Genomic DNA, 516,240 nt, shown 5'->3' on the forward strand with positions numbered 1-516,240 from the left:
ATACTCAATTTTCAACATTTTCTTTAACCCTTATGTGCGGAGAAGTTTTTGGATTTTTTCAACACCGTGTTATTCAGATGGGAGTTGGGTATCCGCGTATCCGTTTGCTTTCAACACCCGTCTCACACCCACGAATGTTTCCGTCAACCGATCATTATCAATATACCTGATGACAATCGCCAACTGCTCGTGGTGGCCACAATCGCTCGTCTCATCTGCAATGATTACCACTGGTTTTCCTCGCAAGGATTTCGCAATGTTCCGCAACATTACATTGTGCAACGATGTAATCATGTCATTTTGAATACGGTTACCTGTGTACTGGCAATTTTTGGCACCTTCCACCAAGTGTTTTCCCAGCACAGGATCGTAGTATTATCCGCTTCTCCCGAATGTTCACGAAGTGGTCGGTCACCTTTACAAAGTATGCGCATAATATTTGGTGGTCCAGTTCTTCGTCGATACCCTTCCTGATTGTGAAATTCTTCCACGTGTCCATACTACCAACATGGGTATCACTGCGATTGTGTTGGCCCAGCATCTCGGTCGCTTTCTTCTAATTTCTGAACCCTGTAGGAATCGTTGTTATAATGTTTTGCGGCGTGCACTGACTTTAAATTTTCAGAGAAGATTCTTAGACGAATTTTTAGTAACACAACAATAGGCCAAAGTTCAATGGCAAACTAATACCCACTATTCAATTAGGGAATCCAAAAGCTGTCTTTAGACTTTGTACAGTTGCAAAAAAGTCCATCCTCAGAATTTCTTGAGGTTCTTTTCGAAATTTTTAGAACTCTATGAGCTTTTTGGAAATTCTTCTCAGAAGTCCTCTCGAATTATTTTTAGAATTCTTGACTTTTACAAGAACACCTTGGAACTAAAATTTCCTTGGAGTTTCAGAAGAATTTCCTCTGTATTCTCCAGAAATGCTTCCCAGAATTAGCTTGAAATTATCCTCGGAATTCCCTTGAAATTTTCCTCAACATCCCTTTGGAATTTCATTCAAAATTTGATTCTCTCGGTATTCTTTTCGAAATTATCTTAGAACTATCTGCAGGATTCACTAGAAATTATTCACAGAATTTTCATGAAATCATTCTCAGAAATATTTTCTTTTGGAACTGTTCTCAGAATTCAATACCCTTTACGTTCTTCTTGGAAATCAAGTTCAATTTTTCTGTCCATTCACCAAAACGTTGTAGTTTTTCTACCAGAAATGTTCAATAGAACTTGCCCCTCCATTCACCAGAACTGTGCAATTTATATATCAGGAATTTTCGATTCAGCTTGCCCCTCCATGCAGCAGCATGTTGCAAATCATACACCAGAAATTTTCAGTACAAACTTGCCCCCAGAAGATTTAAACACCAGAAAATTTGAATTGACCAGAACGATGCAAATTTTCCACCGTTAATGTTCAATTAAAATTGCTTCTCCAATCTTCTGATTGGTGCCGATTTCCTTTTTCCATTTTTCAAATAAAGTTTACCCCTATTTTCATATGTTTCACCATAAATTTTCAGTAAAGCAGCTTCCCTCCAATCATCAGAATGGTGCAAATTTTACACCAGAAATTATTATTTAAATTTGATTCTCTATTCAGCAAATTTAAGACCAACAATTTTCCGAAAAGCTTGCCCCCGTTCTCCAGAATGGTACAGATTTTCCACCAGAAATTTTAAATTTAGTTTAATTTTAAATAAAGCTTGTGCCTTCATTTACCAGACTAGTGCAAGTTTTCCACCAGAAGTTTTCTGTTCATTTCATTTATCAAAGTGATGTAAATTTCGCACCAGAAAATTTTCAATAGAGCATGCTCCTCCATTCACCAGAACGGTGCACCAAAAATTGTCAGTGAAGTATGTTTCATCATGCACCTTTGTGCAATTTTCAGGCTTTTCCTCTTCATGCAGAATGGTGCAAATTTTCCACCATAAATTTTCAATGAAGCTTGCATTCATCAGAACGATGCAAATTATGCACCAGAAAAATTAATAAACCTTGCTTTTACATTCACCATAGTGTTGCGAACTTTCCACCAGAAATTTTCAATTAAATGTGCACCTCCAAATTTTTAGCGCGATTCAATTTTTTTAACCTTAAATTTATCCTTTTCTTTTAACCCTCCATGAACAATCTTGAAAAAAAAAAAAAAATTACATCAGAAATTTTTTGTATTCACTAATGTAGTGCAATTTTTTGACCAAAAAATTTCATTGAAGCTTGTCCCTTCATGCAACTTTGTGGTGCAATATTCAGGCACCATCTCAAAGGAATTGACGCAATAAAAGGGTTTCAATTTTACCTTAAAATTAAGTTATCAAGAAATCTAGATATTTGCTATTTACCTTGCTGAAAACAAGATCGATCGATGGAAAACAAAGCAAGTAAAAAAAGGGAACTGTCAAAACTTTCCCGAAGCTCTCATACTCTCATAGCTTTCACACTTTTTTTATAGATCTTTAAAGCTACTAGAAGATTTCTTGGGATTCTTATAAAGTTCTTGAAGTTGATGCAACTGCCATGAAGTTCGCTGATCTTTGTCAAACTCATGTTTTTTTGCTGCTAAAAATACTTTAAAATATATTTATCATTAAAAAGTAAAATTAGCTTTTGCATTTTTCAAATGATCAGTACTGAAAATACCGGTATTTTCACATGCCAGTACCGGTACTTCGATACCAGAAAATACCCAGGTTTTACTTGTAAAACCGGTATCAGTACTACCGGTACTACAACCCTATTTGAAACCTTTCTCTTTTTCTGTTTCCCTACTAGTATCCGTTTTCGGTTATATATTTGTCAACTCGCCTTGATACCTTTTCTTAATTTCCTGTATTTTCATTGCTATGGTCAATCATTAACATTTGAACTAAACTCGGACATTTTGATTGATTAAAAATATCAAAATGGCGTGTTCTATATTGTTAAACAACTCCAAAACGTCACTTTCAATCGAAATAACGTCTGGAACAAAGTTGTAGGAATAAATAATTACTTATCTGAAAAAAATACATGGTAAAAAATGTCATGAAATGTTAAGTAAAATATCTAAAATAGGTCTTAAAACTTAAATAACAAAAAAAAAATCACCCTCTTCAGTACTTTTTTAAAATATGTTTAATTTATTAAGCTTATAAAAAATTCTGTCTTCTGTGATACTTTCAAGTTCTACACCCAAAATTTAACAAAAATCATAGAATAATAACTTTTGGTATAATTTTAAAACTTTTTTGTTTTTACATTTTTTTTGTTAATGTTTGTAAAGTTTATATGGTTTTCTGTGCAAAATTTCACAAAAAAATTGAATGCAAATCTACCATATTTAGAAGAAATCTCGATGCAACGTCTGTAATTTTCAAAGATGAAAGACAAACATTTTCAATAAGTAATACAGCTCAGAAAACAATTCCCGACACCTTTAAATTATCATCCAAATACCGTTCAAGGCCCTCGGACGCGGGCCCACTTGAACCAATCACATGATCACATCATTTCATTTTACTAGACAACTACTCAAACATTTACGCACCGTCTCTAGCTCGGCCGTTGCAATGAGCGAAGCACACGAACCAACAGTGAACGGAGATACCGACCTATTGCAAATCTGTAAACTATCATGTAATATTTAAGGAGCTCAGCGCAGCCAGTCAGTGCAGTGACGGCGCAATTCCAAACAGATGAAAGAGCGAACCGAGCAACGGGAGCGTAAACCACTTTTTCGAAAGTTACACGAACTGATAACATGGACAAGAGCGAAGAGCATTGCTGATTTATGATCGTCCGTTTGATCTCTTTCTCTCTTTCGGTTCACATTTCCAAGAAACACCTTGCAACCCTTGCAGCAGCATAAAGTAGCATAGTATGTTTCTCCCTCTCACGAGGTGCTCCTCTCCGAGAGCGAATAGAGCCGGGCGATATTTCAACCCCATTGCGTTGCACATTTACTCACGGAAGCGAGCGTAACTGGCAGAAAATGCGAGAGACTTCTCTAACCCTCTCGCAACCTGCTATGTTGAGTGAGGTTGCTGATCGATGTGGGGTGGTGCGATCGCTCATTTTCCTCGGGCCCCCTAGCTTATTGGTCTGGTCGAGCACCGTCTCGTTTCGCGCTTTTCGGTGCATCTCAACCAGTTTCGAACTTACAGTTGTTGCGCGCGCACGGGTTTTAGCTTCCTCCTGCAGCCTGCTGGTTTTGTCCTAGCGAATATAGAGACACACGGAAGGGTGTGAGAGCTCGGCGGATATTAAGGGGTCTCAACATCAACACCGAAAACGGTCGATCCGAAAATTTCGTATTCTCATCATTAGTGCTGGACACACGCACCCCTCCCGGGGCAAAAGGGGCAACCGAAGTCGTCAGTTTGGCAGCCGAAATAGGAGTTTTCATGAATTTTAAAATTCTGCACCAGAGGTGAACTGCGGTGGCTTTTCGTGGGGGTGGCAATTAGTGAGCCCCACACAAGTGATTCGATCGATTAAATTGTGAATTATTTATTTTGAAGTGAACTTTCTCCCGCATTTTGAAGTGATTGTCTCCAGTTTCTTGCAAGTGCCTCGCAGTGGAGCTTCGGAAGAAAATGGGCGCTGGAAGTGCGTTCACGTGTTTTGTCCAGCCGCAAAATGATGCGTGAGGGCATCGAAGTACCAGTGCCCGCCAGCTGACACGGTAGAACGAAAGAAAACCGATTTCCGAGTGACCGAAAATCTTTCGAAATTTGAAAGCCTGTGGCCAAGTAGTGGAAAGTGAAACCCACCAGTAGCAGCAGTGGCAACAGCATTAGCCAGTGATTGTGCTCTGTCTACTAAACCTATTACCTACTGTAATTCAAACGTGAAGACCAGTGCAATTTCGGAATTTTACAATCCACTATTAACGGCCTAAAATCCAAACCCAGTCAGTGCTCAACTAGTTCAAACGAGTGTGTCCGACGAGTACTGCGATTGGTTAATTGCATCAACTGAAAAGTTTGACGAAACGAAAACTGGTGACTGGTGCCCATCCGATTTCAGTGTGCAGTGTAGGTGGAGAAATAATATACAAAATTCGAGAAAGGTGTGTGGAAAATCGATTAAGGTGTAGACCCAACAACAACAACAACGACGACGACTTCGACGGCTGATTCGACCATTGGACGGAAAGAATTTTTATGACTTTGCGACCTCTGAGAGGCGGTTCGGCGTTCAGTGTGTTAGTAGTGTGCTCTGTTTTTGGAAATTTTCGAAACCCTCTAGGGTGAGGAGTGAAGCAAGCAGCAACAGTTGGGACGGCGTGTGGAGTGTGGAACGAAGGAACGAAGAACGGTGCACTGCAGAACTCATTCAAGGTAAGGCTTTGAATTGAAAGGGGATTGCATTGAAGGTTGAGCCCGGGGCTACCTGGCTGGCCGCCTAGGTCACGGGTGGAGTGCACATTGCGAAACGGGAAAGGAACTTGTTTTTTGTTTGTTTTGTCATGAGCTGATTTTCGGCTGCTGGGTCAGCTGACGATTGTTTGCAAAGAGTATTATTGAGTGTTGGAAGAGCTCTTGTAGGTAACCAATTTCATAGCAATGCTAGATGCTTTGAAATGCCACAAAGTACTATGGAAAAAAGATCCGATTGCATTTAACAGTTTCTAACGTCAAAAAATTTAAGACCGTGAGGCCAAGATTTCGATAATTGTCAAAGGATCTCTAGTTAGTTTGGGATTCTGATTTAATTAAACATCAATTTGCAAGTTAAAACTTTTTCTTTAGCTACATTCGCCTTTGTTACTTCTAGATTGACTTAGATGTCTTATATCCGTTACGCAGTTCATTTACATAATGAGATTTGGAAAGTATGAATCTAAGTTTGGAGTCAGGCTTTCCAAATTCCGTTGAACATGAACAACCATGAATTAGAAAGGAACCAGCAAAGTAACATGATCCATTGCACTTACACATTTGACCAATTGGAGCATCCCTTAGCACGGGTAATAAAGACGCGTCTGTGATTCAACCATGATGAAAGTAACTTGTGAAGGAAATTTTTGGGTTGAAATATTTTTCGAGTATTGTTGTGCTAGCCAGGGATGCTAGATTTGAAGACATGTCTTCGTTTTGAAGACATTTGAAATTCTGTGAAGGATTTTTTTCACGCAGACATTGTGAAGACATGTCTTTGTGAGGATGCTTGAAAACATGTTGAAATTGAAGAAGTCTTCCGAAGATTTTTTAAATTTTTAGCAGATATGTGAAGATTTTTCTTATACAAATGATACAATATTTTAAGCTCTTGAAAATGTTGATTATGAATAATGTGATCAAAATCAGTTTTTTTTCTAAAAATAATACTTGATTGACAGTGCACAGGACTTTCATTTAGCTAGCGTTATTTTGAGTTCTTACAAATTAACCTACCGTTTTAGAAAAATATCTGACCGCCATAATTTGAATTGTTGAAAAGTTGGAGATCAGAATAAAACACAATCAACCTGAAGTGTTGAAAAAATATCCAGAGAAATTTACTGATAGCTGGAGACCTTTCAGTACTTTCCGGTCAACTTACTTTGCCAACTAAAGAGAATATTTAAGAGATTTTTAGAATAATATGAGAAAACCTAAGGTCCTGAAAAACATTCCAGAAACATTCGGTCAACTGGAGTTCTTTCGAATATTTCCCGATCAACCTGCCGTCTTGAAAGCAAAACTATTACCGACAACATTTGATTTTTTTTTTCAAAGTTGTAGATCTTCACAATAATAATGAAGTCTTGGAAAATATCCAGAGGACTTTATTGACTTCTTATCGAAAATTCATGTGTCTCAGCAAAGTTCTCTAAAATTCTACGAAGGTTCCTGAACTTCCATAAAGTTACTTGAATTCAAAATAAGCTTCCTGAAGTTCTTTCCAATTCATCGAGCTTATCCAAAGTGCCCCTATGAAGTTCCTTGAATTTGTGTGGAGTTCCACAAACTTCTGGAAAGTGCTGTGAACTTTTAAAAAGCTCCCTGAACTTCTACGATTATTCCAGAGTTTATACAGCAGCGTATTGGTTTTTATCACGGTTCGTTTTCTTAACACTCCGTTTCTATCACTCCCGGTTTTTTCACTAAAAGTGTTTCGTATAGATCATGTTTTTGAGACTTCAATAATTCATCTGAAAGCATTTGTTTATCGTTGATTTTTTGGTTCACATATGCAAGGAAAACAAAAATATATGACCAAAGCATTGCAAAACATCCTTTGCGAATGTTTACATTAATTAATTGGTATTACACGCAATAAAGCGCTTTGAAATTCCAGGTTTTACATAGCACTGTCTTGTGAGCTATTTGTGTAACATTGAGGTCTGGCGATTTTTAATGATTCTATTCCTAGTCCCGTGATGAATAACTTTAATGGCGCCGGTGGTGTAGTGTTAAGCGTGACAACCTCTCACTCTAAAGGGTTCAATCCCAGTCGGTGACGTTGGGATTTTCTGAGGCATACAATCTCTGAATCCTTTGGAAGGGAAGTAAAGCCGTTGGTTTCCGGTCCATGTGTTGATGGGTCGATAGGTAGAGTCCAGGTGTGGATGCTGCCCTCCTGGCGTCGGAAGCATTGGTACTCAGGACGGAAAACAAATCAAAGAAAAGAAAGAAAGGGAATAAATTTGGTATTTTTCAGGGAAGTGTATTAGGACTTCTTTTATTTACTATGCATATCAATTGCGTTCCATATCATTTAACGATTTTGCGATATCATTTTGCTGATGATACAGTTCAATGGATGACGGCATCGACTTGCGTTTTGCAGCTTTGGTGTCACGCATTGGCGTAGCTAGAAAATCTGGAGGGGACCTAGGGGGGGGGGCCTGTTGCATTTATTTTTATTTTGCTAAACTACGGTTAAATAAAAACTCGCGAAAAATGCTTGTTTTCGGGTACATAGATTGTTCTACTTTACTTTTCTATTACCTATGGTTATTATTTGTTAGGTTGGTTCCGATTCTACACAATGTAGTTTCATTTTTATACCTGTGATCTTGACATTTTTACCTAGGGGGTTAGGTTTTTGATAAGTCGTTAGTGGGAATGACACTGATAAAAACTGCACATTGTAGTCGAAATACGTATCTGTCATGGATACCAAAATTAATAAATAGGAATTAAATGGTAGATAATCTTTTTCGCTGTTTTAGTTAATAAATAAATTTGTACAATACACTAAATTGAAAAATAATGGTATTTAAATCAGCAGCTATGAAGACTCCATCGTTCAGATTCACTAGTAATTTTGCGGAAACCCTGGATTTCTTGATATTTGAAACATTCTACTGCAATTTATTAAATAATTCAAATCCATTGACACTTAATTTAGTAAAACATGCTCCTTGAATGGAAATGACATCCTATGACCGTTTCTTTCGATGTTGATATTGTATGCTTCTTAACGATAGCTCTATAAAATTGAAATTTATGCAATAAAATATTTGTTGTTGTTAGGAAAAACATATCAAGGCAATGATTGGAGTCTCATGATGATATACTTTTAACATTTCTCTTGATATCTATCACCGACCATGTTATACATGACAATTAAAAGTGCAACGCATAATGATCAATTTGCCCCCGGATTACAGTACTTCCTGAACAACCTACAGTTTTGAAAGAAATTTTGAATTTTTAATCCACCTAAAGTCTTGGAAAAATATCAAGAGAACTTTACTGATATCTTCGTCTACATGGAGATCTTTTCAATATTTCCTGCTGTCTAGGAAGGATATTTTAAAGAATATCTTGTAACTTATGTAACGTATCCTGAACATTTACAAAACTCCCTTAAGTTTTAATAAGTTTCCCCAACTTCTACGAAGTTTCCTGGAATTATTTCAAATCCATATTTTGTTAATATATCTTAATTCTACGAAGATTTCTGAACACCTTTGCACTTCTGGAAATACACCTATCATCTACAAATATTCTTGAACACCTGGAATGTTCCTTAAAATTTAACGAAAATCCCAAAACCTCTAAGAAGTTCATGACGCTTTTTCGAATTGAGATCTCTGACAAACTGCAACGAAGTTCCCTATATTGAAGCGATAATCTCTGAAGTTCTTAGAAGTTTATTGAACTATCTTTTGATCTTCTACAAAATTCCCTGAACTTTTTCAAAATTCCTTACATTTACATATATGAAGTTCTACAAAGTTTGCTGCACTTTTAAGTTTCTCGTTGATTTTCCGCGAAATTCCACGACCGAAATTTCATGAAGTTGTACGACTAATCCAAGTCCATGGGGCTTCAAAAAAAGTGCCCTGAAATTATATAGAGATTCCCGATCAATAAGGAGATTCCCTGAAATAAAATAATGTTCCCTTAACTTCTACGAAGTTCCTAAAACTTAAATTAAGTTTTGACTTTTACGCAGTTTTCAGAACTTTCCTTGTTTCTACGAATTTTTCAGTAGTTCTATAAAATTCCCAGAATTTCTTATAAGTTTCCTCAATTTCTACGATGTTCCCTGAACTTCTTTGAAGTAATTGAAGTTTTTCGAAGTTCCCAGAAGTTAAATAAAAATCCTTGGGCTCATGGCCAATTTGTAGAGCCTGAAGACGTCTTATTATGCCATCGATTAAATATCGATATAATATGATTTCTTAAAATTGCTTCTTGTAGTTCCTGATCTCCGATTCCAACTCCGATTTCGACTTCGATTCCGACTTCGATTCCGACTTCGATTCCGACTAGAATTTCGACTCCGATTCCAACTCCGATTCCGACTCCGATTCCGACTCCGATTCCGACTCCGATTCCGACTCCGATTCCGACTCCGATTCCGACTCCGATTCCGACTCCGATTCCGACTCCGATTCCGACTCCGATTCCGACTCCGATTCCGACTCCGATTCCGACTCCGATTCCGACTCCGATTTCGACTTCGATTACGACTCCGATTACGACTCCGATCCCGACTATGATCCCGACTATGATCCCGACTATGATTCCGGCTCCGATTTCGACTTCGATTCCGACTTCGATTCCGACTTCGATTCCGACTTCGATTCCGGCTTCGATTCCAACTTCCATTCCGACTTCGATTCCGACTTCGATTCCGACTTCGATTCCGACTTCGATTCCGACTTCGATTCCGACTTCGATTCCGACTTCGATTCCGACTTAGATTCCGACTTCGATTCCGACTTCGATTCCGACTTCGATTCCGACTTCGATTCCGACTTCGATTCCGACTTCGATTCCGACTTCGATTCCGACTTCGATTCCGACTTCGATTCCGACTTCGATTCCGACTTCGATTCCGACTTCGATTCCGACTTCGATTCCGACTTCGATTCCGACTTAGATTCCGACTTCGATTCCGACTTCGATTCCGACTTCGATTCCGACTTCGATTCCGACTTCGATTCCGACTTCGATTCCGACTTCGATTCCGACTTCGATTCCGACTTCGATTCCGACTTCGATTCCGACTTCGATTCCGACTTAGATTCCGACTTCGATTCCGACTTCGATTCCGACTTCGATTCCGACTTCGATTCCGACTTCGATTCCGACTTCGATTCCGACTTCGATTCCGACTTCGATTCCGACTTCGATTCCGACTTCGATTCCGACTTCGATTCCGACTTCGATTCCGACTTCGATTCCGACTTCGATTCCGACTTCGATTCCGACTTCGATTCCGACTTCGATTCCGACTTCGATTCCGACTTCGATTCCGACTTCGATTCCGACTTCGATTCCGACTTCGATTCCGACTTCGATTCCGACTTCGATTCCGACTTCGATTCCGACTTCGATTCCGACTTCGATTCCAACTCCGATTCCGACTTCGATTCCGACTTCGATTCCAACTTCGATTCCAACTTCGATTCCGACTTCGATTCCAACTTCGATTATGACTTCAATTACGACTCCGATTCCAACTCCGATTCCGACATATCTACACTTTACTCCAGGAGTTCAAGAAACATATTCTAGATTCCGACTCCGATTACGACTCCGATCCCGACTATGATTCCGGCTCCAATTTCGACTTCGATTCCGACTTCGATTCCGACTTCGATTCCGACTTCGATTCCGACTTCGATTCCGACTTCGATTCCGACTTCGATTCCGGCTTCGATTCCGACTTCGATTCCGACTTCGATTCCGACTCCGATTCCGACTTCGATTCCGACTTCGATTCCGACTTCGATTCCGACTTCGATTCCGACTTCGATTCGGCTCCGATTACGGCTCCGATTCCAACTCCGATTCCAACTCCGATTCCGACATATCTACACTTTACTCCAGGAGTTCAAGAAACATATTCTAGTCATCATTTTCTATATATTCAAGATATTAGCATCAATAAACATTTTTCAATGTTGGCCTAATGTCACCCCGTCTTACGGTAGCTGTCATTCGCTTACATGAAAGCAATGTGCCTATTTATTAGTTGTTTTTTAACTCAACATCAACTTCCGTCTACTCCATATTCAGATCTTCATAGTATGAAATTAAGCTGCACACTACGAAAATGTCATGTAAATTTCGGTTCCCTCAGATCGACACATGTGAGCGACCTTTTTGACATAAGAATCAGTTGAAAGATACGAGAAAATCAATTCAATCAAACGTTCTCTTCTTCGACTTGCTTATGTTTCGGTTTGAGAACATTTAATTTTACATGAAATGTTTATTTACGTTCCATGATTTACGTCCAACATAGATTACGGCTCGTGTAAAATTTGTTATTTCTAAGTGTGTGTTTAATATTACACGAGAAAGGCACTTGTCACCGGTAGGTGGCTTAATCAATTTTTTTTATCCAAATCAAACAAGACAAACTAACTTCTAAAAAAAAAAAACAAAACGTTGCAATATCTCGCATAGTTACAATGTTTCAATTCTCACCAAAAGAAGCCAGACACGTTCGCCGTAATTATCCTTGTGGAAAACACATGTTTCCTACTTGTGGCTTTTCTTTCATACCGCATGCGTACACGTACCTTGAAAACAGACGTTGAAACTCAAACAAAAACAACATTCCAAAGGAGATCTCCAAGCTGTTCCTATAATATGACAAAAACCATCGTTCTGCCACTGTTCGTAGCAGAATTAATCAAACGGATTGATTATAGTTCCCGAATAAAAATTTTCCATACAAAATCAATAGAATCTATTGTTACAGTGCAATAAAACCTATTTCATTGTAACAATAGATGTTATTGTCAAAAACAATAAAAATACAATAGAATGTATTGTTATGTACAACATAATCTATTGTTCATGAGACATTTACAATAGAAAAGAGAGGGGTTGATAGTTACCTTAATCATACAAAAGAGTCCTGGAAGGCGTGATCAAAGATTTTATGCCTCAGCGGAGCTGACTGCACACTTAGAAATGCTTAATTTTACACGTGACGGAATACATTTTTGACATAAAGGATGAGACGTAAACAAACATGTCATGTAAAATTAAGTGCTCCGAGACTGAAAAGTTCGAAAGTACTTTTGATTGAGCTGAATTTCGCGTCTATTATGTCTCAATTTTATGTCAAAATTGACACTCGTGTATGTCAGTCTCAGAGCACCTAAATTTACATCAATTTTTCCAAGTGTGTGGGATTGAACTTAGGACCTTTGAGGTGAATAGGCAATAACACTTACCACTACACCACCGGTGCCGCTAGACATCCTAATCTAGTCCCAACAATAGTTACGATCAAAATATTCATGGAAGTTTTTTGTTTACTTACTTACTTAAGGGTCCTGTGCATCACAAGCGGTGCAAAGGGCCAACGTGAAAGACTTCCATCCTGGGCGGCTGCTCTCTTTTGCCTTGACCTGGGACCAGGTCGGATTCCTATCGACTTGCTTAATTTCCTTATTGAGGCTCCGCCGCTATGAGCCCCTGGGTCTGCCTCTGCTGCGATGTCCTTCCGGATTCCAAAAAGTTTTGGGTTTACGAAAAAGAAATTAAACGAAAATTAAGGTAAACATTATAATTAATTATAATGCTGCCGGCGCCGGTGGTGTAGTGGTAAGCGTGACTGCTTTCTAACACCTAAATGGATCTGGGTTCAATCCCAGCCGAGGTCGGTGGGATTTTTCTGAGGCATAAAAATCTCTGGTCACGTCTTCCTTCGGAAGGGAAGTTAAGCCGTTGGTCCCGGCTCATGTGTATGTGTGTTGCATTGGTGCGATATCCTACGCAGGTGTGGAAGCTGCTTTCCTACACATTCCATTGCCGTCAATGGATGGCAATCGATGTCTGTCGGTGATTGGCACTAGATTGCAGAACAGGACCGACGTTATATAAAGGAAAAAGAAGAAGAGAAACAATTACAATTTCATCAAACCTTTCAATGACAACGTACAACGTCAGTTATGAGCAATCCAAAAACCACCATCCTTAACCTTTCCTCACATTCTCCTTATGACAAAAAAAAATTAAAATAAAAAACCCACACATCCTCAATGCCGAAAGCAACCCATTAAAAACCCACACACAGTCGCTCCCCGTTTTGCCGCCATCATCGACGACGTCGTCGGCATCATCGCTCGGGGTCACAACAAAAGCGTTAAAGTGAAAGAACACGTTAACAAAAACGAGAAAAGTTCAAAATTGACTTTTTCTGTCTTCCATAAGTTGAGCCCAGTTGAGTAATTAAGCCGCCTGGCGCGCACCAACTCGTCGTGGACCCTTCCACTACCTGTACGTGAGTGGCACAAACGAAATCGAAGGTGAAATCGACTTGGGACACCGTTTCGTGTCTTCCAGGTACCTTCCCTCGCCGACTGGATCGGCTGGAATGACTTTTGAGTCTGCGAGGAATAATAATAATAAAAAAAAACAATCCCGAACGATGGCAGGCAAACAGGTGAAAACGATCGACGATACGGTGATAATTCCAATCACCTCCATTGAGGAATGGAATTCCTCGGAGCTGGGACGGTGGGAGGAGTAGCGCTGATCGATTCTCGGAGTTATCCCAGTTCATCCCAGCATCTTCTCCTTCCTGGAAAGCCATGTGTGTTGTTTTCTCTCAGTTCACTTATGCAAGCTGCTTATCAACTGTCGGAATATCCAAGGTAGCAAAGTGATGCCATAACGGATGCCAGTTTCTCTAATTTGACAGAAATTGAAGCAATTGCAGCTAATTAAACTCGCATTAGCAATTCTGCACAAACTTTCTAATTTCAATTTTCACCTTTCGTCCCATGCTGTACCTAATTGACTGCATCAGTACGTACGCACACACCCATCGAAACAGACGCCCAAGAACTGACCGCAACCACCTGACCAAACGGGTTCGCCATGCGGTCTCCGGGCCTGGGCGAATGCAAATTTCTCCTCCGGCGCGGGGTTTGTTTTTACTCTGCATTCCTTCAGCCACACTTGGGCACGGCTGGAAATGCAAAAGAAAACTGTAACTTCTGTCACATGGGCTGTGCAGGTAAATCCGAGCTGCGTAAATATTTATGCAAAATTTGCATAAACCAACAAACAAACTTGGGAATAAATTTAACCCCTCGGAGTCATCGAGGGTTTAAATTTTTCAAAGAAAATAGAATTTTATGAGGCGCATAAATTGAGGCTTCCAGGTGCAAGTCACCTGCTCTCGGCTTATAGGCTTCTAACGGAAACTATTGACATCTTGTTTTGCGCGATGTGCGCCTTTCTCCGGGCTTGCTTCGCCTCCCCATCATTTGGAGCACGACGACGATCGACGACGATGACAGCCGACTTTTAAGCTCACCCATACACTGTACCAAAACACCAACCTCTGTTCGTACGATGAATCCTCCGACCATTCATATCGAAACATCGAAATAATCGCTTTTGCGAATGATGGCCTGCAACCGGATGACGGTTGTTTTGAAATCAGATGAAGCGAACGGACCTAATGCTCTCTGCAGAATGATTAGCATCGCTAATTGAAATGCATATGGTGTTGGATGAGACCCCCTACCCCCCCCAACAACGCAAATCATTCAAAACGATTATGGAAATAATTCAATTGTACGTCATTTGCAGATCTGAGCTGGCACGCGAGGTGAAAACATAGCCATCGCTGTCAGAGCTGGTGCGAAGATGGGTAAAGCGTGGAAACCCTCCAAAGCAGGGGTGTCAACAGTTTTTTCAAAGATAACTGGCAAAATGAATCCAAACAAAATGGAAGAAAATTAGATCCTCATGGAAATTTGAGCCACCGCGCACTGTTTATGTAAACTTTACGGAGCCTAAATTCTAAGGATAATGTGATGATGTTTCTAGGAGAAGGAGTAATCCACAGCATAATTCCATGGGAATTTTCGGAGAATACTTAGAAGGTATGCGAAATGAAGGATTACAATTAAATCTGCCTGCTCCAGGCCTGCTTGGCATACACAGTTGTACACACCAACTGCTCATTTGCTAATAACTTCGCACACAATTGACGTAACATAGTTCTTTTTTAAGCAGTAGATATAATAGAGTTTAAGCTTGTTATAGATACGTAAAAACAAGTAGATTTTAATTCTAGTAATAAACTACTCTTTGCATATCTATAGTTAACTATGATCCTAATCTATCAATTACTTTAAAGAAAAACAAATTTCAACACCTGAGTGAAAAGTTATTAACAAATGAGCAGTTGGTGTGTACAACTGTGTATGCCAAGCATGACTCCAGGTGGATTCAACGAAAATTCCAATGAATTTCTTGAGGGTATTCCAAAATAGTTTTAAGGATTTTTTTATGTGATTCAAAAAAATATTCCACTAGAATCAAATTCCGAATTCCAAGGATAGTTCCAACAAAGGAATTCCGAGGAGCATTTCAAAATTTTGGGGTTATAGTTTAGAAAATTAAAACGAGAGTTCCACTATGAGGGCATTTCAAAGAATTAATGCGTATTCTGAGCAGATCTAAAATAGGATTCCTATGTTTATTGCATGCGAATTTCAGGATAATAGGGGAAATGGCTCTGATTTCCGTCTATGGATCTAAGATTGGGCCCATCGCTAAAAATCAGCTATTTATCAATTTTATCTAGATGAACGCGTCATTGGGACGGTACTAATGAATATTTGTTTGTCGCTATTGAAATTTTTGTCGATTGCTGAATTTATGTATGGGCCCAAATTAGGGGCATTTAGGCCGACATTTCCCTACCTAGTGAATGCTGAGAACCATTGCAAGTGAGTTTTTTCAGGAGTATTTTTGTGAGAAACTGCAGGAATTATTAATAATATAAAGAGCATAGCAGAGTGAATTCAAACAGTATTCTGCAGAAGATTTTCAAGAGTACTATGCAGCCAATTGAAAGGGGATTCAATTTTCCCATAAAACTTTTCGAGATGCTAGATACAGATAAAAAATCTAGGGTCATCATGATTTGGGAACAACAAATTGAATTTTTTTTTCCTTTCTTTGTTTTTCCGTCTAACTTGTTTTCCGTGCTGAGCACCAATGCTACCAGGGAGGCAGCTCCCACACCTGAACCCTACCTATCGACCCATCAACTTATGAACCGGGGACCAACGGCTTTACTTCCCTTCCGAAGGAAGGCGTGATCAGAGATGTTATGCCTCGGAACATCCCGGCGACGCCGACTGGGATTGAACCCAGGCCTGCTGGGGTGAGAGGTAGTCACGCTTACCACTACACCATCGGCGCCGCTTTTATTGAAATTCTGTCCCTTTGATTTTTTGTTGCATCGACCTTTTTTTCCCTTTGACCTTTTATCCTTTCGACCTATTCTTATTATGAATTGGCCTTTTTTTTCCTTTGACCTTTTGTTGCTTCAACCTTTTGTCCTTCCACCTTTTGTCCCTCGACGTTATATCCTTCGATCTTTTTCTTTCAACCTTTTGTCCTACAACCTTCCAAGATGAAATGTATTATTGAAACCATTTCGTTTTTTGTTAGCTAATTTGGTTAACATCTCATACTTAATTATCTTATAGATAAATCGTCCAGCTCAAACCTTTGTAGAGATAAGAGGTGGGACCATCATCATCATCGTCACCAAAATTAGGGAACATGAGAAGTTTTCAAGTTCCTAAACTTACAAACATATTTGAAATACCGTGCTTTGAAATGTGTTTAAGATTGTGAACTTGAGATTGATGAAATGTCTGAGACTTCGCTATTTTAATTCTGAGATGCTGGCACTTTGAACATTTTCAAGATCTTGGCCTTGGAGTTCGACACTTTAAGGTTTTGCTTATTTTTATGAAATCTTAGACTTTGTAAACTTAAGTAAACGTTAAACTTCAATGATTGTTAAACTATCCTTAATTTTTTTATCTAGTTCATTTATTTGGAAAACTCAACCGTGATAGCTTTACGGAGCCAATAATTCATTGTTCATTGTTTGTACAAAAAATTAACTTATTTCTATGTCTAGCAGGAGTTGGGCCGAATACTCGCGGCTTACTCGAATATAGAGGGGTACATTATCGAAGGATAGGATCAGGGGAGGAGCTTGAGGGTGGGGTTTCGTTGACTCATCAGAGCTTTGTCGTCAGTATGGACGGTAGTACGGTTCTGGACCAATGGGCGACGATGAGACTCATCGAGATGGCCGTCAAGACAAACAAATACTAATAAAGAGAGACAGAAGAATCTTCTCAAATATTATAAATTAACAATATGGTCTACTCTTCTATTACCCCAAGACACGATTTTCCCCGACACTAGCGCCACTAGTCAACAGCTCTATATCAACAAAAACTTTCGAAAACAACTCACTATTGAGTAACATTTTACTCAGTATTGTGAAAAATTATAAGTGCAAGGTAAATGCAACGGTTGTTTGTGAAGTTTGTTTCATTCATCAAATAATGTAAATATTTACCTACCTAAGCTTGAGCTTGAGCTTGAGCTTGATTGACCGCCCACGGTTGCTACTCTGTTATTGCCAGATCAGCTGTAATTACACAGAGAACCAATAGACGATGCTTGGGACTAGCAATCATTCTCAATGTGTAAAAACTGGTGATCTTAAATTAGGCAATACCAGCGCCGGCCGCGCCCGAACACAGGTCAAGAAAGGAATGGGAAGGATTGTCTTGACATGGCACTCGCTTTGATGGGAGCCGAGAACACATCTGCACTTCCACGAGGAATCACTGGGATGTTCGATAAGAGGGTTGGGTTTGCAGCAGGGTTCGTTTTGGTAAACGATAAGCTGAATTGATGTCCTAACGATCATATAACGCGAAGGAGCTTGGGACTAAACCCACGGTCTTCTGCTCAGTAAGCAAAAACGTTTGCCACTAGGCAGACGAGCACCTTTTTAATCACCGAGTTGCTGTTATTACCATGTAGTCATATTAACAAATAAAACGATTGACGAATCTTGATTGTGGATGGGCCTGAGAATAGACTCATGATGTTCTGCTCAGTAAGCAAAAACGGTTGCTCTAAGGCCACCGAGCCCCTCATATCACATAATACCGTTGCTCAAATTTGTGTATCCATTCAAACCCGGAACCAACGACAACAACGAGTTTCGCAAAATACACGATACACAAGCGATTTTACCATAAATCTCTTTGATATGTAAGGACCTGGGACCGCGTTTTTCTGCTCAGTAAGCAGGCCACTGTAACCGACGATCTTTCAAATCCGAAAACTAAAAACTACGAAAAAGTACTTAGGCCTTCATTAAGTTCCACTTTCACGCGACGTACAATGTTTCAATTTGCTCTTTACGTATTGTTCAGGCTAGGCCCTTTTCAAAATTTACGCGAGAAATACGCACAATCGTCACCTACCTCGCAAAACTGGTTCCAAACGACAACAAAGGCATAAGCAACGATGGATTGTTGAACTTTGCTGGCTCCGGTGGTGTAGTGCACAGCAAAAAAATGTAATATCGATCAACGCAATTCAAGCTGATGTATGAAATAATGATGTAATTGTAATTTTGTAATTTATCAGCACACACCCTGGTCGACCACTGCAAACCAATCTGTCGTTCAACGTTTTCGGTTTTTGTTTCTGGATCTTTAGTTGCCTCTGTGATATACTTACTTGCGGCATACTATTTTGGGAGTGTATATGAGCGTGTACCATGTACGGTAGCTCATCTCTCATCGTGATGGTGGGACATAGCAGACAAATTAGAGAGAAAACAAGGAGGTATTAGTATTAGTTATATGTAAACAAACAAAACAAAAGTTAGATAATGCGGCACTGTAACTACTACTATTTTAGAGGTATGATTCGTCATGTTTAACTCAATGTTTCAATTGAGGCAAACTATCTATCTTACAATTACAAAAGCAAACCTAAACTTACAATTATATGCAAATGCAAAATGAAACTTGACAAATCATCGTCAATTCCCTTATTCCAGGGCAGGGCCTGACGATTTGAATCTAATTTTGATCAGTGAACGGGCACCATATGGTACATTTTCTCACCATGAACCTATCATTTCCAGCCTATCTGAACTATTTAATAAATGGAAGCCATAACATGGGTTACGCTCCCCCTAAGCGGGCCCTCCGCATCCTGTCTCTGTCTTATCTCAAATACAAAATGCCAATGGTATGAATGTATCTGTACATCAAATCCATGTATCTGTATCAAATACAAAATGCCAATGGTATGAATGTATCTATGTAACTTGGAAATGACGTACAATCAAATGAACCCGTAACCCACTCACTTGGTCAGGCTTCAGAATCGTCCAGTGGGCAGTGCACTCTACACTCCAAGTTCCCTTTTTTCAAATTTACCGCAAATTTGATATTTTACCCATTGAGTGTTGATTAGTCACAATGAAACATTGTGACAGAAGTTGAGGTTACTAGTGTATTAAATAATCTAGGTCCTATTTAAAATTATATCTGAAAAATCCAAATCTGGCCAACGCCCACCCTAAACCTAAACCTGTTCTAATCCACCTGAAATGACTAACGAATGGAAGACTTTGACTACCCAGCCATGCAATAGTCTCATTCCGTGCCTTATGGCAACTTGATGATTCTATTGCGCTCATCTTCTGGCACCACCCAGGGGAGACTTGGTCCTGTACCCAATGCTTAACTTATCTCCATTCCACTCAGCTACTCGCAATTTCTTGTGATATAGTGGGCGGAATATTATTATATGAGACAATTCAATGCAGACGTCTTTCCAAATTTGGCAGATCGACAGGTAATCGGTGAGTTACCACGATAGTTGCTATTCAACAACTCGACAACGTCCCATCGTCAACGCCTGCTATGAGAATTTCCCATTGCAGACGCCAACGAAATGACGTCATCGAGCTATCGATCAACTACCCTGGTTATCGCCTGGTACCTTATAGCACGATGCTAGGAGGCGAACCGGAAGAATCGATGAGCTACCTCCCCCAGTAAATATTTACCTACCTAAGTAACATTCAAAGTGTTTTTTGTTACTTCATACGTGAAGTTTACGATTTCCAAAGTGGGTTGGAAATGCTATCTAATATCAACATGAAGCCGTAGTGTGATAATTTATTAGCTAGAGAATGTTCTGAAAAGGGTAGGTTGATAGTTCTTCCTAGCATCCAATCCCTGCGTAAAAATCTTCCCTATTTAACTCTAGTTTCATCATCTTCTCTGTCATGGGTATATGGTGCCTTTGTTGTAATTGTATTTTTTTGGTAGCTTGTATCCGGAAAATGTACCTGTTTGGATAAATTTAAAGTAAAATTAAATTGTTTCTTTAAGGGGCGTATTGATAAGCCTATTAAAATTTTCTTTGTAGAATATTATCTCATTTTAATAGAATTCAAAACATTTTTATTTAATTTCTGCATTAACAGGCTCGTTGCCCCAATGATGGTTAGTTAACACTACTGACTGCCATGGACATAATAAAACATATAGCAAAATATAAAAACTACTCGTTACGATTTGTTCTCCAAGAAAATAGAGCGGTAAACTTTCTTCGTAGTAACTAACGTGACTTGAGAAAGTCAAGTAGCGCTATGCCAGCCGTAGCTAGTTCTAATAAGTGGCAACCGAAGCATCTGGTTGTTTCTCAAGGATCTAGGCTGCATATTGACGTTCAGTTAAGTTAAGTTTTCTTTATTAGGGAAGCTTTTAGCCTTAGGTTGGTTCGCTTCCGGAAGACATTGACGTTTATTTATTCCAATACAGCTGGGCAATCAACTCGATTCTGCAGAAAATCAGCGACAAACATAGCTCTTAGAGTGTCGCGACGAGGGTCGAGAGGTTGTAGGTGTACGTGAACGTTCCGCATAGGGGGGCTTCCTAAAAGCACAGACAAACAGACGTAACTCTTTGAAAAAAGTTTTATCTTGAAAACATAGTATCTCAAAACATAGGACCCCAGTAACGACATCTCTCGGGCTTCTCGCGGAAAACAAGCTTGCTCGTTAACTCGCAAACAATATTGCGTAAAAGTTCTATGGAATGTATAGAAACGTCAAAGTGATCCGATGCCAGCGCTGCGGCGAGTTGTTCGTGGAACTCATAATATTCAAATCAACCGTTAAATGCGTGAACGAAGATACACAATGAAGAATTACGTCTGTTTGTCTGAGCTAAAAGGATTACGCTACGGTAATCGCCGAAGTGCATAGTCACTCTGACTCAATTCGCTAAACTCTTTTATGATAAAAAGGGTTCCAATCAGCTTCACCATATTCTAATGTAGATCGGACTAGGGAACAGTATAACGATTTAAAGCAGTATACTGCCGTTATACGCATAAGAGCACCACGGTGCATAAAGATTGCATAGAACATGGGACAGTTATGGGTATAACGGCAGTATACGTCAGTGAAATCCTTAGCTATCCTAAAGATAAACTCCAAAGATCTGGAGACTTTGTGTAACATGAATGAAATGTACCAGGTCCTTCACGTGACTTACTGGTTCAATTGAAATACCCAGGAGTGTGCAATTGAACTTTAAGGGCTCTTTTTCCAAAGAGAAGGTGATTATCGAGCACTTTTTAGGGTTTACTGTAATGCGATTCAAGTCACACCAGTCACTGAATCTATCAATCTGACAATCTGAGAAACATAGCGTCAGCATGCATTTGCATCTTGAGAAAAATATTAAGATCATCAGCGAATGACAAACGAGGTGTCTCTAGCACAAAGTTCACATCGTTGAAATAAATTAAGAATATTATTGGTCTGATGTAACTTCCTTGACGAATACCTGAAGTTTTTGGGAAAGCGATCAAATTGCAATCCTCAATAGACACACTGAGTTGGTGCTCGATAAGATAGGACTGGAACCAAGATAGTAGACATCCATTAATCCCTAGCCGTTCCAATTTAGCGATGGTGATAGCGTGATTGATCTTGTCAAATGCTGCTGATAGGTCGGTGTAGATTGCATAGGTCTGATGTCACTCAACTAGGCTTCTCGAGGTGAAGCATAGCAGGTTTAGTAATCGTTGATTGGTTAGAAACGAATCCGTGTTGGTCTTCATGGAGATACTGCTTACAGTGTGATAACAGTGGCTTCATAACAACTAATTCGAAGCGTTTTTAAAAACATTAATTACTATTGTGTATTGTTATTATATTTTTGTAAATCCCAATAAAACATTTATAGGGTTTTAATTGTTTAAACAACGACCCGACCACGACCCTGCACTGATAAAAAAGACACTCTATGTGTCAAATGTAAACAATGACTTAAAACGTTGATTTCTCATGAATATAGACTCATTCTGGAAACCAACACCAGCATCTGAGAAAATGTTTGCTCTATCAGATAGCATAGTTAGTTTGTGTGGACGTGTAGTAGTTCGTGAACAATCAACGCTTAAATATATTGTTTACGTTTGGGTTGTATGCCTTTTCACATTTTGCTCGAGAACGTTCTGGTGAATTTACATCTGTGTACACGGCCACTGAGAATAATTCAGAGACAGAGAGAGTCACTTCTTCTCAGTTGTATAAGAATTTTCAGTGTTCAGCGCTGGGTTCCTGCAATTTTTAGAAATCTATCCATACCTATCGCTGCGTAGAAGTGACTCCCTCTTTGAGTTATTCTCAGTGGTCGTGTAAAACTATTGCCCAACTTTGGGTTAACGAGCGTTATAGTTATGACAGTTTGCTTCCTGTCATTTACCAATCTGGTATGAAAAGAGGGATGGCAGATATAATTTGCCTTTTCTATTATTTGTTTGGTTAGCCTTTAAACCAATAATACTTTCAGACTATAGCTTATATCTCTTAATATAGGCTATCTTGATATCATATTATGTTACTTGATATCAACTATAGTTCGAACGTGCCATGACGTCAAGGTAGGCGTGTAAGAATGCATGAGAAATCTAATACTGTTTGTCACACTTCTTATTCTTTTTCATATTATTCCTTCTTCGCATTTCAAGCTTATTGAATATCGCATATCAACTTATTGCCTACTCTCAACTTAGTGTTCTAGATGCATTTTCACAATTATTAATTAAGAGCTTTCGATGCCTGTATCATTTTTACATTAGTTGGGGAAATGGCTCTAATGTTGGCCTATGGATCTAAGATTGGGCCCATCGCTAAAAATCTGCTATTTATCAATTTTATCTAGATGAACGCGTCATTGGGACGGTACTAATAGATATTTTTGGTCGCTATTGAAAATTTTGTCGATTGCTGAGTTTATGTATTTGCTTAAATTAGGGGCATTTAGGCCGACATTACATCCATTTCCCCTGTATGTAATTGTGTGGCAAGTACAATCATACTCTATGTTCAGATTGATGATGGATTGATTTGTAGCTGCGCCTTTACCGACTGAGCTAAGGGAGGCCCCGCTGTTTGCCACACCTTTTATTTTACTAAACTTATGAATAGATTACACGCGTAAATAATAATGCCACGAATGGTTTTAGAGACCTTTCTCACTGGGAGAGGGTATTAGCAACCGGTGGAAACTAACGATTTTGAATTGGCTCACTACTTGACTAGCATATTGGTCCCAAGCAAACGGTTTACGTACCCCATTCTAGTCAAAATTCTAGTATTACACTATGTTTGTTGTCAAAAAGTTGACCACGTTTCTTCGGGACCTATGGTATTAGTAGACACCCTGTATAAGAAGCCACTAAAATCTTTCTTAAATTTCATTAACCAAATTCACAAGAGAAGATGACCAAGGCATAAGATGCTCCGATAATTTCAAATAATATTGGTAGAAAAACAACACCGATACAGCATTAATATTGCCGGCAAGATTTGAAATTGTTTCATTGCTCTGAAACGTACTGTTGTGTTCTAAGTTCTCAACATCAGTTAGGTTAACTTTGGCCTAAAATTATATTTAGTATCATAATAAAAAAAAACCTTCAAAATTCGAGTAAATTCTACGACACAGCAAGCCTGTTCCGATGGTATGAAGTGAGCTTGTTCGCAGCATCGCCACGAATTTTACAGATATTGTATTATGACTGTTAATAAATATTGCATTTTCAAATTTCAATTCCAATATAAAAGTTTAAAGTGTAAGCGTCTTAATCATTCAGTACTGGCATCATTCTTCAGAATATTTTGCTATTAACACTGAAAAACTGGATAAAAGTGGATTAATTCTCAAAAACCTGAAAGATTTCAAACTTTAGCTATTTGACTGGATGCGTCAAAAAAAAAAAAAAAAAACTTTCTGTATCCAATTTAAACTGGAACGTTGGCATCACTGTCCCCAAAAGGAAAGAATGTAAACTAGTTGAAAATCGGAATTTTCATAGAAATAATTAATAACTAATCCTAATCCAAAGATTAAGAGCCCTTCAGGCTAAATCAATTGACATGTAACAACAAAATGTAACTCGTTAATCAATAAAAATTAAAGTTATTTTACTTCTAGTTACACCCAACCGGGAAATATAAGATTCTATTACAGGTTTTGCAGAATTTTCAATGTTTCGCTACAACAGATTCTGTAATGTGGTCGCCGGAAGGTTTTTTTTGAATAATTTTGTAATTTAATGTTAGTTTAATTTTTTGTATTTGTACCCGCTACCCTACTTAAAAACTACACACAAAGTACATGTTTTACAAATTACAAATTAAGCTGGTTTCTTAAAACTAACCTAAGTCTACTTCGATTCACTTCTGGCGTCATAAATGTAGAAATTACATCTTGTAGTTTGTTGAATTCGTTCATCTGCTTGTAAGGTCGAGCTGCGTGTAGTTTCTTGACCTCAACGGAGGATCGAACACCCTTCGGCGACGAAGAGAAACCGGGCTGGTATTGTAGCTGACCCCACCGTAGAGGAACGGACTCCTTGTCCGTCCGCTCAGTATGCTGCAGAAGAATATTGTGTCTCGTACTGACTGTGTCGAGGTTCATCAAACAGTCGAGGTCTTGGTATGCTTGCAATTGTTCTTCACTCCATCCAAGGTTTCTCAAGGCAAATTTCAGGATTTTTTTTCTGAATTCCCTCTAGCCTTTGAATTTGCACCGCATACTGTCGTCGCCATACCACGCTCGACAAGTCGAGTTTGGACCTAACGAGGCTAATGTAGATAGTTAGGATTGCTCGAGGATCAGTGAACTCTCGGCAGAAACGTCGAGTGAGAGCAAAGAGTTGCAGCGTTTCCTTAACAACTTTGTTGACGTGATCATTAAATGTTAAGGTTTGATTCATCGTCACACCCAAGTCCCGAACATTCTCTACCCGTTGTAAGGACCTGTGGACAAACATTATCGGTTGAACTCTTCTGGTGTACGTCATAACGGAGCATTTGTTTGGATTTACACTAAGTCCGTTTTCAACGACAAGTCTTTCGAATTTGTGCCAATGCTGTTGAAGCAGGTGGCAGTCATCGGTGACTTTCACCGGCAGGAAAATTTTTACATCATCTGCGTTGATGAATACTATTGCCTTAGTATTGAATGCGGGCTGTTTATTCACAACCATGAGATGGCTTCCTTGCGGAACTCCTGAATAAACGCCAAAGGAGCTGGTTGTATTGTTGAGCACCCTGACATACTGTATCCTGTCTTGTAGACATGTCTTAATCCAATCAACATTCCATTTATACCGAAATCAAATGCAGCACGCATGATACTATGTATACCCACCACAAGGCTAGGCCTTGCTCATGTCCGTATATACACTATAGACGTGGTACCCTTTGGATATGTAATCCGTGACCATGGAACTGAATTCACACAGGTTCGTGACGACTGACTTTCCTTTCAAGAACCCATGCTGTGTTGTTGAAACACGCTCGTCAATTATCTCATAGAGTTGGGAGTGGATAAGTTTCTAGAAAAGTTTTGACATCGCTGACTGATATCGATACTCCTCGGTAGTTCTCAGCATCAGAACAAGAGGCCTTCTTATGGATTTGAGTCGAAAGCATATTGTTAAAGCAATGCACTTATCATTCGAAGCATTGCGCTTGTTTTCGTTCAGTGTATAGCGCAAAGCAGAGAGGATTTCTGAGGAGAATTTATGCACCGAGTGCAATAAATAAACGGCAGCTGACAGGTTGCCACGGAAGAGTGGGCAACGAAGCGCAGCCCCGCAGCCATCGCATTCGGGGGTTCGTCGCTGTCAAACGCATTGAAGTCACCGCCCGCCCCGAAAGCGGAGAAAATGGGAAAATTGTGATTCTAATCTTGATTTCCGTTCTGTGTTTTTCTTCCTACGTCGACTTATTATCTATATTCTTCCGTGGTAGCATCTTCTAACAGTAAACTGGTGATGCGAGGAAAGCTGGGGGGTAGTGGAACGATGCAATTAAATGACACCGCACCGCACGGTGCGATCGCTGGCTTTATCCCCAAGTCAGTGCAGTTCATTCGCTTGTGAACTAGCATTGGAATTGTCATCTTCATCACCGTCGTCGTCGTCGTCGTCGTTGATTCAGTGCTTTTATGGGATGGAGAAATTTAAATTCCAGATAAGATTAGAGGAGAGCTCGTTCCTGCTCATTCAGTGAGAAGGCAAGAGAAACTTTCTTTTCTGAGGCGATTTTGAGGTGGATCTTGATATCATCAGTCGTCTAAAATGGAAGATGGTTTTCTGAATGGCAGCCAAATGGTTGTGCGGTTGGTTTGAAGTAAAATTTGTCAGGCAGAGTCAATGAGGCAATGACAAGAGAGGCTATTTTCGTCATTAATCCAACTATAAAAATACTAATCAATGGCCGGAGTGCGTAAAAATTTGTCGATGCTATGTTATCAACGATCAATAGAAATTGAGAGTTTGATAGGGTATGTGGGGATGGACTGGACAGTTTGAGACACTGGTATTGCCTCTTTTTTGAGGTGTGGATGTATTGGCTGCCATTACATCGCTCCAATTGTGAATTGACTTCCAACCACTTTACATTTCGAAATCAAGTCAGAAATGGAATGTTTGATTGTAAAATGTATTATTCTTGGAATTTTCACTGAATTAATGTTTAAACAAAACTTTGCAACACCACAGCATAGAAGGTAGGTGTATTTTCATTAATTATGTCAGGCAAGATTAGCCCAAAAATAACCCTATGTCACATTGTGCCACAATTTCTCATCCACTCCCTTAAAAATTACGTCAAGTTATCACTATCCCCCCCCCATATCACTCTAATTATTTTAAAGGTCGAATAGCAATTAATTTTTATGATCAAAATATGATCTCTTCTTAAATTCCGAACAACTTTTAGAAGAAGTTTTCTTAAAAGTATGTATTTTCATGGAAAACTTCCTTCCATCCATCCGTCGATTTCAGAGTTGATATTCATTTAAGAATGACAGATATTACATCCCAAGTAACATTTCTGGTTTTATAAGGGTTCTGTAGAACACGATTTAGACTATATAACCACGATGAAAGAATGCAATGTTGCATGAGCAGGCTTTTTAGTGATATGGATATTTTAAATCACCGTGAAAGGCCCGTGAATTTCGATAAAAAATTCTGGAATATGAACAAATTTTGACACCCTAGCACTGGACTAGGAATAGGAATTTGAGATAATTTCCGAAGAATTCAATGGGTATTTCTGAGAATTTTTCAAGGCAGTTTTGGGAAGAACTCTAATAGATTTTTAACTAAGAAAATTGTGTGAGCTCAGAGTAGAATTGTTTATAAGTTCTGTGGAAAATTTCATGACGATTGTGAAGATTTTGGTACGGGCAATTCCAAAGGAGTTCTCGAAAGAGTTTTAAGAGAATTATGACCTTCTTCGGTCAGCGATTATGATCAAATTAGGCAACCCATCGCTGATATTTTAGGGGGAATATAAATAAGACCCTACATGCACGAGGTTCTAGAAGAAAAAATCTTAGAGTATTGTCGAAAGCAAAGTTTGAATGGTAAGACACGTCATTTTAAATTGCTCGAATGATTTGATCCATTCCAAAGGCATCTCGAAAATAATTTCTAGACTATTCTAAGGAGGATTCCAAGTGAATTTTCTGAAGAATTCAGAGTAGAACTTCAAGATCGTTCTGAGAAAAAATTCTAAACAAATCGACGATGCACTATATGAGGATTCTAACGAGAACTTAAGCGAATTTGAATTTGAATTATTGAATGAAGCTTTCTGTGAACTCCTGAAATAATTATAAAAAAAACCCGAAGAGAATCTTAAGTGGACCCTAAACGATTGTTATATTGAAAATAATCGCATGGTCAATAAAGGCAGACTAAAAGTTAATTGGTATGCACAAATAGACCTGTGATTCAATAAGTTTAAAAAGTCCATTAATGGTGGCTTTACAATACTTTTATTAAAACTTCAAAGTTACAGCATTAGATGGTTACATTTCTCGAGTTCGAACGAAATCTCGAATTTTCCTCTAGATGGAGCCCATCAGCGCCCGCACAGTGGAAACGGACACGGAATCAGCGCATTTCTTCCATTTTGTCCGCATTTGCTGGATGTCCTTAACTGCCCCGCCGTTTCGTCGAAGTCGCTGCTTTAAAATTGCCCAGTATTTTTCGATTCGTGGAAATTCCGGGCAATTCGGAGGATTCATTAGCTTGGGGACAAAATCGATCTTGTTGGCAGCATACCACTCCAGAACCACCTTGGAGTAGTGGCAGATGGCCAAATCGGACCAAAAGATGACTTTGCCTCTATGCTTGTGGATGAACGGCAATACACGCTTTTTCAGGCATTCTTCGATGTAAACTTGGGATGTGACGAAAGGTTCCGTTTTCAAGCCACAACTGCAAATCGCTTGCCAAATCATGGCCTTCTTCGCGAACTTGTCGGCAAACACGAACTTGAATCTTCCCGGCACATCCCCACGTCCAGTCGCGATGTAAAACTTTTGACCGGGAAGCTGCTTAAAATTGAGTTTGACGTATGCTTCGTCATCGATCACAGCCCTTGTGTTTCGTCAAAACACGGTCGTACAAGAGCCTTGCACGCTTTTTGGCCATGGAATTCTGCTTCATGTGCCGGTTCGGATGTTTACTGACTTTGTACGACTTGTATCCTTTCCTGGCAAGGATGTTCCGCACAGTTTGAAGGTTAGCGTTGTACCTTCTGGCCACATCTCGGATCGAAAGACCGGTGTTGGCTTTTACGCACCTCAACACCTTGCTGCGCAGCTGACGATCCCTGGTTCCAGTTTTTTCGTAGGTCCGCTGATTCATTTCCACACTCAGGGTTTCCTTGTAGGTTTTGAGCACTCGACAAACTGTTGTTTTCGGCATCTTCAGCACTTTAGCCAGCTTGGAACCGGACTACTCCGGATTTTCAAGGTGTTTGTGCACAATAGTTTTTCTTCTTTCGAGTTCCCCCCCCCCCCCGCAACAGAGTGTAACAAATTGTAACACTTTTGTATACTCGTCCCCTCCCCCTATTACATTGCGTAGTTTGTGAACAGACCCATGGTAAATGCCAAACCACCACGACCATGCGTTATTCTTCCACCTCAGCAACCTGTTTAAAATACTGAACAGTTTAGTCAAAAATGTTAACACAGTAAGGTATAGAATACCAAATATGGTTTGTAGGCTACTGTTGGTTGCAGCCAATGTTGTTTTTTATTTAAATTTGGAACGGATTCTCTTATTTTTTGCCCGGTCAAGGTAATTGATCCTCGGTGACATGTCCCTGCACTTTAAAATTTACCAACCGGGAAAAAATTTCGTCTCTACACGGACGATGAAATCGACTCAAAATTGAGTTGAATTTGCCTCAATTTAGCAAAAAATGGATTTGCTCACAGAGTGAGTAAAATTATCCAATCGTCTTCAGCTTCGCGAATATGAGGAAAATCGACGAAAATTTTACTCGGTTTAGGAGTAGACTAATAGACCGAGTGAAACCTCTCTCGATTTTCCTCCTGATCGACAAATTTTGATGAGAATAGCTCAGCAAATTTTACTCACTTTGTGAGCAAATCCACCTTTTGCAAAATTTTATAACATTCAACCCAATTTTAAGTCGATCTCTTCGTCCGGTGTTTAACTATCCCATTCATACCGCTGTCCATAAATTCAAAATAGTTCACTCATAATCATTAACCTCCTGGAAGCTCTAAGCGATTCTTGGCCACCCAAATTCGTTCGGTAACGATTAGAACAATAAGCATTGGGGGGAGGGGGCCAGTTAAACCACCCCTAGCAGGAAGGTACATATACTACATCACCCCTAAAGCTACCGATAATGGCACAATTTACGATCACAACCCCCTCATCGCCATCGGCCACCACCGAACGGTTTGGTTGGTTGTAGGTACTGATGCAGAGTGGATTGGGCAAACGGGGTGCGGCTCTCGGCTGGCGTCGGTAGTCCGTGCGCGATAACGAAACACCAAAGTGCGCGCGGGCCTGTGAAATAGGCAACAATAATGGTTTTGATTGTGGCTTATGGCTGCTGCTGGTGGTATTTGTGAACTGGCACAATCCACCATATTAATGCACGCAAATGGCTGGATGGATGGACATGAGCAATATTGTACGGACAATTTCAGTTTTGCTCACTCAATGTGAGTGAGTGTATGAAGAAAAACAGAACCGCCGGAGATAATACCTACAGCAATGAGCCAATTGAATGTTTTGCAAACCTGTCCAAGTTTTGCTATGCCGATGGCGACGGCTGCGGCACGCCAAATTTCGACACGCAGACACATACGATTACAATCGTCGTTCGGTACAACCGACGCCGCTAGGGGAGGGGGGATGGCCAGGGAGGAACGGGGTGGTCAATATCATCGCTGGATACCTGCTGCAATGCGTGGATTCGCGATTGGTATACAGCCAATGTAATTGCCTTGTAACGCCGCTTGAAGGATGCGAAGCTTCTTGGGACGGGCAGCCGATCGAGCGAGTGCGAATATTACCCGGTCGGTACCGTACGATCGGTTGGGGCTTTTGTAGGTCAGTACCACTACTGCTGATAATTGTAGGGCGGTAGTTGGGCCGTTTTAGTCATCCTGGTTGCACGTGAGCCGGTTTTGGGAAGGTCTAGGAGTAATCCGATTCACGCTTTACCCTGATTTGTTGTACTTGCTTATTTGGTAATTTAGTGTCGACTGTCATTATGCGTGCTCAGAAATTTTACTGGTGGTTTTAGTATAGCATGACATCCAGAATGTCATGAAGTTTCGAAAAAATCAACCTAGGTGCTGTTAGTCATACCAAGTGATGATAAATGACGCATCCGCTGGAGTATGGGTATCAGATATGGCAATTCCAGCAGCTACATGACTGGTTCACTGGGACATTTTTAAGGTAGTGCGATTACTGGTATACTTCCCCTAAATCATTAGGGGAGGAGGGGAATTTGGTCATACTAGAGGGGAATTGTGCATGAGTAAATATGACATGTTACTTTAAGTTTTTAATGCACCTTTTTTTTTTATTAGTGGGAAGTGTTGACCAAATTGTTGACGGTATATTGGATTCAATCCAAAAGTATTCCCTTCTGTGATTACGAATTTACATATTAAGTAGCTTCATCGGCAATCTAGACGCTCAAAAAATCTCATGTTTGTGTGTCATCTGCTACCCCTCACCCAGCTGGGGACGTTGGACGAATAGAACTGCAAATAATTTGATCAAATCTAATGCTCTGTTCTTCTTCTTCTTCTTCGCATTTGAAGCTTATTGCTTATCGCATATTAGCTTATTGCGTGCTCTCAACTTAGTGTTCTAGATGCACTTCCACAGTTTTTAATTGAGAGATTTCAATGCCTGTACCATTTCTGCATTAGTACAATTGTGTGGCAAGTACAATCATATCAATCTTTAAAACATTTAATAGGGGAAATGAATGTAATGTCGGCCTAAATGCCCCTAATTTGGGCCCATTCATACATTCTGCAATCGACTAAATTTTCAATAGCGACCAAAAATATCCATTAGTACCGTTCCAATAACGCGTTCATCTAGATAAAATTGATAAATAGCAGATTTTTAGCGATGGGCCCAATCTTAGATCCATCGGCCAACATTAGAGCCAATTGTGGCGCGTCAGTCTCACTGAAACTGTTGGAGTAGAATTCACACCACCACAATCGAATCGGAAGGATAAAGAAAATGATAGTCCTTTAAATTTGTCGTGGGTTGAGTGGGTTGGTTTATTTCCTTTAAATTAGTGGTGTTTAGTACTTGGCACTGATGAAGTCTGCAAGTAGTAGACGAAATACGCGTATCTGTCAAAAGATAAGCAATTATAACGGAATTTAAAGGAAATAAACCAACCCACTCAAAGCTCTTCAAAAATGATAGTGTTTATTCCCTACTAGAATCCGGTTGTCATACCACTCCATCGTCCAATTCCAGGTCAAATGATATTCTGATGCTCTCTCCCTACCCTGTATTTTATATATAGTAAATATATGTAATAAACAAATGAAATATATCAGAATACTAAAATATGGCATAATGAAATTACATTTATAAGGATAAAAATAGTTGATACTGCAATGAAAATGTACTCTACATATAATAAGATGCAGCTCTATGTCTCCTCAGCTCACAATGGCAGGTGGATGTAACTCTGCAATGTCAAGGATATATTAAGCAAATAAATATATTTAACTCGAATGAAACTTGATATTCTCTCCTGACAATAATGCTAAAAAGTGTGATGAATAACTAATATGACGAGAAATGAGCTACTTGATAAATATTATGTAATGTTGTTGCTTCCTCTGCTTCATCAGCTTCATATTCATTTCGAAGACTTGCTTGGGTAAAATGAAATATAGTATACAGTAATCCCCTGAAGAGTGCGGTCAGTGGCTTAGCATACTCTGTAATTTTTCTCCAATCTAGAAAAGGTCTAAGAGAACTAAATCATAATAACAAAAACTTTTAACCATAAAAATACAAAACAGCAATCAAGACGCATGACTCATCAATTCAGCACTAAAGCAGCCGCAAAACACTATAACAGTCTAGTATATTTGAAAAAGAAGAGGAGGATTAAAAACTGTGATATAAATTTATAAGTTTATGTGTAAAGGCCAAGCTACGATATCCATGACGTTTCGCAGTTGACTTGACTTCCAAAAAGCTGTGAGTGATGAGTGATCAGGTGTTGCCGATGCAAGATAAAAATATAAACAAAGCAATTTTCAATGGGAAAGATCCGACCCTGTATTGATTAACATTGCGGAAAACACTGACATCATTTGGGGTGCACTAAAAGATAAAGCAGAATTTAGACCACGCAAGTCAATTGATCAGCCCACCCGAATCCAACCGACCTGAACGCAAACTGAATGTGTAATTGATCAACTCAAAGGTGTATTCAGTGCGCATGAGCCGATTGGAACCCACACTGGTACAAGAGAGACAACTCAGACATGTCAGAAGTGTCCAGCTCGAAACGTAAACAATGACTTGGATCGTCGGATTCTTACGAATTACAACCCGCATAAACGCGAACCATAAATTGACCTTACCTAAAATGGTTAAAAATTGTTTATAATCCCTGCTAAACTTTAACTGAAATGGTTATGGAACTTTACATGAACGTTTAATGATAAAGTTTCAACCTTATGTATTATGATTTTTTGGAACTGGACCTTACAAATAATGGGTTGTTAAGAACCATTACCATTCCAAATTCTTGTTTTCTCCATACATTTTCAGAAAGAGAACTATATAAGAACGTTTTTACTTATGATTTGAGAACATTAATGGTAATGGTTATGGTAGTCAGTAAGGTCCATTAATGGTTTTGTATTATCGCTCAACTTTACGTGGAATATATCGTGAATTGGTAATCAGTAAATTACAGGCAACCAATTCGCGATATATTCCACATAAAGTTGATCGATGTTACAATTCCAGGTCAAATAATATTCTGATGCTCTCTCCCTACCCTGTATTTTATATATAGTAAATATATGTAATAAACAAACTATATAAACGGGACACACCCACTCAAACTAACTGAATCATCTGACAGAGCAATGTTTGTTCTACGAGCTAGTGTAGTCAGATTCCGTGGGTGTATTGTCATTCAAGTGAAATCGATGTTCAAAGTCATTGTTTACGTTCCGAGCTATACCCCTCTGACAACTCGAACTTTTATGGACATTTCGGGAGCATCTCAAATAAGTTTAGTAAAGCTCCAAAAACAATGGGAATTTTAGGGGAGTTCAGTTCAATTAGTTTCTCTAAATTAGCAGGAAATTTCAAGAAGTTCCCAGATTTTCAGAGAACTTTAGAGATGTTAAGAAAATTATTGAGGTTTTCACATAAGTCCAAAAGTTCACGCAAGCTTAAACATTTTTGGATCAGTTCAATTAAATTCATGGTAGTACACAAGCTTCATGAGAACTGCAAACACTTTAGAGAAGTTTCGAGAACTTCGAGAAAGATATTGATCTCGCTAATAAAGCTCTAAACAATAACAAAAAACTTCAAGAAGGAACATATATCCTCAGAGCAGAGATATTCCAGAGCAGGGAAATTACATGCATTTTAAAAAAGTTTCGAGAAGTTCAGTGAACTATTCATATTGTGTGGCCATTTTTCACTGCGATGGCACTATTCCGCTGGTAGGAGGAGTGATAAAAATCCCCATATATAAATTGAGAGAAGTGGGAATAATTTGCTTTCGGTGCATATTAGTCAGGGACTTTGTCGTTCAGTTTTTTTTACCCCGGAAATTATTGTTAAACAAGCTACACAAGCTTCATCCTTGTCGAAAAATATTAGTCTCGTATTTTTTTATTCCTCCATTAGGGTGACCATTTCCGTGTTAGGGTGGTCAGAAAAATTTATTTATTTTTTCAAAAATGCCTTTTTTCGAAAAATTAGCAATGTTGGAGGAGTTGTTTAGGAGATACAATTTTTTTAACACACATAAAATAAGGAATTCGAATTGTATATCCGAAATGACACCTCCGACATTGCTAATTTTTTATATGTTATGTAAAAACAAATGGCCTTTCAATTAAAAATATTACAATAAGAAGTTGCTGAAGACCCTCGCTGTAAACATCAAAAAAGAGCATTTGTTTCGGTTTTTCTTTTCATACCAAATATTTCTGAGTGTTTCGTAGGGTGCCCTAAAATTAAAAAAATCTTTAATTTGAGTGGTCATCCATAAAAATTGGTCCAGCGGTTCAGAAGTTATGAATTTTTGAAAAAAGGCATTATTGAAAAAAAAAAATAGATTTTTTGGACTACCCCAATACGGAAATGGTCACCCTAATGGCAGAATTAAAAATGTGAATTAAATATTTTTTGATGAGGAAGAAATATACCAATTTTGACGAAATTCTAAGACTCACTATAAATTTTTCAATGAAATGGTTGATTGAGTGTTTTGGGGTCATTCACAAATAATGCAAGAGATTAGAGCGGAAGGGGGTTCTCAAAATTTCTTACAGTTTCTTGGGTCTAGACATTTTCACCTAGGGCATGAGTACTTAAGGGGTAAGGTTTTGATAAGTTCTTTAGTGGGAACGACACTGATGAAGACTGCACATTGTAGTCGATATACGTAACTGTCATGGATACCAAAATAATTAAGTAGAATTAAATTTGGAACCTTTTTTACTGTTTTAATTGATTTTCTGGAATTTTTTTTCTTATTAAGATATCATTAAAATATTACAGTGTCTTATAAAGAGGGAGAGGGGGGGTCTTATATTAGCTCAATAACCATTGCATAATTTATGGATGACCCCTTTGTTTATTTTTAAGAATTATTTTGAAATCTCAAATTCCAAATACCGATATGGGGTGAAATTGATCAACCCCTTAAATGAGTTGCGAGTAAATTTAAAGTATACACTTAGAAAAATTCATTTAAATTTAGGTACTCTGAGATTGGCATATACGAGTGTCTATTTTGACATAAAATTGAGTCATAACAGACGCAACATTCAGTTCAAACAAACGTACTTTCCGTCGAGTAACGAACAGTTCAATCTCAGAGCCCTTAATTTTACATGACACTGATTACGTATCATCCAGCGTTCCCAGATTGTTTTCACACAGTTCGAAAAAAGTAGTGTAAATTTCTGTTCAATATGATGCACATAAATGGGGCGTCACAAATCATATAAGTTTACATTATATATCATGTAAAGTTCTGAGATATGTCATGCAATGTAGCACATATTGTATACAAAAGCCCATTGTTGTAAACAACATTGTTTACAAGTTGCTCGGTTGTATGAAATGAAATACAAGTTAACGTGAATGAATGTTTACATCACTATTAAAAATTTGGAATTTTTATCTGTGCATCGGTATCAAATGATTAAAAAATCGGTATTTATCGGTATTCACTATTTTAATTAATTTTTTTTGAATAAAATCGAAAGATGTACTTTCTATGTAATTCGGAAGACACTTCTGGGCAATATTTGAATTAGTTTCTTAATAGTACCAACAAAGCTTCCAGAATAAAGAAGATCTTGTGGAGGAAGTTTGAAGGAAGTTCTAAAAAATGTCTAAAAAAACATCCGATGGGGATCTTCCAAGACAAATATTGAGAAACTTATGGCAAATTTTTTTAGAAACTTTCGGAAAAAAAATCTAGAAGCCAGAATTGTTTGGAAATCGGAAGCCAATCCCGGATGAGCCATTTCCAGGGAAAGTTAGGAGAAGCTCGGAAAAACCTTCCAATAAGGTGGAAAAAACCTACGGAGGGTGACTTATGGAGAAACTTCCAGAGGAAGACGAAAGAAACTTCTGGGAGAACTCGATAGATACATCCGGTAGAACTTTAATTGAAATTCTTGGAGAAGACAGAAGAAACTTCCAGGAGACACTGGGGTAGATTGGATGAAAATTCTGGAAAAATCGGACGCCAGAGGACTTACGGAACAGTCGAAAGATACTTCAAGGAGAAGATGGGAAAATATCTGGAAGAAATAGATTTCTGGGGGATGTTAGCACAATATTCTCGAAAAACATCCCTGAAAATTTCACAATGTTCCTGAAGTTTTCGGAACATTCCTGAATTGCACTTCGGAATATCTCATAATTCTTCGGAACTCCTTGAAAGTTCTTGCAAATTTTCCTAAAGTACTCGTAACTTCCCTGAGTATTATGGAACTACTGGAAAATCTCTTATCTTCTTTAAAAGTCCCTGGATCTTCTTGAGCGCTTTCAATTTTTTTTCTTCAAATTAATGAACATCAAAATTTAAGTTCTCTGAACTTCCCCATTTTTTATTTTTTTTTTAAAGTTCTCGAAACTGTCGATAAAAAAACACAGAGCTTCCCTTAAAATGTTCTCACAATTTTCTAATGTTCATGTAACTTCCCTTACGTTACCAAAATTTTCATGAACCTCTCGGATCTTAACTGAAGTTTTCGGAACTTATTTAAAGGTTCAAAAATTTCCTTGAATTTATATGTACTAATGTTCCCTAAAGTTATCTCAATTCTCCTGAAACAAATGGGACTAACCTGAAATCCTTTTAATTTCTTTGAAGGGCTTGTGAAGTTTCCAAAATATTTCAGTTTCCTTAAGTTCATTGGATTTCTCTGGGCTTTCCTGAGATTTCCGGGTTCCTGAGATTTTCGGGTTCAAAAGAACTTCTTAAAAGTTCCTGAAGTAGTCCTGAAATTAATGGAACTGTAATAAAACTCTGGAAGTATTTCTGAAGTTCTGGAGAAGTTGAAAAAACTGACGGGAGGAGACGGAATAACCTTTCGAGCGAAGCCAGAAGAAGCTTTCAAGGGAAGTCGAAATGGCTTTCCGAAAGGAATCAGAAAATAATTTACAGGGTAAGGTGGACGGAAATTCCAAGGGAAAGTTGGTAGAAAGTTCGAAGGGAGAATTAAAGAAATTTCAGGAAGTTCAAAAATTAACGTTGTTATGTACCTATTTTTCCACTGAATAAAAATACTTCCCGATTTCCAGAAATTACTGGGATGAGCCATCAGCTGTTTCTCGACTCCTTGGTAACCAAAAACGGTGAGAAAATGGAAGCATTAGTCGAAAGAGTACCAAGCATAAGACATTTTTGAAGATGAAATTTTTTTGGAGGCTCCAAAATTTTAATTTTCAAAAAGATAAAAGTCTCTCACAATAGTCTCCTGTGACAATTCAGTGCAGGAAGGCAGTAATCATTTTGATTATTAATAAAAATTCGATATAAATCGGTATTGTAACTCAAAAATCGGTATTCTGAGAAATCTTATCTGTATATCGGAATGAAGTTTGAAAATCGATATAAATACCGATAAATCGGTATATCTGGCCGCGCTGGTCTCATCCTTTATATCAGAGATGGATGTAAAATTAGTTATTTCTAAGTGTGTAACTTTTCTCATTGATTTGGGCTCCCTGCATCCGAATCAGATGCTCAATTCGTTGTGTGAAGTGTATGGAGTAAGAGCGGCATAGTGAACAGGTGGGGCATAATTAGTATCCCAATCTCAAACCATTAATTGTTCGAAACAAATTGCACTCCAACCTCGAGTCAACTCTCAGCTTGATTTTTGCATGTTGTGAATAGTCTCGCAATATCAAAGGAGCTTGTAAAATCAATATCAAGCATGATATTTTGTTCCAATATCACGCGTGATATTGCGAGCGCATGAGAGCGGAAAAATATCAATTGATTTCTGATTTTACCAACACTGTTCAGGACAACAATCGTTTGTTTATATAGTTCATTTATTTGAAAGGCTCAATCGCGTTAGCTTTACGAAGGCGATAATGAATTGTTTTGTAACAAAATTTACTTGATTCTAGTTCTAGTAGAAGTTGTGCCGTATACTCACGGCTTACTCGAGGTTAGAGGGTACATTGTCGAAGGGGTAAAATCTGGTTTTTTGTCATGAGAAACTCGTCAAGGTAATCATTGAAGTCTCATGTTGAAAAGCTATTAAGGTTAATCATGATATATATCACATAAAATTTACTACTGGATAATTAAAAACGCCCCGGATCACTGTACATAAGAGGGGCCTCCCTTAGCTCAGTCGGTAAAGGCGCAGCTACAAAGCAAGACCATACTTGAGGTGGCTGGGTTCGATTCTTAGTCCGGTCTAGGAATTTTTCCGGTAGGAAAATGTCTCGACTTCCCTGGGCATAATAGAGTATAATTGTACTTGCCATACAATTATACTTAGGGGCTGTCCATAAACTACGTAGACAGTTTAAGGGGGGGGGGGGGTGACAATTACCACGGCCCATACAAATTTTAAAAATTTTGTATGGACAATTGTCTACGCAGGGGGAGGGGGGGGGGTCATGAATGCCAAAAAACTGTCTACGTAGTTTATGAACAGGCCCTTATGCAAAAATGGTACAGGCATCGAAAGCACTCAATTAATAACGATGGAAGTGCAGCTAGAACACTAAGTTGAAAGCACACAATAAGATAATATGCAATAAGTAATAAGCTTGCAATACAAATAAGAAGAAAAAAGTTTCATGCAAATCGTATTTAGAAGGTCGAGTTAAATTTAGTTTTGCTATTTGGTCTGGAACTGCTCTATACGAAGACCAGAGCTGTCCTGGCCACGTGGGCTAATTGTCATTGATCGTTGAAAAAATCGTCTCTCCTAGCAAAGATTGACAGTTTCTGATGGCAATTTTCGGTGGAGTGAAGGATAGTACGAAGTCCGCCATGTTTCACGCACAGTTTGACGGTTGCATATGGATTTTACCATAGGAGAAAAGAACTACAGAGACGCCGTCAACGCCAACAAGCCAAAATTAAAATTAAAACCCCAACCGTCCCGTCCATGTTGGGTACGATACGAGCTTGATTCGGTTCGGTAACTCTTTTGATTTTTTGTTTTCCTCCTTCTGTGTTGTTCTTCGCCCAAATCTACCTGTTCTTCCCTTCGATTCATTTCGTTCGGTCATTCTGACCGGTTTTCCCCTCTCTCTAGCGCAATCCCAGCAACTGACCTGTCCCAATCTGATTCAAGTTGCGCGGCGTCGTGGCAGTCAGCAACAGACGCAACCAATGCTAGAAGGCATAAGTGACCGAAAAGTCATCATCGGATCCGGAGTTTCTATCACCCCTTCGCTCAACTGATGGGAAAATATTACTATCATTAACTCTAACCATTTGTACCTGGTCGAGTTTAAGTGCGTGAAACAGGGTCAGTCTAGTTTTTCCTCTTCTTCTGGTCGCGGTAGAACCTGTTCCGATGGTGGTCCCCATTTCAATTCGATTGGATTAGAAATGCTGAGAACGGGAATGGCTAGCAGCAGTCGATTGGCAATCACTCTGCAGTAGAAGGGCGCTCGGAGCATAGTGCGAAAAACCTGCTGAAGCGCGAAAACACTTCCGTATCGCTTTTTGTTAGTTTTAACAGCTTTTTTGTATTTATTTGCTCTGGTGATGTTCTGAGATGATTGAATTGCAGTACGCCGGGGGGCTAGTGGATGCGATTATGAGGTACTTAGGATCGTTAAAATTAAAACAAATATTTCTAAGCCTTGTTGCTAGAAAATTTGCAATGAATATACATTGAAATATTATAAATCCTCATTTGCATATTTGCTCGCACGGATGCCTACCTATACGTCCAAACATGAAATAATGAATATAAATAAACCAGTCTCGAATGCATAACTTCATATCCAGGAACCGACTAGAGATTGGAGTTCCTCAAAGTTACGAGGTCAACAACAGAAAGGTTCTATTCCGAACTTAACTTGTACTGTACACATAGACTGTTGTTAAGCAAGTTGGTTAAAGGCTGACTAAAAGTAAATTGGTACGCCCCTCGCGCGCTGCTAGCACGCTTCTAGTGTTGGGAATCAACAATATTTGACAGTGGTTTGTTTACATTTCTATAGAGAACAACTGGTTCAAGTTTGATCAAAGTAGTCGATCGCGTTCAGAAATAACGTCAAATGGAACTCGAAAGAAGAAAAAAATACTGTGCACAAACACCTGGAAAATCCGGAATGATCCGGTTCCAAGCTGGCTAAAGTGCTGAAAATGCCGAAAACAACAGTTTGTCGAGTGCTAAAAACCCACAATGAAATTCTGAGTGTGAAAAGGAATCAGCGGACCTACGAACCAGGGATCGTCAGCTGCCCAGCAAGGTCTTGAGGTGCGTTAAAGCCAACCCCGGTCTTTCGATCCGAGATGTGGCCAGAAGGTACAACGTCAACCTTCAAACGGTGCGGAACATCCTTGCCAGGGAAGGATACAAGTCGTACAAAGCCAGTAAACATCCGAACCGGTACATGAAGCAGAATTCGGCGGCCAAAAAGCGTGCAAGACTCTTGTACGACCGTGTTTTTACGAAACACAAGGGCTGCACTTTGATCATACGTCATACGTCAAACTCGATTTTAAGCAGCTTCCCGGTCAAAAGTTTTACATCGCGACTGGACGTGGGGATGTGCCGGGTAGTTCGCGTTTGCCGACAAGTTCGCGAAGAAGGTCATGATTTGGCAAGCGATTTGCAGTTGTGGCCTGAAGACGGAACCATTCGTCACATCCTCGACGATGACATCCCAAGTTTACATCGAAGAATGCCTGAAAAAGCGTGTATTGCCGTTCATCCGGAAGCATAGGCGCAAAGTCATCTTTTGGCCCGATTTGGCCAGCTGCCACTACTCCTAGCTGGTTCTGGAGTGATATGCTGCCAACAAGATCGATTTTGTCCCCAAGATAATGAATCCTCCGAATTGCCCGGAATTTCCACGAAAAATACTAGGAAATTTCAAAGCAGCGACTTCGACGAAGCGGCGGGGCAGTCAAGGAAATCCAGCAAATGCGGGCCAAATGGAAGAAATGCGCGGATTCCGTGTCCGTTTGCACTGTGCGGGCGCTGATGGGCTCCATCAAGAGGAAGGTTCGAGATTTCGTTCTAACTTTAGAAATGTAACCATCTAATGCTGTAAAATTTGAAGTTTTAATAAAAGTACCGTAAGGCAACCATTAATGGACTTTTAAAACTTATTGAATCACGAATTACAGGTATTTTTGTGGGTACCAATTTTCTTTTAGTCAGCCTTAAGCGGTTGCAGATACACGAACAGATGTTCTATGATACTAACTTGAATGACCCTTTACTCCAAACATTCCGTTACTAGGGATGTCGTTTAATCGTTCAAATAGTTGAATATCAAAAGTTATAGTCCAATTATATTCTTTTGAATAATGCAAACTGAAAAAAAATATAATGCATTGAATATCTACGAGTGATTAATTAAAACAAATTCAACATTCCAGAAAATTGAATGCATTTGGGACGGTTGGGTAATAAAAGCCCACGGTGATTAAGCAACACAAAGTAAATACTAGTATTCAAATATCATATTTTGCAATTAATAATGAAAAACTGGATGATGAAAATTAAGTACTTTTCCCTCAATTCCTGGGTTCAGCCCAATAACCCAAATTTGAGTAAATTGCATGTAGTAGTTTTCATTTAACACCAGCAAAAAAATATACTTACTCTTAAGTATATTCTACCAAACATTAAGTTTAATTCACGTAAATTTGAGAATACGCAATTTACTCAGAAGTAACTTATTCGGCTGAACTATAGCGTTGAGTCGAATATCTTGTTCCTTTTTTGACAACAAAAACGACTGCAAGTGAGAGGCTCAACTCAAAATTAAAAATAAGAAGAACTCACATTTTGGGTAGTATTTTTTCTCCGTATAACCTAAAGCTCCCCGTCCCCTTTCCTCATCAGCGAATTTTGACAGTTCCGGCAGGTTTGTTTCGGTTCCCGTTCGTTGCCTTCTCTTTGGCGAAAAGTGAGGTTAGCGTGCAGTGCTTTATAACCCCTCGCACCTAAAATTAAGTGTGATCGATTCGGTTCGCTGGATGGGAATCTGTTGAATCTCACCGCGCTCATTCCGCTCCACCGTCCGGGTTACGTTTTGGGATTATCCAAGATGGCACCCCGCGCTTCAGATGGTGAATTCAATAAGGAAATGTGCCGCTTACCGGCTATTTGGTCTTTTGTCTTTTACCGGCGTCGTCATTGCACGGGGTGCACGACAAATCGAACCACTTTATCTATCTACGAAATGTGCGAGAAAATAAAAGTGTCGCATGCGAAGTTTCTCTTCACGGAAACTGGAACTCCCCCGCGTGCTGTTCGTTTCGACGGTTACGGTGATTATCTTCGATTGTTCCACTTATTTTTCGAACTACGGGGAAATCAATTGCTGTGAATCGGAAAGGTTACGGATGTTACGTGATTTTTAGGCATTCCTGCTTACTGGGCAATATTTTGCGCTCTGTCTTCATGCATAACACAGTAATGTCGTCTTGGAAGAAATATTAATGAATTTTCTGTCGTTATATGAATAACAAAACTAATTATAAGGGAATAACTAATTTCCATTAACCTCTAACATTCCAATCCGTAATTCAGTGGTGTTGTTGCAACACTTTGACACACACACACGTGCAATCGCTTCGAACCCTACTGTTTGCCGTTGACTTCCTCAATGAATCGTCACAGTCTATGGGGAACTGGTGTCTTGGCGAAGGTAAACCGTTTGTTTCGTACCATCAACGCCGCCGATTGGCTATTAATTTCTAATTAGTAGGTAGATAATTTGTATGCAGCAGTGGAATTTGAACTTCGTGCTCACTTGAGATGTGTGTAAGTGTACGCTGCCGAGAGAGACGATGTGGGTCGAGTCAGATCGTTTTGCAACCTGAAATCCGGCGACTCTTGCCCGTCTGCATCGCCGGTCGCGTGCATGGAAATGCATATGCCTGATAAAGGCTTTCCAAAGTGGGAAATCTACAGAATGGATGAACCATGCACTAGCGTGCACAGGAACCTTGTTAAGGAGGGGCAATTTTTTTCTTTTGGGCATTTAATATGATGATGGGGAGTACTCCAAAGTGCGTGGTGGATGGTGTAAGTGTTTTCCTATCTCATCATGAAAAATAATTGACTCTAAAAAACACAAAAGATCGATTTATGCAGTTTTTGGAGTGTAGTAAACTCAAGATCTTATAATTATTTTTCACAGTCTAAGATTTAGAAAATTTGTTGAAGTTTAAAAATATTGTAAATTTGTGAAGGATTTCACGGGAAATAATAAGAAAAATCAGGCACAGAAAATACTTCAAAATCTGAAGCTACTAAACTTCTCTGAATGATGTTTCTCGAGCTTCTTTAAATTTCTCTAAATTTCACTGAACTTTGATCTAATACATTGCAGAAAGTCTCGATAGTAAAAAACACTAAACGAAACTTTGATCTTAGTAAACTTTTATAGGTTACTAGCTGAGTGTGCCCGGTCTTGCTCGGGATTCAATATTAGCTTGAGTTTATGCGCCGATTTAAAAAAAAGCATGCTATATTGTACGTAGCCCCCCCTCCCTATTATCAGACAGACAGACAGACAGACAGACAGACAGACAGACAGACAGACAGACAGACAGACAGACAGACAGACAGACAGACAGACAGACAGACAGACAGACAGACAGACAGACAGACAGACAGACAGACAGACAGACAGACAGACAGACAGACAGACAGACAGACAGACAGACAGACAGACAGACAGACAGACAGACAGACAGACAGACAGACAGACAGACAGACAGACAGACAGACAGACAGACAGACAGACAGACAGACAGACAGACAGACAGACAGACAGACAGACAGACAGACAGACAGACAGACAGACAGACAGACAGACAGACAGACAGACAGACAGACAGACAGACAGACAGACAGACAGACAGACAGACAGACAGACAGACAGACAGACAGACAGACAGACAGACAGACAGACAGACAGACAGACAGACAGACAGACAGACAGACAGACAGACAGACAGACAGACAGACAGACAGACAGACAGACAGACAGACAGACAGACAGACAGACAGACAGACAGACAGACAGACAGACAGACATACAGACAGACAGACAGACAGACAGACAGACAGACAGACAGACAGACAGACAGACAGATAGATAGATAGAAGATTTCTTTTGAAAAAAAATCATGATACAGGATGGCGAAAACAAAGCTCAGGAATTCGAGAAATAAAACTTTAAACTTGACCAAGGTTTTTTTTAAATATACAGATAAAAAATAATATACTGAACCTTGTAAAAGAAGACCCTTGGACTGGAATCGATTTTCAGTATTCAGTCACTTTGATGGGCCCCAAGAAATTCCAACGACATTTTGGATAGATTTAAAAAAATTATAGTGATAAGTGCTTTGAGGAAAAATTCCTATGGAGTTGTGGAATGAGCTTTAAGAGAGTTTTGACAAAAATTCCAAATAAATTGTAGGAAGAGTTCTAATATGATTGTCAAAAGAGCTTCAGGTGAACTTTAAGGCGAGTTTAGTGAAAATAGTGAAACGATTGTGAAATAGAGTGCTAATCCACGGATATTCAAAATAAGTTCAAAAATTTGTCCAACACTTGTTGTTCAATGATGTTTGTAACTAGAAAATTTCAACATTCAAAATATATTCAATAGAGCCTTTTTTTTTTGTTATTTAAGTTTCAAACATGATTTTGGATTTTTACCAAAAATTGCTAGAATTTTGATACTGTGTCTATTTTTCCTGAAAAGTTTGTCTCGATTGAAAGTGACGTTTTCGAGTTATAATTCGTTGAAAAACTACAAGAGACAGCCCTATGGGGTTGTATACAATGGTGACGTAGGACTACGTGGTCTTATATAGAACGGTGAAAACTTGTCACTTGTCGTCACGGTGAAGTGATTCCCATTTCATTTGTACGGTAATCACGGCTCTTATTCTGAGTATCACTTGCTTATCACCCGTAATAAGGCCCATAATAAATGTTATTGGGCACTCGCAACTCGTTATCGATATGATTCGCAAGAGTCTCGCAAGAGTCTCGGCCCGTCTGCTGCTATACAGGGGTTGAACTGGTGTTTGCGAAAGGTTGGAAAGCCGCAGAATATCAGTGTCCATCGAGCTAAAGCTCCTCCCTTTTTTAGTTTTTCGCGTTAAACTCCTTCTCTCAACAAGTTGGTAAATCTTAGCCTTTAGCAGAAAGACGCTTAATACTTTTTTCGGCGAATCTATGATTCTGTTTCACGTAATGGTTCTTCTCTATGCCTGTTCAGATAAATTAGTACTTTTATTTATTTTCTCTACTGCACTAAATCAAACGAGTAGAAATAAGAAGGGATGTTGGTAACGCGCTCGAATAATTGAAAATTCGATAAATATTTAATGAAATAGCTGGAAAAATCTTTACGATTAATCGCTAATCGAATAATTGGACTTTTGGGCATCCCTAAAAAATAGTGAAATTTCATGTTTTTGGTGGTCCTTCGATAATGTCGAACAGCAGGATTTCAAACAGCAAGTTTAACCCAAGAGCCCAAAGCGGTGCGATGCTAGTTTTCATTGCTATGACGACGACTGAATTAACGGGCTTAAAAGCAGAGAGGTAAAAGTCAATTCTTTTCATCGATTTCCTCTTTTGATGACCATGGCTTCACTAACCTATTTCGCGCTATTTCTGCTATGCTTTTATATCATCGAGAAAAACACACGTATCAATGAATGTGTTTGCGTCGAGTTATTAACGAAACAGAAAGTGTATGAAGAGAATCGATCAAAATCACTTGCACCCCTGCTTCCAAGTTTGGTTACAAGATTACAGCTCTGGAGAGCATTTTGTGTGGTTCTGAATATGGCGATGAGTGTGCAAAATGTTACGGAATTGTATCCTCCCCGCCCGAAGATCGGAGGCGAATGCCCTTTCGACTTGTTTCGTCTACTAACGACTCTCTGATGCCTGTGTTGGGGAAGCAGCATATGCATGTACGTTATGGTGTTAGTTATTTCGACGCTTTTGGACAGTGCTTGACATTTACCACTTTTTCAAATAGTTTCTTGTTTGAAATCAACAGTCCAAAACATTATCATCGATGCGTGGAAATATTTCTGATCGATTGCTGATAAAATTATTGAAATCGGTCCAGTGGCAGCTGAGCTATTAACGTTCAAAATCTTTCATAAATTCGTTACATGTTCCAAAGTGTACCCCCATATAGAAATCACAGACGTAGTCCTTCGTCAAAAATTCGAATACGCCATTTTGAATATTTTCACGAGATTTAAAATGGCCGCATTTAAGCTGAAATGTAAATCATTGACCATAACGATCCATTATACAAATGGAGATCACACCAGTTAGCTAGTTAGCTAGAGAGGCGTTTTTTGTGCTATGATTGAGTGAAAATATCGAAAACACCATTTTGAAAAATCAGGTGAGGCAAATTTTGGCACCAACTTGGGTCATTGTTTCAAGCGAACTATTTTGCGAAGTTTCATGGAATTTGGAGAGGGAAACATGAAATCTATTCGTCATCTGGTGTTTTAATTAACCTCAACTTAATTTTGAACAGAGTTCCAATGGAAGTCTGAGAAAATCACCAAGGGAGTTGAATTTGAGGGAACAATTTCAATTAAAGTATGAGAAGATTTTAAAGGGAGTTCTGAGGATAATCCCACACTGTTTTGAAAATGTTATGTAATTTTTTGCGATACATTGCACACACGTTGTTAACTCTTCTTCTTCTTCTTCTTCTTCTTTTTCTTATTCTTCACATTTCAAGCTTAATGCTTATCGCATTATAGCTTATTGCGTGCTCTCAACTTCGTGTTCTAGATGCACTTCCACAGTTGTTAATTGAGAGCTCTCCTGTACCATTTCTGCATTAGTATAATTCTGTGGCAAGTACAATCATACTCTATGCCTAGGGAAATCGAGAAATTTTTAACCCAAAAAATTATTAGACCGGACCAGAAATCGAACCCGGCCTTCTCTAGCATGGTCTTGCTTTGTAGCTGCACCTTTACCGACTGAGCTAAGAGAGGCCCGCTAAATCGAGTTAACGTTAGATTGGGCATAAATTTACACGACATTTCATGTAAATTTAAGTTTTGTATACAAGCTTGCAAACAATTTCGTTGTTAGGGTATGACAGCTATTGCTTAAAATTAAACTAATTAGATTTTACGCGATGGTAAAATCCAATTTTTTTTCCAGTGCATGGGAATTTCGATAATAATATAGCGCAGTTCCATGTTGTTCGCTAAGGGCAATGAACTAAGTTTGTGCCGGAATTTGTCTCGGCAAAGTTGTGGGCAACAGGTTGGTGTTTTCAGAAAAAAATACAGACTAAAAAAAATCACAAATTTTCGGTCAAAATTAATAAAAACTGTTCAAAACTTCAGCAACATAAAAACTACATTATAAGATTTTTAAACCTATGATTGTTTGAAAGTTTTTCAATAATACATAGGGGAAATGAATGTAATGTCGGCCTAAATGCCCCTAATTTGGGCTCATACATAAATTCAGCAATCGACTAAATTTTTAATAGCGATCAAAAAAATCCATTAGTACCGTCCCAATGATGCGTTCATTTAGATAAAAGCGATGGGCCCAAACTTAGATCCATAGGTCAACATTATAGCCATTTCCACTACTTCTCTGAAATGGACACTTTTTTTTTCAAAAGTTTATTTATTAGGCTCAAAAGTCGAAAAGGACTCCACGGAGCCGAGAACCAATAATTTAATAATTACACTAAATTATTAGGAGGGACGTAGTTTATGAATTCTTCTTACTCTTCATGGGAGGCGGCGATTTGAGTTTAGCTTCCGCTTGCATCCGTGCCCTTAACTCCTTTGCTTCTGACAATTGTTTTTCCTTCAGCAGCGCCAGCCGCTTGGCCTCCTCTTCAACTTTATCCGCTCGCTATAATTCACTATCCTTAATTTGTAGTAGTAATATCCCAAGCAACCAAAAGTTCTGATAAAAGGCTATTTGTGGCTTAAGCAGCTTGGTTGAAAATGTTCTATAGAATTCTAAGCAGCCTCATTTTTTAAGTCGTTATAAGAACTTGAAAGTTCCGGTACCATAATTGAAGAGCATTCTAAGCAGCTTCTGGCGGAACTTGAACGGAACTTTTGGAAAATAAATTAAAAAAGGTTTTTGTCCTCTAAACCAGTTCGCACTTTTATGAAAATTATTTCTAAAGGCAGGTATTAATGTGTATTGATTTATCAGCATAAGTTGTAGAATTGGAGTTGTTTGAAGAATTAAACCCAGTCCTCGACCCAGTCCTTCTTCGTGAGGGCTGTTAGAGTTTTCAGTGCCAGCTGACTGACTTGAATAAGAAACACAACACCTTGATTAATTTTAAATTGGTGTTTGCCTGCATGGTATTCCAAAACACTTGTGGCGCAGTGGTTAGCAATCGTAGATCGCATGCCGAATACACGGGTTCGAATCCTGGAAATTACTCTTTATTTTTTTTTTATGTTTGAATAGAATGTTGATGCACTGCATAAGAATTATGATTTATTTGGGCCACTGATCATTTCATATTTACGTACATTAAATTTTGTTACTAATAAAGACTTGTGCGGATTGCTTCATGTGGCTTGAATGTTCTGCCGGAACTCGATTTGAACTTTATGGAACTTGGAAGTTCTGTCAGAACTTTATTTGAACTTTATGGAACTTGAAAGTTCTATCGGAACTTTATTCGAGCTTTATGGAACTTGAAGGTTCGATCGGAACTTTATGGAACTTGGAAGTGATTTTAATCGTTGAATGCGGAACTTTTGGTTACTTAGGATGCACCGTTTTTCACTTGAAAACAGGTGGTTGCTGTTTCTCAGCAGCGAATTGCTTCCTCTCCACTGTTCTTTTCGGCCTTGGGCGACTTCTTACAGGACCTCAACCACATCCTCGTTTGGCGATGTCCCTCCGTCTTACAAAAGGAAGCACAGATTTGTGTTACTAGACTTCGAACACTTGTAAACATATCGAGGCCCAAGGCCGCTGGGAATTTATCCCATACTACACGCTTTACATCACCGTATTCCCTTAGCACCAATGCTAGATCGCTATCCGGGATTTCTGGTGGTAAGTCGTAAACTCTTACATGCTGAACGGTGCCCCCTGCATAATGGAAAATTAATTGTTCACGGTTGTGTAGCAATCAATAAAGCATCGAATCCTCTGATTTGAGCTTGATGAACTAAGATTTTTCCTCCGTTATGCGATATGTAGCGACCATCTGAGTGGGATCCGCATCCAGCGATTTCACAAGATTCGCAATGTCTTCCATTGATGGTTTCGCCGATCCATGTGGGAAGCTGAATTTTATCATCAGTTTTATTTCCCCGGACATCTTCACTAGTTGTTTGCTTTCAACGGGGTAACAGCAAAATCGAACGAACTTCAAACATTGAGCAATTCTGAGGAGGAATTCCGAGAGGTAAAATCTAAAGTTTGTTTATTTTTTAGCTCCTTGGCGTGCAACTGTTCTATAGATAATTATGAGCATAATTTCAAGACTTTTCTGAGCCAAATTACAAGAACATACTATGGAGGATTCAAGCGAATTTAAAATGAAATTATAAATGGATGCTTCAGTGATTTGTAGGTAGAATCATTAAAAATTCGAAGCTAATACTAGTATGAGTTCCGGGATTTTTGTTAGCAGTGTCCTGTAAAGAAATTCTGGACCGTTATAATGAAAATTTCAAGGGAATAATACAGAGATTCTTATACTTATCTTGGACAAACTTTGAAAAGAACTCTGTGAAGGGTAATGATGTTGAAGACAATGTATGAGAACATTAAACAAACAAAAAAATGTGAGGAGATCTACAAGAATTGTCGAGGTACCCACGAAACAATTTGGGTTTTATGAGGGTTCTAAAGACCATTATTTAGACTTGTAGAATGCTGTAAAACCACGATAAAACTTGCAATGCTACTTGGGTAATTTATGCATTGAAAGAATAAATACTGTCTTTGTAATGACTCATTCAACCAAGTGATCCTGACAACTCAATCTTATTCGGGTTTATACCTCACTCAATTTTTTATCTCACAACCGGGTAAAATTCAAAAAATCTGACCTATTTGACCTTATCACATTCATTCGGTTAAACATCTGGCGCAATCGTCAATCATCAAAAAATGTTGCTCCCCCTATTTCGAGACCTGGCTTTGCCCTAGCCCAATGTGAATGGAACCCACCATCAGTGCAAGGATTACCAATGTCTGCAGATACTTTACCGGTTGTAATGTTCTGCCTGATGGTTTGTTGCAGCACGGTGAATCAGCTTCATTGAAGACCTTAAGTTTGGATAATTTGGACAGATGGCCATCTGTAATCACGCGACAAGGGACTGGAAAATCCACGACCCCTCGTCCAGTCACAAATCCTTTGATTCCCTTAGGCTGCCCCCAACCCAGTATATAATATAATGTTTTAACATACATGATTTACAGTAATGTTCCACCACATGCTAAAAAATGTGCAGAGAATCCATTTGGCGTTCAATGATCATTTCAAAGACACAAAAAATAGGATGCGTGGAGAAAACTCCATTAAGAATTTGTCAAATTTAAGAGAACCATGTAAATTTAGTTCAAAAATTTAGTTCAGATAGGATCTCATCAAGTTAGTCCAAATGAATCCACAGGAAGCATCCGTGCAATTTTTGCATTGTAGTTCCAATCAAAGACGGTTCGCTCGATGGGGTTCAACATAAACTAGTCCCGTCCTATGTAGAACCAGTTTGAAGTGTCCAAATGTAGTGATCCTCCGGCTTGGGATACAAGATAATCGGCTGTAGTCGATTGCTGGATCCGAGTGAAGGTAGCCAAGTAGTAGTTCCAGGAGCTTATAATTTCTTGACGCGAATATGACGAACAATGGAATATCTTGGTTTCAATAAAGCAGCATAACGTACAGCCAATAACCCTTGGGGATGGGATGCAGTTCTCGCAGTGCTTCTTATGCATAGATGGTTTGATTATTTTTGAAACGGATAATCGCGTTCTTGGTCATCTTCGAAAATGTTAACCGGATTAATGTCAAGACCTGGGTTGACCCTTATGAGCATGAGCATGAGCATTAGAATGATTGACCGCCCACGGTTGCTACTCTGTTATTGCCAGACCAGCTGTAATTACACAGAGAACCAATAGACGATGCTTGGGACTAGCAATCATCCTCAATGTGTAAAAACTGGTGATCTCGAATTAGGCAATACCAGCGCCAGCCGCGCCTGAACGCAGGTCAAGAAAGGAATGGGTAGGAATGTGTTGACGTGACACTCGCTTAGATGGAAGCCGAGGAGTCCTCTGCACTTCCACGAGGAATCACAGGGATGTTGGGTAAGAGGGTTGGGTTTGCAGCAGGGTTCGTTTTGGTAAACGATAAGTTGAATTGATGTCCTAACGATCGTATAACGCGAAGGAGTTTGGGATTGAACCGACGATCTTCTGCTCAGTAAGCAAAAATGTTTGCTACTAGGCAAACGAGCTCCTTTTTAATCATCGAGTTGCTGTTATTACCATGAAGTCATATTAACAAATAAAACGATTGACGAATCTTGATGTGGATGGGCTTGAGATAAGACTCAGGATGTTCTGCTCAGTAAGCAAAAACGGTTGCTCTAAGGCCACCGAGCCCCTCATATCACATCATACCGTTAATCAAGTTGTTATAGCTATTCAAACCCGCACACTTAGAAATAACTACTTTTACACGAGACGTAATCCATATTGGACGTAAATCATAGAACGTAAACAAACATTCCATGTAAAATTAAGTTTTTTCAAACCGAAACATCAGCTAGTCGACGAAGAGAACGTTTGATTGAATTGATTTTCACGATTCTTTCAACTGATTCTTATGTCAAAAGGCCCGCTTACATGTGTCGGTCTCAGGGAACCGAAATTTACATGACTTTTTAGTAGTGTGCGGTACCGGCGACAACGAAAGGTTTAGCAAAATATACGATAAACGAGCCATCTTACCATTCATTTTTAATATGAAAGGACCTGGGACCGCGTTTTTCTGCTCAGTAAGCGAGCCACTGAATATTACATGACATGTAAACCAAAACCTTTTAAAATTACATCGCTTTAAACTATGTTTTAATTTAATTTTACATTAAAAATCATGCACATAATAAAAACATGCGATTATTCGATTAATTTTCTCTTGCAGTGTAAAATCACCACGGGATGTAAAATCTTATCGAAGAACATCGAATTTCCAACGATAAAACCTATAAATTTACATGCTCGTGTAAATTTAAATCAATAAACATTGAGAAAGCTAATATGGCGGAAGTTTTTTCTCCGTTCGGTTTGTTTTGTTTTGTACGTTCAGTTTTGGTTATGTGGAACGATTTATCGTGCATACGCGCGACCACAAATAGAAAATGGATGACAGACAAAACATTGATTAAAGCGACTGAACTTTTAGTTCGTGCAGAAAATCAAAACTTTGGATATAGAAAAATAGAAAAACATTCAAATATGCGCTCGTGATTCCTTTTTTCTCCTAACTGATCGTTTTGATGCAGCGGTGGAAGTGTAGGGTATCTACTGTGCCGTGAAGGTGGGCTATTCCACGTATTTCCGCGTACTTGACATCAGTTCGATTTTATGCAAATTCGTTCAAAAAGCCAAATGCGTGTAATTCTAAATGTCCTGCAGAATTACAAAGTGAGCCCATCTAAAGCCATCCATGTAAAATTCAAGTGACGTTTAATTTTACATGCATGTAAATTTCAAGTCGTGTAAATTTAAAAACCAATTTAATTTTACATGAATATGCATGCCCGTTTTATGTGCATGTAAATTCGTGTAAAATTACAAAATAATTTTAACTGTGTAGCACAAAATAGAACGTTCCAAACAGCAGTAGAACGAAATTGGCGAGAAACTGAAATAATGTGAAAAATGTTCCCTGCAGAGTGCAAGCTAGATTGAATCAACGAGTGAATTGTTTTGGCGGGTGATACAGTCTGTTTGACTAATATTTGCAGTGTTGCATTCGTACGTTTATCTGTTTAAAAATTAAGTTTTTTTTTTTTCATATCAATTTCAATTTCACATTTAAAGATGTTTTTAATGCTAGAAAGTAAACGATTGATTACAATATATTAAATGTCAATAGATGTTTTAGAGCATGTTATGCTTGCAGAGTTCGTTCCATTGTAGGATCTGATAGCGAATAAATAATAATGATCTGAATTAAACAAAATTAATTAATTCGATTTCACATACAAAAATTGCAGCCCTTTAACTCTTTCATACGCTTCTTTTCCTTTCCAGGTAAGCCCCAATATGGCTGATGAAAAACACTCGAAAGCAAGATGTAAGTATGATTAGCAAAAACAATCAATCGTTAAAGGTTGTTCGTATAGAAAACCTGTTTCTTGTCTGAACTCTGACAACCCACCAAGAGCCAACAGCTTAAATAACGCACAACCAATTATTTCCCAGTCAGCTTATAAACACTTACTTTAAATCCACTTCTTCACAAAACAAAACAACCTGCCCAATCAATCTCCAATTAGATACACTTTCTCCCCTAAACCAAAAATCACTATCCACTACAGCTGCACCCAGGGAGGGGTGGTTCATAGTTAATCGTGTAATCACTCCTCTTGAACCGATCGGACCGACTATCGCTTACTATGGCTGACCCGTGATGTCCCACCCCTCCCCCTCCACAACCGACGGATCCACCTCCACCACGTTAATCGCATTATCACTGACGGCCGGTGCAACATTATATGCAGCAGTTTCTCTTTCTTGCAATCCACATCCAAGGTGGGCCAATCTCCGCCGAGATGAGCTGCAAGCGGAACAGTTTCTCCCCTGAACAATTCGGGGAATAAATTTACTACTCCCGAGCCTACCGGTCACATTTCCTACATGCGTCTGTAGCTAGCGAAGCTTAAGATTTTCCTCTTGAACTTCGTTCCGGTACGGTGCATTTTGGATTGATATTTTCTGTATTTATTTGGAGTGAGGAAAAGTGGAAGCGAAATGAAATGAAAACAAAACCTGTTGCATTGGCGATTGGGAGAAATTTGTGCTATAATCCTCGATTTTTAGACAATGTGTGCTTTGCGAGAGCAATCGTTAAAATGAGCAATACCTACAATGAACAGAGGATGGTGTGAGGGTCCGGGTTGGAAACTAATTTTCAATTTGTCGTTTTGAGGAAACTCTATTCATTTGTAGTGCGGTTTTGCGGTGCAGATATAGCAATAATTAGCGAACGTGGTCATCGGTCACGTATAGTTTGTATTTTAAGTTTGATGACGATTTCATTGTTCTCGACTTCTGAGAACGGAAAGTCAGTTGTTTTTGGCAACGTTTCATTTTCTGTGACATGTTAAAGCATGAATTCTTGATTTCAATTTTAAAATATGCCGGAGTATCAATTTCCAATACCAATTTAGCATCTCCGATTTCAGATTCATAATTGCATGCAAACGTTGAGCTGTTTGGCTGATTTTAGATTTTTTGGAATTCGATGGGACCTGTGAACACATGGAATCAAGCTCGCATCACATTAATTAAATCAAGGGAAAGGCATTTAAATCGTTTTGTAGATTTCTTACTCCAAATCGCGCTCCAATTTTGACTTTAGACTAAGACGCATTTCCGTCAGTGTTAATATATATTAACACTGACAGACATTCGTCTTAGTCTCCAGTCTAACCAAATTTACTTACTTTCTGCTACGATCTGTGTCTTATTCAGTGTCATGATTGCAACTACTGACAAGCTGGATTCCATCAAACCACCTACTATCAAAACAGATCCTGTCAAAACAGCTTATACATGCGAAGAAGCATAGTGTTATTAAACTTTGGAAGCAGTGATTTGTACTCACGCTAAAATTATTGGGTACCCACCGTAGAAAAAATTCCCCCGCAGGAATCTTCCAAAAATCCGAAAACTTTCTCCACCGATTTTCTCGACTGGCATCTAAGACAACAACACTCATCAGGGGTTCACAGAAGCAACATCCATCCTCCCAAGTCGGACAATGATTTATTGACCATGTCTTTCGTTCGGTGTTACTGCTGACTGGCATCACCCCATAGCAATTAAACGATCTTCTTAGCTAAGCTCCACTGCACTGCTCATTTAGCCAAGACAGAGGCTGGGAAGGTGGGGAGGGGTCAGCCAGTAAAATGCCTCCAAACACAATAAACTGGATATTATCTTACTCCTCTCAATTTGCGGTTCGTGCCTTTGGGGCGAAAACAGAAAATTGAAACTCCTACGTGTTCGTCGTCGTCGTTCAGCTTCAAAACCGATCATAATCGACTCTGATGAGTTAGTACTTGGGATATAAAACAATCGGAGAAAAACAAAACACCAATCTGCTCGAGCTCATCTGCCGTCCACAGCCATCAGCGTGGACTACGAGTGGAAAGTTTGGCATTTTCGACCCTCGAACTTTGACTGACTGTCACTGGTGGCTAATTGGAAAGTTGCGCTCCAGCAGTTGATGGGAAAGCCGACTGGGTGATCTCGCCGACTGACCCCACAGCAGAGGTTAATTCACTTTTGCTTTTGCTAATCAAACGAGCATCGAGATGACAACAAGCACACGCAGCTGTGACGTCACACAACTCGTAAACCCCCTCGTTTATGGCCGCACGCAGTTTATAGCTCCACTCGGGTTAGATTGAAAAATTTGCGGGCAAATTTAACCACTTCCGCGTGAAGGACGATTATGGTCATGGGCGGTGTTGGTGTGGATCTGTGGATTTTAATTTCAAGCTTCATTGACACACGACGACGCGGGCCGGTGCACGTGACGGACCCTAGCTCAGCGGCCGTTGCAGTGAACCATATCGAGCCCGAGCAGGAGAAAATTACTTATGAATAACTAATTCTGTTCGTGATACCAAAAAATTGCATGCAAAATACTTCGTAAATATCAAAAATTGATATTTTGATACCAAGAGAATACCTGTATTGTTTTGGTATTTTACCTCTTAATCCATACCAATCGAGATATTCGTTCCTGCTCGGGAGGCGAATGATTTTTGGTGCCAAATCGAACGGAAGCTCTCAAATGGCAGAGTTAATTTTACGCTGCTCCAATTTTCAGAGAATTGCTGCGGCTTAGCATAAGCCATTTATGGCTCAATCGGAGGTCGTAAAATTTTCCACGCTTAATGAATTAGGAGAATGCGGTTGAATTTTGTGTTTAGCAAGCTTGCTGTTTGAATCGGGCTCTGAAGTGATGGTGTAGTTAATTATTAAAAAAAAAAATATAAGGTTGATGGTCAGAGGAGCAATCCTAAATAACATTTTTTTTCATGGTTGATATTAGCACTTCACGCGAAGAAATAAGTTGATTAAATCCAAGTGTGCACCTACGTCCATGACACTGACGTTGTGATGTTGTACACTGAACGAAAAAATCCACAGAACTTCGAATGATTATTGCATTGCTCGAGCCCTTTAACAATATGGTTTCGAAAGTCGGATGATTGCCTTATGATTGAATTTGTTATCAGCTGATGAGCATGCATGACTTTCAACCAACCTAAGCAACACCATTTGTTTCTCAGCGCGTGAAACTCCTGAAAAACTAATTTGAAATAATATTTTATGCACATATTTTGAACATAAACATACTTTTTTTTTAAATAAAATAAATTTTATGAACTTTTATCAATAACGAATCAATCAATCAATAAAACAACAAGCAAATAAATAAATAAAATTAAAACATATTGAAAAAAGCCTCTCAAACCCCCACCATCTGTTACAGAAAAATGCTAAAACTTTCAAAATGTTGTCATTTTTTAACAGACTTTTTGATCTATCCATCCATTGCAAAAGAACCGCAAACTCCCCAAACTTTGATGAGCATTGCAGGATTTAAAAAAAAAATCATTTGATTCTTAAAATATTATTAACTGAAATAGTGTAATGTTCGGTTAGTTTTGATTTTTCTAAAAGGTGTCCATCCACAAATTTTGTAAGGATTTTTAAGTAATCATTAAATCCTCCTCCTTCCCTTGTAGGACTCTGTAAAGTTTTCAGCAACCCTTCTCCGAAAATCTTCCTAAGATTTTAAAATTTTCAGGAAATCGTTTTTTTTTTTTTTTTAACTAGTTTGTCTATTTACTAGGCTCAGTCGTGTGTGACACTTTGCGGATCCTTTATTTTTGAATTAAAATTTTAAACAGCAGACATCTAGGTTAGTGTTTGGTACCAATTACTCGTGACGGGCTCGAGGTTAATGGGTAACAATTTCGATTGGAAGGAACTAGGTAGGAAACAGGTTTTTGAAGCCTCCTTCAGGTACTACTCTCGAACGGTTGATCAGGGGCAAGTAGCACAGAAACAGGTGGATAATAAGACAGGGACACAATGGCCGGACAAGGGGATGGTCATATCAAACTATAACATCACACAAACAAAGGAATTCGTAGATAACGATATGGGTAAATTTTTACACGCATTCCTTCATTTAATGTATTTGGAGGTGTTCTGGAATTAGATCGCTTAAGATCAAATTAAGATACTGAATTGTATGTATGAAAATGTCAGGGAGGGGCTTTCAGTTGTGAGAAACTGTAAGAAATGTTGGGACTCTCACCATCCCCCTATTCCGTTACTTAATTTGTGGATGACCCCAAATGTTGTAAAAGATATAAACAATCCAAGAAAATCAATTTTTTTCGAAGATTTCTTAGAAAATTAGCATGTAAGAATACGTTTTCAATCTCATCGAAGAAAGTTGAACTCCCAAAAGTACCGAATGGTCGATTTTTTGCGGTGAAGTCTGAAAAGAAAATTATTTACCCGTCAATGTTCTCTAAAAAATGAGAAAATGTGAGCGGTTACGGATTCCGAAGACGGTCGGTGGAGATCAGTTGGGGGACTCTTATGACTCCCGGAAACAATAAGGCCTACGAATTCGCAAATCGGTTTATTTTTGTATTTTTTGATTAGGTTGAAAATTTGCAGAAACGTTCCTTATGACCGACTATGCCATTTTGCATCTTCATATCGCCAATTTGAATCCAGCCTTATTTTTGAAAAGGGCACATAGAAAATGGCAGCCATAAGTATGCACCTTTAGAATTGATAAAACGATCCATAAAATATTGAAAAACGTTCCATAAAAACATCCAAATGATCCATAAAACATCGGAGAAAATTCTTACAAAAGTGTGAATAATCCATAAAAAATATCAATATTATCAATAATTTATGTGAAATTTAGCAACTCAATTATAAAACTGTACCGTTAAATTTCTAAAGAATGAGCATTGAAATTGAACGAATAGCCCATAAACATATTGAAATTGATCCATAAAATATTCAGCAATGAACCTTAAACTAAAGAAAGTGATCCATAAAAAATCAAGTTTGCGCACTTAAAAGTATAGGCATGATCCATAAATTAGACGCATATTATTCATGTTTAGGACACTATTTTTTTTTAACTTTGATCCATAAACCTTGGAAAACTGCTCCACTGCATATCTATATCTACTTAGATTTACTGTCCTCCCCTTTTTTTTGGTAGAGGTGCGAAGCGACGGGCAAGTGTCTAGAATTAGCTGCCCGTGTTTTTTGTCAGAAGAGCGGAATAATGGGCGAGCGTCTAGAATAAGCTTCTTAATGAAGTTTCTAAATGAAGGTTCCATAGGAAGCTTCTTAAGAATATTATTATATAATCTTCTTTTGGAAGCTAATTCTACACGTGTGACCATCGCACCTCTACCTAAAAAAACACGGCAGGACAGTAAATCTAAGTAGTTACGCAGTAATGGAGCAATTTTTCATGGTTTATGGATCAAAATTAATAATATAGTGTCCAAAACGTGATTAATATACGTCTAATTTATGGATCATGGCTGTTCAGAATATCGGGATAACCCTGTACCACCCAGCCCAGGACAACCCTGTTGGAGATTTGGAAAGCTACGGTAACGGTCGCTGTCAGAAATGACAGACGTTAGGTTTGGTTCAACGGAACTGTGAGTTTAGATAGGTTGGGTCGGAGTAAGAACGAGAAAAAAAGAGGAAAAGAAGGTACAATTCCAAACCATCTAGCACACGTCTTACAGCTAAATTAAGTTAATTGCCTACATTTGTTACTATGCCTATCGTTTAATTAAATTGTAGTGATTTGTAGTGAACTAGCTTCTGAAGTAGGTTAGTTGGGGATGGAATTCGTGAAAATATTGAATTTAATAACCCTAAATTTGCTTAATCTAGATACTACAATTTGATCCTAAAATCTGGTAACCTACAATTTGTTCCTAAACGCTATATACTTGATTTACCCCAAGTAAGTAGCCCTAGTAAGTAGTTCATTCTACATCGTTGGCGTGCCTAACTAAAATAATAATTGAATCCTAAATCCTAAATCCTAAATCTAGCAAAATCTTTGTTGAACGAGTGACGGAAGATAACTCTCGGTTTGAAAAAAACTCCCGCTCAGCTTCCTATCCCTTTTCTCCTGCTGCAACTGGTCTAGGGATTCCTCCAGGCTGACCTCATTGGTACTTCCTTTTCCAGATTCGGATCCGGCATCACTCCTCGCACGATTCTTTCTGCTAGGTGGTTTCTTTAGGACAGACTTCTTGGTTCCTTTTGGCACCTTCAGCATATTTGTACACTTCTAGCTCGTCTACGGAACCTGTAATGGGTCCAGAAATCACAGACATCACACTGGACCATATCACCTACAAAGCATACAGTTTCGATCACTGTTCTGTTCTTCACTCAACGGTGGTGTTGATCCCTCTGACATTTTGAGGTTATATCCGATGTTGTTCTTCAAGAATGTTCAGATTTATAAAAGCAACTTCATCAGAGCAGTCTCGTTTTGGACAGCTTGAAGCTGAAATAGGTTTTATTATAAACATTAAGATTGGTTTAGATTTTATGAGGAAGTCGCTTTCATTAATCCGAACATGGCTATATTTTTAAGTGCGCAAACTTGATTTTCTATAGATCACTTTCTTTAGTTTAAGGTTCACTGCTGAATGTGTTATGGATCAATTGCAATATGTTTATGGGTAATTCGTTCAATTTCAAAGCTCATTCTTTAGAAATTTAGCGGTACATTTTTACAATTGTGTTGCTAAATTTTACATAAAATATGGATCACATTGATATTTTTTATGGATCATTCACAATTTTTTAAGGATTTTCTCCGATGTTTTATGGATCATTTGGATGTTTTTTATAGAAAGTTTTCCAATATTTTATGGATCATTTATTGGTTTTTATATTCAAAAGTATGTTTGCCATTTATATTTCGATTGCTTACATTTCCATAATGTATAGCCATGAACAGCCATTCCATGGATACAAAAATCGTTTGTTGGGAGAGGAAACTTGGGAGTTATTTGTATTTTTTATAATTATCATTTAAGTTCCTAGCTCTATCAGGCCTGTTAAGAGCATTCCCACCTTGGCAACGTAACGAGTAGTCAAATCGTAACGAGTAGTAGAGGTCAAATCACGTAGTTTTTAGATTTCACTATATGTTCTATTGTGTACATGACAGATAGTAGTATTAATTAACCATCATTGGGGCCACGAGCCTGTTGATGCAGAAATTAAATAAATAAATACACCTAATCTACTATATAAGGGAGATGGATGTAATGTCAGCCTAAATGTCCCTAATTTGGGCCCATACATAAATTCAGCAATCGACTAAATTTTCAATAGCGACCAAAAATATCCATTAGTACCGTTCCAATGACGCGTTCATCTAGATAAAATTGATAAATAGCAGATTTTTAGCGATAGGCCCAATCTTAGATACATAGGCCAACATTGGAGCCATTTCTCCTACAAATTGCTTATCAAAGCACGTTGAGATGTGTCGCATTTTTGCACAAACCTAGTCTTAATGTCATCAATTTTAAAATCTAATTTTAGAATGTTCGCCTCTAGGTGGAGACCGGAAATTCTTGTATCGATGGAACGTCCAAAGACCATCCTCAGCACTCTATTCTGAGCAACCTGGATTTTGTTCCTATGAGCCTGTGCACATGATTCCCACACCGGACAGCCAGTTTGTTCACCCTTGAGAGACGGGATCTGCGATAAATCAGCGGATACAGACACCTAACCAAGGCGGTACCCATGACTACGGTTTTCTCCACATGCGAACGGAATAGGAGCTTTTGGTCAAACAACATCCCGAGATAAGTTACTTCGACGGACCACTCAACCCTTGTGGCATCTATGAGGAATATGATTGTTTGTGTTTTGGAGGCATTGATTTTGATTTTCCACGTGGTGCCATAATCAGCAAAGGCGTCAAGGCATCCTTGGAGCTTGTTTGTTATTGCGCGAGGCATCCTACCCTTGATGGCTGTTGCGGTATCATCTGAGAACAGGAAGAACACGCAACCGTCTCCCAAGGGAGGAATTTCGGAAATGTAAATGCTGTAAAGCAAGGGGCCCAGCAGACTGCCTTGCGGGACTTCTGCTGGGATGGAACACGTGTCTGAAAGACAACCATTCAACGATACCTTAAACGACCTTTGCGGAAAGTAGTTCCGGGTGATTTTAGCAAGATGCAAAGGAAAGTTGAAGTTACTTTGTACACAAGCCCAGAGTGATGCTGAGGACATTGTAAAACGCTTTCTCCACGTCTAACAATGCCATGGCTGTGGACTTGTATACAGCCTTGTTACTTCGTAAGTTATTTATCACCCAAGATATTTATCACCCGTACTAACTGATGATTTGTGGAGTGCCCCTTCCTGAACCCTTCCGGTAGGAAAATGTTGTGTTCCACGACAAGCTTGAGCATACGATTGAGAATAAGTTTCTCGAACAGTTTTCTCAGCGCTGAAAGGAGGCTGATCGGTATGATTTTCGCTGTCTTCCAGATGCTTGGAAAGTAGTGCAGTTCGAAGCATCTGTTGAAGACAGCGGCCAGCAGAGAGTGAACCTTAATGCTGAGGTTTTTCAACACTAGCTTGAATATTCCGTCGACACTGAGGGATAGGGATAGCACAAGGGGAGAAATCAAGGTCGAGTACGCATTGCGCAACCTGATCTTCGAGTGGACTTTGGATGCTGGAGCCAAGCAAGTGCGATTTGGTAATATGCTCACCAATCGCATTTGCTTTCTCCTGAGGGGTGATTATGAGCCAACCGTCATCATAACAGGATCGTTCTCCTCGACGAGGCGAATCGACTCCTCCAAACGGCCGTCGACGTTGATCTTCCTCCAGTGGCTAGGGTCCACTGGCACGGAGACAAAAGTTGGCAATCGCACAAGGACAAAATTGACAGCCGAATCAAAGACCGCTTCGGGGCAGGTGACTTTACGCCGGACAGTTTTCGAAACTCTCGGGGCGCACTACCAAGGTTATGAAGTTAGGTACACCGACGGTTCTCTCTCCAGGAGCGGAGTGGGAATGGGGGTCTCCGGTGATGGTCTGCTTGTGAGCAGATCGCTTCCAACCCAATACTCGATGTTCTCAGCTAAGGCAGTGGCCTTTCTCCACGCGGTTAAGTTACCGGCCAAACGGCCGATATTATTCGTAACTGACTCACACAGCGTGATATTGGACCTAACAACAGAAACACTGAAGCATCCGTGGATCCAAGGGAGCATGTAAAGTATGCGCCGCCCAACACTGTATTCTCATGGGTACCCGGTCACTACGGGATCCAAGGGAACGTAACAGCCGGCCACCTCACCGGCTCAGGCCACACTGGACCCAGGTCCACCGGCAATGTACCGCTCCAATATGTCAAAAAGTGGATCAAGCGGACGGTTCGGAGAGCCTAGGGCACCGAGTGGAGGACCAACAGGACACACCACCTTCGAAAGATCACCGGAACCTGGAAGGATCACCGGAACCTGGAAGGATCGAGCAAACCTAAGAGAACAACGAGTGGTGTCAAGGCTGCGCACCGGGCACAGCAGAGTCTCCCAAAACTTCGGATGAACACCGGTCCGGAGGACCTGCGAAACTTGCGGAATGCCAGCCACCGTGGAGCACATCCTCGTGAACTGCGCGGAGCTGGAAGACCTTCGGGCTGCCTTCGGCTTGGAGTCAATCAGCATTCGGAACCTGTTGGGCGACGAGTCCCCGGCAGCAGCCGCCCTCATCACCTTCCTAAAGGAGGCGAACCTTTACAACAATATCTGAGTGTTCCTTGTTTGTATTTCCAGTTTGTTGACCTTTTGGCAGTTTTCTACACCTTTTCATTCTAGCAAGATAAATTTACCGCAGCCAAGATTGGGAATATCCTTCTGAGAAATCAATTTTTTATTCTCTTTTTTTTTACTGATTTTTATGGCTAAAAATCTCTATAATAAAGACCAAAAAAAAAGTCATCATATTCATCTTTGAGTGGTGGAATGGGTTTGGGGTGCGTCTTTAGGACCTTGGCAAACTTCCAGAATGGTCTGGAGCGGTCATCCAGATTCTGGAGGGGCCGCCCGAAACTTTCGTTCAGGAACGAGACCATCCTGGAAGCAATCTCCTTGTTCTGATCGGCCATTTCACGTTTCCTCACTAGATCTCCGGTTCTTTGGAACTGGCGTCTAATAAAATTTCACAGGTGAATCAATATGGCAATAAACATACCCCTCACAGGAACAAATCGGACGCACGCCTCGCAGCCATGGTTATGGCTTGGTGGAATCCCTCCAACGCTCGATCGATGAAATCCACGGTGTCAAGCGGCGGGTTGTCGATGATGTGCCTGTCTACCACGCGTCCAAACTGGGCCCAGTTTAAGCGATGGTAGTCCTCTTGAATTTAGCCGCTAGTCCACTGCTGGGGGCACACTCTCCAGGGCAGTAAACGGAGCTGAACTGGAGGTATCCAGTCAACGACTCCACCTCCACACCAAGGGCCTCGATGATAGAGGTGCGGATATGGGACAGACTGCGATATTTTATCCCTTTTCTGATGGTGATCGCAACAACACCCCCGCTGGGGCTAGTATGATCAAGCCGAATGATGTTGTGGTCCGGCAACCAGCAACTGTCGCCGGACTTGAGGTGGGTCTCGGTGACCCACGTTGATAATATGCTACCCGCAATCTCGATGGTTTTTGCTCTTAATAAGCAAGCAATCCAGGTGATGATTGTTAGCGGCTTAGACGCCATACTGGATGATGAACTCACCGAGGACTCGGATCTGCTCGGGCTTATTGCGACACTTACGAAGAGCACCGGTCATGTTGACAATAATTTCCATCAGTTCATCCGCTGAGATCAGATCGGTATGTTGTTTTGCACTGTTGGTTGTCCCCAGAATCCAGGGGCGCATTTTGACGCCACAGGTTCATCCGCAGCATATTCGGAGGTGGCGTGGTCTTGAGCGCAGCGTGGCCTAATATTGTAGTTTTGGGTGCCGTGTCCAAAGTTCAGACATCGTTGGCAATGAGTTACATAGCGATAGCCTCCACGATATGGCTCCCAGCGGACGATGATGGAATTGATGGAGCGGATGGCTTTCAGCGTTCCCTTCTGGAAGTTTACCAGGAAAAGGCAATCTGGGTACGCCTTCAAATTCTCGCCCCTCCTCTTCATCCGATAGACGGCACTTGGGGTCTTGTACCGGTCCCTGATTTCAGCCCAGATTGCGGAATTGAGACCGATGTTAAATAAAGGAAAGAAGAAGAATAAGAGATTTTATGCCTCAGAAAATTCCGGCAGCGCCGACTGGGATTGAACTCAGGCCTTTTGGGGTGAGAGGCAATCACGCTTATGACTACACCACCAGCGCCGCTAGGAATATGAAATGAAGCTTTTCAATAGAGTAAGGTGAGGCAATATGGGCCAGCTTGCACAGTTATTAATTTATATGCTTGTCAAAATCAACAAATGATGGTTTGCCAGCATGTTGACGTTAACAATCATTAACATAACTAAATCATGAAGATGAATGATCTTGCCCCACCTTACCTTATAACAATAGAAAGGTAAAGATCTGATTTAAAAAATTGATTTCCCTTATAAACTGGTACCCTACATCAGTGTTGGGAAAAAAAATCAAAAAATCAAATCTCACCAATGGCCAAGATCACGCTTGATTTTCGTAGACAAAAATCAACAAGCACACAACTGCGGTTGATTTTGCAAGCTGTTATATTGCAGCTCGGAATATCAAGCCAACAAAACTCACCAGCTGCAAATCTCAACAAACTATGGTGAGATTAAGTTTCATGATTTTTGCTTTACACCAGAACGCAACCGAAACTTTCATAACGGCTGGCAGCAGTAGCTTCGTGTCTGCCATCGGTGAAGAGTAAAAAGAGATAGCAAACTATACTCTCTCTTTCTAAGAAAACGATGTGGAACGGAATCATTTTTGTGTCGAGTCAACTCTCAGCTTGATTTTTTCTCGTTGTGAATAGTCTCGCAATATCAAAGGAGCTTATAAATTAATATCAAGCATGGTATTTTGTTCCAATATCACGCGTGATATTGAGACCATATGAGATCGGAAAAATATCATTTGATTGCTGATTTTGCCAACACTGCCATATACAAACGATATTATAGTTGGTGCGATCATGCTGCATAGAGTTGTGATGCTATTCCGATTAGGTGGTTAGGCACTTCTTATGGTTATTGTTTATGCGGGTTCATTTAATCAATTAGAAAAGGGGTGTCACTTTCATGGTTTGCCAAGGGCGTATCAAACCTTCACTAAGATGCTGGTATTAGCCAAATAAGATGAAGATTGTGACATGGCCATGTGAAATAATAATCTTCAGTCGATTTGCAAATTTATTTGAAAAACAAAGAAGTAGAGTCAGGTGGTGCAAAAGATCGCTTTGAACGCTCTTCTGTAAAAATCGTTCAAGCTACCAATGAACTGTAAATTCATCAAAGGTTGATTCCAAATGGTTGCCCCACCGTTGCCCCGTGTTACTCTGCTTACTTTTACAGACGACTGCACACCACCCAATAATGTTTGAGGTTCAAAATTAGAATGATCAAAAGCATTAAATTTTGAAATGACTGTCAGTTTAATCGTTGATCGATGCACTAATGTCCCATTCTAAATCTTATGTTCAGCTACAATTTGAAGTAGTTGTAAAGTGGCACAGTCTGAGTTTCCAGCACATGTACTCATTCCCATTGGTAAATAAGCATTCACTAACACGTCTCAATATTAAATTCAAAACAACATCAACAACACCCTTCTCCCAGCATCTAAATTTGCCCATATAGCCAGATCCATTCATTCTAGCCATAGCATGTGCCGGTTGCATGACAGTTCCAGTTCCACCACCCCATTTACCTCGATGGTTGCTCGATGGCATACTCTCGCTCACAGCATTCAGCACTCGGTTATCTAATCAACCGAAGGCGCACTTTTTAATTATTTCCAACCAAAACGAAGAAGGTTGTGAATTTCGTGCCTCTCTTGCTTGATTATTAAACTGTTCCTAATCCAGCATCCCCCAGGGCTTGGTGCAACGCCACGGTTTTACTGTCGTTGTTTTTGCGTGATTCGTGAATTACTGATGTACCGTAGCCGTTTTTCTTCTATTGAATTCACGCTCCGCTTTGGCTGCTGTTGGAGGATGTTATCTAATAATGCAAAACTGAAATTTCAACTCTGTCTTCGGTTTTCCAATTTCGCTCTCTCTCTCTCTCTCTCTCTCTCTCTCTTCTTATTCAATTAGCAGTCGAACATGTCCAATCAATTCTGCACGATTTTGTCATAACCGAAAAGCAGTCGAATTTTTCTTCTAGCATTAAAGTGTATGTTGTATGCTGATTCTTATCTACTGCTGCTCAGTAAATAGAGCTAAAGGTTTGAGAAATGCATTGCACCTATCCCAGGTAGGTAACTGAATGTGAGTTTGTGTTCGATTGCGAAAGAACCAGCCGACTCGACCGAGCCTGAACCAGTTGGAGTGGTGAATGAATGAACGGCGACGTAGGCTTTCTCCTAATGACTGGCTGCAGTGTTGCATACATATGGTTTATGGATAGAAGTAAATCGAAGCTCCGCAAAGAAAAAGTCTTCGAAGGGGAGAATTTCCAAGAGACCTACCTGACTTGACGATTTATGCACCGGGTGGCTTTTGTTTATGGTCTATCGAGTGCATACAACTCATGTGTCTATGTGTGTGACAAAACGAATAATGGCCATTTTTTTGTCGTTTGTTTGAGCATCGAAGACGTAATTGACAAATTGACTCCGACGTGTGCTTTACGTAAGTGTGTGTCCATTGTTTGGGCATGCACCTCGACTGGCTGGACCAAATGCTATAGGTGGGGGCTATTGGCTGTTGGTTCAAATTTTTGCGTGGATTTTATATGTTTAAAAAGTAACTTGATGGGTCTCGATAAGAGTTAGAATCGCATCAACCAAACAGCCAATTTTCCGAAAAGCCATAAACCCAGTTTGCCCGACGAAATTGATGCTATTGATGATGTTGCTTCTCTTGATAGTCAAGTTGACGCCGTTAGCGCCACATCTCATCCATAAATTATAAAATCTACTGATCAGCAACGAATCTTGATGTGGTCTATAGATAAACTGGTTTGCAACCCCATACTTGCTGAATTTGCAACTGAGTATATGAATCATCATCGATTGTCATTTGGCATTGAGTTCGCCGTTTGGTGATTTAATCGAAATCGTTTTGAGATCTTGCCACATTTCTAGCCATGCATGTATCAATGTCCAACAGATGTTTTGGGGTGGGACAATCATTATGGGCCTACTCTGAACTCCTTACGAGGCATTTTAATGAAGAATTTCAACATGAGTACAGGGTGAGCGGTAATTCCTGTCAGTGGTTTTTTGAACGTTTGTAGTTTCGGATGGGTTAATCAAAAATATGTCTGTATATTTTTTATTTAGAGTGTATTCAAATGTCAACGCGGTTTTCGAGTTTTTTTTTTAATTTTCATTCGTTTGAGAATCATGCACGCTAAACGGGAACTCGTGATAAGCCTGTATTTGACACGGTGGTTGTGAAATTCTGTTTTCGAACGTGAAAATGTTTCTTCTACAGGATTAGCACAACCAGCAAAATGATCGGGTATTTGCAGCATACCTTTCTGATATTCCTCGTGACAAACTGGCTGTTCAAAGGTTCCTGAATGTTTCCAGGGTGATGCTTCGGGGACGTTGCTCCAAAACTTTGAACGTTCCATTGCTGTTCATTGAACCTCTCCATCACGAAACACTACAAGAATGCACCATACTGCTTCCAACAATACTCTGCATCATCATACCAGGCAAAAGCTACACAGTCTTGGTGTGAGGTAAATTTTCCGGATTTTATTTCGTCGAAAGAGTGGCCTGCCTTTTCACCCGATTTGAACTTCTTGACTTCTCTGCATTGGACTACAATCTAGGCAGACTAGGGAATACCAAGGGATTAACCGTGTAAACTTTTAAGCAACGTTTGGTGGAAAATTGGGACGAAATGCCTCAAGATATCGTTGGTGCCAGCTGTAACACTTTTCAAAGACGCATGCGGCTAGGTATTAAGGTTAACGGGGAAAGATTTGACGGATTTTCGGGTAAACTGACGCGATCGAGTGATGTGCGTTGTTCGAGTATCCAGCTTCTTAGCTTCGCCAATGACATCGACATCATGGCACGGAACTTTGAGACCATGGCGGAAACGTACATCGGAGTGAAGGCTGAAGCTAGGCGGGTTGGACTTTTTTTTTTTTTTTTTTTTTCTTTATTTAAGAGATTTTTAGCCTTAGGCTAGTTCATCTCTAGGGTTGGACTTGCCATCAACGCATCGAAGACAAAATACATGAAAGGAAGAGATTCCAGGGAAGACAATGTTAATCTCCCACCCCGAGTTCAGATTGACGGTGACGAAATCGAGGTGGTCGATGAGTTCGTGTATTTGGGCTCACTGGTGACCGCCGAAAATGATACCAGCAGAGAAATTCAAAGACGCATTATGGCAGGGAATCGTGCCTACTTTGGAGTCCAGAGGACGCTGTGGTCGAATAAAATTCACCACCGCACGAAGTTGCCTATCTACAAGACGCTGATTAGACCTGAACTATGCTCGTGGAGGACCAACGTGCCCTTAGTGTTTACGAACGGGAGGTGTTACGTACCACCTACGGTAGAGTGCAGATGGATGACTGAACGTGGAGGAGGTGAATGAACCACGAATTGCACCAACTCCTAGGAGAACCATCCATCGTCCACAGTGAAAGCGACCCAACAGGAACAAGAAAAAGAGGTGCGCAGCGGGCAAGGTGGAGCCACCAAGTAGAAGGCGATAGGGATATAGGGTTGTCTTCCTTGGGCCTCGAGGGTATTCAAAAGTCGCTCTCTGGTGGCTTCAATTGGATGGTTGTTGCAAATTGTTAATAAGAGCAGATCAAGGCAGATAATAAAGCCAACTTGATGATCATGATGTTGATCCAGGAAAATGATTGATGAAGTCTAATTTTCCATCACGGTAGATTGTTAATCAATGAATATTGATTAAAAAGGCTCATTATAGGTCAAGTCAAATTATTGATAAATGATAAATGGCAAGGTGTTGATCAAGAAAAGATTTTAATCAAGGAAAACTTTTGATCCAGTCGTATTGTTTATCATGGCAGATTGTTCATTAATGCAAATTCTCAGCCTGTAAAATCCGGTGAATCAACACTTTCAAGGCCAATAACGGCGCTGGCCACGTCACGTATGGTCTTCGGACGGAAAGGATTGTTAGTTCGACACCCGTTGTTAACCCACGATTGTCTGCTCAGTAAGCAAAAACGGTCGCTCTAATGTCACCGTGCCCCTTACATCACCGCCACAATATACCACCGACGATCGTTCCCTGGCACATGACGCTATTCAAATAACACGAAAGCAGTTAAAGACCCGGAAGCAGTTAACAATTTTTTCGAATCCGGTCATATTTTTCTAAACATAGGGGAAATGCAGGTAATGTCGGCCTAAGTGTCCCTAATTTGGGCCCATACATAAATTCTGCAATCAACTAAATTTTCAATAGCAACCAAAAATATTCATTAGTAACATCCCAATAACGCGTTCATCTAGATAAAATTGATAAATAGCAGACTTTTAGCGATGAGCCCAAATTAGGGACATGTAGGCCGACATTACCTACATTTCCTCTATTGCTTTTTCCGTACCGTTCCGCTCGAGTTCTATCATTAAAGGGCCACCCACATCTCATCCGGATCTGACGCGTTGTGGCAAAATGACAGATAAATCTGTCACTGGATTCACTTGAAGGTCATTTCGCCACGACCAATCCGCAGCTCGTTCGAAATCTGCATTCACCATCCTGACTAACTCACGAGCACATGGGCCGAAACAGCTAACGTAAAGTTCCACATCATCAGCAAAAATCTGAATAGAGCAGAACTGTAGCACCGTCGGTAGCTCGTTAACATGGCAGAAGAAAAGTAGAGGACCAAGGACTGAGACGCTGGAGCAGCGATCACCACAGAACACCGTCTGTCTTCTTCCACGAAGGTTCGACTCCATCAGGCTTGTAAGCAGCAAAGGAAAAGTTGAACTGTACTTCCATTTTCACCAATAGTTTGCTATGAGGAATGGGATCAAAAGCCTTGGAATTCCAATAGTAGTAGTACACCAGCACCTTTTTTTTATCAACGATGGATCCTATATAAGCCGTCGTGTACTCGAAGAACTGCTGTTTTGATAATCTGGCCTCCACGGAAACTGACCTGAGTCAGTCGGCAGGTTGTCGACTACAAGGAAATTTTCTGTTTTAAAAACTTCTCAGAAGCCTTCGAAAACGCGCAAAGTATGCTGACTGGACGGAGATGGGTAATATCGTTCAAATGCGTCTTCTTTTTCAGAGGTAACATTTTTGCTTGCTTACAGCAATCGGGAAAGGTAGAAGTTTCTATGCACATATTGAACAGTATTGAGTAATGTGTTGTACGACTAACGGTAGCATGATCTTAACGAAGGTAATCGGTAAATCGTCCACCCCAACAGCGTTCGATTTAATGTCCCAGATATCATTGACAACTTCTCAGTACCGCACAGGTTGAAAAGAGATACTATACGGAGAAGGTGGTTCTGATCTCAGAGGTCTTGCTACTCGGTGGGTTCTGTTCGTGAAGTTGGCTACGAATGTTTGATTCACCTCGTCCGGGTCGAACTCACATGGAGACGATGATTTAGCATTTGCCCGTTTCCTAAGGGTTTTTGATGGAGTTCTGCTGTCCAAGAAACGGGCCATATGCTGCTGTTTGGTTTCAGTATTGTTTGTGTTAGCGCGGCCACTCAGCACCTTGTACCGCTGTCGCTTAACGTCCTTCAATTGTGTTGTAGCTTGCAACCGTTTGAGCAGGGACTGACGTACACTATCAGAGAACCACGGGTTATGCTTACGGCGATTGGTACTAACTCGAAGAGGAATGCCCGAATCATGCATAGATTTGACATGCGCATTGAAGAATTCCATAGAGTCCTTCGGGTTTACGATCTCGTAAAAGTGGTTACAGGGAATGGACAGTAATGCGTTTTCCAGATGATGCGGATCAAAATTCACATAGTCGCGGTAGGTGTACACACTGGAGGGTCGTGATGTGTCGAAATCTACTGACGTAAAGATAAGATCATTTTGCAATTACCCAGGAAAACTGACCTGACCGAGCCGCATTACCTTCTCGTTGCTGTTTGTTATGAAGGGATCAAGTTGTGAACATCCACCACCACGGAACAATGTTCGTTCTTCGCTAATGGATAACAACGAATGACTACGGAGCATCGATTCAACTTGCGTGCGCTTGCAAGTAGGACGGAGCATGTTAGTTCCTCAGAAGAAAAATGTTTTCATAGCGAACAGTGATATCGACCAACTTCTCTGCCAAGAAAGATGAGCAGTCGTTTTCGGGAGGGTATTAGATCTTGTAGCCGTCCACTCAAAACTCCAATGCCAAACATTCGGTTTTGTCCGTCAATTCTGGTGTAAGCACCGTGCCAAAACCTGCAGGCCAGATGTTCCCTGTAGTAAACAGCAATTCCTCCACTGCGCTTGTGAGAGCTGCATCTCATTCTATCTAGTTCTACGTCCCTATTATTTACCAGTGACAAGCTTTTCCGAAGCCTAGTAAAACCAACATGGGCTTTCGACGTCCCATCATTCGTCTCACCGTTGATCCGCAGCGCTGATCCTGACTATGAAAATGGAGCATCACTAAACCGTTCTACCCAAGTAACAATTTTGGTTTTATGAGGGTTCTGTAGACCATGATTCAGGCTAGTAGAATGCTATAAAACCTCTATAAAGCTTGCAATGTTACTTGGGTAGCTTAGATGCTTCCAACGACCATTCAATCATATAATTTAAAATGAGATGACCACGTTTCATCCATTTATTGGATTCGGAATCATCTTACCCCTTAAATGCTGCACAGTAGGCCTGGCCATTTTGATATGTGTAATAGACAAGAAAAATGATGGATGTATATAAATCATTATCCAGGATGCTAAAAGAACTGGCTTTGTTGGATTAGGTTTGATTAGAAATACCTTCGACATTTTGTATTTGATCACGTTAAAAACAGTAATCATAATCAACCTTTTCTTGCTGAATGTTACCATCCGGGAAATTATCGAGATTCTATCTGGAAGAAACCGGAAATTTCAAAATGATAATTCACTGGTCACGCTCATTGTTAGTGAACATATCGAATCAGATTTGAAAATCAGTTTCTTCAACAAATATTTCTTGTTATCCAAAAATAAAAAAATAAACTCAGAAACAATACGCTGCGTAATGTTGATGACTGTAGAAGAGTTGTTTGTTTTTTGTTAAGATAAACAACTTTGTAGAAGACGTCAACTTTACAAAACATAAGATCAGAAAGTGTGCGGTTGAGTTTCGAACTATCTGTTTATGTCAATAGGTGGTCCGTATTATAATGAGAAACTTCACTCAAGAAACCAAGTCACGGAAGTGCTTCGTTTCAATTTTGTACCGCTAGATTGCATTCCTGGCCCATAGTGCATTGGCCATAAGGTAACCCCGAAACAGGAGCTTCCGAAGCATATTCCGGGATCATCATATGGCACATGCGGTCAATAAATTACGAAAAAATCTATTCTGGGATTCCTATAAAATTCTGAGAAGAATTATGCTTGAAAGATTTCTGTTGCAATTTTTAGCAAAAGTGTCCAAAAAGGATCAGTTTCCTTTCCAGGAAACCTAAAATTCACAAAGAGGGCGGTACCTTTAAAAAAAAACGTGACGTGTTAGGTCATAAGTATATTCTGCACTATAGATAGTAGAGTAAACATAGATGAGCGGATGCACTTGCCGCATTACTGGCAACGGGATAAATCTCACTGGAAAACAAGCAACACTGAAAAATGTTGCAGCTCGCACACAATTTGTTGCCCACACACGAATAATCGAAACAAAAACAGAAAGCCATAACGTCTGTCGGTGGAGTGTAAAACCCTTGATGCAAAATGAAGTTCTTGCATTTCGATTGTAATAATGGAAGGTTCACCCAAGATTGCTTGAATAATATTTATTCTCAGCTCAGGAGTAGCCAAATTTGACCGACAGCTATTCAAGTTAAAGATAACCTTAAGTTTTTAATTGTATCGCAGTATATACATGGGATTCATGTGATTGAGTTTTCCCGATCACCTTAAATAATTGCATGAGAACAAAGATTTACGAGGATTTTGAGGATGATGATGCATTTTTAGAACAAAGCCTCAATCATCAGAGCAAAATGTAGTTTACTAAGGGAAATGGCTCTAATGATGGCCTATGAATCTAAGATTGGGCCCGTCGCTAAGAATCTACTATTTATCAATTTTATCTAGATGGCGGGTCGAGCGATAACTTCGCACTCCCCCAGTCGGACACAACGAAAGGACGGACATCGGCATTAAACCCCGAAGCCATTCCTTTCTCACCAAACACCCTTTCGCAGGGCAGTCGAGGCATCGTCGTAACGGTTTCGAAACCTCTCCGAAGATCGGAGAGACTACTTGCTTAAATCTCTCTACCTGCTAACGTACTATCAAACGCCGCAGCATATGATCAGCTACAGGCCCAACGAGCTGGAGCTTCCCTGCCGACGGCAGGGTCATCTTCAAGACCTTCTCGTGATAAGTCTGTAAAGATTCTCCCCCCAGGTAGTCCTTCTTCAACTCCCGCACAAAACCAACCTCTGCCAGCTGTCCCACTTGCAAGACTCGCTCACACCAGTTTAAGACCGCGCCAATACTCAACCGGTTCTTTATTCGCTGGTCCCTTCTTTGCCATTCATTGGAACGTAAATGGGTTTTTCCATAACTTGAGCGATTTGGAAATCCTGGTACGGGATTACTCGCCATCCAGGAGGTGCACCGTGCGAGCACTGAGTGGATGAACAAATCACTAGCTGGAGAATACCACTGGATCCTCCGAAGCTCCCAAAACATCTAACACACTACTGCAATCGGGATAAAACTGCCGCTAGCTGTCACCGTCATACCGCTCTCGACGGACCTTCCTATCGTCGCTGTCAGACTAGAATGCCCTATCTAAGCCACGATAATTTCAGCTTACCTGCCGTGCCGTAAGATTCCCGATCTGAATAGCAAATTATCCGATTTGCTCAAGCTCCTCGAAGGTCCCATCATCTTCTTGGGAGATGTTAACGGCCACCACCCAGCTTGGGGTAGCCCAACCGCAAACTATAGGGGTACTACATTGATGGAAGTTGCCGAATCTTTCAACTTAATTCTCCTCAATGATGGGTCCCCCACTTACACCAGTGGACAGAAGGAGTTGCCAGTGGATGTTTCCTTTGCCAGCTCAAGCATCGTTAACCGACTTCTCTGGAATACCTGTAATGACCCTATGGGTAGTGACCACTATCCAATAGTAATCCAGCTCGATGATCATCCGCCGGAAGCCTCTCGCAGGCCTCGTTGGCTCTACAACCAGGCTGACTGGGCCAAATACCAAGAAGTCATCATTGCAGCCAGCAGGGACACTGACCCAACTGACATTTCAGACTATATTGAATCAATTTTCAGTGCGGCTTCCGAGGCAATTCCACGAACCAGCCAAAACCCCGGACGCAAAGCGCTCCCGTGGTGGGGGCCCGTCACTAAATCTGCAGTTAAAGCCAGAAGAAAAGCTCTTCGAGCCGCTAAACGTCTACCAGATGGTCATCCAGATAGAGAAACATCTTTATCATACTACCGGAGCAAGAGAAATGAATGCCGCCAAATTGTTCGGGACGCCAAGAAGCTAAGCTGGGAAGAATTCCTTAACGGGATTAATGAAAACCAATCGGCAGCTGATCTCTGGGGAAGGATCAATGCCCTCAGCGGTAAAAGAAAAAATCGAGGTATCGCACCACACCACGCCAACTCAGTGACCAGAGATCCTGCAGTAATCGTCGAGGTACTTGGTGATCACTTCTCTGTGTTATCTGCGATTTCGGGCTATGACGAACGCTTTCGACGACAGAAAGGAGCATCGTCAACCTCCATTGCCGAACTTCAAATACCGATAGAAGAAACTCCATCGGAGCTCAACCAGCCCTTCCGGTTGTACGAGCTTGAACATGCTTGGAAATTCGCGGGTTCTAACCAAGGTTGCAAAGACTCATTTCAGCTAAAACAATGTTTTTCTAAATTATGAAATAATTAGATGCCATGATCAAATTTTGAATTGGTAGGATACAAGAAGTGGTTGCAAAGAATGTGTTTGACATATTAAACCTGTTTATTTCACTTAATGAGAGTCACAATCAGCGATTTTTCACAAACTCACTCACTCACTCACTCACTCACTCACTCAGCGATCAGCAAATCGCTGATTGTGACTCATAGAAAGCAAAATTTACAGGTTTTATGTTTCCAACGCATACTTTGTAACCTCTTCTTGTAAGTTACAAGTAAAACATGCCATCATACCATCTTTTGGTTTTATTATTCCGAAAACATTATTTTAGCTGAAATGAGTCTTTGCAACCTTGGTCCTGACTAGGTGGGTTACCCTCTGTTACGAAACTTTCCCGCTGAAGGTAAGGTAAAATTACTCTAATTGATTAACCATGAATGGGGAAACGACTCACTGCCCCAAGCTTGGAAGCACAGCCTGGTCGTTCCTATCCAGAAGCAGGGTTCTTCCGGTCGGGAAGCCAAGGATTTCCGACCCATCTCCCTCACCTGTTGTGCGGCAAAGATCACCGAGAGAATGGTTAACCGCAGATTGATGTACTTCCTTGAATCACGGAATCTTCTTGACCATCGGAAACATGCGTTTCGCCCGAGGCACGGGACAAATACTTACTTCGCAACTCTTGGACAGGTTCTCCACGATGCTTTTTCCGCAGGCAAGCATACCGAACTAGCAGCTCTCGATATTTCTAAAGCTTATAACAGAGCCTGGATGCCGGACGTCATACGCCAGATGGTGGAATGGGGTCTGGGTGGGCACATACTTCATTTTGTGAAGAACTTCCTTCTTAATCGCACCTTTCAAGTTATTCTGGGCAACCATCGATCCAAGACATTCCGGGAGGAGACTGGAGTGCCGCAGGGGTCGGTGATAGCAGTCACATTGTTCCTCATCCGCATGAACAACATCTACAGTGGTCTCCCCAAGGAGATATACATTTTCGTATACGCCGACGACATCGTTCTCGTTACCGTCAGTGACACCGTTAAGGCGCTTCGTCGGAAGATAGGTGCGGCTACCAGGGCAGTATCATTGTGGGCATCGTCCGCCGGATTTCGGCTTTCAGCCGATAAGAGCTCCCTTATTCACATTTGTACCCATCATCACCGTCCTCTCAGCACCCCTATCTACATCGACGGAACCGCTGTCCCGTTTAAAAAAAAAACAGTTCGCGTCCTAGGGGTTCGTCTTGATCAGCATCTGACTTTCACTGCACATTTCGATGACGTCAAAAGCGGTTGCAAAACCAGACTGAATCTTCTCCGTTCTATCGCTGGACGGCACCCTGACAGTAACCGGTCCACCCGGCTCCGTGTTGCCAGAGCAATTCTCGAATCGCGTCTTTTCTACGGCATCGAAATCATTTGTCTCGCCCGCGATCTGCTAATCTCCAAACTGGCTCCCACGTATCGAGAAGCTATCCGTATTTGTTTTAGTCATCTTCCGTCCACACCTAACGTGGTAGCCTGCATCGAGAGTGGAATGCTTCCTTTCGATCGACTGACCACACAAACTATCTGCAAGCGGGCAATAAGTTTCGCCGAGAAGACAGTTGGCCCTGACGAGGGAGTTTTCCTCCTCACCGAGGCAAAACTACTCTTTTCTGTAATTGCCAATCTGGAGCTCCCCCCAGTGTCCAGGGTCCACTAGTGCGGAGCCAGGGGTTGGAGCCTGCCCAGACCCGTAATTGACTTGAAGAAGTTTGGGGCAGGAGCGCAATTAAGAAGAAGTTTGAGGCAGGATCCAACTCCCCCGCACTAGTTAAATCGGTAGCAGAACTTCAACGAACCGTATACAACGGTCATACAATCCGATATTCCGACGGCTCCGCAGCCCGTGGGCGTGTCGGTATAGGAATTACAGATTCTCAAATGTCTGTATGCCACCGGCTACCGGACCAGTACTCCGTCTTTTCGGCAGAGGCTGCCGCTGCTTTTATCGCTGCCACTACCCTATCCAGCAGAACAATCGCGGTTTTCACGGATTCCGCCAGTGTAGTCGAGGCCCTCGCATCGGATATTTCCAAGCATCCCTGGATCCAGGGTATTCAGAAATATGCACCCAACAAAACCGCTTTTATTTGGATTCCTGGACACTGTGGTATCCGTGGGAATATAGAGGCTGATCACTTGGCGGCTTCCGGTAGAGAAGTTCCTTTGAACATTCGGGAGGTCCCAGCCAAGGATTTGAAACACTGGGTTTCAAAGGTGATCTGGGAATCCTGTTTAGCCGATTGGCTTCGCTCAAGGGATACTTTCATCCGAAAGATCAAGCACGACACACATAGGTGGGAAGACCCACGAGACCACCGTACCCAGATCGTGATGTCTCACCAAAGAACGGGGCATACCAACATTTCCCATAACTTTACTGGGAACGGCCCTTTCCGCAGGATGTGCGACATATGCCATATCCCGCACACGGTAGAGCACATTATATGCCACTGCCCACAATATGAGAGGCCCCGAAAATTTTATGACATACCGGGAACTATCAGAGATGCCCTTAGTGAGGAACCGAGAAGAACCGCGGCATTACTTGGTTTTCTCCGAGAAGCCGGACTACTGGAAAGCATCTAACAAAGACCAACCTTAGCTTCTCGCCTGAAAACAAACATGAAAGACCGACAATACCTGACCCACATTCTATTTCTCTTATGGATAACGCCAACGGATGATTTATACGATAACAACAACCGGACGACAGTCTTTACAGCAACTACGACAGAAACAACTCTGATAAAACTAAAACTATGATTATAGGGAGGGCTCCCACCTTCTTAACTCTGCTATTTGGGGGCTCCCTTATGGGGCCTCCAACCTAAACTCTGTAACTAGGGAACTCCCTTCTGGAGTCCCATCCCATTACAAACTTTGTAATTAGGGGGGCTCCCTTCCCAAGCCTCCATCTACGTACGAGACGAACCAGCCCAAGGCTGAAAGTCTCGTTAATAGTACGTTCAGACTACAGAGTTATAACATGTTATAGCGCTATCTTGATGGTGGTTTTTGTGTTGCAATTATTTGACAACCGTTATAACATGTTATAACTCTCCAGTCTGGACAGCGTTTAATTAAGAAAACTAAACTAAACTATCTAGATGAACGCGTCATAGGGACGGTACTAATGGATATTTTTGGTCGCTATTGAAAATTTAGTCGATTGCTGAATTTATGTATGGGCCCAAATTAGGGCTTATCCGGATGATATTGCATCAAATTTCAAAATGTTCCAAGACAGAGAACATGATAATGTCACTTTATTTGCTTCCCTGAAAGATTACACAGGCAGTGCATTAACGCATGTAAACATTGCGACGTACTACTTTTTCATTAAACTAGAGCTTGTTTTTAAACAAAAGATTGAAGTTCGCAAAATATTAAATCACGATCTTGAACCCAGATTTTACGAGCTCATGAAAAATGTTGAAGCGAATCATATTCCTGACTGCCACGATTTCAAAAATAAAATGATCAAAAAGGTCCATTCAGTTTAGATTGAAGGTTAGCAGAGAAAAGCAATCTAGGGCTAAAAGGTTTGACAACATGTCGATGACTGTCTGATCATAAAATGTATTTGATTGAAGATGCATTATCACTACATTTATTGTTTGTTGAAATGTGTTAAATCCTATACTATAAAACTGTTTTCGTAAAAAAAAAGAATAAATAAATCAATTCTGAACTTGAACTATAACAAAACAATTTTTTTGAAATAACAATACTTCCCTCAAGATTTCCCTCCTTGCTTACTGTTGATTACGTCATGCTCGTTTGGATTGACTGTTCTTTTGGATACAACGGATTCGTCTTCGCTCATCTATGTTTACTCCACTATCTATATTCTGCACTTTGACCCAGGGGACCATACAAATGTCAAATGTGCTCATTTTTTTCTGTCCTAGAAAGTCGTGTCGAACAGTGTTACCATTGAAACCCTATGAACACTCTTCCTAATACTGTAAATCAATGTATATTTCCCACGTGCTTGAAACATGTTTTCACAATCCATCATCTCAAACTTATGTTCATAATGAATAGTCATCGATAAAAGTAAACTGGCAACCCTTGCCGACCCTAATAGCATCACGTAAAATAGATCAGCTAAGAATCTTAAACAAACTCTCAGTAGCGCCCATATCACGCACCTTTCCCAGCACGTGTTTGCGCGCATAAATTCTCGCACATTTTTCTTCTTCAAACACATAGGAACTTATATTATATGCTGCCACCTATTATGAATTCCGTCCAAGTACTCACCGACCGACCAACTGCCAGATTTGTGTCAGGAGAATTATACAAGTGCACCGCGCTAGTCTCTCCGGGGTTTTAAGTGGAGTACCAGCCATTCCAGGTCGAGTGGGCTCTACTGCAGCTTGTGCGAAGCAGACCGAGCGGGTGGTAGGTATGAAGGAACCACTTGACCAAAATTGTAGATATGCTAGGGACAGTGAAGCGAGAAGAATCTAGATGGAGTGTGTTTACTCTGAACCATGGCAGCACGGTCTAAAAGGTGCTACAACTCAGTACTCATTTTTCGGTTATGTAAGGGTTCGCAGTCTATAATCGAAAAAAAAAATGTTGATTACAAGAAACCGAAATCATACGTTGGTGACTGCTTGCCGGTTCCAAGAAATGATGCTGTGTAGTGCAACGGCTGAGTGTCGTTGGTGGTTATGGACCAAGCAGGGTTTTTTTTTGCATGACATATGAATCGATTGATGACTCAGTACAGTGACTCGGCGGTTACTGGAATGCCTTTATGATTCAAGTTTTTAACTTTTACTATTTTTTGTATATTTTCAGGTGAATTTCAACAGACCAATAGTGAATCACAAAACTAAGGTTTGTCAAAATAATTCCAATCAAAAGAACATGCATTTTAGTTAACTACTCAGTGCACTTGAAACGCACATTTCCGTAGATATATTCAATAAGGCGTAGGTAGATAAATATAATAACACACAAATGGTAACCAGCATTAGACTAAATTATACCTCTTGGACCCCAACAATCATAAGCCAACGAGGATCGATCCGGCGAATGGACATGTTATGCCATAACCGAAAATCATATCATATGTGTAACGAAGGGTGCACTGTGAAAAATATTCAACCTATTTTTCAACGTTTGCTTAGCTAAATTTTAAAATGTTTCAAGAAATTAAGCATACTCTTTTCTGCTTCATAAAAATTCCAAAAATCACTCCAACTTTTTTACAGTGCCAAACAGCACTAACCAAAAGCATCTGGTAGCCAATCGAGCGAAGCAACCAATCATCAGAAAAAAAAACATAAAGACAGTGGATAGAGGGCAGCAATTCCGATCATCATCATCATTCCACCTAAATATTGTACAAGCAAAATCAAACAGGCAGGAAGGAAGTGGATCGCATGCGGAACTACCACACTACTGCTCAAACGTTACAATTTTCCACCCCATAAAAGGTTTCCTCACAATTTATTTATACTCAAAATGTGCCATCCATCAAGCCTAAATTTAACTCCCATTTCATCGTTGGAGGAACCGGATTTCAATTTCAAATAGATCATCGTTCGACCGAGCGAGCCCCAACAAAGGTGGCGCTAAGTGAGCACCGACAACAACAACAACAGTGGTAATTTCATGTCGGGAAACAGTTAAAAGAACCGCAAAATGCAGTGGCACAGGCAACGCTGCCTGTGGGAGATCGAAGATGAAATGGGTTACTGATTACCGCATTAGGGTGCTCTTGACGATGAAACAGGTTGATGCACGTTCTTGATTCGGCTTGACTTGAGGGTGCAATGTACTGCTGCGCAGCAAATTAATGAGGACAGGTGATAATTGAGGAGAAATGCTTCGAGTAAGCATCCAAATGTTGAAATGATCTCACGAATTTGAATGCTCATCCCTCTGAAATTATCGAAACCATAACAAAACGCAGTGAAATCAGCAATTTATCACCGACAATCAGCCAAACTAATTAATTGGCTGCCGCCACCGGGTGTCGTCAATGATCGAGCCCCTACCGAAAACACAATTTAAACAAAAACCTACAGAAAGGAAAAGCGAAAAGCTATGCAAAACAATCTGGCAAATAAACGATTATCAATGTTTTGCTTTTTTTATGATCAATTATAAATTTCAAGCGACACGAGATGAAAGTGTGTGCCTACATTTGGAGCACCGTGGAACTTTCGAACATTCAATCTACAGTAGCGCTCAAAAGTCATTGGACAAATTGTTTATTTTCATCAGTTTTTTTTGCTGTTCAAGATTTATGATAATGTTTTGTTTTTTTTTCTGTGATTCAGGTTCACAGTAGGAGGGATTTGTGCAAAAATAATAATTTGATTTTTTTTTAAACTCACTGGAACTGATTTTATACGGCTCAAAAGTTATTTGACTAAATATAATTTCGTGAAATTTTAGGCTTCTTGATATTTTTAGGCGCAAGTATCCAGAAATGCTTCAATACAGGCGTACAAAATACCAAATTTTTAGAAGGACCTGCCGAAAAGTGAGATACTAGGTATAATATATTGAACTTTGAATAAATTTACTAGCTGTGCTTTTTCCAAATAAGAAGCATTGGTTCCATATTGTTGGTATGGTATATAGTTTTTAAATATGTAGTACGTGTTACATATTTGCCAAAAAAATTAATAAACCATTTTCGTGTTTTCGCCTTTTTGAAAAAAACACTCAAACCATCGCTTATTAAATGTATTTCTGATACAGACATCACAAATTCAATGTTGTATTCTTATTGCTTATGAAGTTTTTTGATTATATACTCCTTCAAAGTTTCATATTTAAAGAACTAAATTGTTTGAGTTCCACTCATTTTTTTACATTCGTCGAGCATTATCAAAGTAACCCCAAATCAAAGTACTGAAGTTCGGTCACAATAGTTAAAAAAAATTTTGTTCAACATATTACTAACGAACTAACTCTTGGATCCTCAGTACTTGTTTTAAAAATATAAAATTTGTAAAAACAGTAATTGCTGTAAAAAACATTTAGAATATACTTTAAAAAACTATCAATGTAGCCCCGTTTTATGGTACTACAAATAGTTTAAACATTCTTGTCTATTATGTACATTTGTTTATTGGATGGGGATGGTTTGAATTTTGATAAATGTAAAATAAAAAACCTAAAAATTTAGCTCTTCTTTCCTTTATTTAACGTCGGTCTCTGTTCCGCAATCTAGTGCCAATCACCGACGGACATCGATTGCCATCCATTGACGGCAATCGAATGTGCAGGAAGGCACCTTCCACACATGCGTAGGATATCGCACCCATTCATTCAACACACATGGGCCGGGACCAATGGGGCTACTTCCCTTCCGAAGGAAGACGTGACCAGAGATTTTTATGCCTCAGAAAAATCCCACCGACCTCGGCTGGGATTGAACCCAGACCCATTGAGGTGTTAGAAAGCAGTCACGCTTACCACTACACCACCGGCGACGGCTACGAAATTTAGCTGAAAGGCAAATTATTAAAATTGCTAATATTTCGAACATTTTTAACCTAGTATCTCACTTTCCAGCAGGTGCATCCAATAATTTGTTATTTTGTAATCGTAAAATTTAACATATTTGAAGTTCTATGATTAAGGTCTTAGCTCAATTGATCATAAGACAACAAAATTACACCATGACAAAGATGACCACTTTGTATAAAAATTGGCATGTGCTGCTTTTATTTCGAACTGCACTGTACCTTCAGCTTTCTTAAACAAAAAAAAAATTGACAAAATCGAAAGGTTTGTTCATCAAGATTTTTTTTATTAACATGGATTTGATGTGACTTTTTCTCTGAGTGTATTTTTTTACTACAGTTCATTTATGCCACTACAACCTCTTCCTAGACATTGTTTTGATCAATTTTGCTGTTTTTATTTTTTTTTAGTAAATAAATTCGTTTTTCTTAATACGCCCTTTCAAAATCGTAGGGTCGAAAAGTGAACATATTTAAATGTAAAATGTAATCTTTGGAAGCAACCAATACATGTGCAATGTTTCATTCAAATCGGAAAAGATCGGGTCCAACAATTTTGCTATTTGGCGTGGAAATGCTCCATATTGAATTTCAGACTAGACCTTATCTTACTTTACCTTACCAATCAGGCTAAGGCCTTGTTGTCCTCTGCTGTCCGAAGAAGTCGTCTCCACTCTACTCGATCCATGGCCACACATCGCCAGCCTCGTAGTCTGCGAAGGTTCCGCAGGTCGCCTTCTATTAACCTATATAACCCGGGAAGCCGAGCGATTTGCAGTTTCATGTTCCGAGTTTCCAACCGTAGTCCTTATTTCGTCGCGTAGGTCTGTGTCGATTGTTCCGATCCGTATTTCTTTCTTCAGTATTTGCAACTTTATGGTTTTTCCAAGGCGGCTTGTTGGGCCTGCCCAGCCCCCTGTCTCACCGGAGGACAGCTCTGTTTAGAGTCCCACGCTGGTACTAGGACGGTGATCAGCTGCTCCTAACATGGAGAACAGACGCCGTTTTGAGCCGCACCTCCATGGTGAATAGACGCTCGGGTTTGGTGAAGCATTTCCTCTATCACCGTACTATCGTTACCCTAATAAAAATTGTATGGTTAATTTGCTTAACGACGTGTTCTGGGTATCATCCAAACCATTTGTGGAATAGTTGAATGATGTGGGTTATCGTTCGTTTATGGTTATTTTTTATTAGGGTACCGCGCCAGTGTAACTGGCAACATTGCCCAGGCTACGCCACACAGCTGTGTCCATATTTCAGCTGGTAGTCTTTTGTTATCATATGACTCGGGGAGGCGTGAAGTAGGAACTTGGGAGGACTAGAGATAGGTATTCCGCTCCTTCTAGGTTGTTAACTCACCATTGTGTAGCCCTTTTCTTACTTACCTGAAACTTTGCATAATTAGCTTTTATGGCCAATCATTCTCATTTTTTTCTATAATTCGGCCATTTTGAACCTCGCAAATGACAATTTCGTGATTTTTCAACAAATCATAACTGGAAAACGTCACTTCGTCACGTCTGAGATAAATATATTGGAAAACATAATTCCTTTTCAAAAAAATTGCACACGGTGAAAATATAAAAAAAAAGTAAAAAAATTGAAATAACAAAAATGAATACTTTTTATCGAATGCAAACTTCTGTGTAAACTTCAAGCTGGACACTTAAAAATTAATAAAAATCCTTAAACAGCAACTTAAGGACAATTTTTTGAACTTTGTGTTTAAACAGTTGTTTGTGAAATTTTGTATAGAAAACGATTTTGAAAGTCTACATTATGGCAATATGTGCTAAATTTTACAACAAACTTAGATTGACTGCACATATCAATGGTTGCTACTCCATGATTCCAAATATTTAAGGATCAATAACGGCGCCGGTGGAAATGGGAAGGGAATGTTAGTACGTTGTTTTTGCTGAATTAGAGACCGAGTACAGCTCTGCATCCCCATGTTGTCTTTCGGTGACATATTGGGAGTGCAATAAAAAAAAACGACCGCGTTACGAAAAGTGGTCAGGTTTTGACCACTTATAACTCTGTCTATAGTGGATGGATATTAATTCTAAACAAACCAATCGATTGGAATGTCATCTACGAATCTGCTAAAATGAACACTTTATCGATTTTGAAAAGGTCACTATTGAAAGTTGCACGAATATGCAACTGTTGCTATAATAATGAAAATTATCACCGATTGACTGCCAAAAGCGCTTTCCCTAACACGGATTTAAAAATCGAATTCACTCCGGACTCACGAAACGGTGATCATTCAATCACCGCGTGTGGTGAGTGGTGGTGTCCAGTGGTCATCATCCCGCAAGCGCGCTGCAACCCACTAAACGGTCCATTCGCCGAAGAAGGAGTAAGAAGTTGCACCGCTACTGATCGGATTTCAGTTACTCGTCGTGAGCCCATCTATGCCAAGCGTTGCAAACAACATACAGCTCGGCAGCCATATCTGTGTAAAACACCTTAATAGCTTATCATTACTCAACCAAAAAAGTCCTTTTCAGGACCACCGTAAACTTTTTTTTTTTCCTTTTGGTTTGTTTTTTCCGTCGATCTTGTTTTCCGTGATGAGCACCAATGCTACCGACGTGCCAGGAAGGCAGCTCCCACACCTGGACCCTACCTATCGACCCATCAACTCATGAACCGGTGACCAACGGCTTTACTTCCCATCCGAAGGAAGGCGTGATCAGAGATGTTATGCCTCAGAACATCCCGGCGGTGCCGACTGGGATTGAACCCAGGCCTACTGGGGTGAGAGGTAATCACGCTTACCACTACACCACCGGCGCCGTTCTCCGTCGGGCTGGTTTTGAATGGTTGTAATAACAACGTGATCGTAGCTTGTATGATGTGATATGAGGGGCTTGGTGGCCTTAGAGCGACCATTTTTGCTTACTGAGTAGAACATCATGAGTTTAATCTCAAGCTCTTCTTTGTTTACTGAGCAGAAGATACCAATTCAGCTTACCGTTTACCCAAACGAATCCTGCTGCAAACCCAACCCTTTTATCCAACATCCTAGAGATATCTCGTGGAAGTGCAGAGGATTCCTCGGCATCACGTCACATTCCTACCCATCCCTTTCTTGACCTGCGTTCGGGCGAAACCGGCGCTGGTAGTGCTTAGTTTGAAATCACAATTTTCTACGCATTGAGGATGAATGCTAGTCACAAGTCCTCTATTGGTTCTCTGTGTAGTTACAGCTGATCTGACAATAACTCATACTCATGTTAATCATCGACAGAATTTCCATTTGCCTCAATTACGGCCTCAACACGCTTCCAGAATGTTCGGCAGGTTCTGATAATATCATCAACATCTGGGTGCACAGTTTCCAGGCCCGTGTCTTTCCCATCGTATTTTGCCGTTCGTCACGATTTGGAGCCTTCTGCACTTTGGACGTATGCAGTCCCTCCCGGTCCTTGGCTCTCTGAACGAAAGACTTGGACAGATTGGGATTCCGCTTAAACGCTTTCACAATACGCTTGTGATCTTGATGACTAGTAGAACATCCCTTCTGAACGCATTTCTCCCTCCGTTCAATGCTCAGAGTTTCGTAGTAACGTTCAATCAAACGACTCACCGTTGACTGCACGATTCCGAGTTGTTTTCCGATTTCCCGATGAGAGAGTTGAGGATTTTCCAGGTGCTTGCGCAAATTTAATTCGCGTCGTTGCTTTTCGGGTGACGCCATTTTTTTTCATCTTTCGGAAAACTGATAGCGATAAAAATACAGTGTAAACAATACACTGTAAAGTACCTCTACCCTTTTTTCAAGAGAACAAAAAAATCAAATGTGTTATTTTCTACAGCGTTTTTCCCGTGATGCAATTTGATGTGGGACGTTTTAACGAAATATTCAAAAATTTGAACAAAAGTTCTTGTTCTAGCTGAGTTAGATTATGGCGGGTATCTTCGTGAAGGTTGATCATGTTGATCATCTCTATCCCATTCAATCAATTCAATTGATAAATGTAATAAACTTGGGTTGCTTCAAGATTCCCAGTAACGGTCTCCGCTCTACTAATCTAATATCATTAGCATTTCATTCTCGCCGAACCATCATTCTACAGATTGCCCAATTAACCAATTTCCTCCAAACACCACCACCGGCAACCGGCACAGGTTATTACCAAATTCCGACCAACCCCAACCAGCAACCTTAGGGCCCGCTAGCTTCGTACACGTTAACCGCACTTTTCGCAACTCCCGTCGATCACCTACCGCTCTTTCGAGACAAACTAATTGTTCCCCAAACAAAACTAAGATGTGACCCAGATCGGCGCGAAGTTCGCTTCAAGCAGTTTTAGACAAACTGTGAAAACCCGTAAAACAACCGGCATCCATCGACTGGGCGATAGAAAGACTTCAATCGCCGCTCAGCGACGAACTCGCCGTCAATTTGTTAAGACTAATTGAATCTGTCTGAATTAGAGTCTGTCGATCGTCGATTTTGCTATTTCTGCTGCTGTTGCTTCGGGGGGAGTCAATTTGCACCCCTACGTTGGCACACACAAACACACACTGATTTTCGATACCATACCAGCTCTCGCCGTCGGTTGTTGGCGTTGGGCCCGGCTTCGAATCGGTGTCAGCACAACTATCGGCGATTTGTACCAATTTCTTCATGTTTCGTATCGTTCTGTGCCAGTAGCTACATACGAAGTTTTTGAGCGATTTCTATGCAATATCTACTGCTAGTAGATATTGACGATGATCGATCGACTTTCCACCGCGATGCAACCAAAGACAGTAACAACTTGTACTTCTCTAAGCAGGTTCTGAGGAATGGTGATGCCTTCCTCAGCGTGGAGGACTCGATGCGTTTGTGATATCCATCGTCGAAACTCAAACCGTTGCTTCTATCTAGACCGTGAACGCATGGAGAGCCACGTGAAAGCAGAGCTAATCGGGGCACAAATCGGGGGTCCGAGCGTGGCGTGACCACTGGTGATGTGTGGTTTACATTGGGAATTGGGTGGTCGACGAATTGATGTAGTAGGGATTGGGAAAGAAGTTACAAATTAAGGGTTTCAGAATGTCTGATCTTGGAAGAATTGTATTGTGACCATACCAAATTGCAATCTACGCATATTGCAAAAATCATGTTAATTTAGGTGATCGAAATTCAACTCAATTAAACGAACTTTTCGGTCCCGGAGCACTTAATTTTACATGACATGTTTGTTTACGTCCGTCAAAAATTGATGCCATAAAGAGTTAAATTAGTTATTTTTAAGTATGTAGATCAAATTAAGAGCATTGTTTTGGCTTATGACTGACCATCAGAAGATCTAGAATTGTTATAAACCTTCCAACGGTCTAACATTAAGGATGAAATGGCAATTCAACGTGTCGTTTGAGTAAATCATCATGTCAGCAAAGGATCACCTCAGATCAGATCCATAAGAGTCCGTATTTCCTAGACACTGCCTCAGTTGCACAATTACTCCAAATTTATTCTACAACAACGCTAGGAAATTAGCGTTTAGCTAAATAAACGCTGACATAAAATTCAATGCCATTAAGAAAAAGATCATTAAACGCGCACATCATAAAACAGGGACACTACAGTTCAACTAAATAGTTGATGACGATGATGATGAAATCGTGATCATTCTTGTTGCAGAATGTACGTTAAATAAATTGATTAACCTTCGAATGATGGCAACCTGTGCCAGATTTATTGTTAAGAGGAAGATCCGAACCGGCGAAACACTTTGACCATTGCACAGTTGGCCTGGAATTCAATCAGCGGGTATATTCGTTTGAAAATTGATTATCACATTATCAAGAAGCCACCATCTGAATATAAATCGACTCACATTTAGCCAGACTTGACCATGACGAAGCTAGAAGGGGACAAGGGAGAGTGAGCGTACCTCTTCTCACAGTTCAATCACAGAATAAATTTTCAGAATATTAAAAGATTACGTAAGTTAAAGATTTTTTAAAAAAAGTAGGTAGCTCAAGATCGTTAATGCGATCGACCTTTGGCGTTAACAAAGATACCAGCCCTAATCTAACCGCTTAACCGTATGAGTTATTCAGCTTGGAACCAATGTGCTCCAACTCCTTAGAGGGCTGTCCATGTGGACCATTTTTATTTGTGAGTTTTAATATACCACTACCCCCTGCGTGAGCAATCATCCATACAAACCATTAATCATTTTAATGAGCGGAGGACACTCACTTTGATTTCCTGAATTTGCTTCAATTTTACTCTGCAGTCACACGTTACTAAAAAAATAGGAAATAAGAGCATTATTTCAACTTTTAATTCACGCCCCGCAATTCACATGTGGACTGTATTTAATCTAATCTTATCTAATGTAACACCAACACGGCCAGTTCTTGAAGGCATCCTGCAAAATTATATATATACACATATATATATATATATATACCTACATCATTTTTCTTGTCTATTTGATATATGTTTCACATCGAAGATGCGTCACACATATCAAAACGGCCAGGCCTACTGTGCAGCATTTAAGGGGTAAGATGATTCAGAAAACATCACGATGCTTCAGAATACAATAAATGGATGAAACGTGGACATCTCGTACCGTACGTTCCGAATTTGGTAATTATATGATTGGTTGGTCGTTGGAAGCATCAAAGCTAGAAAGGTTTAGTGATGCTCCATTTTCTTCTGACGGGTGGGGCATGAGCTGAGGACTAACTCTTGTCCTAGCCTTTTATGACTTATGGCTATAGCGCCATTATTCGGTTTCTGGAAAGAACCCCCAAGGCCTACCACAACACCAACTCCACGACAAGAGCTTCAACGTCTTCAACCCCCAAAACCCACTACAGCTCCGCAGCAAACTCTACCACGTCCTCCAAAGTCTCTGCTTCCCAATATCAGAGCCACTCTGGTATAAATGGATTACTATGTTACTATCAAAATCTTGGTGGCATGAACACTACTCTTGCTGACTATTCGCTTGCGTGCTCGGATGAGGCATACGGCATATATGCTTTTACGGAAACCTGGCTCAACTGCAACACACTTTCCACTCAGATTTTTGGACGTGTATTTACTGTTTTCCGTTCTGACCGCACAAACCTGACAAGTACTAAACAATCTGGTGGAGGTGTGCTTTTGACTGTTCGTTCCAACTACAAATGTCGGCCATTGCAACCACCCAACTGCACTTCTGTTGAACAGGTATGGGTGGAACTTTTCGTCCCTGGCTTCACATTATTCGTCTGTGTCATTTACGTACCTCCTGACCGTGTCACCGATGCAACTTTGATGTCTAAACATTGTGAATCGTTGGCTTGGATTACCTCACGCATGTCTTTGGCAGACAAGATCCTCATCCTGGGTGTTTTTAACATGCGTTCTGTGAACTGGATTCAAAGTTCATCGGATTACCTGCATCCCGACCTTGCGCACTCATCGATGAACGTAGTTCCAGCTCAACTCTGTCTGTAACTCCAACCATCGCTTGCTTGATCTCTGTTTTGTTAGCCAAGATCTCAATCACGATACTACTGTTTCTGAAGCTCCAACCCCACTTGTTAAGGAATGCCGCCATCATTCGCCTCTACAATTGTTCATAAAGGAATGTGTTCCTTATGAATGCATCCCTGTCACCGAAGCCACTCGTCATACATTCAGAAAAACTGACTTTTCGAAAATGAATCTATTTGTATCCTCTATCGGTTGGGAGAACATGTTGCATGAGCGTCGAAGCAACAGTTGATGTCTTCACTTTCGTCGTAGCTTACGCCATAGATCAGTTCACCCCCAAAATAGTGTGTATAAATCCTGTGTACCCACCCTGGTCCAACAACCTTCTTAAGCGCCTGAAGTCTGTTAAAAGATTGGCTCTTAATAAACTGTTAAGGAATCGTAGCTCCTACATACGGTCGTATTACCTCGCCTGCAACAGTAGATACAAACGGCTAAACAAGAAACTGTTTCATACTTATCTGCGTCGAATTCAACGTAATTTAAAGACAATCCCAAGAAGTTCTGGTCATATATCGAAGAACAGCGGAAGGAAATAGGACTACCTTCAACCATGAAGCTCGGCCACAAAGAAGCTTCTTCTCTTCCGGCCATAACTGACCTTTTCAAAGAACAATTCTCAGCAGTATTTACTGACGAATCATTTGACCTACATCTGGTGACTGATGCTGCAGCTAATGTACCTCCCCGCTCTGCCATTGGTTCTCATCCACGGATATCACATAATACTGTTGAATCAGCTTGCGGCTCGGTTGAAATGCCCACCAAACCCCGGTCCGGACGGCATACCATCTATCATCTTGAAGAAGTGTAGTTCTGCTCTCTCGCATCCTCTAGCTATTATTTTCAACCACTCGCTCTCATCCGGATCTTTTCCTAAAACATGGAAGATATTCGTTTTTCCCGTGTACAAAAAAAGGCGATAAACGAGAGGTTTCAAACTACAGAGGAATCGCTGCACTATGTGCTACGTCTAAACTATTGGAGCTGATTGTCCTCGACTTCCTCAAGCATCATTGTCTCAACTACGTTCCCGCGACACAACATGGGTTCATGCCGAAGAAATCCACCTGCACCAATCTGGTTCCATACACGTCCTTTATCATCAAGACTATATAGAAGCTCACAAGCAGGTCGATGCCATTTATACTGATTTTTCAGCTGCTTTCGATAAAATCAACCATGAAATCTTGATCGCAAAGCATGAACGTCTTGGTTTCTCTGGTTCGTTGCTAGATTGGCTAAACTCATTCATATTAGACCATTCTTATTCTTGCTGTACCTGAATGACGTCAACCTAATGCTCAAATGTTTTAAGCTCTCGTATGCCGATGACTTCAAACTCTATTATGTAATAACCTGTGAAGAAGATGCACATTTCCTTCAGAAAGAACTTAACCTTTTTACCAAATGGTGCGCAACTCATCGTATGAGCTTGAATGCCAACAAATGCTCACTAATTTCCTTTGGACGTAAACGTTCTGTCATTTCATTTGATTACACCATTGCCGGAATATCTCTAATGGGAGAATCTACTGTTAAGGATTTGGGTGTTCTCTTAGATTCGAAACTTACTTTTAAAGATCATGTAGGATATATAACCTCCAAAGCTTCTAAATGCCTGGGCTTTATTTTTCGTGCTGCAAAAGAATTCTCGGATATTCACTGTTTGAAGACCCTGTATTGTTCTTTAGTTCGCTCTACATTGAAGTATGCAGTTGTGGTCTGGGCTCCTTACTATCAGAACAGCGTACAGCAAGTAGAAGCTATCCAACATAAGTTTATTCGCTTTGCTCTTCGACTTGTTTCATATCTGATGTTGTTCAGTCTCACATAGATTGTCCTACAGTGTTACGTGAGTTGAATTTTGATATTCGTCGTCGTACTCTCCGTTCTCATCAATTTATGCGTATATCGACATTCCGTACTAATAATGGCTATAATGAGCCTTTTAGTAGTAAGTGTCGTGTGTTCAACCGTTGTTACCATGTCTTCGACTTTCATGTGTCACGTTCCATTAATAAAAATAGGTTCCGTGAAGTGCTCAGTTAGTAAATTATAGGTAGAAGTAAGAAATAGAATAAGGTCATATTTTGTTTAGTCTTAAGTTAATAATGTATCATTTGGAATGTACTGTTCTGTTGATGCGAAAAGATGAGGAGGGTCTATGGCCATTTGAGAAAAAAAAGCTTTTATAAGCTCCATTCAAATTGGCTTTTTCCTGCTCCCAATAAAGAATAAAGAATAAAGAAGAGGGGAAGGAAAAGGAGAAGGACAAAGGGAAAAGGATTATGTGAAATCTATGAACATAAACAATATAGAAATGCATTACGGCACGGTGGTCCATGTTATCAAGTCTTAAAAAGTAACAAGGACTAAAATGTGATCCTTTGATTACTGGAAAATCTTGATTCCCTAGTTTGAAGTTGTCACGACTAGGGTTCGGTGGCAGATCTTATACCAGTTACGCACCACAAAAAGGTGTTCTCCCAACGTTAGACTGGTTTGAAAAGATAAAAATTTACAAAAAGGAACGAACTCACCAAGTTTAGCCAATTGAACCTGAAGGCTGCCTGACTTGTGTTGATGTAGAATTCCAAATTGTTGACGAAGCTTGACGAAGATCAACGTGAACTAGTCCGGTTTATGGTAGTTGCGCGGAATGTCTTTCTTGGATTTGAGATAAACAAATGTTCGGATGTACCTATGTAGTCAATTTTTGATGTGCATTGGCAAGCCTTCTCGTGGCCAATAGTCAGGTTCAACGCTGCGACTCAACGAATGATGGGACAAATGATGGGACGCCTCGTGGAGGTTCTACTTGGCTTCGGAACAGCTTCTCAGCGGCAAATAATAGGGAATTAGAATGAGGAACTAGAAATTGTCTCCTGGGCCTGGTTATGGCCAGATCAGCAACCGATTATAGATAACAAAAAAAAACTCCACGGAAAAACAAACGTCATGTTTGAACACACGCACAGTCTACTCAGCCAATTCAGATGTGGACTGCATCTAAACCTAAAATTATTATGCTCATTGAATCGGTGTCGACTTGTTAAAAGTAAGAAGTAGCTTGACTTAGGAATCTTTAATTAGAATTAAATAAGCTCTAGGGAAAGTATTTTGAGATCCCGAACTTAGAAAATATTCCAAGATTAGCGAGGAACTAAAATCTTTAAGATTCCTATAATTTCTTCGCGATTTGTGACTGCTACAAGATCTAGACTAAGATAAAAATCAAACTCGGAGGAAATTGAAGAAATCGGTTGAACTAGGAAAAGCCTTCGACATGCTGAATTTTGAAACACTTCGATATCGTAATTTAGATGAGTCAAAATTCTGGGTCATGGAAAAATCTCGGATGCTTTTAAGGAACTTTCAAGATTTAAATGAAATCTAGGTAATTCTTATTATCTCGTATGGAATTAAGATTTGAAGAATCTATATGAAATTCTAGGAAAATTCCAAGAGAAATTCAAGGGATTTCCGATTGATATTCCAGGATATTGAAGTAATGAAATTGGGTTGTTAGCGGAATGCTAAATAAAACAGCAAAAAGGTTATCTTTCATTTAATTCCACTTAATTAATTTTGGTATCCATGACAGATACGTATTTCGACTACAATGTGCAGTCTTCATCAGTGTCATTCCCACTAAAGAACTTATCAAAATCTAACCCTAACTGTTTTATTCCAAGATATTTCTGTGGTGAATTCCATACACACTAATGCAGGCCTCCACTGTTCGGTAATTTTAACCTACGTACCTGTTCGAAAGACGTTTAAAAATCAGTGGAAAATTAAGCTTGTACGTCCTTTGATCAGTTTAATGATAAATAATAAAATTTTACGATATTATTGATTTCTTAGATTGGCAAATGTCCACGGTCCATTCAAACTTTCAAAAAAATTTAAGGATGAAAGTCCACGGAAGGGAAGGAGGAGGTCTGAGACCTATCAAAAACTGTTGACTAGATATATGGACAACCCAAGGGGAAAGTCACTCAGCAGATTGTACCGAAATTAGTTTCGGCACAGCTAAGGCACATCCATCGGCACAATCTCGTAGACATTGGATTGCTGTAAATAAAACGGCAGCACTGCTGGACAACTGTCATTGAAGTTGTTCACAACATTACGCGCTGTTTGAGTGTATATTCAAGAACATCCTCTAATTGATTATGCCAGAGGAACTCAGACCAGCAGTTCACTTATAGATCTAAATACAAAATGTAGGTTCTAGGTTAGGTTAGGTTATCTTTATTAGCGATACTTTCAGCCAGAGGCTGGTTCATCTCTTGTAGGTTCTAGGGTGGGCTCAAGAGAAAGAGGCAGTCAATCAGACCCCACTAGTACCCTTAATTCAAATAACGCTGCAACTCACACAAAATAAACTACAGAAGTCTATTCACCATCCTCTACAGTCGATCTCCAACAATGTTCCGCACCGGTTCCAACTCTTTCTGGCCGCTGATAGACCGTTGCTTTTCACATCACGAAAGGCTAAGTTTCTGGTCTGCCTTTGAGGGCATTATAAAACCCTAAAACACAGGAATTTTATTCTCCTATGAACACAAAACACCAAAATTTAGCACACCCACCAGTTCTCGCGCCATCCTCCGATCTATCCTTGTGATTTCAAACCAAAACATTCAAGGTGTCAGAAGTTTTGGGTTGCCGGGATGAGTACTTTACCAATAATCGCAGCTTGCTCTATAACCGGCACAATGGGCACACCTGAGGCACATTGACCAAAAATATGACCCAAGATTAGTGTGCGGAGTGACCTACCCCTTGGGATAGCCCCTTACGTGTAACGGTCATTTCAAAATTAACTGACTTTTTCAGCTGTTCCACAACTCGGTAAAATTTTCAAAAATTATTCGGTGATCTAAAATGAGTGTGTAGAAAACTGGTGGAGAATTTCTGGGGCATTCTTACGATAATTCGAAGGGAACTGTAAGAAGAATTTCATGAAGAATTATAATATAAACCCAATGAAATATCACGCTAATTATGGATAGAATTCCATTGTGAGGAACCTTCTGAATGAATTGTATTGTGAATTTAGAGAGAATTTCAATGAGAATTGACGGGAAGCTCCGTCAACTCTGAAAACTTCCCTGAAGTTTGGGAAACTTCTTTTAAAATGTTCCCGCTTTTTCCTGATGTCCATAAAACTTCCTTGAAGATCTTGGAGTTATCCAGATGTTCTCGGACCTCCTATAACATTTTCTGAACTTCTTTGAAGTTCCCGAAGTTTTCTGGACTCCTGTGTTCTCTAAATTTCATAACTTCGCTGCCATTCTTTAAATTCCCTCTTCAATATAAACAGAAGATTATTTTAGTTTTCTTGAAATTAAAGTGCAATAATTTATGAAGTTCTTAGATTTTCAATTAAGTTCTCTAAGTTTTCCTGAAATTCATGGAATTGTCCATACATTATCGGATCTAATTCTTTATGAAAAGCCTACACTTCCTTGATGGTTTACGAGTTTTGCTGATGTTATCCAAATTGCCCGGAAGATCTCTGATCTTTTTTAAAGCTCTTCAAGCTTACCAAAAATGTTTAAGTATTTTAGAAAGGTTTTCACTATTCTTCTGAAGTTAATTTTATTTCCATGTTCTTCTTCTTCTTCTTCTTCTTCTTCTTCTTCAAGCTTATTGCATATTGCATATTAGCTTATTGCGTGCTCTAGATGCACTTCCACAGTTATTAATTGAGAGCTTTCGATGCCTGTACCATTTTTGCATTGGTATAATTGTGTGGCAAGTCCAATCATACTTCTATGCCCAGGGAAGCATGGTCTTGCTTTGTAGCTGCGCCTTTACCGACTGAGCTAAGGAAGGCCCCATGCCATGAGGTACCAAGATCTTCTTCAAAGTTCCCTTAATTTTCCTAAAGTTTTTAAAATTTTGTTGAAACTTGCGTAGCTTTTTCTAATTTTATCCAAACTTCTATGGACTTCCCCGTAGTTTTCGCTGTTTCGCAGAAGTTCGTTAAATTTTCTAATGATTCAGAAATACCCTGATATTCATATGACTTTGCTGAAGATTTCGCAATGTCCTTGAATGGCACATTCCATAGTACCTCGAAAGTTTTTGCATTTTTCCTGAAGATTATGGGACTGCTCTGAAGTTCTCTGATTATCCTTAGGAACATCCCTGAACATAATGAAACTACATAAAAATCTTTGATCTTCTTTGAAAGTCGCTAAGCATTCTTTCGAAGATTTAAGAGCTCTTAAAAACACTCGCAATTTTCTTGAAATTAAGGTAACTGTCTCGATGTTTACTGATCTTCACTAAAGTGCTTGCATTTGTTTTAAGTTTTCGAATCTGCCATTAGTATCACGAAATTTTCTCTAAAATGTTCTCACAATTTGCTTTTGTTCATGAAACGTTTCCAAAATGTTCACAAACCTCTCGGAACTGTGCTGAAGTTTCCCTTTACAGTTCCAGCAATTTCCATTACCTTAACCAATAAAAGCCCGGGACGAACTTTTTTTTATTTTCAAACATTTGTATCTCAAAGATGCCAAGGCCGATTAAATTGAGATTTTTTAACAGCGTTCCGGTGAGTGGTTCTTACATCTGTTGGGTGGTAATCCCCCTCAGACCCTTCTCTCTTTGTTATATATTTAAGAATGTGTTGGCAAGGGGGTGTTTTTTAAAATCTTTATCATATATCTTACTTATTATTGTGACAACATATTATTTTTTTTCGTGGAACTTCCGGAAATCATAGAGTAAAATCATAAGACCACATGTCTGCCATGGAATCGGTTCCGCATGTTCCGGATTATGGGAGTATAAGGTCAAATTTATTATCTCTAATGACTATATCATGCGACATATCAAATTACATCTACTCGATGAAATATGACCAATGGCACTCAAAATGATAACCGTAGAGGCATATGGCGACCGTAACCGGTTCAGGATATTCCGGATTATAGTTCCAGATGGTCAAATTTGCTATCTATCATAACCATATCAAGCGACATATCAAATCACATCTACTCGACGAAATACGAACACACAAAACGACACCCTAATAAAAATAACCATAAAAGAGAGCTTACCCAAGGAACATTGCAACACAGACGAACAGACATAACACTCGTAAGTTGTTCATCGAACAAGCATTTAACGGGTAATTTAAAAGTATCGTAGTTGGTAGTACCGCCACCTGTGGCGCGCATAGTCATTTTCCTTGCGTTTGACGTTTACACACTACCGCCATCTGTTCAGCGTACTACCCACTACAGTGTACTCAACAGATGGCGCTAATGTTTCAGCGACGCTGTTTTACAGTGAGAAATATGCAATGTGTTATGTCTGTTTGTCTGTGATTGCAAGTTTTATCAAGGTTTTATAGCATTCTACAAGTCTAAATCATGGTCTACAGAACCTTCATAAAACCAGAAATGTTACTTGCGTAACGACGTGTTCGGGGTATCATTCAAACTTGTGGGATAGTTTACCCATCAGGGATACAATTCGTTTATGGCATTTGTTTATAAGGGGCATCCTTAGAGCCATATGGCCTCCGTTGATCTGGTTCCGGAATTCCGGATCATGGTTCCACATGGTCAAACCATCTCTTATAGCCACTTTAGAAGCGGCCCTGAATATTCGAGGTTGTTGTTCCATATGGTCAAAATGTCATGATTATGACAAGTGAAATATCAAATCGCATCTTCACGAAATATGACCAATGACACTCAAAACATTATTCATAGAATCATATGATAATCGTAAAACTAGTTTAGATATTTTTGTTCATGGTGGCAGTGAAAACATGAATTGGGCTAATTGACACCTTACAATAGGATTCTAAAAACATGAAATATTTCCATCCTGGGTGGCTGCTTGTTTTCAATTTGACCTGGACCCTGGTCCAATTCCTACCTCTGCTACGATATCTTGCTTGGTTCTAATCCAGCACTTGCTTTCGTTTCCGATCCTCTTAGTGTACCGTCGATTCACCTTCACTTATGTTTCTAAAATTCTGTTGATATCGATTTTGGATCTGTCGGATTCAGTTTAGCTATATTGCTGTTATTGTTTCAGGCTCTATCATTGTTGTTTTGAATGCCGTTAGCCATATTTCGTAGAGTAGATATGATTTGATATGGCAATGATAGATAGCAAATTTGACCATAGGGAACCATAATCCGGAATATCTTTAACCGGTTCTGCGGTTGTCATATGGCTCTATGGTTATCATTTTTGGTGCCATTGGTCATATTTCATCGAGTTGATTTGATTCAATATGTCGCTTGCTATGGTTATAAATCATATCAAATATGACCATACGGTATCATGATCCGGAATATCCAGAACCGCTTCTGAGGTGGCCAAATGGCTCTATGATTTATGTTTTGAGTGTCATTGGTCGTATTTCGTCGAGTAGATGTGATTTGATACGTCACTTGATATGGTTATAAAAGATATCAAATTTGACCATATGGAACCATAATCTGGAATATCTTGAACCGGTTCTGCGGTCACCATATGGCTCTATGGTTATCGTTTTTAATGTCATTGGTCATATTTCATCGAGTAGATGTGATTTGATATGTCGCTTGATATGGTTATGATAGATATCAAATTTGACCATCTGGAACTATAATCCGGAATATCCTGAACCGGTTTTACAGTCGCCATATACCTCTGTGGTTATCATTTTGAGTGCCATTGGTCATATTTCATCGAGTAGATGTAATTTGATATGTCGCATGATATAGTTATCAGAGATAATAAATTTGACCATATGCACCCATAATCCGGAACATCCGGAACCGATTCCAAGGTAGGCATGTAGTCTTATGATTGTTCTCTATGATTTCCGGAAGTTCCACGAAAAAAAAAAATAATATGTTGTCACAATGATAAGTAAGATATATGATATAGATTGAAAAAACAGCTCCGTGCCAACACATTCTTAATTATTATTGACACAGAGGGAGGGGCCAAAGGGGGATTACCATCCAACAGATGTTATAACCACTTACCGGAACGATGCTAAAAAAAATCTCAATTTAATCGGCCTTGGCATTTCTGAGATATAATTTTTTGAAAATAAAAAGTTTGTCCCGGGCTTTTATGGATTAATTGAGCATCCCAATGGTTCTCCGATCCGTCCTGATTTTTTCGGAACTTCCCTGAAGTTCTCTCAAATCTCCTAAAGTTATTGGTTCTTCTTCTAATAGACTTTCACGCTGCTGTACCTTACCTTACCACTCAGGCTAAGGCCTTGTTGTCCTCTGCTGTCCGAAGAAGTCGTTTCCACTCTACTCGATCCATGGCCACACTTTGCCAGCCTAGTAGTCTGCGAAGGTTCCGCAGGTCGCCTTCTACTTGGCCGATCCACCTGCCCGCTGCGCGTCTTTTCTTGTTGTTCCTGTTGGGTTGCTTGCGAGAACCATTTTCACTGGGTCGTCGTGCGGCATTCTTACGACGTGCCCAGCCCACCGTAGTTGCTCAATTTTTGCAATGTGGACGATGGATGGTTCTCCCAGCAGCTGGTGCAATTCGTGGTTCGTTCGCCTGCTCCACGTTCCATCATCCATCATCACTCCACCGTAAATGGCACGCAACGCTTCCGTAATGCGTCTTTGAATATCGCTGCTGGTATCATTTTCGGCGGTCACCAGTGAGCCCAAATACACGAATTCGTCGACTACCTCGATTGCGTCACCGTCAATCTGAACTCGGGGTGGGAGGCTAACATTGTCTTCCCTAGAACCTCTTCCTCTCATGTATTTCGTCTTCGATGCGTTGATGGCAAGTCCAATCCGCCTAGCTTCAGCCTTCGGTATGATTTGCGATTCCGCCATCGTCTCAAAGCTCCGTGCCATGATGTCGATGTCATCGGCGAAGCCAAGAAACTGGATGGACTTCCTGAAGATCGTGCCGCTCGTGTCTATTCCAGCTCTTCTGATCACACCTTCTATACGCTTCTTCAGCATGCGTTTTGCTGGCTCTCAACTTAGTGTTCTAGATGCTGTAATGATTTGAACTTTCGGGGAGGAAGTTAAAACCCTCAGTTCCGACGACTAGCCAACTTCAATAAAAAGTTACCCAAAACTAAAAGTAAACCTCAATGCTTACCATGTCTCCTACTCCTCATCTAAAGACTATGCCTACGCCTTCCTATACGTTCTTTGCTCTTCTACTAGCATTTCACAAAGTTTTTTTTTTTCGGGTACTCACGATAGGTCTGTCACGCTTTTCGCTGCCACTGGATGCACCTGCTTTCCCTTCTGCTTCGGTTGCCTGCACTCTGTCGATGCCGTTGGGATACACCATGGATCAGTGGATTCGTGCCACCCACGTTCCTCTTGGTATTCGGTGTACTCAACCGTTTACGCGAGCCCACGTCTGAATTCTGCTTATTGCCCCTGCTGCAGCTGGCGTCACGACCCAATCCATAAAGCGAACGTGTAGCACTTCGCTTTTCTTGTGTTTTCTCGTCTTCGCTGGTCCTTCGCCGAGTATTCCTGCCTGTCGGTACTTCACCGTCCAATTTCTCACCTGGATGGCGGATGAGTTCCAGTGCGTGCACGCGTATGACGCACCTCCTATCCTTGCTGGAGCGAATCGAGCCCTGCATGGGCGGTGTGTCGCTTCCCAGCTTTTGTTCGACTGACGAACGAAACAATCTTCATCCCGATTGCGTGTTCTTCCGTTGGGCTGTCTGCTACCTTGCGCCGTGATTCGAGATCAGGAGAACTAGACCGAAAGACTAGATGCAAAAGAAATGCCCTGTGGCCAAAACGGGGTTAGGATCAGGTTAGGAGAAGGCCTTTCTCGTTCGAAGTTGAAGCGGTCCGCTTTGACTGCTCCCCGGAAGTTCGTTTGAGGGTATCGTCCGATTTACGAAACAGCTGAGAGAAAGGGTTTTTTATGGTCAATTTATCGCAGAAGATGGTGCGCGGGCTACTAACCTTGCAAGCTTGCTCCACGGGGTTCCTTTTACCCGCGCCGATTATCGGGCACCCACGATTCGCTTCTTGCATCCACAGCTAGAATCTCAATCCCGATGACCGTCTTTTTCACGCACAGGCAGCAATTTCTTCGCACCACATGGCCCCGTACCCGGCGTGCCACTATTCCTTTTTTTCGTACCAACGACAAAATACCCGCGCACCCATGAACTAGTCGAAGCTCAATCACGGTATGCTTGCCTCTCCTTGACTTGACAGTCGCAGTTCTTCTTTCATCTCTTTCGTGTTTACTCAGCGGAAACCGAAGTGATGGGTGTATTCAGCGCTTTCTCGGGAGCAAGACCAGTGTTGCCAGAATATTTTAAAGCTTATCGGTATCAACGGTTTTAAAAAAAATCGGTATTTGTCGGTATTTGCTATTTTAATTAATTTTATATTTTTTGCCGTTTTTGAAAGCGAAAATTTTAACTTTTGGACTATGATCGGAAAATTCCGGAAGAAAACTCCGGGTAATGTTTGAATTAGCTTCTGGAGGAAGCTGAAAAAAATCCAGAGAAAGAAGAAAGAAGTTTTCCTGGAGGAAATTTGAGTAAAGCTCTGAGAGAAGTCGGAAAAACATCCGCGGAACCTCTGAGACATAAATTGAGAAACTTCTGGCGAAAATTTTAAGTAACTCTCAGAAAAAATCAGATTTCCCATTCAAAGGAAGGCAGAAAAGTTTCGGAAATTGGAAGTAAATTCCAAAAGTTGCCATTTCCAGGGGAAGCCAGAAGAAGTTCGGAAAACCTTCCAATAGAAGTAAAAAAACCAACTGGACAAAATTCCAGAACTAGGTGAAAGAAATTTCTGAGAAAAGTTTAATTGAACTTCCAGGAGAAGACGGAAGAAACATCCTGGAGACGCAGGCAGAAAATTCCTAAGGTAGATTGGAAAAAAAAAATTCTGGAGAAAGTCGGAAGCAATAGCGCTTATGGAACAGTCAAAAGAAACAAAGAGATAATTTCGAAAGAAAGAGGATGTTCTAATGATCCAGAAATTTTCCAAATGGTCATAAACATCCCTGAAGACCCCGCAATGCCCCTGAAGTTTATAGGACATTCCTGAAATGCACTTAGGGATTTTATGCTGTGTTGGAGTATTCTGATCATTTTGGAAATACTTGGAAATTCCCTAATTATAATGAGACTACCGGAATATCTCTAATCAACTTTGAAGGTCTCTAGACTTTCTTGAAGATTACGAAATTTCTTAAGCGCAAAATTTTCTTAAATTTATTGTAACATCAGCATTGAAGTTCTCTGATCTTCCCGATTTTTCTAATTTTTAAAAGTTATCGACACTGCCATTAATAAGCACGGAACTTCCTATAAAATGTTCTCACAATGTGCTTATTATACTGATGCAAAATTTGACTTCTTCGCTTCACAGTGCTTAAATGGTTTCAAATCAGGTCCTGATTAGCCTCCCAAAGTTACAACTCATTTGGTTAGAGACAGACTTCGCACAAGCCATTTGAAGTTTACATGTAAATTACTATGGGAAATCTTAACTTTTTGTTCATTACCTTCTAGTCTTTTTCCATATTGAACTGCGAAACAGTTCGGAAGCCATTCTTATAGAAAATTTTCTTAGCTACAACTTTGCTGCAGATCGTTTCTATGTAAAACGAGACAGGAAAAAGTTATTAATTATTTAAGAGATTGGTAAACTTATGACATGATCAAGCAGCTGCTCTGTAGGCAACACTGTATTTTGCAGTGTGACATAGTAGCCATGATTTCCTATTCCTATTCAACGCCCCAGAAACACCACTGAGCAGTTGATTGAGCATGATCATAAGACATCAGCGCATTGAACCATTGATAACTTTCGATCCTTGCATTTAATCAAAAAGTGGTCTTGAACAAAGTTGTAGCTGGGAAAATTTCATACAAGTACAGTTGAATGCTTTTGAAGCAGACCGATATGGTGAATTATTAGATAGACATGAACAAAAATCTTGGTTTTACCATAGTAATTCCCATACAAACTTCAAATGGTTTGTGCCATCTCAGTTTCTCACCAAATGGGTTCAAATTTTGAGAGGTTTAGTCAGGATCCGATTTGGAATCGCTTAAGTATTGTGGAGCGAAAATTTCAAATTTTGCATCACTCTACTGCTTATGTTCATGTAACTTCCCTTACGTTTCTTCAATTTGCATTTATCCCTCAGATCATTGCTGAAGTTTTCGGAAATTGCCTGAGTTTCTCGGAACTCCTTTAAAATTTCAGCGATTTCCTTGAAATTTATTGATCTGTCCTGACGTTCTCAGAGCTTCCTAAAGTTCTCTCAATTCTCCTGAAACTAATGGAACTGTTCTGAAAACCTTAAATATTCCAGAAGTTCTTTGGACTTGTAAAGTATCCAAAATATTTATGATGTATCCTTAAGTTCACTGGAGTTCGCTTGATCGAAACTTACTCAAACATCTGAACTTTTCCGAAGTTTCAGAACTTCTTAAAAGTTCCTGTAGCTAGTTTGGATCTGCAATCAAAATCTGGAAGCATCCCTGAAGTTCCGGGAAAGTTGAAAAAAACTGGCGGGAGAAGATGGAAGAATCATTCGAGCGAAGGCTGAAGAAGCTTCCAAGGGAAGTCGAAATAAGCTTTCGAGAGTGTAATCGGAAGAGCCATAGACTGTTTATCGATTCAAGGGTAGCCAAAAACGGTGAGGAAATTGAAACATTAATCGAAAGAGTATCCATAAGACATTTTTGAAGATGATTTTTTTGTTTTAGAATTTTAAAGGCCTAAAAAATTTGAGTTATTCAAAAAGATACAATTCTTTCATAATAATTTTCTCCAAATTCGAGCTTGGGCATTATTTATAAAAATCGGTATAAATCGGTATAAAACCTCAAAATTCGGTATTCTGAAGAACCCTATCTGTATATCGGTATCTAGTTCGGAACTCGGTATAAATACCGATAAATCGGTATATCTGGCAACACTGTGCAAGACAATTCTTTCTGTGATGGACGTCTTCAAGCAGTGCAGCCATGTGGCATTTGATTTCGCCGTTGACACGGAAACTTTTTCGCTTATTACTAGTATTTCTTAACTATAAGCATGTTTTAATCTGAACAAAAGCAAAACGTAACAATGCACTTCCACAGTTATTAATAAAGAACTTTTCTATGTCATCCAATGCATGCATTTGTATATAGCGTGGCAAGCACAATGATGCTCTATGTCCATGGAAGTCGAGAACATTTCCAACCCGAAAGATTTCCTAGACCAGACCGGGGATCGAATCCACTGCCTTCGGCTGTGTAATACCGTGCATTTGTTGACTAGACATTTGATGTCCCTGATGTTCTTTTTTTTCCTTGCTTTGTTTTACGTCAATCTTGTTTTCCGTGTTTAGCACCAATGCTACCGACGCCAGGGAGGCAGCTCTCACACCTGGACCCTACCTACCGATCCATCAACTCATGAACCGGGGACCAACGGCTTAACTTCACCGTGCTCAGAGATGTTATGCCTCAGAACATCCCGGAGGTGCCGACTGGGATTGAACTCAGGCCTCCAGGGGTGAGAGGTAACCCAAGCAAAGTCTGAGATCAAATTCAAAACTAAATTTGATGTTGTGATGTCTCTGATAATGATTACTCAGGTTGCTGTGGTTTTGGTCGTTTTAACGGTTAAAATATCAAAATTTAGAGCAAATAAATCTTCCTGTAGAGCTTCCATCCCGCTATGTCCCAGGATGAAAATCCCGGGATTAATACATTTCCCGGGATTTCCGAATCCCAGGAAATCAATGTAAAAATCCAGGGATCGCGTGTACCCCGGGATTGTTTAATTCGAGACTCTTTTACCACTTTAAATCTTTCTTGGAATATCCGTAGTAGAATTTGAATCCAGAACTTTCAAATCTTATGAAATATATCTCTTCCCTTCGTTTGCCATTCATTCTGATTTTTTGAAAGAATTGCACACAGTCATCACTTTTTGTATATGATCGTTGTACAAGCACTCGTGAAAAATACGATTTAGCAGTAAAAAAAAAGGGGGAACATTTTGATTCAATCAGGTTGAGCGTCGTGAGATGACCATCATTCATAGTTGATCGAAAACCATTGAAATGCATTGTTAAGATGGTTGGAAGTACGTAGTACTTTAGTCTCAACTGATGAAAAGTCTAAGTATTTGCAGTTTTTAGAGTCACCGACTTCTATCTTGGCTTCCATAGCTCGCCCTGGCTGATAACTTCTTAGAAATTCGTGGAACCTCGTAAAACTTCAGGGACCATCATAGATCTTCAGGGTGCTTCGTAGAATGTTAAACAGCTTCGTGGACGATGATTACGGAACATCGCATGAATTATTTAAAATTCGTACAAGTACAACAAGCTGGGCAGAAATTCAGTTGTACCTATCAAAAAATTAAAAGATGTAAGCTATGGAAAATTTTTTGAAGTACCAGGATTTCGTAGAATATTCTACATATTCAGGGAACTTTATACAGGCTTTGAGTTCATGGAACTGAGTTTAAGTTCAAGAACCTTCTTGAAAGTACACAAATCTTCGTATAACTGATATTCACGGATTTGTAGTGATATCTCTGGATATTATTCAAGACTTTCCAACTTAATCAAGTAATGTTCTGAAGATATGCAAGTGTTCAAAAATTCAAAAGACGTCTTTTAGACATCCTTCCCAGACGGAAATGTGATTAGAGAGTATTTAAAGGTTGTACAGCTGGTCGGAGATTTAAAGACCTGTGGATATTTTTCAAGACTTCAGGTCAAGCAATTATTATTCTTAAGATATTCAATTGTTCGTAAAACTCAAATAACGTCTGTCTCTCAAGATTATTAGTTGGTCAGATATGAATACATTCAAGTTGATCATGAAATCTGATGATCTTAAACTGGTCAAACATTCAATTGGCTCTCCCAAGATGGCAGATCGGTTACGAAGTACTTAAAAGATCTCCAGCTGATAGAAGATTTCAATTAAGTCCTCTGGATATTTTTCAAGGCTTCAGGTTGATCAAATACTATTGTGAAGGTATTCTCCCAAAACTGAACGTTGATCAGGAAGTATTCTAAAGATCTCCAGCTAATCAAATATTTCCGTGAAGTCCTATGAATATTCAATTGGATCAAGTTTTACCGTATGCGTGATAATGTTTGCACCATTGAGCAATGTCAAAATTAAAAAAATTCTCAAAAATTTCGTTTTCGATTTTTTTTTATTTATTTCAAGGGAGATGTTTGTCAGAGTCTTAAACTATGTTAATCATCGATCGAGTTTCCATTTGCTGTAATTACGGCCTCCACACGCTTTCGGAATGCACGGCAGGTTCTGATAATGTAGTCGGGATCCATTTCTCTCCAGGTACGGGTCAATGTTTGTCTGAGGCTTGCTGTACTCGGGTGGCGTTTAGAACAGGCCTTGGCCTTCATGACGCGCCATATTGAGTAATCCAGCGGATTAAGATCGGGACTGGATGGCGGCCACATATCCTTCCCAGCGATAACCTTCGGAACTCGAGCTGACCTTGGACGACCTGTGGCCACCTTCGCGGATAGTTGTCCTTTCTTTTCTCGGTCTAAAACCCTTTTGACGGTCCACCGGGACTCTCCACCGGCGATTGAAATGGCTGCCACTTCGTCATGGTGCAACTGTCAAACTAAGTAAATCATTTTCTATTATACACAGCCTACTACGGTATGAACTATAGGTTACGTGCGTGCAAAAAAAACCAAGGCATTGTATGCACAAGTGAAACGGGAATCTTATTTGTACGATGGTACAAACATTATCACGCATACGGTATTCTGAAATATCCGATTTTGGCTACATTATTCATATTCAACATATTCAGGAAGAAGCTTAAAATATGAAATCAAAAACTTTATTTATTTAACAAAAATATTCATATGCTAGCTTAAAATTTAAAAAAAAATCCATTGGAAGTCTGCTTCAGCTTCCGCATGTCTTGAAACAACTTCACATATCATGAAATGTCTTCAAAATATCTGCATGAAAAAAATACCTTCACAGAATTTTAAATGTCTTCAAAATGAAGACATGTTGTTAAATCTGGTGTCCCTAGTATTGAAGAAGTCTCCTTTTTTTAATCATTCTTCTAAGGAGATGAAACACAGATTTCAGAACATCGTTTAAAGAAATTACGATCATACGAATATTAAAACAATTTACTATCATTATTGACTTCCCGGGATCCCGGGATATCATATAAATATTTCCCGAATCCCGGGATAGTGGAAACCACCGGGAAATGGGAGCTCTATCTTCCTGTGACATCGCATTGAAAACTAATTCTGCTATCAGTGAGAGCATAGTAAAAACTCAATTTGATGTTCATTTTTCCTGTTGATAGCAAAATTAGTATTCATTTTGATGTTCTGCTAAGGCAATGAAAACAGAACTGCAGCAACATATTTTTGAAGAGCAAATGTATAGCAAAACGAACATTTGTTATCAAATGTGTCAATCACGTAAACTGAAATCAATTGATGATTTCGGTTTGATGTTTCTATCAAATTTGATTCCGATTTGCTATCATTTTGATGCTGGACTTTGCTCGGGAACCTCCTGATGTTCTTGGTACTATCCTGAAATAAATGTAACAATCCTGAAAACCTATACACATCCCTGAAGTTTGCTGAACTATTGTGAAGTTTCCGTAATATTTCTGATAGTTCTTTAAGCACTCTGGAGTTCTCTGGACTTTCCTAAAATTCCCTCAACTTCTTTTGAAATTTTACAGAAACTAATGGAGCTGTTTTGAATTTATTGGAACTTACCAGAAAGTCTGGACCTTTTTTTTATCTTTCTGGAACATCCCTAAAATTATTGGACCTGCCCTTAGGATCTCTGAAAAACCCTGAAGATCTCAATACATAGCATCTCTGAGATATTTGGAACTCGTTTAAAGTTTGAAAAATGTTTCTCAAGTTTACTCTTCTCTGAAGGTATCTTGAATTCCCTGAAGTTCTCTGGATATATTTATGAAGTTTTCAGAACTTCTTAAAAAGATCCTGAAGCTAATGGGTTTAAGTTAATAACAACGCGACTCTGTAATCAAGTGTGGTGCTCTCGGAAAGAACATTGTTACCACCACCAACCCTGAATTGTATGGTAAACGTTTATGGCATCCATTTCTAGAAGAAGAAAAAACCGTCACGATCACATCGTTATAAAGTAATTTAGGGGGCTGACACTGTTTTATGGTGCTTGCGGAGTGTTTTTTTTTTCTGTGTTGGTTCTTATCTCTTTAAAAGGCAGAGGGATACAAATGGAGCAATGATAGGACACAGTTGGTCGTAATGGTCTTATTGAGGAAGTAGCCTGTGAAGGCAGGTTCAAGGTTGATGGATGAGATCACCCAGTTAGTTGAATACTACTAAACAGCTGATGAGGATGGTTTAAACGACCTACAGTGAAAATTGTCCTTCCTTATCCATCCGATTAACAATGAGTAATTTTTGCAATGTAGCTGGCCAAAAGTTGGTTCTTCAGAGTATGTCAATATTGATTCAAAATTTAATCATTTCGTACGCAAAGGATAAGACAATAATACTCGGTATCATAACGGAAGTTCCGAAAACTTTGGGGAAATTTAGAGAACTTCAGGGAACCATCAAGCATTCTAAGAGTTAAGAACTTCTCCGGAGAGAAACTCAAAAAAATATATTTAGGAGCTATGCTCCTCTTTTATTTACTGATCGATTGAGACTAATTTACAAATTCAACTTATGTTACGAAGTTAGTTCTTGGTTACTATTGAGTGTGGGAACAATGCGGGTGTTTATATGTTTCTGCTAATGCTGCTAATGCGTTCTGGTGATTCTCCTGCTAGGTGGTCTGGTGACATGGCTATCGTCTGCCTCTACTCTAAGAAATGAACCTGTTTGTTCGTAAGTTTCGATTTTCAACACTCCCCCCCCCTTCTTTATTCTTGAAATTATAATCGATAAAATAATATATTTTGTTTATTCTACAAGTCCATAATTCAATAGCTAGATGGTCCCCTCAATATCGAGCGATGGAGAGTTGAAATTATTTGCAATAATACTAATGCAACAATTGTACTAAATTGAGAGCACGCAAAAAGTGATATGCGATAAACAATAAGCTTGAAATGCAAAGATGGAGAAGAAGAAGCATTTGACCTGCTCAAGCTTGCGTAAGATATTTCTGAGACCCCCTACCTTATTATGGTATTGTTGAATTAACCCCTTGGAACTTATAGTAACACGCTAGTATCAAAGTTATGATGAAGTGTGATTCTTTGTTATCTCCGTTTTTTTTTCAGAGCCATGAACACTGTTTACAATGCTAATGTTAAAAAAAAGTTTAACAACAACTTCATTTAAGATTTTCCTTTGTGAATTCTACTCCTACACTTAATCATAAAACAAGAAATTCTCGGCAGCTCGATTTAGGGAAGTTTAGTAAATCTCTTCGGGAAAACTGTTCCAAGTTGTCTGGATCTAGTACAAGCCTTTTAAAAACCTCTCAATTTCTACTGTATAAGTGCTGAAATATCAATAAACAGCGTCAATATCAATTTACGGAAATTTACCATCCAAAATTGAAGCATTTAATTAGTTAAATAATTAGTTCAAGCTCAAAAGCGATGAAATTATGATGCAGGCAGTTTTTGTTCCATGCTCGCATTGCTCGCGATTGGCGGGAGGATGATTTGTTTTCGTGGTGCGGATGCTATTTTCATAAGAGCTTTTTTTTTAGAAGAGCTCGGAGAAGTTTATGGGATGTGAAAATGCGGTAGCGCCGCTTGGATTTCATGAAGGTGTGTTTTAAAGGTGTGAAATATAGGTGAAATGCTGCCTGCCTACATCGTGCCAAGTCAGCTAGCATAGTATGTAGTCAGTTGGACCGTATGGGAAAGAGGAAGAAATGGAAATCAGTACATGGTCTAGTTTCTGCAGCTCAGTCGTTTACAGATGGAAGCATGTGGTAAAATTTGTTTGTGGAGAAATGCGGTGATAATGTCTGGAGTAAAGTGCTTCTTTAGACATGGAAGCTTTGCATCATCTGCTTGACGCTTTGGGAGATGTTTGTGAAACAAGTGACCTGCTTAGGATGGAATTTCGATCCGTGACCTTCAACGTAATAGTATTAGTTCCGAACTGAATTCGTTAGCTGGCAGTCTGATAGGCAGGTCCATTAGGTAAATTTAAATGGATGACGTGTGACATAAGAAGAATATCGCATTCTTATTAGTGTGAGACTGGAAAAGACTTCTGCGGTGGCATTTAGAGGGGGTAAAACACTTTCGCTCTGGCTAGGTCATTCACATTTGGCTATTGAAACTTTTGCATCCAACATCTTAAGCCTGCAGGAAAACTAAACTAACAACATCAACACTTTAAGTAATCATTGAGCACCTCCGATAAAGATACTCCAAGAGACAATCCGCATCCGGCATAGCTCTCCCGTTCACATCTTCACTTCTCGAGCAACCCTACACACCGGGACAACCGTGTTGATAATATTTACGACCTGAGAGGAGAAAGTGTTGCAAGTCTCGTTGACTCGTTGTTCGTTCAAGAGCACAGCACACTCTTTTCAAGGCTTGTGTACCCGTTTCCTGCTTTCGTCTTCATCGTCGATTCCATGTACGATGTTTATTTATGAACTGATCACCGGTCCATATCAAGATCATCGGCTTCGTTTCGCCCCTCCTCCTCTCTAAATGCTTCCATAATGCGAGCTCCCGCCGTTGCGTTATGATGTGTTTATAAGGCCGGCGAAACTCCCATCTTCTCCGCGTCGTGATCACTTTGATCCGCTTGGGAGAGCAACGAGAAACTCGCCTCACAAACACCCCTATCCGATGGGTCCGATTTCATTCTGCATAGCTCACTTCCGTCGCCGCACTCGGTGATTACTAATGGCGCGATCAGTAAGTGAGTAAGCCAATCGGTTAATCGACCCCAGTCATTGAGCTCGTAAAAATTATCCACTGATATGCTGCTACAATGCTACGCACCTTGCCTGCTGCTTTCCACTGATCGACGGCTAGATCCGAACGGCCTCAACCGGGTTAACAGTGCAATCAGTGCTGAGGCGGTCGGTGGCGACAACATGAGATTGCAATTTTTGTTTTGATCAAATCGTCACCGTCAACGCAGTCTTAGTCTAAGCGTCCACCTTCTACCGGAGTTAGTATGCTTGGTAGGTGATCGGTTAGTTTTTAAGGTCACCTAATTTACATAACCGGCGAGTGACAGCTGCATGCAAGCGATTGATGATTTGTAGACTGCGTAAGACAGGTAAGTGCTGTCCGCTGGCCATAATGGGCGTATGTTTGTATCGACGGACGATCGACAAGCGACGGGTAGAGGTTGCGGGCAATGGCGATGCCCGGCAGCACTAAAAAAAGCCTCGAAGGTTTGTGATTGCAAAAACAAATCAATGTGTTTCGGACATGGCAATCAGAAGACATATGTGCGCTCCGGATGGGTTACTTCCTGTGTGAATTGCGATGACAAACACAGTGGAAATTCCGAAAGGATGAGGTGACGTTTGCTGCGCAGATGTAAAAGTTTGACTTGAATCATGTTTGTGCGTGCATTAGATAAGAATTGGATAGAAGCGAATGATGCAGGGGAAATCAATCATCAGAATCACTTTTTCCGTTGATATTGAAAAAGGCTTTCAGTTAGAGGGTTGAAATGAGGGCAATAGTAAGAAAACGGCTACAAATGGTGAGTCGACAAACTGGAAGGAGTGTTGTCCCAACAGCTCTGGTCCTCACAAGTTCCTACCTCACGCTTCCACGGGTCAGCCGATGACAAAGACCGCCAGCAAAAGATGCTGGTAGCGTAGCCTGGGCAATGTCACCACGATAAAAACATGGATCCGGATCGTGGTGATAGCAAAGTGAGGGGGTGTGACCCTCGAGCGTCTGTTCACCATGGAGGTGCGGCTCAAACAGCGTCTGTCTCGGAGCGAGCGGCTGAATAAGAAATGCTGTATCACGTCAGCTACACCTAAGGTGGCAGCCCCACCAACATGATGTAGGTATCGCGACCCCGGTAAGGTAGCATACTGAAACCCCCAACATTACTCAGAAAAACGAAGAAAGCGAAAACAACGAACGGAATTTTCGGCAACCGACCCGGCAACGAAATAAGGACAATGAATGGAAACTCGGTACTTGGAATGTCAGAACCTTAAATGAACCTGGACGAGCGGGCCTTTTGGCTCGTGAACTGCAAAAAGTGAATGTGAGCGTAGCTGCTATTCAGGAAGTACGGTGGCCTAGATCCGGAGAACGTGAATTCCGGGCGGTGGATCCCATCGCCAACACTTCCTTCAAGTATCATATCTATCACAGCGGTGGCGATAGGGCAGAACATGGAGTAGGGTTCATAGTAATCGGGAAGCAGATGAAGCGTGTTATGCGGTGGAGACCGGTAAGCGACCGCATCTGTGTATTAAGGATTCAGGGCAAATTCTTCAACTACAGCCTGATCAACATCTATGCGCCAACCAACGATAAATCCGATGACGTGAAGGACGCGTTTTATGACAGTCTCGATAAAACTTATGATGAGTGCCCAAAACACGACGTGAAGATTGTAATCGGAGATGCAAATGCGCAGGTCGGGAGGGAAGATTTCTTTCGTCCAATCATTGGTACAGAGAGCCTACATACAGTAACCAATGATAACGGCCTGAAACTGATAAACTTCGCCGCTGCTAGAGGTATGGCCATCAGTAGCACCTACTTTGCACGCAAGAATATCCGAAAGCACACCTGGAGACACCCAAATGGCGAAACTTGCACCCAGATCGATCACATGTTGGTGGATGGCCGGCACTTCTCAGATGTCATTGATGTAAGGACTTTTAGGGGGCCTAACATTGACTCAGATCATTATCTTGTTGTCTGCAAAATTCGGGCGCGTCTATCGACCGTTACGAATTCAACGAACCGGAGATCGATGCGTTTCAATATCCATCGCTTGTCAGTAGAAGGTGTTGCTGCAGAGTACCGCCAGAAGCTTGATGAGCGGATTAGCGAAATCAACGTGAACGAGGACCTCAACAATCTGTGGAACACAATCCACGGAGCGGTGAACACAACAGTACAAGAAGTGATAGGTACAGCTCAAAGACGACCACGTAATGGCTGGTTTGATGAGGAGTGCCAGAGGTTGACGGATGAGAAGAACGTTGCCAGAAGCCGGATGTTAGTGTCTGGTACCCGGCTGAACAGAGAGCGGTACAAGGTAGCAAGGGCAGCTGAGAAACGAACCCACCCCAGAAAGAAAAGGCAATACGAAGAACGCGTGATTGCTGAGGCGCAAGAAAGTATGGAACAGAACGATATGCGAAGGTTCTACGCGACTGTCAATGGTGTGCGGAGTAAAACAGCGCCATCTCCCGCCATGTGCAATGACCTTGAGGGGAATTTGCTGACAGATAAAACAATGGTGGCTGCCAGGTGGAAAGAACATTTTGAGACATTGTTGAATGGAGAGAGTGAGGGAGTATCGAGGAACAGAGTAAACATCGCAGACGACGATCAAGCTGTGGAGCCTCCAACGCTAGACGAGGTTAAAAAGGCAATACGTGAGCTGAAAAACAATAAGGCTGCTGGGAAGAACGAGCTCCCGGCCGAACTTTTCAAACACGGAAGTGAGCAGCTGCATCAAGCAATCCACCGTATTCTAACGAAGATATGGGAGGACGAAGAACTGCCTGCTAGCTGGTTGGATGGCCTCATTTGCCCATTATTCAAAAAAGGGCACAGACTCGAGTGCGCCAATTATCGAGGAATAACTCTTCTGAATTCGGCGTACAAAATACTGTCACGCGTTCTGTTTAACAGATTGAGACCGCTTGAGGAGTTCTTCGTCGGTGAATACCAGGCTGGTTTTCGTGAGGGCCGATCAACGACGGATCAAATGTTTACCCTGCGTCAAATCCTTGATAAATTCCGGGAGTACAACTTGCAGACTCACCATCTGTTTATTGATTTCAAAGCAGCATACGATTCAGTGAAGAGAAATGAGCTTTGGCAGATTATGCTAGAACATGGTTTTCCGGCGAAACTAATTAGACTGATTCGCGCAACGCTAGATGGATCGAAATCAAGTGTAAGGGTTGCAGATAAGATTTCGACCTCGTTCGTGACCTTAGATGGATTGAAGCAGGGTGATGCACTTTCAAACTTACTGTTCAACATTGCTCTTGATGGAGCGATTAGGAGAGCTGGTGTGCAGAGGAACGGTACCATCATCACACGATCGTACATGCTCCTTGCCTTTGCGGACGACATCGATATCATCGGAATTGACCGTAGAGCAGTGGAAGAGGCGTTTGTGCCTTTTAAGAGGGAGACGGCGAGGATTGGGCTCACGATAAGTTCTACCAAAACGAAGTACATGGTAGCCGGTAGACAGCGTGGGAGCAATAGTGGTGTTGGTAGTGTAGTGTTGTTAGATGGTGAACAATTTGAGGTAGTGGAAGAATTTGTGTATCTTGGAACACTAGTGACATGCGGTAATGATGTTACCCGCGAGGTGAAGAGACGTATTGCAGCTGCAAACAGGGCCTTTTGCGGATTACGTAGCCAGCTGAAGTCCCGTAGCCTGCAAACGAAAACGAAATTCGCTCTGTATAAGACGCTGATACTTCCGGTAGCCCTCTACGGCCACGAATCGTGGACGTTAAAAGAGTCTGACCGGAGAGCATTTGGTGTCTTCGAGCGTAAGGTGCTGCGAACAATACTCGGCGGTAAACAGGAGAATGGCATCTGGCGGCGTCGCATGAATCACGAGTTGTACCAAGTGTATAACGGTACGGATATAGTGAAGCTTATAAAACACGGCAGACTACGGTGGGCTGGGCATGTAGTGCGGATGCCGGAAGAACGACAAGCAAATATTATATTCAGCAGAGAACCCGGTAGAGGCAATCGACTCAGGGGTAGACCTCGGACACGTTGGCTATTTGCAGTTGAGGAGGACATCAGGTCGCTAAACGTTCATGGCGACTGGAAGCGATTGGCTCAGGACCGAGTCCAATGGAGAAGAGTACTTCGTTCGGCGTTGAATCAACCTGGCGATTCGTAGCCCATCAAGTATCAAGTAAGTAAGAAAACGGAAAGGGACATTCCCTTAGTATTCTATACAAAAGCGGACCCCCTCCCATCTATTGTTAAACATGTGGATAAAACGTTGAAAGAGTGCCTTGCGCTTATTGGCCATAATACGAGTCAATTGAATGTTTCAAACTTCATTCTACCTAGGATCAGGAAGGTTTAGGACCTAGGACCAAAGATTCACAAACAAAATGAGGGAGATTATCTCGGCTGAAGGATCCCCCACTCATAAGTTTGCCAAATGACTAGTAAAGGAATTTCAAAATATGCCCAACCTTTGTCACTCGCTCAGTTAACATCATACAGGAATTCTCAAATGAACCTCAGGCATCAGGAGAGATTCTGGAAGATAAAGTCATGGCTTCATTTGATGTCACAGCACTTTTTCCGAGTGTACCAGTAAAGGAAGCCATCTGCCTTTTAAAGGACTGGCTTCTGAAGCAACTTGAGGAATCTACTTGGAAAAACAAAGTTTGGTCATTTATTAAGTCTTTCTTAAGGAGGAAAATTATTTAATTTCCAGATAAATGTTTTATAAACAAACTAAAGTGCAATCCGCTTTCCCCATTTTTATGTGAATTGTTTATGGCTAAGCTAGAAAATATTCTCGAGGATAGGAATTTGTTGGCCAAGTGTTAGGCTGACATTTTAAGCATTGTCAAAAGGGAAAATTTTTCAAAATTTTCACAAGGACATCAAATTTACTCACGAAGAAGAGAAAGACGGTAAACTCCTCTTCTTAGATCTTCTCATCATCAGGGAAACGTCTTCGTTCAATTTCTAAATCTATAGGAAACCAACCAAAGACAATAATACCAAGCTCTTCAAACCATTCCCATCAACACAAAATGGCCGCATTTTCACTACTACACCGTTCGAAAAATTCATGTAAATTTCTGCGAGATATAGCGCACATAAAATTAATGCTAGATTTGGAATAAATTTACGCATTATTTCGTGTAAAATTTAGCACAATATCGCATAAATTAGCAATATTGTATTTAAGCTTTTAAACGATTTCGCTGTTCATGCCAAGTATAGCACAAAATTAAATGAGGGGAGGTTCTATGCGATAGTTAAAATTTCGAATTTTTTTCTGTGTACAGGCAAATCGAAGGAAATAGCTCAAATTTTTTAAAATCGCTAGGGTTAATGGGTATCAAGAAAAAACAATTCAGGCAGTAATCGAGCAGCAGCACAAATCAGCTGAAGTAAATCAAATGTAAATTATTGGAGTTGGTTGGAAATGCTAACATGAAGCTTTAGTGTGATAATTTATTATTTATTATTATTTATTTATCTTTATTAGGGAGGCTTTCAGCCTTGGGCTGGTTCGCCTCCATGATAATTTATTAGCTAGAGAATGATCTTTAGAAGAGGGTAGGTGGATAGTTCCGTTAGAGTACGGCAGTATGAAAATTGAATAGAAGTTGAAAATGATCGAAGGGTCATTAATGCGACAGTTTGAAAGTCAAACGCACTCTTTTGCCTAACCCGTACGATGTACGCGGAGACTTGAAGTATGTCTTCAATTCAGAATGATGCTTACAAAAATGAATTCAGTTATTTATATGATGTGAATACAGTAACATTACCTAATAATTTAATGTACACTGCCTTTGTATGTTTGCATGATTTTACAGTTTAACGCATCTGACAGTGGTTACCGAAAAACCTCAATGTGACTAATGAAAAGATATGCTGAAGGATTCTGAGAAGCGAAATGAACAAAAGTATTAGTAAACAAAAACGGTCTCCACTAAGTCACCGGGCTCCTTACATACCAGAATACCACTACGGCTGACGACCTTTCAAATCCGGTGGCAAGAAGTTATTCTAATGAAATGACGTTCCTCGTACCGCTCAACTATGATATTTTTTTATGTGTGATCAATATACAGTCAAATCTCTGTAACTCGACTTAAAGAATAATCAAAATATATTTTTTACAGTCTATAATTTCAAGAATAACACCGAAATACTTCATTTACTGCAATATCTGATCTTATTTATTCATATGAATTCGAAAAATGGATCAAGAATCAATTTATGGTAGTGATCATTTCCAGATGTGACACTGTCGCCCTGAGGGTGTCTAGCCATTTGGACGAATGGTCAGCAGGCTTAAATAAATTTTGACGAGCCTCCTTACACAGTAGTTATATTTTTAGGAGTTTAAACAATTAGATAATTGTTCTGACTGTTTGGACGTTCCAGAATCTTGGAAATTTCTCCATGTCCAGAATATTTTAAAATAAAACTACCTGACTACCTGGATCTTGATTATTTCTTATTGTCCTATATCTGCACAAAAAAAAAATATGTGTTGGAATTAACCTGATACCATTGGAAATCTTTACAGGAAGTTCTCATGGAATTATTTTCAGATTTAATAGTAATCGTCTATTTAGCATACTCCCGAAGCGTTTTCCGAAAGTTCCCATGAAATTATGTTCCGGATTATTTGAATTTTCTTGAAGTCCTTTTCGGAATTCCTTAGTAATTACCTTCAGAACTTCGAATGAATTTAAATTTCTTTCGTATTCTATTCAGGGTTAACTTGGAATTCTACTCAGAACTACCTACACCTCTTCAAGGCTACCTTGAATACAGATTGCACTTGATTTTTTCCTCACAATTCTTCCCAGAACTTCCTTGGAATGAGTTCCCTAGAAATTATCATTCAATTTCATGAGCCTTGAAAATTATGCAAGGTCGTTGATCTTGATGTTTTCACAATCTGTGATCATCGAAAATACCTAGGAAATGAAAGTTTCTCCATGTTTGATTATTTTTATGACTAGAATGCCTAAAAAATGTTTAAAATTTTAAAATTTGTAAAAATATTCTTATTCCAGACCATGAAAAAAATAGGCCTGGATTATTTTTAAATATATTTTGTTACTGAAAATAAATCCACTCAGGATCTATTAAGTTCGATGAGTGAAAGAAAATAACGTGGAAAATTGAATGTTTGCATGATAAAATGTATTATATCTGAAAAAAAAATCGGAAGCGAATTTGAAAATTCTTTGAGCAATGATAAAATTACATGAGCATTCTAGGTTATTCCAGGCAAAATAAAATTCCATGAGAAGTTCTGGTTTTACAGATTTTTTAGGTGGTAGACAATCTGAATTTCTATAGAAGTTATTTCTTCTTATTCTCCTTCCTGACATGTCCCGACTCCAATATAGAATTGCCTTATTTATCCTTCTATTGAAGTAATGAAATTGGGTTGTTAGCGGAATGCTAAATAAAACAGCAAAAGGATTTATCTTCCATTTAATTCCACTTAATTAATTTTGGTATCCATGACAGATACGTATTTCGACTACAATGTGCAGTCTTCATCAGTGTCATTCCCACTAAAGAACTTATCAAAATCTAACCCCCTTAAGTACTCATCCCCTAGGTAAAAAAAGTCAAGATCATAGGTATAAAAATGAAACTACAATGTGTTGAATCGAAACCTACCTAACTAATAAAAACCAAAGATTTAAGTAAGGTAAAGGAGAAAAATCTATACAAATCTCTAATAAGGAAAATCCCCAAAGGCTTGGTAGCCATCATAATGAAGTAATGAAATTGGGTTGTTAGCGGAATGCTAAATAAAACAGCAAAAGGATTTATCTTCCATTTAATTCCACTTAATTAATTTTGGTATCCATGACAGATACGTATTTCGACTACAATGTGCAGTCTTCATCAGTGTCATTCCCACTAAAGAACTTATCAAAATCTAACCCCCTTAAGTACTCATCGGGATGATGTAAAAGTATCATATTCTTTTCATCACCGCTGGCCATTGGCCAGCGGGGCAAACGACTGGGTAATGCGTACCACCAGTACCGCGAGTACTTGAAGGATAAAATAGACCCCATTAGTGGTCCATTAGCCTCTTACCCAGTAACTCCTATCCCTACCTCCTCGTGGTGTCTCCTGGGATATGAGCAACCTTAGCGAAGATCGGGTAACCAACCCCGGTGGGAGCTTTGGTCATATGCTGACAGGGAAGGGGGCCCCTAGCGGGTTCGGCCTACACGGCCTGAGCGTCTGTTCACCATGGAGGTGCGGCTCAAACAGCGTCTGCCTGGCATCCAGCGGCTGAAACAAGAAATGCTTATCCCCGAAAGCTATACCCAAGATGGCAGCCCCATCACGGCGGATAGGAGACCTTAGGCTAACTACCTACTGTCCCCGAAACTTTACAACTGTTACAGAAACCAATAGAGAAAGATCACGGACTGATATTACGGCAACGACTTTTAGCGCAAAACAACGGACAAGAATTGGAACATGGAATGTACTAACGCTAGCCCAACAGGGGAAGCTGGCACAACTCGCCAGCGAGGCTCGACGCATGAAGCTCGAAATCCTGGGACTAAGTGAAGTCCGTTGGCCAAACTTTGGAGAACACAAGCTGCCGTCGGGACAGGTACTACTCTATTCTGGTATTCGAGGTGAAAACGCTCCCCGCCACCGTGGAGTTGGTTTCCTGCTTAGCGCCCAAGCAAATGCGGCGCTCATCAAGTGGGAACCTATCAATGAGAGGATAATCGTTGCCAGATTCAGAACGCGGGTTCGTAACCTAACCATAATCCAATGTTATGCGCCAACCGATGCTGCCGAGTTACAGGACAAAGAGAACTTTTACAGTCAACTGAATGCAGTCGTGGATAAAATTCCGAGAGGTGACATCAAGATCTACATCGGCGACTTCAATGCGAAGATCGGCTCCGACAACACGGATTATGAGCGTGTCATGGGGCGCCATGGTCTTGGCGAAATGAGCGAAAACGGTGAGCTGTTGGCAGAGTTTTGTGGCAATAACGACATGGTGATCGGGGGTTCGCTCTTCCCCCATCGACCAGTGCACAAAGTCACGTGGGTTTCCCGTGATGGACATACCGAAAATCAAATCGACCACATCTGCATCAGCCGAAAATGGAGAAGGAGCCTTCTTGACGTTCGGAACAAACGCAGTGCCGACATCGCGTCTGACCACCATCTCCTCGTTGGAGAGATCCGCCTTCGTATCGCGCGGGTCCAGCGGCGGGAGGAGCGGCTCGGACGGCGATTCAACACACGCCGATTGGAAGATCCAGCAGTAAAAAGGTCATTCGTCGAGGAACTGGAGACCAGAGCTGCGGATATTCCTGATGGTGGCAGCGTAGAAGAGCAATGGACGGCGATCAAGGATGCCTTTACTGAAACGAGTGAAAACAACCTGGGCGAGCTGCGCGCTCAGAGAAAGGAGTGGATCACGGATGACACCTGGAGGAAGATAGAGGAGCGGAGAAATGCAAAAGCCGCGATAGAGCGGGCGAGAACCAGAGGAGCGAAGAACCAGGCCCGCCAACTGTATTCGGCTCTCGAGAAGGAAGTGAAGCGCTCGTGTAGGCGGGATAAGCGAGCGTGGGTGGACTCCCTAGCCGATGAAGGTGAGAAAGCCGCAGCAACAGGCGATATCCGTCTCCTCTACGATATCTCACGACGCCTGAGTGGAGCAAGGATGAATCCTAGGATGCCAGTGAAGGACGCGACTGGTCAGTTGCTCACCGACCCCACTGATCAGCTGAAACGCTGGTTTGAACACTTCGAACAGCTTCTACAAGTTTCGTCGGTCAACCAGCCATCAACATCTCGGCATGAACCGCCAAGAGTGCGACGCATCACTCGCGTCAATTCTGAGGCGCCATCCCTACCGGAGATCGAAGCTGCTATCCGAACCATGAAATCCAACAAGGCTCCCGGGGTCGATCGCATATCAGCAGAGCTGCTCAAAGCTGACCCCATGCTATCTGCACAAATGTTGCATCAACTATTCTGCAATATCTGGGACACCGCGACTTTTCCGGCTGACTGGATGCAGGGCGTCTTAGTGAAGGTCCCAAAGAAGGGGGACCCAACTGTATGCGATAACTGGCGTGGCATTATGTTACTGTGTTGTGTTCTCAAAGTTCTATGCAAAGTTATCCTCAACCGGATACAGGAGAAGATCGACGCGACTCTCCGACGGCAGCAGGCGGGATTCCGTGCTGGAAGATCCTGTGTGGACCATATTGTCTCGCTCCGCATAATCTTGGAGCAGGTCAACGAATTCCAAGAGTCCCTTTACTTGGTTTTCATTGACTACGAAAAAGCTTTCGACCGACTCAACCACGAAAACCTGTGGGGCGCCCTAAGGCGCAAGGGAGTTCCGGATAAAATCGTCAACCTCATCGAAGCTCAGTATGAGGCTTTCACGTGCAGGGTGCTGCACAACGGAGCCCTATCTGACCCTATTCGGGTAGTCGCTGGAGTGAGGCAAGGATGTATTCTATCACCGCTACTGTTCCTCATCGTAATCGACGAGATAATGGTTGGTGCGATCGACCGTGTGCCGAACCGTGGGTTGCTCTGGCAGCCTATTACAATGGAGCATCTAAACGACCTAGATTTGGCGGATGACGTTGCTTTAGTATCACAACGGCGTTCTGACATGCAGAGTAAGCTCGACGATCTCGCTGAACGCTCCTCAGCGGCAGGTCTCAACATCAACGTCAGCAAGACTAAATCGTTGGATATCAACACGGGAAATCCATCCAATTTTACGGTAGCTGGTCAGGAAGTGGAGAAGGTTGAAAGTTTCCAATATCTTGGCAGCCAGATAGCGTCGGACGGCGGAACCAAGAGTGACATAGGTGCACGGATCAAGAAGGCAAGGGCTGCTTTTGCGAGTTTACGAAACATCTGGAAGTCAAATCAGATTAGTCTCCGCACGAAGATCCGAATTTTCAACTCTAACGTGAAATCTGTACTGCTGTACAACTAAAGAACTTATCAAAATCTAACCCCCTTAAGTACTCATCCCCTAGGTAAAAAAAGTCAAGATCATAGGTATAAAAATGAAACTACAATGTGTTGAATCGAAACCTACCTAACTAATAAAAACCAAAGATTTAAGTAAGGTAAAGGAGAAAAATCTATACAAATCTCTAATAAGGAAAATCCCCAAAGGCTTGGTAGCCATCATAATGAAGTAATGAAATAACCCAATAACAACCCAATTTCATTACTTCATTATGATGGCTACCAAGCCTTTGGGGATTTTCCTTATTAGAGATTTGTATAGATTTTTCTCCTTTACCTTACTTAAATCTTTGGTTTTTATTAGTTAGGTAGGTTTCGATTCAACACATTGTAGTTTCATTTTTATACCTATGATCTTGACTTTTTTTACCTAGGGGATGAGTACTTAAGGGGGTTAGATTTTGATAAGTTCTTTAGTGGGAATGACACTGATGAAGACTGCACATTGTAGTCGAAATACGTATCTGTCATGGATACCAAAATTAATTAAGTGGAATTAAATGGAAAAATTTTCGTGTTAACAAATAATTTCCCGGAATTTGTCCTAATAAGCAGTTGGTCTAATAAACGTTCGGCCGAATGACCTTCCGACCTAATGACTATTCCGCCTAGTGACTATTCGGCTTACTGACCTTCGGCCTAATAACCCATTCGCCTTGGGCACGCAATATAACCTGTTTGATATATCTCATGATAGGTCCTGGTATAAATTGAATGTACGCACCATTTCCCCGAAACACAAGAAACATGTTCTGATGTGATCAGTGGGTCCTGGGTACTCAATATAATAGCCAGTTATCATGCTTTTAATGTTTAATAGACAAAAATTGTCGATTTTTCATGGGTTTACCTTCACTCGCACTGACGAAACTACCCATGCAGAATCAATCATTGTAACCCATGAGCCAGCAGACAAAATTTGACAGCTCTATCAGTCGAACTCTAACCGTGATGGCAAAAACAGTGAAGCAACTCCCCGCCGCGTCGAAAACGGACATCGTGCGGCACTTTATGGACGCCGGATACGCCCGTTCCGGCATCTACAACATCTTGGCACTATTGGACAACAATCAGAGCATCGAAAGAAAGCCCGGTTCCGGACGGCCGACGACCCTGAGCTACAAGAAGCTCCAAAGGATGTTGAAGAGGAAGACCGAGGGAAAAGTGGCAACATCGCTGCGTGCGCTTGGCCGGGAGGACGGTGCAACCGGCCAAACAGTGACGTCCACTGGTTTCGGAGCTGCAGGCAATTGCAATGCAGGTTACCTTTGGCATATCGAGTTATAGAATCAAAATAACACTACATAGATCATCGACCAAAGGAGGCATCGACTTGCAGAAATATCGACTTATGGAGAGTACGATTGATGGGAAAATAAAGGGACCGTAGAATCCATCGAGTTAAAGATAAAATCGAGTTATAGAATGTCGAGTTGTGGAGAGTTGACTGTATATATAAAGTAAATATAATAGATAATGTGAGATTCTTATCATGTGTTTGCAAGCTGGAGTCCCACCAGTTTGATGGAGCTTACTTTAGGCGATCTTTACCCTATCGTAAAGACGGGTACAAGGGTTCAACGGTTTGTAGTCTATATGGCGTAGCGTGTATTTTTTGGAGTCTTGATCAGGATGGCTTGTGAGCCGGAATAGTATGGTGATGGGAATTATCGAAAACCTTCATTTAAACGTGATGAAGTTCAGCTGCTACGCGTTAAAATATGAGCGATATTCTTCTTCTCTTCTTCTTTGCATTTAAAGCTTATTGCATATCGCATATTAGCTTATTGCGTGCTCTCAACTTAGTGTTCTAGATGCACTTCCACAGTTATTAATTGTGAGCTTTCGATGCCTGTACCATTTTTGCATTGATATAATTGTGTGACAAGTCCAATCATACTTCTATGCCCAGGGAAGTCGAGAAATTTTCCAACCCGAAAAATTCCTAGACCGGACCGGGAATTTAACCCAGCTACCTCCAGCATGGTCTTGCTTTGTAGCTGTGCCTTTACCGACTGAGCTATGTGAGCGCGATAGATATTTGTAATGCAATAGGTCTAGGGGTAAGTATGTGATATGAAAACCCTACAACAGTGAAACAACACAAAATGTTGGCTTAAATTCTATAGAAACTTTCACAATTTGGATTTTTTCACCTTATTGCAATTTTGTGGTTCTGTAAGACCCTATGAATTCAAATGTTTCCATAAAAACTTTCTTTGCTCCAAAAAATACCGTAATCTTGAATTTAGCTTAGACCATTTTTGTCTAAACGATATGAATGGAACGAAACGAAATTTTCAATTTCCGGCAATAACAATCAGCAACAGCAAATATACTATTCAACTGAGTTATCTGGCCCACAAAACCATTTTTCGCATGTTAGACTTCCATAATTCTACCGGTCCAATGGATGCTGGATTTCAGCTGTCGGCTGAAAAGAGCATTTTCGCGCACAACTCTGCCTTCAGCCGCCAATCACCATCGGGTCTCATTGACCGCGGCCTTTCGTTCGTACCCCACTTCGATGAGGTGAAATCTAACTGCCGGTCAAAGTTGAACCTTATTCGCTCGATCGCCAGACGCCACCTAGATAGCAATTGGCACCTGAAAATACAAACTATTGGATCAAGCGCCGACGTATTCCTCCTAGAGGAGACAAACCAGCTCCTGGCATGGACTACCGACCAGCCCAAGCACACACATCCATCATTATAAGTTGCTGCCACTTAATTGTGACTGAAATAAGCTACATACAAGTAATCAAAACTGTTCATTGAAAAGTGTGCTGCTAGGGAGGTGCTCCCCCAGTGTCCACGGTCTATTAGGTTGGAGCCAGGGGTTGGAACCTGTCCAAGATCTCCATAGACCCAATAATTAAACAAACCTTTAAAGCAAGCGCACCGTTACCCAAGTACACAGGGACCTTATATACCGTCGCTACAACAACCATACTGTCACCAACTGGCAACAAAAGTGGAATGATGGTGATTTGGGAAGGTGGCTGCATTCTATTCTCCCACAGGTGTCGAACTAACCATGATTTAAAGGGTTTGGCATGGACTGTGACTTTATCCGCGTCATGTCCAATCACTTTTCGTTAGGCTCACATCTCTATCGGATTGGGCTCTCAGACAGCAATCTATGCGCCTGTGGTGACGGTTACCACGACATCGAGCATGTTGTTTGGTCTTGTAATTTATACAGTGTTACCAGATCTGAGTTGTGCGAATCCCTTAGGGCCCGAGGAAAACAACATACTACACCCGTTAGAGACGTTCTGGCTAGCCGCGATCCCGAATATATGAAGTTGATTTACAATTTTCTAAAACGGATCGATTTGAGAATTTAGGAGTCTTTAGTAGTTTATTTTTTAAATTGATGTGTCAGTCCTCTCACCGTTATCCGAAGATAGGCCTTTTTTGTGTTTCATTTCAGTTCTCCCATCAACCGTCCATTCACCTTTCGAGGTTCAGAGCACTTGTAAGCCACCGCAGTGCTTCCTCTACGTTTATTCACCGATGCAACGGTGTCGGAGATTAAAACGACAATTCACCCCCATGTACCTCCTACCAAGTCCACGTCCAACCTGTTTAAAAATTGTAGTCGTAAACGTCGAGTAAGCCGCGAGTAATCGGCCCCCGTTCTACTAACATTAAGTCATAAGATATATTGTTAATATATATTGAATTACGGCTCCGCAAAGCTAACGCAAATGAGCCTTGACAAATAAGAGAAAAAACGATCATATCATCCTCTATTCTGACGGCTAGATTGCACAAGGGAGAGCTGGAATTGGGGTATCCGGCCCCGATGTAAGTGTGTGCCACCGCTTCCCTGACCAATGTAACATTTTCTCTGCCGAGGCAGCCACCGCCAACGTTGCCATCACCACACCTTCTAGCAAACCTATCATTCTGTTCACGGATTTCGCCAACGTGGTAGCCACCCTTGACGCCGAGCACTCCACACAGCCGTGGATCCAAGCCATCATCCGGTCCACTCCACCCAACATCATCGGTCACTGCGGGATCCAGGGCAACATCGAAGCTGACCTTTTTCGCATCTTCAGAAGTTCAAGGCCCGGATCTGAAAACCTGGCTATCCAAAATTACATTGGAGTCCTGGAGCTGGCTGGGCTCACGAATTCTCTTTATCCGTAAAATTAAAGATGATGACCACTGGGAGGGCCTACCTGGCCATCGCTCTCAAGTTGTGTTCTCTAGACTGAGGTCAAGACACACCCGTATCTCACATAACATAACCGGAAACGGTGAATTACACCGACACTGTCCGCTGTGCCAGGTCCACCAATCGGTAGAACACTTCATATGCCACTGCCCGCAATATAAAGGATCTAGAGACCTGTTCGATATCCCCGTCAGCATCCGGGACGCACTCAGTGAAAATCCTTGCCGCTCAGCGGTACTACTGGCTTTCCTCCAGGGCTGTTTTCTTAAATATAACGGAAGCGGAGCCCTCAATGATGTCTGCTGTCAGACCCCCAACTCTGACCATGAGGACATCTGACTGTACACCACACCACGACCAACCCGAACACCCTCAACAACCACGACCCGTGCTAAGAACATGGACTTCCTCTTCGCCAACCATCCCAGGAAACCCCCCAGCTGGCGTAAAATGAGACAGCACCAAAAGACAACAACCGCACCTTACATATTACTCTGTCTTACATAAGTATTCCAAACTAAGGGGACTCCCCTCTGGAGCCTCCCCCATCTTTCAGGAGTGCCCCCTGCGGACACATCTTTCAATTTTCAACTCTGTAATTTGGGGAACCCCCTGCCGGGGTTCGCGTCTTACACCGTCTTACACCGCATTCCGTCTTACACCGCATTCCGTCTTACACCGCATTCCGTCTTACACCGCATTCCGTCTTACACCGCATTCCGTCTTACACCGCATTCCGTCTTACACCGCATTCCGTCTTACACCGCATTCCGTCTTACACCGCATATCCTTAAATGGGACACGTAATCAATTCTGATTGAAAATTAGAGTTGAATTCTTCAGAGGACATAGTTCGATGTGATTCCCTTTGTAGACGTTTTTGCCTACTGAGCAGTAGACCCTTACTTCAATCCCAGACTACTTCTGCATTTCATCTGCTTCACTTTCTAGACACGATCACTTACTTACTTAACGACCACAAGATTTATCAACTCGATTCTAGTTGAATAGCTTGATGTAGCCGGATTCATACAATCGTAGAGATTGGTTTTGATGTATGGGGCTCGGTGGCCTAGCAGCGACCGTTTTTAGCTACTGAGCAGAAAACCGTAGGGCAAATTCATCCATCTTTTTTTTTCGTTCAAGAGAAACGAGAACTAGAAAAAAATCAATTCTTTGAAAAATGTGAAGTATACTCGATCCGGAATCGAAAGCATAGTTGACTCTTTCTGCTGTATGTCGTCGGCTTGAACGAGATCGTCGGTCGCAGTGGCTTCCTGTTGCAACGCTGAACATAATTCAACTTCGAAATTAATCTACCTTCAGAAACAGGTGGCAAGGAGTAACAGGTTATGAGTATACAGAAATGCTCTAAAAATACCAGACTAAACGGAACATCAGATGCCTCCATAAGCAATGACTTCGGGAAATCTCCCAATCTATGTTAATAGATTCATTGTTGTGCTGCTGCTTGGAGACCCACTTTCAAAAGCACCGCACAGAACCCATTAGTGATTTAAGTAGCATCATCAGTGTAGCAGAAAAACGCTTGCTAATAATCATCCGGACCGCACAGAGGCAAACCGGGAGGTTCTCAGAACAGATCCGCTAGCTGAGAGGAAAGTTGAGTTGTGAATTGTTACCCCCTCTTTTCCCAGACCGCCCCCTAAAACAAACTCACAACAAATGCCTCATTCAGTGTTCCCCACCTCGACTTCTTCGTAATGAGTACGAACATCAAGTGGCCAAGCACATTAAACAACATAAAATTAACACACTTCAGCACGCCCCTCGCCATCCACCGCTGCTGCTTCTGCGGCTACTGATGATTAAAAGCATTCATCAGAATCGCCAGATTTTAGCGCCAGTTTTGCCCGGGCGCGTTCGTTCATTCGTTTGCAATTTTCTCCTGCTTGGGAAGTACGCTCTCGGTGTGGGGGAAAGAAATTGAACAATTACTATTTAATAAAGCACAAGGTTAACGATGCGAATTTATGCTAAACAGCCTGACTGACTAACTGCGCGCGCGAGTCCACGGTGCTGGTTGTCCAATATTCTACTACGTCGCTGACGGTGACGACGACGACGACTACGAGTGGGGGGGAAAACAAACAAAACCTCAACCGGGCGAGGTGTGCAACAACAACAACAACAATGGAGCAATAAAGCCACACTCGTTGTTGGTTGCGGTGATTTTTGTGCCACTTTCGTGCTTCTCAAGAAGGAAAGCCGGCGACACGTTTTGATGCGACGACTTTCATCTGCTGCTTTGCTGTCCCCAGCAGCTGCAGCGGTGGAAGAACTACTGGTGCATTGTTGACAGCCTAAGCGACAGTGAAAAACTCCGCCCCATGGCGCTCGGTTTGACGCGGAAAGTGGATCACGTGGCGTGCGATTTGCTTTTAATGAGCAGGAGGCAGATAAGTCGGTGGGTTGTTAAAATTAGTAAGTCAATTTAGTTGAGAAAATTTGTATGGACTTGGGCATAAATAGAAGAAGACTCAAGATGGATAATGTAAGTAAATGGCTACAAAACCGTTTGTTGAATTTTGAACGATGCCGGTATAATGCTAATACTATAATCTCAAAAACAAAACAAAAATCTGATTTACGATGGGCCAGAGGGTCTTGTGTTGTATGATAGCAATGCTGTTTGATATTATTAAGCAACAATTTATTAATATGCATTTATTTACTTTTTACTTGCAGGTACGTCCCACACCACTCAACACAACTAAAGCAGTATTCGCTATTGCGTTCGCATATTTGAAAGTAAGGTACGTTTGATTGAATTAGCCTCTAGTAAGATGGCTTCTGAGCAGATTGGAATATATTCTCATGGACTCGTATGGGTATGATGAGGCTTCGTAATAGCAGGGAAGGTAGTCTCTAATGCATTTCAAATGAGGCGAAACCATAGAGGTAACTCTTAGACCAGAAGGTCCCGAAGAAACGTGCTCAACTTTTTGGCTCAGCTCTGGTACTCTCTTCGGTCCCAAGCTAATGGATGCACCCCTCGAAACATAGGAAAATCCACGAACCCCTCATTTTATCTATCAAACAGAGTGTAGTACTAGAATTTTGACTAGAATGGGGTACGGTCATTGATGTATTCGGGACCGGTAGGCTAGTCCAGGGTGAGGCAATTCAAAATCATTAGTTTGAAAATTCTTTTTCCTGGCACCAGAATGACCGGAGTGCTAGTCATGTGTGTTATATGAGGTCCCATGAGATATGATAAGTAAATGTTACGTTACAACGTAGCATTGAAGAAATGTCCAGTTCTTAGCCTAACTGCATCCAATGTGTCTGTCAACAATCGAGTACTGAATGAAATTCCGGATGGCGATACGATCATCTCATCGGTGCACAGTGACACAAAGTGTCTTTAGATAAGTTGGTTTACATAATAAGCTCGGTCTTTTGATCTTATTTTTTTCATAATTTACCCACCTAGCAGGGAGATGGATAAATCTGTGTTTTTTTATTATTGAGATAGCAAAATGGTGTATTCTGCAAAGCTTGACATAATGTTAAAACAGGTATATTTGTAGAAGACATCATCATCTCTTACAGTTTTTGAGATATTCACGGTTTTTTATCGAGACTTCTTAAAATCTAGCAATTTGTCGTCATGGACACGTTCTAAAAAAAATTTTGCGTAATAAAGATACGCCATAAGTAAGTTTTTATCTTTCATATTTTATGAGATATTGATGATACATGACTTAAGATAGATGCGCGGTGGGAATCATTGTTAACTGTTTTTTGAGGACGTTATTTCAGTTGCACAACTTATTTTTTAAAGTGAACATTTTATACGATCTATGAGGACATTAAAGTATAGAAGCGATAGTTCCGTTATAGTACGGCAGTTTAAAAGTTGTGTATAGAAAATAGAAAGCGAGCAAGGGACAATTTTGATGAAGCTACGAATCAGATCGAGCATTCCCTTTAACAAACTCATCCGTTGATGAGGGGCAGTGAGGAGTGTTTCTCCCAGCCACCACTGGCAAAAGGAATGATCGCCGATTCACTCCGATGTGCGGAAACGGTTCTTAGATTGTTACACACTCAAGTCGCATTTAACGTAAACAGTTTTTATTTATCATCACTGTTGTTGATTTCCGGGTCCTGTCTGCGTTGATGTATACTCTTCATCAACTTTCTTTTTTGATTACCACGGCTATGTAAACAAATTTAATGCTATGTTTACCACATAGTTTGATAAAGGAGAATCTTATCTAGTGTTGGAAACGTCGAACACAGCAGGAGATATTTTAGCTGTAAGGTTGTCGACGGAGGAGAGGCTCGATAATGAGCATCGATTGGTACAGATGGGACCTTTTGAGGTGTTGAAATGCAAATATGCATTATTGAATATTAAATTTACTATCATTATTTGTGTGATAGTTACCATAATGTTGGTAATTGATTAATTCTCGATTATTTTTTCGAAGGGATGTATCAGCTTTTGTAAACAATGCATTTGATCGTCAATTTGGCGTAACTGGTAGGTCGAACAAGCATACTAACATCACTATCAGGCAGGGGGTAACTTCCTCTGCCTGAAAGTAGTGTTAGCATGCGTGAGCGATCTGCCAGTTACGCCTAATCAACAATAAAATGCATTGTTTACAAAAGTTAATACGTCCCTTTGAAAAAGTAATCGAGAATTTGTTTTGGAAATGCAGTCCACACTAAAAGAGGGAATCACTGTTGACACCTGGTGGAAGATTGAGGAGCGTAGAGAAATAAAAGCCACGATAGAATAGGCGAGTAGCATTTTAGTCAAAAATGAAGCCTGTCAACGGTATTCGGCTCTAAAAAAGCAAGTCAAACAAGCGTGGGTAGACTCCCTGGTTGACGAAGGGGGAGAAAGCCGCAACAACTGGCGATAACCACCTCCTCTACGATATCTCACGGCACCTGAGTGGAGCAATGATGAATCCGAAGATTCCAGTGAAAGACGTGACTGGACAGTTACTTACCGACTCCACTGACCAGCTGTAACGTTGGTTTGAGCACTTCGAACAACTTCTTCAAGTTGCGACGTCCAACCAGCCATCAACATCTCGGCATGATCCGCCAAGGGTATCATCACCCATCACTGTAGGAAATTGAAGCAGCTATCCGAAGTATGAAATCCAACAAGGCTCCCGAGGTCGATTGCATATCAGCAGATATGTTCATAGCTAACCCAATGCTATCCGCACAAATGTTGCATCAACTATTCTGTAATATCTGAGACACCGCGACTTTCCCGCCCGATTGGATGCAGGGCGTCTTAGTGCAGGTCCCTAAGAAGGGGGATCTTACTGTGAGCGACAACTGGCGAGGCATCATGTTACTGTTTGTTGTTCTCAAAGTGCTGTGCAAAGTTAACCAGAATCGGATACAGGAGAAGATCGACGCGACTCTCCGGCGGCAGCATTCAGGATTACGTGCCGTAACATCTTGTGCAGACCATATTGTCACGCTCCAAGCCATCCTGGAGCACGTCAACGAACTCCATCTCTTTCTTTACTGGTTTTGAAAGATCGTCGGTCGTAGCCTATTGTGATGTGAGGGGCACGGTAGCCTTAAGGGCCACCCACATTAGAGCAGAAGACCGTGGGTTAGAACCCAAGTAATTTTGCATTGAACTATGGGAGTTTTCCCTTGTTTTAGTAACCGTTTATTAGGCTGCCATTTTTTAGTAAAGGCTGACTAAAAGTAAATTGGTACGCACAACAAGACCTGCAATTCGTGATTCAATAAGATTAAAAAGTCCATTAATCGTTGCTTTACAGTACTTTTATTAAAACTTCAAAGTTACAGCATTAAATGGTTACATTTCCCGAGTTCGAACGAAATCTCGAAGTTTGCTCTTGATGGAGCCCATCAGCGTCCGCTTTGTCGAAGTCGCTGCTTTTAAATTGCTCAGAATTTTTGGATTGGTTGACATTCCGGGCAATTCGGAGGATTTATTAGCATCGATCTTGTTGGCAGCATAGCACTCCAGAACCACCTTGGAGTAGTGGCAGCTGGTCAAATCGGGCCAAAAGATGACTTTGCCCCTATGCTTGCGGATGTACGGCAATACACGCTTTTCCAGGCATTCTTCGATGTAAACTTGGGATGTCATCGTCGAGGATGTGACGAAAGGTTCCGTTTTCAGGTCACAACTGCAAATCGCTTGCTAAATCATGGTCTTTTTCGCGAACTTGTTAGCAAACACGAACTTGAATCAGCACTTTAGCCAGCTTGGAACCGGACCACTCAGGATTTTCCAGGTGTTTGTGCACAATAGTTTTTCTTCTTTCGAGTTCCATTTGACGTTATTTCTGAACTCGATCGACTACTTTGATCAAATTTGCAACAGTTGTTCTCTATAGAAGTGTAAACAAACCACTGTCAAAGATTTTCGATTCCCAACACTAGAGGCGTGCTAGCGGTGCGCAAGGGGCGTACCAATTTACTTTTAATCAGCCTTTAATCTATCACTCCCAAAAATTCGGTCCAATAACCCATTTAGCCCAAAAGCATTGCTGATAGTGCCGGGTTTAGGAGCAGGGTTTAGGAGCAGGGTTTAGGAGCCGGGTTTAGAAGCCGTATTTAGGAGCAGGGTTTAGCAGCCGGGTTTAGGAGCCGGGTTTAGGAGCCGGGTTTAGGAGCCGGGTTTAGGAGCCGGGTTTAGGAGCCGGGTTTAGGAGCCGGGTTTAGGAGCCGGGTTTAGTAGCCGGGTTTATGAGCCGGGTTTATGAGCCAGGTTTAGGAGCCGAGTTTAGGAGCCGGGTTTAGGAGCCGGGTCTAGGAGCCGGGTTTAGGAGCCGGGCTTAGGAGCCGGGTTTAGAAGCCGGGTTTAGGAGCTGGGCCTAGGAGCTGGGCCTAGGAGCTGGGCTTAGAAGCTGGACCTAGGAGCCGGGTTTAGGAGCCAGGTTTAGGAGCCGAGTTTAGGAGCCGGGTTTAGGAGCCGGGTTTAGGATCCGGGTTTAGGAGCTGGGTTTAGGAGCCGGGTTAAGGAGCCGGGTCTAGGAGCCGGGTTTAGGAGCCGGGCTTAGGAGCCGGGCCTAGGAGCTGGGCCTAGGAGCTGGGCTTAGGAGCTGGACCTAGGAGCCGGGTTTAGGATCCGGGTTTAGGAGCCGGGTCTAGGAGCCGGGTTTAGGAGCTGGGTTTAGGAGCTGGGTTTAGGAGCTGGGTTTAGGAGCCGGTTTTTTGGAACCGGGTTAAGGAGCCGGGCTTAGGAGCCGAAGGGCCCAGGGCTGTTATACTTAGGGAGGGTCCTATATTATTAGCTTTCGATGTTTTAATTTTAAATGCGCGATCGTATTTTTCTTCCTACCATCTTGATATGAAAAATATAAAATTTATTTATATTTTTTTTAAACCTGCACAGATTTAAATTGAGAAAATGGAATGTACATTTAATTACACCAAAATAAATGAAAAAATGTAACTAATCTGATCCGGGAGCGAAATTGGTTGCTTAGTGATGAAGAGATCTCGATAGCATCTCATTAGCAGCTTTGACGAGATTCTCTTTCCAAAAATATGATTTTTCTGCATTATTTTCAATTTTATTCAATTGACGTTCAATAACATTCAATATCAGCTTTCAAACATACGAATCTTAGGGTTGGAACGATTGTTGTTTTTAACTTGAAAGCATAATTTTTCATTGAACTAATTGTCAATCAATATAAAATGTAAAATATTTCCTGTGTTAAAAATTAATGGATTTCTGTGAAATTATCAGTGATATGAAAAAAATGCTTACAAATTTGGCGCAACTGCATTAAAGAAAAATACTTTAATATCTGCTGATCATACATTTCTTACAAGGATTTAGAGAACCCTCATAGGAATTCACTCGAAACCCATTTGAGTGGTTTATCAATTTCACCTTATATTTATACTTTACAATTATAGATTTCAAACATGTCCAAAAACTAAACGAAGCACTCAATACAATAAGTAATCATGCAGAACGATGGGGCTTCCCTTAGCTCAGTCGGTAAAGGGGCAGCTACAATACGAGGCCATGTTGGAGGTTGCTGGGTTTGATTCTCGGTCCGGTCTAGGAATTTTTCGGGTTGGAAATTTTCTCGATTTCCTTGGGCATAGATGCTTGTACTTGCCACACAAATATATTTATGAAAAAATGGAACAGTCGTCGAAAGCTCTCAATTAACAACTGTGGAAGTGTATGCAAAGAAAACTAATTTGACAGCCGGTGTAAAGTCCCAATATGGAAGTAATAAACCCAAAGAAGGAGGAGAAAGAAGCAAAACGATAGCATCATTATAGCCTATAGATATTAATACCATAAGTTTGAAAATTTTCTTAAATGTAAGAACAAATTTCCATATATACGTTTAATGTGATCAATTTTCCCCCGAATTACGGTATTCAATTTAGAGTTACGTTTACTCTCTTTATTTCAATGCTACATAAAAAAAAATACAAATCAGTAAAAACAATTGGAATCATCCATTCTTCAATGTCGATGTGAATGCCTAAACTCATTATTCTTAAGAACATTACTTTCGATGATCAGAAAACAAATTGAACTCAGCCATTCATCAGTTAGGGATGTCCTCAATGGCCTTAATTTGCAGTTAATCAAAGCTAATTTGCTACCTTTTATATCAACTCAACAATCGGTGACCAACAATCTCAGATATATTGGCAGACTAACGAGCAAAACTAAATCAGAAGATCAGAACTAAACATTAGGATTGAACGTGAAATGAAAATTATTTGCTTTACCAGAAACAATAAGCTAAATTAAAATATTACGACATATACACTACCGATCATAAGTTTAAGGACACCTCCAAAAAACCATGCAAATATGTTTTGTTCAATGATCTCTCATTTTACGTTCAATTTTCGATCCCCAAAGGTTATTTGAATGGCATGAAGGGTATAGCATAAGTGTTCTACTACTACTACTACTTTTATTTCAAAATTTGGCCAACCCAATTCTGAGAAAACCAGTCACGATTCTTCATAGTAAATTTTGAAACACACAAAATTTGAAAATGATATTGAACAATTTGCCTACGAGAAAAGTTCCATTCAATACCTTTCAAAAATCAAATTTAAAGAGAACGAAAATTGGACGTAACATGACAGAGATATGAACATAACAAATTTGTCATGTTTTTTTGGGGGTGTCCTTAAACTTATGATCGGGAGTGTATTTGCACAACCTCCATTGCCGGAGGAGCCCCCTAACCAGGGGGAAAATGCCTTCTTTACCCCTCCCCCTCCAATCCGGCCCTGATTTTTGGCCTACGATGAATTTTAGAGATTCTGAAACACATGACATTTTTAAATATCTGAGACTTTGAAAACTTTTGAGGTGTTGTGACAGAGACTTCTATAATCTGCTGCAATTTGCTTTCAAAATTCTTGAACATACAAAAAAAAGTTTGGAAATAGCAAAAGATATTGAATGCACCTGTATTTTTTTTTATCTATTTCCATCGGATGACTAGAAACTCTGTGGAGTACGTAGAGAGAGAGGCGAAAATCTCCCATACATTTTTTTCAATTGAGAGTAGTTTTTTGACAACTTAAATATATGCATTAGGGTGGGTAAAGTTTGTATGGTGGATTACAACCCCCTGTTCCCCACTGCTCTTCCGATGTGTATTTAGGTCCCCCAAAAACGCTGTCAAATTTGAACAAATTTGGTTATGATCTGCATTTGCGGGTGAATTTAAAATTGTGTATGGGAAACGAAACTAACCTTACCTTACCAAAAAATCAAATATTGCTAAAATTTCACTATTCTCGGGAATATATTGGAAATGCTTTGCAAAACAACTTTGTTCAAGACCGCAAATCGATTAGACTTTTGAGAACAAAAAAACTCTTATTACATTAATTTAGTCCTTGGTCTAAAGTGAAAGATTAGTAACTTGTTGTAAGAAGATCAAATCGGTTTGTTGTTTTGTATAGTATTTTTAATCTAAGTCCGAGATTTGGTGAAATTTGAGCAATGTTTGGATTTTTGGCAAGCAAATGAATAGGATCGATCCATTTCCCATACCATATTTAAAACTCTTCCGCAAATTGAGATTCTAACCAAATTCATTCAAATTTATCATATTTGTTGGGGACCTCAATATGCATTGTCAGAGCAGTGGGGAACAGAGAGCTGTAAATCTGATCCACCCTAATATAGGTACGCGTGACTTTGTTTTGTGGCAAACGGTACAGTCCAACCTGGCTCATAACGAATATACGTTGTATCCGGGGGGAACATGAACTCGTCTAATTTTGCATTGCAAATGCTATGTTAAATGAGATGAGGTATACGTTGTATCTGAGGGACCACGTATATTCGTTATAAGTCAGGTAGGACAGTAGCGTTGAAGCTGAAAATAAAATCAAATAAACTAAAAAACTTTTCGACCGCTCCAACTTTGACTTCCCTTTCCCTTTACTTTCCTTTTCAAATGTTCATCGCCAAACACGCTCATCGTCAAGCAGCTAATTATCATATAATGAACGAATAATTGCTAACCATCCATTTGGTTGTCACTCCGACAAGGGGCAGACCCTCAAGATCTAAACGCCACCAATGACGACGACGACGAAGACGGTCAGCTTCAAAGCTTTCCTCAAAAATAACCCCATTAGCATAGGAAATGCAACCACCCCGCAACGACCACCACCCCACCGGGCGGATGCGTCGCGACGCACGCAACCACTCGTCCGAAAGTGACAGTAACCCAGATTTTCCCCTCCCTGAGCTGATGCTTCCTTTCCCGCCGGGGGCAACTGCCTAACCTTTCCGATGTGCTGTAGGGTGGGATAAGAAAGTGAAAACGGATGCCAGATGTCACTTTGGCGCCGCGTCTAATTGCTCCGCATCGTCAACGTCCTAATGGTGCGGGTTAATGGCCACTGGGTCCGTACGTATGCAAATCTATTTGGCGCGGTAAAGCGCCAATCTTCTCCAAAGTGCCAATGTCAACTCGCAGCGCAGCTCCACCGTCGTGAGATGTGGAAAAAGTTTCCCACCATAAACCCTGCGCTTGTCAATGGTAGAGCGCGTCAGAAAGGTTGGAAAGAGGCATAATTATATTTCTAAAATTAGTCCCCAGCTGGAAAGGGTTTGGCTAAGTGTTCCCCGGATATGGTCATCTGAACTCGCGAGTTGAAAGATGAAGTGTTTTAATATTGTAGTATTTTCGGTGAGCTTCGGTCGTAATGCCAATCTGGATATAATCAGGAAGAGATTTTGGCAGAAGAACAGTGTCCGCTACACAATTATTGAACTGCCCGTTCAGCGTGTTAATCAAATGTAAGTGTTCCATAATTGTGGGCGTTACATATTTGTGGGGGGAATTTAGTAAATAGAGGCGATTCTAAGTACCTAGGTACTTCCCTCCATACAGTTAATTTCGATTTGTATATTTGTAATTTGTGTCAGTTGGCTATCGCACCACTGTTCGCTTCGCACCTCCTCACTTTGCTACATGATAAAAAGTTGTCATATCTAATCCAAATGCTCTTGCACTTGACTTAGTTTGTCATGCGGCAGTACGAATCGAAGTGATTTATCATTGATTTTCAAGTGATTTGCGTTTCGAGACAAAGTGATTTGTGATTGAAAAATATGTACTGTATAACACCTGTAAATCAAAATGATTATCATTTGAATTGGCACCACTGTTTATATCCATTGAATTTGATAAGTTTTGCTTTAGGAAGCAAATGTCAAAAACGCACATGCCAAACATTACTCGCGAAGACGGCAAGTCAACAACAAATGAAGTCAAATGAGAGAAGCGGTAATTCTTCATTTCAACCCGAAATAATTTGCATTCTAGAGCGTGAGTATTATGAAATTGATGCTGTATTCAATAATAGTGTATAATAGAACTTCTATCACAAAACATTGTCAAACTTATCAAATTGAGCAATTATAATGTCTCGTCTTGCTTCTACTACAAGCCTTGCAATGTTGTTCAATGTCACTTGTAAACATGTGATCTGGGTAGTAATATGGTACATGTTCTTTGGCCATATTCTGAATAACATATAACAAGGCAATATATTTATTTAAACCCATTTTCAGCAAACATGAAATCCAAGGATAAATTAGTTGAACTTAATGGTAATCAGTATGGTTGACATTTCGTGTTCAAAGCACAGGACATCAACACCGTTGTGCAATACAATCCAAAATGAAATGATTTGCGGTTGATTTCATCGTGCTTCGATATGATCTCTTCCGAAGAATTTGCACATCGAATTGCAATGTTTGGCAAGTAGTGTAAATTCACCAGCAAATCACTTTACATGAACATGATGCTTGTTTACCGTGTATTGTTGGATTGAAAACATTGCCCAGGCTACGCCGCCCAGCGGTGCATATTTAAGCTGGTAGTCGTTTGTAGTCACATGACTCGTGGAGGCGTGAGGTAGGGACTTGTGAGGACCGGAGCTAGGAATCACTCTCCTTCCAGGTTGTCAACTCACCATTTTGTAGCCCAGTATTGTTCGATTACATAATACAACCCTAAACTGGCGATAAATTTCCTTTCGTAAAAACTTTTACAACCAATCGAAAGAAATGACATCGTCAATCAAAATCCTATACAGTTTGAAACAAATCACTTAATAACCGGACGCGTAACTAACCGGATTTCCACCCATAACACACTCAGGTAAAATGACACCAGTGGCGAGCCGCACCTCCAAACCAAACTCCTAAATTACCTGCGGCTAGAAAATTGCTCCAAATCAAACCCAAAAAAAAAAAACGAAACCGAATCTCTCACAACCTACCGACCGACTGGCAGGCGGATTTTTACCGCCATTACGCAACTCGCGGGCCAGATTCCTTCCGATTGATCAAGATGATCAAGATGATGATGATTGATCTGCGCTGTTCACGACGATGTTCAACATCATCGGAATTGAGCTTCTCGCAAAACCAAAGCATACACTTTATCGGATGTACGCCGCACACGATGTGCGTTATGCAACCTCCTTCCTGTATGCTCGGGTGAACAAGAGCATTCATAAAAATATAGCTAGATAATATCGATCGGATCCGAAAAATGTTCAGACGCGCTCGAAATGCTGCTAAAGCAAACGTCATATGCTGTGTGTGAGTTATCAATTATGTTTAGAGGCGCGCTGGCATAGGCTTCGATTTTAAAACAACAGCGTCTCTGGAGCTGGAGCATTTGTCGGCACGAAGCGAAGAAAGTGAAAACTGGTTGCACACCCCTGCTGACAGGCGGCTGTGCTGCGTTTGGTTGAGATTAGCCATTGAACAAACGAATATGGCCAATCATAAAGTTAAATCACCAAACGACCGGCCTACCGCCAGTCAGTGGTCAGTGGGTACTTTCTCGCTGGCTACGCACAGCTCCATGTTCCACGAATTGCATTGTTGGACAGCCTTGCGTGATGGAGGATCATTTGTTTCGGCACGTGCTACTTGAACTGACGAACGTCTAGCACAGTATTTTTGTTTAACGAAAGTAAAGAGCAAACCATTAAGAGTTGTTTGATTGAACGAGCGCTGGTTGTTTGATGCAAGTGGATGTAAGGATGATTTGGAGGGAACATTGAACCTTTGGAGCCTCAGATAGTGTCGATGCAGGATTCGATGAGCTGGCCACCCTGTCAACCGACGTTTCCAAAGGGAGCGCGGTGGCTGTTAAAGCCAGGCCAGTGACAAGGCCTATACAAACAGCAGTGTTTGACAGTAGGCAGCATGTCCCGGGCTCAAATCATTTATTTTGCTGTGCTGGGCCCGCTGTCACTGTATAACATGTTACCTACGCGCCTGCCACTGGGCTGGTTAAAGCGCTGCTGCAATGATATTGACAGACGTCAACGCTGGTGGCTCGAGCTGTCAACGGCAGCGACAAGGAAACGGGAAGAAAATTTCTTTTTGGATAAAAGTTCGCGGCGTGGTCGGTAGTGTTTTTCTTATCGCTACAGTTAAAATTATTTTACTATTGTCTTATATTAGGAAGTGCTGGTTCTAAGTCTATTACAATCTAGTAAAGGAGGTAAAAGTTAAAACTATTAAATCTAGACTTAAAACGAAACTAATTCTAAACTTACCTAGGACCTACAAGCTAACCTAAAACTTAAAGCTGCAAGGAGAGGCCCCACGCTGCAAAGAATCACCAACATTTGTAAGTAAAATGTAACTTATGATAATGATGTATCTAATTAAACTAAAGGGTTGCAGTGAAGCAAACGTTAAAGCAAAAAGTTTTCAAAAGAGATTCTCTGGCCTTTCTGCCACCTGCGCGGACAGATAGCCTAGTCTAAGCACGGTATTACCAAGAGGCAGCGGGTTCGATTCTTTCGGGTTGGAATTTTTCTCGATTATCCTGCCATTATGCTTCCCAAGCAAAACATAAGTTCTATAACAGTTTACATAACCTTTGTATTACTGGTTTTTGGGTGTAAAGAAGTTTACTCAAGAGAATGCTATGAATAAATGTTACTTTTGTTGCCACACAATACATAAATTAACGCATTGGTTGGCATAGTAAGCTCTCAATTAATAACTGTGGAAGTACATCAAGAACACTAACTCGAGAACCGGCAAAACTCTAGTTACAGAAAGGGTAAAAAGCTTCGAATAAGAAATTGAACCTTTTGTGAGTGGGAATTGATCTGTTGGAGTTCTATGCTCAGTGGTGAAGTTTTCTTCAGCTGAATCTTCCCGTTAGCGCTATCAGATTGATTTGAAAATTTCCAAAAGGCTGACCCGTGTCTGCGCCTGTAAGCAGAATGAGTCAACGTCATGTATGCCAGTTCGTTTACATAATGTGAGAGCTACACTGGAATCAATCAAATCCCAAAAGGGAACTTTCTGCCAACGATGTTTTCCTACCCCATCTTCAATAACTTTATTCCCATTGACATCACTCTGGCAGTCGATCGAATTCCACGCAGAGTTGAAAAGAGTTCGCGAGTCACAGTGAGCTTAGGCAAACTTTTCATCACTTGAGTATGTTTTAATACATGCAGATAATACTTCTGATAAATCGGCATTTTAACCGATTTTTGAACTCCATAAATAATTGAGAACAACAGTAATAATGATGTTCTTATTTTTATACCGATAAATACCGATATGCTGATCAGAACACTTTTTTCGCAGCTTCTCGACACTAACTTGAAGCTTTAGAACAAACTGTTAAATGCATAAAATCATTGCAAATACTTATTTGGTACAACTAGTATAATCGTAGCACATTTTAAATGATAATAATGCCATGGAAACTTCAGTTTGTGGAATTGAAGATAGAAGAAATAATTTAACAAAATAACGAACAAGGAAACGCTAAAGAGCTCCGGACACGACGAGTACGTATGGGCTAAAATCCAAAAACATATCACCTAAAACATTAGAATACATCATATCAAGAAGACTGGCAACTTTGCTAGAACACAAGTGTCAGATACAGTAGCTTTGCACTTGAGGGAAGGGGGAAGCAACGCATAAAAAATGAGCAAATGCGCAACATTTTTTCTGAGGTTGTAGCGTTGTAGTCTTTGCTACCAAATTAGTTCGAAGCATCCCTTTTTAAGCGGCAGATGACGTGATTAGGTTTGTCTTATAGCGCTTGAAAGAATAAATGAAAGAGTAGCCAGTCTTCTTTATATATTGCCTTTGCATTTATCTTAAATTATTCACTTGCACATCAACCCCAACCTACTTGGTTGAATCTAAGCCGAAAGAAAAATACTTTCTTTCACTGGACTCGATAAATAAGTCAATGAGCGCTTCCACACCGTTCCATATTAAATACACAATATGACCAACTACACAACAACCAACAATATGACTTAGTATTCAATTTCTTTGTTATTTGATATTTCACATGAGGAGTTTGAGACTCTGGCCATTTTCCCGGGGGAATTTGGAACGCGTCCAGGGGTGACCAAAGTGGTTCAGAGCACTCGATATATGCAACTGCTATCAGTTGTTTTGTTTTTGTATCCTCAATTGATTTGAGGTGTTGCTTGATGTGTTAAGGTATAAGTCCGAATGTTTTTACTTTTCGTGGGGAATATCTGGTATTATGTGGATCTTGGTACTCGATGCAGCTTGTTTTCAACTTATCATGAGGTGTTGTGTATTAAATGATAAGTATAGGTTAATGTCATAATCTTATCACTTTCCTGGGGTTTCTCTGCAGGGGGCTGTTGCCGAACACGTATTTGAAATCAGAATGAAAATGGTTAGATATTCCTGTAACCTGTACATTTTCCCATTGATTCAGAACAGGACTCAGCCAAGGGGTAATCAACTCTGCACACCTAAAGCTGTGTCGAATGTTTTAGCTGTGCCAAACGCTGTGCCGAAGCGTGCCCATCAAGTATCCCCTGAGTTTGGCAACCCTGACGATTTAATGACTTTTGTGATTGTGTGTGATTGTGCACAAAAACGAAGCGTGATAGAGATTAATTTGTGTATCTAGCCTAAAAACACCGCTGCAACATGTAAATTTCACTTGAATAAGCAAACTGGGAAAAGCACACCAAATCATTTCCAAGAACGCTGATTGTAGCCCTGGGGGAAGCCGGTTTCAAAGCTCAACTCCGTCGGATCCTCATAAATCCGGAAACGCACGTCAACAACCAGTAAATTCTGACACAGTTCGAGTTTCTGGTGGATTCTGGCAAGCTGAAAGTGGTTCTTCATCCGTGGTGTTGATTATGGAACAGTACGACAGCGATAACTACTAAAAAAATATCGGGCTTGTTGGTTACTTGGGTACTTTAACAACTCTTGCAAGGATAGACTACTGGCTGCAGGAGAGGTCCGAGCAAAGTCCTATAGGTTTAACTTCTAATCCAGAATCGATACGTTTAGTCCGATGGATTTATTAATTTCATGGTGAAGCATTGATCAGGGACTGTCAACAAAGTGCGAAACCTTACCAACTATTGGAAAATCGTCAGCAAAAAACAGTGATGCCATTTTATATTATATTCTGTGCCATACTTGTTAAAGTGTGTCCTAACGTGCCGTTTAGTGTGCCGTGATGTGTTTCGGCACAGTGTGCAGAATTGATTAATCCCATTAAACTAGAACATCAAAATCGAAAACATATTGGATTCAACCAAAATATAGGGGGTTGGCAGCTGTAGGTACGGTTGCGGTATTAGCAACATTGTGGAAGTAAAACATTGCGGCCAGATCCTTCAGTTGAATACAATATTTTCAGTATAAGTATGATAGTTAGCGGCGCCGGTGGTGTAGTGGTAAGCGTGATTACCTCTCACCCCAGCAGGCCTGAGTTCAATCCCAGTCGGCGCTGCCGGGATGTTCTAAGGAATAACATCTCTGATCACGCCTTCCTGCGGAAGAGAAACAAAGCCGTTGGTCCCCGGTTCATGAGTTGATGGGTCGATATGTAGGGTCCAGGTGTGGGAGTTGCTTCCCTGGCGTCGGTAGCATTAGTGCTCAGCACGAAAACAACATCAATAGAAAACAAATCAAGGAAAAAAAGTTCCAGAAATAGAAAACTTCAGGTCCGTCTCGTTTCGTTTCGTTTCGTTTAGACAAAAAAGGGTCAGAAGCATATTTTAACTATAAGCTGACAAAATCCAAATTAAGAAAGCTTTTATAGGCTTGTGGCTAAAATTTCGTTATGTTTAGCTAAATTCCGGTTTTCAAACCACTTATCCCTTAGCTGTAGAAACCAGTAAGGCTGGTAGATAACTTTTCCGTGGTGCGTTACTGCTCTAAGAATCTATCTGCGAACCCTTCTCCTAACAATTTCCAACTAGGGAAACAGCATATTTCAGTAATCAAAGGAACACATTTTAGAACTTGTTACTTTTTATGCCTTGTTAATGTATGTATGTATGTAAAGAAAACCACACACAACCATTAGACAGTGGACTGTTCACCTCGTACGACTTGATCAAGTTCAACACCTGATTGTATTCAATTTACCATTATATTAAGGGCCAAAAACGGAGGACCTGTAAGCACTTACAAACACTTACGCTTAGTCCGCGGGATCAAAGAAAAGCTCCTTGCAATAATACAATCCTACAACCCGGTAATGTACAAGCCATCGCACGAGGGGATCTCCCAGTGAGTGGGGAAGAATAGCCCGCCTTCAATTTACTATCTGTTAACGACTGGAAGTTGACAATTCCACTCTCCCCATCCAAATCACTTCAATCGGGTGCCCTGGTTGGACCGTCCCATACCCAGCATATAATGTGTCATATAATAATGGAATAAATGTTAAGAGAACAATAAAGGAAAGATCTCACCCGATATGTTGCAAATTAATCCATGACTACACGGCAATTTCGAAGAGCTCCCATAGATTAGAGGACGATTTGTATCCTTCTGCAGTTAAACAAAAACTATCATCTCTGAAAGACTCTCGATAGAACTGCACGATGAAAGCGGACATCCAAACACGGTGAACCAGCCTCCCAGGAGACAATGCAATTCGCAGGCACACTTACAACCGCTGGTTACAACAACAAAACACAACACTCGGAGAAGTAGTTACAATGCCTGTTGAATTGTTAAGTTAATTAAAATTAAAATTAAAAGAAAAATGATTATTTCATGAAAGAAATAATACTTTTGGATAAACGTCGGTCATAGCTTGTTATGATATCCTGAATCAAATCAAAACATTGAACGTAGCTGAATACTTTCAGATTTAAAAGATAGTCAGCTGCAGTGGCTTGTTTACTGAGCAGAAAACGCTGTCATAGGTCCTTTCATATCAAAGAGAGTTATGGTCAAATCGCTTATTTATCGTGTATTTTGCGACACTTCTCGTCGTCATCGGTGCCAGGTTTGAATGGTTTACAACAACTTGAATAACGGTATGATGTGCAATGAGGGACTCGGTGGCCTTATAGCGACCGTTTTTGCTTCCTGAGCAGAACAGTCTAATCTCAGGCCCATCCACAATCAAAATTCGTCAATCATTTTGTTTGTTAATATGACTACATGGTAATGACAGCAACTCGATGATTAAAAAGGAGCTGATCTACCTAGCGGCAAATGTTTTTGCTTACTGAGCAGAAGACCGTGGGTTCAATCACAAGCTCCTTCGCGTTATATGATCGTTAGGACATCAATTCAGCTTATCGTTTACCAAAATGCCCCCCTGCTTCAAACCCAACTCTCTAATCCAATATCCCAGTGATTCCTCGTGGAAGTGTAGAGGACTCCTCGGCTTCCATTAAAGCGAGTGTCACGTCAACACATTCCTACCCATTCCTTTCTTGGCCTGCGTTCGGTGGCAGCCGTTGCTGGTTTGAGATTACCAGTTTTTACACATTAAGATTTAATTCTAGTTCCATGCATCGTCTATTGGTTCTCTGTGTACTACAGCTGATCTGGCAATAACAGAATAGCAATCATGCTCATGCTCATACTCCCTTAGCTAAAGTATACCCCTGCCTGGTTTCCGGAAAGTGTCTGATACTTGCTAAAGAGGCTGAATTGGGTAACATCTCATCCATTTGGCTGGTAGTCTGTTCGACTTTTCCCATGACTTAAACAGATAACCGACTGTTCCAATTTTCACTTGTGGCCTCTTTCTGAATTCAGCCTCTTCAATATATGTCATTATGGTCCTAGGCACTTTTTCCACTAATGAATGATATTGTTTTTCAACTCTTATCCGTCTTAGAGTAAAACATGCTTACTTTATTTTGCCGTTAGGTGTACACACTTAGAAATAACTAATTTTACACGTGGCGGAATCCATCTTTTACATAAAGGATCAAACGTAAACAAATATTTTCTGTAAAATTAAGTGCTGTAAAAGTTCGTTTGATTGAGATTAATTTTCCTCAATTCTATGTCTAAATTGACGCTCGTATATGTCAGTCTCAGAGCACCTAAATTTACATGAGTTTGTTGATTGCGATAAATACTTGTTTTAAAATGTAGAAGCAAATAAAAGCCTTTACATCGTCGGCGTACTAACAATTATACCGGTGGCGTGTCAAAAATGATCACGGCGGCGCGTTGACTCAAAACCATCGCAGGGTGGCTTATTTCGAGTAAAAACAAAAACAGACGCAATTCAGAAACTGCCCCAAAAAATTCGGGGAAATCCAACGGTGCCAACCCCTTTCCGCTACCTTACTTTAAAAAGTCCAAGGAATCCAAGAAAAGATGCATCGGCGGCGGCGATTTGTTTTCCATCGATCTTGTTTTCCGTGCTGAGTACCAATGCTACCGACGCACAGATGTTTTCACTTAGAAAATTGCATATATTGCATACTTAGCAGGGGAAATGTTGGCTTCGGCAATAACTTAACCTAGTATCGTCAGGAGGGTAAACAAAGTCCTACACACTTTGAAAAGTTCATGTAAATTTAGGTGACATATACGAGCGTCAATTTTGACATAAATTTAGGTCATAACAGACGCGAAATGTAGCTCAATCAAACGTACTTTTCGTCGAACAAAGAACTTTTCAGTCGCGGAGCACTTAATATTACATGACATGTTTGTTTACGTCTTATCTTTTGTGTCAAAGACGGATTCTGTCACGTGTAAAATTAGTTATGTAGAGCATTCAAATTTGGCTAATATATGCTCTGAAACACAATGTTAAAATTGAGCTCCCAAGGACGTTGTTTACCTCCCTGACGATAATAGGTTAAGGTATTACCGAAGCCGACTTGTCCTCTATATAGAGTTTGAAAATGATGGACTCCATTTGATTGTAAGTAGAATCTCAGTTGCTAGGCCAAATGTATTCACAATTTTGCTGGTCTAGTCGATCATCACAAAAGGAAAGCCACGCTCTCTACCGGTTACTACGTACTGTACTTTCCTTTATTTAACGTCGGTCTCTGTTCCGCAATCTAGTGCCAATCACCGACGGACATCGATTGCCATCCATTGACGGCAATCGAATGTGCAGGAAGGCAGCTTCCACACCTGCGTAATATATCGCACCCATTTAACACACATACACATGGGCCAGGACCAACGGCTTTACTTCCCTTCCGAAGGAAGACGTGACCAGAGATTTTTATGCCTCAGAAAAATCCCACCGACCTCGGCTGGGATTGAACCCAGACCCATCGGGGTGTTAGAAAGCAGTCACGCTTACCACTTCACCACCGGCGCCGGCTCGGTTACTACGTAGTTCAAGCTTATCAGTTATTAAGCTTATAACTGAACCAGTTCACCCAACCAAGAAGGTCGTCTTATTAAATTCTAGAAAAAAAAAAACTCTAACCCCTCCAACCTAATCCACTTCAACGCCAAACAAGATGCCTATGTATGACCAAGTCAAGAAAACCTAGTGCTCAATAGCATACTTACATTTTGATCACGCTAATAACTGTTATCTAACACCGGTGGTGGTGGTGGCGGCGGCGTCCCGCTTGAACGGTAAAACCATATTTGATTAGTTCTAAGCCTCAACCACCCCCTCGCAATCCGCTGCAATCCGAAATGACATTCAACTACCGTTTGATTGAGAAGCGAGAAAAAACAACATCAGACATTTTCCAATCACGCACGTTTCCATCGCTACAGCCCGTCTCCTTCTGGCGGCACCCATCACACTAGCTGGTTAGTAGCCGCAAAAAAGAGTACACGTCTACTTGCTTAGGCTATTGCCTTCTAGGACCGGCTACTATCCATTCATGTTAGCATGGTTGAGGTTAAGCCCCGAGTGCAGCAGCAACTCTTCTTGGCGCTGGCTTCAGCTTCCAACTTTTCAGCAAATGAAATGTTTTGAAATACTAATTACATAAAATTGTCGTTAAAACTGGTCCCCTGTCTGGTGGTGGAGCCTAGTTGTACCTCACTGCGCGAATTCTAGTTATAATGTTCATGTGTCTATGAGATCGCGAGTGCACTTATACTCGCAACCGTTAAAAAGTGCACTGATGGCTTGTACAGAACGATGAAAACAGAAAATGTTCACATGCCGGTTGGTGACATGTACCAATTTGGTCGGTACATGCTGGTTTTGAAGGTGCATGATTTGTATAGAAGTTTCTTGAACATATGAAAAATAACACCATCAAGGCAGGTACCTATGAGCAATCAAACGCGGTCGCGTCATCAGCATGTTTGTTGCGACTGTCATCGTACTACTCAATACTTAAATATTTGAACAACAATTCTAAATTATATTAGAGTATACGTGAACTTTTCCTTTGGTGATCTTCGTGAAATTTCGCGAACTTTTAAAACACTGATTATTATGCTGTTGGAAAGAAACTATTTTATGATTTCAAATTAATGCCAACGATGAATCCAAACCCCCTACTATTGTTTTGCATTTCAACCAAAGACTACCAAATTATTCATAGGAATTCAAATTTCTTTGCATCGTTTATCTTAAATTACACTGCATTTGAAATGAAAACAAATATTACTTATAATTTACAGCAACATAATCATCCCAACTAAATAGCACGCCAAAACTTTTCCTACCTTGCCTTCGGCTTGCAACTGCACCTGACTGCAACTAATTCTGCTAACAATTTTGCAAATTTACCAACATTACCATCCACCCAAAGCAAATGCGTTCCTGCACTCAACCAGCAACAGCGCAAACAATCATGGAAATATGTTTGCCAAGCTACTTATGCTAATAAAACATGCACAAAGCTGAAGAAAGAGAGCGAAAACTAATTCGAAATTTTCCTGCTCCACCCTCTCTCAGCCAGCCAGCCAGCCCGGCGGGTTTGTACGAAGAAATCGAAAGGGAAAAAGCGCAGTGCGAGACCCGTGTGGGAAATTGGCAAGCAACCTTCCACCGTTACCATTATTTCCATCCAAATGTCTATCCTCTGCTCTGGTCTTGGGGGGGCTGCACATTGGAAACACATGTTTCAAGCGCGCCTTTTCGCAGACGATACCATCAATCGGCCGAACAACAAATGGTTGTTTTCCTTCTACCGTTTCCACACTGGCAGTGCAGTGCAGCGGCTCAGCACGGGGGCATCCGCAGTTGGGTCGTTTGTTTACATCCCATTTACGACCCACCGACCGCCGCCCAAGCAATCGAGGGGGAGCCCGGGACAACCACCTTTCCCTATCTGTCCAATGGCAGTGCAGAAGGTGTTTCAGACCTTTATTGTTGGTTTGTAAGAAGTGGAATGCGCGCGCGCGCGCTCGCAGGGCGACTGATGGCTGGAAAAAAAACTTTCGTTTTCATTTGAATTACAATCGATGTGAACTTGAGCACTGCGCAGGTCTGCAAGGGGATGTAGTTGTTGTTGTTGTTGTTGTTTGTAGAAAAGGCTCAAGTTATTGGTGAAAATGGAAGTGCGCCAATTTGTGCATAGGTGACAGATTTCGACTTTTCCAGTATCGTTTTGCTGTGCTATGAGTAAGACTCGAGGGCTGCATGCGTAATCAGCAAATCTTATGCAATCTTCTACATTTTCTATTGGAATCTACTTCAAAGCCTGAAGTCATGGACTCTTACTTTTTTTAATGTACTCTTATTATAAGGCTATAATAGTACACTCAATTCGATTTTTATTCTTGATTTTGTCCTCATCTAGGATGAGTACTAAAATTTTGACCACCATATTTTTCTTCCGATGGACCTCCTCCACCGGGTTTCACATCTCAGCGGAAAAAAGTGCCATTACCCACATCTGTCAGCAATCACACCAACCAATCAGCGTCCCGCTTCATATCAACCCGTACCAGAGGACAGTGCGCATCCTAGACATCTACTTTGATAGGAAATTATCCTTATCGAAACACTTCGACGAGACAAAGGTCACCTGCAAGACCAAGATTAATATCCTGCGCACCGTGCAAGGCCGGCAAGCAGGATATCGACCGGTCTACTACCATCCACTCCCAGCATTGCTGGTTGCATCGAAAGTGGTTCACCACCTTTCGAAAGATTAATTGCGAAAACGATCTGCCGTAAAGCAACCGACCTGGACGAGAAGACCACAGGCGAGGGAGGCTTCGTCTTGATGGAGGCCAACCAACTCCTGATAAAGTGGACTAACGAAGAGCTCCCTACAGTGAGCCAGAGGCTGGAACGTACCAAAAACCCGGACCGAGCTAGCCACAAGCTTCCGATCCAATGCTCCATCTTCTCGGCCGCCTTTATTGCTGCAGCAACTTCCTCTGACAACTCGATCACCGTGTTTACCGACTCGGCTAGTGTAGTGGAAGCCCTCTATTCAGACATCTTCAACACCTGTGCATCCAAGGCATCCAAAGGTATGCCCCACCCGGCACTACCTTTGTTTGGATACTGGGTCATTGCGGGGTACATGGCAATGTCGAGGCCGACCAAGCAACGGCATGCACCAAAATAGTACCAGCTGCAGAGCTGAAAGAATGGGTCGACAAATCTTTCAACGATTCGTGGGTGTCCGCCTAGAACGACGCTAGAGAACCATTCATCCGGAAGTTTAAAGGAGATATCGTCCGGTGAGAGGATCCAAGGACACCCGCATATCGCACAATTTCTCTGGCACCGGCTCTTTTTGAAAGATATGCGGGGTATCTGCCACTGCCCTCAATTCGAGGGTCCACGCATACTATACGGCATTGCCGGAAGTCTTCGGGATACCTTAGCGGATGACCCGGCCAGAACGGCAGCCCTCGAAGATTTCCTCCGAAAAGTCGACCTCTTCGATGCAATGTAATCGAACTGAACATGACACCATTGCCGATAGTGGACCCCTCCACAAAGCCTGCTGTCGAACCAAACTTTCAAATTTACCACGACCAGACAAGAACTCATTCAACCGACAACGACCCGGAAATATCGACGAATACCAATAGACATAGACAGCAAAGACGGTTTAGGGTACTCCCTAAGGGAAGGGAAGGCCCTTTTGGACTTCCCATATAACAGGGGAAGTCTATTCCAGGTTCGCAAAGAACTTAAAAAAAAACTCTGCAACTTGGGGAGTCCCCTTCTGGGGCTCCCAGAGATGAACCAGCCTATGGCTGAAAGTCCCTCAAAATAAGAAAACCGAGTATATTCAAGATATTTGCATCAATAAACATTTTTCAATTTCAGCTCAATGTCAGTCACTCCGTCAAAACTGGGTCTTCTCAGAAGTTCAGAAACCATCTTAGAAGTCCAGGGCAATTCGTAAAAGTTTAGAGAACATCATTTGACGCCAAAGAGCTTCGTAGAAACACGGAGAACTTCTTGAAAGTAAAGGCAACGTTGTAGTTTTGCAGGGAAATTCGCAGAACTTTCGAAAAAATTTGTTAACATTTATTGTACTAGAACTTTCTAGAAATACAGTAATTTTTATAGATGTACAGTGAACTTTGTAGAAGCTCAATGAACTTCATAAAACTCCAGAGTATTGTGTAGAATTTCAGCAGTTTTTGAAGAAGTGCAGAGAGTTTTGCAGAAATCCATCAAACATTGTTGAAAGCACTAGCGTGCACAGGAATCTTGTTAAGGAGGGGCAATTGTTTTACTTCTATGGGGCATTTAATATGGGGATGGGGAGTACTCCAAAGTTCGTGGTGGATTGTGCTGTCCACCCACCAGTGTTTCCCTGCTGTTAAATTTAGCTAATTTTATTTATTTTTTGCACCGGTAGTGGTTCATCTTCTTCAATGCAAACTGCTTTCAGACAGCCAATGGAATAGACAATTTAATCCTATCATTATCCATATACCTGATGACAATCACCAACTGCTCGTGGCGGCCACAATCGCTCGTATCATCTGCCACTGGTTTTCCTCACAAGGTTTTCGCAATGTTCCGCAACTTGATGCCGAACATTCAACATGTTTTAAAGATGATATAAAGGACAATCCCGAAATTATTGCAACGCACATAAACAACTGTAACTTTTTAACCACGGTAACAAATGACAGAATTTTCAGAGAAGATTCTTAGACGAACAAACTAACACCATCTTTTCAATTAGGGAATCCAAAAGCTGTCTTTAAACTTTGTACAATTCCAAAAAATCCATCCTTAGAATTCCTTGCGGGTATTTTCGAAATTTTTAGAACTCTATGAGCTTTTTTGATTTTTTTTCTCATAAGTCCACTAGAATTATTTTTAGAACTCTTGCTGACTTCTCCTCATAACACCTTGGAACTGAAATTCCCTTAGAGTTTCAGAAAAATTTCCTCAGTTTTATCCAGAAATTATTCCCGGAATGAGCTAGAAATTATCGATACTCCCTAGAAATTTTCCTCAAAATCCCTTTGGAGATTCACTCAAAGTTTAATTTTCTCGGTATTCTTTCCGGAATTATCTTGGAACTATCAGCAGGATTCACTACACCCAACCGGTGGATGTAAGATTCGCTTACAATTATGTGGGATTCATCATCAGAGGATGTAAGTGGAGACCGCATGAACCGAGGATGCGATACACCTAGCTGCGGTCCAATGCAAGAAAATTGGAGACCGAAAAATGTAGAGTGTTTTAGTGAGGTAAATTAATTATGCCGAAAAAAAATAGGAAAAAGGTTACCGACTGGACTCGAACAACGAACGTTGCGATTATCAGACCTGTGCTTTCTCCACTGCTCTCTCCATGCATCTGAATATGGATAGCCTAAAAGCAAACAAGAAGCGCTCATTTCCTCTCACACTCAACTTCGTATGCTTTTTCTGCTGGAGAGATTCTAGGCAAGGGTGTGCGTTGTTTTACCATGTCATACATAAAAATCAAGGCAAATGCTTGCTTGTGTAGGTGAAAACACAGACAGAACACGAAATAAAAAAGGCAAAAAACCATTACATTGCCTGCAAGGTCAACTTCTAACATTCGCTGCGATGTTCATGAACAGAGGATGATAGAAAATGGAACTAACATTCATTGTAATAGATTTTTGGTTTGCGTGTAGAAATTATTCGAAGAATTTTCATGGAATACTCCCCAGAAATCCTTTGGAACTGTCCTCAGAATTCATTATCCTTGACGTTCTTCTCGGATTTTTTTTTAGAACTCTCCTAAGATCTCTTTTGAAATTCATTTCAGAAGTCCACTGGAATTATACTTAGCACCCTTCATGATTTTTCTCAGAACACGTTAGAACTGAAATTCCATTAGATTTTCAGAAATTTTTCCCGGAATGAGCTGGAAATTATCCTCGGAATTCGCTTGAAATTTAGCTTAAAATTCCTTTGGAATTTCACTCAAAACTTGATTTTCCCGGTATTCTTTTCGAAATTATCTTGAAAACATCTGCATGATGCACTAGAAATTTTCCGCAGTGTTTTCTTTGAATTCTCCCCGGATGTAGTTTGGAACTGTCCGAGGAATTCAATATCCTTGAGTTTCTTCTCGGAATATAATAGAACTTTTTTTTTTCTCAGAACACCTTGGAACTGAACTAAAGTTTCAGATGAATTTCCTTTGAATTTTCCAGAATGAACTTGAAATTATCCTCGGAATTTCCTTTGAAATTTTTCTCAACATCCCTTTGGAATTTTATTCAAAATTTAATTCTTTTGGTATTATTTTCGAAATTATGTTGAAACTATTTGCAGGATTCACAAGAAATTATTCGCAGAATTTTCATAGAATCATCCCCAGAAATCTTTTCTTATCAAACTGTCCTCAGAATTCAATACCAAGTCAAGTTTAAGTTGTCCGTCAATTCACCAAAACGTTTTTCTACCAGAAATTTTCAATAAAGCTTGCCCCTCCATTCACCAGAACTGTGCAATTTTTATATCAGGAATTTTCAATTCAGCTTGCCCCTTCATGCAGCATATTGTTGCAAATCTTACACCAGAAATTTTCAAAACAAACTTGCCCCCAGATAATTTTAGACCAAAAAATTTCAATTGACCAGAACGGTGCGAATTTTCCACCGTTAATGTTCAATAAAAATTGCTTCTCCAATCTTCTGATTGGTGCAGATTTCCTTTTTACATTTTCAATATAGCTGGCTTCTCCTATCATCAAAACGTTGCATGTAATTCTACACCAAAAATTATTATGAAAGTTTATGTCTCCATTCAGAACGATACAAATTTAAGACCAACATTTTTCTGAAAAGCTTGCCCATAACGGTGCAGATTTTCCACCAGAAACTATCAATAAAGCTTAATTTTAAATAAAGCTTGTACCTTCATGTATCAGACCAGTGCAAGTTTTCCACCAGAAATTTCCTGTTCATTTCAATTTATCAGAACGATGCAAAATTTTGCACCAGAAATTTTCAATAAAGCATGCTCCTCCATTCACCAGAACTGTGCACCAAAAATTAACAGTGAAGTATGTTTCACCATGCACCTTTGTGGTGCAATTTTCAGGTTTTGCCTCTTCATGCACTAGAATGGTGCAAATTTTCCACCATAAATTTTCAATGAAGCTTGCATTCATCAGAACGATGAAAATTATGCACCAGAAAAATTAATAAACCTTTCTTCTAAATTCACCACAGTGTAGCGAACATTCCTACCATAATTTTTTTAGGTAAATGCGCACCTTCAAATTTTTAGCGTTATTCACCAGAGTTATTCATTTTGATTAGTCCCTCCATACACCACATTGATGAGATTTTTACACTAGAAATATTAAATAAAAAGCTATTTCTTCAAATTACCACCACGAAGGTTTTGAACCTTGAACTTTATTGAAAATAAAATCGACGCCAGAAATTTTTTGTGGTGCAAATTTTTGACCAAAAAATGTCATTGTAATTTGTCCCTTCATTCACCTTTGTGGTGCAATTTTCAGGCACTATCTCAAAGGAATTGACGCAATAAAAGGTTTTCTGTGCCCTTTTATTATGAAATAAAGTTATTTTACCTTCAAATCAAGTTATCAAGAAATCAAGTTATTTTATATTCTAATTTTTTAAATCTGAAAATAAAAATCTTATATATAAGGGGCGGGGGCAATTGCCCCTCCTTGCCCCACCCTGTGCACGCCAATGGTTGAAAGTTTTCGAATTGGAGAGACATTCAGGGAACTGCGTTGAAGTTCTGAGACATATTTTTTAACTTCATTGAACTTTTCAACATTTTAGGGACATCCTTAAAAATTCAAGAAATTTAATATATATCAAGAACAACATGTGAAAAGGGCACGCAAGCTTTTTGTAAACAAACCTTCTTATGCCCTTTTCTCGCTACCCATATGACACCAACTCAAACCATCAACATCACCGGATAGGGGAAGCTTTCCCCTTCCCGATGATGTTATTAGTTTTCGTGGGGGACCCTCGGTTGGCGAGAAAAGGGTCTACAAAGGTTTGTTTACAAAAAGCTTGCATGCCCTTTTCACATGTGGCTCTTGAATTTGAATAACTTCATAGCGCTTCAGTGAATTTCAAAAACAAATCGGGAAAACTTCGTTGCACTGGAAACCTTATACAGGTTTAAGAAACTGGGCTTGTAGCTATATTTAAAACTTTGTTCAATTTTAAGACACTTAATAAAAGTTCTTCTTTTATCTTCAGGACACTTTGCTAAAGTTTAATGAACTTTTTATTAATAAGGAAATTCCGCAGAAATTCAGGAAACTTTGCAGAAAACCATCGAAATTCTAAAAAGTTCAGCAATCGTTGCTTCATAGGTATTCTGAGAACTTTTCAAAAATCAAGCGGATTACATAGCAATTCGGGGAAAATCGTAAAATTTTATAGCAGTGTATCATACAAGTTCAGGAAATTTCATAGAAGCTCAGAAAGTTTTGAAAAAGCTCAGCATTCTTTTTAGAACTTTTAGAACTTGTATCTAACAAGTACAAACTATCATTATAACAACTAAAGATTCCAAAATTCCGAAAATCGTTTTTTTATAGAAAGTGAGTGGAAGCAAGCCTGAACACTACTATCTAAAAGCTTGTAACTATTGGATGCTTTAAATTTCATTGGGTCAAGCAACAATTCCCGATTATTACATCATTGAATATTAGTGTTAAGTGTTAAGTGCAGTCCTCGAAACATGACATTCCTTGGCCAATAAGGTCAACAAATAAGCACAATAAATAATTTCAACTAACCATTCCCTTTGATTTTTTCTATCTTTTTCAGATGGCTTGTGGTATCTCATGCGTGGACAATGCACTTAATCGGTCATTTTACAAGTTGGGCCTCTTCATCGGGCGACATCCGGGCTACTTTCTCATAGTACCGGTACTGTTGGCACTGCTCTGCATGACCGGGTAAGTTTCAAACGTCAGCAGTTACATAATTCTCGGCTAAGCAAAATAAATACGAATGTGTACGCAGAACAATACCCCAAAGCAGAAAAAAAATCATCTATTCAAAGTTTAATGCATGCAAAATATTTGAATCACAAGTTGCAAAATGTTTACTCGCACCCATCGTAACCATTACGAGCTGTTAGCCAAACAATCGTTTGGCAGCCTATTAAGCTGCGAAAATGAGGAGAAAAGTACCCTGCAAAAGTTTATTTTTCGCGCTACTCCAACAGTATTCAAGATATGTTTACTCCAATGCCTAGTTCCGTTTAATGACCCAAAATCAGTAAAATTCCATAATGATCCAATTAGCATCTCGCGATGGATCCGAAGGTAACTGTTTACTTTCAAAGCACTCCGAACCTGTTACGCAACTCAGCTTGCCGGTCGGCGGATCGGAGCCGCTTCGATTCAAACGAAGACTTTCACTTTCCGATATCCACCCCATACTTCAAGTGTTCTGTTCTTGTAGAATCGCATTCCTTCCCGAGCAGCTTTTTTTCCCAGGCACAAGTTTCACACCTCGCTTTCTGCAACACGTTCCGTTCTCACGTTCGTTTTTGTTCAACTCGTTCGTTCATCGTTCTTTCGTTCTGTTTTCCCACCATCTCCCAGCTATCAACAGATCAGGTACGAAATCGATCCCGAGTACCTGTTTTCGCCGATCCGCGGCGAAGGCAAATCGGAGCGTGCCATCGTCGAGAACTACTTCAAGGTCAACTACACACACCGGTTCAACGTGGGCCGCATCACCCGACCGGGTAAGTACCTAACTGTGCTGGCATTAGAGAATTAAATGATCTACTTTACTTACCTACGGCTACGGCATTGCTCCCGAACGGGATCCTGTTTCTGAGTTCTCGATAATATTTATCAATGTAAGTATGGAGGATGGGATTTTGCATTTACAGGAAACACATGCACACTGAAACGTTGCAATTGCCATAACATGTGTTCTAGTCCAACAGAAACGACTCAGGACAATAAGTTAATTGAATTTCGACTCAATCAAAAATATCAAGCATAATAAGCAATAAATTCTAGTGAATTATAAAACCACTCACCATCAGACTCAGGTTCATGAACCATCAATTTTGACCTTTAGACTCTGGCAGTCGCAAGTCTTTTGTGATGGGCATGCGCTAGAGGCCAGTGAAATCTTGATTAATTTATTAACCCTAGTAGCACGCTTGTCACAAATCAATTGTAGAAACTTATATACGACTTATTTCAGTCATAAACAAGTTGCCGTAACTTATTGTGATGAAAGTGTGCTACTAGGGAAACGTCGGTCTCTGTTCTGCAATCATGAGATAAACTAGCTAACTACGGCTAAAAATCTCATAAATGAAGTAAATTAAAAATCACCGACAGAAATCGATTGCCGGAACCAAAGAGATCAAGCAAAACTATTGATTGCGTCAGTAAAGCTCGTGTGCAGTTCGTCGTAGAGCACATTATGTAATTTAAATAAATATAATTAAAAACTAATGCGGGATGACAGTTCATTGACATGATGAAATGCTGTATTTTAATCGATCTTCAGATAAGAAAAAAAAAACAAATAAGTAACATTTGAGATTTTATGTAATGTGTGCACAATGTTCAGTACACGCATGCAGGGCAGTGTGCGATTCTCTATACCTGGTTACAAGCGAATGATTATAAAAAAAAGTACTTTACGGAAAAAACGTTGGATCATTAATTCCTTGAGTTGAGTGTTCTTCCTGAAAGAGTTCAAACATTGTGTGTGTACTATCGCTAGTGAAACTGACTTATGATTTGAAAAAAGATAATCACAACCAAAAATCTATTATTATATGTGACACAGGAAATTCAAGATTCCTATGTATGTGGAAGATTTGTGCCAGCATCTCTGAATTATAAAATTCTCAAAATTGCAGAACAAATGCAGATTACTTATATTTAATAACTATCTTAAAAAATCACATTATTTGGAATATTTTGCTTATTTGAATTATCCTTGTAGCATCGTCGTAATCGCCCATTTCCGTTCCATCGAGCAGAAATCAACGATAATATCAATAATTTCACCGTGCACAAATTACTCTGCTCAGTCACATCACTTTATGTTACACACTCCATTTGAACGATGCTAAACTTTGCTACCATTGCAGACTGGGCCAGGAATGTAATCTAACGGAGCAAAGTTAATAACTCCAAAACCGAGCATTTTCGTAACTACACAGATAAAAATTCTTAATTTTAATTGTGATGTAAACATTCATTCACGTAAACTTATATTTCATTTCACGCAACCGAGCAACTTGTAAATAATATTGTTTACAACAATGGGCTTATGTATACAATATTTGCTACATTGCATGAAAGTCTCAGAACTTTACATGATATATAATGTAAACTTATATGATATGTGACGCTCAATTTATGTGCATCATACTGAACAGAAATTTACACTACTTTTTCGAACTGTGTAGGTGTCTCCGGAAAAGTTTCTCGTCAAAATAAGAACCATCTATTGACATAAACAAATAAATCAAAATTCTTCCGCAAAGATGGCGCCACAATCTAATTTATTTTTCTGTCGTTTTCGAGACTTGATGTCTTCGGGAAAGCAGTTTATCTTGACAAAGTAAACAACTCTTTTGTAGATTCGTTTTTTTTTATCACATTATCTTTAAAATTTGAAGCATCATCAAGTCCCCGAAACGTCAGAGAAAGAAGTTAGATTGTAGCGCCATCTTTGTGAAAGAGCTTTGAACTATTTGTTTATGTCAATAGATGGTCATTATTATGACGAGAAGCTTTGCCGAAGATACCAAGTCACGAAAATGCTTCGTTTCGGAGTTATTAATTTTGATCCGCTAGATTGCATTCCTGGCCCAGTGTGCAATGATGTCACAGACAAAAGTTAATAATTGTACTATTGAAATTACCGTTTTTGCATTCTTTCTTGAATAAATGTCTAAATTTGCTAAAATAATCGTGATGATCACTACACAGAAAAAAATTCTGAATTTTAACTATCGCGTAAAATCTCCCTTCGTTTAATTTTGGGTTATTATTGGCATAAACAGCGAAATCGTTTACAAGCTTGCATACAATATTGATAGTTCATGCGATATTGCGCTTAATTTTACACGAAATATGGCGTAAATTTATGTCAAATCTGACGTTAATTTTATGTGCGCTATATCTCGCAGAAATTTACATGAATTTTTCGAACGGTGTAGTAGTGGCACAAACTGATTGATTAAAGCTAAACCAAAGAACGCTCGTGCATACAACGAAGAATCAACATAAATGGTGCCGTGACCAGGACCTACGAGATCTTCGTCGGTGTTCTGCAACTGTATCCACAATCTCTTCAAACGCTTTATCGATGGCAAACTCGCACAATCTAGCCGTTGCGCCCACTCGCATGAGAAATGAAAGATCATTTCCTCCGGTTTCTGCTCCATCAATGCCAATTTCCTTCTTTGAAGCATGACGTCGGATCCCGAAGTGAAGTATGACTTCAAACGGAACGTTGCATTCAAAAATGGGTGGTCGTCTTGATCGGGAGCATCACTTGTGGATTTTGAGTTCTTGAAAATCTCCAAAAGTTTTTGTCCTGCCTTCACTTTGAAAATTATGAACTGCGTGGCCTCGTCCATTATGCCAGCGAGCTTCATAGAATCCACCAATAAGTCCTTCCATGCTTCAAAGTCCTGACGTCCAATCTCTTGGCTGCCCGTAGATGGGTTGCACTCTGGTACGCTAACAGATGAAACCGAAATTTGATTGACGGATGTCATAATGCGTGAATGCTCCGTACTAGTTTCTCTCTGATTTCCGAGGCGATGCGTGCTTGATGGTCCCACCTCTCCATTGAATTCATTGCTGTTCACGTCACTGGCTTCACTTCTGGGCAAATTCAAAGGTAAAGTCGTGAGAATGTGATACTTCTCATTATCATCATGGGTTTCTAGACACTTTTCCTTCAGTTGCTGAATGATTTCATCTTCGATTGTCAGTACTTCTGATCGATTGTAAACTGGGTAATTCTAGTAACTCTGAAAATGAAGTTTAAAAACATATTTGACATTACTGTAAACGCTACACTAATTTCGGCGAAGATACTCAAAAAAAGCCTACTAAAATCTAGCTCCATTCGAGCCCAAGGGGTGGTCACTCTACGCACTTGTTTTGCTCCAACTTTTTTCTCAGTGTACCTCAGTGTGCCGCAGCTTACATGGCAGTGCCGAGAAGTAATTGAAATGACTTTTGTGTGCTTGTGAATAATGAATTGTTTGGCAACCCGGTAAGTATTTTGACAACTTGATTTTGTTTTGTTTTTCGAAACCTGAGAACTCATTTGACGACGACGATTTTGGGCGGCTGAAGCCGGAAAGCGACAGCGGTCAAGAAAGTGGTGGACGCTTTGTGCTAGTCACGACTGTCGGATCTTCGGAATCGAAAGGCGCTAAGCGCAAAGCCATTCCAAGCGATGAACAGACGAAGAACACCAACGGAAGATCAAAGCCATGAAGCAGCTGTACAAACCGCCGACGGTAGAGGAAACCAATCGGTTGAAGGAAACGGAATATTTCTACCTCTCGAATCTGTTCCGGCTGCAGGTGAAGGTTAAATTCAAGGTGTTAAATTATATTGAGCGTTGATTGGGCGATTTCCGGAAGATTTTGAGGACGGTAAAATATGCGGACCAGTCTTGTGTTTGAATTCTAAAAATAGAAAGCAATGATGTCCTAGGTATAAAATTTCTAATCAAAAATGGTTTAATTTACACCAAATTGAGGAATTAGAACGAAATCACTCATGTCATATAATAGTTATTTGATAATTTTCTTTTTGCTCGAATGTTATTCTACCGGTTGTGTTGAGACGAGACGACGACGGTAGAGCATGAGTGTACGAATACAAACAGACTGTCGCGCACGACAACGAAGCGAGTGTAGTAATAAACGTCAACTGTTTCAACCCCTGATGCGGACAATGAACGATCTCTAAAGGATGTGGATTATGAAGGGGTTGATTTTCCGCTGACATTTCCCAACGGGTCGCATGTTCTCGCCAAGGAAAGCTTCAAATTCGTTCCGCATCTGATCATGCACCATATTGGATCCTGTAGTTTGGGAACATCTTATGGCAAGCCACTGAAAGTAGAATTACTGCTGGAGATTCCGGACAAGTGTTTCCGGAAAGAAGATTACCTTAACTTAATTGCCTTAACTCACATGAAGAGGGCGCATTTCTTGTGCCATCTGGTCGGCGGAAGCATTGGACAAACAGTCAAAGTATTCTTTGGCCAGCGGGATGCTAAAAGGGGACTTACGATTTAAAATTTACCAAATTTGTGGTGCACGCTGCTGCAATTTATTTGTAACATAATTAATTTAACAGTGTTAATTTTTAATATAACCACCTTTTATTTCAGCAATCATTAACATGGTAGCATAATGAAAACATTTTAACCATGTGCATCTATTATAACTCATCGGCACCTTCCTCTTCTTCGTCGAACTCTCCTTCCTCGTCAATCGTCATCTCCTGGAACTGCTGGTTTCACCGCCGACCGAGTGCGTAAGCTGAAAGCCCTGCAGGCAATCGCAACCCTCGGATTCCTTACGGACAACATCCAACACAGAATCCATCAGTTCGGCACCCTTGGTATAGTGTCGTTTGACCCAGTTGTTACCAGCACCGGACTGTCCGAAAATGAAGTTATTCGGTCGGAACAGCTGTCTAAATGGTCCCGCTCGGACCGAATCCATAGATCCCGGCTCAAGGTTGATCAGAGCCACTCGATGGACTTACTTTTCTCCGGGCAGGGGAGCTGGAGCTGGTAATGTTGAGATTGATTGAGTGGTGTTGCTATGCAAGCGATTGACCTGATTTTTCATGTACCTACTGCTTCGGACAGGCCATAGGATGTGCGCTGACTCTACTTTGAGGAATTCAATTCGATTTTGGAGAATCATTGGCGTGACTTGATGGAGATTCACGGTTGTGGTTTGTAAAAATTGGATTGTATTATGGCAACATCAATAACAAATTTTGACACATGCAAACTACTCAGGCGCAGAAAAAGTTCAGTGTTGCCAGTAACTTTAAATCTCATAAAAATTGTAGCCATGGTTGCCAAACAGCGCCAATGACTGCGCCCGGGTGTGCCCAAGTATGATTTTGGCACACTGTGTAGAGTACCCGAGCAAAGTCTGAGATCAAATTGAAATCTAAATTTGATGTTGTGATTTCGCTGATAATGATTACTCAGGTTGCTGCCGTTTTGGGCGTTTTAACGGTTAAAATATCACATTTGAGAGCAAACAAATCTTCCTATGACATCACATTGAAAACTATTTCTGCTATCAGTGAGAGCAAACTGAAAACTGAATTTGATATCCATTTTTCCTGTTGATAACAAAACAAGTATTCAATTTGATGTTATGCTAAGGCAATGAAATCAAACCCGCAACAACATACTTTTGAAGAGCGAATGTACAGCAAAATTAAAACAAAATTTGGTATCAAATTTGTGAATTGCAAAACTGAAATCAAATTATGATTTCAGTTTGATGTTGAAATTAAAACTTGATTTAAATTTGCTGTCATTTTGATGCTGGACTTCGCTCGGGTGACCAACCCTTTGTTCGAGCCTGATGTTACAAAGTTTTCAGAATGCTATAATGTGACGTCATGCTCGTTTGATTCATGGCTATCAATGTAAATACATTTTTAAATACAATATTCACCTTGGCAGTTGACAGTAGGAACTCCGGATGGTCCAGCTCTTCGGGTGCGGGTTTATGCAGTTTGAGGTAGCAATTTGTGCATACTGCCAACTAATTTCACTTTTTTCTTCACCGCATGAACTTAATGATTTAAAATCCATTACTGAATTTGAAAGTCTTGACGATATTGTTCGCAAATTTAATTTGAAGAAGGATCTTTATTTTTAGTTTAATCATGTTGATTAATGATTTCTGTAAAAAAAAATATTTTTTGGATCAGTCGCTACCTAAGTCAAAATTTCCATTGTTGACTAGAATTTTGATTTCTACCACTGTACCTGTATGTACAATTTGTTTCTCGCTGACCGACAGCAGAGAAATTAGTACCTGGTCGGGAACGTGGATTGCCTGCGAATCTAACATTCCCAAAAATTGGATTTGTGGAGTTCACCACTCAGACATGGAGCATAAGGCTAGCTTTTTCGCCTGGACGGGATTTCATTTTCAGTTTGATTACTTGGACTGGCTCAATATACATAGCGTAGCCAAGGAGAGGGGGTGACTGTCCCCCCTAACTCAGCCACACCCTCCAAAGGCGCGCCCCTTTTGCCAGTCGAAATTGGATTCCTTAGCAACAAAATTGAGGATAATGATCTTGCATCAGAACCCTAGACTTAACCACTTCAAACTAGGGAACATCGAATAGAAGATTAGGAATCACATAGACGAAGACTAACTAACTCATGTTTTCCTTGTTTCAAGATCATCCTCGGTGGGCAAAGCCGAGTTGATTACTGAAAAATCAGGACCAGGAATCGGTGGTAGATCTTACATCCCGTAACGTACCACGAAAAGGTGATCTACCCACGTTACGGGGCCTTTCTGTCTGCCTGAGAGATTCTAGTAGGATCCTCTTTAAAATATTATTATAAAATTCTGCATGGAATGTCTAGTCGAACTTCAAAAGATAACCCAAGGGACGCAAGTCACAACGTCCAATCAATTTTTGATTTGTTTCTGACAATAGAGCAGTGAAGCATGATCTATCTATCAGAACGTTGGCTCAGGTCACCAACGGCCATCAACGGTTCATTGAAGTGGATCAATAAGTCTGCCATTATGAAACTCTCAGCAGGATTCACACGTTCAACAACCCACAAACTCTCCATGCATCAATTTGCTAATGAAGCATAACGATCAATGTCCCTAGGTAGCTTGCTTGTCTTCAACTTTCCGTTCACCGTGAACGTGAACCATTATAGGACCGGTAAAACTTTCGCTTTCCTCTGACACGTGATCTCCGTTGTAAGCAGGATCCCCGTGTGGGGTAGTACATCTACTTGTTGTAATCGCCCTGCCTATATAGCAATTGGAGCGGCATGCAAGATCGATGCACGATTTACGCGCTGCCCAATGCCTGTCCGGATATACGAGCGACTCACAACGACTGGAATCCAGTTCGTCTTGTTCGTCCATACACATGCACCGATAGGTGGTGCTGCACTTGAAAATTAATACACCCACAGTAAGTCCGTTTTACCCCAAGCCAACCGCTGAGATTCGATTGCACCTCACTGCTGTTGGAACCGTATCTCATGTCACGTGCACACACTTATCAGCGCAAATTACTGGATTTCAGACATGATCGTGAAAAGCAGCACCCGATTTAGTTTTTTTTTTTTCGGATGCACTGATGGATATTGTAACGTATGAATCTGTACGAGTTTCCCTCCGTGCTACTCCGTGTAATTCAAGCCAACTGACATTTCTTCCTCCAACCGTATGCGAATACTATACGACCAATCAGATATGAGCCATTTTCGAAAACGAGGTCAATGTACACGACGACGACGACGACAACAAGGTCCACGTCGCGCTAACTGAATTGCTTTTCGAAACTGAAAATATGAATGTTCGCTCATGGGTGGAAAGTCCTGTTTGCATCCATTGCATCGCGGCGATCAATTCAATGGGCAAGGTGAAATGGCTCTCACTGTTTTCTTTTGTGTTGCGGGTACTTGTGTGCACTTGAGCACCTCTCGGAATGCTCCTTTTGCCCACAGCTCCCCGTGGATCCAACAATCATGGGCGTCAATGCAAAATTTCAATAAGTTTTTTTTTTGATTGATGAGCGCGCAATGTCAGGCGTCGCCGTCGTTGGTTTTTGTTTGCAGAAAGGCGATGTCGCGAAATTCGAAACATGAAAAGCATCCATGTAAGGTCAATTTTGACCGCTGAGTGAAAGTGTTGAAGTCATTATGGTTGGATTGAAGGATTTCTTGAGCAAATTATGATCGATTTTCAATGGTTCGTTGCAAGATCAATATTGCAAAGATACGACGTCAAATGATGATAATGTGTCTAGCAAAGTTGATGCTACTGAGGTTTTCCCACGATTTCGCGCCTTGGAACTCGTATTATCAATTTGTAATTTAAAACCATTTAAATGCATCGGAATCATGTTCCATGATTTAAAATGAAAATCGATGATAAAAATGAACTTTTAAAAAAGGCAGACCAGAAAATGGTCCTTAAACTTTGTCAAACCGTTTGAAATACGACTTCAAAAAATCGGTTTTTGCTGCAAATACTAGCGGAAACGGAGAAGACACGTTCACTTTCCATCGAATTCGGCTAGATTGTCTTGAGTTCATTAAACAGTCGCTTGAGATTCTGTGACAGTCGCCCGTTGAGTTCAAACATCGTTAATTCTCTCTGCATTATTTTATTCATGTTCACAGATTCAGTAACTGGAGTGTTGCCGGTGAATTCTTGAATATCCGATTCAAGTTGTTTATCAAGAGCCAGTTTCAGTGGTTCCTGATGGAAACAGATGTCTCCACTGGTTGATTCCTCTGGGACTGGGACTGTCTTGACTAGGTTGCTGGCTTCTTCCTAATTGAAATGTTGTGTTTGGTGATGGATACCAGATTGTTATTATTCAGGTACTTCATAAGGGACACAAGCTCTTTGTTCCGTCTCTCTCCAATTCTCTTGAGGAGCGCATCATACATATGATTGGAAATTGGAGTGTCCAACTTTTTCAGCTTATTGAAAAGAAAGCTCAGGCTTCCCTCAGAAGTCCGAAGATTTTCATCACGGCTACCGAAAGCCTATGATGCCAGTTTTATGGGCTGCCTAGTGTTAAGCAGATTGCGCATAATTTCAACGTCCTTGTTTATCAAAAAAATGGTCTTCGCCAAGCTCTGAAAGCGCTTCTTTGATATATTCCCATACCTTAATAAATCGCTAGATCAAATAACATTTATTATATAAAACCACGTAGTCCTACGTCATCATCGCGCACAACCCCAAAGGGCCGTCCCTGGTAGTTTTTTTGAAATATTGTCAAATATCCGCTATATATGTAGGGGAATTTACGTATTCTCGGCAACCTAAGCAGTGACCTTCTTCCTATAGCCTTTTTCTCTATGGAATTCACACATATGCAGTATTGGTTTGTTTACAATATTTTGCTGCCAGCTGCTCTAACAATTTCAGTCGAAAGAATTGTCAAAAACTGTTTTGAAACGCTTTTACAAAGCTCCAATCTTCTCTAGTGAGAGCGAGTATTGTCGGCAACCAGTTTTTCTTCGGCAACCGTTCCATTTGAACTGCATGTAAATCTGCTGTTCTATTATCGGCAACTCGAAATCAGGTACAATTTGTAGTGCGTGTGTTGCATTTCAAGAAAATCTTGCTAGATTGCTTTTTCTCAGTGGTAAAAATATAGTCAAATTGAAGCTGAAAGCATAAAGAATCGTTTGCATGCATCCAGCGAAGTGTTTTTGTAAGAAAATCCAGTGAAAATAAAGTTTCAATTTGGTTTGCCGAAAATAGTCTGTCATGCCGAAGCCGTCATTTCCCCTAGCTGATTTGTGGAAATTGAAATTAATAACTAGAAATGTATTAATTCCCATTTCACTTACCACTGTTGTGTCTCAGCTGCAGCAAATCACTAAACTGCATTGAACCCACTAAGATATATTCTTTAATTTCACCAACTGTATTGATTAATGGAAACAGACTTGGAATGCAATCATTGGACAGATAGGAATCAACATCGTCATATCATGACGGTATGCTTTCACGCGGAATGGTCAAGTGTGAGTGCAATCATACTGTCTGATGACGTCAGCGGATATATGGAGTAGTTCGTTTTATCGCACTCACAGACAATTTTGAATTATGAATGATAAACGAGGGGGATTAAAGTAATCCATTCTACATTTTATTTAACAGATTTAACTAAAATTTGCAAAATAATTCAGATTTTTTGGATAAACTTGATTAATAATGAATAATAACACGCACCTGCCGATATCTCCGACTTCATTCACTATTCTTCGATAATCATGGATGGGTTATCTATCTGTTTACTGTAATATGTTTGAGTGTGTTTATGTTTACTGTCACTTTCATGATCGCGCGGTTTTCGCATTCGGTCAATCTAAAAAAAATCGCATATCAAGCGGCAAATTCTTCTAGGCCACTACACTCTTCCCCGAAGTAACAACAAAAACCACCCTTACCTGCCAATCTTCCATTCAGCAAAACAGTTCCGTTTAGTTGATGCAGTCTTGGACCCCAAGCAGTGGCAGACGATCTGATACTGGAAATATGATCGGAAAAGGATCCAGCAGTTGCGCTTATCTAAATTGAATTCCAACATCTGAAAGAACTCATCGAGGACAGGACTAGCATCCACCCCGGGGTCAAGTTAGCCAATCTGCACTTCAAAGAGTATCCTGCTTAATACTCATGCCCTCCGTCCTCTGTCTCTGCTCCTTGACTACCGTCCCATTCTCTGACCCATAGATTCCGATCGCGCTAATCTACCTAAATATCAGTGACAACGCCTCGCAAATCCCCTAACCACTCCCCGGTTCGCAACCTATCAGTAGCAGAAGAAGAAGCTTAACTCCGGTACTCCGCTCATACCGCTCCCAACCAACAACCTCTCTCTCAAAGTCGAGACAACCCCTCACCGAGTACTCCCGAAATCCAGCCGTCAACCAAAACTCGTTTGGTCTTACCGAGGGTCTTACAACCACCTCAGCCTCCCTCCTCATGTTTATCAGCCATGCAAGTATCCAAGCAAACCTGGTGCTGCTCGGTCAGACGTCGGTTACGCCTATTTGAACAGAAACCGTTATCCAGGTTGCGACTCGTGAACTCGAAGCACCCACATTCCTCATCGAACCTCTGACGAAATCCACCTCAACATCTCGACACTGAGCGTTCATAAGGGCCAATATTGTAAACGTCTACAATGGCTTCTCTGTTAAAATTCCCTAATTCAAAGTCTATCCATGCAATCCACTAACTCTATCGGATAGGAGGGCTCTTCCTCTACACAATCATTGTGATATTTTACTTGAGCGAGTTTTCATCTTTGAGAAATTCGCGGAAGAAGTCATTGTTTACGTTTACGACATTGGTCTTTATGAAAAAGCAGCAGAGAGTTGTTATTTGTAATCTAAGAGAAAGTGGAGACAACTGGCTTCTTACTCTTTTATCTCTATCTATCTCTATCTCTATCTTACGCAATACAAATCAGCCAATAACGAGCTGGTTCGCGTGTGACAGAAAAGTGGTTTGTTTTCGCCCCTGTATTGTTTCCTCTTCTCTTAGGTTGTAATGATAAATAATCTGTCATGTGTGATAGATAGAGATGTGACCCGATATATTAGAGATGTGATCGATAAAAAGCCGATATTATTCATTTTAAAGATTTGAACCCGATTATTTCTGATAAAATAAATTTGCATGGATTCAAATCAATTCATCAAACTATTTAAAAGGTATTTTTGGATAAAATTTGAATAAATCTGGGACTTTCGCCCCCCTCGATGATAAAAGAGAGCGTAAACTGCAGCCAAATTGAAGGCAATTTAACTATTAATATAAATTTCCCGGGAAATTCGAGAATCAACATTTATATTCCCGGGATTCGATCTTTGACGTGGGACACTAGTTTTTGATATCTCGTCCAATCTTCGAAATAAATTCCAGTTGACGATTTGCCTTACACGGTAATCGCAAAATACCCAATAATGGCTACAAAGTAAACATTTTCGAGTGAGACTGAGACTACCCATTAAATGAGTAAAAATATTACCCATTTATGAGTATTTCTTACTCAAAAATTAATACTTACTACTTGTTTTTGTAGTTGTAATTACTCATAAATGGGTAAAATTTTACTCATATAATGGGTAGTCCCAGTTTCCCTCGAAAATGCTTACTTTGTAGTCATTATTGGGTATTTTGCGGTTACCGTGTAGAGATGATCGACGAATAGAGCAGATTGAAGTTCATCTTCGAGCCCAAACGTTCTACTCTGCGAAGCGAAACGTTATCACTTTTAGTAGTCGTATATGACCGGGTTTTTAGAGCGGTGGAATGTCATTACTGCACACTTTGGAATGCTGATGATGAGCTTATTGTGGCAGTACCAATTCACAAACAAATCTAGCAGAGCTTGAAGACGATGACAACCCTCGATCGAGTGAACTATGACGTATAGTTTAAGCGCAGACAAACAGACGTAACGCTTCATTTTGGGTCATCGTTCAAGCATTTAACGATTGATTTGGATATTATCATTTGCGCGAACTGCTCACCGCAGCACTGGAATCGGATCACTTTGACGTTTCTATATATTATGTTTACTTTGCATGCAACATTGTTAGCGACTTAGCGAGCAAGCTTGTCTTCCGCGAGAAGCTCGAGAGATGTCGTTACTGATGTCCTATTTATTGAGGTACAATGTTTTCAAGATAAACTTATTCAAAGAGTTCCGTCAGTTTGTCTGTGTTTTAAGGTCATCTGCATAAATGAGCTTGCATTTTACTCGCAACATTGCAATCGTTGAAGAATGAACCCAGGTTACTTCCCTGAGGTACTCCAGAGGTGCTGGTAAACGTAGAAGAGACACAAGATCCTAGTCGTCCTCGAAGAGTTCGTCCGGTCAAGTACAAATGTAACCATGACCTAAGCTACTTAGACGCTCCTAGTCTGGAATGCTTACATAACAATACCTTCTGGTCGATCTTATCAAACGTGGCTTTCAGATCAGTATATGGGGCCTCCCTTAGCTCAGTCGGTAAAGGCGCAGCTACAAAGCAAGAACATGCTGGGTTCGATTCTAGGAATTTTTCGGGTTGGAAAATTCCTCGACTTCCCTGGGAAGAGTATGATTGTACTTGCCACACAATTATACTAATGCAAAAATGGTACAGGCATCGAAAGCTTCTTCTTCTTCGCATTTCAAGCTTATTGCATATCGCATATTAGCTTATTGCGTGCTCTCAACTTAGTGTTCTAGATGCACTTCCACAGTTATTAATTGAGAGCTTTCGATGCCTGTACCATTTTTGCATTGGTATAATTGTGTGGCAAGTCCAATCATACTTCTATGCCCAGGGAAGTCGAGAAATTTTCCAACCCGAAAAATTCCTAGACCGGACCGGGAATCGAACCCAGCCACCTCCAGCATGGTCTTGCTTTGTAGCTGCACCTTTACCGACTGAGCTAAGGGAGGCCTCATATACTGATCTGAAAGCCTCGTTTGATAAGATCGACCAGAAGGTATTGTTGTGTCAGCTTGCCAGACTAGGAGCGTCTGAGAAGCTTATCGAAAGCTCTCAATTAAATAATAACTGTGGAAGTGGATTCAGAACACGCAATAAACTAATATGCGATTCGCAATAAGCTTGAAATGTGAGGAAAAAGAAGAAGAAGATCAGTACATATGACGTTGATTTGTGCCTTATCCTCCATCGCGGTGAAATCCTAAAGGTTTGTAGCTACCGATCTACCGCGAATAAATCCATGCGGGTCATTGAAATGAAGTTTTCCGAACGAATCAAGACAAAATCGATCCAGATGATCTCAAACATTTTGGACGCTGCCGAAAGACTGGTGATACCTCGATAGTTCTTGATATCTCGTTTATTGCCAGCTTTGAATGAAGGAAACATTTACGACTGCTTGCACAATGTTGGGAATTTTATTTGCTCAAAGGATGCACTAAAAATGACTGCCAAAGGTTCTGCTAAGGCAGCTGAGCAACGGCAGAACACCACTGCCGGAATTCCATCTGGACCCGGAGAGAGTGATGTTTTCAGTCTCCTTGCTGCTGAAAGTACCATATCCCGAGTTACTTCGAATGTGCTCAGTTCCACTAAGTCAGTAGGCGTATCAGAGGTCAGAGGCAGTACATTCGGATTCAACGTCACTTGTCATATTTTTTTTATCGAAGATAGAAGCAAAGTATTTCGCAAACATCTCACATGTTTAATAAGTTTAAGCCTGTAAGCGGTACTGGCACGCTTGAAATCACGTGTCAGCTGTTCTGTGGCGGCAAAGTTTTCACTGGACTGCGTTACGCTCCAACCGAAATTAGATTCAAACCCTTTTTTTTCTTTTATTTAACGTCGGTCTCTGTTCCGCAATCTAGTGCCAATCACCGACGGACATCGATTGCCATCCATTGACGGCAATCGAATGTGCAGGAAGGCAGCTTACACACCTGCGTAGGATATCGCACCCATTCAACACACATGGGCCGGGACCAATGGCTTTACTTCCCTTCCGAATCCCACCGACCTCGGCTGGGATTGAACCCAGACAACAATAATAATACACCTCGGAAGTTCTATCAACATCTCGGAAGTTCTATACACTGCTCGGAAGTTCTATGAACTACTCAGAATGTTTACGAACACCTCGGAAGTTCTATGAACTGCTCGGAAGTGCTATGAACATCTCTAACGTTCTATGAACATATCGGAAGTTCTAAGAACTGTTCAAAAGTTCTAAGAACTGTTCAGAAGTTCTATGTACTGCTAAATTATCGGATGTTCTATGAACTGCTGAGAAGCTCTATGAGCTGCTTGAAAGTTTTATGATCATCTCGAAAGTTCCATGCGCAACTTGGAAGTTCCATGAACATCTCGAAAGTTCTGTGAGAGTTTTGGCAGTTTTACAAACTGCTAGGAATTTCTATGAACAGCTAGAAAGTTCTATAATCATCTCGGAAGATCTATAAACATCTTGAAATTTCTATGAACTGCTCGCAAGTTCTGTGAAATGCCCATAAGTTTTATTCATATCTCGGGATTTCTATTAATGTTTATTACAGTCCTGTAAACTGCATGGAGGTTCTATGAACTGTTCAGAAAATCGAGGAACATTTCGGAAGTTCTAGTAACATCACGGAAGTTCTAGAAACATCACGGAAGTTCTATCAACTACTTGGGAGTTCTATGAACTACTCGGAAGGTCTATGAACATCACGAACGTTCTATGAACATCTCGGAAGTTCTATGAACTTGTCGTAAGTTCTATGAACTTCTTGGAAGATTCACGAACATATTGGAAGTTTTTTGAAAATCTCGAAAGTTTTATGAACTACTCGGAAGTTCTAGAACATCTCCGAAGTTCGATGAACATCTCGAAAATTCCATGAACATCTTGGAAGTTCTATGAACACCTTGGAAGTTCTAGGAACATCTCCAAACAAACACCTCGAAGGACCTACAAACTGTTCAGAAGCTCTAGGAACTGCTCGTAAGACCTATGAAATTCTCGAATGTTCTTTGAACTTCTCGGAAGCTCAATGAACATCTCGGATCTTATATGGAAGTTTTGGAAGTCCTATGAACTGCTTGGAAGATCTATGAACTGCTCGGAAGTTCTATGAGCATTTCAAAAGTTCCATGCATATCTTGGAAGTTCTATGAATATCTAGGAAGTTCAGTGAATTTTTCGGAAGATCTATGAACATCTCTTTAGTTGAACATGAACATCTAGAAAATTCAATGAATTTGTCCTGTGAACTGCACTAGTGTTCAATGAACTGGTGATGGGGGTGCAGAAACGAAATTAATACAAAGAAAACGGAAAATAAAAGACAGATTTTCAATAGTATTGGAGTTCTGTGAACTTGTTGAAACATAAAAAATCAGATTAAATCTGCCGAAGATATTGCAAAAATATTGAAAACAGTGATTTAGGTGTGGTGCTCAAGGGGTTAATATGGCCATATCACATCCATTCAGCGTATCGTGGTCATACCTGGGATTAATGTGTTGCGCTCGGTGACCTAATAGCGACCGTTTTTGCTTACTGAGCATGGGATTGAGGTTACAGTTCCTAGCTTCATCACATTATGAGGTCTTTAATGTCGTATCACTTTCTTTAGTAACATGATCACATCACTTAAATTTAGAGTATCGTTTACCAAAATGAACCTTGCTGCAAATCCCTTTTATTCAACTTTGCAGTAATTTATCGGCTTCCAACAAAGCTAGTTGTACATCAACATATGCTAGTATATCTCTGATTGCACTGCATCCAGACGTGGCCATCGCTGGTATCACCGTTTGTAAAGTATTAGATCACCAGTTTTTCCCAATTAAAAATCAAATAAGCGACGTGGTGTAGTGGTATGCGAGACTGCCTCTCACCCCAAAGTGGCTGGGTTCAATCCCAGTTGGCACCGCCGGGATTTTCTGAGGCATAGAATATCTGATCACGGGAAGTAAAACCGTTGGTCCCCGATCCATGAGTGGATGGGTTTATAGGTAGGGTCCAGGTGTGGGAGCTGCATCTCTGGTGTCGGTAACATTGGTACTCATTACGAAAAACAAGATCGACGGAAAACAAATCAAGGAAAAAAAACCTCAAATTTTGAGCCCTGCTAAATTTTCCTTGACATGTTTTAAAAGTCAGAAATATTTTTTTACCTAGGACTACGTCTGTGATTTCTATATGAGGGTACACTTTGTGCAAACCAAAAATGAAACATGTAACAAAATTATGAAAGATTTTGAACGTTAATAACCCAGCAGCCTCTGGACTAATTTCAATAATCTAAACACCAATCGATCAGAAATATTTCTACCTAAAATTAAGACTTTATCGGTCTCACCAAACGGTGTTTATTCAATCACCGCGTGATGAGTGGTAGTGTTCTCCAGTACACAACGAAAGGCTCCCCGCAAGCAACTAGCTATCAAGGCTGCCCTCAACCGCTAATCGGATTCAGTCTAAATCACCGCAATCCAAAGCAGCAGCAGCAGCAGTAGCAGTGTTTTCGGCGCATGGCGTCGAACATTGTTCTCCACTACACAACAAAAGGCTGCCTTCAAGCATCGAGCTGCAGCCCACATGGGCATCCATAGAAGGAGAAAGAAGCCGCACCGCTATTGATCGGAATCAGTAGCTCATCGTGAGTCGCTGTGGGCCATTTATGCCAAGCGCGTCATACTAAAGAGTATAAGCAGAGAGAACCCCGCTCAAAGTCCTATTCCTACACAAAACACAAGCTCCTGCTACAGTTAACAAATAACATTTATTATATAAGACCAACTACGTCACCATTGTCCCATAGGGCTGTCCCTTGTAGTTTTTATATTAGATAATAATTTGTCTGATACAGTACCCGTTCGAATCGTCTTCTCCCAGCAATATCAAATTAGATACTTCAGTATTTTTTTCTGCAATCACGCATCTCCGTCTAACACGTGTCCTGTAGTCCTCCAGCGTAAATCTAAAAATTCCTAAAACTTGATCTCTATCTTATCCATTATTCCGACACTTAGTAATTTCCCATAATGACTCCACTCTATTTAGCACCTAGACTTAGTGTAAAATTATCGGACGTACAGTAACCGATCGTAACGAAACGTGAAGATTTACTGCCAATTAAAATCGACGAGATTTACATAATTCTACAACATCGCACTTGCTATCTCCTAGACATTGTGAGTAATTTGATTGGAACCCTATATTGAATAGTAAGAGCAGATCGGAGCAAAAAAAACGATTCGCTCATTTGATTATAGTTTTCGGTAGCAGCAGTAGTAGCAGTAGTAGTTAGTAGCATAGGAAGCACCTCGTTGCGGTTATGTGTGGCCGGTAGTAGATCTCTGCGTCCCAAGGTAAACTCTCTCTCTCTCTCTCTCTGCCGTACGCGAGTGCCGCGCGGGAAATGAAACTAAGCCACAAAAGGTGAATCAAAACAAAAAGATTACGGCGTTTCTCACGTGGTAATTAATTGATTTGTTTGGAAGTGCAGTAACGTTGGTGCGGAGCCTGGGATTTGCGCCCCGCCCGTTTACGATTTGGTTACGACTGGCAAGAGCACATGAAAGCATGCGCACAAATTGTTTCACATGGGGGGAATTGTTTACAACTTTGTATAACAAATATGTAAAATATGCAAGCCTCCATTTTCAATTTGGGATGTTTAGAATCAAATACCTATACCCTGAAATGGCTGCTTTGCACGCGCTGCTCATCCCCAGTGGTCGTAACTGCGGATAATTACTTTAAGGGTGACTTTTGTGGCTCCCCTGCGACAGTTAAAACATTCATAATATGCATGTAAACATCATTAGCTTTACGGCAGCGTTCGGCCATAAAACAGTAGTGTTAAGTTTATCGATTCGAGTAAAACTGATATATTGCCGTGGGGTTAGAGGGAATCGATAAATCCACTGCCATCACTCGGTCGCCCGTTATTGATTAGACGAAATGACATTCATTCAGTTCGGGTGATTAATTGCAAGGAGGCAGATATGGAAGCTGGAGAATTTGCTGCTACACGTGCACCGGAGAATTTGCGTGTTACTTATTTTCATCATTTAAGTTTGCAGGTTTTGGCGATATTGTGTCGGAGATAAACAGAATTTGGAACGTGTGAGATTGCAATTTGATTACACGAAAGCTTACAAAGTGCATGAATAATAAGCTTTGCAGAACGCTGCCGCAGTGGGTCAGAGAGATTCTCACGCAATCTTGGGAGATTTGAATCAGAAAATCGTATAATTGTTTGGCCAATGTGTGGCACTGAAATAACAACAGGTACTGCAGATCCAATCATCTGATCCGAAACATATGTCAATCTAATTAACCTTAGCTCCGTTAAATCCTTCCAGTAGCTGAGTCAACCGGTCTGGCAAAAAGTACCGGTAGTTGGCACAAATCTATATAGAAGCAATGAAAGGCACAATCAGTTATTAACGCTTTACACTACCTTTCGGATCACGTCCAACATCGACTGTGATACACGCATTAGCCGTGTGAGAGTCGCAGCTGACAAGCTAGTTAATCAACGGATATCAAAGCGGTTAAGATAGAGTGGGAAAATCCTTCACAGCTTGCGTGCATGTGCACTTTGCACTTGGTTTGGCGCACAACAATCACCACGGGTTTTGCAGTGGAAGAACTGCGTGCGTTCTGAGCGCTCCGCATGTGTTCAAACTGGTCTATGGAGCAGTTCCAGGTGAAATAGCTAATCGAAATAATGTTTGACTAGACATTCTCCGATGAAACTTTGCATAATTGTTTGTTCTGGGCAATCATGTACTTATGTTCTGAGATTCGGATATTTTGAATCTTGATTTTTTTTTTCAAAATGGTGTATTTTGTATTTTTACAATAAACTGTAGCACGGAAACGTCACATCAAATCGAAATGACGTATGAGACAAATTTTTAGGGAAAAATTAAGTCCTTCCAGGAAAATATACACTGTAATTTTGTTGACGTAGGACTACGTCGTTGGGGAATATACTGGGCTGGAGTGAAAATCAAAAAAAAATCTGTGACGAAATAGTGTCAGATTTTAAATGCTTATAACATGGCCATATTTGGATGCTTTTAAATTTTCATCACAGCATTTGATTCAGATTTGATGTAAATTAAAGTAATTTATCATTAGCAAAATATTGAAAATTGATCAAACTTATTGGCCGCAATCAACCAATCACGTGCTTGTTTGTTAGCGAGCTTAGAAAAGAATCGACTGTGGATGAGTGAGTGTCACTTCGTTAGACGCCGAACATGGCCGATGAGACTAGCTCAAAATTGAGTAGGATTTCACTCAAAATCCTAGAAACTGAGGAACCATAATTTTTCTCGATTTTATTGATTTATTGATTTATTTGTTTATTATTTCTTCTTTGAGCATCTGACTGAATGTCGTCATGCCATTTTCCTTCAAAACCATTCAGGCGTATGAGAGCAATGTGAAAATTTAACGTCTTTTAGGTCGCTTTTCTGGATGTTTTACTCAAAGTTACTAAAAATGCAAGATTCAAAATGCCAGAACTTTAGTAGAAATGTGAATGACTGCCCATAACAAACAATTATGCAAAATTTTATGCTAATCGGAGAAGGTCGAGTCTTAACGTTTCGTGATTTGGCATGGAACTGCTCTATGGCGATCAAGGACAGATGATAATTTTGTTGCGCTTGATACGAACCTACTACTGCTGGTTAACCGGCAGGCTTGGGTAAACGTATCATTATAATTACCGAGATTGACCACCGTCGTCGTGTTTGCTCCACATAAGCGTTTCTATACCTTCTGGAGTTGGTGTTGATGTCGCATTCAGTGAATTTAGCTACCTATCAATGTAAAGTAAATTCACCTGTTACTTCTAATGAAAATGCTCAGTAGTCAATTTTTTTTGTGTTTTGCGTATATTCAACACTGTGACCATTACTTTGATCTACTGTGATATATTCCCCGTTTTTATATTGCTTTATCAGTATGTCGTATCACTATTTTGTGAAGCGACCGACAGAGACTGACCAAAAGCATTTTCCCAGCCAGGTATTACATTTCTAATGAAATGTACTACTTGACTTTTTTAATTTAAACTGAATTCGACGACCAAGACCAAGACCTCACTGACGAAGTGAGGAGGGGGGTAGGGTTCAATCCAACACAAGTTCCAATCATTCACGATTGAAGTCACATTTTTAGTTGATTAATGAACTTTAGAATCCATTTGATAAGACTTTTGGTGATCTTACAGTTGAAACTCAAACAACGTTCAGCGGACGTCTAAAAAAGCGAAAATTCGGTGGATATAGCGGGAAAAAGTCTAACTTGAAGGTCTTTGGAGACATGAGAACATTTCTAGGATGTGTATGTTATATTCTCGCAGGTATTGATCTTTCACTCTCTCAATGCAGTGCCCTGGGCCTCTGATTTAAACTACGAGGACCCCGTGTTGGTGAGCTTTGCATATAAGTCCCCGGCAAGGTGACAGATAACCTTAGTTTCACGTACCCACTTGCAAATACTAGATGTCGCCACACGACGTAAACAAAGGGATTGTCCTTCACCACCGCAACGGTATTTCTCTATGTAAAACCAACTTTCTTTTTCACTATGTGTGGATGTCAAATAACAGACAAGAATGCCATACGAAAAGAGCTAATTTATGATTTAAGTGGTGAAATGAAACAAATCAATACAATTGAACCATCTTCTTAAATCATCGAATGGCAATAATAATAATTTGGTTTTTTCAGTTATTTTCTGCTCTTGAGTTTGTCTATCCTTCAGATCATTGCTTTGAACATAGTTGTGCAATAATGGCTTGTCCAGGGCCCGTAAAAAATGTTTACTTTCCCGTGTTTCTCTTACGGGGTAAGTAAAGTAATCTGCTGAAATTGGAAATTAGTCAAATTGCATGATGTATTACATATTTAGCTTTAATGCTTCGAAAGACGTCCAAAGTTCTCCACTGTACTCTTTTAAGCTAGTACATCAAGTTGAACATTTTGCAGTACTAGCTGCGTACACAGTATCTCCCCATTCCGGCTCTCCATAATTCGACATCACGGTCTCTTATGGAGCTTTTTTTTACATTGGTAACATTTATTTGTATGGACTTGATAGTCAGATTATCAAATGTGTCGGATTAGCGGTGAGATTCTGTAATAAGTACACTCATACTCGCTGCAAAACCATTATTTTTTTGTTCATCATCGCCGATACTAGCAGTAGCGTCGAGATCACCGATAGTATCCTCGCTCAATTCTCATTTGTTTAAAAAAACTGATTATGAATTGTGCATACGACTGAAAATCAAAACGACATTTTTCGCTGGCATCACTGGACTTCTTATGTCATTAAACTTAATTTTGACGTCGGACGCGCATTCCAGTCTGGTGGGTGCGCGACAATGAGATGAATTTTAAGCTTGGATTTTATTTACTGTACATAATTTCCGCATTCGCCCTATTCAGATAAACCTTCTGCACCTTGTGAGTTTGACAGAACCACCAGCACCAAATTGTCGGAGTACACTGACAATATACTGGAGTTGTCAAGTTGCCCCCGGGTTGTTTGCATCAGACCTTTTCGCGGAATACCAGTTATCATGTTTTCAAAGTTCCTTTTAATTTAACATCAACATCACAGTTAAGGCCATCAGTGTAGCACCCACCATCGAAAGCACACCTGGAGACACCCTCATGGCGAAACTTGCTCCCAGATCGACCACGTGTTGGTAGATGGTCGGCATTTCTCGGATGTCGTAGATGTCAGAACCTTCAGGGGTCCTAATATCGACTCGGATCTCTACCTCGTTGTCGCGAAAATTCGAGCGCGTCTATCGACCATTACGAGTTCGAGAAACCGGAGATCGATGCGTTTCAACATCCAGCGTTTGACAGTAGATGGTGTTGCTGCAGAGTACCACCAGAAGCTGAATGAGCGGATAGCGGAAATCAACGTGAACGAGAATGCCAACAATCTGTGTGAAGCTGTCCACGGAGCGGTGAGCACAACAGCACGAGAGGTGATAGGTACAGCTCAGAGACGCCCCCGGAACGGGTGGTTTGACGAGGAGTGCCAGCGAGTGACAGAGGAGAAGAACGTCGCCAGAAGCCGGATGTTGGTGTCTGGTACTCGTCAGAACAGAGAACGGTACAGAGTAGCAAGGTCACCCGAGAAACGAACCCATCGCAGGGAAAAAAGGCAGTACGAGGAACGCGTTATTGCTGAGGCACAAGAAAGTATGGAGCAGAATGATATGCGAAGGTTTTACGCAACTGTCAATGGCGTGAGGAGTAAGACAGCGCCGTCTCCCGCCATGTGCTATGACCGTGAAGGTAATGTGCTGACAGATAAAACGATGGTGGCTGCCAGGTGGAAGGAGTACTTCGAGACGTTGCTGAACGGAGAGAACGAGAGAGCATCTACAAACAGAACACACATCGACGACGATGGTCAAGCTGTGGAACCACCAACGCTAGAAGAGGTGAAAAAGGCGATACGAGAGTTGAAAAACAGTTCGGCTGCGGGGAAGGACGGGCTCCCGGCCGAACTTCTCAAACACGGAAGTGAGCAGCTGCACCAGATGATCCACCGTATACTACTGGGAGGAGGAAGAACTTCCCGCTAGTTGGTTGGATGGTCTCGTTTGTCCCCTCTACAAAAAGGGACACAGACTGGAGTGCGCCAATTACAGAGGAATCACGCTTCTGAATTCGGCGTACAAAATATTATCACGTGTTCTGTTCAATAGATTGAGACCGCTTCAGGAATCCTTCGTCGGTGAATACCAGGCTGGTTTTCGTGAGGGTCGATCAACGACGGATCAAATGTTTACCCTGCGTCAAACCGTTGAGAAGTTCCGGGAATACAACTTGCAGACTCATCATCTGTTCATAGATTTCAAGGCAGCGTACGATTCAGTAAAGAGAAACGAGCTATGGCATATAATGCAAGAAAACGGTTTTCCGACGAAACTAATTAGGCTGATTCGTGCAACGCTGGATGGTTCGAAATCATGTGGGTTGCAGACGAGATTTCGGCCTCGTTCGTGACCTTAGATGGGTTGAAGCAGGGAGATGCTCTTTCGAACTTGCTATTCAACATCGCCCTCGAAGGAGCGATTAGGAGAGCTGGCGTGCAGAGGAACGGTACCATCATCACAAAGTCGCACATGCTCCTTAGTTTTGCGGACGACATCGACATCATCGGAATCGACCGTAGAGCAGTGGAAGAGGCGTTCGCGCCTTTTAAGAGGGAGACAGCGAGGATTGGTATGACAATAAATTCTACCAAAACGAAGTACATGGTCGCCGGTAGAAAGCGTGGGAGCAATAGTGGTGTTGGTAGTGAAGTGGTGCTAGATGGCGAAAAATTTAAAGTTGTGGACGAATTTGTTTATCTTGGTACTTTAGTGACGTGCGATAATGATGTTACCCGCGAGGTGAAAAGGCGGATTGCAGCCGCAAACAGGGCTTTCTACGGGTTGCGTAGCCAGCTGAAGTCCCGCAGCTTGCGTACGAAAACAAAATTCGCGCTGTACAAGACGTTCATTCTGCCGGTAGCCCTTTATGGCCACGAATCGTGGGCATTGAAAGAGGCCGATCGGAGAGCTTTCGGTGTCTTCGAGCGTAAAGTGCTGCGAACAATACTCGGCGGTAAACTGGAAAATGGCATCTGGCGGCGTCGCATGAATCACGAGTTGTACCAAGTATATAACGGCATGGATATTGTGAAGCTTATAAAACACGGCAGGCTACAGTGGGCTGGGCATGTGGCACGAATGCCGGAAGAGCGTCAAGCGAAGTCAATATTCAGCAGGGAACTCGGAAGAGGACGTCGGCTTCGGGGTAGGCCACGCACGCGTTGGCTTTGTGCAGTTGAGGAGGACATTAGGTCCTTGAACGTCCAAGGCGACTGGAAGCGATTGGCTCAGAACCGAGACCAATGGAGACGGTTACTTCGTTCGGCGCAGATTTGAATTCAACGAGTCGTCGCCCATCAGGTAGGTAAATGGTGTTTCTCCCCAAAACCTATTAACACAATCATATTTCAGTTAATTAGAAAATACCAAAATTTCAATCAATTCGGGAACCACTGCAATGGATGTTTACAATGGATGTTTACATTAGTTGGTCATGGGGGCGACCCCGGCGTAGTGGTTAACATCCATACCTCTCACGCCAAAGTCACGAGTTCAAATCTCACCCCGGACAAGTCACGAATGACCCAAGAGTGTTAAAGAGACTATAATAAAAAAAAATTAGTTGGTCATGCTCTTTATTGTGTCCCCAACTCCAGACGGAATATTCGATCAGCTGCATGCATGATGAATGTAAACATTCGTGTTAGCTATAAATAGCACAGTTTTACTTACTGGATGTTTTGTATTTCTTAACATGAGAGGCATTTCTAAATACTAATATAATATAACTCAACTGTTGAGTAGGTTTAGAAAACTAGTTCACTTACGGACATGAAATTTTCACGCAAAGATTGACACTTCCCGAGCAGTAAAAAATAACTAATGAATACCTAATTCTGATCTGATACCAAAATTTGGTACTGACCAGCATGACATAAAAGGTAAAATACCAAAGAATAATACCAAAAAATTACATGGAAAATACTTTGTTAATACCAAAAATTGATATTTCGATACCAAAAGAATACCTGGGTGGTATTGTTTTTGATATTGCATTATCATAATTTAGTATTGGAATGGTATTGTGGGAACATTTTTTGGTATTATCTTTTGGTATTTAGGCTCATCCATACCAATTTAAGGTATCGAGATATTCGTTCCTACTCGGGTTGGATACGGGATTTTTCGGTAGAGCGACCGAATAAGAAAAAAGTCATGTTTCACGCATCCAGTAACATTTGCTTATCGGATTTCCCCATAGGAGTAAAGAGCTACAGAAGCTTTGTAGACGCGAATTGAAGTACCGTTTCGACCCGTTTTGCCTTCGGGACTTTTCAGTGGAGTGAAAAGGTAAAGAAACCATTCGCTATGTTCTCGAAACTGACATATGATTATGAAACTGACATTTGATTACAGGAGTAAAGAGTTGCAGACTCGTCTTCTACGTAAATGGTTTCACCAATACCATTATAAAGTCATCATATAAATTTCGTAGGCCATAATTAAAAACACGTCTCAAAATGACGTCCCTAAAGTTCGGCCCATAATTTTAAAGCGCAATTTGCGTTAAATCTTATGAATTAACAATACAAGTGAAGACTGTTATATTTATTTATTAGAGGTAAGTCCTTTCAATTCATGAAGGTTTTTTGATGACCACCTCAGTGTAGATTTTCATTAGTACAATAATACAGCAAAATCATGGCGCCTATAAATCAAAAAAATATATGAATTTCACTCAACTTTTTCTTTAAAAATCAACGCATTCAACGTACTAAATTTGTCCTAAAAATATGCAATTCATTTACGGATTACAATTTCACAGCAGATGCGATACTAGTTTTTCATTACTATTCTGTTTTATTGCTGAATAAATTAGTTATTTCCTTGATAGGTCGAAGTAGGGAGCTAGGCTGACATTACATCCCGTAACCCTACACAGCAAAAAAATAATTTTTAAATCACATCAAAGTGGATGCACTACAATCATGTCGAAAATTTGATGTAATTTTTATGACCACATAAATAAACAAATGCAGTAAAAGCAGCGTAATGTCAGTTCATGCATTGTATTAATGATAATTTTGTCCTTTTTAGCAAGTAATATTACACCATATTTTCGACATGATTGTAGTGCATCCACTTTGACGTGATATCAAAATTATTTTTTTGCTGTGTATAAATGGTTTTGTGTCAAACAATGTAATGTAATGTCGGCCTAAATGCCCCTAATTTGGACCCATACATAAATTCAGCAATCGACTAAATTTTCAATAGCGACCAAAAATATCCATTAGTACCGTCCCAATGACGCGTTCATCTAGATAAAATTGATAAATAGCAGATTTTTAGCGATGGGCCCAATGTTAGATCCATAGACCAACATCAGAGCCATTTATCCTGTATAAAATTTTCTCAGAATTCCGGAAAAACTGAATATGTAATAGGATATACCTTCTCGTCTGAGAACTATGATGCAGAAAATGCTCCGGCACAAAATCTTAACATGGCACTCTCCGAAATTTAGTAAATATTCTGTTGCCAATTCTTAACAAAGCTCAACCGGTATGTTATCCAGATACTCTGAGCAATCGTGTCCCACAAAGTAAAAGCAGGTCTACCTCGCTTTCTGTGCGGCAACCAGTACTCCGCAACCAGCTGAAGTAGATGATTCTTAGGTTTTCTTACTATGTGTCCCAGTACCTTAACTGGAGCATCCGAATCGACTTCGTTACAGATCGTTTGACGACGAGTTATCTTCCGTCTGAAAAAATGATTTAACTTAGCCGTAGATTTTCATTTGTTACCTTCTTTAAACAAAATTGGACCACTTTGTAAGAACCGAGGCTTGTTTTCCGTACACCATCGTCGGAGATATTACAGTTTCATACAGCAATGAACCTAACTTCGCCGATGGTTTCCTTTTCTTGAGAAAGTCCAAAATTATTTTCGAGTTCCAGTTATGTTTAGTTCCGTTGGTGCTTGCCCAATAGGTGTCCTTACCATGATTTTACATTTTGCCTCATTAAGCTTGAGGTTTACCTCTCCTAAATAGTTTTCAAGCACTGGCACCAATTTATCCAACTCCTCCACTGATCTAGCTATAATTAAAATGTTGTCCGCATATACAAGGATAATCGGGAACTTAAGTCTGTTCGTTTGATTGCGTTGAAGCCATACTTCCAATTCTTTCTTAACAGTGAGTAGTACCTCTAGCATAATTAGATCAAATATGAAACCCTGTTTCACTTCTCTCGTTCGCATTTGAGGAGCAATCTTCCGACCATTCCATAGCACCAGTTGTGCTTCTGCGTTAAGACAATTTATCACTCTATTGCAATTCCTTCGGACGCCCCTTTAACCAACAGAATATCTGGAAATGCAGCGAAGCTAATGTTGTCAAAGGCCTTCTCAATGTCCAAGGCCATCACTATCACTTCCCCTCTAGAATACATCGTGCAGTAAATATGCGATCCATCGTTGAATGTTGGTTAAAGAAACCTGCTTGGAGGGATCCTATAAGAGACGTGTTTTGAAAGAGAGCAACCATCACTACAAAACGGTCCTTTTCAGGACCACCAAAAATTTGTTAAAGAGTATTATTTGGACATTGGTTAAGTTCCCGCAAGCAGCTAGCTATCACCCAAGTAACAATTCAAGCTGAACAGTAAGAACAAAAGCTGATTATTGGTTGATTTAAGGTGTACAAAGCTGATTAACAGCAAGCTGAAGCTGAAGCTAATTGTATCCTCATAATTCAACCTCAATAAGTTAGGTGATCTAAAGATTGAACAAGCCTTAATTTAGCTTAACACTACTCCACAAATCAGCACTGCACTACAAATATTTTGATAGCTCGTTGCATTTCCGGCATTTTAGCTCTTCCAAATTCACTGCCTACTTTTCTAATCCCAAGCTGTGGCTGAAGTAGATACAAGGTAGATGAGCTTTTTAGAAATAGCTGCTGGTAGAAGTGGGCTGCGACGACGTAGGAAGTATTAACATTTGTATTTCTTGCTATATTGCACTGAATTTTCAAACAGCATTCCAAATATATAACTCAATTATGGCACTTAAATAGCTTCCACATGAACATCGAAATAAATCGGGCACTTGTGTCCACATTGTATTCACTACACTTGAAAATGAGAGGAATATTATACTGTCGCCAATTGTTGTTTACAATTCTGCATTGCTGTATAATACTCTTCCGGTTGCTGTAATTCAACTTAAATTGGACGTGTTTTAAGTTAATGGTCATACCTTTTGCCACACATATGCTTCAGTGGTCCAGTAGGTATGATTGATGCCTGTGAATCAATAACTGCCGGTTCGAATCCCGTAATGCAAAGGTAATTTTTAGACTTATAATAACAATACAAATATGTACATCCATTAAATCAGCACCTTGCTGCAGTCCCATAAAAATATTTAAGATATGAAGCGGTCTTCCATTATTATTTTTTTTCTAAATAGAACTAGAAGGCTGAACAAGGGTTGGAAAAGACTGTTATTTAATGCCTTAAAAAGCTTATAATTTATATAACTGTTAAGCTTTCGGCTGATTAAAATCACCAGATTTAGATGTTTAAAAGCTGAACAAAGGTTAACGTGGTCTATGTACAACAATTATTCAAACTAAGGCTGAACTAAAATCGATTGAACAACACTTGTTAAGCATCAAATTGTTACTTGGGCAAGGCTCAACATGTCTTCCAGAAGGTGTGGAATTGTAGGCCCGAATGTATTGGTGAGATTAATCATCGTCCGACCATTTTCCAGAACACGCTGGTAGGAAGTGTTAAAAATCCATATAGAATTTGAGAGAAGTGGCAATAATTCGCTTTGGGTGTATATTCAGTCCCCAGAAAGCCAATAAAATCAAATTTGTGAGAAAATTAGCTCTCACGAGTTCAATCTGTCGAAGTCCCTCCTTTTTTACATATTCTGCACAAACGATACTTTCCGCCCCACCCCATTTATATAATTTGGAAGGAAATCCTGTGAGGGGTGAATTGAATACACTTTAATACCAAAATGTACAAAACTTAAAAATTCATAAACAACAAAAAAAATCTAAATACACCTTTTAAAGTCGGGTAGATGAATCGAAAATACTCAAGTTGACTGTCCATTGGATTCTCCTCATCAGCTTTCTCTTTGAAATAAATACTACAAATTTGATACGCTTACAAGTAAAAGACGGAAAGAGTTAAGATAATTGATGATTGAACAATTAAAAGAACTAAATGTTCACATTTGTTCCGTCCACTAGCGGCCTACGTCAAGCTTCCGTTCGTGCTCCTAGGCACAGACCCTTCTACTTTTTTAAATTTTTTAACGTATTTAAATGTCCTTCTAATTCATTCGCCTGGTGTGAACTGCTTCCAGACGCTAAAAAAATCGAATTCCTCTTTCCGCTCAAGTTCATCACAAAGATTTCTGTAGATACGCTGTGTTTTGAAGAAGTTCCTTAGCCTACGTTGCCTTTTTTTTCAAAATATACTTTTTTTTCAAATTGGCCATCGCTAGAATGCGCTTTGCAGAGTTTGGAATTTTTTCCAGAGTGTGAATTGACAAGCTTGCTGCTGTTTTAAATTTCTCCACGAAATGCTTCCATGCTTCCGGCGTTGAAAGTGATGGGTCTTCCACGTTCATAGACACCTTGATCATTTGCTGTTGGTACTTCTTGATCGCTCTGAAGCGGCGCCGGTGGTGTAGTGGTAAGCGTGATTACCTCTCATCCCAGAAGGCCTGGGTTCAATCCCCGTTGGCGCCACCGGGATGATCACACCTTCCTTCGGAAGGGAAGTTGGTCGTTGGTCGCCGGTTCATGAGTTGATGCGCCGATAGGTAGGGTCGAGGTGTGGGAGCTGCCTCCCTGGCGTCGGTAGCATTGGTGCTCAGCACGGAAAACAAATCACACACTTAGAAATAACTAATTTTACACGTGACGTAATCCATCTTTGACATAAAGGATGAGACGTAAACAAACATGTCATGTAAAATTAAGTGCTTAGAGACTGAAAAGTTCGTTACTCGACGAAAAGTACGTTTGATTGAGCTGAATTTCTCGTCTATTATGACTAAATTTTATGTCAAAATTGACGCTCGTATATGTCAGTCTCAGTGCACCTAAACTTACATGATTTTTTCTAAGTGTGCAGGGAAAAAAATGATCGCTCTGAAATCGTCCTTACAATTTCTTTACGAAAATCTTTGAGGAAGTTGTGTTCAGAACGTGGTTGAATTGCGAGGATTTTCCTTTACAAATCCATGTTTGAAGCAATAAGACCACGCATATCTTGTGCATCTGAAAAACTCTATTATAACTTAATTTTGTGTCGAAGTGACACTCGTATATGTCAGTCTCAAAGCACCTAAATTAACATTAACTTTGCTAAGTGTGTATGTGTTGTTTGACATAGTTCATCCATTATTTCGCCTATTACCGTGCAGACGTTGTCATCAACAAAACCTACAATTTCGACACGTGTCAGTACCCCGTTGTACATTCCATTCCAGAGCGTTTGACCAAGGACGACCCCTACGATGATCCTAAGAATTGTACTCTGTCCCATGATTGTATACACGATATACGATATACGTATATACGATATATCGTAAACGAGAATCCAGTTCTGAAAGTAGCTACACACTACGAAAAAGTCGTATAAATTTCGGTTCCCTGAGACTGACACATGTAAGCGGCCCTTTTGACATAAGAATCAGTTGAAAGCAACGAGAAAATCAATTCAATCAAATGTTCTCTTCGGTGACTTGCTTATGTTTCGGTTTGAGAACACTTAATTTTACATGAAATGTTTGTTTACGTTCCATTATTTACGTCTGATATAGATTACGTCTCGTGTAAAATTTGTAATTTCTAAGTGTGTACGGTAAATACACACGTTACGATGATCCAATTTCGCAAATATCCCAATCAACGCAGCCGCATCGGCTCAACGACCGCACATCCAATTGAGTTCAGCGTGACGCCAATGGTCCTTGAAACAACAATCGATTTGTACAAACGTGGAAAACAAATGAAAAACTCTAATTTAATCTTGACCCAACACCGCTTGTAAACAAATCCGCCTCGTTCAACAATCGATTTTCATCTGTTTCATTTCTAACGCCAACGATCATCAGCGGTGATCGATTGGACGAACACTAGCATTAGATGAAATGCGTTCCATCCACATCACCATCATGATCACCGTTGTTGGCTGAAGCAGCGGCATCAGTGGCAGTGGCACAGATAGCCAATATACCTCGAATGGAATTGTTTTATACCCGCCTCTCGTAAAGGTACACAACCTAATTAGTGACTTGGGCGGTTGGATGGGTAAACCGGTGCAGCGCAACGCGATCATATGTAATTGTAATTGTGTCTCTCTCTCTCTCCCTCTCACTCGATTCTGTTTTATTGCACGATCCGTGCAATGATTTGTATTACCTTACACGCTTGCGCACCCACGAATGCGAACAGATGTTATTGATATTTGCATACTCAGATATGTACCTATTGTAATCGGTTACTCAACACGGATCTTGACACCACCGGGAGCAATGACACCCACTAATGCGAAGCGATTATGATAGTTGCATTGGTACTAAAATACTTGTTTTTCCTTTACCCCATATTCCGTGCAGGACGCTTCGGTCGAGTGATTGTTATAGCCAAGGATGAAGACAAAAATCTGCTGCGAAGCGAAGTTTGGGAAGAGCTTCGCCTGTTGGATGGGATAATCCAGAATGCAACCGTCCAGTACGATGGTGACACGTTCACCTACCGGGAGACATGCGCCCGGTGGGAAAACGAGTGCTTCACCAACGACATCCTCAACCTGGATCAAATCATCGGGGAGGTAAGTGGCTTTTCACACCAACATCCTTATTAGTACATCACACCATATTAATCATCCGGGTGATTCCTCTTCGCAGGTGGAAGCCGGCGAGTTGAACCTAACCTTTCCGGTCATGTTCAACCCGGTCACGTGGGACGCGCACGTTTTTCCGGTCTTTTTCGGTGGGACGCAAGTGTCCGAAGACAACATCATCATCTCGGTACCGTCGCTTCAGCTGGTGTACTTTGTGACGGCCGACTCGAAACGGCAGGACGCGCGCGGTGCCGCCTGGGAGGAAGCCTTTCTCGACGCCGTCGGTTACGCGGAAGAAAACGGCGTGTTCAAGCATATCTCGGTCGCTCGGTTCGCGTCGCGTACTCTCGATCACGAACTTGAAAAGAACACCCGAACGGTCGTGCCGTACTTCAGCTCGACCTTCATCCTGATGGCGCTTTTTAGGTGAGTACGATGGCATGGCAGGAATCAAGGCTAATTGCCGAGGCACGACGCTTAAGTTTATTCGAGGGTTTCTCACCTAGCCGCGCGTTGAAGTCTTTCTAGCGGCTAATAAATCAAATTAGGAACCGCATGAGTTGTGTGCGAACCGAATCACGACTTGACTCAAACGAGACGCCTTTCTTCTTTCTCTCCCGGATAAAACAGTGTAGTGACGTGTATGATGGGTGACGTGGTCCGGTCGAAACCATGGCTCGGGCTGATGGGCAACGTTTCGGCGGTGATGGCGACGATGGCCGCTTTCGGGCTGGCCATGTACCTGGGCATCGAATTCATCGGCATCAATCTGGCGGCACCGTTTCTAATGATCGGTAAGTGAGCAGTAATTGATTTATTAGTTCGTTTTTTTTTTTCTGCCAGCAAAGTTTAGAGACGGTGCAGAATTGGCGCAGTTCGCTCCGGTGGGTTTGTGGCACTGCGAAAGGTGATTACAACTACTTAAAGTTATTGGTGTGACATAACACAATTGGATGGAAACATCTACGGCTTCTGTCAATAATGTTCACATGGTGTTACAACGACATTAAAAATACTTTACAAGTAACCTATTGTCGGATGCTAGTCTAGTCGAGTGCGCCATGAAATCTTGCTTGGAATTGTTCTAACACCCTAAAAATTTTAAGTTATTGTATTTTCAAGTAAATTTCTACGAATTAACGCTACAGCAAAGCGGAGGATGTCAGATTTTCTTACAATTATCATCGCAGGATGTTAGTGGAGACCGCATGAACGAAGGTTGAGATATAGCGAGCTAAGGTACAATGCAAGAAAATTTGAGACTGAAAATTGTAGAGTGTAAATATAAGTGAGAGAAATTAATAATGACGAAAAAAAGGAAGTTGACTGGACTAGAAACCACGAACGCTGCGATTAACAGACCTATACTTTCTCCAATGCTCTCTCCATGCTTCGTAGCATAGATATGATTAGCGAATATGAAGCGCTCATAGTAAGCCTTATGCTCCATGTCCGAGTGAAGTGGGAACACTTTAGGAAGACTGGAGAAAATATCATAAAATCTTACCCAGTGCCGTAAGTTCCAGGGATGGGGTCACGGAACAAGAAATTGCTACATGCCAGCTAAATGCATAAATTGTGGTGATTCCTCTCACGCAAAGGACGACTGTCCTTTGAAGGAAAATCCTAAGAAATTAAAATGTTAAAATTGTGGTCAAAACCACAAATCCAATTTTTGGGGATGTAAGACTCGCAAAGCGATCCTACAATCTCGTTCTAAGCGACAGGTAGGCAACGCTAAAAATTTCAATGAAGTCCTGTGGGTTCAAGACTTCAGGTTTATCAAATATTATCTCAACTCTTCAAAAATTTAGATGAAAATTTATTCTCTTTACATGGCAGGTTGATCAGGAAGTATTTAAAGACCTCTAGCTAATCGCAGATTTCATTAATGTCTTGTAGATTTTTTTCAAGACTTCAGATTGATCAAGTATTGTTTTGAAAAAAAATTAAAGGGCTGTGTCCTATACACGACTGCAGTATGACGTAGAACTACGTAAAATTGATGTAGGTATGTCATCCATTTTTGACGAGACAAGTCGTTATATATTTTTGAGTAGCACCCCAGTAAAGTCTACAAAGACGCTATGCAATTGCCAAAAAAATACGTTAATTTTTTCAAGAAGCTCCATCATTAGCTTTAAATTAGGTCTCTGAAGCAGAGAAGAGAGTGAAGGTTGCATTTTATGATAACGCAACAGGCAGCTGTTTTCCTTATCAGAAGGCACGTTCAATATTGAACACAATATTGGTTCATAAGTCAGCGAAGTAGGGGAGGAAGGGGTATCACGATCACACGGGGTTTAAGCACCTCTTTGCTCTCCAATTTGGAGGACAACCATAACATGAAACTATCATGCATCATTATTATGTGCTTTCTAGCGTGTTCGTCTAATCATGTAAAATAGAATACTGTGACTTTCCTCAAATCAAACGCTTGTTTTCCAATAAGTAGGAGCTTAGTACAACATTAATTGAAAATTAGGGGGATTCAGTTATTGAATTTCAAAGTCAGAGCAAAATATCGTATTCAGGTTCTCCACCTGTTCAATGTTTTGATAGTAAGTACGAAAAGTACGCTTGATTGAGTTGAATTTATGAATTGTTATGATTCAATTTTATGTCAAAATTGACGCTCGTATATATCAGTCTTAGAGCACCTAAATTTACATATTTTTTTTTAATTGTTTACGATAGATGATGAGATCTAGTCTCTATATACAATTTTCACACTGAAAACTATCGGACGCAATTATCAACTCTATACTTTCATCTCTTCGTCTATAGTATAAAATGACCACTCTAAGTCTGTTATTTGAATCATAGCATTTTCAACTATAGGAATTTATTGAACGTTTTTATTCAATAATGAATTTGAATCATTATTATATAAAGAACCATTTTTATGCTTAAGAACCTGCATCAAAACCAAACGACAGCCGCTAAATGAAAGGCATTATGGTCACATAGAGGACATGTTTTTTGGAATCGGTCAACCGGTTCCGAAAATATGACCGCAACATGCTGCAGTTTATATGAGGCTTTAGGCTAATTGCGACCTCAAACGTATAAAACTTAACATGTGACACCTCAAACCGCATTAGGAAAAAAAAAACTAGTTCAATTGTAGTAATTTGGGGGGCCCAGTGCCACATTGGCCACATCTGACCATGTTTCGATCCGCCCGGAGAAGTTTCTGAAAATGGTCAAAAACCATTGAATCACATTAAAATTCAACAACCAGTTCAATCGCAGTTATTAGAAATAGCCAGGATCCAATCAATTTCCCGAAACCCCTAAGGAAGTTGCCAGTTTTAGACTTGGGTCAAAATCCATTATGCGATGCCTCAAATCATAATCTTCTTCCTCTATGCTCTGTTAAAGAAAGTTGTGACTAGGAAAGTAAACAGAACGGCCAATGCAGGAAAGAACTAGGTTCAACTATGATACAAATATAAATTAGTCAAATTAAGGCAATAATAGTCTGCTAGCATGAAGTTTACATCTTTCAGTAATATTATGCTGCACAAAAACTTTGAAAATGTATATAAAAATTCCTCTTGTAGACGTTCTAACGTGAGCCATGTTGATGAAAAAATTAGTTAAAAGTGAACTATTTTTGAAAATACAATAAAACCGAAATTATTTTAATCATTAAAACAAATTTTTTTTTATAGTTTTGAGCTTTTAGAAGAAGTATATTAGACTTTCTTGGACTAAATTAGCGCCAGTATAAATAGGTTCAACATGATTCATTTTTCGATAAGTCCAACCAAAATTCATTACTCTACCTTCCGTGTCGAAGGTGTGCGGTTCAAAAGGTTGTTGCAAATTAATTTGAATTTCTTACCTCAAGTTAAAGGACCTTCTCCAACGTCCAAATCAGCAGTGTTTATAAATAATTTCCGCGTTTCGTATTAGTTCAACCCAAGTCTCCTTCGACCCCATCACTGGTTGTCAAGGTGATCACGCCGTGGTCCACTTCTAGGAATGTTTACATCTGTGTGAATTTGCTAGCGCTAGTGTACTAGTCAACTAGCAAATGCTGGTAGACGCTGATGCCCTGCTTACATTATGCTGGCTGATTTTTTTCACTAGCAAATCCGCATAGGACGGATTTCACGCCAACTCATCCAGTGGTTGGCAGCACCCTCTCAGAACCTTATGGAACTTTGTGGGTGTGGAGGCTTAGCAATTTTAAGCAACTTTGCGTACTTATTTTTTTCAAAATTTATCTCGCCTAACATTTGATAAGGGTCAAAGTTTTTGTCGATTTTTTTTTCAAATCGATATAGCTTAAAAATGACAAGCCCTACAAAAAAGTGATGTATGGCGAACTTTTAGCAAATAATCTGAAATTTTATAAAATAATTTAAATAAAATAAAAAATCGGTTTCTACACTCTAAAAAAATATATTTAAAAATTAAAAGTCATTTTCCCAAAAATGGTACCCCTCAGATTTGCTTGATATTTTTTCTCATGAAAGGCAATATAATTACCTAACTTTTCTTCATACATCGCAAAGTGGGCGCTTTTAAGGAAAAAAAGTTGTTCGAACAACAACTTTTTCATGTTAATTTTTTTTTAGCGTGTTTCACTCAAAGTCGAATAGTAATACGCGCACAACCTTATTAAAATTCGATTAAACTTTATGGGTATACTTTTCGATAATCTGGGCGAAATCTAGCCTAACATTTGAAAAGGGTACAGAGAAGTTACCTGCAAATCGTCCAATAAGAGTTCAGAACAAAACGTTCTAATGAGGAACAGCCATCTCAGCATGGTTTGCACTTTCCTGTGATGGATTGTATTATAATATATGCATACACTCTATCCAACTTCTATAAAACCACCCTCAAATTGTTCCAAATCAACAGGTAAACTAAGTAAAAATCACTTAGTATGTTTTATTCATGAAAAGATTTCAATTCATGTATTTGTGATTAATTTAATTAGAAAAATAATCATTCATTTATTTTTATGTATTAGGTGTGTCCATTAGTAAGCAATATGCATATATGTTTATACCTCATCTCTCAAGTGAATACATATAATAGCGCAGGTAACTTAACGATTATTTAAGGCATGCCTAAAATAATCGTTAAGTTACCTGCTATATAGCAGTTATATAACAACGCAGGTAGTCACATGAGAGATATAAGGTATAAACTTAAAGCAGCGCAGTCTGTTTCTACCGACATAATCTAATATTTAAGTTTGGTGATATCACAACAATGCTCATAGTTGCTGTAGTGCATAGTTGTTGAAAGTGTAGTGCTGCATAGTTGTTGAAACGAAAAAGTGTTTATATATACAACAATGGAAAAATCTGCTGAATTGATTATTAAAAGGGTGCAATGTAGTGCCAACATAAACAATCCCAATTGCAGCCGCAATAATTTACGTAATTTATCATCAAGTCTCAAAGAGAAAATACATTCATGGGGCTTTGATCATCAATTGGATGTAACAATGCGTATTTGTGAATCGTGTCGTGGAATTTTAGTGCACAATAGGACACCTCTCCCGAAAAAGAGGCGATCGGATGGAAAAGAATCAAGCCATGCTCGGAAGTTTGAAGAGCCGCAACCATCAACAAGTCATCAGCAATCAGAACATCAGGAATTTGATGATACACTAGGTAAATAATAATAACTTTAGCTGTTTCAACTGTGTGGTTTAAGGATTGTACATCGAAGATACAACTTCATTTTCAACATTTTTTTAGAGCACGAGCTGGATGAACCGCTTATCGTACAAATTTGATCGATTGGTAGGCCAACCTCGGTGAACAATCTATCAAATTTTCACGACTGTACGATATGCGGTTTATGCAGCTCGTGCTCTACAAACATGGGGAAAATTCAGATGCGGCTTCGATGTACCGTAAACGGGGATGTCTTTGATAATGGAGGTAACTTTGATAATGCAGCTAATCCAAAAAGTTATGACTTAATGCTCTTCGTATTCATTATTTTGGAAGGGAACATCGGTTTCCTATCCAAAATATTGCGTACGATGTGCCTTAAGTAATAAATTTTTGGCTTAGCTGCATTACCAAAGTTACCCCTATTATCAAAACCACCCCCGTTCATGGTACTATCACCTTAACAGCGTTATATATTAATGTGTGGTAATATTTTTTTTTCTTTTCTTTAATTTTACAGATACAGATCCATCGCTAGAATCAATCCCATCAGCGGATCAGATCCAAGGTCCATATAATGTGGAACAATTCAATTGTATAGCTTCAACCTTACAGTTATCACCAATTTCATCGAGAAGTATGAGAAGTATGAATTATCGTGTTCAAAAATCTGCAGAGATCACAAAGGCAGTGCGTAAAAATATATTTGGGATGGATTCAGACGATGTCAACAAATCAAATGATTTTGACGAAATGATCATGCAGTTAAAGGAGAAATTTAATTTGCCTTCTACGAGTACAAATGACAAATTAGAAGTGTTATCAGTGCTCCCTAAATCATGGTCAGTGAATCAAATAGTTAATGAGTTTAATGCACCCCATCATACAGTGAAACAGATGAAAAGGCTAGTCAGAGAACAAGGTATTCTTTGTAGTAAGAAAGCAAGAAGTGGTCATGGATTTAATGATACTGAAAAACAAATTGTTTTAAATTTCTTTGACAATGATGATATTAGTAGGTCTATGCCAGGAAGTAATGATTATGTTTCTGAATATCGAAATGGATATAAAGAGCATGTTCAGAAACGTTTATTGATGATGTCTCTTAAAGAGGCTTTTATGATTTTTGAAGAGAAATACAAAAGTGTTAAAATCGGATTTACTTCGTTCACTCAGCTCCGACCAAAGCATTGCATACTGTTGGATAGTACAGGTACACATAATGTATGTGTCTGTACTATACATGAAAATGTTAAATTGATTATTAATAGTGTAAAATTTGATTCATATAAAGAAATTGCAGACAAAATACTTTGCAGTAGTCCTATTAGAACCATAGATTGTTTTTATCGTACATGTGAAGAATGCATTTCCACAGATAGTATCGTGAGGGAACTTACATCAGTATTAGAAGCAGATGATATGGAAGAAGTTTTATTTCAACAGTGGTTGACTACCGACCGTTGTAATTTGGAAACTATTATTAAACCTGCAGATGAGTTTGTTCAATATTTGACGGAAAAAGTTGAAAAGCTCATAACCCATGATTTTATTCATAAAGAGCAATCATCTTACCTAAGTAATAAAAAAAATTCTCTTCAAAACGGTGAAATTTTAGTGATTTGCGACTTTTCTGAAAATTATTCATTTATTATTCAAAACTCAGCACAGGGGTATCATTGGAACAATAATCAAGCTACGATACATCCTTTCGAAATTTACTACATAAAAGAAAACAAGTTGGAAAATTTAAGCTTTATTATTATTTCAGAAGTATTGACCCATGATACAATAGCAGTTCAATTATTTATATCAAAATTGTTAGATTTCATTAAACAATCTATTAGTTTCACAAAAATTACTTTCATGTCAGATGGAGCAGCGGCTCATTACAAAAATAAAAAGAATTTTGCCAGTTTGTGCAACTTCAAGTCCAAGTATGGATTGAAAGCAGAATGGCACTTCTTCGCAACGTCTCATGGGAAAGGCCCATGTGACGCAATTGGAGGAACTCTCAAACGAATGGCAAAGAGAGCAAGTCTTGCTCGAGATTATGGAAACACAATCACAAATCCACAAGAACTGTATGACTGGGCAGTTAAACAAACAGATACAAGCATAACAAAATTGAACTTCTGCTTCATATCAAATGATCAATACACAAAGATGTCCGATGAACTCAAGGAGCTGTTCAGTCATGTAAAAACTATACCTGGTACACAAAAATTTCATTGTTTTGTACCTATTTCTCAAAAAATAATTTCTACTAAGCGATTTTCACATTCAAAGGAAACTCCGAAAAATTTCACTCTGTTTCCGATAGACTAATAATCAATGAAAAACTCAAATTATGTATGGAGAATTATAGGAAAATAAATTATGCACTAAACAAAAACACTAGAGTTTTCATTTATTAAAACACCATTCGAAATGCAGGAAAATCCTCTGTATTAGGCCCTTTCAAATGTTAGGCTAGATTTTTGTTTTAAGCACGCCCAGATTATCAAAAGGTCAAAATCTTTATGCTCATTAAGTTTCAACGGATTTTAATAAGGTTGTGCGCGTATTACTATTCGACTTTGAGTGAAACACGCTAAAAAAAAATTAACATGAAAAAGTTGTTGTTCGAACAACTTTTTTTCCTTAAAAGCGCCCACTTTGCGATGTATGAAGAAAAGTTAGGTAATTATATTGCCTTTCATGAGAAAAAATATCAAGCAAATCTGAGGGGTACCATTTTTGGGAAAATGACTTTTAATTTTTAAATATATTTTTTTAGAGTGTAGAAACCAATTTTTTAATTTATTTAAATTTTTTTATAAAATTTCAGATTATTTGCTAAAAGTTCGCCATACATCACTATTTTGTAGGGCTTGTAATTTTTAAGCTATATCGATTTGAAAAAAAAATCGACAAAAAACTTTGACCCTTATCAAATGTTAGGCGAGATAAATTTTGAAAAAAATAAGTACTGAAAGTTGCTTAAAATTGCTAAGTCTCCACACCCACAAAGTTTCATAAGGTTCTGAGAGGGTGCTGCCAACTCCAAAGACGAGTTGGCGTGAAATCCGTCATAGATGTAAACACCACTTTAACCGATGACTTGCTCCTGTTTGCTGCAGAATCCAGTGCCATGCCGTCCGAAGCAGTAATGAGCAAGGGCAGTTTAGTTTTTTTTTAGTTTAAATGATCTTTAGTTCAGTTCAACTTGGATGATTACCATATACATTTGTCTAAGTGATTTAATTGCTTTCTTCATCTTTAGGTATGGGCAAAATTCAAAATTTGTTTTACAGAATTAGTACACGGTCGACCACCTTGGTGGGATTGGTTCGTTTTGTTTTTAGAATTTGAAGAGAAACTACTTAATACCACTATTTACAGCATAAAACTAACCTACTCTACTATATACACTTAACCTGCTATGTACAAATTGCTTATTAAGGCATGTTCAGAAAGATTGCATTTTTGGATAAATTTGGTTGTCATATCTTAAATTTTGGAATCTACTTTGGGAATTTCTGCCTCTTGATGGAGGTCTGCTATTCTTGTGTCGAATGGACGATCTAGGATCATCCTCCAACACTCTATTCTGTGCGACCTGGATTTCGTTCCTGTGGGTCTGTGCGCACGATTCCCACACCGGGGCGGCATAGAAGATCGCGGGGGCTATGATCTGTTTGTAGAAAGCCAGTTTGTTTTGCCTTGAGAGGCGGGATCTGCGGCAAATGAGCGGATACAAACACCTAACCAAGGCGGAGCACTTAACTAGGGTTTTCTCTATGTGCGAGCGGAACAGGAGCTTCTCATCGAACAACATCCCGAGATAAGTAACATTAACGGACCACTCGACCCTTGTACCATCCATTATTACGGTACAAGAGGGAGACGGTTTAAGTTTTGGCGATTGTCTGTGAAGGAACATGATCGCTTGGGTTTTCGAGGCGTTGATTTTGATTTTCCACGCTCCAGGTTCCTGTTGAGGATGGCAACCAGCAGCGAGTGCACCCTCGCGCTGAGATTTTCCAACTCTAGGTTGAATATTCCGTCAAACCCGGGAGCCTTCATGTTCTTACTGTGTTTCAGCGCTGAGCAAATTTGTTCCTCTGTAATCCGTTCTTCTAGAGGGACGGCACAAGGGGAGGCATCTAACGTCTGGACGCACTGCGCAACCTGGTTCTCGAGTGGACTTGGGATTTTGGAGCCAAGCAAATGCGACTGGGCAATGTGCTCCCCAATCGCATTGGCTTTCTCTTCGTTGGTGATAAGCCGTTCGTCATTGACTCTAAGTGGTGGAATGGGCTTGGGGTGAGACTTCAGCACCTTGGCAACCTTCCAGAATGATCTGGAACGGTCGTCCAGGTTCTGAACGAGCCGCCCGAAACTCTCGTTCCGGATTGAGACCATTCTGGAAGCGATCTGCCGATTCAGATCGACCATTTCGTATTTACGCTGCAGATCCCCAGTCCGCTGGAACTGGCGTCTACGAACATTTCTGAGCCGAATCAAGAGTTTGGTGTGGGAATCAATTGCTTGAAACTTACCCCTCACAGGAACTCGTCGAACGCACTCTTCGTCAGCCACGGATATGGCTTGATGGAGACCCTCCAGGGCCCGGTCGATGTCCTCCACTGTGTCGAGCGGTGGGTTGTCGACGATGTGGCGGTCGACCACGCGCCGAAACTGGACCCAGTTGACTCGATGGTAGTCCTTCCCCAGGCACGGTGCAGGGGCCACGTTGCAGCCCAGCTCGGTCAGCACCGGTTGGTGGTCCGAACTCAGGTCGTTGACGGCAACCGGCTTGGCTAATCCAGTGTTTGCCAAGAACAGGTCCAGCGTCGATGGGTTGCCCGCCGGTGATGTGAAGGTTGGTTCGTCCGGAAACCAGACGGAATAGAGACCATGCTGGGAATGGTCGAATAATAGGCGGTCGTTCTGGTTCTGCTGGTAGTTTCGCCAGGCCTCGTGCCGGGCGTTCAGGTCCCCTCCGATTACGAAGCGGGCATTGGTGTGGGTTATGATGGCAAGGTCGTTCTTGAACTGATGTGCTGTACCATTGCTAACGGTACATTGCCGGGGGCAGTAGGCGGCGATGAACCGGACGTTTCCGGTCGATGTTTCCACCTCTACGCCGACGGCCTCGATGATGGAAGTGCGGTACCCAACAAACATTGAATGTTGAACAAGAGCTTATCCAGGCAAAAACAAGCTTCTTCAGCTAAAAAATAGCTTAATCAGCTGTTGATCAACTCAAATTGTTTGTTGGGTAGTGGGGTAGGGTGCAGTACTTGATGCCTTTCTTGATGATGACCGCGACACCGCCCCCTCTGGAGCTGGTGCGATCAAGCCGGACAATGCTGTGGTCGGGCAGCCAGAGGCTGTCACCGGTCTTGAGGTGGATCTCGGTGAGAAGGCCCACGTCGATGTCGTGCTTGCGAAGGAAGTCTGCAAGCTCAATGTTTTTCGCCCCTACGGAGCGAGCGTTCCAGTTGGCGATCTTTATGGCTTCACGGTCCATAATTAGAGACGAAGGAGATGATAGCTTGGAGCTGTTGTGTTCTTGTAGCGCAGGTGCGCTTGATTATGATGGCCTGGGCCAGCAGTGTGACGATCTCATCCGTTGACAGCGGAGAATCGTCGGATGCTTCGCCAGTTGTACCGGCCAATCCCGGAGCAGGGTGATCCGTCGATGGGCCGGAGGCTTGACCGGGTACTGCAGCGGCAGCCGACTGGGCAGCAGCCAACTGTTGGTTGAGCGGGAGCGGCCCCAACACTGGAATTGGCCGTGGTTGGACCGGTGATAACGGAGGAAAGTTCTGCGCTTTGTTTTCCGGGACCTTCTTGCGACTGGGCTGGTTGTTGGACGAGGTCTTCTTCCGGATCTCGGCGTATTCGGCCCGCTTCGGACAGGCCTTACTCGTGGCCTTGTGGGCGGCACCGCAGTTGGCGCATGTGGGAGCGGCTTCCTCGATGCTGTCGCAATCGTCGATCTTGTGGTTTTTGCCGCATTTGATGCAGCGGCTGACCATGCGGCAGTTCCTGGTGCCGTGCCCGAACAATAGGCAGTTCGAGCACTGAGTGACGCCACGGTGGGTCGGCTTATACCGCTCCCACTTCACTACGATGTGGAACAGTGTGCGTGTCGTCTGGAGATCCTTCACGGTTGTGGAGTTCTTCTGCAGATGGACCAGGTAGAGCTGCTCACGATACTTGATGGCCTTGCTGCGGGTCATCTTGTGGATTTCGACCGGCTTGAGGCCGTTTGCCTTAATCTCGTCCATTAAGGTGGTGGTGTCCATGTCGTGGAGCCCGCGCAGCACCACTTTCAGCGGCTTGGTAGCCTCGACGTCGTGGGAGAAGTACTCCAGCTTCATCCTGTCCAAGAGGGCCTGGACTGCGTTGTAGTGATTTTCGGCCGCGACCATCAGTTTGTAGCCTTCCGTGCACCGTTGAATGGTGCAACGAAGGCCCTCCTTAATGTAGTAATCCAGCTTTTCCCATAGCCCGGGAGGGAAGCCCTTCACATAGAAGGGTGGCAACTTCACTTTTTTCGGCACCATCACAGGGTCCAACTGCGGCTGGGCTCCGTTCTGCAGGGCGGAGAACGGATTGTTGCTCAGCAGCTTTTTTGCTGCCGATGCGGTGGCACTGCTGTCTTCAGTTCTGGGTCGTTTAGTTCCGGGAGGCCCGCAACGCCCGTCGGGACGGGCAATGGGGTTTTCTTCTGCTTCTTCTGGGCAGGCTCGGTGGTCGCGCCGTCTCCTGGGAGAAGCTGTTTTCCCGGTAAACCGGCACTCGCGTTACCGCGCGATTTCTTACCCATGGCTGGGTCAGCGAGAGCGTCACTACACAACGCGGAGCTAATTCGATTTGCGAACGACGAACGAACGAAACGAGAGAGAATAAAAATCGACTGAACTGCTCAACAGTCTAGCAGCGAATGTGATTAGCAAGGGCACGGCATCAGCGCTGTTTTATATCTCTTCAGGTTCAAGCAGAACGAATTGCAACCAAGTGGTACTCGATTATGACGAATGGGTTCGAGAAAAACGTTTATTTCATTTGTACATTTTTCAAAAGTTTTTTTTATGGAAGATTGTAAAAGTATTTATTTCAGCAGATACGTAAAGTAATATCCTATTGATTGGTGTATGTGGATTTTAATTTAATCTATAAATGGCACAGTTACAAGCGTTCAAAACTAACACAATTTCACCACACATATTTTTGTATTTGTATCCCAGTATAGTTGACAAAGGCGTAGTTCTACGTCAAAAGAAAACTGATTATGAATACATTATATATAATCAACAATCTCATAAAGGAGCATGAAATATGAAGTCAAAATATTCATTTAGGGGAAATGTCTCTAATGTTGGCTTGTGGATCTAAGATTGGACCCATCGCTAAAAATCTGCTTTTTATCAATTTTATCTGGGACGGTACTCATGTATATTTTTGGTTGCTATTGAAAATTTAGTTGATTGCTGAATTTATGTATGGGCCCAAATTAGGGACATTAGGGACATCCATTTTTCCTATACAGCAAAATTCAACACTTAACTGCATAATTTGCAATTTTAACACATCTTCAAAAATCATCGCAAAATGTGAAATGACTTCAAAATGTCTGCGAAACAAAAATATCTTCACAGAATTTCAAATGTCCTCAAATCTGGCATCCCTGGTTGCACATTCCAATTGCTATCGAAATACTAAAACAAATGAAACTCAACAACTAAATTGGCTACGAGTGTCACGCATTGATTCGTTTTGTTTGTCAATTTGAATTCCATCGCAGCAAGGTGACTTCAATTTGTCTTCGCCAGACCCCGATCATAACCAAACTCCATTGAAAACATGAAAGTAGTTGACAAATGTTGACATTGGAGTTATTTTTTGACGAAGTACTAGTAAAAGCAAAACGATTGGAATGAACATCAAATGTAAGTGTGAATTTCTTACATCCTCCATACATGTACCTTGCAACAAATGCAATGGCAGTACACTCAATTCTGTCTTTACGTGACTGTTTTTCGTCCGTAGTGATCTCTAGTTGCAAGCAAATGCAGTACAACTTGTTTTAAAAATTGAGAAAAGAAAATCAAATAAAAATACGATGGCATTGAAAATTTTGAATAAAAATTCAAATATCTCAGTTTCATGCAAATCGGTGAAGGTCAAGTTATTCAAAGAACGAATTTGCTATTGTAAACAAAGATTCAGTCGTCAATTCGTCTAAGCTCTTAGCTCCTCCACTCAAACTAACACCACCATCAGGTAGGGTAAAGTTTCCTCACGATGATGGTGGTGCCTCATCTGTGGAAACGCATCTTCATGCAATTATGTTGAGTAAATTTCTATACAACCAAATCCAGTTTTATAAAGGTTATACAAACTGATACAGAACCTGTATGTTGCTAAGGGAGCTTTGATGAATCTTCACCAGTCATTGAAAGTTCTCCGAGAGGCTCAATGAATCTCGTTTGCAAAGATAACAACACTGACAGCTAGAGAAAGGTATGCAATTAGACCATTTACGTGTGAATGGCTCAGGCCCATTTGGTTGCAACAGCCCCGCAGTAAATGCCATTCAACTTTTTAAACTTCGATTTTTTATTATCATTGGTAATCGCATAGTATGAAGCCAATAAATGCACTGTGTAAAGCAAAAAAGATCTTTTTTCAATTCAGCGTTGCACCAAGCAGCTGATCATCGATTGAATGGAATTGACCATGCAACACAACATGCAATTCATCATCTACACAAGTTGCAGAGTCTCGACGTACATTGGCCAATTCGGAGTGTTATCGAATGTTGTGAATCGATGAGTGGAGCATTATTGTGCTCGGCGTGATTGATCATTAATTTGTTTCATTTTTTGTCTGTGCGTTTTCATTGCAATTGTGTAGCACGCTTTCCTTTGATGGGTAAACGAACGAAGTCAAGTTGTGTTACTAAATTGGTGCAATCGATACGTTCAAGTAAACATGTGAACAAATCAAATTCGTCTGAGTGTTTTCTTTAATTTCTACGCCTAGAAGTTCGTATCGGTCATTAAATGTCGCATCCAACAGTCATGGGGCATTGTGACAGATCTAAGTATGTTACCACTTCCATTGATCTCATGCCAATGAATTTCATATTAGCACAGCGACACTTTAGCTTACGGTTAAGACTTTGCTAGCTCATAGCGGATAATTATACGTAGCTATAGTAATTATCGACCCCGAATAAGTCGCCTCGAGACCGGTAAGCACTGCTGGTCTACCCGAGCCCCACCAATACCACCACTGATAGCATCGGTGACATAATCGTTATTGGATTCGCCATTCAAACGCAAGCCGGACCCCGAGGGTGATCAGAGCAGATACGTATTAGCTGGCCACGACCGCTGCCGCCAGCCAGCAAATGCCATCGACTGTCTAATATAGTCTCCAATTTTCTTCGGCAGAGTTAGTAGTAGAGTGTATGTAATGCCACTAGGTCCGGTGGAAGCACGCATAGACACAGTTGGACGGTGGTTTCGAAATTCTGATTTGCGTCGAAAAGTACCGTTCGGAGAGTCGGAACCAGTGGAACAACTTGTTTCAGGTCAGATCCGTACGTTTGTCTCGTGCCGTTGGTTGGTGAGTGGCGTATGATACGAACCTCTAAAGCTAGTAGATGGAGGTATGGTATAGAAATGGAAGAACATTTCCGAAGCTAATTGATTTTTAAGTGGAAAGCCTATGGCTACGTGTCATATATTTTGACGGATGGAATTGACTTAAACGGCGCTGTTTTACCATTATGACTGCATTCGTGATGTTGTAATGAAGTCTGTTCACGAATGACCTTATTCTGACTTAAGCATGTGGATTCAAGCAGGGGTTAAAAACTTATTTCTTGGCTATCCCCAGATGACTCCCACCGCCAGTTTGATAAACTTTCTTAGTCACAAAGAAAATCATCCCAGCTCATGATAGATAAAAAAAAAACCTTGGAAAAGTTAACGAACGTCTCCGGCGTTGAACACGCGTCAATCCGTCAACAACGACGATGACCGACTTGGGCGACTCAGAAACCGCGCTTATCCATGAGCTTTTGGCTACCAGACCTGCATACTAATCAGTGACGGCCGCCACCACCTCCACCTTTGGACTGCCCAGTTGGATGACAACAGCAAAGCACCTTTTATTCGCAGGCACTTGGAACAAATCAGGGGGGGGGGGTGTCCAGCTGGGGAGTGTTGATCATCGCACATGAAAACTGCACGCACGCACGCATGAGCACGGTGTCGTTGTAGAGAAAGAAGCATTGTTATTGAGTGTGTGATTTACTGGCGGCACACGCCATGTCATTGTTCCTGATCTTGCACGTTCCGGACCAACAGCACTGTTGACATGACATCTACGAGATCCGAGTTGCCATTGCACTAACAATGTGATGCATAATAGGTGGGAGATGGCTATCTCTTGGTGGGAAGCTGTGTGAGTCTGATGACCGCAAAGGAATTTGATTGTCTGGCACGGCACGGTGACAATGACTTTGCAGTGAGTCATCTGAAGTGGAAAGGTGACTCGCAATAATGGTGATTTCCCAGTGATGTCTGATTTTACTTTTCCACACGAGACCCCTACAAATGTTGATCGATGAGAGAGCGGTCGTGATACTCTCTCGCAAAGTCTTCGAGGAGCTTTTGACGGGCTATAGCCGAAGATTACCTGAAATAACCTTCGAAGAACTCTCTCTTCGTCGGAAGTTCAATGCTCCTGTACAGTTCTAGGGAGTTCAACCAGAATGTCTCCAATATCGATGATGTATTCTGACGAACTGAATAGAAACTTGATAGAATCTAAGACGAATGTCTAAAACATGGCTTAAGAACGATGATTGCCATGAGAAGTTGTCCCACTTAGTAATGGAACAACATCATTTGGGTCTATTTCGGATTTCAAAACGGCTTTCACTCAAGTGCATACTATTCCTTATATTTTAAGAAAAAAATACGAAACGAATTTTCATGTCAGCTGCAGTTTTGATGACTGTACATTTTACCTTCAGTTTCCTCTTCAGTAGTTTTTAATGGACCTGAACTGGGGACAGTTGGGCGGATGGAGGGTTTTCGGAACAAACTGGACTCCGTTGTTACCATTGTTGTACTTCCCGTCTTTACCGACAACTCGCAATTTGTTGAAGGTAAATTCGGAATTGGCATGTGTCCGATGAAATCTCTTTGTCTGATCATAAACATATTATGTTTGAATGGGGGAAGGTAAATTGTAACCTTCTGCATTTAGGGATCCTAAGAAAACAAACTGGGATCATTATGCACAGTGCTTGAATTCTGACATATTTACACTTCTGATTAGACACTGTACAAGAAATCTCTATCTGAATATAATAACGAAATAAGGAAATCTAAAAGATGGTGGTCTTTGGATTCGAATGTGTGAAAGCATAAACAGTATTCCGGAAGTGGCAAGGTTACAAAAAACTCTTTCGAAAGATCATACGACAGAACTTGGTAATCTTAAATATCTTGATGGAGGTTTCACAAAATTTCCTTCTGAAACATTAGATCTTATGATAGAAACACATTTTCCAGGATCAGTCTTGTGTGAGGAATCGGCTAGCTCTGATTTTGTTGATCAAAGATGTTCTACGGAGACCTCTTTGGAGTCTCAAAGAACAGGAGACACCACATGATGAAATCTTCACTGAGGCCAGAGTAGAAAAAGCGGTGAGATCTTTTCAGTCCTTTAAATCTGCAGGTGTGGACGGAATATTCCCGGCGCTACTTCAAAAAGGTGAAGCAGTGCTGATTCCGGCTCTAACTAAGATTTTTAAGGCAAGTATAGGTTAATTATATTCCATCAAAATGGAGATTGGTAAGAGTTATATTCATACCAAAAAATTGGAGGCACGACAATTTTGTTAAAGACTATGGAAAAGGTGTCGGATGATTTCATCAATTCAACTTACATGTTCACGCATCCATTGTCTAATTTTCAGTTTGCATATCAATCCGGAAAGTCAACAGTTACTGCTCTCCATACCTTAGTGACAAAAATTGAAAATTATCTCTCACTTAAAGAAATTGCACTCTACTCTTTCTTGGATATTGAAGGATCTTTTGATAACGCATCCTATTCGTCTGTGGTTTGCGCCATGAAGGCAAGGAACTTCGATAGGCGCCATCGTCAACTGGATTCAGACTATGCTTGCAAAAAGGGAAATCACCTATGGACTGGGTAGCTCATCTATTACAGTACAGGCAACGAAAGGTTGTTCTCAAGGAGAAGTTCTCTCACCACTGCTGTGGTCTTTAGATGTAGATGATCTTCTAAGAGGCCTGGAAGCAAAAGGTTTCGAGGTTGTGGGCTTTGCGGATGACATAGTCATTATAGTAAGAGGAAAGTTTGACGTTATTATTTCTGTAAGAATGCAAGAGACCCTAAAGTTTACCCAGTGCATTAAAGAGGGCCTAAGTATTAATCCATCAAAAGTCGTAATCATCCCCTTTACTAGAAAGAGGAAGATTAACCTAAATGAATTCAATCATGCAGGAGAGCAGATCCATCCTAGTGAACAGGTCAAATACCTATGAGTTATTTTGGACGTCAAGTTGAATTGGAATGCTCAGCTTGATTCTGTGATCATGAAAGCAACCAGTGCCCTGTGGGCGTGCTACAAAACTATTGGAAGAAAGTGGGGTTTGAAACCAAAAATGACAATGTGGATTTACACATCAATAATCCGTACGAAAGAAACGGCACGTTCGGATTGGGATACTGGTGGTCCTAACGTTCGTCAAGACTCAACCATATTTTTCACAGATGGCATTGAAAGGAATGAAAGGGCAGACGACCTAGCAAAGTTAGGTTCCAATTCACAGTTTTTTGGCTCAGAACCATACTGTGGAATATCATACTGTACGGTAAAAATAGAACTCAAATGCTGGGAAGAGCAAAGGATGATGGCCAATTGGATGACTGTCACAAACTGCAACTAGTCGAAAAGATTTATAACTCATAATATAACATACACCAAAAAGCTCTTAAAGCTCAATAAAACAGTTCTTAGTATATACACTGGCCTAGTAACTGGGCACTGTCCGAGTAGATATCATTTGAAGAACATTGGTCGGGTTCAGAGTGATATCTGCCGTTTCAGTAGCATAGAACGTGAAACCTCGGAACATCTGCTCTGCAGTTGCGGTGCATTACACAGGCGTAGATCTAAATTTCTTCGTAGTGTTATCTTACAACCTAGTGAAATTTGGTCTGCAAATCCTGAAAAGGTAGTTGGTTTTATAAACCATATTATACCGGACTGGGAAAAGATGTGTCCAAGCAATTAGCCGTCCACTCGTTAAATAGTGGTCGGTTTGCATGATACAAACATCAAATAGGGGTACCAAAAAAGTTCAAATAATGGACGCAGTGGTTTTACTCCCCTCCCTAAAAAAAATGTAGGTTTCATCATCCATAAGTATGCACCCACTCGGTCAGCAGGTTTTCATACAACTTTCGCGCACGGGTTCTAGCTACGGTATTCTGCTCGAGTGATCGATTTGATTTCCTACTGGCGCGGTATGCCTGTAAACCTTCGCGGTAGCGTATTCGCTGCACTGTACTACGGATGGCATCATACTTTTTACTCAAATCGCTATCGGACGTACCTGGGTTGCTTCTAATCAGGGCGTCACAATATCAGCTTCAATCGACCAAATCGATGCGACGAAGAGACTGCTGGCTTTCTTTTTCTGTTAAAGTCGAACAGCTCGCAGCATTCTAGAACCTCAGTCGGCGTGCACAAACAAATCCGGAGTGATTTGAGATTTGGGCGTAATTGCTTTTGTAAACAAACACGTCAATTACTGATTTCTCTTGAATAAACGCTCAATCTCACAAACAAACTATACCAAAAGATATAGGAATCATTCCTCTACCTCAAAGTGTTATTACTTTTCGAGATTGAGCTTTTATTCGCGAGAAATCGGTGATTGACGTGTTTGTTTACAAATGCAATTACGCCCAAATCTCAAAACACTCCGGAAATGTTCAATCGCTTGTCTCTCTTTCTCCCGTCGCTCCATTGGTCTTCCTTTCAAGCTTCGGTGAAACGGATGAGCGAAAGAGCGCTCGACTTTGATAGTTTTCTCTTTCATGAAACATCAACAGAGTTACATGACGTATATGACGGAAAATGAAATAACACATTTAAAGCATTTCTCACGTGAAAACACTTGAAGATTACACGTAATATTTTTAATTTATCTTTCATCCATATATTTATCTAAAAAAAATGATCGAAAACGGGACATAACGCATATAAAAAAAATTGAAAGAGCGGTGATAGTGTTCGTGAAAGGGGATTGAAAGCCATAATGAGGTTCGTTTAACTAGAAAATCGACGTTAGTTACAATGAAAGCGATGAGCAAAGCAACGACGAGAAGTTCCACAGCCAGCCTTTCCTTCTAAGCGTCCTGCTTTTTTATTTTCGTTTCTTGCTGATAGTCTAGCTAGGCGTTATAGAAATGAAGCGTCGAACACGTATGTATGAGAGAAACAAAACACGAGTTCATTTTAGAGCTTCGAAAATGTAGAGCCCTGCTTCTGATGAACCTCACGACCTTTCCATGTAGCTGACGGTTTGCAGTTCCACACTGGCGTTTACTTTGAGGCTTCCGATTCGTTGTCAAGGTTTCCCTGTACGTTTTGAGCACGCACCATACGGTGTTTCTAAAAAAATTCAACACTTTAGCTAGTTTGGACGCGGACCACGATGGATTTTCCAGGTGACTGTGCATGATTTTTTCCTACGCTTCTCTTGCATGGTGACTGTCTTTAAAACAAGAGCGTTTCAGGCATAACATTTGATAACGGCACAGAGCATTTGTAAACAAACTTTCACGCGAACCAAAGTACGCCCACGCAAAACAACAACATCATCGGATAGGGGCAACTATCACCTTTCTGAAAGTGGTATTGGTTTGCGTGGGCGTACTTTAGTTCGTGTGTAAAGGGCCTTAGAAAGTTTGTTTACAAATGCTTTTGTGCCGTTATCAAATGTTATGCCTGGTATTATGAACTCAAAACATACACTGTTATTATTGTTGTTGTCAACAAATAGGCATCGAAAGCTTCCGAAAACGTCCACTAGGAGCGCTATAATAAGCAAAGGAGTTTGTTCCATTACTAAGTGCACACTTAGAAAAAATCATGTAAATTTAGGTGCTCTGAGACTGACATATACGAGCGTCAATTTTGACATAAATTTGAGTCATAACAGACGTGAAACATAGCTTAATCAAGCGTACTTTTCATCGAGCAACGAAATTTTCAGTCTCGGAGCACTTAAAATTACAAGACACGTTTGTTTACGTTTCATATTTTATGTCATAGATGGATTCCGTCACGTGTAAAATTAGTTTTTTTCTAAGTGTGTGGGCCATGGGTCACTTTGAACACTTTGTTTTTGATTTTCAAGCAATTCAAGCAACATTTAATGTTATTTTGGTGTTTTAATGGTCTACTACCAGAATTATGGTTTGGTCCTTGAGCTAATTCTGCATACTCTGCAACTAATAGGCTTCATGACAATATGGAAAGAAAATTTAATAATTTTCCAGTTCTAGGACAAAATTTAGCCTGGAAAAACCCTAATTTTTATTTTTTCACGATCAATTGCCCGATTTCAAACAAACTTGGCCAACTGAAACTAGAATTTTAGATGTTTAGAATTTTAGAGCAAACTCTGGAACAAGTTTCAGAACAATCTGTTTAAATGTCAGTACAATAATGGTTTAATCTTTTTAAAGCACTGGTACAGTCAGGATTTCGCGTTTGCTAAAATTATGTGAGTTTATTGAAATACCAGTTCCACCCTTGGAATCAACTTCCGCAATTCTCGAAGATGAACAAGCGTCTGGCTGAAAACCTCCTTGATAAAGACAACCAACCAACCAATTTCTGCTAATTTTCCCAAAAATCACGTTTCCCAATCTAGAGAAAAAAAAACTCCTGGGAAACAGCATGTTAAATATAAATTTTCACTAATGATAACCCACACCGATCAGTTAAGGTTGAGGTTGACACGTACTTCCAGAGAAGTCAGGAAAGCTGTTGTAAAAAGTTGGATGAAACATCCAGAGAAGCTAACCTGAATTTGTTTTGTGATAAACATCCAGGAAAACATAGTTGAAGATGCTAATTTCGAATAACAGACTGAAAGTGGTAATTTTTATACGATAGATTAGGAGGAGATGAAAGTATAGAATTGATAGTTCCGTTTAGATTACGGCAGTGTGAAAATTGCATATAGAGAGTAGATAGCGAGCTAGGACAACTTTTAAGGAAGGTACAAATCGGTTTTATCATCTCTCTTTACCAAACTCCCTCTTTGGAGAGGGATGGTGAGGGGTGTGTCCCCCCCCCCCCCCCCGCCACCACTGGCAAAAAGAGATGATCGCCGACCGCTCAAGTACCAACGATGTGTTTGAAACAGTTCTACCGATTTTTACCGCACTCCAGTTGTTATTCGAAGGAAGGCTTCCAGTCGTAGGTCAATACTTTCATCTCCTCCTCATCTATCGTATAAAAATTACCACTTTCAGTCTGTTATTCGAAATTAGCATCTTCAACTAAGTAAATCTACTATAGTAATACTATAAACATATAGTCAAAAAATCCAGGAAAAGTCTGGGGCAAGTTCATACAAACCTCCAGAGGACAAGGAGAAACTTTCGGGGCAAGTCAGCTGGACTTCTGGGGGAATTCAGAAGGAGCTTCCTTGAGAAATTGTAAAAATTGTCCGATGTCGTTCAGAAGAAACGTTCACAACAAGCCTGGACAAATCTCCCTGATGATGTCAAAAAAATCTTCTATACTTCTCGGGAAAACTTGAGTAAACTTCCAGGAGTAGTTGTAGGAATCAGGAAGTGGAATCAGAAAAAAATCCAGGGCAAGTCAGAAGAACCATTCAGAGGATGTGGTAAAATGCATAATAATAGTAACACTGGAACAAGCTTCCGGGGAAAGATGGAAGGATGTTCTGGAGAAAATTCCAAGAAAAGGTTAAATATAACTCCGGAAGTAGACTTAAGCCATTTTCAGGGAAATGCCAAAAATACTTCTGCAAAAAACTTCCGGAGGATGTCTGAAAATGGGGCCTCCCTTAACTCAGTCGGTAAAGGCACAGCTACAAAGCAAGATCATGCTGGAGGTGGCTGGGTTCCATTGTCGGTCCGGTCTAGGAATTTTTCGGGTTTGAAAATTTCGCGACTTCCCTGGGCATAGAAGAATGATTGGACTTGCCACACAATTATACGAATGCAAAAATGGTACAGGCATCGAAAGCTCTCAATTAATAACTGTGGAAGTGCATCTAGAACTCTAACTAGAGGGTACGCAATAAGCTAATATGTGATATGCAATAAGCTTGAAATGCGAAGAAGAAAAAGAAGAAGGATGTCTGAAAATCATGGATCACTCAAACGAAATCAGAAGCAACATCCGGAGATACGGGGAAGAAACTTCTGAAGGAAGTCAGATGAAATTGACGAAAGTTTAAAAACAAATTCTAGGAAAGTCAGATCAAGTTTCATGCAACCTTCTTGAACAAGTTGTAAAAACTACTTCGTTTTACAGAAGTTCACAATGAAACATTTGGTAACTAACGATCAAAAATGAAACTTATTTCTTTAAAAAAAATATAAACGAATATTCAACCCCATTTCCATTCGGCTTAAATCATACCACTGTGGTACTGTAAAATAAATACAAAAAATTTGACATTCTAATACTGTCATGATTTGAAAGAAAATAGCTTTCCCTACATTTTGAGGCTACCCGAGCAAGAGAAAATAACGTATGAATACCTAATTCTGACCTGGTATCAAAATTTGATGCTGATCAGCCTGACATAAGAGGTAACATACCAAAGAATAGTACCCGAAAAGTGCATGCAAAATACTTTGTAAATATTTAAAAAAAAAATATTTGAATTCCTACCATGGTTTTATTTTGGTATTGCATTTGCATAATTAGCTATTGGATTGGTACATTGTGGGAACATTTTTTGGTATTTTACCTCTTATGGCAGGCTAATTCAAACCTATTTAAGGTAACGAGATATTTGTTCCTGCTCGGATACTACAGTCAATTTTCATCAGGGGATGATGAACAAATTTTCTTTGATAAATATACTTCATTCCAAAGGCTTGAGCGGAAAGTGGTCCTCAGCTAAAACCACTCTAATGGATTCACATTTTGTGTTAAAAAGGTTTGGTTGGAAATGCTAACATGAAGCTTTAGTGTGATAATTTATAAGCTAGAGAATGATCTTTAGAAGAGGGTAGAAAACGGCAGTATGAATATTGAATAGAAGTTGAAAATGAGCGAAGGGCCATTAATGCGACAGTTTTTGAAGTCAGACGCACATCTTTTGCCTAACCCGTACGATGTACGCGGAGACTTGAAGTATGTCTTCAAGTCTACAGGCAAAAGATGTGCATCCTCCTTCTGCTCATAACTGACTGCGGCTGTGGAACAGTTCTAGCGACGTTTCATCACTACCTAAAGCCTCACGTTTGCGAGAGCATTTCCAGTCGATGGTGTGTTATAATGCAATTCTTCTTTACCCAACTATTGTGTTGCTCCTCTCGTCATGACCAACAATAATTTATGGTGGTCCTGAAAAGAACCGTTTTGTCGTGATGGTTGAGTAATGCTGAGCTATTAGGGTGTTCAACACAGATGAGGCTGGCAATCTGTAAGTTGTTTGGAACGAGGGTGACGCACTTGGCTTGGATGGCCCACAGCGACTCACGAAGAGCTACTGAATCCGATCAGTAGCGGTGCAGCTTCTTCCTCCTTCTTCGGTGAATGGACGCTCATGTGGGCTGCAGCTCGCTGCTTGCAGGCGTCCTTTCTTTGTGTACTGGACAACAATCTTCAACGCCGAAATCACTGCTGCTGCGGATGATGACGATCGACCGGACACCACCACACACGGTGATTGAATAAGCGCCGTTCAGCGAGACCAGATGGTATACGATTTTGAAATCTGTGTAAGGGAAAGCGCTTTTTGCAGGTGATAATTTTGATCACCATTGCAATAGTTGGAATTTGTGTAATTTTCATGTAAAAATTGATAAAATGTTTATTTCAGTAGTAAAATTTCCAATCGGTTGACTTGTTAAGAAGTTAAATCCATCCACTATTGACAGAGTTATCAAAACCTGACTACTTCTCGTAACGCAGTCGATTTTGGTTTTTTTGAAATTGCACCCCCAATATGTTGCCAAAAGATGTAATCCCAAGTTAAAGACAGTTTTATATTTGCCTTAAGGCTCTGCTTTCAGATATGGATTTTTGGCAAAATTGAGTTATTCATATAAATCAATCGTAAACTACTGAAGCTTTCCAAAACGTGCATAAAAATTCGTTAAAAATATCTTGGATGCAGTGCTGAAATTTTTCATTGTCATTGACAGACTTTCGCGCGATGTTGACAAAATTGTTCATCACATAGTCACTGATAGACTTGATCCTAAAAAAAAACCTTTCTCAAAATCTCATTCATTTTTTCGTCAATGACAGAGATTCACCCGGTACCAACAAGTTTAGTTTCGTGCATTCTGGGTCAATTCAATGCTTCCACCTTCGACTAAGCGCATTGTTACTGTATCTGTCACTTGAATTCTAGCAAAGTTGCCAGGCTTCTTGACATGTTCTCTTCAAGGAAAGCTCACGCAGAAATAAATGTTCAACAGAATTTTTCTCGATTCTTTTATGGCCAGTTTCGAAGCTTTCAAATTTTACAAGCTCCTGAATGTTGACTAAAAAATTGCAGCAAATTATCAAAGCCCTGAAAGTTTCATTTATTTAAGTCTTATTTCTCGAAAACTTTTCAATGCCTTTGATATTTTAAATGTCGCGTCATACATTTTGTTATAAGTTTATAAACGGACTTCCCAAATAACAATTCAAGCTTAACAGTAAGGATGGTTGGTTGATTTAAGATGTACAAAGCTGATTAACACCAGACTGAATATATAGTTGATTAGAAGTGGATGAAGCGAATTGTAATCCAATAATCCGACCTCAATAAGTTAGCTGATGTAAAGATTGAAAAAGCCTTATTTAAGCTTATCTTTACTCGACAAGTCAGCAATGCGTTACGCATATTTTGGTAGCCTGATTTGTTAAATGTCGTCAGTGTCTATGTAACACGTTGTATTTCCGGCATTTTAGTTCTTAGAAATTCACTGCCTATTTTTCTAATTCTAAGCAGCGGCAGTAGCAGAGACAAGGAAGAGGAGCTTTTTAGAAATATCTAGTAGGGTAGAAATGGTCTGCGCCGACGTTGGAAGCATTAACATTAGAATTCCTGATTTTTGACTGTTATATAGCACTGAATTTTCAGACCGCATTCCAAAAATATTACTCAATTATAACACTAAAATATTTAGCATCCAAATGACTGTCGTAATAAATCACGTACTTTTCCCACATTGGAAAATTTTCCACGGGGTAATCAACTCTGCACACTGTGCCGAAACACAGCATGGCACACTGTTCGGAACGTTAGGGCACTCGTTGACAAGTAGGTCACAACAAATATAATATAAAACGGCATCACTGTCGACGTTTTGCCAATCGTTGATATGGATGCATATATTGTTTACTCCAATGTAAAGCCCAGTAAGTTCGTGCCATGCAACATTTCGAAAAGTACTGTAAGTATTTTCTGCATCATGAATCCATTCAAACAGATTCGCAGCAAAAACCCTTGCGACTTGTCCAGAGTCCAGAACAGCAATGTCATTTTCCTCGACACCATAGTTTGGCGATAGAGTGTAGTCGAACGAGAATTGGTCAAATACCTAGAGGATCTGGTTGTCCAATACGACGGTTTAGTTCAGAATGCGGTCGGCGAAATCGTTGAGTTTACATTTTGTGCAACAGGGTTAACTGTAACGGCTGCTGAGTTAATTTTGAAGAAGTTTGTTTTCAAAGGTTTTCCGGAAGAGTTTCTCTAAGTAGGTTCTACTCTTTATTCCAAACAGCCCTTAGAAAAACAAGCTTTTAATTACAGTCATTTTTTTTTACGAAATTCGATAAAAAGTTTGCATAAATCCAGAAACGATACAATCACTGTTTTAAGTCTAACCAACCTCCCACGGACAGGGTGATACATTCGCAACACGTACAACAAAGGCATAATCGAAACGGGAACGGCCGGAAGAATATCCTGTATCCTACGAAGGTCAAATATACATTTGGAACGAAAGAGGGCAGGATATTCGATAAAAGTTGAGCTACATTTACAAGCTTGTTATGCAGAATAACTTATAAATGTACTTCGGCTAAACGTCCTTCAGCCTAACGTACTTTGTCTTAATGACCCAACACCGAATAAATAATTAAAAAAAAGCTTATCGTAGGGGTTTTCGACCAGGTTCGAATCTTGGGTTTTCCAAAGATCGTCCGGGGTGGAATTTTTCTCATCTTCCTTTGAGTTTTTCCTCGGATATTCTTTCTTGTCATTCACCCCTATTCTGTGAATCGTGTTACTCTCTATCACTAGTGTGATGACGTTAAATTTGTCTCCTCACCTCCTCCTGATAGAGAGTCACACGGCTCACAGAATAGGGGGTGAGTGGTCATTGTCATGAGAAATCCACAGGACTGGGAAGGGATATCAATAGAGTTTTGAAAAAAAAAGTCCCAGTACAACTGATGCTGGGGGATGCTGATATGTATTAACCCTAGATCTGGGCCGATCGACGATTGTCTATGCGCAATAGTATAGGATTCATTGGAACGGATTAATACAGTCACTCTGTTGTGCAAAACAGATTTCCGGATTCCAATGCGGCTCATCCAGAGATTACGAGCTATCTTCTTGCATGGATGGCTCTGGGTCCGCACTAGATACTCGACGCATCGTTTACATAACCTTCGTTCATCTTTCCGTCCGTTAGAGTCCTTTGTTTACTTTAGTTATAGAGGATTTAAATAGACCTCTCTGACGTTTGTGAATTGCACAAGTATTAGTGCAGAACTTTGGGTAAATACAAAGGTTTTCTTGCACTAATCCTTATAATTTATCCCGAGTTCTGCACTAATACTTGTGCTTTTCACGAACGTCAGAGAAGTCTATGGATGTTGGTGGCATTTTTTACCTCCATCGATCAGGTTACGACTTCGTTTCTGCACACCTGCAAGGAATCAGTCATTCAAATTGACATTGAGTCAGAATATTGAGGAACGGTCGTGTTTGATAGCATCCAGTTTCTCCTTCACCTTCTGCTCCGAAAATGAGAATTTAAACACAATCAAAAACGTCATTTTAACTTCAGGGATGCCAAACTAATGGGATATTGACAGTTTGATTGGCACACTTCGGCATACCCTGGCATAGCGTTTGGCACAGCTAAATAATTTGGAACAGATGTAGATGTGCAGAGCTGAATACCCCTTGCGTGCTTCAAGTTAATGATCATACCTTTTGCCACACATATGCTAGAGTGGTCCAGTAGGTATAATTGACGCATGTGAATCAGCGTCTGCCAGTTTGAATCCCGGAATGCAAAGGTGATTTTTAGACTTATAATTACAGTATAAATATGTTCATCCAATTAGTCAGCAAAAAGGTAAAGCAGTTCCATTTAAATAAATAATATATGAAGCGGTCTTCCATTAATTTATTTTCTTAAATAAAACTAGAAGGCTGAACAAGGGTTGGAAAAGACTGTTACTTAATGCCTTAAAGAAGTGGAGAAGTACTGTACAGCAACCTGTCTTTAACTTCCTCTGAAGCCCCTGAGCACAACCTTAATTATTCCCATGCTCATGTCACGTTATCAAAATGAACTCCATGGTCCACGTAGTTGATTTTTGAGTCGATTTCGTCTCGAAACTGTACGTAAGTCTTATTTGATGATTAGGTAAGCAAATTTCTCACTGGAAGAGAAAATACGGCAAAACAAACATTCATAATCTTTCACCCGTACAAGACAATTGGTTTCAAGGTTGCTAAGCTAATGCCAATTTTCGGGGTACCCTCTATGAGGCACCCCATAAATCATTCATTGTTGGTTTCGGTGCTTAAATTGTACGCCCCAAAAACCTGCCGCTGATGCAACCCACCGACCAAAAATCTATTCGTCACACACCTGCTGTGCTGTTTATCTTGTTCGTTAGCCATATTTTGGAAACTAACAATAATTACAACGAATACAGTGCGTGCTAATGCAACATTAATTATTCAAATTGTTTGCAAACACTGCCATTACGGCAATCTTCACTTTTGGATCCATTGACTAACTTCTTCTCGCTGCTTCCGCAGGGGACGATAGGACCAAAATGCTGAATCCTATCTCCAGTTGATATTTGAACCGGTCCGACTACTTTCAACTAGTCGTAATTCAGTAATTACATTGCACTTCATATGCTCATCAAATTTGGCAGCATGAGAAACATACACAAACACTAAATAACTCTTTGGAGCTAGTGTGTTGGAGTTCAGAGTCCGAACTCATTGTGAACAAATAAATCGTGTATCGCAAGTTCACATCGTTCAACCCTAGGCTAGTGCATGTATGTGCACGAGGTGCGTAAGAAATTACAAATTAAAACTAACACCGCCTATCGCGTGGTTGAGCAAGATTCAAACTGGAACAATGTTAAACCATCATATGCATATTATGAGCAGCCAGGTGTTGTTTCGTTTTGCTTATCGCGATCTTGATCCATTCAAACACCATGTGGTTTGATATGCATTAAGTACAGATGGTTATTAACTTTTCCGAAGTCATGAAAAGCTTGTAGTATCGATACAACAAGTTTCGTCAGGGATCAGCATGTATCGGTCTGTCTTTGCAATTGTCTATTGCTTCACCTCCGTCCTACAAAACTCCTTCCATGCCAATATGCAACTAATGTTTCGGAAGCAATGAAGAGGAAACCTCAAATCATCAGTATATTTTTCAATTTTCAGTTGCCGCATTAAAAGAACACATTGATGCATTTGTTTGCTTTCCTTCTTACTCCCCCATCTGCGCCGTCTTCATTCGTGTGTTCATGAGCTCAGGCATGCAAGGTGCGTTCAAACAGCCATTATGGAAAATGAAACAAACGAACATGAAACAAGTAAAAATGATGAAAATGGTCTTGCATAATTTTTGCATACACACCGAACCGGTTTCGGCTTCACTTGGCATCAATTGCTGCACTGCCCCCCATGCCATGCCATCATTGCATTTGCTGCCGGAGAGGGGTGCATACAGAGGACTCGACAACCTTTTCTCCATCAAATTTCCCAATATCGAGGAAAATTGCCCGAGCTTCTCTGTTTCGTTTAGGTTTTGCCCTGGCTGCAAATTTATTAAAAACCAATTTTGTATAAACATTGCCATGATTGGTGGTTAATTTGGAGAATAACACCCGACCGAGCGCGATCGTTTTGCTGTCCAAACGCAATTGGAAAACTATGGGAACTTGTCAGACGTCGACATCAACAGCGTCCAACGGACCAGGGGAGGGTAATTTTTGGACAACCGAATTTCACACCTTTGGCTCACCGGGTTGCTGATGTTTGCTGGTAGATTGATCGGTTCGTTAATTGGCTGAGTAGTACAGGTACATGTATGAAAAATTAAACATTGCGTGCTGCGGTTGAGTATCGTTTCGAAACGCACCTAAACGGCGAAAAAACGGTTAAACCTAAAGTTGAACGCATTCGAAATTGGTGTTAGTAAGCATGAAATCCGTTTTGGATGGGTGTGTTTTGCAGCATAGGTTTTTATAATGAATATTGGTCTTATGAAGGTGTACAATTATGGGTTGGTGAGCATTATTCAGACGATATATTGGAGAAACATAATAGAAGAAGTGTTGTATTACATGCCTTGTAACATTTGAATATGATGCACTTTTCTTGATTAGTTTAAACTTTTATTGCTTAAATAAAATTAAATGTGGCTATCTTTGGGAAAAAATTTGTTCAGCTAAGTAAATTCTAATTAATGATCAGTTTTTTTGAAAGAAGGTTTCTCGGACAGATTTTATACTGAACAATGTCGCTTTAGATGTCAGAACCGTTAGGCTAGATTAGTATAGATTTAACTTTCTGAATCCCCTTTTTTGAACAAAAGTTTTTCTCGTTATAATATATTTTATTTATCGATCGATTCTTTTGGTTCAATTAATCAATTTTTTTAATCTTTCTGAAACACGACAACAATAGATTGGATCGATTCTTTCATTCGATTTTTGTTTCGATCCAACAACAAAAATCAGTGCATTTGCATTTGCAATTTAATATTGACCTGTACCTGGAGTCTTCAGCTCACGCTCGGGCAGTTAAGATTGTGTCGAAAAACTTGTAAAACTCGTTGTAACGCCCAGACATGAACCGTATTGGGTCATGCAAGCTGTAGTTCGCAGCACGAGGTCCAATATGCAAGAAACTCCTCGACCGAAGAACTCGTTCGGGTGCGTAGATTTTGAATTCAGCCAAGATTCCTGGAGAGTCGATATCACCAATAAGTACTTTCGCTGCGAACACGGCCTGACTAATCGTCCGCCTATGCTCTAGTGTTTCAAGACCCAGGAGTTGACAATGATCTTCGTACGGCGGAAGGTTCACAGGGTCATTCCAAGGAAGGTGACGAAAGGCATACCGAACAAATTTCCTTTGAACAGATTCAATCCTCGCTATCCAAACTGCTTAATACGGGCACCATACTACCGAGCTGAATTCCAAGATCGATCGCACTAGAGAGCAGCTTTTAGACAGGCAGGATCGCGAAACTCGTCAGCGATCTTGAAAATGAACCCGAGTTGCCTGTTAGCTTTCACAACGATACCATGATTCCTAGGTCACGAACATTGTCCACACGTTGCAGAAGTTGGTGATTTATCGTATAGTTGAATGCCACTGGTTTCAGCTTGCGATGAAATGAGATAATATTACATTTTTGTACATTCAACGTGAGATAGTTTCTTGAGCACCACTCTTCGAAAGTATCGATTAGGTGCTGAAGCCGTAAGCAATCGGCGAAGCTACGAACAATCACATAGATCCGCGTAGAACGATCGGTAACCAGTTGGGAAGATCAGTCCGGCCTCATTCACAAAAATCGAGAATAGCAATGGTCCCAGGTTGCTACCTTGAGGAACACCGGAGCTGTTTGTAAAATAGTCCGATTGCTCTGATCCGATTCTAACACAAAGTTCCCGATTGGTCAGATAGGACTTTAACCAACGAGTTAAACCCGACGATACACTGAGTTTTTCAAGTTTAGCTAGCAGTATGGAGTGGTCAAGCCGGTCGAATGCAGCCTTAAGATCTGTATATACAACGTCCACCTGCGCTCCAGCTTCCATACTCCGCAGACATAAAGAAATGAACAGAGCTAGATTTGTTGAAACTGATCTCTTGGGATAAAAACCGTGTTAGTCAGGAGAAATGTAATTTCTGCAGCTAGAGAATAATGCGTCGTTGATGATGATTTCGAAAACTTTACAGCAGGCACTGAGTGATGTGATCCCTCGGTAATTTTTGACGTATCTCTTGTTTCCTTTCTTGTAGATCGGGAACATGAATGACGATTTCCAACGCGTAGGGAACTTCCCCTGCTGTAATGAAATATTGAACAGCTTCGAAAGCGGTGTTGTAAGCTCTGAACAGCATCGCTTAAGGATGCTTGAGGGGATCTCGTCAGGGCCAGCAGCATTAGAAAATTTCAGCTACTTGGCGGATTCGACAAGGTCTGTTGTAACCGAGGTAATCGAAAAATTGAAAGCATCACTGGGAGTGTCCCTCACCGCTTCAGCAACTTGGGACAACGAAGCCGTAGTGTCATTGAAAATGCTTTTGAAATGCTCTGCACGAAAATTACATTTCTCAAGGGAATTGCTGGCGATTCTATCACCCAGGTGAATTTCGACTGGTAGCCCCTCCTCGTTTCGTTTGGTATTCACGAATGACCAGAACTGCTTTGGATTAAGCCGTAAATTAGCCTGCACACAGCAAAAAAATAATTTTGATATCACGTCTAAGTGGATGCACTACAATCATGTCGAAAATATGGTGTAATATTACTTTCTAAAAAGGACAAAATTATCATTAATACAATGCATGAACTGACATGACGCTGCTTTTACTGCATTTGATTATTTATGTGGTCATAAAACATGACATGAAATTTTCGACATGATTGTAGTGCATCCACTTTGATGTGATATCAAAATGATTTTTTTGCTGTGCACACGCCTTGTGTAGCTCTTGTAAAGAATGCGGTTATATGTGCGATATTCGTTGCTCGCTGTTGAAAATAATCGTTTGGTGAATGGGTTACGAGTACGACAGTATTTACGGAGGGCCTTCGATCTCAGACGCTTCAAATTCCGCAGTCGAGCATTGGACCATGCGGGTTTGGGAGAGGGTCTCCTCAATGGGACAGAATCAGTTATTGCCCGGCCAACGACCTCAGCGAAGTAGTTGACGGCTTTATCAATAGATGAACACGTGTCAAGGAACTGCCAATCTGCCTGGGCAAGCGAGTTACTCAGCGCGATGAAATCTGCTCTACGAAAGTCGAGCTCATGTACATCAACAGGAAACTTCCAATGCAGGATGATTGGTGTCGATGCCAATCAAAGGCTCTGGGGCTTCTAGGATAGAACATTCCAGTCCTGCAGCTTCGTTCGCCAGAACGAGATCAAGCAGCCTAGAGTTGCAAATCAGTATCGAGTTGATTTGCGTTAAGCCATGCAGGGTGAAACCATCAAGGAGAGCACAGCAGGATGCGGGCATGTTCGAGCGAAGAACATCAATGCTAGGAAGATCGTTTGCAGGAACGTTCCATGAGAGCCCAGACTGATTGTAGTCACCAAGTACCAGAGCTAGGTTGTTCTAGTCAAGAGAACACGGTACCAATCGAACTGATGTGGTTTGCAATGCTGCTCAAATCAGATTTCCGGTCTGGAGGTAGATACATAGCGCCAATACTTATTAATCTACGAGGCGTCGTTATTTTGACCCATAGCTGCTCTAGAAAAGTGCAAACTGGAGCAGGATCGATGCAGGAGCTTAGGCGCTTGGATACCGCAATGGTAAAGAAGGTTATTAATCTACATACATATGTACAGACATTCACTTCTTATGACATATTTAAGGTTCATCAGTCCTCTTCTATGTCAAAACTGGATCGCCATGGGAGCATATCGGCATAATTGTTCCGTCAGAGAGGCTATTCTTCAAAACTGGTGAAACCACACAGAATCGATATCGGCTCAATGCAAAACGCATGGCTCAATTAGCTTTCTTGGGTTCCCTTTCGGATGAGTTTTGGGATATCAGAATTAAGTACTTTCCGTACTTACCTGCTTTTACACTCCGATCATCTAATCGTTTTGTGTCATATGTTAATCTTTCGTTTTTTAAATCATTTATTTAAAACCAATAAAACGAATATTATAACCTGTTAAATCACTTACTTAATCAAGAATCCCTCCCGAGCAAAAACTTCCACATGTCAAATGAAATCAAAATGGTCATTCACTATATTCTCACGTAGACCATCCGGTAAAGAGTTCCATCCGCGGTACACGGTAAAGATCGTAAAGCATGGAGATGGTAGCATCATGGTTTGGGGCTGTTTTCTTGGTATGGAGTAGGTTCCGTTTTCCGTATTAATTCCATCATGACCAGATTTGAATACAAAGAAATCATGAAGGAGGTTATGCTCCTTTATGCAGATGAGAACTTATATGGCATTTTAAGGAAGACACGATCCGAAACACGCTTCTAAGTATGTTAAGGAATGGTTTCGTGCAAACAAAGTGTCGGTTATTTCATGGCCTAGCCAATCTCCTGACATCAACCCCATCGAAAATTTATGGAACGAGCTTAAAAGAAAGCTATATGGCCAAGCATTTTCAAATGCTATACCAAAGGAAACTTTTCAGTGCTTGGTTGAGTAAATGCCAAGAAGATTGAACAAGGTTCTACTTAACAATCGACACAGCGGTTACTAAGCGTCATTAGTCTAATAAAACTTATACGATTATTTTCAAGCTTTCTATACTATAGTTTTATACAACACACATATTTCACTGACCAGGCATATTTTATATATGATTCTAATGAGTATGTTTTAACATTTAATGTTTTAACTTTGAGTTTTCTCGTGCAATTACATAATTTTTATTACACAATCAAATGCCGAATAAAATGAAGTTGAATGTCATACACACACTTTACCTTCTCTTCTTGCATCTTGTAAATAACCATTATCACTAAAATATCTCATAGCATCATAAATCCGAAAAATAGCATTTTAGCTGTAATGTGCTTTTCTAAGCTTGGTTATAATTTTTTTTTTTGTGTTGACTGTTTATTCAACCACAATTATAACATTTTCAGTTATCAAATCTTGATGACCGGGTATCCGAACTTGTTATCTATATGGTATAATACTTTGCTCGGGAGGGCTCTCAAAGTTATGAAAAAATCCCCATAGGGTCGGAAATGACTGCTAAGTGAGTTATTCAACATTCAATGTTTGTTTTTCTCATAGCCAAATTTGGTTAGCTATATTTTTTTTCAATCTGAATGTGTTTTTCTGATTTAAACATACCAAATGAAAGATTGAAGTCTCATCTATCAAAGTTCGTTGGAAAGAAATTCTAATAAGGTTAATTATCATTACATCAAAATTGAAAAATATGTTAAAAATATAAAATAAAACTGGTCAAATTTCAGAAATTTTAGTGTTTTAAGTTGAAAATGTTCATTACTCTTAATTTATTTGTTGTACAAAACATTCTCCATTCAGTTCCCTAGATCTGTGCCTTTGGTAGTAATCTTGTAAGTTTTATGGTTTTTTCGTAATTATTGATTTGAAACACCCATGAAAACTTGTGACGTTTTCTTAAAATGTGCTATGGGCACTAGACTCATGGAAAATTTGAATTTTTTGCTCCACAGTGTTCAAACGGTTCCTATTTGGTTCCTGATTAGCCTTCCAAAATTTTAACTCATTTAGTAAGAAACTGATTTGGCACAAACCATTTGAAGTTTATATGGAAATTACTATGGGAAAACCATATTTTGTGTTCACATCTATTTAATGATTCACCCTATTACTCTGCTATAAAAATTGATAACTGTACTTGCAGTAAATTTTCACAGCTATAACTTTTTTGAAGGTCATTTTTCAATACAATGTAAGGATCAAAAGTTATTAATGATTCAAGTCACTATTATCTTATGATTATGCTCAATCAACTGCTCAGCAGGCAACATTGGTGTTTCTGGGGCGTAGAATAGATCTAAAACATCATGGCTACTATGTCACACGGCAGAATACAGTGTTGCCCATAAAACAGTTGCTTGATCATGCCATAAGATTATCAATCTCTTAAACATTTAATAACTGAAAACAATATTCCGCAAAGTTTTAGCTGAGAAAATTTTCCATAAGAATAGCTATAGAAATTTTTAACAGTGCAATATAGAAGAAGGATAGAAGACTACGAAGAAAAAGTTTGGTTTCCCCATAGTAATTCCCATATAAACTTCAAATGGTATGTGCCCAGTCAGTTTCTTACCAAATTAGTTCAAACTTTGGGAGGCTTATTTATACAAAATTTGGAACAACTTGAGCACTGTGGAGCGAAAATTTCAAATTTTGCATCAGTCTAATGGGCACCCTATTTGTTTGTACGTTTGTCTGTTTCAGACCAATGCACGTAAATGGCACGGAATTTTGTTGTAAATGTGATACATTTTTAACTTCCGATTACCGCACATCATCTACGCCGAAACAAAATATCACTGCGGAGATGTTTCGCGGTATTGAATATTGTTCAGTTTTAGAAGAACGCACAACAAGAGACAGCAAATCATCGAATCCTGAGAGAAGAAGGTAGTAGTAATAAGTCGATATCCCTTTTATTTCAGCGCTCCTAGCTCAGCTGCCGTGCTACTACAGCTCAGCTACTTCTGCAAAAAAAAAAAAAAAAAAAGAGGCTAGCATCCGCGCCTCTTATGTCGTAAGGACCAGTGTTTCGAATGGGAAAGTTGGGGTCACGGGCTAGTCAACGCCGACCCAACGATTCTTATAATTCAATAATACATTAGTGTATCATTCCTGTTTACAAAATTAAAAAAAAATGCTTTGCAGTGTCGTTACCAATTTCCCAAGTCCCATGATTCAGATAATGGTTTCATCTCTGAGCTCTCAAAATTCATCAATGTCCCAGAAATGTATTACGGTTAATTATAAAATTGAACACTACTAGGACAAACGCGATCATTCTGAATCGATCTTTTTGTCGACTAGTAAAAAATGGAAGGCAGAACATAGAAATTGCTTTTAAAAACGAGATCTAGGTAAAACATTTAAAATTTTGAATGTTGGTGGCAGGTTTGATGACATGCAAGCTTCTGGAAAATGTATGTGAAGAGAGAGAAGCCAAAGTAGTTCTGCGAATTTCATAGAATATTTCGGAGAACTTCTTAAAAGCCCGTGAAATTCGGAAAAGTTTTACCTACATCTAAGAAATTTGGAAAACTTCACAGAGAATATACGAATTTAACAAACATTTTGTGAACATCCAAAGAAGATGTGCAATCTGCAGAAAAAAAATCTGCTGAATTAAAATAACTTCTAAGAACTTAAATAGACCATCTTAGACATGAAGAAAATAAATACAAACTTTAGCAAAGTCCTGCAAAATTCAAAGAACTTCCGTCAGCGTCAGAATTATTTAATATCATTCAGAGAAGTTCACAAAGCCACCCAAAGAGTCTTAATTTTTTTCGGAAATTCTGCTTATTTGCGATTTTTCTACAATCCGATAAACTTCTCAAAGGTTTGCATATCATCTCTGACGATCATTGAATATTTCTGATTTTAGCCAAATTTTTGAAAAAAAAAATCAAAACTCGTGAAATACACAGAATTTGAGTGACGCATATTGAAAATTTCTTAAGTTCACAGGTATGTTTTGAAGTCCACAGATGCAATTATTCCAAAGACCTTCAATTGACCAAATATCTGCATAATGTTTTTTTTTATATATTTTGGCCATCCTTCTGGATGATAAGTTTTTATTCTTAAGATTTCTGATTATTGAATAAATCAAATCATGCATCTAAGATATTCTTGCAAAAAATTCTGATTATCAAGAATTATTCCAAGGCCAAGACGACAAAATCGATGCGACGAAGAGACTGATGGCTTTCGTTTTCTGTTAAATTCGAACAGCTTCGCAGCATTCTAGAACCTCAGTCAGTGTAAACAAATAAATGTTCAATCGCTTGTCTCTCTTTCTCCCGTCGTTGTTAAGTTGACCCACCCTAGTGCTCATCCCAAGCAGTGTTGGCAAAATCATCAATCAAATAATATTTTTCCGCTCTCATACGCTCTCAATATCACGCGTGATATTGGAACAAAATATTATGCTTGATATTGATTTTACAAGCTCCTTTGATATTGCGAGACTATTCACAGCGTGCAAAAATCATGCTGAGAGTTGATTCCACACAAAAATGATTCCGTTTTACATCGTTTTCTTAGAAAAAAGTATAGTTTGCTATCTCTTTTTAATCTTCATCGATGGCAGACGCAAAGGGACTGCTGTCAACCGTTATGGAAGCTTCGGTGGTGTTCGGGTGTAAAGCAAAAATCATTAAACTCAATCTCACCACAGTTTGGTGAGATTTCCAGCTGGTAAGTGTTGTTAGCTTGATATTCCAAGCTGCGATATCACAGCTTGCAAAATCAACCGCAGTTGTTTGCTTGTTGGTTTTTGTCTACGAAAATCAAGCGTGATCTTCCCTAATAAAAATAACCATAAAAGAGAGTTTAAAGACGTGTTCGGGGTATCATCCAAACCATTTGGGGGATAGTTTACCCTTCCGGGAGACAGTTCGTTTATGGTATTTGTTTATTAGGGTTGGGCATTGGTGAGATTTAATTTTTTGATATTTTTCCAACACTGATCCAAAGTAACACAACTTTATGCAAATATGTTGAGTAAACTTCTTTAAAGCCTAATCCAGTTTTATAAACTGTTATAGAACTTTTGTGTTGCTTGGGATGGATCCACTCAACAATATGGGTTGCCTAAAAGCTTCAGATGAGCGTATAGAGTGTACATAGATCAACTCAAAATTGTGGGTGGCTGCAGTATGCAAATTTATGTTATGTATGTTTGAAAAGGGCCGGGAAAATGAAAATTATATTCAGTTCAAAATAATGAAAATTAATCAACATCCATTAGGATAAACGACCTAGAACCATACTTTTATCCTAAAATATATTTGTTCAAATATTACTAACGCACTTCCAAACCTTTAAGAGCAGATCTTCTGGCTGTGGCTCAAATTTAAATTAACAATTAAATTTAATAACAGTACAAAAACTGAACATGCTTCCAATAACTCCCTTTTGTTGACTGGTTCAAGCTAATGTCATGTGTCAAAAAAAGTGCTCAAATGATCGGTCCAACTCAACATTGATTGGACTTAAAGCTCTTTAAGATATTGAAAATATAAGAGATGAACCAGCCTCTGGCTGAAAGTCTCGCTAATAAAGATAACCTAACCTTACATAAAAATATATAGAATCAATTATAGTAAAAAAAATCTATAATTTTAAATTGATTTAATACAAGTTTCAAAAACAGCATACCTCTATTCTGCCCTTTTCAGCATCGTTGTCTCATTCGTGAAAACAGCAAACTGAGAAAAATGCTGTTGAAGGTTTTTTTTCTCAATGGACTCTTATGGACGGAACAACGTTGCTTAGGTATTTTTTGCGACATTTTCTGACCAAAGTAGGAAACTTTTCCAGTTCATTTTGAAGTTACAGTACTTGACTATCGATTCCAATGTATAACTCATTTTCGCCAAAAATGCTAATGGGACTGTTATGCCGCACAGGGCAGTATTGTTTTCATATTATTGAGAAAAACATACGCCCTTTCAAATGCTGTAAAAACACTTTTATTTTTCGTTTGCCTCAATCAGAGATATTAACATTTGAAAAGGGCATATTTTTAGTAGAAAAAAACGTCAATAACTCTTGAAAGGCGAAAGATATCGACAATCTCTGTGCAACCAAAATTTGCGCCTTAAAAAGACCTAAAAGTTATTTGGAGACATCTTTGCTGAGAAATTTGAAATAAGAAAACTAGAGCAAAACAACTGTTTTTTTTAGAAAAATAACTTTAAATCGCATAATGAGAGAGAGAAGGATTAGTATTTTCCATTTAATTCCACTACTTTATTTGAATATCCTTGACAGATACGCGTATTTCGTCTACAATGTGCAGACTTCTTCAGTGTCTTGTACTAATACTAAGACGCCCAAATTCATCAGGATTCGGGAACTTTAAATCGGTTAATTTAAGGATACAAAAAAGTTTATTACACAAAGTTGCTTTAAATTAGCTCAACTATAACTTTGCCCAAAAATGTATACCTTAATTTCTTCAAACAAAAAAGTTAGATTTTTGATTTCAATGATAATAAGAACCACCCTAGAATTCATTGTCATAACAATGAAGGCCTAACTATAAGGAACAGCTTTGAATAAGAGACTTTTAGTCTTAAGTTCCAATCTCAGGCTCAAAACATATCCTTCCACCTAAATTTGCATTCTGGACCACTGTGCAGTGGCCTATAAAGTCAACTCGGTAAATTCTAATAAGCGATAAACTGTTACAAAGTAGCATACCTACACCGTCTCAAACGCAAATCCACCTCCAAATTGCACCTGAAATCACGTCAATTCGGCATAGCAGGCGACTGGCACGTTCTGCATACTAATCACCACTTTGTGTCTCATACTCATATCTTTATCTCTTTCTTCCACCCCCCCACACACACAGGAATCGGTATCGACGACACGTTCGTCATGCTCGCCGCCTGGCGACGAACCTCGGTAAAACTGTCGGTGCCGGAGCGTATGGGTCACATGATGTCCGAAGCGGCCGTATCGATCACCATCACCTCGCTGACCGACATGATCTCGTTCTGGATCGGTATCGCCAGTCCGTTTCCCTCGGTGCGGATCTTCTGCAGCTACAGTGGCTTGGCCGTCTGCTTCACCTACCTGTGGCACGTGACTTTCTTCGCCGGATGCATGGCCGTTTCGGGACACTGCGAGTACAAGAACCTGCACGCCATCTTCGGCTACAAGGTGCTCCCGGTGTCGGTCGCTATCAAAGGTAAGGAGCTCAATGTTTCCCCGATAATATTAGTACACTCTCAGACGAACCCATTAGCATAGAATGTATCGATAAATTTAACCGAAACGGTACACCGTTAACCAAAAAGAAATCAAAAACGGAGTACTACCAGCCATCGCCGTCGTCCCTGCTAAGAATGCGAAATCCAAAACACTTCCTCGTTCCACCACCAAGCAATCAATTTCAACCCGCTGAACAACAGCATTCACAGTTTAACGCATTTCTAAATGGCTTCTTTCACCCTACTTTGAAAGCTTGTTTACGATTCTTATCAAACCGTTTACCACCTTGCTTCGTTCTACGGCCTGCATCTCGTTGCACGCTGCTCGCCTATATTGCATCTTTAATTGAATGAGAAAAGCCCCTCTCGAGGAGGGCGGCAATAATCCGCAACCATCTTTGAACTGAACCGATCAGCAAGCGGCAAGAAGGCAAGAACCAGGAAGCGAATGCGTGATTGGTAGAAAAAGGCCATTTCGCTCCTTTTTATATTCCAAGAAGTTGCCCCAAAGAAAGTGTCTCACACATTCGCCGCCCGCCACACGGTTGTCTTTCAGCCTGATCGCCGTCCCCGGGGACCCAGCTCATGCTGTTTCTTCCGTGAGAAAAGCACAAATCCACAAACCCAACCCGGACTTCGGAGGGGGGAAAGAACGGCGAATAGAAGCCTTACACTGCGCTGCTGCTACTCGGACCGACAACAGTGCAGTGAATCAATGTTTCTAATAAATTGATAAAAATTTTGCGTGGGCTGTCTGCGGGTTGTGAGTTTGAATCAATGTGAATCTAGAAAGCTAGAAAGAGGCTAATACCGTTAGCATGCGGAGAACATGAATCAAATAGGGCGGGAGGTGGAAAATGCACACCACACACGCCTTGGCCCCAGCAGCAGCAGCAGCAGCAGCAATAGCAGCAGTCGCCGTTGGCCGTGTCTAAAAGATAGATTAATGGGCTGATACCTGCCCTAGCCTAAACCTGCCGACAGTTCAGGAGAATGTGTGAGAATTGCATGCAGTGCGTTTCGCCAATAAGGCTGAAGGGTCTCCGATTTCGGCCGGTTTATGCTTGATGTGGTGGAAAGGCGGGGGAATTAAATGGGGGCAGTTGCTAGTGGGTGTACCTTAAGTGGTGCTTTTCTGAAGTGTTGCATGTGCCATTTCGCAAGATGCTTATGATTTGTAAAATTACATCTGGGAAAATTACGTATTATTATACATATTCAGTTGTTTCATATTATTTACTTCATGCAGGATATATGTATCGCTTCGAAGATCTTGTATGAAATATTTCAAATATATATTGCAAGAAAGTTTCATCTTGCTTATAACTGGCAAACCTTTTTAACAGGCCTATCAAGGTGCAAAGTGCAGGAAATTGTTAGGAGTTTCTTCATCACAATTGTGATCGTCGAGGTTTCATCTACGGCAATGTTCTGTAGATCAATTAATTCGAAGCAAATTTGATACATGTGATACATTTGATACAGTGTGAAGACACCTAATTTCTATCTCTTATGGTTCATGAGTTATGATTTTTCAAACAAGCAGGTTAGGGTGGCCCCTAAAAAACAGTTTTCTTTGAATATATTTTCAAACGTTCATTGATCGTAAAAACGTTATTCTAGACACTTTAAGAATTTTTGCTGAAGCAAACAGGTAATTATCTTTTGAACTAGAAAGTTGAAAGCGATTTTATTCGAAAAAAATGCAGTCAGTATCTCTTAATGGAGCAAACCGATTTTCTAAATTTTAATTCCATTTGAAAGATCGTTTTCTTTTCGATCATTTTTGTTGACAAAACTGCGAGAGCGTTTTTGTTTACAGCATTTAATCTAATTTTTTAAAAGTCATATTTTCACCAAAAACTAGCTAAAACTTTTCAAATAAAAGAGATAACAACTTAGTTGCTAAAGCAAAAATATGCATCGTCAAAAGTTCTAAAAGTGTCCAGAGCAAAGTTCTTACGACAAATTAACGTGTAAAAATATATTTAAAATAGCCGATGATATCTTTCAAAGAACTTCAGGACAGTGATTCAGGGAAAGTTTCTGGAACTTTATATAAATTCTGACAAATTTAGCGAACTCCAGAAAAATCAGGGAAGTTTCGTGAACTGCAGGAAAGTCTAGAACTTTGGAAAATTTTAAAGATTGTTAATGGTACGTCCCTTCAGTGTAGTTCTATCAACATCCGCAAAATTGTGAAAACATGAGGGAAGTTCCGAAAATTACAGGGAATTTTGAAAACTTCAGGACCGATCTATTATTTCAGAAAATTGCAGGAAACTTTAAGATATGTTTATTTATTTATTTATTTGTAATTCATCTGACATATGTGGTCTTGATGAATATGAGAATACATTTTCAAAACAGCTACAAAATTGACAAACTAGTAATTCTATTTTTAAAACGACCAGAAGTTTCGCCGAACTCAAAGAGATCCTCCACCACCGAAAAAGCTCGAATCATCGACGATATTGGTTCATTATATCCAAACAAAGTACGGTGAAATCTGTCCTGTAGTAGTGACCGCTGCCGAAGAGGACGTTGAGCAGCACGAAAGTCCAACATAGAAAGTAGCCGGGGAAAATCGGCTTCACCATTTAGCAGCTTCACCACGAATGTCGCCTGTTGTAGTCTTCGCCTTCTTTCAAGGGTGTCCATGCCCAACAGTCTACATCGATCGGGATAGGTAGGGAGGTTCAACGGATCGCGCCAAGGTAGATGACGCAGTGCTAGCCGGATGAATCGTCGCTGGACACGTTCAATCCTTAAGGTCCAGGAAACATCATTTGGAGTCCAAACAACAGAAGCGGTTTCGAGAATTGGCCGTACCAGCGCGCAATACAAGGATTTCAAGCAATATGGATCCGTAAAATCCTTTGCAATTTTCGAAATAAAGCCCAACTGTCGATTCGCCTTGGCAATTATCGAAGTGTAGTGAGAATTGAACGTCAGTTTTGGATCCAGCACAACTCCGAGATCAGTAATCACTTCAACTCGTTTAAGTGAAGTACCCTTGATGCGATAATCGAACAATATCGGTTGTTTTGAACGATGAAAGGTCATAACAGAGCACTTCGGTACGCTAATAATTAACTTGTTCCGATGGCACCAGTCAATCTAGCAATCTTCAGTTGAGCGAATAACTAAATATATTTTAAGGTCATCGGCGTAGATGATCACGCAGTCCAAGCCTAATTTCGAAGCAACGTCGTTGAAAAACAGTGTGAACAATAATGGTCCCAAATTGCTTCCTTCGGGAACACCGGATGTATTGCAGAAGGTCGAAGAAACTCAGGAGTCAAATTTAACGCGGAGTTTGCTTCCCGTTAGGTAAGAGTTCAGCCAAGACACTAGCTTAGAGCATGATCCGAGACGTGACAGTTTAGCCAACAGCACATTGTGATCGATCTTGTCGAAAGCCGCCTTCAGGTCAGTATAGATGACATCAACTTGAGCCTTGCTTTCCATAGCAGTTATGCAAGTGTTGGTGAAGCTTATTAGATTCGTCGTGACCAATCTTCCAGGCATAAAACCGTGTTGAACAGTAGAAATAAGGCTGTGCGACTGGCGTAGAATCATATCGCTGACAATTATTTCAAACAGCTTTGACGCAGCTGATAAGCTCGTTATTCCTCTGTAGTTCCTGACGTTTTTCTTGTCACCATTTTTGAAGACGGGAAACATAAACACATCGAGTGACCGGGTGAAAATTGCAGACAGTGGCTTAGCTAAGTCAACAGCACAGCGGCAAATCGATGGTATACCGTCGGGACCTGCAGAAAGCGAACTTTTCAACTTTTTGGCAGCAGATATGATCATTGCAGGAGTAACTACGAATGTCGACAGACTAATGAAGTCCATGGGAATGTCTAAAGCAGCAGACTCAGCTTCGATTTCAGAGGCAGGAGTTTGGTCAAACACAGAAGCAAAAAATCTGGCAAACAGTTCGCAGCTTTCAGTAGAAGATTTCGCTTCGACGTCGTCAAAAATCACGTTGCTCGGTACAGATGAACTTTTCCGCTTACTATTGACGAACTTCCAAAAGCTTTTTGGATTTCTCCGAAGATTAGTCGTACAAAGCTGAATTCAAATTGCAATACGCCTTACTAGCACGTTGGAATCTAAGCTTGCTGTCAGACGACTGTAGAGCACGATGCTTACGTTTCAACTTTCGCAGCAGTGGCGTACTCCAGGCAGGCGAAAATGGACGTCTAGTGGATGGAACATTCCTCTGCAACCACTGTTGAATAATAGAGCAGAAGTTTGAAGCCACTTCATTAACATCCTCACAATTCAGAAAAGCCCAGTCAATCGTAGAAAGGTACTCTCGAAGCATGCCGTAGTCAATCTTGCCAAAATCAAGAGTAGGCTTACAGTCAGCATGGTGCGGATCATCAATCTGGCACCTGGCTTGAACGGGAAGAAACATTTCCAGCGGAGGATGGTGCAAATCTATAGGCAACAGTGCAACAGCAGCCTCATTTACGGTTACCCCACAGTTGGTCGAACAAAACACTAGATCAAGCGCTCGATCAGAATGGTTACTAATCCAGTTAGATTGATACAAATTCAAAAAATCCATTCCATCAATCAAAGCAGCACTTACTGGAGGTACAGTTGACATTGCAGCCAGAAACACCTCGCCGTCTGCATTCTGCAACCACTGTAGGCGGAAGAACAAAGAAAAAAAAGTGGTTGATTCATCGTCGATAAAAATAGTACAGACTATTTTACCTAATATTCTTAATCTTATTAAATTGCGGGAGTTTTGATTGAGTTCCGAGAACATATTCAAGAACTTCCAAATAACATGGAAGTTTATAGTTCTATTAGGGAAAATTCCGTTAGCATCAGGGCAGTTCCATTGACTTCCGGATAATTTCAAGAACCTAAATGAAGATCAACTAACTGATAAAACCACCTTCAGGAAAATTTCAGGAACTTTACTGAAGTTTCCTAAACTTCAGTTGAGTTTAAACAACTTAAAGGAAGTTACGTTACTTTGGGCCGTTCCACGAATTCAGTCGAGTTCTACACAGCAAAAAATAAATTTTAATATTACATCCAAGAGGATGCACTTCAATCATATCGAATATCTCATGTAGGGTAGAGCACTACTTCGGCCTAATCGCCTATTTTGGGCCTATCGAGCAGAAAACTTCAAATAAATCCATGATTTCAGAGTTAACAAGTCAATTATGCGTTTGGTACGATACTTTAGTTAATAAGCTACCGAACGAAGTCAATGAGAACAGGTGGTATGAAAGTTTGCACCCATTATTCCCAAAAACAAAAGAAGCGCTCCGACCGAATCAATTTTTATCTTCATACTATAGGCCGAAGTGAATTCATTGGCGTTTCAATGCGTTAGGCCGAGTTTAAAATCCGTAGGCCGAGTTTGGCGTCAAGAAGCAGTGTTGGACTTTTGACAATATCTCAATGATTGGTTTCTCGTTTTCAAATCTTATGGTACGTACGGAAAGGCAAATAAATTTGGAAGCCATCAGTAATAATAACATTCCGTTTGGTGCTTAACTGATCTAGATTAAGAAAGACTAAATGCGTGTTATGCTTAATAGGCCGGAAATGGGGTATTTAACCCTTATTATTATCGCCACAAAAATAAACAAATTCAGTAAAAGCAGCGTAATGATTGAAGTGCATCCACTTTGATGTGTTATTAAAATTAATTTTTTGCTGAGTAGGAAAATCGTGGAACCTTCAGGGAAGTTCCAAAAAATAAGAATAGTCTAGGAAATATCAGGAAAGTTTAGAGAGGCTTAGAAATCTTCTGGGCACCCAAGCAAAAATGCAAGTTTTATCAAGCTTTTAAAGCACAAGCCTAATAAACGGTCTGCAATCCCCTCATAAAACCATAATTGTAACTTGGGCAGTTTAATGTCAGGTCAATTCCAGGAACATTATCATAAAAGTAATAAAAACTTCAGGGAAGTTCCCAGAACTTCAGGAAATATTAGGGAGCTTCAAAGCGAGCCACAAAAATCGTAAGAACTTTGAAGAAGTTCTAATGAATGAAAGACAATACCGAGGCTTTCGGAGAAGATTCATGAACTGACTGCGAAAGTAAAGATACTTCTGTAAAATGTCGGAAGCTTCAGGCAAGTTTAGAGAACTTCAATGCGTTCAACTTCAGGAAAATTGTGGATACTTTAAATAATGGACATTGGAGATGCTAACTCTAGAGATCTTCAAGAAAGCTCAGAGATCTTTTGGGCACTAACAATAACTATAGGAGCATCCAGACTTTCGAGCAAGTTGAAAGATCTGTGAAGATTAGATTTGATAAATTCAGGACAGCATCATCATCGTCCGGTAAATTTTGAGAATATTTACGAAGTTCCACGAATTTTAGAGAAGTCCAGCGAAAGTTTTAGAATGAATAAGACATATTTTGGGAACATTACAAAAATTTCCAGGGAAGCTTAGGACAGTTCCATTAATTTCAGGGCAGCACCACCGAAGTAACATTGCATCCTGATGAATGTGGGCGTCTTAGTATAATAAGAGAGAGAGAGAAGGATTAGTAATTTCCATTTAATTCCACTACCTTATTTGCTTATCCGTGACAGATACGCGTATTTCGTCTACAATGTGCAGACTTCTTCAGTGTCTTGTACTAATACTCGACTGGAGTATCGAGTATTAGTACAAGACACTGAAAAAGTCTGCACATTGTAGACGAAACATTGCATGTTTTATCGATGTTTTAAAGCTTGCTACAAGTCTAAATTATGGTCTACATAACCCCTGATAAAACCAAAATTGTTACTAGGGCAATAACTTCCTCAGGGTATCTTCAAGAACTTCACGGCAGATCAGAGAACCTCATGGCAGTTCAATTAACTTCAAGGAAATTGCCGAAACTTCACAAGAAGTATCAAGAAATTCTGAGAATTTCTGAACACTTCAGGAAAGTAGAGTAGCTTAAAGATGCTTAAGAAGTTTCAATATGTTCAGGGATGTTCCGAGTATTTCGAGGATGATCAGAGAACTTCAGAGCAATTCCATTACTTAATTGAAGGAACTTTCAAGAAGTAATATTTTGAGAATTTCAGGAATGTTCTAAAAATTTCTTGAAATTTGCAGAGTCTTCAGGAAAGTTCCAAGAATATCAGGAAAATTGTTGGAACATTAGGGAAAATCCGAAATTTAAGGAACGGAAGGGAAAACTCGAGAACTGCTTAAAAATGTAAGATATTTAGAGATTATAAATTAAGATCTATGAGTTTCTAGGAAGTATAGATAACTTCAGGTAATTTGCAGTAGCATCAGAATAGATCAAAGAGCTTCAAGGCGTTTCCATTATCTTCAGGACAACTGTGAGAACTTTTAAAAAGTTCTAAGCAATTCAGGGAAATCTACCCAGACAACCAGAAGTCGTATAACAATTTACAGACGGTTGCTACAACATCGCATATAATGATAACAAACAATATGTTTAAGATGCTAATTTCAAATAACAGACTAAAGTGGTAATTTGTATACGATAGATGAGGGGATGAATACATATAAAAATTACCACTTTAGTCTGTTATTTGAAATTAGCATATTCAACTATGTAAATCATTGACTTCACGCAGAAATAATACTAAACATATAGTCAAAGAATATGTTTAAATTAAACCGTATATAATACAAATTTCTTGATTTGTATGCGCAGAATCATTTTCCATTGTAATGCATCACAAATGAAATCGGACTACATCGGAAAACTTTTCAAATCGAATTTGTTAAGGCAGATAAAATCGTATTTGATGTTAAATCAACTCGTTTAAAAATACAATAAAATTTTCACGTAGAGGAATGGAACCTATTCTCGGCCTATGCTGACGCTAAACTCAGGATTGAAGCAATATGTCACTAATTTTTATTTACCAATGATATTATGCAATTCATTATACTCCATTCCAGCAGAAAAATCAGGCATTTTAGCGTTAGGCCCAAAATTGGACCATCGGCCGAGAATAGGATCACCCCATGGTAGAGGCATAATCATTTTTTTTTTTTTAATTCTATACGATTTGTTTGTTTGTGTGTTTGTGTTAGAGTGGGTCATCATGATCATTTTTTCAGACCAATGTTTGTTTGGCCCATTTGGGGTCAAAAGCAACTGTGCAAAATTTGGGGACGATTGGTTGTAACCCGGCTTTCCGCATTGCGTTTGTAAATTGTATGGAGAAACCTCCTTTTTTCATTTTGACCATAATTTGCAACTAAGATGATAAAGTATAGTTCAGGAAGTACATGAAAACTTTGCCCAAAGAAGTACGGTGCTAGAATGTCTCTAAAAATAGTTATAGCTGTTCAAAGATCAATGTTTCGAATTAAATGACAAAAATCACATTTCCTGCCAACACTGTCGGTGTACCAATGGAAGTCAGATTCTGAACTGAACTAATTTCGGAATTTCTTATCTTATCGATTTGGTATGTTCAGATGAATTATTCAAACACATTTGCTCAATCCCATAAGCATAGTTAGAGAGGTAGGGGGTTTACTATACATAGCAATGAAAGTATTAGCTTCAGATTGTGATGGAAGGGGATGGGAAACTCCAATGTTATTTATTTCAGTCTGCACTTTACTTTCGTTGTTAAGCGTGAGGGGGTGGAGGAGATACAGTAAGACCCCCTATCGAACTGCTCCTATTAGAGTGAGCAAATATTTTTGAATAACGCATCTGTACATATCAACTCGACAAGATGAGACAAAACCGAAGTAATTTCAGTTTGAAGCTTTACTTCCAATGATATGAGTGAAAGAGGTGGGGGGTATAGTAAACCCCCCATTTCATTAACTACGCTTATGTGATTAAGCAAATGTTTTTGAATAATGAATCTGAACATACCAAATCGATAAGATAGAAAACTCCGAAGTTATTTTAGTTTAGAACTTTAATTCCATTCATATGAGTGAAGGGGCCGGGGGGAAGGTTAAAATAAGCCCCTCCAACTAGGCATATAAGATAGAGCAATTGTTTTTGAATAATACATCTGAACATACCAAATCGATAAGGTAAGAAACTCCGAAATTATTTCAGCTTAGAATCTGACTCCCATTGGTACACCGGCAGTGTTGGCAGGAAAAGTAATTTTTGGCATTTAATTCTAACCATAAATATTTGAATAGTTATCACTTTTTTTAAAGACATTCTAGCACCGTACTTTCTACTTTTACATGATGCATGGTTCAAACAAAATTGTGGTCCATGGGAATGAAAATGCAAATAAATAAATTTTTCTCACACTAGTTTCCAAACAAATTTCAAATGTAATACGGAAAGCCAGGTTATCAATATACGAAAATTTAGTATTTTTATGATTTTTGGCAAGCTAATACATAAAGTAAACACAATTTTTCCCATACCCTAGTTTTAGTAAGAGGGAACTAAATGGTGTGAATATTCTAAAATTACAATTATGGGCGCTCCTTAAAGGGGGCGCACATATGAAAAACCAATGAGCCACCAGCTCTAAATTTACCATGACAGCACTGCGCCGTTCATGTTATTTGTTGTACACTGAAAATGTATTTTCGTTATTTCTTTGAAAATCGTTTCGTAAAAATGAATATCGTACATAAAACACATATTTTATAAATGGTACGAAACATTCGTTTTTCTTATCATCCGGCGCAATGCTGATATTACGCCTTATTTGTATAATATACAAATTCAACTTCGTACAATCAAACCAACAACTGCGCTTCTTGTCTTCTAAAGTGATTGTGTGTTGGAGATGGGATACTTTTTTTCTTGAAATATTGTCGGTTTGACCACTACATGCAAGCTACCACAATAAATCAAATTACTGGTCGCGGTTGTTTTATGTCAGAGAAAAAAAATACATACAAGCAGCAGAAAAAGCAAACGAAATCGAATTACCGTTCCATGAGTGCTTCTTATTTGCCTTTAGTTTTACCATTTCTCGTAGCACAGATAGAGCGATGGATAAAGCACAGATCTGACGATCGTAAGGTTCATGAGTCGAGTCCGGTCTGTGGCATATTTTTATTTTTTTGTCATGTTTATTCCTTCCAATGATGAAGTTATTTTTACCCATCCTCACTAACACACTCCACATTTTCGGTTTCCACAACCAACGCTTGTGGCCCGCTGGTTGGGTGTAGCGATAGCGAGTGTGACAGTTCTAACGAAACTAGCTTCATACAATGTACAAATCAATTTCGTTGCAGAAAACAACGAATAAATTCGTAGAACAAACGAGCGATTTCGTTGTATAAACGAAATTTTATTTTCAGTGTACGTATAAAAATATTGCTTTCACAGGGCTAATTACGGTAAAAATTTGAATAAAGAGCTTAATATTAGTCCTACAACAGCTTTATAAATCCAATATGCAAATTAGTATAATAAGCAACGATAATTTGAGATTTTGTACCGGAGTGAATTAACCATCAGTGTTCACTCGGCTGTCGACAGAAGCTGGCCACTCTCGATGCGTGTGTCTGTTTACTCGGCAGCAACCATTCCCAAGTTGCATTGCACGTTTTATAGTGGTTTTAAAGCATGCTACAAGTCTAAATCATGGTCTACAGAACCCTCATAAAACCAAAATTGTTACTTGGGTTGTGTGGTCCTCCATTGTTCTTCATCAGCAGTTCTTTCGGTCGATGCGTCGTCGACTTTGGAAAGCAACCGTTTCGTGATGAGTCTGTGAGTGCTGACCACGTTTTTCATCCAGTGTTGCAATTGAAGCGCTCTGCCCACCTTTGGTGATACTGCCATACAATGAAACCACTGGAAGTGGCTCCCGTTCTGCTGGAGGATGCTTATTGGATAGCGGAAGATAAAGTGTGTATTGTGTTGTACCTTTTGATTTCTTAGTTTCAAGATGTATTGTATGGTGAACAAGAATCCTCGGCTCTGTAAAGTGAATTCTATTGAGCCTTATTAAATATATATTAAAAAATTAACAATGTCATCAAAGCTTTGGAATTGGAAGCTGTCAATCTAATGATAGCGGTCAAACAGTACGATATTAAAATCCTTATTCACCGATTGTTACCAAATCTCTGGAATTGAAATGCAATGCCAAACTGACGAAAAAAATTAATAAAATTGTTCAGGTTGACATTCAAAATCTGAATAATTTGAATAGCTAATGCATTTAATCAAAGCCATGTTCTAACATTTTTTTGGAAACAGTTTTTTTTAGATAAGGAAGCAATCCTCAGGATCACTAAACAAAGATTCCAATTGGTGAGGATAACATTTTTTTCAAATTATGATAATTGAATTAACACGAGCGAGCCAAGCTCGTATATAAATAAATCTAAACCTAACTAAAAATCAAGCTACAGTAGATTGGTTGTCGATTATGATCACAATTGAAATATAGAGAAAAATATATGTTGACTCTATCGAGCAACAAACAAAAAACCAAAAAAATAATGAAGTTAATTCGAATGAATAATATAGATTAGAATAAATTTATCTTATATTATCAAAAAGAGTTATAACATGTTCACATTAAGATTATGTATTTTTTTAAATATCTACGAAAATTAGCACAAGCTGAGTCCATTTATGGATCAATATATGTATTGTCAAAAGTATCAAGAATGCGCCAAATCTTCCCTCTTCCTACCTGAAAGGCCATATTGAACCAGGTTTTCGACATAAGTTTGAATGCCTTCTTAATGTTGAAGTTTTGTTCCATTTCAGATCATGATGAACTAAAGAAATATTCTTCACTTCAAACTTAATCCCTGTGCCTCCTTTCTCGAGAGCCAAATACAGGATTGGGATTCGAATTTAATTATAAAAAATCCTGATGGTATGGAATTGGAAGTTTTCCTGATGGTATTGACAATATAGGCTACTTGAAAAATTTACCAGGTATATGAATCACTTGAAAAATTACAAGGCTTTGAGTTATGTGACAAAATCTAATAAGTTTCGGTAACTATTCCAAAATAAAAAGAATAAGGTCTGTATCCACATCAATCGACAATAATTCGGAAATATTTCACGTAGTAGTGAAAAATTTCGCTGTGGTATAGCTGGGAGTCATTGATGAAAAAGAGTATGATTGGTGTTTACATTCCACTTTTAGTGTTGAATAATGAAAAACACGTGTGCGAGCGGATTTTGTACGGACGTAATGCAAATCCTGACTTGTCAATAGGGGAATTTACAAAAATTTGGATTTACCTAAATCCATTGTCCACAGTGTGCTCAAATCATTTTCGGGACGTTTGACGGTCGAGTGGAAACCGAGAAGTGATAAAAATATCGCATCCTTTCATGGACCGAAAAGTGAAGAGGATATTGAAGGAAAACCGTTTCTACTGCGAATATTTGACGAAGTTTTCATGCGTTGTTATGGACGATGAAACTTATGTCCTGGAGAAATTCAAGCAGCTCCCAGCGCTGGCTTTCTATTCTGCTATAGCCAAAAATGCTACAGCTGAGTATTGCAGGACCATGAAGGCATCGAAACTTTCCAAACTAACTTATTTGGCAAGCAATTTGCACGTGTGGTCGAAAGAGTAAATCTTACGTCACTAGAGGCACAATCAACAAAGAAATTTACCAGAAAGAGTGCCTGCAGAAGCGATTGCTACCCTTCATCAAAAGCCATCATGCCGTTATGCTAAAACTGAGATGGAGTGGTACGAAGCAAATCAAGTGAATATTGTACCACAAACCGCAAATCCGCTAAATTGTCCAGAGTTACGTTCAATCGAGAGATATTGGGCTCTGATGAAGCGGAAGCTTTCTGGAAAGAAACAAGGAATCGAAGATATAAAAAACTTCCAACAAATTTGGACAAAGATGGCCACCACGGTTTTGAAGAGTCTCTACAAACCCTAATGGATGGAGTTAAGCACAAAGTTAGAAAATTTTATGCAAATACCGAATAACTATGTGTTGACTTCGTGAATTTTAAATCATATACGAAGAATCTGAAATTAACAACTATAATTGAAATATAATGCGAATTTTTTGTTAAGTTTTGGTATGTCCGGATTATTGTGATTAGTGATAAATGTCGCTAGAACAATTCCAAGGCCACAGACAGTATATGAGCAAGTTAAAAGTGCACTCTTTTGCCTGTGGATTTGAGGAAAACCTCAAGTCCCCTCATCCATTCATGTATGAGTTAGGTAAAGTAGTGAGCGTTTGACTAATAACTGTCGCATCAATGGCCCTTCGCTCAATTTCAGCTTCTATTCAATTTTCACACTGCCGTTCTCTAGTGGAGGTATCAACCTATCCTCTAAAGAGCCCCGTAATGTGCGTAGATCACCTTTTCGTGGTACGTTACGGGATGTAAGATCTACCACCGATTCCTAGTCCTGACTACTTCAAACTAGGGGAACAGGATTTTTCAGTAATCTAAGGAACACATCTGAGTCCTTGTTACTTTTTATGCCTTGTTGATAGTGACAAGACTCGGCTTTGTCTACGGAGGATGATCTTGAAACAAGGAAAAAAATGAGTTAGTTGTCTTCATCTATGTGATTCCTAATCTTCTATTCGTTGTTCCCTAGTTTGAAGTGGTTAAGACTAGGTTTCTGATGCATGGTCATTATCGGGTTCATACCTTAAGTTTGTTGCTAAGGAATCCAATTTTGACTGACAAAGGGGCGCGCCTTTGGGGGGTGTTTCAACACTCCGAAGGGTATAAATAGCGGGACCTTTCAATTAGAGTAGGATCCTTGCGATAAATGCAAGAGTGGCAACTGTAAAAAAATCGAATAATACTTCATCATTTCTCAATAGTGATGGAGTAATACGACATGCACTAAACTAAGGACACGGGATATACTACAATAGATCAATTTACTGGTCGCAGTAGTGTTAGGTCCCGAACACAGGAAAAAAATGCTCTAAAGAACTTTCTCTAGCTAATAAATTATCGCACTAAAGCTTCATGTTGATATTAGTCACGCATTTTCCAACCAACTCTGCAAACAGAATATATTTTCAAATATTAATTGATATTAGTGTGGAAACTCTTGTCGGCTTACAAACTTGATCACTTTTCCACCGACGATTGGAACAAGCACCAAGTCCGTTTATGTTAGTTCCGTAACGCCATGTGAAATTTATTTTCGCTATTGCTATTGTCTGACCAGATGAGTTTTTGTTTTTAGCTTCTAAGCTGCCTTTCTCTCTCCCTACACGATGATCCGTTAATTCGTCGTAATGAGTCAGGCGATTAAACTGAACCATAAAGGGTATACAATCATTCAACATGTCCATAATTGGATTAAAATTCTCAAACCACACTTTCCTTCGACGTGAACACAGTCAATTGTCAGCATGCGTGAGCTGACTGAGTGACGACAATCGTTCTGGCGTAATCTTTTTAGGAAGTGACTTCATATTAAACTGTCTAATGGCTTAATGGATGAAGAGAGCGCTTGTGTGACATCTGCAAGCTCATTCTTCCACTTTGCTTTGTTTTCGTTCTATGAAGAGAAAGATTGAAATCTGGATACAAACAACCGAGACCGCTCTAACGGTTCACGTTAAATGTGCAATTTACTTCTTTATTGGATCATTACATGTTTGGAGTGAACACTTGGTCGGTTTTGATTACTGAGAAATGGAAATAATTATGTGCTTTCATCTCAGCCTGAACCAGATCAACAAAGAGACGGTTTATTAAGATTCCCCGTGATACGAATTCCGATTGGCAAGCGTTGAATTTATCTGGTAATAAAAACCCCATCTGTGATTTACATGTCAAATCATCGGAAAACCGACAAAGCTTCGCCGCATTTTTTGGCATTAAACTTGAAACACACAACGAGTTCAACGCGCTAGACTAGATTTAATCTATGCCAGTGTCATCGCGTCGTTCACCGGTGCCTAGTGCGATAGCGATTGTAAGATTGCAAAGCATCTAAGGATTGCGTCCCATTGACAGCTCAACTAGAGAGTGAGAGGCGTTGCGTTGGAGTACTTGTGGGAAGGAAAATTGTAGATAATAAAGACACTGCGAAACATGAAATGGCAAACAATGAGGAGCCTGCTTCGCACATACATGTGCGAAACCACAATTGTTCAGCTGCGTAGTTATTTGATGACACTTGAGCAGCTCCCTTGCAGAAGGCGAAATAAACAAACATAACAGGCGGCAAATGTTGATGTTGATGGTGTGATATAATCGGAATAAGTCTCTTTGATTGTACACTAAGCGTTCGCTAACTGAAAGGGACTTTTTGAATTTTATAAAAGTCGCATCTTTCTACAGACCTACTTTGATCATTTTGTTTAAAAATAAGTTGCTGGCTGATCAAAATTTTTCTACGATAAGCTGGTATTTTTTACATACAGTACGATTTTGTCAGCTCCCTTTTTGAGAATCTAATATCCTACGAAACCCATACGCTTTTTGTGTGGCTTTACTGCACCAAACTATACCTTAAACATTCATCTTCAAGATGAATGGGAAAGATGTTGATTTTCGGTGAAGAGGTTGACATACTAGGGTCATTACTGTAATCAAAAAGTCCCTTTCGGTTAGCGAATGTTTGCTGCACTACCCGGTGTGATTATTATATTATGATGAGCTAAGACCACTTAAACGGTTCTGCTTGTTTTGGCTTGTTTTTCGTTGACTGTGAAGCAGGAAACGGTAAACCCTGGATGACTTTGTAAACTTCGTCAAGGCGCCTAGTACACGTACAGATCTGGAGGAAGCTCTCGAGGGAAATTTAATTCTAACGGGTAGGTCCTACGATTAAAATTCCAAGGTAAAGAACAGTAAATTGTTGTTGAGGATTGTTTTGTGTTGCTTTTCAAAGCGACGCATGTCAAAGAGATGATGATTAGGACCATTTGCCATTAAACAATCGCTTGGAAAAGATACATTTGCGCAGTTTTTTTTACCGTGGCTTTTCACTCAAAATCGATAAAACGCAGGCTACGCATACGCTGCGTAAAATTGTCCACGCTTTTTCTCAAAAATCTGCTCGAATACGAAGAAAATTGACGACAATTTTACTCAGTCTAGAGTGAACCTTCTCTCGATTTTCCACATCTAAAAAAAAATCCTGGAAAATCGAGGAAAATTTGACTCATTCTATAAGTTACCTACGTTTTTGCGAATTTGAGTGAACGAAACTCAAATTTGAGTTGGTTTAATCGGTCGAGTGCAAATATCTCAAATAAACAAATGATTTGAGATATTTGCACTCGACCGACCGACCGTAATCTGTCTATGCTCTGATTTGGATCCAGACCCGGCTGTAAGTTTTAATTTTTGAATTTGAAAATTTCCTCGATTATTTATTGTTTATGCCACAACAAAAAAAAATGCAACTAACCACTGTGGAAGTAAAAATATCAAAATTTATAAAATTTGGCGATCTGAATATTTGTCGGTTGTGAGCCTATCGAACTGATATTTTGCTTTTTTTTTCTGTGGTTTTGCAAATCCCTGACGTCAAAAGTTCAGTCAATCGGCTCCCAATCGACCGAGATCCAGATCTGAAAAACCGAGCCCAGAAGAATGAATCGTAGTTGTTCCTCCATGCTTGACAAAGCTGTCAGAATTGCACAATGAACCAAATAAATCATCCTTGGTATGATCTGAGCATTCTCACTGTACATGTTCTGGGAAGCCCATAACTTTATTCTGCCAATAATGGCAACAGCCACGACTTTGCAGTCATAGAGGAAGGGTAACTTCAACCTTCGTTGTTACTAGACACCGAGTTCACCTCTGCATCTTCACGGTCAGGGTGGCCAGACCTACCGATTTATCGGTAGTCCTACCGATTTTCGGGATGCCTACCGATTCACAGACGAAAGGTTAAAAACTATCGATTTTTCACTTTTCCTACCGAGAATCACAGATTTTTAGAAATCTTGAAAAATGTTCAATACCTACAGTTGTGTTCAATATAATAGCAGTGCATGCCGATTTCAATAAAAAAAATGGTCATCTTTGACATGATGTAACTTAACAACACACTAAGATTATTTCACCGAAATCTGTGGAATTTTACCGAAATCTCAACAGCTGAACTATCGATAAATAGTTCGGTGATTTTTCACAGATTTCCTGTAATTTTTTACCGAATATCAGTGAAAAATTACAGGAAATCGTGAAAAATCACCAAACTGTTTACCGAACGTTCAACTGTTGAGATTTCGGTAAAATTTCACAGATTTCGGTAAAATAATCTAAGTGTGTATGACGTTTCATCGCAAAATAACAAATTTTTGGAAGCACCTGTTGGAAAGTGAGATACTAGGTAACTTTTTTTTTAACTATTATATACACTTGTTAATTGGGTGGGGATTGTTAGAATGTTGAGTAATGTAAAATTTAAAAACTCAAAATTGAGCTGAAATGCAAATTATTAGTACTGCTATTATTTTGAACAATTTTTCCTAGTGTCTCACTTTCCAGCAGGTGCTTCCAAAAATTTGTTTTTTGTAATCGTAAAATTGAACATATTTGTAGTTCTGTGGTGAACGTTTCAGCCCAATTGATCTTAGGAGAACAAAGTTACAACCTGTCAAAGCTGACCATTTTGTATGGAAATCGGCATGCGCTGCTATTATATTGAACACAGGTGAATCTTTTGTTTTCCGTGTAGTCAAAATTAGAAATATTGATTTCGACACGTTTAAAGCAGAAGAACTGAAGGACAGTGTATTGTTCTGAAACAGAGTCCCCCCCCCCCCCCCCCGCTCACAGAGGTTTCAAGTATCGGGAAAGCCTTCTTAAGACAGCCTACCGATAACTACCGACAAAAGTTTTGAGAAGCTACCGATAATGAAAAAAATAATCTGGCCACCCTGTTCACGGTAGTCATGGGAGAGATTTTTGTTAGTAGAAAGGGTAAGAATTAAGAATTCACGATGTGAAGTGATGTGATCGTTTGTTTGCATCAAGAACTTCTGCTCATTAAGCAAAAACGGTCACGATCAGGCCACCACGCTCCTTATATCACAAAAACAATTGATTTAGATAATACTACTCTTACTTCAATTATTAATTGAATGGAACACTTTTCGAATTGGATTGAATTCAATAAAATTTATTTACACGGAATGTTAAGCGGCTTATGGAATCATTTATCAGGTCAATTCAGTGATTTATGGTAGACTACATTCTTCGTTTTGTTATCCTGCGCATAAATAGACAGAGATGAAGGCTTTCCAACACGTGAACATGCCTTATATAATTAACAATGTGAAAAGCAAGGGTATTCGAGGTTCATTCCACACACTTCCAAAGATTGGCTGCTTGCTTGCTGCTTATTCGCATTTCAAACTTATTGCTTAGCGCATATTAGCTTATTGCGTGCTCTCAACTTAGTGTTCTAAATGCACTTCCACAGTTATTAATTGAGAGCTTTTGATGCCAACACCAATGCATGAATTTGTATATTGTGTGGTAAGCACAATGATACTCTATGTCCAGGGAAGTCGAGAAAATTTCCAACCCGAAAGATTCCCTCGACCGGACCGGGAATCGAACCCGACGCCTCCGGCTTGGTAATACCGTGCCTTTACTAACTAGGCTATGAGACCGCCAAAGATTGGCCTTGTGATTTATTGATTGTCATGACGAATGCAAGGCGAACCGGAAATTGAATGCGTTTGAACTCGAAAGTTAAATTTGTTGAAATCACAGGAATTCTCGGTATGAGCAACAATCAATGCGAAACTAACGATTTTAAATTGGCTCACTACTTGAATAGCCTATTGGTCCCAAGCAAATCGATTAACGTACCCCATTCTAGTATAAATTCCAGTACTACACTATGTTTGTTTTGATTCTCTATGAAAGTTTGACAGATAAAATGAGGGGTTCGTGGATTTTCCTATGTTTCGAGGGGTGCATCTATTAGCTTGGGACCGAAGATAGTACCAGAGCTGAGCCAAAAAGGTTGAGCTCGTTTCTTCGGGACCTTCTGGTCTTAGAGTTACCTCTATGGTATGAGCACTTCCTCGCCCTTCAATTTACCTTACTATATGTTGTCGGCCATTTCTTTTTGGTTTTTCAATGTAAAAATGTTCCTTGGGCGGAGACGAACACAACAAAAAAAAATATTGCTCTAATCGGACGATCCATTCTTGAGTTATGCGCGGTCCTATGTATGAAACGGTCCTATAGATTAGATTTGATAAAATTAGATTAGATTAGATTATATTAGATTATATTAGATTAGATTAGAAAAAAATCATTTTTTTTTATTTTACGCTTCTAAACGTTTCTATCTACTCACATCGCGCTTCGTCTTTTTTTCAGGAAATCTACATAATCTCAATCAATCTTCTTTCTACACACTTAGAAATAACTACTTTTACACGAGACGTAATCCATATTGGACATATATCATAGAACGCAAACAAACATTTCATGTAAAATTAAATGTTCTTAAACCGAAACATCAGCTAGTCGACGAAGAGAACGTTTGATTGAATTGATTTTCAAGTCTCTTTCAATTGATTCTTATGTCAAAAGGCCCGCTTACATGTGTCGGTCTCAAGGAATCGAAATTTAAATGACTTTTTAGTAGTATGCAATTGCAATTACACACTTAAATAATTGCACACGCATCTCACGATAGCTAAACAAACTGTCGGGAGATGATAATGTAACGTAAATCCATTTAGTTAATTATTCAGAAAACCAGAAATTTTCAATTAGCCTCGCAATGATAACGAAAATTTTCGGACGTCACTATGTGTAGAAAGAGTTAAAAAATTCACTGTTTCTTCGAAAATGTATGGCTTGCGTCACTTTTGTGCCTATATTTGTTTTCCGTTGATCTTGTTTTCCGTACTGAGTACCAATGCTCAGGGAGGCAGCTCCCACACCTGGACCTTATCTATTGACCCATCAACTCATGGACGGGGACCAACGGCTTTAATTCCCTTGCGAAGGAAGGCGTTATCAGAAGTTTTGTGCCTCAAAAAATCCCGATGGCACCGACTGGGATTAAACCCAGGAACTTTGGGGTGAGAAGCAATCACACCTACCACTACACCACCAGCGCTGCTGGCTTGCGTAACTTTGTCTGCATACCTCAAAATTAAATTTCTTACAAGTGTGTAGTGCTTTTGGCTGTCATTTAGGATGCAGATTATAAATATTGTAAAATATTAAAATTTACCATGGAGGCGACTACGTAACTTTGTCATCTCACGGAAGAAGAGTCACTCCTCTCAGTTCCGATCGAGTTTTATGAGTAGCGACTTCTAAAAAAAACAATAATCTATAATAGAAATGAGCTTGGGATTTAATCCACGATTTTCTTCTCAATAAGAAAAAAGGGTCACCATTAGGCCTCTGAGCCTGATAATATCAGCGGTAGAATCCGGTGATGAGGATAGCTGCAACGTAAAATAAAAAAAGACAAGGTTAAAGGGGCATTGACCTCCTCGGAAGGATTCAAGTATGATTTCCTATCGAATCGAGCCGGTATTCCATTGCAGCACAAATATAGCTCATATTCTAATATTTCCTGATTGTTCTGATTGCAGCGCTGGTCCTGACTCTATTAACGTTTAAACTCTATTACATTTGAAGCATTTTATTTTCAAAATTCATCAATCTCCCGTTATGATGTGTCACTCTTCTTCTTCACCATCGCTGACACAACCTGATTAAGGCCTCTGAAAATCACGCCACATACCATTGTACAAATTCTCTACGATAACTTATCGCCACCAACTGTAACTCGCAAAAAGCAGAATTTATCCTGATGAATGTGGGCTTCTGTAGAGGAATTCCTGTATAAAGAAGTGGGATGGGGGGCGACCCCGGCGTAGTGGTTAACATCCATATCCCTCACGCCAAAGTCACGAGTTCAAATCTCACCCCCGAACAAGTCACGAATGACCCGAGAGTGTTAAAGTGACTAATAATAAAAAAAAGAAGTGATAAGGATTATTTATGAATTAAATGGAAATTACTAATCCTTCTCACTTTCTTTAGAAAGAATTAATCCACATATGTTGTGATCTTACCCCTATTAGATATCAATATTACAATGATAGTATTTAATTAGTTAATTCTGACCAATTTCAGATGATACTAGATTAGTAGATTTAAGGTAGCTAAAGAAGCATATTTTTGCCTGAATAATCTTTTATTCTGCTTTCAATGTTTGTTGGGATATGGGAGCCTTTTTGGCTATATAAGGGTCTCATCAGAACTCACAAACACTGATATAGCCGTTGTTCAGCTGTATACAGACAAGAAGGCGAAATAACGTGCCTATGGTTACTTGGGTTTACTGACTAGGCTATCTGAGGCTGTTATCAAATGTACATGTGGTTTAATGGGTGTACAAACATTAGGCCAAAAGCCATTAGGTCAAATGCCATTAGGCTTAATGGGTAATTAGGCCAAATTTGTAAAGGTCAATGTTTTGAGCTTAGATTATTCTTTGAAAAAAAAAATCAATATTCTTGGACCTCTAATTGTTTTATGATCTCTGTCTGAGGCATAACAAAATGTTAAACTAGGGAAAACTTAGAGATCTAAATCAAAAAAATAGAATGGATCACGAACTTAGCCCTTGTAAAATTTTCCTATATTCTGGTACGTAGACAATGTATAAAGACTTAGACAATTTCAACGAGATCTTTTAAAAAGTATGTTAACTAAACAGATTAAATAGCTAAGGAATTGTTAGGCATTGATTTTTCCAAGAAGATTTACATGATCTTTCATACCGAAGACATGTGAAAATGTTCATACAAATTGGATTAAGTCTGGTTATTCGCTTGTTTTCCAAAGAATTGCTCAAAATCCTTAAAACAAAATTCCTGATTCCAATTCACTAAAATGTATATATATCGGTTCAATAAGCAGATAACCGAAATCTTTCTTGGGCAAACATAGTTTTCATATAATTTTCTATAAAAATAAGCCATCTGCAATAACGGCACAAATTGGTAAATTCAGTATAATTGAGCATTTATAAATGTTGTAAGTGGAAATTTAGTTATATTTTTTGAAGTTATCAAGTTCTGGGCTTTCGCTCAATACGCTTATGCGAGTAGACTAGTAGTCTAGTCACCCAGTGGTTCAAAAGTTATGAATTTTTGAAAAACGCCATTTTTGAAAAAAAAAAAAAGTTTATTGGACCACCCTAACATGGAAAAACTAAACTAGCATGGCATAATCCGACATTTCTTACAAGCTTCTTGCAATATTTTCGATTGATGTTGCGTAAATTTACATAAATTTACGTTTGAATGTACGCCAAATTTAGCAAAATTCAACAAAGTATGGGATATAAATCTCAGAAATTTGCTAAATTGTTCAAACGGTGCATTTTCGGAGATTTGACACTTTTAAACAATTTCAACAGCCTTGACTAGGGCTTTCGTTGTGATTGAAGGAAGTTTTCCGTAAGATGTATGCTCAAACACCGCGATGGGAAAAAGCGGCAGTACAAAGAGCTTGTCATGGAGCAAAACAACATGCGAATTAATGGTCACATAAGGACTCAAATCGTGTATGATTTTTCCTTTCCGGTTAATCCTCATATAACATTTCTGAAAAATCACTATTGTTATCTCCATTTGGCATCATACACACGCCTGGTTTCACTTTCGATCTCTTTACTACTAATCGATCTGCGGCTCTGTACCTCTCTCATGACTTATTCATAACTAATTACGGTATCTTGCTGACCGTACTTAGTATGGTGAGCAAGCATCAATCTATGATACCTTCCCAGCAGCATGTAGCAGGTAGCAGCGTTGCGTCAGTCAAGTAGTTCACCCCGCACATCCAATTCGAATCTCCGAACACATACCTACCTAGCTAGTGCGAAAGCGCCTTGAGAATTTGCTAATGATAAACTCACTGTAGGGCAGTTCCACGCCAACTGGCGAATCGATTTTATTTTATCCCTCTTCGAATTCCATGAACCTTCGCTTAGTTGTTCACCAAGTTTGTGCTGGAAGTTGCCTTTGACGCCTAATTTTTCAAATTAGCGAATTCGATATTTTTCAATAAATCGTAGCACGAAAATGGCTCATCTAATTGAAATGACGTCTGATATCTTTTCACTACAAGATTTCGTCAAAAATTAAAAAAAAAAAATTAAAAATTTGATAACACAAAAATGTTTATTTTTACGATTTTTAAACTTATGTCTCTTTGAAAGCTTATCAAAAATGCTAACATTTCAGAATGGGACATAATGGACTCTTCATAATTACATTACATTACACGAAATACATTGTTTTGACGTAGGACTACGTCTGTGATTTCTATATGGGGGTACACTTTGTGAAAAGCGAAAATGTAACATGTAACAAAATTATGCAAGATTTTGAACGTTAATAACTCAGCTGTCCCTGGACCAATTTCAATAATTTTACCACCAATCGATCACAGATATTCTTACGCATCTGTTAAGACTATCGGTTTTTAAAATGTAACTATTGAAAATAGAACGAATGTACAACTGTTGCTATGATAATTCACAGATTTCAAAGTTGAATTCCATCCGGTCTCACCAAAACGTCTTTATTCAATCACCGTGTGGTGAGTGGTGGTGTTCTCCAGTACACAACGAAAGGCTCCCCCCAAGCAGCTAGCTATCAAGGCTGGCCCAACCGTTGATCGAATTCAGTTCCAATCACCATGTGTGGCGGTCAAGGCCATCAATAGGGTAATAATAAGGGTATGACTTCCTCTACTCGACGGTTTTGTTGGTTTGCGTGGACGTGCCTTGAATTCCTAAAAAAAATTCGAGAGAAGTCATTGTTTACTAAAGCTGTTTCGCCTAATTTCAGTTCTATCTAGATATGTTTAAATCTAACATACCATGTACTTTAAGGCAACATGCAATTTCAAAAACCAAAGTTGGTCGTGGCATGAAATTGCTTTGATTTTATCCAGAGATGTTGGATTTTAATTCTTAATGCGCTAATCGATAGGATTTTTTCTACAAATCTGTTAAATTTAAGACTTTATCATTTTTCAATTGAAAATTTGAATTCCTTTCGGTCTCACCAAACGGTGTTCAATTACCGCGTGGTGAGTGGTGGTGTTCTTCAGTTCACAACTAAAAGCTGCCTGCAAGCAGCAAGCTGCAGCCCACATGACCATCCATAGGAGGAAGAAGCCGCACAGCTATTAATCGGAATCAGTAGCTCGTCATGAGTCGCTGTGGGCCATATATGTCAAGCGCGTCATACTAAAGAGTATAAATAGAGAGAATCCCGCTCGAATTCCTATTCCTACACAATACACAATCTCCTGTTACAGTTAAAAAATAAGATTTATTATATAAGACCACGTAGTTCTACGTCAGTATTGCGTACAACCCCATAAGGCTGTCCCTTGTAGTTTTTCCTTTTAATTCTACTACTATTGTATCACTTTCACTAATTCACCATTTACTTTCACTATCACTTTTAATAGAAAGTAACAGGTTGTATTCAAGACACGACTGTAGATTTAATGTAGGATTACGTGCTCGGTATCAATATTTGGTAACGGTGTTACAGAAACCACTTTTTACCATCACGGAAACATCTCGTTTTCTGATGGCTGAGTTAGGCATTTTCGTGCACAAAACGCATGGAATTTTTGGTTTATTCAATAGATAATAAAAAAGCGAAAATTTATTGGCGGAATATTTTGCTACAAAAATTTTAATCGCGAGATATTCGCAATCAATCATACAAATTCCACAGTGACTCACGAAGAGCAACTGAATCTGATCAGTAGCGGTGCGGCTTCTTTCTCCTTATTCGGTGAATGGACGCTCATGTGGGCTGCAACTTGCTTCTTGCGGGCAGCCTTTCGTTGTGTACTGGAGATTGAATAATGACCGTTCGGCGAGACCGGATGGAATTTGATTTTGGAATCTGTGAAAGCGCTTTGTGCAGGCAATCGGTGATAATTTTGATCACCATTGCAGCAGTTGGATATTTGTGTAATTTCCAATAGTGACCTTTTGAAAATTGATAAAGTGTTTATTTTGGCAAATTCGTAGAAAAATTTCAAATCGATTGGCTCGTTTAGAATTAAACTCGATCCGCTATTGACAGAATTATAATTAGTCAAAATACGACCACTTTTCGTAATGCGGTCGATTTTGGTTTTTTGAAATTGCATTGCCGCCGAAAGACGTAATCCTACGTAAAAACAAAACTTTAACAAATACGTATATCGTTTACTACTTGCAAACTGCTTCAGTGTCTAGTCTATTAGTACAAATTTTGAACTTTTTTTTCACGAATAATTTGTATTGATTTTTGAAAACATTTTTTGTCCAGAAAATCGATTATTATGCACAATCACATATACAGGGTGATTCGACATAACTGTCACTTTTAAAAATGGTCATAACGTTTGAACGCTTGCATGGTTTTTTTATATCAGTATCAGTGCTGATAAAAATCATTCCTTCAACACTCAACTTAGCTGAAGGCAACCTTAACAGATAGACCAACTACGAGCATGAATCTGAATTTTGACATAAACACATTCTCTTGATCAAAGCAACCTCTGAGTATCGAAGTCAACATTTGTTTTTGTTCATTCGTGGTTGGATGTTCATTATCGCCTCCGTTATTGTCAATATTAATATTCGTCTTCAGCTTGGTGGGAATGATTTTGAGGATCAAATGCAAAATGACTATTTTCATTTCTCATATAATCTAATCTAACACCAACACAGCCAGTTCTTGAAAGCATCAGCACCTCCATCATTGTTCTTGTCTATTTGATATTTGTTTCACATCGAAGACGCGTCACACATATCAAAACGGCCAGGCCTACTGTGCAGCATTTAAGGGGCAAGATGATTCAGAAAATATCGGGCCTGTTTAAATCGAAGATTTAAACACGATGCTTCAGAATCCAATAAGTGGATGAAACGTGGACACCTCGTACCGTACGTTCCGATGTTGGTAATTATATGATTGGTTGGTCGTTGGAAGCATCAAAGCTAGAAAGGTTAAGTGATGCTCCATTTTCTTCTGACGGTTGGGACATAAGCACTAACTCTTGTCCTAGCCTTTTATGGCTTATGGTTATAGCGCCATTACTCGCTTTCTGAAAAGAGAAGAGGGAAAGGAAAAGGAGAAGGACCAAGGGAAAAGGATTATTTAAACTCTATGAATATAAACAATATTTTTGATTTGGAATATACAATATAGAAATGCATAACGGCGGTGGTCACTACCCGAGTCTTGTCACTATTATTAAGTCATACAAAGTAACAAGCATTAAAATGTGATCCTTTGATTACTGGAAAATCCTGATTCGCTAGTTTGAAGTTGTCACGACTAGGGTTCGGTGGTAGATCTTATACCAGTAACGCACCACAAAAAGGTGATCTCCCAACGTTACTGGTTTGAAAAGATAAACATTTACAAAATGGAACGAACTCACCAAGTTCAGCCAATTGAAGGCTGCCTGACATGTGTTGATGTAGAAGTCCAAATTGTAGACGAAACTTGACGAAGATCAACATGAGCTAATCCGGTTTATGGTAGTTGCTTTTGAGGATCATTTCTGATTTTGGGTTGGATAATCAAGCACTGGAAAATATCAACAAACGCGTATTCGTTGATGTATAATGAACTCATTTGTTCGTTTCGCTCGTACGTAACAGCGAAGATTTTCAAAACAAACGCAATTCATCTACACCGAGTTGAAGCGCTACTCCTTGCATGTGATGGTAAATGGTAAAAACAGACACTGATCAGTATATTCCAGACGTACTACATATATAACCTTCACCTTAGCATACTTTATTGCAAATCTCTCTCCCTTTACCTTTAATTACCAGCCACATTTGTCATGAAAATGTACCAAAGCTGTCACGCACGTTTTAGTTCCAGCACTTTTCGAGTCCTGTCGATGCGTCTAATACCTGTCATGGAACGTTTTTAGCTCTATAATGATACGAAAAATAAATGTTTTATTCTTTGGAAGAGATTTCAGTTTGTAAAAGGTAACACACGAATTTGTACAGATTTATGACATGCTCCATTTTCACGTCCATGGCTGATTCGAGTTTCGAGACCCGTCGGATACGGTTACGTTTTATGTTTGCTCTCTGTTTTGTGCGTTCGCTTTAATCGTTATCGGCTGCATTTGCCTGATTAGCGCTGGCACTCTGCCTCCCGGACGGTTACATGTGTGTGATTTTGGTGGTTTTCTCGCTTTCTAGGATGTTTTCGAATCGAGAAGGAAACGTGATTCATCGTGTTTGCAAGCATCAGAAGAGATGTCGCTATCTGCGTACTTGTTTTATTTTCTTCGTGTGTGCTCCCGCACCAGAAATTTGCGGCATAGTGAAGCGATCGATGCCTGCGTCGGAGGTGATGGGTTTTCTAATCGTTCTATGATGGTGTTGGTGATCAGATGTACTCTAAGCACTGGAGGGTCTGCGCATTCTGCTGTGAATCCTGCGGTTTGCTTCCAATCAGTGCTACAAAATCTAGACAATACACGGTGATATTGACAATTCTGCTTTGGTCACTCATTTGAGCTAACAGTCATCGTCAATGCAAACCATGTCAATTGTCAGTGACAATGCTGTCAGTGACATACATGTTTAGTTTTCTTTATTAACTAAATTTGTAACGAAATTAAATGACTTGAGCAACACAATTACATGGAGCCGTTAATGTGGACAAGCATCTACGTCCTGAACTGCTTGTATAACAATAATGTGACACAGAATGCACGAAATTACACTTTTTGTTACCAGGTGAATCTTTGTCATTGACAAAAAATTAATGAGATTTTGACGAAGGTTTTTTTGAGGATCAAGTATGTCAGTGACTATGTGAAAACAATTTTGTCGATATCGCGCGAAAGTCTGTCACTGACAATGACAAATCAGTGCCAACATTTCAAAGGGCGTAATTGCATTTGTAAACAATGGCTTTAGCCGTCGATTTCTCGCAAACAAAAGCAATTACGCCCCTTTGAAATGTTGCACTGAAATCTCAGAACTGCTTCCAATGTTCCAATACAGCAACGCAGGCAAAAGAGTAGTGAATGGTCTCGGTGTGAAAAGAAAACGCGTGCTGGAGAGTACTGGCAAGGATGATGCATGAAACAGCTTCGAAAACATGGAAAGGCAGGCTTATAGCAGATCATTTTAGAGAGATTTTTCTTTTTGTATTCCCTTCATTTTGTTTACATTTCCACATAATCTTTATATTGCCGAATAGAGATTCCTAAATATATTGCATTTCCTACTAACTCAAATGTTCCCTCCCGTGGCATCTAAAAAGGTAGGATGGATTCCCTACACCTTTTTAAGTATATGTTGGACTAATTTTTCTTCCTATCTCCTGCGATTGTAAGGATGTGGCCAGGTGTATAATGCGATGCTTCATTTGCAAATTTTGATTTGTGGGAAAAACCACTAGTCCCAAGTGTTTTTTCACAGCAACACACGATATTTTCTACAAAATGTATTTGGTTGACCATTATATAGCCCCCTACGATTTGTGCAATCGCTTATGCTATGCTAGGCTCCATTTTCACGTCCATGGCTGCTTGAAATCGAGAATGAATGAAATTTCAAATCCTACTAGCAATACAAGCTGATATTTGTACACACTTTAAAACAAATATACTTGAACATATGCCCATTAAACCCATTGAGAATTATATATTTGTGAAATCGGTGTCAGTTATTCTGAATCACCCTGTATATTGCTTAAAAAAAGTTTAAACATTTTACTAATAAGTAGTTGATGTTCTAGGATTTGGGTCAATTTTGAAGTGTTCATTATGTCCATTTCATAAAAGTTATCAAAGTTACATAAGTTTAAAAATCTTTAAAATGCTTTTTTTGTCATTGAAGTTTTACAACTTTTTTTTTTAATTTTTGAAGAAAATTTGTGATTTTTTTCTCCTGTGTGGATTTCTTTTTTTGAGTTTCCTACAACTTTGTCTTAGACGTCATTTCGATTAGATGAGCCGTTTTTGTGCTATGATTTATCGAAAAATATCAAATACGCGATTTTGAACAATTCGGCGTTAGTCAAAATGGCCGAATTCCACAAGGTTCCCTTGCATTCAAGTTTTACAACTTTTTCTTTAATTTTACTACAACTTTGTCTTAGACGTCATTTCGATTAGATGAGCCGTTTTTGTGCTATGATTTATCGAAAAATATCAAAGACGCGATTTTGAAAAATTCGACGTGAGTCAAAATGGCCGAATTCCACAAGGTTCATCGGCCGTAGCGAACAATAAGGCGATGTTAATGGTATTCTGAGAGATAAAAACTAAAATTTGCCTATTTTTTCGCTATCCGGCCTGGAACTGCTCAGTAGCTGTACTTACGGACGATTGAAATCAACAGAATAAATCTCGTTCCGTTCGGAAGGCTTATCAGATGAAACGCATCGAGTGCGATGTGCTCGCTTTGCCTGTTTGCTCACAGCAGTGTTGGCTGCATTTCCGCGTTACCGATTCTCGCATCTATTTGCAATTATTATACGTTTCTTCAGGGTTGAATTCCAAATTTGCATCATAATGAACGTGTGTGGTTAAGAAGGATTCAGTAAGTGATGCTTCCACGAAAGAAGGAAGTGGCAAGTCACGGAAATAGTATGGCTACAGCCCTGAGATAGAGAGCGCGCGCACAAGTACACGTTTATGAACATCGATCTTACGACAAGTTCCGTTTCTCCCTCACGATTGCAAAAAAAGTGTAAACATAACCTGGTAAATGGCCATGAACGATGCGAGGCTTCTGCCTCTAATGGGTGGGGAACGACCTTGGCTGCGCCAGCGAGCGATGATTTATGATGGTGAGCTGATTTGTTTTCGCTCGCATTTTCTTCAACAACCATTGGACGGTGTTCGTGTTGAGTCCCGTTGGCAATAGCTTCAAAAAATTATAGCCGATTCCATACCTTTAAAAACGTAATGGGGCGTAAAATGTGGGCCAGTAATGGGTTGATGTAACGTTCGCCTTGCAGTTTGAAGATTTGATCCAAACGCTCAAATTGGTTCAATTTGAAATCGATCAAGATCACCGCACCCAAGGTTTGGTCAAACCTTTCCAAATGTAGTCCATAAACACGCCTCTGCCATTGCCATCTCAACGTGCAAATATGAACAAAAATCCTTCCTCGAGCAAAAATACCCCATCAGCGATTTAATTAATCGTACCTTTAATTAGGCTCCGTGGCACACACACACACAAGCACATGAGCACGCAGTAGCAGACGAGCCACCTTCTTCTCGCGCTGACCAGCGCCGCCCATTATGGTTCAGTGTCACGTGCAAGGCTTCCAGCGCCAAATGCCGGGCTGCAGGACGGACGCCCATTCAACGGTGTAATAACAATAAATGAAACATTTATCGCCATCCGTCGCTTTAATTGAAGTTTTATTATTGAAAAATGCTTATTCATCCAGTCCGGTGCAGCTTCAAGCCGGGGATCTTTATCACGTTATTCAACGTTCCAACGCCGTGCATTAAGATACTCGGGCACATTCAGTCCATTAGAATTATATCACCTCCTAGAGGTGGTACTACAACAACGCCTTGGAAGTCGAAAAGCTAAACTTCATCAGTGCAATTTTACGCATCGATATTATTTAAACGAAGCTAATCAACCAACATCGAAGGCACTCGACCTCCGGCAGGACAAATGAGATAGAAAATCGAAAATCCGACTAAAAATGCATTTCAAATTTGGCGAGGCAGTAAGTCAGTAAGTCAGTAGCTGCTAGTGAGCCAGATTCATTTAAATCCCTCCATCAATCTCATACAGCCAGTTGGTTGCCGGTTCCAAATTAAGTAACACTAGGCTCTTCCGGGGGCCGCCACATGTTGCAACACTGATCTAATTTTCATGGTCTCTTTAAGTTAGTTTGTGTAGATGTAATGACGTTGTTAAATTGTTTATCTCGGAACGTTGACATGGATATTGTGGCCCTTAAGTCAACATGCGAGGAGAAAAAAAAAGGAAGTGCAGTAGGCAAAAAGCTTTATGTTGTGATGTAAATGATGACCCATCTTGACGAGATACCAGCTGACACCGTCTCTAGGTCTTGTGTATGTCGCGTAATGATTACCAGACATAACAAATAAACACTCCAAACGCATCACGTCATAATTTGTTTTACTGGTTTGACTGGTAAGATACCGATTTATGAATGCTTGGTAAAGTGGAAGACTGGTACGCTCCTCGCCAGCTACTATGTGTGTCATTTAGGTGGAAATGATAGTTCAACTCCCACGTAACCATAGGCATTAAAGCACCTTCAATCCAGCATTTTTCAAACTCTTAATCGACGTTGTAGCATGAGAAATAGTTGTACTTAAATTTGGCACCATATTAGCACCGCATAGGGCAACGCTTGTACAAACTTAAGGACCCTGCAATAATTACGTAAGAACTTAGAACGGGGAGGAGGTGTTGACAATTTTCTTATGCTTTCTTACATGTGTGGGAAGGGTTCTCAAAAATATCTTACGTAAGCTTAAACAACTCATATACAGACCATTCTAATATTCGATCTAAGATCGTACAAAGGATTTGTTTAATATTACTAATCTTAAAATGGTTGGATGGTGAAATTCTAAAAAAAAAGTAATTTCGTAATAATGACTACTACTAAATTACCTTTGCAAGCTCCAAAAGTAACTGTATAGGTGCTAATTTTACGAGATGGTTAAATTAAAAAAAAAAAACTGTGGGATTCATAGAATTCACATAACCTCGTATCGAACAAACAAATGATAGAACAGCAGTTCCACGCCGATTTGCATGAAACTTTGTTTTTTATGGGCAATCATTCACATTTGTGATAAAATTCGGCCATTTTGGATCATGTTAGTTTTTCAAAATGGCGTCTTTGACGTTTTTCAATAAACTGTTGCACGAAAACGTCACTTATGATCGGTATGACGTCTGAAACAAAGTTTTAGGGAAACAGGAAGTATGTACAGGAAAAAAAAACGTGGTAATATTCAACTGAAGTTTTGATTAAAAATTAAAAAAAAAGTTTTCAAATTACCAAAATATTCCTTATTTACGTTTATGATTTTTGATTGCAGAAAAAGCTCACGAAAATGCAAACATTTTCAATATTGAAAAGATTGAACACTTGAAAATTAACAAAAATCGTAGAACTTTTATGTTAGTTTGCTTTTTTAAGTAATGTTTACACAGTAAACAATATTTCAAGAACAACATGTGAAAAGAGCATACAACCTATTTGTAAACAAACCTTCTTATGCCCTTTTCTCGCCAACCAAGGGTCGCCTAAGCAAACCAACCACATCATCGGGAAGGAGAAACTTTCCCCTTCCCGATGATGTAGTTGGTTTGTGTAGGCAACCCTTGGTTGGCGAGAAAATAACCTACAAAGGTTTGTTTACAAAAAGGTTGTATGCCCTTTTCACATGTGGCTCTTGATTTGAGACATTTTTAATCGTTTTCTGTGCAAAAATTATACAACAAAACGAATTATCAAAAAAAAATCCAAAGTTTTCGTTCTAAAATTTAGATAAATTTTCTTATGTTCAAGGTTTTCAATATTTCAAAAGCTTGCATTTTACAAAAACTTTTTTAATAAAAAAAAAATCAAAATTGAACTAGGGGAATATACGTATTCTCGGCAACCTAAGCAGCGACCATCTTTCTATAGCCTTTTTCTCTAAGGAACGCACACATAGACAGTATTGGTTTGTTTAAGGTTCTACAAAGGGTCATTATTTTGTTTACTTCTTCTTTTTGAAATATTCTTCGATCATCATTTTCTAAATGTATTGGTAAAATTCATTGGAAGTGCATGTCCCCACGCCAAGACTGCCCATTTTTCATAAATATCAACTGGTCTGGTGAGGAAAACTTAACCATCTCTTTTCTTCCTTCATTTCAATACAACAGCAAATGTGATGTCACACTATCTAGTGGATAAGAATGTAGCAGACAAAACATAAGCACTGCCAGACTGCGCTGTATGCAAGTTTGTTTACACCCCTGAGCGGGAAAGTGTATAACAGGCTACGTGCACTGCTGCCATCAACCCTGTTAGTGTTGAATTCAATCTTCTGTGACTTTTTTTAATTGGACCGGTAAAATGTTTAAAATGGTCATTTATGTTTTATTTAATCAGTTTTTGATATTTATCCACCATTAAATACATCCACTCTTCTATGTTAATAAGGCAGACTTCGTCATTAATTGTTTTAATAAACTTAAATTCATTGCTAGAGGCAATACATCTGGCACCGCTGTTTCAATGATACTTTCACGATTGCTAGCAAAGCAGTAAAGTAGAAATGGTTTTCTTTGTGATGAATTTTGTTCACCAAGAGTTTTGTGAAGCAGTTGTTTTGAGTTTCGTGTATTCGATTGCGTTTAATTGTGCTATACTTCGAAGAACACAAGTAAGTAAATACAGTGAATGTGTTTTACCCAGGAAATTTTCGATCTATGATCACGAAATACATGTTTTAAATTTTCGTATTCATAACATATGAATGTATGTGTAAACTAATGATGATGATTTTATGATATTTAAAAAAGAAGAAGAACAGAACATTACTTACCCTTTGTAGAACCTTAAAATCTTTTGTTGCCAGCTGCTCTAACAATTTCAGTCGCAAGCATGGTCATAAACTGTTTTGACACGCTTTTACAAAGCTCCAATATTCTCTAGTGAGAGCGACTATTGTGGGCAACCTCTTTTTATTCGGCAGCCTTTCTATTTGAGCTGCGTGTTAAACAGCTGTGCTTTCATCGACAACTCGAAATCAGCAGCGTTTTGTAGTGCCTGTGTTTCATTTCAAGAAAACCCTGCTAGATTGCCTTTTCTCAGTGGTAAAAATATAATCAAATTGAAGCTGAAAGCCTAAAGAATAGTTTGAATGCATTCAGCGAAGTGTTTTCTTAAGAAAATCCAGTGAAATTAGCGTTTCAATTTGGGTTGCCGACAATAGTCTGTCATGCCGAAGCCGTCATTTCCCCTAGTACCTTTTGAGATATTTAAGTTATTAACACTTTTTATGAATGTTTACTAGCGGTGCCGGTGGTGTAGTGGTAAGCGTGCCTCTCACGTGGTAAGCGTACCGACGGGATTTTCTGAGGCATATAATCTCAGATCACGGGACGTCAGTAAAGCCGTTGATCCCCCGGTCCATGAGTTGTGATGGGTCGATAGGTAAAGAGTATCCATAGTTAAATTGCATCACTTTCAAAATGCTGTTACATTTTGTCCTTTGGGTTAATTTCAATGAAATGTAGGGTGAGATGACCTCAGCGTGTATTGTTTACGTGGGTTTTGTTCAACCCTCTGCAGTGAGATTCAGATCTTGACGCTGCTACTCAGCAGCGCTGCTACTCCAAAACACATTTAAGCTCCAATAATGTAACTTTAAATGTGGCAAGGTGGCAACAAATGTAATTGCCATCAAAACCATACTTAACTTCTCGCAATGGTCAGTTAAAAATTCATTTAGTTGCTTTCGAATTGACGAGCATAATTTGCGTGAATCATGCTTAATAATAACGTCATCTACACGCTATTTCAAAACTACCCAAATTTGGGTAGAATCCACCCAGATCTGTCAAAACTGAACCTACCCAAAAATGGGTAAACTGTGTTGGCAGTTACAAGTTGACAAATGAACAACATCGACATGAATCCGATCGACTTTGTTCATTTGTCAACTTGTCACTCCCAACATAGTTTATCCATTTTGGCTAGGTTCAGTTTTGAGAGATCTGGGTGGATTCTACCCAAATTTGGGTAGTTCTGAAATAGCGTGTAGAAAACTTTCTCTATTTTCCGCAACGCGGTGCGACATGTACCAGTCTTAATCTTAGACGAGAAGTGGGACCTGTCAAATTAGCACCAGAGCACCAGAGAAATTTGGCTTCACTCGAGTCGTTCACAGATGACAGGCGTTGCAGTCCTGTGGTTTTATTGTGAGATTTCTAGTAGTTTTGATGGAGTCAAATGAACAGTGGGAGGAGTCATCGGAAATATGTTGGGTAAACAAAAATTTACTGTTTCTCGTGTCATAAAACATTTCGAAGAACGTTTAACTGTCGATCGGAAGGAAGTGAGTGTGAGAAAAAGTGTTTCGCACTGCGTTGAAGATCACAAGCGAGTGGTTGCGCTGACAAAAAATTTCGTGCAGGACTACGTTCATTCAAGGTTCAGAAAGCACCACACCGCAATTAACGACATTATAGGACAGCTACAACGCTGGCACGTAGCTGTACACACGTACGTAAAAGCGGACTTCAAAGAAAATCCGAGAAACCAGTATGTAACTGTATGAGTCCCTCAGGAAACAGCAAGTGTCGAAGTTCCACAAGAAATTCATGATTTGGCAGACGATTTGTTCGTGTAAAAACGAAGCAACCCTTCCGTAACAACTACAATCGTCTACATGAATAAGTGCCCAAAGAAATGACTGCTTCCGTTTCTCAAATCACACAACGTTCCTAAAAATTTTTGGCCGGTTCTAGCCTTTTGTCACTACTCCAAGGACGTTCTGGAGTGGGGTCAATTTCGTGTCGAAGGATCTCAATCCCCCAAACACACCGGAGTTGCGGCCGATCGAAAGATACTGGGGTAAAATGAAGTACGAACTCCGTAAGCATCCTAAGGTGGTAACTACCGAGCAGGAAATATTGAAATCATGGCTGAAAGCAGAACAAATGTCGATTCAGCCCGTTGTACAATGGGTGGAATTAAAAAGAAAGTTCGGCTATTTGGATTTGGTGAAGAAATAGAGTAAAATAAAGATACGTAAACCAAGCTTATATATGGTATTACATTCCCTGAAAATTTCATGACAATCTGTTGAGATATTTATTTTTGGCGAGTACTTCTAAGTTATGCAATTTAACTGTGGACACCCTTTAGAGTAATAGATGTACCTCCACAGTTATTAACTGAGTAGCCCGGAGACAACCAACCAACCGAATTGAGTGGCAAGTACAATCATACTTCATGCCTAGGGAAGTCGAGACATTTTTCAACCCGTAAAAAATCCTAGACCAAACAACATCATTCAGCCACCTCCAGCATGATCTTGCTTTTTAGCTAGGCCTTTACCGACTGAACCAAGGGAGGCCCCATTTCGCGCAAATGATAATTCCTGGATACTTTAAACTCTTATTTATTTCTGGATTAATATAAATTTCCAAGATCCTTGACTTTTCAGTATCCTCAAATTTTGTGCGATTTTAACATGAGGCATGTTACAAGCAAATAATATGTGAACATGTGACAACAACGTTGATATGAATATTTACTCGCGATATATTTATGCTGGTTCACTAGCGCTGATATTTTTCTTCAGTCAAAAACCGACATCAGCATCGTGCACAAAATTATTTTCATAATCTTCTTTCCTTTGGAACTCTACTCTGATTTGCCAGATTTCCTTAAAATTTTCATGACGATATTTTGACAAAAACTTTAAAATTAATTTCAGAATTACATTATAATCCTTTGCAACTTAAGTTTCACCTGGAATCATCAGGAGGTCCACAAAAGCACCTTGGACCTTTACTCAGTACTACCTTGGAAGCAATCCTATAATTCCACTTTACATTTTACACACAATCCTTCCCATAGCTCCATCAGAATTTTCCTCAGAATTCCAAAGAAATTATCTTTTCAAAGATCTATAGGAATTTTCGTAAAAAATTCAGCAATGAACCTGAATTTTGATATTTTCCAAGCATTGAGCAATTTCTTGCTTTCCAAAAGTCGGCCTAATGATCATTCCTAGTCTTCGAAAAATATTCTTGACTTTCTAATCCAGAACAAAAAGTTATCCGAGACGTTGAAAAACATACGAGATCCTGGCCAACAGAGCTTAACTTTAATATAGGATTCTTAAAAAATAAACTGTATTGAATTAGGGGGAGGAGTTATTCATTCCTTTTTGTAGAACCCTGGCTACATCCATGCTCAACGTGCACAGCTTTTCCAGCTTCACAGTTGCCCATGGAAAATCCTCCAGCGAAATATTTGTACCTTATTACTAAATGCGATTATAGCGTGATCTCATTTTTGTTAACACCTATGTTGCCAATATCGAAACCGTTCCAAACCCATTTTCGACGCGTCACAATTGAGTACTGGATTGGCTTAACAATAAGAACCAATGCTGTGTGAAAAATGCTATTTTAGAATATTAAGCAGCTCCAGGCTGAATTGTGAAAAAATAAACAAATTTTAGATTTTACCTCTCATAATTCCATGAAACTTTGCATAATAGTTCACTAGGGGAAAATCAACTAGTTTGTGCTGCAATTCGGCTATTTTGACGCTCGTCTAATTTTTCAAAATGATAAAACTGATATTTTTCAATAAACCATAGCACGAAAACGGCTCATCTAATCGACATTACATCTGCGACAAAGTTGTCAATATATCAAAATAGATCACGATATATTTAAATATATTCTCTTATCACAGCATGCTCTGTTGCCAGAATATTAAGAGATGAACTAGCCTCAGGCTAAAAATCTCTATAATAAAGAAAAAAAAAAAAAAAAAAAAAATTTTGCCAGAATAACAACAGTACTCTATGAAATTTGTTTATTTTGATTTTGTTTCCTAGTTCAATGACTAGCTCAGTATTGCATTTTTGTCTATAGATCCATGACTGGGTCTTCATATCATGTAATTTATGTGCTGTAACGAATCGACTGATGGCATTTCCTCGAAGTAAATGGATTTGCTCCTGGTGTTCCTGGATCATGATGCTGCACAAAAGAATTGATGAATGGTTAGGCTCAACCAAACTGAATGGACAAATTTCTACGTAACGTGTTGAGCAGAAAGCAGTAATAACATATACCATCCTTCAATTTATCTCTCTTAACCTTAAGGCTGCTTTATTAAAAATATAAAAAATATGTTTCGAGAAGGCTTTGCTGGCTACTTACAAAACGGGGTTCTTCTTGTACGATAACCTAGCTTTCTTTCCCGTACAACAACCCGTGTATTCAAACGCGGGTAACTAGTCCTATCAAAAACAAATTTAATTTTATTTATGTTAACCAATTTACCATTCTCGTTGTTTTACTCTAATTTTAACTTCTCGTTAAATAACTAATTTTCAAAGATTCCATCGCGTTTCTTTTTCCTTCTCTGACACTTCGTTTCTTTGCTCCTGCTCTTCAAGCTGTCACTCCATCGAACTAGCTGTGTGACCAGTTACACCTTCTCGCCAGCCGGTCGAGAGGCACTCAAAACATAAAGTGACGAAGAAGGGACAAGGGGTGATGCTACCACCGTATCACCCTTAAAATCAATTACTTCCGAAAATACTGCGATCTCAGTCAATTTATTACGAAGATGTGGTTCTCCTATCTTGACCTACCAAGTTCGGTTATCGTTATAGTAGTCAATGCATGGTACCTATTTGTAACCCATGAGCTTCCCACAGATCGGTTATCATTTTCATGAGAACCACAAGCATTTTGAAAATGCTAAAGAATTTAGAGATGAATGTGAAATATTGAGATCATTTGCAGGTAAAATCGAGTTAAAAAGTTACTTTTTCAGTCCCCATTTCTTTTGGATACGCGACTTTGACTCAAAACTATGAACTGTCAAATTATGAATCTGATATAAGGTTGCTGTGATAATATCATCTTGGCGTGAATATATCAAAATATTTTGAATATAATTAAATATATTGATACTGTCTTGCCCCTTGGGCTACTCACATTAGATCCGGAACTGACGCGGCAAAGTGGCTGCTAAATATAGAGAATAAATTTACATCAACGCACCGCAAACGGATCTAATGTGGGTGGCAATACTTTCAGAAATGTCTTGCTGTTGCACCATATTGCCAAAATCAAAGCGTGCCAAAATCGAAGCATGCCAAAATCTAGATCCATCTGTAAAACGAAAAGAACTGACATTGAAAAAACAAACAAACCGTTTATTTCAACATTGCCGTTTATCTCGGAAACCATTCTGCAAACAAATATGACATAAAGACAATATCGTCATAACTAGCAGGTATTCGGGTGTGGTCATTACCGTCTTGACCCAAATACTACCCTTGCATAAACACCAACCAACTGATGCAAGGTCCGAAGAGTTCCGCTCGAGAGACAACAAAGTGTCCAGGCCAGACGTGCGAATTATTTGAATACACAAAATAACGACATCCAAATTCCAGACTATGACCCTCGGCAGCTGACCTGGATCAAGTTTACTGACTAAAATTGACATTGTAACTCGTTGACTAACAAACATTGTTCTCTCTTGATTACAGGTAAACAATGCTACATCTACTGTGAGTAAGTACTGACCATCTTTCTTCGTCACTGCTATGACAGATTCGATTTGTCATTTGAAGCAGCGATCACCATCATCACAAATGGCCTGACCTTGCCCAACAACTCTTATACTTACAACGAATCAAGCTGAGAGCAATCCTGCCGATGCTTGATCACGCTCCAGATAAAAAGGTGCCCCTCGTGCCGGAGATTATGAAACCACGCGAAGCTCCCGAGAAAAGCCTGAGATCAAATTGAATACTAAATTTGTTGCTGTGATGTTACTAATAATGATTTCTCAGGTTTTTGTCGTTTTAACGGTTCTCAATTATTGTTCTATTCAATTGAGGACAAGAATTTCTGTGACATCAAATTGAAAACAAATTCTGCTATCAGTGAGAGCAAACTGAAAACTCAATTTGAAGTAAATAGGGGAAATGTTGGCTTCGGCAATACCTTAACCTATTATCGTCAGGGGGTAAACAAAGCCCTAGAGCACTCAAATTTGGCCAATAGTTGCTCTGAAACACAATGTATCCACATGCCAAAATTGAACTCTCAAGGACGTTGTTTACCCCCTGACGATAATAGGTTAAGGTATTGCCGAAGCCAACTTTTCCCCTTTTTCCTGTTGATACCAATGCGAGTATTCATGAAAGCAAAATTTGATATCATATTTGTCAACCGTGAACTAAAATCAAATTATGATTCCAATTTGATGTTGACATCAAAATTTGTTTTCGATGTGCTATCATTTTGATGTTGGACTTCGCTCGGGTTGTGTTTACCCTTTTTGCTGCCTCTTTCTCTCTGAATACCAAATCACATTCACACGAGCTCGATCGACAATATTTACATTTCTCCGCTAGCCTGTTGGTTTACCGTCGCGGTGCCACTCGAGCCTGCTCGCAAGAAGAAATGTGTCCACCAACCCAACAACTCATCTTCATTCGAGCATCCTGTCCCAGTCTGTCTGCCGGTCGCACTGCTGACCCATTGCCCAAGTCTCCGTGTGCCTAGCTAGCACATCAGGTGTACCTGGCTATATGGGCCAGCGTGACTCGTTAGCGCCCTCTGTTTATGGATGCTCGCGCAATGGCTAATCGGCTATGGTGCGGTCGACGGCGGCAGCATAATTACGTCATTGGAAAAATTGACGATACTTGCGCGGCGAGTCTCAATCTGTAGGTACTTCTCTCTTAGGAGCGCGAGAGCAATAAATGGCTCATGCTGGACTTTTTTCGATCGGGTTTTTCTTCTCCTCTTTTTGAGCCCGACGACCTTTTCTCGATCAGTAGGTTAGTCGGAGCATGACGTGCTTTGGGGACTCATGTTTACCTACAAGTTGAACGGCAGTGTTGGCACATAGTACATGACTATCATTTTACATTCGAATTACATGAATTCGAATGTACATTTTGGATTTAATACCTTCTGGAAACAATTTTAGGTACGTGTGAAAAATATTGAACTCTAAAGAAGTATTGCAGTTGGCAACACTGTCGGCAGCTGATGAACTGTGATTACCAAAGGCCATCGGCCATCAGCAATGCTAGCGTAAATGGGACAAGTTAATTGAACATTATTCAATCACTTGCAACCGAGCTGTTGAGACACACTCTTGAATGGTGCTTTACAGAAGAAAAACGCCCCCAGTCAACATCGATTTACTGGTTAGAGAGAACTCCTCCACTTACGCTCGCTACCAGCTACTATATTGGTGTATAGTTCAAGTACGAAGTTGAGTGCAATGCACTCAACTTCTTCCAAGAGTGGTGGGTCCAAATTTGTGACCTGATTTCAATCTACCATCCATTGCAGTTTCTTTCAACACCTGATCAAAATGTCGTTCTTGAAAAGACATTACCTCGCAGGTCGTGGTTAAACAATTACCGCGCCACTAACGTGAAAGTGGCGTATATCACCGTGGGGTTGCAATAAATACACCCCACACTATGCTGGGTACCTATAGTCTCGCAGTCATCACACCATTTTCACCAATTAAACCTTCATCAGACGCCCTCTCGCAGCCCGAGGGGGTGTCTCTACCGGGTGTAAATATCTTGTAAAGTGCTGTGTAATAAAAGTGTAAAGTGCATCAGAAATGTTTGCTTCGGGCACAAGGGTGGTGAAATGGAAATTACACACATCAATCGCAGAGTCGTTCTTTCCCACATGATGCGATGGATCGGTTGGGCTGACAGAAAATCGTGCGCGCAAGATTGTTTTTCTTTTATTCCTGCAGGCTATGGGTTGGAGAAGTGAGTAGAAGTTGTTGCAAGTGCTTGCAAAGTACCCATCGTTGGCAATCGGTTGGTTCACAATCGAGAATTTGGCTTTTATGGACCCTTTCCGCTTACACCACTTACGGATTAATTCAATTTTACATAAAAACTGGAGCGATTTACCGGTAAATTCCATCGGAAACCATCTTTTGCAACCCATCTGCATCGATTTATGGAAAACATGGACCCCTTCTTTTAGTGAACCACTTACGGATTAATTCAGCCTTTTAGAAAATGACAGCGATTTGAGGAATAACAGCGAAAAAAAAAATGTAATCGACCTTCTCCGATTTGTATGAAACTTTGCGTAATTCTATGTTATTGGCAGTGATTCACATTTTTGCTAAAAATTCGGTCATTTTGGATCACGTTTTACGTTATTTTTCAAAATGGCATCCTTGAAATTTTTCAAATGTTACCACTGAAACGGTATTTCTGATCGAAATGACGTCTGAGACAAAGTTGTAGAGAAAAAAGGATGTCTTTCTGGGAACAATAGACCGAACACGTTTTATTTATTTATTTTAAGTAAAAATTAAAAAAACAATACAAACATCTCAAAATATTCTAATGCGATTTTTTAAATAAAAAAAAAGCTCATTAAACATGCAATCTTCTGGAATGTTCAATACCATGTCTACTTGAAAACTGACAAAAAACGAAGAACAAGATCTTTTGGTAAAATTGTTGAACTCTTTGTTAGTACGTTTTGTTTAAGAACTTGTTCACAGAATATTATTTTAAATGTCTCAAACATTGTTTTCTGAGCATAAATTATATATTGTTGTTTTGTTTTTCGGGCCGACGTCCCTCAGGATTGCACTTGCATCACAATGTTACGCCAATTCACTCGGTCCGTGGCTGCTTGTCTCCAATTTCTTGACCGTCCCACACTTCCAAGATCCTGCTCCACTTGGTCTAACCACCTTGCTCGCTGTGCTCCTTTTCGTCTTGTACCGGCCGGATTCGAAGCAAACACCATTTTTGCGGGATTGTTGTCCGGCGTTCTTACAACGTGTCCCGCCCATCGTACCCGTCCAGCTTTCGCAACTTTCTGGATATTGGGTTCTCCATAGAGTTGCGCCAGCTCGTGGTTCATCTTTCTCCTCCATACATCGTTCTTACATACCCCGCCAAAATGGCCCTAAGCATTCGTCGTTGGAAAACACCCAGTAAATTATATGACAAACATTTTAGCAAAAAGTTCAAAATATTTACCAAAAGTTCTTGTTCTACGATTGGTGTCAATTTTCAAGTGTCCGTTTTGTCACTTTTTGAATTTTTTACTTTAAATAACTTAAACATTTTTATATATATTTTTCCCAGAGAAAACTCTACAACTCTGTCTCAGATGTCATTTCGATCAGAAGTACCGTTTCCGTGCTCCACTTTTTTAATTTCAAGGGCGCCATTTTGAAAATTTTACAAGATGGAAAATAGCCGAATTTTAGTAAAAAGGTGAATCCAATCCAAAGGCAAAGTATCATGGACATCAGAGAAGGTCGGGTTTTTTCTCCGATTCATCATTTGGCCCATTTATAAGTAAACTCCATCGGGAAACACGTTATCCAACTAATCTGCATCGGATTCATGGAAAATTTTGGTCAAATACTATTCAAACATTTAAGAAAATATGAGACATTTTTAAAATTTATTGGGTTGAATTGAATGTAATTCAATCCGATATATTGTACCTACCTTGTATACAAGCTGAATAAATATGTTTAGTATTTAAACAATGCATAGTGGTCCAGGAGTGGAAATTAGGATGGTATGATATCCAAGTATTCTGTAATCCATATCGAATCTGAATCGAAAGCTTAGAAATCATTCCAACGTCCTTTATATGTTTTAAGATATCCATAAATCGTCATTTTTTCTAAGACTTCAGGATGATCAAGTAGGGTAGAGAGTTACTTCGGCCTTATCGTCTATCGAGCAGAAAACATCAAATAAATCCATGATTTCAGGGTTCTTCTTTTTTTTTTGCTTTATTATAGAGATTTCAGCCCTTAGCTGGTTCGTCTTTTTAAATTTCAGAGTTAATAAGTCAATTATGCGTTTGGTATGATACTTTAGTTAATGAGCTACCGAACGAAGTCAATGCGAACGCGTGGTATGACGGTTTGCACCCATTATTCCCAAAAACAAAAGAAGCGCTCCGACCGAATCAATTTTTATCTTCATCCGATAGGCTGAAGTAAATTCAATGGCGTTTCAATTGCGTTTCAATGCGTTAGGCCGAGTTTAAAATCCGTAGGCCGAGTTTGGCGTCAAGAAGCAGTGTTGGACTTTTGGCAATATCTTAACGATTGGTTTCTCGTTTCCAAATCTTACGGTACGTACGGAAAGGTAAATAAATTTGGAAGCCATCAGTAATAATAACATTCCGTTTGAAGCTAAACTGAACTAGATTAAGAAAGACTAAGTGCGGGTTATGCTTAATAGGTCGGAAATGGGGTAGTTAACCCTAGTGTAGATGATTCCTCATTTATTATTTTTTGTATTCTGAGCCTTTTACGATTGCACTCTGCTGAATGAGCTGAATGAGAATTTTGCAGAAAGAATCACCTTTTATTTTCTTGCTTTACATATAAATTGACACATTTAAATTGGTATTAACATGGAGAAAAGTATTATACTGAAACACATAAACGTAAGCGTCACGGAAATACTATAAAACTACTGTGACAAATTCAACTGATTTAAATCACTGACCAAAATATATCTCACTTGGCTATTTAAATCGCTGGTGTTCGGTTGTTACGCATTCAATCGAGTTCTCCCTCAGTAGTCAGTTCCAAGTCTAACTGCAGAGTCACTTGGTTGCATGAGTTTACACTCATTCGGCAATCTGTTTGTAGGAGAGGATGGCTATTTTGCTGCTGTGGTGCTTGCTCAAGTGAACGAATTTTCCCATGGTTGCCTTGCATCATGACAGAATATCCGAGAGATGTGATTTGAATTGATTTAACAGTTTGAGATTTTCATCTAGTAGGGCTTAGAGCTAACTTTGAGCCTTCTAAGCACAACCCGCCCTTTGCCTCTATTTTTCGAGTGTATTTTTTCACTGCAGAGACTTCTAAATGCATTTAACTTTCCATACGTACCGTAATATTTTATAAAGAAACCCAAATTGTTGAAATATTGTTAAAAATCTAACACTGCTTCTTGACCCCCAACTCGAATTCTAAATTTGGCCTAACGCATTGAAACGCCATTCAAACGCCGTTCACTTCGGCCTATCGGATGAAGATACAAATTGATTCGGTGGGAGCGCTTCTTTTGTTTTAGAGATTAATCGGTGCAAACATTCATATCACGCGTTCTAATTGACTTCGTTCGGTAGCTCTTGAACTACAGTATCGTACCAAACGCATAATTGACTTATTAACTCTGAAATTTAAAAAGACGAACCAGCTAAGGGCTGAAATCTCTATAATAAAGCAAAAAAAAAGAAGAACCCTGAAATCATGGATTTATTTGATGTTTTCTGCTCGATAGACGATAAGGCCGAAGTAACTCTCTACCCTACTTGATCATCCTGAAGTCTTAGAAAAAATGACGATTTATGGATATCTTAAAACATATAAAGGACGTTGGAATGATTTCTAAGCTTTCGATTCAGATTCGATATGGATTACAGAATACTTGGATATCTTTAGAGTTTAGAATTTAGAACACCAAATGAATCTGAAATCTTAAAAAAAAAAAAACATCCTGATGTTTTCCAGGTGATCTATTTTTAAATAGTTACAAGACAACCTGGTATCTTTGAGAATATCTTGGAGATGTGAATTAAATTGTTGGGCAGTTGAAGATCTTCAGAATAATACATGATCAAGCTGAAGTCTAAAACAAATATTAAGAGGATATTTTGGAGATCTATGGCTACTTGGAGGGGTTTTGAATAATGTCTAAGCAACCTGGTATCTCGAAAAAAGCATGTGAGATATGATTTGAATTGTTGAGCAGTGGAAATTGTGGAGATCTATGATCACTTGGCGGTCTTTGCAGTAATTTTAAGGCAAGCTGGTACGATGAAAGAATATCTGGGAGATGTGATTTGAATTGTTGAGTAGTTGAAGATCTTCAGAATGATACCTGATTAAGCTGAAGACCTGACAAGCTGAACTCAAGATCCTAGTATCTTGAGAAGGTACATGGGAGATATTATTTCAATTGATCTTCAAAATGATACCTGATGAAGTATTTAACAAGTATTTTGAGGCCTTTTTGGAAATCGATGCTCACCTGGGGATCTATGGATTTGGTATTTGAGAAAATAACTGAGAGATGTGATTTGAATTGTTGGGCAATTGAAGATCTTCAGAATGATACCTGATCAATTGGAAGTGTAAAACAGATATCTTGACGATTATTAGGAGATCTATGATCACCTGGAGGTCTGTTGAATGATTTCTGAGGAACGTGAAATCTTTGAAAATATCTTGGATATGTAATTTGAATTCTCGAGCAGTCTAAGATCTTCATAATGATACCTGATCAAGCTGAAGTCTAACAATTTCTGAGCAACCTGGTATCTTGAGAAATGCATGGGAGATATGATTTGAATTGCTGGGCAATGCAATTTTAGAGACCTCCATTGTGATAATTTCTGAGCAACTTGGTATTTGAGAGATGTGATTTGAAATGTTGAGCAGATAAAAATCTTCAAAATCATACATGATCAATGAAGTCTTGAACAAATATGCTGAGAAATTTAAGGGAATCTCTAATCGCTGGAAGCCTTTGAAATTATTTGAGTACAATATCTGGGAGATGTGATTTGAATTGATGAGCAGTTTGAAATCTGCAATAGATACCTGATCAAGCTGAAGTATAAATCATATATCTTGGGGATTTTTTTGGGATCTATAATCACCTGGAGATCTTTTGAATAATTTCTGAGCAACATGCTATTTGAGATAATATCTAAAGGATGTGATTTGAAATGTTGGGTACATGAAGATCTTCAGAATGATGCCTGATCAAGCTGAAGTCTTGAACAAACATTTTGAGGACTTTTTTAAAAATATTTGATCACCTGGATTTTTTTAATAATTTCTGAGAAATTTGGTAGGTACTTGATAAAATAACTAGGAGATATGATTTGAATTATTCAGAATGATACCTGATCAAGCTGAAGTCTAAAACAAATATTTTGAGGAATGGTTTTAGACCTTTGATCACGTGGAGGTCTTTGGAATAATTTCTGAGCTAACTAATATGGAATACATGATTTGAATTGTTGTGCAATTGATGATCTTTATGTGAATTGCTGTAAAGTAAAGTGGGGCAAGAGTACGCACTTTGTTTTCAAATTCATGTATCTTTTTTACCGTAACATCAAATTTTAGTTTATAACCGTGAGTCGATTCCTTAACTATTTAGCCACAATCTCTTATGGATAACTATTTGAAAAATTATGGCATTTTTCTTAAATTGTTGATTAAGTAAAAGGGTTCCGACTGCGTATTTTTGCTCAACTGGTGGGGCAATAGTGCGCATTTTAATAAATGTTTCACAAACGTCTAATTTAATCGAATGAATGCCTTCTAAATCAATAACGAATCAAAATTGATCCTTCGTTCGTCATATTTACGCGCATATTCTGTGTATGACGTCATCTGCTTTCAAGTGTTGAAAGTTAGTGGTGTAAATTAACATTAAATCATACAAATCTGAATCATAAATTCCGTAATATTATCGATCTACATCCTTCTAATTAAATATTAAAAACAGGTTCTTTCATATTTTTTAAAAATCGAAACGATATATCCACCACTCTAAGCCATTCGTACTCTTGCCCCACTCAAAGTCAATAATGAAAAGAGTCTCCCATAAATTGAGTATTTCCTTTATCGTCTGCTGATACATACCATGAAATACCTATCATATAGATCAATCATAATACTTAAATACTTAACTAGGTTATAATTTTCATCCATGATATCACAATACCGCTTCCAAAATGTTTTAATTGTATATCAAAATGCAAAAATCGAAAAAATATCATACTTCTGGTGATAACCTTTAGGTGGATTATTCAAATATACAATATTTTTCTAGTAAGCTTGTATTCAGTAGAGGCTTCAATCCTACTCATTATCATTTCGTTAACCTGCCAAAAGTACGCACTGATTCGATAGGCCTGTGTACTCTTGTCCCACTTTACTCTACAGTTGAAGATCTCCAGAATGATGACTGATCCATCTGAAGTCTTGAACATAAAATCCTCTAGATGTTATAGTTTTCAAGGCTTCAGGTGTATCAGGTGTTATTTTGAAGATCTCCAACCATGCACAATTGAAATCTCGATGCTCACATATTCTCACATGTTAGCAGAATTCTCATATACTATTCCAGGTAATCCATTATGTTCATAATGACCTCTGATTTTTTTTTTTTTTGATTTCTGGTCCAGCAGGTTTTATTGTGAAGATCTTAAATTGTCCAACAAGTTAAAATCAGTAATTAAGCATCTTCTTAAAATCATTTGGATATGCAGTGAATTCCCCTTTTCTCGATTTCTCCCTAACTCGATATTGTCCCTAATACGATGGAGTAGCCACTCTCCCCATAAAAATTTCCCAAATTTTCCTCCCTAACGCCCTTACTGTATAATCATTTGAATCAGGGCTGGCAAATGTCATTATCAATGAAAGATCTCTCGCGATATTTACAGAGATACTTCTGTCACTATCATCGGATGAGAAAACGGTGACAGAGATTTTCATCCAAATTTCATCGATTTTTTGTCATGGCAGAACGTGACAGTAATGTGATCATCGTGATTAATAGCTCATTTATAGCTATTAAAGTTACTTGTACCGAGGAAATCATAAAAATATATTCACTCTACCGATTACATATGGTTGCTTGCTTAAATTCATCTAAATCAGTTGGAAATGTTGATGTCAAAACCACATAAGAATTATTCTCGTGAGCGCTTGATAATTGAAATATGACAAGAAAGCACATTATAGGCAGCTTCGTCTCGTGATAGTGAGAGGACATGTTTTCTCATTGTCACATGACGGCCGTGATATTTACCAGCTCTGATTTGAATAAGATTTCCATTTAGTCCACTAGATGTTTGTTCAAGACTTCTGACTTACCAGGATTTTTTATGAAGATCGCTTTCCCTTCAGGAATCCAAATAACATCTGCCAGGCATTTTTTCGTAATCCAATAGCAATACGAAATTATTACAGATCAATGAGGTATTTTTCAGAAGATCTCCAATAGATCATCAATTCAAATAACATTTCTTAGATGTTCACTCGTAATGCCATGTAGACCAGTAATTTTTAAAGGATCTTCAGGTGATCAAAGATGCCGGTGTCAAGTCCTCTTGTTGTTTGTTCAAGACTTCAGGTTCATAAGGTACTATTCTGAAGATTTCCATCTGTCAAATTACTTCAAAAATATTTAGAAGCTTACAAATCACTGTAAAATCGTCTGGATGGCTATTTCAACATTTCAGGATCATCTGCATTTAACGGTTAGCATGGAAGCATAGTGTCAGCTACCCAAGAACAACTCTGCCATCACAATAAGTTGCAAACAAGAAACCACAACTGTTCAGTGACAAGTGTGCTGCTAGGGTATTTTCCCCTCGATGTCATCAAGCTCAGCATCCACTTTTTAAAAATACTATCTTGCTCAAAATTTCCGACGCCCATTATTGCACTCATCGATACTGCCTATAATATGAGGAGACGCCTTTTTCTATCGCTTGGCTAGTCCTCCCTCCTGCACACGCCTATACAAGCCACACACCATTTTGAGACGGATCTATGAACACTAGGGTGGGTCAAGTGTGTATGGCGGTCCCCAGTAACTGTGCCTAATTTGAATGAATTTGGTTACAATCTGGATTTGCGGGAGAGCTTTAAAGTTTGTATGGGAAAATGTATGGGAACCGAAGAAAATCTATTGGTTTGATTGTCAAAATTTCATAAATTGTTCCATTTTTTTCAAACCTGGGACTTAGATTGTGAAAGCTATACAGGACAACTCGTTGAAGACCGCAAATCGATTTAACATCTCTGCAAAAAGTGATTATTCTTTAAAATGTCTGTCTTCTGTTCCGCGCATACCTACAAGCTTATATGAACGCCGGTAGGTATTTGCGGAACACTTTTAAATTTTCTATGGGAAACGGAGCAAAACTATTAATTTGCTTGTCAAAAATTAAAAAATAGCTCAAATTTGACCAAATGTTTCCTACACACTAAGACTTTTAGCCGAGATGGGCATCACCGAGCAGCTCGGCATTTTATTTTGCTTGAAAAACTTGCCGAAATTCAGCAAAATTTATGTTTGTTACCTGAAATCTCAGCAAAATTCCCGTTTATTAGCTGAATCTCAGCAAGTTTTTCACTGAAATCCAGCAACATAAAATGCTGAGCTGCTCGGTGGTGCCCATATCGGCAAAAAAAATCTAAGTGTATAGCATGTAGAACAACTTTGATGTTGATTATCTTCGAATCGCAAATCGATTTGACTTCTGGGGAAAAAGTTATTATTATATTATTAGGTAAAGTGCTCCGCTCGTAGGTATGTGTGGAGCGCGTCACAATATCAAGGCTGGCGCACAATGCATAAGTTTCCGGTTTTTTTTTGCATGGGCTAACTGTCAAAAAACTTGAAAACTTATCCATTGTGCGCCGGCCTTCAGTTTCAATCGACAACAACGATGCGACGAAGAGACTGCTAGATTTCTTTTTTCAGTTGAAATCGAGCAGCTTAGCAGCATCCTTAGTCGGCATCGACAAACAAATTTTCAATCGTTTGTCTTTTTTTTTTTTTTTTTTTTAACTCTTTATTTGTTCCAAATTCAAAATAAATTACATTTCATTTTTAACCTAGGTGCTCCAGTTACTACAGTAACTTACCAGCCTTAATTGTTATGATATATATCTAAGTGTTTTTACATTGTTCCTGTCTTGGCCATTCAGTATTTTAAACAGGTTTTTTAAACCTGCATGTCAGTATAACAATTGATAGCTTAAAACTAAATAACTAAAACTAAATCTTATCTAAGTATAAAGGGAATTAATCGTTGCAATTGAGGATTGTAACGATTTTTGCCGGAAATTATTAATTATTTTGTTGGACATTTGTGCTAAAGTCTCAACATTCGAAATTCTATGTACTTCGGTAGTACTGTACCAGGGAAGCAACTTCAAAATCATCTTCAGAATTTTGTTCTGAATCCTTTGAAGTGCTTTTTTCCTGGTAGTGCAACAACTAGACCATATTGGCACAGCGTAAAGCATGGCCGGTCTAAAAACTTGTTTAAATATTAGAAGTTTATTCGTCAGGCAAAGTTTGGATTTCCTGTTAATAAGAGGATACAAACATTTTATATATTTGTTACATTTGGCTTGAATGCCCTCAATGTGATCTTTAAAAGTTAATTTATGGTCAAGTACTAATCCAAGATATTTCACTTGGTTTGACCAGGAAATTGGAACTCCGTTCATAGTGACTATGTGACTACTACTAGGTTTCAAAAAGGAAGCCCTGGGCTTATGTGGAAATATTATAAGTTGAGTTTTGGAAGCGTTGGGAGAAATCTTCCATTTTTGTAAATAAGAAGAGAAAATATCTAAACTTTTCTGAAGTCTGCTGCAAATAACACGAAGACTTCTTCCTTTAGCGGAAATGCCTGTGTCATCAGCGAACAAAGATTTGTGGCAACCCTGAGGCAAATCAGGGAGGTCCGAAGTGAAAATGTTATACAATATAGGCCCAAGAATGCTACCCTGAGGAACTCCTGCTCTAACAGGTAGTCGATTAGATTTGGAATTTTGATAATTTACCTGCAGAGTTCTGTCAGTTAAATAATTTTGAACTAATTTCATAATGTAAAGTGGAAAATTAAACTTTTTCAATTTAGCAATCAAACCTTCATGCCAAACACTGTCGAATGCTTTTTCTATGTCTAGAAGAGCAACTCCAGTTGAGTGGCCTTCAGATTTGTTTGAACGAATTAAATTGGTAACTCTTAAGAGTTGATGAGTAGTTGAATGCCCATGGCGAAATCCAAACTGCTCATCTGCAAAAATTGAGTTCGTATTGATGTGAAGCATCATTCTATTCAAAATTATTTTTTCAAAAAGTTTACTTATTGAAGAAAGCAAACTTATTGGACGGTAGCTAGAAGCTTCAGCTGGATTTTTATCCGGCTTCAAAATTGGAACAACTTTTGCATTTTTCCATTTATCAGGAAAGTATGCCAAATGGAAACATCTGTTAAATAATTTTACCAGGAAAGACAAGGTACTCTCTGGGAGTTTTTTGATGAGGATATAGAAAATTTCATCATCACCTGGAGCTTTCATATTTTGAAATTTTTTAGTTATAGACCTTACTTCGTCCAAATCAGTCCCCCAGGAATCATCAAAAATATTTTCCCGAGAGAAAATATTCCGAAAATCCCGAGCAACCTGATTCTCAATAGGACTAGTAAGACTTAAACTGAAATTATGGGAACTCTCGAATTGCTTAGCAAGTTTCTGAGCTTTTTCCAAATTTGTGATCAAAATTTTATCACCTTCTTTAAGCGCTGGAATTGGCTTTTGAGGTTTTTTCAAAATTTTTGTGAGTTTCCAAAAGGGTTTGGAACTCGGGTCTAATTTAGAAACATTATTTTCAAAAGTTTTGTTCCTCAGGGCAGAGAATCGCTTTTTAATTTGTTTTTGCATATCCCGCCAGATAACTTTCATGGCAGGATCGCGTGTTCTTTGAAATTGTCTCCTACGGACATTTTTAAGACGGATCAAGAGCTGAAGATCATCGTCTATTATAATTGAATCGAATTTAACCTCGCATTTTGGTACTGAGGCAGCTCTTGCTTCAACTATAGAAGTAGTCAGAGATTCAAGAGCATAATTAATTTCATCTTTGGTTTGCAAAGGAATGTTTGGATCGAAGTTATATTCCATAAATGTTCGATATTGCTCCCAATCAGCCCTATGGTAATTGAAAGTAAAGCTGTTGGGATTAGAAATTATTTCTTGGGATATTTCAAAAGTTACTGGAAGGTGATCAGAACCGAAGTCAGCATGGGTAACCAATTGGCTACAAAGATGACATGAATCAGTTAAGACCAAATCAATAGTTGAGGGATTTCTTGCAGAAGAAAAGCATGTTGGGCTGTTTGGATATTGAATAGTGTAATAACCTGCAGAACAATCATCAAACAGAATATTACCATTGGAATTGCTTTGAGCATTATTCCATGAACGGTGTTTTGCATTAAAATCACCAATAATAAAGAATTTAGACCTATGACGGGTAAGTTTCTGGAGGTCACCCTTGAGAAAATTCTTTTGCTGGCCTACGCATTGGAATGGCAAATAGGCAGCTATAAACGTAAGTTGTCCAAATTTTGTTTCAACAGAAACTCCCAAAGTTTCAAAAACTTTGGTTTCAAATGAGGAAAGAATTTTATGCTTGATTCGTCTATGAATAATGATGGCAACGCCACCACAGGGTCCATCAAGACGATCATTTCTATAAATCAAGTAATTTGCGTCCTTCTTAACCTTATGGTCAGGTTTAAGGAACGTTTCAGTTATAACGGCAATATGCACGTTATGAACTCTCAAAAAATTAAATAGCTCGTCTTCATTATCTTTAAGAGATCGAGCATTCCAATTTAAAATGTTTAATGCTTTAAAATCCATTACTGAATTTTAAAGTCATGACAATATTATTAGCAAATTTTACTCCAGTTTGAATAGCATCAAACATGGAGTTAGATTTAAGCATATCAGAAATCATGTCAATTAATGAATTCTGTAAAAATTCCATTTTAGGGGCAGTAATGCTTCCTAAGTCAAAATTGTCAAAATTTCCGTTAGAACGTTGGTTAGTATTTTGATTTCTACCCGCTGCAATAGCAGCATAGGTAGCTCCATTAACTCGCTGAACATTGTTAGCAGCGAGGGGAGTAGGTACAGATGAAACATTTGAAGCAGGGGTGAAATTTGTACCTACGGGTACGAATGTAGAATTTGATCCTCGCTGACCGTTGTTAACAGCAGAGGAATTTGTACCTGGTCGGAAACGTGGAGCGTTTCCTACCTGTCGGTTAGAACGAGATTGTAGGATCGCTTTGCGAGTCTTACATTCCCAAAAATTGGATTTGTGGTTTTCACCACAATTTGAACATTTAAATTTCTTAGGATCTTCCTTCACAGGACAGTCGTCCTTTGCGTGAGAGGAATCACCACAATTCATGCATTTAGCTGGCATGTAGCAATTTTTAGTTCCGTGACCCCATCCCTGGCACTTACGGCACTGAGTGAGGTTTTGGAAATTTCCTCCAGTCTTCCTGAAGTGTTCCCACTTCACTCGGACATGGAGCATAAGGCTAGCTTTTTCTAAGGCCTTAAGGTTGTTTAGTTCACTAGACTTGAAGTGAACTAAATAAAATCATTAGAAATCCCGTTGCGCGAATCGCCAGGACGGGATTTCATTTTCATTTTGATTACTTGGAGTGGCACAACTCCAAGTAATTTTGCCAGTTCATCTTTGATCTGATCCAGGGATTCACCACTGGGCAGTCCTTTCATGACAACCTTGAACACACGTTCAGTTTTGGTGTCGTAAGTAAAAAATTTGTGCTTCTTCTCAGTAAGATACTTGAGAAGACATTTAAATCCGTCCAAGGTTTCAGCCAATACACGGCATTCACCCCGACGTCCAATTTGTAGTGAAAACTTAACTTTCACGAAATTCAAAAGTTCCATGCGAAGAGCATGGAAATCGGTAGTGGTTATCACAATAGGGGGAATCTTTTCCTTCTTGGCATTAAGCCGGGAAAGTTTACTAGAATTTTTCTTGGATGATGGATCATTCTCATCATCCGTGAGCAAATCAAATTGATTACTCAAATTAATTTCTTCAGAAGGGGGGTCAAGAGCTTGCCCCTTTCTTTTGCGTTTAGGCGCCATGGCGGCAGTAAATTTTTTATCCAAATCGACTTCCAAGCAGATTACTATAAGAATCTGAAGGATCGAAGAGGAATTTTCCAAATCGATATCCAAGAAGGATTACCTCGGGTAGGGTCCAAACAAGGATCGAAGAGGAATAAGAGGAGTTGAACAAGGTAGAAAATTTTTACAGGTTGAGCACTGAAAAGTGCTGTTTAAATTTGTTGTAGCTTTAGGTAGTAGTAACACTTCCTTAAGCAAAAAGCAAATAGATCCGCACGGCAAGAGAGCACGATGCGGACTGGATCGTTTGTCTTTCATTCTCCCGTCGCTTCATTCGTGTTTCTTTCAAGCTTCAATGAAGCGGACGAGTGAAAGAGGGCTCAACTTTATTAGTTTCGGTTTTAATGAAACACATCAACCGAGGTTTCATGATGTATATGAAGGAATATGAAAACATATATTTGAAGCATTTCTCACGTGAAAATATTCGAAGATTACATGTAATATGTTTAATTTGTCTTCCACCCAAATAGGGAAAATGGCTCTTATGTTGGCCTATGGATCTAAGATTGAGCCCATCGCTAAAAATCTGCTATTTATCGATTTTATCTAGATGAACACGTCATTGGGACGGTAATTATGAATAGTCTTGATCGCTATTAAAAGTGTAGTCGATTGATGCCATGCATAAATTCATCAATCGACTACACTTTTAATAGCGATCAAGACTATTCATAATTACCGTCCCAATGACGCGTTCATCTAGATAAAATCGATAAATAGCAGATTTTTAGCGATGGGCTCAATCTTAGATCCATAGGCCAAATTAGGGGCATTTAGGCCGACTATACATCCATTTTCCCTATTCATATAAAAAAATCAGCTACACATATTAAACAAATTGAGCGAGCAGGTGACAGTGTCGGTGAAAGGAATTGAAAGCCATAATGAGGCTTCGTTTCAACTCGAAAATCGACGTAACTTTCATTGAAAGGGACGAGCAAAGGAACGACGATAAAATCCACAGTCAGTCTTTAGTTCTAAGCAAGGTTCTTTTTCATTTTCTTTCGTGCTGATAGCCTAATAGCTAGACGTTATAGAAATTATGCGATAGTGTATGAAAGAAACAACAGATTTCATTTTAGAACTTCGAAAATGTATAGCCCTGGTGCGATTTTTTGTCAGGTATCTGAACAGTTTTGTTCTATTCTCCACACATTTTCCCAAACAAAATTTAGAGCTCTACCACAAATTCAGAACTTAACCAAATTCGATCAATTTTTGCACATTTGCTGTGGGAAGGAGGAGGTTGTTAAGTTGACCCACGATAGTGCTCATCCCAAGTAACACAACTTCATGCAATTATGTTGAGTAAACTTCTTTAAACCCGAATCCGAGTACAAAGGATATACACTGGAGTCGCTTTTTACGCGGGTGATACGTCCCGCGTAAAAAAAAACCCGCGTAAAAAAAAACCGCGTGAATTCCGGAATCCGCGTAAAAAAAAACCGCGTAAATTCCGAAATCCGCGTAAAAAAAAACCAAGTAAAAAAAGACCGTGTAAGAAAAAACCGCGTAAAAAGCGATATATCGCGTAAATTCTGAAATCCGCGTAAAAAAAAACCAAAATCCGCGTAAAAAAAACCGCGTAAATTCCGGAATCCGCGTAAAAAAAAACCGCGTAAATTCCGAAATCCGCGTAAAAAAAAACCGCGTAAAAAAAAACCGTGTAAAAAAAAACCGCGTAAAAAGCGACTCCAGTGTATAAACGTGTTGCTTGGGATGGATCCACTCAACAATATGGGTTGTTTAAAAGCTTCAGATGAGCGCATAGAGTCTACATAGATCCACTCAAAGTTGTGGATGGTTTCAGCCATTGTTGAAGAAAGTGAGATGGAAATTGGTCGCCAAAAATCAAATCGATAGTTGATTTTCAATTATTGTTGTATGTGGCCAAATAATTTTAAAATGTTCAATTTGGGCACATAAACACATTGCAATTAATTTTCATCATCTATTAAGCTGTGCTTGATAAGCGGGAACGAAAAAAAATGGTTCGGTTATCCGGAGTGAAATTTTATTAAGTCTCCAGATAATCGGTCAGGCTCGATTATTACTGTTACTACTGCATTACTGTTTTATTGCAATTTTTTTTGGTCATAGCTACGAAATTAAAAGTAGGATCGGAATGAAATATAAAAAGGTTCTATGGGAGACAGATACAAATCAGTTGCATTCAAATCGGATCAGCCATCTCCGAGAAAAGTGACTGAGTAGCACTGTTCTGCTAACACATTTTTTTTTACATATTTCCAGAATTAGATATCCGATCAGGATAAATCTGTGATAAAGTTCTAAGGGATTTGCGACTGAAACTTGTTCCACTCCAATCGGTTCAGCCATCGTTGAGAAAAGTACGAGTAACAAACACATACATCTTACACACAAGTAGACATTTTCCGATCTTGTCGAGTGGAACTGAATCCCCCTCCCCCTCCCTCATACGCATTTGATTAGTATTGTTGTATTAACGGTTCTTCACCCAATTTCAACAGCTAATCAATTTTCACACTGCCGTGCTCTAACGGAACTATTAATCTATCCTCTTCAGAGCTTTCTCTAGCTAATAAATTAGCGCAATAAAGCTTCATGTTGAACTCTGTAATCGTTAACTTTGCGTATGAAGTAACAAAACACTTCAACTGAACTTCTGATAATATTTACCAGGTTTTGAAAATAAAATATGATCATCAAATTTTCTAAACTCGTGAATATGTTAGTATTTAAGTAAATTCGAAAAGGGCCGGGAAAATGAAAATTAAATTCAGTACAGAATAATGAAAGTTAATCAAAATCCATTAGAATAAACTACCTCAAACCATACTTTTATGCTAAACTATATTTGTTCAAAACACACTTTCAAACCTTTAAGAGCAGATCCTCTGGCTGTGGCTCAAATTTAAAGTAACAATTAAATTTAATAACAGTGCAAAAACTGAACATGCTTCCAATAACTCCCTTTTGTTGACTAGTTCAAGCTAAGGTCATGTGTCAAAAAAGTGCTCAAATGATCGGTCCTTCTCCCTTTCAATTTACTTTTTTTTAATATATATACTCCCCTAATCGTGAAACATGTTTCAAGTTTTTGACCTAGACTTCATAAAACCACGCGCAACAAATCAAGCGTGAGCGATCCATAATCGAAAATCCAAATGAGCGTGAAAGTGATCACGTACCTACCTACCTACTACATCAAAAAATTCCAGTCTTAGGCCCCTTAGGCTGTATGCTTCGAATCAAAAACCTCTCCTTTGTCCGGCGAAGAATGGGTAACACCGCGACGGGTCACTTTCTTCCTCCCAAAACAAGTTCATATTCACTCTAGAGACGACCGCAACGGGTCCCACAAGCTGAGGAAAAAAAAAGTGTGTCAGCAGTGAGCCAGTGCCATGCGTGTCGGCATCCATACCCATGTACGACAAATTCCAGAAACTGAGAAGGTGAGAAGAACCCGAGCTTCCAACCGACCAACCTGGGACGTGGGATCCCGTCTCGCCCCAACCGGTCGAGCTCTTTCACTTTTACCCTTATCTTCCCAAAACCAACACGTTTGCAATTGCTGCAGTCAGCTGGAAGTAATTGTCGACCGGGACCGGTTTTATTACAACGGCCCAACTCAATGCACTTTGCCCATTGCGCTGGGAAGAAGAAGTTTAATTTGGGAATTTGAAAAGTTGACCCCGGCGTGACGACGGGGGACGGGTTTCACTTTCACCAGAATTTTAATTTCGCTTTTGTTTGATTTGACGATCGTTCGCCGCTACTGGTAATGAATCAACCTGTAACTAATTATCTCACAGTTAAGTTCATAAACAACAAGCAGTTAAGATAACGACTTACGACTATGGGGAGTTAGTACTTTAAATTTCTCTGTTATTTATAAGACTTTAACAAGCTGCTGACAATAATTACACTCATCGTATTGCGCAACCCATATTAACTCTATCTGGCTGATCTGTTCCCTTCATAGAAAAGGTTAATAGAGATTGTCGAGGCACCGTCGGTCGTCGTTGGTCGTGACGCGGAGATCCTACATCAGCATGAGTAAGACCTCCGACATTGCGCGACATCGAGACCCACTTGTAAAAGGAAAGATACAAAGTAGCGCACAAGAAGTGCCTGTAAGATATGTTCGTGAGGGGCTAATTATGCTGCCGCGTGCTAGGGGAACCAAAGCCACATGGATGGGCAGTAAAGCAACCCATGACTTTTTTTTTCGGCGAATGTGCGGGAGACGACGACGATGACGGTGGAGTTCGCTCGGAAAACATGCTTCCGATCTCCGTTTCAGTATATCAGACGGCGCGTGGGGTAATAGCAAAGCAATTACCCGGGTGGCGATGAATATGGCGGAATGGTGCTTCAGAAGTGATGTAAGGTTGAAATTTGCTGTAAGTTTATGAACTTTTCAGTTGTAGGTGAACTTTTCCAATGATTCATAGCATTATCAATAATGCTATGGAACCGATTATAAGGATAAAAAATAAACTAAGTCACTGTCATCCTATTGAAATCTAGCACAACATTTCAAGCAGAGATGATTTTTTCGAGTCGATTAACTAAAACGGCCCAGCGCCATCCCGTGCATCGTCAACGGAATGTGTGGTGGACGATGATGGAAAGCCGCATGTACGAGAGGAAGTACGATGATATTGCGTGGGGACAATTATCGTAAGGAAGTGCTTTTACGGAGGATCACATGTCTGAAGCCGACGACGAGATAAATATGCGGTTCGATCATTCGTTCCGACAGATATTAGTGTGGGAATTAAAAGTTAGTGGAATGTGGTGCAATCTGTGTGGCGTAACTGATGCCTGTTCGGTTGAATGCAATGAAATAGTTTGAAATTAAAGAGAAGTTATGAACTACTTTACCGAAGACACCAATTTACATGTATGGTTTTAGAGAAGTATGAAACGTTCTTTAACTTTACAGAAATGTATGGCCAGAGAATCTTAAACGATTTGAAGCTCATGCGAAGGAACTCTGTGTATTGGGTCCGAAGGTTTTCAAAGGAAATCGAATTGTTCTGCTAAGAAATCTACGACACGTGGCTCTTCAAACAGCTCACCGTGGACACATAGGATGTGCAGCAATGAAATGAATAATACGAGAATTTTTTTTTAGTGGCCAGGTATGAGTAACGAGGTTTGAAACGTTTGTTAAAACCTGTAAAACTTGCCTGGTTGTATCAAAAAAGAACCCACCAATACCGCTGGTTAATCGATGTCTTCCAAAAGGTCCGTGGGAAATTTTGCAAGTAGATTTCCTGTATATTCCTTCGTGCAGTTCCTGTGAGTTCTTAGTTTTGGTTGATACTTACTCAAGATATTTGACAGTGGTGGAGATGAAATCAACTGCTGCAAGCACCAATCTGGCTCTCTGAAGAATATTTTTTAACTGGGGTCTTCCTTTAGTGCTTCAAAGCGATAATGGTCCACCCTTTATAAGAAAGGAATTTATTGAATACTGGCAAAATAAAGGAGTTAGTGTAAGGAAATCCATTCCTCTTAGTCCACGTACATAATACAGTCAAACAACATTCAAGATTGGGGATTACACCATTCGAACTACTTGTTGGATGGAATTATAGAGGAACTTTTCCGGCTCTTTGGAAATCTGAATCTGGAAGGTTAGATCGAGATGAAATAAGGGATAGAGATGCAGTAGCGAAGGTGAACAGTAATAAATATGCAGACAAGCACAGGAGAGCGAAATATTCCGATATAAAAACTGGCGATAAAGTTGTTGTTGCTGTACAAAGGAAAACCAAAGCAGATCCATTTTTCTCAAGAAAGATTTACAGTATTATCAAGGAAAGGTGGAAAAATCGTTGTAAGAAATGAACGTGGGGTTCAGTATGCTCGAAACATTCAAGATGTCAAGCTAGCGTCCTATGAAGTCCAGTCAGATGATGTTGGAGAATCAGATATGATCCACCATTCTTCAAGAATTAGTAATCAAGATGAATAGGGTATAGATCAATAACAAATATACCGTATGCGTGATAATATTTGCAACATCGTACAAATAAGGTTCCCGTTTCTCCTATGCATACAATGCCTTGGTTTTCTTTGCATCCACGTAACCTATAGCTCATACCGTAGTAGGCTGTGTATAAAAGAAAGTGATTTACTTAGTTTGACAATTGCAGCATGACGAAGTGGCAGCGTATTAGTGATTTGTCCCACGCGCAAAAGACATTTCAATCGCCGTGGGAGTGTCACGGTGGACCGTCAAAAGGGTTTTAGACCAAGAAAAGAAAGCACAACTATCCTCGAAGGTGGCCACAGGTCGTCCGAGGTCAGCTCGGGTTCCGAGGGTTATCACTACTATCAAAAGGAAGATTCGGGTGAATCCAGTGAGTTCAATAAGGAAAATGGCAAAGGAACACGGGATCAGTGACTTTACGGCACAGAAGATCGTAAAGGAAGATTGCGGGGCGAAGTCGAGGGCACGGAAAAAACTCACATGATTACCAACCGCATCCGGGAGCTACGAGTCGAACGATGCAAGAAAATCTTGAACTTCCTTAAGCGAAAAAATCCGGTAATCCTGTTCACCGACGAGAGCATGTTTACCGTCGATCCCGTATCAAATTCTAAAAGCGACCGGTATATTCGTTCTCTTCCGGTAAAAGACGTGGCCAACGAGCACAAGAACTTGTATCTGACCAAGCATCCTGCTAGCGTTATGGTGTTTGGATTGGTGGCTTTCGATGGCAATAAAATGGACCCGGTGTTCATTCCAGAAGGCGACAAGGTCAATACGGAGGTCTACATCGGGAGTTTAAGTAAGTATGTTCTTCCGTGGATTAAAGAACATTACGGTCCAAAGCCAAATGTTGTATTTCAACAAGATGGGGCTCCGTGCCACACCTCGAACCGCACTCAGAAGTGGTTGCAGGAACATCTTCGTTCTGGGCGAAGAATGTGTGGCCGCCATCCAGCCCCGATCTTAATCCGCTGGATTACTCAATATGGCGCGTCATGAAGGCCAAGGCCTGTTCTAAACGCCACCCGAGTACAGCAAGCCTCAGACAAACATTGACCCGTACCTGGAGAGAAATGGATCCAGACTACATAATTAGAACCTGCCGTGCATTCCGGAAGCGTGTGGAGGCCGTAATTGCAGCAAGTGGAAACTCGATCGATGATTAACATAGTTTAAGACTCTGAGAAACATCATCCCTTTGAATAAATAAAAAACTCGAAAACGAAATTTTTGAGAATTTTTTTAATTTTGAAATTGCTTAATGGTGTAAACATTATCACGCATACGGTATCTTTAACAAAGAATCATGTCTAATATAATTTTTCAATTAAAATAGGTACGGGTGTTCCAATAGATCATAATTTGATCAATACAGAACACAGTTTGAGCAATCTTCTACCAGACGAGGTTCAAGAAAGTGATGTGAAGCCTACTAATAGACCGAAGAGATCAATTCAAAAACCATCTAAATTTAATGACATGTTCTTGTATTGTGTATAGACCTTTTTGACGTTTAATCATCTTTCTCTATCTAGCACACATGGATGAATGGACGGTTTGTTTTCCCACTAATCTGTTTCCCGCTTGTTCGCACTCGTGCGCTTTAATGGTACAGTAGTGTGCACCGATTAAACGTCAAAAAGCTCTATATGAATAGAAAGTAGATAAAAAAAAGGGATGTAGAGAATAGGACAAATATATTGTTTGTTATGCTGACATTCATTAGAGATCGATAGTAGGCTAGTTGATAAAAAGGGCACAATAAATCAGTCTTAAGAGTGAGTTCGTAACGATTGGAAGCAAACAATAAAAAATCGTCTGTTTAGCGAAAACTAGAAAAAAAGAAAGAAGGTTCCAGTTTCAGCCGCTTAGAAATGGATGGTCCAGAAATCGAGTCCGGTCACGACACCACCGACAAACCGACATGACACTTAATTCTGACTTATGCCCGAAAATCGTAAACGGCCGATTTAAATGTGCAGTGATCCGAACTGTCAAATCCATAGGATTTTTTTTTATCTAGATAAAACAAATTTGTCCAGAATAGATCAGACACGAACCAATTCAAAACTTTGGCATGGGGGTTCATGGCTTAGCCAAATATTTCCCGAGAATACGGAGCCAGATGTCAGTAGTGTGCTTTGGTTAGAAATTTTATTGTATTTGCTATGGTCATTCATGTCGGATTGTCGGTGACGACACTACCCTGGGCGATCGAACTCCAAGCAAGAATCATTTCAACCTCGTGCAACAATAATGCATTAATGATGCTGTTTCGAACATCGTACTACACTTGTTGCTGTTCACTTGTTTCACTTGAGCTGGACACATAAGATTCTCTCTCGTTGGATTTCTGTGTTCAATTTGAGAGAAGTTTCCAGCTAGAGACGATCCCATTTATCCATTTATCCCAATGCAATGTCTCCAGTTACTGGCATGTAATGAAACGGAACGATTTTAATTTCATCCGTAGCGAATCCAAGCACATAAATCAACCAACGATAAAGACAAAACGCTTACTACTAACTACCACGATAAAATCTCTCTCTCTGTAATATAGCTTGATCGGAATTGTAGAAGAATACATTGCTTGTCCGCTTTGTTTCAATGTACATGGTTGAGGACATAGCTTGATCGGAATTGAGAAAAGGCATAACAAAAAAATCCCATTATCACACGTAAAGCAGCTTGCTGACAATTTGGTCGTTTCCTTCTACCGGCCCGAGCGAGCTATATTGCAAATGCAGCTTTTCATGAAAAAAGAAAAGAAGATTATATCATTATTGCTTTCCATTTCTGACAAAGCTCACAAAGTTCGGCTCGCTGGTCGCTTATCATTTTGCCATATAGAGATATTTGTGATTCCTTGCCCTCATCACATTCCACAAGGTTAACGTAAAAGAGACAGAGATATCGCAACAAATTCTCACTATTAAGGCCAGCGCACAATGGATAAGTTTTCTGGTTTTTTGACAGTTAGCCCATGTCTGTCAAAAAACCCGGAAACTTATGCATTGTGTGCCAGCCTTTATACACTCAGGTCTTTTTTTTACACGAGGGATAGGGTAGAGCACTACTTCGTCGATCAGAAAAGATCAATAATATCAATGATTTCACCGTGCACAAATCAATAATATGTTTGTGCGATAGTTCATGAGCTACAACATAAATCCTATAAGAGTGCATTGTATGAATATGCTCATTGTACTCAAAACAAAAGAAGCGGTCCTAGCGAAACCCCTTTTTCTATGTTTATCCGTAGGACGAAGAAAATCTAATGGCGTTAAAGATTCGGCGCTACACTGAAAACAGGATAAAGATTCCAAATGCTGTTTTCAAATCAAATTCGCCAACGGGAATGGAACTTGGACCGACAGAAAAAAAAACAAGCAACAACATCGGCCATATGTAATCGGTATTTATTTAGATAACGAAAATTAATTACTAACGGAAAATATCAACTACTTGCTCATCTTGATGTTGCATAACAGCCTCCATAATTTCACCTTTTTATTTTTCAAAAACACGAACGTTTTCCAAGTCGATCGAAAATCACAATATGGTGGATTTGACGTTTACCGAGACCGTTACCGAACTCAGTAATGGAACGCTTTGTTTAGCGAAACTTCAGTAAAATATTTCACCGAAGTCAGTAATGAAGCTGATTCACAGACCTGCCGGTAAAAATGTTTACCGTTTTCGTTAAATTAAATTCGGTCATTTCATTCAGTTTTCAGCAACAAAACGAGAAAATACCGAAACATCTGTTATATTTAGAATTACAGATCTAAGACGGTAATTTTTTTTTACTGAACTCAGGGTCTCTGTTTAAATGTGTAGAGTTGATAGTTCCGTTAGAGTACGGCAGTGTGAAAATTGTAGATAGGGGAAACGCTCCTATAGTTGCGGTACGTTAGAAGCGTTAGGTTCCTATAGTTGTGTATGGAGTCTCCGTACACAACTATAGGAACCTAACGCTTCTAACGTACCGCAACTATAGGAGCGTTTACCCTAGTAGAAAGCGAGCAAGGACACCTTTGAAGAAGGTACGAATCGGGTTGATCATTTCTCTTTACCAAACTCCCCAGCTGGAGAGGGATGGTGAAGGGTATCCTATACGCAACGCAAACGGATCTAATGTGGGTGGCCCTTTACTGCGAGCTCTGGAAAAAAAATTATTCCATATTTGGATGATTATCTGGACGATTCGGTTGTTTTTCAGCATGATAATGTTGTTGATAATGCCTCAATCCATGTATCACACCAATCAAAGGCATGGTTTAAGGCAAAGGAAATCACCGTTCTTGAATAACCAGCTTGTAGTCCGGATTGTAACCCTAACGAGAACATTTCTCGATAACTTTTTCAAAGGGACGTATCAGCTTTTGTAAACAATGCATTTGATCGTCGATTTGGCGTAACTGGTAGCTCGCCCACTCAGCTGATACGTCCCTTTGAAAAAGTTATCGAGATTTGGGAAATAATAACACCGACAAACCGACATGAAACTTAAACTTAACTCTTGATGGAGAATCCATAACGGCCGATTCAAATGTGCAGCGATCCCATATGTCAAAACCATACACGGTGAATGAAAACGACCCAAATTTGAGTTTAGTTCACTCATAATCGCCAAAAGTGCAGGAACTCAGCGATGAGTAAAATTTGTCTCATGGTTGAGCTTGAGCTTCCCAACAAACAATTTGAGTTGATCAACAGCTGAATAAGCTATTTTTTAGCTGAAGAAGCTTACGTTTGCCTGAATAAGCTCTAATTCAACATTCAATGTTTGTTGGGTTGAGCTTGAGCTTGAGCTTGAGCTTGATTGACCGCCCACGGTTGCTACTATGTTACTGCCAGATCAGCTGTAATTACACAGAGAACCAATAAACGATGCTTGGGACTAGCAATCATCCTCAATGTGTAAAAACTGGTGATGTTAAATTAGGCAATACCAGCGCTGGCCGCGCCCGAACACAGGTCAAGAAAGGAATGGGAAGGATTGTGTTGACATGACACTCGCTTTGATGGAAGCCGAGAACACCTCTGCACTTCCACGAGGAATCACTGGGATGTTGGATAAGAGGGTTGGGTTTGCAGCAGGGTTCGTTTTGGTAAACGATAAGCTGAATTGACGTCCTAACGATCATATAACGCGAAGGAGCTTGGGATCAAACCCACGGTCTTCTGCGCAGTAAGCAAAAACGTTTGCCACTAGGCAGACGAGCACCTTTTTAATCACCGAGTTGCTGTTATTACCATGTAGTCATATTAACAAATAAAACGATTGACGAATCTTGAATGTGGATGGGCCTAAGATTAGACTCATGATGTTCTGCTCAGTAAGCAAAAACGGTTGCTCTAAGGCCACCGAGCCCCTCATATCACATAATACCGTTGCTCAAATTTGTGTATCCATTCAAACCCGGAACCAACGACAACAACGAGTTTCGCAAAATACACGATACACAATCGATTTTACCATAAATCTCTTTGATATGTAAGGACCTGGGACCGCGTTTTTCTGCTCAGTAAGCAGGCCACTATAACCGACGATCTTTCATTTCTGAAAACTAAAAACTACGAAAAAGTACTAAGGCCTTCATTAAGTTCCACTTTCACGCGACGTTCAATGACAGGGTCCTATCCAGGATTACATCTGAAAAATCCAAATCTGGCCAACGCCCACCTAAACCTGTTCTAATCCACCTGAAATGACTAACGAATGAAAGACTTTGACTACCCAGCCATGCAATAGTCTCATTCCGTGCCTTATGGCAACTTGATGATTCTATTGCGCTCATCTTTTGGCACCACCCAGGGGAGACTTGGTCCTGTACCCATTGCTTAACTTATCTCCATTCCACTCAGCTACTCGCAATTTCTTGTGATATAGTGGGTGGAATATTATTATATGAGACAATTCAATGCAGACGTCTTTCCAAATTTGGCAGATCGACAGGTAATCGGTGAGTTACCACGATAGTTGCTATTCAACAACTCGACAACGTCCCATCGTCAACGCCTGCTATGAGAATTTCCCATTGCAATCGCCAACGAAATGACGTCATCGAGCTATCGATCAACTACCCTGGTTATCGCCTGGTACCTTATAGCACGATGCTAGGAGGCGAACCGGAAGAATCGATGAGCTACCTCTCCCCCTGTAAAATTTGTCTCATGGTTTCCTGTGGAAAACCTAAAAAATCTGCCGGAAAATGAGGAAATTGACGGAAATTGTATGCAGTCTCGGAGTAGTACCAATAGACTGGGTGAATCCAATCTTTACTTTTCTCAAATTCGGGAATTTCCCCCTGGAAAATCCTGGAAAAACCTGGGAAAACATGAGGCAAATTAACTCATCGCTGAGTTCCTGCACTTTTGCGATTATGAGTGAACTAAACTCAAATTTGGGTCGTTCTCATTCGCCGTGTAGAAATGTTTTATCTAGATAAAAATAATTTGTCCGAAATAGATTAGACCCGAACCAACTCATAAATTTTGTACGTGTGTTCGTGGTTGGGATAAATATTTTCCGCGAAAACGGCGGCAGATGTCAGTTTTGTGCTTTGATCAGAAATTTCTTTGTAATTTGTATGATCATTCATGTCGGTTTGTCGGTTATAATAACATCAAAGGTTTACGCAAATGGACGTCTGTTCAACACCGTGAAGGACCTCAAAGCGTGCATAAGGAAATGCTGGGAGCAAATCGACGCACAAACAATCCATAATCTTGTTATCTCACTGCCCAAGCGAATCTTTGAAATCATTAAGAACAAAGAAGGAGCTACCAAGTACTAAGCCTAATTAAAAAATACCATAAACGAATGATAACCCAAATGATTGACCCATTCCACAAATGGTTTGGATTAAACACGCCGTTAAGCAAAACAACCATAACTATTTGATTAGGGAAAGAATCAACAGTTCTTGAAGAATTTGAATTTCTTTTACCTTTTTAGCCGCACTGGCTAAACGAATGCAACGACTTGTTTTTTTTTTTTATGTTTCGAACTTTTTAAGAAGAACTATTTTTGAAGAAACTATGTTACTTGTTTGAGCTTGAAGAGAGAGATAATATAAAGAAAAGCCGAATCTATTTGGATTTAATATCAAAGATAAACATAGCAATATGTTGGTGCGGCTATACGAATGCGTCGCACTGTATACATAAATTTAAAAAATGTCTGTATTTACTCCAAAAATTGTGTTTTTTTTAAGTATGCCATTCGATTACCTATAGCTTGAAACGGATAATGTGATTCGAATTAAGTCGATAGGTTTTATCGTTATCGAGTGCCCCGTAACGTGGGTAGATCACCGTTTCGTGGTACGTTACGGGATGTGAGATCTACCACCGATTCCTAGTCCTGACTACTTCAAACTAGGGGAACAGGATTTTTCAGTAATGAAAGGAACACATCTTAGTCCTTGTTACTTTTGATGCCTTATTGATAGTGACAAGACTCGGCTTTGCTCACCGAGGAAGATCTTGAAACAAGGGATAAAATGAGTTAGTTAATCTTCATCTATGTGATTCTATTCGTTGTTCCCTAGTTTGAAATGGTTAAGACTAGAGTCGGTGTATAATGAGTCACGCCAAGAGTGAAACCAAGTCTACCTATTGAACTGTCAAACCGGTTACCTATCGTGCAAAGTAAACAAACATAACGATGCTATATGCAAGGTCCACGAAAGGTATTGCAATAAAATATAAAATAAAATCGAAGAAATGATCATAAACACGCAGTGAGTACTAAATTGTCATGGGGTACGTTTGGTAATGATGAGTAATGGAAATTTCTATTATTTTTTGATAAAATAATTTGACAAAAAAAACAGTCTGATTAACTACAGACGATATTTTTTGTTCGCGCTAGAAGTCATTTGAAGTTGATGTAGAAGTCCTCTGTTGCCAAGTGAAAAGAAAGGAAATATTTCGAAAACCGTGATGCGAGTTCAACTGTTTTTCTCATTATCGATGTCATTCCTTAATTTTGTCCAACTTTGACTGACAAAGGGGTGCGCCTTTACATTTTTGCTAAGGTGGTGTAATCACAAGATCATAGGACTATGTATTGGGCAAAGTTGTAGAACTATGAATTTCATGAAACTTTGCAGAAAATATCCAGATTTTTGGATTTTCGTCAGGACTGCCCTAAAACCAGTTTTCTGCTTTTTTTGCATGCTAAATCTTATTTAATCGATTTGACATGTTGTACAATGTTTTCAATATCATCAAAATACACAACTTTTTTGAAGACAGCAATATTGTAAATTGCTTCATATGCTTTGTAAAGCGATTGTAAAGCAAAATTTCACTTTTTGTTTTTGTTTTTCCTTGATTTGTTTTCCGTACTGAGTGCCAATGCTACCAACGCCAGGGAGGCAGCTCCCACACCTGGACTCTGCCTATCGACCCATCAACTTATGGACCGGGGAAGCCGTGAGGGCCGAAGAAAGGCGTGATCAGAGATTTTATGCCTCAGAAAATCACAACGGCACCAACTGGGATTGACCTCAGGCCCTTCGGAGTGAGAGGCAATCACGCTTATCACTACACCACCGGTGCCGCTTATACTTAAGTTCTGCCGAGGGGTACTAAGATGGTGATTTTTGCCAATGTAATCACCCAACATTGCATCAATTTTGGAGCACTAGATCTATGTTAAATAAGTGTGATTACATCAAGCATCTTAGCGCCCCTCGGTGGTACTTTGCATATCAATTTGTTAGTTTAGTGTCAAACAGTGAAGTGGCAATTATAGAACAACATGTGAAAAGGGCATACGAGCTTTTTTTAACAAACCTTCTTATGTCCTTTTCTCGCCACCCATATGACACCAACGCAAACCATCAACATTACCTTCTAGGGGAAACTTTCTTTTTTCCTGATGATATTGTTGGTTTGCAAGGGCGACCCTCGGTTGGTGGGAAAAGGGCTTACAAAGGTTTGTTTACAAAAAGATATATAAAATGTATCCAGCATTTTACGGGCGCTCATGGCCGCTACAATCTGGCTGAGTTTCTGGTAGGGAACGTTCGATTTGATGTTTGGGTTATGTCGTTTGACGTATAAACGATCAATTTTGACCGTCTACAGGTCAAACGACGCAAGCCAAACGTCAAATCATATGGTCCCTACCAGAAACTCAACCAGATTGTGGCGGCCATGAGCGCTCGTAAAATGCTGGATAGTAACCGGTATATTTTTCAAAATTAAAGAACTCAACTGCAGAAATTTTGTATTTCGGTTCCCCATGCATATTACGAATTTTCAATAAATTCAACACCTCTAAAGAACTCAATTGCTCAAATTTCATTCAGCGAATCAAGCTGAGCAACCACCAGTCTTTCAAAATAATTACAATTTTATGATAAATTGTAAGTGCAATAATAACTTTGTTTCTAGCAACAATAAATTTCAATAAGGACCCAATGATAATGATTTTGAAAAACAAACTCTCAAAAAGCAAAAAAAATATATAAGGAAAATCCTAAATAAATCACCTCCTTATTTAGGATTTTAGCGTTTACAAATGTTTGCTTCTCGAGAGTTTTACGGATGATTTTGAACTTCTAAGGTATTCTGGATCATTATTTTTTATCAGATAATTTTTGTGCAAAATGGAAACGTATTTTGTTTTTAATTTTTTTTTTTTAATTTTGCACATACCAAAATCTAAAGAATTCTCCGACTCTATGTTGTTCAAGTTGTTGCAAAAAGAGAGTCCTACTACAATGATCGGCTCAGTGTGCAACATACTTACGGATGTCATTAGTATCAAAGTCGCGTGAAGGCAAACGACGAGCAAATGCTGGAGGTGGCGATGGTGGTGTAAGCTGGCCATATCGATCGATGGTGGTGGCAAATGCTGGCTAGCTAATCGAACGTGGTTAGAAACATTGATAGCTCCCCGATCAAACCGAAAACGCATCTAGAAAAACTGAAACAAGTTTTGCATTTTTCGCCATACCTGAACCTCTGGGGTACGTCTACTTAGCGTATTAGTTAGTTGGAGTGCTTAGCTAAATGCACATTTTAGTTCGTAGCCGCACGGTCGTTTCAGGTTGTTACACCTGTGCAGCGGCTGAGCGATGGGAGCTGAGAAAAAAAATCGGGTTGTTACCCGATATGGGGGGCTTTATGGCGTTTGGTTCATTCATGGATTCGCTAAAGTGTGATGAGCTTATGGACATACTACTGGCTCGAGTTGGCGTTACGTGTGTCTGCAGGTCGGTGATGTTTTTCAGTCGGAAAAGTCATCCACTCTGGGAAAGAGGAAGTCTGTGGCATTGATTTTGCTTTAAATTATGAGCATCGGGCACAGCATCATAAACTTGTTTTGCTTTGCTTTCATTCAATAAAATCACCAATATTTCATTCATTTATACAATGGTGCTGGGAGAGTTTACCGCTACCTCGAGGAAATGCAATCATGCATATCTTCTAGATTGTAGAATGATCTCTCAAGGAGGAGTACTCGCGAGTAGCTTCCTGATTAACAATGTATGTTCTGCACGCGATCCGGCTTGGGGGTTCAAGTGTGTGTATACAAATATAAGCTCATGAGCAACATCCAAATGTTCCCGGTCAGTTCCAGTCAGTCAGTCAGTGTCTGTAACCGCAATTCAGGAAATATTCAATTGTCTCTTGTTGATCGGCTGTTAGAGCATCGCTCTGGCATGGAGCGGGGTGACGCCTGACGCTGACGATGGTCACGATGACGACGGGGACGGCAGTAATGCAAAACAAACGATCAATCTATGTTGCTGTTGGTTGGTTCATGCTTGAATTATGACTGCGGGGATTTGGCCTGCTGCCATTGGATTGAAGAATTTATTTTCATGCACAAAATAGACGTGTTCTCATTAGAATGGCCATCACGTGCTGGTAAATACATCGTAAAGCTATTGATGGACCCAACCCTCGGTAGTTAAAAACTTTAATGCGTGCTCTACCTTAATCTATTAAGAAATACTCGCTGGTTTAGTGATTTATTAATAATATTATGTTCAAATCGCAGTCCTTCCATATTAGATGCGTGTTTTGTGCCTTTCTGAATAGTTCTTGGGACTGAGAAAGCCACATGAAAAACATTCAGCCATTTCCAGTCGTTACCATTACCAATTCAAGATCAACAATTGAAAGGACCTCATCAGCTTTTGTAACCCAAACTTCTTGCGGCCTTTTCTCGAGAATCAGAGCTCATCTACAGACAAGAAGTTTTGATTACAAAAACTGATGAGACCTATTCAATTGATGATCTTGAATTTCAAATTAAAATTTCATTATGGTTACGTATCTTATGCAGGCCATACAAACTGCAACCTGATGATAGACTTGGTTCATCGACTGGTTGTCGGATCTCCTTTCAACCGAATTCGTCAACCGAGCAAATATTTCGCAACTGAGCCACACACAATCCAATCTGCTATTCGACTTGTACGTCAACCTGTTATCCAACCCATTTAAAATACACGAGATGTTTGTAGGACTTCCCAGACTTAGACTCTGCCCACCTGATATCAAAATGCTTTGATTTTGCTCTAATCAACCGAGCATCCCAAATAACAATTTTAGCTTTAGAAAAGCTTATAGGGTGTCCCAGAAAGTATAAGTACAGTTTATTATTGGAGTAAAACAACGCTATGTTAATGAACTCAAATTTTTAATTCATATATATGTTCTCTATACTGCCGGTAATCGCAAGTCAGTCCCATCTGCATTTTTATCAATTTTGAGTTAGCATTATTATTCAGTTTATCATTCTATGGTTTTTTAGATGTACTATTGAAAAAATGTGGTTTGTTCAAGAAAAATGTAAAACAATACCAAGTCAAATTGTCCCACAGCGAAAAGTAACCGCAAGTCAGTCACCTTAGAAAAAAAAGTATACTAGAAATGTTAGACAACACATCGCATCATGAGATTTGTGTCAAGACAGATTTTTTCCACTTCCCCTAGGGTATCTGGAACATGTCCGGATGTGGCCAATATGGTTCTTACGATACTCAGTTTGACCGCCAATGGAAATGGCTTTGAATTATCATGTGATTTGATGCATCGCTTGATGGATTTTAATTGAAAAGGATTTACCACTTCCCCGTGCATACCCGGGCATACCCGGAACATGTCCGGGTGTGGCCAACATGGTGCTGGTCACTCATCATGACTCTTATTGATCTTATTCTTGAATTCTAATGTGAATTGACTTATCGCATGGTGGGTTTGGCACGTTTGGCTCTGGTCTGATGAAGACCCATTCTTCTTCTTCTTCGCATTTCAAGCTTATTGCATATCGCATATTAGCTTATTGCGTGCTCTCAACTTAATGTTCTAGATGCACTTCCACAGTTATTAATTGAGAGCTTTCGATGCCTGTACCATTTTCGCATTGGTATAATTGTGTGGCAAGTCCAATCATACTTCTATGCCCAGGGAAGTCGAGAAATTTTCCAACCCGAAAAATTCCTAGACCGGACCGGGAATTGAACCCAGCCACCTCCAGCATGGCCTTGCTTTGTAGCTGCGCCTTTACCGACTGAGCTAAGGGAGGCCCATACTCACCGGAATATGTTCCGGCCATTGCTCTGGAACCAGCGGAACAAATCCAGAAACATTCAATAACGTTCTATGGGATCATGTTATCTTTCTACTCTTCAATACTGTGCTAAACTAATACAGCATCGTTATGGAATTGTGACTGACTTGCGGTTATTTTTCTCATTGACGTTAAACGTAATCGCAAGTCAGTCCCACTCAGATTTCGGCCATAAAATAAAAATTTCACGATATTTTTCCAATATTTTTGGGTAAGCATTCTATCACAATGTACGTTTATTTTTAAATTTATCCCTCCAAATCAGAAAACTTGAAAAATCATTGAACGCCGTTTTCTCATTTCCAGTTTTTTACAGATGGGACTGACTTGCGATTATGGGCAGTATAGTACAGTCAACTTTCGCTAGTTGGGCTAAACCCATAGTCCACTTAGTGAAAGGCTTTCGTTAGTTGGGCTGAGCTGTCAAAATTGCTTGCGGATACCTCGAAAATGAATCTGTAATGTCAGAAATAACGTTTGACTTCGATTTAGGTGGGCTACAGCCCAACTAACAGGAGCCCAACTAAAACGTAGCCCAACGAGCGAAATTCGACTGCATTCTCTTTCAATTCGATGGAAATAATCCGCAGTTCCTTTAATCGTATACTAAGGAGCGAACTTTTGATCTGACGCTGCCCATGAGCTTCAGCCAAGCGGGACGACTCTATCTACGCTCTGTGGCTAGCTGCACGTACGCTGATTAAATAGAAAGGAGATTTATCACGATTTTGAAGATTTTCTGCAAAAAGATGAGGCGCGATGCAAGTAGATGCGAGAAATGAAAGAAGATTTTTCGAAGATTTATTCGCTAGTGCGAGTTTTTTTGAGCTTCTAGAATTGAGATTTAGATGTGTCGCCCCCCTCGGCTTCAGCAAAGATTCCTTGGCGATATTGTTGGCCACTTTTGTCCAGTCTTTTTCAAATTCTTCGATTGAATTCGCGGTCTTAAAGTGTTTCCGCTAAGAGCCCAAAAAGGTTCGATTGACCGGGCCACCGGACAATTCAGAGGATTCATCTCTTTTGGCATCTATTGCACATTGTTTGATGTGTACCAAGCTACCGTTTCTTTTGAGTAGTGCATTGACGCCAAATCGGACCAATATAGTACTGGGCAATCATGTTGGGGAATCATGGGCCGCAGACGCCGATTCAAACACTCCCGAACGCAAATGTCAGTGTTCATCTTCTCCTTCGACACAAATGGCTTTGACAACTTGCCACACTCCCATATCGTTTGCTAAACCATGGCCTTGTTACCAATTTTTTTAATGTAAAATTGACTAATCGGCATCGTCAACTTCCTGATAATCACGAACTGTGTAGTATTGGTCTCCCGGAAGCGTCTTGTGTAGTCAAATTTGACGTATGTTTTATCCATGATAACACACGCCAATTTTCCACACAGCAGGCTATCATATCATAGAAGTAACTCAAAGACCAGAAGGTCCCGAAGAAACGGGCTCAACTTTTTGGATCAGCTCTGGTACTATCTTCGGTCCCAAGCACCCCTCAAAACATAGAAAAATCCACGAACCCCTTATTTTATCTGTCAAACTTTCATACACTCTAAAAAATCTTCACGTTCGATTTACGTGAAATATCACGTAACTGATCTGTATTTAGAAAATCTCAAATGTTACGTGACGTTAGTAACTTTGACCTGCATTGCACGTCATGTCCACTAAAAATGTTGGTGAAATCGACCGCATATTTAGGTAAACAGATTTAGTGTATTTGTGTTTGTGTGTTTGGGACTTCAATATTTCCGCAAAACGGGATTTACGTGATTTTCAGGTACGCAAACAAAATCAATATGGCGTCACCGAGCGTGGTGCCAGAACACCCCAAAGATTCAAAATTTTCCAGCAGTTTGCTGCAAATATTGGACGGTAATTTGATTGATTTATGATTACATATCGCCTTTTCTAGTTTTATAATTTCAGACGGTAGCATCAGAATTTTGGGTCTGCAAACCTTGCTGCTTGTCAGAAATAAAAAAAAACTCATACACGTTTCTACCTCATAATAATCAATTAGTCAATAATTTACAATTTTATGAGTAGATATAAGCATTAAGTTTAACACGTGGATTTTATATCTGCTCGATAAAATTGCATAATATTGACTGCTTCTATATTATTCCATTATTATCATTCAAAATTCATGTACAAATTACGTGAAAAGCATTTTAAACAAAACGGTATGTCACGTAAAAGTTACCAGTTGTCCAGTAGTTTTCACCCCGATTTCACGTAAGCAGTATTTGGAAATCAGGTCTTATTTACCTGACTAATCACGTAGATAATCGAAACTGGATTTTGATCGACTACGTGTAATTCCGACAAAAGTTACGTGAAAAATTGGGTGGACGAAAACCACCTATATGTTTTCACGTAATTCAGACGTGAAGATTTTTCAGAGTGTAGCGAGTCAAAACAAATATAGTGTAGTACTAGAATTTCAACTAGAGAAGGGGCTACACTTATAGATTTACTTGGGACCGGTAGGCTAGTTAAGTAGTGAGCCAATTTAAAATCGTTAGTTTCGACCTGGATATTGCGAACTCTGACGATTTAATTTTTCAAGTAAGCAAGAAAACATCTTGAAAATCTTTCAAAGCTTCTAATTGTTTTGCTGAAACAGCTCTCGAAATCGTATATGCATGCTGTCAAATGAACTCTTGGCTCCTCCTTCTCTACCCCACAAATAACGTATACCTGCTGTTAGGAGTACACCTGCCCACAAAGCTCACATGAATCTTATAAAGTTTGATTAGATTCCGAATTGCTGTAACCCAGTTTTGGCATTATTATTAATATCAAATAAAAACACTTATTCGAGCATCACGTTCGATGATTTACATTATCCGCCTACTAAGGTTGAAGTTTCGACAGTTTCATAATTATAATTCTTAATTTGTTTCCAGTAGGTGGCAATACCTTTTCTTGTGGTTCAAACAGTAACTACCCACATGACTTCTGAGCTCTTTTGAATGTTTGGCTCCCGTTTCACAGTTCGACTCAGTTCCCAGATGACAAACATTTTGAGTTAGTTCGCAGTACTCAGGTTTCCACCGGTTGATCTTATAGCTTCCTCAGTTTGACGGATGCGGCTTGCTGCTGACTCCGTTTCGGCTTCTTCTTCTTCTTCTTGAACGTTTTCAGCCCGTTTCTTGTCTTGGCACGTTTTGGACGTTACTCTTCGATTTTCTCAGTGTTTTGGCCAAATCTCGAACAAAGGCACTTTTCTTACTGACGAAAGCTTGGTCGATCTTCCGGTCCAATTTTCGGTCTACCGGTTCCGGTTTACGGCCAGATTTCGACGTGTCCGTCGAAAGTAACTTCTTCACCGAACTCCCGGATGGCGGTTCGGACTGCTCCCATACTTACTTCCTCCATTTTCGCCTACGTCCTTACTTCCTACTTCCTTGGGATAAGTGCACAATTTGTGCACGATCCGTTTGCGCTTTTCCGGGGAAATGCCTCGCATTTTGATGATTTTGTAAAAATAAAATGCACTTTGCTCACACAAACTTATTGAGCAATAAGAAAACAACAACACACATCGATGAACAGCTGATAAACTTCATCGGGGTAGAAATGGCGGCGAGTTGAAAGTGTGCTTATACCATAGAGGTAACTCTAAGACTAGTAGGTCCCAAAAAAACGTGATCAACTTTTTGGCTCTGCTCTGGTACTAAAGGGTGTCCACGATGAAATTGCCACACTATGAAATTGCTCTAACTTTTTAACCGTTGGGTAGAATTTAATGAAAATTTGGGTGGATTTAGTTCATAGTGCATTTTTTACATCCTGCAAGTTTTAAAGTCCTGTGATCAAAACCCGCAGAAATGGAGTCGAAAGAACAGCTCGTGCGTGATAAAATCTTGCGCATTCATCACGAGAACAAGGATCTCTCGCATCGTTCCATCGCTAAAACGTTGGGAATCGCGAATTCCACGGTGTCGCGAGTGATTAAGCGGTTCGAGGAACGGTTGACCACCGATCGGAAGCCCAGAAGTGAAGGAAAAAGTATTCCGTACAACTCCAAAAATCACAACCGCGTAGTTGGGGCCTTCAACCGAAATCCGAACGCCTCCGTTAGGGATGTGGCTAAGAAGCTGCACCTAAGCCGAAGTTTTGTCCAGAAGGCCAAAACTAAGGCTGGACTTCGAACGTTCAAGGTACAAAAGGCCCCTAATCGCGACGAGAAGCAGAACAAGTCCGCCAAAACCCGTGCCAGGAAGTTGTACCTCAACATGCTGACGAAAGTTGAATGCTGCATCATGGACGACGAAACATATGTGAAGGCCGACTTCAAACAGATCCCCGGCAACCTGTTTTTCACGGCCAAGGATAAGTTCAGCGTTCCGGAGCATGTCCGCACTCAGAAGATGTCCAAATTTGCGAAGAAATTCCTGGTTTGGCAAGCCATCTGCACGTGCGGGAAGCGGAGTGCACCTTTCGTGACCCAGGACACGATGAACGGACAGGTGTACATAAAAGAGTGCCTCCAAAAGCGGCTGCTTCCTCTCCTGAAGGCCCACAACGTCCCAACAATCTTCTGGCCGGATTTGGTCTCATAATATGAGGCATGACAATAAGGTCAATTTCGTGCCGAAAATGTTCAACCCTCCCAACACTCCGGAGCTCCGCCCCATCGAGAAGTACTGGGCGATTATGAAGCAGCACCTTCTTAAACGACCTAAGGTAGTGAAGACAGTCGAGGAACTGAAGAAAGTATGGGTTTACATGCAAAAAACGTTTGATTCACAGGTTGTGCAGAATCTTATGGCCGGGGTTAAGGCCAAGGTGCGGGCATTTGCGTATGGACTGTAAATAAAATACGAGTAAAATGGTAAAATGAAGTTTAATAGTTATTTCTCAATCCCTGAAAATTTGATGGCAATCGGATGAAAACTCGAATTTTGCGAATCAATTTTGTGTGTGGCAATTTCATCGTGGACACCCTTTATATTCGGTCCCAAGCTAATCGATTCACCCTTCGAAACATATAAAAATCCACTAACCCTCCATTTTATCTATCAAACTTTCATAGCGAATCAAAACAAACATAGTGTAGTACTAGAATTTCGACTAGAATGGGGTACGTTAATCGTTTGCTTGGAACCAATAGGCTAGTCAAGTAGTGAACCAATTTAAAATCGTTAGTTTCATATTGATTGTTGCTTATACTTTCTGGGACACCTTATATGCAAGCAACAATTGTCTAGCTAATTTTTGTCTGCATAAGAATTTTTGCAGCTAAAACTGTTCGTTGGGATTGATGACTGTTCAACCAGATTGCAGTGTGCAGGCGGCGCTAATGTGGCATTAATTTTGAATTATTTTAGAAACTTAACATTTTGACTAGATAGAAGCAACAATCAATACAAAACTAACGATTTTAAATTGGCTCACTACTTGACTAGCCTATTGGTCCCAAGCAATCGATTAACGTATCCCATTCTAGTCGAAATTCTAGTACTACGCAATGTTTGTTTTGATTCGCTATGAAAGTTTGACAGATAAAATGAGGGGTTATTGGTTTTTCCTATGTTTCGATGGGTGAATCGATTAGCTTGGGACCGAAGAGAGTACCAGAGCTGAGCCAAAAAGTTGAGCACGTTATTTCGGGACCTTCTAGTCTTAGAGTTACCTCTATGGTACCAGAGCTGAGCCAAAAAGTTGAGCACGTTATTTCGGGACCTTCTAGTCTTAGAGTTACCTCTATGATAGAAGGTTCACGACTTCGGAAAAGTTTTTCAGATGGACAACACATGTTTTATGTCCAAAGTAGAACGAGGAAATCTTTCATCTAGCTCATATATCAAGTAGGGAGAAACAATTCAAAATGAATATCACATTAGCGCTACCTGGTGAGTGAATTATGAGCTAAACTCTATACCATACGATAGGTCTTGTCCATCTGAACAACTTTACCCAAGACGGTAACCTCATAGAGGTAACTCTAAGACTAGTAAGTCCCGAAAGAATGTGCTCAACTTTTTGGCTCAGCTCTGGAACTATCTTCCGTCCCAAGCTAATCGATGCACCCCTCGAAACATGGGATAATTCACGAACCCCTCATTTTATCTGTCAAACTTTCATAGAGAATCAAAATAAACATAGTGTAGTAGTAGAATTCCGACTAGAATGGGATACGTTAATCGTTTACTTGGGACCAATAGGCTAGTCAAGTAGTGAGCCAATTTCAAATCGATAGTTTCGTACTGATTGTTGGTAACCTTCTATCTAGTCCATATATTAGGCTAGAGCAAACAATTCAAAATGAATGTCACACTAGCGCTGCCTGGTGAGTGAATGCTGCGCTGTACTCTGATATTCTAACTTTAAAAATTGTGTATGGACAATTCTCTACGCAGGGGGAGGGGGAGCAAGAATCCCAAAAAAACTGTACATGTAGTTAATGAACAGCCCCTAACCACAAACCACATCGATATCAATTGACCACCTGTATGCTCAACAACTTCCCTTCCGTTTTCTTCTCTCCCGCAGAAAATCGATCATGGCTGTACCGAAAGCTCAACACCGGCGGAATCAACCGGGACGACCCGGATAACCCCATCGACAATAGGGAACACGTACTGATGAAGTTCTTCCGCGACAAAGTGGCCAGCATCCTGAACAAGGGTTGGATCAAAGCGCTCATCATTGTGGTCTTCGCCGCCTACTTGGGTGGAGCATGCTTCGGCTTGACCAAGATCAAGGAAGGCCTCGAGCGAAGAAAACTCTCCAAAGCGGACTCGTACTCGGTCAAGTTTTTCGACTTGGAGGATGAATACTACCGGGAGTTCCCCTATCGGATCCAGGTGATCGTGACCGGAGACCTAAACTACTCGGATCCAATCACGCAGATGCAAATTGAAGATCTGATGCAATCGCTGGAGAATACCTCGTACATCACATCCCCGCTGTACAGCGAATCCTGGCTGCGGTCGTTCGTTGCCTACGTGGATCGCAATAATGACTATCTCAATCTGACGCTGGACAGTGAGGAGGCGTTCGTTGCGGCACTTAAGGAGGTAGGTTTGATCAGGATTTATTTCTTATGATAATGGTTAGTTAAAAGTTGTCAATGTCTATTGTAGATTTGGTTATTCCCGGCGAATCCGTTCTCACTGGATGTGAAATTCAGCGCCGACGGCAAACGCATCGAAGCGTCACGTTTCATGATCCAGGCGGTCAACATTTCCGATACGAACCACGAGAAGATCATGGTGCAGGACTTGAGGGCGATTTGTAAGCAATCGTCGCTGAATGCAACCGTGTTCCATCCGTACTTTGTGTTCTTCGATCAGTTCGAACTGGTGCGCCCGACGGCCATCCAATCGATGGTGGTCGGAGCGTTGATTATGATGTTGATATCGTTCATTTTCATACCGAACTTCCTCTGTTCGCTGTGGGTGGCGTTCTCAATCGTGAGCATCGAGCTGGGTGTGGCCGGGTACATGAGCCTCTGGGATGTGAATCTGGATTCGATTTCGATGATCAACCTGATCATGTGCATTGGATTTTCGGTGGACTTTACGGCGCACATTTGCTACACCTATATGTCCAGTAAGGCTCGTACGCCGGACGAGCGGGTGAGGGAGGCGTTGTATGGACTGGGAATGCCGATCGTTCAGGGTAGTGTTAGTACGATTTTGGGCGTGATAGCGCTACTGCTGGCCGATAGCTACATATTCTTGGTGTTCTTCAAAATGGTATTCCTGGTGATCTTCTTTGGAGCAATGCATGGGTTGTTCCTGTTACCGGTGCTATTGTCGCTCTTTGGGCCAGGATCGTGTAGTTCGTACCCCGAAGATGATCTGAAGTTGTCTTCGGTGGAGAAATCCTATCCACATCCGTACTGTATATCACATCCTCAGCTGGCGTTGACGGGTGCTTTCGGAAGCAAGACCTTTCTAGGGGCTCCCTACAAGGCATATGGCGATGAGAAAGATCTAGGCCTGGGTACATCCGGAGAAGACTCCAGCGAAAGCTCAAGCAGTAAATCACAGCGAAGACAAGCGATCGAAGATGAGAATACCAGAAGACGATACGAGGAAGGTTGGCGAAGATCGTCGCACAATCTAACCGGACAGAGCCAATTCCAGCCGGTGCTAGACCTGTACGGTCAGGATGCCGTATGGACGAAGCCAGCTGCCAAGACACCGATAAAGATCGGTGCCAGTCGATACGGATACGACGACATGCTGAACATTGCTCAAGGTCAAACGGCAACGACGAAGAAGAAGTTCGATCCCGATCGCGAGCGGGATCGCCGAAAGTCTGAGGAAAACCGACCACGCAAAGCCCGCTACGAGGACAACCGAACGTTCGAGGACGAAGAAGTCGTAAACGACGAGTACCAGCATACGAACCGGTACTACATGTACGACACCAGCCACGTGAAGCGTCTATCGAACGATAGCCAGAACAGCGGAAGTGATAGCAACAATAGCCAGAACCGTCTCAAGTATTCCGACGAGGGCGACAATAACAAACACCGACGGTTCAGCGACGAGCGCCGGCCGAGGAAGTTCTCGCCGCCGGAGGGAATCTACAAACAGAACCCGAACCGTTCGTCCTCGCAGCACAATCTGTACTACCCAAGGCAACCACCGCAGCGGGCCGCGAGCCAGAGCAGTCTACACCAGCTGCGGCACATGGGTGACATGAGATTTCCTTGAAAGCTAGCTAGATCTGGTTAGCCTTTCTCTGTGTATTATGTGTAAACAAACGGTAGCAGCGGGTGGATTTGTGTTTAGCAATAACCTAGAACTTTAAGTAGGAAATTCAATGATTTTGTAACACACCCCATCCCAACACACGAGTGTCCATCTTCCTACCTTGATCCAACGAACCCAAACCCGTTCCCGTAAACTTCCCGTTTCATCCCGTGTATTTTTTGCTCAAATGTTCATTAGCTGTACGAATTTATAAGCGCAGTACCGACGACGACAATTTGTAGTAATCATGACTGGTGCGACCTGGTCGGTCGCACACCTCTATTTTCATAACTTTGTTTAAGTATGTAAGCTCTGACCCCGCAGAATCTCTTCCCATCCCCTAATCTAACAGCCCTAAACCCAAAAATAAAATCGTAGAAGAATCTCTCGGCTATCTCCCGGAGACAACGCCTTACTACACTGTGTATTATATTAGCGGAAAAAGGTGAAAGTGTGAGTTTATTATATATATATATATTTTTGAAGAGAATGGAAGCGTACTATATTCGTGAGTGTGTGAGTGTGAGAATGAGAACTGAATTCTGAAAAGGATTATTATATTTTCGATGATAAAATGCAAGACGTTCGCGCCCTCATCTAACTTAATCTTTATATATAATTATGAGTGGCTAATGAAGTAAAGTCTAAACACTGCAAATGTGGAAGACAGAGAGTGTTATTTAATTTAATTGTAAGACTAAGTTGAGAAAAAAATAAACGAAACGGAAAAAAATGCTTTGAACACTGGAACAATGTTAAAAATTAAGTGGAAATTGAAAAGTATACAACGAATAAAACACGCAAGAAACCATCCATAAAAGTACATGATTTATGATCGAAAAAAAAGAAGGTTGGAGTCCGATATTCTTGGGAAATATTTCTAGTGGAACTGGCAAACACAGTTAGTTACAGAGGCATAGAGACAGAGAAAAGGCGGAGTAGTACATTTGTTTTTGGTTGTAGTTGGAGACATTTATACAACCTCTAACTGACGATATCTGAGGGACCTATCTTGGGCAAAAGTAAGGCAATACACCTACTAATTTAATAATAAGGCCAATAAATTTTGTATGAAAAGTAACAGTTGCCGGTGTTTTGTTTTGCTTATAAGCATATCCGAATCTTATCCTGTATCCGATATTACCTGTAGATTTTTCTCCGCTAGATCCAATGGGCTCGCCTAAGTATATCACCCATATTTTTGTTTTCGTTCGAACCGTATTTTCCATAAAAAAAAAACGAAAACGAGAATATAGGTGTATATTTCTCATAAAAAAAAAGAAAAAGGCAGGCCATCGGTGATTATTTTGATCACCATTGCAACAGTTGGACATTTGTGTAATTTTTAATTTAGTGACCTATTGCAAATTGATAAAGCGCCTATTTTAGCAGAATTGTAGAAAAATTTCCAATCGATTGCACAGTGGTTTAAAAGTAAACATTCGTGAACTTAATTGTATCCTGATGTTTGTGTACATTTTAGCCATTTGACGTGTTCGAATGATTGGTCTGAATGGTCTGTTTTCCAAATTTTGGAATATTCACCTTAAATTTTTGTTAAGGTACAACTGTACTTCAGAAACCCAACTTTTCCATTTCAACAAATAGAGAGTAGATGTACATAAAAAAGTTATAGAAAATATTATTTCAAGAAGCTTTGCTCAAGACATCAAGTTGCCATGACTTCAATTTGCCAAGATATAGGATATTCTTTGACAGTTGTACCTTAAAATCAGTTTTTTAAGCTTTGATATACTTTAATCACGTTGTATCTCTTAGGTATGTTCTGCGAAGGTTTTGAAAATAGTATAATAAGCAAGTTTGCTGAAAACACTAAAGTGTTATGTTTACATTTGTAAGAGCTACAGCGATTTTTAAAGCAAAAAATACCCTTTTCCAAGGCGCTATAACTAAGCAAGCTGCAAACCGCTGCACTTGCAACAACTTTCATTTGAAAGTTTAAAACCAGATCTTTATTTTTATGCAAAGGTCATAAGTATCCGTTAGTATCCTGGGGAATGCGGTGATTTTTAGTAAACAAAGAATTTTGATTTATGAATTTCAGTATTTTATGAAATATTAAGATTCAAAGATTGCAATCAATTTGAAGATTTATTGGTATGTAGCAACCATTGTTAATATTTTAAAATGGCTTCGATGCTACAGTTTCATGTAGCGAGGGCGCATTCTAAGGTGGCGTATCGAATAATCGGTTTGTTTACCTGCTATTCCCTTTGTACTTATGTTTTCAACTATCAAATATTTTCACATCAGTCTGAAAACCAAAGCAACCCGCAATATTGTGAGAAGATTATTTAAGCTCATGAAAATTAGTGCTCAACACCTCTCAAAATCGATGTAAGAGGCTTCTTGTTCTGTTGAATTAGTTTCTGGCATGAGGAAACTCAAAATTAATATTTATTTATAATTGAGGCGTACAGGGACCAGCAAAATTAAATTTACAAGCTTCAGTAAAAAGTCAGAGTAATGGTCAACTGTCTTTAGAAACTTTCTGATACTCTTAGAAAAAGACAGTTGAAAATTGTGATCAGAAACGGGTTAAATTATCATCGCCTGCTGTTGTTGTGATGATCTACATTTAGCAGCAATGGAACATTGACGAATACGGTCTTTTATGTAGTTGTTCATCCCAGGTCACAATAGATTAGCTTTGGCCAACTTCATAGTTGATTCTATTCCGACACTTACATGAGCGATCGTCGAAGGGATGCAGAAATCCCTTCCTCTCTTTTTTGTCATGCTACTTAGAATTGTTCAATTTTTCAGAATCCTCCTTTTTGGAATAACTGTAGTCCTCCCTGAGATTGTGAGGAATCTCCCTGGAATTGTACGGAATCCTTTCTGCGATTGTCCTCTTTGGACTGTCATTAATGCCCCTAAATTTTTACTGAAATCGTCCTTTTGACTGTCTAGAATCACTGTTGGGTTTGCTCGAAGTCCCCTCTGATATTGTCCGGAAGTCGTACTGAGAGTGTATGAAATCTTTTCTGATAATTGTCTGGAAGCCCCCTAGGCTAGTTCGGAATCCCTCCAGAGACTGTCATAAATCTCCTTTTTGATTGACTGGAATCCTTTCAGAGATTGTTCGAAGTCATCTAGGGATTGTCCAGAATCCCTCTGGGACTATCCTGAATCCTTCTTGTGATTGTCCATTAGAATCCGTATTATGCAGCGTGCTATACGAAAGTGCAATTGCCTTTCCATTGCCGAAATATCTTCTCGGTTAAGCTTTAGTTTGAAAGGGCACGGCTTAAAATGTTGAAATACGTATTACAAATTTACAAATGCAACTACGCTCCTTTGGTTTCAACACAACCAGGTGTAAATGTTGTGGAGCAATGCGAGTTACTCAGAGTTACTCAAAATTAACTCCGATTATACTCATGATCGAAAGGTGTCTTGCTCCAAGGTTTAGAATTACAATCTATCCGCTATTTACAGAGTTATAAGTGGTAAAAACCTGACCACTTTTCGTAACGCGGTCGATTTTGTTTTTTTTTTTACGTAGGACTACGTCTTTGATTTCTATATGGGGGTTTTGGGAAAGATTTTGAACGTTAATAACTCAGCTGCCCCTGGTCCCATTTCAATAATTATATCACCCATCGATCATAAATATGGCTACGCATCGATAACAATGCTTCCGAATGTTGAAAGAACTATTGAAAAACTGGTAAATGTCCAGCATTGTCCAAAAGCGTCGAATTTACTAACAAATTCACCAATTACCTACATGGATATGCTGATTTACGAGGTGTGCTGAAGGTGTTCCTAAAAAATGAGATCCGTGATGCTGTCACCTACACTAAACATGCCAAGCGTAAGCGGCCATGGATGTCATCTACGTTTTGAAGTGACAGAGACGCACTCTGTTTGGTTTCGGAGGTTAAATCATCACCAACTTTGGCAACAAAACGGCCTTTTTCAGGGCCACCAAGCTTATTACAGTAAAGAGTAGGAATAGAATTCATCTGCCTGGTTGTCCATATTCAGAACCAACGACCACACAAAATGCTCATGTAATCAAACTGGAAGCAGGGGTACAAATTATTTTGATCAACCTTGATCAACTTTGAATCGCCACGGCCGGATATTTTCGATTGAAGAAGCAACTATACCTTACCTTACCAATCAGGCTAAGGCCTTGTTGTCCTCTGCTGTCCGAAGAAGTCGTCTCCACTCTACTCGATCCATGGCCACAGTTCGCCAGCCTCGTAGTCTGCGAAGGGTCCGCAGGTCACCTTCTACTTGGTCGATCCACCTTGCCCGCTGCGCGCCTCTTCTTCTTGTTCCTGTTGGGTCGCTTTCTAGAACCATTTTCACTGGGTCGTCGTGCGGCATTCTTACGACGTGCCCAGCCCACCGTAGTCGCCCAATTTTTGCAATGTGGACGATGGATGGTTCTCCCAGCAGCTGGTGCAATTCGTGGTTCATTCGCCTCCTCCACGTTCCGTCATCCATCTGCACTCCACCGTAGATGGTACGCAACACCTTCCGTTCGAAAACACCAAGGGCGCGTTGGTCCTCCACGAGCATAGTCCAGGTCTCGTGGCCGTAAAGGACCACCGGTCTAATCAGCGTCTTGTAGACAGTCAACTTCGTGCGGCGGCGAATTTTATTCGACCGGAGCGTCCTCCGGAGTCCAAAGTAGGCACGATTCCCTGCCATAATGCGTCTTTGAATTTCTCTGCTGGTATCATTTTCGGCGGTCACCAGTGAGCCCAAATACACGAACTCATCGACCACCTCGATTTCGTCACCGTCAATCTGAACTCGGGGTGGGAGGCTAACATTGTCTTCCCTAGAACCTCTTGCTTTCATATATTTTGTCTTTGATGCGTTGATGGCAAGTCCAATCCGTCTAGCTTCAGCCTTCAGTCTGATGTACGTTTCCGCCATCATCTCAAAGTTCCGTGCCATAATGTCAATGTCATCGGCGAAACCAAGGAGCTGGATGGACTTCCTGAATATCGTGCCACTCGTGTCTATCCCAGCTCTTCTGATCACACCTTCTAACGCGATGTTGAACAGCAGACACGAAAGTCCATCACCCTGCCGTAACCCCCTTCGAGATTCAAAGGGACTCGAGAGTGTCCCCGATACTCGAACAACGCACGTCACTCGATCCATCGTCGCCTTGACCAATCGCGTCAGTTTATCCGGAAATCCGTACTCGTGCATAATCTGCCATAGCTGATCTCGATCGATTGTGTCGTATGCGGATTTGAAATCGATGAACAAATGATGTGTGGGCACGTTGTATTCGCGGCATTTCTGCAGAACCTGCCGAATCGCGAAAATTTGGTCCGTGATAGCGCGGGCACCCATGAATCCCGCCTGGTATTGCCCCACGAACTCTCTTGCATATGGTGACAGACGGCGGCATAGAATTTGGGAGAGTACCTTGTAGGCGGCGCTCAGCAGTGTGATCGCGCGGTAGTTGCAGCAATCCAACTTGTCGCCCTTTTTGTAGTTTGGGCATACGACACCTTCCATCCACTCCTCCGGTAATATCTCCTCCTCCCAAATCTTGGCAATTACCCAGTGCAGCGCTCTAGCCAGTGCTTCACCACCGTATTTCAATAGCTCACTTGGTAGTTGATCTACACCAGTTGCTTTGTTGTTCTTCAGCCGACCGATCTCCTCCTCAACTTCTTGAAGATCAGGGGCCGGTAGCCTGTCGTCTTCTGCGCGTGCTCCAAGGTCTGTTGCCGTGCCACCTTCGTTTTCTGCTGCTTCACCGTTGAGGTGCTCGTCATAGTACTGCTTCCACCTCTCAATCACCTCACACTCGTTCGTGAGAAGGTTACCGTCCAAGTCCTTGCACATATCGGCTTGCGGCACGTAGCCTTTGCGCGAACTATTTAGCTTCTCGTAGAACTTCCGTGTGTCATTTACGCGGTACAGATTTTCCATCGCCTCGCGATCTCGATCTTCCTGCTGACGCTTCTTCCTTCGGAAAACCGAGTTTTGTCTGTTCCGCGCTTGTCTGTATCGCTCCACATTCAATCTCGTGCGGTGTTGCAGCATTCTCGCCCGTGCTGCATATTCTTCTCCTCTACTAACAGTTTGCATTCGCCGTCAAACCAGTCATTTCTTCGGTCCGGGATTGCAGTACCTAGTGCCGCTACAGCAGTACTACCTATGGCTGAACGGATGTCACTCCAGCCATCTTCAAGAGAAGCTGCGCCAAGCTGCTCTTCCGTGGGTAGTGCAACTTCCAGCTGCTGCGCGTAGTCCTGGGCAACTCCGGTGTCCCGTAGTTGCTCAATGTTGGGTCGTGGCGTTCGACTTCGACGTGTGTTATGCACCGTCGAGAGTTTTGAGCGCATGCATACTGCAACTAGGTAGTGGTCCGAATCTATGTTCGCACTGCGGTACGTGCGGACGTTGATAATGTCGGAGAAGAATTTCCCGTCGATTAGAACGTGATCGATTTGGTTTTCTGTGTGTTGGTCAGGTGATCTCCAGGTGGCTTTGTGGATATCCTTGCGGGGGAAAAAGGTACTTCGAACTACCATACCCCGGGAGGCTGCAAAGTTCACGCATCGTTGGCCGTTGTCGTTCGATACGGCATGCAGGCTGTTTGGCCCGATTGCCGGTCTATACATTGCCTCCCGTCCTACCTGAGCGTTCATGTCGCCGATGACGATTTTGACGTCCCGTTGCGAACAGCCGTCGTACACCTGCTCCAGCTGCGCATAGAACGCTTCTTTCTCGTCGTCGGGTCTCCCTTCGTGTGGGCAGTGCACGTTGATGATGCTGTAGTTGAAGAAACGGCCCTTAATCCTCAACTTGCACATCCTCGCGTTGATCGGCTGCCAACCAATCACGCTTTGGAGCATCTTACCCAGCACTACAAAGCCGGTTCCCAGCTCGTTGGTGGTGCCACAGCTCTGGTAGAAAGTAGCCGCTCGATGCCCGCTTTTCCATACCTTTTGTCCCGTCCAGCAAAGTTCCTGCAGTGCTACGACTTCGAAGTTGCGTGGTTGAAGTTCGTCATAGATTAACCTATCGCAACCCGGGAAGCCGAGCGATTTGCAGTTCCATGTTCCGAGTTTCCAATCGTAGTCCTTATTTCGTCGCGTAGGTCTGTGCCGATTGTTCCGATCCGTATTTCTTTCTTCGGTATTTGCAACTTTGTTTTTTTCCAGGGCGGCTTGTTGGGCCTGCCCCAACCCCCTGTCTCGCCGGGGGACCATCGTGCACAGCTCTGTTTAGAGTTTCACGCTGGCACTAGGACGGTGATCAGCCGCTCCTAACATGGAGAACAGACGCCGTTTTGAGCCGCACCTCCATGGTGAGCAGACGCTCAGGTTTGGTGAAGCATTTCCTCTATCACCGTACTATGGTTACCGCGCCAGTGTTCGCGTCGCACCTCTTCACTTTGCTATTGCCGGACTGGCAACATTGCCCAGGCTACGCCAACCAGCTGTGTCCATGTTTCAGCTGGTAGTCTTTTGTTATCATATGACTCGAGGAGGCGTGAAGTAGGAACTTGTGAGGACCAGGGCTAGGTATTCCGCTCCTTCCAGGTTGTCAACTCACCATTTTGTAGCCCAAAGAAGCAACTATCTAGCATCTAAATCGACGAAGACGGCAGAAAACATTTGTGAAGGCGAGTTATTTACGAAAGAGAGTGTCGATGAAGAGAATCGATCAATGTAGATAGGACCTATTGAAAAGTGACGCGAGATTTGTTTTCCGTACTGAGCTCCAATGCTACCGACGCCAGGGAGGCAGCTCCCACACCTGGACACTACCAATCGATCCATCAACTCAACCGGGGTCCAACGGCTTTACTTACCGAAGGAAGGCGTGATCAGAGATGTTATGCCTTAGAGCATGCCGCTGGCGTCGACTGAGATTGGACACAGGCCTGCTGAGGTGAGAGGTAATCACGCTAACCACCGGCGCTGATATCTTTCAAGGTGAGATCACGGTGAATGAGATCGACCCAAATTTGAGTTTAATTATCTCAGAAATAAGGAATAAAGTGCAGGAACTCAGCGATGAGTAAATTTGTAATTGTTTTCCCAGGTTTTTCCAGGGGAAAATTCCCGAATTTGAGAAAAGTAAAGATTGGATTCACTCAGTCTATTGGTACTACTTCGAGACTGAATAAAATTTTCCTCATTTTCTGGTAGATTTTTTAGGTTTTCCACAGGAAACCATGAGACAAATTTACTCATCGCTGAGTTCCTGCACTTTTGGCGATTATGAGTGAACTAAAATTAAATTTGGGTCGTTCTCATTCGCCGTGTACGCAAAAGGAAAAGAGCCAGTGTCGCTACTTGATAGCAAACTACTTATAATGGTAGGAGTCTTTGTAGCTTTTATACCACTTGGTTGCACATCATTCTGCTTTAACCTGAAAAGATATAAAAGAGTGCTGCTGTATGGCAATAGCTCATGAGATTCATTCTCTGCTCTTTCGAGTTGTTCGATAAACCTATAGTTTGTTACAAACGTTCGCAGATATACTGCACGTCGCGTCGTCAGTAGTGTCGGTCACATCGCGTGATGGGAAGACAGCGCTCCCGGAGCAGACTTCGTGACCAAGCGGAGAAGAAGAACAGTGGTGAGGGTAGCTCGGTACCTACCTCAAATAGGTACGCTACTCTTCCCACCGATGTTGGGCATACCAACCCAGTCCCGGTGAAGCGGACAAAAAAGAGGAAGAAGAATCAAGGACAGTCCGATGGTACGAGCGGACGTGATGATGCTACCGCGACGAACGCCAGCGACATCGGTGATTTCGGCGACGCCGTCGAAACCGAGAATTCTGCCGGCCAGAGTGCGGCGAAAGTCAAGCTTCCTCCACTGGTGGTGAAGCAAGTACCACTTAAGAGGCAACTAACCATCGCTCGATTTGCTTTTGCTTCTTCTTCTTGTATTCCTTAATCATCACTTTCTAAAAGTATTGGTAAAATTCGTTGGTAGTGTGCGTCACCGTATCAAAACAGTCAATGAATCATAAATATCAACTGGTATGGTGAGCAAAATCCACCATCTCTTTTATTCTTTTACTTTTCAATACAACAGCAAATGTGACGTCACACATGCAAGCGTATAAGAATGTCGTAGACAAAACATTCACACTGCCAGACAACGCTGTACGGCATTTTGTTTACACCCCTGCGCGGGAAAGCCAATAACAGGCTACATGCAATGATGCCATCTTCCCTTTTTGTGCTCAATCCAATCTTTTTTAACCTTTGCAATTGGAACGTTTATGTTCCAAAAAAGGTCCTTTTAGTTTTATTTATTCAGTGTTTGATATTCATTCACCATTAATATCATCCACTCATCTATGTTATTGGTTGAAACTTAGTATTTGCATGTTTTAATAAACTTATGTTGACTGCTAGACGTAATACATCTGGCAACGCTTGTTCAATGATTCTTTTAAGTTCGCTAGCAAAGAAGTGGAGTCGAAGTGATTTTCTTGGTGTTTTATTTTGTTCACCAAGAGATTTGACCTCCAGTTTTTATTCATTTTGTGTATTCGATTACGTGAAATTGTTGAATGCTACGAAGAACACAAGTAAGTAAATGCAGTGATGGTGTTTTACCCAGAAAATATACGATGTAAAATCATGAAATACTTGCTTTAAATTTTCGAATAGCTTGTGTGTGAATGTATGTGTATACTAATGATGATGATTGAAGAATATTTCAAAAACAAGAAGAATCCTAATTGATTGACTGTGTTTTGAGCCTTAACACGCTGATTGGCGATCTCTCATCGCTGGGCGTTGCAGCTAAGTTTAAGCTCGGCAGGATCGGCACCAAGGTGATGCTGCAAATATCTGAAGGATTCCAAGGTGGAATTCTTCACGCACGACATCCCAGGTGAGAAGCCCTTCAAGGTAGTCATCAGGGGTTTACCAAGCTTCGACCCCAAGATGGTCGAAGCTGAAATCAACCGGTACAAGCTAGCCCCAATCGCTGTATTCCGAATGACAAGGAGAGACGAAAACGTGAAGACGTACCCGGATTGCCTCTTCCTGGTGCACTTCCAGAAAGGGACGGTGACTCTCAATGCGCTGCAAGCCATCCGATCGATCTACTCCATCATAGTACGATGGGAGCCATACCGTGGCGGCCATCGTGACGTAACGCAGTGCCAGCGGTGCCTCAATTTTGGTCACGGTACCCGCCACTGCAACATCAAGCCACGCTGCAGCAACTGCGCTCAAGAACACGCCACTTCCAACTGCCCTGCGGATGGAGCCGTGGCGTTAAAATGGTTTCGACAGACAGTGCTCCAAACGCGAGGACTTCAAACGCATCCGAAAACAGGCGGCAGCTAACAACCAACCAGGACGCAAGAAGGACAAAGTCCCGGCATTTCGGACGGAGGATTTCCCGCCTCTTCGTGCTCCTCAGCAAAGGCAAGCGAATTCGCGGGTGCATCCCGCTCAAGCAACTTCCGGTGATTCTGCTGGCCAAAGCTCTCCATCCCCCCTGGATTCTGGAGACAACCAACAGCGCAAAACAACAACCCCGATCTGTTATCAGCGGATGAACTGATGGAAATTTTCGTCAACATGTCCGGTGTTCTTCGTAAGTGCCGCAATAAGCCCGAACAGATCCAAGTGCTCGGTAAGTTCATCATCCAGTATGGCGTCTAAACCGCTAACTATCGTCACCTGGAATGCTTGCTCTGTAAGAGCAAAAAAGATTGAGCTTGCCGACTTCCTCCGCAAGCACAGCATCGACGTGGGCCTTCTAACCGAGACCCATCTAAAGTCCGGCGACAGCTGCTGGTTGCCTGACCACAACATTATCCGGCTTGATCGCACCAGCTCCAGGGGGGTGGTGTTGCGGCCATCGTCAGAAAGGAAATCAAGTTTTGCACTCTGCCCCACATCCGCACTTCTATCATCGAGGCCGTTAGTGTAGAGGTGGAATCCCCAACTGGAAACGTCCGGTTTATCGCTGTTTACGGCCCACGCCAGTGTACCGCAAGCAATGGACTAGGAATCCAATTCAAGAAGGACCTGACCGCCATCACCCGTACTAGCTCCCGATTCATCTTTGGGGGCGACCTGAACGCCCGCCATGAAGCTTGGCGGAACTACCAGAGGAACCGGAACGGATGTCTATTGTTCGACCACGCACAACATGGACTGTACACTATGCAATTTCCGGACGAACCAACATTCATATCTCCGGCGGGATATCCATCCACCCTGGACTTTTTCCTGTCAAACATCGGACCACATCGGACTATCCAAGCCGGAGGCGCACAACGATCTCAGCTCCGACCACCAACCGGTGTTGACTGAAGTCGGTGTCAACGTGGTTCCTGCTAGAAGCTGCCTGCGTAAAGACTACCACCATGTCAACTGGGTGCAGTACGGACGAATGGTGGACAGCAACATCGATGAAAATCCACCGCTCGATATGACATCGACCGGACGTTGGAAGGACTCCAACAGGCCATATCCATGGCTGACGAAGCATACGTTCAACAAGTTCCTGTGAGGGGATAGTTTGTTGCTATTGATTCCCACACCCAATTAATGATTCGGTTGAGAAATGTTCGTAGACGCCAGTTTCAGAGGACTGGAGATCTGGGCAAAAAACGTGAAATGACCGATCTGAACAGGCAGATTGCTTCCAGAATGGACTCATTTAAAGTAAAAAAAAACAATCTTTTAATAATACAAGGTGTCGACTCAAAGTCGAAAATAAAATTCCCTGACTTTCCCTGACTTTCCAGTCGGTTTTCAGAAATATTCCAGTCATCAAAACTTTGTTATTTTAACCTAAGAAGCTACAACGTGATGTGCTTTATTATACCGTAGTGTAAATTAAGGTTAGTTTAAAATGAGCAGCAAGGTAAGCTTTCGAAGATATCAAGAATAGCATACTCATGGCACGTACAACAGAACTTGATACTAATACAATTTTTACAGAACATATGACCGACTACCTACGAAGGATGTGAATAGGCCTAGGGCTATAAATACATATTATAATATAATAATGAATAATTACTGCTCACAACTAGGCTCACTTATCATTACTAAGTAATAATAGGAATATTTAATCAATATCACCAAGCTCTCAATTTTCACAGCCAAATAAAAATCAACCCGTAGACGATCCTTTCTCTTAACATATAAATTATTGTAAAATAGCAGAGCAGTGATTTATTCTTGCTTTGGCTACCGAACCTGAGAATGCACTACTCATGCATTAGTCAGTTTCGTACTCTCTGGAACTCCATATGACAACCACAGATATGGCAACATAATTTAAGTTTAATTATCATTAACATTAACAGTGAGTTCACATTACAACGAGATATTGAAAGTTGAATATGTGTTTATTTTCATTTTCGGATTACTTTTAAAAATGTTTATCATTTGAGCAGAACAATTTTCGCCTGCAAACTCTCGGCTTCTTTTTGAGCATCTTGAGTTTTCGGAATCGAGAGCTTCTTTCATACGACGATCCTTGTCTACATGGAAAGCGAATGCGATTTTTCGAACTCGCTGAATAAGTTTATTCAAAATTTGTAAGTTTTCCAACCCGCCTGCATGAGTAACACCATCATAGATCTAACGTCGCGCTACGACTGAAGGCCCAAACGCAATGTGGGCGGAAGCGGAACGGAAACGGAAAGTTTGACAATTGTCACAAATGACATCAAGATGCCTAACCGCAGTCGATTTGATTCTAACTAGTTTTCAATCCGACAAATAGGCTTACTCAGATCGGGCTTTTCCGCTACCACTTCCGTTCCGCTGTCATTGCGCTTGGGCCTTGACTCTTCCCTCATGTTTTCAAAAAGATATTCTGCATTTACCGAAAAACCTCTCTCTGCATTGGCGTTGCCATGCAATAAGCAGCTAATCATTGTCACAACCAACAATAGTTCTGAATACGCCGACCAATAACCTGTGCCAAAAAACGTCCAGTCGTTCCTTTTTGCGATCTTATTGATCAAATTGAACCTAAGACCTAACACTTATGTACGATATGAACCTTTAAAGCGACATATTCAATAGAAAGTTTATAACCAAACCCACGGCATTAGTCACGGTGTCTATTAATTTCAAAAAATCTGGAAAACCGGGAATCTTCAGGAAATTTTTTGTTTCCTTAAAATACCTGGAAGTCTCAAAGAATTTAAAAAATTCTTACTAAGGAAAATTTAAAGAAAATAATTAATTTTAAAATACAACCATTTATTTAATCTCGATATTTTCATTCCCACTTTGAACTTTTAAGATTGACAGTAGATTAATCTTTAGTAAGAAATAAATTTAAAAAAATAAATATTTTTTTTTTGTTTCTGAAGACCACCGTTTTTCTGTAACGTTTCCGAAATTTTTCTAAATTTATGGAAATTTTGTGCTCCCGAAATTTTCATGGAATTAGAACGAAATTATAATAATATATTTCTCTGATTTTCACTGAAGTTCTCAAGATTTTTCTGAAGTTCATAAAACTTCCCTTAAATTATCGACACTAATTTAAAACTTCTTCAATAGTCTAGACTTTCTTGGTGCCTAAACGATAACTGATTTTCTTTGTTCTCTAGACTACCCTGAATTTATCAGTATTTTTAAGAACCTGCAACTTTACTGAAATTAATTAATTTGCCTTGAAGTTTCGACAATGTTCCTTAAGTATTATAACCATTATTAACACTAGCTTTTCCCTGAACTTATCTATGCTTACCTGAAGTTCTCTAAATTTGTTTAATAATCCAGCAAATTTTCTGATACATATTCATAATTCCCTGACGCTTCTGACGTTTTAGGATCAAGCATAGAATTCTTGAAATACCCTATAATTCCACGGAACTCCTTGTAAGTTGCTGCAAATTTGCTTAAGTTAATGGGATTATTCTGAAGCTATCTGATCATCCTCGAAGTACTCGTCGGAACTTTGCTGAATATCATTAAACTATCTAGAAATATCTAAATTTAGTTCTCTGGAATTTCTAGAATATATCACTTCTTGCTAAAAGTTCTCGCTTTTTTATTAATGGAACTTCGTTCGAACTAACCAACTAAGCTAAATTTTCACATTTTAAAAAATTCTCACGTTTTCCGGATGTCCATAAAATTTCCAGGAATTCTCTAGGAGCTTTGCTGAAGTTTTCGGAAATTCACTAAGCTTCTCGAAACTTTTTTAAGGTTTCTAATATTTCCTTGAAATTATTGGAACGGCCCTTTGATTCTCTGATCTGTCTTGATGTTCTCGAAGTTCAAATTCGTACATGGAATACGAAACTTCAAGACATTGAATATTTTTAGACTTTGGTCATACTCACTTGGAAAACTGAGGTAATTTTATCCAGAAAAATGAATAGAAATCCATACATAGAGAAAGACGATTAAACTTCGCAACGTAAAGAATAATCAATCTTGAAATAAATTTACGCTAAAAAAGTTGAAAATAGTTACTTATTACACGAAAAACTTTAGACTTTAGTGACTTGGCCTTAAAAAAAGAGACTTTTTAGTAACTGACTTGAAACAAACGACCAAGTCACTAAAAAGTGACTCGCTACCAGCCCTGCCTCTGAACAGCAGCACTATATTCCAACCATTCGGTGACCGCAAAACTTTAACGGGAACATGGTAGATCCATAATACATCGTGATAAACGCTCGTCTTGCTGGTACATCTTTGAAGATATTGTAGATACCACGCAAATATTGGACAACATCCCAACTGATACTGCGAACACTATCCTTGAATACATTATGCAAAATAAACAGCCCACAGCTTCCCAGATCTATCAGCTTCTCGCCACCTTTTTGTACCTCTAACTTCAATTCACATTGGGCCCATCCATGGACACTTGCAGCAACTTGTTCGAAGAGATACCGGCAAGGGCGTCCATAAACGCAGCAAGTAGATCTGATGCCCGGGATCTTCCCAAAAAGATTGACGTCATGCACTGATAAAATTACAAAGATTGTTTTTATGAGTTCCACACATGATTTTTTGCAATGTGATCAACATAATTTTTTTCCCTGACCTACACTAAAATTCCCTGATATTCCCTGACTTTCCAGATCATAAATAGAATTCCCTGACATTCCCTGACTTTCCAGGTTTTTCCAGGTAGTCGACACCCTAAATAGCAATAGACATATTTGGATACTACAGACATTAGTTCAGCAGAATCACCGAAAGCTTCTTAAGGGAGGGGGGGGGGGCGATTTGCATCCGCGAATTCGCTTGTCTTTGCTGAATGCCGGCGTTTTGTCCATTTTGCATCGGATGCGTTTGAAGTCCTCGCGTTTGGAGCAGTCTCTGTCGGAGTCTTGATGAGCACCCCCACAGTTGGCGTATTTTAACGCCACGGCTCAATCCGCAGGGCAGTCAGAAGTGGAGTATTCTTGAACGCAGTTGCTGAGCGTGGCTTGATGTTACAATTTGGGGGTACCATGTCCAAAATTTTGACACCGCTTTACGAAACGATCCACAAGCAGCCCTAATGAACTCAACCAAAGATTCTCTTGGTGGGCATGTCATCTCAGAAATCGACTACCTACCGTTGTTTGCTTGACATTTTATTATTAATCAAACTTTTTCTTATACTCACAACTTATGCCAAATGTGGACACTTACCTATATAAAATTTTCTGTTTCCATCAACTTTTTTGTACCTCTTGTTCCAAATTGAGAATTTCTAAAATATTAGGTTTGCTTCCAGAAGGCATGTCACGTTACGTCTATGATAAAGGTTTTCTTTTCATTTAAGTGTATTAGTCTAATGTAGTCGATTCAAACCACAAGTTTACGCGTCACAACTGCGCAATCGATCGGGCGATGGCTATATTTAATCTAAATATAACATAGGTCTTGTAAAAAGTGATGAAAATAGTACATTTCTACGACGCTAAGAATGTTACACTATTCAACAAGGTGGTTCACTCCTCTATGTATATCGTAAAATACACCTTAAAATATAACTCACTACTAGGCTAAAATCTCTCTTATAGTATAAAAATAAAACGTGATTACCTCTTGGGGGCACCATTCGGTCACGTCATCGCAGCGTCGGTGGTGCTGCTGCCTTTGTTGAAATACTCCTCCAGCAGTGCCATAACGTCGGTCCGACTCTTGGCAAACACTGCCGCCTTGACGAATCTCTCCCTCGTCCGAACGAACTCGTCCCCGCCGATGCACGTGTGCATCTGAGCCAGCTGGTCGAACATGATCTGCAGGATTTTGATACGTTCTTCTTGATCCTCCTGGTTGCCACCCTCCGGCGGCAATTGCCGTAGCTTTTCGAAGATATATTCCGTCATCGTGGTCATGGACAACCGCTGGCACACCATGGTGGAGGAGTTCTCCTGTACGGCATGCTCGAGGAACTCGGCGGAATGGCGCTCGGACAGTTCGTCCAGGACGGTGTGACGTGTTTTGCTGCTTTTCGACATGAGCGTGGACAGTTCCCGGGTGAGCAAACGGGCAGACTTGTGCTGTTCGAGAGTTTTGCCGGCCGCCAGGCATCGCTCCAGGATCGTGTCCAGCGGGTACTTTGAGATCACATGTGCGAGGATTTCCTCCTCCGTTTGGAAGCGGATGCTGGTATCCGGTTGTTCCACCGGAGCCGGTGGAGGAGCAGGAACGGTTGCTGGCATGGGTGAGACGGGCTTTTTGATTGCGGGGGCTTCTTCTGCTATTGGTTTGGGAGATATTTTTCGAGGGGATGTCCGTTTCGGTAGTTCGATTGGTTCGATTGCTTCGATTGGTTCGACCGGAATGGAGGCAGCAGGAGGGAGCTGAGATCCGCTGCAGGAGGCAACTTCCGGATTGGGATAATCCTTCATTTCGATGTCCTCGGCACCGGTTGTCACCTGTAGGACACTCATGCTGTCGGTGGTGTTTAGCATGAACTCTCCATCGAGTGATTCCGGGGAGGAGGAGATTTCGTCTTCTTCATCCTTGCCCGGTTCGTTGGGGATCGTGAAGGAGCCTCGTGTGAACTTGGCAAGCTCGGACATACTGTCCGCTTTGCTCTTTCTTCGGAGCAGGAATTTCCCTTTGTCCGATGGGGACATGCCGGCCATCAGAAGACAGCGACTGATGGAAGGTGAGCGGCATTCCTCCTCCTGACGGATGTACTCCTTGGTCAGCGAAACCGGAGGATCGTGGAAGCTGACACGTTTCCGTTTGTTGGCAGGAGACTCAATGTCATCTCCGCTGTCGTCTTGGTTGTGTTTCCGTTTAAGGATGCTAGCCGCTGGGGAAGCTTGCGGCGATGGGAGGACTTTTGTGAACACCAGGTAGTTCTTTTCCTTCTCTTTATCGAGGGGTTTGGATTGTTCCGGGGATTGTGATGTGGTAGTTGTGGATGTGGCTAGTTTTCGGAGCATCAGGCTTCTATCGCTTGGGACTGCTGGAGCTGCCTTAGGAGTCGAGGAGTGCTGTGGCGATGGGCCAGAGGAAGGTTTCGGAGATGATTCGTTTTGTTGACTCCGAATTAGATTGATGAGCTGAGCACCGCGTCCACGAAGCTCTATCCGATTGGTGTTGGGACTTCGAGGGGTCATCTGTGGGGTGCGATTTCTTAGGTTAGCGACGGCAGCAGGGAGGACCGGTGGGGAATTGCGAGTGCGGCGGGTGATGGGTGACGGCATAGTGGACCCCTTTTCACGATCCATGATGCGGCTTGATGCTCGCTTTTCTCCACTACCCGAGGCAGGAGGATCCATGGCTGTTGCTGTGATGGTCGGTGTGGAAGGATGGCCCTTTTCCTCGGGAATTGGCGAGATGTTCAGGGTGCTGTTGAGAAGGTCTGCTTCCCGTTGTTCCTGGTCTAGTCCGCCCGGTGACGACACCACACTACGGTTGAGATTCTTGACCAGTGGTTCCATGTCCTCGTCCAAATTTCGCACCGGTGAAAGATTCGGAGATGTGAATGGATCTTCTTCCGGTTTGTCGAATTTATTAGGAGACTGCGGTGCAGGTTCTGCTTCCGTTGGTTTCGCAGCCGGACTAACCGATCTTTTTCCTTTTTTTGGACTTTTGGCCGGAGACTTAACTGGGGTTGCTAATTTTGCCGGTGATGCAACCTTGGACTTCTGGTCAATTTTAGTGACCGGAGGTTCGGATACAACTGCTTCCGTATTGGGTTCAGTCTCGGGCTGCGAAGGTGCGGGTTCAGTGTTTGATTCCGTTTCCATCGGTTCCGGACCCGGGCTAATCGATCGCTTGCCCTTCCTCGGACTTTTGGCCGGAGATTTGGCTGGGGATGCAGTCTTGGACTTTAGATCAATTTGGGTGACCAAAGGTGCGGGTTCAGATGGTTCCGTGTTCGGTACGGTTTCCGGTAGTTCGGTGTTGGGTTCCGTTTTCATTTCGGTGACCTGATGCTGCTGGGCAGCTGCCGCAGCCGCTCTAGTATTTTTGCTGGGCGACTTTACCACGTCTTCCGCTTTGGCTTTCATGGGTGACTTTCGGCTAAGCTTGTCCAGCTCCTGCTCAGCTTCCGTATCGAATGGAAGAGTTTCGGTGCCAACTTTGGACAATTCTTCCTTTTCGTCCTCTTTCGGCTTACGGGGCGTGTACTTCCGGGATAGAAGAGACTGGGTGTTCGCTTGGGATGATTCGATGATTTCGTCAACCGACTCGTTGGCGGCCTTCGATTTGACGGGAGAGCTGGTAGAAGGCGCTTCGTTTGCTGCAGTGGGTTCTTTGTCGACGACATTGTCGAAATTCAGGGCCTTTCTAGGGGAAGTACGTTCCGCCGGACTCTTTGATCTGTCATCCGGTTTCTTCCTGGCCGGAGATGTTGCAGGTTCCTGGTTAATCTCCTTATTTTCAGTGACTTTTTCGGCTTTCCGTCTGGTTCGCCTGTTCTCCGATTCAATTTTTTTGCTTCTCTCAGTTATTTTTTTCGGATCCATGCTCTTTCTTCTACTGGTAGATCCAGAGGGTTCCAGACTTCCAGCCCTTCTGGTCCTGGCCAACCTCGTTACCTGTAAATTCTTCCCTTCGATCGTGTCGATTTTCAACAAATCCAATTCTCTGGTTACCTTCCCTCTTTTTTTCACGGGAACGGTCGTCGAACTGGTCGCATCTGCCTGTTCATCCGAGTTCAGAACATTTCCATTGTTGTTTTCCTTGTCCAATTTGTTCTCCGTAGAAACTCCGGCTCCTTGCTCCTTCGGGACCGAAGCCTCCGGTGCTCCTCCATTCGGGACCGAACTGGACTCTCCACTGGCGCACATAACTATCGTATCGTGATCCTGCCGCTCGTCGGACGGAATCACTATCTTGTTCGGCGTCCACGGCTTGATCACAAAGCTATCCTGTGACTGGCTCAAGTCGTTATAAAGTGCCGGAATATCGTGTCTCTTCTCCTTCATCCGATCCTTTTGATGCTCTGTCAGTTTGTCCGGAGTAAACTTCCACACCTTCTCGATAACAACAAACTCCCCTTCTTTCTTGACTGGTTTCGGCGACTTGGTCGGTTCTTTACCCTCACATATATCCACCAATTTCTTCAGCTCTCCCATCTTCCACTGCTTCTGCATCTCACTCGGCAGCTCCAACAACTGAACAATCAACATCTTACAATTCCACTTAACCTCCTTCGGCTGTGATTTCAGCTCCGTCACGAATCTTCCCGCCCCAAATCGATCTACCAGCGTCTTCAACGTTCCTTTCACTTCCTCCTTCAGGGTCTCACTCTCCCCACAAACCAACTCACTAATCACATTCCGAATCGGCATTATGACCAGTAGCAGTCCCTTCGTGGTCATCTTTTCAATCAGCTTCCGGAACGATACCACCCCCTTCCCAACTTCGATCAGACTGTTCTGGAACACCAAAGCCTTCCGCACCAGATCCTTGAACAGTTCGATCGTCTTGAGCGGAGGTTCTCCGATGTCGAAATCTCCCGGTATCGACTCCAGCACCATTCGGAAGAATTCCAGTATCACTCCCAAATTACAGTTGTACTTGGCAACGGTCATCGCCTTAATGACCTCGCTCATCCCGCAAGCATACCGCGTTGACTTTTGGCCGGTTACCATCGCAGCGTAAACCTGTTGCCAAACGTCGCGCACGTCGTCCACTTCCAGGAACCGATCGTACTCCAATGGGAAAAGAAGAAACCCATACACAATAGATTGCGACTGTTCAAACTGGTCCCGATGCGAGTCGATCTGTTCCTTAAGATGCAGGGCCATCGAGCGGTAGATTTGCGTCACCATTCGGCGGTTGGAGGTGGACTTGGGAACGCTATTTTGCAGCACAGTCGGTTCCAGATCCATCAGGTATTGGGTCGTTTTCTGCAGCATGTCCCAGTAGCTAGCCCGCTGGGAGCTCGAGTATCGTCGCAAATCGAACACGTGTGACAAGATTGTGAAGGAAGTGCTGCAAGCAACAGTCTGGGTTTATTTCCCCGTGGGGTGAGGTTATGAAATTTACCAAACTTACCCTGCAGGGTAGTCCAAGTCCGGATTAAACAGCAGTGACATGAAGGTGCGGTAATTGGAGACCAGCTGCTCGGGACTGTCCTGTCCGATGGTCACCGCCAGAAGATTGGTTCGGGCAACCATCTGTACGGTGTCGTAGAGGAGTTCACGCATCGCTTCGTCCTTCAGTTGAGTGCACTGACGGTGTGGAATAAAGAATCAAAATTTAAGCTTGCGACGAAAATTCAAACATTTCGCTAACTTACCAAACTGATCAGGGCCGCCAAATTCTCCGTTATCCAACCGAGCATCTCCGACCGAGGGATCACCTTTTCCTGCTCGATCATTGCCAGCAGGTTCGTCCACAGGCACCGGTTTAACTTCATGTAGTCTTTATCTTTCATCTGGGAAAACAGCACCGTGCACTCGGTACATGAATTGATGATCAGTTTCGCCTTCAGCGTAAATAGCTTCGGCGAAATGATGGTCTTATCACCACTCGTTGGGCCGCCGAAGCTTTTCACTTCGTTCTTGGCCCCACCACTACTAACGTCGTGATGAAGCGTTTCGGTGACCTTTTCCGCTGGACCCAACAGATGAATCAGGGCGGCCGCCGACAGTTGTTTGATGGAATTGTAACTGAAGCAGAACAGGTCATTAATTCAAAAACAACAAAAATATCCTTGCTAACAAACTTACATCTTCCCGGGAGCCCCGAACTCCTGATAGCTTTCGTCAAAGTAGTAGCACAGGGGTGTCTTGAACGATGGTCCAAAGCAAAAGTAGATGAACGGCTCGAAAACATTATCCGCATGTGTTTCCAGCTGGTTTTGCAGCTTGTTGATCAAAAACCACCAAATTTCGAACTTCTTCTTGGCAATCACCTCCGTTTTGGATTTCGAGCTCTTCAGCGGTATACAGATCAGCTTAATTCTCTTCTGGATGTGAATCTGGTTATACTTGGCGAAAATCTCCACCAGCAGCATCCAGCAGTCGAACGATTGCTCGCGAACCAGCAATTCCGACGAGCGGAATCCGCTTTCCACGATGGCCAGGAACACGTTGATGATCACAGCTCCCTGGCAGATTTCCTTATCCAGTATCCGGACCAGCACGGACCACTTCCGATGCCATTCCGGATCGTTCCGTCCCCGTGCCTGTTCCAACAGGTTGGAATACACGTTGCTGATTTGCGTCTTCAGTGCTGGCCACGCTGGCGAGTCCAGATAGAGCGTTTGCTCCAAGTGTGGCAGAATCGCTTCCGATGCCCTCAGGGCGAGCTCCCTCGTCAAGGGATTCTCCCAATCGAACAGCAACCGCAGCACGTCGTTGAACCAAAAGTTCATCTGATCATCATCGAGCTTCTGCTTCTCCCCAACATACTCTCGCTTTATCTGGCAGGCCTTCACCAACGATTCCAATATCTTGTCAATCTGTGACCGTCCGCCGGACTGGAGCGTCTTCCGGAGCTTCTCGTACTGGTCATGGCCCGGAAGCTTTATCCCACTAGTCATGGTCGGGAAACGACGGGCGCGAAGAACTATGCCCAAGTTCTGCAAGAGAGGAACAGTATCGGAAATGAGGTCACTGCACTACATTAGTGGTGGTGGTTCGCCATGGGAACGCTATTTATGGCTTATATAACGGGATTTAAAGGGACACACTGCTGAAACAATGAGCTTGATTGGTGTGGGGGTGTCAACAAAAACAGCTGGAGGAAAATTTCGCGCTTACAAAAATGCAACACTGGCTAGTGATAATCAAAACAGAAAACACAAACCCCCTTCGCCGTCGCCGTGATCCCCGTGGCGGGCATGATTTTCTTCTTGTTGCTCAATCCGTCGCCTTCGTCGTTCGTCGTCTGTGGCTTTGTGATGCTTTTCTCCGCACTTTTACAAACAACACCAACACGCACGCTGATGCACTACTGGCGCTCTTTGCATCGCGCTTTCTTCCTCTTATCTGACAGCCCGAGGGGTCACGCAATTGCATGGCTCACTATAGAACTGCGACCACGGTGAGAATTTCCTTGCATTCGAGTGAGATAAATTTGACTTTCCCAAGACACCAACCCTGCACCTCACAAGCCGCATCGAGGATAAAAATAAAGCGAAGAAAAATAATTACATACCTGAATGTACTGGTAGTGGTGCGCCCTCAAGTTCCTAGTCCAATCGGAAATCTGCTACCGATAGAAGTAGAAGGTTGTAAAGGCACGCGCGCTTTAATGCCGAGGCTCCAAAACAAGAATCCTTTTTCAGCCAGTAATTATGCTCTAGTTATATCATTTTCACCAAAATGAAGTCACTGCTTCATTCCCGAAGCGGATATTGAACCGACAGGCCTTCCACCTTTTAAGGAGTAACGTAGTTTTTTTTTCTGAGCAGCCCCTAGTCCCGTCACGAAATAAAATCCTACCAATGTTCCAAAATACCCAACACTCTCACGTTATTCCATTCAATTTCACTGCCAAACACACTTGGACACCATTTCCAGTCACAATGTCCAAAGAATAATGTAAATTAATTGGGAAATTTCAACATTTAAAGAGAGCTACACAAATTTTTGAACCACCGGGACCGAGCCACTAATGCAAAACACATGAAAACAAAATCAGGAGAGGGAATTTCTGGCGCGAAGCGCGGCTGTCAAGTCCAAGAAATAAAGCGCGAGAGATTATCGGAGAGCTGCAAGAAAATGAGATGCTTCAAAAATATGGACCAACAGGTCTGTGCTATAAAAAGGGAGAAAATGAGATTAGGTGGTTGTGCCCACAAAAAGGATGGATGCATGGGGGTCCACCAATGGCTCGTCCATTTTTATTAAATTAATGATTTTTTAGAATAATCTTTCCGCATAAATCACAACCACAAACTCATAAAATTCGACACATTTTTTTTGGAGAATTTCCATGTGAAAAACGACAGCTATTGCAATTAAATATCAAACATCCAGCATTTTATGAGTGCTTATGGGTTTTTGGTGGGGAACATATTATTTGACGTTTGAGTTTGAGTGTAAACGTTCAAATTTGATCACAACCCAAACTTCAAATCTTAGGTTACCTACAAGAAAATCAGCCAGATTGTGGCGACCATAAGCGATCGTAAAATACTGGATAATCGAAGATATTATCATAAATACGCAATGAGCATTAAATTGCCTAGTAACATTTGGTAATGATCGGACAATAATGAGAATTTCTACTTATTTTGTTAAGATAATTTGACAAAATCACTGATATAATGATTCACTATAGCCGCTATTTTTGACGTAGAACTACGTCTTTGTCGACTATATTGGGGTGCAAATCAAAAAATATGTGTGGTGAAGTAGTGTTAGGTTTTGAACGCTTATAACTTTGTCATTTATAGATGAAATAAAAATCCAAATACGCCAATCAATAGGATATTACTTTACGCATTTTCTGAAATAAATGCTTTTCCAATTTTCCATAAAAACCTTTTGAAAAATTTACAAATGATAATTTTATAAATATTTTTATGAAATAAATGTTTTCTCCAAACCCAGTCGTCATAATCGAGTACCACTTGGTTGCACATCGTTCTGCTTGAATCTGAAAAGATATAAAACAACGCTGCTGTCGTGCCTATGCTCATTACCGCTTCGGATGGCGTGGCACTGGGTCCTGCAGCAGGCAGGAGCGAGTCAGTAGCTAATGTTGTTTACATCTATGCGGATTTGCTACACACTTAGAAATTACTAATTTTACACGTGACGGAATCCTTCTTCGACATAAAGGATCAGACGTAAACAAATATTTCATGTAAAATTAAGTGCTCCGAGACTGAAAAGTTTGTTTCTCGACGAAAACCTGAATTTGATTGAGTTGAATTTCGCGTCTGTTATGACTCAATTTTAGGTCGTATATGGCAGTCTCAGAGCACCTAAATTTACATGATTTTTTCTAAGTGTGTAGCGCTAGTGTACTAGCATAGCACTGTGCAAAAAGTAGCCAGCATAATGTAAGCAGGGCATGTGCTAGCTGGCAAGTACACAAGCGAGGTGGACTACGGTGTGATCACCAGCGATGAGGTCGAAGGAGACTTGGGTTCATTTATACAAATCCAAGCCTAAAACTGGCTACTTTCCTAAGGGTTTCCGGAAATTGGATCCTGGCTATTCCTAATAACTGCCATTGAACTGGTTGTTGAATTTTAATGATTCAATGGTTTTTGACCATATTCAGAAACTGGCCACTTGTCCGGAGGAATCAAAACATGGCCAATGTGTCACAGGGTCCCAAAATGACTATCATTGAACTAGTTTTTTTTTTTCATTCTAATGTGATTTGAGGTGTCACATGCTAAGTTTTATTCGTTTGAGGTCGCAATTAGCCTCATGCTTTATATAAACCGCAGCATGTTCCGCTCATATTTTCGGAACCGGTTGACCGATTCCAAAAAATCTGTGCTCTATGTGATCATAATATCTTTCATTTAGCGACTGTTGTTTGGTTTATTACACTCGGCCTTGCGGGCTCTTAAGCATACAAATGGTTCTTTATATATTAGGCCATCATGCATTTTTCAGTCCAGCCATGATTCAAATTAATTGCTGAATAAAAACGTTTAATAAAATGCTATCATGAGAACATTATGTAATTTTTTTTTAATTACTTTATTTTACTAGGCACAATCGAATAAACTTTACAGTGCCGAGATTTTTTGTTCACTGTACAATACATCTTAAAACTATAGTCATGAGGTACAATACAAAAAAATATTTTATCTTCTGCTATCCAAAAAGCTTCCTCCATTCACTTCCAGTGGTTTCAAGGTATGGCAACATTGCCAAAGGGGGGCATTGCGCATCCACTATAAAAATGGACTCAAATCGTGGTCTTCACTCACACACTCCTCACGAAACGGTTGCTTTTCAAGGTAGATGTGTTTGTTAACAAAAGTGAATAATCACTGAGATTATTTCTGATAAAGTAGTTTGCGGTAGTACATAATGCCGCTCAAAATAATTACAGTGAATATTCACTTCCGCTAAGAGATACACGTACGTTGAATCATAAACGAAACATTGTAATACTTGAAAAATTTAAGATAAAGTACAATAAAGGGTGATACGGTCAAAATTTGGTCAATATCAACTTGACGTATTTCTTTCAATTTTGCATTTAAAAAACCTGAACACCCCTCATTTTGAAGGTGTGTGTGTGTAGAATGTTGCTCCTATTTTGATTTTGGAATTCACTCTTCAGTTGTCAAAATGCCGTCCAAGCAAGAAGAGCAGCGTATCAAAATTTTGCTCGCGCATCGCGAAAATCCGAGCTACTCGCACGCAAAGTTGGCAAAATCGCTAAAAGTTGCCAAATCAACCGTTACAAATGTAATTAAAGTGTTTGGAGAACGTTTGTCGACAGCCAGGAAGTCTGGATCGGGGGGAAATCGAAAACCGGAAGCCGCTGAGACGACAAAGAGAGTTGCCGGTAGTTTCAAGCGAAACCCTAACCTCTCTCTCCGAGATGCCGCAAATAAGCTGGGTGTATCGTCTACAACCGTGCATCGAGCCAAAAAACGAGCCGGACTATCGACTTACAAGAAGGTAGTGACTCCAAATCGCGATGATAAACAAAATACGACGGCCAAAGCGCGATCCCGGAGGCTGTACACGACGATGCTGACGAAGTTTGACTGCGTGGTAATGGACGACGAAACCTACGTCAAAGCCGACTACAAGCAGCTTCCGGGACAGGAGTTTTATACGGCAAAAGGAAGGGGAAAGGTAGCAGATGTTTTCAAGCACATGAAACTGTCAAAGTGCGCAAAGAAATATCTGGTTTGGCAAGCCATCTGTACCTGTGGCTTGAAAAGCAGCATTTTCATAGCTTCCGGGACTGTCAACCAAGAAATTTACGTGAAAGAGTGTTTGAATAAACGTCTGCTGCCTTTCCTGAAGAAACACGGTTGTTCCGTACTGTTTTGGCCGGATTTGGCATCTTGCCATTACGGTAAAAAGGCCATGGAGTGGTACGCCGCCAACAACGTGCAGGTGGTTCCCAAGGACAAGAACCCTCCCAACACGCCAGAGCTCCGCCCAATTGAGAAATACTGGGCTATTGTCAAGCGGAACCTAAAGAAGACCAAAAAAACTGCTAAGGGCGAGCAGCAGTTCAAGGCAAACTGGCTTTCTGCGGCGAAGAAGGTGGACAAGGTGGCTGTACAAAATCTGATGGCAGGGGTCAAGCGTAAGGCCCGGCAATTCGGATTTGGAAAAGCGGAAGCCTAACTGAACATTTTTCCTGAATTTTATACTAATTGAACTTGAAAAAGAAATTTAATTTGATTTTTTAAATAAACGATTTCACCGATTTACACGCGTTTTCCCTTGACCAAATTTTGACCGTATCACCCTTTAGTCAAAAATGCACGACATACACCAATTTTGCATAGTTCTACGTCATACTGCGGTCGTGTCTAGGACACAACCCTTAATATATTTTTTTACGTAGACTACGTCTTACGGGAAGGTACTGGGGGTAAATCGAAAAAAAAATTACGACCGTCATGAAAAGGTGTAAGGTTTTGAACGCTTATAACTTTGTCATTAAAATTCAAATACACCAATGGATAGGAAATAGCTCTCATATTCTGCTACAATAAACGTTTTTTTCAATTCCATAATGTACAATTTTTTTTTTTTTTTTTTTTCCTTTGGTTTGTTTTTTCCCTCGATCTTGTTTTCCGTGCTGAGCACCAATGCTACCGACGTGCCAGGAAGGCAGCTCCCACACCTGGACCCTACCTATCGACCCATCAACTCATGAACCGGGGACCAACTGCTTTACTTCCCATCCGAAGGAAGGCGTGATCAGAGATGTTATGCCTCAGAACATCCCGGCGGCGCCGACTGGGATTGAACCAAGGCCTGCTGGGGTGAGAGGTAATCACGCTTACCACTACACCACCGGCGCCGTTCATAATGTACAAATAAAAAGTGATAATTTTATCACTGTTTTCATGAAATAAACGTTCTCCCCAAACCCAGTAGTCATAATCGAGTTTCATTTGGTCGCACATCGTGCTGCTTGAATCTGAAAAGTTATAAAACAGCGCTGCTTTTGTACCTCAACTCATTTTCGCTCCGGACGACGGGTGAGCAGGTAGCAGCAACCGCAGCAGCAGTAGTATCCTATAGGAAGGCAGCCTTTCCTGTATTCCATTCCATCCAGGTGTTCGGATCCGAATACGAGGTTTTCCGCTGTGACAGAAATCCGAAAAACAATCGGAAATCTACTGGAGGTGGTGTTCTCGTGGCAGTTCGTTCCGGGTTAAAGGCGAGAGCTATTGAAAACGTCTTGTGGAACTGTGTGGAACAAGTTTGGGTGGGCGTAGAACTGAGCGATCGCACACTGTACCTATGTGCGGTGTATACTGACCGGGTTCGTGACAACGAACTTATCGATACCCATTGCCGGTCCGTTTTCACCATAATGGAGAGTGCGACACCAACTGATGAGATAATCGTTCTGGGTGACTTCAATCTACCCGGCGTTTCCTGGAAACCATCTCACAGCGGCTTTCTCTACCCAGACCCTGTACACTCTGTATTTCATACAGGATCAGATAGCCTTCTCGACTGCAGTACAGCAACACTATCTCAAATAAACCACGTAGTCAACGAAAACAACCGTAGCCTGGACCTCTGCTTCGTTAGCGTTTAGGACACCGCTCCTTTCATCTCCACCGCACCTTCTCAACTAGTAAAGCAAGTACATCATCACCCTCCCTTGGTTGTCACAATCACGATCGGGTCTTTGACGACATTTCCACGACCGTGTCATACGATTTCCGGAAAGCCGATCACCGTAGTATCGTCAACGTGCTATCTAGTATAGATTGGGAGAGCATCCTCGATCCTGATAATGTTGAAACCGCTGCGCAAACATTTTCACATGTCTTGGTTTATGTCATTGACAGGCACGTTCCGAAAAGAGTTCACCGTAAAATTTCTCATCCTCCCTGGCAGACGAGTGAACTGCGTAGGTTGAAGTCGACCAAGAGAGCCGCATTAAGAAAATTCACTAAGTATCGTAGGCTTTCGCTGAAACGTCACTACGTTAGGCTCAATTATGAGCTCAAGCGAGTTAGCCGTCGATGCTATTCGCGATATCAACGAGGGATTCAGAGGAAACTCAAGTCGCACCCGAAGTCATTCTGGAATTACGTAAATGAGCAGCGCAAGGAATCCGGCCTACCTTCTTCAATGGTGTTGAATGGAGCAGTTGCTTCCCCTCCTCAGCAGATCTGTCGCTTGTTTTCTGAGAAGTTCGCCAGTGTTTTCACGAATGAGAGATTAACTGACGAATACGTTACCCTAGCAGCTAGTAATGTTCCACTGTACGGTCAAACACTGGGTGCGATGGATGTCAACGTCGAGATGATTTCCACTGCCGCATCACAACTCAAGTCGTCCTTCAATCCAGGACCCGATGGCGTTCCATCCGTATTCCTGAAAAAGCAGGCTTGCTGATGCCCATGCTTCACCTATTTCGATTGTCCATCTCGAGTGGTACATTTCCATCTTGTTTGAAATTCGCACATATGTTTCCTATCCACAAAAAGGGCAGCAAACGGGGTGTAGATAATAATCGTGGAATTACGTCGTTGAGTGCAGTTTCGAAGTTATTCGAGTTAGTCATCATGGAGCCTCTACTCTCTCATTGTAAGCAGTATCTAAGTGGTGATCAATACGGCTTCACTTCCGGTCGTTCTACTTCCACAAATCTGCTGTGTTTGACATCGTATTTTACGGAAAGCATGGCAGAGAGGACTCAAACAGACGTCATATACACCGACTTGTCTGCTGCCTTCGATGAGCTAAACCATGCCATCGCGATTGCCAAGTTGCATAGACTTGGGGTCAGCGGCAACCTCCTGCGATGATTTCGTTCATATCTCACTGATCGGCAACTGGTCCAATATCTATCTAGCTACGTCAGGAATACCTTAAGGAAGTCACCTGGGACCTTTGATTTTCTTACTCTACTTCAATGACGTGAACTTGGTCATCGAAGGCCCACGACTTTCGTATGCAGACGATCTTAAAATCTACCTACGAATCCGCTCGATTGATGACTGTAAGGTAGAATTGATTGCAGTGCAATCTTGGGGCAAGTCAACATTAACGTCCAACCCCGTGCGCTACGTAACAACATTATGCTGAGATTGCCACTTCAGCGCACAAACTATGGCATGAACGGTGCAATAGGTGGGCTGCAACGAGTGTTCAATCGAGTCTCGGGCATCTTCGATTTCCATATGCCTCGACAACTGCTACGAAGATACTTCTCATCGTTTTTTTTTCTGGCACAGTTAATCGTGAATGATTGTGTGTTTTATTTATGTATTTTATTCTTAGTTTTTATTTTTTGATTTACCTATATAAGTTACTTAAATCATCATTGGGGCTATACACAGCCTGTTAATGCAGACAAATAAATAAATAAGGAATTCTGGAGAGCACTCCAAGCAAATTAAAAGCGCGCAGTGGATCCACCTCCTTGCCTGAATGATAACGATACCGCGTTCTACAAATCTCGATTACTTTTTCGAAAGGACATATCAGCTTTTGTAAACAACGCATTTTATCGTCGGTTTGGCGTAACTGATTGCAAGCCAACGCATACTAACACCATTATATCAGGTAAGTGAAAATTGCCCCTTTTCTGATGGTAGTGTTAGCATGCGTGGGTGAACTACCAGTTATGCCAAATCGACGATCAAATGCGTTGTTTACAAAAGCTGACACGTCCCTTCGAAAAAGTAATCGAGAAGTACTTCTTGCGCTGTGTCCTAATTGCCGAGTTAAATTTAACTCGTAGTTAAACGTGAATTACGAAAGTTATTTTCAATGTTCGAAAATCCCAAAAATTGATGGACTTTCAAACAGAACTCAGCCAAAATTTTAACTTCTAGTCGGTCAGGAATAACCACGCTCGGCTCGGATAGCAGGGTTATTAGTTAACTCATCTGTCACTTTTAACCACGAGTTAAATTTAACTCGCCCATTGGGACACAGCCTATGAAGTAAAATTAGAGACCATTCATAAATGACGTAGAATTGTTTTGACCAATTAACCCCCTTTCCCCCTCGTAGCGTGTTTTGCTATACCTTATACATGGCCGGTCACAACTTCTGAAACCCCTCTCCTCCATGGTGGCAAGTGGATTTCTATTTTGAAATTCCTGGTTAATGATTAAAAAATTTCCTGGTTTTAAAAACCATGTATTTAAAAAACTATTTTTAATAAAAAAAAAGTGAATCCTTGTACCATCATTCTTCGCGCAATACGGAATTTCACAAACCAAAATAGGTATTAAGAGTTGGTTGGAAATGCTAACATGAAGCTTAAGTGTGATGATTTATTAGCAAGAGAATGATCTTTAGAAGAGGGTAGGTGGATAGTTCCGTTAGAGTACGGCAGTATGAAAATTGAATAGAAGTTGAAAATGAGCGAAGGGCCATTAATGCGACAGTTTTTCAAGATAGACGCACATTTTTGCCTAACCCGTACGATGTACGCGGGGACTTGAAGTATGTCTCCAAGTCCACAGGCAAAAATGTGCGTCCCTCTTTTTGCTCATAAACTGACTGCGGCTGTGGAATAGTTCTAGCGACGTTTTCATCACTACCTAAAGCCCCACGTTGCGAGAGCATTTCCAGTCGATGGTGTGTTATAATGCAGTTCTTCTTTAACCAACTATTGTGTTGCTCCTCTCGTCATGACCAACGTGATCATCTCAGAGAGAAAGCAGTAGGGTGGTTGTTGCGTGCTGTACCATCATCACGCTATCAGTTTTTGTTATTGTTGTGTTAGTGCCATTGGTCATATTTCGTCGACTAGATGTGATTTGATTTGTCGCTTGATATGGTTGTGTGATATATAAAATTCGATCATACGGAACCATAATTCGGAATATCTGGAACCGGTTCCACGGTGGCCCTATGGCTCTATTGTTATTGTTTTGAGTACCATTGGTCATATTTCGTCGAGTAGATGTGATTTGATATGTAGCTTAATATAATTATGAGAGATTTCAAATTTGACCATGTGGAGCCATAATCCGGAATATCTGGACCGGTTTTACGGTGGCCATATGGCTCTGTGGACGTCGTTTCGAGTGCCATTGGTCATATTTCGTAGATTAGATGTGGTTTGATATGTCGCTTGGTATGGTTATGAGCGATATCAAATTTGACCATACAGAACTATAATCCGGAATATCCGGAACCGGTTTTACGGTTCCCATATGACTCCGTGGACGTCGTTTTGAGTGCCGTTGGTCATATTTCATCGAGTAGATGTGATTTAATATGTCGCTTAATATAATTATGAGAGATTTCAAATTTGACCAAGTGGAACCATAATCCGGAATATCTGGACCAGTTTTACGGTGGCCATATGGCTCTGTGGACGTCGTTTCGAGTGCCATTGGTCATATATCGTCGAGTAGATGTGATTTGATATGTCGCGTGGTATGGTTATGAGCGATATCAAATTTGACCATTTGGAACCATAATCCGGAATATCCGGAACCGATTTTACGGTGGTCATATGACTCTGTGGACGTCTTTTTGAGCGCCATTGGTCATATTTCGTCGAGTAGATGTGATTTAATATGTTGCTTGATATTGTTAAGACAGACAATAAATTTGACCATTTGGAACCATAATCCGGAACATCCGGAACCGGTTCCATGGTAGCCATATGGTCTTATGAATGTTCTCTATCATTTCCAGGAGTTTCACAAAAAAAATCAATATGTTGTCGCAATGATATGTAAGATATATGATAAAGATTGAAAAAAATACCCGCGTGCCAACACATTCATGAATATATAGAAAAGAGGGAGGGTCATGGGGGGAGTACCACCCAACAAATATAAGAACCACTCACCGGAATGATGTTAAAAAAAAAGTCATTTTAATCGGCCATGGTATCTCTGAGATACAAATTTTTGAAAATAAAATGTTTGTCCCGGGCTTTTACGGGTTAAACAAACCTTTGCTTCTAACAATTTTACGGATTTCCAGTTGGTTTAAATTTTCCGCCAATTGTCAACGATTAAGGATCTTATTTAGCGGAATTTGGATTACAACATGATTTCAAAATCATATGATTAAAAGATTTCATAAACAACGTTGGTTTAACAACTCTTATTATTAAAAAGACTGACTGCTGAAGTTCATAGAAACTCCCTAAAGTTCGTAGAACTTCCCTGAAGCGTTAAGGTCTTTCCTGAAGGGTTCATTGAAGTTTGTATTGCCTGAATTTCATAGGACTTCCCCGAAGTCCGAAGGACTTTTTTAAGATCTTAGGACTTCCCTGAAGTTCGGAGTTTTTTGAAATTCATATGAATTTCTTAAATATCGTAGAAGTACCACGAAGTTCGAAGAAATTCTCAGAAGTTCGTAAGACTTCCTTCAAGGTCGAAGAACTTTCTCGAATATCTGAGGACATCCCTGAAGTTTGAAGGACTTAACTGAATATATGCGGACCCTAAATTTAGAAGAGCTTCCCTGAAGTTCATAAGCCTTTAAATATCGAAGGGTTTTTCAAAAGTTTGTGGGTCTTTCTTTAATTTCTTGGAAATTCCCTGAAGTTTGGAGAGCTCCCATGAATTTCGCAGGACTACCTGTAGTTCAATCGACTTCTCGGAAGTTCTAGGAACTTTTTTAAGCTTGGAAAGCTATGTTTAGTTCAGAGGACTTCCCAAGAGTATTGAAGACTTCTTTGAAGCTCGGAAAAAATCCATAAGGGTCATAGGATTATCCTTAAGTTTTTAGCAATGCCTAAATGTCGTAGAAGTTACATTAAATTTGTAGAAAATTTTGTAAAATTCGTAGTTATTCCCCAAAGATTAAAGGACTTCCCTGAAGTTCGTAAGACTTCTCTGAAATTTGTAGAACTTCTCTGAAGGTTCGGAAAGATTTCCTGACCGTCGTAGGTCATCACAGTAGTTCACAGGATTTTCCTGAAACTTGTAAGACTTTCATATCTGAAGTTTTTAGAAATAGAACAGTTTTATTGAACATGTTGAACAGGTACTTCAAAGTATTTTCAAAGTGTTTTTATGTTACTTCATACGCGAAGTTAACGATTTTCAGAGTTGGTTGGTATGTATGTATGTCTCCAAGTCCACAGGCAAAAATGTGCGTCCCTCTTTTTGCTCATAAACTGACTGCGGCTGTGGAATAGTTCTAGCGACGTTTTCATCACTACCTAAAGCCCCACGTTGCGAGAGCATTTCCAGTCGATGGTGTGTTATAATGCAGTTCTTCTTTACCCAACTATTGTGTTGCGTCTATCTTGAAAAACTGTCGCATTAATGGCCCTTCGCTCATTTTCAACTTCTATTCAATTTTCATACTGCCGTACTCTAACGGAACTATCCACCTACCCTCTTCTAAAGATCATTCTCTAGCTAATAAATCATCACACTAAAGCTTCATGTTAGCATTTCCAACCAACTCTACTTCAAAGTAGTTACGCGTCGGCACTTCTTAAGTCTGCTATAAATTAAGCAAAAATCATACATGCAATTGATTCGAGAAAAAAAATAAATTAAAAATAAATACAAAATATATTTACTAAATTCTCAAGGTAAATTTTGTTCATCAATGCTTAGTTGCGTGAAAGATTTAGCTTGAACAAAATGGTTAGTTTTGACCTGACTATAAAAAGAAACTTTGACATACATAAAATTTAAAACCTATTTCAATTATACAAACAAGATTATTTTCCTGGTGGACTTATGAAATTCCTGGTTTTTTCCCGGTTTTTACTGGTGAAAATAAATTCCCGACTTTTTCCCGGTTTTCCTGGTTCACTTGCCACCCTGCTCCTCCTTCAACTATTACGTTATTTATGAAAGTTTCCCAAGCATGCATGCAATGGATCAATGAAAATGCTGAGTTTTTGACAGAACTATGCTGTGGCTACCACAGTATTTTACATTTGATCGTCCATATACAGTAGCGCCAAAAGCATGCTGTGGTGGTTTCAAAACTTGACCATCTAAAATGATCAATTGGGCAACAGTGAAAATCAGCAGCACACACACAAAACGGGTTTGACATTTATTCGAAATTTCGGTATTGATCGTGAATATCTAGCGATCAGAACATTTTCGCTTGACATCCCTCCATTTAATTCTCGGGGGTAAAAGGCTCGGAAAATGGGCCATAGTGAGCAGGTGGGGCATACTGAGCATCCTTTAATCCAGTCCCAGTTTTAAGCAAATTAATTGGTAGTAGGTTCAATATCCGAGGGTAAAGCACAGGAAGCTCACTATGCCCCTCCTTCCCCTACATCCTTTATCTATTGATTGAATTTAAAAAATACTATATATATTTTTTTAGATTTCGTGCGTTTTGTGAACGCATATTCCATAGAGGTATTCCACCCGAAAGACAGGGTGCATTGCTACGAGGAACAGTGTGACAGACAAAACCGGACCTTCATTGGCGTAGCTAGACAATTTATCTGGAGGGGGCCTAGATAATTCTGGAGGGGGCCTGGCACCCCCATTAGCTACGCCAATGCGGGCCTTGTAGGACTCCTTTCTCCAGTGGATACAGGCGTTACCTGGAGTTATAAATAACATTCGTTTTCAATTATTTGGTATGGATTGGATTTCTCGGATTTCATCTGGTTCATTTCCGGTTTGCTTAGACGTCTGGACATTTTATTGAGCGAGATTTTTCGAAAATTCACCAAATTTATAGAACTTGAAAGTTTATGATCTAAAACCTCACTCTACACAAGACTAAAGATCTGAACATGCTGTAATGAGCAATTTGTATACAATAGAGGTTAAGTGTATATAGTAGTTGTAGGTTAGTTTGTAGTAAATTCTAAATAAATAGTAGTTAAAAGTAGTATTTTCTCAATTTCAAACAAACCAGTCCCAGCATGGTGGGAATGCTTTAAACAGACCTGATAGGACTAGGAACTTAAATAATATTTTTTTTAAATTCAAATTAAATACAGCTGTCACTTGAGAATTCAAATATGTAAACCACACAAATACAAGAAATAAGCACCATTTTAAAGTCAAAGGTGTCTGGACATTTTGTTGAGCGAGGTTTTATGAAAATTCACCAAATTTATAGAACTTGAAAGTTTTTGATTACATTCTTACCTAAAACCTCACCCTACACAAGACCATTAACTAAACGGGAACAATATTTCGAACTATTAAGAACATCATTCGCCGGAAGGAATTTCTCTAAAATCCAATTAAAAACGTCCACCTTCAGGACAGAAATAGTTATGAAGACTTTATTTTTCATACGTAATCGCTGCTATTGAAAACTTTCCTTCCACAATTACTCGGATCGTTGGATTGGCCATCTACAATTGACACATATATAGACACTACCAAAGCGCATACCAAAACGTCGTAAACACAGAAACCACAAACGACAGAATCGCGTACAACCATCTTAAGCCTGCAGCAGAGCCCATTCAATTCCACCTACTTTTCTTCTTCCGTGGCCTCTCTCCTTCTCCCGCATTTGAGTACTGCGGTGCTTCTTCTCTTTGGGGTTCTACGTCACCACCATCACCGTCACTGCTGGACGCAGCCACAAAGCCAGACATTGCCGGCTTGGCAAAAACACCCCCCTCGGGAATGATATTTTCCCATGTCCTATCGGAGGAAGCCTTGAATTGTGCATTGTACTGCGCTTTGAATGTGTCGCGCATAGCGGTCAGACGATCTGTGGCTGGTCCTTTCCAGCCACCGGTACCACCAGCCGGGGCAGAAGAAGACGGCGACGGGCCTTCTAATGACTTCAACGGACCACTGGGAATCGGCCGACTGCGGAAGCCAAGACCCGCTCCGCCAACGTTTAAATTTTTACCTTTATTATTCTGTTTAAAGCGCGAGTTCCGGAACCATGCACTTTGCAACGCCAACTTCATTAACTCATCGGGAACCTCCTGGTTGGCACCCTCCAGGTTCCGTACCAAGTGACCGGCAAATTCCTTATCTTTATCTACCACCAGAGTATAGGCGGTACCCTTCTCACCGGCACGACCAGTTCTACCGACCCGATGCGTGTGAGTATCAATGTCCCGAGCTATGTCGTAGTTGACCACGTTCTTGATGTGCGGAATATCGAGACCACGGGCTGCCACATCAGTTGCCACCATAATTTCCACCTCGCGTTTTCTAAATCTTGTGATGACGACGTTACGGTCCGCCTGATCCATATCACCGTGCAACAATACTGGATCGTACTCCTGCAGGCGGAGGTTGTTGGCCACCTGCAAACAGAAAGTTTCTTAGGGAAACGTTGTTAGCAAATATCGCTAAGACACTCTTACCTGTTCGGCATCCGCTTTTTTGGTTACGAATATCAATATGGTTCCTTCGGATAGTAGCTCGACCAGCTTCGCCAGCAGCCAGTTCCATTTGTGCGCCGGATTGTTGAATAGAATAACATGCTGAGTGACATCCTCATTGGCTTCACCCAAGTCTCCGTGCATGATTCTCACCGGATCGGTCAGGACGTCACGAGCCAATCGCTCGATCCGCTTCTTGAACGTAGCACTAAACAGCATCGTCTGCCGTTCCGGACGGACATGGTTACAAATCGAACGAACTTGCGGCTCGAAGCCCAAGTTGAACATCCTATCGGCTTCGTCCAGTACCAAATAGGTCACCCGTTGCAAGTTGGTGGCCTTCATCTTCACCATATCAATCATACGGCCCGGTGTGGCCACTACAATCTCAGCGCCTTGTTCCAGTGCCTTGCTTTGCTCCCACTTGGATCCACCACCGTAGCAACAGCAAACGCTTATGTTATAGATCTTACCGAATTTCTTCGCCTCCTGATAGATTTGTAACGACAGCTCGCGAGTCGGTGCCAGGATCAGCCCGATCGGACCGTCCCCGGGACCCAAATCCTTCTGGTCCATGATGTGGACCAACATGGGCCACAAGAAGGCAGCCGTTTTACCGCTACCGGTTTTCGCAATACCAATCATATCGCGGCCACTCAGCGCAGCTGGCACTGCCTGTGCCTGGATCGGCGTCGGTTGAGTGTACTCCGACTTGCGGATAGCCTTCATCAGCTGTTCATCGAACCCGAAGTGAGCAAAACTGGTAACCGGTGCCGGTGGGATCGGGCCGCTAACCTTGACGCCCAGTTTGTTGCGCAGTTCGTTCACCTTGCTCGGCGTTAGACTGGCAATGTCCTCGTGGGGGTTGTAGAAATTTTTCTCGAACTTTTCGTACTCGATCTCGGAATGGTCGATCGGTGGCAGCGGATCGATTTCTCGCTTCTTGGGTGGTGGAATCGGATTGCCGTCTTCGTCGTATTCGAGCTCGGCGTCCGAACCGTCGGCATCGTGCAGTCCGGCGTTGGGATTCTCTTCCATGTAGCTGAAGGTGGGGTTGGGGGAGGGAAAGATTTTCCAGTTAATTACGTTTGGGGGTTCAAAAGGGGGGGGATCAAACGCTGGGAGAAGATGTTTACACAAGTTTTTGGGGGAATGCTCACAGGGCTTCCGTGAGATACTCACAGGTCCGTTCGAGGAAGTTCACGAGACATCTGTGGAAATGTACCATCGGGGGAAATACAAAGGACTTCTGGGTGAAGAATTCACGGTTTCTTGGGGAAGTTCATGGAGATTCTGCGGGATTTTTAAATTCCAGAAAATAACTTCAGGAAGTTCACTGGACTTATGCGGGAAGTTTAGAAGCCTAGCAGGAATCTGTAGAAAGTTCAGTCGACTTTAGGTGAATTTTGAGCAGGGACGCCAGATTTGAAGACATATTTATATTTTGTTTATTGTTTTGTAATTATCAACGAATTTCTCTAAAATTCTACGAAGTTTCATAGACTTCCACAAAGTTTTATGAAAATAAACTCAGTTCTATGAACTCAAACGAAGCTCCCTGAACTTCTTTACAATCCATTAAGCTTATCCGAAGTTTAATCAGCATCTATGAACGTATTGAGCTTATTCGAAGTTTCGTCATAATCTACGAAGTTTCCTTAACTTCCACGATGTTTGCATAGCTTATAAAAAATATAACTAAATTTTTATCAAGTGTACGAGTTATCTATACCATGTTCCCTGAAAAGCTGCTAAGTTCCCTTAAGTTCTAGAAAAAAATCAAATTCTACGAAGTCCCTGAACAAGTTTAAAATTTATTTTTCTAATCTCTCTTAATTCGACCAAGATCAAAGGACATCCATGAACTTCCCAAACTTCCTGGAGCAAGCTGAACCTTTTCTACGAAACGAAGTTTTCAAAACCTGTAGAAAGTTCATTGAGAATTTTTGAAAAAAAAATCCTAAATTGATATGAATATTCCTGATGTTCCAAGAAGTTTGCTGTACTTCTACGGAATTCCCTGAGCTTCTATGAGGTACACACTTAATTTTTTTTGCCGAGATGGGCAACACCAAGCAACTTGGCATTCTGCAAGATTCAGCAAAATTTATGTTTTTTAGCTGAATTTCGTGAGAAATATTCAATGTGTTATGTCTGTTTGTCTGTGATTATACCGTTGATTTTGGACAACCGTGAGGCATCCTTATGGCATAGACGATATTAATAATTAATCTTTTAATAAATATTGTAATGACAAGTAAAATAGAACCGTGCCAAAATCGAACGGGTACTGTACTATGAAGTTCACTGTACGCGTATTCAGTTCCCTGAATTTAGTTGATGTTCTGCGAATTTCCCTGAAGTTTTACAAAATTTCCAGAACTTCTGCGGAGTTCCCTGACCCATTTCCAGTCCATTGAAATTCAACGAAGTGTCCTGACGTTAATATGAAGTTTCCTGAAACTGAGAAAAGCTCCCTTATCTTCTAAAAAAAAAAACTTCAAGTTTCTTCAGCCCAAGCCTGAAAGCCTACCAGATAAATAAAACCTAACCTAACTTTTTTTCAAAGTTCTCTTAATTCGACCAAGATTTCAGGACATCCATGAACCTCCTGGAACAACCCGAACCTTTCTACGAATTTTCTTTGAACATCTGGGTGAGACGAAGATCTCAAAACTTCTATTGAGCTTTTTGAAATAAATCCTAAATTCTCATATAATATTTGAAAAGGGCCTATTCCCGATGATCGATTCTCTAAATCGACTTTCTCTTTGGTTTACCACGGCAACAAACGAATTTCTCAATATGCTCGCATTTCGACAGCTGTGCCCGAAACAACACACTCGATGGGAAATGCATTTGCAGACGCGTTATTCACGAAAGAGAATAATCGATCAACAATTATAGACCCTTTTCTCGTGTTACTCGAGAATTGATACAAAGATTCCCTGAAGCTTCCTGAACTTCTATGTAATTACCTGAACTACAATCCCAAGTCCATTTAAATTAAACGAAGTGCCCTGAAGTTAAAAGAAGGTCCCGGAACAAAGTTTCCTTAATTTCAACGAAGTTCCCCAAACTTGTACAAAGTTCCAACTTTTACTAAGTTTTCCGAGTTTTTACAAAGCTCCCTTTATTTCTGTGAACTTCTATGAAGCTTCCTCGAAGTTCTACAAATTGTTATCTCTCCCCTGAACATCTACGAGCTTTTACTAAGTTCTCTGAGCTTTTACAAAGTTAGTTGAACTCCTATGCAATTTTCTGCATATATAGAAAGTTTGCAGAACTTCTAAGAAGTTTCTTGAAAACTTATGACATTGCTTGATGTTCTACAACGTTCCGTGAACTTTTACCAAGTTCCCTAAACTTATACCAAGTTCCTTAAAATTTTACCAAGTTTCCCAAAATTTTATCAAGTTCTCTTAAGTTTTACCAAGATCCTCAGACTTTTTCCAAGATCCTCAAACTTTTATCAAGTTCCCCAAAATTTTACCAAGTTCTCCTAAGTTTTATCAAGATCCTCAAACTTTTACCAAGATCCCCAAACTTTTACCAAGATCCCCAAACTTTTACCAAGTTTCCCAATTTTTTACGAAGTACCCCGAACTTTTACCAAGTTCGCCGAACTTTTACCAAATACCCCGAACTTTAACCAAGTTCTCCGAACATTTACTTAGTTATCCGAACTTTTACCAAATTCTCTTAAGATTTTCTAATATCCCAAAACTTTTACCAAGTTCCTCGAACTTCAACCAAGTTCTCCAAACTTTTACCAAATTTTCCTAAGTTTTATTAAGATTCCCAAACTTTTACCAAGTTCCCCGAACTTTTATTAGATTCCCAAACTTGTATTAAGTTCCCCAAACTTTTACTAAGTTCCCCAAACTTTTACGAAGTTAGCTGAACATTTACCAAATTCCCCAAAGTTTTATCAAGTTCCCTGAACTTTTACCAAGTCCTCCAAATTTTACCAAATTTTCCAAGATTTTACCAAAATCTCTTAAGTTCTACCAAGTTCCCCGAACTTTTACCAAGTTTTCCGAACTTTTACCAAATTCTCCTAATTTTTACTATGATCCCCAAACTTTTATTTAGTCCCCGAACTTGTACCAAATTTCCCAAACTTTTAATAAGTTCCTTAAAATTTTACCAAGTTCCTTAAAATTTTATCAAGTTCTCTTCAGTATTACCAAGATCCTCAAACTTTTTCCAAGATCCTCAATCGTTTACCAAGTTCCCCAAACTTTTATCAAGTTCCCCAAATTTTACCAAGTTCTCCTAAGTTTTATCAAGATCCCCAAACTTTTACCAAGTTCCTAGAACTTTTATGTTACCAAGTTCCCCAAAAATTTACCAAGTTCTCCTAAGTTTTACCAAGATCCTCAAACATTTACCTAGTATTCCGAACTTTTACCAAGTTCCCTAACTTTTACCAAGTTCATTAAACTTTTACCATGTTCCCCGAACTTTTACCATGTTCCTCAAACTTTTACTAAGTTACCTGAACTTTTACCAAGTTCTCCGAACTTTTACCGAATTCCCCGAACTTTAACCAAGTTCCCCGAACTTTTACTTAGTTCTCCGAACGTTTACCAAATTCTCCTAACTTTTTCTAAGATCCCAAAACTTTTACCAAATTCCCCGAACTTCAACCAAGTTCTCCAAACTTTTACCAAATTCTCCTAAGTTTTACTAAGATTCCCAAACTTTTACCAAGTTCCTCGAACTTTTATTAAGTTTCCCGAACTTTTATTAAGTTCCCAAAACTTTTAATAAGTTCCCAAACTTTTACCAAGTTAGCTGAACGTTTACTAAATTCCCCAAAGTTTTATCAAGTTCCCTGAACTTTTACCAAGCTCTCCAAATTTTTACTAAGTTCCCCAAGATTTTACCAAAATCTCCTAAGTTTTACCAAGTTCCCCGAACTTTTACTAAGTTCCTTAAAATTTTACCAAGTTCCTTAAAATTTTATCAAGTTCTCTTAAGTTTTACCAAGATCCTCAAACTTTTACCAAGTTCCCCAAACTTTTATCAAGTTCCCCAAAATTTTACCAAGTTCTCCTAAGTTTTATCAAGATCCCCAAACTTTTACCAAAATCCTCAAACATTTACCTAGTATTCCGAACTTTTACCAAGTTCCCAAACTTTTACCATGTTCCCCGAACTTTTACCATGTTTCTCAAACTTTTACTAAGTTACCTGAACTTTTACCAAGATCTCCGAACTTTTACCAAATTCCCTGAACTTTAACCATATTCCCCGAACTTTTACTTAGTTCTCCGAACGTTTACCAAATTCTCCTAAGTTTTTCTAAGATCCCAAAACTTTTACCAAGTTCCCCGAACTTCAACCAAGTTCTCCAAACTTTTACCAAATCCTCCTAAGTTTTACTAAGATTCCCAAACTTTTACCTCGAACTTTTATTAAGTTCCCCGAACTTTTATTAAGTTCCCCGAACTTTTGTTTAGCTCCATAAACTTTTAATAAATTCCTAAACTTTTACCCAGTTAGCTGAACATTTACCAAATTCCCCAAAGTTTTATCAAGTTCCCTGAACTTTTACCAAGCTCTCCAAATTTTTACCAAGTTTCCCAAGGTTTTACCAAAATCTCCTAAGTTTTACCAAGTTTCTCGAACTTTTACCAAGTTCCCCAAACTTTTACTAAGTTCCTTAAAATTTTACCAAGTTTCTTAAAATTTTATCAAGTTCTCTTAAGTTTTACCAAGATCCTCAAACTTTTACCAAGTTCGCCAAACTTTTATCAAGTTCCCCAAAATTTTACAAAGTTCTCCTAAGTTTTATCAAGATCCCCAAACTTTTACCAAGTATTCCAAACTTTTACCAAGTTCATTGAACTTTTACCATATTCTCGAACTTTTATTAAGTTCCCCGAACTTTAACCATGTTCCCCAAGCTTTTACTAAGTTAGCTGAACTTTTACCAAGTTCTCCGAACTTTTACCAAGTTCTCCGAACTTTTACCAAATTCCCCGAACTTTAAACAAGTTCCCCGAACTTTTACTTAGTTCTCCGAACGTTTACCAAATTCTCCTAAGTTTTTCTAAGATCCCAAAACTTTTACCAAGTTCCCTGAAGTTTTACTAAGTTCCCCGAACTTCAACCAAGTTCGCCAAACTTTTACCTAATTCTCCTAAGTTTTACTAAGATTCCCAAACTTTTACCAATATCTCCAAACTTTTACCAAGTTCTCCGAACTTTCGCCAAGTTCCCTGAATGTTTACAAGTTTCCGAAACTTTAACTAAGCTTCCGCGGGAATTCCAGTGCATTCCAGCGGGAAAATCAAAATATTTCTGCAGGAAGTCCTAAGGACTTCTGCACAACGTTCATGGAATTTAGGCGATATGTTCAGAGAACTTCTGGGGAAGTTCAGAAGACTTCTGCGGATGTTTACAGAACTTCTGGGCAAGATCAGAGAACTTCTGCGGAAAGTCCAAAGATCTGAAGTGGGAACTTCATAAAACTTCTGTGTGAAGTCCTGAGGACCTCTGCGGAAAGTCTAGAAGAGTCATGCCGGAAGTCCAGAAGACTTATGCCAGAAATCCAAAGTGCTTCTACGGCCAAATCCAGATGAATGTAAGTGGAGGTTCAGAAAACTTCTGCGGGAAGTTCAAAGGTTATCAGTGGGAAGTTTAGAGAACTTCACCGGAATGTTCAGAGAACTTCTACCAAAATTCAAAGAAAGTTCAAAAGAAAAGTATAAAGTTCAAAAAACTTCTCCAGGGAATTCAAATGAATTCTGTCAGAAGTACTAATTTCATCTGGAAGTTCTCGAAACTGCTGCGGGAAGCCCAGAAGGCTTCTACGGAAGTACACATAACTTCAGAAGGAAGTTCTGTGAACTTTAACAAGAAATCCTGAGGACTTCTGCGGAAAGTTCAATGGACTTCTGCGATGAGTCCAGAGGACTTCTTCGAGCAGTCTACCCGACTTCTGCGGGAAATCAACAGGATGTTTACGGGAAGTACAAAACACTTCTGTGGGAAAGATCGAGTTGTTCATAGAACAGGAATTTTCCAGGAAGTCCAGAAGGCTTATGCGGAAAGCTCAGAGAGCTTCTGCGGGAAATTCCCAGGACTTCTACTACAAGCTTCTAGGCCTTCTGCGGGATGGAAGTTCAGTAAACTGCTGCTGGTAAAACCAGAGGACATATGAGGTGCATCCAGAGGAATTTTGCAAGAAGTTCACAAGACTTTTAAGGGACTTTTGCAGAAAGTTCACGTATAACGTGAAGTCCCAAAGGTTTATGTTGAAGGCCAGAGGATGTATGCAATTCGTGCATGAACTCCTGATGACTTCAGCGGAAGCTGAATATTCTGAGGACCTCTGTGTGAAGTTTAGATGACTTCTGGAGTACGTACAGAGGCTTTCGTTGAGAAGTCCAAGATCTTCCGTGGAATATTCAGAAAACTTTTACGGAAAATGCACAGGACTTCTATGGGAAGATTATTGAATTTTAATGAAAAGTACACAGGACTTTTAATAAGAGAAGAAAACACAGTTCCTGAGGACACACAGAGGACTACTGCGGGATGCCCAGAAAACTTCTGAAGAACATACGAATCACTTCAGATGGAACAAGTAGTTCTGAGGACTTCTACGAGAGGTCTACATGACATATGCGGGAAATCAGTAGGGTTTATACGGGATGTCCAGGTCACATGACTTTTTCCAGAAGTCCTGGAAACTTCTGCGAAAATATAGAGGACATCTGCGGGTAGTCCACTGAACATCTGCAAGAAGTTTAGATGAATCGAATTCGGTGGGAAATACACATGATTTCTGAGGGAAATTTTTAGAACTTAACTTGACTCTGTGGAAAGTTCGGAAGATTTCTGCAGGAAGTTCACAGGGCATTTTATAGAAGAATACAGGGCTTCTGGGTACAGGCCAGAAAATTTCTACAGGAGAGGATTTCTGCGGTGGCAGAAAATCCAAAGGGCTTACGTAGGCACTTCATGAAATGTTATCAAAACTATCCCTGGCAAATTCTCAGAACTTTCTCTTGAAAGATCCGAAAACTTTCCCATGCAAATTTTAAGAACTAGTCCTTAAAATTTGCCTTGAAATTTCTTTCCAAAGAAGAACCGCAGAACTTCGCCTAAGAAGTTTTTCTGAACTTTCCCTAGATGTTTTCTAGATTTTTCGTTGAGAAGTTTCTATAACTTAAATTTGCAAGATAACTGAATTTGCTTTCGCTAGGGCCCGGTCGCCCACCCGGAACTTTCATTTTGAATGCCCCCAGAACTTCTACATGTTTTTTTTTAAAGAATTGCTTTGGTTAATTTGCTGGATAATAACAAATTAGCCAAAGAAATTCCTTGAAAATTAGAAATCTCCTCAAAGAAGTAAGTGCCTAGAATTTTTCTTAAGAACTTCCCAGAACTTTTGCAGGAAAGATCCCAGAACTTCTCCAGAAAAAATCCTAGAGCTTCCCATTCTATAAAGAAGCTTCTACAACTGCATTGAAAATTCTCTAAACACCCTTACAAAATGTCCAGGACATTCCCTAGCAAGTTTTTAGAACTTCTGAACCTTCATAAAAAGTTCTCCAGAACTGCTTCCCCTTGTATGTTATAAAACCATCCGTTTGAAAGTTCCCACAATTTCTTCTTAAAAGATTCGATACTATTTGGGAACTTCTCTGGATTTTCCTCAGAACCTCAACAAGAAGTTAACTGAACATGCCCTAGTTAGGCTCCAGAATTTATCTTTTGAATGGTCCCAGAAAATTCTCTGAAAAATTCCCGAAAATGGAAATTGCTCTTTGTAGAATGTCCCACGACCTTAACTTAATTTTCACTAGAAAGATTCCAGATCTCCCAGCGCAAATACTCTGAACATCTTTAGGAAGTTCTCAGGAAACCTCTTGCTCCCACTCTCAACCTCCACTAGGAAGCTTCCCGACCTTCTGGGTGTTTCCAGAACGTTCCCAAAAAGTTTGCCACCAGAACTTTCGTTAGGAAGCTACCAAAACTTCCTTTTTTTTACGTTAACCAGAGAATTATCATTTGGAAGATACACGAACTACCCCTTAGAATTTAAGTTGGAAATTCTCAAATCTGGCCAGAACATACCCTTGTATACGTCCAGAAATGCATGCAACCCAATGTTCAGCACATCAGTGTTTTGAAGGGAAGCTTTTTAAAGGATTTATAACGAAAGTCCGGTAGTCTCCTCACAGGACTTTCACGGGAAAAATTCAGACTCTCAAGGGTAAGACCGATTTAGAATAAGTTCAGAGAATTACCGCTAAAACAACCAAGCCAGAAGAGTTCCTAAGGCTAACAACGAAAATCACTCACCGATAGTAGCTCTCCTCGTCGTCCACATCGTCGATGTCGTGCCGGAAGCCCTTCTTCGGTTCGACGCTCGGTTGCGGAATTTTCTTCTTCTCCCGCTCAACCTGGGCATCGATGCCGGCCATAAACGCATCCAGCGGGTCTTCCTCCTCCTCTTCCTCGTCGTCGTCGTTGGCGGCGCCGTCATCTTCATCCGATTTGCCGCCTTTTTTGCCCTATTCGCCGTGAAACCAAGTTCCAACGATCCAACGGAGCAAGGGGGCGGTCAGGTAGGTAACGTACAAGAAGAAAAGGGGAGCGTGTGCATGTGATGTGTTTTCCCAACATTGGATGAGTTTTAACAGGGGGGTAGGACGGGTGGAAGAAGTCACTTACTTGCGAACCACTGGCGGAGGGGGAACCCGGCGCCGGGATATAGTCCAAATGCGGTGCCGATTCCTCGTCGTCGTCGAAGTAGCTGCGCAGAAAAGGACATCGCTTATAGAACCGTGGAATTATTCACAAAGGGGCAGGGGCACATACTCATCCTCAGTTTTTCCGCGCCTCTTCCCGAGCGAGTACTGCGAGGCCGGATTGGCATACGCCGCGATCGCATCCATGGTGTGATAGCCGTGCTTGGAAACCCCGCTGGTCGCTTGCTGCTGTTGTTGAAATGACTTGTGCGGTGCGAATCCGGAACCACGGCCCATCAGGGAACTGGGCGGCGGAACGGCATTCAGGGAGAAAGTTTTTTGCTGCTGCTGCTGCTGCTGTTGCTGCCCGGGACGCCCACCAAAGGTGCTGGACAGCTGGCCCGGACGGCGCATCGAAAAACTGAAATTTCCACGATTGCCACTCATGACGACGGAACGGTACGGAGCGGTCACTCACAATTAGATGTGTTTTAGAGCACAAATTTGAATAAAAATTGGTAAAATTTTTCGCGAAATCAATAAACGCTATCCTGGGTTTGAAGTTTTTTTTTACTTTTCTGTTTTGACAGAACTGGATGAAAACTGATATTCTAGACTAACATTTGAAAAGGGCGTAATTCCAAAATGACCATATCGAGAAAATCGCTTCTGAATTTTGATGACCTAAAAATTAATCCTATTTCACGACTTTCCATTTTCTGGATGATTTTATAAGCTTAGCATATAGTTAATAGTGTAATCTATCATCATGCATCACTAAAAACTCTAAAAAAGTTTTTTTTGTCGTGAAATCGAGAAGAAAACATCATACGCCCTGATAATTTCATACATGTTGTTACCCCCCGGATCTTCCACCCTTTGAACTGCCAACACTGGTGATACGCCGTGGAAGTACACCCTCGGGATTTTTTGTTTGTTGTTCCGCCTTGGTTCTTCGTTCGCAAATTTTGTGAGAGTGGAATTACGCCCGGAGATTTTTTGGTCTTCTTTTTGTTCGATGTTTACACGTGAACTATCAATCGGATGCATTTCAAATGAATCGGGCGTGACTAGATACTACAGAATCAATACGTTTGGCATAATAAAACGATATAATTCGTAGTTCTGGTCCAAGGCGTAACAACCAGATGCATCATAGAGTTGAAAGTTGGAAATACGCCATGTAAGAAGAAACGTTTTTGATGATTTGAAGTGATGTTTTCTTCTACTTTTCCGTGTTTATCGAGTAGTTTGTGAACTATTCTCTCTATATGTGGCAAAATATGGTTTGTTTACATTTTGGCTCTTACGCCCCTTTCAAATGTTAGTCTAGTATTTTCCCTGTGCCCAATCGATGGTCGTGTTGCCGAAGCCACCGGTCTGGATTTTCTTGTAGTTCTTTTTGACAACTTGTTAACGTTCGTGAATTTACGTCGTTTGTTTTGCTATGCGCGTTTCGTTTTATTATAATAGGGAAAGCATCATCAGTCGCATTTTCCCGATATCCGTGTGCATTCATGTAATATTCACGTTTTGTTGAAGAAGAGCATTTTTTATCTCGAAAATGGACAAACAGGATTGTAAGTATGGTGCGGATTGCTATCAGAAAAATCCAGCTCACAAGGAAAAATATCGGCATCCATCGAAAGCGGCAGCAGCCGAGGAGCACAGTCCCGTTAAAGCCAAGTCTCCATTAAAAGCAGATAAACCTTCGCCATCATCGTCATCGAAGCGTTCCGATCCGATGGATCCGACCGATGCTTTGGAAGATGTGAAAAAGTGCAAACGTCCACCGACACCGGAAAAGGACGAAGGCAATGCGGAGGAGACCGACAAGGGTAACGAGTATTATGGGATGACCCGACAGCGATACACCCTGCCGGAAGTTCCGATGGACGTTGGACTGATGAGTGACATCTACGATCCGCAGATCGAGTTCTCCAAGAAGGAAGAGTACAAGGAACTGTGCGGCGATCCGAAGCTGTTTATCAAACACAAATTCCTTGTCGATATGCCGAGCTGTTTCGATTCAATGTGGGAGTTTTGCCGGTCCAAGAATGAGGCAAAACCTTTGGAGGGTTTTGAGAAGCTTGGACTCCGGTTGGTCGGTCCGTTCGATGTGCTGGCAATGAAGTTTAAAAATGCCAAAATGCACGAACCTGGAGATTACTTGCGGCATTGGAGATTCTACTACGATCCACCGGAGTTCCAAACGATTCTGGTTAAGAAAGATTCCGGCCTGCACTATGGCTATTGGAGAGATCAACCGGACGATACCATCGGACTGGTTGCTGTGAACGATGTCAACAAAGGCTGCGAGTTCAAGATGGTCGGCGAAAATGTGTTCGATGCTGTAATGTAAGTTGAAACAACGATTAACAACAAATTAAGACTAACGTCCCACTAATTCAAGGCACTTCCTAGAGCACGAAGTCACTGCAACTCCCTTCAACAAGGTCCAGATATCATCGATGAAAAAATCTCTGGAAGAGTGGGCCAAAAGCCACAACATCCAACTGAAGGGCACCGAGAAGCAGAAAGCCCGTGGGAAGGCAATCGTTTGCAAAACGTTCCACAAAGCCGGCATCGTGGTTCCGTTTGAACGCAAAAAGGAACTCGGCTATCGAGAATTGCTGGAAACCGATACCAATCTAAAGAAGATTCTTTCGAGATTCGATAAGCTGGACAACGCTGCCAATAAGGTCGAATTCGATGCCGCAATGTCCCAGCTGCAACCGGTCATAACGGGAGCCTTCATTGCCGTCGATGAGTGCGACTTTGGAACGCCACTGGAACTGGCAATCGATTTGTTCTGTCACGGAACGAAAAATCTACACGATGTTATGAAGCCGCTGTTCGTGACGGCCTATTCGATGCTGCAGCGGCCGCAGTATATTGCTATAATAAAGGTAATCATTGTTGGATAATTAAGGAACCTTTTACATGCTATTCCAAAACTACCCAAATTTGGGTAGAATCCACCAAGATCGGTCAAACCTGAACCTACCCAAAAATTGGTGAACAGTTACTGTTGGGAGTGACAAATTGACAATTGGACAAAACCGACATGAATCCGATCGACTTTGTTCATTCGTCAACTTTTCACTCGCAACATAGTTTACCCATTTTTGGGTAGGTTTAGTTTTGACCGATCTGGATGGATTCTACCCGAATTTGGGTAGTTTTGGAAATAGCGTGTAGAACAAAATTTTAAATTGTTTTTCTTTTTTTTTTGTTGCAGTCACATCTAGAAGATCGTCGCAAGGGAGTTAATTTAGATTTGCTTGCCAAGTGAACACCTCAAACATCATTTTATTATTTTTCAAATCATTTTCAGTTCCATTCATTGGCGTAACTAGGTTTAAGTGTAGTCCCCTCTAGAATTGTTAATGCAATTACTCATTTTCCTTACACATCAATATTGTTCGCTGTTTGACAAGTAATTATAAATTTAGCCATCTCTATAACCTTTCCTCAGTTACGCCAATGGTTCCATTTATCAATAAATTGTATTTCAGTTTCGCATTAAATAATTTTCATTGAAAATTCCTGTGAAATACTTTCATTCGAAGAAGACGCTTATCCCTCTGGTGGCGAGCTTCTTTGCTAGAACAAAAGCCTTTTGTCAACACATGCATTCATCGCTCGTTTTTATGCTCATTTCGAGCATTAAAATGTATGCTACTTACCACGCTTACCAAGCGCATTCCTTAAAATTTGCGCGCCTTTTTCATTTGCGAAGCAGCATAAAGTTCGAAAACCACACCCGTCTTGCGCCAAAACTGATGCTGCATGGGACAAACGCGTGCCGACCGCGCTGTTGCCAACCTTTTGAGCTCCCACCCTTCCCCGGTCCAGTTTCTTGCATTTGACACATCCTCTTCATCGGTTCTGTTTTGCTTCTGTTGTTTACAACATCAACCGATGTTCGAAAAACCTGCGCGCAAGACAAAACATAAACAGCGGAAAACAAAAAAAAAAAACAGACCAGCCGCTCGCAGAATCAAAACAAACTCAGCTGTCAAAAGTGCGTGTGTCCTTGCGATTTTCATTCGTCAGTGCGAGATTTTTCACTTCCGTATTTTTTCGCAAAAAGATCACTCCGAACCTCCGAAAAACTTATCTTCTGCCTGCCGTCGTTCGGAAGCACCCCAGGAAAGTGGAAAATCAGCCAAAATTGAGAATAACAAGAGCAAACCGGCCACGGGAAAGTCTTCCAAGAGCAAGCAGCAGCAGCAGGTCAGCGCCATGAAGCCCACCCTTGTAGCGGACGAGATGTTCCCGGAGGGTCCGGGACCGTTCATGGATTTGGAGGAGGTAAGTGCCGGGAAAACGATTGTAGAAAGTAAGGAGTTTCATTTATGACTACATTTCCAGGCGGGTGGATCCACTGGGCTGCTCATGGATCTGGCTGCCAACGAGAAGGATGTTCATGCGGATTTTTACAATGGTGAGTTGATTTTCAGATTCGTAGAATTCAATTGAATTTCGATGTGTTTAATTAATGGCATCTGTTCGATCTTTTCGCTGCAGACTTCGAGGATCTCTTTGACGAAGATGAAGAAAATTTGGTGTAAAGATAGAAAGGGAAAGTAAGTAAACGGAAATTTGAAAATGTATCGTTTGCAAACAATTATGGATTAAGATGACATGCCTTCTTCAAACGACGCTGCTGGGTTTGATTTTTTTATATATGCGAAAAGCTCCTGTCCACATTTGTATAAATATTTCGTTGTTTTCATTTTACAGCGCATGAGATTCTTACTAAAAAAATAATCTGAAGATTATGAAATTTGTATGTTTTTATTTCTTCAAAAATTCAAAGCTAATCCGGGTTGATCTCGAATGTAACATGCTTCAAGATAAGATTTATTCAACGATTTAGATGTTCAACTGCAGTTCCGAAAATATCGCAATTCAAATAGTTTCCGGAGTTATGAGAGTGTCTAGCATTCCCAAAGTCCAGAAAGTTTCAGAGTTAAAGGGAGTTTTCAACGTTCAGGACGTTATTAAAATTGCTGGAGTTAGATAAGCTCAATTAAGGGAGTTAGAAGGAAAGGGGTGTAAGTGACTTTGATCGATTCTCTTCATCGACTTTCTCTTTCGTTAATAATTCAGCTGCAAACACATTCCTTGATTCGTGTGCCGTTCTGGATGCTAGATGAGAACCTCCTTTATCAAACTATGTGGTAGAAATAGCGCAACGTCTGTTTATAAAGCTGTGGCTATCAAAAGAGAAAGTCGATGAAGAGAATCGAACACGCTTGAGATTCTCATGTATCTTCTTGCACTCACACTCAGATTTGAGTTATAAGTTTTTCCGAACACTTCACCTGACTTTATGATTCTAAGTGCTAGGTGTGGTTGTAGTTTTTGAGAGTTTTTAGGTTTCCTGTAGACTTCGGGGGTTATTCCGAGAGTCCAAGTAACTTTCGTCACTAGTGAAGTGAGAAAAGTCACGTCGTGGTGACGTGACTCTCCATTTGATTTGCACAGAGAGTCACGTCACAACGACGTGACTTTCCTCACTTCACTAGTGACAAAAGTCTTGTTAACCTATGGCATTAATGATAATACTACGGGAAATTTAAGCCGCTACTGATAACATTTTCTAAGAAATGAATTTATATGTTTCTATCAAACACTGATTAAAAGGCTCGCGTCTGCACTCGGTAAAATCCCAATTCCATTGTTTATCTTGCTAGATAACATGTAGGCAAAAAAAGGTCAGATCTGAATCATTGAATCGATAGCCTTCATATTCAGCTGAGCAAACTTTTTTTTCTGTCAGCTTGTTTTTACACAAAGCGTTGGTGTTAGATTTTGTAAACAATGACTCCTCTCGATGATTTCTAGAAAGTCAAGGCTCTCCCACTAAAATCTACGTCACCATCGGGTAGGAGACGACTTCCCCTACCCGATGGTTACGTTGGTTTGCGTGGACGTGCCTTGAATTCCTAGAAATCAGCGAGAGAAGCCATTGTTTACAAAAGATGTTATAGAGGCAGCTCTATCTAGAATTGCCTGATGACACAATAATTTCAAAATCCACTGAGGAGTCCAGTTTTTTTTCTGAAAAAAATAAAATTCCCTGAGATTCCCCGGGTTTTAAAGGTAGTAGGGTGTCTACGAGTCAATGTCGTTATTGAAGCAAATTAACTGGCTGTATTTATTGAAAATCGTGCCCGATGCTTAAAGCATAACACTTTCAAATTGCATCACAGAAAAAAACGCTGTAGAAAATTACCTAGTTTACCGATCCTTTTCAAACTTTCAGACAATAAAATATAACCCATTAGTAAGCTTTTGGCATATTTATTTCATTCAACATCAATACCATAACCGTACGCTCGCACCTTACGCTTAACTCCACTCATTAGGTTAGGTTAGGTTCTGGCTGCAGCTTCTTCTGTACGGAAACCCAAATTTACTTCATGTCTTGCTCAGATTTGACCTCCTTGGGATGCTTCCGTAGTACCTGCTTCATAATAGCCTAGTATTTTTCGATGGGCCTTAGTTCCGGTGCGTTGGGGGGGGGGGGGGGGGGTACGAAAGTGACCCCGTTGGCTTCGTCGTTGAATAGTGGCACGAAGCTAGATCCGGCCAGAAGATCGTACACACAGAGTTTAGATTACCGAAGTCGGTGAAATTTTACTGGGTTTTTAAACAGCTGAGTTTTCAGTTATCAACCCAGTAGTTTTTGCTTTTACTGAAAACTCCGTAAATCGCAGAATCTCTGAACTGTCAAAAATTACCGTGTTAGTCAGTACTAGCACAAACGAAGTGACAGACGACTAACTGGCGAAGAAATCCATTTAAATAATGTGGTTCACTGTAATAGAATTTTCTTGGAAGCTTGTGCCATCATTCACCAGATGGGCTAGTTTTTTTGTTTTGATTTGAACAAAGTTGATTTTGTGTACAATGATTCTTTGACAGTGTGCAAAGAGTGCGTATCATTTTGTCATATGTTTATGCATTTCAGTTTTGAGTAGAGTGAAAGAGATAGGACCAAAACATTCTAGTACATTCGGTGAAAATGCTAGTTAAATCTAGTAGTAGTGTTGCCATGTGGTACAATTCAGTAGTAGTGGTGTTGCCATGTGGTACACTGAAAAATTGCAATAGCAGGTTAGTCACCAAAGTTTTCGAGCCGCTCCGTCTGTCACTTCGTTTGTGGTACTAGTATTGCTGTCTTTTTCAGTAATATATTTCAGTTTTTCAGCATTAAAGGGCGAACACGAAATTATTGCGACACATTCAACAGGGCATAACTTTTTTACCATTGGGTAAAAATCAACCAAATTTTGCACACTTTCTCATTGATGTGTATTGTGTACATGCTGTCAAACTCGAAGTCGTGTTTTTCGATTCAACGAAAATGGAGGTGAACCAACGCGAGTTGAGAGAACAAATTCTTTCCAAACACCTGGAATTTCCTGACCTGTCGCACCGGCTGTTGGGAAAAATGTTGAACATTCACCATTCAACCGTCTCCAGAGTGTTGAAGCGGTTCCAGGAGCGGTTGACATTGGACCACGGCAAAGGAGCTGGAAAAAAACCGGGACCGGACAACAAAAAGACGGAGGGAAAGGTGAAGCGGATGATTAAAGCAAATCCCAACGTCTCAAGCCGTGATTTGGCTAAAAAGATCGGCATGTCGCAGAACTACGTCCAGAATGCAAAGAAGAGAGCTGGACTACAAACATACAAGGTACAGAACTTCCCAAACCGCGATGAGCGGCAACAATCGACGGCTAAAACTCGGGCACGGAAGCTCTACGAGAAGATGCTGACAAAATATGGCTGCAGTGTGATGGACGACGAAACGTATATAAAAGCCGATTTTAAGCAAATTCCGGGGTTGGAGTTTTTCACCGGCAAGAGCAAGTTCGATGTGGACGACAAATTTAAGAAGAAGAAAATGTCGAAGTTCGCCTCCAAATATCTCATTTGGCAGGCCATCTGCTCTTGCGGACTGAGGAGTGAGCCTTTCGTGACAAAGGGCACAGTAAATGGCGAGATCTACAAATCTGAGTGCCTCGAGAAGCGCCTCTTGCAGCGTTCTTGCAGCAGCACGACGAAGCTCCGCTATTTTGGCCAGATTTGGCATCATGCCACTATTCTAAAAGTGTCCTGGAGTGGTATGAGGCCAATTCTGTCCATTTTGTTCCAAAGGACATGAATCCGCCAAACTGTCCGGAGCTGCGCCCGGTGGAGCAGTACTGGGCAATAATGAAGCGGGAACTTCGGAAGAGCAAGAAGACAGTCAAAGACGAGAAGGACATGTTAAGAAAATGGGAAAAAAAAACAACTGAGAAACTGGTACCGGATGACACTGTAAAGACTTTGATGGAGGGCATCAAGCGAAAATGCGTTCAATTTTACACTCAAGGCTCCACCCAACAAACAATTGCCTATTGAAGAAACGACTTCTTGGCGATTTTATTCCACTTCATGCTTAATAATACTTGTACTATTTTTAATAATAACTTCTGTTCAGGCTTTGTTCACACAAATCTGGAGAATTTATTCAACCACAACATCAAAATATTTGGTGTTGAATAAGGTATGTCGAGAAGCTTTTATTCGACTTACAAAAGTTGTAACAGAGCTTAGCTTATTCGATCAAATTTTTGATTATTCAGAGTTTATTAGACCATCCTTAAACAGCGATGGTATAAAGGTGTATATAGACGGCTTGATTCTCATGTGAAATAATGTTTAATTATTACATCATTATACATTTATTAAAAGATTATTCAACTACGGGATAATTAATCCGAAAATAAGAACGGCACGAGCAGGGTTGTTTTCTCGTTAGTGATTGTTGTGTCATTATTTCTGTCGAATTTATTACATACATACATACATACACACACATGTCGTTAAATGGGATTCGAACCATGACCTTCCGATCACCAGCCGCTTGCCTTGCCATCTGAGCTATCCTAGAATACATCATATGAGCAGCCAAATAAGCAATAAAAGCTTGAATCTGAAAACCTATCAGCACTTCCAGCCGTAACTCTAGCTAACTCAAGGAGATGTGAGAATGATTAATTCATTCATAGTTGTTTAGCATTAGACCTTCATCTTTCTAATTTCGATGGAAAGGATGCTATTCTTTTCTATAGAACTACGAATTGGTTGTCGTGAGTGATACGATTTAAATTAATTAGGAGTAGAACATAAATAAAAAAAGGGTTGACGCTGGGATTGAACTCGCGACCTTCTACTTGGAAAGCGCAAACGGTAACCACTATGCTACCAATTTCGTTTTGTTGTTAGCCTGAATCACTGTTGTGGAATAATGAATGAATATGCCGTTTGTAAAACATTTATAAAGCATGCAATTAAAACATGGACGGCTACTGGAATAAGAGCTATTATGCTGACTGTATTCACCTTTATTCAGCAATATTGTTAAGCAATACAATGGAATCTAGTAATGGAGCTAGAAAACAATTAGTAGACGTATAATAAAGCATGTTATTAAATCAATTGAAACAGTCGGATTAAAGCGTCAATGTTTGAGCAAATTACACTTATTCAGTATGTTATTAGATCAAACTTCTGGTGTTGAATCAGGAAAACAGTCATCGTTTGTATACACACTAATCCAGCATTTAGTTGTTCGGTATTTTTTTGTACTGGGCTTACACGGTAAAACGAAAGATTTACTGAAAATTCAGTTTAAATCAGGTGAATAACCGACGTTCTGTAAAACACAAACTGAACTTCGGTATCGTTTGATGCAAAATACTGTACACAGAACATTTATTTACTGAGAAAGTCGTTAATTTCCAAATTTTCGTGATTTCACGAAAAGTCAGTAAAAATAATTACTGTGCACAAAGTAGTCTTTATTTTTTACCGACTGGTCAGCAAAATAGCCACCTCGTTTTACCGACCACGAATTGTAAACTCTAACCTGTCAATTTTATTCCCGCCGCCATTTTAGCTTCAGTAAAATCCGGGAGCAAATGTTGAATCGCGCAGTTTTGTTAAAATTTGAATAATATCATGAATTATATCATGACGGAACTGGGAAAGCTCGACAGCGAAATTGAAGACCTATTTCGTTGGTACCAACACTAATTATTTACTCTTTTTGCAGTTCCTTGATCTCCAACTAATTTTGATTAACAAAATGGATGTTTGTATTGTTTGCTTTCACTGTCGACGCGCTATTCCGGGGTACGTCAAGGGATTAAGTCGTCAAATTAATTGGCATATTATAAACGGTGAGTTGCACCAGGATTCATGCTTTTATTACTGCACATTCACTACTTTTAATATAACTGGGTAACACGGTATAATAATGAACCAAATAACTGTCTTCTCAGTTAAATTGCAGCGACATAAACAAATAGAAAATACTGGGTTTTCCAGTATACGCAACTAGAACCAATTACTGAATGAACAGTTATTTTTGACAGATTGACTTTACGGACAGTTCGGTAATGCAAATTATTTCTGTGATGATTACTGGGCGATCCGCAATTCAAAAACCCAGTAAAATTTTACTGACTCCAGTAATCTAAAGTTAGTGTGTAGATTTTAATAAGTATATTAATCAAATCAGAGAAATCAGCGAAATAAAGGCGCATCATCGAGCTCAATGAGGTTTTCTGAGCACATAATTTGACAACCCGTTTTATTCAGCATTGTACACTGTTATAAAGCATTTATTCAATCTATATGCTTATTTGTGACTCTGAATTGTTTGTTGAACAGTGTTGTGGAATAATGAATATAATACGCCGTTTATAAAGCATTTACAAAGCATGCAATTAAAACATGGACGCATAGTGGTATAAGAGCTATTTTGCTGGCTGAATTCACCTTTATACAGCAATATTGTAAAACAATGCAATGAAATCTAATAATGGAGCTACACACAAAGAAAAATCGTTTCTAAAATTAAAAAAACCATTGGTAGAATTGAAAGTTTGCATTGGTTCTTTTTGGTAGAAAGCGGTTAGCTTTCAAAGCGATAGTCAGCAAACTGTCAAATCAAAAGTTGCTCGCTAGCAACTTTTAAAAGTTAAAACTTTCAAAAAGAATTGTACTTCTGTCAAATTAAAAGCGTGACTGTGTTAAAATTAAAGGCGGAATATTGTTCATGTAAAACATATTTTTGACTTGAAAATATGGTATAGTTGAAATGACATATGTGTAATTTTGAATTTAAAATATAATATTTTCAAAAACAAAATAAGCAATTTTCAAAATAATAAAATTTATTTACTTTTCATAAATATTACATAGTGTTTTTATAAGAAATAAATCGAGAAAACAATACAAAAAGATCCAAGAATATGTGTTATCGATGGTGATGCTTTCGTTTACGTCTTGGCCTCGGTCTTGGAGCTGTCTTCACTTTGAGAGGAACCACAATGTTCAAGTGCGACAGCGATAGGCTCGGTGATAGGTGTATGGATAGGTACAGAAGAAGATGATCCAACAAATAACATCGTGATCGGTTCCTGGTCCATTTTCGTCTGACGTCAGATATTGAATCGGACCGTCCTTGGCGAGGAAAGTTTATAAAAATTAGTAACACACTTTGCATCTACTGTAAACAGTCGTTGATTACTCACTTGCATTCTGAGCCGTTTCATCCTACTTTCAGGGGGGTTGATGATTTCCAGTGTTCGCTTTTCATCTTCAGTGGGTTGAGTTGAATATTTTCGTTTAACCGAGGATCACGTTGCTTTCCTTGAGGAAATCGATGAGTTGTACTGATGGCATCGCTCTTACCTTGGGTTCTGCAAAAATATCCAGAACATTATTCAATTGTGTTCTCAAAATTGTACTTACAAACAAAAACTCACATCGATTGGAACAGCGCAACAATGTGTTTCCCGGGGAGATCTTTTGATTTGATAGTATGTTTTTCCGTTTTACCTGAAATTAAATTATTAAACTCATATTTTTATATGTATTGTCATTTCATCTTACCTGTAGCGAATGTTTTCCGCGGAAGCTGCTATAATTACTTGTAATTGATGAATTGATTAAAGTTCCGTCCCAGTTTATTCTACCTCTTGGTCTGAGTGACATCGGTTCAAATTCAGCGGCAAAAAAAGGCACAGTGTTGCCAAAAACTTTGTTATGAATTGGTATTTTTGACAGTTTAACAACTTTTATTTCAAAAATATGAACTTTTAAAATTACAAGTCGAAAGTGAAAGAAAAACTTTTAAACAAACAAAATTACATTCATTTCGAATATTTTCGAAGTTAAAACAACGAAATTCAGGAAACTTTTAATTTGAAATTGCAATATTTTTATAAGAACCATTTTTATTTTTTGTGTGTAGGAAACATTTATAAGATGTCTAATAAAGCATTTTATTAAATCAATTGAAAACAGTCGAATAAGAACGACAATGTATGTGCAAATTACACTTATTCAGTTTGTTATTAGATCAAACCTCTGGTTCTGAATCAGGAAGACATTCAACGTTTATAAAGCTTTTAATAAGTAAATTAATCATATCAGTGCAAACGGCGGAATAAAGGCGCATCTATCGATCTCAATGAGCTTTTTTCAGCACATAATTCGACATCTTGTTTTATTCAGCATTGTACACTGTAATACAGCATTTATTCAATGAGTATGCTTATTTGTGAATGTGAATTGTTTGTTGGGCATCGATTAACTTTTCTTTTGATTTTTGAAGTAAATATATGTATACAACTCCCCTAAAATTTTGGTTTGATTCTAAACATTATAAGAAAATTGGCATAACATTTTCGGTGTCGCAATAATTTCGTGTTCGCCCTTTATTATTTTATTTTTTTGATAAATAAGTCAGTAAATTCATCAACAATGTTTTCATTTCATTATTTGTTTGGGTTCATACAATTATAATATTTCGGATTTATAGCTATGTGTATTTGGGGACGGAGTTTAGTGGCGGATTAGCAGTAATGCTGTTTTAACTAGTCCAGGAAGAGCGGTCAGAGCTTCACGGTGGTTTAGCCGGGTGGTGGCTCTTTCGATGTGCCGGATTGCGTGCTTTATAACAGGAAATTTTAGTGAAATTTCTTTCTTCAAACTAACTTGAACATCTGAAAGTCAATGCATGAGTGCAGAAACTGATCAATTTTGTGGTAGTTTATGCGCTCTTGTGTTGACTTCCAGATGTTTCACTGATTTTCACAATGGTTTCCTGTTTTCACGAGAAGATTTCCGACGTCAAGTGCGTGAGGTTGAATGGAGGAGGATGACATAAGAAATTTGCTTTACTGTCAGTATCAGCAATGTTGGAGTTTCGTTTGATGACTGCTCCAGTAAAACATAACGAATACAAAAAACTCGGTACTCTATTTTACTAAGTTTTAGTCATTATCCGCAAAGCTGTTATTTTACGATAAGTTCAGTTCTTACTCTTACCGTATTCATTGGTTTGTCGCAAGAGCTACTGATCGTCAGTTGTTTTATTGAGAATAGCTGTATGTTCGGTAATTTTTGTGATTTACAGTTCGAAAACTGTAAAAAAAATTACCGAACAGGGAAGCCGTGATTAAGTGTGTAGGGCCCTCGTGTTGCTTCAACAGAGGAAGCAGACGCTTCTGTAGACACTCCTTGAGGTACATCTCCCCGTTTACAGTCCCGGTAGTCACGAACGGCACACTCCGTTTGCCACATGAGCAGATCGCTTGCCAAATCATGTATTTCTTGGCAAACTTTGAAAGTTTCTACTTCATTCTGATGTGTGCCTCGCCTCGTGCAGTTATATTTGCAGCAAGTGATTTCGAAAATTTATAAGAAAACAGTGGCAGAATAAGTGTGTGAACAGCCGATTTTCGACCAAAAAGTTTAAGTGGAACGGATTGCAAGGAGGTCGAGTGGTTCCGGAGGGCCGGATGGCCGAACCGGCCGATCAAAAGGGCTGCGGTGGTTTCTAAAAGAGAAGAAGAAAAACTAGCTCTAACCTAGAAAAAGTTAAGTGTCGGTGAAGAGTTTGATTCCGTAAGGTGTCACGGGGCAATAAGAATCATTCAAGAAATACATAGAGAAGGAAAAATATAAATTAAGTGAAGTGGCATTAGGATTTATGTGAAGAGAAGATAGCAATTAAACGAAGAAAAGTAGAAGATAAAAGACGAAAGAAAAATCAAAAAGCAATCCGCAAAGAATTCAAGTGAAAGAAAATGAGCACGAAATCGCAAATTGAAACAAGGAAGCAGTACAAGAATAAGGAGGTGAAAATGACGGCAACGGCGAAGGTCAAAACAGGACAAGGTCCAACGGTATCGAAAGGAGGAGGAACATCCAAAGCAACAGAACACGGAAAAAACCCAGGAAACCGCAGCAACCAGCAGGATAACCAACAAAACGCCACGGTGTACCTGGAGCCATGGGACTACGAGAAACTTACCATCAGACACCCAGTCAGTGTGGGTAAAGCCCTATCCAGTAAGGGATTCAAAACCTACACCAATATCACGGCGATTGGCAGGTTTCGATTCAAGGTATCGTTCGGAGCACCACAGGAAGCCAAAAAACTAATGGAGATCAACATGGAGGAGCTAAACCTCAAGTGCTACGTCCCGATAATCCTCAGGTGGGTTTGGCTAAAGGAATACCGAGAGATTACAGCGAGCAAGAATTGATGGAAGATCTGTTGTCGGAGGGCGAAATCATCAAAGTGGAAAGGATGAAGAAAATGGATAGGAACAAGAAGCAAACGGATACGGAAAACGTCAAAATCATCTTTCGAGGAAAGCACCTACCAGACAGCGTGTCGCTATACGGATGCAGGTTCAAGATTGAACTCTACCTGTTCCCGGTGAAGCAATGCTCAAACTGTTGGGGATTTGGACACCGGAGAGAAAAATGCTGGAGGACAACAAAATATAAGGAATGCGGCGTTCAACACGAAGACAACAACTGCAGGCAGAAAGCATGCATCAATTGCGGAGGTCCGCACAGTCCGACGGATAGCAAGTGCCCAGAGAAGGAAAACAGGTACAAATCAACGCGGGAATGCAGTTGGAAAAATTGACGTACAAGGAAGCAAACGAGAAATGGAGACAGGCTAATCAGTTCGACTTGCTGTCGAATTTCGACGAGGAATTTCCAGATATGGGTGAGCAGCGAGACGAGCAGTCTCGCGCGCAGAGAAACGCAAACAGCAGTCAATACAAGTTCGTGTGGAAAAAAAAAACAACAGAACACCACAGCAAACGACGCCAGGCGACAAACAAGGAACTTACGCAGATAAAGTAAAGCAAAAGCAACACCAACGACAGTTCACAGAAAACCCACACAAAGCAACAGTTTTGGAAAGGACGATGATGGAGCTGAAGCATTTCTGGAGAAACCTGAATCTAGTCAGAAAGCTGATGAGACTGCAATCAGCAATCAATGCGGAGGTGGTTGGTCAGGCAGCCTCGGAAGTCAACCTGGAGGAAATACTCATAAGGGTAAGTTCCACACTGAACGAAATCATACAAGAATTCATGGAAGATCTAGCGGAGTGTATGGAATCGCCCAACAAGGAAACAGAAGAGCCCCTAACACACAATGATGGATAATTTCAAGATCATGCAATCCAACGTACAATCATTAAGGCCCACCGAAACACGAGAAGAACTAGCGGTCTTCCTGAATAGAGAAAAAGTGCACATTGCAAGCCTATAGGAGATATGGATCAAGCCAACGGAAAACTATAGAATAAAAGGATTCAGCATCGTCAAGAAATGCAGAGAAGAAGGATACGGAGGTGTTGCCATTCTCATCAGAGATGACGTAACATACGAGGAAGTGAAGCTCCCTAACTTCGATCCGATAGAAGCGGTTGCCATAAAAACAAAAAGTATAAGCACCAACTTCACAATACTTTCGGTGTACATTCCACCGGATCAGAGCCTAATTAAAAACGAAGTGCTAAAAATCAAAGAAATTTTTAATTTTATCGAAGGTCTAGATGGTGAAGTCATCCTTACTGGTGACTTCAACGCCAGACATCCAATATGGGAGAGCGGGGCAAAGCCATGTGTAAAAGGCAAGGTGATAGCTGAAGAGGTTGTAGCATCGAAAATGGTGCTGCTCAACGACGGAAGACCAACAACGATCCCACGCATAAACGCAGAACCAACGGCGATGGCTTCTGGATACATAGCGAGCATCACGGAATGGGAAGTAGTAGAAGAGGAGTTTGGAAGCTGTCACACGAGCATAGTAATGGACCTGCAACTAGACGTACCTACAGTGCCCGGAAAGCGAACCAAGGTGAACAAAAAGAAGGCAATTGAGCTCCTAAACAGTATACAACCCCAATTTCTATACAATCCCGAAAAAAAGCAGAATGTTTTCGAAGAAAACATTAGAAAAGCCAGCTATACCATAACAAATAAGAAATCGAACTATCTTAAGCGATGGTGGAACCAGGACATACAATCAGCGTACAACGAAAAGAGGGAACAACTGAGAATCTACAACCGGAACAAAACGCTGGAAAACCAACTTAAAATGCAGAAGGCAAGGGCGGTGTTCAAGAGAACAGTAAGAAAGGAGAAAAGGAAACACGACACGGAACTAAAGGAGAAAATCGACGAATCGACGCCGGCTAAACAGATATGCAACATCATCAGAGGTCTAGATACGGCTTTAACAGGCAACAAAAGAGGGGCGGACACGAACCCGTCTAAAGAGATTGCAGAGAAGTTCATAGGGATGAACTACGAACAAAAAAAGGCGGAACTGAACACTCATAAACTTATCTTAGGACTGAGTACGGACGAGGAAGTAGAAGCACCACTCCAGTTCTCGGAATTCATGCGAGTTCTCAAGAGCAAGAAGGACCACTCGGCGGCAGGCATGGACTACATCTCGTACCACATCCTGAAAGGATTAAGATGGGAAATCCTAATGGAAGTTTGCACACAGCTGGATCGAGTCTGGAGAACCAACAACATACCGGTAAGATGGAGACAAAATAAACTAGTTTTAGTTCAAAAGCCAAACAAGGACAAAAATGATGTAGCAGCAAAACGAGGGATCGTTCTAATGAACGTGCTCCTGAAGACAATAAGCACTATAGTAAAGGACCGACTATACAAATACGCGGAGGATAACAACATATTTCCAGAGCTCTCCTTCGGTTTTCGTAAGAACTACTCGGCAATAAGCTGTGTAAATCATGTAATCAACTCGGTGAAGGAAGCCAAACAGGCCAAACAGTATGCCTTAGCGGTATTCCTAGATCTGGACAAGGCATTTGACTCGGTGAACTGCCAGACCCTACTAGCAACACTAGCACAGGAAAAATACCAACCAAAGCTTTCGAATGGATATTCGAGTATCTGAAGGAGCGACAGCTTAATATTTTGTCCAGTTCGCAGATGACTTCACAGTATTCGTTTCAGGAGATGGTCCGGAAATAATTGGTAGAGCAAATAGATTCCTGCAAAAGCTAACAACAAAACTAGCCACACTAAACCCAACAATCAATACGAAACTAACGATTTTAAATTGGCTCACCACTTTAGTAGCCTATTGGTCCCAGGCAAACGATTAACGTACCCTATTCTAATTGAAATTCTATTACTACACTATGTTTGTTTTGATTCGCTATGAAAGTTTGACAGATAACATCAGGGGTGTGTGGATTCATGCAGAACATGCAGGGGTGAGTGAAATAGCTTGGGACTGCTTGGGACCGTTGTTCTGGTACTGAGTGAGCCAAAAATAATAATGATTTTCTTCGGGACCCAGTGGTCTTAGAGTTACCTCTATACTAAACCTATCGGTAAATCCTACAAAATGCGCTGCGATCAATTTCAGCAAAATCAAGGACGAAAACATAAATATAAAAGTCGAAACACAGATACTTGGGCTATACGGTAGATCGAGGACTAACTCACAGAAAACACATAGAGACAGTATCCAACAAAGCAAGCAAGAGCATAAATATGCTCAAGATGATAAGTGGAAAAAGGAGTCCAGCTAACCCAGAAACGATGCTAAAAATTGGCAATGCATTAGTAAGATCGAAAATAGAATACGGGGCTTCAATATATGGGAACGCGGCTAAAACGAATGGGCAAAAAGTAGAGACTGTACAAAATTCCTTTGTGAGAGTAGCGATGAGATATCTAAAAAGCACACCGGTAAATGTAATGTTGGCAGACTGTGGGCAATTACCGATGGAAAACAGACTAGAATGGTTAGCACTAAAGGAAACAATTAGGACGTCACACGACACGAACCCCAAAAGGAAAATTACAGCAGAGGCATTGAATAACAAAAACAGCAACGGCTCCTTCATCTCAGACCTGGCATACGAGCACAGTGAGGTTATCCAACAGCTATCAACCAATCCGGAGAACGTCCGGCAAATAATTCGACAGCTGGAAAACAAATCGGCGTGGGTGAAGACAGGGATACCAGGAGTGGACAACAAAAAAGACAATATCAGCCCAGAACAATGGAGAGGAGCCGCAAACGAGCTTGTGCAAACAACGTACGGCAAGGTCAAGAAAATATTCACGGATGCATCCAAGAATATCAACGGGACAGCGATCGCGGCAGTAGACTGGACGGACAAACTCTACAAAGCAGTAAAGATCAACGTCAACACGAGCATAATGAACGCGGAATTGATAGCAATTCGCAAAGCAATATCAATAGCCGAGAGCAAAGACTATCAGGAAGTGGTCATCATCACGGATTCGAAAAGTGCATGTGAGGCCCTGAAAAACAAAGAAAAATGCAGAACAAACCACATAGTAAGAGACATCCTGGTAATAAGACAGCGATTAGAGGAATTCGAAAAAAAACGGTTAGCATTCAGTGGATCCCCAGCCACGTAGGGATTCAGGGTAATGAGTTTGCAGATAGGTTAGCAGTACAGGCGACTTCCAACACAGCATCAAATGAAGAAAAACTCACGCTGGGCGACACCCTAGCATTAGCTAAAAAAGGCATCTGGAAAAAGTGTACCAGTAACTACCAAAACATTTCTTTGACCAAAGGAGTTAAACATTTTGAGTTCGTCAAAGAACCCCTAAGGATACCATGGTGTAAAGGGTTAAATCTCACAACGGAGGAAAAAATCACCCTCAGTCGTATAAGATCCAACCATGTGATGACAAAAGAGAGGAATTTCAAATGGAAATGGGAGGACGACGAAATGTGTAAAGGGTGATACGGTCAAAATTTGGTCAATATCAACTTGACGTATTTCTTTCAATTTTGCATTTAAAAAACCTGAACACTCCTCATTTTGAAGGTGTGTGTGTGTGTGGAATGTTGCTCCTATTTTGATTTTGGAATTCACTCTTCAGTTGTCAAAATGCCGTCCAAGCAAGAAGAGCAGCGTATCAAAATTTTGCTCGCGCATCGCGAAAATCCGAGCTACTCGCACGCAAAGTTGGCAAAATCACTAAAAGTTGCCAAATCAACCGTTACAAATGTAATTAAAGTGTTTGGGGAACGTTTTTCGACAGCCAGGAAGTCTGGATCGGGGGGAAATCGAAAACCGGAAGCCGCTGAGACGACAAAGAGAGTTGCCGGTAGTTTCAAGCGAAACCCTAACCTCTCTCTCCGAGATGCCGCAAATAAGCTGGGTGTATCGTCTACAACCGTGCATCGAGCCAAAAAACGAGCCGGACTATCGACTTACAAGAAGGTAGTGACTCCAAATCGCGATGATAAACAAAATACGACGGCCAAAGCGCGATCCCGGAGGCTGTACACGACAATGCTGACGAAGTTTGATTGCGTGGTAATGGACGACGAAACCTACGTCAAAGCCGACTACAAGCAGCTTCCGAGACAGGAGTTTTATACGGCAAAAGGAAGGGGAAAGGTAGCAGATGTTTTCAAGCACATGAAACTGTCAAAGTTCGCAAAGAAATATCTGGTTTGGCAAGCCATCTGTACCTGTGGCTTGAAAAGCAGCATTTTCATAGCTTCCGGGACTGTCAACCAAGAAATTTACGTGAAAGAGTGTTTGAATAAACGTCTGCTGTCTTTCCTGAAGAAACACGGTTGTTCCGTACTGTTTTGGCCGGATTTGGCATCTTGCCATTACGGTAAAAAGGCCATGGAGTGGTACGCCGCCAACAACGTGCAGGTGGTTCCCAAGGACAAGAACCCTCCCAACACGCCAGAGCTCCGCCCAATTGAGAAATACTGGGCTATTGTCAAGCGGAACCTAAAGAAGACCAAACAAATTGCTAAGGGCGAGCAGCAGTTCAAGGCAAACTGGCTTTCTGCGGCGAAGAAGGTGGACAAGGTGGCTGTACAAAATCCGATGGCAGGGGTCAAGCGTAAGGCCCGGCAATTCGGATTTGGAAAAGCGGAAGCCTAACTGAATATTTTTCCTGAATTTTATACTAATTGAACTTGAAAAAGAAATTTAATTTGATTTTTTAAATAAACGATTTCACCGATTTACACGCGTTTTCCCTTGACCAAATTTTGACCGTATCACCCTTTAATCTGTGCGACGAAGTAGAAGACTTGGAACATATACTGTACCACTGCATCAGGTGGCAGCACTCAAGGGCGAAGGCGCAAGTGCTAGATAGCATGAAACCGCTTTCTCAAATATTCATGGACCAAAACATAGACGAGCTGAAGAGTGTAACTCAATTTCTGAAAGATATCAACATGAACATCTGAACCAAACGTATCGATCAGCAAGGCAACCTACAATCAAAGAATCAGCATAAAATACTGAAGACAACCAAAGGCAAGATGGACCAACCCATGGTCTAAGCCTGACATAGCAGACAAAAAAAAAAAGTTTCTACTTCCTTACTTCGTCCGGAACATCAAACTTGTGCTGGGCGGAAGTCCGCCTTAACGTAAGTCTCATCATCCATGATGAAACAATGAAACTTCGTCAGCATCTGGGTGTACATTTTCCGGGCCAGTGACTTCCCCACCGTATTTTGCCGTTCGTTACGATTTGGAGCCTTCTGCACTTTGTACGTATGCAGTCCCTCCCGGTCCTTGGCTCTCTGAATGCAAGACTTGGACAGATTCAACTTTTTGGCCTCATCCCTGACCGAAGCATTGGGATTCCGCTTAAACGCTTTCACGACACGCCTGCGATCCTGATCACTAATAGAACATCCATTCTGACCGCATTTCTCCTTGCGTTCGATGCTCAGAGTTTCGTAGTAACGTTTAATCACACGACTCACCGTTGACTGCACGATTCCGAGTTGTTTTCCGATGTCTCGATGGGAGAGTTGAGGATTTTCCAGGTGTTTGCGCAAAATCAATTCGCGACGTTGCTTTTCGAGTGACGCCATTTTTTCAAACTTCCGAAAAACTTACTGACAGCGATAAAAATACAGTGTAAACAATACACTTTAAACTGCTTCTACTCAAATTTTCAAGAGAAAATACCCAATGGGTAATTATCTACAGCGTTTTTTCCGTGATGCAATTTGATGTGGGACACCCTTTATGACCATGTTCATAAAGCTAAAAATCAGGAAAGACCATCGCCTTATTAAGGTCATTTCCATCAGTCAACCGGTTGCGATAACCCACTAGCAATCATATTCTCGTTTTTTACGTTCAAAGCGTATTTCCATACAAATGAACAAAAAAAAAAAACGATTAGAACGAAAACGAGAATATGGGCGATTTTAACAACCGGGTCAGATTATCGGGAAAACTGTTCGCATCCATAATCTCCCATAGTTCTTCCCGGTCAATAGTATCGTAAGCGACCTCGAAACATGAGTAGATGATGTGCAGAGACTTGATATTTGCAACACTTTTGGAGAATCAGTTATGGCGAATGTCATTCTGCCTAAAGGGGTAGATCCTACCTTAAACTCTACATCCAGAAGAACGTTAGCGAATATGAATATAGGGGCAGTTCGGAAAATTCTTAGTTTTTAGGGGAATAGTGGAGTACCTAATAAGTTCAAGAGGCTTCTTGGCTAAGACCACCAATCTTCCAGCGGAACAGTAACTTTCGGATGAAACGAACAAACGCAAGAGGCTAACTACTTCTATACTTTTTAATGTCAGATTTCTTCATAAGTGTTACCGTTTAGAATTACTGCACTAGAAATAAAAATAGAACGTAAAATTTTGCTTACTCAATAAAAAAAAAATAATTTTACATTACGCATATCTTCAACCCTTGCCAATATGCACTCCCATTGTTGGAGAAATCCGCTTACTAAAAGTTACTTCTCTTTTTCGACAATAATCCTCTCGTGTAAGTCAGTACAGTTTGTTGTAGTAGCAAAGTAAAGTCTATATAAAATATATAAAATTAAAAAAAAAAAAAAACGAGAACAAAACGCATTTGCTTTCTTTAAGCTTTCTTTTACCACTTATTGTTTTTATTCAAGGAGAAATAAAAGAACATATTTGAAACACTTAAAAAATAATCTTACGCCTCATCTATTTTATTATATGCGCGCATTCAAGGTCGCAGCAATGTCTAATAATGGTGGTGTCTACCGTCGTATTGCGATCGGTTTTGCTATCGACCGAAAATAAAATCATTTTTCACAGTGCATACCGTGAACTGGCGTAGCTTATGAGTGACGAGCGTTTGTTGGCTTCTTGTTTTGTAGGTGCTGCCGCTCCGTCTAATAATTCAAACACCATTATCGGCGATACTTTTGTTTCATTTGTATTCGATTAGTGTTTACAGAATGAATTTCATGTCAGTATGTACATACAATTATCTCGTGTATCAAATTTTAATGGGTTTCAATTTGTTTGTTTTCGTTTTTTGTAATTTTCGAATTGCCAATCCTTAATGACGAAACAGGAAGGATTTCGCGATGGATGTCTGTTTGCTGGTGAGATCGATAAGCATGGGCTCATAAGCGAAGGAAAAAAATGTCTTTTTATTGGTTGGAACAGAAAACGGGAACATTTGCTTGGAAAGAGCGGGAAAATTTATACGACAAAAAAAATATGACACTTACGACTTGGTATGATATAACTGCTGCATATTAGATTACTGCTATTTTGTTCTAAAAACTATCTTCTGTTGTTGATGCAAAAATCTACTTTTGATTAATCGATTGTAGACAGAAATAAAAGCCTGAGATGTTTTCTGGTATATAAATGGGATGTTTCTGGCAGAGCACAAGGTGCTCCAGTTTACTTCGGATGTGTAGTGTAGTACGACGATAAAACGGTTAACTTATCCCAGCTGTGTTCGAATGTTTGATCAGCAGTTTGGATATTTAATCAGAGCAAGTAAAATGTAAACATTACTTCTGTACTCTCCGGTGCATTATCAGATAATTAACTAGATTTCCTTTTTTCCGTTTCTCCTTTTCGACTCTATCCTTTCATTCCAGGCCAATCAATGTTAGTCGTTTCTGTCCGGCTTCGCATTCCGCATTTGTGTGTGTGTGTGTGTGATTCAAGCATTTCATGTTCCTTATCACTAGAAACAACTATACGCACTTTTTCTATAGTATTTGCATTGGCTCATTCCAGTTTATCCCTTCTCTTCCTCTCGAAAGAGAGATTAGTTTGTAGGTAGATATTTTCTAACGATAACGGTTTCTGGTTTGTTTGTGTGTGTGTTTCACTTTTACTTAGGAATAACATTTGTTTGTTTGTAATTGATGAAAAGGGAAAGCACCCTTTCGGCTTTCCATTGTATGTTTTTTCTGTTTCTTACTGCTAAGCCCTGCACTCTCAGTTTCATGCTTCATTCCTCCGTTTCTTCATGCGGAAGTCGTAGAAAAAATATGCTTCCTACTCCCGAATATTGCATTGTCCTCCTCCCTTCCGAAGGTCGTGCTCCTAGCTAAGGGTGCCAGCATTTTATCTAACTTAGCTGAACCAGAAAACGAGAGATATAAAATAGTAAATGAAACAAAAACGAAATCCATCTTCACATTGTATGGGACTCCCACGCAGCAACATGAACGGAGGGCGTGTGCATACATCTAAACTACATTGTTGGATCTAGCCGGAAAGGAGGAGCAATGACATGGGTCAACGTCGCCGCGTCGCCATCGACACGGTCTTCCTTTTACTGCAAGGAAGCCGTTTGATCTAACCATCATCCTCGGAAATCAAGTCGTCCTCGTTGATTTCGCAAGTGTTGTCCTGATAGCTGGACAACAGATCGGTAGCGTCCTGGACGCTATCGTCGCAATCCGGCCCGCCGGTGTAGGTTGAGGCCATATCCCAGTCTTCGGTTTCGTTCTCCATGCCGAGGCCGTACACTGCAAAAGGAGATACGGAAAAAGGGGAGGGGAAGAGAATTTAGTAAGATGTTGGATAGTTTTCCGAAATTTTCGGAGATTTTTGTGACTAAGGAAATTAGGGAGTTTCAAAACTTCTGTTCACTAAATTTAAATACAATTTTCCTATCCTATTTTGAAAGAGTACAAACAAAATTTGGGAAGAATTCCCGACATAATTGAAGAATTACCTATGAGCTCTTTGAGAATTTTCAGGAAACAAAATTCTTTATGCGAATTTGTCAAATGTTCCCGAAAAAACGTTTTTATAGATGTGTGTCTCGCACAACCGGTATCAGGACCAAAACGTCACAGAGGAGGTACAGGCTCTCGTGAAGTGGCGCAGGACTAACATTAGAAAAGAGCCTATTTTCGTTCACCGATTTACGATTTTCTCTTCAGCTTGCCTCGGGTAATATAAACTAATTTCTGACTGCAGATCAGGACGTCTGAAGACGTTTCTAGCTTTTATCCGCGCGGTACCATGCTGGCCCAAATGCGTCTGCTTCTTTGAAACGATTCAATAATCTTTGACACGTATCCGTCTGCTCGAAACTGAATGCGTGTACTCGTATGGAGTTGGTGAAAGAACGTGAGAACTATGCTCCGTTTCGCAACCATATGCTTCAAGTTTGATTAAAATCCATTCTGTACAAAAATTACGTTTGATTTTAATCGCCATCTGAAAAAATTGGGCAGTGGGGAAAGATGGCAACCCCACCTAAACTCGAATAAAATTCAACTTGAAAATAAATCTTCTTATCACACAATGATTTTTTGTTTATCTTATTCTTCTTATCTAAAAATCTAAAAATGAAATGGTGTTCGTATGTCACGCTATAACTCGAGAACGGATTGACGGATTTGCAAGATTTTTTTTTTGTTCGTCTTCCCACGTAAACGCGAACCATAACTTGACCTTACCGAAAATGGTTAAAAATTGTTTATAATCCCTGCTAAACTTTAACTGCAATGGTTATAGAACTTTACACGAACGTTTGTGTGATAAAGTTTTAACCTTATGTATTATGGTTCTTTGGAGGTGAACCTTACAAATAATGGGTTGTTGAGAACCATTACCATTCCAAATTCTTGTTTTCTCCATACATTTTCGGAGAGAGCCTGTCGTGGAAGGAGAGCTTAGTCATTCCCGTCAACCCGTGAAGTTAGCAAGTTCCGGCCAATAGCCTTTGACATGCTATATGGCCAAGGTCCTGGAGCGAATGGTCAACAGGAGGCTAAAGCATTTCCTTGAAGCCGAAAACCTGCTAGACCATCGACAGCACGCCTTCCGTCAAGGGTACGGAACGTCAACTTATTTTGCAACATTACGGGAGGTCCTCAAGAGTGCCAACGATAGCGGTCTCCACACCGAGATTGTCTCGCTGGATATATCGAAGGCCTTAAACAGGACGTGGACGTGGCTCCTCGTCTTAGAGTAGCTTGTCAACTGGGGGCTGTGTGGACCCATGATCCACTTCATCAAACATTTCCTGACCGATCGTTCTTTCAGAGTCGCAAGTTGGCAACACGAGGTCCCAGCTTTTCTGAGAAGAGACGGGTGTCCCACAAGGTTCAGTTATCGCCGTTACCGTCTTCCTTGTGGCCATGAACGGAGTTTTCGGAGGACTGCCGAAAAATGTTTACATTTTCGTGTATGCTGACGATGTACTTATCGTAACTACCGGCCCAACAGCAGCACGTAACAGGATCAAGGCCCAGACAGCAGAGACTTCCATGCAAACGCTCTGGAATGTCGTCAGGAGAATGCGTAACGCGGCATCGTCGGTCAACGAGGACAAGAAGTACTCTAACAAGTGGATTTTCGACTTCGCGCGTAAGGTTTGTCCCGATTCGGTTCCGGTTCGATGCAACACTCGCGATCTGCCGCTGGAAAACGATGACATGGACTCCCCGTTTTCGATGGTAGAATTCTCAATTGCTCTTCTTTCATGCAATAACTCGGCTTCGGGAATTGATCGAATCAAGTTCAACCTGCTCAAGAACCTCCCAGAAGTCACAAAGAGGCGATTGTTGAACTTGTTCAATCGATTCCTTGAGCTCAACGTTGTTCCGGATGATTGGAGACAAGTGAGAGTTATCGTCATCCAGAATCCCGGTAAACCCGCGTCGGATCATAATTCGTACCGTCCCATCGCGATGCTGTCGTGTATTCGGAAGCTGTTAGAAAAAATGATTCTTCTTCGTCTGGACAAGTGGGTCGAGGCGAATGGCTTACTCTCAGATACGCAATTTGGATTCCGTAGGGGCAAAGGGACGAACGACTGCCTTGCGTTGCTTTCAACTGAAATCCAATTAGCCTATGCTGAAAAACAGCAGATGGGTTCAGTTTTCTTGGACATTAAAGGGGCGTTTGATTCTTTTTGCATCGACATCCTTTCGGACAAACTCCATGCGAGTGGGCTTTCTCCGATTATCAACAATTTCCTGTTTAATTTGTTGTCCGAAAAACGAATGAGCTTCTCTCATGGCAACACGGAAATTGCACGAATCAGCTACATGGGTCTTCCACAAGGCTCATGTTTAAGTCCCCTCCTGTACAAATGGACCTGCAAGGACCATTGCAAGATACCTTGGATAATTTGTCTACTTGGGCAATGAATCTGGTTATCGAATTCTCTCCGGAGAAAACAGAGATGGTTGTTTTTCTAGGAAGCTTTACCTAGCAAGTTTCAGCACAGTTTTTACGGATAGCCTAAGCTTCCTGGAGGCTATGCGTTCAATGAGGCCGATGAAGCACTCGGCGTATTTCCTCCAGGAAATACGATAGTCATTGAGTGCTTTATCAAACAGCTCGCATGTCATCACCTTGGTATGGGTCCCATTGCTCTATCCCGGGCAATGAGAAAGCGGACTCGCTGGCCAAGGTGGGCGCTATGGAAGGCGATATTTACGAGCGACAAATCGCCTACCACGAATTTTTCACGATTTCTCGTCAGCAAGTCCTCGCCAACTGGCAACAAAAGTGGAATGATGGTGATCTGGGAAGATGGCTACATTCTATTGTCCCACAGGTGTCGATCAAACCCTGGTTCAAAGGGTTGGATATGAGTCGTGATTTTATTCGTGCTCATGTCCAATCACTGTTAAACGCCCACCTCTTCCGTATTACGCTCGCCGACAGCAACTTATGTACCTGTGGAAACGGTTATCACGACATCGAGCATGTTGTTTGGTCCTGCTCCTTGCATCATGAGGCGAGATCCGTTCTGTGTGATTCCCTTAGGGTCCGAGGAAAACAACCCTTTAAGCCAATTAGAGACGTCTTGGCTTGCCGTGATATCGATTTTATGAAGCTTATTTACGACTTTCTTAAAGCTGTTGATGTATGTGTTTAATGTTTTGTGTTTTAGTCATCCTTTACGTTTAAGTTTTAAATTAGTTCAAAATGCTTTCCCTTGTCCTCCCTCCAAATGATCAATAAATGTAATCCCTAATCTCGAGTAAACCGCGACTAATCGGCCCCCGTTCTACTAACATTAGTTGTAAGAAAATGATATTCACACACAATCGTGTAAAAAATATTCGGCTCCGCAAAGCTAACGCATTTGAGCCTCCGCTGTAGCCAGGTGGGGCCAGCGAGGTAGGTTTCCAGCTTTCGGCCCCGAGCTGCTCATTTGCTAATAACTTTGCAAACCGTTTATGGAACATAGTTCTTTTTATAAGCAGTAGATAGAAAATAGTTCAAGCTTGTTATAGATACGTAAAAAACAGTAGACTTTGATTCTAGTAATAAAATGTATTTGTTTTTGCGTTGTAAAAATGAAGTGAGAAATGCTTACTACACATCTCGAACTTTGAGTTTAAAAATTAATTAGTCTTGTTTCAAATGTTAAGCTTTACCTTCTCTTCACATATCTATAGTAAACTATGATCAAAGACATCAAATCAAGAAGACTGGCAACTCTGCCAGAATCCAAGCGACAGATACAATAGCGCTGCGCTTGAGTGAAGGTGGAAGCAACGCATAGAAAAATAAGCAAATACACAAACCTTTATTCTGAGGATGTAATCTTTGCTATCAAATTCGTTCGAAGCATTTACCTTTGAGCGGCAGATGACGCAATTGAACCTGTCTCATAGCGTTCGTATGAGAAAATGGAAGAGTTGCCAGTCTTCTTGATTTGTTGTCTTCGCTATGATCCTAATCTATCAATTACTTGAAAGAAAAACAAATTTCAACAACTGAGTGAAAAGTTATTAACAAATGAGCAGTTGGTGTGTACAACTGTGCATGCCAAGCATGGTCAGCGGGTCACCTATCAAAGTTCAAAGGCAGCCCATACTACTGAAGAAGACGGGTCCGTATTCTGGGGGTACTTGTTGACCGGTCCCTCAACTTCGAGCAGCACTTTAAGGCGATCAAGAACGACTGCCGCAGTAGGATCAACTTGATCCGCACCATCTCTCGCCCCCACCGACAACTAACAATCACGACACTCGTTTCCGGGTTGCAAGTGCCGTCATCGATAGTCGCCTACTGTACGGTCTTGAGATGACGTGTATCGCCATCGAAAAGCTCGTGCAGATACTAGAACCAACTCTCAACACCTACGTTCGGATTGTCTCCGGTCTTCTTCCGTCAACGCCCGCCGATGCCGCATGCATCGAAGCGGGTATTCTGCCCTTCCGTCATCGTATAACCGCAGCCATTGCAACGAAAGCCGCTGCCTTTACAGCAATGACCTCCGATCTTTCTCCTCAATGAGGGGAACAGACTTCTCCGCATGACTGCCAAGGTCCACTGGTACGGAGACAAAAGTTGGTGCATACCTCCACCAAAAATCTAGAGTCGGATAAAGAGCAGGTTCAAGGCTGGAGATAACTCTGCAGCGCTGAGGAGAACAGTAGCCGAACTGCTAGGTTCGGACTACCCAACCTATGCCCACGTATACACGGACGGATCGCTTTCCAGAGCCGAGGTCGGAATTGGAGTAGCCGGAATTTCAGCACGGATGAGTAGCAGCCTACCACCATAGAGGTAACTCTAAGACTAGAAGGTCCCGAAATAACGTGCTCAACTTTTTGGCTCAGCTCTGGTACTCTCTTCGGTCCCAAGCTTATCGATTCACCCCTCGAAACATAGGAAAAACCAATAACCCCTCATTTTACCTGTCAAACTTTCATAGCGAATCAAAACAAACATTGCGTAGTACTAGAATTTCGACTAGAATGGGGTACGTTAATCGTTTGCTTGGGACCGATAGGCTAGTCAAGCAGTGAGCCAAATTAAAATCGTTAGTTTCGTATTGATTGTTGCTACCACCACAATGCTCGATTTTCTCCACCGAAGCTGCGGCCATCTTTGTTGCCATTATAACACCCTCGGACCGGCCCATACTGGTGGTATCCGATTCGTACAGCATAATACAAGCCCTTATATCTGAGACCCCGACTCACCCCTGGATACAGAGTATTGTGGAGGCCACATCCCTGGGATCTCTGGGCACTGCGGTATCCCAGGAAATATGGATAGTCAGCAAAATGTGGGAAGCCTGGAAAATAAAGTGGTGCCAATCCCAATCCCACTTCATCCGACGAATCAAAGGAACGACGAGCAAGTGGACGGATATGTCGAAACTACGGGACCAGAATGTGGTTTCTCGTCTTAGGACAGGCCATACAAGGATCTCACATAGTTTTGGTGGAACGCAGTTCCACAGAATGTGCTACGTTTGCGGATCAACTGCATCGCTGGAACACATCCTATGCCTGTTTCCGCAATACCAGCATCTACGGGAGCAGTACGCACTTCCCAACAGCATTAGGGACATACTGGGCGAGGAACCTTCCATTTTAGCGGCAGTTATTTATTTCCTCAAGGACGCTGGGCTATACAACAATATTTAGGTCCTTTTAACTTTCATTTGGCTGACGGGACATCTCTGCCGGACGAGGGATTTCCCCTCCTACGGTGGAGCTCCGATCTCTTTCAGAACCCTACATAACTTTGATGTACCAGATTGGTTTTTTTCGTTGCCTGTATTGTTAGTCTTTTACTGGAATCTGTTTTAATTGCTTCTATTTGAGTACATGTGAATTGTAAGCCAACTCCGTAGCAAAATTTGCAGGCAGAACCCTCCCTCTGGACCCCCTTTTTTAAAGAGATGAACTAACCAACGGCAAAAATCTCTCTAATAAAGAGTCAAAAAAAAATCGGAGAGGACTATATTAGAACCTTTTTACTTATGGTTTGAGAACTTTAATGGTAATGGCTATGGTAGCCAGTTAGGTCCATTAATGGTTTTGTATTATCGGTTAACTTTACGTGGAATATCGCGAATTGGTAGGTAATCAGTAATTTACAGGCAACCAATTCGTGATATTGGGGAAATGGCTCTAATGTTGGCCTATGGATCTAAGATTAGGCCCATCGCTAAAAATCTGCTATTTATCAATTCTAGATGAACGCGTCCTAGGGACGGTACTAATGGATATTTTGGTCGCTATTGAAAATTTAGTCGATTGCTGAATTTATGTATGGGCCCAAATTAGGGGCATTTAGGCCAACATAACATCCATTTCCCCTATGTGACAAGTTATCACTCACGGTGAAGTGATTCCCATTTGATTTACACGACAATCACTTCACCGTGAGCGAGGGGGGGCGACACATCTAAATCTGAATTTTAGTTGCTCAAAAAATCTCACACTAGCTAATCAATTTTCGAAAAATCTTCTTGCATCGCGCATAATCGCATAATTTTGCAGGAAATCTTCAGAATCGTTATCAATCTTCTTTCTATCTACTCAGCGTGCGAGCAGCTAGCCACAGCACAACACAATCTTTCCTGCAGCGTAGATAGAGTCGCCCCCCTCGACCGTGAGTAACAACTGGTCACTTCACTTCGTTTTCACCGTGAAGTGACATCCGTAATAAGGGCCTATGTCAGGGCTGGTTGCGATCACTGCAGTAAGAAATAGTGATTTTAGTGACCATTTTGAATAAATAAGTGACCAAATAGTGACTTTTAGTGATGTTTGATGTTTAAGATTTATTCAATTATTATCTCATAAATACTTATGTACGATATGAACCTTTAAAGCGAAACATTCAACAGAAAGTTTATAATCAAACCCACGGTATTAGTCACAGTGTCTACTAACTGTAAAAATCAGGAAAACCATAAATCTTCAGGGAATTTTTTGTTTCCTTAAAATACCTCGAAGTCTCAAAGAATTAAAAAAAATCTTGCTAAGGATATTTCAAAGAAAATAATGAAATTTTAAATACAACCGTTTAAATTTTCTCCTATTTATTTTGGTTTTGGAATATACATAATTCCCAAAAAAAATTTTTTTTAACTACTTCTGGACTATAATACTGCAAGAAATTTTCAAGAATCTGGAGTCAAATTCCATGCACAGTTTTAAAGACTCGAGGAATTTTATTATTAGGGGAAATGTATGTAATGTCGGCCTAGGTGTCCCTAATTTGGGCCCAAACATAAATTCAGCAATCGACTAAATTTTCAATAGCAACCAAAAATATCCATTAGTACCGTCCCAATGACGCATTCATCTAAATACAATTGATAAATAGAAGATTTTTAGCGATGGGCCCAATCTTAGATCCATAGGCCAACATTAGAGCCATTTCCCCTATTTCTAAATACCTCATTCCAAGGGAGCTCTGGGGAAAAAAATCATTCAGAAAAACATCAAATGCAATCTGCTTTCGAGATAGTTCTGAGGAATTTTAGATTTCATGTTAAGCCTTCTTAGTTTTGAGAAACCCTGAATTGAGTTAAAAGTAAATTTTAATGAAAAATCTTAGAAATTTCTGAGCAGCACAGCTCTTGTGAACTTCAGCGGAAAATTTCAAGGGCATTCTGAGGATAGTTTCATAAAGTTTGTGGGAAGAAAATACTACGGAGCACAAGTCCTAGGATTTTTTTTTTGAAAATACTAAAAGGAGGATTACAATTAAATGCGAGAATAACTCCAGAACATCTTCAAAGGAATTCGTAAAATAAATTCAGGAGAGTTTGCCAATCAAATTATGAAAAAAATCTAAGGAATTTTTGAGGAGAAATGCCAATGAATTCTTAGGAGACTTTTAATGTGAAGGAGTGAGATTGAAAAGGGACGCTGAAATGAGTTCAATGAATACTCGTAGAATCTTTCCGAAGGATTTCTAATTGTACAGAAATTCAAGGTAATTCCGAGGAAAACTAAAAAAAAAATTTAATTCTGAAGATAGCTTCATCGGGATTTTGAGGAAATCACCGTTGAATATGGAATGGACTATTTTGAGATCTTCAGAACCACTTGAAAGTTCTCAAATTTTTCCCTGAAATTAATTAAACTGCCTTGAAGTTCTTTTGTAGTTTGATAAACTAGCCTGATGCTCAGCATACTTCTCCTCAAATTCAGAACTTTATAGGACTTCTTAAAGTTTCATCAATTTTTCTAATGATCATGGATCACGTTTAAAGGTTTAACAATTCGCTGAAGTTCTCTAAATTTCTTTAAAATGTATGTGACTTCTCTAATGTTGACGGAACTGCTCTAAGGTTTTCTGTTCTTTTCTAAAATTCTCAAAACTTCTCTAAAGTTTTTGCAGTTCTCATGAAGCTTGTTGTAGTGCGCTGAATTTAATTAAATCGTCCTAAAAATGTTTAAGCTTCAGTGAACTTCTGAACTTATGCGAAGACCTCAAATAACTTGTTAATGTCAAGTTATCTGAAAATCTGGGAACTGCTTGAAATTCCCCACTAATTTTCTGAAACTAATGGAACTGACCTCCCCCTGAAATTCTTCCAATTTTCGGAGCTTACTAAACTTATTTCAAATGCTCCCGCATTTTGCTAATGTTCATAAAATTTCCTGAAGTTCGCGGATCTCATCTTAACCTCCATAGATTTCTATGAAGTAAAGTTTCTGAAGACCACTGTCCTTCTGTGAAGCTTCCGAAGTTTTTCTAAATTTCTGGAACTTTTGTGGTTCCACAATTTTTATAGAATTAGAACGAAATAATTAATATAGTTCTATGATTTTCACTGAAGTTCTCAAGATTTTTCTGAAGTTCATAAAACTTCCCTTTAATTATCGACACTAATTTAAAACTTCTTCAATAATCTAGACTTTCCTGGTGCCTAAACGATTACTGAATTTCTTTAAAGTTCTCTAGACTGTCCTGAATTTATCAGTAGTTTTTAAGAACTCGCAACTTTACTGAAATTAATTAATTTGCCTTGAAGTTTCGAAAACTTTCCTTAAGTATTATAACCATTATTAACACTCGCTAATCTTCCCTGAACTTATCTATGCTTACCTGAAGTTCTCTAAATTTATTTAATAATCCAGCAAATTTTCTGTTATATATTCATAGTTCCCTGACGCTTCTGACGTTTTCGGATCAATCATAGAATTCTTGAAATACCCTATAATTCGCTGCAAATTTGCTTAAGTTAATGGGATTATTCTGAAGCTATCTGATCGTCCTCGAAGTACTCGGAACTTCGCTGAATATCATTAAACTATTTAAAAATATCTAAATTTAGTTCTCGAAGATATCGCTGCTTGCTAAAAGTTCTCGCTTTTTTATCAATGGAACTTCGATGATGTTCTCAAATCAACTTATCTAAATTTTTGCATTTTTTTTAAGTTCTTGAAATCTCCATGACATAACACCCTTAAAATACTCTCACTTTTTCCGGATGTTCATAAAATTTGTATCACGTTCCAGGAATTCTCTCGGAGCTTTGCTGAAGTTTTCGGAAATTCACTGAGTTTCTCGAAACATCTTTAAGGTTTCTAATATTTCCTTGAAATTATTTGAACTGCCCTTTGATTCTCTGACCTGTCTTGATGCTCTCGAAGCTTCCATGAAGCTCTTAGTTCTATTGACGATCTCGGTTCTGCTCGGAAATAAATAGAATTCCCGTAAACACATTGAAATTTCCCTGAAATTCTCTGGAATTTTGTGAAGTTTCTGAAATATTTCTGAAGCATTCATAATTTCTCTGAAGGTCTCTGTGCTTTCCTGAAATTCACGGAACATCTTAAGGGTTCTCGATTTGTTTTCCAGCACATCATGGAACTATGTTGAATTTATCTAAAATTAAGATTATAGATTTTAAACTGCTCTTAAGATCGGAAATTCCCCAAAGATTTCTAGATACCGCTTTTTTGAAGTGCTTAGAACTTCTTTGCACAATACCCCTCAAGTTTTCTTAAATTTCTCAAGTTCGCTTGACACCTGTGAAGTTCTCTGAAATTCTAGGAACTTCATAAAAATTCCTGAAAAGTCTCGGATGCTAAAAGAACCGCTTTGAGGTTCTTACAGTTTCCAGTAACTTACTTAAGGATCCTGTGCACCCCAGCGGTGCAAAGGGCCAACGTGAAAGACTTCCATCCTGAGCGGCTGCTCACTTTTGTCTTGACCTGGGCCCAGGTCAGATTCCTATCGACTTGCTTAATTTCCTTATTGAGGCTCCGCCGCCATGAGCCCCTGGGTCTGCCTCTGCTGCGATGTCCTGCCGGATTCCAATCCAGCGCTTGCTTGCAAATTTCGTTTCCGCCCCGTCGAAGTGTGTGGCCGACCCACCTCCACTTTCGCTCTCGAATTTCTGTTGCTATCGGCTTCTGATGACATCGACGATGGAGCTCGGCATTCGAGATCCAGTTGTGAGGCCACCAGGCACGAATTATATACCGCATGCATCGGTTGATGAAGACCTGCAGCTTTTGAGTGTTCTCCGCTGATACACACCACGTCTCGCTGGCGTATAACAACACAGATTTCACGTTCGAGTTGAAAATTCGGATTTTGGTGAGTTGACTTATCTGGTTGGATCTCCATACGTTTCGTAAACTCGCAAAGGCAGCCCTAGCCTTCTTGATTCGTGCACCTATGTCGCTCTTGGTCCCGCCGTCCGACGCTATTTGGCTGTCAAGATATTGAAAACTTTCGACCTTCTCCACTGCTTGCCCCGCTACCGTAAAGTTGGAAGGGTTGCCCGTGTTGATATCCAACGATTTGGTCTTGTTGACGTTGATGGTGGGACCCGCCGCAGAGGAGCGTTCGGCTAGGTCATTGAGTTTACTCTGCATATCAGAGCGCCGTTGTGCTAGTAGAGCAACATCATCAGCCAAATCGAAGTCGTTGAGATGCTCCATGGTGATAGGCTGCCAAAGCAGCCCACGGCTCGGTACACGGTCAATTGCACCTACCATGATCTCGTCGATTACGATGAGAAACAGTAGCGGTGATAGTATGCATCCTTGTCTCACACCAGCGACTACCCGGATAGGGTCGGACAAGGCTCCGTTATGCAGAGCTCTGCACGTGAAAGCCTCATACTGCGCTTCGATGAGGTTGACGATTTTATCAGGGACTCCCTTGCGTCTCAGGGCGCCCCACAGATTCTCGTGATTGAGACGGTCGAAAGCTTTTTCGTAGTCAATGAATACCAAATAAAGGGACTCTTGGAATTCATTGACCTGCTCCAGGATGACAATATGGTCCACACAAGATCTTCCGGCACGGAATCCTGCCTGCTGCCGTCGGAGAGTCGCGTCGATCTTCTCCTGTATCCGATTCAGGATAACTTTGCACAGAACTTTGAGAACAATACACAGTAACATGATGCCTCGCCAATTGTCGCACACAGTCAGATCCCCCTTCTTTGGGACCTTCACTCAGATGCCCTGCATCCAGTCGGCCGGAAATGTAGCTTTCAGTAAGTTTCCCAAATTTTCAGCGTGTTAACTTCCCTTATGTTCCTGCAGTTTGTTCTCAGCATTTCCTTTCATTCCTCAGAACTTCTTCAAAGTTCCTACAATTGTTGTAAAGTTAATGGGACTACAATGAAGATCTCTATTCTTTCATAAAGTTAATTACGAACATGAAATAAATCATTTATTTTTATACTTATTCCTGGCACTTTGAATATTTTCAATATCTTGAACTTGTACATGGAATACGGAAGTTCAAGACATTGAATATTTTTAGATCTTGGACTTACTTACTTGGAAAACTCAGGTAATTTTATCCAGAAAAATGAGTACACAACGCAAAGAATAATCAATCTTGAAATACCTTATGACTTATTACAAGAAAAAGAGGCTTAGTGACTGACTTGAAAAAAGTGACCAAGTCTGTAAAAAGTGACTCGCTACCAGCCCTGCTATGTGTATGCTATTGATGATGATTGAAGAATATTGCAAAAACAAGAAGAATCCGAATTGAGTGACGGTGTCTTGAGCCTTAATGTACTGCTGGTGCTTTCCCAAATAAAGTTTTAAAAAAATGGGTTCTAAAATCTTTAAAAAAAATACTCTACGAAACCGAATGAATTTGACATAAATATTCAATATTGTTTTCAGATGGAGCGGTTCAGTTTCAGGCGGAGGTGTAAACAGTTTAGCTGATCATTCCTGGGAGGCGATGTTGCGTGTAGTTCTCGTAAAAACTTTTCCCGTTCCCGTAGCTCTTTTCTCTCTTCATTTCTATTTTGTTTTTGGAAGCCTGCTATTCAGCCAATGACGTATATATAAGACCAACCGGCAACTTGCTGGTTGTTGCGTATGCAATGAAATAATATACAACCTTTTGGTTTGGTAGTTAGTATAAGGTTGATTTATAAACTCTGACTCGCGAACATCTCCCCCCTAATAGATGTCGTAGAGCTCAAAGTGGGATGGAAGACGTCGTTTCCTGCCAGATGGTTCTCGGGCTTGTTGTAGTCCTCTTTTCCGAACAATCCGCTTATGCTCAGGAACACTTCGAGATAGCTCTGATGGTCCTGGGATGTCTAAAACTGAAGGTGGGCCCGTTAATGGTACAGGTAGTACTTCTTCTAATGGGCCAATATCTGCTTTTGCGTTAGAACTGGGGTTACTGTATCCATATCATAGGGAGACTTGATTCCTGATTTTATAAAATGCTATCTACTAAATGATATCTACTATTCAAATATGTAAGATTTTCTTTCATAGCAATTGTTTCAAGGTGCACTTCAATTAGATAAATGGATGCAAAGTCTCCTACATACCTACCCTATATTATCGCCGACTTCCGTAATTTTTACCAAAATCTCAACAGCTGAACTGTTCGGTAAGTTTTAGGTAGTTCAGTTTAATTGGATTAAAGTTACAAAAAACGAAAACTCCTTTACAATAACAAGATTTGAACTTTAGACGCTGAGGTTGGATGTGATTTGAAATAGACACATTCTACGTTTTTGATAGTTTTTTGTTCTGCAACTGAAAAAATAAATAAATTAAAAGTAACCCCTAAATATTATTGCAGATTTGGAAAGTGTGCTAAATTTCCTATAAGAATTGAATAATAGTTTCAGATTTGAGTAGCTAAACACGTTTTGGTGAGTAATTGTTGAGTAGTGTAGTTGATAAGTGCAAAACGTATTTTATTTTTCGAACGGGATTTTATTCTTCGAAATCCCGGGAAAAATTTCAAGATGCCTAAAACTTACTAAATTTCCAAAAAAGAATGCCTTTATGCAATATCGAAGTTTGAGAAAAGATTTTAGAACTAAAAATTGGACATGTTTCAGTCTTAGTTGCTCGCTTTCTACTCTCTATATTCAATTTTCACACTGCCGTACTCTAACGGAAGTGTTAATAAATTCTTGATCAATTCTTTTAGGAAATTTTTCACACTTTCCAAGTCTGCAATAATATTTAAGGGTTACTTTTATTTTTTGTGAAAATACAAAAACTGTACAAACAAAATTAGACAGAAACGCGGATACATCCTGGTAGAGAGTGCCAATTATTTTTTGAGAAAAATAGGCTTTAAAATGAAGGTCAAAGTTAAACCGAACGTTCAGCCGTTGAGACTTCAGTAAAACATTACCGAACACGACCGAGTGTGTATACGTCCATCATCACAGCGACGACAAGAGCATCGATCACGCTGCAGACAAGGATCTAATACACAATAATGTCGACCCCGCAAACTTGCTTCGCAAAGCGCTTGGTGTTCGCTGCGATATAAGAAAAAATATGTGCAATCAAAAACATACCTTCGATGTACTTTTCCAACGACTTGGGAACCATCGTCTTAATCTTGGAAATGTCTTCGACAGTGCACTTTCCTTTGTCTAAACCTGTTAGGAAGAAACACAAAAAGGTCACCGTTTTAGTTTCATCATCGCCGTATTTCCACACCAATCCGTACCTAGCAACAGTCCCATCCGTTTCAGCACCTCCAGATCGTCATGTATCTCGAATGTATTATCGAATTTGAACGAAAATTCCGATCTGTGGGATAAAGAGGGCAAACATCGTCATTATTGAAAAAGAAAACCCTTCGAGAAAACCGCGCACTCACTTGTCGTTCGAAATACTACAGTTGATGTAAGTCTTCTTATCCGTATTAACAATGATGAATGGCAACTGGATGGCGGAGCTCGGGTTCGGCACCAGACCTCGTTCTTCGTTTTCCTGATTCCGGGCGACGAGCGACTTGAACGCCACGTGCTGCAGAATCAGTTCGCGCAGCTGTTGCTGCTTCAGCTCGATCCGCTCGCGCGCCTTCTCGTTTTCCTTCTCCAGATCGTCGCACTCCTGTACGCTGCTGGTGGGCAGTCCGTGCCAGCGGATTTCCTTCTTCTCCTTGGAAATGATGTTCATCGCCATCAGGACATTCAGGGCATCGTACACCCGCCGGCGGATGTTCTTCTGATCGTACGAAGCCGGATCCACACCGGGATGGCTTTGGGTTTCTTCGGCGACCAGCTCGTCCGCCACTTCGTTGTACGTGGTTGTGCCCTTTTCCTTCACCTTTTCGCAGACCTTCATCGAAAAGTGCCGCAGCCCGCGGCCGATTTTGTCGGTCTTTCTCCGGCGCGAAGCCGGTGTGTGAATCTGACTGGCGGCGGCGGCTTTCTTGCCATAGTTGTTGTACTGTGGTTGTTGGTGCTGCTGGTGTTGTTGAGATCCTTTTGCGTTGCTGTGGGTGGGTGTTGCCACAGCGGGCGGGGGCACCGGTTGCGAAACGAAAGAAGTCGATAGAACCGGTGTTGAGGTGCTGGTCATCAGGTTTGTGCTCATGAATGACGTCGACGGGGCGGGTGCTCCGCTTGAGGTTGATGGCGAAATCGAAGTCGAAGGCGCGAGCATGGCCGTTAGATTTCGGCCGGAAATGGGTGAACCTGTCAGCTGTCCGGGACCCGCAATCAACTTCAGCTGACCCTGTTGAGGAAAGAAGACGAAGGCAAAGGGCGATTAGGAATGGGCGGGTATGACGAGCTATCGGACGACTTACCAACTGTGACGGTGAGATTCGGACCAGTGGTTTCCCATTGATGCCTTTCGCTGCGGGTGAATTTACGATCTGCAATTCTGAAAAAGAGATACGTCGGCATCGGTTAGGTGCCTCATGCGTTTGAGTGCCTTATAATACGTACTGTTTGGATTATTCACTGTGATGAATTTCTGACCCGGCGCGAGCTTCTGCATAACAGGGGTGGCAAAAGTCTGCAAAGAAAGGAATGGGGAACATAATCGAACGAGATATAAAACAGGTTCAGCGCGAAGAAAGTCGAAGAAAGACGACTGAGAACGTCAAAAGCGCGAAAATATTTCGGCTGCAGCATACAACAAACAAGAGGCATGATTCATGAGAGTCGATTTTGTGACGTAAAAGAATGAGTCGAGCACGTTTCCGACCTCTGCTTGCTGCAATGCGATACCACAGATAAGCTATTATAGCATCGGGATCGGCGTTAGGAGATTCCTGTCATCTATTTATTTCTCACTGCTGCTGCTGCTCATGATGATGAAGGGGTGGTGGTCGTAGCGGCGATGGCAATTAACTTCCCATTCAAGTAGGTGGCTCGGGCTCACGATTTAGTATACGAACACAGTGCGGGAACGTCGTGTTCTCCCGCATTGTTGTTGTTTCCCAAAAAAAAAATGACCCATACCGCAAAACAAGGTAGAGCGAGCACGCGAGAATCTGTATAGTTGTAAAAGGGAAAAATTGTGGGAACGAGAGCGAGAGTATGCAGGCAGGAGAAGAAAATGCATTTCGTATGCACCACGCGGAGCACAGCATTTAATCGAATGTTGTTTTACACGCGCGCGCCTTCACGACGAATCGAGTGAGATAACTCGCGGTGGCTGACTGTGGCCGTATGCCTATAGTCACTGCAATGTACCTACGTACAACACACCGGAAGGCGGGACCCAACGATGACTATATACGACGGACGAACGGCGATGATGGGGGCTTTTGACAAGTGCCTAGGCATACAACACACAATACAAATGCGTAAAGAGGTAGGTAGGGCAGCTACTAACTTTGCGACCGACGCCTATCGGATGTTAATTGGCGTATAATACAATCATGTCCAAGTTTTCTTTCTTCAGCGAAGTGGATCTTTACGACTTAAAATAATGGATCCTAAAGAACGAATGGTTTTGAAATTGGGTTCGTTAGAGGTAAATGCATATTTGTAATCTGAATACAAAATTCAGCATCATAGCGCCCCTCGATGGGACTTTGTATGGGAAAAAATATGATTGTGCTCATAAAACGAAGCTCTTTCAGATGATTTATAATAAGAACAAAATTAAAGACCTCAATTCAAGCTGAACATACAATACATTCCCAGGTATTTTCAGCACACAGATCGATAAAAGAAACTTTTATCTAGCATCTAATACGACAACAAGAAATGGTGATTTGCTCCAGTTATTAACGGAAGAGAATCGAACACTGTTACTTAGGAGCTAATCCAATGTTCAGCTTGAATTGTTATCAGTCCAGAACTTGTTACAGCCAACAACCAATGATTTAACTAGTCCCGGACTGATTATTTTTACTGTTTTTACCTTTTTCCTTCAATTGCAATTATATTAACGCACTAATGTACCCCTATCATCACTCTCAACTATGGTATGGTCGTGATACCTTGAAAAGGTAATCGGTAAGGCGACGGGAGGTGAGTTTGATATGACCTTTTACCAGCTATCATGCTTTGGTAGTTGAGCGGTTCCACGAACAAGTGGGAAATTTTTCCAGTTTTTATTTTTTGTATTTTTTGATTTGCATGAAACCTTGCATACAAGTTTTTGGGGAAGAAAAACGCCGTTTTGCATACTTGGTTCGCCATTTTGAATCTAGCCTTACTTATGAGAAGGGCCTATGAAAAATGCACATGATATCTTCAAAAAATTGTATCTCGGAAACGGTTTGTCCGATTGGTTTTGGGTCTTGGGCGAAGTTTTTGACAATTGTTGGTGTTATATGGAGAAAATATGCACGGTAAAAAAAAAAGTTTGGTATTTGTGTTTTGAACTAAAATATAAATTTTCGCTTTAAAGTGACATGTCAATAATTTTTTTATTATCCTTATGTTATAGCTGACTAAAAATGCTATCTAATACACAGTAGGCTGTTCTGGAGAAAAATAGGTTACGATGAAAAAAATTGTTTTTTAAAAAAATACAATTTTCAAAAAAGCTATTAAGAAAAGTCAAAAAAGTTTGTCACCCTAATTTTATGAAAGTACATCAAATTTGCAAACAAAAAGTACTTCGGTAACATTTTTCTAAGATGCACCGTTTAGAAGATATTACTGATTTAATATTGTTTTTTTTTGATAACTTAATAAGTTTTGGCCCTTTTCGGATGTACTCCGTGTTTTTCCAGTTTCAAAAGTATTTTTTTCGGAAAGATTGGAAAATTTTGAGTTAAAATGACACTGACAGCTTAAAGATTCGAGTGAAATTCTCTGCCTTAATAGTATTTTGAAAAACAAGTTACAAAATCCCACTATCAGGAACAATGATTTCTTCAAATGATTTTTGGTGCGTTGTGCTGAAAACGTGCTAACAAGTATTAGATACAGGTAATCAGATACCAGTTAGCTGTACTACGTACAGTTGGTGATTGTAAACATGGTCTTTGTTGGAACTAGTCCACCATGGCCACGCTGGCCATAACGAGGCTAGCTCCGTCGTTGACCGTTCCTTAATAATAAATAAAAAGAACGCAGTAGTCACCTTCCATCAAACTAGAGGGCTGCCGACTGATACCTCAATCAACAACCGCCGCACTCTTTATTCATTCCAGGTATATACAATTTACAATCTTCTTCAATAACAATATACCTACGCCAGCAAATCTACCTCGCTCCAACTCTCCAAACTCGTACCTGAAGGTTCGACGATACCTGAGCGTTCGACTCTACCTATCTTTCAACAGTCTTTACCCAGCATTCTATGATTTCTACCCGTGAGCTGTATAATAATGTCTGACTCGGTTCTGAATTCATCCAGTATCTACTAGGGAAAACCAAACAGTAAATGCAGAAAGGTTGCTAGTAGCATAGTGATTATAGTAATTTCAGCTCATAATCCTGTGTTTTTGAACGAGATCCAGTGTTGTTTGATAACATAATAATTGTAAAGGAAAGTGTAACACGTTTTGGTGCAAAGGTAATGTATGTTACATTTTAATTATATGTTTTGTGATATTTTCGTACAAAACTAACAATTGGAAAATATTTTCTGTTACAGATTACAAAATGAGTAAAATAAGATGTATTCGCCCATTCAAAGACATTCAGTGTTCGAAAGAGCTGCGATATCTCACGGATGGTATCATCCAAAAACTAAAATCAATTGGATTTTCCAAGGTATCCACACTGAACACCAAGGATTTTCGTGTTTGTTCGTCTTGCCGTCTACATATTGATTCAAGAGCTCACCTCACCCAAAACGAGGAACAAAGCGTAGCCGGCGGCTCAAGGATGCCAACTGTTCAGACCATACCTGATGTACCTGATCCGCAAAGCTATGAAAGTTTGGTCACAATACCATCAGAGTCAACGCTAAGCACAATTAAATCAAATGAAGACTTCACGATGCCTGTAGACGTCGAAATATTCAACCGAGGAATAGCAGCTATTCGTGTTTCGCCTATAGATTTAGGTAAGGTTAAAAATGTTCACTATCCTGAAAAAAAGTGCGCTGAAATCGTCGAAGGTGTACGAAGAAATCTTTTTAAATTAGACGCTGAAACAGAAAAAGCAAACGAGTTTGATGAAGTCATAGAAAATATGAAAATTAAATTTTTAAATTCAGCCACAAGGCAAGAAAAACTATCAATTTTATCATTGTTGCCAAAATCATGGTCAGTACAAAAAATTGTAGACGAATTTAAAACCAGTAGAAATATGGCATCAGATGCAAGAAAGGAAAGAGATAATGTATTTGATTCATCTCAAGGTTCAAGCTCTGGAAAAGCTTTGAGTAATGAAACAAAAGAACTGGTTTTGAATTTTTTTTGAGGACGATGATATAAGCCGTGCAATGCCAGGCCAAAGAGATTTTGTTAGCGTAAAGAAAGGAAATAAGAGGTTAGCTGTTCAGAAAAGATTGTTAATGATGACATTGAGAGAAGCTTTTAATCGCTTTAATGAAATGTACGTCAATGAAAAAATAGGGTTTTCATCATTTGCAAGCCTCCGGCCAAGGCAATGTAAACTATTGACTATCACAGGAACACATAATGTTTGCGTTTGCACTACGCATGAAAATGTCAATTTAATTCTACATAGCATAAAAAAATACAATGTCTTGAATGATCTAAAAACATTAACGAATAGATTACTTTGCGAAAATAAGACAACTCATTGCCATCTACGAAGATGTAAAAACTGCCCAGATACCTCAGTTTTAGAAGACAGTTTATTGAAACAACTGGAAGAAAACTTTGTTGAAAAGCTTTCATTCGAACAATGGGTTACCACTGACAGATGTGATTTAGAAACTATTGTAAAGCAAACCGATGAGTTTGTTTCATTTTTCAGCTCAAAATTAGAAAGTTTGATTCTGCATGATTTTGTAAAAACCGAACAATCCAATTTTTTGAAAACTACACAACAAAACTTGCAAGATGGTGAATTTTTAGCTATTTGTGACTTTTCTGAAAATTACAGCTTCGTTTTGCAGGATGAAGTTCAATCACACCATTGGAACGTGCAACAGGCCACAATCCATCCTTTCGTAATATATTATACTGAAAATATGCAAATTAAACATTTTAGCTTCATTATAATTTCTGAAGAACTAAGACATGATTCAGTCACTGTCAATTTGTTTATTGGTAAAATGATAAACTTTTTACAAATTGATCAAAATAAAAACATAAAAAAAAATTATTTTATGTCAGATGGTGCTGCTTCACAGCATAAAAACCGAAAAAACTTTTCTAGCCTTTGTAAATTTAAGTCAAAGTATGGTATTGACGCTGAATGGCATTTCTTCGCAACATCGCACGGAAAAGGTCCATGCGATGCTATTGGAGGTACGATAAAACGCATGGCTACCAGAGCAAGTTTAGCCAAAGAACGCGAACACCCGATAAAGACTGTAAGAGAGTTGTTTAATTGGGCAAACAAACGAAAAGAAGAAGAACTTACAAAGTTGTCATTTTGTTATTCTACTACAGAAGAATACGAAAATATGTCTTTGCAGCTAAATAATCAATATAATAATGCAAAAACAATTCAAGGAACTCTAAAATTCCACTCATTTCTTCCTCTATCAGAAAATACAATAAAGGCAAAGCTTTATTCAAACTGTCCTGACAATGATGCCAAAATATTCAATATTGTTAAGAAAGTTGTGTAAACAATAATTTTATAAAAATACAGAAATAAAAATAAACTGATGATATCCACCATATAATGTTATTTTTTATTGCGCACAATCACCATCCCTGAAAAATAAGCTTAATTCGCTCTTTTGAATCTTGCTAATTGAGGAGCTTACATTTGCAGTTCTCAAAAAGGTGTATCTCGAAATCGAGTTGTCTCATCGGTTTGATGTCTGTGGCGATGTTCGGCAATAGAGAGAAAATATGCACAGTATAAACACATCCAGTTTAAATGGATTAAACTGTTAGGCGATATGCAAGAGTTGAATGCACATTTTCAGCACAACGCACCAAAAATCACTTGAAGAAATCATTGTTCCTGATAGTGGGATTTTGTAACTTGTTTTTCAAAATACTTTTAAGGCAGAGAATTTCACTCGAATCTTTAAGCTGTCAGTGTCATTTTAACTCAAAATTTTCCAATCTTTCCGAAAAAAATACTTTTCAAGCTGGAAAAACACGGAGTACATCCGAAAAGGGCCAAAACTTATTAAGTTATCAAAAAAAAACAATATTAAATCAGTAATATCTTCTAAACGGTGCATCTTAGAAAAATGTTACCGAAGTACTTTTTGTTTGCAAATTTGATGTACTTTCATAAAATTAGGGTGAAAAACTTTTTTGACTTTTCTTAATAGCTTTTTTGAAAATTGTATTTTTTTAAAAAACAATTTTTTTCATCGTAACCTATTTTTCTCCAGAACAGCCTACTGTGTACTAGATAGCATTTTCAGTCAGCTATAACATAAGGATAATAAAAAAATTATTGACATGTCACTTTAAAGGGAAAATTTATATTTTAGTTCAAAACACAAATACCAAACTTTTTTTTTACCGTGCATATTTTTTCCATACAACACCAACAATTGTCTAAAACTTCGCCCAAGACACCAAACCAATCGGACAAACCGTTTCCGAGATACAATTTTTTGAAGATATCATGTGCATTTTTCATAGGCCCTTCTCATAAGTAAGGCTAGATTCAAAATGGCGAACCAAGTATGCAAAACGGCGTTTTTCTTCCCCAAAAACTTGTATGCAAGGTTTCATGCAAATCAAAAAAGATGAAAATTACTCGTTGCTTTAATGATATGGAACCGCTCAGTTGTACCAGCTAGCATGTTCAGGTAGTATAGGTCGATAGCCGTAGTACATGGGTCTTATGGGGAAAATATTTTTTACTAAATCGTGTTTTTCACCTCACCTGCGCTGGCATCCTATACACCTAGCAAGGTGCTGAAGAGGTGACCCCCTTATTGCACTCTATGGCATAATGTTTTTCGGATCTGGTGGCTTGGTGTTATTTAAAATATATCATATTAACAATATGATCCATTCATACCTTTTCCAAACATTGCAATGCCGACCCGAAAAAAATGCATCGCGCTCTATCTAGTGTTGAGAAAGGTCAGCAACAATCATCCAATTACAAACGAGGGGCGAGAGTATAGCACTTCTTCTTCTTCTTCCTCGCATTTCAAGCTTATTGCGTATGGCATATTAGCTTATTGCGTGCTCTCAACTTAGTGTTCTAGATGCACTTCCACAGTTATTAATTGAGAGCTTTCGATGCCTGTACCATTTTTGCATTGATATGATTGTGTGGCAAGTCCAATCATACTTCTATGCCCAGGGAAGTCGAGAAATTTTCCAACCCGAAAAATTCCTAGACTGGACCGGGAATCGAACCCAGCCACCTCCAGCATGGTCTTGCTTTGTAGCTGTGCCTTTACCGACTGAGCTAAGGGAGGTCCCAGAGAGAGTATAGCACTTATTACAAGAATAAAAGTTAAATAATTTTCATTAATTATATTTTGTTTATTACATGAAAATTTGTCTGATGTGTCACTGTTGTCATCAAATAAAATAATATGCTGAAGTACTGCATTTCAAATATTATTCAAATTTTTAGTTGGTTTAGGTGGATAAGCAAATACATTTGCAGCCTTTTCGGCCACAGAGGCGCTTTCATCCCTAAAAATTCAGTTTGCCAGCTCAGCGGTGGTTCATATTGTTAATATAATATATTTTGTGATTTCCTACGTGCTTAGCGTCTTCGTAAATAATTATGGGGAGAATCTTCCACGTTGAATGGCGGTACAAGCTCCAGGATCGGTTAACCACAGCCTGAGCTAGAGCAAGTTTAGTGAAAAATGAAAAATTGGAGGTATTTTTGCTCGTGCGTCACGCTCTAGTTCCTCGATTTGTGTATGTGTGTGTATAAGACCTGTGCGCCACCACCGGCCGTCGATACTTTTTCACACGCCGCCGCCGCCAATGATTTTGATCATTTTTGACACGCCAACGATGTAAAGACTTCAATACACGTCTTAATTTAAAAATGTCCAACATATTTTCGACGTTCTTGTATAAGATTTGACAGTTTTATTCAGAATCAATAGGAACATTAACAGGTTGCTTAATAATTCCATTTACATGCTGGGCTACAAAATGGTGAGTTGACAACCTGGAAGGAGCGGAATACCTAGCCCTGGTCCTCACAAGTTCCTACTTCACGCCTCCTCGAGTCATATGATAACAAAAGACTACCAGCTGAAACATGGACACAGCTGGGTGGCGTAGCCTGGGCAGTGTTGCCAGTCCGGCAATAGCAAAGTGAAGAGGTGCGACGCGAACACTGGCGCGGTAACCATAGTACGTTGATAGACGAAATGCTTCACCAAACCTGAGCGTCTGTTCACCATGGAGGTGCGGCTCAAAACGGCGTCTGTTCTCCATGTTAGTAGCGGCTGATCACCGTCCTAGTGCCAGCGTGGGACTCTAAACAGAGCTGTGCACGATGGTCCCCCGGCGAGACAGGGGGTTGGGGCAGGCCCAACAAGCCGCCCTGGAAAAAAAAACAAAGTTGCAAATACCGAAGAAAGAAATACGGATCGGAACAATCGGCACAGACCTACGCGACGAAATAAGGACTACGATTGGAAACTCGGAACATGGAACTGCAAATCGCTCGGCTTCCCGGGTTGCGATAGGTTAATCTATGACGAACTTCAACCACGCAACTTCGAAGTCGTAGCACTGCAGGAACTTTGCTGGACGGGACAAAAGGTATGGAAAAGCGGGCATCGAGCGGCTACTTTCTACCAGAGCTGTGGCACCACCAACGAGCTGGGAACCGGCTTTGTAGTGCTGGGTAAGATGCGCTAACGCGTGATTGGTTGGCAGCCGATCAACGCGAGGATGTGCAAGTTGAGGATTAAGGGCCGTTTCTTCAACTACAGCATCATCAACGTGCACTGCCCACACGAAGGGAGACCCGACGACGAGAAAGAAGTATATTAAGCACAACTGGAGCAGGTGTACGACGGCTGTTCGCAACGGGACGTCAAAATCGTCATCGGCGACATGAACGCTCAGGTAGGACGGGAGGCAATGTATAGACCGGCAATCGGGCCAAACAGCCTGCATGCCGTATCGAACGACAACGGCCAACGATGCGTGAACTTTGCAGCCTCCCGGGGTATGGTAGTTCGAAGTACCTTTTTCCCCCGCAAGGATATCCACAAAGCCACCTGGAGATCACCTGACCAACACACAGAAAACCAAATCGATCACGTTCTAATCGACGGGAAATTCTTCTCCGACATTATCAACGTCCGCACGTACCGCAGTGCGAACATAGATTCGGACCACTACCTAGTTGCAGTATGCATGCGCTCAAAACTCTCGACGGTGCATAACACACGTCGAAGTCGAACGCCGCGACCCAACATTGAGCAACTACGGGACGCCGGAATTGCCCAGGACTACGCGCAGCAGCTGGAAGTTGCACTACCCACGGAAGAGCAGCTTGGCGCAGCTTCTCTTGAAGATGGCTGGAGGGACATCCGTTCCGCCATAGGTAGTACTGCTGCAGCGGCACTAGGTACTGCAATCTCGGACCGAAGAAATGACTGGTTTGACGGCAAATGCAAACTGTTAGTAGATGAGAAGAATGCAGCACGGGCGAGAATGCTGCAACACCGCACGAGATTGAATGTGGAGCGATACAGACAAGCGCGGAACAGACAAAACTCGGTTTTCCGAAGGAAGAAGCGTCAGCAGGAAGACCGAGATCGCGAGGCGATGGAAAATCTGTACCGCGTAAACGACACACGGAAATTCTACGAGAAGCTAAATAGTTCGCGCAAAGGCTACGTGCCGCAAGGACTTGGACGGTAACCTTCTCACGAACGAGTGTGAGGTGATTGAGAGGTGGAAGCAGTACTATGACGAGCACCTCAACGGTGAAGCAGCAGAAAACGAAGGTGGCACGGCAACAGACCTTGGAGCACGCGCAGAAGACGATAGGCTACCGGCCCCTGATCTTCAAGAAGTTGAGGAGGAGATCGGTCGGCTGAAGAACAACAAAGCAACTGGTGTAGATCAACTACCAAGTGAGCTATTGAAATACGGTGGTGAAGCACTGGCTAGAGCGCTGCACTGGGTAATTGCCAAGATTTGGGAGGAGGAGATATTACCGGAGGAGTGGATGGAAGGTGTCGTATGCCCAATCTACAAAAAGGGCGACAAGTTGGATTGCTGCAACTACCGCGCGATCACACTGCTGAGCGCCGCCTACAAGGTACTCTCCCAAATTCTATGCCGCCGTCTGTCACCATATGCAAGAGAGCTCGTGGGGCAATACCAGGCGGGATTCATGGGTGCCCGCGCTACCACGGACCAAATTTTCGCGATTCGGCAGGTTCTGCAGAAATGCCGCGAATACAACGTGCCCACACATCATTTGTTCATCGATTTCAAATCCGCATACGACGCAATCGATCAAGATCAGCTATGGCAGATTATGCACGAGTACGGATTTCCGGATAAACTGACGCGATTGGTCAAGGCGACGATGGATCGAGTGATGTGCGTTGTTCGAGTATCGGGGACACTCTCGAGTTCCTTTGAATCTCGAAGGGGGTTACGGCAGGGTGATGGACTTTCGTGTCTGCTGTTCAACATCGCGTTAGAAGGTGTGATCAGAAGAGCTGGGATAGACACGAGTGGCACGATATTCAGGAAGTCCATCTAGCTCCTTGGTTTCGCCGATGACATTGACATTATGGCACGGAACTTTGAGATGATGGCGGAAACGTACATCAGACTGAAGGCTGAAGCTAGACGGATTGGACTTGCCATCAACGCATCAAAGACAAAATACATGAAAGCAAGAGGTTCTAGGGAAGACAATGTTAGCCTCCCACCCCGAGTTCAGATTGACGGTGACGAAATCGAGGTGGTCGATGAGTTCGTGTATTTGGGCTCACTGGTGACCGCCGAAAATGATACCAGCAGAGAAATTTAAAGACGCATTAAGGCAGGGAATCGTGTCTACTTTGGACTCCGGAGGACGCTCCGGTCGAATAAAATTCGCCGCCGCACGAAGTTGACTGTCTACAAGACGCTGATTAGACCGGTGGTCTTTTACGGCCACGAGACCTGGACTATGCTCGTGGAGGACCAACGCGCCCTTGGTGTTTTCGAACGGAAGGTGTTGCGTACCATCTACGGTGGAGTGCAGATGGATGACGGAACGTGGAGGAGGCGAATGAACCACGAATTGCACCAACTGCTGGGAGAACCATCCATCGCCCACATTGCAAAAATTGGGCGACTACGGTGGGCTGGGCACGTTGTAAGAATGTCGCACGACGACCCAGTGAAAATGGTTCTAGAAAGCGACCCAACAGGAACAAGAAGAAGAAGCGCACAGCGGGCAAGGTGGATCGACCAAGTAGAAGGTGACCTGCGGACCAATTTTTGCAATGTGGACGATGGATGGTTCTCCCAGCAGCTGGTGCAATTCGTGGTTCATTCGCCTCCTCCACGTTCCGTCATCCATCACTTCCTTTTTCAATTGGATCACACAAATAGCGAAGCAGCAAACCGTTAAACTTTTTTAAAAAGGAACACCGTAGTAAAATATACTATTATTTGCATCATCGACAATTTTTGTAAAGTGTCCAGCATCAAAGTTGAGGAAGTGAATCATCGCTTCATCGCAAAATCAAACGCATTATTTTATTCTGCTGGCGCTGTAATCTCGATATTTGTGCTTCATTGGCCAAAAATAAAATGGAAGAGCCAAAATCTAGATGAGGAGCGATGATTGATTTGTATAGCTGTATTTTACTCACTTCCATAATTTTCTTGATGAAATTGTCAATGTGAGAGTTGCACTTAAGTTTGTCACGCCAAGATATGTAATCTCCCGAACGCGATCAATAGTCTCATTATCAGTTACAGCTACATCATATTAAATTCGACGATTTTTTTTTCAGTTTGTCTTTAAAATCCTTCTAAAATCAGCCATTTGTGGATGCTATTAATCTTGTCCTTAAATCTTCGAGGCTACTTTTCCATGCTTCTTATACAAGTGCTAAACCAGCCATGGATTTTAATGATTGAAACGTGTCGATCGATGCGTATTTCGTCCATCTATCCATCCGTCTGTCTGTCTCACCTCTCCGTTATGCACCCGCCATGATACGCACACCACACCTATCGCAATCTCGCGGGCGCACGCTTCGTGATTCTTATTTCTTGGCACCAATTTTGTCATTCACATGTTTATCATCTCTCGCCAAGTCAGCTAGCCCAGAGCTCGCCAACTGCTACCGATGGCTGCCCATATCGGAGCAGTAGATTGTGGTTTAATAAGAAACTCGGCATGGTCGGGCTCGGCTCGACGATGATGATTGGAGCCACCGCAAATGGGTAGGTATAAAACATGAGAAAACAACATCACAGCCAACGAAGCATAATAAAACAGCGCATTTAACCTCACCAAGCCTAACTGCGGAGCTGTCGATGATGATGATTCTCCCCTGTCTGTCGCGTCGTCTAAACGGGGACCGGTGGTGGTAATTAATTTCGCATGCCTTCATTAAGTTTCCATGGAAAGATTTCCGAATGGGGCATAAGACAGGAATCAAGAACCCACCCATTCCTAAAACGTCATCAAAATCGACTGCTGTGCAAGATCGCCATTACAGGTAGGTACAGGGAGAAAGAATATGGAGAATCGACAACAACTCACCTGTCCGCTAATATCCTGACCGGTCACTTCCTTAACGATCGTCTTGACGCTGGCCGACGTCAGTGGCCGGCCGGTCGTCGACGCCGTTTGCATCACATGGAGAACTTGCTGTTGACCTAGAAATGGAAAGGTGGGAAGTAGTAGAAAGGTTATAGAACAAGCGCATGTACGTTTTAAGCCTATAGACACAGTGTGCGAAAAGGCGAATGGAACGAAGAACGGAATTGAGCTGTTTAGGTGCTAGTTTTACTATTATATTATGAATTGGTTTTGAGGTGGGAAAGCCGTATTCGTTGTAGCTGGAATTGAATGTGATTGGACTGAGAAAATCGACGTGCTAGTATGTTGGTACCGTCGACGACATATCAAAACATCTAGATAGAGCTAGAATTAGGGCGTAACAGATTTTGTAAACAATTACTTCTCTCAGGATTTCTAGAAATAAATCTAGAAGACTTCCCCTACCCGATTGTTTACAAAAGTTGTTACGCTCTAATTCCAGCTCTATCTAGACATGATTTCAAAACTTTTACGACTGTCAAGTTCAAGCTCGTTTGCTTTTATAGGTATGATGCGACAGTTGCGAAAAACCTCCGTATACAGTACCGCACAAAATTAGCGTAATATGGAACAAGATGGGCCAGCTAGTATTTTTTTTTTTAATTTATTTGCTTGTCAATATCAACTGATTCAATGTAACCTCAATGATGATTTGATTTTCCTAACCAGCATGGAGGCTATATTCAGCATGTTGATGTTGGGGCCTCCCTTCGCTAACTCGGTAAAGGCGCAGCTACAAACTAGACCATGCTGGAGATGGCTGGGATCGATTCCCGGTTCGGTCTAGGAATTTTTCGGGTTGGAAAACTTCTCGACTTCCCTGCCACACAATTATACTAATGCAAAAATGGTACAGGCATCGAAAGCTCTCAATAAATAACTGAGGAAGTTGAAAGCACACAATCCAGCACGCAATAAGCTAATATGCGATATACAATAAGCTTGAAATGCGAGGAGGAAGTAGAAGGAGGAAAATTCTAGGGGATTTCTGAGGAGAAGTTCGAAGGTTTCTGAGAAAAGTTTTGACTACAGTTCAAAAACAAATCAAAGGTTACGAGTTTTCAGCACTGTTTCAAAATATTCCAAGGAAATTATTTCAGAGTTTCAAAGGAATTTCAAGAAGAATTTCGAGGAAATTACGAGGTCATTTTAAGAAGAATTCCATAATAATTATGAGCAGAAATTCAAGATAATTTATGATTAATACTATGGAAAATCTAATAAAAATATAATTTATGTACTTGGAGATGCTTACCGTCAAATATCATACTTAAATTGGACATTTTATACGATAGATGGCAACAATAGCTGCAATTTTCAAACCTAACGACTAGATGCATACGTCAAATGTTGGACTTGAGTGTGTTTCCGCACATCGGAGGTACATGAGCGAATCAGCGATCATCCCTTTTGCCAATGGTGGCGAGGGAAAACGTCACTCACCCTTACCCCCCCTTAAGGGTGAGTTTGATATAGGGAACGCTCGATCCGTTTCGTACCTTCACCAATTTTGATTGATAAGAAGGCGCGTCTTTAGAGAGTCGCAGAATTGTTCAAATGATACGGGACATCAGAATTCAATGCGTATTCTTGCGAGAAGAGCAAGTATGAATGATAGCTGTATCAAAAACGACTAGCTTACTCAGAGGTCTACTCATTTTGCTAAATGAAATTCCCTGTGTTTTCCAGGAATTCAACGGCAAATGTCCAGGTTTTTATAGATTTTTTTTTAAATACCTACATTAAAAAATGTGCTATTTTGGGTAAAACAATTAATTAAGTGCCAGAAACGTGTTTACTTAACTTAAGTGCCATAGGTAAAGGCTCCTTTAGTTGCGGTACGTTAGAAGCGTTAGGTTCCTATAGTTGTGTATTGAGTCTCCATACACAACTATAGGAACCTAACGCTTCTAACGTACCGCAACTATAGGAGCGTTTCCCCTATATAATTTTAAAATAATAGCTGTTTTTCCATGTGTAACTTATTTGATTATGGTAAGATTGTACGTTAATAACAAACATAAATAACCAAGGTCGTAGGGGAATGCTAAATCTGGAATGAACTGGTTATATTTCAAACAAAGAGAACTTTAGTTCCAGGAGTCAATAATTTGTTTTAATAAGGTATAAATCGCTTTATTACTAAGTCAATAATAACAAAAAAATTCAAATTTGTTTTGAAATTTATCTATCATACTCATAAAAAATCTTAAATTTAATTGAAAAAAAAAGTCCCATACAATTTGCTCCATAATACTATAGAAATTATCGATGGAAAACTTCTTGATTCACTCCTCAAATAAACTCTCCTTAGTATTTAATATTGTTCTCGTAAAATTCTCAACGAATTATCTTCTGAATTTCCTCTAAATTCCACACAGAATTCTCTCCGAGTAGTTCAGTAAATTCCATGAAATGATCCTCAGAATTCTCAAAGAACTCTTCTTTGACTTCTCTAAAACAAAATATAGCAATATCCTTCAAGTATTCCTTTAAAATTTCATTTCCTTCACGCAGAAAAATACGGCATATTAGAATCAAAAATATTAACGCTTTGATTCAAATGCAAAATTTTTGTCAAATCAATAAATATGTTTATTTGATTCTAATACAGGGCAGAATTGGTTCTAAAATATTTACATTAGAAACAAAGATCTTGGTTTTAGATTCAAAAAATATGCCTTTGAAAATGATATGATCTCCGCCATTTTATTAAATCACGCAAACGGAAAAATGGACTCGTCGGAAGAAGTCGTCATTGAAGAGTTGGAAGTGGAAACGCTAGGTGTGGATGAATTGGAAGTGTTAAAATTATTGAAATCGTTTGAGTTGTGCGATGCTGTAGTTTGTGCTTTCATTGGTAAGAAAATTGATATTATATGTACTATGAAGATTCTAATATTTGTGATTATTCCAGCAAACCGATACACTGTCGATATTCTGAAGTTTATCGAACGGAAGGAAGTGGAGGAACTAATCCAGCAGCCATTTTTAGCGGAAAGAACTAAATGCATCCACGGAATCAATGCATGGAGAAAAAGCCTGGTGAGTAAACCGTAATTTATTAAAAGAATCAAATCAGCAATGTCTTATTCCTTTTAACCAGAATCTTCCGCCGTTGGCTGAATCAGCGCCGTCGCCTTTTCCACCTACGCTTCTCGCCATTCATGAACCAGACGTAACAAGAGCTGACTGTACAGCAACTTATTTGCTGCAAACATCTGCAAGAGGCAAGGCAATTCTAACAAAATATCAAACGAACAAACTTCTGACAAGATCTGACAAGCGCATCATAACACAAATCGTGGTAGACGGTTTTAAAGACCGTTTTTCAAAGCTAACTGCCTCCGAATTGCAAGACAGAGCAGTTGAGTTGAGTTTACTGTTTCCAAGTGAACCACAGGTAAGATTTTACTTATTTTGCTTTTTTTCAGCTATGCACTAATTATAAGTAATTATTTAATAAAACATCACTTGGACCGTTCTTAATATCAACACCATAATCGGGTAGGGGAAAGATTCCTCTACACGATGATGTTGTTGGTTTGCGTGGGCGGCCTTCGCTTTGTCAGGCAAGGGCTTAAGAACGGTTTGTTTACAAATGCTGATGCGCCCTTTTCTATTGTTAATCCAGCTTTCAGCTGCAATCTTATTAGCTCTCTGCATATACGAAATCCAAGTTTGATTAATGTATCAACAACAACTCACACTAATCAAAGTCTTTGTTTACTTTCTCTACAGGAGAGTTGGTATCAACCTGCATGGACGACCGATGGCTCTGGGCGGAGAGTTAAACTGAGAAAACAAGCAAAAGGAACCCTACGTGACCGCAACATCAATTACAGAGAAGATAAAGTGGAGAGTATTGTTCAAGGAACGAGTCAAGCCGTTGTTACAGCATTAGAAAATCCTGCATCAACGAGCGACATCACCCAAAACGATTGTAAGTTTCATATATGTTAACTATGTTAGTCAATAACAAAAATTCTCTTCAGTAACGGAATATCAACGGACCAAAAAATGGATTATCCATAATCAGGACGACTGGGATGAAGTAAAGAACAAGTGGAAGCAAACAACAAAGCCAAGATTGCTTGAATTATTGGACAACCAGAAACGAAACACTGCTTCTATTTTGGCTGAGTATCCTGTGTTGAGACACCACCAAGCTTATCAATTAGTCCAAATCGATTTTCAACAACGTTTTCCGGAAAAAGAAAAACTTCTTTTCGATCGATGGGAGTCATTTGTGAGCGAAGTTTTTCCTATTTTGGAAGTTGAAGTAACGGATACGGTCGGAAAAAGCTTACTAAGTTTTCTGAAAGCAGATGACATCTCTAATGGTAAGTTGAAATTTAAGTTAAATACTAATCTACATTGTTCTCATGTATTTTCGTAGATGGACGGGGGCTCATAACCATCTGGCTGCTAAATCACATCTTGCCAAGCCCTATTCTCAGGACACCGGGAAAGAATCGTTGGAAACCGTCCATAATTGAATCCCGAGAGAGCGTCGCAGTTTTGATCAAGGATTTGGCAGAGCTTCAAACTACACTTGCCAAAATATTCAAAACATTACAGACGAGAAGTGTCGATCTAACTCCATTCATTGTGGTTCACGGGGAAGATCCGAAAAATCCTACATCATTTTCAGTTTGGAACAACGTTATCTCATACAAGCTACCGAGCTTTCAAAAAGCGCTTGACGTGTGCTTGAAACTCTATAAGTCGTATGGTATTTCCTTCCCACGACAGTCATCATCAGTTTGGAACTTATTGGCAAACCTGTTGTTCGATTTTGAGATTCCCCGTGAACAAACGAATGTCGTAGCATTGTGTACTTCACTGCGTAACAGTGTTCGACAACAACAACAACAACAACAGTAATAAAAATGATTCGATGTGTAGCACGACGATGCAACTGGACATCGCAATCGATTCATCGCTTCCACGACCATATAAATAAATATCATGGTAACCTGGACGTATACGAATGCAACATCGGTGATTGCACTAGGAAATATAGTGTTAAATCTTCATTCTATCGGCACTTGAACAAACACTTTGAGGAAACCAGTAACACGACAAATGAGAGCACAGCACAACAGCATAATATCGAAGGTTCTTTTGCATATGCCGAAACGCCCACACCAAAACACAACACAGTCGAAAAATTGAAAGTGACATGGAGGATACGCCCCCACCAGATGAAACACAATGCTCGATGTATACAACCAATCTAAATCTGATGGTCAAACGAATGAAAAACGCTTCAATCCATTTTTTTTTTTTTTTTTTTTTTTTTTTTTTTTTTTTTTTTTTTTTTTTTTATTGGGTATCAAGCTGGAGCTGCGTGACAGCTTAGTTTTCAAGACTTGACCCATTTGAATAAATTTTGCTTCTATCTTTGACAATACAGCAGAAGGACTAGCCTATGTTGGCCGCTTGAACACTGGATTCCGTATGTATTGTTTCAAGATAGTTATAGAAAAAATGCTGTGACGTGTGCGCGTAGATACATCCGCGTAGTAAACCGATTGAATAAGTAAATCCGTTTCGAACGAAATATCTAAATTATGTAAGTTACGAAAACCGCGCGAATTCCGAAAGCCGTGCGAGACAACCGAAGCGAGAAAAAAGGCTTATTATCATTTAAAGAGTGCCACCAAAATAAATGTGATAGCCTATGTTGGCAAGTTGATTAATTTTGGTTTCCTCCCTAGATATTCTACTTACTTACTGCTGAGCTTTGTATCAAATTAGTTAATTTAAAGAACGTATCAATTATTTCAAGATTTCGCGACCGCACCGAACAAATTCTATGAGCTCAAAAGCGTTTGACAAACTTTACCGAATTGCGTATCACTTCTGCGTAAGCTCCGTAGACGTAGGCGCGTTGAATCCGACAGTCGACAAAGGTTTAACCTGTACCAACACCGCTTAAGGAACGACCTCAAGTCAGTGAAACCGTTTATAGCTATACATCTAAATTACGTAAGATACGAAAATCGCGCAAATTGTGAACGCCACGCGAAACAACCGTAGAGAAAAAAAAAAAAATTATTATCACTTAAAGAGTGCCACCAAAATAAATGTGATAGCCTATGTTGGCAAGTTGATTAATTTTGGTTTCCTCCCTAAATATTCTACTTATTTTACTGTTGAGCTTTGTTTCAATTTAGTTATTTTACCGCACGTATCAATCATTTCAAGATTTCGCGACCGTAACGAACAAATTCTATACTACAGAAGCTCAAAAAAACTTTTGGTGAGCTCTACCGCATTTGCGAATCACTTCTGCGTAAGCTCCGTAGACGTAGGCGCGTTGATTCCGACAGCCGCGAAAAGTTAAACATGCATCAATACCACATAAGGAAAGATCGATTTTACGTATGGTTTAGTTCATAGATTAGCATTGACTGCTGTTTACAAATGTAAGTACTTGAACACTAAGAAATAAGTTAACTCAAATGCTTTAACCGCATATATAAGAGATTTCGCGTATTGAGAGAATTATATAGTAATCGAGTACAACAAACTCAGGGGAATACAATACCTCCAAAAGTTTAAAAGCTATTAATTGTCACATACCTTTACTTTTACTTATTTCCTAAACTATTCCTCTCCTTGTTAATCTGCTTAATAGTATTGGTCTGCCTGCGTTTTCTTGTTAATGTTCAAACCTAAATAAGAAGATTTATTCTACAACTTTAAAGGTTAGTTGCCTCCTACGCGGACCCCCCGCATCCTAATTCTTTTGTTAATCTACTTAATGTCATTAGACTTTCTGAAGTTTCTTATTTAAGTTCATTTGATGATTATGATATCTCATTAGTCTAATTTAATAAATTATTAAAAGCTCTAATTCACCTAATCAATCATAACCCATGCTTTATAAAGTACCTGCACTTGTGCTTGTAATCTAAAATTAAACGTGTTTCAAGTACTTTTGATTTAAGCCTATACCTATTTATTATATCTTAGTTCAACCCAGGTAACACCTTCATGTGACTAAAATGCTTCATTTTGAAGTTAGTTTCCTAGCTGATATTTACATTATATAGGGTATATGTTCCAATTACGCTCTCACGTTTCCACTATGTCGCACCACAAAAATACATATGGGTATGTCACAATAGAAGCACACCACAGTGGAAATCCCGAGCCATAGTTCAAACACTTATCCCAAATCAAAATGAAGCACATATAAGATTATTTACAATACCATGTCCAAAATGGTGTTTAACATTGTTCCCTGAGTAATACCTCAATGAAAACGACAATGAAAGCTTGTCACGCAAATAGAAGGAGCACCGATGGGCACTTTCTGAAATACTTCAATAGTATAATTCCCTTGCAAACCCAAATAAATCTATCGTAAAAAATAAATAAAATAAGAGTGATTTGCGGCAAAACCCGCCAGTATCACACCCAACGTCAGTGCCTATACGTAAGCGTACTACGACGCGGCTCTCAATAAAAGGAGTAACAAGTGTGATACTATCACTGCTAGACTAGATCTTTGGTTCTCTCATGCAGTGGTTTATCAGAGAGGGGAAGCTTAGTAATCCCCATTGCCTGCCCATGACGCCATTCTATCGCGGCATGAGCCAGCAACGCCGACCATAAACCTACCGTCTCCAACACTCCACTAGCATGAAATTAAGCCCGCCCACCAACAGCAAGGTGCAAAAACTAGCCAAGGGGAGGGGAAAAACGCTTCAATCCATTTTAATCTGAAATATTTAAGTGCAAACACTCTTCCAAGGAAAGTTGTTTTCGATGTACAACAAGACATTCAAAACATGTTTTTAAATCCGCTTAGTAACATAGTTAAATTAATGGAGTCTTCAGGTTGTATTACGGCAGAAGGGAAAATAATGTTCGATGAAATATTTGCAAATATGCATAACAGCGATACAGAGTACAAATTCGTTGAACAACTGAAGGCGAATGATTTGTATGCAGAACCGAGAGAATTTGTACTCAGTAACGAATTACGTCCGGGTATTGTACGGAATGCGCAGCAAATGAGTAACGACCCCATTACAGGTAAAATAATAATGTAATATAGTTGACTACATGTTTGGTAATTAAATTAACATAATATATTTACATTTTTAGCTATTCTAATGCCTTTGAATTTTCAACTACGGAAGTACATGGAATCAGATGGTGTTATGGATACTATATTAAAGAGCTTAACGCCTTCGAGTGATGGATGTATCAGAACCATGGTTGACGGTAACCTGTGGAAGCAGCGCACAATGTACTCTGACAATAAGTTGATAGTGCCTTTGAACTTGTTTTTCGACGATTTTACAACTGGCGATACCGTTTCACCGCATGCGGCTAAAACTTCTATTTGTGGGATTTACTATTATGTTCCCTGTTTGCCTGCTCACATTCTGACAAAACTGTCAAATATTCATGTATGTAGCTGGATTTATATTGTCAGCGGATAGAAAGGAATTCGATAACAATTTTCTTTTTCGTAATCTAGTAGATATACTAATTGAATTAGAGACAAACGGATTAGAGATTAACTTCAAAGGAGAGAAAATAGTTATCCATTTCATGTTAGGATTCATTACCGGTGATAACTTAGGACTTTCTGGTATCTTAGATCTAGTTGAATCCGTTCGAGCCAATTATTATTGTCGTTTGTGCAAAAGAAACCGAAACCAGAGAGAAAAGGATACTACCGAATACACCGAAACATTCAGAACTGTAAAAAGCTACGATGAAGATTTAAACTTGGACGATGTATCACTTACTGGTGTGAAAAAGAAGAGCATTTTTAATGAGATTCCTTCCTTTCATGTTACCTTCAACGTTTACTTTGATTTGATGCATGATCTTTGGGAAGGCGTGTGCATTTATGGGTTAGGGCATTATTTGAACTATTTTATTAACGTTAAAAACACATTCTCACTTGACGAACTGAATTTTAGAAAAAATACATTTGTGTTCGGAAACCTTAATTCGTCCAATATTCCAAGCGATATTAAAGACATAAATATCTCTAAAAGCAAAATCAAAATGACTGCAAGTGAAATTAAAACGTTAGTTAACTTCCTTCCACTCATCATAGGAATGTTAGTACCAGAAGAGGACGAGGTTTGGAAAAATTTTTGTTTGTTGCTTCAAATCTGTCACATTCTCATGCTGCGTGAAATATCAATTGAATACCTGGAGATTTTGAAAAAGTTAGTAGATGTTCATCACTCACAGTATTTGACATTGTTTAATGACACGTTAAAGCCCAAACATAATTTATTACATTATGCTACATTTGTTATGCAATCAGGTGCTCCTAGGCATCAATGGGCTATGCGAGGAGAAGCAAAACATCGAGATTCAAAACAGTATAGTAGAGCTACTAACAACAAGATAAATTTGTGTAAATCTCTAGCAATTAAGGCCGGATTCAAATTTGCGTCCAGCGTGTTAAATGGTAGCTTTTTGGAACCAGAAATAGATTTACGGGATTCGAAAATAACTATGTCACCACTATTTGAAGAATATAAACACCTCTTAACTACTTACGATACGATTAATGATGATGCTATACGATATGTGGATAGATTTAAAAAGCAAGGGATGATTTTCATGAAGAATGTGTATTTTTACATTAGGCAGCGTAATCTCATCAGCATTTATGAGTTAGACAAAATAATATTAGATAACGATGAGCAACTAATATTGATTTGTTTCAGGGTTCTGTCCCGTAAATTTCACGATCATTTGCAGTCATTTGAAGTTAACAAAACAACTGAAAGAACAGTTATCACCAACATTAACATTCTTGAAATGTGTACAATCAATCTGCATAAAATAGAAGAAAGATTGTTATTTAGATGCTGTAATTATGTAAATATAATAAATATTGTTTGAAAACCAAAAAGTATCATGAAAGTTTTAGTTAAACAATAGGGCCCTACTATGTAAATCGAGTCGAGTGACACTTCTGGTCGCTGGTCTATTTTGTTATTACTTCTGTAAAACCAAAATAGACCAGTAAGCAGAAGTGACGCTCGACTCGACTTACATAATAGGGCCAATAAAAATTTAAATATTACGGTAAATCAAGTTATTAGAATCAACAAAAGGTTTCTTAAAAACAAAAAACCATTTTTTTTAATCAAAAAGATTTTTTTTTGTTTCAAAAAAGAAGCGCATCATTGAAATAAAAATAATTGCTTTGTTTCAAAAATTCATATGATAGATTCAAATAAAAATGTTATTGAATCTACTCACAGTCATATGGAAGCTTGATTGTAAAATCAACAAACATTTGCTATGAAACTAATAACAAATATTGTTGATTCAAAGAAAATTACTATTAGGCCCTGATTCTATAATAATTTTTGTTGAATTCAAAGCAGTTTATTTTTGAATTTAAAAGCCATTTCTCTGCGTGTTGAAACTTTCCTTAGAATCCCCTTGGAATTATCCTCAGAATTTTCATTGAATTATTTTCTGAATTACCATTGGATTTTCCTTCTTCTATTGAAATGCTACTCACAAGAACCTTGGAGTTCTCCTCAAAATTACTTTGCCATTTTAGTCAGAACTCTCTTGGGCTTCTCTTTGGAATTATCTTCGAATCCTCCTCAGAAGTCTGTTGGAAATTTACTTTGAGCCCACCTCATGATTTTATTGGGATTCTACTCAAAACTACCATGGAATCAGGAGTTCTACAAATCTAACATCAAACATCACTTCAAGTTTTCCTAACAATTCTTCCTTTGGAATTCTCCTCTGAATTCCCTTATCCCTTGCAGTTCCTTGGAAATTCTCATCAAATTCATCAATTAAAGCTGTGAAACTTTTGCAAGCCCCTTATTAAAAAATTAATCTGGGTTCTTTCAAAACATTTAATGACCGACGTCTTGAACAGTTATTTTCGTTCCAGATTTTTGAAAATTTCTCCGGGTTTTTTTTCTAATCCATGTTTTAGAACCCAAAAAAACAATTGAATTTTTAGAATGTGTTTTGTTACTGAAAGTAAATCCACTTTAGAATTATTATGTTCAATGAGTAAAAGTAAATAAAGAGGAATATAAAATTAGTTTTGTTTTGAAATTCATTGGTGATCTTCAAGGTTGCAAATACTAATTTTAGCTAAAATAATGTTTTTCGGAATAATAAAACCAAAAGATGGTATGATGACATGTTTTACTTGTAACTTACAAGAAGAGGTTACAAAGTATGCGTTTGAAATATAAAACCTGTAAATTTTGCTCTCCATGAGTCATAATAAGCGATTGGCTGATCGCTGAGTGAGTGAGTGAGTGTGTGAAAAATCGCTGATTGTGACTCTCATGAAGTGAAATAAACAGGTTTAATATGTCAAATACATTCTTTGCAACCTCTTCTTTTATCTTACCAATTCAAAATATGATCAAAATATGATTTAAAAAAAAACATTGTTTTAGCTGAAACGAGTATTTGCAACCTTGGTGATCTTCAATATATTTTATTCTTATACGTACCTAATACTTAGAATTCCAGGTTTTCCAGGTAAAATAAAATTACTTGAGGATTTCTGGTTTTCCAGGATTTTCAAGGTAGTAGACACCCAGTAATTACACAGTAAAACATAATTTGTGGCATCGCATCAAAAAGCATGCACTTCACATATGTCGAACAACATGTGCGATTGTACATCTACCCGGTGTGCAAATGTAGCGTATAACCTAACCATTTGGTAATTTTTGAAAAAACTGGCGTTCGTTGCCCGAAAATCTTTTTCTATCTCTATGACTTTGATGTCCGTGCTAGGGCAGTTTGTTCTCACGACTGACATAGCCCTTCCATTCAAAGCTGATATAGTTATGATTGTCAGCATGGGTACTTAAAAACGACGTCCCTAGCGACGTCCTTGTTAGGGAAGACACCAAGATTTATTTCTAATGCTAAGCTCTATCCATGTGGTTCTCTGTGCAATGTTACTCCTTGGACCCATCTTGTTCAACCTGTTCACCTCCGATAGGCCGCCTCTCCTTGATGGTGGATCGTTGTCCCTGTTCACAGATGACACATCCATCGCCTATAAGGGTGGGGTCATCGGAGCTCTGACCGCCAAGCTTCATTCTGATTCTGATCAATAGCTGTGCGGCTTCTTCCTCCTTCTATGGATGGTAATGTGGGCTGCAGCTCGTTGCTTGCTGGCAAGGATTAATCAACCAATCCAAGAAAGCGACATTTTGAGGAGAGCTGCATAGAAATCTAATTCTGAAAATAGCTCAAACAATTCGTTGCACAATTTCATGCTAGTTTGACTTGGATTTTGAGGGAATTTCAAAGAGTTTCCGACAAGAAATTTTGTTTTGTTCCTAACTCCAAGCGAATCTGTAGAAATTTCAGAGAAGGGAATACGAACGAGTGTTTCAAGAAAAATCCAACATAATTCCAAGAGATCCTTTTAAGGGCATTTCGAGCAGAATTGTGGGGTGGCATCCAAGGAAATTTTGGGATAATACATTCTGAATTCTGATTGGCATACCAAAAGATTTCCGAGGAATGTTCCAAGCAAATTCTAAAAAAAATGGTGAGAAATTCTCGTGAGAATGATTAGGAATGCGAAGATAAATTAGGAGTGAATTTAAAGAGTTTTCTGGAAGCAATTCCTAAAGTGTTCTGCACAAAATTCAGGGATTGTTATGGATAAAATCTCTAGGGAATACGGGACAGAATTATAAGATGATTGAGGGAATCCTGAGAGTAAAAGTAATTCTGAAGACTCTTTGGAATGATTCTAAACAAATCCCTGAATGTTTTGCGCATTGGTTGCAAAAACTGAACTGTTGATTTGCAGTATGGCATGGCGCACCGTTAAGCGTTCAGTACTTTTATTTCGGTTTCGCTGACGTTACCGCTTCAATCAGTTCATTAGAACGTCTAGGTCGTTGATGAACGACATGTGAACGATCTCCCACTATCCCATGCTCAACAAAATTTGACACCAAACGACGAATAGTGTTGTCAGACGATGCCTGTTTGCCACGATATATAACTGAAGTTTCCAAAACTTGTCTACTCAAGTTAATCGGTTGATAAATGTTAAAGGTATTCAATGTTTACATACCGACATAAAATATGGCGCACCCTGTACTAGTGTTTTGTGGACATTTTTTTCATGAAATACGGCATGGACCTCTAACCCATGCAGAGCGGTCCAGTAAATGTCGAATTGAACAAACCATTCGATAAATTTATTAGAATGCAAAAAATACAGAAATCACGTGTTGCAACAAACGGGAAGGCACTGCATTTTTCTTCTTCTTCTTCTTCATTCATTTATTTAACGTCGGTCTCTGTTCCGCAATCTATTACCAATTAGAAATACTCAGAAGAGATGGGCGGAAAAAACAAAATACAATTCGGCAGCAGGGATTTGCACCTAAACTATCTTGCAACCCTTGCTAGAAGCTAGCATTTCACATGACTTTTATTTTTGATTCGATTTACGTGCAAAATAATAATTGATTGCATCGCAAGATTTTGCACATTTCTTGGTGCCATTAATTAACCAACTAAGATTAGTTAATCAATAAAGTTAGAATATTCCTTTTGATTCCAAAAACTAGTTGAATTTGAGAAGCACACGAAACATAGAGGTGACTGAATTTCTGTTCGATTGCAATACTCTCAAATTGAAACTAGTAAGAATAAGAAATCCTCGGAAAAATTCTAATGAGAATGTTCGATTGGCTCCAGCCCAGTGGCAGGCGCTTAGGCAACATATTATACGGTGACAGCGGGCCCAGCACAGCAAAATAAATGTTTTGAGCCCGGGACATGCTGCCTACTGTCAAACGCTGCTGTTGGTATAGGCCTTGTCACTGGCCTGATTGGCTCAGATTTTAACAGTTCATTTGGCTCAACACATTCTCTCTGCCCATCTGAGTATTTCTAGTGCCAATCACCGACGGACATCGATTGCCATCCATTGACGGTAATCGAATGTGCAGGAAGGTAGCTTCCACACCTGCGTAGGATATCGCACCCATTCAAACACACATAGGCCGGGACCAACGGCTTTACTTCCCTTCCGAAGGAAGACGTGACCAGAGATGTTTATGTCTAAGTAAAATCCCACCGACCTCGGCTGGGATTGAACCCAGACCCATTGGGGTATGCCTACCACTACACCACCGGCGCCGGCTCACCGCATTTTTCTAAATTCGCAAATTTTAAACTTGGTAAGCGCCTGTCAGTTCAAGCAGTAACTAGGATGTTAACACAAACAGACGTAATGCTTTAAATAAATTTTACTTAAAAATATCACTAATGACATCTCGCGAGCTATTAGCGAAAAAAAGCTTGCTTGCCAAATCTCAAACAATGTCGCATTCAAGTTCTATAGAACGTTTAATGCGTGTACGACGATTGAGGAGAAAGCGTTGCGTCTGATTGTCTGTGATGTTACTATAATTCAGTGACGTCATCCTAACCTCAATCTATCTGTTTAACAACTCTTGAAACGTAAACAATTGAAAATATATTGCTTTAAGGTGATTCCCTGTCGAGTCCACAAATGGCCGCCACGTAGGATATAATAATGCACTTCCACCTCGAATTTTCAATTACACAAATCTCGGAAATTAGTGCCCCATTTCACCTGAAATTGCTACTGCATGTATGCTGTAGCGGCGCAAACGTGGAGTAACAGTTTCATTGTGATACATATCGTGGAAGCTGATCCGAAACACCTTAATAGATACAAATATGTGAAACCAGAAGATTCTATGGATTTTGGGACCGATTTGCATATAGATATGCGTCTAAATTACCTTTTTAAAGTTGTTGAGCAGGTCACGCGAGTTAATTTTTTTACGAGTGGGAGGTTCTTTTTATAAAAAGCTACCACTAGGTTTCGTCGTCAAACTAAGACTCCTTTATTCAATATAATTAAACCCTACATGTCAGCACCTGGTTTCCGTGGTTGCTATCCGCATCCATATCGCTGAGCTAGCTGTTGCCGGGCCCGCCGAGTTCCGCTGATGTAAGCTTTCCATACGTCGTGGACTTGGTGCATGTTGTCAAAACATCCATGCAATAATTGATAGCAATGTGTAAAATAAATTGCAACCATCTCGATATAAATCTAAAAATAAAGGGCTTACTTAAACGCTTGAAGTTTTCAGCAAGTTCATGATCCGTTTCTTACCGCGACCGGATTCGTCCGGTGGGAAATCGTAAAAAACAAATTTCCAAAATTCTGAAAGTCATTTCAATCCCAATTGCAATAGCTGTAACATCGCAATATTTAAATTTCATTTAGAAGCTAATTTTGCGAGCTAACCAGGTTTATAATGAAGACCTAGAATATCATTTGAATCTTTATTCAATCATAAAAATCTAGATAGAGCTGGAATTAGGGCGTAACAGCTTTTGTAAACAATGACTTCTCTCGTTGATTTCTAGGCATTAAAGGCACGCCTACACAAACAAACTGCACCATCGGGTAGGGGAACTCGATTTGCCAGGGAGAACCATGACTTTCGAAAAATTATCGAGAGAAGTAATTGTTTACAAAAGCTGATTCGCCCTAAATCCAGCTCTATCTAGAAATGTTACTTCAAGCAATAAAAAAAATCATTTAGTTGATTCTCTGATCTATAGGGTGTCCCAAAAAGTATAAGCACACTTCAACTCGTCGCCATTTCTCGCGTCACTTTTCAAATAAACCAATCTACATTGATCGATTCTCTTCGCCGACTCTCTCTTTCGTTAATAACTTATTTTTTTCCTTGATTTGTTTTTCGTCGATCTTGTTTTCCGTGCTGAGCACCAATGCTACCTATCAACTCATCAACTCATGAACCGGGACCAACAGCTTTACTTCCCTTCCGATGGAAGGCGTGATCAGAGGTTGTTATGCCTCAGAACATCCCGGCGGCGCCGACTGGGATTGAACCCAGGCCTGCTGTGGTGAGTGGTAATCACGCTTACCACTACACCACCGACGCCGCTTTCGTTAATAACTTGGCTGCATCCATATTCCGGGCTAATTTTTCTACATAGTCTGTTAAAAGAAAGTATTATAAAGAGGGTATTAGACGATAAGAATTGGGGCCTCCCTTAGCTCAGTCGGTAAAGGCGCAGCTACAAAGCAAGACCATGCTGGAGGTGACTGGGTTCGATTGCCGGTCCGGTCTAGGAATTTTTAGGGTTGGAAAATTTCTCGACTCCCTGGGCATAGAGTATGATTGTACTTTTCATTTTTCATTTTCATTTTATGATGTACAAGGGGGTCAGGGGCCATGTCACCGATGTGAATATTCACACCATCCATAGTACACCAGGGAAGGGGAGAGGAGTGAGCAACACAGCATCTTTACCCATGGGGGTTAAAAAAGTTCTGCGAGGTATACTTATGGTAAACCAGCTGCTCAGGGATTGTAGAAAGGAAAGGGTTGGGTAGGTTTTGTGTGAAAAGCGCATAAGTTATTATCGTATCGTTGAAAAATGGCCTCGTTTGGTTTGCGCTCTCGTCACAGAGCGCATTGATTACATCACACCGTCAATGAAAAAGAAATTAAAAGAGATTGAAAGAGATTATTAGTGAGTTTTAAACTGTGATTTACCTATTAGAAATACATTTGTAAAATTGTCTCCGTGTACTGAACAACCATCCCTCTCGCCCTCCCACCGCCTAAACGTCTGAAGGAGTGTGACGTCAAACTCCGTCATCCATTCAATCAGCCGGAGAACGAAAGAGCGTGCAATGAGCGTCAGCGACCCTAATAAAGGGTGGGGAGCACCATACATGAACGATACCACAAATCGTGCCACCGTACCACATATTGTTTGGATGATAACCCGAATAGGTTGTTAGGCACTCCTTATGGTTATCGTTTATGCGGGTGTTTCAAAGGATACATCTAATCAACCCTCTGTGCGACCCAACCCGTGCAATGTATTTAATGTTGAGAGCCTTGTGTGCCTTATCATGAGTGGTCACGGATCTGGCAATCTTCACATGACTATGCTTCCCGGTGACGACGACTACTATCTAGCCGGTTTACAATAGGTTTTATACAAGAGTACTAGAATAGATCGGAGTATACTTACAGTTTTCGACGTTCCCATGTACTCCTTGTTTACCTTCAATACTACTTCCTTCTCTTGTTGTATTGTGTTTCTGGATGATGGATCCTCGCTCCGGAATGTCTTCAAAACTGGGGGGATTTAAATCGCTCCTCGTGCACAACCCTTCCAGATGACCGAAAGAGCGCTCAGTCCGATTGGTCTCACCCGATATTCTTGAAATATTTAACATTTTGAATAAAACATTGCCATTTCGAGACTTCGTGTTGTTAGTTTTCTTGAAGGTCTTGTGTTTAATGCTTGATTTGTCTTTCGCTTCGTATTTCTAAGAATTGACTCTATAAATAGATAAAAAAAAAAAAAAAACAAAAACAACGCTTCCCGCCCATAAGCTGTAGACCGAGTGCAGAATCTTTGTGATGATACTTTCCAAACGTGCATATCCATAGAAATAAATCTAATTCAATAAAGGATTGATTTCTACTGCGACTAAATTCAGCATTCCTACTAAAATATCAAACGCTGTACTTAATCATTTGTTATTAGTATAGAGCAATAAACAATGTACGATGATGATTAGTCTGTTGATATGCTTTTATAAGCGGGTTCAAATGCACTTTTGGTAAGTATCAACACTGATCTTGCAACACTAGTGTGCATCTTTCCAATGTGGTAAAGATCCAGATCAGCCCTGGGACCTGGTAGCCTAATTAAACTACCTCAAGGTTTTGCCAAAGCCCAGGGGGCATAGAGTATGATTGTACTTGGCACACAATTATACTAATGCAAAAATGGTAGCAGGCATCGAAAGCTCTCAATTAATAACTGTGGAAGTGCATCTAGAACACTAAGTTGTGAGCACGCAATAAGCTAATATGCCATAAGCTTGAAATGCGAAGAAGAAGAAAAAGAAGTAGACGATAAGAATAGCTGAACATATTTTTGGAGCAGAGTTATTAACGAAAGAGAGAATCAATGAAGAGAATCAATCAATGTAGATTGGTCTATTTGAAAAGTGACGCGACGTGACGGGTACTATTTTGACCTGATTATTTGTCGTCAGTGCACTACTCAAAAAACAAGGTTGCTTGGTACAAAGCAAACATTGTCCAATACGTGCCAAAAGAGATGATTCCTCCGAATTATCCGGAGGTCCTAACAATCGAAATTTGATCGGTCCTTTCTAAGGCATATCAGCGGAAACACTTTAAGACAGCGAATTCTATCGAAGATTTTGAAAAAGACTGGATAAAAGCGGTCAAAATTATCGCCAATGAATCTGTGCTGAAGATCACGGGCAGCGTCAGTTCAAAAGTTTGCTCCTTGGCATACGATTAAAGAAACTGTGGATTATTTTCATCCAATTGAAAAAGAAAACTATATAGAACATATCGACAGTGAGCATGCATAAGGGCATAACAGCGAAGATCGATTCTCTTCATCGATCTTCTCATTAAATTGCTACATCTAAGGGAAACAATTTTCTGAAATGTATTCAATACATTACTGTAACATCAAAAGCAACAACAATCGCACCGAGAAATGTTATTACAAGCGAGTTATTAACCAGAGTTGCGACCTATCACAATCATGATCGCCAAACAGCTGATGGTAGTAACGCTTTGTACATTCCTATCAATGTGCTCGTCGAAGCTCTCTCCATGACCATCCATCAAGTTGACGAAAGAAGTAAAAAGCAACTGATGCATGTCGTCTTCTGTTGTGATCCATCACCGATCTGGTCATTCCCGACAATCACGATACTCATCTGTGCTCGTTTTGAAGCAGTTGCTGATTTGCTTGCTTATGTGAGTGTGTTGGTGAGTGAGCCCAACAGCTTCCGTTTAATGTTGCCTGCTTTGTTTGTAACTCACACAGTCGCGCCTGCCGAGACGAACTTGGAATGCGTAGGCATTGCTTTCATTTTCTTCTGTCGTTTCGCCTTTTCTCATGATCGTACTGCAGAAGTCTTCACTGTTTTCGTTGTGCTTTTCATCATCAGCAGTGAGTGTAACGTTTTGCTTGTGAGCAGCGACCATTACTGGTGATTGTTGTTTGTCATGGCTCTAACTCTCACTGCGGGACAAAACGATCTGTCAGCGATAGTCGGTTGATGCGAAGACGAGTGTCACGTGAGTGTCATGATATTTTGCATCACTGTTATTAACAAAAGACAAAATCGACGAAGAGAATCGTTCATCGCGTTTACGCCCTTATGCATGATCACTGTCGATATATCTCGCGCAGCACGAAAAAAAGGGCTTATCATTGTTGATCGATTCTCTTCATTGATTTTCTCTTTGATGAATGCGCGACTGTAAATCGACAGTGAGCATGCATAAGGGCGTAAACGCGATGATGATTTTCTCTTTCGTTAATAACTCGCTAGATTTAACGTTTCTTGGTGAGTTTGCTGTTGCTTTTGATACAACCTGTTACAACTCTGCATTGAACAAATTCTAGAAAATTGTTTAGCTTAGCTGTAGCAATGCAAAGAGAAAATCGATCATCGCGTATACGCCCTTATGCATGCTCACTGTCGAAATGAATTTTCCATTGAGTGTGTTGTTTCAGGCGCAAGCTAACATCATCTACTGTCGAACTGTGCTGCGAGCTTATAGTACGTTCAGACTACAGAGTTATAACATGTTATAGCTCTATCTTGATGGTGGTTTCTGTGTTGCAATTAATTGGCAACCGTTATAACATGTTATAACTCTCCAGTCTGGATAGCGTTTTAACGAGAACTTCGTTTATGTAGCCGTGGTAAACCAAAGAGAAAGTCGATGAAGAGAATCGATCAACAAGGATAGGCTCTTTTGAAGTGTTACGCGAGATATATGAAATAAAAAATTGAGTTCATTAACATAACGTTGCTTTATTACAATCATAAACTGTGCTTATACTTTCTGGGACGCCATAAATCAGGCTGTTAAGAACACAATAAGGTACATGAAGTATTTAGTAAAAAAAAATCATCATCTTCTCTTAACTCTTTACTATTATTGCATTTACTCAAAGGCGCTCATGAGGTTTAATTTGTGTTGAACATGGCTGGATCGAGCAGACGCACCAATCTACTCGAAGGTTAAATTTTGTCAGCCGCAATTAGGGGTAATATCTATTAAAAGACGCACAAACCCCTTGAAGAGGTTCAATTTTACAACATCTAACAACGTCTAGCCTTTGTGGAAAATGATTTTTATAAACCTTCAGGATCTCAGGTTGGAGGATCTCGCTGAATTTCAATGAAATACTGCCACTCCCGCCATCGGCAGCTACCAACGAACATCTCAGCGAACAACATTCCGATACCCAACAAAATCCAGGTTCTCGGAGTGCGCCTGGACCGAGAGCTGAGGTTCAACGCACACTTTACTGACACTAAAGCCAATTGCCGTACGCGACTAAACCTCCTGCGAACACTCTCAAAACCACACCACAGCAGCAACAGAGAGATCCTACTAAAGGTAGCCAAGCCCAAGTAACATTGCAAGCTTCATAGAGGTTTTATAGCATTCTACAAGTCTAAATCATGGTCTACAGAACCCGCATACAACCAAAATTGTTACTTGGGAGGCCACCGTAAACAGTAGACTATTGAACTAACCTGCCTCTCCAAAGACTCTCTAACCACGCGTCCAGGCCATCAGGATCGTCGCAGGTCTTCTGCCCTCTACACCCGCTGAATCGGCATGCGTTGAACTTGGTGTACTGCCGTTCCAATATCAAATCGCCGAAACGCTGAGCTGCAGAACATCCAGTTACCTAGAAAAGACCAGTGGGAACCACGAGGTCTTTCTCCTCAGAGAGGGGAATAGAGCCCTAGGAAGCCTGGTCCATCAGGAGCTCCCACCTGTGTCCAGCTTACACTGGATCGGACCCAGAGGATGGACAGAACCAACCCTACACGTTGACCTTTCGATTGCCAAGCACTTTAAGGCAGGTGGAACAACTCTCACGCTATGCACAGCCACCTAGCGGAGCTACTCAGAACTAAGTATGCCAAGTTTCAACACCGCTTCACGGACGGCTCCAAGGCTGCGGGAAAAGTAGGATACGGAGTAGCGGATACGTTCAACAGTTTATTCTTTCGACTTCCCGATCAATGCTCTGTCTACTCGGCGGAGGCCGCAGCCATCTACTTAGCCATCACTACGCCCTCCGATAAGCCCATTTGCGTTCTAACATATTCTGCCAGCGTTTTATGTGCCTTGAATTCAGCAACATCAAAACATCCCTGGATTCAAGGCATACAAAAGACCGCACCACCGAACACCTCATTTGTCTGGGTACCTGGCCATAGTGGTATACGCGGTAACTGCGAAGCGGACCATCTCGCCGCCACTGGGCGCACCGGCCGGATGACTACCACATCTGTTCCCATTTCAGACATAAAAACATGGGTGAAAACAACCCTTCGAGACGGCTGGTACCAAGAGTGGGTTACAAAAAGGGGACCTTTATTAAGGAAAATAAAGGACGACATCTTCAAATGGAAGGACACTACGAGTCGACGGGAACAACAGGTCCTATCTCGGCTCCAATCTGGACACACCTGAGTAACCCATAATATGGGCAGCGCTACATCTTTTCAGAAGTGGTGCGACACCTGCAACACTATAATGACTGTCGAACATCTGATCGTCATCTGCCCCTGCTTCCAGAACAACCGGGTCCACAACGGAATCCCGAACAACATACGCAATGCCCTGTCTAACGACCCATCCACCGAAGCTGCTCTAATAACCTTTCTTAAAGATGCTGGATTGTTCGATAAAATTAAATCACCGACCCCCTATACCCCGATTGACTTTAGACTGGATACCACACAACGATTATCTGATTACCCTTTACGACCACTGCCATCCCTTTTATGAACCGCCAATCACGCTGAACAACCACGAAACACAAACGTTAACAAACTCTGTAAAAACCACTATGTACCATAAAACCCTAAGCACACCTATACCCAGGAGAATCCCCTCAGGGTTCACCGAAAAAATCTAAACTACGTTACTAAGGGAGTCCCCTTCAGGGGCTTTCGGAGATGAACCAGCCTATGGCTGAAAATCTCCTAAAGAAAAAAAAATAATGAAATTCTCTGAGATTCCCTGATTTCCCAGGTCCAACAATGAATTCCCGGATTTTACAGGTAGTCGACACCATGTTAATGGATTTTTGCCAAAAGACCTCTCAAAAAGATACAAATCTTGCGATAGATTTTTTGATGTTGCGATTTCTTTGAGATAAGGTAAGATGCATAAATGACGTAGCATTTTAGGGTGTCCAGCCATGGAGAAAAATACGCTACAAGGGGAAGGGGGTCCAAAGTTGGGTTGGTGCTTCATTATAGGTTAAACATTGTTTTACGTTTGATGAAGCACCAACGTTGGACTCCCTTCCCCTACATGGCTGGTCACCCTAAAATGCTACGTCATTTATGCATCTTCCCTAATAGTAAATTTATTGTTCAAAATTGGCACATACTTCTTTCTTAGTGCCTTGGTTGGGTTTTGCATTAAATTTAAAATTTAATTTTGTTTTAATTCTTCAGAATTTCTCAAAAGATAAGCACCGTTGTTGGAAATTCTGTTAGAATTCTCATTAAATTTTACCTAGTTGATAGTTATTCAAAATAATTTAAAATAAATTCAATAAAACAATAAAATAAGCACATATTTTAGTGTTCTGATTGATCTCCAAACGATCAACCAATAACACCTAAAGAAACAAACCCAAATAATTAGCACGTAAAAGGTAAAACAATGACCCACCAACAAATTTAGCAAAAGGCATAGGCATATCATTTCCTATGCTTCATTTTGCGCTCCTATTCGCCGGAGTCAGCAAAAGAGCGGCGGCCGAGCTTATACTACTCCTACTACTCGCACTTCCTCGCGTCCAGTCCGGACCCGTTCGAAAACAATTATTATTGCATCCTTCTTGCTTTGGCTTATCAGCGCTCTTTCCCGACTCCGTCGTGTGTGATATCGTGGCAAATCGTGAATCGAACAGCCATAAGAAGTTGAATACGAAAGCATACGATAAAACGCAAGACAAATTACGAAATTGTTGTTCCTCTCAAAAAAACACCCGACCCATCGAAAAAACAGAACGTCAATTTTTCCTCGAAACGAAGACGTCGTCGTCGACGATGGCACGGTCAAGGCCACTTTTTCCCACCTCAGACTGGCGCTATTGAAGTGAAAATTTCTCCAATGAATCCCCACCACAGGACCCACAAATGACCATTTTTTCAAACTAGCCAAAATCGAACGAAAATCCCATACAAATTCCCCCCGAATTTGGCGGAGAAACAAGAAGACGTCGCACTTACCATTGGGATCCTGTATCACGATGCTGACCGGTTTGTTCTGGTGGGCCATCCTGGCGGACCCTGGCAAACGACCACCCCCTGCTGGGAAAGGGGAAAACCCTCGCTCCTAGTGTCGACCCGACCCGGAGGGAAAATCCGACCGAATAATCAGATAACTTTTCCCAAACCGCACCACAGTAATTTCAAAACCGAGAGCACACACAAAACCGAATGTTCAAAATGGCGATCCGCAAAAAGCGCACCCCGTGTAGTACCGATTTTCCAACGGGCTTTTCCACCGCTGAACCGGGACCGATTTCTACACTTCCAACGTCCACTGAAAGCGAAAATTCCGCACTACCACCGGGCACTGTTCCGATTTCGATAGGTTCACTACCGCGCCGGCTAGACCGTTCCGAAGATTGCACTTTTTATGCAAAAATGTCCGTCAAACGATGCCAGAGCTACAACTCGAGTCCAGTTCGGCGGGTCTTTTTCTCGCGGCTGGCTGCTGCTGCTGCTTCGCGATGCGATGTGTATTTGAAGGAATACTCGCTCGCTACTCCCCCTCGTCGATATTCACAGCGAATCTCGTTCTTCTCCCCGTGTCCACTTCCACTATCTGCGTCTTCGAGCACCTTCTTGCATGTATTTTTCGAACACGGTTCGACTGCTGCTGCTCTGATGATGATGCGAAGGAGGCGCATATTTTGTTGACAGTTCGCGAAACGAATAAAAACAGTCTTTCGAATGTTTTCGATTCGGAGCGCGAGCGTCACGCGTCAGATGGCGCAATTTCACACCGCGGCGCTTGAAGGCGCGAATGCGTGCGGACCCATGGAGCAGAAACGGCAAAGCGCACGTGGCAAGGGGTCGTCCGTGAAGTCATGCGACATGCGTTTGGGGAATGAAATAAATTGATTTCAAGGATGAACATCACACCAAATATGAGATTTCAATGGATCACATCATTTGAGCAGTTTAAAATGACGTTTCCTACCACTCGAACTTTAACGTGGAACAATGTTTTGATACTTTTTCTTTTACAACCTCGAGAAAATAGGGTCAAATTTGTAATATGCTTGAAATACCTGGAATTTATTGTTTCATTTCCGTAAAATCGCTGGTAGAAGGTCGTCCCAAAACTGCTCGACAATATGATTAATAATTAACCACTTCATTCGAGCAGCTAAACTGACGTTTACTACCACTTGAACTTTGAAATAAAACATTATTTTGAGATTTTTTCTTCTAGAACCTCGAGAAAAGTAGCCAACATTTGTGCGTTTCATAAAAAAAATAGAAATTAGTTGGTCCAGTTTTGTGAAATCGCTGGTAGAAAGTCACGCCAAAACTGCTTGACAAAGTGGTCAATTGGCAATCTAACGATAGCGCCACTTGTGGCAAATAGGAGAACTAGAAAACTGATGATAGTATCATAATTTTGCACGGCGAGGCATGGGAGAATATTTTAAAACGCTTTTATTTAACGAATAAAGTATTTTCTATAAATTTGGATATGCATACAAGGTTAGAAAAGTTCAGATCTAAAGATCTAAACAAAAACTAAGAAAAAACATAAAGTTTTAAAATTATACGTCTATCGGATACCTTTTGAGGTTTCTTCCCCCGTAGCAGCTTTTAAAAAAAATCCGGAGTGATTTGAGATTTGGGCGTAATTGCATTTGTAAACAAACACGTCAATCACCGATTTCTCGTGAATAAAAGCTCAATTTCGTAAACTAATAACGCTTTGAGATAGAGGAATGATTCCTCTATCATTTGGTATAGTTGGTTTATGAGATTGAGCTTTAATTCAAGAGAAATCGACGTCTTTGTTTACAAAAGCAATTACGCCCAAATCTCAAATCACTCCGGAAATAACAAATATTTTTTTTTCGGACAATAAATGCTTTTCAAGATTTCTTTCCTATACCTCAAAGTGCAAAATTTTAAGACTATTTCTCCTATTCGCTACGAGCGCTATCGTTAGATCGCCAAATTCCGTAAAACCGATTGGCAAAACAAAGTTGGCACTTGTGTAGAATAGAAGAACTATGAAAGTGATGATGGTTTCAAAATTTTCCACGTCAAGGTATACGAATGCAATCTTACAATGCTTTTATTTTTCAAATGGAGCATTTTATTTAAATCTGGTTTCTGCTATAGTGGTAGAAGAGCTGAAATCTATGTATGCACTTAAAAATCTGAAAAGATTTTTTTCTATATTATACGTCTATTGAGTAGTCCTTAAGTTTTCTACTAACGTAGCATTAACCAGATTTAAATAAAATGCTCCATTTGCAAAACAGAAGCATTTTAAGATTGTACTCATATACCTCACCGTGTAAAATATTGAAACCATCATCACTTTCATAGTTCTTCTATTCTTCACGAGTGCCAACTTTTATTTGCCAATTGCTGGATCATGATCAGTAAAAGTCACAAACGAAGTGACAGACGGAGCGGCACGAAAACTTTAGTGACGAACCTGCTATTGCATTTTTTCTAGAAATACTCAGAGGGAGAGATAGGCGGAGAAAACAAAATACAATTCAGCAGCAGGGATTTGTATCTAAATTATCTTGCAAACTTTGCTAGAAGCCAGCATTTCACATGACTTTTATTTTTGATTCGATTTACGTGCAAATTAGTAATTGATTGCATCGCAATATTTTGCACATTTCTTGGTGCCATTAATTAACCAACTAAGAGTTCGAATATTGTTTTTGATTCCAAAAACTAGTTGAATTTGAGAAGCACACGAAACATAAAGGTGATTGAATTTCTGTTCGATTGCAATACTCTTATATTTAATCTAGTAAGAATAAGAAATCATCGGACAAATTCTAATAAGAATGTTCAATTGGCTCAAATTTTGGCAGCTCATTTGGCTCAAAACATTCTCTCCGCCCATCTCTCCCTCTGAGTATTTCTATTTTTTTTTCAGTATACCACATGGCAACACTACACTAATACAATTCCACACATGATTCTTGACGAATTTCCATGTGAAATTCCACATGATTTTTATGTGACCACACATAAACAGAATCCACTCAGATGCACACATGAAATTGATGAGTAAATGAATAGTATGTGTGGTTGCACATGGCTTTTATGTGTGCACATATTAAGTATGTGTCCGACACATACATATCATAAGGGCGTAACCAGGTTTCGAGCTAAGGAGGGGCGAAAATCAAAAGTTTCCCTTCTTGTTTATTTTAAAAATTACAAATTGAAATCAAATTGTAGAACTGTCAATATAAAAACCAAGGTTTTAAAACTGACGTATGAATTGTTGCCTACCAAAAGATGCTGGTTTCAAAGCAAGAATATACAATTTTTACCTCAAATTGGAATTATTTTCAAACAAATAGTTCTCATGATTGAAGACAAAGTACCCACTCATGTTTCTTTTTTCATTTTCAGTAATTATGTATATTTACCATTTCAATTAACAATCAAAAACAAACATTTTATGCAATCACCATAGATCGTTGCCGAGTTTTAAGATGACGACGATCGACATGCAGGTGGTGATAAGGGAGACACTGTGAGAAACGGAGCCTTCATGATGCCTTTCCAAGGATGGAGGTTATTGTTAACTTGCTCATTTTCCCCAGCGGAACAGCCACAGGAGATCCATTGTTTCGGCTGATACGGTGAGTTCATTCCATCAGTTTTACCGGAACACTTGCATCGCGCATCATCTTTTACAGGAAATCTTCAGAATCGTCATCAATCTTCTTTCTATCTACTCAGTGTGCGCGCAGCTAGCCACAGCAAAACGCAATCTTTTCTGCATCGTAGATAGAGTCGTCCCCCTCGACTTTACCTTACTCTACTATAGCCGCTGTGTTTCCAAATCCTCCAGGATGCTAATGACCTTGGTGGTGATTACGCTCGAAATCCATTTTCACAAATATCCTACTTCGGGAAAGCGGTCCGTTGGATGGGAGTTCTTCAATGACTCCAACAGATTTTAGCTTACTTTTTTGTTTTTCGACCCAACTTTCTGCAGCTGACGGCTAGCTTCGCAACGTAGTTTTGCCCGAGGTTTTGCCTACCGAAAAAAGCGGCAAATGAAGGCTCAGTGCTTCCAGTGAAAAGCAACCCCCTGAAATGCGATCCAGTTCTTCTTCTTCTTGTTCCAACCATGTAACATTAAATGCGGCAAGGTGGCAACAAATGTAATGCTTTCAAACCCATTCTTACTTTCCCACAATTGACAATAAAAAAATGATTTAGTTGTTCTAGAATTGACGAGCACAATTTGCGTGAATCACGCTTTTTATAACGTTATCTAGAAAATTCTATCTATTTTCTGCAACGCGGCGCGACATGTACCAAGCTTAATCATAGAGGAAAAGGAGCCCTAATAAAAATGTTATGGTTAATTTGCTTAACGACGTGTTCGTGGTATCATCCAAACCATTTGTGGAATAGTTTAATCATTTGGGTTATCGTTCGTGAATGGTAATTTTTTATTAGGGAGGAGCTGTCAAATTAGCACCAGAGCACCAGAGAAATTTGGCTTCACTCGAGTTGTTCGCAGATGAAAGGCGTTGCAGTCCTGTGGTGAAAACATGCTGTGAAGACGTATTTTTGAAAGTTGAACAACTTTTCTTTTGAAAAATTTTACTTTTAGGCTCTGAACCATTTGGTGGATTATTTTAACTTTTGGTTAAAATTTGACAGATGAAAAGTTATCGATTAACCCTGCTATCCGAGCGTGGTTACTTCTGACAGACAAGAAGTTAAATTTTGACAACCTTGGCTAAGTTCTTCTCGAAAACCGGTCGATCAACTGCACGGGGATTTTCGAACATAGAAAATAACTTTCGAAATGTCACTTTTAACCACGAGTTAAATTTAACACGGCAAATGGTTCACAGCCTTAGACTCTGAACCATTTGGCGAATTTTTAACTTTTGGTTAAAATTTGACAGATGGAATGTTATCGATTAACCCTGCTATTCGAGCGTAGTTATTTCTGACAGACAAGAAGTTAAATTTTGAAAATCGTGGCTCGAAAACCGGTCGATCGACAGCACGGGGATTTTCGAACATAGAAAATAACTTTCGAAATGTCACTTTTAACCACGAGTTAAATTTAACTCAGCAAATGGTTCACAGCCTTAGGCTGTGTTCCATTTGGTGAATTTTCATTTAAATTTGACAGATGGAAAATTTTCAATTTTGACAAACACCTCAACTTTCTCAAAATAGAAAGATCGGCAAAAGAGGGATTTTCGAATTTCTTAATTTTTTTTCGAACTGTCAAATTTAAGTGAAAATTCACCAAATGGAACACAGCCTTAAGGGCCACCCACATTAGATCCATTTGCGTTGAGTTGCCGTAAATTTGACAGTTAGACAATAGATTTAGCTGTCACTTTGCCGCAACGTGTCCGATCCGGATCTAATGTGCGTGGGCCTTTAGAATTACTAGTCGAAAGTGAAAGAAACACTTTCAATCCAAAAGGATTCATTTATTGTTAGATCTCCGTTTTCGGGTTTAGAATAGAGCTTCGTTTTCTGAGTACAACGATATTTTTATCGATCCCTTAGACATTCATCTCGATTTTTAAATCAAGATTTAAATTTTTGATCGTTGACACTAAATCTATTCGTTGACAGCTCGCTCGCATACAAAATCCAAGGGGCGCTTAGATGATGATTTTTGCTAATGTAATCGTACTTATTTAAAATAGTTCCAGTGTACCAAAATTGATGAAATTTTGGATTTCGGTTCCATTGTTAATGCAGATAACGAATATGTATTTACCCGAGTTTACCTCAATACCCCTAAACAACCCAATTGCACAATCGTGCATATATCAGAAGTGACATTTTGAGAAATGATAACGTCTTAAATTAAAAAAAAAAGTTGGAAGGGTTGTATACTAGATACGACCGCAGGGTTGGCGTTGGATAACGTCTGTTATGTGTTGAATTTAATTGTGTATATTATATTTTAGGAATATTCCTTAATAACTCTTTTGCGAAAGTTTGGTGGCCCTGAAAAGAGCCGTTTTGTTGGGCTGATGTTGTTGGGTTTGCTCTACTCTGTCGCCCTGGAGGAGCTTTGGAATGATGTTGGTAGTTCGAAGACAGACAGCATCTCCCCTTCCAGCGTTCCCACACCCCCGTTATAGTCCCCAAATTTAAGGGTAACTGTGATATTCTGTATAGAAATTTTCTTCAAAACTAACTCTTTGTCGAATTATTGGTGGCCCTGAAAAGGGCCGTTTTGGTTGTGGTTTTGGAATGATAGACTGAATAAATGATTATGTTTGAAAAATTTCAGTTTTTGCTCCGATCAACAACCATACGGGGAAATATGAGCACCCTAGTAAAAGTTAAGGTTTTGACAGGTTTTCACTAGAAAATAACATGCAGGAATCAAGTGAAATAGAAACATAAGTTCTTTTAGTAACAGTTATGTGTATTGCTCGCTGTAGAACCAGCGGATCAGTAAAATGTAATATAGTTAATGCGATGCTTGTTTTCTTGACTGCATATCTTATAATATTCTAGAGATTTTGAGCTAATGTTACATTTCCATTATTATCTTAGACATGTAATTGAATTTTGATACGGTTTTCATGGAGATGCATATTAGAAGCATTTTCAACAAGTTTGTAAAAAAAAAATAGATTGAGTTAATAGGTATTATGCCCAAACGAACGGTGGCCCATCTCGCCCCGTATGGTCTTCTTGCCCCCATCGCCTCTATTGGACTGAATTCGGAAACGCTCATGTCTAACCGGTTTCGTTTTGGGCTGGAAATTCTCTAAAGCAACATATTTAAAAAATCTGGGAAAATCCGGAACATAATTAAAAATTCTTGAAATAAACGTAATAACATATAAGTGAATTATTATCTGGGTAAGTATCTGGCAAGACGATTGAAAATCTGGAAAATCAAATAAATCAGGAATACTGGCAACGCTGCCTCGTTTCATGCCCGTAGAGACAACCGACACTCATCCCATTTTCAGTATTTTGCTACCCACAGTATTTATTGTACCATCTCTGTATTCATAATATGCTACTCGACGCAGGTATAAAACCACCCTCGACGGTCGAAATGTCATCATTCTCTCTAGTTTCGTTCGTTCGTTCGCAAGTCGAATTAGCTCCGCGTTGTGTAGTGACGCTCTCGCTGACCCAGCCATGGGTAAGAAATCGCGCGGTAACGCGAGTGCCGGTTTACCGGGAAAACAGACTCTCCCAGGAGATGGCGCGACCACCGAGCCAGCCCAGAAGAAGCAGAAGAAAACCCCATTGCCCATCCCGACAGGCATTGCGGACCCGCAGCCGGGGCCTCCCGGAACTAAACGACCCAGACCTGAAGACAGCAGCGCCACCGCATCAGCAGCAAAAAAGCTGCTGAGCAACAATCCGTTCTCCGCCCTGCAGAACGGAGCCCAGCCGCAGTCGGACCCTGAGACGGTGCCGAAAAAAGTTAAGTTGCCACCCTTCTATGTGAAGGGCTTCCCTCCCGGGCTATGGGAGCAGCTGGATTTCTACATTAAGCAGGGCCTTCGCTGCACCATTCAACGGTGCACGGAAGGCTACAAACTGATGGTCTCGGCCGAAAATCACTACAACGCAGTCCAGGCCCTCTTGGACAGGATGAAGCTGGAGTACTTCTCCCACGACGTCGAGGCCACCAAGCCGCTGAAAGTGGTGCTGCGCGGGCTCCACGACATGGACACCACCACCTTAATGGACGAGATTAAGGCGAACGGCCTCAAGCCGGTCGAAATCCACAAGATGACCCGCAGCAAGGCCATCAAGTATCGTGACCAGCTCTACTTGGTCCATCTGCAGAAGAACTCCACAACCGTGAAGGATCTCCATACGACACGCACACTGTTCCACATCGTAGTGAAGTGGGAGCGGTATAAGCCAACCCACCGTGGCGTCACTCAGTGCTCGAACTGCCTATTGTTCGGGCACGGCACCAGGAACTGCCGCATGGCCAGCCGCTGCATCAAATGCGGCAAAAACCACAAGATCGACGACTGCGACAGCATCGAGGAAGCCGCTCCCACATGCGCCAACTGCGGTGCTGCCCACAAGGCCACGAGTAAGGCCTGTCCGAAGCGGGCCGAATACGCCGAGATCCGGAAGAAGGCCTCGTCCAACAACCAGCCCGGTCGCAAGAAGGTCCCGGAAAACAACGCGCAGAACTTTCCTCCGTTATCACCGGTCCAACCACGGCCAATTCCAGTGTTGGCGCCGCTCCCGCTCAACCAACAGTTGGCTGCTGCCCAGTCGGCTGCCGCTGCAGTACCCAGTCAAGCCTCCGGCCCATCGACGGATCCCCCTGCTCCGGGATTGGCCGGTACAACCGGTGAAGCTACAGACGATTCTCCGCTGTCAACGGATGAGATCGTCACACTGTTGGCCCAGGCCATCATCATCAAGCGCACCTGCGCAACAAGAACACAACAGCTCCAAGCTATCATCTCCTTCGTCGCTAATTATGGACCGTGAACCCATAAAGATCGCCAACTGGAACGCTCGCTCCGTAGGGGCGAAAAACATTGAGCTTGCAGACTTCCTCCGCAAGCACGACATCGACGTGGGCCTTCTCACCGAGACCCACCTCAAGACCGGTGACAGCTTCTGGCTGCCCGACCACAGCATTGTCCGGCTTGATCGCACCAGCTCCAGGGGGGGCGGTGTTGCGGTCATCATCAAGAAAGGCATCAAGTACTGCACCCTACCCCACTACCGCACTTCCATCATCGAGGCCGTTGGCATAGAGGTGGAAACATCGACCGGAAACGTCCGGTTCATCGCCGCCTACTGCCCCCGGCAATGTACCGTTAGCAATGGTACAGCACAGCAGTTCAAGAACGACCTTGCCATCATAACCCGCACCAATGCCCGCTTCGTAATCGGAGGGGACCTGAACGCCCGGCACGAGGCCTGGCGGAACTACCAGCAGAACCAAAACGGCCGCCTGCTATTCGACCATTCCCAGCATGGTCTCTATTCCGTCTGGTTTCCGGACGAACCAACCTTCACATCACCGGCGGGCAACCCATCGACGCTGGACCTGTTCTTGGCAAACACCAGATTAGCCAAGCCGGTTGCCGTCAACGACCTGAGTTCGGACCACCAACCGGTGCTGACCGAGCTGGGCTACAACGTGGCCCCTGCACCGTGCCAGCGGAAGGACTACCATCGAGTCAACTGGGTCCAGTTTCGACGCGTGGTCGACCGCCACATCGACGACAACCCACCACTCGACACAGTGGAGGACATCGACCGGGCTCTGGAGGGTCTCCATCAAGCCATATCCGTGGCTGACGAAGAGTGCGTTCGACGAGTTCCTGTGAGGGGTAAGTTTCAAGCAATTGATTCCCACACCAAACTCTTGATTCGGCTCAGAAATGTTCGTAGACGCCAGTTTCAGCGGACTGGGGATCTGCAGCGTAAATACGAAATGGTCGATCTGAATCGGCAGATCGCTTCCAGAATGGTCTCAATCCGGAACGAGAGTTTCGGGCGGCTCGTTCAGAACCTGGACGACCGTTCCAGACCATTCTGGAAGGTTGCCAAGGTGCTGAAGTCTCACCCCAAGCCCATTCCACCACTTAGAGTCAATGACGAACGGCTTATCACCAACGAAGAGAAGGCCAATGCAATTGGGGAGCACATTGCCCAATCGCATTTGCTTGGCTCTACAATCCCAAGTCCACTCGAGAACCAGGTTGTGCAGTGCGTCCAGACGTTAGATACCTCCCCTTGTGCCGTCCCTCCAGAAGAACGGATTACAGAGGAACAAATTTGCTCAGCGCTGAAATATAGTAAAAACATGAAGGCTCCCGGGTTTGACGGAATATTCAACCTAGCGTTGAAAAATATCAGCCCGAGGGTCCACTCGCTGCTGGCTGCCATCCTCAACAGATGCTTGGAGCTGCACTACTTTCCAAGCATCTGGAAGGTGGCAAAAATCATCCCGATCCGCAAACCTGGGAAAGACCCTTCACTACCGTCAAGCTACAGACCGATTAGCCTGCTCTCAGCGCTGAGCAAGCTGTTCGAAAAATTGATCCTCAGCCGACTAAACAAGTTTGTGGAGGAACATGACATTCTTCTTCCGGAACAGTTCGGGTTCCGCAAGGGGCATTCCACCAATCATCAGCTAGTGCGGGTGATGAATAACATCCGAAGTAACAAAGCTGTATCCAAGTCCACAGCCATGGCCTTGTTAGACGTCGAAAAGGCGTTTGACAATGTCTGGCACGACGGACTTATATACAAGCTTTGTAACTCCAACTTTCCACCATACCTTGTGAAAATCACCCGTAACTATCTCCAGCAAAGGTCGTTCAGGGTGTCGTTGAATAGTTCCCTTTCGGGACAATTTCCGATCCCAGCAGGTGTTCCGCAAGGGAGTCTGCTGGGACCACTGCTTTACAGCATCTACACGTCGGACATCCCTCCTCTAGGAGACGGTTGCGTGTTCTTTCTGTTCGCAGATGACACCGCGATAGCCGTCAAGGGTAGGATGCCTCGTGAAATTACGAACAAGCTGCAACGATGCCTTGACACCTTTACTGATTATGCCACCTCGTGGAAAATCAAAATCAACGCCTCGAAAACCCAAGCGATCATGTTCCTTCACAGACAATCACCAAAACTTAAACCGTCTCCCTCCTGTACCGTAATAATGGATGGTACAAGGGTCGAGTGGTCCACTGATGTTACTTATCTCGGGATGTTGTTCGATGAGAAGCTCCTGTTCCGCTCGCACATAGAGAAAACCCTAGTTAAGTGCTCCGCCTTGGTTAGGTGTTTGTATCCGCTCATTTGCCGCAGATCCCGCCTCTCAAGGCAAAACAAACTGGCTGTTTACAAACAGATCATAGCCCCCGCGATCTTCTATGCCGCCCCGGTGTGGGAATCGTGCGCTCAGACCCACAGGAACAAAATCCAGGTTGCACAGAATAGAGTGTTGAGGATGATCCTAGATCGTCCATTCGACACAAGAATAGCAGACCTCCATCAAGAGGCAGAAATTCCCAAAGTAGATTCCAAAATTGATGATATGACAACTAAATTTATTCAAAAATGCAATCTTTCTGAACATGCTTTAATAAGCAATTTGTACATAGTAGGTTAAGTGTATATAGTAGAGTAGGTTAGTTTTAAGCTGTAAATGGTAGTATTAAGTAGTTTCTCTTCAAATTCTAAAAACAAAACAAACCAATCCCACCAAGGTGGTCGACCGTGTACTAAGTCTAGGACTAATCCTGTAAAACAAATTTTAAATTTTGCCCATACCTAAAGATGAAGAAAGCAATTAAATCACTTAGTAAAAATTTATATGGTAATCGTCCAAGTTAAACTAAAATAAAGATCATTTAAACTAAAACGAAATGTCATCATTACAGTTTCAGCATCGAACTGTTCGTGTCGTTCGATGCATAATGTCTGGACGTGGAAAAGGAGTCAAGGGAAAGGCAAAGTCCCGTTCGAGCCGCGCTGGATTACAGTTTCCAGTCGGTTGTATTCACCGTCTGCTCCGAAAGGGCAACTATGCCGAGCGTGTTGGAGCCGGTGTTCCCGTTTACCTGGCTGCCGTGATGGAGTATCTGGCCGCTGAAGTTCTTGAGTTGGCAGGAAATGCCGCTCGTGACAACAAGGAAACCCGAATTATCCCACGTCACCTGCAGTTGGCCATCCGCAACGACGAAGAGCTGAACAAACTTCTTTCCGGAGTGACCATCGCTCAGGGTGTCCTGGTCCTGGTGTCCTGCCAAACATCCAGGCCGTCCTGTTGCCCAAGAAGACCGAAAAGAAGGCCTAAATTCGATCCAAGTTCCCACCCTTTAACAAAATCCGTCTTTTTCAGGACGACCAATTTGATGGTAAAGAGTTTCGTTTTCAAAACAGTTTCCTTCGTGGTGCGCAAGGAGTGATAAAATGAATCCATTAAAAACATGGTTGAATCTTTCTGTCATGCTCTCCCTAGTTGATTGATATCTTCATCGAGTAGGTTGATTTTTCGTCTTAATTTAAGTGTAAATTCGGATTAATTTCAGTGCGACAATGAAACTCCTAGGTAAGTGTTTGATTGGAAGGTGATTTTTCGGAAAATTGAGTTTGGGAATTATAAAAAAAATGGAGATTTGTAAATGAGCCGCATCGATGCCGGTAGGCGAACGCCTTTCTCAATTCTCGTTCCCGTCATCAACATGTCGGATTTTTTCTTTTGGTGTGGTGTGCGGGCTGCTTGGCAGTTGTTTGGTATCGTCCGTCTGGACGACGAGAACCGTCTCCAAGTACATCACTCCGGCGGATGAAGATCATTATCAGAAAATCTTCACCGATGGTCTCAAATCGTCCGAACTGCAGGCGGTGTACTTTTCGTCCGTGAATGTGGCCGACAAGTCACCGGATGCCTGTAGCCGGTTGGACGCGGTTTACCTCGAGTCGAAGTTTAATGATTTCGAGAAGAATTTCTACTACTCCGGGAAGTCTACTTCAATTTGCATGCGGCAAAGTATTTGGGTGTCGCTGTGGATGAAGCCACAAAGGCACGATTGGCTAAGAATTTGGAGGCTATTTTGAAGAAGGACGATTCTTTGAACAGTCTAGGGCATGCATTTGCTGTGGCGGCAGAGCTGGGAACTAATGGGGCTTTTGCTTACGATCGTGTTGAGGATGCCTTTGTCCAGGCAGATGAAGTCGACGGAAAGATGCTGCAGTTCGAGGGAGGATTGGGCATTACGGCTTTGATTGTGAACGGCGCGTTCAAATTGGCTGCGAGTCTGAATAAGCCAGCTCCGATTATTGCTGATCAGGCGGTCAAATTGGCAACTTACTTCCTGTCCCGTTCGTCGGTTCAAACTCCAAAGGAGTGAGCATTCTGCTGGAAGCTTTGAATACACTTTCCACTCAGAACGCTAACGTTCCCATTTGCGTCAAGCTGTCCGGAAATGGGCAACTCTTGCCAGAATCTCCCGTGCTGATGGTGAAAGTAAGCGATCTGTTAAGTAAGCCTTTGAGTCCGGCTTTGGCCATTGTGAGCATTTCTGTCACTTCGAAGGCAACAAGCGAAGCGTATTGAAGCGATACTTCTAGATTATTATTACGCCTATACTGTGGGCTCATAGAACAATAAAACCGAGCCTGGTTAGTAGGTGAACACAAAATACTAAAGTAGAACATTCTACCAACATATAGAGTCTAAGAGATTCCTTCAAAAAGGCACAATATATGCGACCGAAACTTCGGATGAAATCCAAACAGATATTTTGAGAGGAACCAGTCGATCACAATCCTCTTATTGAGTTTAACCGGTATTAACAGAGAAATAAGACGCGCTAACCACGAATCCTTGGGGATGATCGTGACACGCTTCATATGGATGACGAATCGTCCTCATCTCATCCTCAGAAAATGGTACCCATTATTTTAATCGGCATCCTTTTGAAAAATTCCCCTCACAAAAAGGCTTTTCATGTACTGCCAGAGGGTAGGGGGAGAGGGGCAATTAAATTATTACTAAGGCTCTGAACCATTTGGTGGATTATTTTAACTTTTGGTTAAAATTTGACAGATGAAAAGTTATCGATTAACCCTGCTATCCGAGCATGGTTATTTCTGACAGACAAGAAGTTAAATTTTGACAACCGTGGCTCGAAAACCGGTCGATCGACAGCACGGGGATTTTCGAACATAGAAAATAACTTTCGAAATGTCACTTTTAACCACGAGTTAAATTTAACTCGGCAAATGGTTCACAGCCTAAAATGAACGAAATTTACGATGTGCGCTTCCATCGTGCAAACTTTATTTTGATTGCCGAAGCATACACTCAAAAAATTTACCACATAGGTATCTAATGGATGAAAACCATGTGAATTTCACATAGCTAAAAATCCCACCACAAAATCACATGAATATCAGGAGGACGATGAAAGTCATGAAAAAAGTGTCGGAAAGGCATTAGAAAATTAATCGTTAAACTCTTTCTTGATAATGTTGTGGCCCTGAAAAGGGCCATTTTTCCAACGCGCTCGGCGTAGTTGCCCTTTCGCCCCCAGGCTCTGCTGCCGTTGCTCTGCTGCCGTTGCTCTGCTTCCGCTGCTCTGGTACTGCTGCTCTGCTGCTCTGCTGCTGGGTCGACGATCGGATAGACAATGATGGAACGGGCGACCTTGTTGGACGCTTATATAGTAGAACAGAAAATATCAGAGGTGTCAGATACTCGCATCTGATGTCTTTGGTTGGAGAAAGTATAAGAATATAAAAAAATCAATCGATTTTCACCATCTTTAGACAATGGTTTATTTTTAACCATTTTTCAATAGTTTACAGAATGAAATCAATAGTGTTGAAACATTCAGCAAATTGCTAGAAATATTTCCAATCGATTGATGCCATTATCTTGTAAATCTATCGAGAGACGGTTGAGTTATTATCGTTCAAAATCTTTTAATTTTTCGTAACTCATCCAAAATGACTGTTTTCAATTTTGTACCCCCGTATGTTGCCGAAAGACGTTATCCAACGTCAAAAATCAAAGTTGCGTAAAGATATTTCTGATCGATTGGTGATAAATTATTCAAATTGGCCCAGGGACAGCTGAGTTATAAACGTTCAAAATCTTTCATAATGTTGTTACATGTTCCTATTTTTGGTTTTCACAAAGTGTACCCCCATATAGAAATCACAGACGTAGTCCTACGTCAAAAGTAAGCATTTTTGAGAGAAATTGGGACTACCTATTAAATGAATAAAAAAATTAACCCGTTTATGAATAATTGAAACTACAAAAAAGAGTGGTTCATATTGATTTTTGAGTAAAAAATACTCAAATATGGGTGAATTTAACTACGTAGTCCCAGTTTCCCTAAAAAATACTTACTTTGTAGTCATAATTGAGTCTTATCTAATCATTATAGAGTGTTTTGCAGCTACCGTGTTGACCCCCGGTAATCTGACCGTTCTTAATAGGTCGTATGAATAAAAGCGTTTACTTTACTTTTCCCGTAAGAATAGTACGGGAAAGTAAAGTAAACTCTTTTTATTCATACAGCCCAATGTCAACACTTTTTAGTTTGAACCCAGATAAGGGTGCACGCCGTGCAAACTTAATTTTGTTCAACCCTATTTAGGCTGTGAACCATTTTCTGAGTTAAATTTACCTCGTGGTTAAAAGTGACACTTTGACAGTTATTTTCAATGTTCGAAAATCCCCTTGCTATCGATCCACCGGTTTTCGAGCCACGGTTGTCAACATTTAACTTCTTGTCTGTCAGCGATAGTCGATAACTTTTCATCTGTCAAATTTTAACCAAATGTTAAAAAAATCGCCACATGGTTCAGAGCAAGGGGCTGCAAAGGCTGTGAACCATTTGCCGAGTTAAATTTAACTCGTGGTTAAAAGTGACATTTCGAAAGTTATTTTCTATGTTCGAAAATCCCCGTGCTGTTGATCGACCGGTTTTCGAACCACAGTTGTCAAAATTTAACTTCTTGTCTGTCAGAAATAACCACGCTCGGATAGCAGGGTTAATCGATAACTTTCTATCTGTCAAATTTTAACCAAAAGTTAAAATAATCCAGAGCCTAAGCCAGCATTTTTCTGTTGTCCGCTATTTTTCACTCACACACTTACAACCAACGCAAAACAAACACATGCGGTGTATGCGACAGCTGTAAAATATGCAATACAGCCGCAATGTTCGTATGTGTTGTTCAGGTTTGTTATGGGCCATAAATTTATAGCCAGTTAAGAGGGTACTGTAACATTTGTGAAATCCCATAGTGGAAACATTTTATGTCAGTCCCGTGGTTCAGAGCCTTAAGGCCGGCGCACAATGCATACGTTTTCGGGTTTTTTGACAGATAATGCATGGGCTAACTGTCAAAAAACCTGAAAACGTATCTATTGTGCGCCGGCCTTAAGCACATGGAACCATTATAGTCGCTATATTCATAGTCTGGCGGATAGAATTTCGATCTTTCATAAAGCGGAACCAATTCAATATATATTAGACCAACAATTGAAAAGGTACTATGAACTTTTATTATTCTTTCCTCGCCAATCGAACGCAAATTACCGGCATCATCGGATAGGGGAAACTTTCACCAACCCAAAGATGGTGTTAGCATAGAGGTAACTCTAAGACTAGAAGGTCCCGCAGAAACGTGCTCAACTTTTTGGCACAGCTCTGGTACTCTCTTTGGTCTCAAGCTAATCGATTCACCCCTCGAAACATAGGAAAAACCAATAACCCCTCATTTTATCTGTCAAACTTTCATAGCGAATCAAAACAAACATTGCGTAGTACTAGAATTTCGACTAGAATAGGGTACGTTAATCGTTTGCTTGGGACCAATAGGCTACTAAAGTGGTGAGCCAATTTAAAATCGTTAGTTTCGTATTGATTGTTGGTGTTAGTTTGCGTAGGCGAGCCTTGAGTCACGAGAAAGGGGTTGCCGAAGTTTTGTTTGCAATAGCTGATGTGCTCTTTTCTGTTCGTGATTTGCTCGATTGGTTCCGCTATTTGACAGCACAATTGGTTCCCGAGATTCTATTCGCCAGACTATGAATATAGCGACTATAGGAACGATGCGAAATGGATCCCAGAATCAAAACAAAGCAGCAAATAGGGTTGCCAAAAACTCGCATTTATGGTGGTGATAGAATTAATCGAAGTTCAAATTAAAAATGAACCCCGTGAATCTGCACGAAGCATCGTTCAGATAAACGGGGGTCAAAGGTATTTACATACATCTTTTTGAAGTTGTATCGTCTCTCTCTATCTAGCACACATGGATGAAAGTACCGTTTGTTTTCCCACTAATCTGTTTCCCTCTTGCTCGCACTCGTTCGATTTAAATCTTTTAGAGCAACCGTAACGGTACGCTGCTAAACTCATTTTAGCAGCCCTCATCATAGCGCAGCTACCGTATCGGGAGTTGCCATACGAGTAACTAAAATAGCAGTCGGCTTCTCGGTGAGAAGCGCGTTACCAAATTTAGCAGCGCGGGAGAAAGGTTGCTATTCGTAGAAATGTCAAAATGCTCACTACCGGTACGGACTACACACAAAGAAAAATCGTTGCTAAAATTAAAAAAAACCATTGGTAGAAATAAAAGTTTGCATTGGTTCTTTTTGGTAGAAAGCGGTTAGTTTTCAAAATGAAAGTCGATACATTATCAAATCAAAAGTTTCCCGATCACTACTTTTAAAAGTTTCAACTTTCAAACTGAATTGTACTAATGTCAAATGAAAAGCATGACAGTGTTAAAATTAAAACCGAATTATTTTCAACCTTTTAAAATTAAATGCTGCATTATTATTGTTAAAAATAAACGTTTTCAGTTATAAAAAAACAGTGTTTTCAATTTAATAACATCGTTTTTCATTTCAAAATCTATTAAAATTTGATTGGTGAAGAAGTAAAAATTTAAAATTTTAATAAAAAATGTATTTACTCGATATAACAATAAAAATAAATTCATTAGGTACACTGATAGGCAAAATAAAGTGCCCACCCCATCATTTTTGAAATTTCTCTCATTTATTTGGTTCAAATTCAAATAAACACACCGTAGTCTGTTTCGATGTCTTACCTTTATTATTCTTTTAAAGTTACACCTATGGAATACTGAAAATATAAAGTTTTACTTGAAGTAAAAGAAAATCAATTTGGATTGAAAAAGAAAACAGTGACAAAAAAAAGTGCCCACTTCAAAAATCGGTATGTTTTCGATAAGTTTCCATCGGAAAACCCCTCGATTGTTTTTGTTTTGAAAGTTTGACATGTATTGAAGCAAACGGGTGGAACTGGTGCATTTGTACACGTGATCGCATTTGAATCAGTTGAAAAAAATGGAGGACGTAGTGATTTCGAAAGCAATTCCCGTGTGTATCCGAAAATTGGTTGTTCGTGATGTGCAAAACGGTGAATCGCACCGGTCTGTCGCTAGGAAGTACAATATCAGCAAAACAGCGGTCGGGAAAATTCTGCAGAAAATGAAATCGTTCGGATCAGTGGTGGATCGCCCTGGCAGAGGCAGGATGCGCAAAACGGATGCGAGAACGGACACCAAGATCATGCGTGAAGTGAAGAAGAACCCGAAGGTAACTGTCCGCGAGATCCAGGAGGCTCTTCAGCTAACAGTTTCCAGTCGAACTGTTCGTCGCCGTCTCGTAGCACAGGGGTTGAACAGCAAAGTTGCTCGGAAGCGCCCATTTATCAGCAAGGCAAACAAAGTCAAACGGCTTAAGTTTGCTAAGGAGCATGCTGATAAGCCCCTAGAGTTCTGGAAAACGGTTCTCTGGACGGACGAATCAAAATTCGAACTGTTCAACCGGAAGCGACGGGTTCGTGTGTGGTGTAGATCGGGTGAGGAGCTTCAGGAGCGCCACATACAAGGCACGGTGAAGCATGGAGGAGGAAATGTGATGGTCTGGGGGTGCTTTTCGTGGGGTGGAGTGGGAAGCCTGGTGAAAATCGACGGGATAATGACGGCAGATTCCTACATCGACATCCTGCGGGAAAATCTGGAAGTTTCGCTGATCCAGACGGGCCTTGAGGAGAAATTCGTATTCCAGCAGGACAACGATCCGAAGCATACTGCCAAGAAGACTAAGTCTTTCTTCCGGTCATGTCGAATTAAACCACTGGAATGGCCTCCACAAAGCCCGGACCTCAACCCCATCGAGAATTTGTGGGCGATTCTCGATGCCAGGGTTGACAAAACTGGTGTTACCAATAAAAATAACTATTTTGAAGCCCTGGAGCGCGCCTGGGAAGAACTAGATCCACAGCACCTGAAGAATCTAGTGGAGAGCATGCCGAAGCGCCTGCAGCTGGTCCTGAAGGCCAAAGGAGGACACATTAACTATTAGGCTGGTATTCTTTTACTTTATTTTATGTTTTCTGGAGTTAAAATGCAGTGGGCACTTTTTTTTGTCACTGTTCTTTTTTACACCCATTTTGATTTTTTTTTCTTCGAGTCAGTCTCTTCTTTTTATCTGGTATTCTATAAGTGAAACTTAAAAAGAATATAAAGAATAAGATATAAAAAATACTACAGTGTATTTACTTTAATTTGAACCAAATAAATGAGAGAAATTCAAAAAATGATGGGGTGGGCACTTTATTTTGCCTATCAGTGTATGTCTTCTCTTCCCGATACCAAGATGAGCTGATGCTCTACTTGTTCACGCCATTTTTACTCTTCCGATCCTCATGAGGGGAACACCGGAACAGACATTGAGGATGGTGTAACGGAATCGGTAACGGGCATTTGGTGTGACCTCGGGTGTGACATCAATCGCAACAGCCTTAAGCGAGGAATATTTGGTAGAACATTCTACTGGGGTGAGTGCTGGTCATTTTCAGGAATGAGAAGATGATCGGTTCCACTGAAAATTATAAACATGTTTAAAACAAACTCTTGAAATAAATTAATGCATGATTACTAGATTCTGAATCCATTCCGATGCCCGATATCCATTAAACTCCGCTATATTTGTCAGCAAATCCATCGAGAGCTTCTAGGAGGATCAGAACTGATGCGAACCGTCTTCGGAAGCAGCATTCTGGTTACGGTACTGCAAAAGTAAAACGAATGAAAACCATCATCGAACCATTTCCAAAACTTCTCACCTTGATGATTTTCTCCTGGATAGCTTGGATTGTTTCCCTCCATCTGCCGTGATAATTGCCTCCAATCCGTCGAAAATAAGCTAGCGGAGACATACCAGAAACGCGATTCCGGGGGCTGGGAGAAACCGGTGAAAGTAAAGTGTGGGAATCTGCTTGTTTTTAGTCGAAAGTGGCGGTAAACAGAAGTCCAGTGCTGCCAAAAACTTTGCTCTGAAGAAGTATTTTTGAAAGTACTACAACTTTTATTTTAAAAAAGTGCTCTTTTATAATTACAAGTCGAAATTGAAAGAAACACTTTTAAATCAAAAAATCAATTTTCATTTTGAATATTTTCGCAGTTAAAACTACGAATTTTGCAAAACTTTTATATTGAAATTGCATTATTTTTATAGCAACAATTTTTGTTCTTTGTGTGATACGGCGAGTAAATTGATAACCGCGATAGCAGCGACCGGTGTGGAGAAGAGTGATTAAACTAAAATGAGAGCACTGTGCGCTGTTAAAATAGTCGCGCAAATGACAACGACCGTTACGGTTGCTCTTAGTAGTGTGCGCCGATTAAATGTCAAAAAGCTCTATTCGGGGAACTGGTTTTCGGGTAGTACAATCAACCAAATTACTGCTATACACAGCAAAAAAATGTAATATCGATCAATATAATTTAAGCTGATGTATGAAATAATGATGTAATAGCAAAAAGCAGATACAATATTACATCAATGCATGTAATTTTGTTCGCAAAATCGATGTACATCGTACAACGTTATATTACACAATCGATGGATTGCGCTGGTTGCAGCATGTAATATTCAACAACTTTTTTTCTGTGTAGCATTGCCCTCGGTTTGTCCCATGCAGCACTGCCAGGTCACTAATCATATGATTTCGAAAGTCCAACACATTTTCCGGACCGCCCTGTTTTCCACTGACAGTTCGAAAACTGCGAAAAAATTTCTCGACCAAGCTGTCAAAACAAAGGAAGAAAAAAATAGGACATCGCTGCAAATGTTTAGCTGAAAATTTACCTTCGTTTTTAGTGCTTGAAAGTGGTGAGAAATAGCTGCCAGAACCGGGAAATTCCTGCTCCTCGACCACTAGGAGTCGAACCACAGCAGCCGCCCGAGCAGCAACCGATGGATGACGACCTCGCTGAGTACGCTCCGGACATTCCGGACAATGTTCTGGAGCTGATTTTCTCCTACCTAAAGCTGCAGGATTTGCGGAACAGCTCGCTGGTATGCAAGAGCTGGAATCGCTTCCTAAACGATGAGAATAATGAGGTTTGGAGGGCACAGTGCATGCAGAAACTATCGCCGGACGCTTTTAAAACGGATCTGCTCTCGGTAGTGCCGACATACAAAGCCAAGTTGAGAGCCTTCTTTCACGCCTGGAATCCGTACGACTGTAGTCGGCATGTGTACATCAAACCGAATGGATTTACTCTCCATAGGTGGGATAGTGGTAGCTTAGAAGATGGACGTCTTAACATGGGTTATTTTGTTTTTGTTTATTTGTTAGGAATCCAGTGGCACAGAGTACGGATGGTTCCCGCGGGAAGATTGGATTCCAACATGGGAGACATGCATGGGAAGTAAGGTGGGAAGGGCCCCTGGGGACGGTTGCTGTTGTAGGGATTGCCACGAAGGATGCAGCAATACAGTGTCATGGTTATTATGCTTTACTAGGTGAGGAGGGTTGAAGAAAACAATATTCTTGGGGGGATTTTGTAATTTTTTTTTTGTAAATTCTTCCAGGGGCCGACGATCAAAGCTGGGGCTGGAACTTGGTAGATAATTTACTGCTTCACAATGGCGATGCCCACGGGATCTATCCACTGCTCAACAACGCGCCCAAGTACAAGGTTGGTGAAAGGATCCGGGTTATTCTAGACTGCGACGATAATACGCTTTCTTTTGAGAAGAACTACGAATTTCTAGGAGTGGCTTTTACTGGTATTCAAAGCGTTGCTCTACTGATGTTCGAATTAGATTTATTGGGATATTGTTTGTTTTTTTAGATTTACCAGACAAAGTATTCTACCCGACGGTGGCAGCAGTATATGGAAACACGGAAATATCGATGGTTTACCTCGGCCCTCCGTTGGACGGGTAGGGAGCAGGTCGAATTATAAACCTACGCAAAACTAGTGACTGAAATCATCACGAAAGCCAGGAGCGATCGAAACACCCAAAAGTCCGCGTCCAATTTTCTAGGATTTAGCAAATGATACTCTTACAAGCCAGTAAGCACACTACACACTCATAAACACACACAACCACACATACACGGCGCCTGTTTAATCTAGTCCAGCAGAATGGTGTTTCGACTAATTCAACCGATTACTACTAATCGGTAAGTGTGGAAATGTCAGAGCAAAAGTCAGTAACCAGAAACCAAGTCAGAAACAATCTCTCTTTTACCTACGATGAAGATTATCATAGTTTTTCTTTTTGATATATAAAATGACGATGAAAGCGACAGGAGATTACTTAGTGTGTGGGAGGGAAGAGATTTTGTATAGCCATTTTAAGGACGATGCTTTGTTAGTTGCCATTTACGAGTACAAGCACCGATCATTCCATTCTATGTGTCTAGTTCGGCATTTTTATTTGTTAAGTTAGTATACTCATGGTTTCAATAGTCGATAGGATGATAGATATTGAGAGGCTCATTTAGATTATGTAACATATTTATTTATTTTATTTATTTATTTTATTTATTTATTTGAAAACGTTCAGTATTGATTTATAGTCAATGAATTTCAGTTCGCCAAAGAGTATCGGTTGCATTTATAGACTAAGTTCAATGTCTTAGCATTCCAAAATCGTGTTATTATGATATACAGTTATTATTGTAATATTATTTATGCAAATAAATGGAAATAAGGAAGCGTAAACCAGTAGTGTTATTTGAATCAGTTTCAGAGTGGAGATGGGGGGTTCATTGATAGGACTTAAAGATTCTGAAATTTTCAGAACTTCCCCGAACTTCAAGTATGTAAAGATTTTTAAGAATTTGTGAATTTTATTCGACTTTTCGATGCTCTCTGGATTTCCCTAAAAATCGTTCAACTTGCCTGAAGATATATGCGCAGAATATCTTCCCACAATTTTCTTGAGTTTAATAGAACTGTCTTGAAGTCCTTTGATCTTCCATGAAGAATGCTTACGGAATTTCCCTTAAAATCACAAACGTTGGTCAACATCTTTGGATTTTCCTGAAGTTTACAAAATTTACTAGATATTTTCGGAACTTCTCTTATGTTGTCGGCATTTTTTTTTCTAATATTCATGAATCTTCTCTGATGCTTCCGCTATTTTACGGGAATACTCGGAACTTCAATGTAGGATTCCCTAATTTTACTGGATTTTTCGGAACTTCGTTGAAGTACGCTGAACTTCTATGAAGTTTCCTTATCTTTTCTGAAGATTTAACTTCTTTGGAGATCTTTGAACTTCATTTAAATTATCTCGCCTTCTCTAAGGCTAATTTTCCTAAAATTCGCGGGTTCCAAGATTGTCGCTGAAAATCTAGAAATTTATTGAAATTCATGGAACTACCCTGAATTTATAGGAACCAGTTCTTCAAGATCTTTAAACTACCCTGATAGAGTAGACTTTTAAAAACAAACAAATCGGAGCTTCCCTGAAGGTATTGTATCTACGCTAAAGATCTGAACTTTCCTCTATTCATTCTTCAAAAGCACAAAAATTAACTAAAAAATAATTCTCTGGATTTCCCCAAAGTTTTTGAAACCTGCCTAATGTTCCGGAAATCATTCTGGAATTTATGGAACTTTTCTGAAGATCATGCAATTTTCCAGTTTTCGGAACATCTCTGAAATTATCGGGATTTTCCATAGTTCCTCGGAACTTTTTGCAAGTAATTAATGTAAATACTTTAAAGTTTTCTGATTTTCCCAGTACTCTAAACTTCTCTTAAGTTAGTAACATTAGCCCTTACATCCTCTAAACTTCTCAGGAGTTGTCTGAACTAACCTGAAGGTTTCAGAACTAGTAATTTCTTCTAAGTTTTCGAAATTGATCTGAAGTTTAGGGAACTTTCCTTGAACTGCTCCAGCATTCGCTAATTTCCTGATGCACTCTACGAACTGAAGTTATCGAAAACCTGTTGAGGTTCTCGGAACTACGTTAAAGTTCCTGAAATTTACTTGAAGTTAATGGAACTACCCTGAGGTTTTTTTAATGTCCCTTGATGCTGCTGAAGCTTTCCTGAAGTTCTCGCAATTCACCTGCCCAGAAATTAACTTCCTTCTTCCATTTTTTTAAAATTCTCATCTCACTTTCACGACCTGTAAAAAAACTGTCAAACCACGCCAAAAGTCTGGACTTTCCTCAAGTTCTCGAAACTTCCCTGAAGTTATCAGAACTGCCCTCTTGGATCTTTTTTTTTCAATGTTCCCACAATTTCTAAGTTCTGTCGACTTCTGAGAAGTAGTCTGGACTTCCTTTAAATTCCCTAAATATCCCTGAAGTTCTCCGAACTTCTTGAAAGCTCCTGTATCTTTTCTGAAGTTAATGAAACTACCTAGGTCAGTACTGCGCAAGTGTCTACACAGTTGTGGACAATAAGTGGCACCGGTGGTGTAGTGGTAAGCATCACTGCAAAGGGCTTGGGATCAATCCCAGTCGGCACCGCCGGGATTTTTTGAGGCATCTCTGATCACGCTTTCCTTCGGAAGGGAAGTAAAGCCGGTGATCCCCGGTCCATGATTTGATGAGTCGACATGTTGGGTCCAGGTGTGGGAACTGCCTCCCTGGTGTCGGAGCTCAGCACGGAAAACAAGATCGACGAACAACAAATCAAGGGTAAACAATCTACTAGATGTGTTCCGAAAAGGAAATCTGTCTGTTGATGAAAATTCTCGGAACTTCTTTCAATCCTCGAAGCTTCTGTCAGGTTCCGTCAATTTTCGTAAAGTTAATGGGACTGCTCTGAAGTTCTACAAGCTTCCCGGAAGTTTTTCGAACCTCGCATAAGTTTTCACAATTCTCCCGAAGATGTTCTTAAATTGCCCTGAAATCAATAGAATTGTAATAAAGGTCCCTCAAGTTCTTTGGACTTTCGTGAATTTCTTGGAACTTCTGGTTTCCGAAATTTTTCTGAAGTTCTCTAAACTTCTCTGGACTTCGCTGAAATATGGGAATCTCTCTGAAGGTGTCCACTATTTTTCTAAAATTTGTCCTAAACTTTTCTAAATTTTCCTGATATTCATGATTCTTTCTGATCTAAAATTCGCAGAACTCTCCAAATTTTACGAAACTTCCCAAAAGATCCCTGAATTTCCATGATAACTAACAAACGTCCAGCCATCCTGTGACACTTAGGAGAGGTCGTAGGGGCAGTTTCACAATTGCTGCAGGAACTTAATAACTTATTCCGCACACCCATGGCGAGAGTAAAAAAATCACTGTACAAGGATAATCAGGATACAAAAAACACTGTCTAATGTATCATTTAGGAGGTTTTTATCATTTTCATTGAAAAATAGAAGATTAAATTTTCAAAATATCAGTGCAAAAAAAAATCATTAATTTGCCTTGAAAAATATTCTGACAATGCACACAATTCCGCGCACTGATTTGAGCGATGTTTGTTATTCCGTTCATTATTGCTGTTGATTCCGCGGAATAATCAGTAATAGACTTCTCTGACGTTTGTGAATTGCACAAGTATTTTTTTTGCAGAATTTTGGGTAAATTCAAAGGATTTCTTGCACTAATACTTATAATTTACCCAAAGTTCTGCACTAATACTTGTGTATTTCACCAACGTCAGAGAAGTCTATTGGCGTTGACGAGAGCTCTGTAACTCTTTACTCCTATGGAGAAATCTCATATGTAACTGTCAGTCTATGTGTGAAACATGGCGGAGTTTTTCTTATTCTGCGTTGGAGTGCAAAACCCCATAAGGAACTGTCAAAATGTGTGTGAAGAAACGTCACTTCGGGACTGGTGTCAAGGCGAATAGACTTCTCTGACTTTTGTGAATTGTACATGTATTACTGCAGAACTTTGGGTAAATTCAAAGGTTTTCTTGCACTAATACTTATTATTTACCCCAAGTTCTGCACTAAACTCTTGTGCATTTCACAAACGTCAGAGAAGTCTACACGCTATTTCAAAACTACCCAAATTTGGGTAGAATCCACCCAGATCTGACAAAACTGAACCTACCAAAAAATGGGTAAACTATGTTGGGAGTGACAAGTTGACAAATGAACAAAGTTGATCAGATTCATGTCGATGTTGCCAATTTGTCAACTTGTCACTCCCAACATAGTTTACCCATTTTTGGGTAGGTTCAGTTTTGACCGATCTTGGTGGATTCTACCCTAATGTGGGTAGTTTTAAAATAGCGTGTATATAAATTTGCCAAAAGTTGTAAGGGGATTTCTGTCCGTATAGGTAGCATACATTTATGCGCTATCGTACGTTATTTTTGCGGGAAGTATAAATTAAGGTTGAAACTATAACACTTTTATAATGCTGGGTTTAGACTAGGCAAGTCAAATGATCAACTCAGTTGAATTCAATTGGCTTGCAAAGTTGAGCCTGGTTCAACTTTTTTCAGTTCAAGTGAGTTGATCAAGTCAGTTGAATGGCATGGTTTACACGTTCAATTCGCGTTCAAGTCAGTTGAATTCAACTGACTTGATCAATTGACTTGCCCTGTTTAAACCCAGCTTAAGGTTCCCATTATCTTTTTTTTTTTCATTTGGTTTGTTTTTTCCGTCGATCTTGTTTTCCGTGCTGAGCACCAATGCTACCGACGTTCCAGGAAGGCAGCTCCCACACCTGGACCCTACCTATCGACCCATCAACTCATGAACCGGGGACCAACGGCTTTACTTCCCATCCGAAGGAAGGCGTGATCAGAGATGTTATGCCTCAGAACATCCCGGCGGCGCCGACTGGGATTGAACCCAGGCCTGCTGGGGTGAGAGGTAATCACGTTTACCACTACACCACCGGCGCCGTTGTTCCCATTATCTGTAACTCCTGTTTTACTTACCTCATAAGGGATGATGCATATATTATATCACGCTTTAAGGGGGGAGGGGGGGGGGGTCTAAGATTTTGTGACAAACAATGCATTAGGTATAGGAAAAACGTCACGATAGGGGGGGGATAATTTTTTGCTCGATGTATCGTGACATAATTAATGCATGGGCCCTAACAGCAATTTTAACGTCGACGACTGTTAAGGAGCTACCAAACCGCACGACGCATATTGCCCCACCCTCAATTCTGAACTCTCGATTGATTTTAGAATATGTCCTATCTTCATTTGTCGATCGAATAATCGATTGACTTTATTCGCTTTCTACCGTAATTTGAGCGATGGATTTGCAATATTGATACACGCAATCAACAGTTCAAGGTTTGAGCTTTTGATTGCATGTGTCTATATTAAAAATCCATCGCTCAGATTGCGGTAGAAACAGAATAAAGTTAATCGATTCTTTGATCGAAAAATGGAGTTAGGACCTACTCTAAAATCAATCTAGAACTTTGTCTAGTTCATTAAAAATGCTAATTTGTGATCGAAAAACATTCCGTTTTCACACAGATCACGTAACCGTTCAACAAATCTTACAACGGAGTAATTCTCGTTGAAACCTGGCCGCCATGGACACATGTTCTTTAAATATTTAAATATATCCGCTTGATTGGTCGACACTGATGAAATAATGAGATCACCACTTTCCTTTGCTCAAATGAATGGACCCCTCGCTCGCCAAGGGGTCTTACAGTTTTCAAAAAAGTTGAATTTCTAGCAATTCTTTGTATATTCATCATGTTAAATCTTTGAAATTTAGCCGGCGCCGGTGGTGTAGTGGTAAGCGTGACTGCTTTCTAACACCCCGATGGGTCTGGGTTCAATCCCAGCCGAGGTCGGTGGGATTTTTCTGAGGCATAAAAATCTCTGGTCACGTCTTCCTTCGGAAGGGAAGTAAAGCCGTTGGTCCCGGCCCATGTGTATGTGTGTTGAATGGGTGCGATATCATAAGCAGGTGTGGAAGCTGCCTTCCTGCTGCACATTCGATTGCCGTCAATGGATGGCAATCGATGTCCGTCGGTGATTGGCACTAGATTGCGGAACAGAGACCGACGTTAAATAACGGAAAGAAAAGGAAAAAAAATCTTTGAAATTTCATATAGAGCCCTCCTGCAAACAGCGCGTTATTATGAAGAGGAAAGGTAGGGCTTTCATTCGGAATGGAAATTTTGTTGGCGGCCATATTGGATTTGGCCGCTATTTCGGATTTTATCAGAAAAACGTATTTTTCACTATGTTCGAGTTAAATTGTGTACATTTTCCATCCGAAGTTGGAATTTAACCGAAGCTGCTTCGTAATCCTCTTGTTTAACGTAAGCAAATGCCATTTTGTTGCCTTGATGCTCAACAGCCCATTCGTAGAACGACGATGCATCTGTTAGTAACTGGGCGACAAAACTTAATAGGTACTTATACACAGCACGCTTTATAGTTCAGTGGTGGCACGAGTACTGGAGTTTAACGATTTATCCTTAACATTGGATATTTTGCGCAATGACCTTAGAGAAGAAATACAAATACAAACTGGCAAACGGAAAAAAATGTCATGACATTTCTAAACTGTTTTCTGCAGGCGACAGAAAATTTTCGTAGATTTTTGCTGATTTCTGGCTAATTATAGCATTTATTTGATGTTTATTGCATGGAATTATAAGATAAGAATGAATACTAAACAACTTAAAAGTATGCGTAAATAAGGGAGTTGAAAATTTACTGTCACACGCAAGCTTACAGCTAAAATGTAATTTCAATAGACTGTTTTAAAAATTATGGGCTACAACATTTTTCCTATTCTCTATCTCCAACGTTTGCTTGTAATATAGAAATGATATGTACTGTTGCCACCTCTGGTTCTGGCCACTCCATCGCATGGACATTTCTCGTGGGAGCTAGCGTGAAAGTTCCATCACAAACGAACTGACAGAAGGAGCGGCTCGAAAACTTTGGTGACGAACCTGCTATTGCAATTTTTCAGTGTACCACATGGCAACACTACTATATGAAACGAAAATCAATTATTTTATTCATGTGTTTCACTAATACATTTTTGCCAAAACATCAACCTTATACATTCCATAAGACAAACCACATAGGTCCTATAAGAATGCATAAAAGGTATGTGTGACCGCTTGTGACATTTCATTTGACACATGAGCTTCATTAACATTTTGCAAGGCATCTGCTTATTAGTTGACTTATACATTTTATGAATAATCAGCAATAGAAATTTGCCAAAAGGTATAAGGAGATTTCTATCCGTGTACTACCATAGAGGTAACTCTAAGAGTAGTAAGTCTCGAAGAAACGTGTTTAACTTTTTGGCTCAGCTCTGGTACTGTCTTTGATCCCACGCAAATCGATACACCCCTCGAAACATAGGGAAATTCACGGACCCCTCATTTTATCTGTCACACTTTCATAGCAAATCAAAACAAACATTGTGTAGTTAGAATTGCGACTAGAATGGGGTACGTTAATCGTTTTGATGGGGACCAATAGGCTAGTCAAGTAGTGTTGCTACTACTGGATTGTACTAGCATTTTCACCAAATGTACTAGAATGTTTTGGTTCAAAATGACAAATGACAAAATGATACACTCTTTGCACACTGTCGAAGATCATTGCACACAAAATAAACTTTATTCACATCAAAACAACAATACTAGCCCATCTGGTGAATGATGGCACAAGCTTCTAAGAAAATTCTATTACAGCGAACCACATTATTTTAATTGATTTCTTCGCCAGTTAGTCACAAACGAAGTGATAGACGGAGCGGCTCGAAAACTTTGGTGACTAACCTGCTATAGCAATTTTTCAGTGTAACACATGACAACACTAGAACCAACAATCAATATGAAACCACCGACAAACCGACATGACACTTAATTCTGACTTATACCCGAAAATCGTTAACGGCCGATTTAAATGTGCAGTGATCCGAACTGTCAAAACCATAGGATTTTTTGACCTAGATTAAAATAATTTGTCCAGAATAGATCAGTCACGAAACAAATAATAACTTTTGCATGCGGGTTCATGGCTTAGCTAAATATTTCCCGCGAACACGGAGTCAGATGTCAGTAGTGTGCTTTGGTCAGAAATTTTATTGTTTTTGCTATGGTCATTCATGTCGGTTTGTCGGTGACGAAACTATTGATTTTAAATTGGCTCACTACTTGACTAGCCTATTGGTCCCAAGCAAATCGATTAACGTACCCCATTCTGGTCTAAATTCCAATACTACACTATGTTTGTTTTGATTCGCTATGAAAGTTTGACAGATAAAATTAGGGGTTAGTGGATTTTCCTATGTTTCGAGGGGTGCATCGGTTAGCTTGGGACCGAAGAGCGTACCAGAGCTGAGCCAAAAAGTTTTTCTTTGGGACCTTCTGGTCTTAGATTTACCAACAATCAATACGAAACTAACGATTTAAATTGGCTCACTACTTGACTAGCCTATTGGTCCCAAGCAAACGATTAACGTATCCCATTCTAGTCGAAATTCTAGTACTACGCAATGTTTGTTTTGATTCGCTATGAAAGTTTGACAGATAAAATGAGGGGTTATTGGTTTTTCCTATGTTTCAAGGGGTGAATCGATTAGCTTGGGACTGAAAAGAGTACTAGAGCTGAGCCAAAAAGTTGAGTTCGTTATTTCGGGACCTTCTAGTCTTAGAGTTACCTCTATCATAGAGTTAACTCCAAGACTAGAAAGTTCCGAAATAACGTACTCAACTTTTTGGCTCAGCTCTGGTACTCTCGTCGGTCCCAAGCTAATCGATTCACCCCTCGAAACATAGGAAAATCCACTAACCCCTCATTTTCACCCCTATTCTGTATTTCGTTTCGAACGAAATTCTCATACAAAAAAAATATTTTTTTGTATGAGAATTTCGTTCGAAACGAAATACAGAATAGGGGTGTTTATCTGTCAAACTTTCATAGTGAATCAAAACAAACATTGTGTAGTAGTAGAATTTCGACAAGAATGGGGAACGTCAATCGTTTGCTTGGGACCAATAGGCTAGTCAAGTAGTGAGCCAATTTAAAATCGTTAGTTTCGTATTGATTGTTGCCTCTATGATGATACACTCTTTGCACACTGTCAAAGATCATTGCATACAAAATCAACTTTGTTAAAATTAAAACAAAAATACTAGCCCATCTGATGGCTGATGGTACAAACTTCTAAGAAAATTCTATTACAGCGAACCACATTATTTATATGATTTCTTCGCCAGTCTGTCACTTCGTTTGTGGTTCCATTCAACGTCCATTTCTAAATCAGTTTTAATGTATGTGATATTTGTAATATTGTACTTATTTTTATATTGACTTCCTGCTCCGTCAGTGAACACGTAGGTTTTTGTAGTTTGCACAAGATTAAGCTTCATTAAATCAAACAATTCCTTGAAGCAACAGCGTACAAGAACGTAGTTAAGCCCGAGAACGGGTGATATAATTATTAAAGTTTTATGATGCAACTCCCCATTTACACTGTAGTAGAGTTCAAACGGGTAAAAAGTGTCAATTTTTATCGCAAAATGATGCGATTAAATCTCGGTTTTGTGTTGTTATTTTGAAGTTTTCTGCAAAATCTGCGTAAAGAATAGCCTCATTTGGTTTTAGATTTGATTTTAACTCGAACAGATGGTCTTTTTGTTCCTGTGGATTTAGGAATTTCAATAGAATTGTAATAAGTAAGGTGCTGAAATTATCTACAAACTCCTCAGGTGAATTTGCAATAATATCAAATAGTTGGTAATGGTTTTCAGATTGATTCCAGGTTTTATGCTTAACAGTTTCAAGTGGAAAATTTTCCATTTCATCCAGCAATTTATCACTGAACTCACTCAAATCAGGGTAACAAGTAACACTTAAGAGAAGGGCTCTTACATATTAGAGAATATTGAATCAACTGGCTCAAAGACCTGGCTTTCCTCATCGGTAAAGCTTTCACAGCACGCAAGCACAACTTAATGTTTTCGTGCCTCATGCATACACACACTGGTAAGCATGCATTATAAAGGTCGAAGTTAGGCAAAAGTGAAAAAAAAACAAGGGGGGGGGGAGGTGGCTGTCAAATACGAACAATCGTCGCCTACCTCGCATAGCTGGTTCCAAACGTAAACAAGCCATAAGAAACCTACAGGGTTTGTTTACGTTTGGAACCAATTTCATACAAGAATGATCAGAGCCGGCGCCGGTGGTGTAGTGGTAAGCGTGACTGCTTTCTAACACCCCAATGGGTCTGGGTTCAATCCCAGCCGAGGTCGGTGGGATTTTTCTGTGTTGATATCCTACGCAGGTGTGGAAGGTGCCTTCCTGCACATTCGATTGCCGTCAATGGATGGCAATCGATGTCCGTCGGTGATTGGCACTAGAATGCGGAACAGAGACCGACGTTAAATAAAGGAATGAAAAAGAAGAAGAAGAAGAAGAAGAAGAAGAAGAAGAAGAAGAATAAGAATGATCAGTAGGCTGATTTGACAGCACGTCCCACCCTAGGAAAAAACCAATTAGGGAACAAATCTTTGAAGTTTGCGAACAATTATTCGTTTAGTAATCTAAGAAGCAAACGTTTTTGTTTAGTTTCTTTTTCATTTGATGATGATTTTGACAGCAAAGTACTAGCATCGGGTAGATTAAGAATTCCCTTGATATCACTTACCCCACTTACCTGCAGATGTACACGCTAACTTCAGCTTACTCACCGGATGAGTCGATCGTACTCACTTTCGTCCGATGTATCGAGTTGTCAAAAACTGAGTAAACGAGAAATGTCAAACTGAGTAAAAGCCACTCAGTCAGCAAAATCCTGGACTTAGAAAAAATTCCAACCATGTTGGAGGAAACTTCATAGGAAAAGTTACTCAAAACCGGTTGAAATGCCTTCAGGTAAGAAGGAATTGCTTAGGGAAACGGTGTTGAAGCATTTTCTGCTCCGGTAGAATAAATCCGGAGCAGGAAATTTCCTTTTCCTTAAATAAAAATCAAAACAAAAACACTCCCCGCAACTGAAAATATCGCTGAGTGGATTTGACTCAGTCTACGTGAGAACGTCGTTTACTCAAAAGTGAGTCAACATAAGGCTACTCAATTTTGAGTAGCCCTACTTGCCGCTGAGATGAGTACATTCGACTCAATTTTGAGTTGACCAGAATAAGCATGTATGTAAAGTTAGTACCGTGACATACTTACTACATCCGGTATCATTGATAATTTTCTGTCTGCTCCAAGAGGGTGTAAGCAATGTTAAAATTTGGAATTGTACCCATTTTGGTGATGTTTTATAGGTATCAATTATATCAATTTATCTCGGTTAGTTGGCTCTTACCCGGATTTCCACATTTTTACACAAGAAGTTGCATATTGGTCTCAGAAGCTGTTACCGAAATCCGCAAACATGATTCTTAGTTCTCGCCTGTCAAAGATGAACGAGAATAGAACAACCCGTGGGCCGGATGCGAAGACTTTGTCCAAACTTGAAGCGGGCCGCACAAAATGAGGCCGCGGGACTAGACACTCAGCTACGTTTCGGTAGTTTGATAATAAATTTGATGAACTCTGTAAAAAAATACCGAACGATCAGTAAAATAAGCCAAAACGCCGAATTCGGTAAAAAATTACCGAGCAAACCGTAAATCACAAGTAATTTTACCGAAATTTTGTACTATCAAACTGTCAAATCTGGAGAGGCTTTATTTACTAGTGAATGGTAAATAGTGCATCCGGAGTCAAGTGCAAATAAAGTTTACAAAAATTGCGATTGAGCAGGTAAGGATAAAAATTCTTGACCACGATCAATGGATCACCGACATATTTCATGAGTAATTGTTTATTTAGCTAATCCAATTATTTTCCAGGCATTGTCAGCGATAGCATGATTTGATTGCAGCTTATTTATCTGGACTGCATCGCGTCAGTGACAATTTTAAAATTCAATAAAAACTGATAAATATTATTTCAAGACTTTTTAATTCAAATTAACTGAAAACGGTAGTAAAATAAAAAAAAGGGGGAAAATCAGTTTTACAGAACACAGCAAAAAAATAATTTTGATATCACTTCAAAGTGGATGCACTACAATCATGTCGAAAATTTCATGTAATTTTTATGATCACATAAATAAACAAATGCAGTAAAAGCAGCGTAATGTCAGTTCATGCATTTTATTAATGATAATTTTGTCATTTTTAGCAAGTAATATTACACCATATTTTCGACATGATTGTAGTGCATCCACTTTGACGTGATATCAAAATTATTTTTTTGCTGTGAACAGTTCGGTAAAAATTACCGAATCGCTCCGCAAAAAAAGTACCGAATCGTTCGGTAATTTTGACATCATTGAGGCTCATTGAGGCTCATCAAAAAATTGGTTTACCGAAGGTTCGGTAGGCATTTCGTTTACCGAACTGATTACCGAACGTTCAGCTGTTGAAAGTTCGGTAAAAAATTGCCGAGTACGGTAATAATTTCTGAGTGTGTACCCTAGATACTCTCCAACTCTGATAGGGTGTAGCACTACTTCAGCATATGGGACCCATTTCCGTCAAGAACAATGAAGACAAACAGCTTTATCCAACATTCATACAAGACATTCATTGCTCACTATTTATATGTTAAATTACGAATACCTTATATACAAATCAAGTGAAGTGAGGTATGCCGAAATGGTGCCGCACCCTTGTTCTTCTCCGTAATAATATTATTACTGCCGATTTCCTGTGGCTACTGAAGAAAATAACCGAGACTTCTTTCAAATATCAATGCGCTTTCTCGATTTTGGTAAAAATACTTTTATTACATTTTTGCTTCTTTGTTTTCAGTGTATAATACAAATAGTGAAACAACTTTTTACAATGGTTTATTACACAGCTATAGTCTTTGAAGCCTTCTTTGAATTGAGATGTGATCGCATTAATTAGTGAGTGCTTCAGCGATCGCATATGAAATCCGTTTGCCGTTTCTCTTTGAATTTCGCCTTCATCTTAGGGAATTCCGGTAGGATCGTTAATTTTTTTCAGAATTATTCTTCACAGGTGGGGATTCAATGGGAGTCCGAGCGCTGTGGTTGGCTCAACCCAGCCCTTGGAGCCAACCACGACGCTCGAATTGTTACGGGACGTGAAATGATAGATTCACTTCTCACTGGAATTAGTTTTCGTATAGAAGCTGCAATCTGCCGGGATCCGATTCGTCACTTGCTGCTCGTTGTTGTTCTGAATCCCGGTCGTCCTCCAGTCGATGGTGCCGGTATCGACCGACGTGACTGCTGGTGTGACTGGCTACAATCGAGTTCCGTTTGCTGCTTCCGGCTTCATGGCTGGAACTGGTGCCACCGTCCTTCAGTTCGTAGTCGATTTCGTTTTCTAGTGCATTCCTGTTGGCGCCAAACAGGCCTTCCAGGTCGATCGCCGGTGGGCGGTGTTGATGGTTGCTGGTTAGGTGTTCATCTTCCAAGCGGGACTTCGATAACCACTGTTCCAGATTCAGTCCACCGCGGATGTTGGCTATGGGAGGTGGTGGCGTAAGCGGAGGGGTTGAGCTTCGCTTCCGTAGATAGTTGAAACAGCACGTACGGAAATGACGCGTTCCGCACGCTGAGGCACATTCGCGCCCACAGGAATCGCATGATAATGCTACCGGGAACGAGCAGGCCACCCAAAGTACGCAATCTGCAGAAGAGAAAAAGGGCGAGAATGTGTGAACTTGACGAATTTATGACTCATTAATTGAATGATTTACGCTGATTCTATCGTTATCAGCGTGTTTACGGTTTCAATCACCGATTAGGGGTTGATTTTTCCAGAAACGAGGTCAAACGCTGAATTACGTGTTTACTTAAGGGAACGTTGAATGAAATTTGCTACTGCCATGGCGGTTTCAATTAACAATAATTGACCTACGTCAAAGGTGGCATATTTCGTAGGAGGGGCAGAATAATTCGCAATCCGAACATCAAAGAACGACGGAGAGGGAAGATTTCAGCATAATCGATTACTTAGAAGTCACCTGTCAATGTCAAGAGCAAAGCTGAGCAGTTATTTTTAGCATAATTTAATTGAAATCAAAATTTTAAACCATCGTCACCACGTGCACGATTTTTACTGAACTCTGTTGATGGATGTGAGAATCATTAACCGGTCGACAATTAAAATAGACCAAGGAAGAGGCCGAACAACGATTGGCGTGAATCTGCTTTGTAATCTCCATATTCCGTGTTTCAAGGGCACACCCTTGGCTTGTTGCCTCTTTCGTATGTCAGTAACCAATGTCACAGCCAATTGCGTCGATTGTCACGTAATGATGTATATTTTTTGCCAACGAATCTTGTGATGTGTCAAATTTCGTTATGCAAGTGTGTACCATTATTACCGTGATTGGGTTTATGTTCCTAGAAATTTCTTTGAAAAATGTCACGACACGGTTACATAAGGAGCTGTTCATATACTACGTAAACAGTTTTTGAGTGGTTTTAGACTCCGCATAGTCATTCGTCTATGCATTTTTTTGGAAATTTTTATGGACCGTAGACATTTGTGTAAAATTTATGAACGAGTGTACCCCATTAGGCATAAATACGTTAGACGCATAATATACGATAGGCATAACCCAAGTAACAATTTTGGTTTTATAAGGGTTCTGTAGACCATGATTTAGACTTGTAGCATGCTTTAAAACCTCCATAAAACTTGCAATGTTACTTGGGAATGGCTGTTAGGCATTAAAGCTCATGCTGTTAAGTATGTTTTTCATATACGTTCTACAACTTCTAACTTGGATCGGGAAATTCAGCTTGCATTGTGATTATCGGAGCCTACTCTGAGTAGACTGGCCCGCATTTATATGGGAGATATTTGAAATCATTTTTTCACCGGCCAACCCTAAGATTTGTGCCATTAGATGAGAAAAGCATTCTCTGAAAATTTCAGCTCATTCGGATGTAACACGAGTTGGCGCTTTTGGCTTAAGTTTATATGGGGATTTTGGTCGAAATGTATGGAGAAATAACATCCCTACACTCTTTCTTGCATGAAACTGGTTCAGCAAACTCTTTTAATCTCAGCACATGTAGCTTAATATATAAGAAACAACATTGCTCAAGACAGCATCACTAGCGTGCACAGGAATCTTGTTAAGGAGGGGCATATTTTTCTATGGTGCATTTAATCTGGGGATGGGGAGTATTCCAAAGTGCGTGGTGGATGGTGCTGTGCACCCACCGCTGTTTCCTTACAGTTCAATCTAGCTAGTTTTATATATTTTTTGCTCCGGTGGTGGTTCATCTTCTTCAATGCAAACTGCTTTCAAATAGCCTATGGAATTGGCAATTTAATCCCACCATTATCAATATAACTGAAAACAATCACCAACTACCAACTGCTCGTGGTGGCCACATTACATTGTGCAATGACATAATCAAGTCATTTTGAATACGGTTACTTGTGTACTGGCAATTTTTGGCACCTTCCGCCAAGTGTTTTTCCAGCACAGAATCGTAGTTAGCTACCAACTGGGTGGCACACTTTCCGCTCCTTCCGAATGTTCACGTAGTGGTCGGCCACCTTTGCAAAGTATGCGCACAATATCGATGAAACGTTCCATTATATATCGATTTTGTAGTCGCTTTGCCTCACCAGCAGCAATCATAGCTGTTTTTTGGAGGTCCAGTTCTTCGTCGATACCCTTCCTGGTTTTGAAATTCTTCCACGCTTCCATACTACCAACATGGGTATCACTGCGATTGTGTTTGCCCAGCAACTTGGTTGCTTTCTTCCAATTTCTGAACCCTGTAGGAATCGCTGTAATATTTTTTTGCGTCATGCTCTTCTTTACAGGTTAAAAGTATAAACCGAAGAAAATATATTCGTCAAGGTACTGGTATCATCTTTTATTAAGTTACCTTTCTGAAATTTTGTGCAGTACGTTTTTGTATATTTGGAAGGCATTGTTACAGTTTATTTTTGAATATTTGTTTTGTAAGACCTTATATGCTGTTGTAGTTACACTTTACTATTACCGTTGCGAGTACGTTGAACTTAGTCATTTTCAGCGAAAATTGTCCAAAAGCTGTCTATTGCGAAAAAATACATCCTCAGAATTCCTTGAGGTTCTTTTCGAAATTTTTATGAGCTCTTTTGAAATTCTTCTCCGAAGTCCTCTGGAATTATTTTTAGAACTCTTCTTGAGTATTGATCAGAACACCTTGGAACTGAAATTCCCTTAGAGTTTCAGAAGAATTTCCTCAGTATTATCCAGAAATTATTCCCGGCATGAGCTAGAAATTATCGGTACTCACTTGAAATTTTCCTCAACATCCCTTTGGAATTTCACTCAAAATTTAATTTTCTCGGTATTCTTTTCGGAATTATCTTTGCAGAATTCACTAGAAACTATTCACAGAATTTTCTTGGAATACTCCCCAGAAATCCTTTGGAACTGTCCTCAGAATTCAATATCCTTGAGGTTCTTATCGGATTTTTTAGAACTCTCCTAAGAGCTCTTTTGAAATTCTTCTCAGAAATCCACTGGAGTTATACTTAGAACTCTTCGTGTTTTTTTCTTAGAACAACTTAGAACTGAAATTTCTTTAAAGTTTCAGAAATTTTTCCCGGAATGAGCTTGAAATTATCCACAAAATTCCCTTCAAATTTACCTCAACATCCCTTTGGAATTTCACTCAAAATGTGATTTTCTCGGTATTCTTTTCGAAATTATCTTGGAACTATATGCAGGATGCACTAGAAATTATCCGCAGAATTTTCTTTGAATTCTCCCCAGAAATATTTTGGAAGTGTCCTAAGAATTCAATATCCTTGAGGTTCTTCTCTGTACATTTTAGAACTTTTTTTCTCAGAACACCTTGGAAGTGAAATTCCTTAAAAGTTTCAGAAGAATTTCCTCTGCATTCTTCAGAAATTCTTCCCAGAATGAGCTTGAAATTATCCTCAGAATTCCCTTGAAATTTTCCTCAACATCCCTTTGGAATTATCTTGGAACTATCTGCAGGATTCACTCGAAATTATTCGCAGAATTTTCATGCAATCATCCCCATAAATCTTTTCTTTTGGAACTGCCCTCAGAATTCAATGCCCTTGAGGTTCTTCTCGGAAGTCAAGTTTAAGTTGTCCGTCCATTCACCAGAACTGTGCAATTTTTACATTAGGAATTTTCAGTTCAGATTGTTGCAAATCTTACACTAGAAATTTTCAATACAAATTTTGACCCCAGGTAATTTTACACCAGAAAATTTCAATTGTCCAAAACAATGCAAATTTTTCACCGTTAAATCAAATAAATAATATCAATAAGAATTGCTTCTTCAATCTTCTGATTGGTGCAGATTTCCTTAATCAATTTTCCACCAGACAATTTCAATATAGCTGGTTTCTCCTATCATCAGAATGTTGCATGTTTTCCACCAATTAAAGCTTGCCCCTATTTCCAGATTTTTCATCATAAATGTTCAGTAAAGCAGCTTTCCTCCAATCATCAGAATGGTGCAAATTTTACACCAGAAATTATTCTTAAAATGTGTTTCTCTATTGCAAACAAATGCATGCAGGATGCAAATTTAAAGCCAACAATTTTCCGATAAGCTTGTCCATCCGTTTACCAGAACGGTGCAGATTTTCCACCAGAAATTTTCAATATAGCTTAATTTTAAATAAAACTTGTGCCTTCATTTACCAGAACGGTGCAAGTTTTCCACCAGAAATTTTCTGTTTATTTCATTAATCAGAGCGATGCTCCTCCATTCATCACAACGGTGCACCAAAAATTGTCTGTGAAGTTTGTTTCACCATGCACCTTGGTGGTGCAATTTTCGCACCATAAATTTTCAATAAAGCTTGCATTCATCAGAACGATGCAAATGATGCACCAGAAAAATGAATAAACCTTGCTTCTACATTCATCACAGTGCTGCGAACTTTCCACCAGAGCTTTTCAGCTAAATGTACACCTTCAAATTTTTTGCGTGATTCAATTTTTACACCAGAGTTATTCATTTAGATTAGTCCCTCCATGCACACCCTTGATGATATTTTACACCAGAAATATTTAATAAAAAGCTTTTTCTTCGATTTACCACCACAATGGTGAATTTTTTCAACCTTAAATTTACCCTCTACTTTTAATCCTCCACCCTCAAAAAAAAAAAATTACACCAGATTTTTTTGTATACACCACTGTGGTGCAATTTTTTGACCAACAAATTTCATTGAAATTTGACCCTTCATGCACCTTTGTGGTGAAATTTTCAGGCACCATCTCGAAGGAATTGACGCAATAAAAGGTTTTCTGTGCCCTTGTATTATGAAATGAAGTTATTTTAGCTTCAAATAAAGTTATCAAGAAATCTAGTTATTTTATGTCATAATTTTATAAATGTGGAAATAAATATCTTATTTATAAAAGGGGGGGCAATTGCTGAATGTTTCAGCTTTTTTTTGACCTAACACGGACTAGTGCTTTTGGTTTAATGTTTATTTAAGGAAATTGGTTGAAATTTTCATATAAAAAATACTCATATACATTCAAAAGCGATTATCTCAATAAAACTAACGGGATTCATAATGCAATCTTCAGCAAAGTTGTTACTCATTGTTTGAACTATAAGTTTTGAAATTGTGAATCAAATCGAGAATAAGGAAACTTTTTTATGATCGAAAGAGTGTAGGGTATCATTTTTTCATGTATTTCATCCAAATTCCCCATTCAAAATTCAAACTAAAAGCGCCAGCTCATCTTTCAAATAAAAAATTCAGAGAAAGGTTTTCTCACCTAAAGGCACAAATCCAGATGTTGGCCCGTGGAAACTTAGAATTTTTATTTTTGTTGGCCAGTCTAATCTACAGGGTTTAAAAACATGAAAAAATCTGGGAATATCAGGGAATTAATTTTTGGACCTGGAAAATCTGGGAATATCAGGGAATTTAATTCAAATTCAGGGAAATATTTCTGTGTAACAGCAACTTATTAACAAATATGACTGACTAGTAGCGTGCGCAGAAAAAAATAACCCCCACCCTTCACGGAGCCACTTGACCCCTATTCAAAACTGAGGCTCTGGTCAAGCGGATTGAAGTTTGTAAATATGGGAAAAATCAGCAAAATGTATGGAAACACACCATGTCTTCACACTTCCACCACTAGGTGGCGTTGTGAACTTGCAATCTGAGATTCTAATAGGATATTTTATGCCCAACGCAAGATGATCCAAGTTGATCTGTAAAAGTTATTAGCATGTTTGTAAGTGAATTCTGACTGATACTAGGAAAGGGCCTAAAGGGTTATACCAACAATCAATACGAAACTAACGATTTTAAATTGGCTCACTACATGACTAGCCTATTGGTCCCAAGCAAACGATTAACGTACCCCATTCTAGTCGAAATTCTAGTACTACGCAATGTTTGTTTTGATTCGCTATGAAAGTTTGACAGATAAAATGAGGGGTTATTCGTTTTTCTTATGTTTCGAGGGGTGAATCGATTAGCTTGGGACCGAAGAGAGTACCAGAGCTGAGCCAAAAAGTTGAGCACGTTATTTCGGTAGCTTCTAGTCTTAGAGTTACCTCTATGGTTATACCATAGAGGTAACTCTAAGACCACTGGGTCCCGAAGAAAATCATTATTATTTTTGGCTTACTCAGTACCAGAACAACGGTCCCAAGCAGTCCCAAGCTATTTCACTCACCCCTGCATGTTCAGCATGAATCCACACACCCCTGATGTTATCTGTCAAACTTTCATAGCGAATCAAAACAAAAATAGTGTAGTAATAGAATTTCAACTAGAATAGGGACGTTAATCGTTTGCTTGGGACCAATAGGCTACTAAAGTGGTGAGCCAATTTAAAATCGTTAGTTTCGTATTGATTGTTGGTTATACGGTCAAAATTTGGTCAATATCAACTTGACGTATTTCTTTCAATTTTGCATTTAAAAAACCTGAACACCCCTCATTTTGAAGGTGTGTGTGTGTAGAATGTTGCTCCTATTTTGATTTTGGAATTCACTCTTCAGTTGTCAAAATGCCGTCCAAGCAAGAAGAGCAGCGTATCAAAATTTTGCTCGCGCATCGCGAAAATCCGAGCTACTCGCACGCAAAGTTGGCAAAATCGCTAAAAGTTGCCAAATCAACCGTTACAAATGTAATTAAAGTGTTTGGGGAACGTTTGTCGACAGCCAGGAAGTCTGGATCGGGGGGAAATCGAAAACCGGAAGCCGCTGAGACGACAAAGAGAGTTGCCGGTAGTTTCAAGCGAAACCCTAACCTCTCTCTCCGAGATGCCGCAAATAAGCTGGGTGTATCGTCTACAACCGTGCATCGAGCCAAAAAACGAGCCGGACTATCGACTTACAAGAAGGTAGTGACTCCAAATCGCGATGATAAACAAAATACGACGGCCAAAGCGCGATCCCGGAGGCTGTACACGACGATGCTGACGAAGTTTGACTGCGTGGTAATGGACGACGAAACCTACGTCAAAGCCGACTACAAGCAGCTTCCGGGACAGGAGTTTTATACGGCAAAAGGAAGGGGAAAGGTAGCAGATGTTTTCAAGCACATGAAACTGTCAAAGTTCGCAAAGAAATATCTGGTTTGGCAAGCCATCTGTACCTGTGGCTTGAAAAACAGCATTTTCATAGCTTCCGGGATTGTCAACCAAGAAATTTACGTGAAAGAGTGTTTGAATAAACGTCTGCTGCCTTTCCTAAAGAAACACGGTTGTTCCGTACTGTTTTGGCCGGATTTGGCATCTTGCCATTACGGTAAAAAGGCCATGGAGTGGTACGCCGCCAACAACGTGCAGGTGGTTCCCAAGGACAAGAACCCTCCCAACACGCCAGAGCTCCGCCCAATTGAGAAATACTGGGCTATTGTCAAGCGGAACCTAAAGAAGACCAAAAAAACTGCTAAGGGCGAGCAGCAGTTCAAGGCAAACTGGCTTTCTGCGGCGAAGAAGGTGGACAAGGTGGCTGTACAAAATCTGATGGCAGGGGTCAAGCGTAAGGCCCGGCAATTCGGATTTGGAAAAGCGGAAGCCTAACTGAATATTTTTCCTGAATTTTATACTAATTGAACTTGAAAAAGAAATTTAATTTGATTTTTTAAATAAACGATTTCACCGATTTACACGCGTTTTCCCTTGACCAAATTTTGACCGTATCACCCTTTAACACAGTAATATCAACCGGTGTAAATTAACGATTTTAAATTGGTTCACTACTTGACTAGCCTATTGGTCCCAAACAAACCGATTAACGTGCCCTATTCTAGTATAAATTTCAGTCCTACACTATGTTTGTTTTGATTCGCTATGAAAGTTTGACAGATTCAATGAGGGGTTCGTGGATTTTCCAATGTTTCGAGGGGTGCATCAATTAGCTTGGGACTGAAGCGAAGGTAGTACCAGAGCTGAACCAACAAGCTGAGCACGTTTCTTCGGAATATTCTGGTCTTAGAGTTACCTCTATGGTATGAAAACCGTCGCTCACCAAATCGTGTTGCATCGTGATGAATGACGAAACTTACGTCAAGGCCGACTTCCGTCTACTTCCTGGGCAAGAATATTTCATTGCCAAGTCTAAGTTCTATGTTCCGGAGGATGTTCGAACGAAGAAATTATCGAAATTTACAAAGAAGTTCCTGATCTGGCAGACGATTTACGGATGTGGTGAAATAAGCGCTCCCTTCATCACTTCCGGAACAATGAACGGTGCGATTTACACGGAAGAGTGCCTTAAGAAGCGTCTCTTGCCATTCATAAGGAAGAACAAAGGATCAACTCGTTTTGGCCTGATTTAACATCCTGCCACTACGCTCGAAACGTTTTGGAGTGGTACCGAGCCAACGGAATCAATTTTGTGCCAAATGATATGAACCCACCAAATTCACCGGAACTTCACCCAATTGAAAAATTTAGGGCAATTGTGAAGACTGATCTTCGCAAACATCCCAAAACTATTAAAACAGAGCTAGAGTTAAAGAAAGTTTTGGTGTTAAAAAAAAACAAAGGACTCTGAAAATCGGTTGTACAAAATTTATTTATTAGTCGTCAATCAGTGTAGACCGTTTTACAGTTTTACTTAAACGCTAATTGTTACAATTTTACTTCAATTACTTGCATAGAATTTATATTTTTTATTATTGATGCCTAGCTAACCTCGTGAAGAAAGTTTTTTTAAGCGTACTTTTATTCATTGTTATGTCAATATATTCACAGTATGTATTATAGCAAGACATCATTCTATTCAATGGGCTGTTTTTGGCATAGTCTGTTCTTTGATTGTTGATGCTAAACAAATTTCTATTCCGCAGTGAGCGAGTGGGAGCATAAAAATTGATATTTTCCAAAATCTCTGGACTGTTAACTCTTTGCGAAATCACATCGTTTATAAAAGCAATCATTGCGAACTCTCTTCGCTTTTTGAGCTCATCTAAATTAATTAGCATACAACGCGATTCATAAGATGGAAGTGGAAAACTCGTCCAACCCAACTTTCTTAGAGCGAACAACAAGAACTGCTTTTGAACTGATTCAATGCGGTTTACATGTGTATCATGATATGGAGCCCAAACTATGCTACAATATTCGAGAAGAGGCCTCACATATGCTACGTAAAGTGTTTTGATTGTGTAGGGATCATTGAAGTGCAAACTAAATCTTTTAATGAACCCGAGCATGTTGCTTGCTTTGTAGATAATGTTATTGTAGTGATCAGCAAAAGTTAACTTGGAGTCGAGGATAACACCTAAGTCTCTGACTTGATAGGATCTTTGGATTGTTTTCTGGCCAAGAGTAATTGTGTCGTGTATTACAGCTTGCTTTCTTGTGAACGATATAGAATTGCATTTATTAATATTTAGTTCTAACAAATTTTTCTTACACCATGTGTAAAAAACGTCAATTTCTTGTTGAAATATTTGAAGATCAGGTGCTTTAGATATCTCCATGAAAAGTTTCATGTCATCAGCATATATAGAAACATGAAGAAATTTAAAAATATGTTCTATATCGTTGACAAATAAAATAAACAGTAATGGACCAAGATGTGAACCTTGTGGCACACCAGATGTTACATTAACTATGGTGGACAGATTTCCTTCAAATCTTACCTTTTGCGTCCGCCTTGATAAGTACGACTCGATCCATTTCAGTAGCCTAGGACTGAAGCCTAATTTGGATAGCTTAAAAAGCAAGAGTGGTATATCAACTCTGTCAAATGCTTTACTGAAATCAGTATATAGCGTTTCTACATAATTTCCTTTATCCATTGAGTTTAAACAGTATGACACAAAATGTATCAAGTTGGTAGTTGTAGATCGTCCTTTAACAAATCCGTGCTGTTTGCTAGTAATTACCGACCTAATCTGTAAGAATACATTGTCATTAATGATGGATTCGAATAATTTAGGAATGCTTGATAATATAGCAACTCCACGGTAATTTTTTACATCAGACTTTTTACCACTTTTAAAAATTGGAATTAAAAATGATTCCTTCCAAATCGGAGGAAGTACACTCGATTCCAAGGATAAATTAAACAGCCAGAACAAAGGTTTTGCTAGCTCCTTCGAAAGTGACTTTAAAAAAATAGGTGGTAAACCATCCGGTCCAGCACCTTTTGAAGCATCCAAGGTTTCAAGACCACGTATAATTTCCTTGAGAGTTAAATTATCCACTGCGATGTTCTTCATTGGCTCGGGGAGATACGAAAAATATTGATAATCTCGCTCATTCTCATCATGAATTGTATAAACGTCCTGAAAGAAGTCAGCAAATAAGTTACTAATCTGACTAGGAGTATTGCCCAACTTACTGTCTAATTGCATTTTGGATGGAAAGCTCTTGGATTTTTGCCTTTCTTTAACATAGTTAAAAAAGGATTTTGGGTCTGACTTAATGTTAGTTTCAATCTTTCTATTGTGCTCTTCATATGCATTTTCAATTTCTAAATTAAGTTGGTCACAAATAGTAAGATAATAGGTAAAATTTTCATCATTTTTGTTTCTCTTGTACGCTTTATGAGCTTTCTGCTTTCTGTTTCTAAGATTTATTATCTGTCTATTGTACCATATTGGTGTTTTTGCATTGGCTTTTTTCTTTTGCTTCATGGGCACTGTCTGTTCTAGAATAGAATAAATAATCTGATAGAATACATCAACTGCATGTTCTGTATCATGACTACGGATTACAAGTTGCCAATCTATACTGTTCAATTTATTTTTGATAGCTCCATAGTCTGCCTTACTGAAATCGAAATAGGGGTCTGACAAATTATTATCCACCATTGCGGTTTTTTCAAGTATCATTATGGAATATTCAATAGCAGTGTGGAACACTTCATTTTTCCAAAGAGGAGAAGGTGACTCTGATACGCAAAAATCGTCAGTCATGGTAGTAAATAGCAAATCTAAATAGCAGTTATTTTGATTTTTTATATGATTTACTTGATTCAATCCAATTTCTGCGCATTTTTCAAACAAAGTATGAAGTGTTTCATTTTCCCCCATAATCGGAATCAAAATGGATTCATTTTCGTCATCTACAATAAAATTAGCTGCCCGTTGATTAAAATCTCCGTATATGTGAACGTTTGCTTCAGCCTCGAATTCCGACATAATACTGCTAGCAAGACCAAAAAATTTTTCAAATGCTTCTTTTTTAGCATGTTCTGGTGGAAAATACACAACCGCGAAAATATGAACACGATCACCAATAATTAATTTGACCCATACATGGTCAAACTCCTTGTTCTTGCAAGATGAAATTTGCTCAGATTCATACTCCACGCTAACTGCTATTAACACACCTCCACCGCATTTTTTGTTGGATAATAATTTATCGCGATCATCTCTATAAACATTAAAACGATCGCCAAAAACTTCTTCGTTATTAATACTAGAATCCCAACTTGTTTCTGTTCCTAAAATCACAGGAAAAGTGCAAGCATTAACTTTCTTGTAAATCTCATTCACTTTGGTGGCGCTTCTCATTCTATTAAAATTCTGACAGTAAATGACCAACTCCTTACTTTCATCATTACGATGCAATTCCAAATTTTGTGCTTCAGTACTAGGCGGCAAACTAAAACTATTTAAATTAATTACCTCTCCTTCCTGCTGTCGAGAGGTCGTCAAATCGTGAAAGTTGTCCAGTTCTTCAAAAACATTGTCATCGTTGGGACTTTCCTCTAGATGACTCGTCAATTTAGTGGAAAACACGAATGCCTGCATGAACTTGAACATGCCTCACATGCAGTAGCTGAAATCATCCGGTTAGGCGCAGGAATGGTACATGGAGATTCGCTCTCCGGATATGGGTTTAGAATTTCACCTCGATGAAATTGCATCGTTGGACGATAATTAGTCGGTGGCCTGGAGAAGCGATCTTTCGCTACTGCAAGAAGCTCTCTATCAGACGGAAGTAAGTGGGCGCGATTCAGTCCAATGTTTCTGCGATTGATGTCACTATTATCCCTGTTACGACTGTTGTTGTAGAAGTAAACATCGTAGTTGTCGTTTCTGCTTTGATTTTGGTGCTGGTTGTTGATTTTGTTATTGTTGTAGTTGTTGTTGTTGTTGCTGTTGTTGTTGTTGTTGTTGTTGTTGTTGTTGTTGTTGTTGTTGTTGTTGTTGTTGTTGTTGTTGTTGTTGTTGTTGTTGTTGTTGTTGTTGTTGTTGTTGTTGTTGTTGTTGTTGTTGTTGTTGTTGTTGTTGTTGTTGTTATTACGGATGTTGTTGTTACGGATGTTGTAGCCTAAATTTTGACGTGATGTGTTCTGCTTCCTCCATTTTTTAGCCTTTTTTTTAGCCTTGTCAGCCAATTTTTGCTGACTCAAGCGGCGCGATACACGAGCGTCGTAGTCCGTCCAATCTGGTCTCCACACTTTCCGGGTACCAAGAAGTCTCCATCCTGAGTCAGTGGCATCATTATTGTTGTTATTTTTATTTGTATTGTTTATTTCTGAGTCCAGGCTGGGACACAAATCCGGAGACAGAGTCAAAGGTGCAGTACTATGTACTGTCATAATGTTTGCTGATAATGACTTCAGCTCGTCCAGAATGTCCAACTCTAACATTGGATTATTGCGCATTGGAGCACTAGTTGTCAGGTCCATAGTGAGACTTGAGATTTTATTAACTTCATCGCTTAAACATCTCAAGTCACTTGATATACCTAACGTCATCGCTTGTAATGACGTCGATATGCTTTTATTGGATGCCTGCATTGCCATATCATTTAGCGATGTCATATGGTTCTTAATGGCAATAACATTTCCAGTAGAACCGCTGCTTTTATTCGCTGCCAGCTCTTTTTTTATGTCGGTGAGCAGAGTGTCGAGGTGATCGATCGCTTTATGCACAACATCAACATTATTTTGCTGAGCGGAGCGATGTGTGACTTCTGAGTTATTATTTATTATTTCGGTTAGTTTCGCCTGCTGATCGATTAGCAATTTGAAGTCAAAGTTCATTGTGACTAGCACTTGACACGAACTGCAGCACGGTATGACATAAGATTGAGTGTCAATCTTTTTGTCATTTTTACGAAGCGAACCACGTTTTACAGGCACTCCCACGCAGGCGGCATGAAATGTGCGCGTACATCCGACGCATTCCCACATTACCGTTTCAACGGAGGAATCAAGTGAGCAAATTTCACAACTCATTTTGAACAAAAACAGTACACAAGACTAAAAGCGTAGCGTATGCAAAAATAAATTGGATGGGTGGAGTGAAAAGAAAGGGGCGGGCATTCGGGATGGGAGACGAAATTGAATAAAACAAATTTTGTAAAACATAACTCATTAGTAGTTTTTCATTCCCTGAAAATTTCAAGAAAAAGTGATAATCGGTTTAATTTTGGTGAGTACATATGTGTGTGCCATTCTTATCGAATACACCCTTTATTTATTAGTTCACAAACTTGATTTCCTTTGATCAAATTTCGTTAGTGAAAGGTTCATTGTTGAACTCTTTTTGAATCATTTACAATATATTCTTCGGTAATTCGTTCAATTTAGATGCTCATTTTCTATGAATTTAGCGGATCATTTTTGCAATTGTGTGGCTAAATTTTTCATAAAATCTAGATCATATTAATATTATTTATGGGTTATTCATACTTTTTTAGGGATTTTCATGGATCATTTTTGTCTTTTTTTAAGGAGCGTTTTTAATGTTTAATGGATGATTAATTAATTTATATATGCAAAAGTATGTGTACCGTTCTATAGGTGTCTTTTTGGCCAAATCAGCAACCGATTATAGATTTAAATAAAAATCCAAGATTTAAAAAAAACTTCTCAGCATAGTTGTAGCATAGAGGTAACTCAAAGACCAGAAGGTCCCGAAGAAACGAGCTCAACTTTTTGGCTCAGCTCTGGTACTATCTTCGGTCCCAAGCTAATCGATGCACCCCTCGAAACATAGGAAAATCCACGAACCCCTCATATTATCTGCCAAATTTTCAAAGCGAATCAAAACAAACATAGTGTAGTACTGGAATTTATACTAGAATGGGGTACGTTTATCGAATCACTTGGGACCAATAGGCTAGTCAAGTAGTGAGTCACTTTAAAATCGTTAGTTTCGTATTGATTGTTGGTTGTAGTTCTGTGTCAAAAGTTCAGCTCAATTGATCATATCAAAACATATTTGCAACATGCCAAAGTTGGCTAGTTTGTACGAGAATCGCCCTATTGGGCTAATTTAAAGGCCACCACTGTATTTACCTATTTTAAATCGTTTCCTGTGAAAGAATAACATATAAAGCAAAGTAGCTTTTGCTCATAAATTCACCCAAAAGTTCTTGATCTACGATTTTATAAATTTTCAAGTGATCATTATATCGAAAAAAAAAAGAAATCAAAAATTGATCACGGATATTTTGAGAAATTTGTGATTTTAACACTTTATAGGATTATTTACATAAAAATAAAAAATACCGTATTTATTTTCCCAAAAATAGGGTATACGTCCCTAACCTCGGTCTAATATGCAGCCATCGATTACGTTTTTAATCATAACTCATCAATGAATTTACCTGCAAACGATATTCTACTGCTAAATGGTATGCTTAGATATGCTTATCATGTCGTTTGCTATCAGAAACCACGAAAAGTTGAAAAACTTACTTTTTTTAAGACAATAACTCACGAGGGAAATGTATGTAATATGGGTCTATTGTCCCCAAATTGGGTCTATTTATGGATGCAACTTCGTCCTATCTTGTTTGATCCTCAAAAAAACGCTCTTGGTAACGTTTTCTGATGTATTTTTTTTTATCACTATCACTGTTAACTTAATGCTCTTCATTCCTCAAAACATTTCTTAGAGAAAATTTTACGAAAACTACATTAAATCACTCAATTTAAAAATTAAAAATTAAAAATTTCGCTTATCGTCTTTTGACCGCAGAATATCTAAATCAGAACATTGTGATGTTCATTATACAGGTTTGGCAGAAAAAATCTCCCTTCCTGTTCGTTCCTTATCATCCAAATGCAAAACAACATTGTTGACGTTACTCTTATTGCTATATGCTGTCAAATGAATTTCATGGGCCATAGTTAGGAACATAGAAAAGAAATGTGTCCCTAAAGTTGGGTCCATGTTTTACTTGTGAAAACGTTGTTAAACAATTAAAATAAACATAAAATATTCAAACAGCAACTGTAAGTTTTACGTCTAGTGTGTATTATCAGGTAATTCCAATCAATAAATGCCATAATCAGGCCATTTGATGATCGTCAGTCAACCTTCCCATCTTAACCTTATAAGTCATGGCGGCTAAAAACTCCGAACATTGTGATATTCTCAACCAGTTTTATTACTTACGAGAGCTGAAAATGTATTGAAATGTTGTGATATAAATTGATTTGTGTGTGGTACACATTTATCAACCATCAGTGACCATTATTTTCCTTATTTTTTGTGTAATATTCCTTAATTAATTATTTATTTGCGTGATAGGCCGAATGAAAGGACTAGACCCACATTACATACCGTAACCCTACCTTATTTTTCTCTACAACTTTGTCTCAGACGTCATTTCGATCAGAAGTGACGTTTACGTGCTATTAAATATATTGTAAAATGTCAAATGTCAATACAAGAACCAAAATAATCGAATTTTAGCAAATATGTGAATTATTGCCAATAACAAACAATTATTCAAACTTTGATGCAAATCGGATAAGGTCGAATTTTTTCCGATTCGTCATTTGGCGTGGAACTGCTCAATTGCAAGATTCCAGAAGAAAATAAAAGTAAGAATTAAGGTTCCAACAAAAGTTTTAGGATTCGGTGGTTTAGTTAAATATTGAAGCCCCCGGACTAACACTTCAAACACGCTGTCTCCGGTAAAATGTGTAACGGTAATTTTTTTTCCCTTGATTTGTTTTCCGTTGATCTTGTTTTCCGTGCTGAGCACGAATGCTACCGACGCACAGTGGGAAAAAATTGGCATAAAAGGAGCAAAATTCATTATCTCTTATCAGCGCTGATTTAACCTTTGCAAATATAATCATTATTATGGGAAAAAGTCTCAGAAATCCAGTGGAAATTGTTTCGTCCTGTGTAGAATTTTTGGAGCATTTTACTCAAACTCAAATTTTGTATAAATAACTTAAAAAATACCTCATTGTGGTTAATATACGTTCTGAAATATTGTCACACATGAAGAAAAACATCTGGAAAATCGATTAAAAATAGTTTCATACATCACCAGTCTATGCAGACTATGCATTTTAGTCAATTTTGCCAAATCGAAAAACTCAGCCATAGTCAAAATCCTTACACATCTAATAATTGGAGGTGAAGCTTTTTACTGAATGAATCAATATTTGAACTAAATGTCATAAATATCTTTCTACATTTAGGTGAATAATGGGCAGTGGAAGCAAATCGGAAACAGGATAACTTTTAAGAGTTGTGTATGGCCACAGAAGAGGCGTCATTGCTGCCCAAAGCAACATTAAGTTTGAATAAAAGACGATACGAGATTATTGTTAAGTTTTTTAAACCCGATTTTGGTTGAAAATATGGCTTCAACCATATAGAACTGTAACAACATATAGCGAAAGCATTATTCCAAAATTTTGTTCTTCAAACTGGGACGAGCGATATCTTTCATCTAGATGTGCAGTCCGCGAATCAGTCACATGTGATCTAAAACGGATTCTACAAATAAATTATGTGGCCGAGATGATTGAGAGCTTAAAAGAGCACAAAAACTGCACTTTGTACATTACAGGTGGCCCAGATTCTGCAACTGGTTTCAACCACTACAATCAAGCAAACATTTTAGATTTCAAGATGCACGTAAACCGTCCGAAAATTGGAGGTAGCGGAAGTTCCAATAATAGAACCATGACCAGAAGGCTACTCTATGAGCCAGAAAAGATTGCAGAAGTTCTTAGTGTGGATGCTGATATGATGAGAAACTATTTGGCCTTGTCAAACCAATTTTTGAACAAGGACAAGTTAGCAGAGTTGTACAAGGTATACACAGAGTTTCAGTTTATAAGAAATCTACCTCCATGTATTCATAAATACAAACATTTAGCAGAATACGTGGATAAATTGGTAAGATTATTGGTTACTAATCTATGCATTATAAACAAAAATAAAATTTCGTTTAAATCCATTTCCCTTGAGTTTTGTGGATGAATTTTGCCAATGTTGCTGGTGAATTTTGCCAAAAAAATGATAAATATATTCGTCCCCATCTTGCTCGCAAAACTTCTCCAGAGGCCAATTTGTCAGATTTGATGAAGTCTGCATTGGCTCGTTCAGACTCCAAGATCGGAACATTGGTTATGGCACACAGTTCTAAACAAAGAAGATCTTCTGACGATACATTCAGTAAAAAAATGAGAGAATATTTTTTGAATCCTCAATGCGAACCTTGTAACAATGATGACGATTCTGATGGATTTGATAACTATAGTGACATCCACGATGAAGAATAAGTATTTAATATGTTACTAATCAGTCCGCATCGTGCTCTCTTATCGTGCGGATCTATTTGCTTTTTGCTGAAGAAAGTGTTACTACTACCTAAAGCTACAACAAATTTAAACAGCACTTTTCAGTGCCCAACCTGTAAAAAATTTCTACCTTGTTCAACTCTTATTCCTCTTCGATCCTTGTTTGGACCCTACCCGAGGTAATCCTTCTTGGATATCGATTTGAAAAATTTCTCTTCGATCCTTCAGATTCTTTTAGCAATCTGCTTGGAAGTCGATTTGGATAAAAATTTACTGCCGCCATGGCGCCTAAACGCAAAAGAAAGGGACAAACTCTTGATCCCCCTTCTGATGAAAATAATTTGAGCAATCAATTTGATTTGCTCATGGATGATGAGAATGATCCATCATCCAGGAAAAATTCTATTAAACTTTCTCGGATTAATGCCAAGAATGAAAAGATTCCCTCTATTGTGATAACCACTTCCGATTTCCATGCTCTTCGCATGGAACTTTTGAACTTCGTGAAAGTTAAGTTTTCACTACAAATTGGACGTCGGAGTGAATGTCGGGCCTCCCTTAGCTCAGTCGGTAAAGGCGCAGCTACAATGCAAGACCATGCTGGAGGTGGCTGGGTTCGATTCCCGGTCCGGTCTAGGAATTTTTCGGGTAGGAAAATTTCTCGACTTCCCTGGGCATAGAAGTATGATTGGACTTGCCACACAATTATACCAATGCAAAAATGGTACAGGCATCGAAAGCTCTCAATTAATAACTGTGGAAGTGCATCTAGAAAAAAACTAAAACCTTGGACGGATTTAAATGTCTTCTCAAGTATCTTACTGAGAAGAAGCACAATTTTTTTTACTTACGACACCAAAACTGAACGTGTGTTCAAGGTTGTCATGAAAGGACTGCCCAGTGGTGAATCCCTGGATCAGATCAAAGATGAACTGGCAAAATTGCTTGGAGTTGTGCCACTTCAAGTAATCAAAATGAAAATGAAATCCCGTCCTGGCGATTCATGCAACGGGATTTTCAATTATTTAAATATATATATTCACTTCAAGTCTAGTAAACTAAACAACCTTAAGGCCTTGGAAAAAGCTAGCCTTATGCTCCATGTCCGAACACTTCAGGAAGACTGGAGGAAATTTCCAAAACCTCACCCAGTGCCGTAAGTGCCAGGGATGGGGTCACGGAACTAAACATTGCTACATGCCAGCTAAATGTATGAATTGTGGCGATTCCTCTCACGCAAAGGACGACTGTCCTGTGAAGGAAGATCCTAAGAAATTTAAATGTTCAAATTGTGGTGAAAACCACAAATCCAATTTTTGGGAATGTAAGACTCGCAAAGCGATCCTACAATCTCGTTCTAAGCACCAGGTAGGAAACGCTCCACGTTTCTGAACAGGTACAAATTTCTCTGCTGTTAGCAACGGTCAGCGAGGAACAAATTCTACATTCGTACCCGTAGGTATAAATATCACCTCTGCTTCAGATTTTTCATCTGTACCTACTCCCCTCACTGCTAACAATCTTCAGCGAGTTAATGGAGCTATTTACCTATGCTGCTATTGCAGCGGGTATAAATCAAAATCCATTACTGCCCCTAAAATGGAATTTTTACAGAAATCATTAATTGACATGATTTCTGATATGCTTAAATCTAACTCCATGTTTGATGCTATTCAAACTGGAGTAAAGTTTGCAAACAATATTGTCATGACTTTAAAATTCAGTAATGGAATTTAAAGCATTAAATATTTTAAATTGGAATGCTCGATCTCTCAAATATAATGAAGACGAGCTATTTAACTTTTTGAGAGTTCGTAACGTGCATTTTGCCGTTATAACTGAAACGTTCCTTAAACCTGACCATAAGGTTAGGAAGGACGCAAATTATTTCATTTATAGAAATGATCGCCTTGATGGACCTGGCGTTGCCATCATTGTTCATAGACGAATCAAACATAAAATTATTTCTTCATTTGAAACCAAAGTTTTTGAAACTTTGGGAGTTTCTGTTGAAACAAAATTTGGACAACAACTTACGCCTATTTGCCATTCCAATGCGTAGGCCAGCAAAAGAATTTTCTCAAGGGTGACCTTCAGAAACTTACCCGTCATAGGTCTAAATTCTTCATTATTGGTGATTTTAATGCAAAACACCGCTCATGGAATAATGCTCAAAGCAATTCCAATGGTAATATTCTGTTTGATGATTGTTCTGCAGGTTATTGAACTTTTCAATATCCAAACAGCCCAACATGCTTTTCTTCAGCAAGAAATCCCTCAACTATTGATTTGGTCTTAACTGATTCATGTCAATTTTGTAGCCCATTGGTTACCCATGCTGACTTCGGTTCTGATCACCTTCCAGTAACTTTTGAAATATCCCAAGAAATCATTTATAATCCCAACAGCTCTACTTTCAATAACCATAGAGCTGATTGGTAGCAGTATCGAACATTTATGGAATATAACTTCGATCCAAACATTCCTTTGCATACCAAAAATGATGTTAATTATGCTTTTGATTCTTTGGCTACTTCTATAGTTGAAGCAAGAGCTGCCTCAGTACCGAAATGCGAGGTTAAATTCGATTCAATTATAATAGACGAAGATCTTCAGCTCTTGATCCGTCTTAAAAATGTCCGTAGGAGACAATATCAAAGAACACGCAATCCTGCCATGAAAGTTATCTGGCGGGATTTGCAAAAACAAATTAAAAAGCGATTCTCTGCCCTGAGGAACAAAACTTTTGAAAATAAGTTTCTAAATTAGACCCAAGTTCCAAACCCTTTTGAAAACTCACAAAAATTTTGAAAAAAAACCTCGAAAGCCTATTTCAGTGCTTAAAGAAGGTGGTAAAATTTTGATCACAAATTTGAAAAAAGCTCAGAAACTTGCTAAGCAATTCGAGAGCTCCCATAATTTCAGTTGGGGTCTTACTAGTCCTATTGAGAATCAGGTTGCTCGGGATTATCTGAATATTTTCTCTCGGGAAAATATTTTTGATGACTCCTGGGGGACTGATTTGGACGAAGTAAGGTCTATAACTAAAAAGTTTCAAAATATGAAAGCTCCAGGTGATGATGGAATTTTCTATATCCTCATCAAAAAACTCCCAGAGAGTACCTTGTCTTTCTTGGTAAAATTATTTAACAGATGTTTACATTTGGCATACTTTCCTGATAAATGGAAAAATGCAAACGTTGTTCCAATTTTGAAGCCGAATAAAAATCCAGCTGAAGCTTCTTGCTACCGTCTAATAAGTTTGCTTTCTTCAATAAGTAAACTTTTTGAAAAGATAATTTTAAATAGAATGATGCTTCACATCAATACGAACTCTATTTTTGCAGATGAGCAGTTTGGATTTCGCCATGGGCATTCAACTACTCATCAACTCTTAAGAGTTACAAATTTAATTCGTTCAAATAAATCTGAAGGCTGCTCAACTGGACTTGCTCTTCTAGACATGAAAAAAGCATTCGACAGTGTTTGGCATGAAGGTTTGATTGCTAAATTGAAAAAGTTTAATTTTCCACTTTATATTATGAAATTAGTTCAAAATTATTTAACTGACAGAACTCTGCGGTAAATAATAAAAATTCCAAATCTGAACGACTACCTGTTAGAGCAGGAGTTCCTCAGGGTATAACATTTTCACTTCGACCTCCCTGTTTTGCCTCAGGCTTGCCACAAATCTTTATTCGCTGATGACACAGGCATTTCCGCTAAAGGAAGAAGTCTTCGTGTTATTTGCAGTAGACTGCAGAAAAGTTTAGATATTTTCTCTTCTTATTTACAGAAATGGAAGATTTCTCCCAACGCTTCCAAAACTCGACTTATAATATTTCCACCTAGTAGTAGTCACATAGTCACTATGAACGGATTTCCAATTTCCTGGTCAAACCAAGTGAAATATCTTGGATAGTCTTGGATTAATACTAGACCAAAAATTTACTTTTACAGATCACATTGAGGGCATTCAAGCCAAATGTAACAAATATATAAAATGTTTGTATCCTCTTATAAACAGGAAATCCAAACTTTGCCTGACGAATAAACTTCTAATATTTAAACAAGTTTTTAGACCGGCCATGCTTTACGCTGTGCCAATATGGTCTTGTTGTTGCACTACCAGGAAAAAAGCACTTCAAAGGATTCAGAACAAAGTTCTGAAAATGATTTTGAAGTTGCCTCCCTGGTACAGTACTACCGAAGTACATAGAATTTCGAATGTTGAGACTTTAGAACAACTCTCCAACAAAATAATTAATAATTTCAGGCAAAAATCGTTGCAATCCTCAATTGCAACGATTAATTCTCTTTATACATAGATAAGATTTAGTTTTAGTTTTTAGTTTTAAGATATCAATTGTTATACTGACATGCAGGATTAAAAAACCTGTTTAAAATACTGAATTACCAAGGCAGGAACAATGTAAAAACACTTATATATATATCATAACAATTAAGGCTGGTAAGTTACTGTAGTAACTGGAGCACCTAGGTTAAAAATGAAATATAATTTATTTTGAATTTGGAACAATGGATAATGGATTTCTCAATCAAACATTTAATCTAATCATCTGTCGGAGTACTATTTACACTTATCACCATTTACCGAAGATGTAATCAAAACCATGTTCACAAAATTTTACAGTTACCATATTTTCACAAATCATCGCCGCCAAATTTTCGCCCAATCCAACATTCACTTACACATCAGTATGATGGAGACACACGCAGCCGATCGGTTAACCATTTTCACTTTAATCTTCATTCAAACGGTATTTAGTGGAGGAACTGGTACACAATTTTTCGATAACAGAAAAGCAACAACATTGGCTCAGTCAGGAAATGGGTTTATTCGCAACACCTTTAAGTCTTTTCACTCATTGCGGTTATCCAGTTAAAATGTCCAGGTTTTCCCGTGGTAAATTTTCCGTTCGCAACGTCAACCTGTTGCTTGTGATGGTGGTTAGCGGACGACTACAACCGCTCCTGGCGGAAGCCACTCCATTTATATGTAAAATTTCGAATCTCTTCCAAAGCATACCGGAAAAGCGCCGCTGCAATGTTGGCTTGTTCCCGACGAGAAGCGTCGCGTTTTTCCTCAACTTGCAGATCGATGTCGTCACACTGTCGAGAGCGGTTGTTACGCTAGGGCAAGAAGCACATTGCATAGGATTCTCTGCACGCTGCTCGATTATTATCACCCCACTCGCGGCCAGCCACATGAGCGAGCACAGATCCGATTGAGATCGGCGAGGAGGTGGGTTTTATGATTTTCCACATGCATTCATACGATATCATCGTGCGATAATAGATGGATAACGATTTCGGTAGGTGTTCCGTACACAATCCAATTATTCCGATACAAACAAAACTCCCAATTTAATTATCAACTTTGATGGGAGCTGCCATGGGCGACCTGGTGTCTCCACCGAAGCCACAAATAGTGTCGCTTGTTCTTCAAATGTATTGCACCCATGCTCGATGCAGAGATGATGAGAGTGGGAATGGGAATGGGAATTATTGTCTCAAGACTGCTTTGATCTCATAAACTTGTACCAAACTTATTGGTGTATTCGATTAGATTAAAAATGTGCACATTGGTTTCCGATAATAGCACTGTTATGGTGAATTTCTGGGAATGCTCGCAATCATCGGAATTTTCCAATTTTCCATCGATATGATGTGACATCGATGGGATTTGGTTGTGGTGTTTCGCATGCTTATCCTGATCGGTGATGGATCAGACAAAAAAAATAAATAATCGAAACCTTTGATCTTTATTTGCATCTGCCAACAACTCACCGGTGGCGGCTAATGGTAAGCGGTGATTTTCAAGGACAACGTGAGAAAGAACGCGAGCTAAAATAAAATTGCTTAAACTTTTACTTGCTTTCAGTCTGAGATGGAGGGGGGCATGGTTGTCATGAGGGCACTCAATAAAAATGCTAATTTGTTCCAGTACAGGGAAGTTTTTTTTCATTACACACCTTGGTTGACAGCCGGATCAAGTTTTGTCGCGGCGGAGATTTCGTGGCCGGAATGGAAAACGATGAGCTGATCGATTGGTGGTTGATGTTATGAGAGTGACTTTATTACCATCTTCTTAGGCATATCAACTGCTACCGGTACTAACTATGATGTTTTGTTATGTGGGAGAGACTTGACCTGAACGTTTTAAGGGGTGAAAGTGATTTTTGAAATAAGAGTGTACTCATTATGTAATACCTAGGGAAACTTACGTACTCTCGGCAGTCTAAGGAGCGTCCGCGCTTCTATTAGTATTTTCCAACGTCACGCACACATTCAGTGGTAGACATTGGTTTAGCCGACTCCCATTTTTTCTATGTATTTGGGAAATAAGGCACAGCGTATTTCTATTTTTTGGACTTGTAGGATAGGTCTCTTTTATTTTCAACAAAATCATCATTAGTTCACGTTTGGATCATAATATAGAAATAACATTGGAAAATGGGAAGACATTCGTTTAGCCGACTGGTTAAATTTTAAAGTTACGATGACTTTTAAAAGCGAATTTCGAAGACAATCGATAGCTAATATTTGGTATGGCCGCCATCGTTTCGGATTACCATCATTTATTTATTTATTTATTTGAAGAGAAAAGCCCACACCAGTGGGTGCAAAACCTCAACATTTCAGTACCAACAGATAACATGGAATCCTACAGATACATTTGCTTGAACTAAGTCCTTAACATATAAAAAGAAATAATGATAACATAATTAACTGAATTTAAATACAAAAAAACAGAAACCGTCAGGAAGTTAAAAGTACATTATAAAACAGATTCTTAAGTAGTTGAAGATGCTTATTTCAAATAACAGACTAAAGTGGTAATTTTTATACAATTGAAAGTATAGAGTTGATAGGTCTGTTAGAGTACGGTAGTGTGAGAATTGTATTATAGAGAGTAGAAAACGAGCAAGGACAACTTTTAAGAAAGGTTCAAGTCAGTTTTGATCATCTCTCTTTACCAAACTCCCCCGTTGGAGAGGGGTGGTGAGGGGTATTCCACCCCGCCACCACTGGCAAAAAGAGATGATCGCCGATTCGCTCATGTACCGACGATGTGCTTGAAACAGTTCTATCGATTTTTACCGCACTCAAGTTGTTATCTGAAAGACGGCATCCAGCCGTAGGTTTGGAAATTGCAGCTATTGTTACCTCTACCACGGCATGTGCTCCTGTCAACGATTTACATAGTTGAAGATGCTAATTTCAAATAACAGACTAAAGTGGTAATTTTTATACGCGTAATCTGTTATTTGAAATTGGCATCTTCAACTAAGTAAATCGTTGACTTCACGCAGAAGTAATACATAACATATAGTCAAAGTAAATTCTTAAGCCTAACACGGGAGATATTAAAATCAAAGCAGTTTTAACATTTGTTGAAAATCTTGCACATGCTAGTTAACGGCTCATTAGCGCCGTAGTTTGTGCGAGAAGCCGGGATGTTGAAAAAATAATAAGAACGTAAATTTACGCGTCTGATATTGACATTCAACTGCTGCAGAAGTGATCCGCAATTAATGTCCGATCGAAGGAGATCAGCGATGAAGGTAGCCTTAGAGACGCCTCGGCGAACACTAAGTAATTGTAGGGACATCAAATTACAGCGACTTTCATACCTAGGGAGATTGAAAGGATCACTCCAGGGTAGCCAACGACGAGATAAACGTACAAAGCTTCGCTGAATGGCCTCATTACGTAAAAAGGAGCGCATAGAGTTTTTGATATAATTTCCGTCCTACTAAGCACAACCCGCGCTTATACAAAAAAATGGAATAAATCTGTCAAAGATGACTTCTAAAAATAATCACAAATTGTTGAGATATTGATTAAAATCTAATACTGCTTCTTGATTCTAAACTCGTTCTACGAGTTTCAATTCCGTCCTAACGCATTGAACGCTATTAGATTTTCTTCGTCCCACGGATAAACGTAGAATAAGGGGATTCACTAGGAGCGCTTCTTTTGTTTTGAGAACAATGAGTGTAAATATTCATACACTGCGCTCTAACAGGATTTATGTTGTAGCTAATGAACTAACGCATCGGAACAAACCTATTATTGATTTGTGCACGGTGAAATCACTAATAATCACTAATACTATTGATCTTTTCTGATCAATAGACCAGAAATGGGCGATTACGACGAAGTAGCACTCTACCCTACTACGGAACAGTACTCTAATGTGGAGCGGACTAGCAAACAATAGAGTGTTTTTTGAAGTAGGACTACGTCTTTGATTTCTATATGGGGGTACACTTTGTGAAAACCGAAAATGAAACATGTAACAAATTAAGAAAGATTTTGAACGTTATAACTCAGCTGCCCCTGGCCCAATTTCAAAAATGTTATAACCAATCGATCAGAAATATGACTACGCATCGATGACAATGCTTCTGAATGTTGATTTTTAACAATAAACTATTGAAAAATTGGTAAATGTCCAGCATTGTCCAAAAGCGTCGAATTAACTAACAAATCCACCAATTACCTACATGCACATGCTGCTTTCCCAGCACAGTCGTCAGAGAGTAGTAAGTAGACGAAACAACTCTAAGTGGCATTCGCCTCCGATCTTCGGGCGCGTGCGAATAGGGAGGATGGAATTGCGTAATATTTTGAACACTCATCGCCATATTCAGAACCAAACGCAAATTCTTCGAGATAACCACCATCCGTCGTCTGGCTCGCCGTGGCGGTGTCTGACGTATATCCGGTCTAGTTTACGAGGTGTGCTGAAGGTGTTCCTGAAAAATTAGATCCGTGATGCTGTCAACTACACTAAACACGCCAAGCGTAAGCGGCCATGGATGTCATCTACGTTTTGAAGTGACAGAGACGCACTCTGTTTGGTTTCGGAGGTTAAATCATCACCAACTTTGGCAACAAAACGGCTCTTTTCAGGGCCACCAAGCTTACTACAGGAAAGAGTAGGAATATAATTCATCTGCCTCATGTAATCAAACTGGAAGCAGGGGTACAAATTATTTTGATCAACCTTGATCAACTTTGAATCGCCACGGCCGGATGGAAGCCACGATGGAAGAAGCAACAATCTAGCATCTAATTCGACGAAGACGGCAGGAAACATTTGTGAACATTTACGAAAGAGAGTGTCGATGAAGAGAATCGATCAATGTAGATAGGACCTATTGAAAAGTGACGCGAGATTTGTTTTCCGTACTGAGCTCCAAAGCTTCCAACGCCAGGGTGGCAGCTCCCACACCTGGACCCTACCAATCGACCCATCAACTCAACCGGGGACCAACGGCTTTACTTCCCGAAGGAAGTCGTGATCAGAGATGTTATGCCTTAGAACATTCCGGTGGCGCCGACTGAGATTGGACCCAGGCCTGCTGGGGTGAGAGGTAATCACGCTAACCACTGGCGCCAATATCTTCACGGCGAATGAGATCGACCCAAATCTCAGAAATAAGAAATAAAGTGCAGGAACTCAGCGATGAGTAAATTTGCCTCATGTTTTCCCAGGTTTTTCCAGGATTTTCCAGGGAAAAATTCCCGAATTTGAGAAAAATTAAGATTGGATTCACTCAGTCTATTGGTACTACTCCGAGACTGAATAAAAATTTCGTCAATTTCCTCATTTTCTGGCCAATTTTTTAGGTTTTCCACGACAAATTTACTCATCGTTGAGTTCCTGCACTTTTGGCGATTATGAGTGAACTAAACTCAAATTTGGGTCGTTCTCATTCGCTGTGTACGCAAAAGGAAATGAGCCAGCGTCGCTACTTGATAGCAAACTACTCACAATGGGAGGAGTCTTTGTAGCATCATTCTGCTTTAACCTGAAAAGATATAAAAGAGCGCTGCTGTATGGAATTTGCTCATTTTCGCTTCGGACGGCGTGGTGAACAGCAATAGCAGCAGTAGGAAGGTGGTGGGTAGTCCACTCTTTCACACCTAACAAGCAACAATTGACTAGTCGTGGCAAAGGAGGAAAAGGTCTGGTAAAGGAGGCGCCAAGCGTCATCGCAAAGTTATTCGAGATAACCGCCATCGGTCGTCTGGCTCTCCGTGGTGGTGTCAAACGTATCTCCGGTCTGATCTACGAGGTGTGCTTAAGGTGTTCCTGGAAAATGAGGTCCGTAATGCTGTCACCTACACTAAACACGCCCAGCGTAAGTGGCCATGGATGTTCTCTTCAATTAAACGGCCCTTTTCAGGGCCATCAAGTTTACATCAGTAAATAGTTGTAATAGAATTTATCTGTGCTTGTTTGTCCATATTCAGAACCACAAGCCCCCAAAGACCACACAAAATGCTATCCAGAGTTGTAATCTTGTAACCAAACTTGGAAGCAGGGGTGCAAGTGATTTTGATTGATTCTCTTAATCAACTTTCTCTACAAATTTGGTACGCCTACAATTCAAAAACGGAAAGAGTTGAGATAATAGATAATTGATCAATTACAAGAACTAAATGCTCTTCACATTTATTCCGTCCACTAGCGGTCCTACGTCAAGCTTCCGTTCGTGCCCCTAAGGCACAGACCCTTCTACTTTTTAAACAGAAAATCTCCCTAAAGTCTTTGGCGAAACGAAAAATGAAACCTTTTTGAGAAGATGTCTTAGCGGAAACATACGCCACATGGTCCTTGAAGGTGAGTTGAGAATCAAGTAGGACGCCTAAGTCTTTAATGGTAGATTCACGGCTTAATATTTGCTCCTGAAGGCTGTAAGCATACCAGATAGGTGATTTTTTTTTTCAGGAAAACGTTATATTTAATGGCACATTTAGAAGCATTTAATACCATCATGTTCTTGTCACACCAAAACAGCAAAAACGTCCAGCTTATGTTGAAGAAACAATGCATCAGTTCGATCTTTCATGACAAACTATAGTTTAAAATCGTAAGCATAGACAGCTTCAGGCAACGGATCGAAAAGTGAACGTCACTCAGATACAATAAAAATATGAACGGTCCCAGATGACTGCCTTGAGGTACACCAGAAGAAACAGCGAACGGTTGAGAAAAATGATCTCCAATCTTCTGACATATGTCAACCGGTGAGGTATGAGCGAAGCCAATCAAGAAAGGAACCGGGAAAGCCAAGTCGCTCTATCAAAAGCAGCAGAAAGATCGGTGTAGATAGCATCCACTTGATGACCTCTTTCCATATCTCGCGTTTGATTGATGATGTGTATTGAACGAGATTTGTAGCGGTTGACGTATTCAGCATAAGTCCGTGTAGTTCAGTCGCGATGTAACTAGAGCATGTGTGTTTTTTTAATAATCTAGCACCAATAGTTCAAACAGTTTTGAGACTGCACATAAAGCAGCGATACCACGGTAGTTGGACACCCGCTGCTTATTGCCTTTTTTGAAGACAGGGGAAACAAAAGAATCCTCCTTCCAGCAGTCAGGAAAGACCCAGAATCCAAAGAGAGGTTGAAGATGGATGCTAAAGGTGTGGCCAGCACTCCAATACAGTTCTTAATAACCGCGGAGTGGATTCCTTCAGGGCCATTGCTGAAAGAATTTTTCAAACGAAGGCCTGCTCTACGATCATCATTAGTCGAGATTGGCGGATGCGGCTCAACAGCAGAAAGTACGGGAACATCACTTACGGCGGCTACGATGTGCTTGTTAGGTAAATTTTCTTTGACGAAGACACTGCTGAGTTGTGACATGAACAGGTCAGCGATTCCCTCCGTATCTGACATGATTCCAGAAGCTCTTGGGATTTGCTTTGAGTTTAGTTTGTAGATGGCGCTGATGGGCTTGATAAAGCTGTTTGTTGAGCTGCTTATACTGTTTGTTAACGAGGTTGTACTTTCTCTTCGATGCATCCGTTCGAAGTTTACAAAATTTCTTCAAGTCAGCTCGTTTGCATGACTTCAGTCGCTTGAGTCGGTGGTTGGTCCAAGGAGGAGGGCTACTAGATATGGATTCCTTCAAAAATACGGTTTGGCATCGAATAACATAGCTTTCGCAGTGTTGCCATGTAAATTTTTGCCCTAACACTCTTGAATTACTGTTTTAAGACTGAAAATGCTGTCAAACTGGCGTCCGTTTGCATAAACCATATAAGCCTAGATTCCCCAGAGATTTTCTATGGGACTGCAATCAGGACTGCAAGCTGGCCAGTCCAGTAGCAGAATGTTTTTCTCAAAAAACCAAGGCTTGGATTGCTTAGAGCCGTGAATAGATGCATTGTCCTGCTGAAAAACGATGTCGTTATTTGCCTCGTTATCAATATGACCGATTAAAACATCTTCCAAGAGCTTCAGGTACATTTCGGAATTCATACGGGTTGAGATGAAACAAATCGGGAGCTGGTAAAGGGTGTCCACGATGAAATTGCCACACACAAAATTGATTCGCAAAATTCGAGTTTTCATCCGATTGCCATCAAATTTTCAGGGATTGAGAAATAACTATTAAACTTCATTTTACCATTTTACTCGTATTTTATTTACAGTCCATACGCAAATGCCCGCACCTTGGCCTTAACCCCGGCCATAAGATTCTGCACAACCTGTGAATCAACCGTTTTTTTGCATGTAAACCCATACTTTCTTCAGTTCCTCGACTGTCTTCACTACCTTAGGTCGTTTAAGAAGGTGCTGCTTCATAATCGCCCAGTACTTCTCGATGGGGCGGAGCTCCGGAGTGTTGGGAGGGTTGAACATTTTCGGCACGAAATTGACCTTATTGTCCGCATACCACTTCAGCACGTCCTTGGAGTAGTGGCATGAGGCCAAATCCGGCCAGAAGATTGTTGGGACGTTGTGGGCCTTCAGGAGAGGAAGCAGCCGCTTCTGGAGGCACTCTTTTATGTACACCTGTCCGTTCATCGTGTCCTGGGTCACGAAAGGTGCACTCCGCTTCCCGCACGTGCAGATGGCTTGCCAAACCAGGAATTTCTTCGCAAATTTGGACATCTTCTGAGTGCGGACATGCTCCGGAACGCTGAACTTATCCTTGGCCGTGAAAAACAGGTTGCCGGGGATCTGTTTGAAGTCGGCCTTCACATATGTTTCGTCGTCCATGATGCAGCATTCAACTTTCGTCAGCATGTTGAGGTACAACTTCCTGGCACGGGTTTTGGCGGACTTGTTCTGCTTCTCGTCGCGATTAGGGGCCTTTTGTACCTTGAACGTTCGAAGCCCAGCCTTAGTTTTGGCCTTCTGGACAAAACTTCGGCTTAGGTGCAGCTTCTTAGCCACATCCCTAACGGAGGCGTTCGGATTTCGGTTGAAGGCCCCAACTACGCGGTTGTGATTTTTGGTGTTGTACGGAATACTTTTTCCTTCACTTCTGGGCTTCCGATCGGTGGTCAACCGTTCCTCGAACCGCTTAATCACTCGCGACACCGTGGAATTCGCGATTCCCAACGTTTTAGCGATGGAACGATGCGAGAGATCCTTGTTCTCGTGATGAATGCGCAAGATTTTATCACGCACGAGCTGTTCTTTCGACTCCATTTCCGCGAGTTTTGATCACAGGACTTTAAAACTTGCAGGATGTAAATAATGCACTATGAACTAAATCCACCCAAATTTTCATTAAATTCTACCCAACGGTTAAAAAGTTAGAGCAATATCATAGTGTGGCAATTTCATCGTGGACACCCTTTAGGAGAAGGCACCCATACCATCAAACTTCCACCCCCAAAGTTTCGCTTCGATCTCACGACATTGGTTTGATTCAAATCATGTCAGTAGCAACTGTAACAGTCCGGCCCGTCTAGGTTAAACTTTTTCTCGTCAGAAAACACAATATTACGCAAATCTGTCTTGCACTCCATGTACTTCCGGGTGAACTTGAGCCGGTTCTGCTTATGAGTGAGGTTAAGCTTCGGTTTCCCTTGCAGTTTCCTCCATTTGATGTTCGACGATTCATTCAAAATCCGAGCAATCTGTCGAGGGGTCACCGGAACATCCAGCTTTTGTTTAATTTGGGAGCAGGACAACCGATTCTTTGTGGCTTCATGTATGATTTGGCCTTGCAGCCTCAAACAAACTTTGGTGTCCCCTTTAGTAGGAGGTTTAATGCCATATTTTGAACATTTTCTGGGGAAATTCCGTACCGCTTTCTCAGATCGATCAATTTTTCGGCCATTGAAACACGAAAGTGACCCTCCTCCTTGAACAATATTATAATACGCCATTCTTCCTCCGTTAGTCGAGTACCAATTCGCCATTCCTGAAACAATAACATTTATCATCAATCACCAAAAATTAAACACCGTACACTCAAAAAATATTCAAATCTAAATCCGCTAAATCGCAACTCTCCTGACCGACGCATAGGTCGGTATAAAGAGAGAGAATACGAACTTAGTATAAAAATCGTTTACACATGGTATAGTATAATTTGAAATTATTGGTTGAATGTATAATGTTGGAATATTCGGGAGAATGTATTTAGCTTCTGTCAGTTCTTTTCAGTGATATTTTTCATGGACATAGCATAAAATATTAATAAAAGTCAAATTAATTTTATTAGCCAAGACAAAATGAACTTCATCTCACCAATCCAGAACCTGCAAGCAGCATATTTTTGAAACGATTGCATCATAGTAGTGCATCGGCCTCAGGGGTAAATGATTTCCGCACCAGCCATCAATGGTATATGATTTCCTCCCAGTGGTTCCAACGGAACAGGTTCGCAGTTTCGTCTATTATGGTTGATGGAACTGACTGATGAAGTAAGCAGTTGATGAGCTCTTTCAACTCGACGTTCAAATTGACCTGCTCTGGATTTAGAATGGTATAAATAGGTAACTGGTTTTATTTGTTTAGGTTACTTACTGGTGCTACTTTAATTCTCACTGATTTTAGTTCGCTGGGATAAATCTTTTTCCTTTAATTTTTAAGCTCCGGAATACTTTACTACCTCTGGAGTTTTGTCATCAGACTATCAGTAGTAACTGCTGCACACAATCCGGTATCTGTCGCTTGATGATGCCATTATCGAGTATGCGGTGATTGATAATGGTGATAAGCTATTTGCGCTTGTTGGACGTTTTGTTTTCCGGAAGTGGAAGGAATTAGGAAGCATAAAAACATTCCGTTTGAAATGGATTTTTTTTTTAAATATACAAATGTGTTTGCCTGTAAAGATTTAGATGAAATATAAAGTGGTCTTGTTTTTTTTTAGGTAGGGTTAGATAAAAAGAAATACCTTTCAATGGCCTTCGGAAGGGTCTGTAAGATTCGTATAAGATACAGAAGAATCTGTGGGACCTCCCTTAGCTAAGTTGGTAAAGGCACAGCTACAAAGCAAAACCATGCTGGAGGTGGCTGGGTTCGATTCCCGGTCTGGTCTAGGAATTTTTCGGGTTGGAAAATTTCTCGACTTCCCTGGGCATAGAGTATGATTGTACTTGCCACACAATTATACTAATGCAAAAATGGTACAGGCATCGAAAGCTCTCAATTAATAACTGTGGAAGTGCATCTAGAACACTAAGTTGAGAGCACACGGAAACAAATCCGATTCCATTTTCATGAATAAAAAATCATGAAATGAAAAAAATTGCTATCCCATGAAATCGTAACAATGATTCATGATTTCGTCATGGAAATTCATATCATGATATCATGCATATTATTCATGGTGTATTTTCATAACAGGAAAATACGCTGTGTTCATAAAATCATGAGTCATTTTTCTCATTTCGGAGATCGGATTTTTTCCCGTGCACGCAATAATCTAATATGCCATACGCAATAAGCTTGAAATGCAAGGAAGAAGAAGAAAACAGAAGAATCTGTTGGTTCAGATACAGTTCAATGTATGCTCTGTCGTAGAGATCCGTAAACGACCTCTCATCAAGTCACCGCGAACAACCTGACGAGAACCTCTTCGATGATCCTGAAGCACACAACATTCTAGCCATCGGAAGAAATCCACAGTGGAATCGGTGTTCCCCAGTAACAATTGTGACTGATGATCCAAACACGAGCATCAACGGTCTCTTAGTCGGGTGATTTCTCCGAATCCCAATCACTCAGCACTTTCCGTTCCATTACTTCGAATTATTTTCCACTGCTTAGCTGTCAGCGGTATATACTGAACGAATTTTTTCGCCGGTATTCAGACTTAGTATAATTTTGAAAAAAATAATGTTTGAATCAATGTATATATATTGATTAATCATAAAATGTATAAATTTTAATCATTCTTATATTAGTAATATTTTGAGTGTAGTTGGTCATGCAGGTAGTTGGCCTATCTGTTAAGGTTGTCTTTATTTTCAGCTAAGTTAAGTGTAGAAGGAATGATTTTTATCAGCCCTGAATGTTTTTTGACTTTATTAGAGAGCACTGAATGTGCCTGAAACACGAAATCGAGAAAAATGCAGCTTTAACATTTAGGTTGGTTGAATAAGGTTTACTAGATAAAATTAACTTTTGAAATGTTCATAACTATATTTCCTTAATGCTTATTTTTAATTTCCTTAAATGCTTATTTTTAAACAGTATCTGTTCTGGCTAACGTGCAAACGTTCTCATTTATTGGGATGTGAATTCCTGCTGGATAGGGCTTAACATTATCTTTAACAACTTACAAAATTATTTCAATTTATTTAACGTATAACACTTCAATTTATTCAATGTATAAAATACTCTTGTTATATTCATTATAGTTTCTTCAGATTTACTTGTAAGCATTTTTCAGAAACCTTTTGAAATTCACGTCCGACCTGCTATTGAAGTTTGCTAATAATTTTCTTGAAACTTTCCTCAGAACACTCCTGAAAATTTCGTCAGATTTTTGTTAAAATTCTTCTTAGAATGTTGCAAGAGTTCTCCCTAAAATTCCCTAATATTTATTTAAAACCCATTGAAATTATCTCTCGATCTAAACATTTCTTTAGAATTCTAGTCAACATTGTCAATCATTGAAGTGCCAGACTGTTGAAAGCTACCCGACCAGAAGGGAATAACAAATTTATTACAGCTTGTGTTATTTTGTTTCACTATAATTTGTAACACAGCTTGCTATATTTAAGATCCCGGATGTAGTTAAAATAACAAAAAATGTAACAAAAATTTCCTATAGATGCAACAAAAATATATCTTGCTATGTTACTTTCATAACAAAAACAAAACAAATTTTGCAACACAATTATGTTGTGTTTTTACATAATTATATCAAATCATGTTATAATCAATAACAAAATTGTAGCACTTTTTGTTTCAATTAAAATGTTTCCAAATAACTGAATTGTAACAAATTATATTATATTTTTAATGACTGATACTGTTTCTTTTTAGATTCAATAAAAAAATCAGAAATAAATTTATCTTTTTACACAAATTTATTTTACACTTGTTTTATGGGTTAACCACATATTTAACTTGTAAAAATACATTTCTGCAAGTGGTAAACAAATTAAAAAAAAAAACTCGCGAATTCCGCGCAGTTTGTGAAGAAAACAAACTTAACATTTTTCTTTGAAATTCAACTCCACAAAAAGTAAAAAATTAAATGAAAATCAAATTGACATTACTTTCTTAGGTAACCAAACGAAAAGATATCATTTTTTTGCCATAGTATGAAATTACGCGAGCCATGTATCGGCCGCACTCTTTGGCCTTAACCCTAGCGACTGCTGGTGTATCTCCTTGATACAGCCGATGTTCTTCCAACCGATCTGAAAAGAAAATTCAGTTCAATAAAAAGGTTACAAAATTTATTATACAGTAACGACCAGATTTGATCAGCCCATCCGCGCATCAGACTTTTATCTTTTAATAATTGTACGTAATCTTAACTCCAAATATGGCTCATGCATCTTCAAGATGGATGTTTAATGTATACTTTGGTGCAATAAGACCACTGAAAAAGCGTATGGGCTTCGTAGAACATAAGACATGATTTTCAAAAAGGGGGCTGACTAAATCGGGTCATTACTGTATTCATATATTACCTTCAACATACGAAACTTTTTCCGGTTCCAATGGAATCTTCGCTGATGGTTCATTTGCTTGATCCGTTTGTCCTCCGACACGTCCATGAGGGTTGTTGGAACTTCGACCGGTTACCGTTCGACGACGGAATCCGTCAGGCCACAGGTTATGCATTAATAATTTAACAAATACATAATCGCTGCTTGCCGCTTCCGAAATTTTTTTGAGCTTTTCCTTGTCCGGAAAACCTTCTGTTTCGGTGAACACTTATCGCAAGCGAGTGCAGGTTCAGAATCAGATGTCATTTCAATATCTGCTTCTAGAGATCCAGAGGCTGAACCACCCAGGTTGTAAAGAGCTGCACCGATGCCGACTGATGGACTTGGATCAGGAGCGGGAATTAGTTCAGGATCAGCTGCAAATTAATTAGATTTAGCGAATTAATCTATTTCGAGAACATATATTTTACCTGATCCTTTCATCTACAGTGCACTCTGCTGACGTTCGAAAGTCCTGGAAGTTGAATGCGCAATCGCTTTGCAGGCGTATGTTTTGGTACACCTCTTCGTTGGACCGTTTTTCTTGAATGCGGTGTTGTTGTTCTCGCTGTCGTCATCGGAATCTGAATCCCAGTCTCGGAAGAGGTTCATTTTGAGGCTCGTATGCTGCTGGTTGTCGTCTGCATCCATGTCAATAAGCGGAACGGGAGCCACGGACCTCCTCGCGGTTGAGGTAGACGCCTTCGTCAAGATTTTACTGGGTTGTTTTTCAATTTCGGTTGTTGATTTCGTGCTAGATTTGCTTGGATGTGATCTTCGTCGAACATTTTGCTGAAAAAATCGTAGGATAATAACACATTTTAGGTTAAGTTTATTTTTGAAGAATAAAAAACTACCTGTCGAGGCCCAACCAGCAGAAACTCCAGGTTTTTTGAGTTGGCCTCATTCTTTAAGTTTTTCACTGCTTGTCTTTTTGAAGACTTTCTCATTTCGTTGACATAATTTCACAAAAACTAGTGCTAAAAAATCAGCGCGTACAACAATTACACCGCATGGCTCAGTAGCTTGACAGAACGAGTGATGCACGGTCAACAGAAATAACCCACGGGGTGAGTTCAGCTTATTCACTGTTGAGTAAATCTGCGGAAAAACAACACAAACCGTACTCACTTCCGACAAAAGCGGGGTTTAATTTACTCACCGGGTGATTAAAGCAAACCTCACTTTTGCCGAAAGTTAGTACGAATTGTGTGGTTTTTCCGCAGTTTGACTCAAAAGTGAGTAAACTGAACTCCCTCCGTAGGTTATTTCTGTTGGCCGTGTGGAAAAAAGGCAGGAAGGGTAAAGATGAAATAGAGTTCTCCAGATGCCAAAAAGTGTGCGTGAGACCGCGCGCTACCTTTTTAAGTAGTTGTGTAATCGCGATACCTTTTTGGTTTTTCTTCTTCTTAATTTTTATATATGGATGTTGGATTTTAGTGTTCGTGAGATTGCGCTTGGAGATCTCTATATGGCTGCCTTTTTTTCGTTTTTGGGATCGCAGCTTTCGTTTTGAGATTGTTATTTTTAGCTTGATTATTTAAATTTTAATCAAACATTTTAATTAAAAAAATTAATTGTTCGTGTTTTGTTTTATTGTTATTTATATTTTATTTTGATTTTTTTTATTTTATATCGGAATTAGAATTGAAAACCTTAATTAAATATTTTAATTTTGCATTCAAATTAAAATGGAAATTTTCAAAATTTAAAATTTTAAAATAAAAAATAGAACTTGAAAGCAAAACTTGAACTAACATTCAAAATAATTAAAACTAAAATTCAAAGCTTCAACATGAATTTAATAAAAAATTGAAGTTTAATTTTTATCCTGAAAATAAATGTTCATATTAGTGTTTTATTTCCAAACGTTAAAATTTTATTTTTTGAAATTGTAATGTTAAGTTTCAAACAAAGATCTCAATTACTTATTTAAATTTGAAACTTTAATTATGGATTTTGATTTAAATTTTCATTTTCAACTTCTAAAAACAAATTTCAATTTAGAATATTTGTATTTCAATTTCAGTAATAATAATTGATTTAAATTTTTGAAACAAAATAAATTTTAATTCACATGTTATTTTTATTTTATAACTATATATTCGATCCAGAATTTAAATTAAATAGTTAAATATTGTTTCGTTTGATATTTATATTTTTAAAATATAACTTTTATTTAAATTTTAAATATTTATAAATATTAATTTTCGTTATGTAAAACTTTTTTTTTTAATATGAATTTAAAATGTTATTACTCGATTCTACTGAAAATGTTTACGTTTTAGGTACAGTTTTGACCACAAAAAAGCTTTACGAAAATATGTTCAGCTATGAGGATTCAGGAAATCAAAAGCTGTGTCGCATTAATGATTCACTTCGCTTATGTGTTAGTATTCAAATACTTGTAAATGAAGAGGCTGGAAGTAAAATTAATTATATTTTGCTTTGTAAACCAAAACCTCAGATTGATTGACTGTGTAAATGAAATACAAAACTTTCTCAAACTTATAGAAAATATAATGCTTGAAAATCACAAGAACAAATATATTTGATTTTTTATTGGGGTTTGGTCAATAATATCTGGTTGTGTTAAAATCTTGTTAAGAATCAGTTACAAAATCATAAAAAAATCAATATATTTAAATTTGTTAAAGATTTGTTGTATTATTTTCTTGGTGATAAGTTTCCTTAATTTAATTATATCATAATCAGTTATCCATAACAAGGCTTGTTATAATCTTGTTATTTTATTGTTATACCCTTCTGGTCGGGTAATCATAAGAACTTTGAAAATATTTCAATATAAGATGCTTGGGAAAGTTTTAGAGTCATCGGAGTTTCTTAGTTTCACGAAAGAGAAAAAATTCAAAGTTACAAATTGGATTTAAAGAACAACATGTTTTGAAATTTTACAATCTGAATAATAATTCTCAGTCCTTCAACAAAAACCAAGAATCATGAAGATTTTTGTAGCCTGTAATTATAACGAAAAAAAAATATTGTTGGTTTTTTTTCGAGTATACTGAAATAATCTGATTTGGAAACTCACACAAATGTGGAATATAAGGATTTAAAAAAAAGTTGACAAAAGTAGTTAAACTAAAAATTTAAACTTTTTTCTAGATACATGAAATCAAGAAAAAAAAGCTGCTGAGTTAGGGCTGCGTTGCCCTCACCTGCCCCCTCCCACCGGCTACGCCTATGGAATTATTCCAATAGCGTTTTTTGCATTAAAATCACCAATAATATAGAATTTAGACCTATGACGGTTGAATTTTTGAAGGTCACCCTTGAGAAAATTATTTTGCTGGTCTACGCATTAGAATGGCAAATAGGCAGCTATAAACGTAAGTTGCCCAAATTTTGTTTCAACAGAAACTCCCAAAGTTTCAAAAACTTTGTTTTCATATGAAGAAAGAATGTTATGTTTGATTCGTCTATGAACAATGATGGCACACTACAGGCTCCATCAAGACGTTCATTTCGATAAATGAATCAATGTTTTACAGTAGTTTACCCCAATAAATGTTTATCCATCAAATGTTAATGTTTCCCATGTAACTTTGGTTTTGGTTTCGAGAGTTCTCACATTTTACGTCGTTCTACATTTTTGTTATTAACGGTCTTATACGTGCTTGAACGCCAGATTAGAATCATAGAGGTAACTCTAAGACTAGAAGGTCCCGAATTAACGTGCTCAACTTTTTGGCTCAGCTCTGGTACTCTCTTCGGTCCCAAGCTAATCGATTCACCCCTCGAAACATAGGAAAAACCAATAACCCCTCATTTTATCTGTCAAACTTTTATATCGAATCAAAACAAACATTGCGTAGTAGGGTAAATGTCGGCTTCGGCACCCATTGACTGTTTTCGGCAACCAAAATTTAAACGTTAATTTCACTATGTTTTACGATCAACACACTTCCCTGAATGTATCCAAACGATTCTTTAGTCTTTCAGCTTCAATCTGATTATATTTGTAGGACCGAGCAATCCTGTTATGCCAGATTTTTCTTCAAATGAAGCATACGTACTACAAAATGGGGCTGATTTCGAGTTGCCGATAATAGAACAGCTGGTTAACACGCAGTTCTAATGGGAAGGTTGCCGAAGAAAAAGAGGCTGCCGACAATAGTCACACTCACCTGAAAAGTTTAGAGCGTTGTAAAAACGCTTTCAAACAGTTTTAAAGAATTCTGTCGATAGGAATGGATAGAGAAGCAAGCAGCAGATGAATTGAAACAAACAGACGCGTCATATATGTGCGTGACGCTGTGAAAATGCTAATAGAAGTGCGGACGCTGCTTAGATTGACGAGAATACGTAAATTCCCCTACTAGAATTTCGACTAGAATGGGGTACGTCAATCGTTTGCTTGGGACCAATTGGCGTTGACGGCACCGTCGAAAAATTTGCTCTTCCAGCAAATTTAGATAGTTTCTTATGGGAATTTTTGGTGGAGTGAAAGGATAGTACAAAGTCCGCCATGTTTCACGCACAGTCTGACGTTTGCTTATGGATTTTCTCATAGGAGTAAAGAGCTACAGAGTCGCCGTCAACGCCAATAGGCTAGCCAAGTAGTGAGCCAATTTAAAATCGTTAGTTTCGTATTGATTGTTGTTAGAATGCCTGGGAAATCAGTTTTTCCACTCGTGTCTTGATCGGCGATTAAGTGTGCTGCTAAGCGGTGATGAGTGGTGTTTTTCGTAAGCAGGTAGAACCCTAGGCGAGTAAGAGAGGTGACACAGTCGGAAGAAGTGTTAGTTTGTTTACTAAAATGAACCGCCCATTTTGTTCTGGCAAGTTTTGCTATAAGAAATGGTCTTCGTGTTCATTAGCGAAATTCACATCAAAGATTGATTAATTGCGTAGGAAATCAGTTTGGCACACCATTTGTGACCAGCATACACCTTCCGATCGTATGAAACAAGTCTAAAACTGTCCAAATCCGCAGATAAAAATTTTTGTTTTGAAATTCTGTATGACCAAATAGTGAACTTTTCGTGAACATTAACGGCAAAGAACTCACCAACACTGCGAGACCGTGAGTTCCTACCCACCTGGCATTTCCCATCTCGGGTAGAACCAATGGTAGCTAAATGGATAGATGCCATAAAAGGTGCCAGAACAAAACAGTTTACGGGCGGATTTGACAGATTTGGATCTGTTTCATACGACCAGAAGGTGTATGCTGGTCACAAATGCCTTGCCAAATTGATTTCCTATGCAAGTGATGTGAACTTCGCGAATAAACACGAGGAGGATTGGTTATAGCAAAACTTGCCTTATACAGTTGATGAATGTAAGTGACGGTCGACCAGCACATGAAAATGATGTGAAAAATGATAATGACGTTTTGCTACCTGTCAAATTGTATGGAATATATTTTAGTACATCATCAATTTTGTAATTGCAAATCTGAAAACTAGGTGTCGCACAGAGGAGTAACTGGAACAAAAACCTGGCCAAAATAAGAAAACAAGATTTTCTTGATATCTCATGCTTCTATATATTTTTTTATATATTTCAATGTATGCAGCATAAAGTGGCAACGGAATAAAAACGTTACATTTTTTTACATTCGAAGCTTCTTGTTTTCCAAAAAGTAACCACGTAATAATTACGCCTACCAGATATAAACAATTTGATCAAGAGACAAGTGTTATAATAAAATGGGTACTTTGGGCTCTTTTCTAACAAGCTATGAGATAAAACCCTGTTATTTTAAATGTTGTCTTATTTTTTCAACAATATGAAAAAAAAAATGTATTTTTTATGTTTTTTTGTGCTGTTTCAGACTTGAATAAGTTGTAGAATCTTGCGTGATCAAATCATATAATCTATGGACGAATAAAAGTTCACGTTATTATGAACAAATTGGCATTGGAATCTCGTCCGGAGTCATCCGCATTGGTGATTGCGAGCCATTTGAAAATGGCATGTTTTGTATCATTTCGTAGCAAAATTTTATCCCTTTATAAGGTCATACTTCCAGAAAACTTCCGTAACACAACGGTTTTTTGCAGATACCTATGACAAACTTACCGAGTACTACTTCTGTCCTTCTTTAATCTATTACATCAATTGTGGTACTAGATTAAAATTACACTTCAGTAAACTACTCCTACATTTTACTAATTTGCTAAGGTATTAAATCTAGTACATCAATTGCTGTACTAGCTGTAAAGGAGTGTCACGCTAGAAAAACCATGTGTCATTAGTTTATTTTAATAATTTGTGTGTGTAGCAAGAGTAAGGTTTATTTGCCTTGTAATTCAATGTTTATCACAGACCGTTTACCCCATAAAGTATTTCACTTTTCAGGTAGAAACTGTAAATTTTGAAAATTAGCGAGTGCCATTTGGTTGTAATACCATAGAGGTAACTCTAAGACTAGTAGGTCCCGAAGAAACGTGCTCAACTTTTTGGCTCAGCTCTGGTACTCTTTTCGGTTCTAAGCTAATCGATTCACCCCTCGAAACCTAGGAAAATCCACTAACCCCTCATTTTATCTGTTAAACTTTCATAGAGAATCAAAACAATCATAGTGTAGTACTAGAATATCAACTAGAATGGGGTACGTTAATCGATTTGCTTGGGACCAATAGGCTAGTCAAGTAGTGAGCCAATTTAACATCGTTAGTTTCCACCGTTTGGTAATACTCTCTCGTACACACACATTTACCCATTCGATTTTACATACACATAGGTTCGTTCAAGGTAAACTAGCAGAGCGTCATAGCTGGGGATAACGAATGAAAATAAAGCAGAATCTGTGCACGGTAACCGCAAACTACTCAATATTGAATACAAAGATTCTAACTAATCGAATGTAAGAAATCGCAAGCTATATTATTAAAACTTTCGTTATTTTTTATTATTTTTTTTTTATTTCAGGGCAATTATTCTTGGATAATTTCTTTACTCTTTTTTGGTAAATAATCCTTTTATTAAGCAGAAGAATAAAACAATCCTACTTTCAAAATCCATTACATTTTTAATTCGTATGGATGATGAAAGGTCAGATATGCACTGCTAAGTAGATGGATTTTAAAAGTTCTCTTAAAAGTCTAAAAACCTATTATTATTAAATATTTTAATATATATTAGCAGAAAATTGCTCAAAACCAGTGAATATAATTTTGGCCAGGTTTTTGTTCCAGTTACTCCTCTGTGTGTTGCATGGCCTATTTTATTTTTGTTTGAATTCATCAATCGTCATTATTCATTTATGTATACAAACTTGTTCTTCCTTGGAGAATCTCGATCCATAAGCCTTCTGTTTCGTTCTCGTCGGGCAAACAAGACTCGACGGACGGTCCTCACCGGAGCTGGCGCTTAAGCCGTCCGTTTATCGAGCCAAGGAACGTTTCAGGAGACGGAAAACCGTTAGCCGCATTTTGGGCGCTACACGGTATGTTAAGGCTGTGTTCCATTTGGTGATTTTTTACTTAAATTTGATAGATAGTAAATTTTCAAATAAACCTGCTATTGGCCGGCGCCGGTGGTGTAGTGGTAAGCGTGACTGCTTTCTCACCCCAATGGGCCTGGGTTCAATCCCAGCCGAGGTCGGTGGGATTTTTCTAAGGGATAAACATCTCTGGTCACGTCTTCCTTCGGAAGGGAAGTAAAGCCGTTGGTCCCGGCCCATGTGTGTGTTGAATGGGTGCGATATTCTACGCAGGAGTGGAAGCTGCCTTCCTGCACATTCGATTGCCGTCAATGGATGGCAATCGATGTCCATCGGTGATTGGCACTAGATTGCGGAACAGAGACCGACGTTAAATAAAGGAAAAAAAACCTGCTATTGATGAATTTAAGCAAAGGTAAAACTGGCCGTGCGACACCTAGTTTTCAGATTTGCAATTACAAAACTGATGATGTACTAAAATATATTCCATACGATTTGACAGGTAGCAAAACGTCATTATCATTTTCACATCATTTCCATCTGCTGGTCAACCGTCACGTAAATTCATCAATTCCAGTAGACTTATTTCTGACATACAAGGAATCAATTTTGACAGACGCTTTCTCGAAAATCGACCGATCAACAACAGAGGAATTTTCGAACATCTGAATTTATTTTCGAAGCGTCAAATCTAAGTGAAAATGTTCCAAATGGACAGCCTAAGTAGGTTTTCAGTGCAATTTTGCTGATAAAAAATTTAATTTAACTTAATTTCCTTTAAAAACGCATGTAGATTGATATTTCTGCGCCCAGTTTTTGTAAAAAAAAAAACGATTTTTGGAGCTGGATACTCATGGAGTACCCATGAGTAACCACCATGATGCCTATGGTCCACACTAGATCTTCCGACACGCCGCTGCCGCCGGATAATCGCGTCGATCTTCTCCTGTGTCCGATTCAACTTTGTGTGAGTTTGGAATAAAAAAATATAGTACCTTGATGTTTTTGACCAAATTTTGGAGTGTATGAACGTTCTTCATTTGCTCATTTTACTATCTAGAGGTGATGGAATGACAGTTATGCCACGGATACACTTGAATGGCAATCTATGAACTTGAGCATTATTTGTCTAAAAATTCATGAGAAAATCCATAAACTATACAAGTGTAAACCATGGATGTGCTCATAATTTATTATACAAATTATGCTCATGCTCATAGATGGTCATACGCTGCATTATTACAATGCTATATTCGACGGGTTTCATACTATCATGTTTCAAACAAGCCACGCGATTTTTTTTTTCTTGATTTGTTTTCCGTGTTGAGCACCAATGCTACCGACACCTGGGAGGCACGTCCCACACCTGGACTCTACCTGTCGACCCATCAACTCATGAACCGGGGACCAACGGCTTTACTTCCATTCCGAAGGAAGGCGTGATCAGAGATGTTATGCCTCAGAACATCCCGGCGGCCGACTGGGATTGAACCCAGGCCTGCTGGGGTGAGAGGATGCGAAAAAATGTCGACCGTAATAAAATCGAAACTTTACTGTATTTAAAATTACCTGGGGAAGAACAATTGAAGACGATCGGAACGTAATAAAACACAATAAGCTCCGTATAAAATTCAACTGTCAGATTTACTTTTCATCACACCTTTAGGCTGCCCCATTTGCATGAATATTCAGACCAAAGACGCTTTGATCTTTTAAGTTTTAGTGATGTTAAAAGACACGTTGTCAAATCGAAAAGACCGTAACCGCTTCGTAGCCACTGCGCTTGGGCTTGCTGTACTGTTGACTGTCGATATTTTCCGACCACAAGCCAGGATCGAGTAAGCTTTAGCCTAAGGGACGGGAGGGCAGCGCATATCGATGTACACATCGGTCCGAAAAAATAACCAACTGTTTGTGGCGTAGATTTCCAGCCGAACGAAGCTCGTCCCGGTGGCACCTTCAGTCATCTCCGCTCGAAATCCGGCCCATCTATCTTGGTTCGACTCCAGTGTAATATAGTTGATATTGGCTCCCATCGGCTGCAAATTAAATCGAAATTTGATTATTCGGCAATCGTAGGATAAATTTTAGTAATCACATGACGATAGTGAACCAGCTGTGGTGAATGGCTTCCGTCTAGAATTTTCTTGCGAAAACAAATGACATCGTTCGGGTCGTACTTGCCAAACTGTATGAACGATGGATAGTTCTGGAAGAAAAACCCAGCTGTGTTCACAGGTCGTACTGACCACCGTTCAAGGAGTAAAAGAATCAAAGTGAGGTACGGAATAGTGGCTTGCATTTCCTACAATATGGTATACGTTTGCGCGTGCTGTTAACTGAAATGCATCGATCCAGAGGGGGATCCTTTTATAAGATTGCTGGTGACCCACATTTCCCACGCACCTTCGGGACTTTCGTTTCGCGTGTGCATTTCGTTTCGGTAGATTTATTC

The 516,240-nt window shown here is 40.1% G+C and overlaps 11 protein-coding genes and 1 pseudogene across 14 annotated transcripts; 7 read left to right on the forward strand and 5 right to left on the reverse strand.

The window, feature by feature from the left end:
* The first annotated feature begins 4,174 nt into the window (after positions 1 to 4,174).
* On the forward strand, positions 4,175 to 360,131 carry Ptr (Patched-related). 2 transcript variants are annotated; one of them, XR_010518499.1, is made up of 10 exons: positions 4,175 to 5,327; positions 157,929 to 158,059; positions 158,714 to 158,859; positions 190,703 to 190,917; positions 190,994 to 191,355; positions 191,560 to 191,723; positions 231,484 to 231,822; positions 311,530 to 312,056; positions 312,123 to 313,849; positions 360,120 to 360,131. XR_010518499.1 is itself a non-coding variant. In XM_065234585.1 (9 exons), the coding sequence occupies exons 2-9, from the start codon at positions 157,929 to 157,931 to the stop codon at positions 313,704 to 313,706; spliced, it is 3,468 nt and encodes a 1,155-aa protein (XP_065090657.1). In that variant the 5' UTR covers positions 4,175 to 5,327; the 3' UTR covers positions 313,707 to 314,826. The 2 variants fall into 2 exon arrangements, 1 of the variants encoding a protein (XP_065090657.1); XM_065234585.1 differs by lacking the exon at positions 360,120 to 360,131 and having other exon boundaries at positions 312,123 to 314,826.
* LOC135711650 (serine/arginine-rich splicing factor 4-like) lies at positions 9,947 to 12,652 on the reverse strand. The gene is made up of 3 exons (XM_065234521.1): positions 12,626 to 12,652; positions 10,967 to 11,248; positions 9,947 to 10,846 (listed from the first exon to the last, which is right to left on the reverse strand). The coding sequence occupies exons 1-3, from the start codon at positions 12,650 to 12,652 to the stop codon at positions 9,947 to 9,949; spliced, it is 1,209 nt and encodes a 402-aa protein (XP_065090593.1).
* Rif1 (Rap1 interacting factor 1) lies at positions 329,323 to 336,756 on the reverse strand. 3 transcript variants are annotated; one of them, XM_065234570.1, is made up of 5 exons: positions 336,308 to 336,756; positions 334,876 to 335,729; positions 334,443 to 334,815; positions 334,199 to 334,374; positions 329,323 to 334,135 (listed from the first exon to the last, which is right to left on the reverse strand). In XM_065234570.1, exons 2-5 carry the CDS (start codon positions 335,688 to 335,690, stop codon positions 329,791 to 329,793), a joined length of 5,709 nt encoding a protein of 1,902 aa, XP_065090642.1. In that variant the 5' UTR covers positions 335,691 to 335,729; positions 336,308 to 336,756; the 3' UTR covers positions 329,323 to 329,790. The 3 variants fall into 3 exon arrangements, with proteins under 3 accessions (XP_065090642.1, XP_065090641.1, XP_065090643.1); XM_065234569.1 differs by lacking the exon at positions 336,308 to 336,756 and adding an exon at positions 335,957 to 336,052; XM_065234571.1 differs by lacking the exon at positions 336,308 to 336,756 and adding an exon at positions 335,911 to 335,974.
* On the reverse strand, positions 349,469 to 360,844 carry LOC135711677 (ATP-dependent RNA helicase DDX42). The gene is made up of 5 exons (XM_065234597.1): positions 360,407 to 360,844; positions 360,260 to 360,341; positions 359,888 to 360,099; positions 350,546 to 351,605; positions 349,469 to 350,485 (listed from the first exon to the last, which is right to left on the reverse strand). The coding sequence occupies exons 1-5, from the start codon at positions 360,721 to 360,723 to the stop codon at positions 349,682 to 349,684; spliced, it is 2,475 nt and encodes an 824-aa protein (XP_065090669.1). The 5' UTR covers positions 360,724 to 360,844; the 3' UTR covers positions 349,469 to 349,681.
* A 931-nt stretch (positions 360,845 to 361,775) lies between these two features.
* Positions 361,776 to 363,779, forward strand: LOC135711591 (histone PARylation factor 1-like). The gene is made up of 3 exons (XM_065234466.1): positions 361,776 to 362,634; positions 362,690 to 363,185; positions 363,518 to 363,779. The coding sequence occupies exons 1-3, from the start codon at positions 361,841 to 361,843 to the stop codon at positions 363,569 to 363,571; spliced, it is 1,344 nt and encodes a 447-aa protein (XP_065090538.1). The 5' UTR covers positions 361,776 to 361,840; the 3' UTR covers positions 363,572 to 363,779.
* Positions 363,780 to 364,311: 532 nt separating this feature from the next.
* Positions 364,312 to 364,893, forward strand: LOC135711592 (COP9 signalosome complex subunit 9). Its single transcript, XM_065234467.1, has 3 exons — positions 364,312 to 364,593; positions 364,654 to 364,726; positions 364,810 to 364,893. Exons 1-3 carry the CDS (start codon positions 364,525 to 364,527, stop codon positions 364,851 to 364,853), a joined length of 186 nt encoding a protein of 61 aa, XP_065090539.1. The 5' UTR covers positions 364,312 to 364,524; the 3' UTR covers positions 364,854 to 364,893.
* Positions 364,894 to 374,444: 9,551 nt separating this feature from the next.
* Positions 374,445 to 375,522, forward strand: LOC135711612 (uncharacterized; annotated as a pseudogene).
* Positions 375,523 to 375,587: 65 nt separating this feature from the next.
* Positions 375,588 to 377,604, forward strand: LOC135711613 (uncharacterized). The gene is made up of 3 exons (XM_065234481.1): positions 375,588 to 375,719; positions 376,162 to 377,217; positions 377,410 to 377,604. The coding sequence occupies exons 1-3, from the start codon at positions 375,588 to 375,590 to the stop codon at positions 377,602 to 377,604; spliced, it is 1,383 nt and encodes a 460-aa protein (XP_065090553.1).
* A 4,664-nt stretch (positions 377,605 to 382,268) lies between these two features.
* Dp (transcription factor Dp) lies at positions 382,269 to 436,293 on the reverse strand. Its single transcript, XM_065234658.1, has 8 exons — positions 435,663 to 436,293; positions 412,202 to 412,317; positions 399,896 to 399,965; positions 399,754 to 399,830; positions 398,818 to 399,680; positions 398,665 to 398,747; positions 398,510 to 398,593; positions 382,269 to 384,476 (listed from the first exon to the last, which is right to left on the reverse strand). Exons 1-8 carry the CDS (start codon positions 435,709 to 435,711, stop codon positions 384,304 to 384,306), a joined length of 1,515 nt encoding a protein of 504 aa, XP_065090730.1. The 5' UTR covers positions 435,712 to 436,293; the 3' UTR covers positions 382,269 to 384,303.
* Positions 414,820 to 416,890, forward strand: LOC135711593 (uncharacterized). The gene is made up of 5 exons (XM_065234468.1): positions 414,820 to 415,121; positions 415,179 to 415,306; positions 415,368 to 415,664; positions 416,003 to 416,204; positions 416,257 to 416,890. Exons 1-5 carry the CDS (start codon positions 414,956 to 414,958, stop codon positions 416,658 to 416,660), a joined length of 1,197 nt encoding a protein of 398 aa, XP_065090540.1. The 5' UTR covers positions 414,820 to 414,955; the 3' UTR covers positions 416,661 to 416,890.
* Positions 436,294 to 456,300: 20,007 nt separating the features above from the next.
* On the forward strand, positions 456,301 to 457,972 carry Fsn (F-box synaptic protein). The gene is made up of 4 exons (XM_065234469.1): positions 456,301 to 456,761; positions 456,830 to 456,996; positions 457,066 to 457,263; positions 457,329 to 457,972. Exons 1-4 carry the CDS (start codon positions 456,445 to 456,447, stop codon positions 457,421 to 457,423), a joined length of 777 nt encoding a protein of 258 aa, XP_065090541.1. The 5' UTR covers positions 456,301 to 456,444; the 3' UTR covers positions 457,424 to 457,972.
* Positions 457,973 to 470,221: 12,249 nt separating this feature from the next.
* On the reverse strand, positions 470,222 to 493,379 carry Trissin (trissin). The gene is made up of 2 exons (XM_065234470.1): positions 493,122 to 493,379; positions 470,222 to 471,078 (listed from the first exon to the last, which is right to left on the reverse strand). Exons 1-2 carry the CDS (start codon positions 493,180 to 493,182, stop codon positions 470,558 to 470,560), a joined length of 582 nt encoding a protein of 193 aa, XP_065090542.1. The 5' UTR covers positions 493,183 to 493,379; the 3' UTR covers positions 470,222 to 470,557.
* Between the last annotated feature and the right edge of the window lie 22,861 nt (positions 493,380 to 516,240).

The sequence above is a fragment of the Ochlerotatus camptorhynchus genome, unplaced genomic scaffold (genome assembly GCF_037179485.1).
Source record: "Ochlerotatus camptorhynchus isolate MF236.1 unplaced genomic scaffold, CSIRO-AGI_Acam_v1.1 ptg000434l, whole genome shotgun sequence".
Taxonomy (NCBI): domain Eukaryota; kingdom Metazoa; phylum Arthropoda; class Insecta; order Diptera; family Culicidae; genus Ochlerotatus; species Ochlerotatus camptorhynchus.

Excerpts from the sequence above, each read along its gene's own strand:
- LOC135711650 (XM_065234521.1), bottom strand. The coding sequence starts at position 12,652 with ATGTCTAGCGGCACCGGTGGTGTAGTG. Across the intron at positions 11,249-12,625 it reads GCGGCACCGGTGGTGTAGTG|ATATGTCGGAATCGGAGTTG; the intron begins GTAAGTGTTATT and ends AGTAAAGTGTAG. Across the intron at positions 10,847-10,966 it reads TCATAGTCGGGATCGGAGTC|TCGGAATCGAAGTTGGAATC; the intron begins GTAATCGGAGTC and ends TTGGAATCGAAG.
- Ptr (XM_065234585.1), top strand. The coding sequence starts at position 157,929 with ATGGCTTGTGGTATCTCATGCGTGGACAATGCACTTAATCGGTCATTT. Across the intron at positions 158,860-190,702 it reads GGGCCGCATCACCCGACCGG|GACGCTTCGGTCGAGTGATT; the intron begins GTAAGTACCTAA and ends TATTCCGTGCAG. Across the intron at positions 231,823-311,529 it reads GGTGTCGGTCGCTATCAAAG|AAAATCGATCATGGCTGTAC; the intron begins GTAAGGAGCTCA and ends TCTCTCCCGCAG.
- Rif1 (XM_065234569.1), bottom strand. The coding sequence starts at position 335,992 with ATGCCCGCCACGGGGATCACGGCGACGGCGAAGGGG. Across the intron at positions 334,375-334,442 it reads TGGCGGCCCTGATCAGTTTG|TGCACTCAACTGAAGGACGA; the intron begins GTAAGTTAGCGA and ends CCACACCGTCAG. Across the intron at positions 334,136-334,198 it reads GACTTGGACTACCCTGCAGG|CACTTCCTTCACAATCTTGT; the intron begins GTAAGTTTGGTA and ends TGTTGCTTGCAG.
- LOC135711677 (XM_065234597.1), bottom strand. The coding sequence starts at position 360,723 with ATGAGTGGCAATCGTGGAAATTTCAGTTTTTCGATGCGCCGTCCGGGC. Across the intron at positions 360,342-360,406 it reads CGCGGAAAAACTGAGGATGA|CTACTTCGACGACGACGAGG; the intron begins GTATGTGCCCCT and ends TTTTCTGCGCAG. Across the intron at positions 351,606-359,887 it reads GACGAGGAGAGCTACTATCG|CTACATGGAAGAGAATCCCA; the intron begins GTGAGTGATTTT and ends CCCCACCTTCAG.
- LOC135711591 (XM_065234466.1), top strand. The coding sequence starts at position 361,841 with ATGGACAAACAGGATTGTAAGTATGGTGCGGATTGCTATCAGAAAAAT. Across the intron at positions 362,635-362,689 it reads AATGTGTTCGATGCTGTAAT|GCACTTCCTAGAGCACGAAG; the intron begins GTAAGTTGAAAC and ends CACTAATTCAAG. Across the intron at positions 363,186-363,517 it reads AGTATATTGCTATAATAAAG|TCACATCTAGAAGATCGTCG; the intron begins GTAATCATTGTT and ends TTTTTGTTGCAG.
- LOC135711592 (XM_065234467.1), top strand. The coding sequence starts at position 364,525 with ATGAAGCCCACCCTTGTAGCGGACGAGATGTTCCCGGAGGGTCCGGGA. Across the intron at positions 364,594-364,653 it reads CGTTCATGGATTTGGAGGAG|GCGGGTGGATCCACTGGGCT; the intron begins GTAAGTGCCGGG and ends CTACATTTCCAG. Across the intron at positions 364,727-364,809 it reads TCATGCGGATTTTTACAATG|ACTTCGAGGATCTCTTTGAC; the intron begins GTGAGTTGATTT and ends TTTTCGCTGCAG.
- LOC135711613 (XM_065234481.1), top strand. The coding sequence starts at position 375,588 with ATGATGGAGCTGAAGCATTTCTGGAGAAACCTGAATCTAGTCAGAAAG. Across the intron at positions 375,720-376,161 it reads TGGAGGAAATACTCATAAGG|AGCCTAATTAAAAACGAAGT; the intron begins GTAAGTTCCACA and ends CCACCGGATCAG. Across the intron at positions 377,218-377,409 it reads GGAGAACCAACAACATACCG|AACTACTCGGCAATAAGCTG; the intron begins GTAAGATGGAGA and ends GGTTTTCGTAAG.
- LOC135711593 (XM_065234468.1), top strand. The coding sequence starts at position 414,956 with ATGATCTCCGCCATTTTATTAAATCACGCAAACGGAAAAATGGACTCG. Across the intron at positions 415,122-415,178 it reads TGTAGTTTGTGCTTTCATTG|CAAACCGATACACTGTCGAT; the intron begins GTAAGAAAATTG and ends TGATTATTCCAG. Across the intron at positions 415,665-416,002 it reads TGTTTCCAAGTGAACCACAG|GAGAGTTGGTATCAACCTGC; the intron begins GTAAGATTTTAC and ends CTTTCTCTACAG.
- Dp (XM_065234658.1), bottom strand. The coding sequence starts at position 435,711 with ATGGCCCACCAGAACAAACCGGTCAGCATCGTGATACAGGATCCCAAT. Across the intron at positions 399,966-412,201 it reads GTCAGGATATTAGCGGACAG|ACTTTTGCCACCCCTGTTAT; the intron begins GTGAGTTGTTGT and ends CTTTCTTTGCAG. Across the intron at positions 384,477-398,509 it reads GTTGGAAAAGTACATCGAAG|TGTACGGCCTCGGCATGGAG; the intron begins GTATGTTTTTGA and ends CTCCTTTTGCAG.
- Fsn (XM_065234469.1), top strand. The coding sequence starts at position 456,445 with ATGGATGACGACCTCGCTGAGTACGCTCCGGACATTCCGGACAATGTT. Across the intron at positions 456,762-456,829 it reads AATGGATTTACTCTCCATAG|GAATCCAGTGGCACAGAGTA; the intron begins GTGGGATAGTGG and ends TTTATTTGTTAG. Across the intron at positions 457,264-457,328 it reads TCTAGGAGTGGCTTTTACTG|ATTTACCAGACAAAGTATTC; the intron begins GTATTCAAAGCG and ends TTGTTTTTTTAG.
- Trissin (XM_065234470.1), bottom strand. The coding sequence starts at position 493,182 with ATGAAGATTAAAGTGAAAATGGTTAACCGATCGGCTGCGTGTGTCTCC. Across the intron at positions 471,079-493,121 it reads TGTCTCCATCATACTGATGT|ATTGCGTACTTTGGGTGGCC; the intron begins GTAAGTGAATGT and ends TCTCTTCTGCAG.